Source organism: Ammodytes marinus (genome assembly GCF_949987685.1).
Source record: "Ammodytes marinus genome assembly, chromosome: 4".
Lineage (NCBI taxonomy): Eukaryota > Metazoa > Chordata > Actinopteri > Uranoscopiformes > Ammodytidae > Ammodytes > Ammodytes marinus.
Window position 1 is genome coordinate 11839887 of NC_137233.1, and position 477995 is coordinate 12317881.

The 477995-nt window shown below is 41.0% G+C and overlaps 12 protein-coding genes across 21 annotated transcripts; 7 read left to right on the top strand and 5 right to left on the bottom strand.

Annotated features, from left to right (window-relative positions):
• Positions 1-27490: 27490 nt before the first annotated feature.
• rap1gapb (RAP1 GTPase activating protein b) lies at positions 27491-83443 on the top strand (the record flags this gene model as incomplete). Of its 5 annotated transcripts, XM_080026129.1 has the most annotated exons (25): positions 27491-27559; positions 34126-34161; positions 53364-53457; positions 59925-59960; positions 61136-61183; positions 65750-65788; positions 65972-66157; positions 66796-66899; positions 69472-69550; positions 69637-69690; positions 69798-69881; positions 69981-70081; positions 70545-70674; positions 72547-72702; positions 72881-72952; positions 73056-73142; positions 73735-73887; positions 75165-75296; positions 77892-78001; positions 79091-79204; positions 79681-79810; positions 80243-80342; positions 80821-80930; positions 81909-81955; positions 82045-83443. In XM_080026129.1, 24 exons carry the CDS (start codon positions 27513-27515, stop codon positions 81915-81917), a joined length of 2211 nt encoding a protein of 736 aa, XP_079882255.1. In that variant the 3' UTR covers positions 81918-81955; positions 82045-83443. The 5 variants fall into 5 exon arrangements, with proteins under 5 accessions (XP_079882255.1, XP_079882251.1, XP_079882253.1 ...); XM_080026125.1 differs by lacking the exon at positions 59925-59960; XM_080026127.1 differs by lacking the exons at positions 59925-59960; positions 75165-75296.
• Positions 83444-83572: 129 nt separating this feature from the next.
• Positions 83573-94207, bottom strand: LOC307249283 (protein-arginine deiminase type-2-like; the record flags this gene model as incomplete). The annotated part of the gene is made up of 16 exons (XM_080025932.1): positions 83573-84614; positions 85042-85194; positions 85356-85435; positions 85533-85626; positions 85795-85942; positions 87162-87313; positions 87550-87657; positions 87820-87931; positions 88060-88163; positions 88422-88615; positions 88794-88940; positions 89394-89511; positions 89980-90041; positions 90368-90437; positions 90846-91017; positions 94116-94207. 16 exons carry the CDS (start codon positions 94205-94207, stop codon positions 84381-84383), a joined length of 2040 nt encoding a protein of 679 aa, XP_079882058.1. The 3' UTR covers positions 83573-84380.
• An 11405-nt stretch (positions 94208-105612) lies between these two features.
• On the bottom strand, positions 105613-116271 carry LOC307249131 (protein-arginine deiminase type-2-like). Its single transcript, XM_080025765.1, has 16 exons — positions 116089-116271; positions 113875-114046; positions 113397-113466; positions 113009-113070; positions 112423-112540; positions 111818-111964; positions 111444-111637; positions 111082-111185; positions 110842-110953; positions 110571-110678; positions 110099-110253; positions 108741-108888; positions 108479-108572; positions 108302-108381; positions 107999-108142; positions 105613-106652 (listed from the first exon to the last, which is right to left on the bottom strand). Exons 1-16 carry the CDS (start codon positions 116178-116180, stop codon positions 106419-106421), a joined length of 2034 nt encoding a protein of 677 aa, XP_079881891.1. The 5' UTR covers positions 116181-116271; the 3' UTR covers positions 105613-106418.
• Positions 116272-119468: 3197 nt separating this feature from the next.
• Positions 119469-135909, top strand: lrig2 (leucine-rich repeats and immunoglobulin-like domains 2). The gene is made up of 18 exons (XM_080025482.1): positions 119469-120049; positions 120822-120896; positions 121151-121285; positions 121751-121894; positions 122081-122224; positions 122500-122643; positions 122997-123140; positions 125624-125704; positions 126075-126146; positions 126374-126442; positions 127299-127462; positions 128095-128406; positions 128921-129202; positions 129864-130304; positions 130721-130873; positions 131272-131412; positions 131832-132101; positions 132656-135909. Exons 1-18 carry the CDS (start codon positions 119862-119864, stop codon positions 132859-132861), a joined length of 3165 nt encoding a protein of 1054 aa, XP_079881608.1. The 5' UTR covers positions 119469-119861; the 3' UTR covers positions 132862-135909.
• Positions 135910-138151: 2242 nt separating this feature from the next.
• On the top strand, positions 138152-263347 carry magi3b (membrane associated guanylate kinase, WW and PDZ domain containing 3b). 3 transcript variants are annotated; one of them, XM_080025398.1, is made up of 21 exons: positions 138152-139036; positions 217039-217155; positions 227646-227765; positions 234681-234887; positions 237324-237492; positions 239786-239865; positions 241074-241131; positions 242452-242558; positions 246514-246708; positions 247671-248357; positions 250491-250522; positions 251214-251382; positions 251487-251581; positions 252024-252231; positions 252835-253017; positions 253388-253573; positions 253984-254080; positions 257191-257296; positions 257577-257714; positions 258789-258927; positions 260044-263347. In XM_080025398.1, the coding sequence occupies exons 1-21, from the start codon at positions 138730-138732 to the stop codon at positions 261174-261176; spliced, it is 4533 nt and encodes a 1510-aa protein (XP_079881524.1). In that variant the 5' UTR covers positions 138152-138729; the 3' UTR covers positions 261177-263347. The 3 variants fall into 3 exon arrangements, with proteins under 3 accessions (XP_079881524.1, XP_079881525.1, XP_079881526.1); XM_080025399.1 differs by having other exon boundaries at positions 246517-246708; XM_080025400.1 differs by lacking the exons at positions 138152-139036; positions 217039-217155; positions 227646-227765 and adding an exon at positions 229666-229753.
• A 4423-nt stretch (positions 263348-267770) lies between these two features.
• Positions 267771-277524, top strand: LOC307248990 (complement decay-accelerating factor). Of its 2 annotated transcripts, XM_080025569.1 has the most exons (13): positions 267771-267942; positions 268784-268969; positions 269108-269207; positions 269752-269822; positions 270139-270321; positions 271579-271635; positions 271831-271929; positions 272125-272196; positions 275739-275777; positions 275868-275909; positions 276022-276073; positions 276939-277014; positions 277244-277524. In XM_080025569.1, the coding sequence occupies exons 1-12, from the start codon at positions 267861-267863 to the stop codon at positions 276994-276996; spliced, it is 1041 nt and encodes a 346-aa protein (XP_079881695.1). In that variant the 5' UTR covers positions 267771-267860; the 3' UTR covers positions 276997-277014; positions 277244-277524. The 2 variants fall into 2 exon arrangements, with proteins under 2 accessions (XP_079881695.1, XP_079881696.1); XM_080025570.1 differs by lacking the exon at positions 276939-277014.
• Positions 277525-308408: 30884 nt separating this feature from the next.
• Positions 308409-327584, bottom strand: LOC307250111 (uncharacterized protein). The gene is made up of 8 exons (XM_080027070.1): positions 327386-327584; positions 315007-315105; positions 314509-314768; positions 313772-313864; positions 312302-312422; positions 311985-312037; positions 311007-311156; positions 308409-309968 (listed from the first exon to the last, which is right to left on the bottom strand). Exons 1-8 carry the CDS (start codon positions 327468-327470, stop codon positions 309780-309782), a joined length of 1050 nt encoding a protein of 349 aa, XP_079883196.1. The 5' UTR covers positions 327471-327584; the 3' UTR covers positions 308409-309779.
• A 9608-nt stretch (positions 327585-337192) lies between these two features.
• On the bottom strand, positions 337193-395271 carry LOC307248876 (plexin-A2-like; the record flags this gene model as incomplete). Its single annotated transcript, XM_080025414.1, has 31 exons — positions 337193-337403; positions 338446-338596; positions 339274-339486; positions 339867-340036; positions 340527-340726; positions 341704-341800; positions 343465-343568; positions 347346-347505; positions 348854-349000; positions 349413-349479; positions 351457-351725; positions 352933-353075; positions 353630-353864; positions 354748-354891; positions 355492-355731; positions 357960-358053; positions 359371-359538; positions 360041-360177; positions 360660-360777; positions 361862-362013; positions 363582-363781; positions 364715-364811; positions 365545-365745; positions 366466-366580; positions 369234-369330; positions 370019-370172; positions 370991-371114; positions 373607-373707; positions 378228-378362; positions 391484-391666; positions 394045-395271. The coding sequence occupies 31 exons, from the start codon at positions 395269-395271 to the stop codon at positions 337308-337310; spliced, it is 5739 nt and encodes a 1912-aa protein (XP_079881540.1). The 3' UTR covers positions 337193-337307.
• A 41977-nt stretch (positions 395272-437248) lies between these two features.
• ora2 (olfactory receptor class A related 2) lies at positions 437249-438205 on the bottom strand (the record flags this gene model as incomplete). The annotated part of the gene is made up of 1 exon (XM_080025933.1): positions 437249-438205. One exon carries the CDS (start codon positions 438203-438205, stop codon positions 437249-437251), a length of 957 nt encoding a protein of 318 aa, XP_079882059.1.
• Positions 438206-444140: 5935 nt separating this feature from the next.
• On the top strand, positions 444141-454847 carry phtf1 (putative homeodomain transcription factor 1). 3 transcript variants are annotated; one of them, XM_080026529.1, is made up of 17 exons: positions 444141-444423; positions 445561-445687; positions 446345-446401; positions 446505-446574; positions 446760-446918; positions 447481-447661; positions 447800-447920; positions 448566-448733; positions 448976-449221; positions 449746-449874; positions 450360-450629; positions 451348-451479; positions 451597-451683; positions 451942-452097; positions 452238-452333; positions 452955-453080; positions 453566-454847. In XM_080026529.1, the coding sequence occupies exons 2-17, from the start codon at positions 445652-445654 to the stop codon at positions 453584-453586; spliced, it is 2055 nt and encodes a 684-aa protein (XP_079882655.1). In that variant the 5' UTR covers positions 444141-444423; positions 445561-445651; the 3' UTR covers positions 453587-454847. The 3 variants fall into 3 exon arrangements, with proteins under 3 accessions (XP_079882655.1, XP_079882654.1, XP_079882656.1); XM_080026528.1 differs by having other exon boundaries at positions 448566-448763; positions 453566-454845; XM_080026530.1 differs by lacking the exons at positions 444141-444423; positions 445561-445687; positions 446345-446401; positions 446505-446574 and having other exon boundaries at positions 446811-446918; positions 447339-447661; positions 448566-448763; positions 453566-454845.
• A 636-nt stretch (positions 454848-455483) lies between these two features.
• On the top strand, positions 455484-464658 carry pfkfb2b (6-phosphofructo-2-kinase/fructose-2,6-biphosphatase 2b; the record flags this gene model as incomplete). The annotated part of the gene is made up of 16 exons (XM_080026532.1): positions 455484-455523; positions 456017-456140; positions 456711-456836; positions 457030-457126; positions 458787-458853; positions 459056-459130; positions 459776-459832; positions 459941-460065; positions 460271-460478; positions 460802-460948; positions 461515-461619; positions 461951-462080; positions 462168-462230; positions 462336-462400; positions 463084-463251; positions 464593-464658. Exons 2-16 carry the CDS (start codon positions 456053-456055, stop codon positions 464656-464658), a joined length of 1587 nt encoding a protein of 528 aa, XP_079882658.1. The 5' UTR covers positions 455484-455523; positions 456017-456052.
• Positions 464659-471232: 6574 nt separating this feature from the next.
• Positions 471233-476083, top strand: yod1 (YOD1 deubiquitinase). The gene is made up of 3 exons (XM_080026186.1): positions 471233-471312; positions 472457-472669; positions 473478-476083. The coding sequence occupies exons 2-3, from the start codon at positions 472462-472464 to the stop codon at positions 474176-474178; spliced, it is 909 nt and encodes a 302-aa protein (XP_079882312.1). The 5' UTR covers positions 471233-471312; positions 472457-472461; the 3' UTR covers positions 474179-476083.
• Positions 476084-477995: the final 1912 nt, after the last annotated feature.

Sequence of the window (477995 nt, forward strand, 5' to 3'; positions counted from 1 at the left end):
CCGGGGGCCAAGCCTCCGACGCAACTCGTCGTCAACCGCCGCGCCGGCCGCTCACTCCGCAGAATCTGCGGATGTAAAGTTTTTGACCGTGGGATGTTCGGTGCGGGAGTTGTATAGGTATCGCTGTTTACGGATGAATTTCGCGAAAGTGCCACGGTGGAACGATGCAGCTCAATTCACAGAACAAGTGGATGTCAAGTTTTTTAATGTGCGATGTGTGGTTGGCGAGTTATGAGCAAAAGCAGATTGTCAGCCTTGACAAAATGGCCGCCGGAGCTAATTGCACAATGTAATGTCAATGGACATGCTAACATTCCCGCCTTTTTTCTTTGACGGAAAAAAAAAATATCTAATTTTATTAAAAAGTCCCTTACACATTAATATTTCTTGGCCATATTTTTTATATAGACTCGTGTATGCCCCTTGATGGTTTCCCGTGAGTTTTAAGAAATTTCCTCTGGCCAATTAGGAGATATGAAATTTCCTAATTTATGGCGCCCCCTTATGGCGAAAATTTCCAAATTTTTTATTGAACGCAATTAAGGGTAGTCCCAACATATGTCTAAAATTTGGACTTGATCCGACTTATGATTTTGGATTTATGAATTTTTTCGTCAAACGTAGCTAATCAACAAATATTTAAAACGCTACCGTTTCGTTATCGATGGTCGGATCACAATTCTTTCGAATGATTTCTTACCGTGTGGGTCGGTAGATGTTCTGTGCAAAGTTTGGTGTCAATTGTCCAAAAATTGTGGGAAGAGTAGCGAAAAATATGTTTTGCAGTTTTCGTGATTTTGCGAAAAATCTATAATATCGCAAATGGGCGTGGCCTATGCCAAAGGATGCAGCTGACTCCAGTGCATCTGTGGATATAAAGTTTTTGACTGTGGGACGTTCGGTGTGGGAGTTATGACCCCAAACGCGTTTTCTTTGGTGTAGCGCCACCTAGTGGCCGGCATGTCTGAATTTTTTTGTATGCCGAGAATTCACGGACCTGGATCTAGTCATGCTATTGGCATGTCTGCACCCTTTACGGTTTGGGCTGTGGACACAGTTTTAGGGGGCGAAGTATAATAATAATAAAAACAATCCTTACAAAAACAATAGGGTTCCCTGCCCCGCAGGGCTTGGGAACCGCGTTGCTGTGCAAAACGCGGTCCCAGCTCCTGCTCGGGCTTGGCCCCCTAATAATCGCCACTAAAACAATAGGGTTCCCTGCCCCGCAGGGCTTGGGAACCGCGTTGCTGTGCAAAACGCGGTCCCAGCTCCTGCTCGGGCTTGGCCCCCTAACTAGAACTGCAAGCAGTTTTTACCGGGGGCCAAGCCTCCGACGCGACTCGTCGTCAACCGCCGCGCCGGCCGCTCACTCCGCGGAATCTGCGGATGTAAAGTTTTTGACCGTGGGATGTTCGGTGCGGGAGTTGTATAGGTATCGCTGTTTACGGATGAATTTTGCGAAAGTGCCACGGTGGAACGATGCAGCTCAATTCACAGAACAAGTGGATGTCAAGTTTTTTAATGTGCGATGTGTGGTTGGCGAGTTATGAGCAAAAGCAGATTGTCAGCCTTGACAAAATGGCCGCCGGAGCTAATTGCACAATGTAATGTCAATGGACATGCTAACATTCCCGCCTTTTTTCTTTGACGGAAAAAAAAAAATCTAATTTTATTAAAAAGTCCCTTAAACATTAATATTTCTTGGCCATATTTTTTCTATAGACTCGTGTATGCCCCTTGATGGTTTACCGTGAGTTTTAAGAAAATTCCTCTGGCCAATTAGGAGATATAAAATTTCCTAATTTATGGCGCCCCCTTGTGGCGAAATTCTCCAAATATTTTATTGAACGCAATTAAGGGTAGCCCCAACATATGTCTAAAGTTTGGACTTGATCCGACTTATGATTTTGGATTTATGAATATTAACGTAAAACGTAGCTAATCAACAAATATTCAAAGCGCTACCGTTTCGTTATCGATGGTCGTATCCAAATTCTTTCGAAAAATTTGTTTCCGTATGGGTCGGTAGATGTTCTGTGCAAACTTTGGTGTCAATTGTCCAAAAATTGTGGGAGGAGTAGCGAAAAATATGTTTTTCAGTTTTCGCGATTTTGCGAAAAATCTATAATATCGCAAATGGGCGTGGCCTATGCCAAATGATGCAGCTGACTCCAGTGCATCTGTGGATATAAAGTTTTTGACTGTGGGACGTTCGGTGTGGGAGTTATGACCCCAAACGCGTTTTCCTTCGTTGTAGCGCCACCTAGTGGCCGGCATGTCTGAATTTTTGTCGTATGCGTAGTCCGGACGGACCTGGATCTAGTCATGCAATTGGCATGTCTGCACCCTTTACGGTTTGGGCTGTGCACGCAGTTTTAGGGAGGTACAAATAATAATAATAATAATAATAATAATAACTAGAACTGCAAGCAGTTTTGACCGGGGGCCAAGCCTCCGACGCAACTCGTCGTCAACCGCTGCGCCGGCCGCTCACTCTGCAGAACCTGTGGATGTAAAGTTTTTGACCGTGGGATGTTCGGTGCGGGAGTTGTATAGGTATCGCTGTTTATGGATGAATTTTGCGAAACTGCCACGGTGGAACGATGCAGCTCAATTCACAGAACAAGTGCATGTCAAGTTTTTTAATGTGCGATGTGTGGTTGGCGAGTTATGAGCAAAAGTAGATTGTCAGCCTTGACAAAATGGCCGCCGGAGCTAATTGCACAATGTAATGTCAATGGACATGCTAACATTCCCGCCTTTTTTCTTTGACGGAAAAAAAAAATATCTAATTTTATTAAAAAGTCCCTTAAACATTACTATTTCTTGGCCATATTTTTTATATAGAGTCGTGTATGCCCCTTGATGGTTTCCCGTGAGTTTTAAGAAATTTCCTCTGGCCAATTAGGAGATATGAAATTTCCTAATTTATGGCGCCCCCTTATGGCGAAAATTTCCAAATTTTTTATTGAACGCAATTAAGGGTAGTCCCAACATATGTCTAAAATTTGGACTTGATCCGACTTATGATTTTGGATTTATGAATTTCTACGTAAAACGTAGCTAATCAACAAATATTCAAAGCGCTACCGTTTCGTTATCGATGGTCGTATCCAAATTCTTTCGAAAAATTATTTTCCGTATGGGTCGGTAGATGTTCTGTGCAAAGTTTGGTGTCAATTGTCCAAAAATTGTGGGAGGAGTAGCGAAAAATATGTTTTGCAGTTTTCGCGATTCTGCGAAAAATCTATAATATCGCAAATGGGCGTGGCCTATGCCAAATGATGCAGCTGACTCCAGTGCATCTGTGGATATAAAGTTTTTGACTGTGGGACGCTCGGTGTGGGAGTTATGACCCCAAACGCGTTTTCCTTCGTTGTAGCGCCACCTAGTGGCCGGCATGTCTGAATTTTGTTGTATGCTGAGATTTCACGGACCTGGATCTAGTCATGCAATTGGCATGTCTGCACCCTTTACGGTTTGGGCTGTGCACGCAGTTCTAGCGGCGACAAATAATAATAATAACTAGAACTGCAAGCAGTTTTTACCGGGGGCCAAGCCTCCGACGCAACTCGTCGTCAAGCGCCGTGCCTGCCGCTCACTCCACAGAACCTGTGGATGTAAAGTTTTTGACCGTGGGATGTTCGGTGCGGGAGTTGTATAGGTATCGCTGTTTATGGATGAATTTTGCGAAACTGCCACGGTGGAACGATGCAGCTCAATTCACAGAACAAGTGCATGTCAAGTTTTTTAATGTGCGATGTGTGGTTGGCGAGTTATGAGCAAAAGTAGATTGTCAGCCTTGACAAAATGGCCGCCGGAGCTAATTGCACAATGTAATGTCAATGGACATGCTAACATTCCCGCCTTTTTTCTTTGACGGAAAAAAAAAATATCAAATTTTATTAAAAAGTCCCTTACACATTAATATTTGTTGGCCATATTTTTTATATAGAGTCGTGTATGCCCCTTGATGCTTTCCCGTGAGTTTTAAGAAAATTCCTTTGGCCAATTAGGAGATATAAAATTTCCTAATTTATGGCGCCCCCTTATGGTGAAAATGTCCAATTTTTTTATTGAACGCAATTAAGGGTAGCCCCAATATATGTCTAAAATTTGGACTTGATCCGACTTATGATTTTGGATTTATGAATTTTTTCGTAAAACGTAGCTAATCAACAAATATTTAAAACGCTACCGTTTCGTTATCGATGGTCGGATCAAAATTCTTTTACAGGATTTCTTTCCGTGTGGGTCGGTAGATGTTCTGTGCAAAGTTTGGTGTCAATTGTCCAAAAATTGTGGGAGGAGTAGCGAAAAATATGTTTTTCAGTTTTCGCGATTTTGCGAAAAATCTATAATATCGCAAATGGGCGTGGCCTATGCCAAATGATGCAGCTGACTCCAGTGCATCTGTGGATATAAAGTTTTTGACTGTGGGACGTTCGGTGTGGGAGTTATGACCCCAAACGCGTTTTCCTTCGTTGTAGCGCCACCTAGTGGCCGGCATGTCTGAATTTTTTTGTATGCTGAGATTTCACGGACCTGGATCTAGTCATGCTATTGGCATGTCTGCACCCTTTACGGTTTGGGGTGTGGACACAGTTCTAGCGGCGACAAATAAGAATAATAATAATAATCGCCACTAAAACAATAGGGTTCCCAGCCCCGCAGGGCTTGGGAACCGCGTTGCTGTGCAAAACGCGGTCCCAGCTCCTGCTCGGGCTTGGCCCCCTAATAATAATCCTTACAAAAACAATAGGGTTCCCTGCCCCGCAGGGCTTGGGAACCGCGTTGCTGTGCAAAACGCGGTCCCAGCTCCTGCTCGGGCTTGGCCCCCTAATAACTAGAACTGCAAGCAGTTTTTACCGGGGGCCAAGCCTCCGACGCAACTCGTCGTCAACCGCCGCGCCGGCCGCTCACTTCACAGAACCTGTGGATGTAAAGTCTTTGACCGTGGGATGTTCGGTGCGGGAGTTGTATAGGTATCGCTGTTTACGGATGAATTTCGCGAAAGTGCCACGGTGGAACGATGCAGCTTAATTCACAGAACAAGTGGATGTCAAGTTTTTTAATGTGCGATGTGTGGTTGGCGAGTTATGAGCAAAAGCAGATTGTCAGCCTTGACAAAATGGCCGCCGGAGCTAATTGCACAATGTAATGTCAATGGACATGCTAACATTCCCGCCTTTTTTCTTTGACGGAAAAAAAAAAATCTAATTTTATTAAAAAGTCCCTTAAACATTACTATTTCTTGGCCATATTTTTCATATAGACTTGGGTATGCCCCTTGATGGTTTCCCGTGAGTTTTAAGAAAATTCCTCTGGCCAATTAGGAGATATAAAATTTCCTAATTTATGGCGCCCCCTTATGGCAAAATTCTCCAAATTTTTTATTGAACGCAATTAAGGGTAGCCCCAACATATGTCTAAAATTTGGACTTGATCCGACTTATGATTTTGGATTTATGAATTTTTTCGTAAAACGTAGCTAATCAACAAATATTTAAAACGCTATTGTTTCGTTATCCATGGTCGGATCAAAATTCTTTCGAATAACTTTTTTCCGTGTGGGTCGGTAGATGTTCTGTGCAAAGTCTGGTGTCAATTGTCCAAAAATTGTGGGAGGAGTAGCGAAAAATATGTTTTGCAGTTTTCGCGATATTGCGAAAAATCTATAATATCGCAAATGGGCGTGGCCTATGCCAAATGATGCAGCTGACTCCAGTGCATCTGTGGATATAAAGTTTTTGACTGTGGGACGTTCAGTGTGGGAGTTATGACCTCAAACGCGTTTTCCTTTGTTGTAGCGCCACCTAGTGGCCGGCATGTCTGAATTTTTTTGTATGCTGAATGACCACGGACCTGGATCTAGTCATGCAATTGGTATGTCTGCACCCTTTACGGTTTGGGCTGTGCACACAGTTTTGCGCGCGACAAATAATAATAATAACAATCGCCACTAAAACAATAGGGTTCCCTGCCCCGCAGGGCTTGGGAACCGCGTTGCTTTGCATACAGCGGTCCCAGCCTGCTCGGGCTTGGCCCCCTAATAATCGCCACTAAAACAATAGGGTTCCCTGCCCCGCAGGGCTTGGGAACCGCGTTGCTGTGCAAAACGCGGTCCCAGCTCCTGCTCGGGCTTGGCCCCCTAATAATAATCGCCACAAAAACAATAGGGTTCCCTGCCCCGCAGGGCTTGGGAACCGCGTTGCTGTGCAAAACGCGGTCCCAGCTCCTGCTCGGGCTTGGCCCCCTAATAATAATCGCCACAAAAACAATAGGGTTCCCTGCCCCGCAGGGCTTGGGAACCGCGTTGCTGTGCAAAACGCGGTCCCAGGTCCTGCTCGGGCTTGGCCCCCTAATAATCCTTACAAAAACAATAGGGTTCCCTGCCCCGCAGGGCTTGGGAACCGCGTTGCTGTGCAAAACGCGGTCCCAGCTCCTGCTCGGGCTTGGCCCCCTAACTAGAACTGCAAGCAGTTTTTACCGGGGGCCAAGCCTCCGACGCAACTCGTCGTCAACCGCCGCGCCGGCCGCTCACTCCGCAGAATCTGCGGATGTAAAGTTTTTGACCGTGGGATGTTCGGTGCGGGAGTTGTATAGGTATCGCTGTTTACGGATGAATTTCGCGAAAGTGCCACGGTGGAACGATGCAGCTCAATTCACAGAACAAGTGGATGTCAAGTTTTTTAATGTGCGATGTGTGGTTGGCGAGTTATGAGCAAAAGCAGATTGTCAGCCTTGACAAAATGGCCGCCGGAGCTAATTGCACAATGTAATGTCAATGGACATGCTAACATTCCCGCCTTTTTTCTTTGATGGAAAAAAAAATATCTAATTTTATTAAAAAGTCCCTTACACATTAATATTTCTTGGCCATATTTTTTATATAGACTCGTGTATGCCCCTTGATGGTTTCCCGTGAGTTTTAAGAAATTTCCTCTGGCCAATTAGGAGATATGAAATTTCCTAATTTATGGCGCCCCCTTATGGCGAAAATTTCCAAATTTTTTATTGAACGCAATTAAGGGTAGTCCCAACATATTTCTAAAATTTGGACTTGATCCGACTTATGATTTTGGATTTATGAATTTTTTCGTAAAACGTAGCTAATCAAGAAATATTTAAAACGCTACCGTTTCGTTATCCATGGTCGGATCAAAATTCTTTTAAGTGATTTTTTTCCGTGTGGGTCGGTAGATGTTCTGTGCAAAGTTTGGTGTCAATTGTCCAAAAAATATGGGAGGAGTAGCGAAAAATATGTTTTGCAGTTTTCGCGATTTTGCGAAAAATCTATAATATCGCAAATGGGCGTGGCCTATGCCAAATGATGCAGCTGACTCCAGTGCATCTGTGGATATAAAGTTTTTGACTGTGGGACGTTCGGTGTGGGAGTTATGACCCCAAACGCGTTTTCCTTCGTTGTAGCGCCACCTAGTGGCCGGCATGTCTGAATTTTTTTGTATGCGTACACGGCCCGGACCTGGATCTAGTCATGCAATTGGCATGTCTGCGCCCTTTACGGTTTGGGCTGTGCACGCAGTTTTAGATGACTACAAATAATAATAATAATCGCCACAAAAACAATAGGGTTCCCTGCCCCGCAGGGCTTGGGAACCGCGTTGCTGTGCAAAACGCGGTCCCAGCTCCTGCTCGGGCTTGGCCCCCTAATAATAATCGCCACAAAAACAATAGGGTTCCCTGCCCCGCAGGGCTTGGGAACCGCGTTGCTGTGCAAAACGCGGTCCCAGCTCCTGCTCGGGCTTGGCCCCCTAAAAAAGAGGGAGGGGGAGAGATAGAGATAAAAAATTATCATGAAATACAGCTGTATTTCCCCCAGTTAAAGGGATACCTTAATTAAGTTAAAAGTAAAACACTGGCCCTCATTTACTAACAGTGAGTAATGCACAGATTTGGGCTGTTATTTATCAATATTTTCGTTCCCTGAATTTCTTCGTATTCTGAGAACAAAGAAGAGAGAGAGAGAGAGATGAAAAGGTAGACATATATCTGACTTATATGTCAACATTACATCAATGTGATGCTTTGAAGGGACAACAATTGCATTGACAATGAATATTAGTTTAGAAAATCAATTTAGGTGTGACTTCCTTTAATGTAGGCTAATGTAAAAGAAACTTCCGGTATACGCCACGCCCACTTCTTGTTGTGTATCCGGATACAGATACAGATACAGATAATTTTGTTGGTTGAACAGATACAGATACAGATACAGATAATGACGTCTCCGCACACCCCTAGTAGTAGTAGTAGTAGTAGTATTGCTCATTTAGGAGGATATTACATCACTAAGTGTCATAGCGCATCCATTACTTCACCTCCGAGCGCGTAAATCTACAACAAAATATGCAGATACTGTCAAAATCGGTTCCAGGGAGTATATAGGGATTATTAACGTTTTTTTTTATTTTTTTTTATTTATATTTATTTTTTTTTATGTTGTTTTTGATGGTGTTTTTTTCTGGAACGAATATTCGAATATTCGCTCGGAAAAACCAACGAATATTCGAAGCCTGAAAAATGGCATTCGGGCCAGCCCTAGATTAAAGCTCAGTGAGTGTCTTCACTGTTCAGAAGACAAGTATCTGCTGAGTGGGTGCAGCCTGTTCACCATTACCCATTGGTTGCCAGTTCACCTATTGTAGATCACTCTCAGAAAATGCCTCAGAAAACACACCCTTACCCCTAACTCCCTTACCCATTTCATGCTACTTTATCGTGGACATATGCTACTGGCTTATAACTAAAACCCACTTTAACAACTTAACTAATGATTTCTTCTATCAAGCAGATTGATTTTTGGTGTCATTCATTCATTTCAATGAAATACATTCTGACGCCTTCTGTCAATCTCACCCCAAGATCTCATAAGCCTCTTATACACAGCCAGTGAAAGCCGGGAATATGCCGGCCTTTCGGCCCTCCGCCCTGCTGTATATATGCGACAGTTGCGGAACGAGGGAAGAAAGGTGCGAGAGATTGTTCCGGGAATTTTACTACCTCGGGGGCTAGTAAGCCTCTCTGTTTAAATGCGGCCAGCTTGTTGATGCGGAACAGGGGGGCGTTTGACGTTCCATAGCCTACGTTCTAAACATGCGACCATGTTAGCAGTTGAAGGACGTGTGTTTAACATTAATCACGGCGGCCTGATGTCCCGTAAAAATCACCAAATAAAAGGAACGGCGTATAATCTAGCTGATCATAAGGTCCGTTGCTCAATCCAAACCCCCGCGCTTCATTTTGCAGAGTGTATGAGTCTATTTCTGCCCAGGAGAAGTTGTACAATGGGAAAGCTAGGCTAGGCTAAGTAAGGGATAAAGTATAGCGAACGGGTCACTTGCTAGGAATAAAGACCGACAAGCTGAAGCAGGAGCCAGACGCGCAGCGAAGGGCTCTTGTTCAGCTCTTGTTCAGCGGAGGGCTCTTGCTTGAACGGGGGAATAGTCTGCTCGCCCCGCTAGACTGTCTGCTTCAGCTGACTGAAGGCTCCGGCTCAGCTGTTAGCCACAGAGCTACTGTTTTGCTAACACAACTCAAGACTCGCACACTCTACAAATAATAATTCTAATCGGCCAATATGTTTAACAAGAGCTCCATCTAGCTAACAAAGCATTATCCCCCAACATAAATAACACAATTCACGGAGAAAATTACTGCGGAACATTTACATTGCGGGCTGCAGCCTGAAGTTACTGTCTAACTGTCAATATGCGGCCAAACGTACTCACATCGTCTTGACTGGATTCCTGTCGGACATTAACCATGACTCCTGTGTTCCCTGCTCTCCTGATACATGCAAAGTCATGTTGAAAAAGTATTCCATTGTTTTCTGAACGAGTAGTAGCCCTGTTTGTAGACGTCTATCCATCAAAACTATGACGTAGATCCTTAGCAACGGTCATTATACCCTTGCCTACAGTAACGTGACTTCACACACTGTGTGTGTGTGATTGGCAGATCTCTGCCCTCACAAAGAGACTTGCTCACAACCAACCTGTCACACACACACACACACACACACACACACACACACACACAGACACAGAGGTGAAGCGGATTGATTTTGTCAGTTTGGTTAACAGTCCCAGTGATGTTGGACTCAGCGCGTAGCGAGATCAACTGGCACATCGTGGGGACAGTAAAATACGGCCCTCTTACTGCAAGCTCCAGCACTTCTGCTCTCAATTCACCGGCCAGTGTTGTTGTTGTAAAGCAGCTGACCGGCGCGGCGCTAAATGTTTACGTCACACCTGACGCAGTTTACAAGCACCTCTTTCATTCCGGAACGCTGTGTAAAAGGAGCTACTGATGCGCCAGCAGGCCGGCGTTGTTTGGTTCTGTGTAAATAACACAGAAGCAAGCAAAGCCGGCATTTTGGAGTGATGTTGTTCCGTCAGTATGCCGCAATCTCTGTGTAAAAGGGGCTATAGCCACATGGCTTCTCTCTTTATGTTCAACACTTTCTTTCTACATAGCAGCTGTTATCCTTGGGCAATGGTTGGGATCAGTTTATTTAATATTGAATATCTCATTTAGTATTTATTTTTTGAACCATGTCCATACTCGGCTGGTCGGTGTTTCGATCCCCCGTTTCCCCGCCACATGTCGAAGTGTCCCTAGGCAAGACACTGAACCCTAAAATTGCTCACGGTAGTTAGCTTGCAGCCTGTATGGTAGCTATTATCTGTGTATGCATGTGTGTGTGATAGAGTAGTGAATGTGTACAAAACAATATACAGCACTTTGGGTCTGTGAAAAACCAGCACTATATAAGTGGAGTCCATTTACCATCTAAGCAATCACAATTCTGCGTGTGATGCATTATGATGTGGGTTAAACTTGGCTTGTCATGATCTGATGTTGAACCGAGCAATATTTTGTTTAAATCATTCTCTAAAGCCCCCCTTTGAAAAGTGATTGTGCTATTCTTCACTATTGTCATTCTGTTTATTTACTTCAAAGAATCGTTGATAATTAACGATGAATGTACATGTTCTTGTATTTCAGTATTCCAGAGTTTGAGCCTGTGTGATGTTCATTATGTCCTCATCTTTAAATGTCTTTGATCAAGCAAGGCCTTTAAAGCGTTGTCTATAGTCACATTTCGGACTCAATCTAGTTAGGTTTATGTTTGACAAAGGCAGCGGTACATGTTAGAAGGACAACAGGGCCTGTACAATGCAGAGAGCCCAAAATATTGCAGTAAAAAAAATTTACAAAGCTTTTACATCAATGTAGTGGACTTATTTGCTATGAAAGTAGCTTGTATGGATGATCCTCTTCAGTGCATACAATACATATTATATATCATTATACAGTCATATGAAAAAGTTTGGGAACCCCTCTCAGCCGGCATTATAATTGACTTTGCTTTCACAAAAAAAATATAAAAGTGGTATGTCTTTAATTTACCAGGAACAGCTAAGTACTGGGATGTTTTCCAAACAAAGATTTTTTGAAAAGCAGTATTTGGTTGTATGAAATAAAATAAAATGTGAAAAACTGGCTGTGCAAAAATGTGGGTACCCTTGTGGTTTTGTTGATTTTAATGCCTGTAACAGCATGTAAAACTGATGACTTTAAACACAAAGTTGGTTGGATTATGTTGTTAAGCCTTGAACCTCATAGAAATGTCTGTTTTAATCATGAGAAAATGTATTTTAGGTGCCTAAATCCAAGTTGCACTTCTCTTTGACTCTCTGCTGAAGTGAGACAGAATGGGATCATCAAAACAGCTCCCAAAAGATCTGAAAAACAAAGATTGTTCATTGTCATGGTTTAGGGGAAGGCTACAAGAAGCTTTCCCAAAGGTTTCAATTGTCAATTTCGACTGTAGGGAACGTTGTCAGGAAATGGAAGGACACAGGCACAGTGGCAGTTAAACCCAGGCATGGCAGACCAAGAAAAAAACAGGAGCGGCATAGGTGGAGGATTGTGAGAATGGATGCACACAACCCACAGATCACCTCCAAAGACCTGCAAGAACATCTGGCTGCAGATTGTGTATCTGTACATCGTTCAACAATTCAGCGCAATTTGCACCAAAACATCTGCTTTTTATAAAGACCAAATAACTAAATTTTTGTCTCATCAGTCCAAAGCATTTTCTTCCAATATGAATCTGGCTTGTCTAAATGAGCTTTTGCATACTCCATGCAACTGTATCTGTGGTGTGGGTGCAGAAAGGGCTTCCTTCTCATCACCTGGCCATACAGATGTTTTGGTGCAAATTGCACTGATTTGTTGAACCATGTACAGATACACAATCTGCAGCCAGATGTTCTTGCAGGTCTTTGGAGGTGATCTGTGGGTTGGAACAACCATTCTCACAATCCGCCGCATATGCCGCTCTTGTACTTTTCTTGGTCTGCTAGACCTGGGTTTAACTGCAACTGTGCCTGTGTCCTTCCATTCCCTGACAACGTTCCTTACGGTAGAAATTGACAATTGAAACCTTTGGGAAAGCTTCTTGTAGCCTTCCCCTAAACCATGATAATGAATAATCTTTGTTTTTAAGATCTTTTGGGAGCAGTTTTGATGATCGCATTCTGTCTCACTTCAGCAGAGAGTCAAAGAGAAGTGCAACTTGCATTTAGGCACCTAAAATAAATTTTCTCATGATTAAACAGACATTTCTATGAGGTTCAAGGCTTAACAACATAATCCAACCAACTTTGTGTTTAAATTCATCAGTTTTACATGCTGTTACAGGCATTAAAATCAACAAAACCACAAGGGTACCCATATTTTTGCACAGCCAGTTTTTCACATTTTATTTTATTTCATACTACCAAATACTGCTTTTCAAAACATCTTTGTTACATCCCAGTACTTAGCTGTTCCTGGTAAATTAAAGACATACCACTTTTATATTTTTTTTTGTGAAAGCAGAGTCAATTATAATGCCGGCTGAGAGGGGTTCCCAAACTTTTTCATATGATTGTATATTTGCCATCCAGGCTGCGGGGCTCTCTGTAGTCTAACATGACTGTTTACATAACTTTTGCAGCAAGCAGTGAAATAACTGCAGGATATGTTTTCCAGACGTGCAGTCTGGTTGCAACTTGTTATGCATCTCGGTTGTGCTCGGACTCAGGAAAAGCTTGAGTAGAACAGTTCAGACAGGATGAAATCTCATTGTTTCACTTTGATTCTATCTTTATTATTGCCGTTATCTTATGTCACAGAGACATCTTATCGCTCACATCCCGTTATTCGCACAGACAGACCTTCTCAGCCACACTTCACCAAATACTGCATCTATCTAATTCAACATCAATACTCCCTAATCACTCAATAAAATCCTTGTCATTTGAGTATTACAACTTTTCAATCAAAAAGTTTTCAGATATGGTGAAAGAAAAAAAGCTTTCGGTTGCACATACCATCACAGAGTCAGACTTCAAGCTATCTTATTTGAACCGAAATGATTTTATTGAGCCCACGACAAGGATCCACTTCTCCCAGACAATGTTTAATGAAGCCTTGTGGTGGTGAATGCCATCAATCTGATTATGTACCATGCATTGCCTGGCAGCCGGCTTCCAAGACTCTGAGTTAAACCCATAACAGGCTGCACTATGAAATGTTACGGCTTCTGAGGAATATAACCTGCTATATATTTATATATTCATGTACTTTTGCAGTGGTTTCCTCACAGGCAGGTTGCATAAACTTGCACCATTATGCTTTAAGCAAATACACAATAATAAAATGATAGTTAACCTTCGAACAAAGCAGTTCCTTCGCTTCTAGGAGTGTAATCAGAAGATTAATATTAGTTGGGAACTATGGTGGCCTGGAGCATGGAATATGTCCATGGAGGAGGTATCCTTTCAGCTGAAGTGGCCTTGAACAAGCGGTGTAACTGGTTGATTATGCTCCTACAAGCTGTCCTTGACTTCCACTGGTGATATGCAGCCTCGTACAGTACATGACACAAGTGGCCAATTACGGCAGTGCCAAGGCTGTAGTTCACATAGAGAGTGGAACATTTTAAATGAAACACTTTGCATTTTATGCAAGAAAATTCAAATAATATAGAGCTGGTACATTTTTGTATATTGTTTTTCTACTTTCATACATAGGAAATCTAAAATATTCATAATTTGTATAGGCCAGATAAGGCATTAACTTATTCTTGACCTGATCTCACTTAATCAAGGACTCTCTTTCTCTAGTATTTGCTTGAGTCTCCAGTATAATGTGTTAGAGTTTAAAAGGCAGCTTGGATTCAGGGTGAGTGCCAGGGGGAATTGGATGAGGGCAACAAATAATGAAATGAGAATGCTCAGTAATGTAGAGTAATAGATAATTCTGTGTAAGGAGCTTGGAGTCTTTGCTATAAGTGTTATAATTATTAATATTCAAGCTGTGCTAAGTGTAAGTAAATGAATAAAAGATATGTGTCTGCACATAGTCTTACTTCACGTAAAAGACACAAGATAGTTACATAAAGAAAAGATAATAATGTATGAGATGGCCTGTATGTTGTGATCTGAGTTAACCGGGGGGTGGGGAGGAGAGTAAAGTGTTCTGCTAAGTTGTTAATCGATGAAGAGTATTGTAGGTGAAAAGTAGCAGTTTGTTCTCTTCCCCCTCGATTACATAAGGAGCCAATTAAGTGAGGACAGAACTAGTTGTGTGTGTTAGTTTTATTGTTCCAGTATAAGAATCCAAGCGCCTGTATTGTGGAAAACGTATATGCAGTTATAAAAGGTTAAATCTAGATGAGTTGAATGCTTACTTTTCTCACTTTATTAGAAATAGGCAAACTGTGGTGGAGGTGAAAGAAAACTGCTTTAGTGATAATAACGTTGATGTGTTTTTCAAATGTAAGAGAAAAGCCAAAAAGTGAAGTCAGATCTGTCTTTGAATTTTGAAAAATAACACTAGCAATGGAGGAAACAGGGCGTCGAGACAGGGGCATCAGAGAAAAGAACGCTTCTGTGTGTAGTTCTTGAGGGCATAGACTAACAAACATATCTAGTTTTTTAAATTTGAAGAACTGGAAATTTCAGTTCCCAGAGGATGTTGCCAAGTGCGAGTACATGTACAATGAAAAAGACAGTGGTCCACAAGACAGTATGGGAAACGAGTTGACAATCAGAGTTGTTGTAAATAATAATTTATGTCCCACCAAGCAATATGAAACCATGTGAGCATTAATTGCAATCCTCGTAGGATCTTGTCGCTCAATAGCAAACTGCCACAGATATTAATCTTGGCCCACTTGTGTATTGATTCATTGAGGAATTTACTGTGCAGGCATCGTGTGTTCATATCCGTTTCTAACATCAATCTTGTTGCTTATAATTGCAGATATAGATACGTATTCCAGGCTCACGGAAATGTTGTATTCTGGACACTCTAAAATATTCCTCTTTTCAATCAGGGACCGAGTCAGCAAGGATTCCTTGAATTTAATTTAATCCTGCATTTCTCCTCACTTTGTCTTTGATGTGACCTTGTCCCCCTCATCAATCATTCCAAAACACGGACATCCTGAGTAGGCTTTAGTTATGGTCTGAAAGGTGGGCTGGGGGTGGGGGCTTCATCCCAAACGTTTGCATTCGTCTTCCTCCCCCACTGGCAAACGTGAGTGCATTAAATGATTTCTTGCATCAGAGCTGCAGAGCTTGGTTGGTATTTCTGAACAGACACAGATAAAGCGGCATTGAAGGTACAATTGGTCCTTAATGTTGTTATGGACTGCACTGTTGTATATTGCTTTGATCATACCATTCCACATGGATGTCTGAGCTAATCAAAACAGCTGGTACTCGGCTGGCTGTTGTTTTAAAGTGTTTAAGCGCTGAAACTTGTTGTGAGCATGGGAATTTGATAAGGATCATTTCATCCTTCATTTATTGAAGAAACATTACATTTACTAGAAGATATCATGTTTAATATATGTACACCCAGTCTGCTGCAACAAACAGTGACATAGGCCTAATGTTCAGTTGTAGCCAACTAGAAAATAGATGTTACATTTGAAGCTTTTTATATTTCTTAATCTGACTCAAATATTTGCTATCATAATGATTGGTATTATTTAGGGATGTGACATAGTTTTTTGTATTTTTTTTCTATAACTGTATTAATTGGTTAAAAGTATTCTTATTGGTTAACGGTTAACACTAGAACCGCCAGCGTTCTATTTATACCTATAACCGCCACGCGGGTCAAATTGAGCATTTCTAGTGTGATATAAATATATTAGTTTGTTTAATCATCATCTGTGTTTTGCTCATCAGCTGTATGAGCCGCGGTGTGTGGAACACAGCATTCAGTTCTGATCTATCTCCACTATCAGACTGGCATCACTCATTTCACTTAGTAACTCTTATGTTGTTAGGTATTTATCTTCATCTCTAATTTATTGTAAGTGTTTATGAATGACTGCACGTACAGTTGTTAGATCGCGGACCCCAAACAATGCCATTGCCTAGCAACTTGCTCGAAAATATTTCATTTTCCTGTGCGGGTCAAATTGACCCAGTGCGGCGGTTCTAGGTATAAATGCCTGTTGTTTTAATCCAGATTAATTTTGACTTTATTTAACCATAGGGAGAGCATCACAACACAATTTTAGGAAAAGTCGAAGAGTGGGGGGGCTTCAATATTTTATAAAAGTATAGTTATGGGCAATTGAAAAACCTCCACGGGTCAAATTGACCCCGTGGCGGTTCTATTGTTAACCATGAACATCTCTATGGTGCCATTAGTTCATCTGTCCTGTGCAGATTCATTTAGGAACAGACTGCATGTTCCTCAACCCGTCAGGGCTGTTCTGTGATGCTGTGTGTTCTTTATAAACCTCAATGTGTCACAGCTGGTTGTCTCCTCACTGGAACAAGCTTAGTCAATCCCCAGCTGGAGTCTGGGGGTTCCTCAAAGGGTCAGGGTCTCCGGAGGGTTGGACAACGTCAGCTCAGTCAAATGTTGGGTGAAATGCCACCGTGGGAACAAAGGCAAAATGAGAGAGCTGTTTTGTCCTTTGATGCTGCACCTACAGTCGAAGGCCATTTGCCAGAAGGCGCAGCGTGGCGTCAAGACACCCTGCCCGCTGAGATCCCAGTGAGGTTTTTCTATAATGTGAACCGAGTGAGCAAACATTATCATGCCTGTGAGGTTGTTATCTAGTTCTCCAGCTCAGTTGAGGGCGTATATTTAAATAAATAAATGAATAATCTGGGTGAAAATGACTGTAAATGATTGTGAATTCAGTCACTTTAGTTGTTCAAATGAAAACCCCTTTAAAGATATTTTCTTGTAAATATATCCTATATATAGGAAATTGAGTTAATCTTGAGTTAAAGTTGAGTGGGTTTGATACATGTAATATAAGTTTCAGTTAGAGATTCACATATACATATTTACAGTATAGGGTCTTGTATGTAGACAAAGTAATGTTCAATAGGATTTTAACAGAACTTTCTGCTGCTGCTCCTGAAAGCTTTTAGCACCATGGACAAATTCATAATGCACTTGATTGTCTGTGTTGCTGGGAGACAGCGCTGTTCACACTTTCACCATATCCAGTAAGAGTGATACAAATCTGTGTCATACAGGCTGGTCACACTCCTGTTCAAATAGTGATGTTGGTGAATTTTAAATGGTTCATGATTTGTTTTGTTTCATTCAAAGTGCATTCTACATCTCTTGAGGCAAGCACAGACAAATAAGTCATCCAAAACAAATGACATCCAATAGCTGCCCATAGGTGCCACTTTTTTTTAAATTTAGTATCAACTTTTGTTCAAACTAAAAGAGCCTAAAAACTCGAAAGTGAAAAGTTTTTAGAGGATTACTATCAGTTTTTACATTCTGGATTATCTATATTTACGGTGTAAAACGCTTTTTTATGCACTCTGTTTACTTTATCAGGGGGTCAGCATATAGGAGACTGGGAGATTATACAGTATGAAAATAATGACGTTCTCACTTTCTCTTCAGAGGCTTAAATGTCACACAGCGACAGGTCATCTGCATAGTACCAGTCCCCAATTAATTTGTACATCCACCGCTGCCAAGAAGAGAGGAAACAAATAAAAACCTCATGACTGATCGACAGCTTTTGCAGTGACAACCACCTTTTTTATAGACACAGCCATGTCTTGTTGGCTGTGGCGAAGAAGGTGGGCGGTCGTGCACTGGGTTGCAGGGTTGGTGATTCGATCCCCCGTCTTCCCGCCACGTATCGAACCCTAGATTGCTCACGATAGTTTGCTTGCATGTTTGTGTGAATTTGTACGAAACAATGTAAAGCGCTTTGGGTCTGTGAAAAAACAGGGGAAATTGCTATGCAGGTGAAACTCGAAAAATTAGAATTTCGTGCAAAAGTTCATTTATTTCAGTAATTAAACTTTAAAGGTGAAAATAATATCTTATACAGACTCATTACATGCAAAGTGAGATATGTGAAGCCTTTATTTGTTATAATTGTGATTATTATGGTTTACAGTTTATAAAAACCCCAAATTCAAAATCTCAGAAAATTAGAATATTACATAAAATCAATAAAAAAAGGTTTTTAAATACAGAAATGTCGGCCCTCTAGAAAGTATAATCATGCATACGTACTAAGTACTTTGTTTGGGCCCCTTTTGCACGAATTCTTGCCTCAATGCGGCATGGCATGGATGCTATCAGTCTGTGGCACTGCTGAGGTGTTATGGAAGCCCATGTTGCTTTGATAGTGGCCTTCAGCTCGTCTGTATTGTTGGGTCTGGTGTGTCTCATCTTCCTCTTGACAATAGTCCATAGTTTCTCTTTGGAGTTCAAGTCAGGAGAGTTGTCTGGCCATTCATGCACAGTAATACCATGGTCAGTCAACCAGTTGCCAGTGGTTTATGGTACTGTGGGCAGGTGCCAAGTCTAGCTGGAAATGGAAATTGTCACCATAAAGCTTGTCAACAGACAGAAGCATGAAGTGCTCAAAAATCTTCTGGTTGATGGCTGTGGTGACTTTGGACTTGATAACACAGTGGACTAACAGCAGCAGATGACATGATACCTCAAATCATCACTGATCCAAATTAAATGTTGCGTTTCATTTGGAAATCAAGGTTCCACAGTCTAAAGGAAGAGTGGAGAGGCACAAAATCAAAGGGGCTTGAAGACCACTGTCAAGTTTCAACAGTCAGTGATGATTTGAGGCACCATGTCATCTGATGGTGTTGGTCCACTGTGTTATCAAGTCCAAAGTCACCACAGCTGTCTACCAGGAGATTTTAGAGCACTTCATGCTCCTGTCTGTTGACAAGCTTTATGGAGATGCTGAATTACTTTTTCCAGCAAGACTTGACACCTGTCCACAGTGCCAACACCACAAGTAACTGGTTGACTGACCATGGTATTACTGTGTTGATTGGCCAGACAACTCTCCTGACCTGAATCCAATAGAGAAACTATGGAGTATTGTCAAGAGGCAGATGAGACACACCAGACCCAACAATACAGACGAGCTGAAGGCCTCTATCAAAGCAACCTGGGCTTCCATAACACCTCAGCAGTGCCACAGGCTGATAGCATCCATGCCACCCCGCATTTAGGCAATAATTTGTGCAAAAGGGGCCCAAACCAAGTACTTAGTACATATGCATTATTATACTTTCTAGAGGGCGGACATTTCTGTATTTAAAATCATTTTTTTATTGATTTGATGTAATATTCTAATTTTCTGAGATTTTGAATTTGGGGTTTTCATAAGCTGTAAGCCATAATAATCACAATTATAACAAATAAAGGCTTGAAATATCTCACTTTGAATGTAATGAGTCTATATAATATATTAGTTTCACCATTTAGGTTGAATTACTGAAATAAATGAACTTTTGCACGTTATTCTAATTTTTCGAGTTTCACCTGTATATAAGTGGACTGGAGTCCATTTGCCATTTACCATTTGTTGAACTGTAAGTTTCCTGGAAGTGTAAGGAAGTATTGTGATGGGATGGCAGATGTCAAGAAGGAGGCTCGGAGCTGCCATTGCAGGTCAGATTGAGGTTGTTGACAGCGGCCAGGCCCTAAGGTCTGAATGAATGATTACTTTGATGAGGAGGGATCTCTCTCCCCGCTTGCTCTCGGTCCCTGTCTTGCCTCCTCATGTGGATGAATCAAAGTCAGCGCCTAACTGAGTTCTCTGTCTGCTAAGTCATTAATCCAAAGGATGTGGCCCGCAGGGTATTCTCTCCTCCTGCTAGACTCACTAGTTGTTAAAAAATGTGCTTGGCGTCTCTCTCCTCTCGCCTACTACTCCCCTACTCCCTGCATCTCTTTTATTTGTTCTAATGGGATTCTGCTACTTTTCTCTTTCACCCCCAGAGGATGAGGTGTGTGTGTGTGTGTGTGTGTGTGTGTGTGTGTGTGTGTGTGTGTGTGTGTGTGTGTGTGTGTGTGTGTGTGTGTGTGTGTGTGTCATGGTGTTGTATGTTTCTACGGTATAGCCATCTCTACATTGCTCCGGGGCCTATTCACAGAATCTCCAACTCTTTGTTGTTGTGATTTATGTCATAATTTTTCTCATCTGTCATCATCCAACACTGTGTGTAAGGATGGATTTATAATAGAATTATAGCATTTGGGTTTTGCTTTGCTTAATTATCCACACACCCTTGTTGCCCATCTCAGTCACACACACCCTTCCTACACCCCCCCCTTTTTTTTCTCTCTATTCCATTTCCCTAAATTTGTATTTTCTCCCTGCTACGCCCCGCCTCCCTCCTCCCCTGTTATCATGGCCTGGGGAAGAGTTGTGAAATTCACCACATTAAGATCTAGCGGGGCTGGGTGATGGAGGACAAGAATAGTCTCCCCTCCGAGTTCCTACTGGAATCAGTCCATCTTTGATGAGCGAGTTATACAATGTCAGCAGCCCAGATAATCTCACTCTTGCAATTTGTGGAGAGAGAGAGAGAGAGAGAGAAAGAAAGAAAGAAAGCCAATCTCATTTGTTGCATTTGGTTATTGAAGAGTGGCCGCCTCTGCATGCAGTGCCTGTTTCTGCTCTGAGCTCTTAAAACCCGAACTGACTAGTAACGTGTGCACAACCTGAAATTGAATGATTTACAGTGTTACGAAGATAAAGGGAGATGCATATCCGAATGCCGGCATGTCTCTCTCCCACTCTTGCTCTCTTTTCCCTGCTATGAAACATCATACACGGTACGCTCTGTTACATGGCAGTAGCTCTGCTTGCTTGAAATTCAAAGTTAGACGGAGCTCTTGAGAACATCCCATGAGAGACTTGGGAAAAGATTTTAAAAAAAAGTAGTTCCTCCGGCAAACAGCGAGGGGTAGTGTTGCTACAAAACAACTTCATTATTATTTTTCCCTCTTTTTCATTTTGCCTCTTCCCTCTCCTGTTTTTCATTTATTTTACAAAACTCTGAATACATTTCAGCATGTCCTTTCTCCAGCGTTGGCCGCTAACAGTGATTACGGTGCTCTGCTTCTGCATTAGAAATTAAGAAAATGCTTTTTTTTCGGCCTTCGGGATGCAATTAACGAAAGTAACTCGTCTTAGCACTTCAAAGATATCACACTTGTAAAAAATAGATGGTGCTGTTCCAGGCAAAGCAACAATAGGTTTTCTTTTGCAGAAAGTTGGGAATCTAAACAGGATTGTTGGCATACAAGGCTACTGATGCACAACCATATTGTCCTTGTGATCTTGTCAGGGGTGTAGTTGTGCATACAGCGGGTAAATATTTGATGTGTGTCTGTGTCCTCCTTTGCTGTTCCCACAGGGAAGGGATTGTACTGTGACCGCGTAATATCTCACATAAGAAGAGCTGTTGCCGCATTTGAGGGTTTACTCACTTTTCTCACCTAAAGAGAGTGTGGACATTTTGAAAACTGCTGCGTACAAAAATGTTGTTTGTGCTCAAATTGCAGTATAACAGCTACTATATATCCAATCTATCGAGGCGGCCACTATTGTCGAATGCAAATTGAACCACACCATTATACTTGTCTGTTTTGTCCTGCCTTTGTCAAACAAAAGCGATTTAATACAAAAAAAAACATGCTAAATTTCAAGCACCTTCCTCTAGTTTGTTTTTAACAATAGATGTTTTTGTAAGTTTTACTTCACCGTTTCATGGTCTCACCTTCCTCCTCATCATTTATCCACTGCGACCGAATAACATCTCAGAGAAGGCAGCTTCCCATTACTGTCCCCCTCTTCACGTGCCAATCTAGTCTTCAAAGACAAGGCTGACCTGCTTTAGAAGAGCACTCCTGCCAGCCTGCCAAGTCTAAAAACAAACCCCACAGACATAGACTAATTACACCAAACTGACCTGTCCCTTTTACCTCCCTCACACATCACTCCATCCAAATAGCTTTCCTTTCCTTTCCTTTCTCTCCCCACATCTGCACAAAAGACATCACAAAAGAGGGACCCGAGGGGAAAAGCAACAGCAAAAAGATCTATTGAAACTACATAACTGTATGGAGAATTACATTTTTGTCAGAAGTCCAGCTCTGGAGAATCATTCTCTTACATATGTTATTCCGGTGCTGCAATCAGCCGAGGAACCACGGTCAGGTTGACTGGAAAGACGAAGCAGCCATTTGGAACCACTGAATAAAAAAAGGGATCTTTCTAGAGGAGGATGCACGTTTTTGCCCACGGACCATATCATTAAAGTACCCTTGAAAACTTTTCCCAGTACTATGAATATGCATAAAATCCTATAATTGGCAATCCTAATGCTCCAGCATTTAAAAAAGGACAAATGCTAAGAGGCTTAAACGCAACTGCTGAGAATGAATTCTCAAGGTCTGCTGCATTCAGGCTGAAATATATTTGACGTTAGCCTTGAGGTCATGACCCAAATATATCAGATAATACGCTAATCTCCCATCATGGGGTGCTCTTTTTCTGTAATGCTGTCACTTCATCTTAAAACTACATCGTAGAATGTTTTGGTCTAAGAACAGCTACTTAGGTCCATTTTCATAAAAGCTGGTTGAGTGATTGATTTTATTTGACAAACAGTAGTAGCCAAATGGTACGCATCAATGCAGGACAATCGGTATTAATATTAAGCAATAAAGCTCAAGAAGGACCTTGGTGGGGACACTTTGGATATACATGACACAACCCTGTGTACTGTCCTCTAAGCTTGTGATTTGATTTATAGCCCATGTCTGGCCGGAGTCCAGTCAGACCTAACAGAATCACAAAAAGGTCGACAGGGGGAGTGGCGAGGGCTCCATGACATTAGGCCTGATACATGAGGGGAACAAGAGGACGATCGATGTACTTGAGCTGTAGTCGACAGGGAAGGATAAACTTCTCATCATAGCAGAAAAAACTGCATGATTTACTCAGATACACAGTATTCAAGACAGGCCGGGGTGAACGCAGCCACTGGGCAGAAGGAGGATGTGAATGGAGAGATGAATGAACAGAGGGGAGGACGAGGTAAAGAAAACAAGAAGAGATACACCGAGGACATCAGAGGAGATGGAAGAGCCTCTTGTTTGTTTTATACAGTAGATATTAATTTGAAGAGTCTCTCCATTTAATTTATTAGGGAGAAATTATGTTTCAGTGTTAAACTTTGTGTTTTCCCTGTTTTTTTGTGTGTTTTTTTTTCAAAATTCTTTGAATGTTGTTATAGAGCTAGAATTGCCAGGTTTAAATATACCTGTTAAGAGACACGGACGCGTAGGTTATTTTGTCTGGACCACTTTCCAGTCCAAAACCACTCCCAGTAGGAGTTGTCATCCAAGATGTAATTTGATGGCAAAGTAGCAGGATGTTGTTCACTCAGATACTCCCAACTTGGCTTAAAAATCATCAGGTTCTAAGTAAAGACTCAGGGGGCAGTCACATTAAACTGGAGAACTGTGTCAAATTAGCGCCTGACGTAAGCTAGCACGGCACCTCCACTGAAGCCTCAAAGGGAAGAGAAACGAATATATGCATCCTGAGAATGGGCAGCATTCCACCTGATCTCTACAGAGGTTTAAAACGTTGCTTATAAACAGTGTTGGGCAAGTTACTTGGAGTAAAAAGTTACTATTTACGTATTTACTAATTATCAATATTGAAAAAAAATTACTTTATTACTTGGTATCATCCCTTCTCAAATGTGTTGATTTGTAACCTAATTTGATGAATTTTGCTTAAATAAAAACAAACGTTTGAATAAATTCTGCAGGTTAATCAACTATGAAAATCTCGGGGTGCTCCGGTGGCGTATTGGATGGAGCGCTTACCATATTGGCTGCGGCCTTCGTTGCAGTGGTCGCGGGTTCGAGACCTTTACTATGTCATCCCCCCTCTCTATGTCTCCCCATTTCAACTCTTTACTATCTAATAAAGCAGGGGTTTTCAAAGTGTGAGAGTGAGCCCCCCCTCAGAGAACAAATTTCAGCGGAGCCCCCCCCCTAATTATTTTTTTCTAAATCCATGTGTGTTTTGAAAGATCTTTTTAATTATTTTACAAATTGAAACATATTTTTGAAACATTCTCAACATTTTTGTGCGTTTTTAAACACATTTTTTAATACATTTTAGCATCTTAATCCAGTGTTTTAATCCTGCTTCCTTTAAGCATGGATAGTAGTGACTGAGGGCCCACTCACACTAGGGCCGTTTGCCTGTTCCGTGCTGTAGGAAGATTCAGCACGATTCCCCTCCCTCCCCCCGCTGGCCCGTGGTCACACTGCTTGTGGCCTGGGCACGATTGCACCTTGCCTACGTCACCGTGCGCGTTTAGGATTTGGAGCGTAGTCTACTTGTAGGCTATACGACTGTTTGTGAATATTTTCATCCGGCCAAATTTGCATCAAATATTCCACTTCCAAATTAGAGCAACGAGAATCCTTAATCTATTGTTTTTTTAAAAATGTAGCCTTGGCGTAATAGGTCGCGATGGACAGTCTTATATTTGTGCATAGCACGCTGTTTATTATTAATATAACGTCCCGTCATCAGACCATACGTACCGGATGGTTTTATACACATCGATCGCTCCATCAAGTAATCCAAGTCAGAATTTTTGTATGGGCAGAGATCGTTTTTTTAAGTGTCTTTATAAAGTTTCTTGTTAAACCTTAGTGTAGGCTACTGTTTCCTTATCACCGGGCCGCGGAGCCCCGTTGTGCGTTGTTTTGTGTTCGTCTCCACCGCCATGCGTAAAGACAGTATTATGACAGCTGACGGGAGGAAAAAGAAAAAAATCATCTGACGAACGTGAGTAAACACGAAAACCTTTCCCAAGTGTGCCGTGGCCAAGGGGCTGTTCCGTGCTGGAATACGGATGGCGTGGTCACACTAGCCAAACGTTCTAGACTTTAGTATGCAAATGAGCTCGGGCACGGGGCCGCGGCCCTAGTGTGAGTGGCCCCTCAGTGTGCAGCGGAGTGGGAAAGATAGGCAGACAGACTTGCCCAAATTATTGACTAGTTAAATGTCATTCACACACCCAGTGTTTTTTCGCTAGAGCCTCCAATGTCCTGATGGAGGAAAATAGTAGCCAGTGGAGAACCAGACCCTCCTAGTGGAGTCCAGGGGTATGCCCCACCGGGAATTTCTTTTCACCTTTTTAAAGTGAAATGCATGAATCTGGTGCACTTTGAGAGGAAAATTAAGAGGCTAAATCTGAGGAATTTTGTGTGAACAAATAATTTGGAGACACTGGATCGAATGAATTAGAAGCTATTGAAGAAAGACACATGGATTTTCCATAAAAATATTAATTTAAAATAAAAAAATGTATGCAGGGTCCCCTAGGCCTTTCACACCGCCGCAAAATCGGAGCTAGTTCCGGGCTAGTTCGGAGCTAGAGCCAGTGTTTTGGTTTCACAACGCCAGAGAGCCGGCTCCGGGCTGTAAAAACCGGTTCAACTCAAACCCCAGGATTGAGCAGGGTTTGAGGTAAGAACTGCTTGCGCCAGCGGCCGGGGGAGGGATTATCCTGACCAACCAGACCAACTCAAATCTCATGCCCGCCATATTTAAAAACGCCGCTACTACGAGACGTAAACATAACATAATTACTGAACGTAGCGATCAAATTGACTGGCGAAAATACGCTGTATGGGTCCTGTTTTAGCAAAATAAACTTGTGTCACCACCGGTAATGCCAGAGACACGGCTTTCTATATTGAAAAACACTATCTTTAGATCAGCGCGCAGCAGTTAAATTACAAATAGAGCATTAAGGCTGTGGCTTCACATTAAAAGCATTTCACTGGCTTCACATTAGCATTTCACTGGACAAACGTGAGTTGGCTTTTATTTTGAAGTAACATGAAAGTAAACGCTGAAGCAGGCAGCACCGTCACAGCATGGACATATCACAGAGCCCACTGAGCCGAGCAGCGCGACAAACGGAGACACACGCACACACACAAACACACATACACAGATAAAGTGAGAGCCAACACGTGTAAAAATAAGACGTATTCGCCGCTGTTGTTGTGCTTAAAGCTAGCGCTAGCTTTAGCGTTAGCCACGAGAGCAGCGACGTCGGGCGACGTACACACACGTTTACAGTGACGTCATGACGTTGCTCTCTTGCCGGCTCCATGGCTGGCTCTGGTCGTTGTGAAACCAACCGGTTCATAACTGGTATAAGGCTGTAACCAGTTTTGAACTGGCCCCAGCACCAGCCCGGAACTGACTCATGGTTCTTTTTGGTGTGAAAGGCCTGGGCTTAGTGCTCTTTTTCTTTAACGAGACCTATTTCTCTGTAATATAATGAATACATTTAAATGCAGTGAGAGGGACGAAGCAGAATATCTCTTTTTTTTCACATATTGATCCGCGCCCCCCCTGCCATAACCCCGCGCCCCCCAAACCACTGTAATAAAGCTTGAAAATGCCAACAAATAATCTTGAAAGCTGTGAAAATCTTTCAGGGAAAACAACAAAGGCTAATGGCAAAAGAAAAACAATTGATTCCCATCTTTCCAAACCTTTTACGAGTGTTTTTGGGTCCACACTTCTACACACCTATTTCCCACAACAACCATTAATGAGCAAAGAGCTCTTGTGATTTGCATCATGAGAACCACTTTGTCAGAGAGTGGAGGAGGAAGTGTTAGTGTGTGCCCTCTCCCTGCTGGGATTGAGAAAGAGTCAGACACCGCCTGTGGAAAAAAAAGTGTCCAGTTTGTTTCCAGGACAACAAGACAGCCGGGGACGCACCTCTCTCTTAATCTGGCAGAGATGGGAGCTACTTAGCGAGAGAGCACAGAGGAGACACAAGGCGGGAGGGACACACATGAAACACTCTCCGACAGAAACACACACACACAAACACACTTGATGAGGGCAGAGGGGAGGAGGGGAAGAGAGGGAAAGAAAGAGATATAGAAGCAGAGGACAGGTGCACTGCACAGAGAAACCAACGGGGGTAGCAAAAGAAAATATAGTATGGCTGTTATTCTTTAGCCCTGTGTCGTTGAACTGCACTCTTATCCTGTGCTCACCTGGGAAGCCTCATCAACTGCTCAGCAGGATGGCGCAGCAGAGGAAAAGGAGTTTCACATTTGGAGCTTATGGAGGGTAAGATAATAGAAGAATGAATCTTCCCGAGTGTGCAGTGGTTTTGGACTATGCCTGCTTTTTCTATGTGAAGTGTGTGGCAGTGTTGATGTACTTGTTGCATCTTGTTACTAACCCATGACTAGTGAGAGGAAGGTGATGTGACACTACCTTAGGGAGTTTTTCACTGCACCTGCTCAAGAGCTTAATTATTCTGACAAGATCATTGACAGTCAATGTGCCCTGCTAATTTACAGCTTTAATCATTAATAGCAACAATAGCAACACGCTGCCAATATGCTAAACTAACTAGGCCAGTGTATTAATGTGTGGTGGAGCCACATAGGGAGATGTTTGAGAGAGATGTTTTATCATCGCATGGAATTGACTCATTGTTGTTCTGGCATGTTTTTTTGTTTTTAAGACGTTGCAGCGGTTGCTGGTCAGACCAGGTCGACCGCTAACAATAACCTAAATGTATCCTAGTGGGAACTGTTAAACCACTGGCAGTTTAAAGGGTATCATTTAGTGGTAAATACGGTTATCCAAAACTGATCAAGACACTGATGGGACTTTTTTTATCACTGACTTATTATCAGCAGTGAACCAGCATTTTTTCTTAATATCTTCTGGTGGAAAAACAAACACATTAAAAACAGATCACTGGTCTTTCATCATCAGCAAACGTTGCGTGTCGTTCTCAGAAAGACGATTAAATGTTGGTAATATTGAGTTATTGTTGTAGGATACAAAATTGCATCAAAGGCCTGGGCAGTGTTTTCCCCAGTGAGCAGTGAATAAGTTAAACATCTCATCAGCATGATTAAAAGAAGGAAGGAAGAGGAAGGATGCTCCATTTTACATGCTCAGTGTTGCCTGTTTGTGAGTGATGATTTTGACGCAGACAACTTGAATCTTTTAAGAAATGAAAATAAGATAAGCAGGGATCCGCTCAGCCCGGACAGTGCATTGGAATTCATGAGGCAATGAAATGACTTATACTCTTGTGTTTTGCTGCTGGTGTGCTCTGCCAAGTCTGCCTCGAAAACACTCATAAGTCTTCGTTTGTCTTTTCTGTGATACCAGCCAACCTGAAGTAGACAAGGACGTGCTATTCGGGGCAGAGAAAGACTTTTTTTTTTTTTTTAAGATATTTTTTTGGCATTTTTATGCTTTATTGACAGTGCAGAGAGACAGAGGTGAAATGGGGCAGAGAGGGGAGTGACATGCAGAGAACAACCGCGGGTGGGAATCGAACCCGGGTCTGCTGCTGCAGAGAAAGACTTTAAGTTATTTTTTGGAACAGCAGCAACCACTGTGTGCAATGACATTTTATAATACTTGTAGTAAAAAAAAAAAGTATTGTAGTAATTTTTGTGTGAATCTAGTAACAGGTTATTTTTCATTAATTTTGTATTTGTTTCATGGAATTGCCTGGATCTTTATTGTACCATTTCAACCTTTTCTTGTAAATTTGGTTACATCAAGTTCAATTGCACAAAGGGAGACTTCAGATGAAAAACACTACTATACCTGAAAAGAGTTTTTCCCCACCTGAAATCCCAGTCAGTAGGATGCAACTGCACACTGATGAGCCATGGACATATTAACTGGACTGTTACCCTATGTGACTCTGGTTGATTTGAAGTGCTGTCTTCTCAATAAGAACCCCTGTGGACTATACACGGATGATATGTCTATGAGCTGTTTGTTTTGTTAAATGCAATCACTTCTTTATCACATGAAGAGTCCTTAAGTAGTGGGTCATTTGTCTGATTTAGTATTGTTTGTACGGCAGATAAATGCATTTCCAACATCATTTTCGCGCCCAGTGATATTAAGTAATTGATTATGGCTATTAGCGGCACTTTGGCTTGCATTGTTTTAGATAAGACTTTTAGGCTAATTTAACTTTTGAAGTAATTAAAAAGATGCAACCTAAGAGATGTATGTTGACTTACTTTAGGTCGTACAGACTCCGCTCAAATACTGAACTTAGGGGAAATTCACCTGGGTGTGTAGAGCGGTGTAATTGTTAAAATTTTAACAAAAATTTATTGAGTCACTCTAGCAGGGACCACAACTGTGTGATTTTAAATGTTTAATGACATGAGGAAGTACTGGATGTTGAGGATGAATGGTTGTGAAGGTGTGGAGAAACGTGGGGGAGGAAGTTGACCGTTAATCCCTACACAGTACCTGGAAAAGGAGAGATAAGTTAGTTATATGCACAGGATTGAATATGACTGGATAGATGGGATGAATGGATGATGCTGCTGTCCCAAAATAATTAGCGTGTTTGATCCAATAAAGAAATTAGCTTATAACAGCAAAATAAGTTTCTTTAACAGAGAAGGATGTAGCCCAGACTTGCAACATCAAATTAAACGATTTACATTCGGATCCGTCCTTAAATAAGTAATGTTGTTGCAGCATAATTTTGGAATACAATTTAATGAAAAGGCTCTTTTCACAAAACACATGTAATCAACTGCACAATATGGAAATAAAAACATGTGAAAATTGGTCCCTGTATTTGAGCATCAATTTGACTGTTTTCTGTGCCACGCTTGCTGGTTGTTTGACATTATTCTTGTAGTGTATTATTTCAGGGCTACCAATTATGTGAAATAGGGAAAAAGATTAAACAACAATAGATGGCAGAGGACTGTGTGGGTGAACAGCGGTTTTTAACATTGTTTTCTAACATGGATGTAGCAATTGTATTGAAATTAATTCGGCCATTGTCCCCACACAAACACCCTTACCACGCTCAAAGGCCATTTATGATGTGAGTGACTTGCCTAAAGCCTGAAGACAACTGGCGCCTGTTCAGCCAAGTGGAGGATTATAGGGTGGTCATAACCCACTGCTGTGTAACAGTTTCCCTTGCAGGTATTATAGCGACCTGGTGTAACCTATTGACGAGGGGGATTGTGTGAATGTGCTCCCAGAACACATTTACAGCATTGTATTTTATTTTTTCTTCATGGCTCCAATGATCCAATTGAGGTTGTTGTAAACATCTGCAATGTTTAGCCGATGAACCAATTAGTCGATCATCAAATAAATCATTTAAGTAATTTTTTCCCACGGTCTGGTTGCTGAAATGTGAAGATTTGTTGATTTTTTTCAGCACACTGTCAGAAATAGGCAGTAGGGTCGATGCCCATCCACCAAGGTACAATCTACACTAATGTACCCCGTAGGGCTAATTATTGGACACCACTTAAAAAAACAGCTTTATTCTGATGACCTGTTCAGCTTTTCACGTGATATAAATTGATTACTATTCGAATTTGATCAGGATCCTGCCAAATGCCGCCTTCTTTCCGATGAGTTTTCCATGCCACTTTTACTGCGGCTGCGTTTCAATTTAGTCCAAATATTTTAAAGTTTGACAGCAGTTTGAAAATGAAATGTTCTTGTTGAAGTTTGACTGCCACAACAGTAGATTTCCATACTGCATAAACCACCTGAGCGTGGACTGCCAGGAAGAAAACAGAACAAAACATTAAACAACTGTAGATTCAAATCAATTTGACTTAATCTGGCTTTAGTGCTATTGTACACGTTGAAACTCTGCAGATTGAACTGCACAGTGCATAACAGCCCTTATTTACCAAGACCAGCAGAAGAGGAGTGCTTATGTAGGACAGTTATTAAGGTGTTTCTCCCAGTGCTAACACTATACCTCCTTCCACTAAAAGGAAACGCGATGAATACATTAAGACACATTTCATATTGATTTCTCCCATTTAATGGAGTTCATAAAGGCTTTCTGTCTGAATGGCTCAATTGTCTGTTGTGTCTTTTCCTTGTAGATAGGAAAGATACTCTATCATAGATGTGTGGTTCTAAATAATAACACAATAATCAATAGTAATCATGCGGATGCAGACGTGGTGAGTTTAGCGGCAAAGTGAGGTTGTGAACCACTAGTTTATTGTGCTATGAGTAAGCAGTAGTAGTAATTATTTCAAACAACTTCACATACTGTATATATATAAATCAATCTTAAAATGGTTTTATTCTGTCGATTATACCCAGTATAGTTTAGTTGTTTATGTGTTGGACTGTTTCTCACTCCGGACTGTTAACACCAAAACAGTGTGCTGCCTGTGTCAGCAGGGCATGACTAAGCGTATCGCTGACTGGCAAACTAATATTTCCATTGTCAACACTGCGAAACAAACGGCAACAAACAGCACAATAGCAGAGCCCTCACCAGCAACACACACACTGTCACATGCCAAAAACATTTTACAGTCAACTACAAAGGTGAGCTGTGTCAAATGACTGAGCCAAGTGCTGTCTGCTGTGTACTGCAAAAGCTTCATTAAATCAAATGTTTGATGTCACTCGGTGGGGATACTGTTTCACTTTCTTACATCATCCTATCCTTTCACATACAATTTTATCACATATTTTAACAGCAGACACACAGCACGTGCTGAGTTAATAACAGGCTAGTGCGCTTTAGAGCCAGCAGTGCCTCTAATATGCCACCATATGCCTCGTTTCCACCGAGCAGAGTGGGTCGGGTTGGAGCGGCTCGGTCCGCTTATTTTGGCTTTTCATTGTCCAAAAGTTGGGTAGGGTCCCAGAATAAGCGAGCGAAGCCACTATGAGCCGCTCCCAGGTAGAAAAAGAAACCATGTACAGACTGTGCCCTTAGTTTTTCAACCTGGACTCTACTTGAGATTTCATGAAGGGTGATGGTAATTCCCGTGAGAAATTCACTAAGTCTTGCCTTTAGATTGCATCCTTTACTCTCCTTGAGATGCATCATAAATGGGTTGTGACATTGCTGTGAATCTTTTGACATTTTTTAATAGGGGTAAGGAGAAGGAATTATCAATACACTGTTATTCATTCAATGTGAAAAGTTATGGGTGAATGGAACGCAGAGATATTGGAGTTTTGAGGCACTTAGCATGCTGGTCATGACATGATTATATATAACTTCTTGAGAGTGCCTGGACAGGACGAGACCGGAAAGGTTTATTTGACGTAGACAATTTACACATATGACCCAGCATTAACGCAGAGATGAAATTGAGTCTCCCTGACACATTTTTATTACACTCTAACTTCAGTTGCCTTTTCTCTCAATTTCATAAAGCCTATGTTTTCTTTTCCATGTTGTTGTTTTTCTGATGAATGGAGTGAAAGCCTGTGAGTGTGTAGGTTTTCGCTTTCAATGGTAATTATTTAATTGGCCTAGCCCTGGGGGAGCAAGGGATAAGCGAGTGATTATCAGCAGATATATTGCCCGTAAAGCAGTGTCTACTTTTAGTGCTGCTTCCAGGATTGATCCAGGTGGTGGGAGAGAATTTGGCCTGCATCATTTATATGCAGTGTAAATACACCAAACTCCTAACACTCTGTAAAATGTAATGTACCAACAGGGGGGAAAACACAGCGCACCACAACATCATTAGTTTTGGCTGCCTTTTTTTAATCCCTTTTTTTATTTCCTTTTATCTCTCCCTGGCAGTTCATTTTACGTGTAAGCACATATTATTTCTTTCTCTCTCTTGCATTACTCATATCGACCCATCCTTCCTTGTCACAGCAACAGAGCACACTTCTTGTTATTCATTCCTTCAGCGTGACATGTTTTTATTTTCTTGCTTTACATTACGTTTATATCAGGTGATGTTTGTCCTTTTTACTTTTTACGAAGCATGCACTGTTTGAACACCAACCCATTCAGACAATTCTAAAGCCCAGTAGTCCGTCTTCCTGTCCGCACGGCACATATGCCAGCTGCCCCCCTTTTCCATCTCTGAAGCAATCCAACAATGCAGGTATACTTAGCAAGGGGCTGGCAGACAGAGGAGTAGATAAAGGAATGAAAACATTATGGCTGCACTGGCCAATAGTCTTCTATTAGCAATGGATCAAAATGATATGTGTATTGTGAAATGGATTGTCTGTAAGGGACACAGATAATTATTATCGCCCAGACTCTGCAGTTCCCCCTCACCGCCTTTTGGAGTGATTAAACAACTTTTTGGATCACCGTCTTGTTTTCACGGTCCACAACTTTACTGTTTTGATCCACCGATCTCATCAGCGCCAGCCAAGCAGCCATCCAGTTGGTGGAACAAAGTGGGCAATTTAAGTATGCCAGATATTTCCCTCGGGAGTTGGTGGAGAGCAAAAACTGAGCTTTAATGAGAATGAATGTTGGACTACATTTATCAGACCTGCCCAAACAGTGCTTTTGTCTTTTGCTATATCTACATTGTATTCCTAAACAGGTTGTCCTTGATAGTTGGGGGCTCATACAAATGTATTAACTGGGAGAGAGAGAAAAAACGACCTTGAAAAGGCTTTATGTTTGTAAATTGTTTAAGATCTACAGTTATTCATAATACAAGAATGCATGGGCTCAATTAAATAAATAAATACAATTCTTTATCAAATCAATTCTAAAGTATTTTCTAGGATGAATCATTAGAACATATATATGAAGTGCCATTTACCATAATTCACCTTTTTGCAATGTATTTTTCGTTGACTTTCAGAATGCAGAGGATGGGAACCAAGATTAATCTATTCTCTTTGTTTCTCCCTAGAGTTGACAAGAGCTTCTCCAGGACCAACACCTTATGGTGAGTCCTATCCCTTTACTAAAAAAACAACAACAATATTATGAATCGGAGCATTTTGTTTTTTAATGCTTCACTGCTCCGAAAAACTATCATAAATGTTGCATTTCCAAGTCTCTGAGATTGGATGGTGTAAGACTGTTTTTCCTATTCCACATGACCAACCAAATTATCTTTCAGATATCCAGCAAAAGATGGTGATTGAAACATGGCGAAAAAATCATGGAAATTCTCTGTTTTGTATGCTGCAATCAATCATGACTTTCTGTAAAAATGAAAGGCAAAATAAGTACAAATTGTATATACTTTTTCTGCCAGTTGACTCAGCGTGAGGTGCATAGAGTTATACTTTGCTTTGTACGTTCATTGAATTCTTAGTCAGTTACACGCTGGAAGAATAATTTGATTAAGGCAAGCTTCTTAACTTTTATATTTTGTAGATGTGCTTTTTTTACTCCGGTAGTCTCACAGCATGCAGATAGGGAATTTTTGGCTTTAAAAACAGGAGAACGAGCAGATGGAGGGAGACAGGGAGCACAAGTATGCGTTTTATACCAGCTGGCCAAGTCGGCCACACGCCTTTTGAGAACTCAACTACCAAGTGCCACAGAAAGATTAATACTACCAGTATAACATATGCAAATGTAAACATAAAGTTTGTGTTTGATATGTTTATATGAACACAAAACTATTATTTTAATGTAAATATTCAACTGGCAAAGTTGTTTATGATATCTACAAGTTGAAAATGTTAACCCATTCACCTCCAGCATCTTGCATTAAGGCCATGTTAAGGCCATCATATATTATTGACACTTTTGTGGTATTTTAGTATTTTGAAGTCACACTGGTAGCCTATACACAGTTAATCCTTAATTGCATGGAGCCAATGTCAATATTACCATGAACCCTGGGTACCTTCTGCTAATTATGATGGATAATTATAAACTTTGTGTTTCTATAAAAGTACTATACAAATACAATATAGTATTGTTATTATTATAAATGGTAGAATGTTCCAATTTTGCATATACTGACTCTGGGAACAGCCCACCCCTGTGTTGAATTTGAGATAGAAATGAATTGAGAACAAAGAGGGGGAGACTTAATTAACACTTACATTGTTATTAATCTTCAGTGTTTGTGTGTGTGTTTCTACATCACATTCTATAAAGCAATAGAGTGTATTCTTTTAATCCGAGATACTTTGTCCTTTTTTTTTTGCAAGGCTCTCAGCCATTTCGCCAGCTGCTAAAAAAAATAAGTCCTTTATCGTAACACTCCAGCTGGGCTATGGACAAGTAACAAAAAATACTGAGTTATTATGAGTCTGGACTGGACAATGGCTGGAAAAGGGAGACTGAAGGTGGTAGGAGGATTCAGTCTCATCAAAGGACAAAACACCCTTTTTACACCCGCTGAATGTAATTTTGAAAATGTGGGTTTCTTTTCCATGCAGGTCTGCAGCAGATTATAATTGCACCTGAGGGCTGGGCTGTGCAGTTATCCATCCAGCTCTCTGATTATAATCACTGGCTCATTATGCCAATTGTGTATTCCATCGATCTAAGGCTACACTTAGATTACCGCCCCAGTATCAACAACATACTTCGCATTTCATTGTCTTCCTTTTTTTTCTTACTTTTTTGCAGTGTGTGAGATTTCTGTAGGAATACATTTTTCTACAAATCCAGAAGATTTGTTCCAATATGGCATTTTGGTTGGATTACTTTATAAAAGGATTATGACTTTATAAGGACCTATATAAGTTTTGTTAAAGTAAAGTATTTGACAGCTGCTTCAAACCACAGTGTGTATCATTAAAAACTGTCTTTTTTAAATGCCCTGCCATATGCCACAGACTCAAATCCATCACAGTATTATCCATTGTGTGCAACCGTCTGGCACACAAATACTTTCTGTTTGTGTTGACTTTAGTAGCACTAAATGAAGATAGAACAATGAGGTGCCCTACTGTATATGAAAGGTGGGGGCACACTTATTTAACTGTGCTAAACTGCTCCCAGCACAGTGTTCCCAATTAAACACTCAATTAACTTGATTGTTCTTGATAATGGCAGCGCTTAGCCTCCTCAGTCTAAAGGTCCTGCTGTGCTACAATAAGGAGAGCACAATAAATGCCATTGCATTTCTGCAAGAATAGTTATTCTGAATGTCGATTCTTTTGTCCACAACAGCTCGATTTTGCACTGATGTCGGAAAGCATTAGAAAGTCATCTTACAATAAAATAGCTCTTTATTGATGCAGCAAATAAGATGGAACAATGTGATCAAACTTTGATTATACCGTTCGTGAAACTCAGGCCTTTCTGGAGAAAAGTACATTCTTAATACAGTATATATCATTGTTTCATAAACATATCTCCTCGTAGGACATTTACCTTGTATGGTTAGGGCCATCCCTCATGGGGCTCCTTTGTGAGATCATGTGATACATTATGTAGGTGCACACCAGGAGGTATGTCTGAGCCACCCTTTACTGACATGAGGGGCTGGGTGCTAATGAAGTGGTCCTTGGTGTTGAATGATGAGGAAGAGTGGGGTGAAGAGGCCTATAATTGGGCATCTGTGCCTTTTCATCAATGCTAATGGCTGGAGTCAGTGTTGTGAGTAGAAGCAAACAGGTGAAGAGAGAAGCAAACTGTAGGTCAATGGGCAGATTAAGGGTCATATATAGTAGAATCAGGGCATGGCTTGACTGTCAAAGAGACCAAACAAACTGCTTACATTTACATAAGACCTTTTTCCACTACAGTAAATGGTGCAGGCAACATATGAACACATTATTGAGAAGCCTTCCTAATATTACTTTTACCCCACTTTGCCTTTGAAACAGCCTGGATGATTGGCTATATCTCATCTCACATATGTCCAATTGGACTGAGATGTGATGCTTGAGCAGGCCGCTTCTTCAAACTGAATTCATTCTAATGTTCAATGAACCTTTCCTGGGCAGTTTTAGCCTGGAAGCATACAAGATACTAGTGCCCGACCGATATTGATTTTGGAGTGCCGATGCCGGTGCTGATTATTTTCAGAGAAAAATTACGATTACGATTAAATCGGCCGATTTAAAAAATAAATTAAAAAAAAATCCCCAAAGTAGGGGAGAACGGGGGAATCTGAGGCATCGAGTAATGTGAGCCACCCCCTGTATCTAGGCAACGGAAAACATTTGTGGTCATGTGAGATATATGTTTTCAAGCCCCTCTCATTTCCCCATGGCCCTGAAAGAGAGGACCTCATGGTGCTGAGGTAAGCATGTTTTTTCACCGAAATAGGTATTTTGCATGTAAAAGTAAATTTTCTTGCTGTCAACTTAATCAACTGTTGTGCCAAAGCAAATGTATTCACGTAAAAAAACTTCTATCATACGTGTTGATGAACTACCAACATATGAAACCATGTGATGCTGAAGATTACCCTGAAATGCTAAGAGAAGTAGTTTCTTCTCAAATTGTGGTGGTGGGGGAAAGTGAGCCAAATGCTGTGGGGGAAAGTGAGCCACTGTCTCACTTTCCCCCACCATGAGGCAAAAGTTTAGTTTAGTCTTAAACATATTTTTATGTAATATTACATGACATATGTTTTATTTTAATGTCATACACATTGTAGAAAAGCCATCATGCCAAGGAAATACACCAGGAAGACGACCTGGGGCAACCACACGGACAGAGCACTTTCTCATCTTTCCCTGTAACCTTCAGGGCTGGAATGTAGAGTAGGCCTAGTTGTAGAGTATGACAGGCTGATGTTATAATCCAGTTGGGTTTTCTCCTGTGTTCTGAGTCCCATGCTGTTCTCGCTGGTTCTGATTTCCCTATGTATTAACCCCCAGACACAAGCTGGCTCTAAGGGTCCTGTGTTCTGACCCCCAGACTGTGTTCTAATCTAACTGGTTCTATCTTTCATTTGAATCTTATTAAAACCTTTTGAATTATAAGATGTTGTATTTGACTTTGTTCAGAGTTACTTTCAAGTGTTTAAGAAATTAGCTTTTCTTAATTGACCAAACCCCATCATTCTTTTACTAGTCCGACATTAGTTCTGGAATGTGTGGCTAGCTTTCAGGATTATAACTGTTACAATATGTGTTGTTATGGTAGTTTCAGAGTGGAAAGTGGTTTACCCCCAGCTGGTTCACTTTACCCCCTTGATTTTCCTGGTCTGGCTCAGTTTACCCCACAGCTGGGGTAAAGTGAGCCACATGACAATTTTTTTTAAAACAATCATATTTTCACTGCCCTTTGTCTTGAAACAATTCTGCTACAGGAACTTTTTCTTTATTACAATACGCATTGTCTAAAAAAGTGTAACAAATATGTCTAAATTCAGACATTATGCATTTTATCTTACTGCACCCAACCCTCTGGAACTCCCTCCCCCCAAACATCAGCATCTCAGACTCAATAAACTAATTCAAAAGTCAACTCAACTCAACTCAACTCACCTCTTTAAGGAAGCATAATGACACCTGACTCCAATTCAAACCTTATTTTAATTTATGTATTTCTTTTCTACATGTATGATTCTCTATGATGTAAAGTGTCTTCGAATGACCTCGAAAAAAGCACCATATAAATGCTATCAATTATTATTATTATTATTATTATTAATAACAGTCAAGCGATGACCAATGCCTCTGCTATTTGTTGCAGGGGGAACTGTCAAGTGTAAATTAATCCAATGTATTACAACACACCTGCTGCTGCTGTAAATAGGCTATAGCATTAATGCTATTCATTTAGGCTACCTCCAGGGCAGCAATACATTTCACACATGATTGCTTGAAGAAAAAAATAAAATCGGCAAAAATACGGCCAATGCCGATAATTCCGAAATATGCGATAATCGGCCGATAAATTGGTCGGGCCCTACAAGGTACTGTATATAACTGCTGCCAGGATATCCTGAAGCTTCAGTTGTAGCAGTGGGCACCAGTGTGCATTCAAAACAGACGCAAACCACCAACATTTACCACCTTCATACAAAGTAGGATTGGTCATTCCTATTGTTCCCCCAGTCATTGTCAATAATGTTTTAACCACAACCCATTATTAAGGGTTCAACACGTTTATGTGTATTTCTTTTCATCTTTTGAATCAGAGTGCCTGTTGTCTGGAACATCAGTTTGCTCTGCCCATTTCCTTTCAACCTCCCCTGACCTAATGTTCCCATTCATCTACTATGATTGAAGTGGATTTTACTGATTGTATCCAGTGACGACTGGATTTATGCAAATTCAGTCCCTACCTCACTTTGATTTATTGTCAGTCTTACGTGGCAAAGTGTGAAACCATTCCACAAACATTCCACATGTTTATTACAGCTCAAGCTTAGAGTGAGTCACCCATTTTTCAAATTTGAATCCAAATATCACCATAATGCAATACAAAGGTCGCTAAAAAGCTTTCTATTGTTCTCATTTAACATTTGCATGAAGCTGCCATGCCCTTCCAACTTTGATGACATTGACATTGTAGAGAAACACAAACTATTGTGTATCTTACTCTTACACAAGCAGGTTTAAAAAAGTCCAAATTAAATTGTCTATTTAATCCACAAAATAACACAAATTCAAACATTCAAAGGCATTGCATACATTTTTTCACTGATTGCATTACAGAACTTTTTATGACAGAAATGAACATCCATACTCGTATTTACAGTATGTGTGCACAACAACATTATTTACAGTGGTTTGTGGATCATAGAAAGTATAACTGATATTCAGTAAAACAACACAATATTATTGATATTTTCATACTGGAAATGTGTGTTGTTCTGATGTCTAACAAATCGAATTATACCTGAGTAAAATGATGTATTGGTGGTAAAAACATGCTGAAAATCCTAAATAATTTTACTTTAACTTGAATGTTTTGCACTCTAAACCTATGAGGTTGAACTGCAACGTTCAAAGTTATTTATTGTCATGTGCACTGCTCACCAATCACGAAAGTAGTGGTTAGCCGTGCAATTATTTATACTCAGACATAAATAGCACAGGTAAACAAAAATGTATATGATACAGTATACAGTATCTCACAAAAGTGAGTAGCCTACACCCCTAGAATTTCTTCAAATATTTCATTATATCTTTTCATGGGAAAACACTGAAGAAATGACACTTTGATACAATGTAAAGTAGTCAGTGTACAGCTTGAATAACAGTGTACATTTACTGTTCCCTCAAAATAACTGAACACACAGCCATTAATGTCTAAAGTGCTGGCAACAAAAGTGAGTACACCCCTAGGTTAAAATGTCCAAATTGGGCCCAAAGTGTCAATATTTTGTGTGGCCACCATTACCTTAACCTTCCTCCTGTGTTAACTTTCTGCTACCATCCATGGTGTTGGCGGGTCGGTTTCGACCCGTGTCTGAAATCAGCTGTAAAAACACAAAAAACAATTATCTATCATCCAGTTTGTTTCTCATCTCTTGGTTACCTTGTTAGGCTTCCTTATCCATGAAAATATTGTTTTTGATAGTTTTGGTGTAGGCAGCTGGGCCTTTTTTTTGTCAGTATGCGCCTCAATTTCAATAAAAGAAATTGTAAAATTAACCTCAAGAGAATCATATAAATAAATATTTGGTTGTTGTGTTACCTGATTATTACTGAGGGGTATGAGAATACATTTCTTAACTAAATTTGTTTTATTTATTTTTTCATATTAATATTATTGACCTTTTTAACATCTACGGTGTTACTGGTCAATTACGACCCATATATATTTATTTCAGAAAACAGCAAAAAAAACTTTTATTTCAGCATTATACAAACACACAATGAAAACCAGAACAAGTCACAACACAAAATATAGATTTGTAAGGTCAAATAAACAACAACTAATCAACAAATCAAACCAATCAAAATCAATTACTAGTTCCAAAACTAGTAAAAAAAACAGAGTAAAAGTCTCTGTTTGCATATGTTTGGTTGTGTGTTCAGATGTGTGGCAAAGAGCAACACTTTCAGTGTTCTTTGCAGAAATATTTCTTGCAGGTAAAGCACAATACTTTTATCTTTCTGTCCTTAGTGCTTTGGCAGACCTGACACCTCTTATTTTTAGAATCAGGTGGCCATTTTCACCAAAAACATGATCCAGAACTTGGCTCACTGTATATCTCCTAATTTTTGAATGCTGCAAATAGGAGATGTGCACTGTGCAAGTCACCAACTCTATATTGAATTGACCTCACATGTCTGGATATGCCCGTCTGTTTGTTTCGCTTTAATGCAGGTATGAGGGCAAAAAAAGTCAAAATGAGAACCCCCCCAGAGCTCACATGATTGGGAGAGGAGCTGGCTGTCATTGTGTTGGCTGACAGTGCACTTATGATTTCAGTTTTGGCTCTAGTTATTGTTTTTTACATCTTGTTCTATAACTGGGTCGAAAACGACCCTAACACCACCAGTGTTATCATTTCCACCAGAGCATTTTATAATTAGGTAAGTGAATTTTTTTTTATTTTTTTTATTTTGTTGAAATAGAGGTTCCTGACAAAGTTAAGAAATGTTGATGCAATAAACAAAATGTAAGTGGTTCTTTTATGCATTTGAAATCCAAAACGGGTCGGTGGCGACCCTAACACGAGAGGAAGGTTAAGGCAGTGCTGGCCTGGAAAATAATGGTGGTCACACAACATATTGACACTTTGGGCCCAATTTGGACATTTTCACTTAGGGGTGTACTCACTTTTGTTGCTAGCACATTAATGGCTGTGTGTTGAGTTATTTTGAGGGGAAAGTACATTTACACTGTTATATAAGCTGTACACTGACTACTTTACATTGTATCAAAGTGTAATTTCTTCAGTGTTGTCCCATGAAAAGATATAATGAAATATTTGAAGAAATGTGAGGGGTGTACTCACTTTTGTGAGATACTGTATAATATAATATTGTAGCATAGCAATAAATATATGCAATATGTACATATGTCAATTCTAAGTCATGAAAAGGTGTACGCATAAAGAAATGTAGACATAAACAGATTTCAACAGGTTAAATCTGCGGAAGTGTTTCATGGGTAAAAAGAAAACCTTACTTGTTTCAGTAAGTGGACTGGCTGGCTGTGTGCTATTATTTGGGCTGCTTTAAAAACCAGGCAGGAGATAGACCCTTGCTGCGACCCAGACAGGTGTGCCCAGCCCTCAGTCGGTTCACAGAGGGAGACATTATGACCCGGTGCAGTTGAAATGTGGTATGCTATATGCAGGTTGTGCAGAGGGCACAGTCAGAGAGAAGCGTTATGATGCTGGAGGATTCTTTTGGCAGATGGGGTTCGCTTTTTATTCAGTGCACCTGTTCACTTAAAAACACACTAGACTGCAGCTGCCATGGTAGATAGGAGATGAGCGGTACATCTCCTATCTACATCTTTATTAAGTATGACCCTCACACCCTCGTGCCACACTTTTTAAATTATAAAATTTAGCAGCTTACAATGTTCAGCCTGAAGAGTGTAGTTGTTGCTCTTTTGAAATGTAACACTGCATATTGAACTAATACTTTTCTATTCTGATTAATAAAAATATGGATTGAATAGAACAACACACACTCACACACACACGTGAACCTACTCTTTCTCCTGGTTGCACTTCATTAGCCTCCAGACAGTAGTAGTAGTGATGTATTCAGCTGATAAACTGAACATCTTGGACTTACTGAGGAGGTAATGTTGCTTGCAGTTGTAGCCATTTAACTTTATCAGGAGGATGACTCCATGCAATCAAGCTCTATTATGTCGGAGTTCAGGAGACTCATCATCAATTAGGCCCTGTGCACACCTGACTGAATCGCATGACAGAGAGCACAGGAGAATAACAGTGTAGGAAACCATGCGTGTCCAGGGTCAGTCACAGTACATTACAATTGTTTTACTTTGACATGTACGGTTCGCTTGATGGCATTATTGACCATTGTTCATTTTAAAATTGTTCTTCACATTCGTTACAATGACGCTTATACACTCTTTGTCTTCAGCTCCATGTTTCCAAGACAATTTATACACATTGTCACTGGAGTTGAAATGTGGCACATTCCTTTGTCTGTAAAACGCTGCAAGACGATGTCATGTTTTGTGATGAGATGTCCGTACGACAGTTGCAGCATGGCTCACAAACACTGTTGTCAGCAGTGGAAAAACAGCTTTTGTTGATGTCCCACATAACCATGATTGCATGATGCAGCGAGTCTGTGAAAAAAAACACTTTTGATTGTCTCAGGTGGATGCTGAACAACATATCCATGTCATATCCCTAAAAAATTGTAATTCAACAATTATTCTTTATAAGCCTACCATTATCTTCTCATGTTCAGTTGACGGCTCTTATCGAGGTCACCTGTGTTGTTGTCATCCATCTCCTCTTCGGGCTCCTCACTCAGCAGCACACTATGCCACCTGCAGTATACTTCTAACAGCCCAGCTTGTCCTCATAATGACTCTAATCACCCTATCAGTCACAGGGGCACTCAGTGGAGTTGGGCTTGGTTAGGTTGAACCCAATGGCCATTCAATCAGTTTAGGGTGGAAAAGTACTGGCAACATTTATTTTTTCAGAAAAATAATATGTTTGCAAAAGTTTGTCTCAATTTTTCTACAGAGAAATATCTTAAAATGTAATGCTGATGCTGCGGATGTAAATTGTGTACGCGTGTCCTTTAATTGGTTGAATATAAATTGTATATTCTTGCTCCATTGAGCCAAGACAAGAAAAAGAAAGAAAACAAAGGTAGCTCTACAATCATTGTCCCTCTATTGTATTAAGCCAGCCGGTTTAGCTCCCAATTCATTTTGTGTGCAATGCAACCTTAAACAAGCTATGTATATGAACATATCTGTTGGTGCTACTCTAACTGTCAAGTTAAGAGGAAACATAAAGTAATAAGACACACATAGAGCTAACATAGTGATAATTCTGACTCTGAGCATAAGATAAAAGTTGATTACTTTATTAGTCTGACAAGTCTTCCATATGTTACCTGTTCCACTGAGTGGTTTCACTCTCAGTTTGGGTCCAGGTTTATCATTGCCAAAATCAATAGAGAGGGTCACCCAAACACAAGGTAATTACTTGAGCCAGCGGGGTTCTGTGAGTGCTGTCCACATTGTTGTTGTATTGAAGAACTGCTTCCTTTCCCACCTTGCAAGTCGTGAGAGGAATGAGGGCCATGGCCAAGTGCAGCTACCGACGGATACACACAATAATTACATTTTTGACAGAAAGTAATAGTTTTTTCCTGTCTCAGTTCACAGGTGCCCTGTCCCCTTGTAAAATGTAAAATAAAAAGCCAAAGTTATGATTACATCGGTGTTATTTACCGAATAAAACATTGTGTGTGTGTCCTTGAGTTATATCAAACACGTTTTTTTTTTACCACTAAATCCAAGCAATACCATACAAACAATTTTCATTTTGCATATCCCTAAATGTCAAAGGTTACATCCATACGCAATTACTACACCTTTGGAATATAATTACCTTTTGTAAGTGTGTAATACAGAAGATCTTATTCCTGCTTGGCATGTCTGCCTGCCGCACCTCCTCCGGCGCCCATCTGGTCAGCTGCAGGGTCGTCAGCTGGAGCCACGTTCACTGATGTTTCGCCCCCTAGCCAGTACATCTCCCGGTGGAGGGGGAGTGGCCAGATGGGGACGTCTCCCCGCCACTCCCTGCAGCTGACCTTATTGGGGTGTTATCCCCACGCACAATCCCTCCTCCGTAGCCACAACCAGTAGCTTGACTTCTCAGCTTCCTCTGCCAGCTCGTTGACTGCCCTCTGTAGCTTTGCTCCAGTCATCCCAACTGCTCGCAGAATTTGCACTGTTGATTTCCCTACGAAACCCCGGCATCCAACTTCAACTGACTATTGAAAGCAATTTTGACCTTTTGAAATCAAGAGGCAGTTGTATATAGACTTTAACTATACGCTAGGTGTCACTCAAGTTTAAAAAGAAACATTATACACTCCCTTTGAATCATTGAGTAATACCTAAGAAGTAAAACGGCAGAAATTTGAGCTGGAGATAAGATGGTTGCAGCTATAGTCTACTACAGTTTTAAAGAAGGGGGACTTAGCATGTTTTGTTCTCCTCAAGTATACTGTATGTACTTAAGATCCCTGTGAGTCTTGTTCCTGGATCAAAAGTATTCTTCAGCTTGGTGGTTTGTAAATGTTGAATGTGTCAGGCCCGCATTAGAGAACAGAGTGGGAAGCAGACACAAACAATGAGACCGAGATAGAGAGGGGGGATGAAACTAATGAAATGAGAAATGACCCACATATAGTTGCTTTGGTAATGGCTAATCTTTTGATTAGCTTGACAATTCTGAAGTCCCATGTAGTCACATTGAACAAAGATACTGATAATGTGTCACCCTCCTGACCTGGTTTGACACCCAGTTGTCTGGCCCAATGTAAGCAAATATCCTTTCATCTTTAGCTCCACCCCTCTGGTAGCTGAGAGGCCAGGAAAAAAAATAACCTTTATTATTGTACTTGACCTGCATGTTTTATGTGCCTCATCTGTCTACTGGAGCTCAACTTTGTTCAGGTGACTCCCACCTGTTTCTGGGTAAACACTATTTTCACAGGGTGAATGGTAGAGCAGCTAACATGGGACTTCTACCGGAAAACCACAATGTAGGTCATCCATTGTAACTCAGAACCTCCAGTGTAGTAAATGAAAAAAAAAAAAAAACAGGCTTTGTGTGGTCCTTTCATTGTTGCATGCTGGCTCTGGGCTATACCTGTAACCTTATACATAGACGAGGGTGTGGGCAAGCCAACATGCCTTGGCTCGCATCCCATCATATGTTTGTTCCAGGGCCTGCAGCGTGGCTTATTGATCGGCCCTACTACCTTTACAGTTTCTGCAACTTGGAACTCTGAGTAGAACTAGAACTGTAACCCTAGAAAGCAGAAAAATCTGTTTACAGAAATGATGCTTCTGAGCAAAGACGCTGGAGGAGGAAGGGCAGGCATACGCTTCCTGAGAATGAGCTTCTCCGATACTGCTTTCCGCAAGGCAGAGCACGTTTGGTTAGGTGATGGGTCATTTATTATATATAGAGCTTTTTTAGCTTCTGTTTTCAGATGCAAGGAGTACTATGTGTGTGGGATAGCCTTGTGTAAAAGTAAAGTCCCAGCAAGGACATTCAGTTGACACATTCTAAAGCATCGATTTAATCTGAGAACATCAACCCCTGCTGTGGACATACAGTATTATTATGCCTACATGTGAGTCACTGACATTACATTCATACATCAGAGTAATAGTTGGATAATAAAGATATTTAGACTTGTAGATACCATACTAGATACCTTGTGTGTCGTGCAGAGAGGTGGACACGAACAGGATATCCAGTGATGTGCCTTTTTATGCAAGACCTCTTTGTTGTGTGACTGTGCGTGTAATTTGTGGTGATGTCTCCTTACTTGTCTCATGCATGTGGATTAGGCAGAATTGATTGCTCAGTAATACATCAGACAACTCTGACCTGTTCCTTTTCCTCCGTGGGCTGAGCAAGGGATTTCTCTCCATTATGCGAGAGCATGCTCCAAAATCTACAGTGTTTTGAGAGCTTTTCAGCCAACTGCCTGCCACTAATGTGTCAAGCGGACAATGGGATGATGGTGAGGCTAATTTTGGCAGAAGTGGTTTTTATGGTGTTGGGAACAGGCTTGTCAGAGCGAGGCAGATAATAGGACGTAGAGATTTGATGTAGCCTCTTCAAAGAGCTAATGTCCCTGTTTTTTTCTTTTTTTTTCTTCTTCTTTTTGTACATTGCTTTCAAGCCTGCAACCAGCCAAGGCAGTTTGTCTGGTCGAATGAGACCTGTTGTTAACAAGTACATTCACAGATGCAAATGCGAAGCAAAGCAGCACCCCACTGTTTGAATGGGCATGTTCTATGTCACATGCAGCTCAAAAGTAGAGACACAAGATGGAAAGCAAACAATAGGGCAGAGTCAGTTGCGGCGTGGAGAACAGGAGATTGAGAGAAGGGAGCTTTTGTCAATGTGCTCGTCTCAGAATTATAAAACAAAAATAAACAGTCAGTTAAATGTGCGCCTGTATGCGAGGAAGAGGTAGAGAGAGGGAGGGAAACTGGGAGGATAGTGGGAGGGCTTCTCTCAGCATCATCTGATGGGAGAGAGGCTGATCCACACAGCAGGTGTTGGAGGATAGAGAGACTGAGTCAGACGCACGGAGGCAGCCATACGAAGAGGAGCAGCTCAAGTTGTTAAGGGGAACAGACAGAGCTGCGAGTGAGGGAGCACTACGCACAGGTAAGCCTAGAAAGAGATAACCGAGTGCCACTGTGGCTGGTGTAGCGATAAACTGTTGAAAGATGGATACTTTGAGAAAGAGCATGAGTCAATATGAGAGGGATAAATGTTGACAGGATACGATGCAGCTGAAGAAGAGTCTGTCAGTTGTTTAGCTTTGTGTCCGGCTCCCAGCTGATCCAACCTGATCCCTTCATCCAATGTCACTCTAGACCCTAAACTTTCTTTGTAACCCTTCGTATCCCACTCCCTTTCTCTTTTCTTCACCCATGAAAGTGGCTGATTGGCATCTTCAGTAAATGATTCTGCTTTCATTGTGCATTAGCTGCTGGACATGATTAGATGAGTTGCTCTCTACTAAGTGGACCTGCATAGCTCATGTGTAATTGTCTGTCTGTGTGTGTGTGTGTGTGTGTGTGTGTGTGTGTGTTTGCGTGTGCGTGTGTGCCTGTGTCTGTGTGTCTTTGTCATGTTCTACATGATAGCACACCTGCAGCGTGGGGTCCAACGTGTGTGTGTGTGTGTCTTTCACTATATCCACATGTTTTACTGTGTCTCCAGTAGGAGGAAAAATGCAAGACAAGACAAAACATATAATTGTAACCATTTATGTTACATTTTTAGGAATCTAACGAAACCCAGAAAGGGAATTGAATCCAAAATGCCATTGAAAGGCAAAAACCTTGAGCTGCTCTAGTGAAGATGAATTTGGGGGGAAAATATTCTGGTCTCATTGATTGCTTAAAGCTTTGTTTGGTGTTTCACAACAACAATTACCAAGCAGAAAAATAGCCAGACTGAATGCAAAGTTTGTGCTTGGCCAAAGCCAGTCTCCAGTTCCCTAGTATCGGAGCAACAGGGTTAGTCTTTTTGACATCGAGCTGATTATGATAATGATGATTATGATGAGCATGATAATGGTGAGGATAATGACCGCGTATAGTAATAGAAAAGCACTGCTACAGCTTTCACCCAGTACATTGGAAGTAAGCAAAGCTAGAAAAATAGGAGCGTATACGAAAGGGCAAATCATGTCCTCTTTTCAGCTCAGTCTTATCAGAATCAGAATCAGATTTATTTGTCATTGCACCGTTACCGAGCAACGAAATTACATTCCAGTTCACACTCCACCAAGAAACATACAAAGACAGTGACAATAACATGGGTGGACAGGAGAGAGTGTAACTGTAGGGTCAGCAATGTTTCGCGCCCCTATAGAGAGAGTGTAACTGTAGAGTCAGCAATGTTTCGCGCCCCTATATCAACAGCAGTTAGCACCAACGGGCAGATTCAGACAGATGTCTACAAAGTCTTCAGATTAACCTTCACATAAGCATTGTTGCTAACTTACTGGCGGTGTGTAGGCCCACAAGGCTTCATGTATCTTCCGCTATGTTCTTATAGGTATAAAGTGAGAGGGAATAGTGTTGCACCCTGCAGAAATATAATGACACACTCAGTAACTAAGCATTGTATTACACAGAATTGGGTAGTTGGATCATTTTGCTGCTTGATTGCCTATTGTTGTATACAGAAATCCTTACGTTACAAAAGAAAAGCACCTTCCATCTGTTTATTGGTGCAAGATGATAGGTCTTCTGGCTGAGGGAGACGTGTCTGCCAAGGCCGAGGCTTTAACAGACAATGTTGATCTACCATTTCAAGGTTACTGTCCCATTCAATCCGTTGATATCTAACTCTCCATGCAGTGCCTGTGGCTACCTCTTGTTTGCCAAATAAACCAACGCATCTGTTAAGCTGGCACACAGTACTCACGGCCAGCTAGTAATTAGCCATGCGTCACCAGTATTTACCAGGACTACAGAGTTGTTTTGTCGATGAGCTTCCCAGGTGACTGTGCCTTTTAGATTAACCTCGTAATTATTATTTGTCGTTTATTATGCGTCTTTCTCAGCAATTTCAGTTTTTAATGTTGTTAGGTGACCCAATGACGATTATTTTCTTCTTCAGTGAGACCATTGTACTGGCACACGCTGGCTGACAAGCCTATAGCACTCAGCTGACTGCAGTTACTCTGCTTACACTTTGTGGGTTATCCACAACCATTAAACTGACAATGAAAAATTAAACCTAAATACAACTCAAACTGCATTTGCTGTGACCATAAGCGATGGATAAAGTTTTGTTTTTCTTGTATGTTAAATACAATTATTAGGAATTGTTCGGCCTTGTCAGCAAACAAAACACTTATGGAAAATGGAAGTTAAAGTCTTCAGTCCAAAGGTGTATCACCTGCCTCTTGAGGAAACACATCATTTTATTAGATAGTAGATTGTGTAGTTTACACATTTACCGCTAACGTCTCAAATAAATGTTCAGCCGTTAAACTGTATCTGACTGGCCTCGGCCCACTGCATTCTGTCACTGTAGAAACGAGGTACAGATGCATCCTACTCAAATGTACGTTTAAGGTTCAGTTTGAGGAGCATTTGTTGTTGCACAGCTCATTTGAATGTGCAGGTGCTGCACAGCCTGAGCCATGATTGGACTACAGAGAGCTGGAAACTTACCAGAACTCATGACCCAGCAGTCTGTGGAGGCAGATGCTGGCAACACATAATTGGCGTGTTTCATTTCAGTATGCTCTGTGTCTATTTTTACAAACATTTCTTGAGCCAGAAATGAACAAAACAATAACACTTTATTTAATCACGAAAAACACCTTTATCCAGCCAGCAAATAATACCAATTATTTATTTTGGCGTTTTACTTCAAAAATAAATTGCGAAGTTAACCATCAGTCCCTTGTAGAGTGTTTTGTGCTTCATGCAAGCACTTTAGAATAGGCTGTTTTAATTAGGTCCTTTTGCTTAAAAGTAATGTTCTGCAATCCATTATTGCATTTCATTAAGTAATGGAACAGTTCATCTTTGTTCATCTTACCTTGGATCGTTACTGTCTGCTAAGATATTTCATCCGTTTCATTTATTGTAGATGTATTATTCAGCATCAAATCAGATTGTGCCGAGGCTCTCCTGTCTCTCCGTATCTCATTGTTTAAAAAAATAAATAAGCCGGTTGTCTCCTGACATTTTTTTTTCTTTAAGTTGACTGAAACTTTAAGTTTGAGTTTTATTAATGGTGATCCTTTTTTTCTAGTTTGATGCCAACAATCAGTCTGTATTTTTATTTTTATGTGACATCTTAAAATAACTGAACACACAAGAAATCAGACCCATCGTGGAGAGATTAACACAGAGCAACATCAGCCCATAAAAGCATATGAGCAAGGATCTTTAATTTACATTGTCATGGGCAACAGGAGTGATACACCTCTTCCCTTTTTCTCTGTTTTCTCTTTTGGCTCTTTGTAACCCAGAGATTGCAAGTGGTTAATCAGATATGACTGAAGAAGGAACCTTTCACCTCTGATTATGTGTGGATGGCTTGACATAGGCAGCCTAACGCACTGTTAAAGCTGGCAAGATAAGTATTACTTGGGATTTTGCCTCCCTTCCAGCATGCCAATAATCTAGTGGATGTGACACCATGACCCTGTCACCTGGTTGCTGCTGTGCACAGCATTGACCTTAGCCAACCGCCAGGTCCCAGTGTATTTAATTAACTTTCTAAAACGGTATAGGGTAAGTAAGGAATGAAAGGACATCCGTGTTTCTGCTGTTATATAGTGCACAAAGGATTATTTACACAACAGGACATTTGATTGAATACATCTGATCTTGTCCAATTCACATTAGTTTAATTATTAAAGTATTTCAGATGGACAGAAAAAGGAGAATAATGCACAAAAAAGAGAGGCACAAAGCTTTGTGAGTATTGAATCAAATCATACTGTGTGTAATTTATTTAATACAACTGAAGGATTTGTACCAGGGTTCTGCTGGCCGAGATTCATTAACTGACGGTTTCACCACTTTTAATCACACTTTAAAAATGACAGATTTCCCTCAAATGAAATGAGACATACACCGTACTAGTAACCATTAGACTACTGGACTGTAAAGTATAGTCTATTTTATACACGCTCTTTGCATTCTTATAATTGAGCCACTGCATCAGTGCACATCAATGTCTTTGCAGTAGCAGATGAACTACTGAATATTCCCTTTTTTGATTTGAGACCCAATAAATCCGTATCATGCGGTATCGTCGTGTCATCATGGTGGTATTTGATAACGTGCGCTCGCTGTGATCATCAGAATATGTTAGACTGGAATCTCTCCCTGAGTCAAACTTGGCATTTACCCCTTCGCTAAATATATTTCTGCTGTCTCCCTTGTAAATGCATGCAGTGACTGTACACACACACACACACACACACACACACACACACACACACACACACACACACACACACACACACACACACACCAAAGAAACCTCGTTCATCTTCTGTGATGAGAGCCACCAAGCAGCATGCCATCGGTAGGGAATGTGGCAGGCTGTAAGGCAGCCTTCAACATTCTTCCTAATCATGATTGATTTGCACCCTTCCATTAAAGCTCTTAGTAGCCCTGCATGGGAGGAGGTTTGGGTTAGCTTCCTGCATGCTGATGCACTGTGCGTGTGACTGACACCTATACTGTACTAAGGGTAAAATAGGGTTAAGGAAACACACATTTAAATAAATAGTTCCGGGTTCTGACAAAAAAGCCTTGTCATTTAGTGTAAAAATAATTGTGTGTTTTGGAAAATGTGTGTTTTAAATGTAGGTGTTTGACCATGCTACGCTTACTGCAAGAGACCAGCACAGTAAGCTTGGTCTTTGTAGTGCTATTTCTGGCTCAAAGCAGCGGAAGACACCATATATTCATTTTCTTCTGGCAGCATTTTATGGAAGAAGAAACAAAGTTCACTCTCCGGAGGACTGTCAATTCCGAGAAAGCTGGAAGGTGGAGCCATAAAGACCTGGCAGCCTCATTCAGCAGGGAACAGTGTTCATGTGACATTTCAAATAGATATCCTATAACCTCAACTCCGGGACAGCAACCTGTTGTCATAAAAGCAAAGCTCTGTTTACTCACACTTATGGATTGCACCCAGCAAGACACGGCATGTTCAGCTAAGGGAGAGCTGTAATATCGCATATATCGTACTATGGAAGAAAAGTTATTGTCTATAAATTATCTTGTTTCAACCTCTCCACCTTAAAACCACTGTGGTGTGTGCCAACCAGGTCTATGTTGGAGGAAATATGAGTATGAGTGCACAGGTCTCCACCAATTTTCACTCCATCCTCACCAATAAATCAGACTGGGCTTTTTTTCTGTGTTTCTTTGGCTCCTCAGCCCTGTGCTGCAGGTCTGTGAACAGGTTGCATGCACAGACGGGCTGCCAGTTCTAGCAAGTGACTGTTGTGTGAGACCTAAAGTGTGAAGTTTATATGCTGTGACCCAAGATTTCCAGTCGGTCTGGTAATTCACTCGGGAGAAAGTGAGGAGAGAGGGCAGCGGCCGGTTAACAACAGATAAAAGTTGCTGGATCCAATTTTCATGTATTTTCCTTTTGCTCTCCCTCGTTCCTACACTTCCCCTCCTCCTTTGTGCGGTTTATCCTGATCTCACTGCTGTTTCACAATCTCGCCCTCGAATCACGATCACCGTATCGCCTTTGACTTAGCATGGTATGGGGGCGCAGAAAAAACTGCAGGCAAGCCATTCACAAAGGACCGGAAGTTTCCTGTACACCTCCTGAATAAAGAAACACTCTCACGTGGTGTAATAATAGCACACTTCTCATTGTAGGCATTCAATTGTGTTTGACTTCTTTTGTGTGCTCTTATTGCTTGAATAAGAAACTCAGCTCAAGGCAAGGCATAACCCGCTCTCCCTTTCTCTCTCTCTCTCTCTCTCTCTCTCTCTCTCTCTCTCTCTCTGCCCTCCATCCTCTCTGACTCACAGGAAACAAGATGGAAGGATTCCTCGTATCTCTGATGAAGTAGAGCCCTCTCTAGCGCACGCCCACCCTCCATTTCCTCCTCCCTCACTTTCAAAGGTAACACAGGACTGCGACCTGCTACTGTTCTCTTCTCCAATCACACAGTAAATTTTGAAGTGTTAAAATAACACTAAAAGAGTTAAATTTAACACCATTTCCGAGTGTATTTGGTCCCACTCAGAATTGGAGTTAAATTAACTCTCTTCAAAGTGTTACAATTTTAGAGTTAAATTAACTCAAAATAGAGTTAAAAGTACACTGTATAGTGTTATTTAAAGCCTTATAGAGTACTTTCTACACCCCGTCTTTTAACTACCGAAATTGACACCAACACTAGGAGGCATTCTACTCCAGCTGTTGTTATATTAACTCAGATAGAGTTAATGGAGTTTGACACTGCATATTTAACACTGGGGAATTTACTGTGCAGCTTTGCATTGGCTACAAGGGCTGGAGTCCTCTGATACTGAGATAGTGCCGGCAATCTGATTTGATACATTTGAAAGTGAGAATTTTAACGTGTCAAAAATCAAAGAATGATCTTCGGCATTATTCACACAATTAAGTTTTTTTGACAGCAGACATTTTGACATGTCATAACCGTAAAAGCACAGGTCTAAAATGTATTAACATGTTCAAGTCTTTCTTAAAATTATAGTATTTGTATAATGACGCTGTGTGTGAAAATACCACCAATAAAATTATCTTATTAATATTTCCTGTGAAGCCAAAGCCTGATGTATCGTATTCCTTGTGGCATGGACCACAGCTAGTTGTCCATACACCTCTTAAAAGCACATCAGTGATCCACAAAGACAATTAAAATGTAGGAAGGAATTCCTCTGTACATGGCAATGCTACAAAAGGAAAAAGAAAATAACAGCTTAAAAAAAGACAGTAGCTAACTTTAAAAAAATAAATAAAATTATATATATGGAACGGATGGAAAGAAAGGGTGTATTGTTGCCTTTTGAAACAATGGATCAGATCAGTATTTGGCATCACCTCCAATGCCAGTGTGTGCATTTGAATTTTGTACTGGTTTCCTCAATTTTTTTCCATTCATCATATCCTCTTTAGCTGTTACGCTCAGGTGAAAAGTGCCTGGTATATGCTCCCCACCCCTGGCAGCTGTCAAGGTGCCTGACAGAAGAGTTTGTGCCACCTGTCACAGGCCTCAGAGACAAATATAGAACTGTGGCAGTTGTTCCTCTCTTATTGTACATACCATAGGAGGGCACATTGGTATTATTTTTGTCACGCAGGCAGTGGAAAATTCAATTAGCAAGGGATTAACATATAAATACGTAGTTAAATATGGACCTGCCTAGAACAGACTTCCTCCCAGTTTATTTTATTATGTCAAATTGTAAACCAGACCTGATCATTTTGTAATGTTAAATGTTGAACGGGAACCAATGAGATGTGTGCCAAAAGAAGATGAAGATAATAAGATAAGGTCATTTGTATTGATCCACAGAGGGGTAATTTGGGTGTTACGGCATCACACAAACTTTAAATGTGGGTGTGTGCATGCCTGTAGTGAGCGTTGTAATTTCTCCAGCTCATATATGGGGGTTATATAGGCTGCACACACTATGGTTGTTAAACCCAAAAGCTTGAACAAGTCTGCTATTACGATACAGTTTTATTGCTGTGGAAATTGCCAGTGGTTGAAGTTAAAAGCTCTAAGTAATTCAGCAAAGTGTGTCTGGAAAGAAAGAACAAAAGCTGATGCAAGGACCAAAGAAAAAATCACATAGCAGAGCTTAGTCCACGACAATGCTAGTGAGACTAGTGAAAGAAATACGTAAATTGCACTGCATTTGACCTAATGTAGGTTTTTTACACTATAATCACCAATAATGGAATACAATACATTTATTTGACAAACAATGCATTGACACATGCTTATCAGAATCCATCCAAATGCTTCATGTGTGACCATAGCACAAGTTAGACCTGCTTTAGCACTCTCTCAGTGAATAGTTGTTGCAGTGTGGGTAATGGTCGGGCCAATATTTAACAACTAAGAGGTGAATGCTAGGAATCATAAATACAACATGTCTGCTTCTACGTTCTGCTCATTGTGTTGTAGGAGTGCAATGCTAAATTAGTTCTGTACTCTTAGAAAGATTTCATTACTCTGCTCACCTTGTCAAGTTCAGACCTAATAATGAAAAAGGGTACTAATGGATTCATCAGATTTATGCTGAAGGTGTTCTGCTTTCTTAATGTAAGTCCTTGATAAGGCAGTTAGTGATACCAATACTTCACACATACATATGGCCAGCAGAAGTTCATTTAAATACAAGAGACGTTCTACAGTCTGTAACAGGACCAGCTACTGTGCCTCTTTTTTTTCTAAACAGATTGCTCACTGCTGTTGCGGGATTGAAGAGAGTTGGGAGTTCTGGGGGTTCAGAAAAACTCAGCAGCATTATTGATTTGGATGCAAATGGTTGACAGTTTGTCTGTGGAGATTTATATGCAGCCCTACTTGTGAGGAGTTAATCAAGCACTGAGCTTTGCACCTCAGCTCGTGAACTGAAGAGAAAGGTCTCGACTTCATGGTTTATTGATATGAAAACCCCTCATATGTAATCCCTCACGTACTGTATTTTTGACACACTAACCTATTCAGTCAAGTCAGTCAGTCGTTTAACGATTCCGTTGATCTAACGCACTCCTAGCAATCTCTCTTTTTGAGGCACACACACACACACACACACACACACACACACACACACACACACTGCAATTGCTGGGAACTAACTCGGAGGAGAAGAGATGTGTGTTGCTTTTAAACAGGGGTAGTACAGTATGTACCCACTGCAGAGGCTCCATATTATCTCTGAGGGCAGGAGACCAAATGTGGGTAGCTTTAGAGTATGAAGGACATGAAGTTTGAAAGTCACACCACATTCTTTAGTCACACAAATCCAAGCTGGGTTTGTTAAACAGCGGGCTCACTTTCCAGAACAGAATGTCACAGTCACAGACACACAGCTTTGCTTTTTGACAGAAACAATGTCAGTTCTCCCTCTCTCTTTCTCTCTCATTAAGATGCTCACATTTGGCCATCATGTAGCCATTATACATGGTTAGTAGGCAAGGATGTAATTAGTATGCAGCTTCCTTTCTTTCTGTGGATTTTCTCAAATCCCCGTTTGTCATTCAGCTAAAGCCCAGTTAGACCCGAGTAAACAGATCAGCAGTAATGAACCCTCATACTGAAAGTTAGCCCTGTCCATACAAAATCTATATTTTCACTTTTAATTAAACTGTTCAACCTCTCCTCCTTGTTGTGTTTAATTCCCATCGATTTCTCTTCACGGGAGATCAATTGAGGCTGATGGCTGACCGTGTTTATGTTGTGTGGCTAAATGAAAAACACTTAACATATATGGAGAGAATATTTCCTCTTGAAGGCTTTAAGCAGTTTTTTTTAAGAAGTAGGTCAGTGTTTGTTGATTTCCAAGGTTGGCCTGATGGAGGGAGCTGCACAGAAGAGGAAGACTCCTCTCTCTCTCTCTCTCTCTCTCTCTCTCTCTCTCTCTCTCTCTCTCTCTCTCTCTCTCTCTCTCTCTTTCTTTCTCTCTCTCTCACAGACCAACAGCTTTCGTTTCATCTCACACAATGCTTTTCTTTCCCTTCCCTTGTCTTTTCTTTTATCTCTCCTCCGTCATTTTTCTGTCTGTAATTATTTCACGTCGTACTAGTGCTTAGCTATGCACAGATTATTGTGGACCTGCGCTGCTTGCTTGACTCATATCTCCCCTGCTGATAGTGACAACACTTTTACAGCTTTTCACATTGTTGCTTCTCTAGGACATGATGCAGTGTAAAGTGCCCGGTGCTCTCCCATGTCCAGTATCCAAAGTGTTACTCTGCCTTATAAATCATTAATTCCAAACATGTCTCGACAAGAACATTGCTTATACAGAAATATGTATTTAATTAACTGGCTCATGATCAGCACTTAGAATGTATAAGAGCACTGCTGGTGTAATAATTAACCTACCTCTCAGCATGTGCTATAAAATGTATGGGAATGTCAAGGTAGTCCATAATTGCCTAAAGGGTAAAACAAATGTCCTCACCGGTTCTGCCTCTATAAGATTTCTTTTTCTGTTCTCGAGAAATATGAAAAGAAAGAAAAGAGGAAGAGAATAGTCTAATTTTGTAATTCAACAAAAAAGAGAACTGCATTTTTTTTTGTGTTTGTGTGTGTGTGTGTGTGCGTGTACGTGTATACATGTGTGTGTACGTGTGTGTGTGTGTGTGTGTGTGTGTGCATTGAGGAGTGTATATAGTTTTTCAGAGTACACAGGGAGGGGTAACACGTTGATCCGCCACTCCTCCTACTTCCTACTGAACAGCTGTGTGTGTCTATGGGAGGGTGTGGAAGGCATGAAAAAAGGGGAAGGAAGGGAAATGAGCCTCTCGCATTACAGCACATGCCTTCGGCTCACGCCCTGATGTATGGAAACTGATGGACAGCTGTCAAGTTGTCTCTGCTAGTTGATTGTCTGAGCGACAGTCAGAGTGAAGTGTCATTGTCAATCTCGCTTTTTTTCACCCCCCCCCCCCTCTCCTCAACAATCCCCTCTCTGTTGTCGGCTTGCCTGCATCCGTACTATAGTGGAACAATGACTGAGCTCAGGATAGCTAAGAATGCCTTATTGGATGGACTGCTCAACAGTCCCCCCGGTAAGCCTTCTCTCAAGAGACGAAGCCTCAGCGATGTGAGTATTTTTCACTTGCTGGAAGTGAGAGATTGTTTTTTTTTCTTCGTTGTAGTTATTGTTTCTTGTATATTTTCTCAAGGTAGCTTAGAGACAGAAATATGTGTTTGTTTTGTTGCAACGCTGTTGATATTTGGTGTGTGTGTGTGTGTGTTGTACAGATATAGGTACAGTAAATGCTCTTCTCTTACCTAGGATCTGCTTAAAGTTCCGTATAGACCTAACAGTGTTTTTTTTTTTTACAGTACATAATTATTTTTTTAATGAGACCTGATGATGGCATGCAAAATACAATTTCTGTAAAGTTGCTTTTTTTATGTATCAGGACATGTAGACATGTATAGCCTTGTTTGAAGTTAATGCTGCACTAAAACAGCAACACCACATTTCAGGAGTGCATTACTTCCTTTTTTTCCTCGGGAGAGATCCAGTCTGTGTGGTTCACTGATAATCTGGCCAGCGTCAGACGATGTTTGCTGATGTTTGTTTTTTTGCTGTGAGGAGAGCATGTATCTCCCTGAATATCATATGGCAGTGTTTATTTTAACATGCAACAATAGACTGAGGCTGCACCTAAGGCTTTACTAGGTCAGGGTCAGGTGTGTGTGTGACTGGTTGTGTGGGTGTGCTTTTATGAATTTATGTTCAAGTTTACAACTATGCTTCAGTATGAGTGCATGAAACATGTTTATATGCACGTGTACACTTTCCCGTGTGTGTGTATACGTGTGTGTATACGTGTGTGTGTGTGTGTGTGTGTGTGTGCGTGTGTGTGTGTGTGTGTGTGTGTGTGTGTGTGTGTGTGTGTGTGTGTGTGTGTGTGTGTGTGTGTGTGTGTGTGTGTGTGTGTGTGTGTGTGTGTGTGTGTGTGTGTGTGTGTGTGTACAAGTCAAGCCCTGTAGGGCCCCTCTGTAAATTTAAGCTGTCATGTGGAAACATCAACTTGGCACTTCAGTCCACTTGTGTTACATGGTGAACAGAGGGCCCACCCCACAACAAGCAGCACAGCAGTCATGGCTGCTTTGATCGTCTTCACCTCAGATTGAAAATCTTTAAAATCCATAACTTGGCCTAGTCTGCGGATGAGAAATGCATTGCCTAAAGGGCGCTTTCTTCTACTCCAACCTGTACCAGTGTCTGCTAATTGGACAAAGCGCAGAGTTATGTTCGGCGATCGTAGTGCATGGTCAAGGTGTAATTATATATCCAGTAGCTGGATTCAAGCCTCTTTGGTCTAATTAGCAGCACTTTGTATCAGCACACCACCTAGACACGTGTTAATTACAAATCATTAAAGATTATAACACAGCTGAAATGAAACCCAGCTGCTCGGCCATCCACGTCAATTCACTTTTTAATCCCTGCCCTTGTACACTCTGTATCTGCCTATTGCTTGATTTGTTAAGTGTGTTTCTCATTCACACTCACACATTAACGTAACTGTGTATCGCACAGTTGTCAGATGAGCTGTTGGCTGTATAAGCAACAGGGAAGAAGCACCACAGAGATTTGAGGCTCAATTCTCCCTTTAGACTTGCTTGTTTATAGTGTGTTTGAATGTGAGATTGGTGTCAAGTGAGGTGGGTGGTTGGGGGATCGTGCATTAGGGAGCTCCGTCATAGTGTAATAGGAAAATTAGTCCTGCTGGTGTCTTGGGACTGCACAGGCAGATTTTGCAGTGGGGATGATCGAAGAAGACAGCAGGAAAAAGCATATCACCACAACTGTCAAACCCATGTCCCCCTTTTTGGATCTGTGTCATCTCTCTTCCCCCAGACCTCGGACCTGTTTGCCATGATCGAGAGGATGCAGGTACTGTTCTAGTGTTATAGTCCCAAGACTCTCTGCCTTATGTACTCACTGCCTTAACTCGTCCGTTTCTTCCTCCCAGTCTTTAAATCAAAATCCTCAACATGTTCACTCGCTTAGGACACAACGTTGTCCATGTACTTTCTATTTCAAGACTCCCCGTTTCTCTGCTTTTTCCTGCTATTTTTTAGTTTTTCCAGATCACAAACCGGCTACTGCAACACTTTTTTACGTGTGTCCATGTATCCCTCTCTTTGCTGTTAATTTTTTTATTTTTTTTTGGTATTTGCAGCAGTGATAGCTCTAGGCTTCCTTCAGAAACTCCATGCTGCTGAACTGAACAGAGCCTTTGTATTTTTCTCTTCAAAGCTGTGTAGTTTTCCTTTTTTTATTTGCGTCATCAGATGCGTGGAATGTTAAAAGAGCCAGCAGAAATAACAGTAGATCCAGTGGAGACATTGGAAAGAGGCGAACGCGGTTTGAACAGATACTTTGATCTGAGAGTTTCTTTTATACTATATGGTCACACATTTTCATGAAAGAGAAACGGAACTGGGTGGGCCCGACTTTAAGAAAATCATTTACTAAGCATTTCCAATTTCCATTTGATTAATCCTTCCTTAGTTCTGAGAAAAAGGGGGCATCGGATTAGATGTACTTCAAATAATGCTGCAGGGTATTCCATACATGCTGTAGAGGCTGCACTGATCAGGAGTACTCATCTCTGTCTCTCTGCGCTTCAGAAACTTTCAGTAGGTATGAGTCAGCGGAATAAGAATAGATAAAGTAGATTGAAAGCCCTATTCTGGTACTCCATGACACGGAAGTTGAATTGTGGTTAGCATATTTGCCAGTATAATGGGAATATTGATTTGAAACACCTTTCCCGGCCTGTTCTAATGGACCTCTGCTAATGTTCTTTCACCTGCAAAATCACCTAATATATCACTCTTCTTTACATCCTTCCCATCTGCTGATTGAGCTTGTGTTAGATAAATGGAAATCGGACATATTTATCTGGCACTACGCTGCTGGAAATGTAATGGAAATTGAAAATCGGAACACAAAATGCTGTGTCTGTTCTACTCTTTGTCTATCTTTTCACCTGTGTGTGAGATAAAGATATGTTACCTAATCCTTTAGTATCGTATCAATTCCCCCCCTCTCTCTCTCCACAGGGCTGCAGAATGGATGAGCAAAGGTGTGCCCTCCCTCCCGTCCTCAAAGTGAGTAGCAAATCCTCCTATCTCCTCAAAAGACCACAGCCTGGGTAAAGCGGATGTAATGGCATGAGTTATGAACCTTTCCTTATCTGCTGTCAGCCAGGCTTTAGGATGCTCTCCTATGAGTAAGGGAACTCAACAGGGGAGTATGGATGCCTGAGTCCTAAGCTGTCCTATTACCTAGACAGGCTAATGCAGTTGGCTTTGAAGACCGGGAGATACTCTCAGCAGGGGAGGGCTGAGGTCAAGTGAGAAAGGGAACACAATGGATGGTTATCATTGGAACGATTTATTTTTAAATGTATTGCTGTGGACTGACAATTATAAGCTGCCTCTCTTCGGGGGTATGCGTTCAACCGAATGTTTGAAACTAGCTTGAATGATTTATTTCCATTGAGCCACAAGAACATTAGTGAGTTTGGTCACTGAAAGTGACGGATAAGGCCTGGCACGTAGTAGGCATCACAGTCCATCCCTAAGGGTGTTGAATGGGATTTAAGTTAGGATTCTGCAAAGGTCTGTCAACTTCCTTTTACACTAAACTTGGATAACTACTTTTTTCAGGACCTGGCTATTTGCTGGGGTGTAGTTTCTTTATGTTGCTCTGACATATCTGTTAAAGGTGTCCATTCGTTTTGAATCGCCCTGTACTGTATAGGCTAACATATTTTGTCCTTTAGCAGTTTGGTTTCCCTTAATTTGTTCTAATGACGTTAGCTCTTACCCATTAAACAGCCTCCAACAAAATGTATAGAAAAATATGTGTACAGACACATACTGTACCATGGCCCATGTTTGGGTGAGTTTTGTTGTGTATTCGTACATGTTCCATTTTTTTCTGTGAATAACTGCACATATGTATACCACCAATGTGAGGGGATTTGAGCGCTTGTGAGTGGTTTTCTCTTCACTTTAATGAGTTGACTTTTTTCCATGTGTTTTGATCAGAATGTTTTTTGGAAACATGAGTGCAAAAGACGAGCTATACTTGTAATTTCGCCATTGAAGGGACATACTAAGGGCAAAGATATTTTCCGAGGTATCATGGACTTTGATGGCAAGAGCTGATTGGCCGCACTAGTAGGTTCATTGTGATTTGTTAATACTCTTTGTACTGTTCACCAGCAAGAAATGTGTGCAGAACATTTTTGAACATGAATTAAGTGATTGATGCTGCAGTGAGGATTATGTGTTCTGTTGTTGCCAAGATATTTCAGAGATGGTAACTACGTGCTCACTTTGAGATTGACAGCTGAATGACACAAACACCTGCTTTGTAGAGTTCATTTTTCTTGGGAAGATTCACTGTTTTGTTTCCTGAAATCAAAGATTTTCTCAAGCTCACGAAGCATGCAGAATATGCAAAGCTAGAGGACTACCAGTGCCTTTTGCATTTATCGTGCCTGACAGATTTCCCTGACCTTCTATATTAGTTTAATTCAGAGCCCCAGGGTAAGGACCGAACATGTAATCAACATGATCAGTTCAGTGAACACATTTAAAAGTTCAAGCTGCAACTGCTGTCAAGCTGGCTGCAATGATGTGACCTGCAAAACTTTCTATTTATGCAGGCTAAACTTCACCTTTGGGCCAAAGACTATGTGCAGCTTGACAGTGCACATTATGAGGAGCAAGTTCAGGGAATCAGAATTGATTAGCTGACTTCGCATCCATTGCACCTGTTGCCAGCTGTCTGTGTTATCCATTTGGTATTCATTCGGATTGGATGGAATCAAAAGTAGGATCACTGTTCCGCTTAGATTGCTTTGTGATTTAAAGAACTACTTTTTAACATAATCTGGATTACTGTTCATCATGTTCATATTTCATTTGTAGGTCGTCATTTAAGTAAAAAACTACTGTTCACTATTTGGGCTGGTAGATCTTGGCAGACTGTCAACTACAGCTCGGTTGAAAAAAGATTGGGCATCCCGTAGTTGCTTTGAGCAATTTCTTCTGTCCAGAAGAGGCAGCATTTTTAGACATGTCCGACATTCATTGCCCCAGATGATGTGACCTACCTTCTTTTCGTGGTCCCCTGACTCCTCTAGTACCATCATGATTATTGACATCATTGGTTTTAAGAGAAATGTAACTAGTAGACAGATTTCCATTCAATTGTATTACATATCCATGGAGCCCATAGATTAAATAGAGTGAACCTCTTTTATTCCTCCAGTACCAGTTCCATGCTAGCTATTTAACATAAGTAAGGTTCACTTCCGGCTTGCTGAGGGTGAAGAGCTATTTTTTGAGAGCAGCGGAGAACTCAGATTCACAGCATTAAAAATCTCTGAAAATCTCTGGAGATGTCCAAAAAAGGAAAAACCACTGATAAGGCAATGGAGGAAGACAAAGTTTTTGCGGAAGAAATGAAAAAACAGTTGTCAGACTTGAAGAAAGGAATGTTGGCAGATTTGAAGAGAGAAATAAAAAGTGAGAGGGAGACGGAGCGAGCACTGCGGAAGGCTGAACTGGCTGGGATTGTTGACGAATTGATTGGGCGTTTTGATGTAAAAATCAAAGAGAAAGTTGCTGCTGGTCTGAAGCCACTGATGATCGAATTGAAGGAACTTCAAGCCGTCAATGTGAAGAAAGATCAGCTCTTGAAAGAGCTTGGAGATAAAATTGATGATCAAGAACAACAAGCAAAAAACAGAGATGTGATAATAACTGGAATGGATATTAAACCAAGGTCGTATGCAGGTGCCGGGAATGGAGAAGAAGAGGGCGATACAGGGAATGTAACGGTGGAAAAACAAGTGGCAATGTTTCTGAGAAGCAAAGCCATTAATCTGGATCTAGAGAACGTGGAGTCCTGTTTTCTTCCAAAGAAGGGAAAATTCGCCAAAAAGCGTGCTGTCATTCTGAAATTTGTGAGTAGAAAGCATAAGATAAATCTGCTCAGTCAAGGCAAGAAGCTTAAAGGTGAACAAATTGGAATGAGTGAAAATTTAACCAAGAGAAAGGCTTATCTGGCCTACCAAGCGAGAGGGTTAAAAAAATGTGGACAGGTCCAACAAACTTGGACGAGAGATGGAAGAATCTTCATCAAAATGAATGGAGCTACACCCGAAGAAGCCAAAATTGTGCAAATCAAAACGGAGGAGGATTTGGATCAATTCCGGAGGGACGAGGATTAAAGAAGGCAAAAAGCATGGACTTTGAACTAAAGGGATTTAAACTGGTTTGTGTCAAAATATAAGGTTTGAAATCGTAAATAAAATGTGCTCTGCTATTGATAACCTAATGGAATGTGTGACGATTGAAATTCAAATGAAAGATAAATGTTAATTATCAGCTGTGTGTTCAGAACAACCGATTCAAAATTGGAAGACTTTCTCTGACTGAAGAATTTGTAAATACACTGCATGTTATGGGACTGTAGTCGAGGTCAGCAGACACACTGACTGTTTTGAATACTGTTGCAGATGTGTTTAGACTACTAGAGAAGAAATGGACAAGGCCATATCTGCATTGTCACAGGCAGAGAGGAAAATAGAGACCTAAAATTATCTGTGTATTAGAATGAATCTTCTTAAAAAAAAAGAAAAAAAAAATTTCTTACTGTAGTAGCTGTGTATCTGTGTATCTGAATCTTATGGCAGTGGGGGCGGGACCCGATAAGCCTTTGGCTTCTCCTGCTTCCCTTCGGACGATAACACAAAGTAATATGTATGAATATGCAATGAGAAAATTATGTATTATGTGTAATTGTCCGGAAGAATAATAATAAAAATAAAATAAAATAAAGGTGGGTTTATATAAGAGACTGTTACTTTCACTTGACCGTCAATGCTGGACTGTTAGTTGTCATGGAACCAGTCCAAGCATGTATGTTCTGCTGGGGTTGTTGAAAGTCATTCTTTGGAAATGGAAAATTGAGTGGAAATGTGCTCGCTGAAGACCCAAAATAGTATGCGTGGCGTCAGAAAAATGGTTTAAAGCGTGCAACGAACATCACAGATAAATGCGACGGTAACACCTTTCCAAGGGTGAAATGAAAAAGGGAAATTGGTTATTAGTTGACGTCTATTGCTGTGTTTGAAGTTGTGCTGCTTTAATTAGCTGTCAGTAATTGAAAGTAAGCTTCTCTCATACAAACACACCCAGGGGTAAAGATGTCAGTTTTCAAATTTACATCTTTCCTTATTAAAAAAAAGTGATGTTGTAATCCCTTTTCCATGTCAATACTGAGATGTGTTAGCACCCTGTCTTTGGAGGTGAAAAAATATATTTCAATCTTTTCTCAAATTACTGACAACTTTAAATGATTTCCAGTAGTGACATGATACCTAGACAAATGAGTACAGATCAAAGCTGATAACTGTTTCTTGCAAACAAAATAAGACCACATATTCACTGAGGATTTTAAGGCATTTGTCAAAAAGGCTGCTTATGTGGTCTGACATCATGTTTGCAAGACAAGAAAAGTAACCCTGAAAATTGTAAAACTGTAGAGCTAGTTACCAATCTGTCAAGGTGTTTATGCTTATTTTTAAAACTGAAAGTATATGACAAGAAGTGTCTGTTTGTCAATGAACTCATATGTGCTTTACCTCCCTGCAGACAGAAGAAGACTACATCCCGTATCCCAGCGTTCATGAGGTACATGCACTCTCTGTACAAATAACTCACACGTTACTACACACGTTATATTTTATACATGTCCGAAACTGTAAAAAGGCCAAAGGTTTTAACAGGAAAAATAAATCAATCCAAGCCGGTGCTAGACACTATGAGCTACCGTTCAATATTTCTTAACACAACATTACTTATTTTCACTCTCAGGTTCTGGGTCGGACTAGCCCTTTTCCACTCATTCTGCTACCCCAGTTCGGAGGCTACTGGATCGAGGGAACCAATCATGAGCCCAAAGAGCCACCGGAAGCTGATCAACCCCCCTGTCCTACCTCCCAAATAAAACTGGAGACAAACAGCACCGCCAAGATCTATAGGAAACATTTCATGGGCAAGGTGAGGATGAAAGAAAGGCTTCTGTTTTTTTTGTTTTTTTTTGCACAACACAGCCGCAAAATATATCAATCTTGATTCATTGTGCTGCATCTTAAAACATGGAATTGGGTTTTTGGAAAGGTCACTTGCTTTCCCTGATTTCAGTGATTGACTCAGATTTTAAATCCATTTGTTTGCCTGTCCATTAATTTTTTTTACCATTTGTGTAGGGGTAAGCTATCATTGAATCACATTTACAACTACCGGGACCCCCTAGAACATTGTTAGTTTTGTCCAAGAAGTGCATGTACATACACAACACGGGAAAAGTGGGGGAAAAACAACACTCAATGTTGCCATATTATACTATATGAACTGTAAAACAAACTTCTCACTTCCCCTAAAACAGCCCATTGGTTTGTATATATAAGCAATTATTTGTACAAAAAAGATTACAGTTGATTTATTGTACCTTGTTTGACACCTTTTCCTTACGGCTGATTTCACTACTTTCCTTAATTAAAAGACTCTCTCCACCACTCTCAATTTCTAATTTATTACGGTTTATTTTTTATTATTAATATTGTGGTGTCACCAAATGTCAGTTTGCTGGAATATCCATTCTTGCATTAAAGTTTCTTCTGCTCATCTGCCCTCAGGAACACTTTAATTATTACACCATGGATGCAGCCCTGGGCCACTTGGTCTTTTCCATGAAGTATGATGTCATTGGGGATCAGGAGCATCTGCGTCTAATGCTTCGGTACAATTCCCCGTTTTTAACTTTATCTCTGACCTATTTTTCTCTCCCATTTGAGCTTTTTGCTTGTTATTTTCTTCATCTCGTTTCCTCTCCTTTGACATGTCCCTTGCATTTGTGCTTTGCCTTTGCCTAATGCAAGTTGTTTGGGGGCATTGACTCTCAAAGGCCTCCCAAAAGCACCACGATTAGACTTTTCCTGGATATACTTTACCTTTTTTATTATTTTATAAAGCAAATTGCTGAATGACAAAGAGAAAGAAGAGCGTATCTAGTCTCACAGGTTGCCTCAGGGATGAATTTTAAAATCTGTCTGATTGCTGACAGTAGGCAATGCAGCGGCAAGACTTTCCCCTGCTGAGTACCAATACATCTCTCTATCAATTCTTAATCTTCAATTAAATAGGACTTCAGATATCTGCTGCCTGTTTTACACAGTCTGACAGTCATGAACGGTTGTTAAAGGTGAAGTGAGCAATATAGTTATGTAAATATACGTGTTAAATCGCTCTATATTCATACAGTGATCACTTATATAGTGTGCACGCTTCATAATGCAGGTCTCTCAGTCACCCACTCTGCATGTAATCGGCAAATATTTTTTTCTGGGATCCCACAACTTGATATCCAATCAGAAGATATATATAAAAAATAATGTTTTTTGTTTGTTTTATTTTTATTTTGTAACAGTAATCTGTGTATCTGAATCCGAATTTGATGAAAATGGGGGCGGGACCTGATAAGCCTTTGGCTTCTTCCGTCTCCCTTCGGACAACACAAAGTATGATGTATGAATATTTGCAAGAGAAAATTGTGTATTGTGTGGAATTGTCCGAAAGAATAATAAATAAATAAATAAAGAACGCTACAAACGGGTACGTCTCTCTGCCGGTGCATGCACAGAGAGCGACAGAGGGGTGAATGTGTATGCACCTACAATGGCAGAGCAGGTAAAAGATCTGAGATGAAGCTAGATAACTTGCTGCTTGAAGACCGCAGTGCATTATTGTGGTGACGTAGGGACGAGGGAGGGGACTGCTAACTGCAGTAACTGACAGGAAGGAACCTAAAAGAACCGTTTTGCTCACAGCACCTTTTAAAGGATTGTAACCTTTAATGCATTTTTTTTTCATTTTTGCAAAAAAAAAGCTTTGGCTCATTCGTTCCTGAAATGTGTTCCTCTACACTAATTTTATCTCGGTAAGGGTGTCATAACACATGGTTTAGTGGACACCAGCCCAATTAAGCCTGGTAGTTGTGTTATGGTGAGTATGAGTAAAAGTGATTTAAAAAAATAGTGGAACACTCAATTTACACTCAGTAGATATTGAAAAAACATTGTGCCACAAGGTAACCGACAAACAGCACACCAGTCATCCATGTTGTAAAAGTGTAATGCCTCCCAGCCACCATCATCCCAAACTCGTGACACCCCATATAACCTGTGACGTCATTTTAGCACAAGAGGGACCGAGACACTCCAGATTTGAATAGCTACTTTGCCTCTTTGGAGCTTTAGAGAGAATGAGTATGCCCCCAGGTGGTATTCACTTAACCCACAACATTTTTGCTTTCAATTGGGCTCGTACAACCCACAGACAACCCATCACCCCAGTCCAACTCAGCCACCGAAAGCTTGTGTAGCCACAGGCACTGACTCAGTCCATGTTTATGTCATCTTAGAGGAGATCTAGAGGATTCGTCATGATCCCTTCTTTATTTTACTGTTGATGCCTCACACGCTGTAAAAACATGTATGTATATTCTGTAGCACTAGCATACATCAGGATGCTAAGAAATACATAGTGACAGTTCACTAAATGGTCTCTGACTGACCTTCTAATGTTTCCAGCAGACCCAGAAATGTACATGGGTATAAAAGAAACAGTTAGTTCATGACTAGGACCTAAGCATTGTAAGTAACATTTGGTTAAGCAGCGTGAATGAGTCGGTTATGCTAAAGATTTCAGCTTTTGATTGAGTTGATAAGTACACATTTCAGACTATTCTACATTTGCTTTGCTCTATACTTTTGTAAAGCCTAAAAAAGGCTCCACCTTCCAAACTCTTAAAACACAGTAGACCTACTTCTCCTCCTACAGCTATATTATGCACACAGCTTCAGCATGTGGAGAAATCTGAGGCTTATCAGGCCCGCTGTGCATATTTATGGGCACTAATCCACTAAACATCCGCTGGCCATTCAGTTATGTGAATACAGTATAATTGCTTGTTGCCTTGACTATTATCTCACAATGTGTCTAGACATGGGTCACTCTGGAAGCAATCCATAAGTGTACAATTGCCGTGGTATTGTTTGTTGTACCCAGACAGAGCAATGACCTCTTACAAAAGCAATAACCCCCATTCCGCCTCTCACAAAGAAATATTGCCTTAAACACATCAAGTGTAAAAACCATCTCCACACAGCATCTACGAGAAAAGCCCCCTTTTAACCGGCAATTCACTTGCATGAACGCTCACATCAAAGAAATAAACCATAAAAGCAGGAGTATTGGGTATATTTGGGTAAGAAAGTGGGACTGTGAGCTTTTCAAACTGTTTGTCTTTTCAGGACAAAGGTGAAAACCTACCATGATGTCATTCCCATTTCCTGCCTTACGGAGTTCCCCAATGTGGTTCAGATGGCCAAGGTATCATTAAGAATATTGCGTCTAAAACAATTAATGTCCAACTATGTTTAAAATTACAAGAAGTAAAATGTAGACTTCATTTACAGCTTGTTTTTGAAGAGGTAAATGTGGATAGGTTGTATCCAGTCCTCTACCCAAAGGTAAGGTCCTCATTGAGGTTTTTCCAAATATCAGTTTGTCTCTCGTGTCCAACAACACCACACTCAGTGAACCCGACTCGAAAAAATTCCTATTCTCTCATCCTCAGGCGTCACGGCTCATTGTCACATTTGACGAGCATGTGATCAACAACAACTTCAAGTTTGGGGTTATTTATCAAAAGTTTGGCCAGGTGAGTGTGCGTCACAGATACCACTTCTAATCTTTGCTTTGGAATTCAGGTTTCACTTCTTCTGAAAAAACAAATGTCCTTTGCTTCTCCACCACGCAGACAACAGAAGAGGAGCTGTTTGGGAACATGGAAGAAAGTCCTTCCTTTGTGGAGTTCTTGGAGTTTCTGGGCCACAAGATTGAGCTGCATGACTTTAAAGGGTTCGGACACTTTTCACTTTGATTTTCTTTCTTCCGTCTTCTAAGCAGTATTAGATTAAAGCACTTTTAGTCAATTCTCAGTATTGCCACGTTCAAAGCAGGGCATTGGCTTTAAATGAATCCCTGAAAAGGCGATTTAGAGTGTCCTGATATTTGTAGTTGTGCTGACATTGTGATTGAGTAGGCAGAAGAAATGCCCTTGGCAGTCCCTCGATGATGGATGAGCAGCGGATGGACCCGGCGCTCCAAAGAGCACACACTTATGCTCCACTCCTCTCACTGATTTGTTTGACTCTCTTGAGTCTTCCCCTTGGCTGTTGTTCAACTCAATCCTCCGTTCGCCTTGACTTCTGTCTTTTTTCTGAATTCTCTTTATCTCTTTTTTTTCTCTTGATAATTTTTTGTTTTGTTTTGTTCTGCCTTTCTTTTATTTAATGTATCTTCTATTCCTTTTCTTGTCCAGGTTTCGGGGCGGGCTGGATGTTGCACATGGGCAAACTGGGACAGAATCCATCTACACAAGTTTCCATAATAAGGAGATTATGTTCCATGTGTCGACCAAGCTGCCGTACACAGAGGGAGACTCACAGCAGGTAGAGTGACATTCCAACCAGTCATTATCCCTGGGACTGTTTTTCTGTGTTTTCATTACACTGTTCAATGTCCTTCACTGATTGATTTGTTAAGTGAGTCCTCCACATGTGGAACTGTAGCAGCAGCAGGACTGCAAACACAAATAAAGATCTTTTGAAGTTAATGTTGATCAATCAAATCAAAAAATGTAAAAGTTAAATACATCTTTGTTTGTGATAAACCCTTAAATTTACTGTTCCAAAATGAGACTGGTATTGACCTTTCAAATTCTCTGCAATAATGCAAATGCACATACTTCCAAGACTTACTTTCACTAAGCAGCCAAAATTTTTTCAGGTTTGCTGAAATGCTGTCCTCAAGAAATATAATTGTTTTTTTACAGCTTTCACTAGCATTGCAATGTTCCCTCCTGTCATTGAAGGTTCTCTTCGGTTGGTTTGTGACTGAAGACTTTCATCTCTCTGATGCTGTGTTGCAGAAAGCTGCATCAGTCCTCACCTGCTCTTGGCTGTCCTTTATAGCAAACACAGTACGGACAGCACTTTGTTACCACAGTAACCCAGCACATTGCCAAGGCACGAAGAAAAACGGAGAACATGCACCCACATGGGATGATTCATGTGGGAACTCATGAAGGAGAGGCAAGGTGCAACCGTAATAACATAGCATTAGTTCAGCAGGGAGAAAGTGCAGAGTTAATTTAGCCGGATCTTATAACATTCGTTCTGATTTGGATGGATACGCGGTGTCTCAATCCAGCCCCGCACTCACTGAGTTCGTCTCCAACTGTCCACGGTGATGCAAGAGTTTGCAAGAAACTGCTATGGATGTAAATCTGTTATATGTAACCAGAAAGCCCCTGTGTGAGTAAATAGCAGCTTACACTTACTGTAGCTTGAAACAGGGGCAAAGCGGGTTGGGCTAAAGTCTGTACTTCCGTGTGTTGAATCGACTGATAACTGACGGAGCATAATCAACGCATGCTGCTGCAGCACTGGTGTCGCAATGTTACGGGTTCTGGGGTGAAATACGGGAACTGAGGCTATTTTTCCCAAGAGTGTCGACATTTGACTTTAGAAACGTTTCTTGGAAGATATTTTGTCATATTTTTCATCTGATTTATTATCTTTTTTTAGAATTCCCAGCAAAAGGTAAAGAGGTGACATCGTAGATTCATATTCCACTGGATGATGAAGGTGTTCCTTGGCAACGCCATGCTTTTTATAGATATTGCTTGGTATTAGTATTAGTAGTCCTCTCTCTCCAAGTGCACAAGTGCCCATTTGGCAACTTAAAGCTTTTTGGCAACAAGGAAAATGAAGCTATTCATCAGCAATGATTTGGGTCACTGACAGTCAAATCGTAAACCATTTTTATTTATTTTTGGCTTTGCAGATGCTATTCACATTTAAAATGTGCATACCATGAACAACCTTTGAAAGCTGGGGCCTAAGTAATTCCAGTGTAGTAATAGCTACATTGAAAAACAGATACATTGGATTGATACGGGGGTATACTGTAGGTCAGTATATAGATTTGCAAGAGTATGAGTTATGCTATCTTTGTATTCATTTCATTTATGAACTACTTTTTTAGATGTAGATTTTGCTGTGATTGAATACACTTATTAAATCACTGTGCACGCTTAAAAAGACACAAAACACACTTGAATGTCAAGCTTGGTGGGTTGTCATGCATTACAGCGAAGAGGTTTGACTCACGACTCTTCTGGGACTATATTTATTCCCGGTCAATCTTTGACAGCGAGTCCTGGAAGTGATTCTGTGACGGTGTGTGTCTTTTAGATTCCCTAACTGGTTCTTTGAGATGTCTATCCACTGTTTTCAGATCTGTTTGTCTTTGCCATACAGCTGCAGAGGAAGAGACACATAGGGAACGACATTGTAGCCATTGTGTTCCAGGAGGAGAACACACCCTTTGTACCTGACATGATCCAGTCCAACTTCCTGCATGCGTACGCGGTGGTGCAGGTGGAAAATGCATGTACGGACAATGTCACCTACAAGGTTGGTTTCAAGGACAGCCGTTACTGTATCAATAGACTGTGACCCACATTGGCCCCTGAAACCTATTTTAGATTCACTCATTTATTATTTAGGAGCTGTACTGTGGGGCTTTATAAAGAGGAATATGTATCAAGTATGACATTGATGATATGCCTTGCTCACCTGCTTTCTCCCCCAGGTTTCCGTGACAGCACGGGATGATGTACCTTTCTTTGGGCCTGCTCTGCCTGACCCTGCCATCTTCAAGAAGGTCAGCAGTCAAACAGATTCATGAACTTTACACCCACTTTACATGCAGAAGCCATAAACCATCATTCTCTTCACCTCTGCCTCTCTATATGTGTCTTCCTCAGGGCACCGAGTTCCGGGAGTTTCTCTTCACCAAGCTCATCAATGCAGAGTACGCCTGCTACAAGGCTGAGAAGTTTGCCATGCTTGAGGTGAGTGGAGTGTTACAATGCAAACTGCGCCATAAAGGGGTGGATGCCTTTTAGTGTGTGTGTGTGTGTGTGTGTGTGTGTGTGTGTGTGTGTGTGTGTGTGTGTGTGTGCAAATACACATACATGGGTGCATCCGGTTGGCTATATTCCAATACAATGCTTATGAGCTGCAGTGCTGACGTCTATCATCCTGATGTTGTGTTGTAATATAACTTTTGTTCGTGTCACCCATACCCCTTAAAGGTCACCTATTATACAAAATGCACTGTAATGTGTTTTTTCAACATGCCCCCCCTTTGGGGACCTGGCCAATCAGATCAGACTGGTCTTTTTGAATGTAACGCTTTTCTATAACAGAGCATTTCAGACAGATGCTACAAAGAGGAGATTCAGCAAAGGCACTGTGAGAAATATAACTGTTTTTTTGGACACTACACCATAGGAACATTAGCTAGTAGAAACCCAAATTAGAAATGTTAAACCTGAAAATTAGCATAATTATGTATGTGACCTTTAATAGGAAATGATGAACCAACTCAACATATCAGTGTCTGTGCGAAAGTGACTGTGTTGTTGTTGTTGGTGTTGTCAGGAGCGTACGCGCTCAGCCCTGTTGGAGACGCTGTATGAGGAGCTGCACATTAACAGCCAGTCCATGATGGGTCTGGGCGGAGACGACGATAAGCTGGAGAACGGGTCTGGAGGAGCAGGTGGAGGAGGAGGAGGCTTCTTTGAATCCTTTAAGGTAAAGCCCCGTCCCTTCATTTGACGGTCGCACGCACGCACTTTATCTGCAACTCCACATGCATGACAGAGAATGGTAATGACTGGAGACATTTTAGGGAATGCCCCCCTCCCTCCTCTCTTGTCTTCTGGGCTGGGATTCTGGGTATTCAGACATGAGAAAAACAAAGCAGAGAAAATGTGCAGTATATCTCAAAGGACCAGTTCTGTGGCATTTTATTTCCTCACTTGGCTGCGAATGCTGAACCCGGTGTGTGTTTTCACAGGATGGTGCGCTTTTGGAAGGCCGGGAGCGTGCTGTCCTGTTGTGTATGAAAGGCACTTTGCTCTGACTGAGAGAGAGTGCTCCATCAAAGACCATTAGCGTATATAGGGAGCATAGCCCAGCCACTGAGGCATGGCAGTATAGGAGCTGTGATTGTGTGTGTGTAACGATTTAATGAACCCTCATTAGGGGGGTGATGATGCAGTTTGCATGTCTCCCCATGGGCAGCATTCCCTCGCTGTTTTTCCTCTGCTCTCTGTGTCACCGACTAGCTCACGGCTCTTCTTTTTCTATTGTAGTATATATCCAATGTTCTCTCAGTCTCTTTAGATGCTTCTCTTTTCCATAACTTCGGAAAGCTGTACAAATGTTCTCTCGCCCACGAATCCTGTCGCACTATTTTCTTGCTGCCTGTCGTTCTCTCCCAGACACCCTAAACAAATTACATCTACAAAGATTTCCCCACTCTCTCTGTCTAGCTGTGTATATTCTGCTGTCACTCCTGCTGTCTGTCATTGCCTACCCTACTCACTGTCACATCGTCTCCTCCCTTGACACCAAACCCCACTGTAGAATGGCGACGTCTGCGATTTAAAAAAAAAAAAAAAGTGGCTTCATCATCCTCCTCCTCTACGAAAGCCACACTTTTGTGAACCAACATTTCTTTCTCACAGCCTGTCCTTCCTGCCCGTTGACCTGCACTGTCCCCACATGTTCTTTATTTCCCCTGCACACATACATGCAAACAATGCATGCAACATGTGCACGCAACACATACTGTACATGTAAACACAAAACACTACAATCCACCTTGGTTCAATAGAATATATAGATCAATTGTAAGGAAAGCTATTATTCAAACTTGACATTTGTCAGAATGTCTGACATTTTCCACAGCAGACACAGTTTACCTGTCATAGTAGGAAATAGCAAAGCGGTAATAACATTGACAATGGTTTCCACATAGCATCAAAGTGGATCCACTGACAGTATCTCCCCGTCTCTCTCTGTAGCGGGTCATCCGCAGCAGAAGCCAGTCTATGGACGCCATGGGCCTCAGTAACAAGAAGTCACACACAGTCTCCACTAGCCTCAGTGGCAGCTTTACCCACAATCCCGCAGAGAGCACCAAAACCCCAGGGATTGTAAGTAGCCCATATTGGTTGACGTGATGCCCACCTAACACAGACATTCAGGATACAATATAATTTCAACCATCACAGCATGGTGGATATCTACACATTTACACACTGCTCTAATCACTGTTCTTTCTTAGAAGCAGCACTCTGGCAAATTACTCCTGTTGGCACATCGTAGCATTTTACTTTCATCACTATGCTAACATCAAAGCACTTGCATTCAATCCTGACATTTTAAATTCACCTTTGCTTTTTACCAAAGTGGCTTTCATTGAGTGTGCCTTTTCCATGTATGGCTCTTACTGTTCCTATAAATGAATTGTTTTGTTAGTGTTTTTTGAAAGAAAAATAACATAACTCATCATCAGTATTTCATTCAGTCTCATCTGATTAGAGAATCTTATATCAGCCCATTTAGTGACAAATACTTAGGATTATGTTAAAAATAGGTTGTGGGATGAATCCAATAATTTCCCTGCCAAGGCAAAATGAAGAAGTTGTGAGCTCCGGTGTAGTTTTATACTATGACTTTTTAATCACTGAGCTCAGGTTAACGGTTGTATGACTACCCAGACTCCCTCCCGCCTAACTGCGCTTTTGTCATGACTGTTTCCCTCTGTAAACGTAACAACCTCTTACTGTATATGTGCATGTGTGGTTGTAGAGTATGCATGGCACGAGCTTTATATGCAAAGAGCACGCTGTCCTGTTTGCTTCTTTTTTAACAATGGGGTTTAAGGTTGAGTCAGCGCTTGTTGTCAATATCACTTTTGGTCAAAATCAGTGAATATCTCCTCACGATCCGCTACCTGTCCGTACTGTTCCACTGTTAATACACAGCATAGGATGTGTAAACAGGCATGCTGCTACCCTTTGTTTACATACCAGTTTAGAGACTGTGTATCAACACCAGATCTAGAGATATTCACTGATTTTGACGCAAAATTATTTTGACAATCAGCTTTCTCCAGAATTGCTGACCTTTACGTATGTTTCAACTCTTTGGACATTCATTGCAGTTTGGTATTCGGTTGTTTACAGTTATTCAACCCGCAACTAAATAAACCCCATTTCTGATTGGCTTATGTTTTCTAAAAGCTACCCCATTGGATTTTGGCAGCCCTCTTTGCCCCTTTCATCCTTGTGCATGCACGGCTACACAGACCTATATAACCCTAAGGGCACAAACTGCAGACATGCCTACTATCCCGGTGGCACCCAATCCTCTGATGTGCCCTTCTCTTAAAAATCTTATCGCTATGTCCTTGATATTGTGTCTTCTCTACTGAGTCATGTTGCGAGTTCATTCTCAAGCTCTTCTGCACCTTGCTGTTTAAATTACCTGTGCTATGCGCATGATATCTTATGATATGTTCTTTTTCTTTTCCTTCCCCCTCTTGCTTTTTTCTATCTATCTATCTATCTATCTATCTATCTATCTATCTATCTATCTATCTATCTATCTATCTATCTATCTATCTATCTATCTATCTATCTATCTATCTATCTATCTATCTATCTATCTATCTATCTATCTATCTATCTATCTATCTATCTATCTATCTATCTATCTATCTATCTATCTATCTTTATATATATCATACCCTCTCTCTCTCTCTCTTCCTCTTCTGTGCTTCTCTTGCCCTGTCTTGTGTGGCTCAGTCATTGCTTGTTCCAGGGAAAAGTCCCAGTAAATATGGACGCCGAGGCAGTGCCATAGGGATAGGAACGATAGAAGAGGTTCATATATTTTTCTCCCTTCTTGCTTGATATGTGTGTTTCTTGTGTTTTCTTTTCTCTTGCTATTGCATTTTCATTAAGTGTGCAGTTTATAGCTTATTATGCACCTTTTTAAGTTCCCGTTGCTGTCAGAGGTTATATACTGTTGGTGTAGTTAGAATTGGCAATTGTGTACTTTATAGCTTTAATTATCATGTTATGCATCCATACAGTAGCTAATGTAATACAGAGTGGCTGAAAGAGAATGATCCATCATGGACTTAGGGATGTTATAGCTCATTAATCTTAGTAAAGAGTATTGTAAATCATTTATACAGGAAGATTCATGCATTTTGATGTTTTGTATTGCATTGCAGCAGATATTCATTTGACTTTTTATAATTAGTTCTTAATCATCATTACAAGAGCAAAATGACAAATTCAGTAAAAGAAACTTGGAAACCGACGTGATGAATCATACTGCATCTTAAATTAGATGTGTCTACCAGACATTTTGAAACGCCACATTCTGACCTCAGTAGTTAAAATTAAACCCAAACCTAAACATACAAATTGTGCTTCTGAGAGCAAAATGCAATTAGAGTCAAAATAAGAAAATATATTTACAATATAAAATCCATTCCTTCCTGATGACCTAGATTTGTAAAACCTTTTTCACACCACATGTGTCATTACATATGATTTCAGGATGCATCACGCCTTCAGTTTAACATCCCTTCACGGCATACAGTATTTATACATGTAATTCTCTCACTGCAGTAGCATACTGTGTCATGTATAGATAATTTATGCGGCTGTGAAATGGTTTTACTATATCCCCATAGTGTGTGCCTGACTTTATCTCTTCTTACCCGCTGTCAGTCATTGATCATCCCTGGGAAAAGCCCAACCAGGAAAAAGTCTGGACCCTTCAGCTCCCGTCGCAGCAGCGCTATTGGCATCGAGAACATCCAGGAGGTCCAAGAGAGGAGGTGAGAGAGATAGAGAGAGAGACAGAGAGACAAAGACAGAGAGACAGAGAGAAGAGATTATCAGAGAATAGTGTGTACCAACAGATGGAAGCAAGGACATTAAAATGAGGAAATCGTCCAATAGACGATGAACTATTTAAAATACAAGCTTGTGTTGGACGGGCGTGTTGATCAGGATTATTAACGCCTTACTTTATTTGACAGTAAATAAATTTGCAGGTGTCCGTAAAATCATGAGTCATTCATACAGTGCCTGTTGTCCACAGCTATTTAACAAATACACTGTATGAAAAAGCTTCTCCTGCAGTTGGTTAAATCTCTGCAGCCATCTGAGGCAACATACAGATACATCTGCAGCTTCTGATTTTGAGAAGTGCAGCAGCAGAGTGCAGTTCCATTATGCACGGCTGTCCCCTGTCCTTACGTCAATTAAATCCCATAAAAAGTAACACCTGGTTGCCACACACACACTTGTACACACATACGAGTGGTTGTAAGTCGCTAGGCTGCTGTTGTTTATGATAGAGATGTTGGATTAATCATCAATCCCCTATGCCTCATTGTGTCCTTTGCAACTGTCTCTTGAGTAAAAGTGGCATGTAATGTTTTACATCCTTGAAAAGCATACAACACTCTCACTGTCCCATTTTACGATAAGACAGGAGATATAGTTCAATTAAAACTGAAATAATAGCGCCAAATTGATGCGATCATATAAATCATTGTCTTTTTTTCTAGAATGCTTTATATTTCTATCATCGTTGTACAAATCAAATCAAAAGCCACCATCTGCCATTTGGCTGCAGATAAGTGGCATTGTGTATAGTCCACACTGTGCCACTCACACAACAATCCAATATGCTAATTCTGAACAAGTGTCTTTCCAGGTTTTGAGCTGTTGTTGTCCTCCACATTGTCGTCTGCGTGATTCAAATTCATCTCATGCATAATTTGAGCTGCAGCAGTCAATCAGTGTGAAGCTTCAATGAGGAAAACACTTTTTGTGAGTTTTCCTATTGTGTTACCATTTTAAACAAAATGTCAACTTACAGTTTTTTTGATGTGTCAATCTCCTTCCCTGCGCTGCAGCCGGGAGGTGTCACCGAGTACCCACAGGACAATGGACAGCAGTTACTTTTCGCACGAATACAAATCCGACAACTCCAATCACAGTTCTCCAGAATTTCCTCCTACTAAGAACAGGTATTATTTAAATGTATTATACATATATCAGTTAATTCATATGCACACATTGAGAAGTTATTTGTGATGATATATCCCTTGGGTTTAGTATATGGACATTCAAAATGGCCATGTTTGGTTATTGTTGGGCCAAAAATCATAGGTTGTTACGGAAACAATCTCCTCTCCTTCAGCTGGAGGCACGATTCCATGCAAGTGTTCAGTTGAAAATTTCTTTAGAGGGTTCCATCGAATACAAAAAACATTAGAAAAGATTACATTGGCACAGTTGCAAACACTGCTTTTCACTTTGCTTTTAAAGTGCTCCCCGAGGGTGGAGTGAAATGAAGATTGGTTTAACGAGACTTTCGGAGGGAAAAGGAATGAATACAAAATTTGGAAAAAAAAAAAAAAACATATTTTTATTTTGCTTTTCAAATAAGTTTGGTGTACAGAAACACAGGTGTTTGTGTGGTCAGAGTGACCCAGGTGTGTAGTCTTGCGATGTGTTGCAGGGCGGCGTCCATTCCAGAGGGCCAGGACCTTTCCCGCTCCTCCTCCAACGCCAGCAGCTTCGCCAGTGTGGTTGAAGAGCCTGAGGCAGAGGAGGAGTATGACACAGGCCTGGTAGGTTGGATAGACAGGCAGTAATGAAAGAGCATTACATGAATACACACTTCCCCAAAACCAAAAGAGGCAGGCGGCTTCTCACAGCCGTTGATATGTGCCAACATTTTTTCTCACTCTTACCGTGGGAAAAAAAAATTATCTGCTTGGTTTTTCAGTCTAATGTTTGCTCTTGCCTAAACAATTTTGAAAAAAGAGTATGCTTCACTTCATTCCCGTAATGATATATTGCAGTAGCCTAATACATATTCATGTGTTTATCTATTTTTATACCACTTTTAATCTGAATGGCAAAAAAAAGAGCAAACGCCTACACAGACTCACAGAGTGAAACTGTGGTTATAATGTTTATAATACTTGTCTGGCTCTCCTGGTCATAAAGTGTTGATTGTATAGGATTGTGAAATATGACCTCCTCTACCCCTCCTACAGGAAAGTGCATCTTGTCTTACGCCACTGAAGACGGACTCGTTTGTGTACAGCTCTGCGCCTGAGGACAGTGCATGCGGTACCAGCCAAGGAAGTTCTCCAGGTGAAAAGAAACTGTCTCATATTACTGGGTCATTGATAGAGTGAAGGTGTGAGTTAGAAGGCAAATGGACAAAGGTCCACTGTTTTGCTCATGTCTGGAGTATCTGGGGGAAAACTGAAATGGGGCAGATGCAAAAACAACACTCTCTGCTTCCTTAACAATTGATATCGAAGCAATTAACTTACTAGTGGAACTCACTGCCAACAGCAAAAGGCCCAGTCTATGTAAATTATCAACGTGTTCTTAAATGAATGGAGTTCCTTATTCCTGAAAAGTACTGCATGGCAATCTTAATCCATTGAATCCCAAGACATGTTATGCAAATTCATGTTTTTTGTCTCCCTATCACACATGTTTCACTTTGAAACATAAATCTTTTGCATGCTTATCATTTTTTAAACGGGGAACAGCTGGCAGCGTTACATGCTTGAGTTTATTAACTGTGACAGCCACACATCTGTTGCCCTCCCCCTACCAGCATCGTCACATCTGCAGCAGCAACCAGACGGAGTGAAGCCGCCGGAGCCCAAAGGGACAGACAGTCACCCACAGACAGAGCCATCCTCGCAGGAGCACAAGTTCTCATCGGTGAGACCAACCGCTTAGGATCAGTCTTTAAGTGGTTTTACTCCGTGTTGTACAAGGTCGCTGGTGACAACGTTCCCTCTGATTAATAGTTGAATTAATTTTTTTAGTAGAAAGACAACATAGTCAGTACTACTCCCACCTGAGTTTAGTGTGTTTGCCAGCTGACATGTAGTAATTAGCACTAAACACAAACACCTGAGGACAATGGGAACGTTATTGGTTTTATAAGTATTTGGTGTCAAAAAAGATCAATGTGACCTGATAATTATGGGGCTAAATGAACAGTAAAGGCGAAGTCAGCAATTGTGGAGAATGCTTGTTGTCACAATAACTTTTTTGTCAAAATCAGTGAATATCTTCTCACGATCCGCTACCCAACTGTACTGTGTGTGTGTGTGTGTGTGTGTGTGTGCACTGAATGAAATCCTGTGTTAATACATAGCCTAGGCTCTGTAAACAGGTATGCAGACAAAGGGGCCCACTGTTGCTAACAACATGCACGTTTACAGAGCGTAGGCTGTGTATTAACACACAGAACACACACAGTACGGACAGGTAGTGGATCGGGAGGAGATATTCACAGATTTTGACAAAGTGATTTTTTACAACAAGCATTCTCCAGAATCACCCTTATATTTAAGGGATACCCAAAGTTATAACAATTCATCCTGAAGGGGATGTGAATTTGCACCAAATTTCATGGCAACCCGTCTAATAGTTGTCACAATGTTTAACTCCAAACCACAAATGTGAAACTTGCATTGGCGCTATAGAGGATACAGACTGATATTTCAGTCTGGACCAATTGCCATCTATAGAGCCACACCACTAATATAGGCAAAATAGACAAATTAATCAATAACAAAAAAAGCAAAGAGACTGATAATGAGTTGCAGCCCAACTCTGATGTTTTGTATTCTGCTGTTGTATTTATTGGTATTAACTGTGCCATCTTCTTCTCTCCATGTCTGTTTTCAGAACTGTTAGCCGCTATCATGGAACACTACATCGACGGCCATTTTCAGGTTAGACATAATGTTGGCATGATATTGGAAATTCTCAATGACTGTATATGCTCTATAAAGATTTTTATTTCCTGTTTGTTTGGTCTCAGCATTCCCATGAGAGGCATCTTTTGCCAAAAAAACAAAACAAGCCAAGGGCATCTGAACTCCACCCACTGACAGAGAAGAGGTGTGTGAGAAGACAGAGCAAGAGACTAATGGATCATCTTTGTATGTTTGGCATTGATTTGATGCCTCACATGACAGACACCCAGCACCATGGACATTTACCTATCTATCGTCCTCATTCCAGCTTATGTGGGACTTTCCTTGAAATGCTCAAGGCAAAATTAAATTTTTACCATGCAGCATCACTACTGACCACCATCTTTAAAGCTGGCTTGGCAGAGTAAGTCTCTGCCGGCTAATTCCTCAGCCAAGTAAATGTCTGAAACTTGATTATAACTGTAAACACTCTTATGTTGTGTGTCCTCTTTCAACGATCAGGATTTGGACAGGGGGTTTAACCTTGTGACTAAGGGCGCACTCACACTAGGCCATCTGTACCGTGCCCGAGTATGTTTTTTTAAAGTTGTGAAAGAAATGACGACCAGGGTGTTTGTTTTAGCAGTGTGTCTATAAAGAGGACAATTGCAATAGAGGAGGAAATTGTTTTATGTCAACCTCACATCCAACTGTGATATTGTACATGGGGTTAACTTTGATGTACCGAGTGTGTGTGTGTGTGTGTGTGTGTGTGTGTGTGTGTGTGTGTGTGTGTGTGTAGCTGTCCCTCTTATGTTTTATTGATGATCTATTCTTCTTCTGAGTATTCTGCAGTGGATATTTCTCATTTTTTACAAAAGCTACGATAATTATGTCATGTTTTTGATGGAGGGTGCTTCTTTAATGCTATGGTTGGTGGCTGTAATAGACCCAAGTCCCTTTGCTCCTAGTGAAGGTTGAAATGTTCCATGGAATATTCAAATTCAATTATCCCACTGTAAGTCTGAAGAAGAGACTAAATATTTGAACATAAAAGACTCTATTGAAGCTATATTAATACAGTACAAAGTTTAACTACTGTAGTGCCCCAACCAGCAACATGCATCCTCAATCCACACTTCAAGGTACTAGTGTTGAGCCCTTTGTCTCCCAAAATCCTTTCTGTCACACACCACCTGCTAATGTAATGTCTGCGTACAGTTTGCGTGTACACAGTGGTACTGTGCATGGTGTAAATCTGCTTGCCAAAAACCTCTCCTCTCCTCTGTACACTGGTGCCATGCTTGACGATAGAGGTTGTTGTCCCTGTGATTTATGTTTTTATCCAAAAACCAGCCGACATCTCCAGATGCTGAGCACATCGCTGATAGACAGCCAAATGCAACAGTTTCCCACTTTTATTTAAAGAGTTTAATATATGTACGCGGCCTGGGCACTACATATGAGTTACTTCGAAATGCTGACCTTCAGAAAAAACCTGATCTGCGTTGCTGAATACACTGTGACACGTCTTGAAGTTGCCTTTCTAATGATAGTGTCGTGTGAGCTGCTTTGACGGAGGGTCATATTCAAAAAGACACTGTGTTGCTTGAATGTAAAACTGGGCAGATATGTATTTATGTGTACATATCGGACTGAAGCAGGCGTGAGCTTTATTGTTCATAGTGCAGTAATGAGAGCATTTACAGTTTGTTAAAGTACAAAAAGGTTTAAGACACTGGACCAATAGCAAAACGGCCGACAAATCACAGGAAAACTTTTTGCATTTGACTTAAGATCAAAATCATGTAGATACAAACAACACATTTGTGTATGACAGCCTTTGAAACTGATTCATCAAGATAGGATTTTAAAATGATTCTCCTCTGGACTTTTGAAATGCTTGAGTAGGTGAAGTACGCCCTCTTGTGGCCTATTCTGGCACATCACTACGTGGTACTATTCATCATACTGTGCTTGCACTGTACGCCAAGAGTTTGTCCGAAGTACCAGATTGGGAGTGAATCTTCTATGTGCTCAATTCAAATGATTGTATTCCTGTTCTTGTCAACGGTCTGCTTAAGCCCTTGTTGAAATGACTTGTAAATATGGCTCTTCATCCTTTTTGTAAATAAAGCCAACACAAAAGTTTAATAAAGATGAAATGCATAAAATAGATCCCAGACCCCTGGGTGGTCCTTATTCCTGCATACATGCTGATGGTTACTATGCATGCATTTTTTTTTTATATAAGACATGCATTATTTGGGGAACAAGTGGCATGTTTTCTTTAAGTATAGATAAAGAAATTAAGCACTTTGTAATGTCTAAAGACATAGCGGCAATGTAAGGCTTTGACATGAAATATCTTAAGGTGCTATTGTTTTCTTAAACAATCTATTTTGTGTAAACTTGCCTCACTTTATTTTAACCCTTCTCCATCCAGCGCTCAGTTTTCCATTCACATCTCCAGTTTCCACCACTTGAATTTAAATGGTTGCCTGCGGACATTGGAGCCACAGTGCACCTCTCCCAGCATTTTGTGGTAGGAGGCGAAGTCGTCGATGAAGGTGCAGCTGAGTCCGAGCACCCCCATCAGGGAGCACATCTCAGCCTCCAGGGCACAGCGGCCATTCACCCTGGGGCCAAAGGGCTTCGGGATGCCAAGCCTTTTCCCCAAGACAATCATGTTCACCTGGAAACAGCACGTGAAAGATCATAAAGGAAGACGGTATGAGTGCTTTCAGCTACTAGATGAACCTGATGTCCAATGTCGAATTGATGAGCGTTTTAAAAGGTGGAGTCAGCGATTTTGGTTTGCAGAACGCTTGTTGTCAAAATCACTTTTTGTGAAAATCAGTGAATCCTTATAGGGCTGTGACCTGTACATACTTTGTGTGCACTGAAAAACATAATCCAGTACTTATACACAGCCGAGGTGCTGTAAATGGGTATGTTAACAAAAGGGGCCCACCGAGCTACGTAACCGTTTACAGAAAATAGGAAAACGGATAGGTGGCGGATCTAGAAGTGATATTGTCAACAAACATTCTGCCAAATCGTTGACTCTACCTTTTTAAGCCTCACACATGATCACAGCTAAGAAATAGGTGGGAACACACCATGTCGGGGTAGAAGGCCACGGCTCTGACTACTTTGGCATCTTTATCTAAGGCATCTGTGTCTAACTTGAAGAGGATTGGCAGGTCGATGATGTCCTCTTCGTCCAGACCCAGCTCTCTCTTCAGTACATCCCTGTTCCAGTCAATGCAGCCCTACACAAAAGAGTGACCATCAATCACACACTATCCAATACACAAGTTTTAAAACGCATAATGGCCCATAACATTAGTATCTCAATGTTAGAAAGTGCTTTTATAGAGTGCAGATTACATAAAGTCCCATTTTATATTTTGATTTCTACAGTACCACTAACCTGCACATAGTCATTTTGACTTTTGAAATCGTCATCTTGAAGTATTTCATCCACTGTTATCGTCTCTTGATTTGGCACACCTTTTTTGGACGCATTTTACAAAGTGAGTGTTATATAATCATATTTGTAGATTAAAGTAGATTTCCACGCGTAATGTTATCAAAGACTGGCCTATACCGTCAAACAGTTTGGCTTGTCCGTGTCCATCCTTCTGTAAGCGTCTGAATAGTTTGAAGCCTGCGTCTGGGCTGGCCAGCAGCAGCCGAAAGCCCTTGCGTGTGGAAACAAAAGAGTCAAAGATAACACCGGCTGTCTAGGATCCTGAGAGTTTATACAGTTCACAGCATTATGTCAGTATCCACCAATAGCAGCTAGACCAGGATATTTGAGTTTAGCCGTTTGAAGTGCTTTCTGTTTTAAAAAAAAGGGGAATATTCACCTTTCTGTCAGGCGCAGGGACAAAGGTCATGAATTCATCTATGTGTCCGACAACGAGCCAGTCAGAGAATAAGGCAATGGGCTCCTGCACCTTCTGAGCCCACAGAAAGTCCTGAACTACTTGGGTCATGTTCCGTCCTTGAGTTGTCCTTAAACAAGGAGAGAGATGCAAGTACACGTTAACAAGTCTCCTACCACATGTTCTGTTTTCAGTGTCACGAAGACGGCGCTCTTATTACCAACTTGGCTAGATCACCGTAGTAACCTAGGCTTCAAGTCTAACCTGCTCTCAGGAGGTTTTGTTCAGGGTTTGGGATGGATTGAAATCGTCCCTAAAAAAGCGCCACTATTTTATGTATCAACATTTTTTTAAATTTCGTGAAACTGACAATATTCTCAATGAGAATGGCCTAGCTTCTCACTGAAGGAACAGGTTATTATGAGCCAACTTGTTTACTACTTTAACAAACAAAGCTGTTAAATGACTGTTAAGCATTGCGCTGCAGGTTCTTGCCGCAGGAACCAACATGAATTCAGTTGTTGATGCAGAAAATCTTGAACACTGTATGCAGCGCTATTCACAAAATTGTTCTTGCTTTCAATGAACTACTAAACGTGTGTAATGTTACCCGACCGAACTTTGCACACCCACTGGCAATACAATATGCCTTGTATCAAATCACATGTTACAAAATGACATCCCTATTGGCTATTGTTTATCAGCAGGACATTTTATTGGATATGAAATTATAAGCTATAATTCCTTCAGATCCTTTCCAATAAAGGTGGAGTTGATCACACCCACATACCAACACTGGAGCCTCAGGCTCAGGGGACAATGGGGGGGATTTTTTGAATTCTTTCACAGCATCAATGTTCAGATAAACTAGTTGGGACTCATTAATAAATAAAGACATTGCTGAAGGTTCACTAAAACTGCTGCACGGTAGACTTTACACAAGGGAAAATAAATATTTACAAACAGCACAGACCTTGTCATTCATTACTATATTGGTATTTATCGCAGATAATATTCCATCAATAAAATGAAAACTTTGATGTGGCCAAAAAAGAAAGTGATTCCCATTTATCTTTCATTATTGAACAGTGTCAGACCTGAATACAATTCCTGAGTAGGCCTATAGGGTTCAGATCTGCTGAATCAAATTTAAGAGTTCTGCAATGGGCAGCTGTCTCTCTGAGATTAACATAGCAATGTTCTGACAGTATTCCTCCTCTGCCTTATTTGCAGAAGAAGTGTCTTCACAGTACAGCCCTCGTGTGTGTTCATCTTATGGAGAGATGCTCATACATTAATCATTGATAGTCTTCATAAGTCAGGGACTTCTAGGTCTGTTACAAACGTACGTGGGGAAGGCCACTCCGATGAGGATTCTCCCCAGAGGATAGTTTTTCCCATTCACACTGACAGGAGGGCTAACCTCCAGGTTACCGAATGAGTCCAGGCTGCCTACATCTTCTCTCTCGGGCACCCTCGTCACGTAGCCAAAGTCTCCACCCTGAACACATGAATGGGGTTAAAGATCCGCTCCAGACTTGTTTCAAGACATGAAATCTCTGTGTCAGTGTATGTGCATGAAGTTATTAGTGTACTGAACCACAATTGACTTCCAAACTAGTTGTGATGTAGCACAATCCTGCTCATCACATTAAAAACATCCCCCCTATAAATAGATTAATGAAACATGTCAATTCACCCAACACTTGATTTCAGGAGAATGTGTCTGTCTCTCACCAGAAGCTCTTTGTATGGGAAATCCTTGAGGCCCCTATCTCGAGGGGAATCCAGAACAACAGGAAAGCGGTGATGAGGTGAGTCGATGTAGCCAAACTCAATCTCATCCTGAAAAATTGTTTATATGACTTACTCTAACCAGGCTTTTATCAATAACAACCAAAATTACTTAACTGATGTGTAAAAAAAAAATAAAAAATTATTGTAATTTTGTATCACTTCTGTGGAAGTATTTTGTGTGAATTAAAAAAATATTCATAGTTTTCATGCCTGCATCCAGCGATCTCCTCTGTTCATATTCTCAAAGCAAGTCCTCAGCTTGAGCCCGCTCTTCGCAACAAGGTCCTTCATCTCTTTAAGGAACTGGTAGTTATCAGATGTGCTGACAAGGAAACCACAGACACAGAAGAGGTTTTCATTAAGCAATATTTTAGAATTTATCTTTATCTGTAACATGCTGTTGACTCATATTGTCACCACCATTGTTTCCATTCACCAGTCAGCTCTTACCTGCAGACAAACACCTCTGCAGGCTCCAGGGTGTTGGGTGTCATGATCCATGGTGCCACTCTGAACACCACTGTGTCTGTGAAAATGGGCGTCTCAGGGAGACCCTGTGGAAACATGAGACAGGCTTCTGAGTGCTGCTGGCTGCTACCAAAAAGTGGTAAAATTGGTGTTTAAACAGACCTCTAATAAAGCTTTTTTGTCATTCTATATTATCATTATTATTTCTTTTTACAATTTCATCTCAGTTGTACATACATTATTGTGTAAAAAGAGGATTACACAACATAAAGAGCACATGGTAGGAGACGAAAAACCCATTTTCTTTTTTTGTAAAATTGTGGGTGCCATGTTCCAAATCGTACCTCGCAAATGGGCTCCAACAGACTGAGGTTGACTCTGACGAGCCCATCGAAGTCCTTGTCAGGGAAATGGAGGCCCTCCACGTAACAATTCATCTGGGCCTCTCCTCCGAGGTAAGGCACCTCCTCGGACAGGACCTTACTGCTCAGAACCAGTGGATAGTCCCTCACAAAGTAATCAAAGAAGGAATGCTTTGCTGTAGATGAGAACAACGTAAACAAGGTTCAATTACCGAGGTGAATGCGGAAATGCGAAAAACAATAGTTTCAAGTGGTTTAACAGAGATCAAAGCAGCACAGGGCTGAGTGACATGCATGTATGCATCGTATGCTATGTGGAAGTTCCCCCCCCCCCTCGGCTTTACTCACGCGTACCATTATTGGCCCCTCCAGGGTTTTTGGCCCTGAAGACTCGGACTCTCTCGGCGTGGCCCTGGGAGATGTGCATGGTCAGCTTGTAGCCTTCAGGGAGCTTGGCGGGACCCTTGGTCCGCAGCACCATGAGAGACATGTCCTTCAGATCTGTGCATCCACAAAGAATTATTGTTAATGCTGTTCATGTGTATCAGTCAACCCTAGATACCATGGATTTTTCACATGTAACGGATACATATGTGTGTATATGTGTGAGAGTTACTTTTTTTTCCTTTTGTGTTTATTACTGAAACTGAACACCACTGTCAATGTGTGGTAATTGTTATGATAGCTATAGAGGACACAAGCACACATAATGGGGAGCTATTTCCTTATCATCATGTCCTGAATATCAAATTTCAGCTCTACCTGTTTGTCTTCTGGAAAGGTTAACGTCAACAACCCGCCCTCTACACTTACCGTATCAACACTTTAATCTGCTGACTTTGCAAAGGCAAACATGAGTCTACTTATAATGTTGACATACAGCACATGGAAAAGCAAATGGTACAGAGGGAAAGAAGGGAGTTAATTGGTGAATGACAAGCTGTACTATTCTACCTGATACGTTGGATACAAACGCTTGCTCGGTGTCTGGTCTCTTCCAGTAGGTCTGCTCTGTGTCACAGTTGACCAATAGGATCGCTCCGTGACCTTTAGGACCCCATTTCCAGGATCCCTAGTTTCAACAAATCAAAACCTGAATTAACTTTATTTGCTTGTACGATGGTACAGGCATTTTTGTGAAGCAGCTTAGACGTTGAGTTCCTATGTAATTGTACATGAATCAAATTAATATAGAAACATAACCAAAATTATAAAGTTAAATTAGGTGAAGCACAACACTGTGGCAAGACAAACTTGTATGGTCTCAGACTACAGCCTGGTTAGGTTTATACAGAGAAATGATCTTACACACAGTAAGATGACTTAAAAACATAATGCAAAAACATTTTAAACTGATCAATATACAGCAGTATATTCATACTTTTATAAATGTAGTTTATTCCATAAAGAGACAATCCTATTCAGTGTGTTACACTTGGCATGTCATTGTTTATCAGAAAATGAAAAGAAGAGAAGAGAAAATATTTTCATAGGTGTCAGTCTTTGCACTACCATCTGAAACTGACACATTGTGTCTCACCTTATTAGGGTTGTTTTTCTCCACAACACCGTCTCTGTCTGCGTCCACATCAAGAGAGATCTCTGTGAGACGGACACATTTAGTTTGGTTTTGAAATATTGCTGATAGTAGTTCATGTACACCTATTGTTTTTCAAAAGACTTTGGATATACATTTGTATAGGACAATTGCTATTTGTGTGAATAGACTGGTTATGCAGATGTAGCCCGTTTCGGGTTATACTGTATATGGGTCATGTTTGGCTTTTGATGTGCATTTAAACACACCACTAATGCTCTGTTGATATCTGTCTGGTAAATAACAAGAAATGTTGAAGAGATCATTGTTTGTTACAAATCTTCTTTTTTCGTAAGTAAAATATTGGTGTTTTTTTTGTGATTTAACTTACCAACACCTGTCAGGTGCAGAACTGCTATCCCCAAGACTTCTCTATTCTCCGCATAATACCTGACAGTCAGCTTATAAAACAAAGACACAAGTCACCTATAGGTACACAACAACATTTGACAATTGTGGAAATCTGAAAATTATTGCATTGTACACAGTGCAGCAAAAAACCCTCTTGAGCTCTTTTCAATATGGAACTCTTGTATGAAAAGTGATAAATCATTTATTAAGAAAAGCAGGAGAAACGCTTCAAGGAGGGTGAGTTTGACTTTAATATATTTCTTCTAAATCCTAAACCTGTCACAATGGCTGAAGGCTCAGCTTGCTCATTGTATTCCTGGAAACTGGAAGCATGTTCGTCACTGTGGGTTTCTAAGTAAGTTTATTTATTGAAGCTGTTGTCTCAGCACATATTGAAATGAGGAAATATGACTTGCTACTTTGTGTCATCAGTGTCATGCACTTCTCTCATACTTTACCTTGCTATCATTTTCAGATTGACTGGCACTCCTCATGCTGATGAGTAGCACCGAGTTATCATTGATAGGGATGGGGGAGAGATGGGACTTGGACTCAGGCGGCGGGCTGATGTTGTAGTAAACATTGGATGTGCACTTCACAGAGAAGAACTTGGAGCTAGGAGGGGCACTCCTGTGGACAGCACAAACAGCAACTGCATGTTAGGGCTTTACTTGCACTGCTTACACAACAACACAAATAATATACTGTATTTCACTGGTGTGACGGCAGCTATACTGTATTGCAATAAACAAATGAGACCTAGTAGCTCTGACGTATGGTAGTAGCACATGCTCATATTACATGACAGGCTGAAGTAGCAGCTGTAGTCACGATACAGAAAGTCAGACTATTTTGTATTGCGTGGAAGAAGACAGCAAGGCACCAAAGGTGTTTTAAACACTGTTATTAAGGATGATGCAAACTCACACACATTCATGATGAAACATGACATGATTATGCAAAATAGAAACTGCAGAAAAAAAACTGAATTAGGATTACGTGGTACAATTTCCACCACGCTCTAACTTGCAGAGGCTGGAAGACATTTACTTGAGCCCCTATATGTCCCCTGGTAACTCTGGAATTTGGAACGTGTTATGGTGTGACTGCATGTGAAGACATGCCTATAGTCAGACACTAAACACTATCTCTTGATCTCAGGTTTCATATAGTCAGCTGGAAGGCCTGCTCTGTGCCGGACTACTCTGGAGCCCCTAGAGTTGGTTGGGAGAAAGATGTTGCACTAGGGCGATGACCTGACAACCTATATTGACTTCCCTCTGTGCCGGGATAGGAGACTCCTACAGTCAGTGGCAATGGACTATGCACATTTTCATGTGCATAGTCCATTTTCATCTTTCATTAACGTTTGAGTTTTGATTTTGCTGTTATTTTGATACTACAATTAATACAATTTATGTAATGTTGTTTTATCAGCTGTTGCAGATACATCACATTAGGATGGGATTTCCTAACGGCCGGATTACACAGGCGGAATGATAACAACCTGTTCACATGAAAGGCCACTTTCAAATGATATCAGACTTTATTTTGGTGATTAGCAATTATTAGTAATAAAGCAACTTTGACTGTAGCTGCCAAACAGCATTTGTTGAAGCAGGACTCTGCAGGACACTGCAATGTTTTTGAATTTTTTTTCCCTAAATAAAGCATTTTAACATTCTATATATCGAGATAGGGCTGGTTGGCAAAGATATGATTTCCTATAATACATTTTATTTTGTACATTATAACCCATGTTTGTATAGCCAAGACTTTAACCTTTCATTTTCTGCTGGTTGGAATATTCTAACATAATGGCAGAGAATTATGTCAGACAGGGATAATTGGTAGGAGAGGTGCCAAACAACCCCTGTCTCCCCTACACCAGGGGTTCTCAACCTTCTGCAAGCTGGGCCCCCCCAAAGCTGGGTCATTGCAGTTGGGCCCCCCCACCGACCCTGACAACCCCCCCCCCCTCCCCACACACACACACACACACCACCCTACACAGATAGATAGATAGATAGATAGATAGATAGATAGATAGATAGATAGATAGATAGATAGATAGATAGATAGATAGATAGATAGATAGATAGATAGATAGATAGATAGATAGATAGATAGATAGATAGATAGATAGATAGATAGATAGATAATCTATTATTGTTATTATCACAAGGGCTAGGCCAGTGGCGCACCTTTGAGTTGAACATTGGGTTTAGGGTTGGGGTCCGGAAATTTCTTATATTTTAACGTTAAATTCTGGTGCACTTTAAAAGCTAATTATGAGATTGTATCAATGAGACACTGAGGAAATGTTTTTTTTTTTAAATCTCCTTAGAAGAGAAGAAAATAGTAGCCTAAATAGAACATACACAGAATAAATTCTACAATAGGTATACCTGTTATGAAAAAGCTTCACAAAACAAAGTCTATGATCAATGGGAAACACTGCTGTCTGACAACCCAGTTCAGAGAATGTTTCAACTATTGAGTCTTGGATTTGGAAAGTGGCCAGATTTAGCTCAAAATGCTACCTGCGATTAATGTGCTGTGCAGCCTGAACGCGGAGTTGTGTGTGTCTCAGTGGCGATTCCAGGAAATTTTGACTGGGGGTGGCCAAGGTGGGCCACAGAGCTAGAGTGGGGTGGCCATCGCACCCCTGAATGAATAGCATGTGATATGCTGTACAACCAATTCAAAGATGATTTATAATCCCAAATGCCCAGATCATGTTAGTATCCATTGTAATGTTTGTCAGAAAACTAAACCCCTGAAGGGGGGTCTGGGGGCATCCCCCCCAGAAGATTTTTTTGTGTTTTTAACATGTAATCTAAGCATTCTGGTGCATTCTGGCGAAGATAATAAAGGAAAAAGTCAATATTTATTTCAGTTCAGATGAATAGTAAAATTAGCAAGACAACATAACTTGCTAGCAGCCAGATGCCTAACAACTGGACAGAGGGACGGATGACAACTAGCTTTTGACCAAATATCTTGCTAAAAAAATAAACCTTTATTTATGAAATTCTGCCCTAAGAACATGTTACACTTGCTAACTACAAACTTAAATTTTTTTATTCAGATTTCAAAAATCTGCTGGGACACGTGCCCATACACATGCATGGGTGGCACGCATGTCACAAGCACACTTATGCTGTTTTCAAGACCTTTGCTGACCAGAGACCAGTTCTAGTGGCCACAGTCCTACCATTAATTCAGTACTTGAAAATTGCAAACTGATCTCATATCAGTGGATTGGAGTGTTTGTGTGATGAACTTGGCAACTACCTATCAAAAAAAGTTAAGAAAGAAAAAAAATACATATAATCTCTGAACTAGGATACATATCAGAAAAAAAATTGAAATTACAAAAAAAAAAAAAAAAAAATTAAGATTATTATTATTTTTTTTTCCATCCCCCTCGCGCCCCACCGGTTGAGAACCACTGCCCTACACAATAGATTGTCTAGTCACTAATATCTACAAAACAGCAGCAACAGAATAAAATATTTAAAGAAGGGAATGTGCATAACAATATAATCAAATAGCCTATCTTCAGAATAAAATGCAGTATGAAATAGTAAATTCCCCAACATTTGTCCAAGATTTGCAACACAAATCCATATGAATGCTGTGTGTGTGTGTGTGTGTGTGTGTGTGTGTGCGTGTGTGTGTGTGTGTGTGTAGGCTATATTGTGAATGGGAGAATACGAGCCTACCTGTTCAGATTCACATTGAGCTCCGAACCGACCACGCATACCACGCTGATAGTTCTGCCATAATCTACTCGGAGAGTCCGGGGATGAATCATGGCTGCACTGTGTTAAGCAGTCAGGCTGCGATCGATCCGCTAACAAGGGACACAGATGAGTGACTGGTCCCGTTCTCTGCTGGGGCCGAACAAGCGTTTATGAAAGCTGCAGGTACAAAAAGTTTAAGCCTCTGTGAGCGCTGATTGGTCAGCCAAACCAACCTCCCCACCCATCTATTTTCCCTTCTCCCTTTTCTTCTCTCTCATCTCTCTGTTTAATCTATGGACCTATAAAGAAAGGTTTAATCCGCCCTCCCTGTATCGCATTAGCTCATTTGTATAGCCTACATTTATTTAGAAAAAAGATTCGCAGAACTGTGACAGGAAAAAACAATCTCTATATTACAGTATTATTATAGCAACGCACGCATGCGCATTCGTGGAAATGGGGTAGGCCTACGTGTGTCCAAGGCAGCATGCTACTATTGCAATTATAATATTCCAAACATTTTCAAACTAACGGCTTGCCAAATGCTGCAGCGTGCAGAAAAAGTAGGTGAGCCTTCAGTGAATGTTATGCTTTAGGGGTAGGACTTATCTGTGGTAGCCTGTATAACGGGGATGTAAGCCAGTTAATAACTTGAGACAGGAGAGACAACATCTATTGAAGCATGTATTTGCAGGCTATTTGTCAGTAAATGAAGCACCCTGGGTGAAATTCCTTCAGCAAAAGGCTGCGTGCCTTTACAGCTCCAGTAACCCATATCTATCTATCTATAGGCTATCTATCTATCTATCTATCTATCTATCTATCTATCTATCTATCTAAGCACTGGCTTAGTACTTGGTGGAGAAACCCTTGTTGGCAAGTACAGATGTCAGACGTGTCTTGTAGTTGATGACCAGGTTTGCACACAGCTCAGAAGGATATTTGGACCACTCCTCTTTGCAGATCCTCTCCTAATCTTTAAGGTTTTGAGGCTGTCACTTGAGCTTCAGTTCCCTCCCCGATCTATTGGATTAAGGTCCGTAGACTGGCTAGGCCACTCCATGACCTTAATGTGCTTCTTCTTGAGCCACTCCCTTGTAGCCTTTGCTGTATTTTTAGGGTCATTGACATGCTGGAAGACCCATCCATGACCCATTTGTACAGACCTGGCTGAGAGAAAGAGGTTGTCACCTAGTATTTCATGGTGCATGGCCCCATCCATATTTCCTTTGATGCAGTGAAGTCCACCTGTCCCCTTAGCAGAGAAAGACCCCCAAAGCATAATGCTTCAACCTCCATGCTTGACTTTGGGGATGGTGTTCTTGTTGTCATAGTCAGAATTCCTCTTCCTCCAAGCATGGCGAGTCACTATGATACTAAAGAACTTGATTTTGTTCTAATCTGACCACATCACCTTCTCCCAAGCATTCTGAGTCGTTCAGGTGCTTATTGGCAAACTTCAGATGGTTCTGTACATGTCCCTTCTTAAGCAGGGGGACCTTACGGGCACTACAGGATGTCAATCCATTACGGCAGTGGTTCTCAATTGTTTTCTGTCATGCCCCCCCTAGGGGACAGACATTTTTTCGCGCCCCCCCCCCCCCCCCCCTAAATTGAAATACTATTGAGAACCTGCTAATATTTATTTATTTATCTGTACAAAACCACTGTATGAGTTTCTGGCACGAGCATTCTGCATACATTCACCTTATTATCAAATTAGATAACAAAAATTAGCTGAGATAACTTCTGCAGCAAAACAATTCAAAGTTCAGTTTATTAGCTCAATTTGTAACATTTAAACAAGACTGCTCAGTCTGTGTGAATCTCAGGACAGAGAAACAAGAGCAAATGATTCACTGAGGTTTGCATTTCATTCAAAACATTTTTAAACTGTAAACATAGTTAAGGTGGTGTTTTTTTATTATTATAGGCCAATAGGCCTTCTGTGATGCGATAACTAATAATCCATTAATGTTATTATTAGTCTACTTGCTTGATTTCTTTTTAAATAGCCTACAGAGACACTTGGAGACACATGTGGACATTTATTTACTGCAAATCGCGGCCTTTCGCACGGATATGACAATACACAAGCACACATCACGCATGCTAGCACTTTTAGTCAGTTGGAAATCAAGGCAGCCCGCGCCCCCCCTGACAACTCACGGCGCCCCCCCAGGGGGGCGCGCCCCACCATTTGAGAAGCACTGTGTTAGTACTTGGTGGAGAAACCCTTGTTGGCAAGTACAGATGTCAGACGTGTCTTGTAGTTGATGACCAGGTTTGCACACAGCTCAGAAGGATATTTGGACCACTCCTCTTTGCAGATCCTCTCCTAATCTTTAAGGTTGTGAGGCTGTCACTTGAGCTTCAGTTCCCTCCCCGATCTATTGGATTAAGGTCCGTAGACTGGCTAGGCCACTCCATGACCTTAATGTGCTTCTTCTTGAGCCACTCCCTTGTAGCCTTTGCTGTATTTTTAGGGTCATTGACATGCTGGAAGACCCATCCATGACCCATTTTTACAGACCTGGCTGAGAGAAAGAGGTTGTCACCTAGTATTTCATGGTGCATGGCCCCATCCATATTTCCTTTGATGCAGTGAAGTCCACCTGTCCCCTTAGCAGAGAAAGACCCCCAAAGCATAATGCTTCAACCTCCATGCTTGACTTTGGGGATGGTGTTCTTGTTGTCATAGTCAGAATTCCTCTTCCTCCAAGCATGGCGAGTCACTATGATACTAAAGAACTTGATTTTGTTCTAATCTGACCACATCACCTTCTCCCAAGCATTCTGAGTCGTTCAGGTGCTTATTGGCAAACTTCAGATGGTTCTGTACATGTCCCTTCTTAAGCAGGGGGACCTTACGGGCACTACAGGATGTCAATCCATTACGGCAGTGGTTCTCAATTGTTTTCTGTCATGCCCCCCCTAGGGGACAGACATTTTTTCGCGCCCCCCCCCCCCCCCTAAATTGAAATACTATTGAGAACCTGCTAATATTTATTTATTTATCTGTACAAAACCACTGTATGAGTTTCTGGCACGAGCATTCTGCATACATTCACCTTATTATCAAATTAGATAACAAAAATTAGCTGAGATAACTTCTGCAGCAAAACAATTCAAAGTTCAGTTTATTAGCTCAATTTGTAACATTTAAACAAGACTGCTCAGTCTGTGTGATTCTCAGGACAGAGAAACAAGAGCAAATGATTCACTGAGGTTTGCATTTCATTCAAAACATATTTAAACTGTAAACATAGTTAAGGTGGTGTTTTTTTATTATTATAGGCCAATAGGCCTTCTGTGATGCGATAACCAATAATACATTAATGTTATTATTGGTCTACTTGCTTGATTTCTTTTTAAATAGCCTACAGAGACACTTGGAGACACATGTGGACATTTATTTACTGCAAATCGCGGCCTTTCGCACGGATATGACAATACACAAGCACACATCACGCTTGCTAGCACTTTTAGTCAGTTGGAAATCAAGGCAGCCCGCGCCCCCCCTGACAACTCACGGCGCCCCCCCAGGGGGGCGCGCCCCACCATTTGAGAAGCACTGTGTTAGTACTTGGTGGAGAAACCCTTGTTGGCAAGTACAGATGTCAGACGTGTCTTGTAGTTGATGACCAGGTTTGCACACAGCTCAGAAGGATATTTGGACCACTCCTCTTTGCAGATCCTCTCCTAATCTTTAAGGTTTTGAGGCTGTCACTTGAGCTTCAGTTCCCTCCCCGATCTATTGGATTAAGGTCCGTAGACTGGCTAGGCCACTCCATGACCTTAATGTGCTTCTTCTTGAGCCACTCCCTTGTAGCCTTTGCTGTATTTTTAGGGTCATTGACATGCTGGAAGACCCATCCATGACCCATTTGTACAGACCTGGCTGAGAGAAAGAGGTTGTCACCTAGTATTTCATGGTGCATGGCCCCATCCATATTTCCTTTGATGCAGTGAAGTCCACCTGTCCCCTTAGTAGAGAAACACCCCCAAAGCATAATGCTTCAACCTCCATGCTTGACTTTGGGGATGGTGTTCTTGTTGTCATAGTCAGAATTCCTCTTCCTCCAAGCATGGCGAGTCACTATGATACTAAATAACTTGATTTTGTTCTAATCTGACCACATCACCTTCTCCCAAGCATTCTGAGTCGTTCAGGTGCTTATTGGCAAACTTCAGATGGTTCTGTACATGTCCCTTCTTAAGCAGGGGGACCTTACGGGCACTACAGGATTTCAATCCATTACGGCAGTGGTTCTCAATTATTTTCTGCCATCCTCGCAGGGACAGACATTTTTTCGCGCCCCCCCCTCCCCTAAATTTAAATACTATTGAGAACCTTCTAATATTTATTTATTTATCCGTACAAAACCACTGTATGAGTTTCTGGCACAAGCATTCTGCATATGTTACCGGTCCCAAGTGGCCGGGACAGAGGTAGCAAAAGGATTTTGAGATCGGACTTTTCTTCATTCCCTGAAAAGCAGGTAGAAGAAAGCACAGGAATGAAGCAACGAAGCTTTGCTTTCACTTTCCGAAATCCGTCTCTTTAATTCACAATCATCACAAACATCACATATATCACATATAAATTAGGGCTGTCAAGCGATTAAAAAAATTAATCTAATTAATTACAGGCTCTGTGATTAATTAATCTAAATTAATCGCATACTTTTATGACGCTTTTATACCTGTTTATAAACGGCTGTATAGCCTGCTACAGTTTGTTTCTCTCTCTCTCTCTCTCTCACTCTCTCTCTCTCGCTCTCGCTCTCTCACTCTCTCTCTCTCGCTCTCCGTCTCTCGTAACTTCTGTCTCCACAACAGACAGCGCTGCACTGCCACAGATGCTTATGACGATTCATTCACCATCATCGTACTCATAGGCGCACATACACACACACACACACACGCACATACACACACACACACACACACACACACGTTTACGCGGACGACGAGACAGCTAGCAAACAAAATTGAGACACGGGGAGAAAGATTGAGAGATACTGTTTTGAACCTAGCCTACATTGTTGCACCCACTAAATCAATAATGCACAGACACTGGCTGCGGAGAATAAAGTAAGATGTCTTCCTACCTTCATGCTTATTAAACCGTCTATAGAGCCCTCGGCCCCCTGCTTCTCTCTTTACTTTTCTCCCTTTCACCCGCGCGGGCTGTGTCTGCTTCAGGTGCAGCTCGGTGCAGCTACGCACCACTTTTGCACTGGGTCAAAGGGCATTATAGAAGTGCGATTAATCTGCGTTAATTTTTTTAATCGCGTTAATTTTTCTGTGATTAATTAATCGAAATTAACGCATTAATTTGACAGCCCTAATATAAATATAAACTCTTCCCTGGCTAAAGTGCAAGTACAAATGTCAATTGTCCCTTAATAGGTTCCTTGTTAAAAATAAAACATCAAAAAGTGCAATAAAAAGTGAGGCTCACATATTTTGTTTCTCTCCACTCTTAGTTCACATTACCATAAATACACAACTCTTATTACAATTCATATCAAAATACACACTCCTTTTGTCAAAATTCACCTTAAGTTGTGCCTGTTTTCAGTTTATAGGCTGGTTATTTTTAAAGCTATCTCACATAGTGCAATTTAATACAGTTTTGTTCCTATATAATAAATAAAATGTCAAACCTAAATATACTTTGGCTTTACACCACAATAACACTTGTCATTCAAAAGACTGTTCTCCTATTTAAGACATAAAACAACACTTAGGGAATTAACATTAAACCACTGTCTGAACTACAATGGTTGATAGGTCTGTCTAACTGACAGGCTAAGCCTATAGCTATAACACATCATATAAACACTTTTCTTATACTCTAAAATATCCTATCATAACGTCATAAACCTCTTAATCACATGTAATATATTCTTAAAGCGGACCTATGATGCTTTTTGACTTTTATGACCTATAAACATTGTTATGATGATTCAGAGTCATGCTTAACCATACTAAATTATCAAATAATGACTTACATGCATTTCGACGTATTCCCTGCTGACCGTCTGGGGTGTCTGTGCAGAGCACTAAACACTATTCTAGCCAGTCGAGAAGTCACGTGTTCAAAGCGGTCTACCCTTCCGTAACTTTGTGACGTCGCATGTAACTTTGTGAAGTCACCACGCGGATGTTTCCATGTATGGTAATGCTGTCACTTCCCTGTTCGCGTCTGCCTCGCGCTTCCCGCCACTGAAAGTGTTCCGGAAGGAAGGTAACCAATCACAACGGAGTGGGGTTTGCAGGAGGGGGGAGGGGAGCGGAGATGGCCGATCGAAGGCTGTGTCTTGATTCAGGGGTTGCGGTCTTGGAACCGGCCTCGTAGGCTGCATTTGAAGACCGATTGCGTCATAGCGGCGCGCAAAGGCTGTCCCATTTGCAAGGCTCCTTGCAAGGCTCCTCATATGCGGTCGTGAAATGCAGCCTTCGTTTCACGGTTTTGAAGCAGTTTTGAAGGCTGCATCAGATGTATCCTTCGTGGCCCAACATATCCCAAGATTCATTGCGTTTTTTTCAGAGATTGCATAAAATAAAATAAAAAATAACAAAACAGCAACGTGTTGCTCCATCTTCTTAACTTTTATCTTCCTTTCTTTTTTTCTTGTACTTTTTTTTCTTTTCGTCTGGTAGGCAACTTCTTTTTCTTTTTTCCTCCGCTGACAGGGCTGTCTCCGTTGGCAGCAATCAGGGTTGCTAGGCAGCACAGGAGCGGCGAGTCGTCACGCAAGGTAACGGCTTGTTACGTAAACCGGAAATGCTCGTAAACGGAGACCTGCGGAGACCGTCTCGTTTAACAAGGCTCGTTGGCCTTAAAACCGGCCTTAAAATCGGCCTTCATAGGCTATAGCCTTCATAGACCGCGAGACTGCGTCCTACCAAGTGCGTGGTCTCTGAATCAAGACACAGCCACAGGCGGAGGGAGCGGAGATTGCCGAAGCACACACACTCAAGTGTTGACAGGATGTGCTGGATCGCCAAAATAAGAGAAAGAGCTTCCCGAAAATCTACATAGTTTTTTGTGATGTGATTCGTGTCAGGTTGCTCTATAGCAGTGTAAAACAAGAAATTAAGACCAGAAAAGTAGTATAATAGGTCCTCTTTAAACCTTTATGTCAGGTGTTCAGGGCCAAAGTAAACTTATTCATGCTCTACGATGTGTGTGTTGTCACAATAATATTCTCCGCGGACGGCAAACTGCTATTTTTCACAATTGCCGTTTGGCGCGAAAACAAACAAAGGAATTTTCAAAAGTTCATAACTTGACATAACATACATAAAACTTTACTCAAAGTGTATCAACATGTTTGTAATATGTTCCGATTCATCAAGATAGTAATGTGTGTGCTTTTCACTGGGTACAAACCTGAAAAGCAGGTAGAAGAAAGCACAGGAATGAAGCAACGAAGCTTTGCTTTCACTTTCTGAAATCCGTCTGGCGGGGGACCGGAAATGCCCCGCAACCATAGGATTCCGGACTGCAACACACTTTGGTTCCGCCCTTACGTTTCCTAGTACTAACACTTTGTCTCACAACAAATATTCGACGTTAATAATTAGCGATAAATACATACTCAAATATATAAATTAATGATCATTGGTTATACATGTAAACTTTCAAAAATTACCTCTTGAAGTAGTGGTCTGATTTTGAGTGTACCACACACTCCCCAACAAAAAGAAGTGGCTCCTGACACCTGCTTGTAATAGCTTAACTTAAAATGTTTACCCTTGTTTCCTCTCTTCTTGTAACTAAAGCTCGATAAACTCAACAGTGTAAAACCCAAGCTCAAATATATATTGCAGACCCAAAAATCTGTAGTTGTGTTATTAACGGTGTAAATGTGCAACTTTTACTCATCAATAGCAATGGATAGGGTAATAAACTGGAATGTATGGAGGAAGGCTAATTTGGAATGGATGGAAGTACGGCTGTGGGTACTGATGGGGGTAAACTGTGGGCTGTGTCTCTATTGCCTTCACAAAGTGAAGTGGCTGATATGTTGGCTGTATAGGTGAGCCTTTGGCCAGGGTGTCTGTTTCTGGTAGACCTCCTTAGTTCAGGCTGAGCGTCAAGCTGATTGTCTTGGTTATCTCTGTCTGGACTGTGGACCTGAGCCAGTTCTTGGTCGTTGTGAGGCTGGTGTTCCTCAGCACAAGGCACACTTTCATTTTGTCTTTCCAGTTCCACACTGCTTCCCTGTCTGATCAGAGTTCCACTCGGTCCAGGTCTGCTTTGAATGGGGCTGGTGACACTTGACCTAAGTTACTCTCAACTCTTTCCACAGGTACCCGTAGCCAGTAATGAGACAAACCCTCCTCTTCAGAGTCACTTGTCTCAGAACTCTGTCTCTGTTCTGTGGGATTCAGGGGTTCGGAGAACTTTTTGGTTTTCTTTGGTGGCTTGGGCCTATTTATTTGTGACTTGGTTTTGGGGAGGCTCTACAGGTAGGTCGTTTACTTGGAGCAGCAGGTTTCGATGTAGTGTGCGGACAGGGCGACCTCCTGTCTCCGGGCTTATTTTGTAGACAGGGTTATCCCCAACCTGCTCTCTCACAGTGTAGATGATCTTCTCCCAATATGGCCCGGCCCACCTCTCTCATTGAGGTTACGTATAGGACTCGGTCTCCAGCTTGAAGAGTCACACCTTTGCTCTTTTTGTCATAGTGGGCTTTCCTTCTGGCACTTGACTGTTGACTGTTTGCGTTTGCTATTTGATAAGCCTCAATCATCTTTCCTGCCCATTTTTCCGCATATCCTGCTGGTGTTTCCTCTTCTTCCTCTGCCATCTGCAGCAGCAACCAGACGGAGTGAAGCCGCCGGAGCCCAAAGGGACAGACAGTCACCCACAGACAGAGCCATCCTCGCAGGAGCACAAGTTCTCATCGGTGAGACCAACCGCTTAGGATCAGTCTTTAAGTGGTTTTACTCCGTGTTGTACAAGGTCGCTGGTGACAACGTTCCCTCTGATTAATAGTTGAATTAATTTTTTTTAGTAGAAAGACAACATAGTCAGTACTACTCCCACCTGAGTTTAGTGTGTTTGCCAGCTGACATGTAGTAATTAGCACTAAACACAAACACCTGAGGACAATGGGAACGTTATTGTTTTGTAAGTACTTTGGGGATCCCTTAAATGTAAGGTTGATTCTGGAGAATGCTTGTTGTAAAAAATCACTTTGTCAAAATCAGTGAATATCTTCTCACGATCCGCTACCCAACTGTACTGTGTGTGTGTGTGTGCGCTGAATGAAATCCTGTGTTAATACATAGCCTAGGCTCTGTAAACAGGTATGCAGACAAAGGGGCCCACCGTTGCTAACAACATGCACGTTTACAGAGCGTAGGCTGTGTATTAACACACAGTACACACACAGTACGGACAGGTAGTGGATCGGGAGGAGATATTCACAGATTTTGACAAAGTGATTTTTTACAACAAGCATTCTCCAGAATCACCCTTATATTTAAGGGATCCCCAAAGTTATAACAATTCATCCTGAAGGGGATGTGAATTTGCACCAAATTTCATGGCAACCCGTCTAATAGTTGTCACAATGTTTAACTCCAAACTACAAATGTGAAACTTGCATTGGCGCTATAGAGGATACAGACTGATATTTCAGTCTGGACCAATTGCCATCTATAGAGCCACACCACTAATATAGGCAAAATAGACAAATTAATCAATAACAAAAAAAGCAAAGAGACTGATAATGAGTTGCAGCCCAACTCTGATGTTTTGTATTCTGCTGTTGTATTTATTGGTATTAACTGTGCCATCTTCTTCTCTCCATGTCTGTTTTCAGAACTGTTAGCCGCTATCATGGAACACTACATCGACGGCCATTTTCAGGTTAGACATAATGTTGGCATGATATTGGAAATTCTCAATGACTGTATATGCTCTATAAAGATTTTTATTTCCTGTTTGTTTGGTCTCAGCATTCCCACGAGAGGCATCTTTTGCCAAAAAAACAAAACAAGCCAAGGGCATCTGAACTCCACCCACTGACGGAGAAGAGGTGTGTGAGAAGACAGAGCAAGAGACTAATGGATCATCTTTGTATGTTTGGCATTGATTTGATGCCTCACATGACAGACACCCAGCACCATGGACATTTACCTATCTATCGTCCTCATTCCAGCTTATGTGGGACTTTCCTTGAAATGCTCAAGGCAAAATTAAATTTTTACCATGCAGCATCACTACTGACCACCATCTTTAAAGCTGGCTTGGCAGAGTAAGTCTCTGCCGGCTAATTCCTCAGCCAAGTAAATGTCTGAAACTTGATTCTAACTGTAAACACTCTTATGTTGTGTGTCCTCTTTCAACGATCAGGATTTGGACAGGGGGTTTAACCTTGTGACTAAGGGCGCACTCACACTAGGCCATCTGTACCGTGCCCGAGTATGTTTTTTAAAAGTTGTGAAAGAAATGACGACCAGGGTGTTTGTTTTAGCAGTGTGTCTATAAAGAGGACAATTGCAATAGAGGAGGAAATCGTTTTATGTCAACCTCACATCCAACTGTGATATTGTACATGGGGTTAACTTTGATGTACCGAGTGTGTGTGTGTGTGTGTAGCTGTCCCTCTTATGTTTTATTGATGTTCTATTCTTCTTCTGAGTATTCTGCAGTGGATATTTCTCATTTTTTACAAAAGCTACGATAATTATGTCATGTTTTTGATGGAGGGTGCTTCTTTAATGCTATGGTTGGTGGCTGTAATAGACCCAAGTCCCTTTGCTCCTAGTGAAGGTTGAAATGTTCCATGGAATATTCAAATTCGTTTATCCCACTGTAAGTCTGAAGAAGAGACTAAATATTTGAACAAAAGACTCTATTGAAGCTATATTAATACAGTACAAAGTGTAACTACTGTAGTGCCCCAACCAGCAACATGCATCCTCAATCCACACTTCAAGGTACTAGTGTTGAGCCCTTTGTCTCCCAAAATCCTTTCTGTCACACACCACCTGCTAATGTAATGTCTGCGTACAGTTTGCGTGTACACAGTGGTACTGTGCATGGTGTAAATCTGCTTGCCAAAAACCTCTCCTCTCCTCTGTACACTGGTGCCATGCTTGACGATAGAGGTTGTTGTCCCTGTGATTTATGTTTTTATCCAAAAACCAGCCGACATCTCCAGATGCTGAGCACATCGCTGATAGACAGCCAAATGCAACAGTTTCCCACTTTTATTTAAAGAGTTTAATATATGTACGCGGCCTGGGCACTACATATGAGTTACTTCGAAATGCTGACCTTCAGAAAAAACCTGATCTGCGTTGCTGAATACACTGTGACACGTCTTGAAGTTGCCTTTCTAATGATAGTGTCGTGTGAGCTGCTTTGACGGAGGGTCATATTCAAAAAGGCACTGTGTTGCTTGAATGTAAAACTGGGCAGATATGTATTTATGTGTACATATCGGACTGAAACAGACATGAGCTTTATTGTTCATAGTGCAGTAATGAGAGCATTTACAGTTTGTTAAAGTACAAAAAGGTTTAAGACACTGGACCAATAGCAAAACGGCCAACAAATCACAGGAAAACTTTTTGCATTTGACTTAAGATCAAAATCATGTAGATAGAAACAACACATTTGTGTATGACAGCCTTTGAAACTGATTCATCAAGATAGGATTTTAAAATGATTCTCCTCTGGACTTTTGAAATGCTTGAGTAGGTGAAGTACGCCCTCTTGTGGCCTATTCTGGCACATCACTACGTGGTACTATTCATCATACTGTGCTTGCACTGTACGCCAAGAGTTTGTCCGAAGTACCAGATTGGGAGTGAATCTTCTATGTGCTCAATTCAAATGATTGTATTCCTGTTCTTGTCAACGGTCTGCTTAAGCCCTTGTTGAAATGACTTGTAAATATGGCTCTTCATCCTTTTTGTAAATAAAGCCAACACAAAAGTTTAATAAAGATGAAATGCATAAAATAGATCCCAGACCCCTGGGTGGTCCTTATTCCTGCATACATGCTGATGGTTACTATGCATGCATTTTTTTTATATAAGACATGCATTATTTGGGGAACAAGTGGCATGTTTTCTTTAAGTATAGATAAAGAAATTAAGCACTTTGTAATGTCTAAAGACATAGCGGCAATGTAAGGCTTTGACATGAAATATCTTAAGGTGCTATTGTTTTCTTAAACAATCTATTTTGTGTAAACTTGCCTCACTTTATTTTAACCCTTCTCCATCCAGCGCTCAGTTTTCCATTCACATCTCCAGGTTCCACCACTTGAATTTAAAGGGTTGCCTGCGGACATTGGAGCCACAGTGCACCTCTCCCAGCATTTTGTGGTAGGAGGCGAAGTCGTCGATGAAGGTGCAGCTGAGTCCCAGCACCCCCATCAGGGAGCACATCTCAGCCTCCAGGGCACAGCGGCCATTCACCCTGGGGCCAAAGGGCTTCGGGATGCCAAGCCTTTTCCCCAAGACAATCATGTTCACCTGGAAACAGCACGTGAAAGATCATAAAGGAAGACGGTATGAGTGCTTTCAGCTACTAGATGAACCTGATGTCCAATGTCGAATTGATGAGCGTTATAAAAGGTGAAGTCAGCGATTTTGGTTTGCAGAATGCTTGTTGTCAAAATCACTTTTAGTGAAAATCAGTGAATCCTTATAGGGCTGTGACCTGTACATACTTTGTGTGCACTGAAAAACATAATCCAGTACTTATACACAGCCGAGGTGCTGTAAATGGGTATGTTAACAAAAGGGGCCCACCGAGCTACGTAACCGTTTACAGAAAATAGGAAAACGGATAGGTGGCGGATCTAGAAGAGATTTTCCCTATTTTGACAACAAACATTCTGCCAAATCGTTGACTCTACCTTTTAAAGCCACACACATGATCACAGCCAGAGCCGGCCCAAGCCTTCAGGGGGCCCTAAGCGAAATATGATCAGGGGGCCCCTCTCCAATGTTAGCGCTGCTGAAACTATAGATATTTCTTAAATATTATTCACACACCCAGTGTTTTCCGCTAGTGCCTCCATTGTGCAGCTGTGCGAAAATATTAGACAGCCGAGATTCAGACCCTCCTAGGGGGGTCCGGGGGTATGCCCCCCCGGGAGATTTTTTTAACCTTTTTAAAGTGAAATACATGAATCTGGTGCACTTTGAGAGGAAAATTAAGAGGCTAAATCTGAGAAATTTTGTGTGAACAAATAATTTGGAGACACTAGGTCAGATGAATTAGAAGCTATTGAAGAAGGACACATGGATTTTCCATAAAAATATTAATATAAAATAAAATATTATGGGTTGGGCTTGGAGCTCTTTTTCTTTTACGGGACATATTTCTCTGTAATATAGTGAATGCATTTAAATGCAGTGTGAGGAACGAAGCAGAAGAACTCTGTTGTCCAGCTACTGTATCTTTTTTTCCACAGACAAGGCTGACATAGGTTATAGACTATACACAGTGCATGGGCAACTGAGGGCAGCCCCATTTCCAATTGTTTTTAAATAAACTCAATACACACTGTGCATGGATGTGAACGTGACATGATCAGATAATTTCGGATTTCCTCCCAGATGAACTGATTACATTTTTAGGCTATTAATTATCTAGACCACAACATTTTATTCCTTTTTTTGTATGATAACTAACATTTGCATAGTATGATGTTAATATCAAACACACAAACTAAAAAAAAAAAAAAAAAAAAAAAAAAAAAATTATTTTTTTTAGGGGGCCCCCCAGGCAGTCGGGGGCCCTAAGCGGCCGCTTAGTTCGCTTATGCCTCGGGCCGGCTCTGATCACAGCTAAGAAATAGGTGGGAACACACCATGTCGGGGTAGAAGGCCACGGCTCTGAATACTTCTACTTCTTCTACTACATCTAACTTGAAGAGGATTGGCAGGTCGATGATGTCCTCTTCGTCCAGACCCAGCTCTCTCTTCAGTACATCCCTGTTCCAGTCAATGCAGCCCTACACAAAAGAGTGACCATCAATCACACACTATCCAACACATAATGGCCCATAACATTAGTATCTCAATGTTAGAAAGTGCTTTTATAGAGTGCAGATTACATAAACTCCCCAACACAAAGTCCCATTTTATATTTTGATTTCTACAGTACCACTAACCTGCACATAGTCATTGTGACTTTTGAAATTGTCATCTTGAAGTATTTCATCCACTGTTATCGTCTCTTGATTTGGCACACCTTTTTTGGACGCATTTTACAAAGTGAGTGTTATATAATCATATTTGTAGATTAAAGTAGATTTCCACGCGTAATGTTATCAAAGACTGGCCTATACCGTCAAACAGTTTGGCTTGTCCGTGTCCATCCTTCTGTAAGCGTCTGAATAGTTTGAAGCCTGCGTCTGGGCTGGCCAGCAGCAGCCGAAAGCCCTTGCGTGTGGAAACAAAAGAGTCAAAGATAACACCGGCTGTCTAGGATCCTGAGAGTTTATACAGTTCACAGCATTATGTCAGTATCCACCAATAGCAGCTAGACCAGGATATTTGAGTTTAGCCGTTTGAAGTGCTTTCTGTTTTAAAAAAAAGGGGAATATTCACCTTTCTGTCAGGCGCAGGGACAAAGGTCATGAATTCATCTATGTGTCCGACAACGAGCCAGTCAGAGAATAAGGCAATGGGCTCCTGCACCTTCTGAGCCCACAGAAAGTCCTGAACTACTTGGGTCATGTTCCGTCCTTGAGTTGTCCTTAAACAAGGAGAGAGATGCAAGTACACGTTCACAAGTCTCCTACCACATGTTCTGTTTTCAGTGTCACGAAGACGGCGCTCTTATTACCAACTTGGCTAGATCACCGTAGTAACCTAGGCTTCAAGTCTAACCTGCTCTCAGGAGGTTTTGTTCAGGGTTTGGGATGGATTGAAATCGTCCCTAAAAAAGCACCACTATTTTATGTATCAACATTTTTTTAAATTTCGTGAAACTGACAATATTCTCAATGAGAATGGCCTAGCTTCTCACTGAAGGAACAGGTTATTATGAGCCAACTTGTTTACTACTTTAACAAAGCTGTTAAATGACTAAGCATTGCGCTGCAGGTTCTTGCCGCAGGAACCAACATGAATTCAGTTGTTGATGCAGAAAATCTTGAACACTGTATGCAGCGCTATTCACAAAATTGTTCTTGCTTTCAATGAACTACTAAACGTGTGTAATGTTACCCGACCGAACTTTGCACACCCACTGGCAATACAATATGCCTTGTATCAAATCACATGTTACCAAATTACATCCCTATTGGCTGTTGTTTATCAGCAGGACATTTTATTGGATATGAAATTATAAGCTATAATTCCTTCAGATCCTTTCCAATAAAGGTGGAGTTGATCACACCCACATACCAACACTGGAGCCTCAGGCTCAGGGGACAATGGGGGGGATTTTTTGAATTCTTTCACAGCATCAATGTTCAGATAAACTAGTTGGGACTCATTAATAAATAAAGACATTGCTGAAGGTTCACTAAAACTGCTGCACGGTAGACTTTACACAAGGGAAAATAAATATTTACAAACAGCACAGACCTTGTCATTCATTACTATATTGGTATTTATCGCAGATAATATTCCATCAATAAAATGAAAACTTTGATGTGGCCAAAAAAGAAAGTGATTCCCATTTATCTTTCATTATTGAACAGTGTCAGACCTGAATACAATTCCTGAGTAGGCCTATAGGGTTCAGATCTGCTGAATCAAATTTAAGAGTTCTGCAATGGGCAGCTGTCGCTCTGAGATTAACAGCAATTTTCTGACAGTATTCCTCCTCTGCCTTATTTGCAGAAGAAGTGTCTTCACAGTACAGCCCTCGTGTGTGTTCATCTTATGGAGAGATGCTCATACATTAATCATTGATAGTCTTCATAAGTCAGGGACTTCTAGGTCTGTTACAAACGTACGTGGGGAAGGCCACTCCGATGAGGATTCTCCCCAGAGGATAGTTTTTCCCATTCACACTGACAGGAGGGCTAACCTCCAGGTTACCGAATGAGTCCAGGCTGCCTACATCTTCTTCTCTCTCGGGCACCCTCGTCACGTAGCCAAAGTCTCCACCCTGAACACATGAATGGGGTTAAAGAACCGCTCCAGACTCGTTTCAAGACATGAAATCTCTGTGTCAGATGTTTTTTAGCAAAAAGAAAAGGAAATTAACCAGTCAAACATGCAAGATGTCTCCTAATTTACTTAAAGATAATTTTTAGTGTATGTGCATGAAGTTATTAGTGTACTGAACCACAATTGACTTCCAAACTAGTTGTGATGTAGCACAATCCTGCTCATCACATTAAAAACATCCCCCCTATAAATAGATTAATGAAACATGTCAATTCACCCAACACTTGATTTCAGGAGAATGTGTCTGTCTCTCACCAGAAGCTCTTTGTATGGGAAATCCTTGAGGCCCCTATCTCGAGGGGAATCCAGAACAACAGGAAAGCGGTGATGAGGTGAGTCGATGTAGCCAAACTCAATCTCATCCTGAAAAATTGTTTATATGACTTACTCTAACCAGGCTTTTATCAATAACAACCAAAATTACTTAACTGATGTGTAAAAAAAAAATAAAAAATTATTGTAATTTTGTATCACTTCTGTGGAAGTATTTTGTGTGAATTAAAAAAAATATTCATAGTTTTCATGCCTGCATCCAGCGATCTCCTCTGTTCATATTCTCAAAGCAAGTCCTCAGCTTGTACCCGCTCTTCGCAACAAGGTCCTTCATCTCTTTAAGGAACTGGTAGTTATCAGATGTGCTGACAAGGAAACCACAGACACAGAAGAGGTTTTTATTAAGCAATATTTTAGAATTTATCTTTATCTGTAACATGCTGTTGACTCATATTGTCACCACCATTATTTCCATTCACCAGTCAGCTTTTACCTGCAGACAAACACCTCTGCAGGCTCCAGGGTGTTGGGTGTCATGATCCATGGTGCCACTCTGAACACCACTGTGTCTGTGAAAATGGGCGTCTCAGGGAGACCCTGTGGAAACATGAGACAGGCTTCTGAGTGCTGCTGGCTGCTACCAAAAAGTGGTAAAATTGGTGTTTAAACAGACCTCTAATAAAGCTTTTTTGTCATTCTATATTATCATTATTATTTCTTTTTACAATTTCATCTCAGTTGTACATACATTATTGTGTAAAAAGAGGATTACACAACATAAAGAGCACATGGTAGGAGACGAAAAACCCATTTTCTTTTTTTGTAAAATTGTGGGTGCCATGTTCCAAATCGTACCTCGCAAATGGGCTCCAACAGACTGAGGTTGACTCTGACGAGCCCATCGAAGTCTTTGTCAGGGAAATGGAGGCCCTCCACGTAACAATTCATCTGGGCCTCTCCTCCGAGGTAAGGCACCTCCTCGGACAGGACCTTACTGCTCAGAACCAGTGGATAGTCCCTCACAAAGTAATCAAAGAAGGAATGCTTTGCTGTAGATGAGAACAACGTAAACAAGGTTCAATTACCGAGGTGAATGCGGAAATGCGAAAAACAATAGTTTCAAGTGGTTTAACAGAGATCAAAGCAGCACAGGGCTGAGTGACATGCATGTATGCATCGTATGCTATGTGGAAGTTCCCCCCCCCCCCCTCGGCTTTACTCACGCATACCATTATTGGCCCCTCCAGGGTTTTTGGCCCTGAAGACTCGGACTCTCTCGGCGTGGCCCTGGGAGATGTGCATGGTCAGCTTGTAGCCTTCGGGGAGCTTGGCGGGACCCTTGGTCCGCAGCACCATGAGAGACATGTCCTTCAGATCTGTGCATCCACAAAGAATTATTGTTAATGCTGTTCATGTGTGTCAGTCAACCCTAGATACCATGGATTTTTCACATGTAACGGATACATATGTGTGTATATGTGTGAGAGTTACTTTTTTTTCCTTTTGTGTTTATTACTGAAACTGAACACCACTGTCAATGTGTGGTAATTGTTATGATAGTTATAGAGGACACAAGCACACATAATGGGGAGCTATTTCCTTATCATCATGTCCTGAATATCAAATTTCAGCTCTACCTGTTTGTCTTCTGGAAAGTCATCTGAAAGGTTAACGTCAACAACCCGCCCTCTGCACTTACCGTATCAACACTTTAATCTGCTGACTTTGCAAACATGAGTCTACTTATAATGTTGACATACAGCACATGGAAAAGCAAATGGTACAGAGGGAAAGAAGGGAGTTCATCGGTGAATGACAAGCTGTACTATTCTACCTGATACGTTGGATATAAACGCTTGCTCGGTGTCTGGTCTCTTCCAGTAGGTCCGCTCTGTGTCACAGTTGACCAATAGGATCGCTCCATGACCTTTAGGACCCCATTTCCAGGATCCCTAGTTTCAACAAATCAAAACCTAAATTAACTTTATTTGCTTGTACGATGGTACAGGCATTTTTGTGAAGCAGCTTAGACGTTGAGTTCCTATGTAATTGTACATGAATCAAATTAATATAGAAACATAACCAAAATTATAAAGTTAAATTAGGTGAAGCACAACACTGTGGCAAGGCAAACTTGTATGGTCTCAGACTACAGCCTGGTTAGGTTTATACAGAGAAATGATCTTACACACAGTAAGATGACTTAAAAACATAATGCAAAAACATTTTAAACTGATCAATATACAGCAGTATATTCATACTTTTATAAATGTAGTTTATTCCATAAAGAGACAATCCTATTCAGTGTGTTACACTTGGCATGTCATTGTTTATCAGAAAATGAAAAGAAGAGAAGAGAAAATATTTTCATAGGTGTCAGTCTTTGCACTACCATCTGAAACTGACACATTGTGTCTCACCTTATTAGGGTTGTTTTTCTCCACAACACCGTCTCTGTCTGCGTCCACATCAAGAGAGATCTCTGTGAGACAGACACATTTAGTTTGATTTTGAAATATTGCTGATAGTAGTTCATGTACACCTATTGTTTTTCAAAAGACTTTGGATATACATTTGTATAGGACAATTGCTATTTGTGTGAATAGACTGGTTATGCAGATGTAGCCCGTTTCGGGTTATACTGTATATGGGTCATGTTTGGCTTTTGATGTGCATTTAAACACACCACTAATGCTCTGTTGATATCTGTCTGGTAAATAACAAGAAATGTTGAAGAGATCATTGTTTGTTACAAATCTTCTTTTTTCATAAGTAAAATATTAGTGTTTTTTTTGTGATTTAACTTACCAACACCTGTCAGGTGCAGAACTGCTATCCCCAAGACTTCTCTATTCTCCGCGTAATACCTGACAGTCAGCTTATAAAACAAAGACACAAGTCACCTATAGGTACACAACGACATTTGACAATTGTGGAAATCTGAAAATGATTGCATTGTACACAGTGCAGCAAAAAACCCTCTTGAGCTCTTTTCAATATGGAACTCTTGTATGAAAAGTGATAAATCATTTATTAAGAAAAGCAGGAGAAACGCTTCAAGGAGGGTGAGTTTGACTTTAATATATTTCTTCTAAATCCTAAACCTGTCACAATGGCTGAAGGCTCAGCTTGCTCATTGTATTCCTGGAAACTGGAAGCATGTTCGTCACTGTGGGTTTCTAAGTAAGTTTATTTATTGAAGCTGTTGTCTCAGCACATATTGCAATGAGGAAATATGACTTGCTACTTTGTGTCATCAGTGTCATGCACTTCTCTCATACTTTACCTTGCTATCATTTTCAGATTGACTGGCACTCCTCATGCTGATGAGTAGCACCGAGTTATCATTGATAGGGATGGGGGAGAGATGGGACTTGGACTCAGGGGGCGGGCTGATGTTGTAGTAAACATTGGATGTGCACTTCACAGAGAAGAACTTGGAGCTAGGAGGGGCACTCCTGTGGACAGCACAAACAGCAACTGCATGTTAGGGCTTTACGTGCACTGCTTACACAACAACACAAATAATATACTCTATTTCACTGGTGTGAGGGCAGCTATACTGTATTGCAATAAACAAATGAGACCTAGTAGCTCTGACGTATGGTAGTAGCACATGCTCATATTACATGACAGGCTGAAGTAGCAGCTGTAGTCACGATACAGAAAGTCAGACTATTTTGTATTGCATGGAAGTAGACAGCAAGGCACCAAAGGTGTTTTAAACACTGTTATTAAGGATGATGCAAACTCACACACATTCATGATGAAACATGACATGATTATGCAAAATAGAAACTGCAGAAAAAAAGTTAAAAAGAATCTGAATTAGGATTACGTGGTACAATTTCCACCACGCTCTAACTTGCAGAGGCTGGAAGACATTTACTTGAAACCCTATATGTCCCCTGGTTACTCTGGAATTTGGAACGTGTTATGGTGTGACTGCATGTGAAGACATGCCTATAGTCTGACACTAAACACTATCTCTTGATCTCAGGTTTCATATAGTCAGCTGGAAGGCCTGCTCTGTGCCGGACTACTCTGGAGCCCCTAGAGTTGGTTGGGAGAAAGATGTTGCACTAGGGCGATGACCTGACAACCTATATTGACTTCCCTCTGTGCCGGGATAGGAGACTCCTACAGTCAGTGGCAATGGACTATGCACATTTTCATGTGCATAGTCCATTTTCATCTTTCATTAACGTTTGAGTTTTGATTTTGCTGTTATTTTGATACTACAATTAATACAATTTATGTAATGTTGTTTTATCAGCTGTTGCAGATACATCACATTAGGATGGGATTTCCTAACGGCCGGATTACACAGGCGGAATGATAACAACCTGTTCACATGAAAGGCCACTTTCAAATGATATCAGACTTTATTTTTGGTTATTCCCAAAACCGCCATGGCATCCTGACAATGTGCCAGTCACCCACTCTGCCCAATCAGTAGTTAAGACTCATGGCTGTGTGGGCTAGCCTGACATTTGGCAGAACATATAGCCTGCACTTCTTAGGGACAACAAAGTATCTTGTGTTGTACAAAACAACAGTGGACTGTTAGTTAAATACCATCTCCAGGATCTGCATACAAATGATATCCTCCCCACAGCTCCGTTGACAATGGAATTCTTGTTGTATACTCAGATGACTGGTTTAATTGGAACAAATACAACTGTTATAATTGTAGTCTGATACAACAATCTCTTAGTTGGCTTTTTCCACCACCAGCATAACGTTTCAATGTCCAGTTGTGTCAAAACTCTTTTAAAAGGGGTGTTGAATCTGCTTTATAATGAATTTTCTTTGTTTGTAGTTGGTGCTGTCGGATTGTTTGTTATGCATTGAACGGCTTCTCTGATACTTCATTTAGGCCTACCCTCATTGACATTAATGTGGGAGTGGGGGGGGGGTGATTAGCAATTATTAGTAATAAAGCAACTTTGACTGTAGCTGCCACACAGCATTTGTTGAAGCAGGACTCTGCAGGACACTGCAATGTTTTTGACCTTTTTTTCCCTAAATAAAGCATTTTAACATTCTATATATCGAGATAGGGCTGGTTGGCAAAGATATGATTTCCTATAATACATTTTATTTTGTACATTATAACCCATGTTTGTATAGCCAAGACTTTAACCTTTCATTTTCTGCTGGTTGGAATATTCTAACACAATGGCAGAGAATTATGTCAGACAGGGATAATTGGTAGGAGAGGTGCCAAACAACCCCTGTCTCCCCTACACAATAGATTGTCTAGTCACTAATATCTACAAAACAGCAGCAACAGAATACAATATTTAAAGAAGGGAATGTGCATAAGAATATAGCCTAATCAAATAGCCTATCTTCAAAATAAAATGCAGTATGAAATAGTAAATTCCCCAACATTTGTCCAAGATTTGCAACACAAATTCATATGAATGCTGTGTGTGTGTGTGTGTGTGTGTGTGTGCGTGTAGGCTATATTGTGAATGGGAGAATACGAGCCTACCTGTTCAGATTCACATTGAGCTCCGAACCGACCACGCATACCACGCTGATAGTTTTGCCATAATCTACTCGGAGAGTCCGGGGATGAATCATGGCTGCAGTGTGTTAAGCAGTCAGGCTGCGATCGATCCGCTAACAAGGGACAAAGATGAGTGACTGGTCCCGTTCTCTGCCGGGGCCGAGAGTAACAACAAGCGCTTATGAAAGCTGCAGGTACAAAAAGTTTAAGCCTCTGTGAGCGCTGATTGGTCAGCCAAACCAACCTCCCCACCCATCTATTTTCCCTTCTCCTTTCTCTTCTCTCTTATCTCTCTGTTTAATCCGTGGCCATATAAAGAAAGGTTTAATCCGCCCTCCCTGTATCGCATTAGCTCATTTACCTACATTTATTTAGAAAAAAGATTCGCAGAACTGTGACAGGAAAAACAATCTCTATTTTACAGTATTATTATAGCAACGCACGCATGCGCAATCGTCGAAATGGGGTAGGCCTACGTGTGTCCAAGGCAGCATGCTACTATTGCAATTATAATATTCCAAACATTTTCAAACTAACGGCTTGCCAAATGCTGCAGCGTGCAGAAAAAGTAGGTGAGCCTTCAGTGAATGTTATGCTTTAGGGGTAGGACTTATCTGTGGTAGCCTATATAACGGGGATGTAGCCAGTTAATAACTTGAGACAGGAGAGACAACATCTATTGAAGAATGTATTTGCAGGCTATTTGTCAGTAAATGAAGCACCCTGGGTGAAAAAATTAATAAATGTTTTATTTGTTTTGTAATTGTAGAGATGTTGTAAGCAGTGAGGGTTCTTTTAACAATTATCCAGAGCAATAACCCATATCTATCTATCTATCTATCTATCTATCTATCTATCTATCTATCTATCTATCTATCTATCTATCTATCTATCTATCTATCTATCTATCTATCTATCTATCTATCTATCTATCTATCTATCTATCTATCTATCTATCTATCTATCTATCTATCTATCTATCTATCTATCTATCTATCTATCTATCTATCTATCTATCTATCTATCTATCTATCTATCTAGCAATGCTTTTACCCATTCAACAATAGTCTGGCTTGACCACTTCAGCCAGCGTCTATTAAGCGCTGGCGTCGGCAAACAACGCTACGCCTCCATTGGCTGCTTCCCGGGGTTAGCCCCGCCGTAGATGATTGTGATTGGTTTAAAGAAATAAAAACAGGCCAGCCCAGTTTCCCCCCGAATAGACGGCTCTAAACGGAGTGCTTCCAGACCATACTACTTGCTGTAGTTTGGTCTGGCTTTGCGAGACTACCCATTCAATGATAGTTTACCTCAGTGGTTCTCAATTATTTTCTGTCATGCCCCCCCTAGGGGACAGACATTTTTTCGCGCGCCCCCCCCCCCCCCCCCCTAAATTAAAATAGGCTACTATTGAGAACCTGCTAATATGTATTTATTTATCTGTACAAAACCACTGTATGAGTTTCTGGCACGAACATTCTGCATACATTCACCTTATTATCAAATTAGATAACAAAAATTAGCTGAGATAACTTCTGCAGCAAACAAATTCAAAGTTCAGTTTATTAGCTCAATTTGTAACATTTAAACAAGACTGCTCAGTCTGTGTGAATCTCAGGACAGAGAAACAAGAGCAAATGATTCACTGGGGTTTGCATTTCATTCAAAACATGTTTAAACTGTAAACATAGTTAAGGTGGTGTTTTTTTTATTATTATAGGCCAATAGGCCTTCTGTGATGCGATAACCAATAATCATTAATGTTATTATTAGTCTACTTGTTTGATTTCTTTTAAATAGCCTACAGAGACACTTGGAGACACATGTGGACATTTATTTAATGCAAATTGCGGCCTTTCGCACGGATATGACCATACACAAGCACACATCACGCTTGCTAGCACTTTTGGTCAGTTGGAAATCAAGGCAGCCCGTGCCCCCCCTGACAACTCACGGCGCCCCCTCAGGGGGGCGCGCCCCACCATTTGAGAAGCACTGGCCTACAGAGACACTTGAAGACACATGTGGACATTTATTTACTGCAAATCGCGGCCTTTCGCACGGATATGACCATACACAAGCACACATCACGCTTGCTAGCACCTAAAAAAAAAAAAAAAAAAAAAAAAAAAAAAAAAATTGGTCAGTTGGAAATCGAGAAGCACTGGTTTACCTGTTCAGATTTGCCTACAAATAAGTGCCATGGAACTGCCATTTTTGTGTGCAGACATGTTCGATGGTATATTCGTGCCACGGCCGGTCGATCGCTGGGAACTTCTTCAGTGAATGTTTTGCTTTAGGGGTATGACTTATCTAGTCTGTATTACGGGGATGTAAGGCTATTTGTCAGTAAATGATATTAGCACACTGGGTGAAATTCCTTCAGCAAGAGGCTACTTGCCTGCACACCTCCAGTAACCCATTCTAATGGAAATTATGCAGAAATGCGTTTAATTACTGACAGCCAGTTGAGTTATTGGCTGTGAGAAAGGAATTAGGCCTAGCTATGGGTAGGCTTTTCTGATCATTTAGGTTCCTTAAGTATTACTTTGAAGATAATTTGTTTCAAGTAAGCCATGTGCTGAACATGTTACTTTGATTATTAAAAGTAGGCTATTCAATAAAGAAAAATATAATGAAAGTAGGCTAATATGTGTTGTGCTATTATATAGTAACAAACCACCACACATTCTAGTGGGGCAGAATTGATAATTGAGTTGATTATTTGTGTGTGAATCTATACATTGTTTTGTTAATGAAAATGTTGCATATTCAGTGGAGCGAAGTTTGAACTATTTTAATATGGATGACTTATTTTCCTCCATTAATAAATGTTTTATTTGTTTTGTAATTGTAGAGATGTTGTAAGCAGTGAGGGTTCTTTTAACAATTATCCAGAGCAATAACCCAATTATATCTATCTATCTATCTATCTATCTATCTATCTATCTATCTATCTATCTATCTATCTATCTATCTATCTATCTATCTATCTATCTATCTATCTATCTATCTATCTATCTATCTATCTATCTATCTATCTATCTATCTATCTATCTATCTATCTATCTATCTATCTATGTCTCAAAGGACATACAGATACAATGATTACAATTACCACAAGTATTTGCCATATTAATATATTAATTCATACGTGAACAGTTGTGAAACTTTTTGCTGTGTACAGTAGAGGCTGCCATGAAAATATGTTGACCTGAGAACCAATCAAATCGCTGCAAATGGTTGACAAGCGTAAGCGCGGACCAATGGGATAGCTGGAAGTATGCTGGAAAGGGGCGGGACGTTGGATATCCTATGTCATCAACTCAAAGCGCTTTGTTGTGCTTACGGGATAGAAAAAACGGAGGAAATTATTCTTAACTCATTTGGACAGAGCAAAGGGGTGTATTTCATTTGGTTCATTACAATCACATTACCACGTTTGGATTCAAAGTGATGTCGTCCGGGGAAAAGTGTCTTTATTTGTCGGACCAAAGCAGCTCAGCAGTGAGGTAGCAGTTCCAAGCTCTTGGAAGACGAGGAGAAATCTCTGCTGGGATGCCTCACGCAAGTTGGAAAATAACAGTATTTCACAGTTCCGCCTGGAACAATGGCACTGTACACATGGAGTGTGGGCTCGTTTGACTGATATCAAATTGCAGGAACAATTTGATGGTGATTGTGTAACTGTTAACGTGCGAGTTTAGCGAGTTAGCCACGTAGCTACATAGCCTTTCAATAGGAAGTATTTTAAAATGGCGGAAGGTTGGCCCATTGCTTCGGCCCTTGTCTTCATGCTGCTGAGTTTGAGTGCCTGGGCTGTTGGGTCTTGTCCTGCTCCTTGCTCTTGTTCAAAGGGACAAGACGGTGTTTATATTATGGACTGCAATAGGAAAAGGCTGTCGACGACTCCCCTGGACCCTCCAGAAGGGACAACTCAAGTGTAAGTACATAAAGCAAATATGTTGAAGTTACATGTTGTGAATCCACAGCACTGATTTCAACTAAGGGATGCACCATAACAAACAGAAAGAAAACAAACATTTACTATTTTAGTCACTTTTACATGGAGAATATCTCAGTGTTTTGGTTTGTTTCAGGACATACGCTTAATGTTTAAATTCGTTATTTCAAATATTAAAAACACTGTAAAAGTAGAAAATAAAAGAAAAAAAGGCCATCACTCATTTATTCAGTCACAACTGCGATATTAACCAAAAGCGATATGACACTCTGCTGCCAGTTTATACACATCCCTAAAGTGTGCTAATCTTAACAGCCCTGCAATAATATCACTGGAGGTTACAATGTTTTGCTTTGTTTAAACTGCTCTAGAGAAGTGTTGACTTACCTTTTATGTTCACTTTATAGGCTGTAGTATCAATACAATTGTAACATTATTACTTTGTGGTGGTAATTTGTTGCGAACCGATGTATTTGGAGATTATTAGTTTTAGCTAATAAAGTGCACCAACACTGGCAGCTGAATGTATCAATCCATGATGGGACTGATACTAGTAAACATGTGCAAAATATGTATTACATATATATTATATATAAATATACAATATTTATTACATTTAGGATCGAGTAGTTGAATTCATGATTTGTGTAATGCGATGTTCATCATGACGACTTAATATGCTGCCCACAGCAGATTCTTCGCAGCCGTCTATTTTAAAATGATACTAATGCTATTTTGGATTTCATTTCAGCACAATGAATCACAATGAGCTGACTGTTCTTCCGTTTCTTGGAGATGCTTCATCAAATATCACCACGCTGTCACTGTAAGTATATAATCACCTTCAGGTTTTCTTGCCTTCCCTGTAACTGCTCCAATACTCAGAATAAGTCTTGATTTTAATGTAAATGCTATACCAACCTCACCATACTTCATTTATGTTAAAGCCACAACACCATGAGCGCCCCCTGCCCCCCCCCACAGCAACATGTTAAGTTTTTATTCACCTTGGTTATCCATTGTATTGTTATGACTTTGAAAAACTAATTCCTGATCTCTTTTTTTATATATATGTTACAGAGTCCACAACAGGATCTCAGAGCTGTCGATGCATCAGCTGCAGCCATACGTTTCCTTGGAGACGCTGGACCTGTCATCCAACTCCATCTCTGAGCTCAAAGTTGGCTCTTTCCCCTTCATGCAGCTGAAATATCTGTAAGCAAACACTCCTCATTGAAATAATGAATACTTTTGTTTTATCAAGGTGGTGAGAACAAATTATCTTCAAGAATAACCTGAAGATACAGGTTGTGAGTCAAATAGAATCAAACCGGAGAGCACTTTGAGAGTGTGTAGATCTTCCATGGCTGCGCAACAATTTTATTTTGATAAGCACTAAAGACACAGGCTTCTTAATATCAGTATGTTGGTGGGACTGAAGCATCTTGTTGTAAACCAACTGACTATTTTGGACTTCTTTGTTGATATTCTCACACAAACACACACACACACACACACACACACACACACACACACACACACACACACACACACACACACACACACACACACACACACACACACACACACACACACACACACAATTAGGTGTAACTACAGAGCAAATAATTATTCTCCTTCCTGATACAGACTAATGTGTCGGTTCTTTTTATCTCATAGGAATCTGAGTAATAACAAGATCAGTGTTCTTGAGCCGGGCTGCTTTGAAAACATCTCCAGCTCCCTGCTGGTGCTGAAGCTGAACAGGAACAGATTGGTCACGCTGCCATCCAAAGTCTTCAAACTGCCACAGCTTCAGTTCCTGTAAGTATCATATTGATGTCTTTTTTGTCGACACAACTGTATTCATTAGTCAAATGTACACATAGTTTTATATAGTTTGCAGGCACATTTTAGTTGGCTGAATTAACTTTTTATCCAATAAATTATATTCTCTTGTTTTTGTGTTTGTTTTAAATGCGGAAAAAATTATGCTTATTCTCGTTGCAGTGAAATGAAGCGCAACAAGATCAAGATAGTGGACAGCCTGACATTCAAAGGGATGGATTCACTGAGGTCACTGAAGATGCAGAGGAATGGCATCACTAAGCTCATGGACGGAGCCTTCTTTGGGCTCAACAACATAGAAGAACTGTGAGGACAGACAAGAGTTTTTGTGTATTAGCATCTAGAAGTGTAAAACCTTTTTTTAAATAACAATTTGAAAAGATTTGCAATTTAATTTAATTAAAATTGAATTTTTCTGTGATTAATTAATCGAAATTAACGCGTTAATTTGACAGCCCTAATTTAAACAATTGCCCTCAATCTGCCATGTTGCTCTAGTCTAGCAGATATGACATAAAACAAATCAATGTATGTAATCTCCGTTGGTTTTTGTTAATGCTGTTTCATTTTTCCCATCGCAGAGAGCTGGAGCACAACAACCTAACCGAAGTGGCCAAGGGTTGGCTGTATGGCCTGAGGATGCTGCGTGTCCTGCGGGTCAGCCAGAATGCTGTGGGCATCATCCGAGCAGACGCCTGGGAGTTCTGCCAAAAGCTGGAGGAACTGTGAGTGTCTTTTGCTTCTTAACATAAGTCCCCGCACAGTTAAGGGTCCCCACACACTCTCTCTCTCTCTCTCTCTCTCTCGCTCTCTCTCTCTCTCTCTCTCTCGTCAGCCCCGGGCTCTTGAAACCCATACTGTGTGCTCTGAAAGAAATGACTTTCATCTTGCTGCAGCACTGGAGCTGAAACACTGTTGTCTTGTGTACTGGATACATTTTTGACAATTTTCTGAAGATGTCTCATTTTTGAGTATCATTCTTGACTGTTGAGTTACATTTTACACACAAGACTGCTATTAATATGAAACTCGTTTGAAGTAATCTTTTTTTATCATATTTGTGGTTGCTTTTGAACAGAGACTTGTCCGTCAATCATCTGACTAGACTTGAGGAGACGGCTTTTGTGGGCTTGGGTCTCCTGGAGAGCCTGAACCTGGGAGAGAACTCCATCAGCCATTTGGGAGAGGGAGTGTTCAGCGGCCTGACAAGTCTGCGGACCCTGTAAGTGCTACTTGCTCTTAACAAATCTCTCTTAAAATACGTGTTTCCTTTTTAAACCATTAATCCGTTTCAAAATCGAATTTGCAAAAGGCAAAGACTGCTGTTTTAGAATACACATTATGCAGCGCCTCTGACCCAGGCTTTAAAGATGTGGTGTCAGTTGCTTTAAAAATTCATGCCGTCCTCCTCGTGTGACAGAAAAGCTCTTATCACAAGTGGCCCAAGGTGACTGAGTACGCACACTATCAGGAAACATGTGAAACCCAAGGAAAACAGCCAAATGGTCTCCGCCGAGCCAGAGTGCAACATTGGACAATTAAGACACAAAGAAAAGAACCTCTTTAGAAGTATGAGTAATTCAGGTTAGAAATGACTGACGCTCTAGCCAAGCTTAGTAAACAAACTACTATTTTGGAGTCGTTTTCAACTGCTCCTCTGTGTGAAAAAAGGGGCGCATGAAGACACCATTCCAATGCCACTGAAAAGAAACCCATTTTGATAGTTCCCAAAATCTCTCAGCCCCTCAGCCTAACCATTGTCACCTGTTTGATATCAGAAGTGTAACAAAGCTCATTATGTGAAATATAACAACGTCCTGTTCTTGGCTCTGTGCATTCTCATGAAGGCTGCTGACTAAAGAAGGTTTGTTTGTTAGTTTCACTTTTGTATGTATAGAGGTTCTATTCCTGTCTTGAATACATATCCTGAGTTATCCTACGTAGTATAGAGAGTATAACAGTAGAACATTGCCAGTATTTAGTCTGCATCCTCTGATGTAGTTCAAATCATGTCCTCATGTCATCAGTCCTCTGTTTAGTCTTAGATCCAACTGTCAGTGTCATTTCTTTAGATTCTCTTGGTTATTGTCCCTTTTCCTTCACTGTGACCATCTTGTTTTTTTATCAAATGAGTTGAGCATTGAACTTACATTTTTAAAGCTTAAGGGGCTTTAATACATGTGCAATTAGAATGTGTAAGAATTCAAACTAAATGATTATTGTTAGTGCTGTATCCATATGAACAATAGGTTTGTTATTATATTGTGAGGATGATAGAGTAGACTGGCTTTGACATTGTACAGGGCTGTACAGTGCGACAGCAGTAACTATCTATGATAGTAACTGACAAAGATTGACACAACCTATTTAACTTGGCCTAAATTGTATAAATATGTTGACTAATTTATTTAATAGGCTATATGTTCAATGTTTTAAAGTATGGTTTTCATTAAAAGAATGAAATGTTCTAAAAATGTTTGTTATTATTAGCCTAATATAATAATGATATGTTTATAAAAATATATAGGTATAGACATTATTTTTATAGTTCTATGGGGGAAATAATTCTGAATCAGCAAAAAAATTGCCATTGGCAGGTTAGACTCTTTTGTCTAAATTGCAATCAGTGCACCCCTATTCATTTTTCTACAATTACTACTGCACACTAGGATATCATATTCATTGAGAATCTCAAATAAAACCAAGATGACAGGCTCAAAGGTAATTAGAGCTAAATGCAAGGGTTAGGGTCATGCAAGTTTTCGATCATACTTTGTGTGCTACCAAATCTATTTTTGTGCTACTGAATTTTTTTGCTTGCTAGCACCAGTGCTACCACTTTAAAAAATAAGCGTACAGCCCTGCATTGTAGCTTTACCCAGAGAGGAAGGCCGGGAGTTTCTTCTGTCAGTGGGGGTAAATAAAGACTTGTTTTTAATATGTCTTCAAATAGGGATAAACTAATATCCAATATATAATATGCAGAATACTTCAGTGTCTGCTGAGCAAATCAACAAATAACACAGCAGCTATGGCTTTGTCAGGGGAAGGATGTGTGTTCTTGGGTACTGAATAACCTTTAATATTGTGCGCTTTTCTGTTTTATAAAGTTACAAAGATGTCCCACTAATGCACACCATGTTATTTCCACAAAATATAGTTACTTAGTAGAAATCTTGTTAAGTGTGCACTCACTGTGCTCACAAAATTAGTGTGCTTGCAGAATATTGGATTGGACAGCGCCACCAAAAAGCTTCGAACACAGTGTAGCTATGGCTCAGAATGGGAGCTTTGATGGGAGCGGGGAGACTGGGAGAAGTTTCTTTCAGAGGTGGCCAGGCATTAGCAAAGGGAAAGAAAAGATCCCATCATGACCTACCCTGTAAACACAAGGCCTCTCTGGGTTGCCACTGGACCCATGAACTGCCCCAGTGCTAAACAGAGCCAATTAATTTCCCCCCTCTCATCAGAACAGCAGTGGCAGTGAACCGTGACACACCGTGGAAGTATGGTGTCTCACATTGTTAGTCTCCTAACTGAGAGTTACTGGCACTGACAGCCACAGTGAGGATAATGTGCCCTCTCTTTCCCTGTAGGCTTTCAAATAAAAATAATTACTTTTCAGGAGGAGTCGTTTCGTCTTTAGCCTCTGTGGAGAGAATCAGTATCAAAAATGACAACTAAAAGACATTTTCTTTTTTCCAGGGATATCCACAACAATGAAATCTCCTGGGCCATTGAAGACTCCATCGGTTTGTTTGATGGAATGAAGAAGCTGAACACACTGTGAGGAGATACACATTTACACATACACATTTACACAAATAAATGGGAATATTTGCATATTTTAGATGTATATAATGTATGTTGTAAAGCTCCTTGCATGTAGACAAATATAGCAGCTGGATGTTATATCACTGTCTATATCACTGTTCCGGCAATTTAGTTGTATGCTGCGTATACTACGGTATGTTTGTTCTTTTTACAGGTTTTATTGAGCTGTGGAATTTTTACCCCAGGTTTAATCTAACTTCCATTATGAGGCTGTTCAAATGTCTTAATCTAGCCAATGCTTCTGAAAATGTCACCCTGGAGCAGGTTTTTTTTGTGGGGAACTATTTGACTGAACATCATGTGAAATACTTTTATTTTCCAGAAACCTGCAGCGCAACAAAATCAAATCAATCACCAAGAAAGCCTTTGATGGCCTGGAGGAGCTGGAGAACCTGTGAGTAAAAGCACCACTGCACACACTCCTGTTTTCTCATCTAAACACAGCTCTACTTGTGTCTTAGAAGGATCTGTTGTCATTGTTGAATGATCAAAGATAGCAGGAGGCTTTTATTACATCTGTGCAGCTGTTGTTGTCTTGTATGCTATGTGTGATATGAAATGCCAGTATGATCCAGTCCCATCTGAAGTGTGTCTAATCTAATAATTCTGTCCGCTCTGCAGGGACCTCAGCAAGAATGGCATCATGTCCATACACCCCGAGGCCATGTCCCACATGAAACTCAAAGTGTTGTGAGTAGAGACAAAATGAATGTTACCCTCCATAACGGCTTGGTTTGGAGCAGCAGTTTTTTTGAGTTGCAGCGCCATCATCTGCTACGTTATACCCCAGCTGCTGTCAAACGCATAAAAGACACAATGACAGTAATCATACCCTGCTATTAATTAGTCTGAAGCTTTAATATAATATAGCACCCTTTGCTTGGTGACTGGATAAAGTGGCTTTGTTTGTTGAGTAACAGATTGGCAAGAGTTTTAAGCAAAAAATAAATTTTCCCGTCTCGCTTATCGTTTAAAGTGTATTTCGTTTGTGTCGTCGGTCATTTTCTTTTGACTGGTTTGAAACCAGTAGTAACCTGGTGTAGGACTTGAATCCCTATCCTAGTTATGCTTATGAGATACATAACTTTTAGATCAACTGAAATTGATAATTCATAGGGATTTTTTTATGGTCATGACTTGTTGCCTAATTGTGTTTTTAGTTGTATTGTATTTTTTATTTGTCCGAGCTGATACAAAGTTGCCTTAAGGTGGCCTTAACGTTTGATAATATATTTAAATTGAATTGATTACATTTATTTCAGACATATCAATAAAAAACCAACATATCAAAAATACAATACAAAACCAAAAGCACGAAAAAACAATCAACAAAAACGATGTTCAAATTATTTCACAAAGTCAAAAAAGTAAATTACATGTATTCTATTGATATGCCTGACAATGAGTAGGAAGAAGTAGAATTCACACGGATTGATTTGCTGCGTGGGTTTATCTCCTCCTTTTTGACCTCTTCTGTAATCTGATGTATCCTTCTGCTGAAACAATGACTCATCCCACGCATCTTGCTTCCCCTTCCTTTTCCCAGTGTCCTGAATAGCAGCAGCCTGCTGTGTGACTGTCACATGCAGTGGCTGGCTCCCTGGCTGACTGACAACCACTTCCAGCCGTCTGTCTCCGCTATCTGTGCTCATCCTGCCAGCCTTCTGGATCAAAGTGTCCTGTCCATCAACCCTCAAGAGTTTGTTTGTGGTCAGTCCCATTATGTTTTTTATTGACAGTCTAATCCAATGTACTGTAGGTATTGTTCACAGGTTTCATTTGAGGATGTTTTTAAAATATAATATGCATAGTGCAGTATAATGTTGGGCTGCATGATATGTCGGCTATACGAGATGTATCGATATCATTTCAAAAGGGATACAATATTGGACAATAACGTTTGTATCGCGATATGTTTTGCTGAGTTTAAATAATCAGTTTGGGCATCTTGGTTTGCCTTGCTTGGAAACTGTGTGATCGAACACACAGGACACACCTCTTAAAATTGGATTTAAGTGCTTATGTTATTTTGTATAATATTTCTAATAAAAATCGACGCGTTTTTCTTCAATACCTTTTTATAGTCTAAAAAAAAACATACTGTATATATTGTATATCGCCAAACATATTGGGATCTGTAATATTTGGTCCATATCGTGCAGCCCTAGTAAAATGCATGTAGTCCAAATATGTTGCCCCTACAGTATTTGCATACTTTGTGTTAAACATCAACTACTACTACGTTTGATATCAGTACACAGGAAGTCTGCTGTACATATAATATATTTTCTAACACTTGTCCCTGGAGATTTACACTTTGTTGTCCTCTCTCCACCCAACAGATGATTTCCCGAAGCCGCTGATCACTTCCCATCCAGAGACGTCAGTGGCTCTGCGGGGGATCAACGTGACTCTTCGCTGCGTGGCGTCCAGCAGCAGTGACTCTCCCATGAGCACGGCGTGGAGGAAGGACGGGGAGGTGCTGTATGACGCAGAGGTGCAGAACTACGCGCGCTACCAGGAGGGAGAGCTCATCTACACCACTGTGCTCCACCTGCTCAACGTCAACTTCACCGACGAGGGCCGCTACCAGTGTGTGGTCTCCAATCACTTTGGAGCCAACTACTCCAACAGGGCCAGGCTGACCGTCAACGGTGAGGATTGATCGTCCCCCTTTGTCAAATAATGTGATGGATGATTGTCAGTAGGGTTCATATGTTTTTTTTTATTTTGCCCTACAGTCTTTTATCTTCTTTAAGCTCAAAGGAGCTGGTCTGGCCAATATGATAAACCCTTGAAGTCTGGTACAGCTGTTATCATTTTATATCTTAGATTTTTTTTAAATTTTGGTTTATTTTATTGGTAACTTAATAATAGTTTATAAGGGTTCATGAATTAACTTTTAAGATAATTAACTTTTAGATAATGCTTAGTTCATGCTTAATAAGCATGAACTAAGCATTCAATAACAGTTAATTGATATACCCTTATTGTAAACTGTTTCCATTTTCTTTTTTAGAAGATTTTTTTCCAGCGCAGAAACTGGCAATCATTTTCACTGGATCTTTAAGATTGAATTTCCATCGGCGCTTTCATCTGTGCCCCTGAAACAGATATATCCCACTACCACCCTTTGATGTTGTTTTTTCGGTTTCCTTCTCTTTCCAGAGCTGCCCTCCTTTCTTAAGACTCCCATGGACCTGACCATCCGGACGGGGACCATGGCTCGTCTGGAGTGTGCTGCTGAAGGCCATCCCTCACCACAGATCGCCTGGCAGAAGGACGGAGGCACCGACTTCCCCGCCGCCCGCGAGCGCAGAATGCACGTCATGCCCGACGACGACATCTTCTTCATCGCTAACGTGAAGACGGAAGACATGGGCGTGTACAGCTGCACGGCTCAGAACGCAGCCGGCAGCCTGTCTGCAAACGCTACGCTCACCGTCCTGGGTGAGACACAAAAACACAGCATATTGTACCCACGTTTTTACTCCTGGGTCGTTTCAGCCGAGTCACTCTGCTCAAATTGGCTACTACTAATAACTGTCTGTCACTCATTGCATATCCTTGTTTTTGTGTTTACCTTTCCTGTCATTTCAACTAAAGAGTTGAATGCAAACCCATTATACTATGGCGAATACTTCAGTCTGGCTAGATGGAGCGTTTCTGACACGGCTGTTATTTATTTCTTGATAACTGCTTCCGAGATTTGTTTGAAGCTGTGTGCTAGTATATTATCAAGCACTTTAAAGTTAAAAGTGGAGTCAACAATTCTGGAGACAGTTGTCGTCAAAATCACTGAAAGTCTGGGGTAATACACAACCTAGGCTCTGTAAACTGGTATGTAAGGCTAGCAACATGTGTTTTTACAGAGCCTAGGCTGTGTATTTACACCAAATTTGTTCACTGTTCACTGACTGCACCTTTTTAAAGTATGTGATCAATGATTAAAGATTAATTTTGGAAACAATTTGTTCTTCTAAACAGAACAAAGTTGACCTCTTACACATCCATAATAACAGTTTGACCCTAATGCCACTCGGTCGGATAATCTTTTTTATTTAATTTTTTTTAATCAAAAAATCAATGCATCCTCTCTCTCTTCCTTCAGAAACTCCCTCCTTCATGCGTCCGCTGGAGGACAGGACAGTGGCGCGCGGCGAGACTGCGGTGCTTCAGTGTATCGCGGGAGGAAGCCCCGCCCCTCGGCTCAACTGGACCAAAGACGACGGGCCGTTGGTGCTCACAGAGAGACACTTCTTCGCCGCGGCCAACCAGCTGCTCATCATAGTGGACGCCAGTCCGGCCGACGCGGGCAAATACACCTGCATCATGTCCAACACTCTGGGCACGGAGCGAGGCCACATCTACCTGGGAGTCTCACCCTCGCCAAACTGTGACACGGGCCCCGGCTACGACCAGGACGGCTGGACCACGGTGGGCATCGTGGTGATCGTGGTGGTGTGCTGTGTGGTGGGAACCTCGCTGGTCTGGGTCATCGTCATCTATCACATGCGCCGCAAGAGCGAGGACTACAGTATCAGCAACACGGGTCAGCAGTTTATAAGACACAACACCAATCTATGAAATTAAATGTGCTTTATTTAAGAGGTGCTCCGAGGATTTATTTTTTTTTTTCTTGCACCCCTCTTGGTCTAAGGCGTTAGTAGTTTTACAACGCCAGCTGTTCTTCCTGAGTGAGCGTACTCATGACAAAGGCAATAAGAAAAAACTATCTAAAAATAGCATTATTTTCACGGAAGGTCTTTTTTGCTGTTACATGTCATGTATGATCATCAGAGGGAAAATGGGACTGTTTCAGGAGTATTTCAAAGTTCCTCGTAGCACCTTTTCAAAGTGGCTCGGCAGTAGTGATGGCCAAGGGGAGGGAATTTTCGCAATACTTTACTTTTACTTACTTTTCACATAAAACACTGTCTAACAAATAATGTCTGTGTCTGTGTCCAGATGAGATGAATTTGCCAGCAGACATCCCCAGCTACCTGTCCTCTCAGGGCACTTTATCAGAGCCTCAGGAAGGCTACAGTAACTCTGAGGCGGGCAGCCACCAGCAGCTCATGCCTCCTCTCTCCAATGGATATGTCCATAAAGGCACAGATGGTGAGTCATTTAAATTTTTTAGATATCCATCATGTTTGACCCTTACCCTTTCCTATCATTGCACACACATTAACACAGAAAACAACATTGGTGCTTCCTGAAGCTTGAACCCCAACAACAAGTTGTCTAATATCCCTTATAGAATCATAAATATGTATGGTGTCTTTTTCTTTATGTCTTGACAACAGTTAGCTTTCAGTATGATACACAAATAAGATGTTGAGCATTTTAATATTCCAATCATTTTAACAATAGGGACTGATGATGTTTCTGTGATAGTCAGTGTGTCATCTATTTAAATTTCACAGGGTTCCTGCAGATCTCGGAAAGGTTTTTGCATTGTTTTTGGGTTCCATTTACTAAATGCAGCTTGACTAATTCTTGTGTGTGTGTCCCAGGTGTGTGTTATGGAGACACAGGCAGCGAGGTGGAAACAGAGGGGAACGGCATGTTGCACTGCAGGGTCGGCTCTCTGTTCACTGGCCGTAGCAGCTTCCACCCTGGAGAGCCTCGTGAGGGACTAGCTGGAGTCCCCACAGGTTAGTGTGGGCTCATGTGGTTATTATATAAAGAAGAAAAACAAATCTGGCTTCATATTGTTAGTGAGATTTTCAGAGTTTATCGTTGCGTTTTTAGCTTGTTTGGAAAATATGTAGATGAGGTTGTAATAAGGTTGAAGAACTTTAGTGTAACACATATAGTGTTAATAATAATATATCTTACACAAAAGTTAAGAAATGTTTATTTAAATAATGGCAAAAATACAGAAAATTTGTTTTAATGTCTTAAATTAAGTCTTGAAAAAGATGCACTTTTTTTTTTTTTTACTCTGACACAAATTAACACAGATGAAATGGTTTCACATATAAGTAATGTATGGGGATAGTTTACAATGACTGAGACTCAAAATTCAAACCAAGGACCTAATGGAGAGTAACTTACTATTGTGTTTTACCAGGTGGCGCTGGTCCGCTGGTCATCTGCTCCGACTGCTACGATAACGCCAACATCTACTCTCGCACACGGGACTACTGCCCGTACGCCTACCTGGGGGAGGACGAGCCTCTGGAGAAGACTCTACCAGGAGTCAGGGAGAACTTCAGTCAACACGCCCAGCATGAAGACACAGCCCTGGAGAGCCTCATCGCCAACAGGGACTCCTCCATCTTTCTCACCTCACACGACAAAAGGTTGAGCAGCCATACCACCCCGGAGCACTACGCTAATGGTGAGACTTTAAATTATAAATACAAATGTTACTTCTTTACTTCTTAGAGCAAGATGGTGAAAAATATCATGGCCTATATCTGGTAGGTTTTCCTGTTCTTTTTGTGGCTTAATTTTGCAGATGCTAAGGCAAGTTTGCTCTTAGCTCGTCTATATATCAGTCAACAAACAATTATGCCATCGTTTACTGTACGTATGTATGTGTGTGTGTATATATATATATGAGAGTAAACAATGGCATAATTGTTTGTTGACTGACTTAAGTCTGAATTTTACATATGAAACATTTCCAAGTGAACTGGTACAGTGTAAAAGGAACACTCTTTAGATTTATTGTTTTTTAAACAAACAGCCCAACATCTCAAAGATATTCAAGTTACAAGGAAATGAGAGTGAAACGCAGCACATCAAAACCACTCAAACTACTTGCATAAACCCAAACAAAAAAAAATACTTTTTTAACAATAAATCAGTGTTTGTTAAAACAAAAAAAATAATAATTAGTTGGAGGTTATTTGCAGGCTTCCTAAATACTGTGTTTCACTTTCTTTACAGATTCTCTAAGCATATCCTTCTGGGGAGAAGGGGAAGATCCGTCTTCAAAGGCCCAAGCGGCCTCTTCACATCACCCTGTGACTGTACACAGGACGCCTCCTTTGGCTTCCACTGCCAACGGGGCAGAGGAGCAGGGCACAGTGGAGGTGGACCACAGAAGTGCCTCTAATAGGACTAACCCTCAGGAGTATCCTGCTCCCCCATAGGTCCTATCACTCCGCCCATGTTCTGCCCCCCTCCCACCCACTACCTCCAAAGAAACTCCTCACATTCTGCCAAAGATGCTCTCTTGTATGTTTACATTCCCCCTTTTTTCACTCAAGAGGACATGCTAAAGCTTTCTCCTATACCGTGTAGAGACGTGTGTGTGTGTGTGTGTGTGTGTGTGTGTGTGTGTGTGTGTGTGTGTGTGTGTGTGTGTGTGTGTGTGTGTGTGTGTGTGTGTGTGTGTGTGTGTGTGTGTGTGTGTGTGTGTGTGTGTGTGTGTGTGTGTGTGTGTGTGTGTGTGTGTGTGTGTGTGTGTGTGTGTGTGTGTGTGTCTGAGGCTGGAGAAATGGACCAGTGATTTAAAGTGACCTCCATCCTTAACACCTCCACCTCTGCTAACAGCTTCTCCCACCATCCTCCACTCTCTTTCTCTGTTCTCTTCTCTGGAGAAAAGCTATGAATGTATGCTTTTAAAAGAGCCATGTCGGATGCTGCCTCAAAAGAACGCCAGGACACTGTGGTCTCTTTACAAGCTCTGTCCTCCGTCCACTGCTGCTGTGGGGTGGTAATAATGACCGTCCCCACCGGCAGCTTTCACTCATCATTCCTGGTACACACACGTCCGTTGGAGAGAAGCCTACCTGACTTTGGTAGAAATTAAAAACCAACCATTCCCAAATGGGGGGAAAAAAATGGAGGTTTATACTGGGGCCAGTTGTAGTTCCCTGACCAGCAGTTTGTGGTTGTTGTTGTTATTATAGGAAAGAACATTGAAAACATACATCCAACATTCCCACAGCTATCCCGACTGACTCAAAACCTATGCTATCTTGTTTTCCTCTTATACAAATCCCAGAGACAGTGACACCAAAATGTGGTGTATATTATGAATATATCCTATATCGTCTTTATCTGAACTTGTTTTCGCCCTATGTCAAACGCAATTATGAAATCCTTCACTTTATGTCTTTGTAATGATGAGCAGTTTGGTGAGAAAGCATACCTTTCTTTTTTTTTTTTTTTTTTTTTTTTGCACGTGACAATCATGGTTTTAGCTGGCTATTTTCCAATAGATGTCCATTGGATTGCCTTTTTAACAAGCATTCTCAGTAACCTCGATCAGGGGACTTTTTATTTCAGATATACAGTATGCACTGACTTGATTTCTCCTTTAATCATATCTTACAGGCACTTAAATTATTGGTGCTAAACTCTTTATTATGCAGTGTGCATGCTGTTTTACATTGTGATGATTTATCTTCACAGCTCTATCTCAAAAACCTCATGATCCCTCCGTAGATATTGATTAAGCCTAGGTTTTCACTTGGGACTGTGAAAAATAAAGAATGTATTGTATTATTTTATACATGTATGTATGTATCTGTGTGTACATAAGACTAGTGGTATATTAAATTCCATGTCCTACTAGTTTATTACAGAGGTTGGAGACATAAGCTGCAGTAATTTAAGCTCATTCATTGCAAGCCTTCGTTATCTTGAAGTTTTGACTTGTCGGTACAGGTATCATGAGGTAACCTTTGGAGAAAATCCTTATAACTTTGAAAGACGGTCATCAAGCAGCCTGCTTAGTGCTTAGGCAAAATGTTCTGTTTCCAAATGTCAGCTATGAAATGGTTTTGAGGATTAGAAAAATGAAAATGACTCCTGTAAAAGTATTTGGTCTGGTTTCACTTTAGTCGTCTTTGAAAAATAATACTCTTATTGTTGCACTTCAGAGTTGCTCACATGCAATTGGCTTGGTTGATACAGATTGTGTCAATATATTTAGTGAATTTCACACATTTTCCAGTTTATTAGGTACACCTTATTAAAATGAATGCAGTCTACCACACTAAGGTCCTGTAATGTATCCTCCCTTTGTGAAAGTATTGATTTAAGTTTGTTTAACATTTTTAGAGAGGTGTTGATATAACTGTCAGGTCATTTTGGAGGATGTTGTGTGTGTGAGAGAGAGAGAGGAAAAAGATAAATAGCCACATATTGATATCCTTCATGAAGGTAGGATGCGTTATAGGACTGTTCTATTGGACTGCACTAGTTTTAGTTAATTGTACCTAAGAAAAAGGCCCCTGAGTTTATATCAAACTCATTCTTCGTGGATATGTCAATGCGACGACATATTTTAACGTTTATTTTTGTCATTTTGGTTGTGTTCATGATCAGCACTGCTACATTCTGCTTTGTTATTTTGGACCAAAAAATTATTTGTCATTTTCCTTTTCTCCCTCTCTTGCAGTGGTACACTAAGTGTGCGAGGGATCTTAGCACTAAACATCAGTCATTGCTGAGAAGTTTGTCTGCAGTGCAAATGTGTGACTATAGCTTGATGCTATATGTTCAATGTAATGTGACAAAGTGTAAGAGGGCCATACAAATTATTGTAAAACATTCTCAAAATTGTCTACATATGTGTGTTTTAGAGAAAATGATATCGGTACACCTCCGCCTCCTCAGTGGTACATGCAGATAAAACTGAAACGCTATTCTTGCACTTTTTTTTTGGTTCTAACTTGTTCATTCCTTTCTAAGGTCAGAGTATTCAAAGCCTGTGAATTGTGCATTTCCCCAGAAAGTTAAATTAAGTTAAGGGTAATGTTTTTGCAAGCCAAGACTGAAACCAACATGACTTTCCTCTCTGTATTTCAAAACACTCCTTGCTTCTGGAGAAGCTGATATTTTGTAGTAATTTGATGTTTTGCCGACTGTTTGCCAAGGTCAATCTTCTCCCTTTGAAGCATATTAGAAATTAAAATGCAAACTTGCAGTAACTACATTTTGTGGGGGGGAAAATCGATTCACTGTGGAATATGCTCTGCCAGCGCATCATAACATAAAGTGCATATGTATGGTTTTATAATCGGAACGTCCTTCATGACTTTATACCAAAGTATAGCAGTAACTGCTTTGGCAATATCCAATGCTGCTTTTTTTTGTATTGTAGGGAGTTTTGCATTTTGTCATTATTATTTGTGGACCTTATTTGCCTGTACATTCTGTAAAGCATGTCTAAAGAGCCTTTTTGTTACGTAGCCTTTACTCAAATATTAAAAATGAATTCTGATAAGGTTTGGATCACGACTCTCTTTTATTTTAAAATAACATTGTTATATTCATAAATAGCTTCAATTTCTCGATTGGTTGTTTTTTATTTGAAGAATTACCTTAAATAGTGCCACATTCAAATTGTTCCTTTTGTCCAAAACCAAGTGACTGAATTTGAAATTGTTTGTTTGTTTCTTCCATCCACCCACTCACTTGGCTGTTGTGTCGATGAGGACACAGGGGAGTGCGTTGTCGAGTGTGAAGTTGTTAGAACCACGGTTCTGGAGAAATCTTTAAAAAGCCGGTCAAGGCGGCTTCTACTATAGGTGTGTTAGGGTTTGCCATTTTTTTGTATAAAATGACTAAGGTGCTTATCAAAATAGTTGATTTTCTGTCAACGATTTATCAAGTAATTGCTTCAAATTTCTGTGATGGTGTCTGCCTTGTTGACAGTAAGAGGGCTACAGGAAAAATGAGAGAGAAAAATGCTCTTGCAGGATTTAAATTTAGCTTACTTGTAATTCCAGGCACAGGGGTCTCCCTACACAACATGGTATCTGGACCCATCATGGAACCATTTAAAAGGCCAAGTCATCTTTAATCTGGATTTAGTCCTGCCAAAAAAATCAAAAAGTTGGCTACTGCGGGCCTTAAAAAACTGGCTGGTCCATCATCAGTTTTGATTTTAAGAACTGAAGTCAATCCCTTAATGGATCCATTGGAACCCCAGGAAACATTGCAAATGAGTTAGATATGACAGTGCTTCAGACTTCCCCTGTCCCAACCAAACTACATGGTAGCATTGTGTATCATCCGCTACAAGGCGATACATTATTCAGCACAATGGCCAGGGTGGCAACTTTGTATTTGAATAGAAGAGGTCTAGTCTCTAATGCATCACAAAAAGACAACCAACCAACTAATGTTGCTTCTTAAATACTACAGAAGGAGTGTTCCCTGCCTCCAGTCATGGGGTTGAATTAACCGGACTATATATCACTGTGACTGACATATCACTGTCCTGCGAGTCAACAAGCCCCAAAATCATCATCATCTTATATATGTTGTCTTGGAGTGGGTTTGGCAAAAGCAAACTGGGCACCATTTTATAACATGCTGCATTTTTCATCCAGCATCAGTATTTGTCATGAAACCAAAAAGCCAAATTCACACACAGCATCTTTAAAGACAGAGAAGCTGTTACATCTCATAGCAAGTGTTTCACAAGTGTATCAAAATGTATGGGCTCGAGCAAGAACGTGTATGTTCTTAGGCCATTCAGTGTGTGGGCTTTTACATGGAGGTAGTAGGAGTAGGCTACAATTTCCCTTGGAGTAAAAAGTCAGATTTGCAGTATTAGACCTCTTTAAATAATGATAATGTATGCATGAACACACCATTAAGGTTACCGTGGGCATTTCCTGTATAAGCCATTATAAAACAAGGCAGCGGATAAACAGTCTCTAGATCTAGATAATTAACAATTGAATCAATTCAGGCATCCTCATCTTTCAGGTCATGCGTGGATAAATGCGGTTGAATGCATTCAGGCGTGATGGTTATGTAGGTGTATGCGAGTGTAAATCAGAGACCTCGGGGAGGGATGAACTAGAGCAGCAGTAAATCGTTTGGATTTCTATGATTACGTCGATAGGTGGCGCTGCGGAGGCACTGGAATGTACTAACCTCACTCTATGCAAATTGAGTCTTAATTATTATGTGTAATTCGATTTGCACGCCCGCTATTAGGATTACATGCTCTGTGTATTTTTAGTTACTTTGATTATGTTGCACTAATGTTCGAGTACGAGTCACCGGAATGTTGAATGGAATGCTGATAAGCATTGCTGCTGGGGTTATATAGAGACACATTTTAAAAGTGGACTACAAATCATAGTAAAGCCACAGTGTCCACTGGACTCGCACAGTAGTAGCCTATTGCCTTTTTCATTAAGTACCACAACACACCGGAGGATGGAGCCAGCGAGCGTCTGGAGAAATAGCCTAGTACACTCTACTCTGATGATGAGCGTAAAAGGGGGGCGTTCCGGAGCTTGGCAACATCTCTCTTGGCGCTTGCCAGGTGTGTTCAAACCTGTAGCAGACAAACCGTTCGCAGATGTCTCTCGGCTCAGTCATCATGGGCTGGATCTCAACTGCGTAAAACCGCCCACCCGATCAAACGCTGCCTCGATCCGCCCGTCTATTTCCAGTCTGCCCCACCACAGGTATGAGGGAATTCTCGTTGGCGCACAAGACTACATTTCAGCGACACAATCAACCGCCGAGTGAGTGAGTCGAATACTCTCTGTTTACATTTGGCGTTTTGGTGTCAGGAGGATCCTCCGGAGACGAAGCAAAGCGCGGATATGGTTCCAAAATAGCAAAGGACATGGCATACAACCCGAATTGATCCATTGTTTTGAACCATCTTGTCGCTATATTGACTCTGCTGCTTTACGCACACGGAGCGCTTGGAATTATTGCAACCCAAAAAAGGAACCGTGCGCATACACCGCGGCTGCATAACAACAAGCCCCCGTGTGGAATGACGGACCTCAGCGGCAGATTCGCGGGTAAAAAGAAATCAGCGTCCTAAATGTCAGGAAGATGAAATCCCCAGCAGCAGCAGCAGCAGCAGCAGGTCGGGGGAATAACTCCGGAGGCTTTTGTGTCAGGCCGTGTCACTTCGCGTTCATTTAACAAGACAGTAAAAACCGAGGCGAGACTGCAAACAGTAAAGATTGCTGTTCAATAAATCAAACCAGGGAGTAACCTAACCTATAACCTAACCAAACCTAACCATGTCCAGGACGCTGAAGAAGAAGAAACACTGGTCCGGTAAAGTGGTGGAGTGTGCGGTGTCATGGGGGAACCTGGGGGACTTTGGCAGCGTGGTGGAGGTGCTGGGAGGAGCGGAGCTGGGACAGTTCCCTCACCTGGGCCAGATGAAGCTGGACGTGCTGGTGTGTCACGTCGGCAAGCTGCCCTACTACGGCGACGTGCTGCTCGAGGTGAACGGCACGCCCGTTAGTGGACTTACAAACCGCGACACCCTGGCTGTCATACGCCACTTTCGGGAGCCCATTCGCCTGAAGACGGTCAAACCAGGTGCGTCCTCCTCCTCCTCCTCCTCCTCCCCTCTTGCTTTTCTGGTTTCCCAGCTCTGCTGACGCTCTGTTTGTGAGATATATACTGTATATTTGTGGCATCAACCAAACACACAGCATCCCTCATGATCATGCACACACAGTAGTGTAGGGTTCATCAGAAACATTGGTACATGGATAAAAAAATAAAGTAATAAAGAAGCACCTCCTTACAAACTCACTCTTCATATAACTTGTAAAGGTCTTTATGTCTCTGTGATATATGCATTTCTACATGTCAGCTTAAGTTGACTAAACCTTTGCCATAATCAACCAAAAAGGTGAACACATTGTGTTTTAACTGTGTCTTCCCACCACATGCCCGTACACTGCTCCTATTATACCTCCTCTTCTATAGTGTAAACCTCTTAATGTCCCATAACATCTAATTGTCCAGATCTTGCACCACTTTCTTCGGGGGTGATGGGAAAGCGATAATGCTCATAATGGCATGTAGCCCGAGCCCGGTTGGAGCCTTCTAGGCTAAGTGCACTTACATGCATAGAAATATGGCCCAATTACATCCTCTATTATATTCAGCCTACTCTGCTAGCCATTGGCCATAGAAGGCCCGAGGGGTTAGTTGTACAGTATGTATCCCCTGAACCCTTCTACATCCAGGTCTCTCAGGAGGCTGGCTGCAACATCCAAAGCCTCTGGCATTGAGGTCTGATAGCTGTGATGGCTCCATGATGCTGCTGTACTGGTGCTGGTTCTGACCCAAGCAGACAGAGGTTTTTTATTCGACCAATGCTGGAGTTACAGTTGTGTGTGTGTATTGCTGTGGGAGAAGGCCTTATTTTTTGATTGTGTGCTGGAGCTGCAAATGTCTTGACAACAACTGAGACTATGCAGAAGGTTACATCATCATAGCAGCAGCAGCAGCTGAGTCCCAGCTCCTCAGGCTAGGATCCCTGAAGATCAGCTGTATGTGTGTGCACATGTGTACTTATACGGTGTGCATCTCTGTGAAGTCATTTTCTTGCATTTGTATTGTATTTATATTTTATGGATTTTCTTTTGTTTTATAACAAAAATTGAGTGGGACATGTTTTTTTTTCTAGATTTGGTGTGTGTGTGTGTGTGTGTGTGTGTGTGTGTGTGTGTGTGTGTGTGTGTGTGTGTGTGTGTGTGTGTGTGTGTGTGTGTGTGTGTGTGTGTGTGTGTGTGTGTGTGTGTGTGTGTGTGTGTGTGTGTGTGTGTGTGTGTGTGTGTGTGTGTGTGTGTGTGTGTGTGTGTGTGTGTGTGTGTGTGTGTGTGTGTGCGCACGTGAAGGTTCATGTGTATTTCATCATGGCTTGTGCGCTCCTCAAGAGCTCCCAACACCGCGCTCTCTGCCCCACTAACCATGGATGATTAATAAAGGGTATATGGATGGAGGAAGGAGAGAGTGAGGCAGGGAAATGCACTGAGGAACAGAGAGAGAGAGAGAGAGAGAGAGAGTAGAACGGGGAGAGGGACGTGAAGAGAGATGGGGTTGAAAATCAGCTCTGCCTTTGCTCCAGGCTTACTTCCACGCGAGGCTGTTTTTTGCTCTTTAAAAGCTCACAGGGAAGTAATGAGTGGCAAAAGATGGCACAGTTTCTTGTCACCTATTTCGTCTCTGTCCACTTCTCCCCAGTCTGGCAGTCTGGCATAGATGTCCATGTGCTTTTTCTTAAGGTTACACAACCAGTGAGATTCATCTCAATGACAGGGTATTCTGTTTGGTTGAAAGGCCTCACCAACCCCCCCCCCCCCCCGACCCCCCCTCTGGCATCAGCACACAGATGGGGTTGTTATGATTACGTATAGTGCATGATGTGTGCACGTCTTGCGCTGCTGTGTGTGTGTGTACGCTTTCCTGCGTGGCATGCCTCATGTTTAATTCACACCTCTCATGCATAATTGAGCTAGCCAGTGGATTGTTTTTCTCTCCACTCTGATGGAGCCAGTTGGGCCTAGAGAGGATGAGCCGTGATCAGACAGGAAGCCCTGCGTTGACGTGGTGACGACGGCCGGCAGCGACGCACAGGCTCTCTCTCTCTTTGGTCTACCAGATGTTCTTCTGTGCTCGTTCCAACATCCTCTAGTGTCCTGTCTGCCTTGGTTGGCTGTGCTGTGCTGCTGACAGCTGGGGAGGTGTGTGAAGAGAGAAAAAGCAGATATGGGAGATTTGAGGCAAGCATAGAAAGAGAGAGGGAAATATTGCAAGTCTCTACGGAGGCTATTATCTATCTGAGCTATTGATCGAGAGGATTGTGTGAGCTGAAAGAGTTGCATACACAGCCCTTCACTTACTTTTCCATCTGCTTTGCTTCTGGTGCATCATATAGGTTCCCCAGGGACCACCACCAGGAGTCTTCTTCTCTCACATCCACTTTCTCACTGCTTTGACATGAAGATATTCGCTCACTAAGCCTTTCTATGCCTAGACTTCCCCATATACCTTGAGGTGGATGTGCTCATTTCCCTGCCTGTCTTTTGATTAAGCTGGGTGATGCCTGTATTAAAAGCTCTCTCTCTCTCTCTCTACACACAGCAATCTATTTTTTGCTGCTTCCCCCAGCTAAGGATCGCACAAAAAAAGATGCAGATGAAAAGGCTCCTGAACGGCATCCTAGAATTCCTTTTTATTTTACGTTGTTTAGTTATTTTCTGCTGTGCCTCCTATATGTTTGCAGCTTCAATACCTTTGCAATCAAAACATATGTTCAACCTGTTGCCATTTATATGCAGCTGAATAGACGTTGACTCTGACGTAAAAAATTATAATTTGTCAGCAGCACAATACATGGTGGAGCTAGGTTTAAAAAAAAAAAAAACTCTCTCTATTCTTCTACATGATTATTATTAGTTATGTGACTGTATGACACATATGTACAAGTTGTCTCTATTGCTTCTACAGCTGTTTGTGCTTCAGTCACACAGTTGGACTTGGTTTAATGGTATTCACCAGACTGCAGGTATGCTTCAATGAAATGGTTATCAATTGAAATGTTCAAACCCCTTTCAGGCGTGGCATAATAACGGCATTTTTAATTGGAAGATAGTAATTTATTTTTCTTTTAGTGACTGTAATTAGACTCTGTCTGAAAAATGTCATTAGTCACCTGTTTCGTTAAGCCACTGCATCTCCGAGGCTCATTTTGTTCGTAATCATCTTTTGAATTTTGATTGCATAATTAAGTCGTTATGATGCTGCAGTGGATTCCGCTGTTGATAACAATCTGTTCCCCACTCTGCAATGCTTTCTGAGTTACCCCACCATCAGCGCTTTTTTCCATTACCTGCCGTCGATCGTGCCAATAGAGAGGAATTCTGAGTGGCATGATGGGTACCTGTATCAAACGGCAATAGTGAGTGTGGGTTAATCACATTAATGCACCTCTCATATCAGGAAGCACTTCTCAATGGAATCATCCTCTTGACAGGGCGGTGCTTTGTCGCTGCAAAGAGATTTTCAGGTGGCTGCAAAATAAATAAATAAAATTGGGGGATTGAGAGTAAAAGTGGGAATAAAGGAGCACAGAGTAGGAGCCTGGTCAAATAACAACCAGAGACTTGCTGTGCACGCTTTACAGATGTTTCCTACAAGCTGTCACGTATACACTGCACCATTTGGCACGGAGCTCATAACAAAGTAATTAAGGGCTGACCGAGCATCTCTCTTTAGTGAGCTTAAAGTGATTATGAGTTGTTGGCTCCATTTTTTCTTTTCTTTTTCGCCAAGATCTCTTTAGGCTTTTGCACTAATCCTGCTGCTCTACTATTATATTGGATGAGTGAGTGATTGACGTTCGAGTGGCTACTTTTGAGCCTCTGTGATTTTAGTTGTATTGTTTCCTACCATCCATGTTACAGTATGTTGTATAAATGTCTTGCTTTCTAGGTCAAATGCACCTTGAAAAAAAAACATTCTTAATTTCTCTGGTGCTAACTGGTTAGATAAAGGCTGCATTTTCAAATAGACGTCTTGGTAAAAATGCTTATTGTACTCAGGATAAACTCTAGGCTGTAGTGTACCTCCATTAATAATGTAAAAGGTTTGGTTCAGGCTGCATACAGTATACATCAAAGCTCGCAAACCTCTGTCAGACACACTATGAAATATAAGCAGAATGTTGCATCAAACACTCTTCTGCTGCTTCAACAGCACAGCTCTGATGTGCTACGATATGGTAGAGCTTAAAGAAACCATTGCGGTGTTTTTTTTTTGCATGTTTCAGCCCATTAACTGCAAATCTCCATACACTCTATTACTGCTGACCATTTTCTAAATTGTGTTTTAGATTGCTCAATGTGTATTTCCAACCCTCCAGGCCTTCACTGTTTTCTGTTCATTTTTACAATAGGAAAAAACACCCAGCAGAAACCTTCATTTATGTATGAATCACAGCGGATACCACCACGTCTGCTTTTATTGTCGTCATAGTTAGCAGTGTGGGGCAATACATAATACATTGTTTTGCACTTGCAACTGCACTTACACATGACTGCATGCATAACTTTGACGACTATGCAGAAACACGATTAGATCATGCCAAACTCTTGTTTGACTAAAAACCCCAAGTCAAGTTCCATTAAAGCTGTATCAAACAGTCTTTATCAACAGCTGGAGTTTGACACGCCCTCTTTCCACCAGGTGCTTTTATTAAGAGACCATGGTTACTAGTTATCAAGTGAGCATAGGAGCATACACACATGACAAACATCGTCTGGAGAACAATGGTAATGCTTACATGCTGATTTGAAGCAGACAAATCCCTGCGTTCCGAATCGCATACTTTCTACTATTTAGTATGGTTTAAAAAAAGATTTAGGATGTCCCGATTCTTGTGGCCAGATTTTGGATAGTTAGAAAGACCCGGATGTCTACTACATCCGTCCGAGATTTCTAGTGTTGAAAACAGCATCCTATTTGGGCGATTCTGACCCATAATCCAGTGTGCACCTGAAGACACGTAACATCAACCGAGCCTCCATATGAAAACAAACGGGGATGCGACGGATATAAAAGCAAGAGGCAAGATCTAGGCGAAATATTATGATGAAATAAATAAGTAAAAGTAGTATGTCCGAATTGTAGCATACTGCATCCTAACTAGATTATTTTTATTGTCAGATGTACTACGTACTATGTAGAATAGAAAAAAGAAAGAGTATGCCATTCGGAACGCATCTGTTTACCTAGTTCACCATCTTAGCTTATTATTTATTAGTGATTTAGCATGCCAACGTTAGTTAGCACAACAACCCAAATTACACTTGAGGCTGAGAATGTCTTCATTTTTGTAGGTATTGTAGGTATTTGTAGGTATTTACAGTAAGTATTGGACTTTGGATTCTTGACTTGATGGTGGCAATACAAGAAAACTTAATGTATCAATCCATCTGGATGATGTTGAGATATATCACAATGTAAATGAAAACTTAAACTTGTTTGATTTGCTATAGGGAAATGGCAGGGTATCACCAAAGTTAAAAAGGGACCACGATGTCTATGACAACATTTCGCACAATCCCTTGAATAGTTCTTAAAATGTATTGCCTTCTGGACTAAATGGATGGAGCGGAGGACATATGTGTCCATCCATGTAGCCACACCTCAAAAGTGGCGTCACATATTGCTGTTTAAGCAGGCCCTGATTATTATACAGTTGTGATGCTTAACCCCAGTGCCAGTGTTGGAGATGAGAAGCACAGCGGCAGGCAACACTTGATCAAAAGCCCGCCTGTTTAGTTGACATCGCCTGGACAACGGCATGACCCCCTGCGCTCACCAGCCAGCGTGAGCTTGTTGGTTGCTGCAGCACAGGGACACTTGAGCAAGAAGACTTTTCAAACTGCAAAATGCAAGACGGTTGCCACAGCAGCAAAGCATGGCAATTAGCAGGAGGGCTGTTCCATCGCGACTCTCAACCTTGTAACCTCGCCTCATTAATGTCTTACTAGCTTTCATTGCTGCCTCTCTCTCTCTCCACCACCACCAACCCCACCCTTCTTTTTAATTTGAATCAGGAAGATGTGATGCTAAGAGGGTGATTAAGATCCTCTATTGAATATCCATTCATTCTCGCCTTGATCACTACGATGGATTTTGGTTCAAAAGCAAAAGTGTGAGGCCTTTTGAACGAACCAAATGTCAAAATATTTTTTTCTATGCCCTAAAAACCTGGGTCATCTGCAGTTTTTTCAAAACACTTATTAATTAATCCTAATAGATGGGAGGATATTTCTAATGTATCCTTCCTTCTGTATTTCTTCTTCCTTGTAACGACCTCATGCTTCTCGTATCCGTCTGGCCTTTCGCTATATCATCCTACAAAGCATTTTGTTGACGTACAGCTTGTTTGTCCTCTGTGACTCCCATCAAGCATTTCCTGTATGCGCCCGAGGCAGCTGTCAGACTTGTAGTGAAGTGCTGCTGTCTTGGAGCGAGCGCGCAAACACACACACACACACACACACACACACACACACACACACACACACACACACACACACACACAGGAAAATTATTTGGGTGGTCATTTTGAGCGTGATGATCTCCATCAGAAACAACTCTAACGTTTGTTCTTGTTAAGCAAGTAAAATATCAATGCAGAATACCAGGATTTTCATTTGATTTATTTTTGCATTGCATCACTGCAACAGGTTTCCCAAAGCACTCCTGAGCTGCCAACATCCCACAGCATCGTCTTTGAGAGCCCACTCCCTCACGCCTTGCTGTGTGTGTGTGTGTGTGTGTGTGTGTGTGTGTGTGTGTGTGTTTGTTTAATGGGAGTACAAAACAAACGAGCGTAACGTTGCTCCCAACCTACTACAAGTCCTCAATAATTCATCTACGATAGATGCCAGATACTCCACTCACGTACGTGTGTGTGTGTGTGTGTGTGTGTGTGTGTGTGTGTGTGTGTGTGTGTGTGTGTGTGTGTGTGTGTGTGTGTGTGTGTGTGTGTGTGTGATAACTGGGGATATTGGAGCAAAGCGATAGGCTACAGACAAAGAGCTTAGCATGACTCCCAGCACACTCTCATTATTCCCACTTTAATCAAATTGGCGCCGCTCTTCTGGCACACTCCAGCGGCACCTGCAGTGGTCAGAACGTAAACAGAATGCTTGAGTTGGAACTGAACCATCACTTTTTATCATGCATAAAGTCTTTCCGTAATCACATCAGCTCAAACAAACCAACAACATACATAGTAATATTATGCCAAATTGGGGTTATCTTTCATACACATCCCTTTGTATATTCATTGAACAGTTCACTGAAAATCCTCCATGTCTTTAGTTTGAAGACCACCTATGAAATAAAAGGAAAAAAGATTTGAAGGACCTATAGCAATGTGAGGATTGAATGGAAGTTGCATTTTAAACCTTGTGTTTTGGCCCAACATTGAAAATGAATGGAAAAAAAACTCAGGTCAGGACTAAAGGTGTGTGTGTGTGTGTGTGTGTGTGTGTGTGTCTGTCTGTCTGTCTGTCTGTCTGTCTGTCTGTGTGCGCTTGAGCCTGTTATGGGAAGTTGCATCTTTTAACATGGGAGAATAAACTCCCTAATCACATTGTATAGTCGCTTAGAATCGCCTTAGTCATCAAGATGTAAAGCATACAAATCTGAAACTTTTCAGCGTTTACAGTATACGTTGCATTTCCTCTTGAGATTTTTTTTTCAGATCAGTTCAGGGGGAAATTCACTTCCCTCTGTTGCTGTTCCAATTAAATACAGCACTGTCCTCCTAAATGCCTGTTAGCACTCATACTGCGAATATAATGACTAATTCTAATCCTGGCCCAGTAAATGTGTATTTATTAGTGGGTCATAAAATAATTTGTTACGTTTTAGTTGTTTACAGTGCTTTGACAGTGGAGGCACATTTTCTGTTTTGGGTGGGGGTGCGTTTGACTCACTGCTGTCTGAATAGAGAAGGAGTAATGGTTATTGAGAAGTAGTTATTTTTGCTTTGACCTGCATCCCATTTGCCCCCATTACCCACTGTTCTTTCTGCCTGATTAGTTGAGAGCTCCGCTTCTCTCTGCCCGTCGCTAAGGCTGTGAGATATCTGCCCAACTCCCTTCCTGTGATACACATTTTTAATTACTCACTCATCCTTAAATGTACTGTATTATGTACAGCATAGATAGATGTCCAAATACTACTTGGCATAACATCCTCGTAGCTATGGTTGTACAATCGAAATGGATTTAGCCTTATCATTACATCCCCAGTAACGCCCTCCAAATATGCAATCGTGAAAATGGGATCATGACATGGAGCTCAGAACTCCCCAAAATATGTGTGTAAGTGATTTGGCTGCTATCTCTAAATATGTGATTACACACACACACACACACACACACACACACACACACCCACACACACACACCTTATTCCTTGCTGTCTTGCTTCTCAGAGTGCTTCTTAAGGGTTGAGCACTGTCTCTGTCAGTGTCTGTCTGAGAACAGATTGGAGGGGACGGCTGGTGAGGCGTCGCTCCTCCTTGTTTATTTTACCAGAGGCACAGCAGCCATACGGCGGCTGACTGACCCAGCCAGCGCTGTCATGAAGGACGTTATCTTCATGCAAGCGTGATTGCTACATGCATCGTCTCCCTGCCCTCCCCCCTTCCCACGTTGAGTGATTGCATGCCTGGCCGGTGTGTCACTATACCCACTTTCCTATAATTCAGATGTGCATTCTCCTCCTCAACTGGTGTTTTATCACTGCAAGATATCGGGGCTGGGGTCACCTCTAGACAGCTCACAGGTAATGGGCCTTGACATCTGAATTAGTCTGCTCTTTCAAAAGGGTGATTAGCAAGCAGCTTAGCATTCGGGAAGGGGAATGTTGATAGGCAGGCGTAAACAGGCAGAGAGACAGGGCGACGGTATGTATGGGCTCTGTCTCTCTGTGGTTTGTGATGATGGGCGGCTTGCCAGTATTACGCCTCATCACGAAGTGTTCACGGTGGGGCTTTGCAGATGACAGAGGGTGGGAGGGGGAGGGGGGCTGGTGTCAGTGTGATTATGCCTTTTGCACTTGTGTGATTGAGCCACTTGAAGTTAATCATTTTTATTAGCTAGATACTGCAGTGGTGGGAACAACACAACTGCTGCTGCCCTCCATAAACTTCATGAAAAAGCAGCAGCAGTGCTTTCAAATTTTATCCCCCAAAATCTTTTTTTTTTTTTTTCCTGTCTCTGTGTCTCTCGGCTGTGTGTGTGACAGGCTGGCCCAGCTGTTATATACACGTATCCCCCTCCCCACACACACACACACACACACCTCTTTTTAGTATTCCTTGGCTGTGTGTGTTTGGCTGTGTGGCGGCAGGGGGAACGGCTGGCTTTGTAGAATCTTAATAGCGGCAGTGAGCTAGCGCCAAGCTTTCCATCCACCCTCCTTGCTACAGGCGTGTGACTGAATGCCAATGAGACGTTATGTAGGGCTTGAGGCAGGGTTGGATGGGGCCGTGGCAGGCAGGAGACGAGTGGCTGTATAGAAGCCCCTTTACCGGTTGAGAGTAGGAGCGCACACATCTGCTCCCAGAGGCTGCACACAGCAATAGGCTCTGTGTGTCGTCTTCAGGGTTATCTAGGTGCCCCTAATCGTCCGGATGTGCCCTCCCCTTGATTCTTCTGTCAAGAGGGAGATAATCTAAGGCATTCTGTTCTTGGAATTTGACTTTTGCTCCGCTTTTTTCTTTTCTTTTTTCTGTAACACACTGCCCCAGAAAGAGAAGCTGTTAGATTACAGCTGGCCTGGTAGACTCTGATTCAGTAAGGAGTCACAGTGATGAATGACACCAAAGCAATAAGGGACACACTGTGTGGAGTTTCTGCTGAATCTATAGAGGTATTAAAAACAAACATACTATATGCTTCTCTTCCCCTCCTCATGAGAAAAAACAAGATTATGCAGCTCAGGCATGGAGATAAAACATAATGATGTTTTTCTTAATAACCAGTGTATCTGAAGATCACCACATACAATTTATCATTTCCCTTGTATAGTTATATGATGACTGAATAAACAACACATCACTGATCACTGATGGAGTTATAAAATGAAAAGTAACATTATAACATCTGACACGTTACCTGTATCATCTGATGGTTGAGGGGTATGTTAGTGTGTGTGTGTGTGTGTGTGTGTGTGTGTGTGTGTGTGTGTGTGTGTGTGTGTGCGGGGGGGGGGGGGGGGGGGCGGGGGGCGCGCGCCATTTAAACATTTGAACACAGTCTTGTTCATTCTGAAGGTGACACTGACACCTGCTGTGGTCACACAAGCTAGTTAACAATAGCACATAACCTGTTAGTGTGCTCAAGAGCTGTTAATGCTTATGTTCTCTTGTACATGTTCACACACACACACACACACACACACACACACACACATCGGCACATTAATCTGTCTCTTTCACAGCGGGCACATGGTTCTCCACATGACACAGATGTTGCTAACAGTGGGACGGAATGATATCTGAGAGCAAAAGCCCCAGTCACCCAGTCACTGCCTAATCTGATTACAGACGGTTTAACACAGAGACTGATGAGGAGCGGGCATCAAGGAAGAGGACAGATGGACGAGTCATGGTCGTTAACAGCTGTGGTTAACCCTGTTGTGTAATTTTAAGTTGCCGTGTCCAGGGATGAGGAAGGCATGTGATAGCATTGATTCCACTCTATGTGTGAGCACTCCTTCTCTGCCACACGGCTAAACAAACAAAATCAAGAAGAACACTGGCTCCTGTCCATTAACATCACCTCGTTCATTATGTCTTTCAGCCTCTCTACCAACAACCAATCAAATCATTCACAACGATTTGTAAGTAACCAGAGCTGAGTGGTGGCAGCTGGTGCTGGAGGGAGCTCTGGGGTTAAATGCAGAAACAAATGTGCTGCAGGGAGATTGAGTTTAGGCTATTTTCAATTCAGTTTAGTTAAAACATTTGAGGCACATATTTAGGAAATAATCAGCTAATTTCCTCAACAGACTGATTTTGTTTTTATTTTTTTAGTTCATAATTCCTTCACACAAATAACTCAAAGTAATCTGAGATACTGTACAGACTGCAATGCATATGTCCAATGCAGCCTTTGCAATACGCTGTTTATTTAAAAGCTTACAATACTAGGATCTCACTTGCTAACTCTACATGCTGCTACCACTGCACAACATACAGCGTCTCGTGCATTACCTTGAGAGTGGAGAGGATTGGAAAAACTATTGCACTGTTCACGTTGAAAAAAAATGTCTGCACCGCAATATTTTAATATAAGTGGGCACCTTGGCTTTGTTCAGTCAGTGTTTGTTTGCTTGGTAATATCATTTATATCATTAATCACCGACCGATCCTGTGGTCCATGTCTTTGCTGTCTGCTCATTTCTGGCTTTGTGCTGCTGCTGTTGTTAAGGACTGTGCAATTAATGAGCATTGATTTAGACTATGAATACATTTCCTGTAGTAGATTAACTTATTTTTATTTAGTTTTTTGGCTGGTTGTTTAGTTTTTTTAAATTTATTTGCTGACTGAAGACTTCACCAGTACTTCGCTGTCACAGATTTATTCAGCCGTGCTGTGGGAAAAATAAAAAATCAATTCCCTGCAGTCTATTGAAACTGAAGTGTAAAACTTTGATTCACTTCTGCCCAAGCTTTCAGTCTTTTTAAGTTCATGAGGATGAGCTTTCTTTATTACAATGTTCGCTCGGTTGGAGTTTTTTCTAAAGAAAAATATCCCTCTTGTGAGGTTGTTCAGTTTTTAATTTAAGGTGAGGTGATGATAGTGCTGCTCAGAACACTTAGTTCTAACGACGCATCAGAAATGATGCAAAACAACAAAGCTAAAAGCTATACAATGCATTAAAGCAGAGATTGAGAGAGTTACAGATGTGATGTGGCTGCATTACAAGCAAACAAGCTCAGTTATTCTAGTTGGGGATCCTAAAATTCTTTCATACTGTTTTGGAATTTGGTAACACTTTACAATAAGTGTACATTAATTAACTGTTAGTTACTGCTTAGTGAAATCATACTAAACATTAACTCATCATTAACTAACCGTTAATACATGCTTAGGTAAAGCTTACTAAGCATCAATTAACTGTTGTGTTTAATTAATGAGTAACTAAGCATTACTTAAACAAGCACAGTTAATGCCTAACCAACCATTAACTAACCATTAATAACTAAGCAATAATGGTTAGTTAATGCCGAATAAGCATCAACTAACCATTAATGGCATTAACTACACATTAATTAATGTACCCTTATTGTAAAGTGTTACCTGAAATTTTAAGTCGGATACTATTGATCTGGGGAGGACATCTTGATTTCCACATTTCTGAACAATTCAGACTCTGATATGAAGGAAGCTTTCCCAAGGTGGCCCATATAAATAATGATATAGCAACGACTGAGCTTTTGCATGTCCAGACCGGGAAGAGTCAGCATGCAAGGTACAATGATGAGTCAGGTATCTTTGTATTGTATATCTCAAAGCACCAAGATACACAACAGCTGACATCCAAATAATTTGAGATGATGCAAACTAAGACATTCTTATAGTCAAGTAAAACAGGTTGTAAAAAAGACTACATATTTATGTGACGCGACGTGAAAGGGAGAAACATATGAGTTTGTTTGAGGTGAAGTGGTTGGGACGGAAGAGAAGGCAGTCATCGATTTGATATCAAGTTTGACACCCAACCGCTGCTGCTTCCCTTTTATTTGCACACAGCATGCGAGGGCTTTTGAAGATTTGTTTTTCACACTGCCGGTATACAACTTCTTTTGATGTATGTGCATTTCAAAGCAGCTGGAGATCATATAGCTGCGACTGCACTATATATATATAAAATGTGTTGTAGCGTGTACGTGTTCATTGTGAGTTCAGATAATGTCAACATTGCACGATTTAAAACATCCCCCGCGTACTCATACAAGCAGGTGTTGCGGCCCAGTTTTTATCAAGTCCGGGGCTGCAAAGTGCCTTATAAAATCCAACCATCTCTGCTGTCAACTCTTCTTCCATTGTTCAAGGACTCTGACGCTGTTCTCTGCTCTGTGTAGCACTTTGCTTTATGTCTGCAATTTCGTACGCATCGGCAGTGATGTGTTAACAAATTGTGTGTTTTTTTTCTCTTCTGAAATTTTAATACAGATGGATAGACTCCAGCTGTGGTTCTTTTCCTTTGTCTGACCTAATGTCTCTTGTACAAGTCCAGAGCTGTTGTGTTGTACAGGAATTCAGCGAGGAGTTCTCATGTCTTCCGTTACAGTCACATTTATTGAGAGATTGAAAGTGAACTTTATGGCCAACAGAGGAGCTGATTGTATTGACTGATACACAGTTAAAGTAACGTTACATTGCATTGCAAGGGCAGCAATTCACTTGTTTGCAGTTAATCTGACCATTTTTCTGTTGATTAATTGATTAACAATTTGTTTAATGTCAGAAATTAGTTAAATTGTCCGATCACAATCAAACACAAGATGATTTACAAATTGATTGTTTTGTCAAACCGATTAAAAAAAAGAAAAGTAAAGTATTAGGTTAACATAGAAGATTAGAAATGAGTAAACTAGAAATATTTATATTTTAAGAAGCTAGAGCCAAAACATTTTGTTAAAAAAATTATAATAATCAAAAGCAATGATCAATTCTTTGAATTTATTTAATGTCTGTAAATCAACTTATCCTTTATCTGAAATTACAATTGTTTCAGCTCTACACATTTGTTTGAAGTCCATAAACCCGACTCGATATGGCAGATTATGCAACAAATATCTGTGAAAATAATATTTTTTCCCCAAGTTTTTGTGAAAGATCTATTAAAAGATACTGTCAACCCATTACATAGTTATCTACCATCCAACCAGATTTGTATTTAAAGGGGTTGGGCCCGTGCATTGTAGCACTTTGGGGCCAAATGATGCAGCGTGGCATCATGATCTCTCCTCTGATTCATTACAGACTCAGCCAGTTTGTGTTTTGACATGGCGGACTATGACCACGAGCCCCTGTCTGTCTCTTTGGCTGGTTGTATACCTGGCTGAGCAGCGCTGCCATTGGCATTCCACATGGACATACTTACAAACAAACACAGACACACACTCCTCTGCATGGACAAAAGTGCAGACAGACACATAGGCAAAGCCGCTGGGTTTGACGTAGTGAAGACGTAAGAGTGTTGAAGGTGGTCCAGCTGTCCGTCATGCAGAGGTTTATTTCCAGGTAATTTGTGTGGACTGGTGATAGGGTGTTTTTCATTTGAAATGAGCATCAAAGTCATAATTTCATTATGGCAGTCTGCAGGTTGACATTTGAACAGTTGATAACACATTAAAGGTTCAGTAAGCGGAATGGTCAGTTTAGCTAACTTCCTGTCACTGACTGCAGTTAGCAGTCCCCTCCTTCGTCCCCATGGCACCACATTAATACACTGCTGTCTTCAAACAGCGAGTTATCTAGCATCATCTCAGATAAGTAAGTGTGATAAAACATGATAAAAACCATCAAAACAGACATTGGGAAGGATTTTTACCTGCTGCGCCATTGTAGGCACATAAACATTCACCCATCGGTCGCTCTGCGCGTGCACCGACAGTGAGACGGGTGCCGGTTTGTAGCGTTCTCTCTTGTGATTGGATATCAGTTTCGGGATCCCTGAAAAGTTTATTTGCCGATTACATGCAGAGCGGGTGACTGAGAAATTGGCTTTATGAAACGCGCACACTATGTAAGTGATCACTGTATGAATAAAGAGCGATTTAACACTTATATTAACATAAATAAATCGCTTACTTCACCTTTTTAAAGGCTTTCACTGTGTACATTTATAAGAAGCAAGGCCAGTAGAGACTGCACTTAAAGTTAATTTAAAATATGGAAAAGGATTATGAATATGACCATTTTTAGCTCTCTTGATTATTGTGAAATGGATGTTCATATTATCCTGTTGGACTCAATAATGCATTGACTCAATTATGGGAATGCATTTTTTCACATTATTTAATTAAGGGTAAATAGAATCTTGCTTGCTTGTGAATCACAAATTATTCACTCTCCTCTCCTTGTATTTTACATTTCACTTGATATCCAATTAACAAAAAAATAAACAGTGGGAAAGCTCATATTGTTTTCCGGCCCCACAGCAGCCTGGCTTAAGGAATCCCGCTGTCTATTCTCTGACACTGTGTTGTTCTCATGAATCTACTTGAAATTACATCATTGTTGTCCGTGTCTCTGCAGACAAAAATGAATTATGAAACCTCAAGCGCACTTAAAATATGCAATTTGTATGTTGAATGTGTCAGGGGATAACTGTCCACAACTGATTAAATATAAAAAGTGTATTATAAATTTTTTAAAAAGCACCAAAACTCCTCCACAAAAACAAAACATTTAACTCGTGAAGAGATTTGTAAGGGGGGGAGATCCAAGTTTTGTATTGATTAAAAATCCCATTTGTGGTTCAGCATCGCAAACATATATTTATTTATTGGTGAGTCAGCTGGAAATCATCTTGAAAGCCCTCTAGATTTGGGATTTTTAGATTGCATTAACGGTAAAAGGATACAAAGTTGAAAAAAACAAAACAATGCAGCAAAATAGTCAGTTTGGCAAGCTCTCTCACACAAAGTCCCAGGCACAAAGCCATGCACCAAACCAATTTTGTAACTAAAATGGACCCGTGTAAATAGACTGGATTGTTGTTGCAGCAGCGGGGGCCTAACGGAGGAACCCAGGCGAATATATCCACTTATCCATCCATCCGTCCATCCATCTATCAATCTGTGCATTCAGCCATCCACACAGACATGTTTTTTTTTATTTCCGGACAGGGAGGTTGTTCACTGTGACAGGCTTATTGACAGGCAAGAGAAGAGCTCGGGATTATGGGACTAGAGAACGACACGAGAGTTTGTCAAGCCCATGTGTATGGGATACAGGCATACAGGTTGTCAGCAGGCTGAACAACACACCTCTGTTGCTTTGAATCCATATGGCCGCATGACGACCGAGAGGGAGGCTTTTTTTTTAGGGAAACAAGTCGAACCAGTAACATCTGACATGCACGGTTGCTGTTTGCTTTTCTTTTTATCTGTCACGCTCAGTACAAAGGTAGATGTATGCCAGCTGATTTAATTGTATTGCTGACCTTTGAAAAAAAAAAAAAAAAAAAAAAAAAAAAGTTAATCTGTTAAATTAATTCCTTTCATGATCCAGCTGGTAAACCACTGAGCTAAAAAAAATAAAGTATCTGTTGTATATCCATTTATTATGAATCTTCCATAGTACATTTTTTGCTTTATATCATAAAAAAAGTAGCAAGTGCTCTTTTTAAGGTAGTATTTTTTAAATGCACATATTTAATATTTAGCTGTGTAAATACATTATAGGAGTTGAGTTTCAAAGGTATGTGCCGCTGCCAGCCAACAAAAGCATTGACCAATGTCTGCTTCTTCAGTGTTTTCACATGAATCATGCTTTATTCATGTCACTAATTGACGTAATTCCCCATTAAAAAACGAAATGAACAGGTGTGGATAAATATACTAAATGTTTTGTTTTGTTTTTAAACATTAACCCTGAATTCCACAATGTGTGTGAAACACAGGTGTGGAGAGGAACAAGGCCCTGCCTGCCTTTGTGCACATAATGGGTTGAATCATTCTGTTTTATAAAGCCTGTGATTAAAGCATTTTTACTCATATACACCCAGCCACACCAATGATGTGCCCTAGCTTCATATCTACTACACCCTACTGTATAACCGGTTTACATCCCTGGCAAATCTTATTCTCCTTCAAACAAATACATTTGAATTGCCTCTAAAACAATATAGCCCAAAACATAGACCTAGATATATCTATATCGTTAGCCATTCACTGGGTTGTGAATGTTCTAAAGCTAATTCTACTAGCATATTGTGGAAGTGGATTTCACACTGTGAGGCTTCCAGTTTATGTCTGAAAAGCAATTGTTGCTATTGAAATACAATAGAACTGGATTTCATTTCCCACGGCACGGCCAATGCCCTCTTATCGCTCCTTTCACTTTGACGGCTGTTGCTATAGCTTTACACAGACATGGGAAGAAACCCAGCAGCCTCTTAACCCCTACCTGCATTCAATGTACCTCCGCTCTGCCTGAAACGCTAACTGGAACCACACTGCATGGCACTGCTTTAAAAAAAATCATCAATCTATATCAGAAGGTGTTCTTGTTACTGCCGGTTTGATCATGGGGTCTTCCGAAAGCCGTTGCATGGTCAAAGACTCTACTTTTCCAACATCGGTTCTCTTTACCCTATATGCAGTTGCGGTGACAACACTATTAGAAACAAATGGAATGGAGGAATGCTAAAGGAAACAGGTTACGTGGGTAAAATGAGCTGTCTTGTATAATCAGTCTGGACTCAAGCTACACGTTTCCATGGGCACGGTGGTAAAACTGAACTGTTGGAACTGAAAAAAAAGTAAGCGAGTCTTGCTTAGATGTTTCAGACCCCACGCATGTTTCTAACATTGCTCCCCGTGTTATCATCAGGCCCCCAAATGAGTTTTGTTGTAGTGGCGATGGCTGACCCCTGTTTACCCACTGCCCTCACGCATCAGCCTGCCTGCAGGAGCTCCTCCCTTTCATCGGGACATTTATGCCCGAGCATTTCTATTATTATTACTCTCCTGCTTTCATCTGTCAGTGGATGCTCTGTTATACGAGGTGACAGGCTGCGGATGCATTTCCGCTCCAAATGCCCTCTCTCTCCCTCTCTCTCTCCATCTCTATCTCCCCTCTTTTTCTTTTCCTTCTTCTATTTTCTCCTCTATCATCCTTTTTTTATTTGTTTTGTTCTCCTCTTTTGCCCATCTGGCCTCTCCACGGACAAGAGCGTGTCAACACACATACTGTACAAACATGCATTGTACTCAGTGTCTCTCTCTCCCTCTCTCCCTCTCTCTTTCTCTCACACACACACTCTCTCTCCTGCATTTCCATGGGGAAGGAGCTGTGCTAAGGTGTGTGTGTGGAATCACTTGCCCTGGAATCAAGGAGTAGATCACTCAAGCATTGGCTGTAAAGAGGAAAACACTGTTTCCTTTTTTCTTTTTTTTCCACTTGAAGACCTTAACGCATGCTTGCATTGTGCTTACATAGATGGACTTAAGAGCTGTGTGTGTGTGTGTGTGTGTGTGTGTGTGTGTGTGTGTGTGTGTGTGTGTGTGTGTGTGTGTGTGTGTGTGTGTGTGTGTGTGTGTGTGTGTGTGTGTGTGTGTGTGTGTGTGTGTGTGTGTGTGTGTGTGTGTGTGTGTGTGTGTGTGTGTGTGTGTGTGTGTGTGTGTGTGTGTGTGTGTGTGTGTGTGTGTGTGTGTGTGTGTGTGTGTGTGTGTGTGTGTGTGTCGAAGTGGGTGAATGCACATGCCCACATCAGTGTCCTGGGAGAGTAAAGAGGGTTGAGATAAATGGTCCATTGTCTGCTGCAGAGCTGGACAGGAGCTAGTGCACTGCTCTAGTAGAAGGCCGAAGGTGGATAACTGGATGCGCTGCCTTTTTACTGTTGATTTAGTGGGAGGCTGTGAGACACTCCTGGCTAATGTCTGCTCCCTCCTAAGCCGGTATTTCCAGATCCAACTTAGGTGTGTCATTTACCAGAACATTGGAGCAACCATGTGTGTACTTGTTTATTTGAACATGAGCATTGGTGGAAGAAGCATTCAGATCCTTCACTAATATAAAAAGCAGTAATACCAACATGCAGACTACGCAGTGAAAAATAAAAGGTGCTTCATTAAAAAATTTAACTTAAGTACTAGTATAGCTGTATTCTTTGATATAATAAGTATATTTGTATGACAATAAGATAAAAGAAGTTATTTTATCGTATCTTCTTGCCATCCAAATATACCCATTATATCAAAGTACAATTACTTTTAATGCAGACCTTCTAATTCAGCTTTAAACATTATTGAAACGTTGATAAATCAATTAGACAAATTTTTTTGTCAATCAAGTGATAAATCAACTACTCATTTCAGCATTATTCATTGCGGGAATAAGTCACATTTAAATGTTCTAAGATGGTTGAGGTTATAACTTCTTATCTAGGCAAGGCAAGTTAATTTATATAGCACAATTTAGACAGAGCAATTCAAAGTGCTTAACAGGGGCACACGATACATAAAGATTAGACATTAGAAATAGCATTTAAGGATCTCTAGGCTCTTTTATGAAAGTAATTTATCGTTTTAATCATCTTTGAGTATCAATACATGTTTAAATTAATCTGCAAAGTAACTATAGATGTCAAATAAAGGGAGTAAAAGGTATAAAGTAAGTTGAACATAATTACAAAATATAGGACCTTAAGGTTGCGCGTGAGTACAATACTTGAGTAAAGGTACGTATATAGAAACAGATCACGATGTGGGTGTTTGAGTCAGTTATAGTCACTTACATAATGCTGTCTATGTATATTTATTTAGATGTATAGTAGATGAGAGCTTCCATGTGAACGCATTACTAGTTCCCTTAATGGCTGACAGAGATGGAGTTGACTCCACCATGTAGATGTTACAGGTCAATAGTTTCAGGAGTGTAAGGCCTATACGACACTTCTCTGAGCTTACACATTAAAACATCCACCACAGCTCTGTCCCTCAGGACCCATGTGAAGTAATAAAGGCCAGAGTGAAATTGTATTTGAAAATGTATGTAGCTTTTTATGTTTAGACTACTTTGTTTTTCCTGCACTGAAGGGTTGTCATAAGGGAGGAAACAAATGCTATTCAGGAAATCTAGAAAATCACAACACGTGTTTTTTGTTTTAGCTTTTCTAAAGTGATTATCATGTTATGCGTGTTCTCATCGTGCCACAGCAGAACATGATACATCCATCATTTCATTATTAACATGCGTGATATGAAGCATTTGGGTTCGATAGCATCTTGTCATATGTGGATCCGGGATCAAATCCAATCATCGGATCTTCTCAGATTAAGCTGGCAATTTATTAATTACTAGAAAAAAAAAAAATACAGACATAATGACTGAGCCCATAACAGAAGTTATGATTAATTTTAATTTTTTGTTTTTATAGATGAGTATGACTATTTCAACCTTACTCTGATGATATGATTATCAAATAACAGTAAACTAATTAATTTGCCAGATGCTGGGATCTCGAGCGTTGAGAAATTCCACAACATGCAGACAATGGAAAGCATTGATTGATTGATGCCCCTTTTTACATTTTAATTATTGCTTTTGAGTTAAATATTTTCAACCTGACACAATCCGAGTTGTTTTACAGTTGTAAACTGCATGTTTTTTGTCTTGCTAAATTATGTTTAAAAATATTGAAAAGATATGACATGCATAAATCATAAAATCCTATCTGAAATTGCAGCCTCAGCAGAGTTTTTTTTCTACTTAGAGGATATCTCTCACAAAGATAGTTTGTTATCAGATATATCCTTCAGTGATGAAAAATCTCATTTCCATCCGCTCTGTCAGGCTACTAAGATCCTGCTGGAGATTTCACATCACGTAGAATCAGCATGCACTGAGCCACCGGCTCACTTTCACTCTTTGAAGTTTGTCTGCTTTTCCCTTCCATGGTCCCTTCTCTCATAGCCAGTGCTTTAGCTCCCTCAAAGCTGTGTTCCCATCAGCACGTCATTATAACTGGGGCATGGCTGCGATGGTTTTGCAGCGTTTTATAGTGAATAGCCTTGAGTTTTGATATAAATTCATACAAGAGGCTCTCCCTTTGTGTAGGCAGTTTTGAAACTCATCATGATGCCTGTGTGTACATGCAGGCCCAATGAGAGAGCTTTACTGACACACACACACACACACACACACACACACCGTTCACGGCTCTTACTACACAGCAAGATGTGAAATGTCAATTTGCGTGGTGTTGGGTTGTACCTGACAGACGTTCTGTGTCTGCGATGTACATGTGAGACAGATGGTGATTTTTGTTGGGCTCCTGCAAGGGTCTCCTCCAACACAGAATTGATCTGTTTACTTCGCACTCAAACACAGAACTGGTTCAACTGGAGCTTGAGCTGATGGGAGAGTCAATTGCTCTGAACTGAAAATCACTAACCAGTTACCACTCACTCTCTATTGATGGCAGGATAACTCCAGTCAACAACCTTTTGAATTAAATAATTTAACCTTGCAGATTATTCTGAATTATATTAGTAGTATGTGCTTATTGTTTTAACTTTTTGATCACACTTTGAATGTGTTGTTGTTTTAAATCAATGCTGATTTAATGAATTTTCGTTTTAGACCATTTGAAGACAAATTACTGGTTCTTATAGACATTTTGATTGTCATTTTAAATGACTTTTTTGGACAGATTATAGACCATATGATGGATCAATAAATCAGAATAGAAATGTTTTTCAGTTGCACGTTCATGTGTTATTTAATAAAATCCCTTTAGAGTATTGATTAGGCTAGTGCTACGTGAGCTATTAATATTTATTAAATTATTTATTAAAGTGAGTGTACATAGAGTCAGTTCAGTAACACACATAATCTAGCCTGCTTTAGACCAGATTTAACATTTTACTATTGTAATGTCTGTGGCCATCGTTATCCTATAGCTGGCCTGTTAGAGCTTCTCATCTCCTCTGCTTATTGACTTGTGTGACTCAGTACATGACTCGCATAGCATTCGTGTCTAATAGATTTGCAAGGAATCATTTCCAGCTCCGGCTGAAATAATTAAGTTGACATTCTCTCCCCGAATGCAATTAACAATGAGCGCTGTCCAACGTGTGACCTGTTAGATGTTTGATTTCATGGACTGGGTCTCATAATACAAGCCACGTCTCCCTGAAACACATCAGGGATACATGGTGTTTAGAGGATGCTGCCTGTGAGGCATATCTGGTTCACTTAGCTCATTTTCTTGAGATGTTGTGAGCTTGTGTATAACTTACTGTCACGTTGCTGTGCTGTGGGTGTAAATTAGCTTGGTGGCATACTCGATTGTGCTTTTTGAATGTGTTTATATAACTTGACTACAGTGTGAGTGAATGTTCTTATACTTTTTAATTTCATGCGCATAATTGAGGGTAAAAATATAAATGATTCCACCATTTCTCAATTTGTTGTTTGGATTAAATGTCTCGTTGTGCTTCTGTGACGTGTGTGTGTGTGTGTGTGTGTGTGTGTGTGTGTGTGTGTGTGTGTGTGTGTGTGTGTGTGTGTGTGTGTGTGTGTGTGTGTGTGTGTGTGTGTGTGTGTGTGTGTGTGTGTGTGTGTGTGTGTGCGTGTCTGCACACGCGTTACCTTGATGTACAGTAGATCAAGCAGCTCCTCAGATCAGATCGAGCGACTGAGAGCAGGATGCTGTGAAATTCAGATACACCATGTGCTGGAAGGGAGGCAGCCTCTGATGTATTTTTAGCCAGGCTAAATAATGAATGCCTGAAAAGACTGCTAGGACCCCAGCTGCCAAAAATTCTCTTTGCTCACCTGTTCTTCTTGTACACGCCTGGAGAAGGAGGGTAAGGATGGGGGGCGTCTCAACGTTCTCCAAAGCAACCCACATCTGTCGCGGGCTGTCACTGGGAAATAGCAAAAGATCACTAACGTGTCTCATCTGAATTCAGTTTTAGACTTCTACTGCTCTAAAAGCTGTTTCCTTGCAGTTTGCAGTTTTTCTTTCAAATTGGCCAATTACAGCAACTCGACCATATGTGTATATACTGACCAAATGATCAAAAGTAATTTCTCCAAATTTTATATATTTTTAGAATCAAAATGAAAAAAAAATATACAAGATGAGAAAACGTATCCATTCACAAAATATAAAAATTAAATTGTCTTAGGTCTGAGCTTGTGTTTTTTTTTACTTGGCGATTAACGATCAGATAATTAATTAAATGCCTTTTATTTATTTAACTGATGCATTAAACTATTGTGTTATTGCACCATTCATACCAGTGCACATCTCTTCTCCCGCCCTCCACTTGCCTCACTCCTTTTCAAAGACAACCTTGGAAGGGTTTCGCCCTACACAAGGATATATGACTATAGTTTGTGTGTATCAGCAGGGCTGTTTTTAAATAAAAAGTTGTCAAGTAATTCCGATCAATCATGCCACACAAACAGCTTCTCAAACGTACCAGCCACAGAGTGATGGAGGATCAGATTATAAAGATGCTGCAGGCCCCTGGTCATGGTGAAGGAAGGTCCATAAAGAGAGACGATTAAGGAAAATAATGGACGGAAGAGAGAGAGTGTGTGTGTGTGTGTGTGTGTGTGTGTGTTTATTTTTTGGATGGCAAGTGGCGAAATTGGACCCTGAGAGGAGGACCCCGGCTGTGCTCCTTCACAGCTAAATGTCTTAAGTTCTGCTCCCTAGCTGCTGGGGGGCAGATTAAACGGATGATTACACTGGCAACAGGGCATTTATCAAAATAGCCTATACCACAAATAACAATAGCGACAACATTTATATCCCAGCTTCTATGTCTCCACCAAATATGGTTAAATATAGCGATGTGGAGCCTGTTGGATTGTGGAAAAATACATACTACTTTTTTGTATCAGAAGTGTTCCTCCATTGTTCCTGCATTAGCAATGTGTGCACGGATATAAAATGACCTGTTTGGGGTTCAACTGTTTTTTCTCAGCTGTGAAAGACAAGCTGTGATTTTTTAAATCTCTCATCATGAGCTCATTAGTCAGTGTTGGAGAATAAAGATCAGAGATTGGTGTACTGGCTCTGTGGGAGCCCTAGAATTGTTTGTGTGTGTGTGTGTGTGTGTGTGTGTGTGTGTGTGTGTAATTAAACACTGAAAAAGGTGATAAAATGTGCTACTTAAGAATAAATAACAGTTTTGTTTTTAATTCCAAAATAACCATAACATTACAACATCATTTACTCAATGTAACATAAGCGTGTCTGCATCTTTACTCACAGTCACACAATCACAAATATCTTATAGATAGTGTTGCAGTCCAGTCAATCACCAGTTCAAACATTGCAATTGATGTTGGATTTTTCAAATCAGAACTAATCATAATGTGTCCTGATTGATACAAACACCTCATAAAATCAACACCTGGTTTCTATTAGAATAGATAACAGTTCAGAAAACATTCTAAATGCAATTAGACAAAAAAATTATCCAATTCTGTACGCAGCTCTCTCTCTCTCTCTCTCTCTCTCTCTCTCTCTCTCTCTCTGAATCAATAGGTGCAGCCGTTGTCATGTTTCCCCTGCTACTAGCAAACAGCATCATGATGGGCCTTGTCCTGGCTGCTTAGTGTCAAAGCACTTTCCCCTTTCTTTTTCCAGTTTAATGCAAGAACACACAATGGAGTAGGCGACCCGAAATGGATTCCTCCTGTATCGAGTTGTATCCATTTCACTTGAAGGATCTGCTCAGTTAGGATGTCTTGCTGAAAGTGATTTTTTAGATAGCATTTCATGTTATGATTTGTTTAGTGGGGTAATCAAGGCGCCTCTCTCCTTTCCAATAATCTCCAGGATATCAGCTTCAAGTGAGCAGAAACAAATGTGTACCCTCCTCAGACAGTTGAGAGGTGTAACAGCTGTGCTTGCAGTGATTTGGTCCAATGATGATTGGTTCCAATTGTAAGAAATTGCGTCGTTAAAATATCCACCTTGTAGCCTACGTCGCATGCTTACAAGCACATAAGGATATGTGTGGCTGTAATCTGCCTATCCCATGATACCATTCCAGAGTAGCTCACTGCTAAATTAGCGTCCTAATACCGTAAGTGGAGATTTACTCAGCTTGGTTAAAGTGACCAGCTTTGAGCCCCCCCAAAAAAACCATCTCCTTCAATGGTGTCCTTAGATTAAGCTTTTGTGTTCTTCTTATCCCTGCTGCAGTTGCCATAGACACCTAACGGACCCAACAGGACAGAGACAACCCATGTAGAAATATTCATACCCCAGACTGGTTCCATAAGAGCAGGCTAATCGCTCAATTAAACGAACATCGCACATCTGGCCGAAAAACACTACAGTAAAGGAGTATAGAAAGAACAACCACCTAAACGGCTCACTCAAACATTTATTACATCGCATTTGAGACATTTTTTGGTTTTGGTGAAGAATTTCCAGTTTGGTGCATCCTTGGTTTGGATGCTTATGGCAACATGATTTATATAAATACAAAGTGTTTGCCTTTGCCGTGCATAAGGTTTACGTTCTGGATATATACTGTATAAACACTCCTCTGGTTTATTCACTGCTGCTTCTCTGGCCTTCAAACAGTCTTTAGCCAAACGCTTCTCGCCTCAAGGATATTTGTGAGGTCGCTCATTCAGTCAGCCAAGGTGATGCAGAGTGATGCATGCTTTTAGATAAGTGGAGGACATTAGCCGTGAAGCTCAAATTGTGTTATGTTGATAGTGGCTGGATTGATCCGACCAGAAAGACTGGCATTCTGAGTTGTTCATACACAGGCAGGTAGCACATCTTTAAACCCGAATCATGTAAAATATGAATCTCATCCTTTTTTGGAGCCGTTTTCTTTATTTTATTACAATTTGTGCAATACAATTTTTAAAGCATTTTTTTTTCAATAGATTAATATTGGATCAATATGCTGTAAACGTACTTGTTTGAACAAAACTTTTATATCTTAAAGGCATACAGTATGAGTTCTATAAACAGAATTTGTATATCATCACCAGTCTCACTTTCGGAATCCTTGGCTGAATTCAGTATACTAGACTCTCTCAGACTATTCATAATTCCAGCAGCACTCTCCTCGTCTACGTCACAGAGGCAGCAGCATTGATGGTGTTGTGTCAGGATATCTGTCTCTTCCAGACGGACTAGCCATGCATGCGGCTCAGAAATAGAGTGTCTGGGCCGGCTCTTACACGGGGACAGTGAGTGCTGTCTGTGGTCAAACCAGGGGCAGGCAGAGAATATGCCCTGTTTGGCTGCATTCACACACAGCCCTGCTGAGAGCCTGTATCAGCTATACAGCAAATTCAGGCCCGTGTGAGAGAGAGACAGAGAGAGAGACAGCCACCAGTTAAACACATGACAAATGTGACTGACATGACATGGCAGCCCTCTGGATACACCGTGGTTGTTGCTCTTTGTTTTCTCTTAATACTCACGTAAAGAAGATGACTTCAGAGAAGGCCACAGAGAAAAAAAGGGCACACACATTCTCACCACATGCAGAAAAAACCTGTTCTCAGCAGCCAACTCAGTCATTCTACAACAGTGGCGGAGCCAGGAGGGGGCCGGGGGTGGCCACGGCCACCCCCCGCAGAATCTCGGCCACCCCATTGGCCACCCCAAGCGCCATATCACAGCCGTCAATAGTTTTGACGGCTGTGGAAAAATGCGGAACCTTTCTTACACCGCTAGTACACTGTCGGACCTTTTAGCCGCACGCACACATCATGTAACAGCTCAAGCCTGAATGCCTGTTACTACCATGGTTACTACAGACCTGACGCTTCGACTGGCAAGTAAGCGAACCCTTCCGCTCTGCCCCGCCCCCGCCTGAACTATTTCGCTTTCAGCGATTGCAGTGCAATGGTTATTCAGCATAACACTCGCTCGCCCAAGACTGATGTTAAACCGAAACACAAAAGCCTTGCGCGAGCAAAGCAGTGATTCACCCAGTGAAACATGGGGTGAGACTGTGACTGTGGGTAACGGTGTCATCACCTTGCCGGTGAGAAAAGCTCTGTGGCTTAACGGCTAAAATGATAACCGGCCGCCGGGAATCTCATGTCCGCTAACGTTGTTCAGGGGAGGCTTCCGCGATCGGATTGCATTTCACGAGCATGAAAACACAGCCATGTAGGCATTGCGAACTGACAGCGCAACAAGAGGATATACAGTCAGTGAGTCGCTTCCCTCCGTTAGTTTCAGTACAGCCGAAAAAAATACAATCACCACCTAAACATAGACATAGTTTAAATAAAGCATCTTGTTTTTATGTTCATTAGGGCTTTGTTGCAAATTCTGAAGTCTGAACATTTCGGTGGCAGCTGTGGTGCAGTTTTTTCAGCAACTCAGACACATGCTTGCCCATAGGCGTAGATTTGGGGAGGTGGGGCGGGGGGAGGGGGCACAGGGGATGTCTCCCCCACCCCAATAATCAGAAGAGATACATTTTTCCCCCTCAAAAAGTAAGAAAGACAACCCTATTCCCCCAAAAGAGGTGAAAATAACAGTTGAAACATTGATATATCTCCTAATTATTAATACATATTCCCCTATGATTTCTAAATTTAAAGTGTCATAATAGTTCACACTGCTGCTGTGTCATGAGTAGTGTCCTAAAAAAAATGTTTTGAACAATACAGTAGAGTAAATATTTGAAAGCAATACAGATGCCTGAGAGCCTTACTGCTTTTTATAACATTATATTTACGTCACTGGGAGCCTGTTGTCTTTTCCTTAACAGAAATGTAGACATGTCCACCATAATAATTAAATAGGCTACAGAAGGCATAAATAAGTACATTAAAATTCACCAGAATGCACAAAATGGTATGTTTGAAGTACATTTTTTTCTGGGGGAGTACCCCCAGTCCCCCACTTATGTTGAAGCAAAACCGAAGCCCTTGTGCTTGCCACCCAAAAATTATCCCTGGCCCCATCCTGGCCACCCCAATGAAAATTTCCTGGCTCCGCCACTGTTCTACAACCCCCTGTTTATCTTAGATTTTGCGGCCCATGCAGTGTGACTTTCTGCCAGGCACAGGTGTGAGTTTGAATCACGCTGCACGAACCATACAGCATGCAGGGGCCACAGGTTGCCCCCCCCCCCCCCACCAGACCCGACGACCACACAGGCTGATCGATCAATTAGGAGATATAAATAATCCTCCACAAACTCCGTTCCGGCTCGTTCACTCTCTGATTGATTCCCCCCCCTACCCCGTGTGCTCCTAAACGCTTAAGAACGGATTATTGTCAGATTATTTGAGGAGCCGCACACAACCTTACGTTTCCACAAATCTTTTAGGAAGCCCTATAGGTCTTTTCTCCCAAAAATAACTGAGGATATTGATCAGCGGGCGGTAATTCAGTTTGACAGGGTTATTAAAGTGCAGCTGAGTTATGATAGGGGCTGCGGCCCAATGCAGGAGCCTTTCAGCAATATTCAGGGTTGATCTGAAGGCTCTCTATTCTCCTTGCGTCTCGATTCCCCCTTTGCCTTTCTGAAGACTTTTCTCTCCCTTTAATCAACGTAATTGGAATACAAAAGGTTTCCCACGCTTCTCCAAAAAAAAAACACATTTGAATACCTAAAAACAAAAGTGTATCTGTGTGTGCAATGGTGACCCAAATCACTCTTTGTCATATCTTTGCTCTTTGAAAAAAAGGTTCAATCACAGAATTGATTGCTGCAACCCATTTAATTCAGATTGCCCAGTGACCTACTAATTGCCTCAACACTGATGTGGCTTTGTTCATCTAATCTTTTATGTATGAGACACCGTCCGGTCCTAGACAAAAAGTCCAGCCAAAATAGGTGAGAAAGAAGTGTGTGTGTGTGTGTGTGTGTGTGTGTGTGTGTGTGTGTGTGTGTGTGTGTGTGTGTGTGTGTGTGTGTGTGTGTGTGTGTGTGTGTGTGTGTGTGTGTGTGTGTGTGTGTGTGTGTGTGTGTGTGTGTGTGTGTGTGTGTGTGTGTGTGTGTGTGTGTGTGTGTGTGTGTGTGTGTGTGTGTGTGTGTGTGTGTGTGTGTGTGTGTCGGATTAAATAATCTGTTTATCTGTTTTGTGCAGCATTCGTTCAATGGCTATGCACCACTGAGTGAGTCTTTGCACACACTCTCAACATGAAACCATGAGAAAACGTACTTGGATGTTTTTAAGTTAAACCTTTGTACGTCTTATCAATGTTGGCAAGCTCTTGTACTGTTGATTCCTTTTGAGTGGAGTCTCTTTGTACAACCTTTCCTTACATTAGAAGACTGCTCCTGTAACCTTTTTTTTGTTTGGTTGCATCTTTGTTATTACTTTGGAAGCTGACACACTCAAGTAATAACATTACATCAATGGTGATTGTCTGTCTTTGGGGCAGACAGCAGACTAATTGGTCCCATCTCCTCTTGAGTAGATGTTCCCAGAGCTGGCCATAATCTCATTAGGCAGAGGAGAGCAGCCACTGCCAGGCTGTGTGGGGAGAAAAAAACTAGGAAGTACACTGGTCCGGGTTGAGCTGGTCCAGAGGCAGAAATACGCTTATGGGCATATATGGAAACTGTGTCAACCAAGACCTGACAGGCTGACAGCACCTTGTGTGTGTGTGTGTGTGTGTGTGTGTGTGTGTGTGTGTGTGTGTGTGTCCAGTTGTGGGAATCTTTGAACCAGAAATGGATGGTGTCATTCCACCTTATGAATAGCACAGGTGCAGCTGAGCTCTGCTGTTGCCACAGTGACCGGCTTTGCTATCAGCTGTATGCACTGTATGTATCCCTCTTTGGTAAACCTACATGTGCCAGGAGGCTATAGGTAATACACAGTAAAGTGAGAAATTACGTGTGAATAGGCCATCTGAAGGGCAGTCCCAGAGCTTAGCCAAATGTCTCCTTACAAAAATTGTACTTGGAAAAAGAACTTGCTAATTGGCCCATGGGCAACATTCTAGCTAGCGCATTTCATTAGGAATGAGATGTGACTGCCTTTTATTTGTCAGTTTAATTAAGGCAAAGACTTTTTTTCTGGGGGATATAAAAAGGAACATTTTAACTTCTGGTAAAAGAAAACAGATTTATCTTGGGACTTACTGCAAACTTCTGAGTTACGTATAATACTTTGGAAAACATTCCATAGTACAATATGCCAATAGGTCTCTCTTTTGTTTCATAAAACATCCAGCAGTGAAGCTATCCTGAGGTGTGTTTTAAAGTTGCTTCTTTTAACTGCCTATTTTAGTATTTGTTTTAACATTTTATTTTTGAAAACCCGACGTTGACACACTGTTTGAGACTTTATTATTACAGCATGCGGGTTACTTGTGTCAGTAAACTGCAATTATATTTCATGTCCCATCCAAGTAACTCTTGTCTGTCGAAAATGAGAAAAGATGACACTAGAAATTCGCTCACTGTGCCTTAAGGCTCTCCCTGAGCCATTTCTGTAGCCTGGAAATCCAGAACCATATCTAGAACGATAGAGGGTCTGGCCACGATCAATAGACCTTCCCAACCCAAGGGGCGGCACCTACATGTGCATTTCAAATACCACTGCACGCAATTGGATATCACTAAAACCAAGGTGATGTATTAAGCCCCGTTTGTTTAGCGAACAGAGGGGCTATATGGTGAATAAAACTTTTGCCGTTGTCGGTTGGCAAAACAGAACATTCCTCTTTCTTGCTAATGAAAGATTTGATAGCCGTCTTCCAAATCGTTAAGAGTCGAGGCCAAAGCCATCTCAAACTCAAACAACATTTCAGCAGCAATCTTGTTTACTATCATGGCTTCGACGGCGCATGCACCGCACTGTCGTCATCCGGTTACGTCCGCCCCAGAGCACCACCATACAAAGGGCATGCCTATATCAGATAAAACCAATTGAAACGTAGCTAAGACTTTTCTGACATATTTAATGAGCTTCAATGGAGCGTGCCCAGACCAACAAGCTGAGCAAATTTAATTTCCCAGCGGCAGGACTGGATTTCCAGGCTACCATTACTGTGCATACGGGTGCACTTTAAATGTAGGAGCAGCTAGTTTGACTGCAGTCCATATTTTGTTCCTGTGAGTCCCGTCAATGAGTTCCTGACCATGACAGACATCCATTGCTAATGTGTCACTGCCTTTTTTTCTTTTCCCAAAAGAGTAGGCCTAGTTATTAAATTAGCATTTTTCACACAGCTATGTCTTTGAAGCCTATACACATTATAGTTACATAAGTATTTGAATGCATATAGAAAGCAAGTCCGGAAGGACATTATTACTGTTTTTTTGTGAATGTGTATGACTGCTGTATGTTTGAGGTGGTGGTCGGAGGGGCCGTATAGGCGCTGAATGGCAGCCACGCTTCCGTCAGTCTGCCCCAGGGCAGCTGTGGCTATCGTAGTTTACCACCACCAGTATGACTGTGTGTGAATGAATGGAACCTGGAACCCAGTAAAGTGCTTTGAGTGCCTTGAAAAGCGCTATATAAATCCAATCCATCATTATTCTACAGTATGTAGTATGATGCTCAGAAGTGAACTTTAGGGGCAAATACCTTCACTATTGAACATCACTGAGAAAAGACCTCTGACAACTGAATCCAGATCATTCTTATAATGTGACAATACAGCAACAATGTATTTCTTAAGTGCTTTATTTTTCTGTGTAATGTAAGAGTGTATTGACTTTCTAATGTAAGAGTGTATTGACTTTCTTGACGTTCTACTTTATAAACCACACTCTTTGTTTTTTCCATCAACACGTGTTTGACAAAAAGCATATTCTTCAATTTTCAATCATGTCCCAACCAATCGCTAAGAGAGTTTATGTGATCCCATTCTTATTTGTAATAAGGCAGTGTGCTGCATCCCCCTACGCTTACAACTAAAGTTATTGCCATGTCAGGCAGCAAGCCATCATTATCACTAATCATTCTCTCGGCCAGCAGGTCTGACTAAGTACTCGGTTGAAGCTATTAAGGCACTTGTCAACAGCACTTCCGGCGTGTGCTGCCTTTGGCTTTCAATCTAATCAGCCCCGATAAGAGCCTTCACACACCACACAGGATATCTCCTCTTCCTCTCCAGTTCATTCTGCCAGGGCATTAATCGTCTGTTTATCATCACCTAGCCGCATGATTAGGCATGAATCCAGTTTTTCTCATTCATTTCCTGTCTTAATTGATTGGGATCTTACACGGGGAGCTGTTAATAATGTGGTACCTGTGTTGATCAGGCGCTGAACACCTCCAGATCTTTGGCCCTATAGCAAGAAGGCATAGGAAATCCAGGTATACAGGTAGTTCTTCCGTGGGGCATCTCGGATGAAAAGGCAACTCGCAGCAAATTTAAAAGCAGCATTTCCCACAGTCTCTCTCTCTCTCTTGGCCTTGACCTTTTCGAGCTCCTGCCAAAGTGATGGCACCTCAATGTTGGGTGTCACTCTTCAAGCCAATTCTTGCTCTCCGTGTCCTCTCGACCGTCAAACTTGTCATTCAACCACACCCACGGCCCCCTCAGCGAGTAAGCGTGTGCAGCCCAAAATTTAAAACCGTGTGTCCTGTCACCGTGAAAAGTGCACCCGTTGTGCAATGCTCTAGTATATAAATCCATTGCTCCAGTCCAGTTGGTGGTATTTTCCGAGCAGAATATTTTCAATACAGACAGGGATACATTTTCGTTGTTCACTGGTTTTACGCTGTGTCCTCTCTATGCCTGCCTCAATTTCTCTCCCTGGTTATGCCTTAATCTTTCCAATATTGTGGCATTCAAGCAACCACACTAATTCCAGTGAAAAACAAAAATGCAATACTTGGGGTGGGAGAATCAAGAGAGCCTTTCCAAAGTTGTTTCAGTCTGGTATTTGTCTTCTTCCTTATGAGAAACTAACGTGTCTTAGCCAAGTTTTGTTATACAATTGTTTATTGAATTAACCTGGAGGTAGAGGTGGTTAGAGAGACATGGATGGATGCAGTTTAGCTGGAAAAATAGAAAACTTAACATGTATTATGACTGTGTGTTGCCAATGGTAACTGGCAGAGACCCCTTGGCCCATTAGAATGGACAGACTAAAATGTCAGAAAGGCTTTTTACAAGATTCCATCACTTATAATAAATACAGAAGGACCTTACTCTGCTTAGTCCTAACCTTGTGTTATCTTTTCCACTGGCAAAAACAGCCTTTTGAATAAGACTTGAATAATAAGAATGTCTTCTTGCTGAGTTCAAAATAAATCTATCTGTATCAATTGTATCAAAACTATAGCCTACTGAAGGAAAATCGGACTTACACAAAACATTTCTAAAGCTCGAGTGTACAGTGCATAACATTAATTTTTAATGCAAAGTGTGCCTATCCTCAATACAATTTCCAGCTCATAACATTGGCATTAAAGATGAACATTGATTATTACTTTAATTTAAATGAAGATTTCACTCAAATGGTTGGTAATGTTCCAGCTTTTTCTGTTCCTCATTGTCCATACATATTAATCAACACGTCCATATTTATAAACCTCTATATTAGACACACTTCTACCACAGGAGTTATCATTCACTTGGACTGGCCTCTTTCGCTGCTCTCTCCCATCCCAAGAAATGTGTTGTTGTCATGGTAACTGCAGCCTTATCACACTTACATGAGCATCATTGTAAGCTGCCAACCTTTTATAAGAAAAAATACTTTAAAACTGCAAATCAATGGAAACCTCTTGATTACTTTTCAGCACATTATTGCCCATGTGTGTGTGTGTATATATATATATATATATATATATATATATATATATATATATATATATATATATATATATATATATATATATATATACACACAAAGAAGAAGTAAGAATTAATTAAACACAATTTAATAAGATCTCACGTATATTACTTTATCACTGCATTATGCAAATTCAACTGTTGTGTTGATATTAAGATATGAATGTAAGTGCATAATCTGTATTATTTTATATGTGTTAATTTAAAGTATCTTCAATATAATGAGATGCTTGGAATATGCCGGTCTGAAAATGACTACGTGAAGCTTCAACATATCCAAAATATGCAAATATTGAAAATGGGGGGATATACTGTACAGTACACACATTAGATTTGGCTTGCACTGTGAACTAGTCAGGATTTAAATATGTATTTAAGAATAAGGTCAATGAACATAATGCACACTTTTGGATATTAGCAAACATATTTCATAGAGAAACCATACTGTAGAATAATAACAGTGTGTGTAACTAGTTTGACACCAAAAGTAAAAAAGTTTTAGTCAACTTGCCTTTCACACCTCGCAGCATATTTGCCAAAAACACTTGCTAATAATATTTGATGTTTTTTTTAGTTTTCATACCATATGTTTAGTCAATAGCTACAAAACTATGGAAGATGATGTAGATGCCAGGGTCCAATCTGACAATTATTGATTCAAAATCATAATATGTTTTGCCGACAATGCTGCAAGATTCTCACTGAGCAGAGCTGCTTCAATGTAAAGAATTGCCCTGAATTAATTATCATAGTGTTTCTCTGCACAGATCAGCTGTGCGGAGCAACTCGTTTTTTGTTGCAGTGAGGATGATTATATTTGAGCTTAATTGTGCTTCCCATTATTGAAGGGGAATTGAATAATTACAATTCATAACTCAAATATCAAATCACTCATCCAGCGAGGTTATTCCTACGGGAGCTATAATCACAAAAAAAACAAAAAAAAAGCTCTCCAGCGAGACAAGAGAGGCTGATTGTTATTATTTCCTGTTATTGTTAGAATTAAAATGAATAATCTTAATTATAATGACCAATTGTAGGTCTTTTCCAGTTTGGTGATTTAATTTACAAGCGCTGGGGGAAATGGTTTGATTTGGCTGCACACAGCATTTACTACGTCTACACAGAATACATACTGCACACGGGGGAATGCTTAACTACACCTGGTCAATCAATACACTGTCAGAGGTTATGGATTTGGAGTTAATATGAACAGTTGACTGATGGAGTGAACTTTACCTGGGCAGCAGTGAGTCAAATCAACAGCACAATGACGTTGGGGGATTAATTGCCAATTTATGTTGCAAGTGGCTGAAAGCTCCAGGTGCAGAAACCTACGAGCCAGCCGGGTGTGTGAGGATGCTTGTGTGCACCCTGGGGAGTCCTTCTTGCTGGATAAGGGAGTTTGAAGTGCAGCTTGTGATTCTGCACACAGCCTAGGTCTTGACAGATTTGTTTTGAAGACGGATGAGATAAGGTTGAGTTGACTAGTTCATGTGGTGGATTCCACTTCTACTTTCTAAGGTAAGGACTCTTGTAAAATGATTTGATCTTGAAAGCCCCAGATGTGTTATGGCCAATCATGAGGATTTTTATAGGATTGCTATATGTACATATTTTTCTCAATTGTTAATATTTGTAATGCTTTGGCGATATACGTTTTCAATTGGAGAAAAACTATTTGGTGTATTTTACAGGAACTATGGTTGGTAGTTTGGTGCTTGTATGTCTTTGTGTAACTGGGTTAAAGATTATAATGTGCAATACGTTTGGATGCTGTTTTTCCTTGACTAACTCTTGCAAGCCTGCATCAGTGGGGCCTGGCTCTGACTTTGTTTTTCCCTGTTTTTCTTATGCTTGTTTGTCAAATGATCCACACGGGCACTCTCCCAGTGTTCAAATATCACCAAAACATAATTGAGCTAATGTTTGAATATAATATTGGGACCAGATGCCTTCACTGGTGGTGACAGCAAATGTTGAGCGGATGTTTACCATGTCACAGTAGGCTGATCAGTTCACATTGTTAGGTAAATGGTATAGTATGAGGTCCCTGACCGATTAATGCAGGGGGGTCTGTGGTCACCCAGGAGATAGGAGGGTTCGATACATATCTTGACACTGGTTATTTCCTGGATAGACACACCCATCTATGTGTTTGTCCTGAGGCTGAAATGTTGGTCAGCATCATTGAGTGCTACAAAGTGCTATGCCATCAATGTGAGAAAGCTTGCTCCCACACCTGGATTCTGGAGATCATTTTCGAAGGAAGAAAGGGAAAAGCAATGCCACCATTACTGAATACATGCAGGGGGCACAGTTTATTGCAAACATACTTATAATTATTGATTGATTTACGTTATTTAACATACTGTATATACTATAGAGATATCAATGGAAACGCGCCTCAATTGTATTATGAGACCTTAGTTTAGTTTTTCAAATGGTAAAAATGTTATTGTATTCACAGTCTGTCAAAGGGGAAACTCTTCTAAGCGCCAGTTTTAACTGTAGACATACTCAAACTGAGAATTGGGTTTGAATATGTTTCTGATTTTCCTAGCTCGTTATATCAGCTTTAAGATTCTCTTGTCCCCCCGTGGGACTGTAAGAGTGCCTTGTCAGGCGTTCATTTTAGCTGCTTGTTGGACCAATTTGTGGCCTGCATTAGACTTTCATTACAGGCCTCCCAATGCGTGCACACCTTGTAAAATGGGACTTAATTAAGTTTATGCTTTCCCTGGCAGACCCAGGGGCTGGCTGCTTGCTTTTGCTGCCCAATGTTGATTTATGTGGAGTCCTCAAGGACAATCTGCTTCCTCCGCTACCGAGCAGGCCAGAAAACTAACGCTAGTTCATTGCCAGCTGTTTGGGGATCATATATCCCAAATATAAAATGTTCATCTTGACTTGCTTCTCTTTTCCCAAGACAGTTTACTGAAATAACACGATAAGTCACAAACATCCTATGGTTGCTGATACGCATTCTTTGGCAGTTACTTCTGACATCCATTTGCGGTCAGTGTTTTATGTTTTCTTCTCATGTACTGTATCTGTGAGTGTCTCCAGCTCATAGCTATACGAACCATCCATAGCGAGGATTTGTTAAGCCCTGGAGGCATGTGCACATTTGATACAGGAAACACAACCTGATGCTAGTCAGAGTTTGCCTTTCACACAGTATATTGTTTGGTGTCAATACCTGGGAAATATGAATGCAATGCAACAAAAATACACAGTGCCACTTTGTTGACAGAAAGCCTCACTAACACCAACATCCAGAGTCGAGGAGCAAAATGTTTGGTTTCTGTATGTCCGTTCATCACGGTAAATAATACCAATCAGTAAAATGCCTTTTTAGAAGGGAGGGGGGAACTACGGTGGAGATCACAGGACATGGATTTTTCTTTTTGTGTGTCTTTAAATGTTACGCATGTGTGTGTGTGTGTGTGTGTGTGTGTGTGTGTGTGTGTGTGTGTGTGTGTGTGTGTGTGTGTGTGTGTGTGTGTGTGTGTGTGTGTGTGTGTGTGTGTGTGTGTGTGTGTGTGTGTGTGTGTGTGTGTGTGTGTGTGTGTGTGTGTGTGTGTGTGTGTGTGTGTGTGTGTGTGTGTGTGTGTGTGTGAGATCATGCAATAATGAACAACATACACATTTTTAAATTTTTTTTCTGTCTTTTCTTAGTTTGTATGTATTGTCTGGTGTTGTTTGTTTGTTTGTTTGTTTGATTATTGTTACAAAAAAAAGCAAAATAAAAAGAATTATACAAAAAAAAAAAAAAATGCCTTTTAATGTCATGATGAGGGATTTGTCTGTTTTTGTAGATGTGCTGTCTTTGTCTATCTATTTGACTTACCGTTTTCACAAGAGGACCTGCCTCTTGTTCATTATAGAGAAAAATACATTTGTTTGCCAGGCTCCTGTTTGATGTGCACTTCCCTTTTGCCGGCAGCCACAATAAATGAGATTCATCTGAGCAGCCGAATAAGACAAAATAAATCCAATAAGGTTTTGTCACTCACTCTGTGTGGGTCCTATAGTGACATCCTCTCCACTCTCTCTTTTCTCCTGCACAACTTACTTGTTGTGTCTCTCAATCTCTCTCATTCCCTTGCTCTCTTTATATCTATTTTTCATACTTTGCTTTGCCATTGTCTAGTGAAGCGTGGCAGTTGTTTACCTTTTTGCGGATGGAAAAACGCTGCTCGGTTTAATAAACAAATGTAGCCCTGCGCCACTCCGCCACCTCGGGGAGTCTTCAAAATGAGCCTGACTGCTTTGCATTTTTGTCTCTTTTTTGGGGGGGAAAGTGCTGATGCTTGCCAGCGTTAAAGCCCCATAAGAGTGACATAGTGGCAGGATACGGTGTGCCAGACAGACGCCACACGGCTGAAACAACAGCACATCCAGTCAGCTGCCTCCCTGGCACGTCTGCTGTGCCCAGGTTGGTTGTGGATGTGCCACATGACTGCTGGGCACGGTTACAAAAGAGAGGTACTGCTGGCTGGAAACGCATGGCTGCATCCGATTGAACTGCGACATGCCCGATGCTACGCTTTAAGCACAACCTTGGCATGGGCACAAGGGAGCAGGAACAGACCTGTAGATGATCTGTGGAGACTCAGCAATAAAGGAGATGGTTTGGGTCCATGCCCAGAAGACTCTTTGTTACTGTCACAGGGTCACTTGTGCAACACGTCGTAACACACACAAAAAAAAGGGACTGAGAGTGGTATAGTGTGACAAGTATTAGTGGGCAAGCCTGGTGTGCCCATATGCGATTACACCACTTGTTGACACTAATTGGATGTCTTGACGTTAACAGCAGCTGGGTCAAGCCTTGAAGAAGTGGATTTCTGTGCACGCAGGTTAGCTGCTGCCGGTGAAACTGAAAAGGGAACCCAGACAAGCTTTTTCGCAGCTCCACAGTGCAACATCATACTCTAAAGTCTAAACACATCTAAGGGAGTCTGGCTGTCCTATATCCTCCCACGCTGTTATCTCAACTTGGCTTTGAAGCCGAGGCATAGCTTAAGCTTCTTTTTAGCTGATTGTAAAGGCTGGTGTTTTGGTGTCAGTATACAAAGGAATTTCACACATTATTGTTTTGGGAAATGCTTATTTTTCTGGCTTACTCATCTGTGACCGACTAATCCTATTTGTGAGTTTGGAATGACAATGGAAAAGTAAAGCAAGATTGAGATGTACTAGGTTCTCAGTCAGTATAGGTCCTGCCAGATGTTCAACATAATACACAGGTGTTCAAACAATCATCAACAACAATCCAAACTACTCAAAAAAAGAAGTGAAAAAAATTATTGTGTATCAGGCAATACAATCTGGCACAGGCTCTGGTGTTGTGTGATGGCTTGGAGCTTTGTAAAACTTGGTTGAAGGAGCCTAAGAAATGTTTCTTTTGAGATGAAAAACGCTGCTGGCATGTAATGATATCAGAATTGAGACTAATCTCAATTGGACTGGCAGGAAAGTTCTTGAAGCATGTGTGCACAGAAGTGACGCACTGGGTTTGTGATCAGCTGAAGGTGTAGAATGCGAATTGAGCTTCCTTGCCCATGGCAGAGGCACATCCTTGCATCTCTGTACAACAGCATGAAAGTCCCTGAAACATATCAAGAGACACAACAGCCACAGCATTGGGATCCATTAGTCAGACTGAATGAATATGCACCATGCAGGGGCTGCTGGGATGTAGCCCGCTGCCTGTCTGGCTAACAAGGCTGGCATCCTGCAGCTTCTCTCTGAAAGAAAGATATATCTCTTTCAATGGACTGAGCTCTGAGCAGCAGCAGGCGTCTGTGCTGTCGCTCCCCGCTAGCAGTGTGTCTCCCTCATCACATCCTGCCTGCTTCTCTCATTCCTCCTCTTTATCGAATGCTCATGCTTTGCTCATTTATTCACTCACTCACCAACAGGCATCAGCGACTGTCAAAAGTGAACCTATCCTTTGGTATTACAATACCGGGATTATGATGTGTTTATGAGCTCCACACTATGCATAAGACCGGTTACTGATAAAAAAACAATGAAAATCCTGGTTTTGAATTTAAAAGAAACGGTTGAAAGGACCCTATCACTGGATCTGCAGCCCATTCACTTCCAATCTCACAGTCGACTATTTTGAAACCAATGCTGCTGTGTTTTTGTCAATTTTTTGAAACACTAACACACACAGATGTTTCTGTGTTGTTGATTGTTAATTGAATGTGTTTGAGTTTGACAGCTGGTTTGGAAAAATGACTGTTTGAAGGCAGCACCTCGGGCTCTCAGAAATTACAAGGATAATTTTGTTTTGCCTTCTTTGATATATTTACAGCAATCAAGAAAAAAAGATTGACAGGTGAATTGATAATAAAGAAAAACTCTGCTGGATGCAGCCTCTAAAACTGCACCGCATGTATTCAAGAAATGGTTAGCTAAACTTCTGACCAACTCCCTCTTCCTTCCCATTTAACCTTCATTAACGCTTTGTTCTGTGATTAAACATTTTTAACAAAATCCTATCTTACCCTATAGGCTAGATCAAATGATTTGAATAGAGCCTCGGTACAAAATGATTGGGCTTCCTAGCAAGCTCTGTTGCACTCCTGCCTTCAGGCTGTAGTGTGCAGATGATGTTTTTGTAGAAGCCGGTGACCTTTCTGCCCTTAATGTGCTAGTTGTCCAGACAGATAACAGTCATTCTACATCAGTTACATCTGTTGAAGCAATACGGAATCGAGGGGAGGGCCATTGAGAGGTCGCCACTGTGTAATAAAGAAAATGTTAGATATGGCTTTAATTGTTGGCATCAGTCACTGTGGTATTAACCTGGTTAGAGGGAAACCGTCATAAAGCAGATTATGTGCTTCTTTCATACACAATGCCAATAAGGAGTTGGTCCCCAGGGTGCTCCAAGGAATGCTGTATCTCAGCCTCAAGGCAATTTCTGTGTTGAGGACGCATGAATATGTGTTATTGAAAAATGCTATCATCACTCTTTTGCCTCTGGAGCCTGAGACGAGTCACATTAAAACTGATACGCCCTCTCTTTCCATGTAAAACACAGAGGATTACATTTTAAAGTGATACAGAGGGATGATCAATATGCCTGTGCTGTCCTCCTCCAAACTATCCCACAACATGGCTTTTGTAAGTTCATCACTTCATATTTCTCCTGACCTACTTAAAGTTGACTATTCGTTTGCTTGTTCTGTGAGAAAGAAGGGAATCTGGGTGTGGGCGACTGCAGAGCTCATCTCCCATGCAGTTGTGCTTCATGTGCAAGTGACACCATTATTTTTTTTTTGATGTGTGCGCACTGTGATGTGCGCATTCCTTCAAATGGAATACATCACAGTCTATACCTCCATACCACACCTCCTCACTATAAGTAAAACTCAGGATGTCGACTTCATGGCCACACAAATGTGCTCAGAAAAGTATTTTTTTCAGAAGGGGAGACAGTGTTGGATGTGATTCTCTTTATGGTTAACTGGAGCTAACAGATTTTCATCCATGCTGTTAGTGTTTCATTATATTCGCCAGATGTGCAAACAGAGCGCAGGCAGGTGACAGGATTGGGCTCTATCCATTAGGGCTCCAATCCTCCCTGACTACAGTGTCTTGCCACATCACGACTTACAGTACTACTGTCATTAGGAAACAAGATCATGCCATAACAGACATTTCTTACACAAAAAAGGGACTATAGCTCACGTTATGAATTTCAGCCTGAATACATGATGGTTGAGATGGGTTGAGAAGTTGTGAACTTGGATGAAAACCAATTGCAATGTGAGGTTGGAAGAACCCTCGCGCATACATGCACACATCCAATCCACTGGGTTGTATAAAATCAAATCGAATACTTTTATATATAATTATAGACCTATAATACAAAGACACTAAAGGGTGTTTTGATGCCGTGTATTGAAATCTGCTACAGAGGGAAGAACTGTGTGCACACTGTGTCATATAGAATGCTTTCTCTGACTGTGACGAATCAGGCTGTACTGAATGTATTGGGCCATTCAGAGACAACAGGATTTAACCCTGACCTGCATCATTACCACCACAGGGCCAGTGAGCCATCCATCTAAATTATACTGCAAACACCATGTGTGAGTGATGAAGCCGGCCTTAAGCTGCTGGTCGTCTAATGATTTGCTCCCAGGAAAATGTTGTAAGTTGATGTTAATGTCACTAGTGTGTTGGTGGAAATTTAGAGACTCTGCGGGTGCTTTTGAAGAACTGTTTTGCAGTGAGATATGAAAAAAATATTCCCTTGATGTTATATGAATCTCTCTCTCTAGGTCGTCCTCAGACGAGCCCTCCATCGTTGTTTCCAGTCATCCCGATTCTCCATACATCTGGCCAGTTCATTGGTACTTTGCGCTCCTGCAGCCTTCTTGAGTACATCCACGTATGTTAGTGTAGGACGTCCTCGAGACCGATGACCATGATTTGGTTCCCATTGTACCAATTTGCTGGCTGGCAGCTCTTGGTGTCTTTGGCAGTGTCCCGCCAGTCTCATTCTTCTAGAAGCTACTTTCTCGCTAACCCTTGGTATTCCTTCATACAGGATACTGTTGGTAACATGAGTACTCTTGCTGATGTTAAGTACTGCACGCAGCATCCTGGTGTAGCACCCGTCTAGAGACTTCTGCAAGGTTGGCTTTAGGGACCAGCATTCGCTGCCGTAGAGGAGTACAGACTCTACCGTTACATAGAAGAAGCTGAGTTTGATTTGACGGGGGAGGTTAGAGTTCCAAACACAGGTCATTCCGTTCAGGGCCCTCCATGCGAGTGCCTTCCTCACCTTTAGGTCCTGCTCGGTTGAGTTGACCCATGAGCCCAGATACTTGAAGTCCTCGACTTCCTTCAGCACAGAGCCACCAGTTGTTGTCAGCGGTTGATGCTCCGGTGAGATGTTGTAGGTGATGACCTCTGTTTTCTTGGCGTTTAGCCTAAGGCCAACCTTGGCGCACTCCAGCTCCACTCTGTTCAGGAGTTCCTGTGCTTGCTCCACGTTGTTGGGGAGCAGGCTGATGTCATCCGCGTAGTCCAGTCTGTCAGGACAACTGCAGGGTGTCGCTTTGACCTCCTTGGGGTTAGGGTGAAGCCGAGGTCCTGCTCCCGCCCACTGATGGCTTTTCTGAGCGCGTAATCCAGGACTATGATGAAGAGGAAGGGGGCTAGTGTATCCCCTTGAATTACTCCAGCCAGGATATCAAACTCCTCAGTGTTGATATTTGATCATTAGTGAATGATCTAATATCAATTTATTTTATAATATCATCTTTATACTAATATTTACAACCACCTGCCTGCCAAATACAGGTAACAATTGAATTCGACTGGTGCCATTTTCAAGTTTCAAGCCAGCTTGTGCGGTGATAATTCAGGTTGTGCGGGCTCTATTTTAAAGTCTTAATCATCAAAAAGCACAAGCACTTGTAAAGGTGTACAATAGTGAACAGTGTGCAAAAGGGCAAAGTTAATTGGGGCACATTGTCAAATGAATCATACGTTATCCTATTACAGAAGCGCATAATGGGGATATAATAACTTATTAGAGGTGCAGAGTTAGAAAACCACACATGCAGCCGAGCATGTATGTCTCTTTTTATAGTTGAACTTTATTTGTGGAGATACAGAAAGGATTATCACAATGGCCTTTACTGGTTTGAAACCACATATTGAACAGCAGTTTAAAGATGCCAGTGACATTACACTTTAGAAACCGATTATAATGAGACAATTTGTTGTTTGTAAATAGATATATTCTTCACAACATACCCCATCATTTTTAAAACCCAATAACATTTTGCTATCAGTGGAAAGCCTGGGATCTTGATTTGAATACAAAGTGATTTATTCCGCGTCTTTGCAATTTGCAGTTTGACTTTGTAGTTATCTGTCCACCGCTGGGTTTATGATGATGGGGGGGGGGGGAGTACGTTTTGGAGCATTTTTGCTTGACTGACGGGTGTCTCATCCTTTTACAGTCTGCTAAGTTGCTCCCTTACACATTGCTGCTCTTGGTTTTTGCAGACATTTTGATTTTCCTGGCTAGGACCATGTAAAAAACTAAAAACTAAAATATACAGTCTTCTAGATATATTTTTCAGAAAATTCCACCCACCAAGGCTGCTGCTGCTGCTGTCTCCATCGTAACACACACCTGAAAATATTTTCTCTCTGGTCTGCTTTAGCCCGTCTCACCTCATGCACCTCATATCTGATTTTAGGTTAGCAACACAGCCTGAAGACAACATTATTCCACTGGTGTGAAAGTTGGAGGTTGTTCTGGGTCTAGTCAACATAAATTACCTCTGGTTGGATGTAACCATTGTCATTCCCTCTGGTGATGCTGCCAAAACAATTAAAAGTGCACAACGACCTGCAAGTGTTTATGGCGGCAGATTTATGAATTTTGCAGGGTTCATTGCTTTTAAGTTATGAGGTAAGTTCGAGAGATGATGTTTCGAGTTTGGTCAGCCATGACAGTGCTATCTTTTCTCTCTTCTTTTTTTTGACTTACAAATAGACAGACACCACACATGTTGTTCTTGTCATTTCTCCATTTGAATGAGACATTCAGCAAAAAAGAGAAGGAGAAAAAAAAGTAATGGAGTCCCCGTGGAGACAGGCAGCCTATATGGCTCTCCGGTGGGGAGAGTTGCACCGGATGGATAATGTCACGGACCACAGCTTACAGAGAGGGAGAGGGGGATACAATGGGAAGGAAGAGTGAAAAAGGAGATAGAGATGGGAGGAAATGAGAGGGTGCAGGAGTGTGGGGCTGCAGCTAGCAATCACCAAAAAATAAGTGCCTGAGCATCAGTGCCCAAGACTCACATAGCCTACTGTACACACACACACACACACACACACACACACACACACACACACACACACACACACACACACACACACACACACACACACACACACACACACACACACACACACACACACACACACACACACACACACACACAGTCTTCCTCTCCCTCTTTGATTGGTCAAATACACCACAGAGCAAGGTGATGAGTATTTAATTAATCAGAGCATGAAGGCATATGCAATGAATGGTGCCTATTAACCTTTAATGTGCATTAATTGCCGTCTCAAAATTATTTTCAGTTGAATTGGAGAGGAGGGGGGGTTTTACCTGCAAATATATTTTAATATCCCAGCCTTTATTAAAGAGGCTTGTCATGGTTAATGAAGTTTCTTATCACAACAAGATCTATAGTGTTACTTTGGTTCATTTCGGATTCCGAGGTCAAAGAACATAATTTTGCTTTGAATTTCTTTTTCTCTTCTCTTCTTTTTTTATTCTCTTTTTGTCAGTCACAAGACTGCCCTGGATACATCGTAGCGATTGTTAGTGAGTAAGGAGAAATCTGGGTGACAGGCGAGAAAGAAAGCTTTGATGACAATCCTCAGCGCTCCTTTTGCACCTTCTATACACGTTTTGTGTGTTGTGTTGAGTTGTGTTGTTTTGTGTGGGTGTATGTACGCGTGCATCCATATTAGTCCCAGGAGAGGCCATTGCAGGAGCTGCATACCTCCCAGGGTGCACAGAGAAAATGGGGGCGGCATGCACGTACTTGTTCTCTCTCTCTGCACAGATGGGAAAACATCACTCTACAGGTGACGCATACACAGCAACGCCGCGCCTTGTTCTAGTGGCAGTTAGAAAAAAAGGGGGTTGTGTGTGTGTGTGTGTGTGTGTGTGTGTGTGTGAAAAAGTAGGTCATGCATCCAGAATGAGGAAATAATAGATTCACATTCAACTTAAGTCACAGAAAATGAGTTGGGATTCTATCCCCACTACGGGAAATTGTTCTTCATATACCGCAAAGAGCAAGCTGCACACACTCACACAGTGGGACAGCTTTGAGGTTGTGTTTGTATGCAGATGCTTGTGTGTTTGTGTGTCTTTATGCAGTAAGATGATAGTCTTGTGTGTTGGCTTTATTTTTCTATGTGCTGCTGACCATTGGTTGGAACTTGTTTTTGTTTCCAAGCAGAGATCCTCACAGGGGTATGAAGCTCTGATTTTGAGAGACTTCATTTTCAAATAAAACAAGATGCTGGAAAATCACAGATACAGAGGGCTGAGTAGAGGAAACATCATAGAGTTGGCATTTCATTTCAAGGCGCTGTGTTGATGCTGAGGACCAAAGCATATCGCAGCCTTTGTGGTTGTGTGCGTTTGTGTAAAAGATAGAAAGAGACGGAAGAAAGGAAGTCAGACTAGGACCACGTAGTATTTTAATAATGGCACATGGTGTAGCTGCTTGGAGTGATGAATATTGGTTAGACATAAATGAAATCGCTGTTGAAATTGATGTTAAATGGTGTCTTTTATTCTGAAACTGTCTCAAAAAAATGATTCTGCTCTGCTGTGATTTTAAAGAAGAAAGTGTTATTACTTCAAGACATTTGAACCCTGAACTGTTCTGCGTTTCAGCAGTTCAGCCCATTTCCCTGTGTTTCCCATTTGACATTTGAATGATACAGCCTGAGACATTTGCACTTCGTTTCATTTCAGTTGAATATAGAGCTTATAGTGTATCAACTATAAGCTCTTTGTAATAACGTAAAGGTCAAAGTGTCTTACTTTTTTACACACTTTTTATGTATACACATCGAATGCACAAGCGGAAGCTACTATAAAGGCAGTTTCAATGTGGTATATGCCAGCTAGTATTCCCAGTATTTTGCTTAGTTGGACTTGCATGTTAGGCTTATGTGCCTAAAAAGTGAATTTCTGTAAAAAAGCTGAAAACCATTATTAGAACTAGTATTATTTAGAGCAACTATTAGATAAACAATTAGAAATATCTGGTCAAGAATGTAGTTTCTTAATTGTTATATAAAATCAACAACAACCATACATATAGGCCTTCTAAATAAACAAACTTTGTTGCACCTGTTACAACTCAACAGTGATGATGTCACACTGTGCTGACACACCCTGTAATACGCCTTAAATCACTTCAACAAGGTGTTTGTTAAAGTTAAAGCACTGGAGTCAGCCAAAACAGATTAAGGTTGCAGTCTAATTACATGTTACATGTGTAACGTGTCATGCTAGATGATGGTAGGTTTCTGGTTTCTGAGCATCACATGGAAGGAGTGACCAATGAGGGATTTACATATAAATATCAACCAATGGGTGCTACACCAGACTCTTCCTTGAGCCTCCTCCATGGTGCAACTCCACTTCACAGCTGGGTTTCACCTGTGCAGCAGACCTGACTGACCACACTTGGTTGAAGTCTTGCTGAGTAAGACTTTGCAACTCCAGAGGAGCGTCATGACCTTACTAATACTGAAAGTGACTGAAATCAGGGTAAAAGACGAGCAATTCCACTGCAGTCCACAGTTTAGTTGTATTGTCATGCTAAAACATTGTAGTTTAAGGAAGTTACATATAGAAATACATTATTTAATGTAAAGTGTCTCATATTATGGGAAGTGGTGAAGACGGTTAAAGACAGCTTAAAACTGTTGTGTCTCACCTTGTGATACTCAGCTGTGAAATTAGTTGTTTTCTGTCAGAACAGTTTGTAGTATTGTTAGAAAATGCCTTTAGGCACTGCTGAATGTATTCTGTGTGATTGTATGCAGTTCTTTTGTAACCCAGCAGCTATTCCACCTAAACAGGAACCTGTGTGTGTGTGTGTGTGTGTGTGTGTGTGTGTGTGTGTGTGTGTGTGTGTGTGTGTGTGTGTGTGTGTGTGTGTGTGTGTGTGTGTGTGTGTGTGTGTGTGTGTGTGTGTGTGTGTGTGTGTGTGTGTGTGTGTGTGTGTGTGTGTGTGTGTGTGTGTGTGTGTGTGTGTGTGTGTGTGTGTGTGTGTGTGTGTGTGTGTGTGTGTGTGTGTGTGTGTGTGTGTGTGTGTGTGTGTGTGTGGATGGACACTGATGTGTTGTAGAAATACCTGTTCACCTTTTTATTAAAATGCAGCGGGATTTGGGTTGTTTAATGTGTTTTAAGGTGATAGGCCAGCATTTCAATTAAGATGCATCTAATAATTGTGTGTGCATTAGCAGTAGCAGCAAAAATGCAAAACCTGAAAAAATAACATGTATAGTGCAATATAAAAAGTCTGCTCCCTTAGCTAGACGAAGTTAAATAAAACATTACAAAAAGAAAAGTGCAAGAAACAAAGTGCCAGATATGGCTAGATACGTAAGCAATGTTGTATGCAATTTAAATAGTTTCTGTACTGGTTTGTACCCATTATGTAAGTTTGTATTGGCTCTATTCACAATAAAGGGGTACAGTTTGTTTACGTAAATCTGGTGCATTATTATTGTCTCCCCATGTCTATTCAATTACAGAAAAAAAATCAGAGTAGCCTATTATTGCCTTTGCCTTTGATTAAGTGTTATTCCTGATTCTGTTGTTTGGGGTGAGTCAGTACCTCTGCTGTGAGCCTGATCAGCGTGTTCTAGAAGAGATGTGTTTGAGGAGAATCAAGTTTTTATCCAAGCTTTTATCTGTGCTTTCCGCTGCGCAGACATATCTACAGTAATTGATCGAGAGATCAGTGTGCTAGTCAGAAACTGTGGGTCCAGTACTCCAAAGACTACTTAAAAAATTATAGAGTCGCTTCAAGTTGATGTGAAAGACAAATGAGTATAATTGTAATTGTATGGTGAGCGCCATATCTGCATGAACATTATTTTGTTTTTGAGACCTGCCATAAGCCACAGATAACCCTTTTTTGTTGGCTTGTGTTGAATAGTTATTTTCCCCACCGGCAAAGAGAAAGGTCATGTGGATGGTGGAGGCCATGGCTCCTAGCCTATTTCAGCCAGTATCAGCCAGTTAACACCTTAGTCTGACTTAAAGGTCACCTCCCTTACAAATCTCCTCATACATATTCATCCCTGCTCCACTTTGAGACTATGCTGAGCGAGAGCTTAAGCGTTTATTTCATCCCTTCATTCTTCCTTCCCCTTAAACCGGATGAAACCAGCCACTAGTTCACATCCCTCTCCTACTTCAGGGCTCTTCACTCTCCTCACCCAGCATACCCCTCCATGAAGGGCTGAGTTAGCACCGTAGGAGAGTATAAAAAATGCCTGTTTGGCCTTCAGGAAGAGCGACGTGAGAGAGACTGAACTGAAACTGAGCTTGTGAGCTGGCTGGCAAAGCAATGTACTCTTAGCTCTCTCTGTCTCTCTCTCTCCCTGCCTTCAACATTACTTAAGCAACATGCAGAAAACTATCCCCTAATTAGCAACTGATCTATTATGGATGAACCTCTAATGCATTTCACTACACGGACATGCCTGTGCGGGTGTTTGTGGGTTTGTGTGCAGGTATACTCCATCATGCTGTATCAACCAAACTGCTCGCGTGGGCACATCTGCATTGCCCATGTCCAAAGCACGTGTGCGTTAGTTATCATGTTTGTTTCGCATGTGGTTCCAAGCTGTTGGAGATGGCCGTCGGTGTTAGTATCTGGTGCTGACTGGCTCATTAAAAGCACCCTGCACTTAAAACCACGGGCAAGAAGAACAGAACAGTAGTGGATAATCTCATGAAAATGTAGGATAGCAGCAGCAGCAGCGTTATCTCCCCGGCCCTGTGTGTGTGTGTGTGTGTGTGTGTGTGTGTGTGTGTGTGTGTGTGTGTGTGTGTGTGTGTGTGTGTGTGTGTGTGTGTGTGTGTGTGTGTGTGTTGTGTGTGTGTGTGTGTGTGTGTGTGTGTGTGTGTGTGTGTGTGTGTGTGTGTGTGTGTGTGTGTGTGTGTGTGTGTGTGTGTGTGTGTGTGTGTGTGTGTTAGCTCCAGCCCTTTGATGTAGTCCATTGATCTCCCCTTGCTGACATGTTCTCCCAGGCCCGTAGCTGCACCCGCCAGAGGGGTGATTAGCCTTATTAGTGTTATAGAGGAGAGTAAAGGGCTTCAGAGGTGGAAAGGATGGATGAGAGAACCAAGGAGGAGGAAAAAGAGGGGATGAGGGATGTACAGCTGCAGTGCAGAAGATGATGACCGAAGCCCCTAGCCCGTACAGCTTTCCTCTGCTTGAATCAAAACGAGGGAGCTGAGAGAGGAAGGAAGGAAGGAAGGATGCGTGCTGCAGCAATGCAAGCTGCTCCGTGACTGGGTTGGGTTAAAGTGCAGCACTGCAGTCCTTTGTTGTACTGCATGCTTCAATGCCGTGATTTATTGTCTGTCTCAGAGGATGAGTGTGCTACTATAGAATGCAGAATTGGTTTTGACTTTCATGGAGGGGTCGATGGGATTTGGCTATAGTCTGTGCTGATAAAACTATGATAAAACACAGGAGCACCATGGTTTGGCCTAAGCTGCCAGCTGGTGCTTCTGAGAGCAGCATGCTACAGCAAACAGCATTTAATATGAGGAGATAGGTCAGCAGCATGAAACCAAATGACTGACAGCGGAACACGAGGGCTTTGCTAGTGTACCCACTGTGATGTCAGTGTTGAGAGTTCTATTAACCCTCTTGTTGTGTTCGTTTCATGTTAAATACTATTTAGTCCCCAGTCAAAATGGCCACTCTAATGATACATATACAGTGTGTGCCCCTAACGCTGGGTAAGTACCTTTTATCCAACGTATGTTCTTTGGAACATTGCAACATTGTTTTTCCTTTGAATTTGTTTGATCTCGACGTCATTGTAAATGAGGGTCACCCCTCAATTGGTCTCTCGAGGATAAATAAAAGTTAAATAAATAAATAAAAATAAGTGTTGAACCTCTATCATGGCCTGCAGGTCTAACTGAGAGCTCAGACAACTTGTTTTGAGTTTAAAAAAAACAACAAAAAATAAATAAAAGGAATACTGTTTGAATTATTTTGACTTTAACATGTGCTCAGTATCCAATCTGTATTTCTTCGTGTGAGCACTCTTTCTCTGCAGTAAGGCTATAATTAAAGCGGATACGAGTAACATTTAAATATCTTTTAAACAACCTCATGTTTCCTCTGATAATCATAAATTACCTTTAACAGCAAACGAGACCATCAGTGCAAAGAAAGACGTTTTTATATAGTTTTTATTACTGCTTTTGGTCTGGTCGCACACCCAGTCCGATTTTCGGTTCGCTCGTGCAGGCTCTATGGTCACATATCCGTATTGGTTGCAGATTTCAGTGTGGCGCTGCAACGCGATTTGAGAAGCCTATCCCTCCAGGTGAGGGAAGGGGAGCGGGAGCCTTGTTTGAGACAGTTATTTGTCGTCATAAATGACTGATAACGGGGCTGAACCATCAAAGAAAAAAAAGAGAATGCAATGAAGAAAAGCGAAAAGGGAGAGTGAGTGATATGCGGGCGGAGGACGTTGCCAAGCAACGTGTATACAATTTCACGAGAGCGAAACTAGACTGCTAAATGAATGAGCGGTTGGTACTAACACAAAGTTTGCTTTGCTTCACCATCATCAGATAACCATTATCTGAAATAGTCATTATTTACATCAACAACACAAACACATTACCTCATCGTGATCCATAGTCTACTAACTGCCGTCTCTCATTCATTCGCTTTCTGTGAGGACACAGCTCCGTGAGAGAGAGAGTAGTTAGGTGACGCTGCTGAATCAACTCATTGCAAGCAGGTGTGTGTACTGACTGGCATTAGTTGATGCAGTGTCAAAACCACTCTCACGGAGCCGAAAAGAGTCCTCACACTTTCAACACACGAACATGCACTATATTGCGCCCTTCTCAGTCCACGCTCACGCGCCTGGCACGAGCATTTGCGACAGCGGGCGTCGTAAAAATACTACCGCTTTTGTCCAAAGGGGACGCCAACGTGCCATCTTACTCGTAGTGCCTTTAAGTGACTCATGTAGGCCATTACAGGTAGGCCCACATCATAGACCCTGTTTCCACCTGGGATTAACATCTGACTTTTTGAATCTGGTTACAAGTGGCCAGCTCTCAGTCCGTGTGTTCCCACTTGTATTTTCAAATGTGACTTCTTTGTCTACTTGTGATCCGATTCCATTTACCCGTGCTGTATTTAACACGTACATAATTTCCGTTTGCACTGCTGTTTTTAACCGGTGGGGTTCAAACAAGTAAACATACAGGGCTGTACAGTGCCACAGTTTTAATCGCATTTGCTATTAAAATGCATTAGGCCTACATGCGAAGATAATTGCCAGTCTAGGTTGACGAGATAGGCTACTGTCTCATTTAGACAAGGAGGAGCGATGCACAACACTGCTTAGAGGGCTCTACAAACACTCGCCAAATGCGGGTAAATATCATAGATAGTATATAAAAGTAAAAACTCTTATGCGAGTAAGTTATTACGCCTCTTTGGTTGTTGAAAGATGTGTGCTCGCCGGGCGGCTTTTCTAACGTCTGCTACACTCTTGTCACCACCACCAGTAACCTACACGGCTTTCTGTGTGCAGTTAAGATACTGCATCATATGCGAACAGAATATTTCCTGTGCGCCTTCACATTAAAAGCCTGTCACAAGCCAAACGCGAGTTGACTTTTATTCTTAAGCAGATAAGAACAGGAAGTTGTTGCCTTGCAGCTCTCCAGTCAATAGCAGCGATTTCCGTGTTTTCAGATTTACGCAGTGAAATGAAAACAGAGGACAGAAAGCTTGTCATTTGCAATACTGGCGGATGCAACTAACGTTCATGAGGCTTCTATAAAAGCTGCATTTTCAACGTATTTCTGCTCAGGCAGGGGGCAGCAGTTGAGTAGGAGGTCCCTAATGTGGACAAGAGTCACAGTGGTGTTTCCACTACCAAATGAATGCGGACACATCGGACACAAGCGACGTAAACCACCTCCGAATGTTGTTTTTGTGATCCGATCTCAATGCGTCTTGAGAGTGTTTTCACCTGTAGTTAAAGCTTTATTCATGTGATCCGATTACAAAAGTCAGATGTTAATGCCAAGTGGAAACGGGGTCATAGCCTGTTGGTGCTTTTTCATGTGGTTCTTTCTTTTGAAATACATGCTGAAGTATAGTTAGGGCTAATGTGACCCCTGTAGTTTGGCACTGCATTAGCGCCAGAAGACCCAGCAGTGAGCCTTTAACATGGGGATTGCAGGCCCATTATTATATTCACTACAGGGTATACTCTTCTTCACATTGCTGCATGACCCTTGCTGAAAGTATGACGTATGATTTCAGATTTCAGACTCTGAATGAAGGCTTTTCTCTCTCAAGTGAGAGCACAATTTGAAAGAAAATCAGTTCCTCTGGGCTATGACTAGGCTAACCACTCCATCCTTTTGACTTTCCCATCATTCACTGCACAAATATGTGTAGACAATAAATGTGATTTACTGCCATGCATTACACTGGCAATCCAGCCGGAGTAGCTGGTTTTAGTGAATTCCATTAAAGTGCTTTGGTTACTGCGCGGAAGCTTGGCGGTTCAATATCCCTGCTTTCCCAGACTCCACACTATCACACAGAAAAGCTCCGTGCGCCGGCTGCTGTGACTCAGCTCATCTGCCTCGCTGTGGAGAAGGATGCTTGAGAGAGAAGGTCACTTTGGAGGGGTGGAGCAGAGGCTTTGAAGGAATAGTTTAAAAATGTTCAAATGTTTAGCTTTTTGCCTCACTCTAGGGCTCCAGCAAAGGCGACAGAAAGTGTTCCTGTAACTGTGCATTGCATTTTGAAGTGGAAATGGGCATAGGTCGCTCATCCAGGTTAGCTTAGCTTCAACACTGGTAGTCAAGGGGAGCCAGTCAATTGCCCATTTCTTCATCAAAAATGCATGCACAAGGGGCGCCCTTAGCTCAGTTGGGCTCGGGCCGGGACCAGCAGCAGACCAGGGTTCGATTCCTGCCCGCGGTCGTTCTCTGCACTATCAATAAAGCATAAAAATGCCCAGAAAATATCTTGAAAAAAAAAAAATAATAAAAAAAAATGCATGCACAGTTGCAATGGTTTCTGTTGCCTTTTCTTGACGTATAGTGAGGAAAAAAGCTAAAAATGTTGAACCATTCCTTTTAATGGAAGGGAGGGGGATTTATAGATGGGGCAGGAAGACACAGTCTGGAGGGGGTAACAGGATGCTTAGGTTTGACATACAACCGATATTCCTTTTTTTCTGCTGTCATTTCCTCCCTCTCTTTCCGACGCCATGTTTTTTTGGCAGCTGCTGGGAGCTGGACTGCTTGTGTGATGCCGGTTTGACTACAAACGGACATGGCCGTGCCGCAGCGCCAAGAGGAGGGACAGAGCCTTGAGAGAAAAGTAGCCTGTCGATCACACTTGTCAGATTCCTCACTAAAGAGCTGCCTCGGGGAGGGGGGGGGATCAAACAGACCAAGTTGGCACCTCTGTCTCAACATTTGAGTCGCTGCACAAGTGTGAAAAAAACACCTTCACATACTGGTAAAGTCAAAACCTGAGATCAGTTATTGTAACGGGCAAAACATTAGGTTAGCAACATTCTGTCAATGTCGTGGAAAATTGGACTTTTGGTAAATGGACAGTGTAAACATTAATTCCACGGAAGAGTTTTAGCCAATAATAATGACTCCATGCACAATCCGTAAGACTCCGCTCAAAGAGAAGATATGCTGCTGCTTTGTTATCACACCACCAGCTATTTCAGTGTCTTGACTCTGTCTCTCAACAACACTTTCACAGATGATGACACAGTGTGAAAATAAACAAGTCCTCTTTTTGCGGTTGTTTTCACTCTTTCACGCTACCCAGACATGCCTCCACAACACACACACACACACACACACACACACACACACACACACACACACACACACACACACACACACACACACACACACACACACACACACACACACACACACACAGACGTCCTGCTGCCCATGTTGCTTTATCATCAATAGAGTGGAGACAGGCAGCCCTTTTTTAATGAACACAGTAAACACTAACAGGACGGCAATATGTCTCTGCTGGAGACCCTTTCTCTTCTTCCAGAGCAGGCTGTCGGCCCCCTTGCTGTATCACACCTCAGCAATCTCAGGTCAATTGCTTTGACCACAGCACCTGCTGGCTGCAGGATTGCCTGCTATCATTTGAATGGATCGCCTGCTCTAGAAGCACATGACTTATGCCTTGCACCTGTAACACATAGTGCTGAATGTCAGTTGCTTCAATTGGTCAAAGTTCAAGATGAAAAGGAAAGCCCCCTCTCTCTCTCTTCCTTCTCCCGCTTTAAAATCTGCATCTGACCGATGGAGCAGGGAGTAAATATTTGCTAAACCATGACGTCTAGTTTCTCCTCCCGCAGCTATTTTTCTCCAAGTGGCCTGGGCTCTTGCTGTGACACAATGACAAGCTGTGCCATGGCCCCGTAGCAGCAGGCCTCTTGTGTACACACAGGCACTCTTGAGGAAGACACCAACATGCAATGGCCAAGTGTAAAATAAATAAATAAAATGCACATGCATACTACATGCATACATAGAAGCAAAAAACAAGTGAGAGACCTTGAAGAAAATGCTCAGAGATGTACACACACAAAGACTGGCAACTCCATCTGTCTGCCAGCATCAGCACCGTGGTCAGACTCAGCACTCCTATCTTGTCCCTGCTGCTGGAGCGCCACAAGACACTGTAATCTAACAAAGTACATTGTCTCCACTCGGGCCACTGACATTTCATTGTATTATAAGCTAGTCTGTGTTTGTTGTTGGAAGCACTGCAGGCTAACATAAGTTCAAGAGCCAATAATCTGTTTTATTTATGAGCCCGACAAATATATGGGAAGAGTGTCTCTGTACATTTGACATTAACGTTACGTCCACCAGGTTCGATATATCTATCCCATTTTGTTTTATATTCATATGGGGTGGTTTACTGGATGCTTGTAATGCTGCACCATCAATGGTGAGTCAACTGTAAAAAGACAGAGGTCTGCTTTTATGAGACGCAATGTCTAATGAATCCTGGAGCCATTTACGTGCTGTCAAGTGAGAAACAGAATGGGCTCAGAGTGTAGAGGAGCTTTGAAGTGTTCTCCGAGGAAATGTACTGTTATAACATTGAAGACGAACACAGACAAGGGGCAGGATGTCTTGATAGCAGCAGATCATATTTCAATGTTGAACAATGCTTGGAAATCCTTCAGCCACGGCCCAGCGACATTATTATTTCAGAGTCGAGCGTTTGCATGTTAGTGGCTGTAGGGGGATAATGACAAAGTTGTCTTTTTTGTGTGTGTGTGTGTGTGTGTGTGTGTGTGTGTGTGTGTGTGTGTGTGTGGAGAGTAGGAGTTTACATAAGGGAACAGTCTGTGTTGTGATGATATGCTCTCATATCGTATTCTGCCTGCGTGAAAGGCTGTCATCCAAGGCAGATCAGGAGGACTAATTCAAAGGGCTTATGCATGCTTAACAGCACTCTGCTTGGTTTTAGCAGTTTATTTACACACTGTGTATCTGTGTGCAAACAACTCTCTTTTTCCCTTTTAAAAGCCGACCTTCACACCAGAAGTGGGGACTGTTCTCCTAACCATTTTATATTGCTTTTGGAATCTTTTTTCTTCTATAAATAAGGTTGAAAAAGGATATTCATATTCTAAATGTAAATATTTTGAGTCTTTTATCAAAAGTGAGTGAGCTGGAAAGTTAAGTGTTCTGCTCAAGGACAACTGTGTCCAATACATTGTATAGAGCAGAAATCAAATTGTGTCTATTATTTTCAACCATGTTCTGCAGAATAGGGGAGAACGGGGTAATTTGTCACACGGTTAGGTTGTCACAATCGTTATATCTCGGAATCAGAAGGCGCTGTCTGTTAAATGTTGGTATGTAGATATCCACAACTGGGATCAGAGGTCACCTACATAGTCTTCCTTGGAGTTAGACTGCTGCATTTGAGGTGAGAGGACTGTTAGTGTTTTTCATGTCAAATTGAAAATATTTAGCTCCTCAGTATTTTTCTTCTAGGCTTTTACACAATGGGTTTATAACAAAACACTTGTTACCCTAAACAAGTGTGAAGGGTAAGGTATAGTTTAGATTGTTTTTAAGCTAATTAGTTGTCAGATGGTTGTTGGCCTTGACGCTAGCAATAAATTCCAGTTGGGGTTGGTCGTCACATTTTTTGGGGGGTTGGTTGTCACATGTTATCCAAAGGGTGCAGCCAGGAAAGGAACCCAATAACAAAAGAAAATGTCAAGCTGTATCCTCACTGACACCCCAGAGAAGGAGAGAATTGAGCAGGAAAGGCAGCTAGCATGCAAAAGAGAAAAAGGGCAACAAAATCAAAATGACCCAGTGCATCCCAAACTAGAGCAGTTGCTTAGGCTACTACACCCCAGTGCACTCCACCCCAGCTGGGGAAGAAGAAACAGAAGGGAAAGAGACAGGAGGAGGAATCTTCATCAGATGAAGAGGATAGTTTGTGTTTGGTTTGTATGGAAACGTTCTCCAGCACCCGTTCAGGGGAGGTAAGGGAGAAGTGTTGTATGTGCAACCAGTGGGCACACAATCTCTGCTTAGTTAGAGTGAGCAGACCCTACATTTGCCATCACTGTAACTCAGATAGTGAATGTGTGTATCCTAGTTGAGTAGGCTATTATTGTTAGACCTATTTGTTTTGTTCTTTATGTTGTTACATACAGTAGGTTGGTCTTAATATGGATTTCCTTTTTGTTAATTCCTTGATAATTTTGTGTTAAGATGCATACAGTTATGTAGGCCTATTTTTCAACTTGACAATGAAATTAAACTTTCAAATGTAGTTCTGCTTTCTTGCATTCTTTTTAAGAATTTTCCCATAAAGATAACATTGTAACAAACAAACCCATAGTGTGTGACAACCGACCCCTTGATGGGGGTGGTTGTCACAATGTGTTAGAGTGTATTTGATGGTAAATTTCTTCTTTATTACAATAAGTTAGAAAAAGTGAGGGGTTCACATTTCAAGCCAACACCTTAAGCTTCAATTTAATGTAGGAATGACTATTGAAAGATGTTTAGGTGATGAGCAATTCTCAGTAGAGTAAAAAGTGTGCCTACTTACCCCGGTCTCCCCTACTGTACTAACAGCTACTACTGCACCCAAGTGTTATGTAGAATCAAAGGTTTGATTTAGTTACACTAAAATGAAGTATGTGAATAGTATACAGAGTAGGATTCTGCCTCTTTGGCTTATTAACAAAACACGCTGCTTCCTCGCTTGCTCAACAAGATGCAAATCACACACTCATCCAATATTGGTTGCTAGAGCATATAGTGCTAAAGCTAAGCCAAAACAAAACCAACACAAACAAAGGCACCTCTGCATTATTTTATTCCGTCCATGATCTTTAGGAATCACCAGTGGCTGCAAGCAAACCTCCACATGACTTTCATTTTTGATCGAGTCTTTTCCACTTGGAGTTTTGCCTAGCCGGGCTTGTAGCATTGTGTCTGTCAGTGCCACTCCTCCTTTTTGTCTACACTAAAAAATATTAAGGAAAATTCAACTCGCTGAAATTACCTATTGAAACAATTGAATGCGTGATCAGTCATATCAGGAGTGAAAATGTTTAGTTTTTTTGCATCCCGCAACCAAAAAATACCAATATCGAGGCTGAATTGAGGAGACGCGTGTGGCCTATTTTCATTACTTTGTAACCTTGAATATTTTAGGCCTGCAAAGCCATCACAGTGAGCATGATAGATTATGAAGGTGTGAATTGGACTTTTAAAGGATCCGGGAAGTGATAAATGACTCTGTATGACACGCAACACCCCAGAGACAATCAGCTCCATAATTGTGGAGAGAGGAAGAGCTGTGCGGGCGTGCTAAAAATCAGAGTGGCGTTGATTGCACATTTACACCATATGCAATCATGAAACATGGAGATCATTATCTTAGTGTATTACAATTGATTATAACCAGCTAAATTCATTAGGGTTCTGCTTCAGATGGCTACATTATTAAAATAAACCCCAAATCCTGAACGTAATCTCTGCCTGGCTGTATTCAGTCCTCTGCGACCCTTGCTGACTTCTTAATTCTTTGTGTTGTGACATCCTCCTCCACTTGTCATCTCCCTGGAAAGAGAAAGAGGCTGCTAAAGCTGCTCTGGGTGAACAAATGGAGAAGGCAGTATGGAAGAGGAGGGCTTGTGGCCGTAGAGTGCCATGGCATGGGAGTACGGCCATTTGGCAACATCAGCATTGGGCTGATCCCCTCTACCTCTAATTCTGTCTTCCCGCGACACAGAGCACCCAGGCCCAGTATTCTAGCCATTATGCATGGATGAGCTTTATTGCATTATGTTTTTTTTTGGCTAACACACTTAGCAAGCTTGTAGCATGCACAACCCCTTTCCACCAACTCCTGTGAATAATTCAAGGCCGGGGCATTAGGCCTGGAATAGAGGAGCTTAATCAAAGGCTACAGCTTTCAGTGCGGCTCAGCGCCCGCCCCATTGGCAGTAGTAACCTCCCGCTTGGCACAACATAGACTTTAAATAGGAAGTCGTATTATCTGGCCAGAGGGCGAACTTTGGAGAGCGTGAGCTTTTGGGGGGAGACATCCTACATTCAGGAAACCTCTTCAGCTTTTATTATTAGCAGTGATGATGCACAGACGGCAGCCATAGAGGCAATCCAGGCTAGCTCCACCCTTTCATTTGCAGACAAGAACTCTGATGGAGTATTTGCCTAATACTGTGGATTCTTTATTATTATTTAATCACTTTGCTTTGTTCCATCTATTTTCAGACAGCTTTCTTGGCAGAGTTACCTAATGTTGCCTTGACATGACTTTTCAAATGTTGAAAATGTCAGCCTTCCAGAACTTCTGATGAACTGTCTTGTTTTCAGATTGTAAATCCTTCTTTTTTAAGATGAAACAAGATTTAAAAAAAAATGTTTAACAAGCTCCTGGGACATGGAAAACACAAAACGGCATTTAAGTGCACATTTAGCAGAACAAACCCCTCATGTGCTTGACCCAATATGACCCATGCCACTGCTTTTATATAAAGATGGAAGGAGCATACAAAGCTCACAGACAGCAGCACTGTTCCAACCCTTTACTCACAGCTGACTGACAACGTCTGCTTGGTCAGAAGGCAGCTCAACTGGTCCAGTTAGGAATAAAGTGAAAGTCAACCTGGGAATTGTGGTACTTAGTCACTTCGGCATCCATACCACAACTTCTAATGCACATTTTGTCAACGTAAATCTGTGCCCTTTCCATTTTCCTTCTATTTTGCATTATCTCTTGCCCAACCCTTTACATACTCCAACTAATATAATGTATTTTGATTTCTTATTTTATTTTTAATTTTTTTTACAACCATCTCTTATATTCCACATCTGTATCCTATTTCCCAACCTCTGTTTCTATCCTGCCTCCCTCTATCCAAATCAGTCAGTCCATTGTTGTCTTTCTCCTCCCTATATCACTCTCTCTCTCTCTCTCTCTCTCTCACCATTTATTTCCTTTCTCTCTTTCTCCCCTGTATAACTGCATGCTTCCCTCTGGGGCTAATCCTGTTGGAAACGTTTCAGGGAAAGCGGATTATCTGTCGGAGCGGCATGATTTTTTGGAGAAAGTTCACTCACACTTGATTAAATTAATCATTGTCCTCCAAAACTCCTTATGGTCTTTCCTTGTGGATAGTGGTGGGAGATAAATAAGCGTTCTCAAACAGCATAATTCAGCTGTAATTGATTGCGGTTGGTGGTGTGCTCTCCCTTTTAGGTGGAGGACTGAGCAGTGTGGTCGATGCGGTGGCAGACTTGTCTAGAGACTATATAAGCAATGCCTTTTGTATAGGCAAAAAGACCATTTGAATATGGCAGTTTTCAGGTAAATGCAAAAATCTTTGTCGGCATGATTTATCCTCGCTTTTTAATTCACTGCTGGATTTTGCTTGAAGGTGGCCCTGTGCTTTTGTTGGAGCTAGACAGTGAGTAATGCCTGATTTGGTCTATGCTTTTATAATTTATATAGAGGTGTCAGTATGCGTCACGCTGCTACCGCAGAGATTTGCTACAGAACACATTAGAGAGAGGAATTTATGTGTAAATAGTTGTGTGTGTGTGTGTGTGTGTGTGTGAGACCAGCGGGCAACTGTTAGTTTGTTGTTTATAGCCCATGAAGAGCGTTGTGGTCAATGAAGCTTCACAGGTGGATAGGATGCAACATAACCTTGAAATGACAATACATTTTCCACTTCTTCGCCTACAGCCGTACCTCCCACCCTCCCATCATCTCTCCCTCTCCCTCTTTCTCATTCACTCCCTCACTCTTTCAAATCAACACCACCCTTTCAAAGGAAACACTGCCAAGGTTCCATTTAACAAGAATATCCCCTCATTACACAACTGCAAAAACCTTTAAAAGTTACCATCCGCTAAGTAGTTTAATTTAAGGCAATGAAAAATTTCCCTTTCAAAGGAATAATTACAGCTGGTTCTTCGGGGGGGCATGCAACAGTGTTTATGGAGGATAATTACTATGCAGAGCAATTACTCTCCAGCAACAATTGGTAGTTTTACCCCACATGAGTATGGGGATTAGAGCTGTGATCATCCCGGGTGTTGAGCACTCGTCTGGGTTGATTATTGGAAAGGTCCGAGGTTTTGGCTGGAATCAGCAGCGAGGATTTTCCTGCCTGCCCTCTGTGAACCACAGCTTTTATGAGGAATGTGTGTGTGTCTGTGTGTGTGTGTGTGTGTGTGTGTGTGTGTGCTGTTTGAGAAATGCACTTGTATATATAGCTAATGACATAATACGTTAGAAGAGAGGTTTTGTCTAAAAAAGTTCACATTCATTATGAGCAGTGTGGGCTGAAGTACATGTTTCTGTCTGACAAAATGGCCTGAACATCCGTACTCCACATCTCCCCGGGGATCCATCACGTTACATCATGATCCACTTTCTCAGCAGACTTCCTGCCCGATAAAGCTTTCAGGTTTGACTCCTCAGGTCTGGACACCGTAGTCTGTCTGGGACACAATTTGTCTGCAGGACGCCCACACACACACACACATACACACACACACACACACGCAAACACACACACACACACACATGCAAACACACACACACACACACACGCGCAAACACACACACACACACACACACACACACACACACACACACACACACTAACCCCTGCTGCTTTCAACTCTGCTGCACATACCTGAGGTCGTCTGTCTTGATGAATCAGTGTGAGTTCACTGTGGACTGTGCAGGGAAGGGCTTCAGACTGCCTTGGATTTGCATGCTTTTTCATGTGGGCCATGTGCAATAGAGGGCGAGGGGGAGTTTTAGAGAGGTTATGAAAACACATTGTTTCTACTTTGCAAAACCACTGCTGCAAACCACCTAATGTGTGCTTTGTCGAGGGATTGCGTACATGGGCAGACGCTTGAATACAGAGCCCAACAAACAGTGTATCAGCGGGATTTATGTATTGATTTTAATTATCAGTCATAATCATTTCAATTATTTTTTCATGCAGAAATTCCAAACAGTCACTGATTTTGTTTTTCTTCCATCCCTTAAAAGAAACTGCTGTTTTTTAAACTGCTAATTGGACAAAACAAGCGATTTGAATACATATGTCGGCATTATCGTTCATTTCTCATGTAGAGAGACTCTCCCCATATGTTGTGAACGACCTTTGTGAGATTATTACCGGGACAGTGCACACACCTGAGCCAGGTTGTCATGTCAACATCCCCGGCCCCCTCCAACCGCTTCACCTCTCTTGGCTTTCCCTCATGTGGTTACCTCCTCTTCCGTTTCAACTTTGGGCTGTGCTGACTCATTCTGCCTTATGTCCTGATTCTGTGTGTGTGTGCGTGTGTGTGCGCGTGTGTATATGCGTGTGGGTGACTGCCTGAGAGCTAACTTTCCCCTAAGCACAGACATGTCAAGGCATACCCTTGCATGCTTGTCTCCATTGACTTCTCACCCAGTAAGTGTCAACACAACTGGCAGAAATCCCTCGGCCTCTGCAGCACACTCCAGCACACTCCGTCCATCTCCCCTCTTTGTCCACATGACTGATTTCCCCGTGTGCTCTCCGTCAAAAAACATGAAGTCTCTCTCCCCTGTCACTTGAGTGGACTATCAGCCCCAGAATGGAAGCAATAGTGCAGATTCCCTTGACTTCTGAGAACTTCATCCTTCCCTTTTACTTTTTTGCTGTTGCTTTTCCCTTCCTCTATACCCTCTTATTCTCCCTCTCATGGTTGTCCTCTGCTCGTACTTGGCTTATTCTTGTATCCATGGTGAGGGTAGTTTACTTAAAAACATGTTTGTTCACTCTCAAGAGGTACCTAGCTCTCGGACTGTTTTGTTTGTGTTTGAACATGCTTTTTTTTTGTTATTAGAGCCAATACATCGAGTAATTTTAAGAGCACTTTTGCAGGTTTCAGTTTTTGTTCTGTGGCGCTACACTAGAGCATGGGGAAGTGGGATAATCCGATTTTTTTTTCTTCTTTTTTTTTGGGTTCAGCCCTCTGTTAGGACCCTACATATCGACACTATCATCCGCAAACAATATTTAGTTAAGATTTTGGATAAAGTAATGGTTTTAAAACTAGTTTGTTGGTTTTGAGTAATTTTTTAATAAAAAATTTCCAAATTCTCTGATTTCTACGGTGGCGCTGAGCATTCACCAAATAAAAAAAAGTTTCACAGCAGGATCTCGTAATTACGAGATAATATCTCGTAATTACGAGATAAAGATCTCGTAATTACGAGATAAGGATCTCGTAATTACAAGATAAGGATCACCCTCTCATTCATCAATAACGATGTCTGTGTGTTTGTGTGCAGATGAGGTGAACCTAGCCATAGGAAAACGTAGGCAATAGCCTTGGTTTCCGGACTACAATGGGCCCCATAATCAATACACATATTTTAAATATTTGTTTACTGTTCATTCATTAATCAGCGATCGCATCGGGTACTGAGGGACACACTTTCGGCTTTACGCCCGTGATCAGCTGCTGAGGTCCGACTGGGCTTTTCTCCTGAATAGTCCCAGTGACTGCATATCTGCACAAAGTTGACATGGCTATACTCATTGTCATGCCCTCCTTGTAGAAAGTTCTTATGTGTTTGTATGAGTCATGGATTACACCGAGTTTAACGACTGCATTTAATCAAAGCATTCAATAAAACTGCGTTCCGATACAGTAACAAACAGGAGGTAAAAGTGAACTAGCCCACCGGGCATTCTGATTGGATGAGGCAACACAGTACGGTGGCTCCGGTGGCTCATAATGAACAAACTGCATATACAAAGTGAAAGTGTGTCCCTCATTTCCCGATGCGATCGCTGATTAATGAATGAACAGTAAACAGATATTTAAAATAATTGTATTGATTATGGGGCCCATTGTATCTAGTCCGGAAACCAAGGCTATTGCCTACGTTTTCCTATGGCTAGGTTCACCTCGTCTGCACACAAACACACACACACACAGACATCGTTATCGATGAATGAGAGGGTGATCCTTATCTCGTAATTACGAGATCTTTATCTCGTAATTACGAGATATTATCTCGTAATTACGAGATATTATCTCGTAATTACGAGATCCTGCTCTGAAACTTTTTTTTATTTGGTGAATGCTCAGCGCCACCGTATGATCCTTATCTCGTAATTACGAGATACTTATCTCGTAATTACGAGATCCTGCTCTGAAACTTTTTTTTATTTGGTGAATGCTCAGCGCCACCGTAGATTTCAGCTTCTCAAATGTGAATATTTTCTGGTTTCTTTAATCCTTTTATGACAGTAAACTGAAATATCTGTGCGTTTTGGACATAACAATTTATTTTTATTTATTATTCTTTCGGACAATTCCACACAATACACAATTTTCTCTTGCAAATATTCATAGATCATACTTTGTGTTGTCCGAAGGGAGACGGAAGAAGCCAAAGGCTTATCAGGTCCCGCCCCCATTTTCATCAAATTCGGATTCAGATACACAGATTACTGTTACAAAATAAAAATAAAACAAACAAAAAACATTATTTTTTATATATATATAGCTATATATGTATATATACATATATACACACACACATATATATATATATATATATATATATATATATATATATATATATATATATATATATATATATATATATATATATATATATATATATATACACATATACTTTTTTTTAAGAATCTGCAGTCCAATACACAGTCAATTTTAATCTAATTGCTTCAGCTTTTAAAATCAGTTCAGCACAGTTCAGTTTTTCTGTGACAATGCCAAGTGTATAAAGTGTGAAGTGGCCTTGTATTTGGCCTGTTCCATTACTAAACTGGTAGTCTAAACACTTCTGCAAAAGTATTCCAAAACAAGTCTGTCTGCTGGCCTGTATTATTTGTTACAACATTGTAATGAAAGTGACATTGACATTGTGCTCAGGTTATTAGTCTGTAATTTTCAATAATTTTTGAAACATAATTTGCTTTGAAATTGCGCAAACTGCAACTCCCTGTGACAACTTCATCAAGTCCATTCCACAGCTTAATACCATTTACAGATATCGAAAAGGATTTAAGTGTGGTCCGTATATTTTTCTCAGTGAATTTACCTTTTCTTCTTAAATCATGCGAAACTTCTCTGTCTTCAAACATTGCTTGTAAACTGTTAGGAAGGCTTTTCTTTGAAGCCTTGTAAATAATTTGTACTATTTGTACAATACATTTGAGGACGTCACCATGGGCTTAAGAAAACTAATCAACATTTTTCACCATTTTCTGACACTTTACAGACCAAAACACTAATCGATTGATAATCGATTAATCGAGAAAATAATCGACAGATTAATCGATTATCAAAATAATTATATTTTTCTTAAATATAAGTCAGTTCATTTCAGTATGTTTTAGAGCCATTTATGAGTTTTAAAAATAATTTGATATTTATCGGTATAATAGTCTTTTTGATCACAGAACAAGAAATAAACATGTGCAACCATGTGAGGCAGTGTTCGTACTACATAATACATACATTACAAACAAGCAACATTTCTGGCTGGAGATATGGAGGTATTCTAGAGGCACCCTCCGGAGAGCCACCAACCGCGCCTCCATCCCTCATCACCCAAATCATGCAATCCCTCAGACTCCTTCAGCCGTTGGCCAATTAGGAGTGCTGCACATTGTCTTCCAAATCGTTCTCCTGCAGACTCTCCTGCTGTAAAAGGTAGTTATGGCCAATATGGCCTCACTTGATGGGGGTGAGCAGTTAATCCCTGACTGCAGACATACACAAACACGCCTCCACAGTCTAATCAGCATATGGGCAGTTTTAACCTGTCCACATCTTTCCTCTGTCTGCTGTCTAAATAATGTCCTGCCGTTGAGTCCGACACACACATCCACGCACACCCATTCACAGTGAAGGAGGTCAAAGGTCTACACACAAACACATCATCATCAATCTGTTTGGTAGAGTGAAAACGGAGGCAGACTGCAAAATACTTTCATTGCTCATGTGTACATAAATATACATGAATCAGACACTGATGAAAGACTTGATGGCACTTTACAACATAAAGCAACAAGGCCTGGCGTATAGATGTGTTGCACTTTAGTTGTTTTCCCAGTGTCAGAACTGATGTAATCTGGGAGTCCTGTCATAAATGCAGCGGGAATTAATTTTTTTTTAGCCCCTCTTTGTAACATTCATTGTTATAAATGGCTCTCTGGGCCCTCTCAGTCAGGAGGATTAGAGCCGAGGATTAAGATTCTGCTCAGTGAGTGAGTGGGTGTGCAGCGAGCGAGCGAGGCGAGTTATTGGAATTGCCATCATTATCCTCTGGATATCTCATCATGAAGTTCTCACCTCAGTGCTCCTACAGCTTTTCCGTACGCTGCATGCGTTTGCTGAATGCACACATCTGCAGAACATATACATAGAAATATACGGATGTTCGATAAGATCCACTTCTCACTGCGCGTTCTATCTAAAATTAAAATTAAAATGGTTTGATTTTTCTGGCTTTTCTCTAATCTTTGCGTTGTGTACTGCATATTTCACCTCTGCATAGTGCAATTTATTGTTATTATTGAGCTATGTCAAAAACAATGTTTTTATTGAAACCGTGTGTTAATGGAAATTCCTGTTTGATTAAAGAGTTAAACTTCTGACAAATCATAGACATGAAATCTATGCGATGGGTCGAGTGTCAAGTTGAATGTGGTTTGTATTAAGGGATTACAAGCAAAATATGATTCAGCTCTCACAAGAAACATGACATACTGCTCTGGAGGTGATTAAAGATGGAGTGGATTTAAGTTTTACATTCTAGCTGTCATGTTTCTACTGCAATGTCATGAGTGTGTGTGTGTGTGTGGTAACTGATACATATAATCCTTGTTGAGTAAATTGAAGCAGTAGTTGGGTTGGAGTGGGTGTGTGTGTGTAAGAGGTAAAGCTTTTGTGTCCATCGTGATCTCTTAGCACAATGTACTTTCATAATATGCCCTGTTACCCCTAGGATGCACTTTGCTCACTCAACAATAAAATATTGTGGTATTGAAGACTGGCATTTCAGGCCGCACGGAAATGACGACCTTCGCTTTTTCCACAAGGAGCTGTGTGATGAAAGGGAGAGTGGGAGAGAGGAGTCTTGGCCTGGAGAGTAGAATTAGGCGGTGCGCTGCCCCTTTTGTCTGAGTCTTTGTGCGAGGACTTTACTCATCCAAATTGACTTGTCCTTCAGTTCAGACCTTGGGAAAGTTACTTTCAACTGTATAGTGCACTGTAAAGATCTACTTAAAACAGATGCAAAGAGTGCTGAGCGACACACATAGGCTATTTTCCTTCTCTCTGGCTCTAGCTCACACACACACACAAACACACACACACACACACACACACACACACACATGCCGTCCTGATCTCTTTCGCTTTCTTCTTCTGCAAAATCTGGCGAGGAGGCTGCTGTCTGAAAACAAGGAGGCTAGCACATCTTATCACCACAGCAACAATTACGGTTCTATTTCAGGCTTATCTTGGGATGTGCGTGTCATTGAATTAATAATACGATCCCCCTCTGTCAATCTGTCTGTCACTTAAATACCTCACAGAGAGAGAGGGAGTAACAGAGAGTCCCTGAGACCGAGATGTCCCTGATTGCTGTCCTCTGCCCTGCGACTGCCTGCATTAACAAGCACTTTCTAGTTTGACTCCTATCAGCCACTATTGAGGGAGATGACTGCAACAGCCCATATTTCTCTCATCATTCCCTGACGGCTGGCTGGATTAGTGGCGAAGCCCGCAGAATACCTCGCTCTAAAGACCCATCTCGGGTTAAGGATGACTCAGCCCTTTTCTGCCCCATTGTAGGCTCATTAAACATCAAAAGGAATGCACGATGAGGTCTGTAGTTTGAAATAATGCACAGAATGGGGTATGAAGTAAACAGTGTCTAACGGTTAGACTCTAACCGCAGTCTTTTCTGGAGCTTATTTCAGGTCCTGCTGCTGCATTCTGCCACTTAAAACGTCTGCCAGTGTGTTCCCCGGCGTTCCCCTGTGTTTACAGTGCTGTGGTGTGACATTTTAAGAGAAAAACAGACTGTGCCATTAGGTCTGAGGCGGATGTAAGTAGTGGTAGAAGTTTTAGGAACCAGGCTTTTTTTTCTTCTTCTCGTGTTCCTACCGCCTGAGCATGTTGGTCGGCTTCCACCTCATTTCAGTTCGCTAATACGTTCCTTTTCCCGCTCTCAATAATTGAATACTTGAGGCCGAGTTCTTGCTCCACACAAAAACACGACTTCACTTTTATGGAGACACGATTTGACAACACGCTTGGGATTAGGCAGACCCTCCCACAAGTGGAAAAAACAACGCCATGCACTCGCTTGAGTCACACTTGTTTTTTGTTATATTTAATATATATAACTTGAATATGTGATGCTCCCTAGCAGAAACCGTGTTTTTGTGCACTTGTGCCAGATGTAGTTCCTGCATGTGAAACAGGCCAGAGTGGAGAGTGGCAAATAGAGCCGGGAGGATGCGCATGACCAGATGGGAGAACGTGGATTGGAAAGCTGAAGGGAATTCCACTCACTTGGGAACGATAAACCAACTAGAGGGGTCACCAAGGCTGTTAGAAAGATAATTCAGAAAATCAAAACAACATGTGAAACGTCAAGATGGATAGGTTTTTTTTCGCTGAAGGAAAGAAATGGTGACTCATATGGATCCAAAAAATTCAAAACTATATGAAAATGCTAATTTTGCTTTCAAGATCAACATAACAGGAGAGGCCTGGGTGTTTTTCTTGTTTATGACTTTTGGATGTGGGCATTTTTTAACTGTGCTAGCAAAAGAAACATGTTAAGTGTCACATCCATTTCCACCAGAAGCAAACCACAGTGTGCCTCTTCAAAGGATGAATCCTATTGACTTTTTTTGTACCCTGGCCTTTTCTCCAGCGCCACCATGAGGTTGCCATGTAGTTTGGAGGGAAATGTACAGCTATTGGGATGGGTTGTAGAAATATCTGCTAAACTGAGGACATTCCCATCAGTCTCAGGGTAACTTTTTTTTAACTGCTAAGCAGCTCATTTTAGCATGCTAACATAATAATCTAAGACGGTGACCATTGGTAAGCATATTCACATTGTGATTGTTTTGTTAGCATTCTGAAAACCTGTGAAAATGTTATTTGCCTTAGTTTTCTGCTAGTTTTCCCAATTATTGTAACAAGTAGGCTACTCAGAAACTCAGTGGATTTACACATTATGGAGGAGTGTGAGGCGTGTACCTTTTTCACAGACAAACACACAGCGAGGGAGAGCAAATGTCTCGATTTTACAACCAATGTGGTGCAAATTCTGGATGGATAGATAATAGTCCTTTATGGTGAGGTTTTTTACAGACATGTTGTCTGAGCCCGATGCTAAGTGGGGACCCACATGGGATATAAAGTGTGTGTTTGTGTGTGTGTTGTTGTGTCCGTTTCTGAGAGTTCATTCTCCAGCTGTCTCCCTCTAGCACAGACCACATTAATGATAGAACAGAGGCATGGGCCATAGAATGCTCATTAAAAGGAGAGAGCACAGGAAGAAGAAATGTGAAATGTGGAACAGCCAGACTGCAGAGGAGAATGAGACAGCAAAAAAAAAAAAAAACAGCAGAGAGAACCAAGATTTAAAGCCCGAAGTTTGGAGAAATGAAAAAGTGACGATGTGAAAAAAGCTGCACAAAATAGAGCAGCAACATGACTCAGCACCTGCGGGGCAACACTCCCCTTTCCTCTCACCTTTTCTGGCACTTTCTCCCTCCTTTTGGATTCTCTTTCCTCCCCGCCCTTCATCTGTCCATTTCTACGGGGACCGGGAATATCACAGCAGTCCTGCAGTTCTGCTGACTTGGTCTGATCTCGCCTTTTACCTTTATACAGTAGGAAGGTCATCCCTCCATCTCCGGAAGCACCCATGGATGGACAGAGTGGAGGGTGTGTGTATGGGCAGGGCACATGGTTAGTTAACATTAACGCGGAGGCAGCTGCATCTCTTTGTACTTGTGTGATCAGTGGGCTAGAACTGTGTCATGCTGTGATCATACGCGGGAAATGTGTGTAGCCTTTATCACAGGGAGGCTGTGGCTCTGACCTTCACACATGTGGCTTGTCAGAGGGCTGATGGAAAGAGAGGGGGATTTTGTTTCTACTCTTGCCTTCATTACAATAAAAGAGAATAGATATGCATTGAGTATTTATGAATTATAAAATAGTCACGCATGCAATCCATTCCAGATTCTGTGTGCTGCAAAATGTTGAAGGTTTCCAGATGTTTTGTCGCAGCCCGCTGTAATATTGCCATACAAAATTGTATCTCTCTCTCTCACACACACACGAAGACACACGGTCAGAAATAATTGAAGTAATTGCTTTGGAATGTTTTCATTTAATGAAGTCACGGCAAACGTCCAAAACACAGATCTAACCGGGCCATCTAATCACATTTTTTCATGTTAGCCTATTGTTTCTTCTCCGCCTCTGTAGTTCATCCCTTTTAGATTGTTTATGCCTCTTGCTTATTGTAACAATGGAGAGGTTTGAGCGTGTGAGACCAGTGCCCGTTAAACTTTAAGTAGGCTAATGTTTTGTAGCCAGCCATCCAAGCAGACGGACTGGGAAACACACTAGCTCATCAGGCGAGCCGCTTTTTGCTTCCTCTAATGCAGAATCAGACAGCCTGTAGTAACACTCCACATGCCAGTTATTATATAAGTGAAGAGAATTCATCTGACGATATACTGCGTGAGGTGTGAGATTATAAAACCAGGCTTATGGCACACCACCACCACCACTCACACTCTCTTTGCTTCTCTCAGCAGAGTCAGGGTGGTGCCCCGTTAAACCCCAGCCTCACGTGAAGCTGTCTACAAAAAATTGTGTCGAAGAAACCCTGCCGTAAACTTGCCGCTCCAAGGTGCCTCGAGGCAATTTTGTCCTCCAAAAATGGCCACAGGAAAGCTGCAAGGTTAGAGCAGGATGGAGGAGGGGAGGGGAGGGGAGGGGAGGGGAGAGGGTGTTGGGGCGCTGGCTTGTCAGGCCGGCAGAGTGATGAGTGGAGCCAAAGCAGAGGTCACGCAGGTGTTGCTGCTTTAGCGGGGCCACTGTTTGACTGAGTGCCACAGGGGGGGAAGAGGAGAGAGCCTGATGAAGAGGATGCTGGTGACCTGTCATAAACCACAAGATGGATGGGGGGAGGGGGGGGTTGTGGGTGTACAGTAGACCATGTATGCCTGCGAGAATCGGTGAAGCAAAAGCATTACAGAAGAGAGGCATTTAAAAGCACAGAGTTTAAGAAACACTTCTGGGTAAAATCTCAGCATGTAGAGAATGCAGAGAACCAGAAGTGAAGCCTCCGTGTTGGTTTGTGTAATGGTTTCGGTCAGTTGACATTTTTAGCATGAATTTTGATTTTTTTACAGAAATCATTTGTTGTTTCTGGTCTGGCATTTGTAATTTATTTATCAGCAACGTCGTTATATATACAGTATATAGCCTATATATATGAGTATTGTAGACATTGGGTCCTCATTGATATTCAGCCGACCTGCGCTGACTGGCCACTCTACATAAGCTGGTGAAATTTGCTACTCTTTATCTCTCCGCTGGCTTTCAACCTATTTTCATTCAGTTTTTCTTCAGTTTCTTCCTCCCTTTTTAGTTATACTATACTACCTATTTGTAGTAATGATTCATGTCTGGTCTCGCCTTATTTGTCCAGCCTTCAGCTAGAGTATTTTACATTATGTAAACAGTATAATGATAAAATATTAAAAATTTCTAGAAATATATATTGAGAAAGTGTTGATTAAAAAAAAAGTCTATTTTTGACTTATCTGGCTAATTCAGTACCAGACAAATCAAGTTACTTTATAACGTTGATGAAAAAATTATAGCAAGAAAAGCATTTATCTTCAATTTTGACACATTTACATTGTTTAAAGTTATAATGAGTTATATTGGCCACCTGTTAATGCAGCTATTTGATTTTTAATGAGTGAAATACTCAAACTCATCAGACTCCCTGTTTCCATCAATACACACTTCTCCACAATACAGCGTGACATATTTAGTTCCTTTGGGAACTTTGGGATCTCTAATACAATTTAAAATAAAGTGCTGTGGGATTTAACAATATTCAGAGGCTGTCAGCAAACTAAACGACATACAGTATGTTAACATTTAATTCACAAAGCCCTCTAGTGGCCGTAATAATTCTGACTTGTTATCTGGGAGGCAAAGGATGAACTATTGTTATGGAGCCACACATTCAGTCGAGATAGAAAACGCTGGTTGCTTTTAACTGTGACTACAAATTGTAGTACTGTTACCCAGATCATCAATCTTTCCCTAATCCTTCATTTATTTTTGCACCTTAACCTACAGTAGGTCAGCGAAGTTTCCACGTTCAGAGGTAGTGAGCCTATTATAAAGTGAATACTGCAGACATGTTCCTCCTCTACTTAAAAACAATACTCTGGTTAAAAACAATACACTGGTTACACAGTAAAGCTATCTGGATTAAAACATGCTGTGTGTTTCACCACCCGCAGGTGTCTGGAAGTCCCATGTGTATCTATTAGAGAGAAAAAGGGAAAGGAAGTAGTTCCCTACAATAAACATGTCTCATTTTAGAAAGAGTATTTTACACTTATACATTCAAAACATATATGTGCACTCTGTGTCTTTTTTTTTTAAATGTCTTGAGCAAAACATTTGTAGAACTCCTGCCTTAGGGTCTCCTATGATATGACCCCAGGCACTGAAAAAGGTGTTTGGGAAGAGCTCCACACCTGGTGACATATTCCCTACTCAGACGACGGTAATTAAGAAAGAGTCGCACAGCAGAGATAATGACCTCCCAGAGGACTTCCCACATGCCTCTGGGAGAAAAATGCCTCAGAATGAAATGTCACAATAGACACCAGGCGTTTGCTCTCATTTCACTATGTCCTTAGTTTAAAAGGAAGAGTTAGGCATTTTTGGAAAATATCCTTTTTATCCAGAGAGTTGGATAAGTATATAGATACCACTCTCATGTTTGTATGGTCATTTGAAGCTACAGCTAGCACACAGTTAACATAAAGACTGAACACAGTGGACAACTCTGTATTTTAAAAGGTCTTATCAACAGCAACTTAACAATTCCTATTGTTCCTATTAACAATGATTAAACAAACACAATTTAACATTTTACTAAGCTTAGCTTGAGAGGTGCTGGTTATTTTTTAACCTTTAGAAAGACCCAAGCTAGCTGTTTCTCACTGTTTCCAGTCTTTTTGCTAATCTACTATGAATACTGGTTTTGGCTTCATATTATCCTTACAAGACCTTATTTCACAAAATGTTGAACTAGTCCCTTTTGTAGACTTGTGTTTCTTTGTGTTTCATGCGTTGAATCATGCTCTGAATAAACATTTACTTTTATTCAGTTTCCGCTCATCAGAAAACTTCTACCTATTCAATTAGATAATTGGTTAGCATGCCGTTTTTAATACAATTCCAATTGCTTTGCACCTGTAATGTAAAGTAAAATTCTAATTTCAGCACTTTGAATTTACAGCAGGAATGCTTTAACAGCTGATTGCTATAGAAATAGGCAAATTGAGAGAAAGTTGGAGCATTACCCAAAAAATACATTTCCAACAGACATTAACTTACTAATAGGTTTACAACTGATGGTAGATTTCTTTTTCTCTTCCTTTATTGCTTACGGCGACCTCAGTACTTCAGTTTGAAAGCGAAATGATTTGTTTTCCGATCTTACATAATCGCAGATGCACGGCATATGCTTGTGTGTGCGAGAAAGTTCTGTCTTGAGCTTGGAGCGATAATCTTATTCTGTGGCTTCTGAGTGAGGTGTTTGTATACGTGAGGATGTTAACAGTCTGTCGCTTCGCTAGGGGTGCCAGCCACCGGTTCCCTCTCAGCAGATATTTTTCTTTGAGCTTCCAGTTTTTAAGTGGAAGGAAGGGTGCTGCTGGTGCTCGGTGAAAATGGCAAAGTGCTGCAGAAGGATTCACGTGGGTGACCTTCCTCTGCCATCACTTTGTGCAACAATGGCAAGGTAGCAGTGCAGTCATTTATAGGGATCCATCCTTTTGATTAGTCTAATCTTCTCCAATTTGGAGGAAGCCTGATAATACAACTCTAGATACAACTGACAGGAAATAAATTGGGGACAATTTTCTGCCACCGTATCGGAGCACAGAGGACCCGCTTGTAAATGAGATGATACATCTCGATGGGTTATTCCTAATAAAGAATTTCGAACCATGACTGACTGCGATCTAGAGTAGTTGAATGAATAATGAAAGAATAAAAACTTAACTTGCAAAAGTTGAGAAGAAGACTTTTAGAATTATCTTGTGATTTTCTATTGTTGAAAAGACAGTTACTTTACAATATGTTCATCTCAGCGGCTGACTTTAGAAGAAGAAAAAAAACTTCAAGTGAGTGGATGGCTGATTGGGCACAATGGAGCCCATTGAGTCTCCGTCACAGAAAAATGAGGCTTGCAACAATAGCAGTGTTATCCGTGGGGAGTCGGAATGAGGAATTCTGATGTGACAGCCTCACTAACAGTCTGTGACAGGACCCAGGATGCCACAAAGAGCGCACTGTAGCACTGTGCCGCAATGAACCGATCACAGTAGTGTGTGGCTCTCTGTGTACAATGCTTTTTGTATACTATTTATCTAGTGAAGTGTAACTTAGCATGCTTGCCCTGCTGTCCTACAGTCTTGTTAATTCCCACCTGGTATAAATCTTCTGTGCAGCCACAAACACCTCCTGCTGAGGACTGTCGGCGACATGTGTGTGTGTGTGAGCTACACAGAGCACCTGCCTTACCTGCAAGAAGAAGATTCCATTCTTTCCTCTTCAAAGAGAGAGTTTCATCATCAAAAAGTTTTATGCCAATCATTAGGCTTCGATCTTCTAGAGCAATATTGGATTGGATTGGTGTCTTGCTCAGGGAGATTTTGAGAACGAGAAAAGTTCAAGTGTATCCGTATAACTCAATATCCCACGCAAGGCATCCATGGGCTTTACAGGCCCACACCATCAATGTTTCCCAATGCAGCCCGAGCTCTCAAGGCAAGCAAGGGAAACAGCTGAAATTAAAAATCCTATCATTTCAGCAAGATAAATATGCCTCACACACACACCTCAGGGAGGAAGCTCAATGAGGAAGAACCAAGACATAGAAAGGGAAAAGTTTTACAAAAAGAAAGAGGGGAAAAAAATCTAAGGATGTGCTTTCCAAACGTTACCAGCCAGTATGACGTGTACTTCATTCTTCTGTATATTAGACGCACCCCTTCTACACTGGCTTTGTCATGGCTCTGTATTTGCCATTTTCTTAATAAAGTATAATGTATATCATATATCATATTTGCGTCAATACATAAAGACACAAATACTATCCCTCAATACATTTTGAACATCACTGCAAATCCAGTTGGAGATGCTACAAATAGAGGTGTTAAGTCGTTGGAAAACACATTGACGTAAATGTGTTTTATTCAGTATGGGTTTGATTGCCAAACAGTTTCTATGTTGTAGCTTTAAGGCAAAGCTATTCTACTGATGTGAAGCCTATTTTGTCAAATCTCCTATTAGACGCTATATGTCCCTAGCCTTTACAAAGCATATGGAGCATGTGTAGTTTGTTGAAACGACCTTGCTTCCCTATGCATTCCCCTGTGTGTGTGTGTGTGTGTGTGTGTGTGTGTGTGTGTGTGTGTGTGTGTGTGTGTGTGTGTGTGTGTGTGTGTGTGTGTGTGTGTGTGTGTGTGTGTGTGTGTGTGTGTGTGTGTGTGTGTGTGTGTGTGTGTGTGTGTGTGTGTGTGTGTGTGTGTGTGTGTGTGTGTGTGTGTGTGTGTGTGTGTGTGTGTGTGTGTGTGTGTGTGTGTGTGTGTGTGTGTGCGAGCTGAAGTCAAACAAAAAGGTTATTCTGGGACGGTTTTTCAGATGAAATTGCCAGATTAGGCCTCGGCTCCCCCTGCTCCGGTCTGTTTGTTTGCTAGAGCAGCTGTGCTATGCAGACCTTCTTTGGAGAGGCAGAAAGGAGAACATGCAACCTTTTTATTCGGAAAAGCCAGGCCCGCCGGGAAGACACCTAAAACAGCCGTCAGATGGCAGCGAGGCCTGTGTGGACATGAGGGCCATTTTGATGTGAGTCACAAAAACAGCCTCCAAAAACACGGAGCGGAGAGTATGTACGTTTAGAACGCCAAATAATAGGATCTCTGTGGTGGTGTCACAATAATGGGCCCGTGTGGGTTTGTGCCATGAGTGGAGCAGGAAGAGAGGATTTGAGGGTTGAGTAAGCTTGGCTGAAATATTCCCAGAGCTCATCATTATTCTATCACCGGCTCTGTAGTCAAGTACATCTCTCCCCCCCCTATTAGCACATACAGTACAGCTACAGTAGCAGGATTTCACATTTTCCGCCCTTGCTGATTGCTATTCATACCGATGCAGAATGGTGTCAAACTGAGCAGAGAGCGAAATATGGGGGGTAAAAAATAAGGGATTTTTCTCTGTAGTCGAAACCATTTCAAAAGTCTCTACTCTCCACTTTCTGTCAAGAGAGGAGGCTGCTGCAGAAAAAGCGAGGGCAGGCAGATCTCTTGCTTGTTTCCAAACTCCTCATCATGTTCTTTTCAGAGGGAAACTTTTTGTTTTACCCTGCTTGCGTGTGACGACTCTGAAGTCTTCCCTCTGCCTCAAACTTTGCATGAACTTTCTTTGTTTTCATAAAAGGCTTCTGGGAGTTGAGAGCAAAGGCTGAGTCTTTTCAGATTGTCTTTGGGAAATCTGTGACGCCTCAATTTTTGGAGGGTTGTGTCATTGTGCATCTTTTGTTGAAAAGTTTTTGAGGCTGGTGCAAGATAATAGAAACTGTGAAGACACTTGAGCTGAAGATAGCAATCCATCATCTGTCACTTGAATGAAGGGTGCGGCGGTGGTGGATTCAGCCTCGGTCCAGTTTGTGGGTTGTATGTTGAACAAGCGGTACTCACGCGGTATATGCACAAAAGCAATCTAGTGCTGTGTTGTGCTCTCTTTTCCACACAACATTTTAAAGCGTTTCGCGTCCAAATATTCCTTTGTAGCCCATGTCGTTTTTTTTTACCTTTTTAAAGCATTGAAATGGAATTAACAGAGGAGATCAAGAGTTTAGAAATCCGTTTAGCCTTTGTCCCCCCCTCAGCTACAACGTCCCCTCTGTGATCAAACTGGGATTACAGGTGAATCAACAAGGATTTAAATTTACAGCAAGAAACAGGAGGTGGTCATACAGCTCTGCATACTGCTGGCACTGTAGATGTAATGATCTGGATATCATTGCAACTAAAAGTGAAAGCCTTGCATATCAACATATATACTGTAAAATAGATATACTTTGACCACTGTGAGTTTTGAGTTGATCCAAAGGGCTTTGGAAGTCAAGAGGGTGCTTACGAGTCACCCAGTATTTTGCATTCTCCAAAGATACACCTGTAATTGAAGTAAAAAAAATAAATTGGAATAGTGGTGTTTTAACACTTGATGAATGTAGCCTACTAGATGTAAAAGCAGACCACGGCATTATCAAAGAAGACAATGTGAAATGACCAGCCAATAATTTGTCAGTGTGCTGTGTACCCTTTTATACTCAATACTTTCTTTGTTTAGATATTACTGTTGTCTGCAGTACCTTTTGATATAACCTCTTGGAATGTATTGAGCTCAATTGAATTTATTTTAGAATGATTTAACAAAGCACTTGTACTTATAAAGTAATCATTTGTGATATTTAGCACTCAGTATCTGAATATCAGAAAATCAAACACTCTGCTATGAAAAGGTAGCTGCTTCGTCAAGAAGAAAAGCGGTTTGATCTGGTTCTGTGGTATCGATCACCTTTTGTGAGAGTACGTGTCACTCTTATAGATTTCCTTTGAGACATAAACCCCTGTAGAGAGAGCACCACTGTGTTTGTATTCATCCTCCGTGTCTCTGCCTTCTGTTTCTCTAGGTAAAGTATTGAACACGGACCTGCGCCACTACCTCAGTCTGCAGTTTCAGAAGGGCTCGCTGGACCACAAGCTCCAACAGATCATACGGGACAACCTCTACCTACGGACCATCCCCTGTAAGTGCACAGTACAGGACTGCATTCATATACATATATCCAGTTTAGAACACTCAAGAGCACCTCCAAGCACAAAGCAAACCAGGAATGTTACAGCATGACCCACTTTCAGTGCATATATCCTTTTATCTGAAGCACCTTATGCGAACAATGATGCTGTTCTATATGGAAATGCAAACCCACCGGAAGCAGTCTTAATGGGTTCTCGTTCTATTAAGCAACACCACAGTGTATATTTACAGCCCGCTCACACAAACAAACACACATACTCGCTGCACTCACGCATTATCATCCTCTCACACACTCTACAACGCAGACACTAAAGTGTCGCCATTGCAACCGGTCCAAGGACATCTCTCTAACCCCCATGTAACTTATTTATTTCTGTACCGTATCATCGCAGCGATCAAAGTCATATTCTTTCCATAAATAAACCCTGCGTTTTCTCTCCCCAGCATGACATTCTGCTCAGCTGGACTGTCACTCGCTATTATTCTTTGCCTAAATCAGTGTTTGAGCGATAGATAAAAAGGTTGGTATTGTGGACTGCCAACAAGCACTGCAAAGAACAATAGCTAAATGCATGTTCAGTGAAAATGCATATGCTGTTGAGTTCATGTTCATATTACTATGACAATTCTTTATTGTAATAGGAACTAATTTCTATTGAAAATGCCCATTGATTGCAAGCATTAATCAAATATTAATATTGCCAAACACATAATAGAATAGTTGCATAAATTAGCGCCTTTAACATTGCAAAGGATGGAAATGTGTCATTTCCACTCCAGTATGTGGATTAGATAAGTAGTGTATAATTTAATTTTTGCCATGCAGACAAACCCCTTCTATCTGTAACATGCCACTTTCCAAAAGCTGTGGGGAAAATCATAATAATTGTAGCCAGACGCCCATGTATTTCCTTTCATTTTATCCTTTCAGCTGATCTAAAGGGTTCTATTGGCTTGAATATCATAATTTTTTTTAGCGCAATCACGGAAATTACCAAAATTAGAGTGACGAGGCTGTTACTACAGTAAAGGTGCAAGTTAATATCCTGATCAAGGTATGCGTGGGTGGCAGAAATGCATGTTATTTCCCCCGTTTGTGCAAATGCCTCTAAATTGAGAAAAAAACGAATAAATTATTTGTTCGAGTTAAATGCTTCTGTTGGCAGCTGCTTCGGTTTTTGACACTCTGAATTTGAATGTATACAAAAAAGATGATTTTCAACATTAGCTCATCCTTTTTCCCTCCAAAGTTGATGCTGGTTGATACTTAAGTGCTGTGTGTAAAGCGGCTGATGACACATTGGAAGGGAAATTGCATGAACAGGGAGACGTGACTGTGACGTAGTATGTGCATTCCTAAAATTGTGAAGATGTTCACGCATATAGTTTGGCCTAAATATTTCACACGTCCCGAGCCTCTGACTCTGCTCAGAGCAGCGTCATAATTGAGTGTAGTGAAGGATTTAGTCACATGCAGGGTGACTGCTCCAGAAGGGATGACAGACTTTTAGGCACAGCAACACTGTCACAAACAAGCATCATCTCCCCCCCACCCCCCCCCCCCCTCCCAACGGACTGGATGCTGCCCTGTCTTTTACAGATGCGGTATTTTCTGGGAAGCAATGCAGCTTACCTTTCACATACATTTTTTATTTCTTATTTTGTTTGTTTGTTCTCTTTCTTTGTCTTGTTTTTTGTCTTTCTTCTGGCAGCCTCTCCCGACCACTTCCTCTAGTTCACTCTTCTCCGATTTGATCTGTTTCGTTTTGTCACTGTCATTCACTCAGCCTTTCATTTCACAAACCTGTCGGTCACATCCAGAGCTTTGCAGTTTGGGCATTTGAGTTCAACTTGAATTGTGGTAGATTTTTATTTTTTTCATATTTTTTATTTTTTTTTAATTAAATTTTTTTTCAAAGCTATACTCAGCTGTACTGGCAGTATCTCAGGCCAGGGACAGTAGATGGGAAGAAGATGATTATATATTCTTACAAAACCCATGCCATCAGTGATTTCTCTTCCAAGAATATGTCAACCTGTCATTCTCTCACACACACACACACACACACACACACACACACACACACACACACACACACGCACACACACATACGCATGCACACCCCTTTGTCCCCCATATTTTGCCTGTACACAAACCCTGATGTTAACCACCACTGCAGACAAGGCTTTCTATTTTTCATGTACCATTCTGGCTGTCGTTGAGGTTTTACGGCCCGTAACCACCATTCATCATCAGCAGCAGTAGGCGCGCTGCATGAGTCTGACTCTCTAATACCCGGCTTGAATTACTGTCTTAATGAGCAAGAGAGCAGGACTCGCACAGTGACGGCACCTCCATCATTCCCTGCTTGCTTGCAGTCTCCTTCACTTCTCTCTTTCACCGCCGCTCTTTCTCTTTCAGTTACCTTTGTTACCTTTGTTTACTCGGTTTTCCTTTCTTTTTAAGCTTACTTCATACTGTATGTATGAGTTGATTTCAATTACACGTCAAGTGTAAGAATGTAAAACATTAGAAATGCAAGAGCAATTGTTTTGGGGAAAAAAAATGTACCACCTTAATAAGCAGTCAGTGAAATAATCACAGAATCTGCAGTTCTTCAGTTTGAAAGATGTAATTGAATGTTTAAAAGACAAATTTTACCTATAGTTTAAAATACTCAGATACAGATAGTTCATATTTCACCTGATCCAGAGCAGTAGTTCCTCCCAGATTGACCCCTTGACTTTTATTTATGCTTACATACACTCTGTGTTAATGCACTGTAAAATATTTAGGAATGTTTGAAACCTAAATCAGCAGCTCGATCTGGGAACATCATTCAGTTGCGGGCGCCTTGCTCAAGAAGCGTAAATGGACATACAATATTTATACGATTTCTTTCCCATTTTCTTTTTGTATCATACTTTCTTCTGCAGACAACTGGCTTAAATTGATTGACATTAAACACAGTCTGATGCAGCCAGGGCGAGACGCTTGTTGAGAAAAGTGGGCTGTTGTTTCACTCACCTCCTAAAATGTACTCCATTAAAAAACAATATTTTCTCTTATCGCAGTTATTTTACTCCAGCCCGCTTCATACTCCAAAGTGCTGTACAATGTATATGTTTAAAATCCTCATGTTTTTGGCCCAGAAACTTGAGAAATCAATACTCGGGGCATACATAATTGTTTGTTGAATGTGTAGAACATCTGATATTGCTGCTAAATCAGTGTATATGAGGGAGGATTTATACCCAAAAATGTGTGCGACAAACGCATAGAGTGCAAGAGGATTAACTGAGGCAGGAGTTTGTGTCACTGTGCCAATGGTCCACTTTACTTAACTATGAGCCAGGCTGCTGTACTCCAATTCAACTGCAGCTGATCTAATGCTGGCCTGTTTGTGTGGCCTACCAACACCACAGGGTCATTTCTGCTGAGCCATAATGAAAAATATGAATTTCTTCTTTTAGACCAGTACATACATACAGGCATGTTTTAATTAGTTGTTCACTCTCAAGAAAGATGGCGCCGTTGTGTGTGGCTGGCCATCTCCCTCTGTTACCTTGTTTGTGTTTTATCCTGTTTTTATCGCTTTTGTCTCACAAAGTGTCATCACTACTGGTGTATGATCGCCTGAGTCTTTTGGAAATCCGCGATTCGGTGGGCAAACTATTCGTTCATGATTTTAACGATCAGATGAAGCCTCCGCTACCTGTTCTGGCGTCTGTACCACCGGGCTTATGGCGTTTTTCTGGTCGGTCATCACGCAACAGCCGACGCAGACGACGAGGAAAGAGAAGTGGAGTAACATGCCGGCTGAAAGCTTACCTGGCTTCGTCCTCCACGTCCAACTTTCGCCATCCGCTGTTTGCTCTCTCCAGGGACTGCACCAGCTACGATGTCCGAGGCTCCGTGGGTTATTCCTACCGCTGGCTGCGGCCGGTTGTACCGGGTGCCGGGTGTCCACTTTCCTGCCACCGACCTGTGTGGATTCGTCGGCGGGGCTGCACATTGGATAATCTCCGTATCGTTAACCGGGCCTCCCAAGAGACGGATCGGCGTCCGGTTCGCATGGCTCTCTTCAACACTAGATCCGTTGTAAATAAGACTTTTATCCTTAACGACTTTTTTATTTCACATTCCTTGGATTTTTTACTGTTGACTGAAACTTGGCTGAAGCCAGGTGATAACAGCGCGTTTTCTGAGCTCCTCCCACCCAGCTGTGCGTTCTTCAGCTCCCCGCGAATGTCGGGGCGAGGGGGGGGACTTGCTGCTGTGTTCAGTGACAGTTTTAAATGTCGGCTTCTCCCCGCAGGTAAATACGCCTCATTTGAACTGCAATTGTTTGTGGTGGAGATTGAATGTCCTGTGTTGTGTGCAATTGTTTATCGTACTCCAAAGTATAATAAGGACTTCATTCATGAGTTTTCTGAGCTTTTGGCTGATATTCTAACAAAATATGACAAGCTCCTTATCTGTGGGGATTTTAACGTTCACGTTTGTTGCCCCTCCGACCAACTCGCCACAGACTTCAAAAGCCTGTTGACAACTTTTAATTTAATTCAATCTGTGGATAAACCAACACACCATCTTGGCCACACACTGGACCTTATTATTTCTTTCGGGCTCTCTGTTTCTGTTGAAGAGATTTCTGAGACTGCAATCTCGGATCATTTCTCCATTATTTTTGAACTGATAGCCCCTCAACCAGTCTGTAAACCTCTTGCTCCATCCATCAAGCGGCGTATCATCACTCCTTCCACAGCTGATCAATTTTCTGTTGCTTTTAAGGACTCACAGTTTTTTGCCCTGAATGGCCTGGCTTCTCCTCTGTGTCCTGATAGTTTCCTCTCCTCCTTCCACTCCACCTGTGCTGGGATTCTGGACTCTATTGCCCCTTTTAGGCAAAAATCTGTGAAACCAAGAACCGACCCCTGGTTGAATGACACCACCCGCGCCAGTAGGCAACGTTGTAGGAAAGCAGAACGCCGTTTGAAGAAGGACAAGTTACATGTGTCTCTAGAAATGTTAAGGGACTGCCTTAACGATTATCAGAGAGCTGTATGCGAAGCGAAATCTCAGTATCTCTCCAATATTATTGCCAGCAGCAGTCATTGTGCCAAGGTGTTATTTGAAACAATTAACGCTGTTGTTAACCCATGCATTTCTGCTGTCACTGACGTTTCAATAGCCACTTGTGAGAATTTCCTTCATTATTTAATTGACAAAGTTGACTCTGTTAGAAACGTCATAAGTGAGACTGTTGTTACAAGTACTAATAAGGATCTGCTTGTTGCCTCAGATCAATCTGTTGTGTTTGATCAGTTTGAGTTGGTCTCTCTCTCTTCTCTCGGTGATGTAGTGAACTCCCTTAAACCTACAAAGTGCCCATTTGATATTGTCCCTGCCAAAGTGATGAAAATGGTTTTTAATGCTGTGGGGCCCAGTCTCATGGTTTTTATTAACTCTTGCCTTGGATTAGGAACTGTTCCAGCTGCTTTTAAACATGCTGTGGTCAGGCCCCTTCTTAAAAAGCCTAATCTCGACCCCTCTGTGTTATCAAATTTTAGACCTGTTTCTAATCTGCCCTTTCTTTCCAAGGTTTTAGAAAAAGTTGTTTTTATACAATTACAGTCCTTTCTTGAAGATAACTCTATCCTTGAGAAATTCCAATCTGGCTTTAGGTCTCGTCACAGCACCGAGTCTGCACTATTAAAGGTGCACAATGATATTGCTCTGTCCGTGGATGCCAAGTGCCCCGTTGTCTTAGTGCTGCTTGACCTCACAGCAGCCTTTGACACGGTGGACCATTCAGTCCTCCTGTCACGGCTAAGTAATTATGTTGGCATCCGTGGCACTGCACTGAAGTGGTTTTCATCTTATTTGTCCAGTAGAACTTTCTCTGTCATGGTTGGTGGCCTGTCCTCCTCCACTGCTCCTCTCTCCTGTGGAGTCCCACAAGGATCTATTCTTGGCCCTATCCTTTTTTCATTGTACATGTTACCGCTGGGGTCAATTATAGCCAGGCACAACCTTTCTTTTCATTGCTATGCAGATGATTTGCAAATATACCTGCCAGTGAGGCCAAACAATAACAGTGTACAATGTTTGTTGGATTGTATTGTCGACATTAAGCATTGGTTGGCCCAAAATTTTCTTAATTTAAATGAGAAAAAAACCGAATGTATCATGTTTGGGGATACTGTGACGGCTGACTTGGGCATCTTGTCCTCAAAAATGTCTCCAACTGTCAAAAATCTGGGAGTTACATTAGACAGCTACTTTAGGTTTGACAAACAAATTGCAAATGTTGTAAGAACAAGCTTTTTCCAGCTACGTCTTCTGGCAAAAGTCAAAATGTTTTTAAGCCGTTGTGACCTCGAGAGAGCCATCCACGCTCTTATAAGTTCAAGGCTGGACTACTGCAATGCACTTTATGTTGGCGTCTCTAAAAAGTCGCTAAGTCGCTTGCAACTGGTGCAAAATGCTGCTGCCCGTCTTTTAACTAACACTAACAGACGGCAGCACATCACACCAGTTCTTAACTCCCTTCATTGGCTTCCTGTCCTTTTTAGAATAGATTTTAAACTTTTATTTTTTGTTTTTAAAGCTCTTAATGCCCTCGCCCCACCATATTTATTTGAGCTTTTAACCATCCGAAATCCTGGTCGAGCCCTGAGGTCCACCGATCAACTGTTGCTGGAAGTGCCCAGGTCAAGATACAAGTGCTGGGGTGACCGAGCTTTCTCTGTTGCTGCCCCCAGGCTCTGGAATAAGCTCCCCACGGATATGCGTCTTATCTCTGACCTGGGCCTCTTTAAATCCAAGCTAAAAACGTATTTTTCAGGATGGCTTTTAATACACAGTAGTATGATGACATTTTGATCTTATTTGATCTTATTTGATTTTATCTTATTTGATTTTATCTTATTTGATTTTATCTTGTCGTATTTTATCTTATTTGATTTTGATGTATTTTTAATTTTTGTTTTTTAAATTGTTTTTATTTATTCTCTCTTGTAAAGCACTTTGGTACACCGAAAGGACTGTTGTAAAGGGCTGTATAAATAAAGCACATTACATTAATTAATAAAAAGTAAGAGAGAAACCAGATAAAGATGCTGGCAGGCAGTGAGTGTGATCTGTAATAGAGAGATGGGAGAGAAAGAGAGGAGCAGAGAGACAAAGAGAGCAAGGGCTATACAGTCCGTGTGTGGTGAATGCATGAGTGTCGTTAACTGAGTTTTGGGACAGGTTCCATCTCATTTGGACTCTTAAGAAAACGCTGAAGGAGGGTCTCAAGAGCTTGCGAGAGGACAATGGATTTTTCTATAAAAATAAAAAAAAAGGACAGAGAACTGAGTCGCACTCAGTCCCCTGTCTCCTCGCTGAGATCAGAGATGGGAAGATAGAGTTTGAGCTCACACAAACCATCTGACACACACGCACGCACGCACGCACGCACGCACGCACTGCACTGGCGTACAGTAGGTTTACATGCAGTCGCAGAGAAATGTAGGGATTTCTTGACATACAGCTTCTGCTCCCTCTCCTCCTTAGTTGATTATGATGGTCTATACGTTCTTCATTTCTTTTTAGAAGAAAAACTGCTGTGCCCCATTTTACACCACAACAACATGACAGTCAGCTGTGTACGACAGGGCTCTCCTCAGTGTCTTCAAAGCGCTCAACCCTCAACAAAAGAACCATCGTCGCTCCCTCTTTCTTTTTCGTCGTTTCAACAACAATGCCCCGAGCAACTATGTGTACCAGCATGAATCTACGCACTGTATCGGCATTGTAAACTGTTTGCCTTCAATTTCTGACTGGCTACATATGACTTGCCTTTCATGATACGTCTCAGCAGTGCACAGGCTTTATGCTAAGCTAAGCTAAGCAACAGGCTGGCTGTAGCTATGTAAAGGGTTATCCATCCTCTGATCTAACCCTCAGCGATACACATTTTTCTTATTCATTTTCCAAAATGTAGAAATGTTCCTCTCCTTTACCAGCACTGCGCAACACAAATAGACTACTTGCAGTAACAACCCACACTGTGTATAACTTTGCATTCTGACAGAAAATCTTTGTTTTCTTTGATAAAGCCTCCCTTCATCCACGCTCCTCGCTTGCCTGCTTTAATTAACTGCAGTGTACCGACTGCACCTTTTTCAGCATACACTTTTGCATTTTGTCTGAAAGAACAGCCTCCCAACAGTTTATTTAAAGACATATCCAAAGAGTGTCAACACCTGTCCTACTCTTAAAGATTTGCTCTTTTCACTGGGATGTAGCCTCAAAGCTCAGCGAACCCTCATTATACTGTCAGCGACTGATCCACAGTAGGAGGCTTATGGCATGTATCAGCGCATGACACCCATGATGATAGCTCGGGGAGATACTTTGCAGGTAGATAACTTTTGCTCAAGTAATCTGGGACTTCAGGGGACATATTCTTGAATGACCAAAGCCAGCTAGGGCGGGGGCAGTCAAGCTTTTAATGAGAAGCTGCAGAGGCTGACATTTTCACACACGATGCAACTGCTTTTGGTAACACATCTTGGAGTACAAGGCCCACGGTGGAAATAAGCTTCTCTGATGTTATTTGTTGATATTCTTCAAACTGTGCCTATATGCTCCTCTGTTTGGATGCAGTAAAAGCTGTCACAGTCCAATTAGTCGAGAAAATATGAGAGTGAAAAAACAAAAGGGAAATGGGGACATAAAGCTTCTTAATAGGCCATTGGGCCACCACAAACTGCACAGCAGCTTCACTGCTAATTGGCTCAGACTCTACGAGTGTCAGGATATCTACCGAGAACATGCAACAACCTATCTCAATGAGGTCCCCGATATAGTTGTACCGTGGATGTTGTAGTTATGGTCATTACAGAATAACACATGTATACTGCTATCGAAAAGATCAGCAATTGCCCTTCATGCATAATTAATACTGAACAGTGTTGTTTAGTGCCGCTGTGCGTTGTTGCTGTGTTTCGCAGTTACATTGAGTCAAATTGCTTCTATATGTGGGAGTGTTCAGTTATTAAACTCTAATCCTAATACTAGAACTCATTCTGACTCATCTTGTAGAAATACTTTCATATCTCATGTCTTCTGTTTGTCTGTGTCCCCCTCTCTGTCCTGCTCCAGGGCTCCACTGGGTCCTCTGATTTCCTCCGACATTGTGGTCCATTTGATTTGGAATTTGAAACCGCCTGTTTTTTTATTCATTTGAATAACTATTTATGTTAGTTCCTCCCGCAATCCACTTTTGTCCTGCCTGGGCTGTTTCTCAGCCTTCCTTTTACCCTCACCCCACTGTCCGCAACAATTCAGATCCGGAGAATGAATCTGCTGATGAGTTCTGGTAAAGTTAGGTGACAGAGAGAATGCTATGGAATGTGGCACTCACGATTGGTCCATGCTCTGTGCTTTGTTCAGCCATGCAATAAATAACTTGGTGTCCTGCCTCCCGTTCAGCTGCAGTACACAACACAAGTATGGTGACATGCCACCTAATTAGCCTTGATTGCAATGGTGGCAGAGACCTATTTATTTATTCATGGAATATGGTTTACATAATCCTCATGCTAATGTAATCTTTTGGTGTCCATTTGTGCCTTGTGGATATTCATCCCAGAAGCAAAGGTTTGAAATTACACTGTGGCTTCTCCACAGGAGAAAAAACTGCATTCACAATGGCCTCCTGTCATTTGCAATTGGCCCTGGCTTCTGTGGGACTAAGGGAAACCCCACCAACCCCCCATTCCTTCCATCATATTTCATATCCCTGATTTACTTGGCTGTTTTCCTCGTTGCAGCTGTACCGCGAGTACATACATCAAAACACCTCCCAATAATAACTTGTTAGCAGAAGCCGCAGTTTTTCATCAAGGATTAAATGAATCACGCCTCTCAGTGCTCCCAGTCCTTCATCAGTTATCCAACTTTCACAGGATGGCACCAAGGCCTTTTGAGTTTTTTTGAATTTTATTTCAAAACTAGATATTTAGCCCTTCTGAAAAATGTGCTGCGGTCACATGGAAAGATCACACGATCACTTTGTTTCTTATGGGTCACTAACAAACAAAGACGGTCAAGAAATGCTTGTTTATAGCAAAATATAACTTTTAAACTTTTAAATGTACAAATTGATCAGCCACTCTCATTATACATCTCATTTGAAGAACGTGTTTGATAAACAACTGAGCTTTTGTTGGGTGATAACCTGCAAAGTTTTTGTATTTCATTTTGAGAATTAGGCTCGGAAACGCATACTTTGAGAACACCGAAATGGTTCTTTTCAAAAGCATTGCATGATGTAAAGTCATCAACCAAATAAAAGCCGGGTTTCCCATATTCTTAATAGTTATCCCCATTTAACAGCAACATTTCTCTTCTTCCCTTTAATATCTGCACTCATGGCTCTTATCTGTTCATGCATTTTTCTTGTATTTCTCTGTTTATTCCAGGCACCACACGACTTCCTCGAGATGGGGAGGTGCCAGGGGTGGACTACAACTTTATTAGTATGGGAGACTTCAGGATCCTGGAGGAGAGTGGACTTCTACTGGAGAGTGGGACCTATGATGGTAGTTATTATGTGTGTGTGTGTGTGTGTGTGTGTGTGTGTGCATGTACGTGTACACGCATTGCTGTACAGGATTCACAATGACAGCTCTCTAAGGCGTGTGTGTGCCAGCTCAATATTTACAGTCTTTATGACTTACAGCTTGCCTTAGTGAAAAGTGACAAATGTATCGATCGGGGGAACATGATTAAACACTTGTTGGAAGTGACAGATTATCAGCCATACTCCTTAGCTCTTCAGACGGAGGGACAGCATGCAGACTATTTATTAGAATGTATTTTTTCTTTTGGCAGATATTATAATATACCTTGAATTTCCCAATGTGTAAACATTTTACCAACCAGCAATGATCAGCAGGAAACAGATGTAGTATGTTAGTGGGCTTAACAGTAAATAACTATGGAGGACCTTGAGGGTCATGGAAATTGATATTCAGCATTTATTTTCTTTATTTAACTAATTGTACATTCGGATCAGGAATTAATAAATTGGTTTTCAAATCCATTAATTGATACATTATTAAATAGGGGAAAATTTGTAACCAACACAGTAGCCATACGTATGTGCTTTAAATGTAAACATGCAACCAACCACATACATGCAAAAATAAAGTAAAAATCAGGCTTAACTCTGTTTACTTGATATTTGACTTCTTGAAACCTTTTAGAGAAGCGTCCAGCCTGCAGCACACATTGATTTGAAGGCTTAGAGATGAAAAACCGTCCTTTTTTTATCAGCATTAGCGATGGAGTAATGGTGGTGAAATGTGTGAGTGCTCGTATTATATGTGAATCCAATACACATGTACATAATTGGTGTGTGTTAAGAGATAAGATAATCCTTAATTAGTCCCACGGGGGGGGAATTTACAGTTACAACAGTGAAAAGGATAGTACATTAACAGTGAATACAATGACACAAAACATTATACTAAATAAATAGACATAGCATTCTCATGCTTTTATGTAATAGTTTTTTTTAATGTGCACATACGTGTGTTATGCAAGCATACATTCTTTGTCAGGGCACAGGATACACCTCTCTCTTTTCCATTCTTGCTAATATATATTTAAGATATTCACATAAAAGAGTGTGAGCATGCTAGCAGCTGTAGCACCTGATGGTGACCTTATGTAAACTAGCCGACCTGCTGATCCCACCGGCTGGCTGCACAGTCACACATCGGGAGATCCCACTTGTGTTCTTACTCCCAAGTCATGCTTTATTCATGGGATAAGCCAACCTCCTCCTTCTCCGCCCTCTCCCCCTCCCATAGACACAACCACTAAGCTCTCACTCATCACAGGCATCCAAAACTTACATTTTAGACCATTTAAAAGTAGCCTTCTCCTATTAACTCTCTTAACTCTTTAAAACTTCAATCAATTTGTCAGCACCTATAGCAGCAGTTAACATGTCAGTGGTGACTGACATTTTACAACAAGGAGACAAGCACAGTCATGTTCTTCTTTCCAGTGGGATGTTTACGCAACGAGTATAGTATTCTGGCGAACAGCTAAGCATTTACCATGTCTACGCCTTATACCACAAAGGAGCATAAGCACTTGCGTTGCATAGAGAGAGAGGTCTCGGGAAGTCAAGACGGTCGCAGTGTATTTGTGTCATGAGGGGATTGGAACGGAGGATTTCTCTCACATTGCGCAATGATTATGGCAATAACATGATAATCTTCCCTGGCTTCTTTAAGCTCATTCTGTCTTACTGCAAATCCAGGCTGCTCTGAAAAGGGAGAGGATTTTTCTAAACACTCGAGGGGCAACCTCTGGTCACGTGAATGGACCTTCTCTACACCGCTCTGTCATGCCCTTTCGGCTCTGCCGATATGAAAGAGAATTCAAAGATGAAGTCGACTCCTCATCCACAGGGGATGTGCACTATAGCTCTCTAAGTGCACCAGTGGGTTTCTGCATATACGTGACGGGCCTGTTCAGGCAGTTTCTTCCAATAGTTTTTGATCTCCGTGATAAGGTGACAGACTCATTCACTCACTCACTCACTCATTCACTCACTCACTCACTCACTCACTCACTCACTCACTCACTCACTCACTCACTCACTCACTCACTCACTCACTCACTCACTCACTCACTCACTCACTCACTTGTTCGCTCACTCACTCACTCACTCACTCACTCACTCACTCACTCACTCACTCACTCACTCACTCACTCACTCACTCACTCACTCACTCACTCACTCACTCACTCACTCACTCGCTCGCCCTTCTTATGTGGAGAAAAGATCATCTTAAGAACTGGAAGATCAGGTTTTAGAAGCTGCCAAGTCGCCCACGAGCTGTCCTTCATCTGTGAGCTGAAGCCAGGAGGGATTTACACCTTTTTATATAGAGGTAGGCTGTGAGTGCAGAGGGAGAAATGGAGAGCAAACAGAGGTAGAGTAATAAAAGACAGAGAGAAAAAGAGAGATAGATAATATAGAGTGCTGAGCGATTCAGTTCCCAATTGAAACACCCTTTTGCAGGGAAAGTCGGGTTTCCTTGGCTGAACACAGATGTGTGGATTGGCTGCTCATAAATTGGGGGTTTGGGTATACAATCCCTGAGAGATTGAAACTGAGCTCTCTGCTAGTAGTCGACCCTTCTCTTCCTTCTAAAACCCAGTCAGCCCAAGCGCTGAATGGCCACTGGGGCAAAAAGAGTTGATCTCTCAGCAGCACACAGTGCACTCAGAGTGGCTGGAAGTAATTGGATCAAGGCATTGGATTTACTCAATTTGGTTGTGTGCTTGAAGTGCAGCCTCCTATTTTTGTTTCTCCCCAAACAGGTGAAATAAACAAGGTCAGGGTCTTCTTGGCATAGGGTTTGCGTTCTTCTACCGTTGAGCGCCTCGTGAATTACCTTCAGCTTTAAGAAGTGAGTTGTGCTCAATGTACTGTGCTAATGGGATACTTGGCTAATCATAATGGTCTCACTAATAGTCCCAAATGACTTGCCTGAAAGCTCATTATGTTAATGGCTCATGTATAACATTTTTTCCTCCTACCTAGAAAATATTTTCTGGGAGTCATTTAATGCATTATACACATCATTTCACCTGAAACACCCTCTCCCCCCGACTCATGCATCCATCACCCCTGCCATCCAATGGCCATGCTAATCCCCTTGCTCTCAAGAAACAGGCTGGTCAGAGGTGAGGAGGACTCAACACACATACATACTGTGAGTGTTTTGTGTGGGTTCAGGCTGCTCGGTGGTTAGTAAGAGAACACGCTGGCTGTTGGTTCTACTCTGAAGGGCCCTACGTTGCCTGTCAAGCAGAAACATCAGCCCTCTGTGCCGAGGCACTAAGAGCGAGTCTTTATGGGCTTGTGGTCTTTTCACAGTCCCGGCGCCTCTGAGGTTTCAGGCTGGCGGCACAGAGCACAGCAGAACATAGCACCGAAAAAACAAGAACTAAGTGGTGCAGTGAAGTGTGAGGTGGAAGGACAGATGTCAGGAAAATTAGGCTTTTTTTTTTGCCTGATGAATTTCATCTCTAATCTGCTACAGAGAAAGCAAAAAATCCTGCCAAATCGAGATCCACTTTAATTCTGTGTTGGGATCCCCATTGTGACAGTTACAGTCGGATTATAACATTGAGGGAAAACAGAAATGGATGTGAACGACTGTGAAGGGTGAAGGAATTTTGGGCAAAATATCTAATTGTAGTTTTTCTGACGGGCATTGCAATTGTGATTTGATAGGCAATATGTTTTTCTAAAGTCAAGCTATAGGTCTATATTCACAGTGTCACTGTGTTAATAAACATGTCTTTACTGAGTTATGGGTTCAGGCGTGTGTTACCTGAAGGTGCTTTTTATAAGGAGTAACAGTTGGAAATGACTCTGAAATAGTAGTGTGTTTACCTGACTGGGCTAGAGTAGGACTGCAGCTCTCAATCATAGTAATCTTTTATTCTACCGAGTATGAAAAACCCATTTCAAAACAGCAGGTACAATCAAACCACCAACAAAAAAGCAAATTACAGATGACAGAATTGAAACAACTCACCTATATGAAGCCTCATAGTAGTCTCTGGAAACTAAATTATCAAGTTACTCTTGGAATCGTTCCAACTCTAGGCTAGAGAGTCACTGCTTTCACTTGACTTTTTGGCCATGCACTCATAATATAGCCGCCTGTGCTGCTGTTTGAAGTGCTAATATAGGCTTTTATCTCTTGATGTGTGGCGACTGTTCCACCACAGGCCTCACATGATAACCTTGTTTTGATGCATATCTGTTGTTTCAAACCTCAGATACTCCCGAACTTGTCCAATGTTGCTAAAGGCTATTTCTCTGCACCACTAATGTAAAAAATTTTTAGCATTTCATGTTTTCTCTGTGGGCGTACACTCAGTCGCCTTGGGCCGTTTCTGATTGGTGAGCATGACTGTCACTCCAGGAGCATGGCATGCATTTGTAAAACCATTGGCATGACAGTGTAAAGCCTGGGTCAGTTGCGGCTGCATTATTTAGACCCTAAATTGCAGCCTTTGCGATTCTCTTCATCGTATTGTTTCAAGTCGCAATATCAAGTCGATTAATCATTCATCCCTATAAAGGGAGTGCAGAATTCATGCACTGGTCACAATGTGTGCGGTAGACTGTGAGGACGGTAGTTTGACTTTGTGACTGTGTAAGTGTCTGAGTGTAAGTGACATGATCTTGACATGATTAAAGTGTGCTCATGATGACCTTGAGTAGCTTATGTATATTGCCCTTGACAACAGGAGACTTTTCATTACCGGTAGTAGCTGATTCCTGCACCATGAAATTGCTTGCACGCACTTTGAAAAAGGAGGCATACTCTTCCCCGGACCATCAACCCGGTGACACGAGAATCACAAGTAACGTCGGACAAGCTCCGCTGCTCATCAGATGAGCCTTCCTTCCATTTATAACAGCAAACCTAGCCACAAATCTCCACTGATGCGCCGCTTTCACACACACCTCTATATCTGTGTCGCCCATTTATCAGGGGCCAAGAGACGTGTTTGTAAGTAATTAATCACAGAGGTATAGCGTCTGGGCTGATGAATGCCAGCGTGTGGCAGGAGACAGGCGGGGATTAGCCAGCAGACCCAATCTCTCCTTTCTATCGCTGTGCCACCCCCTGTTAATGAAGCCGTCTTTGACAAATGCGGATGAGTGGCGCTTAGTAAACACTGAGTGGAGCGGCAAGGGGGGGTAGGGGCAGGCTTTCATCCAGCCTCCTTCTCTATGAACACTCCTGCTGCTGCTTTGAGGAAGATGAGGGTATAGCTGCATTAACCCACTTTGCTGTATATTGTAGTTAGCACGCTTGAGGAGATGAGGCCAATGCGCGCGATGGGCTCATTTAACAAAGAGAGGCTGTTTGGTGTTGCTTCAGTATGGTGTTGTAAAGCTGCTGGAATGGACTGTGATGCGTTTGTTCCTCTGTTCTTCCTGATGTGCACGCTACTGTCAGCTTTCCCTCTTTTGTACATGAGCTATAAAAAGATTTGGGGCTTGATAAATGCTGCTCTTAGTACACCATTTGTGATGTCTGCATGTTCACTCATAAGTACATCAAAGGTCCATAATACCATGTTCCCATACGCAGTTGAAAATAAGATCAAGTTTATGAAGGCTAATTAAAATCCCTATTTCCCAGCGGTATCACTCCCTCTTTTTTAATTAAACTAATTATGAATCATGTTGTGGGTGAGTAGACTACATCTGATCATCACTTATTGCAGGAACAGAGTAAAATATTTGACCCGACAAATGATTGCCCGGCAAAAATGGGTTTGATATCTTTTTTGTAATCACAACCGACTGGGGCAGCATTTAGAAAACAACAAATCATTACAAATGGTGGGGATGGAAATTTGTATGCACATAATTTATAATCCTAATAAAGGCTGAATAATTGCATTCTTCTAATACGTTCCACATACTGCTCACCAGCCATTCGTAGATAGATGGATCACCCCATGATCTAAATGAGCAAATCATTTAGCAAAGTTTTGCATTCTATCCCCCTCTCTTTACGGAGGGCTGTTCTCCCACTGAATATTTATAATCCGTGACACAAGGTTTTTCTTCATAAGGGGGGGGGGGGGGGGGAATCAAGCTGAGAGATAGATAATTGCTGTATTCAATGATCAGTGTAATTAGTTGCTTGCTGGCGAATTCCAACTAAAGTGATTTTAATGTTGCACGAGTCATGACAGCCCTGTGGTGCAGCTATCGAGGGAAAACATATAGTAGCGGGTTAAGAGACGTGAAAATCCTGCACCGGAAGAAGAACTCCGAAACATGTGAAGACTAGAGTCAACCTTGGGTGATATTGTGTGACATTGAGAGTTTTGATTTTTGATTTGAGATGCAGTGAACTTGAATGATGTTGGACATGGTGCCAGCCCGAACATACATCGACGCTGTACAGTGTATTGCACCGTACTGTAATTTTTTCTTTAAAGGTGCCCTCTGCAGTTTCAAGGGAGGGGGGTTTCTTTACATTTCCAGAGCCTGCAGTACAACACAGATTTAGTCTAAACGTAATTCTTAGTATTGAAACATTTTATTGTCGTAAATCAACATTATTTTATGAAACTTAGAACCAAACGTAAGACTAGAATATGTTTGTAAACCAAACTGTGAGTCCTGCTACTGTTAACAACAGCAGTGGAACTTTTCAGGTAGCTTTTTTAACTTCAAACAGTGTTCCAGGGATCCAATTTCCCTGTGAAGAAAGTTTGTTTATTCAGTTATATGAGAATACCTGACACCCAAAGTAACATAGTGCACCTTTAATGTTGTTTTGCACTTTAGCTTCCCTCTTTTGTGGTTCCTTTTCTGTTCATGGTTGATTATTAAGTCTCTCTCATTCTCTCATTCTTCTCTTCCTCCGATTCTTTACTCTTGTCAGGTAACTACTATGGGACCCCCAAGCCTCCGGCAGAGCCCAACCTGGTGCAGCCTGACCTGGTGGATCAGGTGCTGTTTGATGAAGACTACGGTGGAGAAGTGCCCAGGAAACGCACCACCTCGGTCAGTAAGATGGACAGGAAGGACAGCGCAGTGCCAGAGGAGGAAGACGACGATGAACGGCCACCGCTGGTCAATGGACTGCCTGGTCAGTGAATGTCAAAGCACAGTATGTCATATTAAAGGTGGAGTCAGCCATTCTGGTGGATGCTTGTTGACTAAAACATTATTTTTCCAAATCAGTTAATATCTCCTCATGATTTGCTAGCTGTCCGCACTGTGTGTGCGCCGGAAGAAGAAAAAAGTCCAGTGTTAATACAAAGCCTATGCTCTGTAAACGGGCATGTCACTAGCTACGGTGGTGGCCCCTTTGTTAACATGCCAGTTTACAGAGCCTAGGATGTGTACAGGTAATGGATCATAAGGAGATATTCTCTGATTTAGACCAAAAGTGATTTTGTCAACAAGCACTCTGCAGAAATGCTGACCCCACCTTTAAATAACAGAGATTTTACTGTACTCTGTTTGTCCCTTGCCTGTGAAAATGTGCCAATTTAGGTCAATGTCACTGTCTCTTTCTCTTGGGAGACATTAAGACATTGGCTTACTGCAGATCGTATAAGGCTTGATGGGCCCAATGAGCGTTTGAGGACACTACGGTACAGTGCACATCTAAAATCCTTCACATAAAATGGCATTAAAAGGTTGTTTGACCATTTTTCTTGAGCTCTCGTCCTATCCACTTCTCGCACACTTCTCAATCGAGGTTGTAGATTTAATACTGATCTGCTACTGAGCTAGCCTGGAAATCCAGACCTGCCTGTGGCCAATTTAAATTTGCTCAGTGTGTTGGTCTCAAATGTGATGGCTACACTGTTTTCTACACGGCAATGTCACCATTGTTACCTTGGCGTACACTGCACCAGTCACCATAACAACGTTTCATCAATAGATCAGGAAAATGTGTGATCAATTCCATGTAACATGTTGCGACATACTGTTCACCATTCCCGGGTTTCTGTAGTTATAAAACTGGGGTTGATGTTGATGCAAGTCCATTTAGAAAATTATATTATGGGGGCGCCCTTAGCTCAGTTGATGGGGCATCCCCCCCATGGGCCTCGGCCAGCAGCGGACCCGGGTTCGGTTCCAGCCCGCGGTCGTTCTCTACATGTCGCTCCCCTCTCTGCCCCATTTCAGCTCTGTCTCTACACTATCAATAAAGCATAAAAATGCCAAAAAAAAATCTTAAAAAAAAAAAAAAATTATTATTATATTATTTTGTTTGAGTGAAACATTGTTTTGACAGTCACGGCTCACACACTGCTTGCTCAGCTGTACAAAGGGTCCACAGAAATTCCAAAGTCTGTTGTTTACCCAACCACTCTGTCATATTGCAATCAAACACAAACTTATACCCGCCAGACATCCAACAGTTTATTTTTATGGAAAGAATCCAGTCACAAATGACTGCTCTGTTTCAGCCCACACAGCTGTGGCAGAGAAGTCTCGGACCGGCCATAGATGGGCAGAGTTATGGTCCATTGAAAAAAGACGTTATTGGAAAATGTGAGCTCTTAGTCTCTGAATACTTGACTGGAGCTTTCCCCCCCTCCCCATCTTTGCTCAGACTGCCCTTATCATCACCTCCCCATCTCCCTCCATAACCCGTCTGACTGTATAATCAGTGGACCCTTAACCATGCTGTGAACTTGATATGACCTCAGCTCTTCAGGCTCAGCCCTCAGGCCGCTAAGTGTTTATAGAGCAAATACGATGTCTTCAAACAACGGTGTGTCTGTGCCTCTAAAGATGACACATGACAGTTTGTAATTTGTGATCACAGGGCAAAAGAATAGTGTTGTAGATGCTGCAGATAATCAACGTGCTGGTGCTGTTGAGGGGCTCAGTGTTTAGATTTTTTGGAATTATATATAATATCCAGACATTGAGTCAAACTGATCTTTAGGAAATGAATCCCTCCAAAATGCTTTTGTGTTTTGTGTGGTGTGCGTAACATATTTTTGTTGTGGGTAGGTGAGCTCCACATAAAAAGAAAATGATGAAAGGGACTTGTGTTTCATCCCTTTATAACCATCTTCTGAGGGAACGCATGAAGTGCTAAGTGAATTAGGAAGCTCTTTTTGTTTGGGTCCGTGTGTATGTTTCATGTTCAGTGTACAGAGCAGTTTCTCATTTAAGGGGAACTGTCTACAAATGAAATATATGTGGAGAGCAGCAGACCCGTATTATCGTACAGAAACCGCCTTGGGTATGAAATGGTCTTTTCTATTGTGACTGCAAGATTGCAACCCACAGGGAATGTACATTTAGGCCTAAGCGCGAACACCGTTTGCACATGCAAATGCAAAATAGCCCTTTGGCGTACACACACACACACACACACCATCACTAACATGCAAATTCTATGAGCGACACCAATTCTCCCTCCACTTCCCTGCAGCGGGCAGGAAGACAGGAGGGCAAAGGTGTTCCTTGCAGGCTAACCTTCCACTCCGTCAACTCTTGTTTTCTCTGCGTATTTCACCTTTAATCCGACCTTCCCCTCTCTAACTCCCTCCAGAGCTCAAAGAGGGGGCAGACTGGAGGAAAGCGGTGCCCAGCTACACCCAGTCCAGCAGCAGCATGGACTTCCGCACATGGAGCTCTCTCCCCCGCGATGACAGCCTGGAGCCCCTGCCCCTTCACTGGGAGATGGCTTACACTGAGAGCGGCATGGTCTACTTCATAGAGTAAGTGAAAAAAGACACAACCCACAGGTCATGTGACCACCTTACCAATTACTCACTTACCGAATAATTGATACACACCGACTGAAATTCATCAATATATTTGAGAAAACAATTCATTTATGTTTTTCATTTGTAGGTTAAATTATCCCCCAGTATGAGGGTTTCCAGCTTTACTGTGCATAATTATTTTATCATAAACTGTGTTCATTGCTAAAAAAAAAATATTTGTTCAAAACTAGGTGGAATTCTGCGCCGTTTTATGGACAAAATATGAATACATTTTGATAATTGTTACATTTGACGCTGTTTACGTTTAGAATTTTCTTCAATCCGAATTGTTAAAAGACATTATGCTCTCACATGTCGTTGTGTACGGTAAGTCTAATGTTGGTTATGGTGCTGCTGAACTGCATTGCATTCTACAGACAGGTGTTTCTGTAAATTAGCCTTCATTGACAGAACTGCAGCCAAAATGATCATTAACTTAAATCAACATCTCTCTCAATCAATTTCAACTATCCTTCATGGCGGTAGGATTTATTTCAGGACTGTTATAGACTCATTTCTGTTGTATCTAGGTGTTACTGGCAACTGATACAGTACGGTTTAAGTCAGGCACTATTATAATTGCAAACAAATGCCATTAAAAAATACCTCAACAATGAATTGATGCTACAAACCAGAGTTGCGTTTGGGCCCAAAGCCTGGAGGCATGTTGCCAAAAACGACTGAAAACACGTTAATGAGTCAACACACTGCAGTGGGTGAGAAGTTCCCTCGTTACCATGAGCAGGTCAGTCCGAAATAGAATGGCCTCAGTACATGTTAGCACAACAAATGATGTGTATTAATCTGCAACTGAAAGTAGTACCCAACAAATGTTTGTTTTGTAAGTCCGGTTTGAGTAAAGGTTACATGATGGCGTCAGTTAGATAAGTGGCTGTCATTCCTTGTTGGTTATGGTTATGTTTTGTTATGGTTATTGTCTCACGTCGTCTTCATCACAGCTGGATAAGCATTTCCCTGCACGTTGTCATAATAAAATGACCCTTATTGTAAAAATTAAACAAGGTTTTTCTGAGCTGCTGTAAGAGATTCAAGTTGTCATTGGGAACCATGTCTTTTTATTTGCATTTAATGACAATAATAAAAGCATAAAATAACGACATATTAGGTATCAGTAAGATGAACCTACAAGCTTGAATGCTACTAGATGGATTAGGTGTAGTAAACTGTTGCGCAAGGTGATTTGCGGTTGAAATTTAGGGCAACTGACAAGTCATGTGTTGTTGCTTGTTGTCAATTGTGTCATCATACAACCGCAGGGGGGGTATGTCGCAAGATGTTATGTTACAACTAAAAAAGTGTTGGTTGTGTATCTGATGTCAGACAGCATTGTATTTACTGCTATCTGCCTCATGCATAATGAAGGACGGATAAATGTTTCTGTCAGTCTCACATCAGGATCTAATCAGCCTGACAGGATGGGGAAGGTTTCAGCCCCGGTGTTTGATGATTTGGGTTAAATGGGTTTGTGAGCCACAAGTCATATCATTTCTCATCACTAATTGATTAACAATTGGCAGCTCAACAACACCATGTTCAAATGCAAGGAAAGTAAAGCTATTGGACACAATACATGTATTTACATATTGATCCTTGCATGACAATAAACGTGACTGACAGCAGTGTAAATAACCATATGCCGCACTCTTGTTATGTATAAAGCCCAGAGCTTCATACTCTGTTGTTGTTGTCAATAGTTCTCTTCACCTAATGTCAAAACATGCTCAGCGTATTCACTGAACATATCAATGCTTTGATTTTTATAATAATCCAGTGACCTATCTGTTTATTGATGTACATACGCGCAGTGTTATTTTTCTTTTTTGTTTGCCTTTAAGCCACTTGTCTCTGAACATATCAGAGGACCATTGTGATTTTCCTCCTGATTACACAGCCAAGTTGTGGAACACATTTGAGGTTAAACGGGTTTGTCGTGTTTCACATTCAGAGGTAGGGTTTTTTTTTTCTCCCCTCGGTAAAGGCCACCTAACCGTGAACACGGTAATGTGACAGCTGAACGTAAAGCAGTGGATCAGATGTGTGCTGATGAATCCAGTAACCCTTATGCACAACAGCATATTGCACAGGAAAATAAGGTTGTCGGTTTTTTTTTATGTCGCCGCCCCGAATATCCTTTTGTTGCCTGCTCGCGCCTCAGCAGCGCTTTATCTGCCAGCGTTGATCTTTATTGCTGATATTTACTGGCTTTCTCTTTTGTGCTCCACAGTCACAATACCAAGACCACCACATGGTTGGACCCCCGCTTGGCAAAGAAGGCAAAACCCCCTGAGAAGTGTGAGGATGGAGGTATGTACTGTATAGTGCACCACTCAGCTGGTATCCTCAAGCGCACAGTCATTGAATTAACTACTGCACATGTATTTCTATAAGAGGGTGCATAGCTCTATTATGCATGCCCCGCATTTACGCATTACATGATCCATCCCTTCAAACATTTTTGCACATTTGATTAAACAACTAAGCAAGATACAATACCACTTTGTTACTTTTTTTTGTAACGCTTTGAAATGTCATGTCACCTAAGAGTCGCCCCAGGGAACACACGTGGCTTAATTTTTTTCAGGAATCTAGAGCTGGGTCCCACTTTAAGGCCTTTGTATCCCCAGGATGCTAATGTTGTCTTAAGTGCAGGCATAGACATATAGAGCGGACACAGCTGAAAGAGTAGGACCCTTACAGCGGCGTTTTAATGGATTTTTTACAGGCGGACAGAAATGTAGTTGGTGTGTCGCTTCTGAAAAGTAACTCCAAAGCTCTCTCTTGCGTAAACAGCTCTTTTCTCTCCCACTGCCTGATATGTTCATCAGGGCATGACATTCATTAACCGTTCCATCCGGTTTGTTGAAACCACTGAAATGTTCACTCAAATTATTGCAGGCTATTTTCATGGCCACTTTCTTATGCTAAACGTCCCAGTCAGGGGGAAATAAATACACTTGTAACTAGAGCTGCAACGATTAATCGACGAATCGATTATTAATCGATTATTAAAATAATCGGCAACTATTTTGATAATCAATTAATCGTTTAGAGTAATTTTTTAATAAAACATTTCCAAATTCTCTGATTTCAGCTTCTCAAATGTGAATATTTTCTGGTTTCTTTAATCCTATTATGACAGTAAACTGAAATATCTGTGTGTTTTGGACATAACAATACATTTGAGGACGTCAACATGGGCTTTGGAAAATTGATCAACATTTTTCCCCATTTTCTGACATTTTACAGACCAAAACACTAATCGATTAATAATCGATTAATTGAGAAAATAATCGACAGATTAATCGATTATCAAAATAATCGTTAGTTGCAGCCCTACTTGTAACTATGGCTGTACCTCGCAACTATGTTGAATGGGTTACAAATCCCAGATGATTGTCTGCTTAATATTGTGCTTTGCCTTCCTATTCTTTCTCCCACTGTTATTTCTATGTGTGCTCCCTGTTAACATCTTTCCGCAACACGATTGCACACTTTTCTTTTTCTTTGTGCAGAGTTACCTTACGGCTGGGAGGAAATTGGCGATCCACAGTACGGCACATACTATGTTGAGTAAGTTCTATTGATTAATTGATGTACAGTATGTCATTTCCGAGCACTCCAACCACCACCATCAGTGCAAATTGCATCATCACACTCGTTCCTGGAAGAGTCACATAACACACAAACACATTTCACCAGGGGCATCCGAGCGCAAGTGCAAATGATAATGCTTAGTAGACATTTAGCCGTGGACCGGCATTAATCAATACTGTCTAAAAATACACAAATTGATGTACCAATCGCATTGTTTGTCAGTGGGTGGCAAAATGAAGCTCTACAGGTAACATTGTACTGTAGTGACCACATGCAAACAAAACACTGTTTGTGCTTTGGCTGTGTTCTGCCAGTCTTTGGGGAAATACGTGTGTGCATGCAATCTGAGTTTGTATAGATATGTCTCTGCATACTGTTTGTCTATTTGATTGTGTGAAAAAAATTGCTTTTTATGTGCTCGCCACCCCATCAGGAGATCAGTGAAACACAGTCATTGTATAACAGAAATAGAGATGTGGGCTTTCCACCTAGAATACATGGAGGGAGGAGTCAGGGGGCTCGAAGGAGATGTAGCAATCTGTTGTGATGAAATAATAAAAATGTGAAACTCTAGTGCGGCTTTATTACTCAGAAGCGTCCCTCATGTAGAAGTGACATGAGAGAAAAACTTGCACTGTGTGGACGAGGGGAGTCAATGGCATTTAGATGGAGCTTGAAGCTGCCAGTGTTTTTAGCTTGGAATTGGCTCACCATGAAACAATGGCTGTGTGTTCTTTATGCCAGGGGGACAACAGGCAGTTTACCTTGTAGTAGAGGAACCGGATTGTTGCTGGCAGTCAGGAGGTTCATTTCCTACAATATTAAATTGCTAAAAAGCCATAGCAGTTTCCCCACATAAAAGAGGAGGCAAGCCAGCCTTTGCTGTATGTGGGCTGTGTTTATGAATGCATTTATAATGCGACCACTACAGAATCCCCCTATTAGAAAATCATGGTCTCTTTGCAGGGAAGGTGCATACATAATTTATTGCAGAACAATGGTGCAGTAAGCTCAATAAGTCAGGGGTTTGTGTGTGCTTGTGTGCGTGTGTGTGTGTGTGCGTGTGCGTGTGTGTGTGTGTGTGTGTGTGTGTGTGTGTGTGTGTGTGTGTGTGTGTGTGTGTGTGTGTGTGTGTGTGTGTGTGTGTGTGTGTGTGTGTGTGTGTGTGTGTGTGTGTGTGTGTGTGTGTGTGTGTGTGTGTGTGTGTGTGTGTGTGTGTGTGTGTGTGTGTGCTTGTGTGTGTGTGTGTGTGTTTGGAAATTTCTCCCCTTGAATCTAAGCCTGTTTATGTTGCAGTCACATCAACCAGAAAACCCAGTTTGAGAACCCGGTCCTGGAGGCAAAGAAGAAGCTGAGCCAGGAAACGGCTGCCATCCAACAGGCAGCAGCCGCGCCTTCCCAAGGTAACAACAGCACTGCAGAACATGTTCCCCCTCTGCAACTGTTGGGTTGTTTGGAGAAAATAAAAAAAACTTCCAGCTGTAGTCATAACTGCAGAGGGGGGTTGAGTAAAGGACACGTATAATTAGATTTTGCACACACGGAAACCCACGACTGCCACATCGCTACTCAAAATCATGGGACAGTGTCCTTAAAAAAACAATATGGGATATTGAACTTGTGGGTTTTTAACGGCTCCCCTCGGGTTTCTAATACATGCAAATACGTCTATAACTATATATTTGCTTTCATCAGTTTTTTTTTACTTACACTACTGTCAACTATCTGGGTAAAAATGACAGCTCAAGTTATTGCAGTTAGACTGATTTCATTTAAAATGAAAAAATTATAAATCTTTTAGCTGCTGTTCTGTGCATGCTTTCCTTTCCCCCTGCTATCCCTTTAGTTCACTTATTAATTTGATCAGCATAGCTTGAGTATTATGTGTGTGATATTTCGAGAACAACAGATCAAAATTCTGACTTTTATTGGAGACTTTTACTGAGCTTGTTCTCTTTCTGTATTGTTAATCCCTCTGGACATGAGCATCAGCTTTGTCTAAATTATAATTGTAGTTTGAATAACTTTGGCTTATGCTCTTGTACAGGGTGCAACCCTATCTCCACTGTCAGGGGTGATATGATAAATATGTTTTCTGGGACTACAATGTAGTGGCAGTGGGAACGTCATCGTTTCATGCAAGGTCAGCTGAACATGTCAACCTTCAGGTAGCCTCCAACATAATAGATTGTCACAAGGAGCACCTTTTATTTTACTTGTTTGCCCATATTGCACAGCTTTTTGACAGAGCTGCAGCGGTGGGCCGTTGAGAAGCCTTTTTCTCCCGTAATAAACATTATGAATTAAGTATGTATTCATTACAATGGATGTATAATGGATTACAGGGCTGCGGCAGTGGAGATACAGACAGGCTCTTTGGGTTTGCAGGGTTTCAGGGGGGGAGGAGGCCAGCTTTTAGAAGTGCATGTGACAACAGCTGGTGGAACAGAACGTCAAAGAGGCAAGGCGTCATCAGACATTTCTCTGCTCAGGTGTGTGGGGAGCGAGGAAGCCGCCATCTCACCCCTGAATTTAAAATGACACAACCCAGCGAGCTGTCAGACGGCTGCAATCGATGAAACCAAAGTATCATCAGTCGACACCTTCAGACTAGAGTTCAGATTTTTACAGTTTTATATATTGAGATGAATGGATATAATATAAACACATTATTTCAACTCGTCTCATTTGTATTACATGTTATTTCATCCTTTTTCCCCCCAGAACAGCGGGTTTTCTTCATATTTATTCTATTTTAGTATTTTTGATCCTAAAATGCCTGTTTTTTAAATTGTTTTGCTTGTTATTTATTTTAGAATATTGGCAGTTTTGAGGCCCATATTATTTGAGGTTGTGCTGCAGCTAATTCTGCAAAGGACACTACAACATCCATTCAATATACCAAACTTTGTGCCCACATGGTATCAGTGGCCACCTTGCTCTGGTATAGGTTATCCAAATCGTGCACATGGGTACTTTAAGTGTAAGTCAATACTTGGCCCTGAAATGGCAGTTAAATTGTATCCGCATTTCAAGGTGAGTTCTTGAAACACAGCTGCCTCCGCTCACATGGTAAGAAAGATGTCTCCCCAATCATGCTGAATAATGTCACACATTAGCTTTTTGATGCGGTAGACCTGATGCTTTTTTTTTCTTGTCTGCCTTTGGCTTTCAAAGCCTGCCCACAAACGTTGGCACAGAGACCATCCTTGGACTCTCCCACACAAGTACAGGCCCACACTCATTTCCTTCCTTCCGCTTCATTCTCTGTCCATTACATCTGACTGTTTCTTCACACACTGACGTGCAGTCAAATGTTTATTTCCGCCCTCACCAGGGGGGAGGGAGACATTTTGTGTTGAGTTTATCGAGCAATTTGAATGTGATTATGTAAATGAGCTTCAGTTTATCCATGCAACAGTGTGGGGCTGGCACTGATAAGTTACATTCGCCCCTTGTCTGCAATGGATGTTTATTACTGCAGAACCATTTGATAGCATGAGAGTGCCTGGCATTTAAATTCCACACATAGCCTATACGCCTCTGGAAAGGTATTGTTTTCAAAATAGAAGGAAATTAGAGGTAGTGTTCACTTCTGATTTTCCCAGCCAAGCAAGAAAGCTGCCGTTGTTATCTCTGGAAAACTTGATGTGGAAATGGGAACGTTGTGATCGGTAGCCACAGTCCTATCACCTTGTGAAACAGGAAGAGATGAAGGAGGTAGCAGTTTTTGATTACATGCACAGAGAAGGTCTTTTCAAGTGAGGTGCACACGTAGATGGATGCGGTCTTCCAAAAAAACTACTTTAACTGCAGATCTCAAAACATAATACACAGTGACAGATACACGTTGCAAGTCTAAATAAGCCTGAGAGTACTCAAGTATCTCAAGTATGATTCACATGCTTTTCACCCTGTGTTGAACCATTAAGGCTGGTTATATTCTGTAATTGTTTTACTGTCAAAAAATGCCATTAAAAGACCAAACACAGTTACTGCCTTAAATACTCCCTGGTGTAATTACTGTGGCTGAAAATAGTGTCTCAAATGCACTAGTTAGCCCTGATAAGTCATTTGAGATTGAATGCTGCAGGGTCCAACTGTGTGATTATTCCTTGGCAAGACAGACTAAAGCATTGTTGTGTTCTTTTTATAGGATTTGGTGACCTTAATGAAAACAAGGAATAATACCAGCCTTTTCCTTTCTATGGTTTTTGTTGATTTTTTCAAACTGACCGAATCTTAATTTTTAAAAATGCATTAAATGTACGTACTGTAATTTTTAATTTATTTAAACAAAATAAACAATATTCAACATGTTTTATGATAAATAACATACATAGTGTTATTGTTAACACCAACAATATGATAAGTAATACTTTTATTAATGATCAACTAAGTTTATGTACATCGTATTTGTCTTTCGAGTGGGGTCGTTTTGCTACAGTTCGTGAAGATATAAATATGAATAGACTGGTAGCTTCAGATAGAACCGCTTTCTGACACAGCCAGCCACATCAACCCAATATTCAACACTGTTGCTGGGAAAGTGCATCATTTGTCATGGGCTGGCTTCATTTTTTTTTTTTTTTTACTGTTTTTGAGCCGATGCTATAACATAGCCCAGGCCAGAAACCATCAGGCTGGAAGGAAAAAAATGGTGTGTCCATGATCCAAAGTGCTGATACCACAGTAATGCCAGATAGGGGAGCCGCTCGGTTTAATGCAGTGTGACCCTGACAGTTGGTTAGCGTGTGTATTGCTTATGCCAAGGCCAGGCTTTGGGTCCATATTGATGTTGCCACTGACCTTAAGTTGTTGCTCGCTCAAGTTATAAAATGTCCAGCATGACAAACTTCTTTTTTTTCTGAGCCACTGACTGCAGTATAAGGGAGGACATTGTGCTGAATTACACACTTTCCGAGCTGTTATATCACTGTACAGCTCTATGGCGTTGTAGTAGGAGGAGACGCATAGCGGTTAACAAGTAAATTGGCATCTAAGGCAAATAATTGAGATCATTTCACTTGTCTCTGCTCCTTTCTCAGAAGGGTTGTACGAAAAGGTCTCTGTTGATGGTTTTTTATCTAGCTTAGGCTTGTACATCTTGCCTGTTTATGAGAGATGACTAATTACTATGTTGATCCTTAGCACATAATGCGTATAATTGATGTTCAGTGCAGCCATGGGTGAATTATTTTGCTGTCTTTCCAGAGGGATATGAATGTATTAATCAGGGTTGCTACATTTGACGTTGTGTTTGGAGATTTCAATTGTTTTGGTATAGAGATTATCATTTACTCCTCCTTTGCTTCCTTTTTTACCATAGTATATGCGCTCATGTACACTTTTTCTTAGCAGGTAAGGGGGCTGCGGCTGTCTTCACTACGGACCCCAGCCAACTACAAGGTGAGCTTTACCACACCGCGTTGAAGAAGAGCTCCCAGGGGTTTGGATTCACCATCATCGGAGGTGACCGTACAGACGAGTTCCTGCAGGTGAAAAATGTGCTCAGCGAGGGTCCTGCTTCCCACGACAACAAGATGGCATCTGGTGAGCAAAAACCCTCTACAAAAATGTACACACGCTTTTGCAGGTGGACAAGACAGAAAGAGTTCTCCTGTTCAAATAAAACTCTAAGATCAAATTTGGCCGTCTGGAAGATCTATGAGTTTATAACTGAAACATTTCTGTGATATTACAGAAGAAGTGTTTTGCCACCACAATGCACCTGGGGGTATTAATTCTACCTCTGCTGTGTGTTCACTTAACATTGTCCCCATGAGCTCAAAAACAACCATGAAAACAACAACTCTATAGCTCTGTCAGGGGGCAAAGACTTTTACAGCAGTCTGATGATGGTGGGTGTTAAGCCATCGAGCATCTTTGTTCTGTTGTTTCTGATCTTGCTGTTGCCTTGCGGCTGTCTACATTAAAAAAAACAAAAAAAAAAAACAGCAGTGAGCCCCTGCAAGCGTGTGAGTTTGTGACAGTTACAATGGCACAATGTGACAGAAATCTACACCCGTCTCTCCATTATGTGTTAGTTGTGTGGCAGAGAGTGGTGTTTCAGGTCTGTTCAACAATGGAGTGAGTGAAGGAGGGACAAGAATATAGCAGGCTTGAATGGTAGACCGAGGATAAAAGGACAGAGGAGAGGTACACTGAGCTGCCAAAAATGAAAAATATGAGTGAGCAGTGAAGAGGAAAGGGACATCCGGGAGGAAATATCCATCTTGACAAAGGGAATGGAGTGGGTGCTTTTCTGAGGACATGTAGAGATGTGATGTCTAGATTAAAAAGGTAGCTAGGGTGGTAGGATGGCCTAGACGAAAGTGGGGGCAGACCAGTAACCATGAGGTCGCTGGCACCGGATAGGAGTGTGCTATTTCGTAAAATATCTACAGTGCCCACCATCTCTATACCATCATGTCCTTGAGCAACCTTTGAACTGCTCCGGACCATTGCCCATTAACAAAGTAACTTAAATTTCTTATTCTTCACTTGTTTTTTAGGTGATGTGATTGTGGAGATCAACGGGATGTCTGTGCTGGGGAAAACCCATCCGGATGTGGTGCAGATGTTCCAGTCCATTCCCATCAACCAGTACGTGGACATGGTGCTCTGCCGTGGCTACCAGCTCCCTCCGGATGTGGATCTAAACAGCGACGACCCTCTCCCACCTCCTCCGCTTCCACCCCTGCCGGCCGGCCAACAGCAGCAGCAGCCCCAGCAGCAGGCTCTGCACGGCGGGGAGGTGGTGACGGCCGTGCCCCTAATCAACGGACAGCCTCTGCTGGTGAAGGGTGACGTGCTCCATGGCTCCTCTCAAGAGCTCCACTACGTCACCACAGACGCTAGCGGCCGGCCCGTGGTGGCGGCCATGCCCAACGGGAGGCAGGGGCTGGGGCAGGGGGAGAGGGCAGGAGATATTGCCACCACCACCATGCTGCAGCCGGAGCTAGTGAGCGTGCCGCTGGTTAAGGGGCCCGGCGGGTTCGGCTTCGCCATCGCAGACTGCCCTCTGGGCCAGAAGGTGAAGATGATCCTGGACGCCCAGTGGTGCCACGGCCTGCAGAAAGGTGACGTCATCAAGGAGATCAACAGGCAGAATGTCCAGACGCTCAGCCACGCACAAGTGGTGGACATCCTCAAGGACCTGCCGGTGGGCAGCGAGGTCAACGTGCTAGTTCTGCGAGGAGGTGAAAGAATACATAACTGTATTCATCTATCTATCTATCTATCTATCTATCTATCTATCTATCTATCTATCTATCTATCTATCTATCTATCTATCTATCTATCTATCTATCTATCTATCTATCTATCTATCTATCTATCTATCTATCTATCTATCTATCTATCTATCTATCTATCTATCTATCTATCTATCTATCTATCTATCTATCTATCTATCTATCTATCTATCTATCTATCTATCTCTTTATCTTTCAGAATGAAGCCTGTGTCTCTCTCTCTGCCTGTGTATCATTGCCTTCCTGCTATCATTCAATCTGTCTTTGATTCTAAAGCTTTAATGCCCTCTCCTGTGTGACGTAATCTATTGCTGTCAATAAAGCTTTAACAGTGTCTATGGGAGTTGATGTCAGCGTGCTGGTACTGACAGGAGGTGAGGTTGTGTTGCTTAGAGAGGGGGAGGGGGGGGGGGCACTGACTGACCACACTATGTTGTTTCGTAGAGAAGTAGCCTTGTTGATTCCACTGTGTCTGTGGACTGCATAAGGTCACCACCACAGAGGCTGCTGCCTTTCTTTAGCTGAATGGATCCAACTGCACCTCAGCAGCTGTTGCATACAATGATCAGACGCGATCCAACTAAGCTCCATGGCTTGCCGTCACGTGCAGCTTGTTTACATTTACAAACTGTACACCTCAGGCATTTTTTGAACACTCACGGCCACTAAATACGCCTTTTTTTTATAATTGTTTTATGACTCACTGAAGCGTATAGGCTAGTGCAGTCTGTTACAAGTCTGTGCACAGGAATTACATAAGTGTGGGGATGTTCTTGATTCTAAAGGATAGAGAGAGGGAGGAGGGAACGCTCCCTTCAAATGTCTGTTGCGTCATCTCCAGCCGCCCCAGGGATTCTCTCAGCAAGTCGATGAACCCCAGATTGGCTTTGATCATCGGCAGAGCGCGGGCCATTTCAGTGTGCCTTTACATCCGTGGTCCCTTAAAGAGCCGTTGCTAAATGTCTATAGAGGGAAGGTCCTGAGGGGCCTTCTTCCTTTGAGTCCAAACCCCAACCCTCCTCTGTTCTCTCCCAAAACACCCACACTGCTCGCCCTCACTGCTCAGCCACTACACTGACACACTGCATTGCCACAGTTAAAGCAGGTCTGGGCTCAGCCTCACCAAGCCTGCCCAATTGAAGACCTAATGCCAGCTTTAACCCTCATTAGACAATGGCCTTTGGTCTGGAAGGAAGAGGATCAATCTGTGTGTGTGTGTGTGTGTGTGTGTGTGTGTGTGTGTGTGTGTGTGTGTGTGTGTGTGTGTGTGTGTGTGTGTGTGTGTGTGTGTGTGTGTGTGTGTGTGTGTGTGTGTGTGTGTGTGTGTGTGTGTGTGTGTGTGTGTGTGTGTGTGTGTGTGTGTGTGGTGAGCATCATTGAACAGAAGAAGAGCAGATAGTGAGAGGACAGAAGGAAAACTGTGATGTGTTTCAGGTGTGTGTGTGCGTAGCGTACTTTTTTCATGCCTTTTGATGTTGGATTGGTAATGTTGCAGCGAAGCGCTAAAAATGTCACTGCGTTTCCCCTTTTACATAAGGCTCCATTAACCCTTCATCAAGCCAAGTGTTGGTCTGGCCCCACGGGGCTGTGGGCTCCAGTGTGTTTGTTAATCCAGTTTATGCAGGGCTGGTGTGGGGGTGCTGTCGTAATGATCTGTAAGGAACAATCGAAGCACTTGAAATGAAACATGTGGGTGTACTGTACGGCAAACAGTGGAAGGGAAGAGAATTGTCGGTCAATGGATTATATGCATGACTCTCTTATGCTGTCACCCGCTTCCTAAGCACTGATGTGGGCTTTCAGCATGTAGTCAGCACTCCAGCAAATGTAGCTTTATATTCCCTATCTATCTTGAATAGCACATGGATGTATATTCCCTGCTGGAGCATTATTTAGTGAGTGAGTACATCTCCTTAGTTCAGGGCAGCACACTGGTTTATTTGTATGATCACTGTGCTGCTGTTAATCAGTCAGATAGGCAGTGCCACCTGGTGGACAGTGCCTCAGTCATTGCTGTTGCCCCTTATCACATCTGCATTTCTAACCATAGTCTTCTTGCCTATCTGTGTCCCTCAATAGGTCAAACATCCCCTGTGAAGAGTCTCAAGCCTGTGAGTCAAATCATTGCTTTTCCTGTTTCCTCACTATTGTTTCCCCGCGGGGACTTATCCCTCTATTTAATTTCAAAGCTTTTTTGTCCTTCAGCTTAACCAGTAAGCCTCCGTTGCATCAAATTAAATGATAGCAATAAATTTGAATATTGATTATGTTTCCGGGGCGCCTCCTTTTGTTTGCTCTGAAAAATGGTCTTAATTGCTTCCTTTCAGAATTCACATTCTTAGGGCTATTGTCATGGGATTGCAATGGTAATGAAGCTCGGATGAGCCTCTTTAGATATGGTTGTATTATTAATACAACAGTTTTAGATAATAAAAAAAAGTTGCCCTTTCAGCCTGAGTAAGCCTGTCATAGCCAGCGGGAAATCTTTGGTTTTTTCTGTGGATTTTATATTACATTCAAATCCCATTGCTTAGCCTTCAGAACAGTCCGTGTAAAAAAAGAGAGAGAGCGAGAGAGAGAGAGAGAGAGAGAGAGAGAGAGAGAGAGGGGCAGTAAAGTGACTTTTATGCTAATCTTCCACCATAAGATGCTCAGCCACTTGTCTGGGATAATTTGCTTTAGGGACTGTAGATCAAATGTGTCCTTCATAGGTGAATTGGATATAATGAAAGTCTAACAATGTAATTATAAGGTAAATAGGGATACTTATGGTGTTTGATGGTACAAGTATTTTCTTTTCAGAGACAGGAAATGACGGCCAGTACAGAGACTTTGGACGATATCCAGGACTGCGCCCCCCAGGCTCTGCCTTACCACTCCAACACAAGCACCCTGCGCTCCATCGCTGACTCCCCCAAACGAGACGCCACCGAGATGTACCTCAAGTCCAAAGCCCTGATGGAGAGCCGACGTAAGTGTTGACCCAACACAACAGTTGTTTTGTAGTGTTTGTTTTGTTGTTTACCTTACCTCACTTGAAACATTGATCCTTCACTCCTTATTCCTCATCCACAGAGCCTTACACCAAAGACTTAGATGTGTTTCTAAAGAGAGACATTGAAACAGGCTTTGGCTTCCGTGTTCTGGGAGGAGAGGGGCCACAACAGCCAGTAAGTACATATACCACTCTGATTTCACTGTACCAAATCAAATTCCATACATGTTCACATGTCATGGCAAATAAAGTCTTCTGAATCTGAATCTGAATCTGAATCAGATGAATGTAGCGATTCTTGAGATTGATATTTTTTGTCAAAATCAGTGAAATATCTCCTCCACACACACACTATGTACAGGTAGGGAATGGTAAGTAAATATTCACTGAGTTTGACAAAACAGTGATTTTGACCACAAGCGTTTCCCAGAATCGCTTGCTTACTCCTTTAATAATTAGAATGATAGTACATCTATTATGGAGGATTATATCATAAAGAAATATTTAAATGTGGAACTGCAAAAGGAGTTTCTTAACTCTCATAAAGGTTTTCATAAAATGAAGGATTTTCTATTTCTTTAAAAGGCCACTTCTCCATGATACTAACCCTCTGTCAGAATGTCTTTCCCCAGGTGTACATCGGGGCCATCGTGCCCAACGGAGCTGCGGAGAAGGACGGCCGTATGAGAGCGGGAGACGAGCTAATTGGCATCGATGGTGTGATGGTTAAAGGTCGTTCTCACAAGCAAGTGCTGGACCTGATGACCAACGCTGCCCGTAATGGCCAAGTTATGTTGACTGTACGCAGAAAGGTCATTTACAGAGGTGGGTAACAATCCCAACAATGCCCAGCTCAATTTAGGTGTCTCATTTGCTTCTACTCGTGTAGTAATCTGACACACTTTCATGTTAAGGAACGGATGCTATATTCTGCTTTCCATTGATTCAGACCCTGTGATGCATTTTATGGTTTGACAGAAACAGCAGCAGTTTGATGTTTAAAAATAGAAATCTCTAACTGACCAAAAACAGAAGTGACTATGTGACAAATCCAGTTCAAGCAGTGATGTGTGTTGAATTACAAGTGCACTGTAATAATCAGGTGTATCACCACCTTGGTTATGGATTCAGGGGGGGAGAATGAAATGATCTCTAAGCTAACATACTCACCGGTATTCATTGGCAATCACTGTCATCATCCATATTATTTTAATACTGCTCCACTGTGAAAAAATATTCGGTTCAAGCAACACTTTAATATATTTATTTTGAGGTCTTTTGTTCATGAAGACACAGAAACATGAACTGTTCTCAAAAAAAGAAAACAAACAAATGCACACACACACAAACAGACACACCCACTCATGCAAACACAAACAATGTTGGGCGAAACACAAATACATTACCATCTCTATCCTTTCATCTCAGATGCGACTGAGGAAGAGGTTCTGGAAATGGCTCCAGTGCTAGTGAACGGTTCCCCCAAGCTACCTCGCCTACCGATGCCCAGCGCCCTGGACCACGAGTCTTTTGACATCACACTCCACCGCAAAGACACAGAGGGCTTTGGCTTTGTCATCCTCACCTCAAAGAACAAACCGCCCTATGGAGGTGACTGTCCGGTCTCTCAAATCCTTTCTCCATCCAAAAAAAACAGGAAAGATGTTCAACATCTAAGTGTTAAGCTTAGCACAACCACACAAAATTCCACTTGCACATTTTAATTTGGACAGCAAAGCATCACGAAAGAACAAGACTCAGTGGGATTTCCTCCTTGTTGCTATGTACTGTATAACCCAAATAACGAGGCATAGAATAAAAAATTGTTATATGGAAAGTGGTGCGTAAAATAATACAAAGGTACAAAAAAGCAATTATTCTGGCCTATGTGTAGCCTCGGCTTTCTAAATATCTTTCAAGGTGTTGTTCATAATGGTCACTCTGTATATGTCTCATTCCTATTCCTATCTGCAATTTCTAGTTATTCCTCACAAAATTGGCAGAATCATTGATGGCAGCCCGACCGACCGCTGTGGCCTGCTGCACGTGGGAGATCGTATCTCAGCGGTCAACGGGCGCTCTATCATCGAGCTTTCTCATAACGACATTGTGCAGCTTATCAAGGAGGCCGGCAACGTTGTCACGCTCACTGTGGTCCCAGAGGACGGTGAGTGTCTCTCTGTCATCCACATTTACATTGCATTATACACTAGATAAGTAAGCTGACCTTGTGATCAATTTGGTTCAGGGCCAAGTTTGAAATTGTATTACCTGCAAAGGGGGACATTCATTTTGTAGCCAGGCCAATCTTGCAAGCGCACATTATGAAGATGTGATTATTTTCCTATCAGTATAAATGATTTATTTCTAAACTCAGGAATTCCATTTTAAAATAGAGAATTCCTGTTGAATGAAAATAAAACAAATGACACACTTATGTCACTGTATTGCTAGTGGTGCGTTTACTTTTGCATGAACTTTTTTTTTTGCTTAAAATTGAATATGAAACATGTTATAGAATGATTCTATATTCTCTATTTTTTTATCTTATCACTGAAACATCTAAATGTATTTTAGAATACCACGGCCCGCCATCTGGAGCCAGTTCTGCTAAAGCGAGTCCAGCCCTGCAGCACAGGGCCATGGGGCAAAGATCAGCACTACTGGACGAACGGTAAGAATATATTCACGCAAGAAAAGTAAAGCATGAAAGCAATAACACAAAGATTTCCGACACCAGGGGAAAAAGACCCCTTGAAAAATGTCCAACTATCTCATGTATATCAGTAGGTTTATCTGTTGTGCTTTGGCTAAACTATCTACAGTTGTGTTCAAAATAATAGCAGTGTGTTTAAAAAATTGAGTAAAGATCAAAATCCTAATACTAGCTTTTATTTCCATACACGCAAATGCATTGGGGACATTGCACATTCAATTCCAACTCCAAATATGAAGAAACATTTGTCAAATGTTTCTTCATCTTTACAGAAAGTGAAGAAAAAGGAATATTAAACTGTTCAAAAAAATAGCAGTGTCTGCATTTTTCTTTACAACCCAAACATTTACTGTATCAACTGAAAAATGCATGAAAATGTAGCTTTCCTGTGATACACTGAACTAATATTTAGTTGTATAACCTCTGTTTCTGAGCATCTGTGTTGCAGGGAGCCGACCAAACTTATGGCACCTGTGAATAGGTGTTTCAGCCCAGGATGATTGGACTACATTCCACAATTCCTCTGCATTTCTTGGTTTTGCCTCAAAAACAGCATTTTTGATGTCACTACATAGGTTTTCTATTGGATTAAGGTCTTATTGGATTAAGGTCCATGCTTCACTGTCTTCAAAGTGTACTGTGGCTTGAATTCAGTGTTTGGGGGTCGTCTGACAAACTGTCTGCGGCCCCTATTCAAGCCACAGTACACTTTGAAGACAGTGAAGCATGGTGGCACAGACATCATGTTATGGGGATGTTTCTCATACTATGGTGTCGGGTCTATTTATCGCATACCATGGATCATGGATCAGTTTGGATACATTAGAATACTTGAAGAGGTCATGTTGCCTTATCCTGAAGAGGAAATGCCCTTGAAATGGGTGTTCCAACAAGTCAACAACCCCAAACACACCAGTAAGCGAACAAGATCTTGGTTCCAGACCAACAAGATTAACGTTATGAAGTGACCAACCCAATCCCTGGACCGCAATCCAATAGAAAACCTATGTGGTGACATCAAAAATGCTGTTTTTGAGGCAAAATCAAGAAATGCAGAGGAATTGTGGAATGTAGTCCAATCGTCCTGGGCTGAAACACCTGTTCACAGGTGCCATAAGTTGGTCGACTCCCTGCAACACAGATAGGAAGCAGTTCTCAGAAACAGAGGTTATACAACTAAATATTATTTCAGTGATTCATAGGAAAGCTAAATCTTCGTGCATTTTTCAGTTGATATAGTAAATGTTTGAGTTGTAAAGAAAAATGTAGACACTACTATTTTTTTGAACAGTCTAATATTCCTTTTTCTTCACTTTCTGTAAAGATGAAGAAACAGTTGAATTTTTTTTCTTCATATTTGGATTTGGAATAGAATGTGATATGTCCCCAATGCATTAGCGTGTTTGGAAATAAAAGCTATGATAAGGATTTTGATCTTGCCTCACTTTTTAAAACACACTGCTATTATTTTGAACACAACTGTAGGTGTCCCTTGAACAGTTTTCTTATACAAGTTTATTAAGGATTTCTAACAATTCAGTAACTTCACTTTGATGTTAGTAAATGTGCCCCAAATCAACACAACAATGATTGTGCTGCCTTTTTATGTTTTCTTCTTTCCACTTTGGAAATGCCAACTCCGGCTGCTTCACAGTTGGACTTACTGACACTTCCACTTTTGACTACAAAGAAGAAAACAGGAAATAATAGAATTCTCTACCAGTGAAAATAAATAAAGCATGGTTATGTCTCGTCTTAGGCACCAATGTTGCTCGCTGGCCATGGTGCCATAAAATATCCTCTGTAATTAGACTCAACATGATATAAGTTGGCACAGTTGCCCTCAGAGCAAATGGCTTGAGAAAATGTATCTGAAGAAAGACAAGAAAGTGTAACGAATATGAACATGAATATAAAAATATTCATTTTTGCAGTATATAGGGGAGAACGGGGTAATTTGTCACATGGGTTGGATGTCACATTCGTTATATCTCGCCACCAGAGCGCGCTAGCTCTGAAATGTTGATATAAAAAAGGTCCAGAATTGGGATCAGAGGTCACATACATAGACTTCCTCAGAGGAAGACAGCTGCATTTCAGGTGAGAGGATGTTTTGTGTTTTTCATGTCAAATTCAAAATATTTTGCTTCTCAGTATTTTTCTTCTAGGCTTTTACACAATGGGTTTATAACAAAACACTTGTTACCCATACAAAGTGTGAAGGGTAAACTATAGTTTAGATTGTGGTTAGCAAGCTAATTAGTTGTCAGATGGTTGTTGGCCTTGATGCTAGCAAGAAATTCAAGTTGGGGTTGGTCGTCAAATTTTTTGGGGGGTTGGTTGTCACATGTTATCTCAAGGCTGCAGACAGAAAAGGAACCCAATAACGAAAGAAATTGTCAAGCTGTATCCTCACTGACACCCCAGAGAAGGAAAGAATAGAGCAGGAAAAGGCAGCTAGCAAGCAAAAGAAAAAAGGGCAACAAAATCAAAACAACCCAGTGCATCCCAAACTAGACCAGCTGCCAAGGCTACAGAACGTTATGTAGGCCTATTTGTCAACTTGACAATGCAATTAAACATTCAAATTTGGTTCTGCCTCCTTGCCTTCTTTTTAAGATTTTTCCCATTAAGATAACATTGTGATAAACAACCCCATAGTGTGTGACAACCGACCCCTTGATGGGGTTGGTTGTCACAATGTGTCAGAGTGTCTTTGATGGTAAATTACTTCTTCATTACAATAAGTTGGAAAAAAAGAGAGACACACATTTCTAGCCAACACCTTAAGCTTCAATTTAATGTAGGAATGGCTATTGACAGATGTTTTGGTGATGAGCAATTCTCACTAGAGTAAAAAGTGTGCTTACTTACCCCGTTCTCCCCTACATATACAACACAGTAAAGCTTATCAATTAACATTGGAAAAATGCAGCTCTCATGTGTTTAATAACCAGCGTTAAATTTGATTTTAAGTTTTGCATAATGGCTTATGTTTGTGGCCCGAAGCTCGCTGTGTACTGCATATATTACTGAACATATATGTGTTGTTGTTTTGTTTGTTAAAGTTACAACCTTGATGTGGAGGAGAAGAGGGAAGGACTCAACTGGTCCGACCACAAAACTCTTCCCCTTGGTGATCAGGGGACGCTATGTGTGACAGGACCCAACCAGGTTATATTCATCTTTATTATTTTCATTATATGTTGTCTTGGCAAATGTCTAAGGTTTTTACATAATAAGGAATGCAAGCCCCAATCTGTATGACTGTAATAAAAATATCAATGCATTTGTTTTTATGTGTGTGTGTGTGTGTGTGTGTGTGTGTGTGTGTGTGTGTGTGTGTGTGTGTGTGTGTGTGTGTGTGTGTGTGTGTGTGTGTGTGTGTGTATGTGTGTGTGTGCGCGTGTGCGTGTGTGAGTATTTAAATGTGTGATATCTTTGTGCCGTGCAGGGTTGTCTGACAGTAGAGTTGGAGAGGGGTCCCAGGGGCTTTGGCTTCAGTCTGCGAGGGGGAACAGAGTACAACATGGGCCTGTACATCCTGAGACTGGCTGAGGAGGCCCCTGCTCAGATGGATGGAAGGATCCATGTGAGTGGTTCTTTTTATTGTAATGCTGATAGTTAAAATATATGTTTGCACTTGTTTTTTTTTTTTTTTGCTTAGAGCACTTCTTAAATTCAATTAGAACTTCAGATTATGAGATAGCTTGTCTAGGCACAATATAAAGTGTATCTTACATGAGCTGAAGAAGTGTTGAGATAAAGGAAAGCTCATGGTATCTCTACACATTGAAATTGGGAGTCTAGCAAAATAAAAGATCAAGCAGTCACCAGAATCATTAGTATTCTGCGCAATGAATATCCACACACACCCAATATCATGGGCATTCAGCCTATAATGTTGCGATGTCTCGCTCTTTACCCACACTTTGGACTGACTAAATGACTAACAGACAGATGTCACCATTCACAGGGCCTTCAGCTTACAAGAAATATACCTGATTAAATAAACTAGTATGCATTCTCTCAATATTGTTAGAAACTGTTTGGTATGCTAATATATAGACTATTACTCACTGGAATCCAATTGTGCTTGTTTATGAAGAAGAGAAGTAAATCTGAAAAAAAAAAAAAAATTCTGTTGCCATGAGAGACTAAACTAATGAATTGTGTTTCAACAATTGCTGATTGCAGTGTTGAGGGCATAATGTTGTCGATGCTTTCAGTTTGAGCATTATCTGTTTTTCATTCTGCAATAAGTAATTAGTTATGCTCTCTCTCTTCATGGAAAAAAATACAAAGGGTAGGATCTTTGAGTCTTTTTCACTGTAAATGACGCTGTGCTTTTTTTCTGTCCATGAGACTGGTTTAGCTAAATTAGAATTTCCTGCAGGAATCCTTCTTAGGCTTGCAAGGCTGTGATCTTGTATTACATCCTAACGAACTGACATGTTTACACGCTTTATCATGAGTTATTCTGTCATCTCTGATAATAGATGCTACCTCCAGGGTATAACAGGGCTGTGTGTGGAATTAAATTTAGATTCTTTGATAGTGCATGTTTGTCTGTAAACACATGTATGTCTGAGTGATAGTGAATGCATGCACAGGAGTGTATGCTATGTGTTTCTGTTAATAATTAGATTTTCTCTATTGCTGATAGGTTGGAGATGAGATTGTAGAGATTAACGGGGAGCCAGCACGTGGCATTTCCCACACACGGGCTATTGAAGTGATCCAGGCTGGAGGAAACAAAGTGGTACTGCTGCTGAGACCTGGGGCAGGCCTGACCCAAGATGGCGGTAAGTACTGTGTTGACACAATTTACGATACTAGTTTCTACAGAGTGCAAATCAAGTTTTCCTCTTAAGTTTTTAGTTTACCGTTTATACAGTCTGTTTTTGGGAATCTAAAGTTGTTGCTAGTGCTCAGTTAAAATCCTATTTTGGTCAAATGTGAATGCATATGGTTGGAAACGGTCCCTTCTCTCTGACTAACTAACAAAAAGCAGCCAGTTAGCTTTGCTTACCCTATAGACTAAAAGCAGTAGAAGACTAGTTTGGCTGTGTTTAATGCTGAAAAAAAAATGTATGCCAATGTGCCAATGAGCTCATGTGCCGCAAAGAAAAAGACTGACACATAACCCACCTAATACCACAACTTTTCATTTTTACAAAAATGTGAATCAAACAAATGGATTTTTAGACTTTGGACAGTGCTGACATAGCTATTTCCTGTCTTAATGCTAATAGGCAGACCATATCCTGGCTGTAGCTTCATTAGACCAAAGAAATGAGTGTCAATCAATCTTACTCACGTATTTTACAAAATATCCAACTACTCCTTTTAAATGTGTATGTATCAGTTTGTAATTGTGGCATGTTTCATTAATGTACACAACAAAGCTTTAGTTCACTACTGGATTGGAGTTATTCCTAAATGTGGTTAAAGGTTTGGTCAAGGATGGGGTGAGTAGTTAAATACATGCTCAATCCATTGATCCACCTAAGGTTTAGCTTATGTTAATGACTCCATCCATTTGTTAATGGACGGAGCCTGTTTTGGAATGCTGCCCGTATTGATTTGAATGTACTTTACATTATTGAATTTCTTTCTAACCATCTGCTTCCTTTTGACTCTTCCTTCTCTTGCCTCTGTGATGCAGGTAGTACAGCTTCTTCTACTATGTGCTACTACACTGAGCACCAACATTAACATCTTCACTGCTTATAGTGGCCTCTTCTCTTTTACCTTGGTAATTCTTCTCTTTATTATTTTATCCCTCTATTAATCCCGCTTAGCCTATAATCTACTTTCTCCTCTGGCTGTCAAAGTGTCATTATTTTTGCGTGGAACATCTAATATTTGTGCGTCCATGTGCATAGTGTCTCCCATGTAAAAACGTGTGCTCTTTACAGGTCAACGTGATCGGAAAAAAAACATTTCACCTTCAAGCTATTCTGGAGAGGTGTTTTTCTCTGACACATCGCCCCAGACCTCTCCACATCCCGCCGGCTCTTCCACCTTTGTTTCCCCTCCCTGCTCCAGCAAACTCAAACATTCCCGCAGCTGGGGCCCCTTATCCCCGCACGGCCTCAAGCCCCGCCGAACCGGGGTTTTGGGGTCGGTGGAGGAGGGTGTCGAGTGGGTGGACAAAAAAGTAGAGAGGCTCTCGCCCATCCCCACTGAGCAATTGATCTTCTACAAGAGGACCAGGCCCGCGAAAGACTCCATAGAGCTAAGCAGCAGCCCAAAGAAAACCGTGGAGAGGACATTACCTAAAGCCAAAGAAGTGCAACATCACGGTGGTCCCATAAAGCCTCAGGCGGCCAAGGCAGAAACACTGAGCAGGAACAGGAAGTCAGAAAAGACCCAGGCCAAAACACCGTCCACAAGCCCTAGGAAGACTCCTCAAAATGGACAGCAAGCGGCGCCGACACCGCAGCAGCACACAGAACAGAATCAACAAGGCGCTCCCAGGAGATTAAGGGCCTCCTCCGCCAGAGAGGGCTTGGATCACGAAAAGAGAAATGGCAAAGGGGTTGGTACTCTTGACGTCAGACGATACACACAAGGAAGGGAGCTGCAACGGAGAGAAGCAGAAAGCACCAGGCCCGGCCGCGAGCAAGAAGGCTTCAAAAGAAGGGTGTCGGAAGAGTCTCACCGTCCCAGGATATCTCCTCGATCGGCCAGGGAAAGCCAGAAAGGCACCGGTCAAGACCCAAGGCAGAGAGATGCTATTGGAAAGAGCAGATCTGTAGATGACATTCATATGAGTAAACATACTCTCAAAAAAAGGGATTCACTATCTTTTAAAGATTTATGGTCTAGAATAGGCTCTGCAGTTGTGCTAACAGAGGAAAAGAAAGGAAGAGAAGACACATTTCCTTACTCCAAAGAAGCCAGTGGTAAGGATAACTTTGTGGCCTCTACAAACAGTATCCCAGGGCCCCGGCAGAGCCCAAAGGGACCTCTTAACCCCGGCCCTTGGAAAGTGCCCAGCTCAGCCAGAATCCTCTCCGAGGCAGAGGTCCTCCGTGACCCTTTGTGATAGAATATTGAATTACCCACGACTTGAGCTGTGCCATGGAATATTTAACAGCTCCCTCTGTGGATTGTTTTATTTCCGAGTTCTTCCATAAAACGGAATAAAAAAAGAGTGACACAGTGCCATTTTATTACCTTTGGACCATGCTCTGGATTTGTCTTTTGACGAGATCTGTTATGGGATGTAGCAGCTCCCATCTGCCTTGTCCGCTGCTTCAGTAAACCCTGATGAGGGGCTAAAGCATGCGCGGCATGCTCGGGGCCTTTGGCGGACAATAGATTTTTGAAATGTGAATATGTGCCAATCCTGGGAGCCTCCTGTGGAACAACGACTATCAACAGCGCTTCAACCATTACAATGCAATGACCCATATGCAAAGAAAGGAGACAGGCCCCTCGCCTCTCGCCTGTAGTATAAACAAGTGTGACTTGACCGTCATCTAGGGTTTCATTTTGCTCTCTGCCTCATTGTGGGATATTTTGACTGTCTTTTTTCTTACTACTTTGCTCAACTGCATGCAGTCGGGAATTCAGTTTGTTTTACTGCACGCGTTCGGCACATCACTGAGGATATTCCTGTTCCTTGTTTATGATTCTCATTCTCACCACCAGGCAGATTTCTAATACAATCCAGCAAGCATTCACTTTACCGGGGACTGTAGACTGTTCTATGGTGATAGACATGACTCTCCTCCTATATAAACAGTATCATTAAAAAGACCAGAAACTTGTGGTTCGAGATGTTTACCATGTGTATGATAACCAACCCGTGTGTAATTTATTGAGATGATAAATCAATATTTGTATATGTAGCCGTACCAAGCCATTCCACATTTTGATATAGACATGAAAGATTGGTCCCATGTTATCTGAGCGTTCACCATCCTTCCAATGTACTTCAGTGGTAGGAATTATCATGGATCTTGTAGTTCATGAAATGTATAGGTAATGTGCAAACCGCCGTACCAAATGTTTGCAATCGCTCAAAACGTGTGTCTCATTGTGACATATAATATATATATATATTTGAATGTGTCCTGTTTTGCAGATTCTAACTTTTAGATCTATTTAATTCCAATGCACTGCATCTGCCCTTGTAGCATAACCGAATGACCATGAGTTTTTTTTTTATTTGTGATGTTGAATTGCTGCCAATGCATTGCCATTTTATAATTTTTTTTGTTATTATTATTTCAAAGAGCTAATTCATTTTGTCTAACAGATTCACTGTTTGAGGCCAAACAGGCAATTTATATAATACTGTGCAAGGTGTGAGTCATGTCCCTGATGGTTTTACCTTTTTCCTGCTGATAGAAGAAAAAGCAAAGGGTTTTAAATGTATGTATTTGTCTGTCCTGCTGTTTGTTTATGTACCAGGGTAGCTTGAAGGGTTAACGTGAAATAAAGAAAGCGGTGTGGTGGTTTAGTGAGATATTGATCATGCTGCTGATGTTAGACAGGTATACAGTGATCCCACCCGCTCATAAGTTTAAGGGGAGTGGAGCTGATAAGATAAACGATTGGATTGTGGGGTCAGTGAAAATCGTACTGTAACGAATGCCGAACATACCTGCTCATAGAACTTATAAGATTCAGATGTACTCAGACGAGCTCAGGGAACACCGTATAGTAGCAAACGTGTGACAAAGTCAGAATCAGTGACAGTGGAATGATGGTTAGGGTTTGTGATTGACTGTGATAAGAGCTTCTGATTGTATAAGGGAGATTTCAGGTTGAAGATTACTAGACGATGTGCTGTGAGCCAATCAGCGGCAGGTTATCGTGCAATAGTTCACTCTGAGCAGTTCACTGGGGACTATGTCATAATGATAATGTCATTTTTTTTATTGTATGGCCCCCTGCACTGTTGTCCTCCTCCTTTATGCTTTTCATTTTGACCATTTTGTATCTCATCTCTGTATCATACTGTGGCCTTGCATCGCTTCATTAGAAAAATCAATCCTTGTGGTATCTTCTACATTCTGTAGGGACAGTAGATGTAAATGTTTGTACATTGTACAGCACCTTTATAAATACTTGGTGAGTGAGTGCTCTTTCTGGGGGGAGAAAAAAAATAGAGGTATATGAAAAATCGCTCCATTATTTTTTTATAATGTAATAAAAAAAGAGAAAATATTTAAAAATGGATTGAAAAGGATAGACTATGACCTTGACATGGTGTTCAGTTCATGCACTGAAAAATAAAGTTTTACTGAAAACACTCTCTGGACCGCTTGCACTGAAAATGATTATACTCTTTGCAATATTTCAATTAAAACCATACTATTTTACTTCTGAATAACATATCATTGTACTGCCAATATCGCTATAATCACTAACAGTACAATCATTTAGTGTCTTATTTAGATTCAATTGTATAATACTGGAGTCTAACAATACTGTGACTGTGACGCAGCAGCAGAAGCTACTGTTACTATGGTGGATTTCTAGTTGTCATGGTAGCCAACTGCTTTTCTCGGTCGAGCTCGGAGAGAGCTTGACTGTAGATGCTTTTTCAATTATAAGAGAAAGCTCAGAGGCATCTAATGCCTCGTCTGCATAGTGCCCATTTAATATCCATATTTCAAAAGCCGACATTAATCATGGTGCCATATTTGTACTGGGAACACAAAGGAAATGTGCTCACAGCCACAATGAAACTGTCAGACTGGTTTTAAATCCTCAATGAAACCCCAGCTCCTTGACACGTTTTAGGGATTAAATAAGATGGGAAGCTGATTAAATACTCTATTGTAAATTTCACATAACACTGAAAAACATGAATGCAGAACCTTCTAACTTTATGCAGTTAGAGGTTCAAACCTGACATGTCAAATGCCACCACAGGCACCTACAGCTGATCCCTGACCAGCTCCAGCAGTTGAGGACATTTTACTGTTGTATTGGATGTTTTATGTAGCAGTTATACATGAATGATTATTAATACTCTCCGTGCTTCCATTATGATGGTTACTTTGACCCTGGTTTGAATGAGACCTGCTTAGTCACTCAGAACTTAACCACTGTCATATAAGAGCAGCCTTGCATGGCTACAGAACAACTGGTAATTGCAAGCTGTTACTAAATTACTTGCGAATAGATGGAACATGACATAATTAAGTTCTATTTCAGATGTGGAACTGGTTTGTACTGACAATTTCATAGCAGGGGTAAATGTTCACGTTGACCCAAGAGCTTTTGCTCTCGACATGCCTTTTAACTTGTACTTCAGCAGGTTTTACATTCTTGAGATAGATCCACAAAGAATAGATTGTGCTCTGCTTGCTAATAGCGGCATGATTGACGTAGAAATAGCACCCACGATTAGATGGTGATGAATGTTCTATAATCTGCTTCCCATCGGAACAAGTTGGCTGTTACACACAGATCACAAATTTAAACAGTGAAATTGTTTGTAATAAAGAAGCCCTTATGAAAGAAACATGAGCTCCATCAGAACTGTAGAAGCTCACACTGGATTCCCCTTTCGGGCTGTTGATTTCGCCCATACTATAACTAAATATCAATTCAATATCATTCAAAGCTCAAGAGCTTTTAAGAGATATAGAGAAAATGCGCCTATTTTATACACAGGTCTCAATGGCGTTAAATGTCACCATTATAACGGCCAGTGGCAATTAGCGCAGGTCCTTCTGAATTGGATGGTATTAGAGGCTTACTAACAGAATTATTTTGTGAATTCTGCTCTTTTATTGTTCTTATACACCTAGGAAAGAGAGAGAACTTTTATTCTGGTCTTTTTGTCTCTTTTTTACTATTCTGCTTCATTAATGCGGAACGAAAAAACAGATGTATGTGGGTCAAAGTTAATTAGAGATTAGCAACAAAAAACAAAAACATTTATTTTGTTTCAGTCTGTGGCAACACACATGTAGAGGGTAAAAAGCTGACATATTAGATGTATGTTGGGTTAAAGATGTGAAAAGGCTTTAAACCATGTTCTTATTTGCTGTGATTTTCAGTCTTTATTGAAAAGTGTGTGTGTGTGTGTGTGTGTGTGTGTGTGTGTGTGTGTGTGTGTGTGTGTGTGTGTGTGTGTGTGTGTGTGTGTGTGTGTGTGTGTGTGTGTGTTTGTTGTCATGTTGTAGAGCAGAATTCATGTTCATGTCTCTTCATTAATGAGCAGGAAGCTGCTATTCTGAATTACATTACACCCTGGAAAACCCCAAAAATTTACAAAATTAGTATTAGATCATTAAGCACTTTTGTGTTGAAATGCAGTTCATCTTTTAAACCACTAGATGTCATCAATTTACAATGAGGTCTTTAGTGTACGCTGTTGGAGAGAAGCTTCCAGAATTAGTTTTTGCATTAAGTTTGTGTTTCTGCAGAGATCATTATCATATGACTGCATACCAGGGATGGAATATGCACCATTACAGATTTTCCTAGCAAAAAATAGATACTTTTGCCAAACAGAAATGAGTCATATGAAGCCTTTTTAGGCCCTGCAGTTTTGTGCATATCAGGGTGGGGGTGTTCTCCAGGTTGAAGTCTTTTGTAAGGGTAACCATCTGTTGTGTCATAAATCTTCATACACATGTATCTCAATGTGTGCAGAAAAAAGTTATGACCCTGCTTTTCTTTGCTGATCCATGGTATGCTGAGCGAGTGAAAGGCAGGTGAACTATCTACCAGTGTACATATATTTACATTTGGGTGGTAACCTCTTCCATTCATTATCAGAGAAGAAAAGAAGCAGAGGCATTCTTCTCTGCTGATTGTTGAGGAAGGAGATATCTCAATCTTTCACTTGGACAGGGTGTTTGGAGAGATAAGAGAAGCAGGCGATGCCATGGCTGTTGGGGGCTTTATATGACTGCATGAGAATTTTTTTTTTCTGCGAAACAAGCATTTGTTTTCAACTAGCGCAAGTTTCTTTTTTAAATATAAAGCCGTAAAAGGCTATGAGGTAGGCCTACGTTTTAACAGGTCACAGTTTATTGGCATTACATCAGGTTCAGTGTGCCCAAGCATTTCCTACGCCTATACCAGTGAGGTCTCTGTCTTCTTTTAATATCATACAGTGAGGCAAGGTGCTTCTCCAAAAATCCCCGATGTCCCGGTGTTTCCTCACTGTTTCACAAACATTATAGAGTACAGATTTGGGTTGCTAAGCTGTATTAGCCCTCCGTTGCCAGGCTTCTCTATTATGGGTATGCGGGTTTCTTAGGAAACTCTGGGTGTGGAAAAGCAGGAGGCCCCTATCGACTAGCTCATGCGGTTGAAAACGGGTGGTGTAGTGAACTCCTTGGAATTTACCCCAGTGTGTGTGTGTGTGTGTGTGTGTGTGTGTGTGTGTGTGTGTGTGTGTGTGTGTGTGTGTGTGTGTGTGTGTGTGTGTGTGTGTGTGTGTGTGTGTGTGTGTGTGTGTGTGTGTGTGTGTGTGTGTGTGTGTGTGTGTGTGTGAGAGAGTGAGAGCGAGAGAGAGAGAGACAGTAAGGAGGCACAGCCCATGTTGTTAAAGAAGACTGTCTCCATGACAAAACTCAAGATAGTGACTCAACTCCAGCAAGTGACGCAGGCTCAGTGACATTACTACTAACTACAACAAAAACAAACAAAAGAAAAAAAATAGGCCTACGCCTGAATGTTCACAATTACAATCCAACTATTATTCCTTGTGTTGATTATTACATTTATTTCTATGATTGTTGTTCACTAAGACATAGGACCTAGTCTATATTAAAATGGAATTATTCTTCTGAGATTCAGCATGGTCTCCTGGCCAGACTTTCTTTGAGGAGACGGAGAGGGAATACCCCCCTTTTATTTCCAGGACACACCCCATAGGCTAGTTTTTCAACACATCACCGCTTAGGAGGGGTGTTCAGCTGCTCTGACTGCTTCACAGACTGAGTGTGTGTTCATTGACTGCTCATTAAAATATGATAACAATCTCATCTTTAAGTTAAGTTATTCAAAAGTCTAAGATTTTATTTTCCTGGTCTTCGTTCATTTTGAAAACCTTTCCTCAACGGGGTCTGTGCGTCTATTCATGACGGTGGAACCATACAGTCTGGCTGGAACACATTAACGTCAAGTTAGCTCGTTTTAAAGCGAAGCTTACTTTATTGCCTTTCACAATAATACACTTGCTGAATATGAGATAGCTATAGCCTACTGTACAATCTAGAATATAGATAGATAGATAGATAGATAGATAGATAGATAGATAGATAGATAGATAGATAGATAGATAGATAGATAGATAGATAGATAGATAGATAGATAGATAGATAGATATAGATACTCAAGTATGTAGGCCTACAGTGGGCAAGGGACAATGTGAATGAATAGCCTATTATTATAGCCTAGTACACAATCAAATATTAAATTAAAATCTGAAAACAATCTTATTTTATCAAATGTAATCTGTTTTATGTAGCCTACTGCTAAGTGTCATTACGATGAAATATGAACAGCCTTATAATTTCCCTGGAGGTAATATTTCTGCTTTTATTATGAAGGCGTCCTTCACTTCCCCTCATGTTGGCTATTAAAGTTAACCTGACCACAGACCGTGGATAGTAGTGGTGTGTGTTCAGAGGAGGATCAGTGCTGAACGGGCAGCGGAGCGACTCGTGTCTCTGGGTGAAGTTGGACCGTACGAGTCGGGATCTGGATCTGGAATTATTGTTTCCCCCCTCTCCTCCTGCAGCCCGGCATGGAAGTTTCACCGGACACCTGTGTGCGCCGAAGAGTCAAAGCCCTGCTGTTAACCTACCTCTTTGTCGTGCAGGCAGCAGGTCAGTGTGACATCAGCCTTCTCGTCTGGCTTAATTAGATAATATTCATCATCAACATTGCAAGTCACATCAGAGCGCCTCCAGCCAGAAATGCCGGGCTGAATGTAGAATTATGTAGAATTATGCCTCAGAAAATATTTCACACTTATCATTGGTGATTGGGTAACTTTTTTAGAAATCCAAAAAGTGTAGCCTACTATAATGTTATAATAGGTTAAGTAAACATAAACAAATACCCTATAGACCTATGTAATTGCCTTTTGAAAATGATGAGTAAAATAAAGCCTAAATTAATCATGTAAAAACAACAACTCCACTGCCATAAGGTCTTAATGCTTGATGTTCAGTTTGTGTTGACACTGTCTTAAAAGTAGTAATTATATGTTTGAGCACTGAGGTCTTTGTACAGAAATGCATTGTATTAAATGTGATTAATTCCCAGGTTATGCAAAAGCCCTTTGATTGAAACATTTATTTGGACCAATATCAACTTACGTTATGCAAACATTAATAACAGCAAGCCTTTATTGATGACTTATTGATATTTACAACTGCTGACTTAATTACTAATTTAGTATCTATTAATTAGTATGGCATTACGACCAAATAAAACCTTAAAAGCGTGCATGTGCAAATTAGACATACACAAATGTAAAGCCCTGCACAGGGTGGAATCGGACTGGCAAAACATGTTCTTATATGTGTTGTGACAATATGGTAGTCTGATTTAATCTTCATTTATTTAAACATTGCAGGCTTTCAGGTTCACTGTTTTATTGAATGTATCTTGAAAAAAAATGTTTGTTGTTGATGTTGCCTCTGTTTCCTTTTTCCCCCATAGCTGAGTGTCGTCCACCTCAGGGAAGTGGAAATATCGTCCTGACCGAAGAAGCCCTTCATTTGAATAAGTTCCCAGACGGTTCTGATGTCATGCTGGAGTGTGCTAATGGATATGTTACAGAAAGTGGGACTGGGAAAATAACATGCACTGAAGGGAATTGGACTGAGCCGAATTTCCTCTGCAAAAGTATGTCCTGTCTACTTTAGTTATAACTCTATTGACACTTTTATCAAACAGACTCAAACTCTTTTTTTGTCATGACATAAAAGTACAGCAGCAATATTCTCTTGATTTTTTTTCTTTTGTTTGTTTTCCATATTACAGAGAAGGACTGTGGTCCCCCTAAACCTCAGCCAAATATGAGCTTCAATACCAGCTCAGGTACCCTGTTTGGTGATGTAATAAGAGTAGTTTGTGATAAAGGGTGAGTAGAAATGTAAAAAAAGTGTAAAATACTCCCATATCATTACTGTCTGCTTGATTTAAATGTGAAAATAAATAGTTACGTATGTCTAACATTCCGTGAGGTTGTCAGCGTGGAGCAAACAGGGAGCCCTCAGTAGTCGATCATGTTGATTTACATACAGACTACAAAGTATATCTTTTTGTTTGCACTGCCAACAGTTCTCTACCAGGCAGAGCTGCATGCAAATAGACCTAGATAAATGTAGTTAAGGTGGATGCGCTAATGGATTTAAAAAAAAGAAAGGTAACAGAATAGCCTTGAAGTAAAAGCATTGGAGTGGTGTCCAGAAAGTGTTACGTCATAGTTTCACTGATTAAAACGTGTCTCTCTGTCTGCCAGCATCAGGAAGGTTGTTGATACAAAGCTCTTGATTAAAGCTCTTGAAATTAGATTTAAGGTTGAAATCCCCCCCTCCCAATCAATCACAAAATCACAGCTTTTCCGGTATTAATTTGTCTTTTAATCAACAGTCCTGCTTTTCTTTTCCATCATCTTTTAACAGTTACCAGATAAGTGGATCCAGCTACAAACAGTGCTACGCGGCAGGGTGGCTTGGAAGTGCCAAATGCGAAAGTAAATGTCCCTTATTTTGTATTTCTTGAAGTCACAACCAGGAGCAATAAAATAACTGTGTGGTACTACACACCTACTATGACAAACAATATTTTCAGAAGTGAACCTCTGTTTCTCTCCTCTTACTCATGGAGAGAAGTGTCAGTGTTTAAAAATAGAGGAATAACCTGAACTTAAATTTCTGTTATTTTCCTCTCTTCTGTGTCAGTCAGCAAGTAGACCAAAGTTTACCTTATAATTCTTGATTTTTATTGTAAATGATTTTGTCTTGAGAATGTCTCTTTAAAAAAAAACACCCGTTCTTGTGACTTCTCAGTTGTGAGCTGTGATCAGCCTGGTGAAGTGACCAATGGCAGGAGCTCATGGGATTCTCAAGACGAACCAAAGTATGGAGAAATCATAGAGTACTCGTGCAACGACGGATACACCCTCGTTGGGAAAGACAGCATTGTGTGCAGCGAAACGGGCGAATACGATTCCCGGCCTCCTGAATGCAAAGGTATGTGTAAGGTATACGCATGTGTTCGACTGCTGAGGTGGACAATAACAGTAATGCATATCACATGTTGTTTCAGTTGTTTAAGGAGCAGCCAGGTTATTTTCCCTATTGTTTCCAAATACTCAACATTACTGTAGACCTTTTTCAAACCATGCAATACATCTGTAGATAGATTTCCAGTATTTTTATTTGTATTCAATTTCTATTCATTTCATGCAATATGGAAATCAGCTGGCAGGCAAAGACTAGAGATGTACACGAGCACAGTGGACATTTGTTTCTCTTACTTATGGTAACACTGTGTGATAAAAGCAGCAGTTGTGTGCAAAAGCATCTCAAATGTCCAAGTACTTTCAGGCATCACATGTTAGATCAGATGACGAATAGCATTGCATTCACCAGTAAGAGTGCATTGATTGAAAATTGAACCAAGAACAAAACGCTTATTTGAGCGTCATGTAAAATTGAATTAAGTTGTTTCTGCAGTTGAAGACTCAGATGCCAGATGTGAATGTCCATGACGAGGCGAGCTTTAAGCAAGTTTCAAACATCAGCAAGTTGATTTCCATACTGTAGGGAAACAAGTTTGTAACAGTTACTGTTAGAAAGTTTATACATTGGCCAGTAAACATCTGTTATGCTTTGAAATGTTGTCACATTGTGCATGATTTGTAGTCAATGTGCCAATACGTGCAACACAAAAAACACAGACTTGATCTTGTAATAATCTTCCAGTTCTGCAAGATCAGTAGTGAGTTTTCAGTGCACTTTCAAACACCCAAAATAAGCTTTATACATTCAGTTGAACCTTCAATGCAGAGGACACTGAACACACTGCTGTCAAGTTTAAACATCACCCCTTACACAGCACTCTGCACACTCTTCTCCCACTCTAGCTCTGATTTGAAGCAGCATTCAGCCTTCATGACATTGTTCTATTAACCATTCATGTCAGTGCTAACTCCAAGTTTTTTTGTGTACTAACTGTGACACTTATACTTTCCTTAACAGCTTAATGGTGTATTACCTAAAGAGCAACTTTTCTGTAAATAGTTTCTTATAAATCAGAACTTGAGGATGACATGAGGTAAAACAAGAAGCCTGTTGCATAACTGTCAAGTCTGAAGGCAAAGCTCATTCTGCATGTTAAAAGATCAATCTGCCTGCATGCTCCACCACCACCGGGCTCACAAATGGCTGATGAACAATATTCATTTCATAACGCTCCGGGAAATTCATTAGTGTTCTTACTTATAGGTGTGACAACAACAGAAGATAGAATTACATCCACAATGGTAACACCTCCGGCACAAGGTAGAGAAATATTTTTAAGAACGGCAATCATTCAAATGTATTTAACACAGAATAATTTAATGATACTTATCAACACATATTGAATAATTTTTTCACTTTGCCTCCCTTACTGCGAGAAATCAATAAACAAGACTTCCCTTGAGAGGTGGAAATACATATTTTGACAACAGAGCTTATTTATTTTCCATGTCACAGAAGAGTCCACTTTTCAAGATAAATCCGGCACACCCCGAGCTCAAAGAGATAAGGCTGTCACAAACAGTCCAACACCAACTGTCCCAACTTCAGTACAAGGTACAGAGCAATGTCTCAGGACGAGCAGTCCGTCAGCATCTTAATTAAGTTGGAAAGCTTTTAGGCCAAGCGTTTGGCAGCATGAGTGGATTATGCGCATGCTGCATGTTTCTCAGACCTGGCCTCCCAGCTCGATGACTCACTTTTATCATAGCGCAGAGTTAAGAATCATATTGTGATCGTTCTGTTCAAAAGGTGGCAGAGACAGTTTGACAGCCGAAGATAAAGCTACAACAACCAGTGTTACATCAACAACTTCGTTTCAAGGTATTGAACATTTCAATGAAAAAACTGTCCAGTTTGAATCTTCATGTCCATCTGGAGGTTTTTATGATTAAAAGCTTGAGTTTAATAACAGACTTCAGCTCCAGGACAACATAAGCAGATACCTCCCACACAATATTCAGACGATTCGAGTTTGAATGCAACTTCCCCTTAAACTTTAGACTGCTGTTATACGTCTAAACTAAAATGTTTTTTACGTTTTTGTATTTTATATTTATTATCGCAGGTAAATTACCTGGTTGCTTGAGTGGAGGGAGACAATCTATTTATTTATTTTATTATAATGGGATGAAAAGAATAGTAATACCAGGCCTCAATTTTCTTCTAAAGTAATTGAAGCATAAGTCAAATAGTAGATTCAATAAACGTATACACTTTGAAACTGGTCATATGTAAAAGTAATGGATAGTAGTGGAAATTAGAGGCATAGTAGTAGAGCATAGTAGTAAGAATATAATGACTCCTGTGCTACACTTGGATAAACCAAGTATAACTTTGTATTTGTATTTATCCTGGACTACTTTCACTTACTAATTTAAGTTAATGCATATTCTGACATTTTAGGAAATATGCATATTTGCTTTCTGTGTTTGAAGTGTAAAGAAATAATCCATGGGAAGCTACTGCTCACAGCCAAGATATAGTATGGCACATAACCCCACTATAAAATGGGAAATATTTTTCTTACCCTTCAGTTTTTGCACTATAAAAAACCATATAATGTTCATTAGTGAGTGTCAGAGGTGCAATTCCTGTCGTTATGTTAAAGGGGACATATTATGAAAAACAAAACATTGCAGGTGTTTGGGCACCCTTTTAGGTTATTGGGGTCTCTACCAGCACACACAAGCTTCAAAAAAACAAATGTGTCAGTTTCTTCAGGGATGCTTTTTTAGAAAAAAGGGGGATTTGAAGGTTTCTTCCAAAAAACACAGACTGGTGACGAAACCGGTCGGTTTTCATTACCATAAATACTCCCACGGGAAAGCTTACCAGAAACTCGGTAGTTGATTGGCAAATCAAGACGCCCCGTTGGTAATCACACACAGCTGAGCCTCCACTCGCTCATGCAACAACAGAGGAGAAGCAAGCTGCAGTGTTAGCTCATCCTCAAGCTACCATCACACCCCAGCCTCGAAGCAGACCGGGGCTGAATGGATTTACTTCATTTTTTGTTTGGCTATGCCCAGCAAAGGTTGGCAATCTAGTGTGATCTGCTGTTATACTGGAGTGTGGAGGAGATTGTGCCTGGAAGACAGAGAGACACCATCTCTCCTCTGGAAATGTAAGTAGTCCTATTTAAAAACAAATCTGTCCGTTTATGAGTTCAATGTGTGTAATGTGCTTTAATTTATCCCTCCTATAATAACCAACGCCGACTGAAACGAGAGAATGTCTCTGGGTTAAGTAGTTAGCGTTAGCGCCCGTTAGCTTTTATGCTAACGGTTAGATCTGTGAGTCTGTCCGTGACAGCCCCTGTGTGAAAACAGACGGTGAAACTGTATGGTGTGTTGGAAACTGAAGAGTATTTGTTTGTTGTTGACAGTGTGTAGTTATGCAAGCAGTCGTGGTACATGCAGCAGTAGGCCTATTACATCTCCAGTGTCATATAATAGACAGGAATAGCCTACTGTAAGTTGCCTCTGCTGCTGTTTGTTTCCTGTCCATTATATTTCAAAAAGCACACAGTATCACTCAGAACTCGTTTCTTCTTGAGCAAGGGCTATACTGAACTTATTAGTGGCCCATCTTATTTAATAATGGAAGAAAAAATATATTTTCATTAGTTTGTAGCTTTGCCATAACTACAGATGTATCATGTATGTAGGCTACACATGATGTGACATTGAATGTGCCATGTTTTACAGCTATCTGGGTGACCTGACGGAGCGTTGACCCACAAGGACCGTCACACTATCTGTTCCATCAGAGGACTGTTCACTGGGTGGAACAGGTGGTCTTCTTCAGGGCCCACCAGCAACAACTGGACAGTTACATACAATATGGCTTTGCTTCTGTTTGAATTATGTACACTTTATATTTCCATTTCACTGGCTATGAATAAACTGCTTTATTTTTAAGTATGGTTTTGGTCATTTTAAAATGTAATGATACTGTTTCAAAGAAAACATCTTCAGAGAGATAAAGGGTTGAATTAAAAAACGTATAAGTCAATGCATGTAGATCGGTCTGAAAACTAGTCCAACATCCTGACTATGAAAATGTGAGTTTCAAGTAATCCTTTACTACACGAAGCAAACAGTGACAGTAAGCAACACAATACATGTTTTAACAGTAAAACTTTATTTTAAATGAGTGATCACAATACAAATGATACATTACCTACTAGATATTGAAAGGGTGTCAGATAATTTGCAGCTCTGACTGTAATTGTTTCTATATATTTTTTTTTACAAAAGATAATGTCTTTCCAGTGGATCTTGACATGATACATTCCTTTCCTGCCACGTTACTGTACATTTACAGCATGGCTTCACAACCAAAGCTTTTTCACTCCACTGGGTTGTAGATCATTCCCCAGTTTAACCTGTAGAGACATACATAAAACGTTGTATGTTACAAGTTTAGAGAGTTTATTCATAAATACTTAGCTCATATTCTGTTACTGACTGTGACATATTTAAACTGTATTTACCTGAGGATAATGTCAGGGAAACCAGAAATCTTGATGCAATTTTCACAGTTTTCAGCTCAGACTCCTGCCTGACCAGGTTCAGTTGTAAAGCTTTTGGTTTAGAAGTGATAAGTGTGCTGATATTTGCTGTAGAAATGAAGGTAAACATGGTAACATCGATCTCCATGCTGCATTGGCCAAAAGTAAACAAAACTGACAGCTGGGCGTGTGCCATGCCCATATAGGTAGGTATAGAGTAAATGAGCAGGGCGGTGCATGCACGCCCATGTAGATAGGAGGGGGGCAGATGTCAAAACCAAATTTTTTAGGGAGAGGCCAAAAAAGGCCTGAAAAGGCAATGAAGAAATGGGCATTGGTAGAAAACTAATGGGCTTTTTGTACAATAGACCATTAAAACCTTTTTCTAGTAGACCTCGGAAATACACATTTAAACTCGAGTTTTTGCATAATATGTCCCCTTTAAAATAAACTAACAAGCTGTTGGCGACTGCTTCATATTTAAAAACAATCTTTACTGTAAACCAAAAAGCGTATTCCCCAATAATTATAACTATTATCTTAACACAGTAATTTATGACTGTAAATTTGCCTTGTAATTGTTTGCAAATGTTTTTATTTTCTGACATAAATAAATAAAATCATTGCAAACAATGATAATTGTTACTGACCCGACATGGAGACACTGAGATGAATGGGCTCGAAGTAACACACATCACCTTTCCTATACAAAAACATAAACTAGCAAAATAATGTGAAATATGCTATAATCAACGAGGGATTTGTCTTTAAATCATCGAAAGGGAATCTTGAAGCTTTAAAACAGACATTTTGTAGTTTGAATATTAACAACACTCTTTTATACTTACAGACGAGCTTGATGCGGCTATAGATACTAACAAGGATATAGGTGAGTTATTGAGACCCAATCCTGTCACTGTGTTAACATGGGTCATTCATTATTAATGCTTTACATTTAAGTTTTACGTTTGTCTTTCAGGATATGTACCTGTTATAGTCAGTGTCATATGCGTTACAATAGGTAAGGTACAACCTTTCTCTTTCTCTTTGGACTTCACATTTGAACTAAATTTCGTAGTCAAAATACAAAATAAGATACACTAAAAAAAATAAAATTACTATTTTCTTTACAGCTGTGTGCATAATGGTTCTCTTTATACACAAGCTTCTTCTGAAGAGAAAAGGGTGAGATCCACTATTCGACTGTTAAGTCTCTGAAGCATGACTCAATCTTGATTCAGCTTTTCATCCTTCTGTTGCTTATTTCTCTTTGCAATGTCTGCTCTGAAGCGCACAGTAACGCACTGGTGCTGATGTTATTAAACCAATGCGGCCTGCAGTAACTTCTAAACAGCTTAATCAGCAGCAGGTTGAGTTGTGTCACTGCTTTTTCGCCTTCCTGACCTGTCTGAGGAAAACTAAATGTCTGTGTTTCCGGACTGGTTGTGAGGAATGAGGGAAGTCAACAGGAAATCCCTCAATAAAACCGGCTTCAACATAGGAACAAGCATCAGAAGAAAAAAAGAGCCCCTTCATGTTGGAATGCAGCCGAATGTCCTTAATAGTCATGTTTAATAAAAATGTACAGGCTTAAGGCAAAACCACACAGGAACAGGTGGACACATTTTGTGACAACTTTTTTGCTAAACATGAATTTTTCCAGATTTTTTTAAAAACAATGTCTTAACACTAAGACACTTCAAGCTTTTAACTGTAATACTTTTCTTTCATCTTGTGCATTTCAATTGTAATCCAGATAAACCAAACAGCTCAGATTCACCCAAATAAACGTTCCTTTAACATCAATCTATTATTATAATGACATAATCATGTGCAAGCCTCACATACTGTATTGCATCAAACCAACCGAGGTCAAAGCTTACTTCACTAAATAAAATCATTATTCTCTCAAATTGACTAACACTAACATTGTGGAATGCTAATTAAGAAGTTAACTAATACATTGATTTAACATACGAGTAACACAAAGACATACAAATAACATAACTGCACATTCTGACTCCAAATTCCTTATTTGATGACACTATAGCTCATATGACACCAGAGAAGACCTGAAGCCGGAGTTATTACAGTTCCAAAATCTTTAGATTGCCTGCCCAACTGAGGTACCCGTCAGCATTTACTGTTCTCTAGAGCTATTGCAATTTAAAAAAAATAAAATCACTCTAAAAACCACAAATGCATTGTTTAATTGCTCAAATATATTGTTTTAAGTCGTAGCAAATGAAGCTATGAAAAAAAGCATGAATTTTGTGTTATTTTCCTTTTTTTTGCACGGCTGTGTGAATGAAGGTCAGCTTTAACATTTTTCTCTCCATTTCTTGTCAACACCAGCTCAGCGACTGGAACCGCGCCTATCTATTGAAGAGCATCTGTGACCCAGGAGGGCCGTGCCAACAAACTGTAGCAGTGCCGCTATGAGTTTGAAGAAAGAAAAAAAAACTCACTTTAATGTTATTGCACTTCGGAATGGCAGATTATCATATCGGCTGAGAAATAGTATTATAATTTAAATCAACATGATGAAAAGCACTTTTTGTACTGATGTATTTTTTACTGCCACGATTTAACAGTTGTACATATTTTTTGACACTATATAATATTACTTCTATTTAAACTGGAATAAACACATTTCATCCATGTCTTGTGGACTATTTGAAGAATAAGAAAAAAATGTCTTTGTTTGAAGAACTTTCATGGCATTGGCCAGTGTATGAGTTGTTAATGCGCTGTTTTGTTCAGACAGGCTCATGAAGAAGGTGTTTCAAGAGGCACACAATGTGGTCAAGTCAGTTTTTGCAGACTGACATGGCGACTGATAAAGATACAATCAGCTGCATTCTTCGCCTCCCGACTTTCTAGTCCACATTGTCTATTGTTCTGGGCCTCTTTTCCTCAGCTGTGCAAAATAATGGGAAACCTTTCATGAGAAAAGAATCAAAAAGAGTAATTCACCATCAATGAACCATGTTACACAAACTACCGCATCACATATGAGGTTTGATATGTGGAGAAGGTTCATTTCTGCAGCCATTATCATAATTACCACATTTGAAATAACATTTTACCAAGCAATATCAGATCGAAGTCATTTGTGTAGGGGGAATAGCTTATCTTCAAAAGAATGTCCTTGAAGCACATGTTGAAGCATCAATTGTTCATGTAGAATGTTTAGCTCCTCGTGAAGAGAAACTCAATGGTTACATTCACAGTCTGTGGTACAAGGGCCAAGCAGTTATCCTGGCCAGGGCGTTGACAAGTAAAGAGAAAAGCCCCCATAATAAAATGTGGTTCCACTGTTTCATTGTACCCCAGTCTGCTGCCGTGCGATGGGGCTTGAACTGTGACTTGTGAGATCAAAAGAGAGGGGTTCTTGTGTCTCCTTCAAAAGAATCTAAAAGTTCCAGTAAACCCTGTCGGTCTGACTTTACATTTCACTCCAGTGTATGACTGTGACAACACTTGAGCTTTTGGCTGGATAGGAAAGAAGCTTTGATTCACTTGTGAAATCCTGAAGGAGGAAGACATTGGCCATAAACAGGAAATGCACTCTTCATTGTAATTATTCATCTTAGTTATGAGGACAGACAGTGTACTCAGAGAGGAGGGCTTTTCCTCAGAGAAACCACGACAACAATAGTGTTTTTTGCAGAGGTCAACAACAGAATGCATTTATTGTGTTGCACACAGTTTTCACATTTTGTATTCCATCTGTCTGTGTACTTTAAACAGTTGCTTTACAACCATTAACACTAAGGTCTTGTTAAGTGTTTTTTCTGTTTTTGTTTTTTTAGTCAAGCGTACAGTATATTTTATGTTGTGTGGTAAACTATGGGAAGGTCATCCGTTTTTCAAATATTTGGTCTAAACAGTACGGCATTATAAGACAAATAAAAAGTTTGACCCTGATGTATAGCATGGTCAAACGTAGTGGGATCACCATTGTTTTTATAATACTTCCCAAGGGAGACATAATAGTCTGTTCAAAATGTCACAGCATCTACCAAGAGTTGTTGAGATGTAACTCCAAAACAACCATCGTGAACAACATTGTGGTGCAGGACGAGTGTGGTACTGTAGTTGAGTCAAATGTTGGTGAGAGGTACAGACATTTACGACGTGAATCAAATAACAAAAATTATAATTCATCAAAAAGTTCTTAAGGATTTTCCAGTCTAGACTCGATCGAAATTGCCATAGATCCACACTATAATTACTTAAATGTAAAATATCACCTTTAAACTAGCATTAGGACACAAACCGGTGAATTAAACAAAGATATGTGTGATGAATGTTAATGGATCAAGTTTTTGAAACACACATTACTGGGGAATCTCTTTGAATGCTTAGTCACCCAGGGAATTCCCCTTCGACACACACACCAGTCTCTGGCACAGTGACCCAGCCTTTGCAAACATACTTGGTTGTGTGTATAATCCAGTTAGTGCGCTATTCTATGATAGTATCAATTAACCAGCTTTACTGGTCTTCTTCTGTAGCTTCAACAGTCTTTTGTCAGATATGGCCTCACCACAGGAAGTGGAGAGACAAAAGAAAACAGTGACATTGTGACTTGAGTGACATTGGAAAGTATGTTGGGTGGCCTGACACTCCTTGTCTCACTAAATTGCACTGATTCGCCACCTCTTTCAAGCTCTGTTTTTCCACTGAACAAGTAAGTACCACACCCATTCTGGCTCATACTGCGACTTCGTCATCACTTTCAGAAAACCTTGACAAACATCAGGGACATATTTTGATACTGAACGGCATTTTCAAAAGTACCCGATTGTTCTTGAAAAGTGGTTCTAAAGCCTCAAGGATTTGTAAACTAATTCAGAATCAAAATATGACAATAGCAAAAACTTAAGATGTGAAACTTTGACATAACAACAATAAGATGTTACTGTTCCCGTCATCTTCTGACCGTCCCCATCCTGTTTCTGAAGGACAGAAACATGGTCATTATACTGTACATGTGTCCATCCTCTTTGTGGGGATAGACTCAGAAAGAGGAGGAAATGTGTACTACTCATATAACAAATATTTGAACTCATATAACAAGTCTTGGAAAGATGAAGACATAATGTATATGATGTTAAAACGTTGCGAGCAGTAGACATAATTTAAAATTACAATGTGTGTATGAGTTAAGTGGTGTTCAATACAAATGTTGATGGAAACACTTCTGGATAGAAGTGATTTTTATACAAACATTTATAAACATCTTCTTCATATGTAGCATGTATATGCTATGCCATGTTTACATTACACGTTTGTACGCACAGAATAAATATTTGTAATATTGGGGCGTGAAAATAACTTACTCTGACATAAGGAGGAATTACTTACTTTGTAAGGATATCGATGCAAGAAGTCAGGGTTAGGCTAGAAGCTTACTGACAAAAGTACAGTCATCAAAACATATAAAGCTTAAACACGAGGAAATATAGACAAATCTGACATTACATAATGCAGCATCTCATCTAATGCCCAATGCTTATTCCGTTAGAAATATTCACCTTGGCCGGTTGTTGATCGCTAATGTTTTTACACACACAAATGACACTTCATTAGCGTATACACAGCTATGGACTTCCTGAGTGTCATAAAGGATTTACTAAAAGCTAAAGCAATTGTTTGTGAATGTATCATTAATCAGATAAGATATACTTAAATGTGCTTAAACTACATACAGATACTTATGGAGAATTTAAATGTCACTGAGTTGGATAAATTGGAAGTCATAACAGTGTCAAAAATCAATCAGTTTCAGGAAGTTTTACATCAAAGACAATACATTAATACAGCTGGACTTTACGTGGGCTCCCACATGACGTTTTCAAGATCATGATCTGTCTTGATATTGTGTCAGGTCACAAAGAGGAGGAAATCTGCAGGTCAGGCATGCATGAGAGCCTCCAGTTTATCCAGTTCCAGCCATGTGTGTGTGTGTGTGTGTGTGTGTGTGTGTGTGTGTGTGTGTGTGTGTGTGTGTGTGTGTGTGTGTGTGTGTGTGTGTGTGAAACTGGGATCTCTCACCACAGAGGAAATGATGTAATTCAAAACAAGGAGGTAAACAATAAAAATGGAATTACACGACACACGCACACACACACAGCCTATCTAAATAAACCTGGCCACCTGACTGGAGAACATGCTGTGGTAGACGAAGCTTTGTTTGTGAGTCGTCTCTCTGTACTGAGTCACTCATGGTTATGGTTAAACAAAAATTGGGTAAATGTGTGGGGAGGGCAGACTTTGCTGTGTGTGTGTGGGGTGGGGGGGAATGAGAACACTTGTTGGTGAAAGAGTTGAAGCTCATCTCTAATGTTGTTCCCATGGGTAGGGCGGATGGAGATCTTTAAGACAAACAAGACAAGTGGTTCCCATTAAGGCCTCGGCAGTAGACCGGAGACAGATGTTAAAGAGAGAACACACTTCCATCAGTGTAAATATTTACATGCTTTTAGTAGGGCTGCTCTTAGTGTGAGCACCTTCAACAATATGGACTATAGAGCGGCCTAATCCCACTTTTACTTTTTTTTGACACTGTGGGTCTTTAAGACACACAACTATGACTCACACGTACTATGTAGACATATCGATTACACTGACACCATTGACAACATTTCAGTGTTGAGCTGTGAGAAGCTGCTTCTGATTAACACGGACCCAGCCCCAAGTGTCAATTAAAAAAAGATAGTTTGGGGAGCTTATGTTGAACAGCAACACCCCATATACACGCGCGCACACACACACATATGCATACAGTACTTTTGCTGCATCTGACCATTTCTAAAACTGTCTAGAACCAACCAATCTGATATTGACACATGACGTCATGTAGCGATTGACCCGGTGTGTGGAGGTGAGAACACTAGGAGGGTTTGAACTTCACTATTGCGCTCTTTTTCTCATTCTTAAAAAGGAACTATTTGCGGCACTCTGGGTTGCAACACCAAACATTTCTTCCAGGATGATTAGTGCTTCTTGCCTCTCTGTGACAGCTTTCTGGACGTTTGTTATCAGAGGTTTATTGAAGAGGAGAGCCTTACGGTCAGACACGGGTTGGCATGGTATGGGTTCATGCAGGTCGGTCTGCAGATAGGAAGGAAGGCAGGTTGGGTACATAGGCAGGCAGGAACTGGTTCAGGTGGTTTGAAAGCGATGTCAAACCACAACATTGGCAACAATGTGGAGCAAGTGATAAACTAGTGGGCTGGTGTGCGTAGTGATTGACGGATGGGATTTATAGGCAGGTAAGCGGGGAATGCCAAGTAATCCAGGCCAGGAAGATAAGGGAAGTAGGAACAGATGTGAAGATGTGTGGTGCAGTCAGGTGATGGGAACGGAGAGAAAGTCAAAGAGATTGGGAGTGGTAAGAATTTAGCACTTACGACGCCAGTCATACCACACCAAAAAAGGCTGTAGCAATAAAACTTCAGAGGTCATTTCTTATGGATTAATTTGTCAGGAATAAGAGAATATATGTCGTTTTCACTTTCAAAACTCACACAACAGTGTCTTGTAGAAAAAAACACAGTTTTATTTGGAAAGGTTTGTTTTCCCATTTTATTCTTAAAGAGCTGAGTTCTGGGGGGGAAATAATAAGTGAGTATATCGGAGTATAACTTTATAAAACCACTGATACCATGCTTATGGTAGCCTACATCCTGTACGTCATACTCACGATACTGTAAACCCGACACAGCAAGTCAAGGCAGGGATGGGTTGACTCAAAGTGAATGACACTGATGATCTCATGTTTAATTGAGTCACACAGGGCCAGAGAACATTGAATAAGCCGACAAACGGGTGTGTTTGTGTTAGCTGTTGATGTGGCAACAGACAGCTATGAATATACCCTCAACCATTCGCCAGGTGGGCATCTTGCAGAGATAAAAATAAAATCACGTTTGGGGGGTAAGGAATTCTACTCCTATTCAAGGCTGGCCTTTCAGTATTTAATGCCTTTTTCAATTTAGTTCCACAACACTTATTCCACTGCTCAAAGAGGTGAGATGGGGAGTAATTAGAAAGATGTGTTGCAACACTATTTAAAAAGTGTATTGTAGCTCTCTTCAAAGAGAAACTGTCCTAGGTGAATTTGAGAAGCTTAGGAAAATCGTTCAGTTTCTGGTGGTTTAAAAGAGTCACGCGATGTTAATAATTATTTCCGATCTGTAATTCATAGCTAAATTGGGTTGTAAGAATAGAGCAAAATGCTCTAAATATAAAATGATGTTCGGCTCCAAAATGATCAACACCTTTCAAACTGCAAAAACTGAATGTTTTAATGTTGATGAAGGTAGGATGTCTTGTATAAGACTGTAAGGTGTGCCAAATAAACTGGAAACTGGGTGTGGCTTTATATTTGGGTTTCTTATTAATATGCTGTTAACCTCCACTGGTGTGGGTTAATCATTCATGCATTTTAATCAAGAATATTAACTTGTATTATTCAAAAAGACAAGCACAGTAATGTGGCCGTCCGCCCTGTGACACGTTGAGGGTAACAGGGTTGACAGTTTCATGCATGATTTTCTAGGCTATGGGCCCTTACTCCCCATATAGTCTTCATGTAATAGAGCATGAGAACATCAGGCAGGCATGTGTGAAAACGATTACATGCTATAATTAAATTTTACTTAAAGCGCAAAAACTTCTCTGATCTGGGGTCAAAGAAGAGACAGGCTATAATTAGAACTGGATTAATGGAGGTATTTTGGTGTCAAACTTCTGTTCGTCTCCCTTAAAACTGAACAGCCGTGACATGCTGGTTACAGTTAAAGGATGCAAAAGCATAGTGAACTTGAACGTTAATACCTTTCAGCTTAGTTGTAACATTAAAAAGAAATTACAGTATCAGGGTCAAAGTAAAACTGCATAATTTGTACACTGAGACTTAACAAAATGAACACAGCATACAAGTTCATGTTTAACCACGTTGGCTTTATTAATGGATATACAGTTCAATGACAACATGCTAATTTAGCATTCAATTCATCACTGTTTGTTATGTTTAAAATATAAGGAAAAACTCACATACATTTGGCAGCTCTTCAATAAACAGATACAACTGAACTGCAGAGGCATTTAACCAGATAATGTCTTTGTCATGTGTTCCTGGAAGAAAAGCACGAGACAAGATAACCGTAGGTGGAACTGGCACACAGCACACAGCATGACTGAGTGACGGGAAAACAGTTAAAGACGAATTCTTAAAAACAGTATAAATAGACATAATAATAGTATAAATAGCCACAGAAAAGGAAAAAACTAATATTGTGCTCAAAAGATGTGTTGGTCTTGTACCTGATCAGGGTCGGTTGTCCATTGAAACCTCCACTGCGTCAATGATTCCATAATAACTTGGTATCCTTGGATGATAGAATGAATAGCAGCTCAATGCCGCCACCTTCTGGTACTTTAAGAAAATGAAACATGCAGCAGCTGGGGCCGAAGCTTTGTTGATAGTCCCTCCACATTGTAACCGATTTCAAATGGTGCTAGACATGATGGAAACTCTGAACACCAGACGAAAACGGTCAGCCTTGGTGCGAGGGTGGTTCAATCGCTATTAACAGTTGATATTATATCTTGTTTTTCTAATCACCCTAAACTGATTCATTTGACTGAATGTGTCATCAATCTGGAACAGTTTTAAATATCTGGAAACAAACAAATCCATCGAAACGGCGATCCTAAACTTTCTGGTGAACGAAGCGTTGTCGCCGTCTTCATTCCTGAAGTCTGTTCCCACTCAAGGACACCGATTTCAAATGGTGCTAGATGTGATTTTATACTCTAAGACACCATGTGAAACCAGTTCCCTGGGTAGGATACCTTTGACGAAAATCACAGTTGGTGTCTGCTTTTGCTGGTAAAAAAAAAAAAAAAAAAAAAACGTTACTGTCATAACTTTTTTAAATATATTTTTAAAGAGGACTCAACATGTTCCATGCCATATTACCTACTAAAATACCAAACACTATCAATTTAAGAGGCTGCTCTTATCATCGGGTATACAATTGATTGGGTACATTTGACTAATTTAATTTTCCATTAGACATATGTTGTTATATACTGTTTTTCAAAAATCATTACTATTCTCACTGCTTTATTGGTAATGATGCACAAGTCTTCTTTTTAGTTTTAGGCCAATAGTTGAGCTGACACTATCATCCTTTAAACTCTGGAGCCCTAGAAGGCATAAAGAAAGTCAACCAGACGATGCATACTCTTTGCTGGCACCGAGATCTATGGGTAGGGCTACTGATTCATTGCCCGGTCCTCTAAAAATGACACAGCAGCTTGGTTCTTTGCATTAAAAGTGCATCAGTTGACCAAGATCTCAGCCTAAGAAAAAGGCACCGCAACAGACTGGCACCAGAGATAGACCCCAACAAAAACTGTCTGTGAATCGTGCTGTCCACGAAAAATAGATCTTCGCAGCTCCCTGTGGTCGCTTTGTAATACACAATAGGATACTGTGTCCTCTCCTGGGTCTGCCTCAGGCATCCAGTCCCCTTCCTGGTCCATGTGGTGGTGAGATATGGAAAAACACCCTGAAATAGGTAAGAATTCATTATTAGTACAAACCCCTGTTTTAAATCTCTATAAGACATATGCAGCACAGTGTGTCTGTAGAGAGCTAATTTGACACTTGCTATGCCACTGTTCCTATTCATGCTTTGAAATGACATCACAACATTGAGATAATTAACGTCAGAGACTCACTGAAATCTATTTGTAGGTCAGGTCATTGAAAGACTAGCATTATCTCCTTTGTCTGTGCCTCAGACCCTGTTGTTGTGTTGATGTGAAAAGGTGACGTAGCAACTAATCCAAAATCTTCATGTGTCTTTCGGGGACTATTTCCCTGTCGATCACTGCTTAATCCTCTTCACTGCTAGTTTAGTGTCTTGGCTTCTGAAACAACAGCTGATCTACAGATGATTGGTGTGTTTCAACCACTGACAATCAAATTTGGGGGCATACATACAATGGCCATCATAGTATTACGGACGTGTACTTTGAACCAGACAAAGGATTAGTACATCCTCGATTTCGACAAGCACTGCCAGTACGTTCATGAATCTATCGTCTGCTTCCAGGATTACTCAGGCAGGCAGTGTAGTATGAAGGCCGCACCACTGCTCTCCTCCATCTTCTCCTTGTTTTTTGCTTTTCGGGCTCCTCCCCATGTAACTCAGCTATTTGTGAGCTCTGTCTCTACCTCTCTCTTGCTCTCGTTCTTTTTACTATGAGCCCTTTTCAGTGACTATTGTGTGTGTGTGTGTGTGTGTGTGTGTGTGTGTGTGTGTGTGTGTGTGTGTGTGTGCAGAGGCTGCTTTCTGCATCGAAATAATTTTTTTTTCTGCAAAGTCACCTGATCGTCTACTGCTTGTTTAGAGGCGCATCGGCCCATTTTGAAACAAAGACAAAAATGCTTGGAACGGGGCGCTCCGGTGGCGTAGTGGATAGAGTGTGTACCATATTAGCTCTGGCCTTCGTTGCAGTGGTCGCGGGTTCAAATCCGACCCGTGGACCTTTACTGCATGTCATCCCCCCTCTCTCTCTGTCTGTCTCCCCATTTCAACTCTGTACTATCTAATAAAGCTTGAAAATGCCAAAAAATAATATATAAAAAAAAAAAAATGCTTGGAACAACTATTGGCTTAACTTAGAGCTACTTATACCAAGCTGTGTGCACAGTCCATCCCTAGCATCACATCCCAGGGAAACATGCTAACAAAAAAAAGGAAGCTAAATAAAAGTCGACAACACAAGTTATTCAATCAGAACCAAATTGATAGAATGTTTCTGATTTAAGCGCGTCATAAAGAGACATATTCATCTGGTAGACAAACATAAGATGACCACATCCCACAATGCATCATGCCCTGCAGACTGTCAGAGCTGTGGCACAGACAGAGACACACACTGCATTCCAATAGTAGTTGCACTTCCCCTTGTTCATTTACCCTCAGCCCTTGGCATGACGTAACAGCATACGTTGCACGGAGGGAACTTGGAGAGCGGAGGGAGACTGGGCGGGGGAGGAGCAGAGGATTTAAATGGAACCCACTTGCCCACTTGCCCTTGTAGTCGCAATGGACCGTCAGTTACATAGGTAAATCTGAATGCAAATAATACAGAATTATAACATTCTGCTAAGGTAGCCTATGTTGCAGAAAGCCATTTCCATAGCATAACAAACATTGAATTTCGACACGGTAACTCAGATTATCAAGATATTGTTACTTACACATGTAAATAGTTTGCTCCGACATATTTTCTTATTTATACTTTCAACCAAAAACATTTGTTTTAAATAGTCCTCTAATTGGCAGCCATCGGTGTTATAGCAGCAATGTGTAAACTGCAATACATTCACTGGATTGTTCGTATGGAAATAGGATAGCCTAATTGAGGCGTTTTGGAATATATTTATATATATATATTTGTCCTGCGGGTGGCCGCGATGTCCCTAAAAGCATACAGTCTACCGGAAAATAAAAGGAGAAGAAGAAGAAGCCGAACTGCAATGCACTGTGGGTGATATCCACCTCGGAGTGACCATCCATGTTGACTTGATCACTCAGCCCTCCGAGGGTCTATCTCACGAAGTTCACTTCAGTTTCCAGACTATTGGAACGACACTTAAGATGGCAGCGGGGATTCCCCCGAGGGCAAGTGCCTAGGGAAAGTGAACGAGGGCCTGTTGAACGGGTATTGGAACGTACCCACTGGGTCATGTTAGTGCAAGAGACAAATTAACACAGAATGCCCGTATGTGTGTGACAGTGTGTGTGCGTAACAGCTGGGGGTGGTGTTTTGCGCATGTGTGCACGTGCAAGCAGGGTAGGTGGCTAATCCTCTTACAGATTAGAAGTCCTAATTTATCAGGAGTGAGAGGGGAAAACTCATCGAGGTCATGTGTTTTCGAATCACCGCTGAACATACGTATGCACAATCAGAAAAAAAAGACAAAAGAAAAGTGGGCTCAAAATTCGCTGAATATTAATACTACTAGTTCTATGAATGTGTATAAATTATCATTATTTTATGAAGAAATGATTTGTGATCACTAACAAAATTAACAATAATTTGGTCATTTGTTATTTAAAAGTTGTTGAATCACATGATACTTAACTGGACCAATTAAAGCCAAAGGTGGGACTTTTGTCATTTCCTGCGGATTTTTCCTAGAAGTCCTGAGAGTGCCAATTGTCTTTGGACAGTTTAATAATAGCATCACGTTGCATCATCTACTCTTCAGAGCAACACATTGGGAAATGTTTTCAAAGATGTGAGAGGCCACAAGCATAACTGTTTGTTTTCTTTTTCTATCTGATGCCCAGTGGGTGGAAATAGATGGGGAAGGCCCCGGATGGGAAAGTAGTTTTATACTTTGTCACTGTCCTCTGGCTCCCCCTCTGCCTGTTGTGAAACATCAGATGTGTTGCTGATATAACAGGAGTGATAACTAGGGATACAAGCGCGCAAAACAAGTGAAAACGCAGCTGTAGGGGTGTCCTCGTGACGCAGATCAAGTTTCCAGGCTGAAAGAAAAAAATCTGGCTGTGTTCCCCAATTCTAGACAAAAACACGAAAAGCAACAAGGAACTATTTCACTATTTTACTATTTCAGCCTTGTATGCAGGTCTACTCTATATCTTGAACAAAGAAAAAAATCAATGCCCTTAATAATGGCAGGAAGGAGAGGTGCCTTCTGGGATTCAGCACAGTAGCTCACGGTTGTTGTTTTTCCCCTCGTTTGCATCACCATAGGTGTCTAGCTGCTAATGATACCTGCGAATGAATGCCGCCCACACTTGTCTATTAATACATCATCATTTAGCGAGGCCAGCAGGGCTCTGGGGTTTCATTTTAGCACTGTCATCACTTGGCTCGGTGCCACCTCACTATTCTATAATCTGTGCTAAGAGGCATCTGTTTTGAAAAAGGCAGTGGGTCGCTCACTGTTTTTGTTTTTTTCTCTGATGTTTCATGTGGGCTACAGGTGATGCTGGCCCCGTTCTGTAAACACAGCCATCTACAGATCCACGTAGCCTTTTCTAGTGACTCATTTGAAAGTGCGTGTTTGCTGCATCTAGTTTTGGCCCGACAGTCTCTGATGAGCATTTTGCTCCTGCTTGAAAAAAATGCAGGGATAGTTTTTTTAGTTTTAGAACTCAATAAAAGCAATCTTTGAGAAATCTCTCCCAAAAGAGTCTGAATACAATTCAATTGAACGCGTCAAATTAATTCTCCTTGAACGGTACTCTTCTTTTGTTTGTTAGACTTGAGAGGCAGCGTCCCTCCTTAAAATAACAGCAAAAAAGCTTTTGAGGTCATGCTTGTCCTCGTCTTTGAAAGTGGGTTACTTACTTGTTACTTACTTGTCAGCTTTTAAAAAACATGGTACACATTAGGACTGCAGCACGGGGCACGTTAGTCACAGTGAGTACAAGTATTGTTTTTGCTTTAAAAAAATTTAAGAGTAGGCCTAATGCAAACAAGGGATGTTTTGCTGTTAAGCCACAAATCAGGTGGTAGGCTACATCCTCCCATGACCTTTACCTGTTTGATTCAGAATTACCAAAGTGACATTCCCTCGGGAGTCAAGTTTCTATTCAGTAAACATAATTAAGGTCCTAATGCCACCCTCTCTCTCTCTCTCTCTCTCTGGTTTAGCAATGCATGAGAACTGCTTCTGATTTACCCATTGACCGAACAAATCCACCTGTCAGGGAAGGAGTTTTCTCCTCCTGTGCGTGTTATTTTCACCTCGCTCTGAGGAGAGGAAGCGCTTCATCTGGCAGCCAGGTAAGCGGCGGGAGGCACCACACCCTCCTCCACCACCAGGGCCATTAGGAAGGTGCGAGGGTCTAGCCACTGTGGTGTCAACAGCAACCGTGTCAACACATCAGGCGTGTCAGTGTCCTATTGTGCTCTGGCAGGTGTGCATTACAAGCTAAATGTCTCTCTCTCTATGTCTCTTTCTCCCTATCTCTCTCTCTCTGGCAGGAACTTTAAGGGCTAAAAAACACAACGCAGTTATAGAAGGCTCAAAGCTTTGAGTGATTGACTTTGGTTACATAATCATTCCTTGTTTGTCTATGTCGTCATCAGGATAAAATGGGGTTAAAGAGGCCCCAGAGATATAAATACATATAAATATAAAAAAAGAAGAAATAAAGTAAAAAGAGTGCTCAGGGGGGAAATTAGGAATATAGGCTACCCGTTTGTCAACATCCCTTGCAGTCGATGATACAGTCCATGGACGGTGTTACTCAATGGCGCCCCCTATCTTTGGGACATATAGCTTGTTTTCATTATCAAGTGCGCACCAAGAAGACATATTTCTATTACGTATATCCTGGGGGATATCTGTGACGCAGAAAATGTTGTTGGGACACCTAAAAGATAAAACAAGCTGCGTCACCATTGTGTTACTAAATGTTACAATCATTTTATTTCCTCCGACATGACACACACAAGAGAACAATCCTCCCCGTGCGTCAATCGGTGACCATGTTTGGAAAAGTATCTTCATCCTGCTATTTATGATCAAAGTTTAGTTTGTTTGTACACTTCAAAACAAGGCCACGAGGTGTTAAATGATCGTGCCAATATGAACTGCGTAACATCGTCCTCTCCCACCACAACAGGATTACGCACTGTCCATCTCTTGCGCAGCATCCTATTCCGAGCTCTCCCTTCACACGCCATGCATGCCCGACGCTTCCACGATTTGTTTACATCTTGTTTCCACATGAAATACGGCCAACATTCAAGTTTGAGACAGAGCACAACACGACGTCGCAGCATGTTTCACCATCGCAGCAGAAATTCCCATTGGATTTCATAGTGGTTTCTCGATCCTTCTCGCTGACGCAGTTTTAATTTACCTGTTGTTGTCATGTCGATGATCAGACACTTCTGATTAAACTAAAAAAGTAAAACCCTTTTCTAACAACAAGCTCCTCCGCCCCCGTTTACCTGCAAATACGGGACTTTTATTTTCTTCCTCTCATCATTGTGCTTGACACTTTCAGGATAGCGCCTCTGGGCTTTTATTGTTGCCCTTTCACCCAGCACTCGAGTGGTTATGAATTACATAGTGGTATTCTCTTACGCAACATACGCTGCATTGTGTCGCTCTCACCCTATACAAATAAATAACTTACGTATTCATCCCAAGCCTGTTTCCCTCTCGTGCAGAAGAAGCCTCATCTATTTCCCGGCTGGCGCCTCTCAGACCCGGTCCTCTGTGAATGCTCAGTCCGAAATGTTCCCGTTTCAGCCTCATTGTCGCTATTATCATTCTCGGAGCGCACGTTTATTACAGTGTATCCCACTAACGATTTTCCATAGTGCAACACACAGGAACCCCGCCCCCGACACTCCCCCAGCCGCTGGTTGGCCGGGCGGCTGCAGAACCTTTCCTCATCGCCAGAATCACATGTGGTTGACGCATGTTTACAAACATCGGTGAAATCACATGGTAATGGGCGGATGTTTTACCGTAAACTACCTCACTTTGACGCAGCTACCAGATGTCGTGCTGAGAGCCCGTTATTCTTTTTTTAATGATTGTATAAAAAAAATAGGAGACAGTGAACACCACAGCCAGTGACATGACCCATAAGGGATATTAAAATAATTGCATGTGGATTTCGAGGGTAGAAACCGCATACTCACTTGTCCCAATAGACCAATGGGTCCCATCCAAAGGACTAATAAGGAATGTATAATAAATAAGAACACCTGATAGCCTTTACAACATCTAACCTATTTTGTGAAATGTTGTAGGCTGCACATTCTTACTTTTATTTTATATTTTATATATTGGATAGCCTAGTAGGCTACATTTACCTTTAAAGCATTTACAAATGAACAAGTCCGTTTTGGTTGAACTGCTTAAAATCTGTGAGCAAGTAATTTGAAATTAAATGTGAAATGAGTCTCAGGCCATACAAAATGTTGGACACCACTGTCCTTTATAGTCAGCTGTTGTTCATTCTGATCTCCTGTTAATAGCCTATAGTAATTTGTAAGTCATAATATGCACTTAATATCCTTAAAAATGTAGCGCGATATGCCTACTTTATATAGGCCTACATAGACTATGTGTCTAGTTTTTCTGAGAAATCTTTAATGAGTTCGGCTTTGTAATAATCACTGTCAAAAATCTACGCAGCAATGTGTGGGGTGACAAGACAAAAAAGAAGTGCCTGAATTGCAATGCTGTTTTAGTCACAACAGATGGCAGTGTAACACAGAAATGACTTAGCAGAATGAGGCTGTAGGCCTATTCCTTTTCAATATCCTTTGGCATCAGAATATAACCATTTTATGACTTAATATTTAATTTCCATATCTCTATGGGACATTTAAGCCCAGTAAAGCCATGAAGTAAGCCATATTTACTTGAGGCTTAGGCTACTTATTTTCTTGTGTGATTTACCGTAACTGACTAAACTGACTGCTCCACTTTACTGCCTGTTACGGTAATTGGCATGTGACGTCATATTCAGGTTTTGGCGGGATTTCACCTGAAGGAGATTAAAAACAAAGAAAAAATGCATCCAGTGTTGCCAACTTAGCGATTTTGTCGCTAGATTTAGCGACTTTTCAGACCCCTTTGGCGACTTTTTTTCAAAAAAGCGACAAGCGACAAATCTAGCTTCTTTTCTGGAGTTATTGGTGACTTTTTCGCCGAAGCAAATATCACTTTTAACGCTTCTCAACGAGCAGCGGGAGCCTCCCGGCCCGTCCCCCGTCACAGAGCATTGACAGACGGCCCGGTCCTTGCGCAGCAGCCCCTCCCAGCTGCGGTCAGAGCAGGAGATACACCTCTCAGCTCGTGTTCCGTTAGCATCACTATTAGCAGTTAGCAGCTTTTCCCACCTCTTCTACAGTCTACGAGTAGTGCAATTCAAAATGTTATGCAGTGCTTTTTTAAACCATGAGCATGTATGATTACTGCTAGACTTAACATTACCACGTTGGTTGTTTATGCGATTGTCACGTTCATAACACTAGAACCTCATCTATTCAAATATTACTGTATAAACCCCTGTCTACAAATATGCAAATTAGGCGATGACGTCATCTACAAATATGCAAATTAGGTGATGACGTCATCTGGCGACTTCTAGCGACTTTTTGGACAGCCAATAGCGACTTTCCTTACTGAAGAGTTGGCAACACTGAATGCATCACTCTAAAATGGAACTTGTCCTCGTGTCTTGATCTGATACACAAACTGTTACCGTCTTTCAAGTAAGTAAGTGTAACATATGTAGGCCTAAGTGTAGCCTATACTTTTGTGGGCCCGCCTGTCTGCATTTATGTAAAGCAAACACATTACTAGTGTTTGAAAACGTGTGTTTTAAAAGTTGCCAAGCAACAATGTTCTCATCATTAAGCAATTTACCGTAAACTCGACGTTCCATGTCGAAAACAATGCCGCACGAGTTTGAATTAATAAGCCTAGCAGGCTTTATAATTAATGTATTATTAGTTTAATTCAAGACTCTCAGGATCTAATCAGAAAAATACCGGCCCATATGTTTGTTTAACAGCAAGCTAATCCAGAACTGAAATGACGGAGGACATCCAGTAGATGGCAATGCAGTGTTAACTAGGCTATTGTTTGCTCTGCTCTGTTTGTGACTTTTAGATTCCTCTCTTACATCATATGCACAGCAGTGGAAATTAACAACTCAATATATTTAGACCTAGCCTACTTGAGGTGGCCCACAATAGTTTCTGTCTTATTTAGCCTACATAAAACAGAAACAATTGTTTGTTTTTGCTTAAAGGGGACATATTATGCGAAATCTCGGTTTTAAAGGTGTATTTCCCAGGTCTACTAGAAAAGGTTTTCATGGTTTATTGTTCAAAAAACCCATTAGTTTTCTACCATTGCCCATTTCTTCATCGCCTTTTCCAGCCTTTTCTGCTCTCTATCGCAAAAGGTTGGTTTTGACATCTACCCCCCTTCGCAAAAATCCTCTGCGCTGACTGGTCTGATCTACATGGGTGTGCATGCACCGCCCTGCTCATTTACTCTATACCTACCTACTTGGGCATGGCACATGCCCAGCTGTCAGTTTTGTTTCCTTTTGGCCAATGCAGCATGAGACCAATGTAAACATGTTTAGCTTCATTTCTACCACAAATATCGGCACACTAACCAGTTCTAAACTAAAAGATGTACAACTGAACCTGTTCAGACAGGAGTCTGAGCTGAAAACTGTGAAAATGGCATCAAGATTTCTGATTTCCCTGACATGATTTCACAAACTGATGAAAATATATGTTTTCTGCCCATTATAAAATAAGATAGGCTACTAATAAATTCAGTGTAGCCCTTGCTCAAGAAGCAACAAGTTCTGAGTGATACTGTGTGCTGTTAATTGAAATATAGGTGAAACTTGAAAAATTAGAATAGCATGCAAAAGTTCATTTATTTCAGTAATTCAACTTAAAAGGTGAAAATAATATATTATAAAGATTTGTTTCATGCAAAGTGAGATCTCAAGCCTTTATTTGTTATAATGTTGACTAATATGGCTTACAGCTTATGAAAACCCCAAATTCAAAATCTCAGAAAATTTGAATAGCCTACCACATGAAATCAATAAAGAAGGGATTTTAAATAAAGAAATGTCGGCCCTCTTGGTTTGGGCCCCTTTTGCATTAATTCTTGCCTCAATTCCAATTCATTTTCTATGATATTCTAATAATATGAGTATCACCTGTATATCGGACAGGAAACAAACACCAGCAGAGGCAATGTACAGTATTCCTGTCTATGTGTACATTACACTGGAGATCATGTAATAGGCCTACTGCTGCTTGTACCACAACTGCTTCTACACACTTTCCGCAGACTTATTGCGGTGTGTACTTTAGCTATACAATCAGACAGCTAGCCAGTAGCAGACTGAAGCTAAAAAAAATACTCTTCAGTTTCCAACACACCATACGGTTTCACCGTCTGTTTTTCACACAGGGGCTGTCACTGCAGGACTAACGTGAGCTCACAAAAGAGCCAAAGAACAGTCACTGCCAAAGACTCACAGCTGCTAGCGGACGTTAACGCTACTAAACCCCGCGGCATTCTCTCATTTCAGTCGGTGTTGGTTATTATAGGAGGGATAAAATAAAGCACATTACAGACATTGAACTAACAAACGGCCAGAATTATTTTAAAAATAGGACTACTTACATTTCGGACGGATGGTGTCTCTATGATCACATTAACAGATTGCAAACCTTTGCTGGACATAGCCTAATAAAAAATTAAGTAAATCCATTCAGCGCTAGTGTGCTTCGAGGCTGGGGTGTGATGGTAGCTTGAAGATGAGCTAACACTGCAGCTTGCTTCTACTCTGTTGTTGCATTAGCGAGTGGAGGCTCAGGTGTATGTGGTTACCAACGGGGCGTCTTGATTTGCCAATCAACTGCCGAGTTGCTGGTGAGCTTTCCCGTGGGAGTATAATATGTTAATGAAAACCGACCAATTTCGTCATCAGTCGGTGTATTTTGGAACAGACCTTCAAATCCCCCCTTTTTCGAAATAAGCACTCCAGAAGAAACTGACATATTTGTCTTTTTGAAGCTTGTGTGTGCTGGTAGGGACCACAATAACCTAAAAAGTGTGCCCAAACACCGGAAAAGTCAGTTTTTCACAATATGTCCCCTTTAAGTAAGAAATGTTTTCAGTAGGCATATTTTCTTAATTGATTAGTGAATTACTTCTAAAGCCTATTAATTTGAATCTTGCTTGTATTGATATGGCTAGCATTAGGCTTTCATTTTGCTGCCAATACTTCTAGACGTATAGGTACATTTTTTACTTAGGCCTATATTTCCTCTAGACACTTTTATGTAGGCTGAGTAATGGATGTGAATACTGTTTTTAGAATAAGGTGTCTTGGCTTATTTTTAAGAGCTTGGGATTGTATGAAAGATGCATTTGATCATCTCTATGTCTTGAGAAGTTTCTGGTGGTAGCTCAAGTGGTAGAGTGGGTCAGCCATTAATCATATAGTTGGAGATTTGATCCTTCTGTCCACAAGTTTCCTCAACATCAAAGGAACATCAAATTATTTTATGCATTGTGTGTAAGTATCCCCATATTATCTAGACCGAACATGCTCAAAGTTCTAATGTGGGAAAGTGGTGGTGCGTTGACCACCGTTACATTATCTCCCATAACAATCTTAGCACTATTTACTTTAAATTCCAAAAAATAATTCTAATTTGATGAAGGTATGTATTTATTTGTTTGTCTAATCCTACCCCCCTTGTTAAAACTGAATTCCATTGAAGGTTTGAACACATTCGGGCAACGCTGCAGCTCCACAGTAGTTAAAGTCTCCTAAGAAGTTAGACATCATCGACAAGTCGAATAACAGGAATTAAGTAACACAACATGAAAAACAAAGAGATGAATACAATGTCCCTTAAAATGAAAAAATAGATGAAGGCACCCATAAAACCTCAAGTAAAGAAAATAATTCACCTCAAAAATAATGGAAAAAGAACAGTTAAAGGTGACAACAAAACACTCACACGTGATAGAAAAAAACAAAGGATAGATGTTTAAAGTGGGTACATATCGAGTAGTTCGCCCTCCATCTCTACTCTCTCGTCCTCACTGTCAGAATCAGCCCTATAAAGTAATGGCATTTGTGTTTGTTATCAATGTGAGTAGCAGAAATGAGAGTTACCATAATATCCGTTGTGACATCTGTTTTTTCTAAGGTTATGCAGGTAGGAGTAGCTAGGGTCGATGCATAAGTACTGTTAGTGGTTGCTGAAGTATTGTCTATGGTGCGGCCTACTGTTACAGTATGTAGCATAGTGTCCAATACAACCTCTGGAGATGAGGGAAAGAGATTCCTGTCTTCCACCTCAAGTAATATACTGCGAGTTATGTAACCTGCTACCCATAAATTGTGTTCAGAGACAAATTTGCTTTTTGAGGCGTAGTAGGTGCAAGTATATTCCCCATGGTCCTCTCACTGAGTATTAACTAATACAATTGAACAATCAGTTTCAGCCTTAACCCGTATGTCGTCAATAAAGAGATAATATTTTTCCTGAACAACAGATACACCATCAACAACAGTTTCTTACATCTCAATGCTTTTACCCTGATTGTCTCTCCACACAGGAGGATTTCTGCTAACAGTGTTCCATTTCGTACAGTTACATGGTAAATAAACCGAATACCCTAACCTAGCTTCTACTCTGGTTGGTTCAGAGGTTGGAGTTGTATAGGAATTCCCAGTTAACTCCAAGGGGTCAGCGTTTTGCGCTTTCTTACTAATAAAACTATATTAATTCACGTATTCGTTTCTTAAGAGGAAGAAAAGGTGCAAAAATGCTGAGGAGTCAGATGACGAGTTACAATGGATATTTAATGAAAAATGTTCGAGCAGGATACAGGTAATGCAGGTTTAAGCAAAACAGCAAAAAAGTGAGCAAGTGACAAAAAGTCAAGTTCTCCTCTTACAGCAGTATTATTTAAAGCATATCATAACAAGGCTGATCATTGGTTAGTGTCATGTGTTTCATAGTTCTTCCTCTTCTGGCTGACGTCATCTTCTTGATGAACCTGTGCGGAAGCAGAATGAACCCTGCCTAAGTCCTTGAAGCTTGAGATTGTTTTGCTCAGCTGTGTAACGAAATGACAGAAGGCCTTTGTATATAACAGACACCTCGTCTTGTCCCTAGCCTTATCTATGGAAAGCTATCAAGGAGTTTTTTACAGCAAAACCTATCTGCCTCCTTTTCTTTCTCACGGGATAGTTTGAGAGAAAAATGAGAGAGTCTAGTCACAAGTGAAGAATATATCGATTATTCTATTTGATTATACATTAGTAAATGCAAATTAATGAGGGGGGTTTAAAATCATTAAAATTAGAACTATTATTTCTTACAAAATCCCTCTTCAAATACGTTTCTAACGTATTTATAACTGAGAAAAATATAGTTCGGGACGAGGAGCACTAAAAGCTCAGTCCACCTTTTAATCGTCACGTTAATTTTGGGTAAATACTGAAATCACAAAAGCAATAAGCAACACACATTACTGAAAGGGAAATCGGTGATACATAGGAAAACTCAGACGCAGTAATGTTTTCCAAGAATGTGTTGTAATACTGTATATGTAAGAATTTGTGTTTGTGCAGGGTCAGCCAAAGTTCCATCGTGTCACTTCTGCTATCTGTAACATATTATGCAGACAACCGAAATAAGATTGTCTGGGGATTCAAACCTCCTAGCAGTGACTTCCATTCATCTAGGGCCTCTATGTGTAATATGTGTATATTCTAGTGCGTGCTGATTAAAGTTAATATATATAATATGAGTGGGCACCTCTAAAAGTTAATTTTCGCTACACACGGAAAGGCATAACAGTCATATATTTACACACGGAAAAAACAACACTAAACAGTTAAATTAAACAATTTAAACATTCACTATCAGTGGCATTTGTTAATCTACTGGTGCAGCCTCTAAATGAGTCTAAAAAACAGAATAAACAATCCACACCAGGCCTGAATGTAATGTATCAGTTTTATCCAGGTATAACTTGCTTACAAAAATCATAAAAAGCTAGAACTTCATGGTGGGTGTTAACAGTGACTAATCTCAATCTGGAAGAAAGGGAAACACATGATTATATAACACATAGACTTTCAAATGATTAACACAAAAATACATTTCCCTTCACATCAGGAATTCTAAGTCAAATACAAAGGGTTAACATTTCTAGATTCACATACTAAGTGTGAATTAACTTTACTAAGGGTGATTCATTTCATTAACTTCAAACAACCATATGCAATCAGAAGGTCATTGGCTCTGAGGGAACAGGGCAGTATACATTTAACTTTACTAAGGGCCTATCAAAACAGGGCAGTTCACATAATTAGTGAACATTTCTTAACAAAAATGTTTTTTGTGATGGCTTTTTTCTTCGTAGACAATCAGTTTTAACTTATCCATTTTAGAGCCACACTTTGTTGCAATTTTTAAATCAAACCTCTTTCAAGAGAGGTCGTGGAGATGAGGTGCACATTGTCAGTGGTGTCTATAGCTCCAGACTTACATTTTACTTATAGTACGTTCAATTTACTGCGTACCTTTTTCACCACAGGGTCATAAGCTCACCTTCTCTGTGAATGTGAACTTTGGACCGCACACACTCCTATTTGGAGCCTTTCTAGGAGTTGCCCCTGGCCCAGCCTGCAGCTGCACCTGGTCAACACAAAACTTGAGACAAACAATTAGGACAGACAGACAATTAATACAATTAACATAAAACAAATAATTTTGCCAGACATCAGACGAAGGTTCATGACCTCCCTCTTCTCATGTCCTAGGCTATCAGCAATTCATGTGTTGTGAAGTGTTGTGAGTCTGTATGAGTATGTGTATATGTATGTGTACCTGTAGAGGTTGTCATTGGCAGCGGGGTGTCGGTTAGCTTTCATAACCTATTTAATTTTAACCTATATAATTTCCCTCTTTTTACACCATGTAGTGTAAAACTTAATACTACAAAAACAAAAACAAAAACTTTACTGTGGGGATACTTCACTGACAGACGTTCCTACTTAATTTGGAACAAATCAAGTCCCTCTTCTTTACCAAAAAAGAAAGAAAAGTAAAACAACCTGTGGAGTTATTAAAACCTAAAACATAAGGAAAAAAACAAAACAGTCTGCAAATAATATTAAAAACATCCTAATGTGCTTTAATAAAGGGTCAATTAATTGTAACTTACAGCATCTACTCGTTATCTAATTTGTAACTCAGTAAGGGTCCAGTGAACTAATCATCTGGTTTATATAGCTAAATTCAAAGGGGAACACAGCTGGCCAAATCATAAAATAAAAACAAAAAATAAATCCAGGGGATGGACAATGGGACTGGCATGTTATTGTCTTTGGTATAGCTTTAGCAGGCTACCATTAGTTCTGCATGTTTGTGGGCAGAACAGGCCTTTTGGGGCACAGGGGAGGTCAGTCTCTGGGTCTCCTTAGTACCGATTAGGCATCTGGGTGGGGAATTGGGACCTTTGGCCAGGGGCATAGTTGGCTGGTGTATTCCAGGGAGTTCCAGATCCTCCATATGCCCTTCTTCCACCCAGGTAGGGATCGTTGAAGCCTCCACCTTGTTGTTGTCGTGGGTTTAGCTGCTGCTCTCGTCGCTGAATCGTTTCCTTAACGAGTGGGCAATCTCTAATCCAGTGTCCCTCCTCCTTACAGACATAGCACAGACGGCTTTGATTTCCAGCCCCTTTTCCATTATTCTTGACGCGCCCCCTGCCATTGTTATTATTTCGTTGGTTCTGCTGTGGCTGTGGGTTCTGATAGTAGGTGGAAGCAGGTTGCTCACATGGTGGGGATGGAGAAGTCACAACCATTCGTTTAGGCTTAGACTTGGCTTTATCATACTCCTCCATCTGTAGTTTCAGCAGGCGTTTAGTCAGGTCTTTCAGCTCTTCCTCCTCCTTGCTTTGTTTTGCCTGATACAGTTTGTAGAAGTGGGCTAGAGTACTCCTCCATGTAGTGTACTTCTTATGAGCGAATGGTAGTTCTGCTGCCAACGCTTTCTGAACGGGTGCAGGGAGGCCTTTGATACACTGCATCCTCCACAGGGCTTGCATGGATTCACTGGCATCGTGTCTTTCCCCTGTGTGTGTTTCCCACTCCTCAGCAGCCCTCTTTAGGTACGGTAGGATCGCCTCATCCTTGTTGATCTTAATTTCCGCCACGTCGGTGATAGTTCTATCAGTAGGAAACTGCTCACGTAGTGCCCTCCATAGAGGAGCCCTAAACGCATTCAGGGGAGTGCTGTCAGATGTGGAGGACAGTATTCCTGCATTCACGAGGAGGCGGCATGCCATGTCTGAGCCCTCTACTCGACCTAGTAGGGCCTTCCGATCACCTGCACAGAGAGTATCTCCCATAGTCATGTTCTCGAATTGTCTGATCCACTGTCCAGCCCCTTCTGTAAGTTCAGGGAGTTTCTCAATGAGTGTCTCTATGTCTCTATGGGCAAAGGGCGTGTAGCCGTGGGCTCCAGTAGCTGCTACACGTAGTGGCAGTTGGAGATTAGTGGGGACTCCAGGTGTTGATGTAGATCTAGCCATGCTTCTGGTTTGCATGACAGAGGGGATAAAGGGACCGGTGCCACTGGGGCCTGGTTGAGGGCTCGGTGTGGCCATGGGAGGGGTGTCAGTCGCTTCTCCCTCTTTTTCTTCTAGACCAGCCCAGGGCAGCTCAGCATTGTTTCCATCGGTGGAGGTCACAGGGTCATTCATCATGTTAGGGGAGTCGTCCACACATCCCTCTAGTCCAAACACATCATGGGAGCCTGCCTCTTGTTGTAGTTTTTCATTCCGGTATTCAGCCCTAACTTTATCAAGTCTTTTCTTAATGTGCTCAGCAACGTCCTCCTCCGTAGGTGACTGTCTTTGTCTTTGGAGACAAAGGCATCTCGGGGTCATTGCAGGTGGGAATGAGGTAGTGTTCGGGGAAGCAACAGGGCACACTTGCTCCTCTATGTCGTAACTGTACATCTTTTGCCAGGGGGGAAATAACAATGACCTAGAAATAAAAAAATAAAAAGTGTTCCCCTTGAATTTGAACTGTTAGTTAACTATAGAGATATCAGTCAAAACTAAGATATCTTGCCTTTTTTGTGTTGTCAGAGCGATCGCTGCCTTCAACTAGAGATAAGAACCTGTCCACTAGAACAGGGCTGGGGCCTAAAAGAAGGAATAAAAGAAAAAGAAAGTTAACGAAGCCAATAATACACACTACACAGTAACATCAATAATGTTGAAATTGCAAATTCATTAAACTTGCATTTTGAGAAGACACTATTATCTCAGGCTTTTTCAGGCCTGGGGCACACAGTGCACATTCCTGGTTTTGCGATAAGGGAGGGAGTAACTTAGCAGGGACTGCTGCACAGAAACTGAGTGTGTCTCCCTCTTTTTTTTTTTTTTTTTTTAGAAACCTTTTTAAATAAACTGATCACATCTATACGTTTTTACATCAAAAAATAGTCTACCATTAAGACACTATTGCGTCTGTACAGTACCTTTAAATATAGATAGGCTATTAGAAGGACCGACCACACCTTAAAAAATAAAACAAAAAACAAACAACAAAACGTGGGGCACCTTTAAATTGAGATATTTATCTCCATTGTCTGTAATCACGGCCTTATATTGCATGAAATACCACAAAGCGGGTATTTAACCTTATGAAAAAGGGGCCTCTGTAGTATTAACATAGCTGATTGCACCTTTAATGTGCAATGGGTTTGGGGCAGATTTCTTCAATGAGAACCCTCAGAGAGAGAGAGCAAACTCAACTACATTAGTATCTTATTCAAACGGAACATAATTAAAATACTGTAAAGGATTATACAATGCATTTAAACCTTTTAATCTGATAATATTCAATAGTCCTGCCAACAGCGCCACTTTTTTGCTTAATCTCAATGAGAACAACTCCACAGGCTTCGTGTGTGTGTGTGTGTGATGCTTGAACGTCAGCGTGTGTGTGTTTTTGTGTGTGTGGTGTTTGAGGCAATAATCTGTTAGTAACGAGATGAGGTAGACAAATAAATAATCATGCAAACACTAGACAAATACATAAACATGCAGTTATATAACGTACAATTATTTTCCATGCTGGTGTGAGAGACAGAGGAGTATCTTTAAAGCGGGTTTCCCATAGTTAATCCACTTAACTAGCAGTATTCTTAACTATAAGAAAGCCAATACTCAGAATTTACAGAGCTCGCATTCAAATATTATTTATCTCTTAACCCCACACGCGGGTCTACCTTAAACTGCCAGCCGTCCTGTGTAATCTACGGTTTCAGCCCCCTCCCCTCGACGCGGCCGTCGCCGGCGTGAAAAAAGCGCGCTTCAGCGTAATTACAATTTTATATTTATTTATAACACAAAGCCTACCTCATCATGTCATACAAGCTCAGAGAGTCACTCTTCTAGACAAATAACTGGTTAAACCAGTTCAATATGGAAGAGTTTATTGGACTTTAATGTCTGTGAAAGCAAAACAGTTTTGTAAAAGCACAGAAGACAATTGACAAGTGTGTATCATGATTCACACGTATTTCACTATCCACAAACCTGTAATTTTTGACTTGCAAATATGTAGAACTTACTCTGAAAATACAAAGTCATATTTACGCATTTACGGATCTGTTTCTGCTTGTGAAAAGGGGTTTGCATATTTGTGGATTGCCTCCTGTGAGTTTGTGAGCCACATTACATTTTTACATAATTTTGTCCAACTTCTACCACCGAGATCTGTAGAACAAGCGTTACAAATGTGAAGTGCAATAATTTGTATGTGTGTAATTGTGTTTTGTAAAGTTATATCCACACAAAGAAAAAGTGATTTGCAAATATGTAGAATTTAGTCTGTAAATGTGTATTTTAATTTTGCATAATTTTTTAATTTTTTTTTAATGCAAATAGTTTCACCACAAAAAAAGACATGTCAACTCTTATTTACACATTTACATTTCTACATGTGAAACTGGCTCTGCGCATTTGTGGATCGCTTCCTGTGCGCTCACGGAATATTGTCCAATTCGTGCCGCAGGGATCTGCAAAACGACACCTGTAAAATGAAACCTGTATTTTGAATTCTGTACTTTAGGTGCAGTTAGACAGGTCCACCAGCAGATGGCGCACTCGCGGCGCAGCCTTTATCTATCGGCGAACCACATGGTCCCCTTGACCAATCAAAGGAGCTTGTTTAGGGGCGGCCACCTCATTGGTTCATTTGGAGGCCTGTCACACGAACAGAGGAGGGAAAAAAAGCTGTCCACAGCTCAAGCTCATTCTCGAGTTCGTCGGACATTATTCCTCGTTAGTGAGCAGGAAAGCAGCTGGCTGCAGACTAGCGGAGCTGAGTATCGGTGATAAGAGAGGTATGTTGTTATGCTGACCCACCATTATACTATCATACAGTAGTTTGTGCGCTGGTCACCTGCGAGGTTAATCAGCATTTCTTGCTAGGCTATTTAGCGAGCTAGCTGACATGTTACACACTAAGCATGATTATTTGAGTTTGTCGCCATCATTTTTAGCACACAGACATGCCGCGACCCGCGACAGGCAAAGCTTCTCCCTTTCATATAATATTTCAATTGTAATACAACAATATGCCAACTAATTAGATGGTCATTTAAATGCAGGCTATACATGTGTGGGGCATACCTCTAAAAAAATTAACGTTTTACTCTTAGTAATATGTGTGTTGGTCACCTCCTGTGTATCTAGTAAATGGTGTTACAGGGTTAAAGTGATAGTATTGTGAGCTTGGTGTAGTTAAAGAATTGCAGTAACATTGCCAAAGTATTGTGATCAGATGAGTTTCATAATTATGCACTTCAGGGGAGATTGCCATTATAAGAATTTAGCATGGTAAAACATGATTAGCATCACCTTGTTTATTTTTATATTATCCATAGTTTACAACGTAACACATGCTGTCAAAGAAAGGTACTACAAGCCTCCCCCTGACTGTTATGGTGCTTTCAGCTAGACCTGATTTAAAATAAAATAATGCTAAGAATACCAAGAGCCAGTAGAAGTGTAATGAGATTGTTATTAAAACATGTATATTCGTGTCACATGATTGTGTAACCTATAAGGTTACTGTCATTCTTGTAACATATGGTATTTTTCCTCCTTTAGGAAATGCTGCTGAATCATTGACTGACTGCACTACGGACCAGCAAAGCTGTCACCATGGTGCACCTGTGGACCTAGACCATCTCCAGTTTATACTGTTACGGGACCAAACCAACTTCAGATCCCACATGCAAATCATTGGTTATGTGAAGGGTCATCTCTCTCATATCCCGGTTAAAATTACCCTATAGATATCACACTCAAGGACTAAAGGCAGTGCATTAACCCAATGCTCATTACTTGGTTACCCATGTACATTTTGCATTAGTCCATTGTATACAAGTTGGAAAATTACAGAAATAAAATAAACAAGTGAATGTATTTGAGCATATGGTTTCATGTTTTGCATGTTGATGAAGTGGGATGTTCCACTTGCTTCCACTCATGTCAGCCCTGGGAATCTCCCAGCCAATCCAGAATTTGACCATTTTAAAGCTTGTGGAAGTGCAAACGACTAAAGGACTGTACTAACAATTACCAAAGAACTGGAAACGGAGATAATTGAGTAACTGCATGCTTGACACAGACGGCTAGTTTGAAAATGGTTAAGTGGTGAAAATATTGTATTTATACTGTACACATTTTATTTGTTTTAGGGGGTAATTGTTTTTTGCTGCTTGCCCTGTTCACAGGCGTTACATTGCTATGCTCGGGCACTCCTGCCTGCTTGTACAAACTGTGTGATGTCGACCACAATCTACTGCAGCTAAAACACAATGACTATGGATAACCAAATTCTGCAAATAATCTGAACTGAATCCAAACACTGTATCCTGAGGATGTATGTTTATTTGACATGTTTCTTTACTTTTTATGCATCGCTATGGACCCATTTGTGAATCTGAAATAAATTATGGATATCCCTTGAATGGCCACATAGTGTGTTGCTGTGAGTTCACTTTGTCCATGGGCCAGACCAGAAATCGGTACAATCTTGGTGCTCATGTGCACCTCTCGAATATGTATTGATGCGATATACCTTTTATATTTTAAGCTTTATGGTGGTTTTCCCCTCTTACAGCAAAAGTAAGAGCTAGTCATTGAAGGTGAGACACTGCAGGGGAATAGGATATGTTATATTTGTAGATATCATCTTGAAACTTTTCCAGTTGATTACTAGCATTAAAACAATTCGTTTTTGTGTTACCATTTGTTCAGAAATGCTTTATAAATATTCTATTCTGACTGCAGAGATGCTAATTCACGGAAAGGGGTGCATAAAGGGCAACTAGTGAGCTCTTGTAAAGCTGTTGGGAAAGTCCTAAGCCCTCAATTAATTAACATGCTGAAAATTGCTTTTAATTTAAAGGCTCTATCCATCCTGGCTTTATCCAACATCTATATTTTGGTTTGATTTTGCTTTTGCAAATGTTCACAAAATAAGTCACTGTATCCTGAGGATGGATGTTTATTTGACATGTTTCTTTACTTTTTGGCATTGCTATGGACCTATTTGTGAATCTGAAATAAAGAATGATTGGTAGCCTACCAATCATTCTTTCATTTCCATAAAACAGGCTCACAGCTACGGGCACACAGCCCCGCCTTTCACCTGCACATCACAAAGCTCCAGGACACACCCCTGCGCAGCACGACCCAAGGACGGGTGACAGGCACTATATTCGGACACATTTCATGAGGAAGAGCCGGTGGAGGACCCGGCTCTTTATTTATTTTTATTTATTTTTTTATTTTTTTTATTTATTTTTTTATTCTTACTTCTACAGCAAGTTCACCATACAATCCGTCATGTGGGCACCTGATCAGAAATACCCACAGACAGCCATCAAAATCATCATCAAATATATCAGCCAATTTCCTCCGGAAAAAAATAGAACTGATCACCATATCACGTCAACAGCCTCAATACATAAGTATTGAATATATCTATAAATATATATCCATAGCTATACCTATATCTATAACCAATAATGCATATTTAAACATATAGAACAATGAGACCCGTTACAACACACCAACAAATACACAAACAAAAACAGATTCTCAAGAGACCCGTTACTACGTACCAACAATAAACAAAAACAGATTCTCAAGAGACCCGTTACTACGTACCAACAAATAAAAAACAGATTCTCAAGAGACCCGTTACTACGTACCAACAAATAACATATATACAGATTCTCAAGAGACCCGTTACTACGTAGCCTACCAACAAATAACATATATACAGATTCTCAAGAGACCCGTTACTACGTACCAACAAATAAAAAACAGATTCTCATTTTTGTGCGCACATACATAAAAACAAATGTTCAACAATCTGGGCCGGCCCCTCGGCTTTCCTCTCAAATAGTAACTCACACGCCAAATAAAGATTTAGATGAGAAGAAGTTGTCTTAATCTCATTTGTTCCCTCACATGTCAAATGAAGAATTTAAAAGAGCTCACAGTCACTTGGCAGCTCAAACTTAAACTGTATCTATAGCCTATAGAAATATACATTCCTCCCTCCCTCTCTTTTTTTTTTTTTTTAATCCGAAACAAAACATAATTTGGACTGCATCTCTATGTCCTCAACTAAAACCAGCAACAGCCGTCCCCGCATTTTAATAGTACTTTACAGCCTGACAGCATTACAACCACACGCAGGGAGACCAGGGCCCAAGTCTCAACCCCATAGAGCCAATATGCTCACCTCGCCAGCCGTTGGGGAGAAAGTTGAGTTCTGGTCCACTGCGTGGGCCCAATGAACCATCCAGAAGCCCTCTGTTCGTCGACGCCATTTTGCAGTATATTTTCTTGGGCCTTTACTCAGAAAGCCGCGTTGGTAGTTAGTTGATGGAAGAAGACACAGTTGAATGCAGATGAGGAGGTCTCAGGAAACTTCTCTTTATTAAACAACAAAACTCATCCTGCAGTCAAAACGAAGCCAATAAGAATTTAAAGTGTTTGTAGCCAAATCTATGAAGACGTTCCTTTGCTATAGAGACCCGACTTTTTCCAGAATTGTGGCCGGTTTTAACCGCCACTCTAAGTGAGCTGATTGGTTCTTTAGGACAGTACGCCCTGCTCCTCCTAACACCTAATTGGTGTACCCTAACTAACTCCACCCTAATAAGTCAGGGGACATCTGGGTTGCCCTCTGGCCCCCAGAGGACATCCTGAGTCTAGTCATCACCTAGAGTCGATATGTCACGTTGGCCAAGAAGTCTGATTCAGCAACTTTTAAGACAATGCTGATGATGATGATGACCAGGATCAATAAACTACTGTTAACTCTTAGCCAGACTGTCTTTGATTAACTCACAAAACAGTCACCTTTGTGTGAAATTTGAATGATCTACAGGTCAGCCTTGAGGGTTTCCTCCTCAAGCAGCTGACATCCCTGACTTTGCCCCCTGCCTGATGAGGCATTGTCGCTGTCCTACTCTGTAGCAGTAGACCTTAATATAAAATGTATAATAACATAATACACTACAGTAATCTTAGAATGTGTCATAACAAAATACACTACACAGCCACAGATATTCTGCTTTACTTTTCATTAAAAACTATTCAGATCTTCACAGCGATATATGTATGTGGTTAGCAAAATATTTTAAGTAGTTGGATAAATGTTGAGAGAGTGAGTGAGTGTGTGTGTGTGTGTGTGTGTGTGTGTGTGTGTGTGTGTGTGTGTGTGTGTGTAGCTATCATTTTATAGCACAAACAAAGTATTTTACTGGGACTGGTGTGAAGGATTTTTGATTTATGTATTTAAATGTTTCTCTGCACAAATCAATAAAGCACAACACAAATAGCTAAGGATAAACCACAAAGTTATTGGCAAGGAATCACAGTTTATGAGTCAGGCATAGGTACTACTAACAAAGAAAGCTTATTTACACATGATTAACATTATGAAAGCAGCCAGTTGTTCAAAAGAGTAGCTAGAAAATATGCACCATGGAAGTAAAAAAAAATGTTTTATATCAACAAGAAGATAAATGGTCTTGGGAATGCTGAGCCTGCTTTATGTTTGTAGGAATTTCATGGCAGGGATTTTGTTTGATTGGGTAGCTTTAAAACTCACAGTATATTGAGTGTGTTTTTGTGTTAATCCTTTTTTTCCCTCTTGGCTTCACCATTCCCAAAGACAGTGGTGATAGTAGGAAAACTTGGCATTTGTTAAAAACAACAACTGTACACTTATATTATCATGAAAATTCCAAAGAAAACACAAAAAAACTGTTACTTTTTAACCTATCTTTGATCAAAGGTCCCATCATTTTATTTGTCAGTTTAACCAGGGAACAAACATGTTGCTCACTATCTTTACTATTTTGTACATTGCTAATACTATGTCAACTGTTCTTTGGTTTCTATGAAGAATGCTAACAACTATAACAAACACATTGTAAAAAGTAGTTTCACAATCTGTGAAATAATGTATCCAACTTTCAGTGAATTCAAACTTGATGATTTTTTTTACCCATTTGAAATTGTCTAGACCTTAACAAGGTTAAAGCAAAAAGAAAGGCTACAATAACAAACATTACCTGAATCACATAGAATATAAACAATCAAGCAGTGAGTGTCCGTTCTGTTTACAACAGCACAAAAACTGGTCTCCTTTCAACTGCCTGGCTTCATTGGTTTCATTGTACCACAATTGTGGATTGAAAAAAGTAGAGCATTCTCTGCTTCATCGTCGAGGATCAACACAGCACATATTTGGAATTTTTGGTGATTCTACAATGATTGTTACTACCGAACTCAAGATAGGGATAGACAGTTAACAAATCCCTGTCAGTGCCTTGCTGTGCAGTCTTAGTCCCAAACACAGTATATGTAGGCTCCTCTTCACACCAGCAAAGTCCACTGATCCAAAACTGTTTCACATTACAGGCATTGTCATTATCTTCGTCATTGTCATCATAGGCTTCAACGTTGTTGTCATCATCGTCCCAAGAGGTGCGGGTTTAGGAGAGAAAGAGGGGAGCTCAATGGGTTTTGGTGGATTGGTGTTGCATTTATCTCAGTGTGGACAGTCTCTGAGGCAGCAGAGGGGGCTTATGAGTAGTGTGTCCCAGTGGGTGATGGGTAAAAACAGGATGTTGGGGGTGACATGATGATTCACATCTCGGTGTCAGCCACTGGGTTCTGGGTGGCAGAGTGTCCGTTAGTGGTGGGGGAAGGGTTGGTCCCATTTTCTGGTGGCGACTCCCCATTGACGTTGGGTTTGTCGAGGGGCTCCTGGGGCAAGGGAGCCACTGACACCAGGGTATTGGCCTGGTTCTCCTCGTCCACCTGGAACGATTCGGCCTAGGAAATAGCAACACAGACAACATTGACTTGAGATCTCATACACATACAGATTTTTGACACCAACATGTGCCATTTGATTTTACTGTTCAAATATGACATGAAAACAAGCAAGAAAGTGTTTGGTTGAAAACCGATTTGTTTTGTTGAGGCGTTGTTCAAATACAAACAAATGCATTCTTTGTTAATGAGGTTTATGGGTTTCAGCTGTGTGTGTCCTCAAAAGGGTGTTGGTAATTGCTTGACTGTTGGGAGGACCAATAAACATGCATGCTTGTTGTTGTTCTACTTTCCTTCTAGCTGAAAATATGAACACTCCGTAACTGCATTTGTTTAAAATCTGCTGAGTTGCGTTGTTCGTTGGGAAACAACTTTGAAGATAAAATTTGATTTCTCCCACATATACCATATATGAGACACCAAACCAAGGCAATTCAGCAATCTGTTGTTCCATCCAAACTATTACATGGGAGTTCCCCCATATGAAAATGCTTTAAAAAGCTGATGTAATGCAATGAGCTTCAGGAAAAATAAATAAATCCAACTAAAGCCATCTGAAGCCCCCTGGCAAGTGGTCGAAGTATGAAAAAACAGAAGGAACTCAAGGCTGCTTTGAGTTAAGGGACATTTGAGTCAAGCTGGTCCTTCCTTGAGTCAGGAATTGGCCAGAGGCTAACCATACGTTTGACCATACATCCATATGTATTTTTTTTCAAACAAATGGTCAGTTAACTGGATCCTGTGGGGCCAAATTATCTCTGGTTGGATCAGTAAATGTGCGTTATCGCTTCATGATGTTTTTGATGATGTTTTTCTTTACTCAAGCTTTAAACACTCAAGGGGGCAACACGGTTCAATAAAGAAATCCCCATGTAGTATTTACTTTTAGGTAGCCACTGTCCTCGACTATCCAATAGCTGATATCATGCATCGTCCATTTTAAAGTAGCTTCATCAAGATGATAATCAAAGATCTCAAAACTATTTATTTTTCTCGTCATGCATTAACAATGTGACACATCTACTCTAAACTACTCACCAGCCTGACTCCTTTGGAGTTCTTGCGGTGGGTCTTGAAGTAATAACCAGCCACCAGCAGTGCAGCCAGCAACAGGCCAGTCAGCAGCAAGGAAACCAGAACCAATTTAGAGTTTGTCCCCCAACGAGGAACCGCCTCCTCTACGTTAGTCTGAAAACAAAAATTAAAGCAAAATAAGAAAAGTCCAAACCAAACAAATCTTCACTATCTGCATTGACTGACTATGAAATACTGTACATGAGAATATTATATTTAAATACAGTAATACACATTGTGTGTAATTGTTTTACTGGAGGAAAGAGATTTTAATTATATAGACACTGTCTTGTTTAGTTTTACTGTAAAAAGCCCAGCCAAAGCCACTCTTCATGGAGTGTGCCTACAGAATTGGCAGCATTTTGTCTGTCAGTATCACACCAAAATGAGGCCATTTAGCAGACTGTGGATGGTATAATGAAGACAGAGAGTTTATCTGACACTCACTGGTAATTTGATTATGGGGTAATTTGGTATACAGTTGAATAAAGAGGAAAGCACAGTGTGACAGACACATCAATAACAAAGATTGTTCCCTAGGTAATAACAAAAAAGGTTAGCAGCTGACGGGTGGAATGTTTGTGGGCTTTTTGTTTGTCACACAAACGGATGGCAAATATGCCAGCTTGAAGCCTTCGGATAAGTCTGCAAATGTGTTTTTCTTCTCCCTAGTGTCAGTCAACCAGCAAATGTATGGGTGCTCGCTGAGTCTATTTTTTACCATTTGATGTGTATTTCAAAGGCACTTTATTGTGCATGGATATTGGCTGGACATGTGACATTGAGTGCCACCTTGGTCCATGCCTTGGCTATGCCAATGGAAGAGGTATAAAGCACTATGCATTTAGAGGGGAATCGCACACCTCATCATAACACTGCAGTGAAAAGATACATATAAAAGTTTAGAGTGTTTCTTTGATAGAATATTAGCAGTTATTGTACCACATCTTTGATGTTGTCGTTGTTGAACTTGTCAGCCATGCCGGCAACATCATCTGCAAAAAACAAAAAAATGTTTTTCTTTGAGTTTGACAGTACATTTCTAATGATATATAAGTGGAATATAGATGCTACTTAATAAGAAGTAACCCTACAGTGATGAAAATTATAATATTATTGTAAATCAGTATTTCGTTTTAGAGGGAACTTATTTATCTTGCTTAAACAGTGAATATTCGCTGAAGGCTTCGGAGGTTTAACAACAATGCGCTTTGTCCATTCTTATTATTTGGAAATAATTACCACAAAACATAACTGACCTTCAACATATTGTCCAGATACCACTATTTCGTCTGTGTTGTCCTCCTGGTAGAGTTGGAGTTTACAGTCTTCACCACACAGCTCTTGCAGAACACTTTCAATCTTAACTTTGGTGTCTCTCTGCAAGGATACCAAGATTAAAAAAAAAAATTAGTATTGAAACATTTTTCCTATCAAACACAATCATGGTTTAATTTATCAAATTCTACACTGTGAAAAATCCCAAATGGTTACATCCCTACAAAATCACAACACTTACTTTCGATAGCTCCTTGGATATTTCTGTACATCTCCTGTCTATAATCCAATAATGAATACCCTAGCACTGTGCACAATATTTTCCCTGATAGAATCTGATCCAAGCATCAGAATCTGCCCAACTATAGGAGGCCTTAAATCCCAGCTCAGGAGTAGACAGATGGCTGGAATGTGACGGCAGGACACAGTGGCCTCTATCTGGAAAGCTTTGTCTTAAGAAGCTCTTCAGGTGATCTTTGAGTTTATGTATGCATTGTCACTGGTCTAAAGATTGTCTTTGATTTTCTGCTACCGACATAGCATACATTGAGACAATCGGTGAGCCAAATCATTCCTTGCGTCTTCTGAACACTTCTCCATTTGTAATAGTTGTATTTGCAGAAATGTCAAAACATTGAAGAATGTACAAGTTCTTCAGTACAATACTGTTAAAAGAAAGCAGAAAAGGACAATCCAGACATATTTGTTTACTGTATGTATACAATAACTCAGCTGTATATGGAGCTGATTAAAACCATTGATGTATTGTTTTAATGTAAAACAAAAATGCATATGCTCTCTGGCTATATGAAAGTCAGAGCCAGCTGTGATTCCTGTAGACATCAAAGCTGTTATCCTGAGTCACTGAAGAATTTGTGTTTCAAAACACAAACACACACTGCTTCTTCAAGCCTCTCCATACATTACACATTCTGCAGTGGTTGGCCCACCCATTGTGCTCCCCTCCCAGCTCTATCCATGGCCTGGCTCTCATGCAACAACAACCTCTAGGACTTTCTTCTCCCACCTTCGAAATACACATAAAATTGGAAGGACACATTTTTTTCTGTAGCTTCACTGATTTATGGGCATCACAGTCATAGCCACTCAAATGAGGAAGAATTTCCTGCTGAGCTTAAGTTTGGCAGGCTGCTGGCCAATTGGGAATGGCATCAAAACCAAGCAAGAAGACTATTTTTCCATTCTAGTGCAGTTAGTTGTTCTGTGTCTAAGTGCATGAATATGTTGCCCTCTTGCTGGATCATATCATATAACACAGCCCTCTCTGCTGTATCGTCAAACTCCCTAAATTGAAGATAGTCTAAGCAAGACATTTCTTTTCTCTTTCTGGTCTGCCACACAAACAGATATCCATTCTAGACCACTTATAAACAGGTACAATTTATGAGCAGGTAAGTAAACAGACAGAAGGGGGTGTTTTCTGCACTTACACAGGTGGAGGAGGCTTTGAGCTTTAGAGTGACAGCGTTTTTGTCCTGGACCGCCTCTCTGCTGACACAGACAACATCTTCCTGTGGCACCGGCTGCAATGAGAAACCAAAACTACTTAATAATCCGATTACTTTTCCTTCAAACCGTTCAGCTCATCATAACTGCTTCATATCTTCAGCCAAACTATACAGAATCATTATGGATTATATTGACAATAATCTAAAAGGAAATCAAAATGTTTACCTATAGCACAGCATAATATTTAAATAAAAAACCTGTTTGAGTGTTTCCTCAGTTGCACTGGTTCTAAGATTGCTATCAGTCATGAATACACTTCAAAGTTACATCCAATTTTGTCTGGAGGCGCAACATTTGTAAACGAGACCAAACAAAGGTGTCACGTGGAGATGCACTTCTCCATACAACATCTTACGTACATTTATGTTTTCATGCCAAAAATACCACTGCTCTTCTTTCTCTGTTTAGAGAAGAACTGTTTAAAAAGTATAGTTGTGTCTCAATGTCATTGAAAAGTAAAAGCAAAATATATGTTTCTCAAGATAAGTATTGAATAATATTGATTTTGTATGAATAAGGCTATAATATTACTAATACCAGGTATCAGGAATATGTTTTACGTGCATTAGCCTACAGATACATCTACACTGCTTATTATTCACCACCAGTACAGCCTACATCATTTTATGAAAGATCTGAAGGGACTACTTTCTCTTACCCGTGGTTTGTTATTCGGGCCACCGTCTCCTCTGGGAGGTGCAGGTGCTGGGGTCTCTGGTTCCATGACTGTGGGCATGGCAGTATGTATCTCCACTACGATCTCAGTTCCCTGGTCAGCTGCCGCCCCTGGAGCTTCAGGGCCACTGTCTGTACCATCTCCCGTCTGTTCTGTAGTTGGTTCTGCTGTAGTATATTCAGTGTTTTCTGGAGAGTCCACAGAAGGCAACACCATGATTTGGCCTTCTACGTCTTCTGGCTCTGCAAAAGCAATTCAAGTTGAAACTGTTAATGAGTTGGATATTAAACCAGTACACTTTTCGGTAATACTTTACAATAAGGTACACAAAATTGTAGTACCTACTGTAGGGACACATGGTTGGGTATGGCTGTGTTTACCGATCGATAAATGAATGTATATAAATGGATCTCAGTGCTAGTATGAATGTATGTATAGTATGTATGTATATGAAAAATACTATTGGTCAATTCTTCTTACCAGGAGCTTCAGTTGGCTTTATCATGTCTCCTCGAATATATTCCTCTGCCTCCACAGGTTTGTCTAACGCTGTGTCGTCCTCTTCCTGTGCCATGACTCCTGAAAAATCATATTAAAAGTTTAACATCAACTTGTTAAAAATAATAATAATAATACTGATTTAATAATTATAATTGATAATTGATTGGATTTATATAGCGCTTTTCAAGGTACTCAAAGCGCTTTACAGGGTTCCAGGTTCAATTCGTTCACACACAGTCATACCGGTGGTGGTAAACCATAGTAGCCACAGCTGCCCTGGGGCAGACTGACAGAAGCGAGGCTGCCATTCCGCGCCATCGGCCCCTCCGACCACCACCTCAAACATACAGCAGTCATACACATTCACACGAGGCAAGGTGGGTGAAGTGTCTTGCCCAGGGACACAACGACCATGACACAAGTGGCCGGGCGGGGATCGAACCGCCAACCCTAGGATCATTGGCCAACCAGCTTAACCACCTGAGCCACAGTCGCCCCAAATTGAATTTAATTTTCATATGATTTACATAGATGCAATGGTGTACAATATTAAAATAAACTCCATCACGTACTGACTCCTACAAATATACTTGTGATGAAGCTTAGTGATAAGCGACTGTTGTTACTGTTTATATTGAGTGTTTGTATTTAATAGCCCACTTGTGGGCTTATTCCTCTGCTGAGCAAATAAACCTTCCCTCTGGCAAACGCTCTGACCCCCTGTTCACTCCCACAGGAACCAATGCTATGTGCTTCTCAGAAATATATGTCAGCTCATAGCAAACATGCTCTGCTTTGCTATAGTAATATAATGGACTTGTGCCAAATAATTTTAGCAGCAAAGAGTTCTGTTAAGCTTTTAAATTTCCCTTTTTGTGATTGTCTGTCTGCATCTCATAGCTACTGTATTTATTTATTGTGTGCCAAATTCCACTTTACCACCTAGCAATAATCATTCATTAATATACAGTTATGACATTAATTGCAAACACTATTGGAGACAGGTTGGCAGCGCAAAAAGTTAGGCTTTGACTGTGTATGGCCTTTCCTTAAAAAAAACAATCATTGGTCTGATTGGTTAAAGGTCTATCAAATTGCGTAATTAGGCATTTTGATCTACGTCTGTTGATAACGCCTCTTCAAACTCAGAAATGAAAACACTGATTCCAGACCCATGTTCAATCGTAAATAAGATTGAGCTGCAGGCATGATTTGATAAAGATGTAATGTTAGGTGGTAGTTCAAAGCTCGGGTGGCCTGCAGCTTTCACCAGTCCTAAAGTCAATTATCATCCTGGTGTAGTGTGTGAAAGCTCTCTGGTGTGCTCCCAGTCAGATTTCTGTTTGTGCCAAGAGGCCTCTGCAGTGCTGGAAGGTTAGGTAATAGATCTTGTTGCAGTGGATAACTGAAGCTCTTAGACCCAGGGATCACGTCATAAAGTAATTTACTTTGAAAAACCTCAGTGAGAAAGATTGCATTTCAAAGATGCTGCGGTTACAGTAACACACATTAGGTCAGGCATCTGGGGATACACAAAGCAAGTTTCTAGTTAAAGAGAATGGAAGGATTTTCCAGCAAGCCTGTTAAACAGTTGAATGCCCTGATTAAATATAATGCTGAAAGGTGCCAGTTATAATGATGCCATTGAAAAGACAATTTTTTCCATATATTTTAATGGTGTCATAGGATATTGGACCTTTTCCCTTTACTTTTTTTTATATTTCTTGTCAGGTTCTTTCAGCTATACATTATTTAATTTGCAGAGCTGTAATAGACTTGATCACTCCCAGAACGTTTTTTTTTATTCTCTTTTGCTAATTTATAAAATATGCTACCTACCCCACCCTGCAGTCACTGTACAGCCCTCGTTTGCTCAGGTCAAATTACAGGGTGGCATTCAGAAGCCCAGATTTCCCTCTCTTTCTAACAACAACAACATTACCTCACTCCATAACATTCCCACAATGCCTTACTTCTGCAGAACTCATTACTTCTCACTCTCTCACAGTGTCATTCCTTTCTGTTATTGCAGTGTGCTGCCCCCTGTTGAACTAGATTGTACTAAGGCATGCGTGTCAAACATGTGACATACTGTATGTGCCTTTGTTTACATTAAGATTGTCTATGACTGCTGGATTTATTTTCAGTTTGGACATATGTGACTAAATATCTTTACCCAAAATATGATGTTAGATTTGTGAGCACTGCAATATGTTTTTAAACATGACATTTTCTGACTTGTGTTTTAGAAATTCAACAAAACATTTATAAATGATTTGGTTTGTGCTAAGTAATCTGATAGTAAGTTTTCATCTGGTAATTATCTGGAGTTTAGGGTGACCAATAAATTATCTTTTTATGGTTTGATAGTGATGGTATACGAGTGAAATGTAAGAAAACTTCAAATAGATAACACATTTCTAATTCAATTTATGTAAATCATCTTAACATAGCATACTCATTGCATGCTTTTTGTCTTCCTTGTTTTATATGAGTTGTTGTCTCCACATGGTCAGCTCACTGTCTATTGTCGCTATTTTCACACACATGGCACATACTGCATATTGCCAGTGTCACACATGTCCACTGACTTCTTTAGATAAGTCGTTGTGACGGACGGATGCCACAAGTACACAATAGCACTCTTGTGTGTGCCGTGTCAGCAGGTGGGGCAGTAATCTCCAAGGAGGTATTCTGGTATGCTTAGTATTAGCAACTGTCCATTGCAGCTGTCTGTCATACAGTATCTGCACTGAGAAAATAAACTCACACTTTGAACCAGTTAGAGAGTCACGAACCTCAAGGTGATTCTACACTCTCCGAACCCATGTGAAACCTACTAATAAAGGACAGGAAAGCTCTCTTGTAGACATGCTCAACTTTCTCTACAGAGCCAGAATGTTGCAGAATTAAGCAGCCCATCTCACTATCCCTTGCGTCGTTTAGTTTACCATTAGTAGCATTAGCGTGGGTGCGGACCAGTGACAGGTCAAGGACTCCCTGACCTTGTTCTGTCTATTAGAACTCCGGTCTGCAGCGTGCAGCCTACAGCTGCCACCCCTCACCATCTCTGGGTGGTCTGTCTGTTTATTTTACTGGAAAGGATGAGGTTCAAAATGGGTGACATGGTTGGACATAAATCACGTTTTTTCTCATACAAATATGACACACAGGAGTACGAAAGTGCAGAGGATGACATGTTTTTGTTTTGTTTAGCTCTGTGATCAATGTATGTCATTGGGTGATTTGTAACTAACTGGAGAGTAACACGGTCAGTGGTGTAGTAAAAATAAAAGTCTAAAGATGGACGCTGTGGCTGATGGGTATGTTTAGTTTTCAGTGACAAATGGAGTTAGGGGATGTCTCTGATGGGATTTGGGGTGATATTGTGGCAAGTGACTGGAAATGATTGCATATATTATTCTTAATTAAAAGAACCACAATATAATTGGCCTTTTTAGTTTGAAGGAATGAGGAAAAATCCATTCTGTAGAAAAATAATTAGTTTTACTACTCTTGTGCTAAATATGTCATGGCGTTTCAAGCACACTGGTAAAACTCAGCTTCTTCAATTTTTACATGTGCTAGTTTAGCTTCAGACACAATAACACATCGCCTGTTTTGTTTTGTTTTTTTACAACACTGCCAACACAGGCAGTAAACTCTGTCCAGCTCTCTGACCATGCATAACTCATTACACACAAACAAACATTCAAAGCAGAGCGCGGATGGAATGAACCCTTTGCATATAATTGCCTCTCATGGCATACATTTACAGAAACAACACAATGTGAGTGAGTGCCTTTTTATTGTTTTGTTTTGATTGTAAACGCAAGCGCTTCAAGTCTTGCTGCTCATTCATTCTAGATTGCTTTCACTTGATTTTGTTCATTACTTGTTTGCTTTGCTATACTTTGTATTTACTGTGTATGAAGTCAAGAGGAAGTACCCATCTTACATTTCTTAATTTCCTTTGAAATTAGTTTGCAGACCTGTATCCACTACCCTGCTCCTTGCTACATGTCAGCACACTTCACGAGTGTGTCCTCTGAATCCATCACCACCTTTCTGCCCTCTGCTCTCCTCTCACTCCCTCAGCAGGGGCCACAGCTAATGGTGATTTTGCACAGAACCATTCCACTTATATATGCATGCTGTACATCAGAGAGATTCACAACCCCCTCGACCTCTCAATCGACTCCTTATACCTACACAGACTTGTCTTCGATTCCTTATTCTTGTGTAATGTTAAAAAGTGGCCAAGATTGTCAGTCAACAGGCATATGTCTTGCTGTCATAGCACAAACATGACAGGCCTAATCAGCCCTGACAACATGAGTTATGCAGCCTGGGCTCTGACTCTGTTGCTCCCTCGAAGATTTTCCCACCATATTGCTCTGAGTAACGGTTGCGGCCTGGAAATGCTCTACCCCTGCACCCCCCATCTCTTGGGACTTGCGATGGAGGATGGAGGAATGTGGCAAGACAAGCCTGCAGTGCAACGCCCTTCTCCCCTCCCAACCCTCCCCGGCTGCTCGCCCTCTCCCTGTCACGCACAGCTAATCCAATGGAATCTATGGAAATTAGATGTAGGCTTCAGCCCTCACACCTCCCACACCATATAGTGTAATGTAAAGCAACCATCCAAAGGCTATATTGTAAAAGCTACACTTTCTCTTCAGTGGCCCCAGAAAGGTATGCCTGCTCAGGGTTCGACATAACGTATAGCCCGATGGCCCGGGGCCAGTAAAATCATATGCAGGGCAAGTTGATTGGCCAGTCACTGTCCCGCCCGGGCCAGTGACTGGCCAATCACAGTTCAGTATCTTTTTGTAGACTACATCATGGTTCATTGAAATGCGCGTTCAGAGTCGTAATGAAAGCAGTGTTTATTTAAGACTCAATATAATAAACCTAATATAAAATATATTTTTTAATGAAAGGCCAGTGGACAACCGATGCGTGGGCGTTTTGACAGGCGGAGCAACAAGCGGTTGCACTCTCGCTCCGTTGGCAGAGCTGCCTACCGTCCGCCTGCGAGTCGACAAATCAATCGACTTACTCTGCCCCCTTTCTTTCTTCCCACAGCAGAGGTTGAGGTACAGCAAATGATAACTGCGCTTTTCCTTTATCTGCCGCCGTAATGTTACAGTATTTGCATCCAAGCCCCAATGGTAATACAAATGAGAGGCGTTATTTAAACGCTGTGAATGCGTCTCCGGTGATTGTGTCGGTTGTAGACAGAAACGAACGGAGGGACTCCGCTCACTGTACAGGTAGGCTACAGTATAGTCGCGCAGTTTGGCACTGTGTTTTCAGGCTCGAGACATTCAATCAGATCGCGGAAGTCTTTCCCATTGAAATCGCTAACGGGGAGAATATCCCCGGTTATTATTTTAGCAACAAACCACAGTTCATCTGCGCGGCGGCTCACTCGCTGGCGAGATCACACGGTGAAACGCTGCTGTGATCGGACGAAGGCATTGTGTGTTTCTAAGGTGATTTAAAGTCATAGTCTTAGACGAGCGTTTAACTTATGCTGCATATTTTGCACTGCATTGTTTTTTATCAATAGTTTGAAAAAATGGTCCCACACCGGACTCTTATAGCCTATGTGAAGCTGACACTTCATGGAGAAGTGACACTCCTGCAGCGCGCTCACGACCAGACGTGAACTCACATACACGGTGAAATCTCCCATTAAAAAAACGGCATAACCCACTGATTTTCGGATTTCTATTCTATTTTTAAAGTCAACTTGAGCGCAAGTGGAAAACCGGTCATTCGGTCGACACATTCACATCCCTAATGCATATAGAGAAAGTAATAAAAACAGCCTACCACACAACAAAAAATTATCAGACCTTCATCTCTTATTTTTTTTTTATGTTTGAACATGACTTCTGCAGGTGAACTATTCATTAAACTGCCCAAATTCAAGAATAAAAACAACCATCAAACTACTGGACTTTAAAATACTGGCCGACCCCTTCAACATACTTTCAGTTGTAGGCTTCTAATTCAATATGTTTGCCTGGTTTTATATTATGTGTATGAGCAATATCAACATTTCATATAATTAACTAAAAGAAAAATAACCAAATCTAAAGGGAATATCTATACTGTTACAGTATAGATATTCCCTTTAGATCTGGTTATCTTTATTTATTTTTCTAATACAGGTATTATAATTATTGACACTAAATTATGAAGAAAAAAAAAGTGTGTGCAGGGCCAGTGAAAATATACAAGGGGCCAGTAAAACTCGGATCCACTGGCCCGGCGGGCCAGTAGGAAAAAAAAGTTATGTTGAACCCTGCTGCTTTCGTTCTCTTAAGCTTTCCAAATGGTGAATGTAATGGCAAAACATCTACATGCTCCACATCATGTTATCTTTACATCCATTTCTATATGTGCCCAGTACAACTTCTATGACCAGACTTGTTCTAGTACTGTGAAGGACAGAAATAGTATTTATGTAAAGTGTGAATGTAAATGTAAGGCGCAACTTTGCATACCAACTTGTAAATGCAGTCGGTGCACAAATTCATCTGCAATGACATAACATATCAAATAGTTCACCTTACAGGATGCGTGTCTGATACATGAAACTCTACCTTTTAGCATCAAGTCCCAGCTACATGTCAAGGAGAAACAAATGTCATAAATATGGCCCCCAGCCTGTCCATACCTCTGTTGGGGAAAAGACTGTGTTTTGTAATGGTGCATGTTGAGGTAATGGTCTGTACACGTTGGTGGACCACCGTGTCAAAGTCCAAATGATTGAGGTTTGACCAGCACCTATCCTACCACACGCAGCGTGAATAGTTACCTCATTACATAGTCTTTTCATTGACTTTTTCTCTGATCTGTGTATCATGTTTTTAGGTTATTGTTTTTTCTTACCACTGGCAAACCCCATTTTTTTCTGCTGGTTCGGAAGCTCAATGTCATAACGGTTTCGGCTGAGTGCATGAACAAACACTATCCAGACATACTGCCTCCTGTTTTCTAACAGGGTCCCATTTACTTATTCATCAGTCTACAGGATATGTATTTATGAGTCTCTTAATGCATCTACTCTCGAACTTGCACTGTGGTTGCTTTCCATCCGTTCACCAACGATCAATATAAATCGATTACAAAACCATTATGTCTGTATTCAAGGCATGAGTAGTATTAAAGTGGGATTTTTGAATGGTAGTTTAAATGTAGGTTTTGTTCAACTAACTGTGATTATATGCCTTGGTGTGCCCAATGCCCAATTGAACTGCCATCAAGATGAATTTTCCTTTCTTCGGCAGCCTCTTGTCCTGTTTCAAATTTGTAATGTCAAAGTACCTCTTTAGATGTTCTCTGACATCACTTTGGCGTCAGTTGGACAAAAATTACTTTCAAGAGCACACCTCCACCGATCCCTCCCACACTCAACCACAGCATGGATTTTGGAAGTAGACTAGCAGGTGGAGACCAAATAAGTATAATCACTGTGATACCTTATTAATTGTGTGTTTGTCAATCTGGCCTCCCATAATTATGTAATTGCTTTGATGTTGTGAAAATGCACTGCAAAAAAGATTTATTATTGTTATGGTCGGGTTTACTTTTTATATGTATGTATCTCATCTTATTCAGCCACATTTGTGACTGCCTCTTTTTGTCTTTTCGCGATAGTATTGTGCTTTTTAATGAAAGCAACATTCATTCAGAGTGTGTTCTTAATCAGGAGTGTTTTCACGATTTTACATCCTGCTGCTCTGAAATAATCAAAATGTGAGAGTCAGGAGTGTGCTGAGGAATGTGACATTGGAGCCTATAGTCCCTTAGGGTTAAACATGCTCTGCAACTCTACCCTCTTTGAAACAACAGACTGCCGACCCTGCTATCTTGACCCACCACCCCCCACTGGGCCCCCTCCTCCCCTTCGTTTCTGTCACGCCGATTAATAGCAGAACCCAGCCCATTCTTCTCTCTTGGCAGAAAAGAAACTGGAACTCATGGTTTCAATCAGGGCCCGTGAAAGAACCACTTACTTCACCAAGCGCTGCCCAGCTGCACCCACCCCAACCCAGCCCCGAGGCCACTCCAGCTCCTTATCGAACGCATGATGCCTATTTCTGGGGACCACAATCAGGAAACATGACATCTGCTTTCAATTGGGAACATTATATCAGCCACCCCCCTCTCAACACACGCACGCACACACACACACACACACACACACACACACACACACACACACGCTCCACCGCCATGTGCTTTACCTGGAATGAGCTTGTCTGGTTTGAGTGTACGCAGGTAGACTGTTGGGGGATCCTGTTGCAGAGGCAGACCTGGGCGTCAATAGCTCCGAGGCTCAACATTGACTTTGTCCAGAAAGAATTTGAGTCATACTATATCTCTCAAAGATCTTGCAGAGTAATCACTTGCACACACATCCAGGGGGTGGTGTTATAAAAATTAAAAAAAAACATAATAGGCGCTGAATTTCATTGCACGTGCAAGTTGCACATTAGTTGCTTTTCATTTTGACTTGTCACAGAACATGTTGCCATCTGAGACTCAAGCTTTTTCTTTCCTTCCTCACTTCCAAATTTATAGATAAGGGCACTTCGGCACCTTCTGGATGTTTGATAAAGCAGATTGTTTGGCTGTACCATGCCAACGCCTTTTGTATGTTCAGACTCGCAGAGTAAATGCAGTCTATAAGTAGGGATGCTGGATAAAGTTCAAAGACAAAGCTGCTGGAAAGGCAGGGTTCTCCTATTAGGACAGGATGAAAACCATTATCCCAAGTAATTGAGGATCTTTACACCTGTGCACCCAGACATCTACTTGCCAACACTGATGCACTTTACTCTAGGATTTTGCCTCAGCTCCCACTGTGTCACTTTCCTTATGAGAGGTATTAGCATTCAGTTGTTGACATTGTTTCTGAGGTTCTTCGGTGCATCTGTCACTTCAATGAGCACTACAAAAACAATGATTTCCATAATAACATGCTTTGGGGTTGGCAGCCAAGTTGGGCTGGGTTTGGTGCTTAACTAGAAAAAATCCTCAAACCACTTCACAGGACAGGAAGAGCGTAACATGTACAGTATTACTATTATAATTGACCCCTCTGAGGGAAATTGTGATTTTTGATATTGGGCTATTTAAATGAAATTGACTCAGTTAAAGAGAACTATTAGAACAATGGTCTAAATCTGTACAGTTTAAAAAAAATCAAACTGAAATCTTGTTAGAATGATGATGTCCAGTTGACACGGACAAGTTAATTCAAGCATCGTTCAGTGCCTGTGCACAGCTTCATCTCGTCCCACTCCGGGCTTTTCCAAAAGAAGTCTGCTTAACAAGCTCCACAGGGGTTTCCCCCTGATGTTTCTGATCATCTCCTCTTCAACCTCTGCTGCCACCCCCCCCCCCCCCCCCCCCCCCCCCCCCCCCACCAGGTCGTCTGGGTAACCGTTACGCTCCCTTAACATCTGTGAATCCGCTCTGACCTCATCAGGGTAAAGTTGTACAGTTAGCCCATCTCTACCTAACTTACATAACTCTTCCCTGCTCCCTTCTATCTCCCGGGTTGACAAGACAGTTTAGCAAGAGGGATCTTTGTCCGGGTCTGGAGACGGATCCTTTACCATGTAGTTTCAAAACAGTTAAAACTCAAGTCGTCTTTTTCTGTGCTCTGACTCCCATCTGATATCTGCTCCACTGCCATTCATATCTTGTCACGCACATTTGGCACAACTGCAGCGTGTCTCATGTTCTGAGTTGGTTCGTGTAAGTCACTTGTGATTTTCCGAAAAGATAAACACTGCAATGCACATCATGAGATTGACCCCTCCCCTCCCCATAAAAGCAGATGTAGCAGTCTCTCATTGGTGATGATCTCATTCCTATAAGCTATATCCCCTGAACAAAACAGAAGGTTTCAATTAAGCAATCCAGTGTGTGATATATTTCCAGCCACACAAGAGAGCACAAGATGATGGCTGTAGTTCATTTCCAGCTAGATTTCTTGACATTTTGCATCTGCCTTGTGTTTCTTTTGACTTGAGCTCGGGTTATCCATCTAATATAATTCACATATCCTTTTTTTTTCTATTAATCCATCCCTTAATTTTCTTCCTTCCACTGCAGACGATTTATGCAGTAAAACTGGGGTCATATGTAATCAATCACACATCCATATTTACCTATGTATTTACAGATTAGCAAGCCCTTGAGCAGTATATTTGAAAAAAACATAAGCATACGGATTTGGTCTTGGTTTTGAGTAAATATAGATTTCTTGAGTCATCAGTTGTTAAGGCCAGGACACACCAGCCCGATAATCGCCGTTGTCAAAAAAAAAGACGAATCTGTTTGGTGTGTGCCGTGACGTCGGCCGACGTAGAGGTCGTCGGGCTTGTTTTGAGCCTGTCGGCCGCCGATTGAACATGTTCAATCGGCGGCCGACCGTCTTTCATTTGGAGCAATTTGATTGGTGGAGGGCTAGCGAATCAGTGAAGCCCGGAAGTGAGGCGGGTAGCACAAACAGCTAACAACAGCTAGCCATCGTTTTAATGTGTTTGTTCGTTTCGTTTTGAGAGTACTCACATGCATCAACCCTTGTTGACTGCACGACACCATGCTCGACACTCTCTGCTAAAAATTGTGCTCTTATGGTCCATAAATATAAATACGTATTTCTATCTATGGTTGCGTTCCGAATCGCATACTCTTTCTTTTTTCTATTCTACATACTACATCCGACGATAAAAAGAATCTAGTTAGGATGCAGTAGGCATACTATTGGGACATACTTTACTCTCTTATTTCATCATAATATTGCGCCTTGATCTTGCCTCTTGCTTTTATATCCGTCGCATCCCCGTTTGTTTTCATAACATGGACCTATAGGCTTCGTCGATGTTACGTCACTTCACGTGCGCACTGGATTGTGGGTCAGAATCGCCCAAATAGGATGCACTTTTCAACACTAACAATCTTGGCCGCATGAAGTAGACCATCCGGGTATTCTAACCATCCTAAATCTGGCCACAAGAATCGGGACATCCTAAATCTTTTTTCTACATACTATATAGTAGAAAGTATGCGATTCGGAACGCAACCTATGTTTATGCTCTAGAGAGATGTCCAATCATTTCCGGCTTTCGTATTTTTTCGGGCCACAATACAGATTAGCGCCGCCTGCTGTTGTGGAGACATTACGTCCCGCGAGCGTACGGAAAATAAACAGTCGTCTCGGTGTGTTCTTTGGCCGCGACGGGAAGACTGGAGCTTCCTGAAACGGCCGATTCCATTTTTTGCGTAGTCGGAACATGTCGGACTGGTGTGTCCTGGCCTTTACTTGTCCTTTGCTTAAACTAAAGTTTAACAGCGTGCACACCACATCCCTGATGTGGAAAATATTTTAAAAAATTGTGATTAAAGTAAAAAGTGTTTTCATCATCAAAAGTGCTTACTAGCTTCATTGTTTCTGGTGACATTACCATATATTGCACAAACTGCCCAATTTTGATTAGCCACACCCAAGATAATGTGAAGATGTTATGGAGCTTAAACAATAGAAGTTGTTCCATTCCAAAAAAGCAATTCTCCTGTTTGCTTTTCTATTGTAAAGACATCTCACCCATGTGAACCACATATCATCATAACACTAAGGTTAACATCCTCAGCCATCCATGATGCCTCACTTAAGCTCAGCACAACCACATTTGAAACACACATTAACAACCAAACTCCACACCCTCCTCTCACGCGCGCTTCAACTGGCCTCACATTACAACCAGCTAAATATAAATACCCCTTTTAAGATCATGGGAATCAGGTTGTTGAAATAGCAAACATAACTCCAGGGGATTCACAAATCGTTTATGCAGAATAGTGAAAGGCAAAAAATGAAGAAGAAAAAAAGCTCAAAACGTTATTTTGGGAGCATACTGTAAATTCATCAGTCTCCACTTGAAATCCTCATGTGAGACTACCCTTTGCCTCAATATACTCACAGAAACTGGCATTTCTGAAATGATCCCTTTGTTTGCCAAGGTGCATGCACTCCAAAGCAATGTGTTTCTGTAAATGGCTTATATATATTCTAAACAAATAAAGTTGCATGTGATGTATAGATTTGTTTTCATTATGGAAATAGTACATTAGCATTCCAGAGAGTAAAAGGGTTGTAGGGTTAAAACCTGGATTCAACTAAAAGACTATTCAAACAAACACTCCTCCACCCAACCCCACCCCTCCTGGCCCTCCCTCTCTCCCTCCTGTAAGTGCCAATACGATATCTGAGAAGTTGAACCTCTTTGCATTAAGCATTTTTTTCTCTTTGCTCTTTACTGCTTACCGTTTAAGAGTGAGGCGATGAGAAGCAAAGTGAAAGCCAACATTTTGCAGGGCCTGTTTGTCTTGCGCGCGGAAGATGCTGCCATTCTCGTCCCGAGCGAGCACACGTCTGATGGGTGGGAGTGAAAAAGAAGTGGAGAAAAAGAAAAAAAGGGGTATAGCTGCTTGAACCAGAGCACTTTAGGGTTTCCTCTTACCCAGGCGGGACAGGGTGGATAAAGCATCACTTGTGTTCTGTCAGTTTTTATATAGCCCCCCCCCCCCTCCTCCTCCCTTACTGAGGCCCAGCCCTACACCCTGTATCCCACTGGTTACTTTAACCCTTCCTCTGTGCCCCCACCTCTCTAGGCCAAGCAAGGCAAATGGAGGGAAGGAGGAGAATGGGCTCTTGTTAGGAGGCTCTGCATTTAAAACAAAAAAATGTGTCCAGCATTCCTTAAATATCTTTCAGTGTTCATACTAATATATACATTAAGTGTGTGCTTAGATTCACTATAATTAGGCTGCAACATGTGTGAACTATTGTAGAACTGCAGAATATTATGCTCTTTTTCTTCATCCTTATGCACGCAACGGGTTGTCTGCTTGAGCTGCGAGCCCTGTCTGGACGGGCGCAGTAATCCACCACACAATGAAAGGTGATAGCTGACAATAGGCAGTGACACTCTGGTCCTTAATAGGCTTATGGAGATAGACCGTAGAGCAGAATATCATACTCAAAACAAAAGTGCCAACCACTGTTATGCTAATGGTACTAATCCATTTCAGTGGCCCAAAGTCCCCCCTCCAGCCTCCCACTCAGCATGGCCATCAATCAAAAACAGCCATCCTGGTAGTGAAGACACCATATGATCGACTTAAACCTTTCACACTTCCCCAAAGTCCTACAAAGCATCCAGCCCCCCACCCCCTGTAACTTGAGGATCTTTGCTTTACTTTTTGTTAGCTCTTTTTGCTAGCAGTTGCCATGCTCTCTTTACATCACACATCTGGAACCACTAGTGTAGGTATGCTAAATGACTTGTTAAAAAGAAAAAAGAAAAAGAAGCAGCTCCACCCTCCTGGACAAAAAAATTGCGACAAAAGCAGAGTGGAGAAAAGTAAACTGGACCGCTGGACTACATCTCACATGCTTGAGAAAGGGTCTTGTAATTTGATACCAGTCCAAGTGCCTGTAGGCTCTTGTCCCTGTGTTGGCCCCATCCCCCTCCCCCCAATCACCCCATTTCCTCCCAGTTACCCCCCCCCCCCCCCCCCCACTTGGCTGACCCCCCTATCAAACATTCAGCTCAAACAGTGGGGCGTTTCGGTGGGCAATTGACCCCTCACTGGGACTCGAGATGATCTTTTCTGGAAACCCCCTAGAGAAAAACCAGTGGTGAGCCCACTACAGCTGCCACAGCTGGACAGCAGCAGTCATATCACCCAAGTAAAACATTCATTACGCTGTTAGCTAGTTAACAATTTTTGTTACTTGAGGCTTCTGGTCAGATGGCAGTAAGGCACAGAATATACATTTTACCCTTAACAAAGGGCTGTTAGAAATCCCATGGCAATTAGTTTTTCTTTTCGTATATTTCTCCTTGCACCTTTCTTTCATTTACTCTTGCAAGGAGCCTATTGCCATCATTTGTTTAACCAATTGTTTGGGACTCAAGTATATTAATTTTCTATGTTTTTTTATTTCTATATGTATTCCAGTCTTTGATGTCATTGTAATTAGAAGGAAGAAATACATCTTTGCCCACAAGTACATCCAGAACTCCATCATTTAGACACACAACTTCCTTATCTCCATCTTCTCTGGTGACTGTGTTTGGTTTTTAGTGTCAACGAGTAGCTCGTCATGGTCATGGAGCAGGAAACCAACACAGACACCAAGTGCATTCCTCTTAAGACCTTACAGAAAGCCAATCTGGAAAACATTTATACCACTGGAACGCTCTGATTTAAAGCCTATAGGGCTTCATATGGCTTTATTTGTTTATAGTGTATTGACTGTTCTGCACATCTGTTGCAGCTTACAGAGGTTGAATACATAGCCTTCCATTACCTTTGAGCCGCTGCACTGTTTCTTCTGTAATAGTACATTGTAATCATCATATGCCATCATATGTTTTAGATTATTCCTGACATCAGTGTGCATTTTGGTTTTGCCTGCAAGTGTGTTTTAACCAGATTTAAGGGTTGTGCTCTTTCGTTCCATGCATTGTGTGTACACACCTCAAAGCATGTGTGGTAAATGCTTTCTGAAATGTATGATGGTGGGTCTCGGGAGAATATAGGCAACCGGTTTCAATATCAAAAGAGAATCGCTGTGTTTTCGTGCTTTTACTTTTCTCAGGAGGAATCCCCTTAGATTTACCCTATACTTTAAAGACTGCAAAAACTTGAGCTGTTGCCAAACATTTTGTGAACATGCAAAAAAAACACTTTACTACCATGCCCGCTCTTTCTTTTGTCTTATTTTTTTACAGTCAAAGCATATTTATTTACACACGCACACCTGTTTCTAATCTCAAATAGAAAACAACAACACTAAGCTTTTTGACCTTCATTAGTTTTGAGGACAAAAATACTGAAAAAACCACTAGTGCTACTAATTGTTTTCTGAGAGCATGGACCATTAAAACAAACTCATCATGGGCATGCAGTTTCATGACACAGATTAAGGCCAGGACACACCGGTCCGACTACCCGAAAATTGAGTCTGCCGTTTCAGGCAGCTCCAGTATGCCCGTCGCGGCCAAAAAAGTGCCAATAACACACCGAGCCGACTACTGACTTTCCGTACGCTCTGCGCTTGCGCGGGACGTAATGTCTCCATAACAGCAGGCGGCGCTAATCTGTATTGTGGCCCAAAAAAATACGGAAGCCGGAAATGATGGGACAGCTCTCTAGACCATAAACATAGATAGAAATACGTATTTATATTTATGGACCGTAAAGTGCACCATTTTTAGCAGAGAGTGTTGAGTATGGTGTCGAGCAGTCAACAAGGGTTGGTTGATGCTTGTGAGTACTCACTGAACGAAACAAACAAACACATTAAAACAATGGCTAACTGTTGTTAGCTGTTTGTGCTACCCGCCTCACTTCCGGCCTTCACTGATTCGCTGGCCCTCCACCAATCAAATTGCTCTGACTGAAAGACTGCCCGCCGCCGATTGAACATGTTCAATCGGCTCAAAAGAAGCCCGACGACATCTACGACAACCGACGTCACGGCACACACCAAACAGATTTGTGTCCCCGCCCCTTCAAGTTCCAGACTCTCCGACGGCGATTATCGGGCCGGTGTGTCCTGGCCTTTAGACTGCAGTGTATATGCTGTATTTGAGTTCATTTGGTTTCTTAAAACACACCTATGAGGAACTTTTAAATGTTAATAAGACAGTCTAATTTTTCCTACTGATGATCATAAATGACCTGTTACAGCAAATGAGACCATCAGCGAAAACAACGCTATTTTTATATATTTATTATTATGCTTTTGCTAGGTCTGATCCTGGGAACTCAGATAAAATGAATTTCGGCCGACAAACCGGAAAACATCCTGTCCATCTCCATTGATGTATTCACTAGCTTCCTCAACAAATGGTTGCATGTGTCATAAAAACATGCTCAATAGCTTTTGTCTAAAGGTGGCGCTACAATCAACAAAAAACTGAAAATTCCACATAACTACTTTAAACATCTCAATTGGCTTTACTCAATACAACTAGCCAACCTGGCTTGGATCTGACCATAATATTTAAACTCGTGGAGTTTTTTTTTTTTTTTTAAGCAAAAGGTCTCATGGTGTTCTGTCCAACAAGTAGCCTAATTGAAGTATAAGCTTCTTATTGGACGACCCGAGGATCACTGAGGCTGGTTTTAAATGGCAGATCCTCCTCATCAACTTGAGAGCTCGCAGCAGAATATGTGAAGATTTGTTTCCCCAGAAGACTTCTGCTTCTTTTTTTTTGGTTGCTGTTTGTTTATGGTTAGGAAAGATAGTGTCTTCTGTTTTATAGCTGTCTTTTAAATGTAAATCTTGACAATGTTTTGCATAAACAGCAGTGTAAGCTATTTATTCTGTCTGAGAGCAAGGTTTCAACAGTAATGGATTATTTGTGAGAGCCCCAGGCAGAGCTCTCCCAACAGGAAGTTGTAAAACAGTGCCTCTCCTAATGTGACAATTTATTTTGCGGCAAACAAATGTATTTGCCGCCCGTTCATAATTAACAGTGTCGCTTCAGAGATTCACAGTTCCATTTTGACTTGAGTCAAATTAAAAGACAAAAAGCAATAGGCAAACTAAAATGTTGAAGATTTTTTTTTTTTAAATTAAAGTACTAAGTGAAAGTGTTGTTAATTTAATTTTGCTTCAAATATTTGTACAAAACTTATGCAGACACACAGAAACATATGCAGATTGTCCTACACATTTTTATGGATCTTTAGAAATGGGAGCCATGAATCCCACAAAGCACAGAGAAGGGAGTCTGTATTCGAGTGATTTCATGAGTGGAGAAGTAGTGGGAGGAGTAGGAGTAATGGGAGGGGATTTCATTTGAAACTGCAGACCGTTACCTCTCTGGGCTTAGCAGTGAGGTTCCTGCCCTCGAATGAGCGGGAAAAAGGAATGAGAAAATTGAAAGAATGGAAGTCAGGAGTGGATGAAGTCACCCCTTCCCAACACAAATTTGATTTGGGAAAATGCGTCAAAGAAGTCCCTGTGTCGGTTTTATGGACTGTCTCGGGGTACAGCCTGGGTTCTTAGTACATCTGTGTCATGACCCCCCCCCCCCCCCCACCCACACACACACACACAATCACACCCTCAGGCAGTAGTGCTGAAACAGACACCTTTTGTCAGTGACACAGGCTTACCCTTTGCCCTGTCCCTGCACCAAATTTTCACAACCTCTCACATGATCCCTCTATCTCATCCCAGTTGGTGCTCAAATTGATGTAAACAGCGAGCGGATGAAGAATGATCTTTCTGTCTTTCTCACTCTATAAGTTGTACTTGTGAAAATATCTTTGGCCAGAAGATGGCACCACTAGACTGATATGCTGTCCAGATCAACCTACTGGACAGCTGCATCGTTTATTATTTATTCCTGTATTTTTATTTTTATTTATTTTTAATAATTTCCACCTCCCTTTATTTAAGAGATACAGATGTTAGTGTTAGATGGTGGGTAATTAAGGCAGTTGTTACCAGAGTCTGCAAGTGACCATGTTAATGCTGGTGGACAAAAGAGAAATAAATTACTATGGCAAATTGGGGAAATAAAATGTCATCATGGATTTAGCTCGACCAATGAATCCCAAATCCTGAAACAAGTTGTTACTGATAGAGACTGAGCTGTGGCCATTTGGGAACCCCCCCATCTGTAGTTTGGACAGCTGTCTTTTGTCCTTGGCAAGAACAAACACATCAGAGCCTGTTTGATTGTGCACACTCTGATAATGCAGAATGCATTTAATCAAAGCAGCAGGAAACTGATGCTCTCAGACCTCAATAGCCTTATGGCTGCATTTTCGTGGTGCTTAAGGGGATTTGATGCCTGATTGTACATTTTTGAAGGGATAAAAAAAATACGCTATACAGCTTCAACAATTACTATTGATTTTTGGTGACACCTCTCTCAAGTTTCAGTAAACGGATCATTATAATATGTAGGCTTTTAAAATATAACAAACAAATAATCAGTAATACACTAAATTAATTGTTTTGTTCTAATTCAGTAAACATATTACATTTGGATTAAAACTGGGTTGTTCAAGGTGTGTGCAAGTCCAAGGCCTTTTACATTCAGCATTCATTCCTCTGTTAGAGCCACATTTTGAATTATTCTTCAAGATCTGCAGTCTGTGCCTAGGTCTGTTTCCCCACAAATCAGATATGCTGGGCAGCAGGTAAAACTACGGATGCTGTAGCTACTGCTGTACAAACCAGGGATTTTTACAAAAATAAAGCGGTACACTTAATTTTACCTTACGCCACAACTATGACGTGTCAATCATGGGTTAAAGCCATATGAGAATATTATGACAACTGCCAATGATTGATAGAAGAATAAATGGTTTGTAAAAGATGAATCGTGGTAGCTCCGTGTGTGTGTGTGTGTGAGTGTGTGTGGGGAGGGGGATTGCTGAGTGTAGGCCCTCTGACAGGCAAAGAGAGACAGGTATAGACAAGAGGTTAGAGCCTGGCAGGTGTACAGAGGACCCCTCGATACATCTTCACCTGGATCTGACAGGTAGGCCTATGGGTTGGCAAGGCCTGGATGTTCATACAACCCTCCTTCTCCTCCCCCCTCTTCCACCCTCCGCTCTGCTTGCCCAGAGCCCCGAGGGTTAAAAATGAATAATGAATTCTGGCTCCTTATGGCAAGTGCTCCGGAGCCCTTATATGATGCCTACATGTCATACCAAATACTGTCACAGTGTGAAGGCATGGCAGAGCAAACTGTTCTTCACTCCGACAGGCTTGTTCATCACATGGTGTTGTGTGTTTTTATCCAATTGAAAGGGATAAAGTCATGTTCCACAGATGTTGTTTTTACAAGTTCAGCTCCTCGTTTGCATTAAATATAGTACTCTCGCTTGACAAGGCATGTTGACGTTGAGACGTCAAATTTATTGGCTGCCTTTTGACCAAATTAAGAACCATATTCCCTACAAGCTGTGGGGGCATTTAACTTATTTTCTTTATTGTTCAACTATCTGTAGTTTTATTCTCCTTTTAGGGGAACATATGAAGCTGGAAGTGATTATTCCCTCTTTTTTGAAAAACAAAAACACATCAAGGTGTTTGTTTTGGAAATACTACGCCTTCTTGCTGTGTAGCTCTGTGAATGAAGTGTAATTGAAAGTATTCTTGACAGTAATTATATTTCACTATAATGTTCCGAAGTTAATTTATTAATCAATTACGCAACATTATGTTTGGCATCGTTTAAACATTGTGATGCCTATTTTACCCTGACAACTGAAATTATTAATAAAAATGGACTTTGGTTAAGGCCTTCATTGTTAGTGTATAGAGTTAACAATTTTGTCAGACACCACATTTTTTGTATGTGGCGGCTGAATGGCTGAATGGCAAATTTACCCCTGGGATTTTAGTTGTTCTGACATCACCGTCTGGCATTTAGAACCCATCCATGAAAACCCAATAATGGTTTAACTCTCACATTAGCATGCTAGTGGACCACTAACATAATAAGGATAGATTATCCACTTTAGTGTGGCAGAGTTCAAAATCCCTGGGAAATTACCTCTCTAACAGCAGCAGGGTTTTTGTCTGAAAAATACAAAACACAGACACTCACAACTAATGATTCTTTGGACAATAAGATGGTTTTCTAAAAAGACAGGATTATAAATAAGAGCTGCGCAGTCTGAAATGTAAGTTGATTTTCTATATGAATGAGGCATTTTGGGTGCACAAGATTAAAATCGACCAGGGTTTCAGTTCAGGATGGAACACCAATAAATATTGAGGAATTATTTTCAGCATCACCCTGAAAGAAATCAGGCAAAGAAAATAATTTTCATCAGCTGCGCATTTAATGTATAACAACAGTACAAAGTGAATCTTTTGCTTGCAAAATAGGAGTGTTTTTATGTACAGTATTTATACAATAATATATAGATAAAAAAAACATTACAATTTAAATGTCTGACAATTATTGCACAACACATTTATAAATTATCATCATCAAACCACACATGAAACAGATGAGTTATCCCTCATTTTTCAACACTTAACAGGAAAAGTATTTATAATTTATCTTAAATCTTGTTCATCGAGATTAGCACGAATCAAGGTCCTGTGGGGGAGTTCCTTAACCCCACTGATACTGGAATGGTAAAAAAAAAAGAGCAGCCCTCCTGAATGACACTGATAGACAGTCGCAGTGACTCCCTCGAGTGAAGAATCAGCTTCAAGCACAGTCAGCTCATCTTTCACCATTGCAGTGGGTGAAACGGAGGCAATTTGAAAAAAAGAAAATGCATTTTTCATCATGATAATCGTTTTAAAAGTTTAGATATGGCACTCTTTTAAATACAGCAGCAAGGAGACAACAAGCAGTCAGGTAAAAACGTACAATGAAATTGTCTCATTCAAATTCTTCGAATGAGCCGTTGAAACGGTCAGGACGTAAAGCGAAGTAAGCGCTTTGAAGTAACAAACAGATGTTTAATTAATTAACTTCACACCGACCAACTGCTGATCCAAGCAAATAGCATTAATCATATATCCACTATGTGCACAAAATATTAGGAACTCCTGCTTTATAGTAAGCTCCAGATTCTGTTGCAGCACCCCACAGCTCAAATGTCTCCAGGGTTAGAAATCCTCCAGATAGTTGCCATACGATCAATTCCGAGTTTATGGTCAAAGTGGATTTATCGGGGAAATCAATAAGGCATCAAAGCCTTCATCAAACTTAATCAGAGTAGAATACATCCCAGGGGCAGCAGGTGTTCTTAATATTTTGTTCACTCTGTGCATTTCAAGTATCACGCTCAATGTAAACAATGACTGATGAGACAGGGGGGAGGGGTAGCGGCGCCGTTGGCCAGTGTTAGGCTAATCTGATTCAGGGTCAGATTTAAAGCATCATTAATCATGCTTTCTGCTACAGTTCAATTTGGTCCCCGCTTATCTTTTGAGTGGTTGACTTGGTTGTCTATAGATCTCCACTATTCATAACTTCCTATCTCAAATGGGATCTTTCCTGTACACAGGCAAGAATGAATACTAGTTTTATACAGGAGAATGTAAAAATAAACGATACATGAGGCATTATATTTGGCACAAAAGCTGGGGATTAAGTCTGGAAATACAGTATATCTACATATATTTCACATTGGAAGGAAATTCCTTTTAATTTTTCTAAAAGAGCTGGACCATCACCTTGCCAATGACAAATGTTGTTAATACTGTACTGTTCAATTCAGTTAGAATGCAGGAATAAAAAAATAAATAAAATAAAAATAAAAACTGACAACAGGAAGCTTCAAGTTGAGAAAAGTAATGATGCCAGAGTCAAAAGTGTTCATTTTTATAAACCTTTAGGAAACAGTTACACATCTCTGCTCCTAGTGGCTCTTAATGGCGATGTCACTCCAAGCCTGTGATATGTAGTGCGAATAAATGTCCTTCATCTTTGACGTATTAAAACTACTATGAGTTTTGTCTCACCACATGTGCCATCCCATTAAATTGGGCTTCTGTCTTTGTTGAGCTGTTCCAGCGACTTTTCAAGTTGAGTCATTCTTTATTAAGTGCTGTTCTCTTCAAAAGCTCCAGCCTTACGCACACACACACACACACACACACACACACACACACACACACACACACACACACACACACACACACACACATTTAGTTTAAGCTCCCACTACAAAGACATACCGGTACCCAGCGGAAAAGAATTGGCTGCAAATTCAGCAACTGTGATGGCACAAATCCCCTCTCTCTCTCTTTAGCTCTATATAGTAGCGTTTTAGAAGTTGGATGTTTGCCTTTTGGAGTTTCTTCTGAAAATGACATTGGATTCAAAAGTCGTGCTTTGGGACAATCTGCTGTTTGATGTGTGCAGTGGTTTGTGTATGTACATTTGTGTGTGTGTGTGTGTTTATGCATTTTTATGCATGACTTTGTGTATGTATTGTCCTTTGTTTACAGAGTAGGTCCATTAATTCTGCGGTGTCCCTGCATACATCAGTGTGTGTGTGTGTTTGTGTGTGTGTTTAAAGTGTTTGTATATGTATACATGCACCTTATGTGTGTGCTCAGATGCACATCTGAGGGCCACGCATGTTGCCGATTGGTTTATAACTCCTCTGATCTCTTATGTTATGTTTCGGTGTGTGTGTGTGTGTGTGTGTGTGTGTGTGTGTGTGTGTGTGTCTCAGCTGTCTATAGACATGGCTGAGATGATCTGCTCCACTTTATACGCCAACTTCTGCTTCTGGGCCTGTTCATCTTGCTCCAGTGCCTCGATGATCTAAAACACACACATATAAAACAAAGGTCACCACTAACTGTGAAACCAAGGACATGAGGTACTGTATATTGATGGTCAGCAATAGAAGTCATACAAATGAGTACATACACATTATGAAACAAAAAAATACACAACAGATATTCAACACCATCAGCTGCCACTACTAATTCTATTTTGATGATTAGGTGTATTGTGCATTGTATCGGATTTGAATAAAGTTTCAAATGTATTTTTGAATTTAATTTGAATAAATCATGTCTCATTTGCTTAATGAGTACTCTACTGATACATAATAACCATATAAAGTTGCCGACTCGTTAGTAAATCATACCTCCACATCTAACTTCACACATATAACCAACACTGCTGCCAAGGTTATAGGTCCTCCCACACCCAATCTGTCACAGCTCAATCATAAGGCCATCACACACACATCACAACCTTAACAGGACAAGACTCACACCCACTCATCTGCCACTTCACTGTACTGCTCTCTTGACGCAGGAACAGGTCCCTGAGGTGCCGATAGAAGGGCACGCTAAATCAAAAGCCTTGCTACCATAGCAGACGAACACCCGATAATGGAAACATTAGTCCTGTGTTATTTGTCTGCTATCATTGTGTGCTACTGTTTTGCACCCTGTTATCGTCTGTTGCTGGATGTAACTGTACTGAGTTAATGTGTTATGTAATTTATAATGTACAGTGCCGTGACGTTGAATTTCCCCTCTGAGACAATACGGTCGAAAGTAAAGCAACAAACACAGAGCAATGTTGGCATTCATCAAGGGCTGTATTTGTGTCCACACAGTTAACTATGTCCACCAACTGGTCACTATCTTTGTCTGCTGATTGGTGCTGGACAGGTAGTGTACAGAGGGTTTATTAGAAGCTAATAAGCTCTTTATCCTCGTGTTGATATTAAAATAGGGGATTGTAGCTGCTTAAATATAGAAAATTGCTAAGTTGTGTCGGCTGAGCACACAAGCAGTTCCGCTACAGATAATTTTCTGTGTCGCTGTGTGTGTCGACTGGGCCTCACCTCTTGGCTGTACTTGCTGACGTAAGCGTAGATCTCATGGAGGGCACTGAGCATGTTGAACTCACTGGAGTGAAGGCGGGCCTGTTCAGCCAGATAGGCATTCATATCCTGATCACTGATGGCAGGCAGGCGGCTGATGTCAGCGTAGTACCTGAGAGGACACACACACACACACACACACACACACACACACACACACACACACACACACACACACACACACACACACACACACACAAACTGTCAGTGTCAAGGGCACAGTCATGCATACCAGAGCTTTTCCTACTCACTTGGACTCACTCTTGTGTTGCAGAAAAGTCAATGACTAAAGCATAATGTTAAAGGTGTCAGTAAAATCTGAGGTGTTTTGGCATAGAATAAAGAAATGCATCACTCAGAGATTCAATCATTTAGTCACACTGACTCTGAACCCAAGCAGCAAGTGTAAAACCTCATATGAACTTTCACTGCATTCATTACTCTATTCATTCCCATTCATACATCAGGATTCTGCCGAACTGCTGTAGCAGGGAGATCTGTTGCACCAAACCAAACGATTATTAATTGTCCCTGTAGTTACAATAAAAAACGACAAGACTCTTATGTACCATGTGAGGCATGTGATAGAAGTGCATGGAAAAAGAGAAGACATTTAGTCAGCATCATGCTCAAGTACATAAATAGCAACAGATGTGTTGACATAGTTGATGACCTGTGTAGTAACACCAAAAATAGTTACTATTACAAAATAAATTATAATGAAGCTATCAAGGCCAAAAAAACTATTACATCAAAAAACATACTTTTCTCAGGGTGAGAAATACACACCTTTCTACCCAGCTTTTGTAATGTGGTATGTCCTTGGCATAGAGTAGTTTGGTGGAGGGGGAGTCTTTGCCCAGACGGTGTTCAGAAGTGGAACAAGAGTCCATGAAGGTTTGGGCCACCACAGAGAGGCAGGCGTCCGTGATGCTGCTCTTATGGATGTCAAACACAAACTGGGGATTCTTGATCACGTTTACCCAGAAGCGCAGAGGTAGGCTGCAGATGTCCAAAGAGAAAGAAAGATTTGAAACATCTTTGGATTTGCATTAAAATGAAAATGATTTACTTCATGTTTAAAGATGTTCCTTTGTTGGTTAGTTCTTTTTTCAAATTTACTTTAATTATGAGGACAAGATGGAGACATCATGGTTTAGAAGAATGTTAAACGCTTCAAACAATGGAGCTACCGGGATTGTGCAAGATTATAAAGGAGCTCTTCAGAGAGCATGCAAACAGCTATATCATAAATGACAAGATAATAAGATCCAATTACAATAGAGAAAAGTGATGAGTAAAAATCTGAAAGATACATTCGAATAGGAAACATAATGAAAATGGAGATGTCTGTCTGGCTGAGGGATCCTTGTCTTTCTCACCAGTTGCTCTTCCAGGTGTGGCGAACGTCCATGTCATTGATGCCGTGTCTGTCCGCCTGCTCGTCCAGGAAATCAAACATGTATTTGATAGCTAGAGGTAGAGCCGTGCCCCGACACACAGTGCTGAACAGGGTCTCAAACAGGTCGTCCACAAACTTCTGCAGCGTGCCCTGTAGAAAGACAGTGCGTAGATTTTACACTTCTTCTAGTGAAGTGTTTTGCGACTTCATTAAAACTAAAGCTAGCTTACTTATCTCATATTATTCCTAAATTGAACTGTACGACTGATGCAGCACCATTCATTTCAACACAGCTGATCACGGATGGCGTCTACCATAAAGTTTTCTTATTTAAATCAGTCATCTTGTAAAAATACCTCTTTAAAACATCAGAAAGATATACAGTATGTAGGTCCACCATATTGTTACGACGATCATTACATTTAAAGCTAGCTAACTTATCTCAATTATCCCTAAATTGACCTGTACGAACTAGTACGGACCATTCACTTTAACACAGCTGATCACAGATGCTGTCTACCAAAATGTTTTCTTTATTTAAATCATCTTGTAAAAGAAAACCCTGTTCAACACATCAGAAAGATATATGTAGGTCCAACATATTGTTACGACGATATACAGTATGTTTTATATATTGCACCTTTGTTGCTAGTAGCCTGGTCAGGTAGATCTCAGACACCATCTTGCTGCCTCGCTCGCCCTCTTTCTGGTCCCCGTGGTCGTGGTTCTTGACTAAGTGCCAGACTTTGACCCCGCTCTCCATGTCAGGGGTCAGCATGGGAACACGGGAGTGAGGGCTGTCCGGGCTGGTGGGCGTTGAACGGAAGGAAACGTCCACACCTGCGTGGTCCAATGTCAGATGTAAAACATATACTGTTATTCTCAAATGTTCTCGATGCAGTTTCGTAAAAAAAAAAAAATCTCACTTAAAGGTGGAGTCAGTGATTTATGGAGAATGCTTGTTGTCAAATTTAACTTTTTGTAAAACTCTGTGAATATCTCCTCACCATACGCTACCTGTCCGAACTGTGTGTGCGCTGAAAGTAAATCTGGTGTTATTACAGCTTAAGCTCTGTAAACAGGCATTATGCTATCTACGGTTGGCTCCCTTTGTTTAACTACCCTTTGTGGACATACAAGTTTACACAGCCTAGGCTGTCTACTAACACCAGATTATTATTTTTTTCAGCGAACAACAGTACCCTAGGGAAAGGTAGCAGATCATGAGGAGAAATTCACTGATTTTCACTACCGTACAAGGGATTTTGACAACAAGCGTTCTCCAGAATTTCTGATTCCACCTTTGATGATCAATTTGTTGGAAAATGAGTCAATCGGATGGATAAAGACTGAGACATATTTTTCTCTCATCATTTCATGGGTGTTTTCTTCTCTTGTTTCATTCTGTTTGATATCACACGTGTCATGTTTTTATAGAAAAATCACTTGAATATGAAATGTTCGGGTGGGAGCAGCACATATGGGAATTACATCAGATTGTAGATCAACATAACGTGTATAAGTGATAAGACTGGATTCCATGTTTCCTTATAGAACATGAACCATAGATCTTTAAAGACCCATTTTATTGCTGAACACAAGTATAGTAAACTAAAGTATTCCTAAATGTAGCAGGATTTGTCTTGATGTTTTACTGTTGGATATTTTTTGATACTCATTACTTTGTTGAATATGCCATATAACAGTTTCTGCTAACACGCTCTATAAAAAGTGTGATTAGTGACAGCAACAGATGGTGCAACCATCCCGGGAGTTGGATGAATATTAAGTATTTGTGTTTCTTCAACAGCACTGACCGTATCTGCTGATGCTGCGTGGGAAGCTGGCTGAGCAGGGAATGTTGAAAGAGGACATCTGTTTGGGCACCAAGGCCACCACACAACGCTCAGACACCTGGAAGACAAAGGTAAAGCCTGTCTGTTATGGTGGTCCCTTTGTGGTTTGGAGCTGTTGGTCGAAAGTAATCATTGCAACAATTATTTTTTAAATGGTTTGAGAATTAAATAAATTAATAAATAAATAGGTATGGGCACTCCCAAGATGGAGACAAAATCGTATGAAGGACCAGCTTTTCATTTAGGTAAAGCTTCAAAAATTAACTTACATTTTTTTTTGACCATTTAAAAAAAAAACAGTATAGGCAGAGACAGACACACAATAAACATATCAATGAGCTGCCTTTAGTTCAAGTAAAACATAATAATTAACTTCTTCAACCGTCCATCATCATCAGATAGAAATAAAAGCAGTGATCAGCCTTAACCACCAAACAGGACCAAACCCATTACAATCTCTTCTTTTTTTATCCATGGACTTGCTTAAAAGTTGAAGGCAAAACACACTCAACTGGACCATTTTTACTGGAATGATTTCATCACTGAGAAAAGAGGAAATCATCTGCACAGCAAACATTAGCTCACATTGTTTTCGTTAGTTTTGTTCTTACGTATTTGGTGTGGGGCATCTGCTGTTTTGCTCCAATTAGCCATGTTGCCTGGGCGAATGGGGACGTCCACAGTGTCGGACGTATTTTTGCACCCCAAAACTACTCTGTCTACAAGTTACCATTCATAGTAAAATAGATTTTGTTTGAATTGAGTGAATGTTTTGAAGTTTGAATGGCTTAGCAGGAACTCATACCAAGTGTCAGTTTGAAAAGTTAACTGTGCACTATTTCCAGGTAATTAATGTAAACTGCAGTTATGATTGGCAGACGCTGAGGTCATCTGAAGCCTGAACAAAAAAATCCTATTACTTATCTGCCTGAGCTGCATATGACTAATACAAAGACAGCACAGCACCCAAACACATCTTCCCATACCTGTCAAAGAGATTAAAAATTCAAGAGAAAAATCTCCTTGACAGATAAGAGAATATGCCTCTTTTGTCCAAACTTTTACCGCAGGAAATTGCTTTCTTTTTTCCCTCGTTGCTCTTGTTCAAACAAAGTGTGCTCCAGTGTAATATTGGTTGCATGTGAGTGAGCCGAAAAAACTGTCCATCCAGACACACAGTTGACTGAAAGCAACAGGATGACTCATCCCAGGTTGGTGACTTGTGTAGTCGTATTTATGAGCTGATAAAAAGAAAATATGTCATGATGAACCAAGTCATACGGGTCATACATGTCGTTTGACTAAGCTTGTTTCAAAAATGTTGACAGGGGTGAGATGAGGATTATGAATATCAACGAGTGATGCTCTGTCCTAAATTAACAATATCTGCTGTGACAGCCTTGAACAACTGAATAGTTGCAGTTTTAAAAAAATGTTGAAAGATAAATTCACAATTGTACTGTATTAGTAAGGATTAGAGTTGAAATGACTAGGCAATAGTCAGTTGAGTCAGTTGCTTGTACCAACTTTCTTAATGGAAGTTTCTGCTTTACTCTAAGTTATAATTGTAAATTGAATATCTTTCACTTTTGACAAAATTAGCAATTTGAGTTCATTGGCTTTTTTGAAAAACTATTTTCACTCTTTTCTGTAACAATCTATCTACAAATCAAATCAATAGTCAGCAGATTTGATGAAACAAATAGCTGTTGATTAACACACCTGGTAGTGCATGAGTGTGTTGAGCCTCTTCCAGTCGCTCTCGATCTTGGTGGTGATGTCCTCGTCCTGCAGCACCACACGAGCTGTTCTGCCCTGTCGCCACTCTGAGGGAAAGAAAACAGTCAATAGTCAGTGTGTGACATATGACGTTTCAGTAAATGTTTGTATCCCCTGGGCCCGACAGTTACATATTGTCTAATGTCTATCATTTGTCTTGCACTTTCCCTTTGAGCTGCAGTTGAGGTTGAGTTATCATTGTCTATGGTGTGAGTTTGTTTCTCTGAGACTCTCTTCTCTGTAAGTTGTTAAGCGCTGCAGCCAAAATGTCACGAAGAAATGTTCTTCTTGATAATTAAAGCCATATTATTTTCTGCAAACACAACACACACATGCCTTCACTGGGATTTAAGCTGCCCAGAGCACGATGGAGAAACTGAACCTCTCCAAATCCCTCACTGGTGAAAGCCCTTGAAAGTGTAAACTACAATCCCAAAGCCATATATCTGCCACTGCCTAGGAGGTATCTTATTTACTCCCTTTGAAGGTGTGTGTCAGTTGGATTTGTGCGGCGTCATTCAGTATTGGATGACATGTTGTGGGCGTGAGCCTGAGTGTTGGTGAGCTGTCAGTACACTTTAACATCAGTATTGGTGAGTGTTGTTCTAGTCAGGGCTGTAAACATGTGTGGAGAGGTGTTGCATTCCACATACTGAGGTTGATCCCTTTGTTTAAGTCATATGTCTTCAGGGAAACATCTGTAATAAGTCCCATGGCATGCCCACCCACAACTGTATTCCTCCCTCCTGCCAAGTGCTATGGCAAATTTTGAGCTCATGTTTTATCCCCGAATATAATATAATATATATATTAGTGGTGGGCCGTTATCGGCGTTAACGTGCTGCGTTAACGCTAGACTCTTATCGGCGATAAAAAAAATATCGCCGTTAATCTCTTATTCCACCTCCTGTTCGGCTCAGGGGAGATAATAATAGCCGGGGGCCGTTGTTGACACTTGAGGAGCCTTTATTCTCTCACACACCCGCCGCTCTCTCTCTCCATCACTTGCCCACGACACAATCGGGTATTGGAACGCAGGGTGGGTGTGTGTGGCCACCGGTCGCCACGTGACTATAAGTTTCCAAGTTTTAAACACTTCTATCTCTTCAACGTCACCGTACCCGAATCCTAAATATCCCCTTAGCAGACGCTATATTTCATCGGGGGGAAAACTTTGTTTTGCGCCACAGTTCGGCCGTAATGCTGCTGCACACACACACACAGACACAGACACAGACACAGGCGCACACACACACGCTGCATGTCAGAGAGGGGCGCTACCAAAAAGACGAGAGGAGCGGTTGGAGCAGTTGGAGCGTTTAGAGACACATGCGTGCACATTTATTTACATAGGCCTACAATCGCAATCGCAGTCATTTGTGCAGTTATGTAAAATGTTTCACTAAGGAAAATTACAGAAAAAGTAACGCACAGTGACTTTGATGAGTAACTTTAATCTGATTACTGGTTTGGAGATAGTAACACGTTAGATTACTCGTTACTGAAAAAAGAGGTCCGATGCCGGTAACGCGTTACTAAGTAACATCTTGTTGAACATTATTTATTTTCATCACCAATTATCATAGTAGAACAGCTTCCTCAAGCAGATGAGCCCCTGGTCTGATGCGCCACCTGGCTTGAGAAACACGTTCTCAAAGACTTACTTTGAGTCATTATTTAGGAGCACACACATATTATAAATGAATTCAAATGAGACATTTTAATCTAGATTAATCTAGATTAATTCCAAAATTAATCTAGATTAATCTAGATTAAAAAAATTAATCTATGCCCACCTCTAATATATATATATATATATACACATACACTCAACAAAAATATAAACGCAACACTTTTGTTTTTGCTCCCATTTTTCATGAGATGGACTTAAAGATCTAAAATTCATTCCAGATACACAATTGTACCATTTCTCTCAAACATTGTTCACAAATCTGTCTAAATGTGTGATAGTGAGCACTTCTGCTTTGCTGAGATAATCCATCCCACCTCACAGGTGTGCCACATCAAGATGCTGATCTGACATCATGATTAGTGCACAGGTGTGCCTTAGACTGTCCACAATAAAAGGCCACCCTGAAATGTGCAGTTTTGTCTCACAGCAAAATGCCACAGATGCCACAAGCATTGAGGGAGCGTGCAATTGGCATGCTGACAGCAGGAATGTCAACCAGATCGGTTGCTCGTGCATTGAATGTTCATTTCTCCACCATAAGCCGTCTCCAGCAACTTCGCACAGCCATTGAAGAGGAGTGGACCAACATTCCACATGCCACAATTGACAATCTGATAAACTCTATGCGAAGAAGATGTGTTGCACTGCATGAGGCAAATGGTGATCACACCAGATACTGACTGGTTCTGAGTCCCCAGACCCCCAATAAAGCAAAAAAATGCACATTTCAGAGTGGCCTTTTATTGTGGACAGTCTAAGGCACACCTGTGCACTAATCATGATGTCAGATCAGCATCTTGATGTGGCACACCTGTGAGGTGGGATGGATTATCTCAGCAAAGCAGAAGTGCTCACTATCACACATTTAGACAGATTTGTGAACAATGTTTGAGAGAAATGGTACAATTGTGTATCTGGAATGAATTTTAGATCTTTAAGTCCATCTCATGAAAAATGGGAGCAAAAACAAAAGTGTTGCGTTTATATTTTTGTTGAGTGTATATATATATATATATATTAGTGGTGGGCCGATAACGGCGTTAACGTGCTGCGTTAACGCCAGACTCTTATCGGCGATAAAAAAAATATCGCCGTTAATCTCTTGTTCCTCTTATTTTAGCGCGGATGTATACCTGGCCGAATTGCACTGTAGTGCACGAGTCAGAACGAGTCCGACTTCGCACCTGTGTAGCCTACCACATCAAACGTAACGTGCTGACATGGATGCAGCTAGGAAGCCGCCGGGTTTGCTTCAGGGAAAATGTATTTTTAAGAAGCTTCCCAATGGAAACCTCGACAAGACCAAGGTTGTTTGCACCTTGTGCAATGCGGAATTGGTTTACTGTAGGAGTTCTAACAGTCTGTGCTCTCGGAAGCGGCCGGGGCATGCGTGTGTGCAATGGGAGAGCTTTGTGTGGAGAGAAAAAAAAGAGGCAAGGGAAATCGCCAAAGCCAATGCATAGCCTCGACTCATTAAAGGTTGAAAATCACTGAATTACACAACATGTAGGCTAGCCTATGGCTTAAGGCTATGGAAATCATTATGGAAACAATATTTTTTTTAATCAGTGATAGCTCAGCTGATCTCGTTGCTATAGAGACCACGTCCGTCCGCTTTGTTTGACAACTGACAGAGCTGCCAAGTCTCACCCTTTTGGCCGTGAGACACACTCATATCAACCAGCTCACACTCTCACACGCTAGCCTACAACTCAAATTTCTCACGCGGAGAAGTTAATCCCCAAAATAACGATTGTTTTGCAGGACTTTTATTTTGACAGTCTTATATTGAAAAGCTAACGGACATGAGTTCCGTGACATCCTCTTTCTGCACGCAAGTTAACTTGATGCATTAGGTGTGCACCTGCACAGGAGATGAGCCCCTGGTCTGATGCGCCACCTGGCTTGAGAAACACGTTCTCAAAGACTTACTTTGAGTCATTATTTAGGGAGCACACACATATTATGAATGAATTCAAATGAGCCATTTTAATCTAGATTAATCTAGATTAATTCCAAAATTTATCTAGATTAATCTAGATTTAAAAAAATAATCTATGCCCACCTCTAATATATATATATATATATACATATACAGTATGTCTGCAGACGACAATGATTGCAGCCTCACCGAGATCCATGTCTGCAGACCGTGGCCGCTGCGAGTAGGGCATGTTCTTATACACCGCATCCAGAATCTTCTCCTTAACCTGGGTTAATGTGTCACAGTTGAGCACTTTGACGAGGATTTCTGGGCTGTTCTCGTTGTCCGGGTTCACACAACTCAGCGTCTAGGGACCCAAGACAGAGTGGGGAGGTGGGGGGGGTAGTAAGATAGAGAGAGGGGGAGAGAGAGAGAGAGTGAAAAGTCTTGCGTGCTGCTCCTTTTCATTTGGTACATTTCACCAAACCGTCCTAGTGGAGAGGAGGCTAGAAATGTAATTTCACACCTCCGGGATGTGTCTGTGCAGCTCTATCAGGGGCATTATACCAGTAATGAGACACAGCCCCTCAGACTCTCCAACACGGCTTTCAGAGATGTGTCATCCTGTCACTAGCTGCTTCTAAGGTGGAGGGGGAATTTATTCTGACGAGCTGTTGGAGCAACCCAACGAGCCTCGTTTGAATGGAAAGGTAAAGTTTAAAAAAGGCATAGTGTCACTTGCCCTATTATTGATGAACATTCATCACAGTGATTTTATAAAACTTACAACTGTATCTTCATTTTATGTCATTATTTATCTACCAATATGGGTAGCCAGACTGACCAAAGTTCCTCAGGTCTAGAAACCCCTTAGGCACAAAAGTTCCAAGACAGAGCTGCTGTGGAACTTTAAAATCAATAGAATAACATTATGTGTGCTATAGAGGAAAGAGCAGGAATAGCACAGAGGCCCCAGTTCAGATGTGAATGTATAGCTCAGGAAGCTATCAATGTGATGGTTGAGAAAATATGGGCCACTTTGGACAAACGCGTCTGCCAAATCAATGTGATCTGTTGTCATGGAAACCCTGTGGGGGTTCATATAGCATTCAATATACTTAAGATAGGTGGGGATGTTGTATTTTCAATGGATGGGATCTTGGGGGCAACAGCATGAACCTCTCTGCATAACGTCCCCTCCCAGTTAATTAAAGAGAAGAAACAGAAGCCCCTATACACTACCAGAGAAAGACTTTCATTTTCTGGCTTTCTTCCACCTCACCCTGCAGTGTAAATGGGATGGACACAGAGAGGTGTAACTGATAATTCCAGATATTTCACTATGTCATAGGTAGTAAGATTCCTACAACAATGCTGGATCACTCTGTGCGAAAGAGCCAACCTGCAGTGGCCGAACAGAGGCGTACAAAAAAAGTGTACACCGGCGCGGTGCTATGTTAAACAGTACGTCACATGCCCATCTTTCATTCCAGGATGTGGACTGAATGACTGTGTCAACATCCTCAGCTCCATTTCAATCAGGTTATGAAACTATCCGAATACTCAAGAGCATTCATAAAATGACAGTGTAGGCTCATGCCATCTCTGTGGACGTGTCGAAAGCTCTTTGCCAAGAGATGAATCAAAAATGAATACAGACAGAAAAAAGCTTGTAATAGCTTTTTTTTATCTTTATGAATGTCTTCATGACTTACCAGCGTCTTGTATTCAATCTGCTGCCGTATGAGCTTGTCCTCACTGAGGGAATAGCGTGCCTCTCCGGTGATGGAGTCTATGGGTCCCTTCTCCATTTGCTGTTTGATTGCACAGAACAGCATGAAGAGAGGCTCGCCTGCACACTCCTTTTGTTTTGGTATAGGGAACCAGGGGAGGTGTGAGAAAAGAAAAATAAGACATAGGAGAGAGAAGTGAATGGAAGGAAAACTATCTATATTCATCAGCGCACAAAATGAGACTCAGAGCATGCCACAAACAGAATAAATGGAGCCTTCTCTCCTTTTTTGAAGCCGGAGATATGTTTGACCCGACAACAGCAAACCATTATCCCTCCACACAATGTCCATACAACCTTTCAATATCCAACAGTTAAAATGACGGCTACCATGAAAACACACACACACACACACACACACACACACACACAACCTTCTATTTCCAAATCAATGCTGAGACTATTGAGAAGCATCGTGACACTACGTCACATCGACACCTGTAGAGGGAAAAGAAGGTGTGGGAGAGACACTTGATTTTTACCTTGAGAAACTTGTGCAGCAAGAAGGCAAACCAATTTGTCAGCATCTTCTCCGCCACTGACTCTGTTCTGCGAGACGAAAAGAAGAAAGCACAGCTCATTTGTTAGCAAGAGAGACGTCCCACCGAGAACCAGAGAGTGCTCCGGTTATTCTTTTATAATTTAAGACCCAGAAAGAGCCTGACATGGTAGGAAATTCAAAAACAGGACACAGAGTTTACGGAGATATAACATCCTTTAGTGAGCAGCTCGGTCTCATAGGACGTCTACACTCCGATATACTGTAAGTAAAGTGCTGCGAGGGCAAAAGACATTTGGGTCATGACATGATTGTGCAGACACCACAACGTAGATGGCCACTTTAAGCCCTTTCCCCTCTGTTTCTTCTTCCTTGATATGTCTGCTCTTCACATGAGAACAGATGGCACAGATTGTATCATTTACTACTGTATAGTAAATTCTTCAAATGATATAACAGTACCTATAAAATGGTGTATAAATCAATTGTCATCGGAGATCTGATCCACTGCCCAAATTTAAGAGCCACCAGTCACACAGACAGTCTCTGTTGCTCTTAACCTGCTTTTCAACTCTAACCGGTATTGACTCTATATCTCATTAGATTTAAGTGGGGGGGGTTTTTTTTCCATGCAAGAGCTGCACGTTTGGGCTAACAAGTTCCTGTTGTCCCTGATACCATGTGAACCCATCCTTATATTTAATGAGTGTGCTTCATATTGAGAGGGCCCTGCTATCTAAAAAAAAAAAAAAAGGTAAAAAAAACTCATGAAACATTCAGTAGGCCGGTCTCAGCACTGGGAAAACAATGGACAGATAACCAGAGGTGGAGGAAAGAAAGAGAGAGAGAGAGAGAGAGACACACAGACACAAAGAGAGAGAGAAATGGAGGGAGAGAGAGAGAGAGAGAGAGAGAGAGAGGTGAAGGGGTAACAAACGTGAGCTACAGCTGAATGTTTCATGAGTGGCACACAGAAGATAAGTCAGACCGACAAGGACTCTGCCGCCGCTGCACTCACTCTTCCCTATTAGGTTCCCTTCCTCCGCCAGTCCCTCCCGCTCTCTATCACCGTTACCGCCGCTGTCTTTCACCTGTCTGCTCAACGTTTCTCAGACTTGTTACGGCTGCTTCACACTGCTGCACTAAACAAAGCTGAACAGAGGTGGGCTCTTCTGTTGCTGGCCTAGTTTATCATCCATCAGAAGTGTGCTTACTGGGATGGAAAGAACAACGCACAAAGGAATTATCTATGCCAAAAGATAAACAGCGGCTGAACAGAACTTCTTCCTATAACGTGCATTATTTGCTCAACCTTCAAGTGGGTGTCATTAAGAAAACAGTGTACCTCCATTTAAGGTGCATTGATTTATCTTTATTAGTAATTGCAAGTATGATGCAATCAAGAGCCTCTCCAATAAAGCCAAAACAAATATGGCACAGGGCAACAACAAATTAGTTAAATTATTAATATTAATATAAATTAAATGTCATCATCCCACATGTTAGCGATTCTGGAGAACGCTTGTTGCCAAAATCAATTGTTTTCACATTCAGTGAATATCTCCTCATGATAAGCTACCTGTCCGTACTGTGTTTGCGCTTAAACAAAATCTGTTGTTCATACACAGCATAGGATCTGTAAACTGGTATGTTAACAAATGGTATACTGTATAAACAAAGGGAGCCTATACTGTAGCTAGCAACATGCCTGTTTGCGGAGCCTAAGCTGTGTATTAACACAGGATTATTTTCAGCGCACACACAGTACGGACAGTTAGCAGATACTGAGGAGATGTTCACTGATTTTGAGAATAAGGCAAGCGTCTCCAGATTCACTGACTGAACATTCAACTCATACGTATAAAGTCAAATCCCAAAGTGAGATTTTACACAAAATGACTGATTACACGGAAGGAAAAAGCATTTTCACACTTTTTGAAGAATGAGACGTAGCTGAAATCCTTCAATATAAAACAAAGATCGTATTCCCACAGTGTTAAGTGGCACCTTTACGCTAAATAGTTCACCTGCGTAGGAGTAGTTTGGGATGGTTCTTGCTCTCCAGGTTGCGTTCTATGAGGTCGGAGAGCAGGTGTTTGAGGATGTCTGTGGCGTACTCCATGCGTCCCTGCAGCGCGGTCATGATCAGCGAGGCCACGTAGCCGCGGTCGCGCATGGAGAAGGAGCGCTGCAGCTCCAGTGTACGGATGAATGTCAGCAGGAAAACCTTGTTGTTCACCAGCTGAGCAAACTGCTTCAGGGCTTTCTCCACGTTTGCCTGGCAGCTCCCCGGCAACTACACGCATCACGCACACACACAAAGACGCACACGCTCATTAGATAATTCTCATTCAAGGATGAGAAAAAAAGTCAGAACATGAAGAAGGGATGAAATAAACACAAATAATCTCACAAACCCAACATGAGCCATACGTGCGAAACAGAATGACTGGTGTAGTTACAGGATGAACTTAGAAGCATTGATGTAACCCAAAGATATCACATAAAAACTCCCTAAAAACCCCTTTAACGTGTAGAAAGTGGATGAAACCTGCAAATGGTGTGCAGAAGTGTATCAGAATAGGCCTACAAAAAAATTACAGTATCAACAAGAGCATTCTGTATAGCGTGTGCAGGTGACGGTCCTGACACATCCGGCCCTCCCCTGGGAATCTTTTGAGTCATAGTTTCAAAAGAAATAACATTAACTAAGCTTCCTGTATCTGCACTTTAATGTCTTGTATTCAAGTCGAAAACTGCAATCAGAGAGGCTCTTTAGAACAGAAAATTAATTGTGACCGTAATAAAGCCTTGATTATACCAAGTATAATTGGCAACAGCATCCCCATCTTGACCTTGAATACCTGATAAGTATAATAACAAAGCCAAGTGGTTTGTCATCAGAGTTGCTTCAAAATCAGTCTGAGTGCTGCAGAATGTAACCCTTAAGATAAGACACATAATAATAACAATCATGGCTTTGTCAAAGAAAATATGACAGATCCTTGAGCTTGGGCAAAAATTAGATTCAAAGGCTCACTGAGGATATAACAAAAATCACAACCAAACCTAGCAAAGGCCAGTACACACGTTAAAATAATATTTTTTTTTAATTTCTACTTTCAGGACCAGTTCTTTTTTATCATCCTTCAACATCCAACTTAGTGATGCACAGGATTTGTTAGAAGCTTTAAGAGTCCGAGGCCAAGTAAAAGTTTGACTCAAAATAGGTGCGTGACTGAGACTGAGAAAGGGAGCCAACTCCAAATTACATCTGCTCACAAGCTCTTCCAACTGGTGTGGACACTATTAAACAAACAGACCTCAAGCCGCAGACTAGACTGACATTTGCTCACACTGCTCTGTTTCATCAGCAGCTTGACAGCGCTCGCCAAAATCAATTCAGTTTGGACTTTACTGGAGGCCTAAAGGTCAAAGATGTCAGAAAAATGTTTGAGACTGAATTTTGAGAACTGCGGAACCCGGCTTTAGAGGTTACTCACCTCCAGCTCTCTGAGAACAGGGTGATCATCAATGCCAGGGAAGAGAACCCTCATTGAGTAAGTCCTATAGTCCAGGTAAGGGATTCCAGCGCGGTCCAGATCACTCGTTAGCTCGTTGATGTCTGTCTGCAGCTCTGCAAAGGCTGCATGTGACAGGGGAGTGCATTTTAGGAAATCATTTGTAACATCAATTTGTTTTAGCTGTCTATCCCTGAAAAACCCTAGGGAAGTGTATTCCTTTCTTTTTTTCTGATCAATAATTGAAATGGTGAAAATAGTTGTAAGACATAAAGGATTGCAGTTATAGATCCATATGTCTGTAAAATAACACAATTCATAATGTGCCTTACAGTAGAAATTGCATTTCTGGCTTGTTGATTATGAGTCTTGCGAGATATAGAAAGAAAATAGTGACCCTATTACACCTAAAAAAAACGGAATGCTGCCCCAAATCCTGTTTCAAAACCACATACCAATAACTAGCAATCAACTGTACATAAACATTCACCTACTCTTTTAATCATTCTCCAACCAATATTTACATGAAGAAAATCCCCATAAATGTCCCAAAATCCCAGTCAAAACATCAGTTTTCAAAAGATGGTGCTGTACAGTAAATATACACACAACCCGTTATTTTGGGAATATGAGTTTGAATGTTCAGAACATGAGCATCTCTCAGATCAGTCAGACTCACCCTCTTTGCACTCCAGAGCCACTCTGGACTCCAGATTGTCCATCTGCATCTGCAGGCGCTTGAGAGTCAGGTCGTTCTCGTGGGACTTTCGTCTGTAGGCCAGGAGGACGATGATGACGATGATGAGGAGCAGCCCTCCTCCAGCCGCGATGCTGAAGATAGCAGGGAGGGTGAGCAGGCTGTCGGACCGGATGTGAACTTCTCCTGGAGAGATGTGGAGGCCTCCTACTTGGACCTGGATCATAATAATATATATTTTTTTTTAAAGATTATTTTTGGGCATTTTCAAGCTTTATTTGATAGTACAGAGTTGAAATGGGGAGACAGAGAGAGAGGGGGGATGACCTGCAGTTAAGGTCCACGAGTCGGATTTGAACCCGCGACCACTGCAACGAAGGCCGGAGCCAATATGGTATGCGCTCCATCCACCACGCCACGGAGCGCCCATAATAATATTTATAATAACACATGCATAAATACAGTATTTTAAAACAGTTTTTTTTTTAAATGCCCAAGTAACCAAGACAATAATTTCTATTGAAGAGTGATGGCTATGAATTCTAAACATTGTTGCTCAATAATTAAATGTGGAGTCCCCCTACTTGGACCTGGATAATAACAATAATAATACAGGCATACATACAGTATTTCAAAACAACTTTTAGATGCCCAAATAACCAAGATAATAATTTCTATTGAAGAGTGATGGCAATGAAATCAATGCGTTAGAAGCGGTGAAATTGGCCGATACAATGGAGATATGGACCATTTTCCTTAACAATTGCCATTTGAAGGAAACAATTTTCAAAAGTTCCAAGCAAACTAGCTTTTTCTTTTTCTTTTTCTCGGCTTCTTTGTTATTATTTGCAAGGGTGCCTGTCAATAATTCTAGATGACAATGTGCTGTAATTGGGAACCTACCAGACCATGAGTGACAGACAATGACAGAAAGCCATGCAGCGACAAACTGAAATGCTGTCAGTGACCCACAAAACACAGTGACAAACAGAGAAGCACTGACCTACAGACAGTGTGACCCACATCCATGCAGACAGAAAGGCAATGAGATGCACAGACAGAAAAGTGCTGGATAAGCATGACCACTTTTTTAAACTGACCAGGACTTTGTGCTGTCCGGTGAGGTTTGGTGGCTCACACAGTAACTGAGTGTCAGACACAGTGAGAATACAGGGCGTATCTCCTATCAGCACGGTATAATTCAGCCTGGCTCCACCCGATGCAGATGGCACCAGGTTACGTCCCTGAAAACACAGATAGAGAAGCAGGTCTTGATCATGTGTATGGCATCAATTGGGAATGTTTGTCAATGTACTGCAGTGTGCATGCTTGATGTTTTCAGCCCATTGGGATGTTTCCCTGTTGTTATTGAGGCATTTTGAACTCATTTAATTATCACCATGCAACATTTAGGGCATTAGTTTAATTACTGTAATCAACCAATCAACCATCTTGGAGAGGTCCGCCAGAAAGTCTTTTATGGTGCATTCTAACACTGTGAGCTACTGAGTCATATTTTGAAAGTAGTCTGCTTCAAGATAAAAAAAAACAATCTGTCATGCTGCTCCTCCACCACAAACTGAGCTAAAGATGTGCAATTAAACATGGTGTAAAAAAAAGAAGCTAAATACAGATTAAAAAATCCATTCCAGGAACTACAAGAAGTAACGATTTTCCTATGGACTACCAGATTGGAGATACATTAGAAGCTACAACACTTGTATCCATTATTGATGACTATGTATTTAATAGTCCTGTTCTTCACTGTAAATGTGAGATAGTTATAGACTTGAGAATGTTCTCTCTGTCTATTGCAGTAGAAGGTTATATCTTCTATGACGTACTTTGAGTATGATTGGAGCACCAGGCTTCTGCTCCAGGACACCTGACAGGCTGAGGGGTTCCAGGTAAGGGTTGGGGTAGTAGACAAAGCTGGTGCTGTTGTATGTGAGCAGAGCTTGGACGTTGTTGAAGACGAAGCCAAACTCATCCACGTGTTTGATGGTCTCCTGTTCCGCAGTGTGCTCTGCCTTCAGAGACGGGGCGAAGCAGCTGATGGTGGTTGTGTTCAACACCTTGCACACCTGGAAGAGGAATCACATCAATACCCTTAATTCATTTGGCAATATCTCAGAAATGTATTTAGTAAGAATTAGTCCCAACTATAATAACATTTTGAATCTTCTAGTATTTGTATCTTTTCACCAATAACATTAGCTTTAAAACAAGGCAATACATGAATGGCCCCTTGTAATTTTGACACTTTAAATCTAGAAACCACTGCTGAATGGTTCTAAGCAGATGTCACATTGTATGCCAGAACGGGTTATGTAATTGCATTATGTAATGTTTTAGCTTCCAGATTGTTAGTACCTTATGTTGTGTATTAACATAAACTAAACTGGACTCTGTGGTGTTAACCTACACAATCCAGGATTACGATTATCAATGCATCTGCTTATGTTATTCATTAGCTTCTCCTGACCAAATGTTCACCTTTCTGCAATAGTGTTTTTGACCCTCTACCTTTTTAATGTACGACCGCTTCTGTGCCACTGAAATTGTATGGTACTGACACTGAAGGTGTTCCAGACCCCTGGGGGTCATGTTAATATGGGATCTCTCACATATCTACCAGAAACATTTTAATATGAAGCCAATCACTCATGCTGTATACCGAAATCCTAAAATAGGTCTTTGTCACTGACTACTGTTATAAGTTATAGGTACTGATACTGTTAACCAATAGTTTTCTAAAATTTGTTCTCTTTTGCAGTTCTTGAAAATCCCTAAATTCTCCCAACTTCAGGAAAATGTCTTTCTTACTTTCTTCTTTCTTTTTTGTCATTGACATTTTTTGTTGCAAGTCAGTCGATTAACCCTTTTTGTGATTCAAAACAGTTTTGAGCCGTTCCATTCATGCCTCCAAGATATGTGCGATAAAGAGACTGCCCTCATTAAATTTAGCAATGACCCTCTTTTAGCTGCTGATTCGGGTTAAAGTGCATCTTTAATCCCTTTAAATCTCACTACTGCCAGCGCAAAACATGGCGTTTTAATTGACTGGCTAAAAATTCTGGGCTGGCATCAATAACACACAAAATAATTGCCTGAGGGCATAACTCTTACTCACACACAACACTGCCTACAGAAAAACAACCTTGTTCTTTAAAAACATGACATTTGAAGTTTCTAAATATTCCGTCATGATTTTATTTGTCATGCTTCCACCTGAGCTGTACCATCTTTAGGTGGCCAGTTGTTTATTTTCCCACCGAAACCCAGATACTGTACATTCCTCTTTCAAGGAAGGCCTTGATGAAAAACATTCTATGGTTTGTGTTGTCAATTGAAAAGTTACAAATATTTGCCAAGTTGCCGAAGTCAATTTCGAGACTGACTGAAAACTTTTTACTACTTGCAACTGAGAGCATTTTCTTCCTAACAATTCCAAAACGATATTTTTTATTTGTCAACAAAAAGCCATTCACGCTTTCATATAATATTTTCCGTCTCTCTTATCTTTATTTTGGCATCGATAAAACATTTATTTTAAATCTTTATCTTATGCTGGTACAGGCAGACAACGCATCGTTCCTTATCTGGCATCTCTTTATGAGTTGCCTGTTTTAAATTGATTTTTAAGATTATATTGATCTTTTCCAAGGTCGAGCCAAAAGTTCCCTCCAGCAGTTTCGACCCTGTGTGTGTGTGCAGTTAAGATCCTCAGGCAATTCCCTGACCAGTCCAAAGTTGCAAACTAGAGGCTAAAGGTGACTGGACTTGGGGGGCCCCAACACTTTGGAATAATCAATCAATTTGAAGCAACCTGCCTGAGGAGCTCAGCCAAGCAGAATCGGCACCATAAATCACCTCCCAAAACTGAGCTGAACTTTCATGTCAGTTTTTTTTATTTTGTATTATCTTATTTTGGAATGAACCCTTTTATATACTTATTTTCTAACGTCCTTGTTTATGGCTTCCCGCCTGACTTTTACATCAACAATATCACTGAAATTGTACAGCCTATTAGTTTGTTCCACAATGTTTCAAGCTATTGCTGTTTCATTTGCTCTTTGTCCTAGAGGCTGTGTGGTGCTGCAGAGACTTTTTTTCTGAATGTGTTCACACTTTGTTTGTTGTGGAGCTAAACAATATTTCATACTCAAAATGAAACCGTAAAACAACCCGTCATCCATCATTTCAAACTATCAATATGGAAAAACTCTTTGCTGTGCCATGTCCTGTCTACTTGAGTAAGAAATTAATAAAGTCAGTATGTGCAGTATATGTAAGCAGTTGTCACACTTACATTGACAGATTCATGGCCGGCATATTTGACTCTGACCCGTGGCTCCTGGACTACATCCAGGTTGGTTCCAGTCACTGTCAGGGTGGTGTGTCCACTGTTTGCAAGGAAGAAAAAAAATGTATTAACAACTCATAGGAATGATTAACACAGATACAATTGCACACCACTCGTTGGCTTCAGGTGGTCTGTATATGAGGGCAACAGTGTAACAGTGACAACTGCAGAGAATTCAATCTTTTTAACTTGAAAAGCCAACCTTTTCCTAGAGAAACTACATTTATTCAGGTTGGAGGAGGAGGTATAGCTGGTGTGGAGGCTTTGCTCTTTGTTATTGGGCAGAGGAGCCAGATCAAACGGCAGAGCAGCTGGCTGCTATTTTATATTCATCCATGACTGTGGGGCTGGCATAGCATGAATACAGGTGCTTCTTGTTTACATATCTGTGCTAGATGTGATTAAAATAAACAACACTCCCTAATCTTTGCTCAACCTGTGCTGCAGTGGGAGCTTCGGAAAGTGTAGCCTGGAATTTAAAAGTAAGGGAGGAGAGACAAAGGGGAGAAGTACACGAGAGAAATAAGGAAAAATGTGTAAAAAAAAAATTAAAAAAAGGAAAGAAAAAAGAACTGGCCAGTCTAGTCTGCCTGACAGAGAGCCAGTCCTTCTCTTCTCACACTTCAAAGGGTACCTAAGCTTGTAGGGCCACATAGTGGGACTGCACATACATGATGAGGGCTCTTGATTGCAACTCCACAAAGCTCCTCCTGTCACTAGGCTGAGGGCCAAGGTGTCTCTCTGAAGTCTAATCTGCAGGGAAGTAGTGCTGGGTAATCCCACCCCAAACCAAATTAAGTGCCATCTCTTATTTAGTGAAATACCAGTAACGCACCTTTATGCTACGTATGATAGAAATGTGTATGCAGCAAATTCACTTTTGTCACAATATTAGCAGAAGCACAGTCGTCATGAATGCAGACATTTAAAAAAATATTTTGAATTCAGATTTTCATTACTCCAAATGAGTCACCTTGTCATGATCAGATTTGATTTACAGCCTTGTTGTAAATATAACTCTGCCTTTAACTCACAGCACCTCAGTTATTTGCATCACTACCTTAAACCCTATCTAATGGCATCAATCACATAGGGCATTGCACCACAGTAATCTATATTAGACAGGCCACCACATTTAGACTGGAGGCTTTTTTCATATTATTTAATTTGTATGAAAACAGAGCGTATGAGCTGCAATGCCGCAATTTTCCAAACAAGCTTGCTTCCTCTGGTATTAATCATTTCACGTTTCTCTAACTATAATTAACATGGTAGGCTACTTGCGAACCACAAGCGTGTAATGAGACGGCAATTTGCAATCAACTATCATTGGTTAATATTTTTGCTTGGCGTTTACCTGGTAATGCTCCACAGGGGTTCAATGCGCTGGATTGTGGGGTCTTCTATGTACTCAAAGGCCAGACTCCCAGGAACTCTGGCCCGGTCCACGCTGAGCCTGACCTGCACTGGTCCGGCTCTGGTCACAGACGGCGCTGAGAAGCACACAATCTCCGAAATGGTCCTCCTGTTGGGAGCACCGAAAGGGGGATTTATTCATGTATTTGATTGTGACTCTGCCCACTCACTGCTGCAGTATCACAATCTCTGACTTTCTTGCAGTTGTGACCCATGCTCATTATTACTACAAGGGAAGAGGATTCATTATACGACTGTCTGGTCTCTTCCTCGTTACGGACACATTAGGGATGGAACACTGTAATTAGAGGGTGCTCTAGCTAATGACTTTCTTTCTTCAACCCTCCTGACTCCTACCATGTGAAGCATTTTGAACTTTAAATAGATATCTATTAATACATAAGAGTGCAATACTGCTGTGGGCTTCATCTCCTTTCAAATCATTATTGAGACTTTTAATTCAACGCAAGTGAACTTAATTGTATCTTAAGTGTGCTTTTTTTAAATAGAGCAATCTCTAACCAGTGTTTAGGCATTCTTACATTAGTGTGTATGAATCTGAGGTATTGTAAGGTTAACATTACATCAGGAGGTTATAACTACAGACTCACCTGTAGAGCTCACAGGTCTGATTGCCGAAGTACACATTCACAGTGCTTCCAGCTCCAAGGTTCTCCCCGACAATGGTAACCTTGGTGCCCCCAGATTCAGGCCCTCTGCCTGGGGTAAGGGCCAGCATCGAAGGGGTCTGTGGAGAGGCAAACATTAATTAATTAAATTCAACATAGGTCAAACCTAGAGAACTGTATGTCTTATCGGATTCTGAAAAGCAATGTTCTACTTGGCCGAATTAACTATACCGTAGAACTACAAACTTACAGACAAAAACTGCTGAAAAAGGTAAATGAAAGAGCTTCTTTAGAGAAGTATGCGGTACACGCCCTATCAAAATAGCTCAAATTAAATACTAATTATCCAGTGCATCTTCAAAAGCTAAACAAAAATATCTCTTGGCCTGAGACTAATTAGACACACCATTCTTTTTCATTAGCCACAAACCACTAGAAACACATTTCACAAGGATGATGAACTCTTGTGCAAAATCTTGATCATAGAAAAATCAGCTGTCTTATTCTGAATTCAAATTGAATGGGGGCTTGATGGCTGGCAATCATCCATTCAGCACCAATTCAATGCAAACACTTGAGGGTGGTGGAGTGTCACAATTACCACAAAGGAGTAGAGCTGAGAGGACTGCGCCCGTAGTTCTGGCCTGCATTCGCCGACACACAGCTTAACTGGACCTGGGGCACTTCCTTCAGGCGCGGCGGCCATCTCACAAACAATCCTGTCAGGGCAAATACATGAATGTGAGTGCACACAAAACACTGGCATGCAGCAGATCATCAAGCATGCAAGTAATAACACAACCCAGGCTCAAACACACACTCACACACACACACACACACACACACGCAGATGCAGCAGAATCAATGCACTGTATCAAATGTTTTGTGAATTGCACCGAGGGAAGATGGCCTCTGCTGGCCAGCGTGATTGAAGCAGATTCTCATAGAAGTTGTGGGTCAATACAGTGGCCCATCTCTCTTCCTAATAGGAAACCTATAACAGTAATATAACTCAAATGATAAACTACACCCCTCCCCATATCCAGGACGATTGCCACCCACCATTACCTCCGGTTGCCATGACAACGTAGGGGTTCCTTCAATAAATCAGCATTGGTTTGTCAGGTCAATAAGATAAAGTGCAACATGAATAAGTCATTACAGAAACTGACCCCACGCTGAAATGAATGGTTGTAACAGCTGTAACGCCATGTTTTAGAGCACTGTGTGTGCCGAATGACTAGCCACGCTGAATGCACGACCCTGTGCAAAAAAAAACTCCCCATTCCCTGATACAATAGAAGATGCATCCCTGCAATCGTCCCTGCCCAACCCTTCTATTCACTTATCACAAGAGTTTTTTCAAATTTTCTACTGGCATGTTCTTTTTCTTTTTTTATAACAAGGATGTAAATGCAGCCTGAGCCAAATCGCATTACATGGCTGTGAGAGAAACACATGGCTAACAGATTGTCCCTCCAGTCAGCGACATGCAGCGCATTTCAATTACAGCTGTGCCGACAGCCCTCATAACAACAACCACACAAAGACTGTCTCTTCCTTTGGCTCTCACTGCACCAGAGCAATGCAACCCCCCCCCCCCCCCCCTCCCCCCCCAACACAATCCCACTACATGATGAGGCATCACTGAGCTCTGGCTTATTCACTGACTTTGCTAGTGTGAAAAATAGCATTAGTGAGAAAAAGAGATTGAGTGAGTGTGTGTGTGTCTGTCTGTGTGTGCAGTACAATACAGTCTGAATCCATGTTTTTCTGGGCATGGGAGGGGGAGGAGCTTCTTACTGTTCTGCAGTGATGTATCCCTCCTCCTGTGGGGTGCACTGCACACCGGCCACTTCCACGTTGCCCTCCAGCTCAGAGAAAGACATACCCAGGTTCAAGCCCTGGATAGTGACCAGTGTGCCCCCCTCCAGAGGTCCAGCCACTGGACTCACCTACATAGGAAGCAGGAGAATGTAATAGTTGCATTATGGTAGTATGATACAGTGATAGATTCTCACATAATAACAGCTCATCAGTTTTGTCCACCACCATATAATTGAACACAGCGTCTTACTTTTTACAAGCTCTTGTAAAAACCTGCAATGCAAGTACAATTCCTGCACAATTTTTTAATAGAATTTTTATTTAAACGTCAAAGGATTTTATACCCTGAGTGGGTTGTCAATGTTGGAGAATAGTGCGCCATAAAGAGTGTTCAAATCTAAAATTATGTAATTGGTTACAGTTTTCGTTGAGCCACATAAAAAAAATAGAAAGAAAAACCCATGTGGAATATAATTAATTCTGTATACGCTCTGGCCATAAATATGACTCTGAAGATTGGAGTACTTGCACAAAATAACAACTTTTGTTCATTGACTTCTTCATGCCTAACTTACATTTACATTACATATGCTTGAATTACATGACTCGCAAACTGACGAGGCTTCATTCATATTCATAAAGCCTTAAAAAATCCACTTTAAATCAAAACAAACTCGAATTAATAAAGCAGGCTTAATAAAAGGGGATCACAGTCCTTCCCAGTGTACAGTTAACAATCCCAGCAGGAGGCCATTGGACCAGAGCATAACAGGAGCCATGTTTAAGTAACAGCCCCCCCCCCCACCCCCCACCCCCCCTCTTTCCTAGCAGGACTCTGTGGTGGATTCATTCTGCTGCAGCTCCTTCAGAAACACTAATAATGTGACAGAGACATCAAAGGCTTGCGGCCCTTTGAAGTGGAAGAGCCCTGCATCTCTGTGCCTGACCCACTGCGCCTCATTCAGGGGAATGAACAAGAGTTTGTGACATAAAAGATCCATCAGCACTCCTCTAAACAAACTGAATACGTTTATCCGTCAAGGACTTAAGGTATTCAGCCGGCGTGGAACAAAATGTGAGATAGTCTCAGGAAAACAGCCGCTTGGATGGGAAAGAGGAAGTGGCCTTAGATAAAAATGACTGTTACTTGTTGCCTGCAAGGAATATTAAATAAGATGTTTTTGGTATATACCATTGGGCAGTGAGCCTCTGGTCGAAGCCTTTCCCTCAAAGCTATTTCAGTGAAGAAAAACAATAGAACTCAAATGGTGGTTTCCACAAGTACAGTAACTACTTCTGGAAAAAGTTTCTAAAGGAAATTTGATTACACTATATATGTATTGCAACAAAACGGTGGTGTATGATCTTGTAGAAGTCATTATTCAATGTTAGTTCGACTCGATTTATAAGAACTCTTGTTTTCATTTCATTTCTGGCTCAACACAAAAATCCTATGCTGAGGTCTACTAATCACATCTCCCCGTCCAATCAATGAGTTTGGCTTTTTATTGCCAACATAAACACCCACAAACAGACTTCGCCTTCCTTCCACCCTGACCCTCCAAGTTTCTAAACAAATGATGTCATGATGACTGACGGCAGCAAGTCAAGATATTCTGGAATATTTGGAGAAAACAAAAGTTCAGTTGCTTGACTGACTGACTGACTGACTGACTTAAACTAACAAACAACAGACCTCAGTGATGCGTGGGTTGGTACACTTGACATTCCTAGCAGAAAGGTTGAGCCAGCGGCTAGCGTAAGGGGAGATGGGAGGACAGTGCTGCTTCATGGTGCATCTGCCCTCGCCGCTACACCAGCCACACTGGAACTTCCTCTCGGCCCGCAGACACATGCCACAGCTGTCCCGCTGAGCGCTGCACTTGTAGAGGTGCACTGTGGGAAAACGCAGAGGATATATGGTCAGTTAACCTACAAACTTCCACAGTGGAATTTTAACATTTGGTTTACAGCACTTTAAATGTACTCTATCAGCTAAGAAAAAATATATTTATATTGAATTTATTCATATTAAAGTTTAAAGTTTCAAATCGGTCAAAAACATGATGGGGCTTTTCTTAAACATGGTAAATGACGTTATTTATAAATGGGTTAATTATATCAAGTTGTTTTATACATATTCGATATTAGTGGTATCATAACATATAATAAATAAATCATATTTGCTGTTAATAGGTAATAAATGCAAATGTCATCCATAAAACTTTATTTGTTTTAACACTGGAGGTAGTGATGTAAACTTATCTCTTTGGCTACAACCATGGAAAGTCAATTTAGAATTTAAAAAAAAATCCCTAAGAGCAGAGTTTGTTTAAATTATCTCTCAGGTATTAAGAAAAAAGAAGGCAAAAATAATCCCATAAAACGCCCTTTGAAGTCTGTGTCTTACATCCTCTCTCCTGTCATTTAAAAAAAAATATTTAGCCATATAAAGTAACTTTCCTAAGTAATGACGAGGCCTGTTCAAATTCATGGCCATTGCTGTGTATGTCCTTGACTACGGGGTTTGTATTTAATCATTTACAACCCACAATGACAACTGACAAACGCCTTCTCTTGCATGATGATGATGGAGAGGAAAACCAAGAGCAGCCACGAGTGCCGAACTGAAAAAGATACGAAGATTCACCCTTCAACCTTGCGGGGCACACCAGTGATTGGGTGCTTTCTGATAACACTCTACTGCTATTGTGAACTTTCTCTGAAGGCTCTTTGGAGGCCTTGAAGTGGCTTCTATGACCCATATATCCCCCGTGGATTGAGTGCTTTGCGCTACTCTGGCCTGGCAGTGATGAATGGCAGAGGCACCTTTAATCTTCTCAGGATTGTCGATGATGAAATTGCCGTTCCATACTATGGAGAGGTCCACCGCCAGGTCACTGATCTTCACACCCTCGTATATGTACTGAAAAGCAAGAAACAAGGATTGTCCGGTAAGTATATCCGCATTGAAAGCAAGTCAAAGAGATGGAGAAAAAAATAAAAGAACTGATATTACAGAGAAAGACAAGAGTGGAGGGAGATGAGAGGATGATAGGGCAGCAGAGAGACGAGGCTTTTAACCATCTGTCATTTCTGCCATGGATGCCTGCTCCTCTCCTCTTTTGACATGTTGGCACACAAAGCATGGCTGCTGTGCCCAATCATCCACATCTGAAGAAAATGGCCTTTTCATTCATTGTCACAGAGAAGCAAGGTATGCTTTGCATTGAAATTAGGCATTTGATTTACTTCCTGCAATAATAATTCCCCCCCCCCCCAAAAAAAAAGCTCTTGTACTCATCCCAAACCTCTGGCTGTCTGTTGGGTACGTCACAGTCACACTATGTCAGGGACAATATCAATTTGATGAGACAAGTTCTTATTGAAGTCACCATTTCCATCCTTTTCACTGCACCAAACAACAATTTCTACTTCTCTTTGCTTTTCTTCCTGCCATCCATGTCACTTTTCCTCTTCCGTTTCCCTCGCATGCTTCACACTTGCCCTCAACAATCTTTCCTCTGCCTTTCCTCTACGTTCTGCCCACCACCTCCGGCGGTATTCACTGATGTACCCTATGTACCTTGCAGCATCAAGGCTGTGTGTGCCTCGTTTGACAGCTGTGAGACTCCCACTGGGAGTGTTTGAGGTCATACCGAGCTGTTCTGGCACTGCACACTGGTGCTGTTGAAGCGAAGCGCGGTGACACGTTGGCTGACACCCTGCAGGTTCACCACACACTCGTATCCCCGCTGGCCCGACTGCGGCTGGGGAAGGTTCCGGGCCCTCAGGGTGATCGGTCGCACCTCGCCAGCCGGAATGAGAATTTCCCCAGAGTGAAGGAGCTGAGGGCAGTCCTGTGAAAACAACAAACAAACAAACAGACTTTATCGTACCATCCACAGTATCACATGTTGTCCCTGCGCTTATGGGTTGATATTAGTAATGTTTTCACATCTAGTTTTGCAGGTTGCACAATAATTTATTCCTTGTCAGCCCAACAGTTTTGCTCTAGGGATGGCAATGACCATTGGCCCGTTCACCTCTTCATTGGTCCCTACAGATATGAACTGCCATGAAATGGGGTACAAATATCAATGGTGCCCACTGCCCAGAGAATAACACCTTTTCATGTAGCCCCATCAGCTGGTTGAATTTATTTATTTATTTGTTCAGTACTTTTGATTGTGTCTAAATACAGTAAAACTAATGACCATCCTTTGGCTACGGCTGTACTGTTTAGTGCTAGTTAGCAAATGTTTGCATACTAACACACTAAAATAATGTGCTGAACATGGTATATGCATGGATCAGCATGTTAGCATTGTGATTATAAGCCTTTTGGCATGCAACGTTCATATTTAGCTCACATCTCCATTGTATCTCTAAATACAGTCTCAAAGAGCTGCTGTGGACTCTTATCTGAAGAAGTCTGCTTGATTCTTTGAGTTGGGGGTTGTATTATTTTACATTTAAATCACACAGGGGCAGTAAACATTCCTCATGAAAGCTATGCTTTAATCAGCTAATGTAGCTGTAACTCTGCACTCTCTTTACATTGATGTAAATGTACATACCCCTGAGGCGTTGACTCTGCCCTCCTGGAAAGAACAGCTGCTGGGGTCGTGGGTACACAGGTTGCGGTATTTACACCAGTGGCAGCGGAATGTGCTGTTGACACAGGACAGACACCTGCAGCAGAAAAATGAACTCATTACAAGGTGTTTCAAAATGTTAATATAAACATCCTGTATTCAGTGCCCCTGCATTGTACACAATAGGTTAAAGAATGAGTCCCTCTTAATTTCCTACCTAACATCTCAATCTTTGTCTCCTGAGTGAAGTACATTGAAAAGCAGAAACCAACGAATCCTTACAGCGTTCTGCTGAGTGTATCTTGTCAATGTGTTTTATGTAAATAGCAGGCGTCCCTAGTTTTTATGGATATACAATGAATGATTGTGTTTTATGACAATAATTGACCTTGGCAGGCAGGAGAGTAACAATTGAAGTGTCAACTGAAAAACATAAATATGTATTATATCTAACAAGGACAAGGTATTTGCCTTGTATATATATATATACTGTATATTTATGTAGCCTATACGGTAACATGAGTTTTTTTCATGTTTTTACAGACCCACACTTTATACTTCTGATTTTTGACAGTAATGTTGGACAGATGTAAATGCCAGCCGTCCAACCCTGGATTAATATACAAAATCTGGAATGAAAGTGACAACTGAATATTTTATGGGTAGAATAGCACAACATCTGGCTGGGCTTGGGTGACTCACAGCCAAGAAGAGTCGGTCTTGGATTAAATTAGTGCTGAAAAACCCCGATAGACTGGATTTGATCACATTTCGTTCAGCAAACAATGAGGGGATTGTGATACAACCTTGGGTTGCAACTGAGAGGTAAAGTGATGAGAGAACAAAGGCGGGTGATGCACAGCTGTTGATATACCAAACAGAGCAATTGGAGAGCTGAACATTGAACATATCCTCTGCTGGGGGGCAGAGGTGTGTGGGGCGGGAGGGGGGTGGGGGGTGGGGGGGGTGCTGCTGTGTATAGTAGACGTGTACCACTGTGCAGAAAACAGATCCACGCACTATCAAAGTCTGTTCACTTGTATTTGGTCATGCAGTAAGATGAAAGCCTGAGGATACTACTGTATAAAACCACTTCTAGCAGCACTCCAATACTGCGGCTCATAGCAAGCTACAAATGCCAATAAATGTAGTGCAGCACCATTACATTTTGATATTAATTAGCTGCCCAGGGCCAGTATGGACATAAAAATATATGCGTGCGTGCGTGTGTGTGTGTGTGAGAGTTTTTTTTTTCTCAGGGGAACGGGGGTATTAATAGACCTGGACTGGCAGGCAGCTATAAACAGAGGATAATTAATTATGGAGGGTGATGTGATGCTGAGGTGATGGCGGTAGTGGGGGGAGGGGGCAGGGTAGAGGTGCTGGGTTACGAGTGTGTTCTGTCTGAAATATTAATCACAGAAGATCACAGGGTCACTCCACAGCTAATGGAGGCCGTATTGGTGTGAGGCGCGGTTATGTTGAGCTCCCGACTCTGTTCCTCTCTAGCGACGTAATACGGTTGTTATGTCGGGGCATTCATGTGGGAGTCAAGGAGCATTGTGAAAAGATGGCATGTGTATCCACTCTATGTTGATTTCTCAGGCTTGGCACATCAATCCAATGTTCTGCTTCATGCAAGTGTTTATGGTTCAATGTAATTGATGGCACAGTTAGGGGCTAGTAAGGTGTGCATACAACAGCATTCAATTCCAGTTTCAGAAACACCTCAAAAAAGAAAGGGAATATTACTTCTCCTTTTCAACACTAGTTAGTGGATAAATATGTTTTAGTAAGGCAGTAAATCATGATGAATTTGAAGTAACTAATTAAACATATTGTGATTTGGCCTTTTCCGAAGCTTTGTTAACCGTCGTGTTTCTAAGAAAACTCCTAAAGTGGATGATTGCAGCCTTCTTCGAATGCAGCCTCAGTAATTGGCATTTATCCTAATAAGATCCACCTTTTGTAGCAGTGTTTCTCATTGTTTTTTCAGATAGAAACACACTGTCATATTTTATTGTTACAGATTACATATTATTCAACAGTATCATAATGGCAAAAAAGTCAAAGCAGCTTCCTTGCTGAGTTAGGAAGCTTATATTGGCAGGGTAGTGAAGATTTAAATAAAGAACTCTTTATTTACTACCATCATTTTCTCTCCCCTCAAGGCAACAGAGCAACGCTAGAAATCAAATATGATTCACACGTCTCAAATCTTGCAACAAATACAGTCCTGTGGCAAGGCCCCCACAGGGACAAAGTCAAGTCAAGTCAAGAAAGGAGAGTGTGTGTGTGACTCTCATGCTTATCTATTTAGGGGTCCTCGGAAACTGCAGCCCCACGGCGAAGCACACACACTATGTACACAGTGTTGCATCAAAGGAGCATATTGTGCTGTCCAAAATGTCCTTGTATTAACATAATTATCATTAAGCCCTTTTACCATAACTGACAGAAAATTATAGCAGTTTGGATTTTAAAGCTGTGAGCAATGAACCCAGAAACTTGCAGTTTAAGCAAAGTAAAAAAAAAAAAAAAAAAAAAAATCAGCCGTGGCAAATGCATCATGTTGATTTAAATGAAACCTGACAGATAAATTGAACTGTGAGGTTATCTAACAGCCCCGATCTTAAGTGGAGTTGTGAGTACATCAGTGCATCATTGCCCTAAATTAAGTTCCAATCTATTGAACAAATCAAAGGTGGGTTGTGGGGGGAGGGGGGGATATCGGTGTCAGCTGGACTCACGTTTTATGTGTGCTGCAGTTGTAGAACTTCACCTCTGTGCTGGCCACCATCTGACCCGTCTCCTTTGAGTTCAGACGAAGCTCCACGCCAGCCCAGTCTGAGAAAGAGAGAGAGAGAAAGAGAGACAGAGAGAGAGAGAGAGGGTGGGCAGAGTGTGCACAACGAGTGAATGGACGAAGGGAAGGAATGACAATTATGTGTGAGTTGATGAGAGAGAGAGAGAGAGAGAGAGAGAGAGAGAGCAGTATGAAAAGAGAGATGGGTGAAGCAGCGAGAGAGAGTTAGACAAAGGATGAGGGAAAAAACAAAACAATGAACGAGGACAACGAGGAGGTCAAAAACAGTGTGAATACTTTCATCACACTTCTGTAAAGAGCCACCTGGTGTCGGCGTCTCTCTGCCAAGGGCGTATTGCTGACAAAACCTTCAGTCAGAAACTTCAATTGAAGGATTACTGTATAGGCCTATGCTGAGAGAAAATGCTGCTGCTCCTTTGGACTTACCAAACTCTTTGGATATAAAAACTAAAAATACAAGGCAGCCTATCTGAAAAATAAACATGTTTTTGTGTCTAGAATATTGATTTTTTTTTTTTTATATTTCTCCAGAAATGGCCTCGATCTATAATTTCAGGCTGCAATCTTTTACTGTAGTGTGTGTGTGTGTGTGTGTGTGTGTGTGTGTGTGTGTGTGTGTGTGTGTGTGTGTGTGTGTGTGTGTGTGTGTGTGTGTGTGTGTGTGTGTGTGTGTGTGTGTTTGTTCTGACATATGATATCTGAGCTCACCTTGTCCTTCTGGTATCCGAGGGACCTCCTTTCCAGCCGGAGACAGACACATAACTCTGTTCCCATTGACGTGACCCTCCACTTGGGCCTGCTGGCCAAAGGAACAGGTGATTCCAGCGGAGAGGTCTGGCACATTGTTCACCTCCAGCAGAAGCTAAAAGAATTGGCGAGGGAGAAGATGATTTAATGAACCAAACCTTGGTAGATAGTGTATGCTTTTCATGTCTTTGCCAACAGAGTTTTCTTGCAACTTTTATGTGCTGAAGCCACGAGATAGTGAGCTTATCTTTGCAGATCCTGTGTCAAGACTGGTAAACAGGGAGAAACAACTAGCATGGCTCTGTCCAAAGGTAACACAATCTGCCAATCAGCACTCTTTAAAACTCACTAATTAATTAACACATTCAATCATGTTCGTATAATAAGCCGAACTGTAAAAGAGACAAAAGTGATAATTTACTACTCCCAGTCTACTTCCTAAGAAGTAGTCCAGTACATAATCCTGTAATACCTTGGTTTGTCGTTATTATGCTCTGCTTTTGTACAGATTAGACAAACAATATAGGATTTTAATTAGTGTGCTCGTTGGCAGGGTTTGGGCGTAGGCTGGACAGTTATGAGAGTAAAAGAGTGTAAGAGAGTAATTGTCTGTTTTTTACCCAAATTGTCAAACAATTCCCTTAAAATATTTCATAGCTCCGACTGTACATCACTATATGGTTTTGGCTATACTTTACAACATAGCTGAATTAAGCCTTTGGGAAATGTAATCAACCTTTTGACTGGTTGATCTCTTTTTTATCTCTCTCTCTCTCTCTCTCTCTCTCTCTCTCTCTCCACACATCTCACCAAAGTCTACCGGACTTACACCCACTGTACACGTGGTTGTAAAAGGCTACTCTTAACTAGATTACATCTGCATTGTGAGTGGAGTGGCGGAGCAGTGATTGGTGGGATGATAATCGCACTCACAGGGACACTATGTGCTGATACAGCAATGCTGTCTGGATGTGCGATAACCTTCACACAGCGGTCAATGTCCGTCGCAAAGCGGAAGGTCTCCTCTGCCCTCTGACACCGATCCCTCCTCGAGCACCTGTGGAGCGAGAAAGGACTGAAAATTAAAAATGTAAAACACAGTGAAACAATATTAATGATATAATATGGCAAACAAACCCTGACTTCTGGCCACGCCAGATGTGTCTACCACGTTGGCCTGGATAGAGATATCTCAGCATGACATTTTTATGGAGACATTCCATGGTGCCCTATGAACGATTGAAATCTGGTATGGTCATCTCCGGATTGTTTTACTGTGCCTTTCTGCAGAGCACATTACAGTGCAGCAGTAGAGAGAGGGGAATGACATGCAGAGCACGACCGCGGGCCAGATTCGAACCCGTGGTCTGCTGCTTCTGAGGACTGAGCCTCTATGGGCGGGCGCTCTAACCACTACATCACGAGCACCCCAGATACTGATTTCTTCAAAAGAGAAGTTATAGGAGTAAGGTCTCTGTAGTAACAAACAGGCTGTTTTTAAACACATATGCCAGTTTAAAAAAGAACAAGACTTTCTCAGCTCTAGAGCTAAATTGTACTGGAAAAAGTAGAGTAGTTTGGCTGTACACAGTCATGTCCTCCTTTTCAATGTGTAATAGGTACAGCGAGGGGAGGGATTGTACTTATTACAATATGCTGTTGAGGGGGTGGCCCCCCCTGAGAAAGCTCAAGGAGCACAGACGCCTGTGCTGTAATTACAGCACAATATAAAGCGGAATTGAAACGCATGACAGCTGTTGCTGGCTTGGCTCCTTGAGGTTGACCGGATCCACAGGCGAATACACACAGTCACCTTCTGACCGCACATCAGATGAAGTGCCTCCAAAAAAAAAGGATGCCTTTCATCCCTCATCTCTGTTATTCACAGTGTGTTGTCTGATGGAGCCATTTGTGCCCATTTCTTAAAGAGGACCTATGATACTTTTCGACTTTTATGACCTATAAACGTTGTTATAATGATTTATAGTCATGTTTAACCATACTAGAGTGTCAAGTAATTACGTACATGCATTTCGACGTATTCCCTGCTGACCGTCTGGGGTGGCTGTGCAGAGCACTAAAAACTATGGCAGCCAGTCGAGCCGAACTTGTTCAAATTTCCGGTATGTGTGTGTCACCAGATCTTTTTTCCATATATGGTCAGGTAAGCTCCCAGGTTGCTATATATAGCAGGGGGTGACAACACTAGACCAGTGCTCGCTTAGCTCAGCCGGTAGAGAGATCGTTTACGAAGCAGTAGACCCGCGTTCGCATCCCGCCCGGGCTGATTCTTTGCAGACATTTAGAATCATGACTTCCCTTCGCAAGGTAACCAATCACAACGGAGTTGGGTTTGCAGGAAGGGGGGGAGGGGGCGGAGATGGCAGAAGCAAAGTGTTTACAGGGCCTGCTGGATCGCCAAAATAAGAGAAAGAGCTTCCCGAAAATCTACATAGTTTTTTGTGATGTGATTCGTGTCAGGTTGCTCTATAGCAGTTTTTAACAAGAAATTAAGACCAGAAAAGTAGTATAATAGGATCTCTTTAAGGCTTGGCCCCCCTCCCACACACACACACACACCGTCTCATAGGTTCTTTGGTGCAGATGTGGGAAAGTGAGCTCCTCAAAGAGGTCTATGACACTCTGTGAGAGTCATTCAGAGGCTAGAAAAAGAGCCCAATCTGGATAAAATAGACAGCAAAATAAAGTAGCCTCATTCAGCAATGTGAGGGATCATGACTCACTTTGGGTTACTTGAGGGAACAGCAGTCTATCTTTCTACTGATAAGTGTAAGGCATTAATTAAAGTTAACAGTGTAATGGGACAAAGTCAGCACTCGGTGGAAAACGAGGAAAAACAAACTGTTTAATGAGGTAATTTAGATTAAAAAACTTTTTTTCTTCTAGGGTGATTTGATAACACTGAAAGCTCATTTGAATAATGCTGATCCTCATCAAGATACTGCTAGCTGAAATGCAGACGTCACGTCATATGATGAGGCAGTGGTAAATCCCCGGCTGAGGTCAGCTGTAAACACAGGGTTTTAATCTCCTGAAACCCCTTTTGCTCTGTATCGAAATATTATGCAAGCTAACCTGGGGGTCACATAATTAAGATGGAGGAGATAAGCTCGCTCCGCTGGGTCCAAAATGTTCCCTGGGTACGTAGAGTTTGTACACCCGCTGAGACTCACAGGCTTATCCCTGCTCTCCTCCATTAACACCAGCCGTTCTCCCGCCTGACGGACAAATCTGGTGGGCATGCAGTTTTCTTTTGCTGTGCAAAATAGTGCTATTTAAGAGGGATCACGCAGTCCAGCAACCACTTCCTGGTTTCCTGTTTGTCCTGCCAGCTGTTGATAATGGTAAACTCCATGGGAGAACTATAAAAGTCTGTTATATTTAACCGCACAAATCATATGACCTTGCGCGCTCAGCCATATTTGTAGCTTTCCTCGAGCTGTTTTGTAAAACTTTAAAGTTGTGGTTTTTTAATCCCTTGGCAGTGATTTGGCCGTGGGAGGAGAAACAAAAAGTAAATAGACTCACATGTTGTACAGGACACACCAGCCACAGTGAGGGTCACCCGAGCTTAAACACTCAGAGCATGTACCGTACTGCTCACAGGCCTCCACCGGCACCTGAGCCACCTAAACCAGAGGAATGACAGGCAGGGTTACAATGTAAACTGGCACACATTAAGGATAGGTACACACAGGTCAATCATTAAAAACAGTCAAAAAGTTAAGATGAGGTTATTCCAGTGGCAGCCATTTTGAGTTTACACCACACACACACTTTTGGGGCATTGGTTTGCCATAATTGTATAGTCTTCAGTGAAACAGAATAACGTGGAGAAAGGGGTGTATAACATGCAACAAAGGTGTTTGGCTAGAATTGAGACAATGTGACTTGACTGTAAATTGGGCAAATATACAAGTAATTAAAAAGACTAACCCAGGATGGATGTTAATGACATAAAATGTAATCCAAAAAATACACATATAATCCAAAGAGAAATATATATGGTCACCTTTTGTGCAGATGACTTGTGATTATAAAAACTAGCTTTTATTATTGTTGCATTCTTCTGGTTAAAGTTTCCAACTTGAAAATGTTACTTTAGTTGTGAGGGCCCCCTTTTAGACATTCATAATAAATCAGGAAATTTCCCACACATAGGATCACACACAAGCTGAAAGACAGCCAACCACCCACTCTACTACTGCTGCCACTTCCATGTGTGAATGTCTGGCAAAGCATAAGCTCTCCATTAGCTGCTGTTAGAGTTGCTGCTGTCGCACGGCCAGCGTCACCCCTGCATACAAAACCAGGTCGGAGCTCCAGCCCCGGGCCCAGTCATTTTATACTTTGTTATTATTGAAGGGCTGGACGCATGATGCAAGCAATTTCCTGATGTAAGCAATCACAAATGAAGAGTGGATTATGGATTAGAGCGTCTCCGGTGCTCTTGATAGCAAAAGTGGGTGCTCTCTCAGGTCTGTGCTGGCAAAATGGATTATCTGCTGCCCCCAATGAAATAACTTTCTCGTCTTTTTTTGTTGTTGCTGCAGTTCAGAACCCAAGCGGCGCATTCATTAACAAAGTGATTTTGTAAGCAGGGAGGGGCTGAAGGGTTTTAAATCCATATCCGACGCAGTTGGAATAATCCATGAATTGTTGTGGACCAGAGTTCATCTAAACTAACAAAGTTGGTCAGTGGCCGTTAGGCAGCCTGACCTTTACAAGACGAGAGAGCTCAGGATCTTCTGCTTTCTGCTTAGCTGAGAATCAAATGTGAGGCTCTCGCTGCACATCGGAGTTGATTTGTTTTAGTGTTACTGACGTGAGCAGGACTGCACCGTGTTGAATCTAAAATACCATCAAAGGAAATGTCCTAAGGTTTTATGTTCACAAGGTCTAAGAAGCACAGCACAGCTCTGCATGTGAAATAGCTCCAGTCGTCCAATCACATTAAACTGTGTTGGGATGTTCTCCTTCAATGGATAGCGACAGTTCAAGTACAGGTAGGAAAACATAGTGGAGAGAGAATCGTAAAATATCCTTTCATTTTGTCCATATAATATGTATGCATAAAAATGTGATAAAACACAGGATCTAGATATTTCATCTTCATCGACTCTTGTGATTAAACTTAAATTGAAGGATACCATTTTTTTTAAAGTTAATACTGTGGAGATGTTTTTTTATTTCGCAGTGTAATGCGTACTATGTGTCAACAAGCCTCCAATCTCAGTTGACTGAATTAAGCCTTCATCTTTGCTTTAGTTTAGCGTACTGCAGATGCATGATAAATCATTCATGAACACACCCAGCATTCAGTGTGTCTCATCAAGCTTTTGTTTGTCTTGTCCTCTCCGAGCTCATTTCTTCAGGAGAAACTGATTATTTAAAGCAAACACAGAAAAACCAATGAAAAACCCCCTCGGCTTCCCAGAGAGGCAAAATCTCAGTCAAGCTGCTTTTTGAGCATTATGTTGCTGCAGGGCCTCATAATCAAGTCCACTATTCCAGCGTTGGGAATAAAAATAAAAATCTTTCATCTTTTTCACAACATCTGGTAAACCCTAACACTAATTCTCCAACATATCATCTTACCAGTTCGCTATCACTTTGAGACTTTCATCCGGATTTACTGGAACTTTATGAATGCTTGGCAGATGAGCATACAGGCTTTATAGACCTCTGCACTATCATCCTTTGTCATGAGTCAGACTCCGGGAAATCCACAGCTATCACGTGATTGTGCGTTTAGGATATGAAATAATTTATTTGAATTGCTATATTGCTATATAACCAATTAATTATTTATTTTTACCTCCCACTGACCCACGTCAAATATAAACTGAATACCATCTGCTGGTATTTAGATTGAAAAAAAAGCCGTAACGAGCAGAGAATTTTGCATAGTGTTTGAAAGTGCTGATAAATGGTTGCTCTACCCAGTCTGCCACTCCAAGTGGTAGTAGTAATGGTACCCAAACCTACATGCAGGTAAGAGAGGAACTACAGACAGCCAGACACAAATAAGTGGATCAATAGAATTTCAAGCAAGGATTTTTACATTTTACAGAGTAGCACTTGAGAGATTGCCCTGGAAAAACCCTAGCAGTCCCACCTCCCCCTTCACTCTAAGGTGTAAAGCCTTTACCGTCATTTCAAAGGCAGACGCGTGACATTCAGCGATGTTACTGTGTGTTTGGAGACCGGGCTTTTCTATTCTTAGAGAAATGATTAAACTAAAGGCACACGGTGAGAGAAAAAGATAAACTGCTGCAGAGATTTCTTTTTCCGTATCAATAATGGTTCCCAAGTGATGTTTTGGCATGGACGGAGACATGCCAAAACATATATCCCCCCCCACACACACACACACACACAGACTGACTCCCTCTTCTCTCTCGTCACTCTTCATCATCATGCTAACCCTGCGTGTTTCTCTCGGCAGGAGACAGAGAGGCTCATTGTTATTCCACAAGGGTCGGCTGATCTCAGCCAAAATCTGTCTGTGCCGCCTCGCTCCGTATTCCACATCATTCCTGTATTGTTTTGCTCCCAGGAATCAGAAAAAAAAATTCTCATCTCTGGGATCTACTGGAAATGTGGGAAATCTGCGAGTGAAGCCGCCTCCCTGGGGGGATGCTTTACCCGAGCTGCGGGAAGAGTCTGAAGGGAAAGATGAGCAAAGATGGAGAGAGAGCTAGACCGAAAGAGGACGGCTTTACTCTGCCCAGAGTTCCTGAGGGCTCTATACAAAAGCCAAAGCTATTCTAATATTGAGAGAGAAAAAAATAACTCTCCGGCTAAGCTTGGTCTGGGTTTTTTTTTTTTTGCTGGGTTATTATGTGTCACACACTGGAGGCTTTCTGAAAAGAGTATGGCTGGCTATCTCCTTGAAGGAAGCATGTGTCTCTCCTTGAACGGCCAGAGCTCATCAATAAGTGATGTCCTGTCTCTTCCACTCTATCACGCAGAAGGAAGAGGGCCTTGATTTGTTTTGGAAAGACGGAACTCAACACAACGCTGTCTCCATTCTCCCTCACTCCTCACTCAGATGACAGCCCCTTGTTTGTCTTTAAACGTGATGGCTTTTATAGGTTTTCAGTCTATTTTTCAAGCTCCCAGAAAAAAAAGAGTTTTGGAGTGAGTGAAGCCCCTCTGAAATAACTGACACAACTGCAATTGTGCCAGTGCCCTCTTGCCTGTCCATCCAGTGACTTCAGCTCAATACATTCCAGCAGTCAGAAGACAACAGAGAGCAGTGATATGGGGCCTTTTCTTTCTTTTTTTGGGGACACACTGACACCTAATCCCATTTCACAGTGACATGCAGCCGCGCCAAAATAATCACTTGATGGGAGTTGAAAGTGATTACCACTGTTCACTCTTATCTCCAATGAGTCCAGAGAATATCGTCCAACAACAACAACGCCACGCCTCTGTGATGCCTGGCCAAGTGAGGAGCAGGCGAGGGGGGGGGGGGGGACAGCCACACATGGTTTTCAATGGTGTGTGTGTGTGTGTGTGTGTGTGTGTCACGTACAAAAGATGCATGCACTGTAAGTCGATTCGCATGGATAAGTAATTAGAGCAGCGGTCCATCCCCCTTACACACAGCCTGCATATTTAACAATCCCTACTGTAGACACACAGCTTGTGAATATTTGAGCATTGCCATTGCTGTTTGGATTCGGGGGGGAATCATAAATCATGGTAGGATTCCAAAGAAATAGCATGAATTTGCTGTTTAACATATACTTCTAATTCCCCAAATGAGTGCGATAATAATAACTAAGGCTAACTGTAATGCTGGTATCTGTGCAGTAAAATAAGAAACACCACTTTGCAATACATAAACTAGATCCAACAAAATCCTCAGAAAATGGGACAAAAAAATATTCAAATACTGTATGCTTTCAAGTCAAAGAAGAACTTTTGACTCCGGAATGTTCATGGTACTACTAACATACAGTAGTAGCACACTCAAGGACGTGTGTCAGCATGGCCAAAGCTCACTGTCACAGGGGCTTGAACCCCGCGGGTTTGCAGCTGAAGGACGGTCGTCGCACTATACTCGCTACATCACCGGGCCCACTTGACGTATCTCCTGACAGTATAGGCAGCAGCAACATGAGGGCGTTTTCCTCACCTGATTGTCAGACATGACATAGAGAGAGTTCCTGTCCAAGGAGAAGGCCATGTCCCGGAGGATGGGCCTGCTATCCTTCATCACGGTCACCGTCTCGTACAGCACTCCCCCTTCCTGAAGACCATCCATTCTGATCTGCAAAGAGACAGGACAAATACAGAGATAGTGAATGCCTCGCCGCAGAACACAGAATGGGTTGCTGTAGCTTTTGTAGTGTGACATCTGTTGTGAAATGTATATCAATTTGAATGTACACGTTGTGCATCTGTATGAAAGCTCACACTGCCACTCCAAAACACTGGCGTTATGTGAAGAATATTCTTTTAAATGGGAGCATGTGTTGAGCTTCTGATCAGCATGAACCCATTTCAGTTTGGAATGTGTTCTTGCTTCATATGGTTGTAATACTCATAGGGAACTGCGAGTGTCTTCCCCTTCTTTAACATTTCTTGTGAAGCAGAAAAAACATGCAAAAGTCTACTCACATTAGTCAAACCATATTATATAGGGTCAGCAACTGTACAAGCCATTTACATTGAGTGGACTTTATCTGATACTGACTAATCAGTTGAAAATAAACGCTCCTCCTTCCACTGTAGCAATCAATTACAACATGAGCTCATTAACGGGGAAGCAGCTTATGAGAAATGACACGGAGCCTGTTCATTTGTGTAAGAGTAAGATGTAGAAATATATCATTGAAAATAGAGAAGAAGAAACACAACTCTTTGTCATTTTGCCAGGTGTTGACTAGATACATATACTGCTACAAGTTAAATCATCCAGTAGAAAGGTCCAGGTCGTGTTTAGCCTATAGCTTGCAGTATATTTCAAACACTGCCTTGTTATATGTGGTATCTCGTTAGCTAAATAGCTTGCCAGAGACACGTTTATCAGCTAGGTTTTGTTCAGAGCTATGGCATTGTCTAGATGACTTTGAGGATGTTGCAACATGGAGTCCAGGTGGGAAGCATTTGTTTATCATAATAGCTCCAGGGAGATTTTGGAGTTGTTGCAACTGAATTTGATGGAGGCTATAGCATGGACATATAAAGAAAGGGCTATAGGCTATGTCAGTCTAGGCTTAAGTTAATCACTTCTTCCTGCTTCCATTTTCTTAGCAAAGCATACTTTTGGCACATGACAGAGCTGGCTGGAAGAAGAGATGAAATTAGTGTAGATCTTGTCTAACTATGGGGGTTGTGGGGGGGGGGGGTGATGAGTTCTAATTTGTTTTTCATTTGGCAGTAGTATTGGCTTCTTGATGGTAGCTTATGTATCTCAGCTATTATGCCTGTGCATTAGCTTCAGCTCTTGGCCACTGTAAGCTCACACAATCAAATGTGACTTCGCAACGGGGAGATAAGTATTATCCAGCGGTAACTCTGAAAACCTCTCAATTTTTCATTCATGCAGCCAAGGAAAGGTACTATCATTGTAAATGTGAGACTGAGAAGGGGAGTGAGGGAAAGAAAAATATTAAGTGCTGCTACTCATTCACATGAAGTAGCACAATTGGCCCGGATGACTCTGACCTGTATCCACTCCTGAATTTTCTTTGCCATGATGCAGTTGAGCTCAGCCATAATTTAACTTTGGATTGACTTTCAGGCTGCAATCTTTTGGGGCTCATTATATGCAAGCATGGAGAACGAATGCCCACTGGCGAAGGGCTTTTCGATTATGTTCTCCCACTGCTGCCTACAAACAAGAATTGCAGTCGCAGTAAAGCAAACATATAAGCAGGTGGTTTGTCTTCGTAATGAGTGCTTTACTGACGCTGGAGCTGTCAAATTCATTCTTGTGAGGACGTGAAACTGTTTGTAAAGGTGTAAACTACGTAAAGTGGGGAGTAAGCTGGATAGCCCTTTATTGTTGCTGACAAAACACTACCTTTCAGTAAGTGCCTTTAACTTTGTATCTACTCACCACAGAGACATACCTCCTTGTTTATCTGGTTTCTACAGCACAGCCATTGCTCAGTGTGTTTTACACCACAGAGCAATAGGCAGTGCTCCCTCAACTTTGACACAAAAATACTTTGACTTGCACTACTAAACCCAATCTTTCACCATTGGTGCTGGAATGATATGAATTGCATCATACAGTAATGATGAACCGACACTTGAAATATAAGTCAGAAAATTGATGGGAGAGGGAATTTTGAATAAATCATGTTGGCTGCGGAGGGAAAGAAAATGTTCATTAGCAACACAAACCCAGGTTATAGCCCTATTTAAAAATGGGGAGATTGGATGATTAACCAGCTGATGCAATTACAGTAGAGCTGAATTAATTCCTCAATCATAATAATTGAAATAAATGCAAGATAATGAGGAATTGGAACAGAGGGATGTGGAAGTGTTTTGCAAAACGTCTACTGTTCAATTACGACATGCTTTCCTGTGTGCATTCCTGACGTATGGACTAAAGCCACCTCGCCACCCAAATCACATTTGACTGCAGCGGGTTTTGAATACATGCCAGGTCGTAGCACGCATTCAAACACACGTTGGCAGTAGCGCCATAGGGACAGTCAATCAATACAAACTGATTACATGATTGGATCCCCTGGGCACCAAAACTTCATCAATCAATCATGCATCCACCTCCCAGGCAGCTGTGCCTCTCCAACCGTCATCTCAGCCAGCCAAGAATGTAGAAAGGAGGGAGGGAGGGTGTGTGTGTCTGTGTATGTGTCTGTGTCTGTGTCTGTGTCTGTGTCTGTGTCTGTGTCTGTGTCTGTGTCTGTGTCTGTATTTGTATTTGTATTTGTGTTGAGTGGAAGGGAACATGCGGGGAGGAGGCACCGGGAGGGTGCAGCGTCATCTTCCACATACAAAAACAGGTAACAAGCACGGTTGAGGACGTCTGTTGATTCCAGATCATAAGAGGACACTCTTTGTCTCTCTCAGGTCATGACCTCAAACTAGGAACAGTCCTATCTTTTAAATAGTTATTTATCAGGCAGATTGTATCTCTGTGTCTTGTTACTCTTCCTCCCTCCTCTTTCTTATCCTATTCCTTTTCACCCTCACCACAATCCCACGCGGGGATGGAGCCAGTTTACATTATGTTTTCCCACACTGCTCATTGCACAGATGGAAACCAGAGCATGTAGGCATTTCTGTGGTGTAACAGTTTTTTTTTTAAGAAAATTAAAAATTGTGAAGAGAAAGTCTGATACTGAGCCATTGAGTGTGCTTTAAATTGGTTTTGGTGAAGTTTACCGAGGGCCAGGGTAGCAGAGACGAGCTCAGATGAATAATGACCCTTCGTGAGCGATCCTAGGTGTTTGATTTCAGCAGATTTAAAAGTTTATTTTTTTATCATTTAAAACAGGGCTGACCAGGCATGAGCCCTCTGGGAGAACAACAGGTTCTCAATCCCCCCCTTAAGCCCCATTGAGAGTAATGTGGCTTTAATTGGTTTTATAATGAGCTTGCATGTAGAAAACGACACACAAAGTTGCACACACACATACCTACACACACAATCATGCAAACAGGGACACATATATACACTTGCTTTCAAACACGCCTATACACTCGCCCTTGTGCAGGGGTTGCTTTCATTGAGTTTGTAGTTGTAAATTGAGTGCATGATCACTTGTTTGAACAATAATGGATTATGACATATCAGGAACCCACACCCAATATGCACCAATCCATGTAGTTTCTATTTAATCCACTTATAAATATATTTTATATTATTAATGCTTCCACCATAATTATTATTGTCTGTCTGTCTTTGTATTTACTGTACATACTGTATATGTTTAAATACCTTATTTATAGATGTCTCATGTACTGTATATACATTTTAACACAACTACAAAAGGCAGTTCATTACAATACGATTACAATGAAGTATAAATACATCACACAAGCAAACACTTATACATATAACGACTTTAGGTCATTCTTGTTAGGTAAGACAAAAATGGTTACCACATCTTGTCAAAGGTTGCAAAGCTGAGAGTACCGTTGTGTCTGATCCTTTCCATATGTAACAAATTGGTGATTTCTGCTGGCCAGGTATTAAAAGCAGAATCGATAGAATATTTATTTTTGCAATACCCAGACCCTATTGTATTGTCCTACTACGGTGTAAGTGGGTAAGACTGGAAATAATGTTGAGCGCCACCCAAAAGTTTGGGACAAAGCCAGAAAAGCTGACTGTCTTTGTATATTTTTTAGCTATCTATTTTTGTCATGTCTATCGAAACGTATTTAAAGTTTTGTAGTTTTGAAGAGGAAAAAACTGACTTCAAAGCTCTGTGTGCCTTCTGTATGATCGTAGGTGTTCAAATCGAACGATGGCTAATTGTATTCTAATTTTGGGTGCCATTGATGAGAACCTTTCTCAAAATGCTAGTTACTTACACAACATGTACTCTAGCTTTATGTCAGATTGCAATCTACCTTGAAAGCTTCTTAGTCGCTAGAAGTTACCAAGTAGATATTATTAAAGTGGAATTTATTTAAGGTCGCTATCAAGGACTACATATCTTCCCAAAAACTGCAGCAAACTTCCTATTAAAACTAAAGGAGATTCACCTTCTGTGGTCCATGTCATGTCAACAGAGGAACTGAACTGATTTGCCATCAATCCCATGTTCACATGACCTCAGTGAGCTTCTCATTTATTCAATCTTTCCAGTGTCTCATGACAAGGTTATATATTTAAAGCATGAATAATATTTAAGCCAATACCTGCCATATCCTTCCTGCTGCTGAAATTCCCTTGCAAAAACCTGAGTTGATATAAACAACCCAGCTTAGTATGGCTTCCACAAACAAGATATGAAATGTGAGCCCATGCGCTTTAAAAGAAAACAGCCTCCCTTTCGCTAGCGGGGTTTGCATCTTAAATACTCATCCTGTGAGAGCCAAAGAAAACAAAACAGAAAACCCTGACTTCTAACATGGCACTTGGCTTGAGACGGGTTGGCTCCGTTTTAAATCTGCCAGACCTGACATGGGCGATCCACTCACCCACATGTCTCTACAATGAGTAATTAAATATGGGATTGATTTTTACAATAATTTCAGGCTATGATTTTATTCATGCTGAGAGGAAGTAAACATGTAAATGTCCCTGAACCCCTGGCTTTTTCCACCACAGATTTGGGAAACCTTGTAAAGCAGATGATTACTATGTTTATGTGGTATTCTCCGTCCAATCTGAAAAATAAAGTGTGTCCATATGTGGCCAGACGGTCTTTGCCCCTTCAAATGCACCAAGCTAACCTAAACATATGGATGATGACCCAGGAGGCACGGAGCACTCTGTGCAACCAATCATTCCCAATCTGCCACTCTGACAAGGTTTCATCTGTCCCTGAAGACCCGTCTGTTCAAATTGAACCAGACGTGAGGATGATGGTTCATTTGGTTTGCAACAAACTCAGTCTTCTTTAGTCTCTATGTGACATTTTGTTGGAAATGTGTGCTCTTACATGCAGACATCTGAATTAAAGTAAAAAGTATTGTTTTTCACATTAAACCACCAGAAGTAAAGAAGCCCCAAAACCACACATAAATCTTCCGTTGCACTGGAAAAGGGAACACAGAATGAGAATACACGCACGACTTGATCTAAAGTGGATGTACACAGACTCCAAAATAGACCGATTTTGGCACAGGCTAGAGTCAATATTGTGACATGGGGCACGCAGCGACATACGGGCCAGACTGGCCACCTTTAAGGTTGAGTGGCTGTGCATATGGTCCGATCGAGGACGACAGCTGAGGAGAGTGGGCATTGATTAACCCATATATCCATCACAGCCCTGTGAATGCTAATTAGGCAGAGTTCAGAATAGAGCTGAGCTGCAGCGGCTCATGAAAAGAAAGCCATCATGAGAGGGGGCGGGTCACTAAAAGGTGGAGATATTTGTATTAAAGGACAGGCCTTATCATTCTGCCATCACATTAACTACTGTCACAAAAGAGAGGTGTATTGATCTCAGCCAATAGATACGCTGTATGTATAGAGGGGACCAAACCTTAACGCCATTACTGACTGAGTCGGTAGAGAGATCATGACGTGACTGCATGTTCATGCATGTGTGTTTTTTAGAAGTTATTGTTTGGATCCTTCGGTTGCAGCAGCATCCAAGTTTTCAGTTTGCCGCAGCCTTCAGCTGCATGGCGAGCTTCCAGTTATTCGTCATACCAAAATTTTTACAACTTAACCACAGTCTCCTCTCAATCTTTATACGTGTTTGCTTCTTTCCGCTATCCTTGAGGACATGATTTCCTGTTCTCTGTTTCCTGTCCTCGTCCGAAACAGCCCCCGTTCCCTGCAATCATTCCCATTGTTTGTCGGGTTCCCATGGCCCACCAACAAAAGCAGTGGGAGGCTGACAGTGGAACAATTCATAGCACCCCGTATGTTCTTCATTTTCCTGACCGCAATGCAGCCTCAGTCCTCTCGTGTGTTTCCATGTGTGTGACCGAGCAGTAGAAAATAAGAAAAGAGAGGGAATAAAGGGCAAAGAGGGTTGGAGAAAAAGAGAGAGAGATGGGGATGCGAAACAAAACAGTCAGGAAAAAGCAGGCAGATGGACACCTTTCCGTTTCATCACAAAACTGCCTCTCTTAGAACTATTTACTATTTCAGCTGCACTGAGACCCCTAATGGAGATCAGCTCTGGAGCCTTGTACCCCCAGGTCCAGCTTCCTTTCTGCAGTAATGAAAATTCTTTCTATTAAGCCTCAAACACACCTACTCCTGCCTCCGCCTCTCCCTTTACAGAGACTCCATTCTAGTGATTTTAATCACCAAATCTTCCCCTTCCATCCTGGCCCCCTTTACAAACCGTGACTTTGAAAAGTCCAAGTTGTTTAGCCGTTTGCTGATAACAATTCCCCAACCCGGTAAACTCTCAAATAAGCCATAATGAATCGCCTATGTTCACATAAGAGTATTTGACTACGGCTTTATTTGCTGTGAGCTTAACATTTCCAACCCTTTCTAGGGGAAATACTGCTGCTCAGTAGCAGCGGCCACTGAGATAATGGTGCTGGTCCGCTTTTATTTTGTTCAACGCTGCACCCCCTTCATAATACAGTATGTGCATCCTTCAAATGATATTTACCATACTGAGCTACTTCTCTTACAAGGACTGAACAGAGAAAGCATCAGTATACTTCTCAAAAGTAGTGTTTATGCAGCTGCAGGGATCAAATTTGTAATGCTTCAGTTAAAGGACAGTTTTCCCCACCAGACCTCGCTCCCTCAGTCTGCCAAAAGTATTGTCTAGCTTAAGTGAAATATTTCTGGCACAGACTTAAGGGTTTTAATCATGTATTAAAATATAACTGCATTTACTTTGTGGCACATTTGACATAAATGATTCCCCCTCTGAAATGGGAAACACATTAAAAACATCAAATATTAGTAGGAACTAGAAGCGTTGTGACATTGAGTTGCACAGTCCACATCTTCATACACTCACGTCCGGGAATCCACTTCCACTTTGTATGCCATTTGCAATCCTTCTGAGAATGACTGTGCTCTGCAGAAACATTTCCTCAGGAAAAACAATTTCACTCAACACCTGTTATGTGTTTGAGGCTGCCACAGGGTAAGCATAGGTATAATGTCATTCTGCTGTGTGTTTGCTGCATATTTGCTTGCTAAAGCTGCTGTCCTTCCTACAAACAATGGAATATATAAGATATATACCCCGGATATTTGACTCTATGGTCTTAATTTTTAAGCTAATATAATACGAATAATTGATCATTAGATGTACAGAGCTAGGCAGTATATTGTATATAACGTTTGTCTCCACACCCAGCCCATCCATATACGACCACATTTATTTCCTCTGTATACAGGGGAATTTATTGTAACAAGGTAGTGGTGTTACAGTGTACAGTACACAGCTATATGAATATAAACGTAGAATGTAATTTGTCCGCTTGGGCTGCCGGTGTTTTATCCACAGTGTTACTGGATGCTGGTGGAGATTGTTGAGGGAAATCAACATGAACAAGTTGAAGGAAAAGTACTTGCTGGTCTTTGTCTATTTTAGTCTACCAAATCAAGCAAAACCATATCCACCTAAATGATTATGCTTACTGTGATCATCTCTCGATATCACACTTTGCCTAGAAAAGAATGTGTACACCCATGACAGTCTCCTACTCAGTAATCAGACACTGTGAACCACCCCATGGTTGCTGTAATGCACACAGTGAAAGACAGACAGTAAACACAGCTACTGTCAGGGATATAATTAAAGCTTGATCCGATCTGATCACGTACATCTATGTTGTCAACTGGTGAAATATAATGCTGAACTAAAAATCAAAACCTACGCTGTAGGTGTTTGCGTCAACACACCAACTGAACAAAACTAAACACTAAGCACTGTTACTGATTATAATCGTTTTGTTGAGTTCAGTTCAGTCAGTTGTCAATGATTATGATTCACTCACACGCATCAGTAAAGTGTCATTTCACAATTCATTATGCTACATTATGGTGCTGACTGTCTGCAGTTCAGTAGTAACGTCAGTCTCTTTGTGGTTCAAGTTTCCCTTAATACAGCGCAAAACCAGACATAGAAACGCACTGTTTATAAGGTCAATAGCTCAGCAACCACCTGTCTCATACATAGTTATTACATCTTCATTTGTTTGACTTTATTCTGCTGCAGTTACTTTAGCTTTAAACCTGGAGGCAACGTACAGTTGCTGAGTTATAATCAAGTTACACCAATTGAGAGAGCGCTAATGCTGAAAGCTACTGATTTGGTTGGCGAAAAAGAGGATTCAGTAATTAATTGAACTAATTTCATCCATGTGGATTTGGCATTAAAAGCTGTTTGTACATAACTAAATTCAACTCTTCCCAGTCCATTGAGTCAAGCCAGCTCCTGTATGAGCATCAGCGTGTATGACATTTTTATATGTTTCTCTCGATTCGTGTTGATTTAAATGTGTAGCTCAGGCGCTGCTGGTTTCTTTGTGAGCTTCATGCTCTGTCTCTCTGTCTGTTACTCTGCTCACATTTGTTTCGGAACATCGCATGACTGGAGCCACGCCACTGAACTGAACTGAAATGTGCTTTTTTTTATTCCCGGTAAAGGGTTTTTACTGGGAGTTTTTTCTCAGCCGAGCTAAGGGTGTAAGGGCAGGGTGTCATATTGTATCATATTGTATCAGATATCATATTGTATGAAATGTAAAGCCCACTGAGACAAATGTATTTGTGATTTTGGGCTATACAAATAAAACTGATTTCATTTGATTTGATTTGATTTGCTTTTTTGTTGCAAATAATCGTTTAAAGCTGTTAAGAGACTGCACTTGTGCCATCAATATCCCAGAGCGTTGCCCATTTCTTTCTACGCCTACTGCTTGGAGACTGGAATAGATTTCTATAAAGATCGGTGAGCGATAATGGCTTTTACCTGGATTCACCTCATTAGCTTACGTCAAACAAAGTACAACAGCCCCTTTTTGTACTCAGCCCACAGGGCCATATTACTCAGCTAAAATCACCCACCTAAGGCAACAAAACGTTGGCAGGTGATGATAGAAATGTCCTGTTACATCTGGAACAGGAGTAGCCTTATCGAAAGACATTGATGATCCATATGGAACCTCTGTGGTGAGACTTAATCCTGTGACCTTTCACCCTGGTTACATCGTTCCTTTGGCAGTCTTGACCTTTGCAATGGCCCGCTGCCGAAGTGATCCGCTGATGGCATTTATTGTCATGCCCTATTTCCACTGAGCTTGTCCATTTGGGGTGATGGAATAGGATTGGAGAGGTGACCCATGGTCCTCGGAGGCTCCTGGGAGTCTGAATCATGGTTACACGCTCTGTCAGTGTAATGACAAACCCCAGCCTTTAGCGCTCAGCACTTAAAGCACTAATGATGGATTCCTCCCTTTCCTCGCCAAAACTTGCTGCTGACTTTCTGAACACGTGTAAAATGTACTTTTGCTCTGGGTTCTTCTGGGTTTTACCTTTTATTTGTTCTTAAATCTGTCTCTCTTTCTTTACCTCACTTAACATATTGTCTGAGTATCTAATTTTTTTCTCTCTTGCTCTTTCTTCTTGTCTTTTTCCCCGATGGCTCATCAAATGAAAGAGAGCTGGAGGGATGCTATCTGTGCTCCCAATCTGGACCTGTGTGTGTGTGTGTGTGTGTGTGTGTGTGTGTGTGTGTGTGTGTGTGTGTGTGTGTGTGTGTGTGTGTGTGTGTGTGTGTGTGTGTGTGTGTGTGTGTGTGTGTGTGTGTGTGTGTGTGTGTGTGTGTGTGTGTGTGTGTGTGTGTGTGTGTGTGTGTGTGTGTGTGTGTGTGTGTGTGTGTGTTTTGTGTCAGACAGATTGCTCCTCATAAGACTCAGGGCCCCAGGCTAATGTCACAAAAGTCCTCTCACACATTTCCTCAGTCGGTTGCACGCTGTACAACTGTGCAGTAAGCAGAGCCTGCGGTGCTACCAAGTCAATCCAGTTAGATCAAAGAATGAGCCTTATAGGAACCTGACTATAATATTAATATATCATTAAATTGTGCATTTGAGTTGAAACATGATGGACAATGAGCTAAATCTACTTCATGAACCTTCTCAGAACGAGGTCGTCTTGTGTCTCGGGGCCTTGTATGATCCTACAGTAAAGCTATATGAACGCTTTCAGTGGGTGATATAGGTTTTCTTTGTCATATGTGATGGTAAACTGAATATCTTGGGTTTTGGACTGTTATCTGAAAATAAAACTAATATTTTTGAGTTAATTTCATTTTTCAGTTTACTGACATTTTATAGAAAGAACCATTAATATATTTACTGATAAAATTGTGAATCTGCTTTGCACTATTATACCCATTATTCCCCAGGGGATTCTGATTTGAGGGTTTTTATTGTTTGGCATCCCTCTGTAAAAAAGCAGGCTTTTCTCTCCAACTTCGACCGCAGCGGTTCAGGACAGCTATACACTTTTTCCTTCAGAAGACAAGTCGTTTGAACTAGTTCCTTTCAATCATAGCCCTACTCTGTATTCATCCTCAATCCCAACACTGGATGATGCAAGCACAGCCAAGTGGCAGAAAAAAAGCATCTCTTAATCATTAAGATGGACTTAAAACCAGGAGAACTGAACTTACACTTGGAACAAAAGGAAACATAGATTTGATTTGAAATAAGGACATCTAAAGTTATACTTTAAAGGATAATGCAGGCAATAGTCTATATGTTTCATGGTGTTGACAAATCCAATGCAAAAATCTAAACCAACAATGCTCTAATCAATCTCTTAATGCTTCTCTGAATTTCCCCCGACGTTCTGTGGCACTGAGCCCCTTTTGTTCCTGCTGACTTCAGCTCAGGAAACATTTCAGGTGTTCTGTATATACATTCATTTTTCAGCTTTAAGTTAATTTCCGAGAAAAGATGAACTCTGTTATTTTAAGCAAACTTTACTCAAATGGCAGTAAAATGTGCATTTGTTGAGGATTATTTCCAGTTACACATTGGGTGTTTGATTTGTACATAAGGCAGCAGATCAGTGTATCTTGGATGACTCAAATTATCATATCACCATATTATCATAATGGAAAAAAATGTCACCCAGTGCAACAGCTTATGTTTAAAAGTTTGCAGACAGCAATGGAGTTCTAGGAATAATCTACATGAGGCTTAGGTTTCACAGACAATATTAATAGTATTTGTTGTTGGTTTTAGTCTTTGCATTGGATTTGTCGCCGCTAAGACAAATTAATGATACCACCAGACTTTCCCTAAATAAAAGAAAAGTCCGACTATGAAACGTTGAAATCAGGATAAAAGAAGAAGACTTTTAAGGTAACAAAATAATAGGAAACTAATGTAAGGCTTTGAAACCAGGGAAACAGAAATTAGACTTCTCAGACAAGTATTCTTAAAAACATTTTAAGAGGAGTGAAACATACTCATGTGTGTAATGGTGTTTGTAGAAATGTACAAGTTCATGTCAGTACACAGAGATCAACATCACTGAAGTGGTCTTTTAAGTACTGTGCTAAAAGCTATTCAAGCTTAAATCCACCAGGACAGTGTTAAACGAGAGGCACTAGAGCTGCATACAGTAATGTCCTGCTGCTAATACAAAGGAATTAAAGGAAGAGACACATGCTTCAGTTTTGGTTTAAGTAGGCATTGGTGGGAATTTACGTCCATTTGTCCTCGTCTGAGAGCGCAAGCTCAATGGCTGAAGCGTGAGATGTAGTGCTGCATGAATGCTGCACCTTTCTTCAAAAGCATTATCACCAGGATACATTAAACCCAGCCAGTTGTGCAAATGAGGCCATTAATTGATCAAATTATTGCATGAATTAGTGTTCATGGATTTATGAGCATCATTACAGTACATAAATGAGGTGATGCATTTCTCATGGACAATTGACAAATGATGTCTCATGGAGATTGGTGGCAGAAACCTTTTAAAGTGATGTAAAGGTTCACTCCGCCAATTTTTCATATAAATATCAAAAAAACAGTTTTCTGTTCTGATTTATTCAGCCTGAAAAACGAATTCTGATGATGTCACAATGATGTCACAGAGATATCTTGGCCCCGGCTTGTGCCTTTAACACAGAGTCTGCATTACACGCTGGAGTTTGATGGATGTAGGCATTTCTTAGACAGGGAGCATTTATTAAAAACATGCTCTAAAATCTAAGCAGATGTAACTTTGATTAAGAATTATGTTCCCATTCTCTTTCATTCAATATTTTGCATCTTAATTTGCAATTCTTCCTGACATTGTTTTTCAGGAAGGGTGGGTTATTTCTTTAATTTTTTTTGCCCAAGTCAAACAGTAGTTGACAGGGAAGCAGAAGCTGCAAACATTTGTCACAATTATCATATAAATATGTCAATTAAAGAGTTATTATGTCTGTACTTGGGGCTTTAAATTAATGCAATTTGTGCTGCATCAGTATCATATGTTATATACACAAACAAAGCTGCTTTCTGGATTGGGAATTCAATACCTTTAACGTGAAGATATACTGTCGGAACACACAAATGGGTCACCAAAAGCCGCCTCAAGAAATCTGTGTTGTATTTCAAGAAGATAAGGCATGTAATGTATTTGTCATCAGGAGGATACTGTGTCTCTTGAAAATGTGCAATTCACTCTTTATAACCAGACAATTCATGAGTTTCTGCCTTCAGTTTTAAAAAAAAGAAGGCAACTCAAGCCTGTCTTGTTCACCAGTATCTTTTAGCATTTATCCCTGATCTTACCTTCTTCAGCCGTCCACTCCTGGTCCCCAGGAACACCACACTGTGTCCATTGTAGACGTAGGAGGTGACAGAGGTCAGCCTGTCCATGCTCTCTGTGTACACCGTCTGCCCTGACACCAGCTGGGAGCCCCCCAACGGCTGGTTGATATCCAGGCCGCAGAAGTGATCATCGATGGGAACAGGCTGCATGGAGAGAGGGGTGTGGGGGTAGAGATAGAGAAACCATTAGGAATGTGAGGGCAGAAAAGTGTTTTTTTTTTTTGGGAGGGGGGGGGGCAGAAAACGGGAGAAGAGGTTAAAGGAGGGAATGATGGAAAAGGGGGGAAAGAGTGAAATAAAGGAGGAGTGAGGATGACAGATATAAGCAGGGGAAGTGGAGGTAACAAGAGAGGGAGAGAAAGGCAAGAGTGCAAGCGGGAGCCAGAAGAAATGACTGAGATCACTGTAGACACATGCGAATGTTAGAGGAGAACTCAAACTGACTTCTGGTAAGCGTAACCTGCATTAAGTGCCCAATTTCCAGGGTTAAAAATGGTTACTTCAAAAGGGTTTGGGCTGCATGCTGCGTTTATCAACAAGCCTGGGAGCGGGCGGATTTATAGAGCAGGCTAATTGCTGATGGCAAACACGAGTAACGCTGTGTGTTTTGCACCTGTTTCTGTGATTTTAAGATCGCTTGATCTGACTTCACACAAACAAACAGCACAAGAGATGTCAAGTTTTGATTAGGCATCAAAGAGAGCAGCATGCTAAGCAGTCATGTTACATCTATTGCCATGCACCTCAAACCTTTGCTAATTGCCTGTCACAGTCTACAGATCTAACTTTTTAGGGTAGCTAATTTCTTATTTCACATCCCCCTGCTTTTTATGCAAAAGTTAGTCCTAACTGTGTTTTTTCTCTCATCAAGCAATGTGATTAAGCTTTACTGAATGTGATCAGCGAAGCGAACTTCAGATCTCATCCAACACTGCTTTAAAATAAGCCATTTTCTCTCGTTCATATGTGAGCTTCAAATCCTTATAGTTGTACCAAATATATCACCCGCTTATGTGAATATTTGTTTTAGCAGTTTCATTCCTTGCTATTGATTGCTATCAAAATGGTCCATCTGAAATTCTGCTGCTGAATGTTTTAGGTTCAGACCAATGATGAGCTTTTTGAAAGTAGCATCAGAAAATATAAGGGATTCTTTAGGACAAATGTTCTGTTTCCCCAGACGATGAATCCTACAGAGTTTGGTGACGCACTGACTCTTGGGCTATTGGATCGATTGCCATGAGAGTCTGTGCAGATATCTATGGTGTTGAGAGGATACCTCCAAGTTACTTTTTAATGCTCTGACATGTTATCTAGTGACACCACCTGCAACTAAACTAAGATGGTGAGCATGGAAAACAAAAACATGTATCACTGTGTCAGCATGTTAGCATTTAGCTAACATTAGAATGTAGCTTAAAGCACTCCTGACACAATAGCACTGCCTCACAGAGTTTTTGTCATGGCTGTAGACCCTCTTTGTCTTTTTATCCCAGTAATTGGTCAATGTATTAAATTAGAATTGTCTAATGTTTATAGAAAAACAAGTAAAGTTCAGCAAAGCAGAAGAATTAAACAAGTTCAGTATTTTTTTTTAATTATCTGAAGATAGGCACATCTAATAATCCTGACACAGGATAGAGAGAATCTGATATCACTCATTGGCATCAAAAAGCGCAAATCTTTATCTTCCGACAGACTACTCTGATCTTTCACTGAGTATTTAATAATGTAACCAAAGACACACAGTATCTAAATATATCTTAACAAAGCTGAACCATTGCATTTAATCTACAGTCCATTTAGATATGAAGCCCTCTGGTTAACTACGCAGTGACAGATTATTATTCATTTCCGTCTTCCCTCAGTGCGTTTATGAATAACATAACATCTTATTTGTCTGATGGAGGGGTGGAATCAAAGTACATGTTAGGAGCCTCGAGAGCAATGGATGTGATGAATATAATTGTTTTCATGGTTCCCTTTGAACTTGTTTGCATGAAAGCCACTCATTATGCAGAATTACAGCTTTCACAAAGGCACAGACTTGGACATTTACAAGAAAGCCCTTTTCTTAAGATCAAGAACAGGTCTCAGAGGGTTCAGATACTGCTGACAGCGACAATGGTAGATAGAAAGAGATGGGGAGCAGGAGAGGGAGAGTTAGGGGAAGGAGACGAAGGCGGGAGTCAGTGCCCAAACCCCTGAACAAAATCAAAGCTCCATACAAAACTCCTCTGATTAGCATTGTGTTATTAATCTCCTCCATCTCTTCTACTCTCATAGGATTCCTGAAAATCTGAATGGTGTGTTCAGCACAGCTCTGGCCGCCTGCCGGCTGTCACCTCATTTGGCAGAAACATGGTGGTGTATAATCAAACAGCCAAATTTAATTGAATCTATATCCATGCTGCTCACCATCATGTGGGTTTCATAGTTGGTCTAAATGCAGTATGAGTGTGTGTTTTTAGAAGTAAAAAATCAAACTGTTTGGTGCCTTTCTCTCTCTACAGTCAACCTACCGCCTTGGTGCACTGCACGTCCTTTCCCAGCAGCCAGTGCAGCTCCAGGTTTCCCTCCCCCTGGTAACAGGACTGCAGCCGCTCCTTGATGCGCGTGTTGATGTCTTGGATGGTGAAGACGCAGAGAGCCGAGTGATCCGGAGGGTCGTGGCATTGCTTCTGTCCCTTGGAGAACACGGCAAACAGCACATCATCCTGTGCACTGATGTTGAGTGACTTTGCCAGGACCCTGCCAGCCTTGGACAGGTAAGCCGCCTGCAGCAGCCGGTACTCCTCTCCTCTGTGTACGCAGCCCACAGGAAGTGACACGTACGAGTGGAACTTCTTGTCACCTTTGCAGAGGCGGATGATGCGAGAGGTGTAAAACAGGTCACCGGGGGAACCACCGGAGGGCATTCCGTTCTCGGGCGTCTCGGGCTGAACGGTCATGAAGTAGACGAAGTTCCCGCTGGCGAAGCCGTAGATGTAGTAGATGTCAAAGTGAGGGACGAGGGCCAGTGTGTCCGAGGGGATTTTAATGAGAGAGGAAACAAAGTCTGTGTGAAGCTCGTAGTCCAGCATGGCAGAGGATTCTGGGTCGCGAGGCAGCTTGCGGCTTGAGATAGTTGGGAAGTAATCCTGTTTGCCACCGACGGCCGTGCCGATGTACAGAGTGGCATCCTGACCCTGCGATGGCACCACAACCCCAAACATGGTCCCTGTGCGGTTATCACTGGACAGGTAGTGTTCCTTCTTGTGCGTGGGCTCCACCAGGATGAACAAGTCGTCCAGCCTCATCAACTTGCAGACGCCTTGGTAGAGACTGCCGCAGGCCAGCAGCCGGTTGTGAGAGTAGTCGATGAGCAACAGTTTGTTTACATTGTCAGTGGAGGCAAGGGGCTCAGAACAGGGCTGAACAATCAGTGGAGGATAACAGGCTTTGTTGTCATACTCTGGCCCAGTATCATGGGACACCAGGAGGGTGAGATTAGCTGACAACTTGTAGATTCGGTTTACAGCTCCGACGTACAGAGCGCCAGTAGACTGATGCATAGTCAGGTGGTTCAGCGACCACTCCCTCCTCTCCGATTGGAAGTTGTTCAGAGTCTGTCCGACAGTCGTCTTTTGATTCAAAGAGATTAGAGTCAATAATAGCCACAGGGCCAGGGGCCATGACATGACCTTTGGAGGACCGTGACCTCTAGTTAGGCCGCAGTAAGTCCATCCCTCATCCAAGCAGGTTCCCATCCCCACAGGGCTCCGAAAAAAATACCAAGTTCAGACAAAACACCTGGGATCTTGTTTCAGCGAGGAGCAGGATTGCGCTGAAAAAGATAAGTTGAAAAAATGTCTCGTCCCTCTCAGGTGATCTTCACATATTTCTGAAAGAAAAAATAGAGATGTTTGATTCTTTTCAAATAGAGTATCATTAGACATTTCATGTGAAGCCTTTTAAATACACGTGCTTATTTTCCCTCCCTAACTCTGTTTAGTCAGACACATGAGACATCAAAGAAACAATCAATGATTTGTTCAAACTGTCTGCCCATATTTGCTAGCGAGAGATGGTCCAATGTTCTCCCATCAACAGGGGGCTCATTATATTCGCCTCTCTGTACAAGAGAACTAACTGAGGCCTATTACTTGAACAAAGCAGTGACACATTGTAGCAGTGTCTTCCCTCTGTTTGAGTGGCTAATTAAATGATCCAAATATATTAATTATGCGTCCAAATTCTGGGCTCCCTGTTTTCCTTTCTCCCCTCCGCCTTGTCTGCTTAAATGGTTGAATCCAAGAGAAATTAATCACTCTCCACTGCCGCCGACATTCCTAAATTAATCAGGCTTTTCCAGGGATGGCAGGGAGTCATTAGAGATTCAGAGCCAGGCAGCATCAAGCCACACACTTCCTTCTTTAATTTCATTAGCATATTTTATGTAGTTATTTCCAGGGGACAAACAATGTCCCTCAAACACGATGGATAGGTTAGGACACACGACAAAGGATGTTTGATGTGTTTACTGTTTTGTTCTCCCTCTCTCTCTTGTCATAACCATTATGATGTATATTATAGTATGGTGCAAGTTGTTTCTCATACAGATGAGACAAAACAAGCTAATTTGGTACAAAACACTGGTTTTTAGCTCAAAATAAAGACGGATGTTAAGTGCAGGTGAGGCGAACATTCTAGATAAAGTGGCTTCACGTACGCCGTTACTTCATCGAAGTCCATTAATGGAGTAATAAAACTGCCTGCATAGGAGGACGGACCATAAATTCAGACGCCTATATCACCCTAAATCCTGCCTATGTGCCACTAGAAGCTTCTCCATTCTGGCTCTCCCTAAGGCTCCTTCAATTGTGCTCTCCTCTCCATCTCCACATCAGCAGCCAATTCAGCCTCCTCTGATATTTTTCTTTTAAAAAAATCAACCAAATATTTTTCGTGAAATGCCTCATGATGGCTTTAGCTCAAAGGCAACTGTGTTTTTGGCTGGAGCTAACGTAAACAGGGTGTTTTCTCAGCAAGACTTCCTGCTATAAGTAAAGGTTAAATGAAGACAGCCATGTCAGATCCTAATACAGGGGTCATAATGAGGTGGGTGCTCTCCATTGGCTGCCTAACCGTATACGTCCGGCTGAGCTGAGCGGGAGCCAGGGATGGAACGGATGGACTGACACTGAGCTTGCTGGGCCAACTCCAGCATCTCCTGTCCATCTGTCCCCGCCACGCTCACACCAGGAGAGAAGTCACTCAAGTGTCTCGACCTACTCGGCTCAATTTGGCAGGCTCCGTGTGGGCTACTTACTACCAGTAATTGACCACGCTGAATTTAGATATGAAGTTCTTTCTTTCTTTCTTTCTTTCTTTCTTTCTTTCTTTCTTTCTTTCTTTCTTTCTTTCTTTCTTTCTTTCTTTCTACAAAGACATAACTCCTGTGACACTGCTAATCTCTATCTTCATATTTCTCTGCCTTGAGGCGAGACACTGCAATTGAACAGGACAATCTTAATGAAACCTTTCGAGTTGATTAGTTAATTCTAAGCAATTCTTATTTTTGTCTTACAATTTTTCAGAAATGTTTGAATAAATATGTATAATAAATATGTATAAAATACATAAATACAATTTTGCAATGTCTATATTATGACTAAATTTGTATCTATTTAATAACCAAAAATGTAGATTTTGGATAGAGCCAAAGTTCAAATCTTACTTACATTTTTACGACATATTAGTGTCCAAAGTTGTTACGGAACAGATTTTATATCCAGCGTTCTTTTATTTTAATTTATTATATTTTGTGAAGGTCTTAAAAGGGCATTTGTGGCATGTTTTTAGAAGAAAGTGTATCATAAATCAGACTATTTACAACATATGAACAAATCCATCTGTAGTAACCTTCAGAAATGAGCTAAGAATGATTATGCTGGTTCTAATATCTATGGCTTTTTTTTATTTTAGGCAATATTGTTTCCAGCTAATTATTTCTTAAATCCTTCAAATATCCCTGAACCAGCTTCTGTGTTGATGTAACCCCAGTTTTTTTAAATCATTTGTCCTTTGTATGTGAAAAACCTTTCAAAAGAGTATTGATGCTCTCTGCATGAAGCAGTTGAACAGTCCTTTATTTTGGCGGCCTCTCGGTAGACTAAAATATGAAGCCTTTGCAGCAACTTGGGCTTGTTTTCAGTAAACCAGATTGCCTATACCAGTGGTCAGCAGAAACCTTATTCAAACCATATTCGCAATCTCTCTTCTGCTTTTTATGTCGGCTTTTTATTGTAAAAGAAAATGCTAGAATGGGATGTAATGCATTGAAGAGCAGTTTGAAAGTGGGCGGATTAGATCACAAAACTCTGACTCAATCCTTTGTGCGTGTTCCCGAGCTGCCACAAAAACGGAGCATCCGAAGCACTGTTCTTTTTCCTCAACTAGAAATTATTAGTAAGTCAGAACTCTGGAGGTCCAACAGCAAATAGCAGACCAAATTAGGTGTTCAGATCCAGTTTTTGAGGCCGCCATGACCTTAAACAACAGAGACCAGCAGTACATCCCAGAGGTTAATTCACTGTTGAGAGTCTCCAGTCAAACCCTCAAAGGAATTACAGAACAGAGGGGGAAAAAACCAGAAGAGAAAATAGGAAATGCTTGGTGGCAAACAGAGCAGGGCAGGCATGCAGGCAAGCAGCAGCAGCCTCATCGTTTCATCCATTTCTGTTCTCCCGGCTTTAGTCACGTCTAAGGCGTGAAGTCATGCCGCTCAGTGTTTACCCTGGATTATAGAGACAACTCTTTGCCCTGTGCAGTCCTCCCCTGCTGAATTCTCCGCCTCGCCACTCAGACACGCTCCAGCCCAGACGTGACTCATTCACACTCACATAGAGGGACATGGTTTCTCCGAGCCCTCTGGGGGACACAGGCTCTCAGCAGGCACCAATCACAGCGCAGAGGGAGAAGCTGGCCTCTTGTGCTCCACAAACATGACCCTTTGACCTGGATCCAGATCAGTGGAACATATATACCCATCCAGTGGGTTTGGCAGAAATTGGGGTGAGATTTTCTCATAGCTTCTGTAGTGCCCCTGTTAGGTGCAATTCATGGGACAGTAAGGGTGGTTAGATTTGTATCTCTTAAAATGTTCATAGAGGATATGTCTTTGTTAGGCTGTCCGTGTGAATCACTTTCGCTGCTCGCTATAGTTTGGAAGCATTTAGTTGTCTCTTGTCAGAAGAAAAAAAACATCTCGGAAACATTTTTCAAGTGGTAAATTCAGAAATTGTAATGAATTCAGCAAAAAATTGTATTCACTGCAGTGAATAATATGACTGATGGCATGTCTGTCTGCACCATTGTAGGTTGTGACCCAATGGGTCTATAAAGCCCTATTGAAAACCGGTGGATAATGTCCGGCCTACAGTATCTGTGTTGTGTTTTCACACCAGTAATATGATGACACAGCATGATGTTCTCACTTAAAAGAGAGACAGATTCAGCACAGACCACATGGTGTTGAAGTTTATCTTGTTGACGTTTTTGGATTTTAGATCTGTGTGTGACCGGGAACACTGTATACAGACTGCGATCTTGCAAAAGGTCAGAAGAAATATCTCTGTTCTCACACTTAGTCAACAATGGGAGTCATTGTCAGTAGCATCAGAAGTGATAAAAATATTTTTTTTTGGCCGTTCCTTTTTTTTGGCCTAGATTTATGAGGCTGCACAAAAGCAATAACAGTACATAAGACCAAGGGGGGCGAAATGGGTCTGAACTACAACAGTCATAACAGCTTCTGTCCTCATGATCACAAGCCCGCTGGGCAGAAGTGCGCATTGTTTTGTGTGTCGTTGCGTTTTTCAAGATGCTGATAGAACTTGAAAGTAATTTAATAAAGTTTCTTCTTGAAGATGATTTGAGATCTAGGGGGTTGGGAGTTTGGGCTGAAGCACTTCTTGGTAATGTACTATGCAATGTTTGCGCTTAATGCAATGAAACTCACATGACCTGAAGGGACTTGCTTTTGTCTGGGGTTTTCAGTAAATATACATGGACGAGTCATTGGGGGTAGGGCCAACGTTGTACACGTTACACATGAATGGGCTAGGAGGGCGCCAGCCGCAACATAACTTGACTTCCAAATGAATAAATGAAGGCAATTAGTAGATATGTTTACAATGTTGTGGGGACAGAAGTAGGTCAAACGTTGCACAGACAGGAGGGAGGAGGGAACGCATGCAAGAGCCAGCGGCTGTCGCTGGTACCTACAGTGATGAGTCCTGGAATTAGGACATGAAAATGCCGTCTTTATTAACAATGACTTATAAATGAATGTCAAATTGAATCACAAGGGGACGATGGGGGTTTATTAGAAAAAGCAATGTTTTGTGATCAGTCCACCATGTTTTATCTGTGTCTGCGCTGTGGAGGGGCAGCCCAGGGTGTTTGACTCCGCCTGGGAAGGCCCCCCATCATGGAAGTAAATGAGTGTCATCGGATTTTGAAAATAAAAAGCCATTGAATTCTAAGCACTGAATATTTATGCATTGAAATAACGTATCTGAATTTTTTGCAGCATTGAAATAATGTATCTGAATTGTTTGCCTCTGAAGTTAACTCATCATCACATTTTAAACAACTTATTTTCACCTTTATTTTACAATGTTCTCAAATTCAAAATCAAATATTCAACGTTAAAAAATTCAACGTGCCAAATTCAACTGCAAATTCCCATGTATGAAATTCAGAGTTAAACTTTGGGGACCCAAGGAAGAGCAATCGATCATAGATGCTAGATCGCGTTCAACAAAGAGAGCAAGTGGGAATATTAGCTTGTTGCCTTGGGATACCCCTGACTGATGCAGGAAGGCAAATCAGGTTTTAGCCATGTCAAACGGCAACGCAAGTAACGATGGTGCTTCGGTGAGTACAAACATGTTTCTATATGCTAGCCATTATATTCTTCCCTATATAGAAACATGTTTGTACTCACCGAAGCACCATCGTTACTTGCGTTGCCGTTTGACATGGCTAAAACCTGATTTGCCTTCCTGCATCAGTCAGGGGTATCCCAAGGCAACAAGCTAATATTCCCACTGGCTCTCTTTGTTTGAACGCAATCTAGCATCTATGATCGATTGCTCTTCCTTGGGTCCCCAAAGTTTAACTCTGAATTTCATACATGGGAATTTGCAGTTGAATTTGGCACGTTGAATTTTTTAAAGTTGAATATTTGATTTTTAATTTGAGAACATTGTAAAATAAAGGTGAGTTAGTTTGTTTAAAATTTAATGAGTTAAATTCAGAGGCAAAAAATTCAGATACATTAGTTCAATGCTGCAAAAAATTCAGATATGTTATTTCAATGCATAAATATTCAGTGCTTAAAATTCAATGGCTTTTTATTTTCAAAATCCGATGACACTCATTTACTTCCATATAATGTGTAGCGGGGATGCTTTCACTGCAGATAACCACAGGATATCTTCACTTTGATGCTTCACAAAGAAATGGTGTGACAGTTGGCCTGTGGTTAACTTTCATCATTATGTTCTACAGTGTAAATTCAAACAGCAGTATTTCCCTCTTGACATTTCAGTCAGTGGGACAAAAGTCTTACAAATAGTTAGATAATGAAACTAACACTTTATGATGCTAGTAGTCTCTGGAAACAAGTGTGATTTGCCATAATACATTTAGTTTTGTTAGCAGCTCTTCTGCCACGTCTTTGTGTCCCGGCATGATTTTAAATTAACAAAAAGGAACCGTAATTGCCTTTTTTCCCCTCCACATACTTGTTGTGTAGTTTATTGGATGGTGCAGATATTGCGCCTTTAGGACTCTCTAGCCAGCCACTAATCTTGATGGTACAGCAGCGGAGGACGCCTGCAGGGAACAGTAAAACAGCACTAAGTCATCTCAACACGCTCTGCTCCTGCTCCTGCTAATAACTGCAGGATGCTGCGGGGGACCGGGGCCGAGGCAAATGTGACATAGGGGGCCAATTCCAACACATTGCCACACAACAGTCAGCAGCCTCCTCTGCAATGCATGCCATTATCTTCGGGCGCATGCATTATAGATGCAGATACAGTACTATATCTGAAATTGCTGTTAGGAGCAGGGACCAGATGAAGGGCACTGCTGCCACAGTCTTTAGCCATGCATGCCTTTTTCTGCTCCCTTCCCTCTCCTCAGCTCCGTCTCCTCTTCCATAAATCTCATTGTCGGTCTTCCCCTGTTAATGGTGACCTCAAGCAGCCTCCTCTCTCCACTGCTGAAGCCCTGGTGTTGCATATAAGATGAGCATAAAGGGGGAAAGTCAAAGTGACCTCCAGCACTGTGATGAAAACCCATGCAGCCCGAGTGCAATAGAGGGTCTTCCATAATTCAGCATATACCGCAGAAGAAGACTTAGAGAGAGAGGGAGAGGGAGAGAAAACGCTGTGTTTTCTTTGGAACCATACAGCATGTGTGAGAGCTGCAGCGGCTGCCCCATGGACCCGTCATCCTTTTACGCCGCTTAAGTGCAAGAAGAAGAACAAGGGGTAAACAGAGGAGTCCGACCGGGGCACGGACTGATCTGTGGACAGTGCAGCTGAGGGGAATAGGGAACGAGGGTGGTGAAATGTGAGCACCCCTCTCTTGCCCACACAGACAAGTACAGAACAGCTCTCCAGTTGTGTTGCTTTGTACTGCAAGAGCACTCTCTCTTCTCTAAGCCATTTGTACAGTGTTATACTACCAGCCTGATATTCAGCCTCTAGCATGGCTATCATTTGTGTTGTTGTGTTTGTGTTGTCTGAATTGATACTGTTCTTTCTGTGGAGCAAAGCTATACTTCTGTTCTGACTGATTCAGTTACAGATGTCTATATTGCTTTTCATGCCTAAATCATGGAGACCTGACAGCCTAGGGAAGTACATTACAGATTTGGCATATAGACTATAGATCCCAGCAAGTAAATGAATAAGAAAAATAATCAAACACAGTGATGCAGAGCATCCATGTGAAGCTGTGAAAGCACATATGTCCATAATTCCCACACCAGTGCACACAGAAATCAAAGAATGTAGTCCTTAGAAGCTTATGTGTTTTCCTCGGCTTCCTCCTTTCTTTGCCCATATGGCTTCATGGGGCGGAGGATGCCAAGGTTGGAGGTATCTGGCGCGAATAATTACGATCAAAGAAATTACAATGCAAAAGGAACAGCTGCTACCTCCACTGCTGACAAATCACAGAGAGCAGGAGGAGAGCGCAGTGGAAAATACAGAGAGAAACATGGAAAGAGGAGGAGAGACGGTGCATGTTCTACTATTCCACAACTTTCCCTCTAAATATCCGCTGCTCCAAAACCCATTTAACGTATAATCCGGATTGCAAATGAGGTCTTTGGTGGCCATTCACCCAAAAGCTGCACAAATACAAGCATCTGCCCAGATTATCTCATGTCTGTCTCCATGGTCGGCCCAGCCCAGCTTGTGTCTAATTTTAACCTATACTCTGAAACTCTATCCCATCTCTCAAGTCCAAAGAGTGTTATGTTTGCCAAATGCACAGAATTTTCCTCAATATTCGGAAATAGAAATAGCCTGGTTAATGGTACAGGACCACAAGTGAATTTCACTCAAGTAGAAATTTACTTTTAAGGAATTTTCTTCTGCATATTTTGAAATCTTTTTTTGTTTTGTGTTGATTTTCTTTTTTAAAGCTCCAATGTGTAACACATATTGGGGGAAACTGTAACAGTTCAAATTCTGTCCAGCAAATACACAGCAGATAGACACTATAACCTGTCTTTCTTAATAGGACTTGATCCTCAAATTATTATCCTCAAATTATTAACGCAGACTTTCTGTTAAAAAGTCTCCGAGCCCAACCTGAGATAACCTCGATATAATCACCTAGGCTATTTTCTCAGACTTTCTAAAACTCCTTCAGACTTCAAACTGTTTTCATACATCGATTAGTACTTCTTGCCATGATTCAAGTGATCCTTGAATAAAATCACCAGAGTGCCCCTTTAAACATAATGACAAACTCTTCAAACCTAAAAGTTCATATACAAACGTAAATACATTCCCCAGAAAAAAAATGCCACTTGACCTCCATTAAATTTGTCTATTTTCTCTCTGACCATATGCTGCCTGGTTTCACAAATACCAGATAAATTCATACAAAACACTCACATCAGCAAACTTATTGCACTGTTTGTTTTTACAATGGTGTGACAATCTGGAGGAAATGCGCCATATTGCAAGACCGCCATCACTCCGTGCTGAGCACTGCCAGAGCTGCCATCTGGCAGGTGAGCTGCACACTTTCCACTTGTACCTCTCCTCCCTTTCACTTCTCTCCTCCATGGCTTGTAAGCACCTCTCTCTCTCGCTCTCTCTTTACCTCTACCTCTGTCTAGTCCTGTCTTTGTCATTCCTACTTTTCTTTTCCCACCTCACCTCCCCTGTTTCATCCTTGTGCTCCACCTTTGTTTATCTGTATGCACACTTCCATCCCGGTCTGGACCACACACGGAAACAAGAGCAAGTATGAAGATTGAAAGGGGGACCAGGAAGACAAAAGAGTAGAGCCAACAGCATATCGGTCATGCTTGATGGACTGCATTATTGTTTTGGTCTGTCTGATTCTCCTTTCACTTTTGGTTTCAAAACAGTTTGCACTTTACTTTCCCTCCTGCACTCTAAAGTTAACACTCTTGGTCACAGACTAGTGAATGCACACATGTAACAAGTACATGTACGCAAACGCATACAGCACATGCACACACATGCACATAAAACCCACACACTGGGGGTTCTGCTGCTTCTTCTTCTACTCCTTCCTCAGGCTGTAGCATCTGAACAGTCGTGTTTAATCAGTGTCTCCGTGGGCAACGGGGGTAGTGTTAGGGGAAGGAAGTGAGGGGTTGGAGGTGGGGGGTCTCCAGCTATGGGTAGTAGCAGTGTGCCGCTGTGCACTCACACACCGTGTAATTGTGTTACATATACTAATTCGCCTGATGTAGCATTGCAGCGACTGTGCAACGTCTTTGCCCCTGACCCACATTGCGCTCCCCGATGTTCAAATTACTGCAAAATCAATGTCACGGATTGGACTGCTGGTCATTTAAATCAAAAGACATTTCCATTTTTTTTTTTTGCTGCTGCTGCTGCAGTATAGTTTTGCTCCCGATGACTTATTTTCCTGTCTAACCTAAAGTACAGTATAGCTCATTAATCTCTGTGAGAGTGTTAACCCCTGGCTGGATGGTGAAGATGGCAGAGACAGATGTTCTAAATTACTTCACCTCCACCGGCTCAGAGTGTTGTCTCCAGGATCAAATGGCTCCAAACCAATGCAGTTTCACCTACAACCCCCACATTCAAAACTACCATTACTACCATGCAACCCTCAGTCTCAGCAAATGGAAATCAATAAATAATCCAACATAGACACATTTGCCCTCTTTTTTTAATCTAATCTTCAGTGGAAGTATGAATATATGATTTTAAAGGGTAAGTTCATCCACATCAGAAAGAAAAACAATAATTGTGAACCTAGTTATGGCTTGTCAACAATGGAAATGTGTTTGTGCCCCTCAAGGCATTAGAAAAAATGATATTTGAAAATTCAAAAGTGACTCATGTTTCTAGAAATTGTGGTCAAGTTACTCAAGATGATCCCAGAACCAGCCTTCATCAAAACTGATTTCTTTAAAGGCAGGTTCAAGTGAAAACTGAACAAAGTAATGTCTGTGGAGTTTGGGGGGGTGGGGGGGGGCAGGCAGATTCTGAGTATGTAAATTGTCATTTGAACAAAACATTTCTAGTTTAGACTGGTAAACCCTTAACTATATAACTATACTTCAATGAACAGCTATCACCAAAATCCTCGGTTTCATTCATTGGTGTCAAAGAAAGCAAAATAAAGAGACAGGACTTATGTCGAAATACATAGAAATTCTAAAATTAGCAGGCAACTGATAAAGTGCTGGAGCGCATGACTGGCTTGAAGACGCCACGAGAGAGAGAGAGTAGCCAATCTCTCTCTCTCTCCCTCCATGAGAGGCTTAAACCCACTCTGTAGGGGCCAGGAGAATAAAAGCTAGTCCAACTGGCCGGACAGATAAGCCGGACCAGAAAGAGGCATATACAGAGAGAAGACTGGGGTTCATCTGCTTTGCATGAGGGGTGAGAGTCAAAGAGCCAAAAATCCAACGACAAGCCCTCCGCCAACCCCTCCACTGCCACCCAAACACACACACACACACACACACACCCACACACACACACACACACACACACACACACAAACACACACACACACACACACACACACACACACACACACACACACTCACAGACAGACAGACACTCACTCACAGACAGAGACTCAGGGGTTCCAACAAGGATGTGCTTGGTCAACAGCATGATTGGGTTTGGCACTGCTACAGCTGTGTGTGTGCTTTGGTTCTCTCAGGCTCCATCTCCGCTTATCAGCGTCCCAGTGGTTTCTGCTCTGCTGACAAGGGCTGCACGAGGCATTGGAGGACTGACTATCTCCAGGCTAAATCCTTTACTCTGGTATTGTGCTGAATCTGATGACCGCTCATCCGACGTGGCACAGGCTTTTGTAGCAAGCTTTGTCTAAAGAAGTAAGAGTGACATTCATCTCTCTGGTAATGCAATATAAGGCAACCAAACCTACACTTTGCTGTGCTGTGCTGTGCTGTGCTGTGCTGTGCTGTGCTGTGCTGTGCTGTGATGTGCTGTGATGTACTGCTACTCCTGCTGTCCGTGATGATGGGTGCTGCTGAAGCTGAGGCATTTACAGTCAGTCGCTCACAGTCTTCACAGCACCAGCACACATCAGTTGGTCGTTACAGGTGGCCATCATAGAAATAATATGATATTGTGCTCATGCAAAAATGTATTTTAGGCTATATAATATCTCGTTTCAGAGTGCACGGCCGACCCCCGCCACTGGACGTCGGCGTCCCATGCGCGTAAAGTCAACCCCAACTTTGCCCTTCTGCTGGGATGCACTACGGGCTACTCAAAGCACAAGATAAACTACTCACCTTGAAATAAGAGGAGACTCATTCATGAACAGCGCGGGTCCGGTTATTTCGCTGGCTTCTGTTGAGGGAACGTCCCGCGTCTCAGACAAGACAGTCAGCCAGCCAGTCAGTCGGTTAGCCAATGTGTGTATGGTGTGTACGCCAAATAGAGCGAGATAAACTGCCGGGTAATGTATTCTACGCGCTGCTGCCGCGGCGCATATCACGTAAAGTCATCTTGAGAAGAGTGAGCATGTCTCCGTCAGCCGGTAGAGAGAGAAGGAGCCGGTATCAACTGACCCTCCCACCTCGTCCAGGAATTGATAATTTTCTGCCTGCCACATAACGTAGCTCTCTCTCTCTCTCTCTCTCTCTCTCTCTCTCTCTCTCTCTCTCTCTCTCTCTCTCTCTCTCTCTCTCTCTCTCTCTCTCTCTCTCTCTCTCTCTCCTGGTGCTACATGAAGTCACCCATCAGTTCACTTGCACCTCACGTACGCTACAGTGTGCGCTTTTAGAACGAGCCTCCGTCGCGTCATCCTTTTGGCACAACTTGCAATAGGCTACATTTTATTTCTGTTGTTGGGTGGACTCTTCAAAGTGTTCGTAGATTTATAGGCTTCGCTGAGGCAGGTGAGAATAAATCGCTTTCAATCTGGAGAAACTATAAATAGATTTAATACATGTAGTAAAGAGTCAAGGGAAATATATAGAAGTCAAATTGGACCTGGCCTGCCTGTGTTATCACCAGCGCACAGGATGAAGATAATGTCATTGTCTTAAATAGGCCTATTTGTCAAATGATTGCCATCTTTATGTATTTGTAAAATGTCTGCCTTCCCTCGTGGTCAAATAGCTTGTATTTGTTTTGGTTGATTATTTTACATTTTCACACATGCATCCACCCATTCTCTGATGTGGATCCTGGTTTGGGGAGAATGTGAAAGGAAATAACAGTTACAGCAGCTGGTTGGACGCACTCACACAGCCGGATGGAGGCGGACGGTCAGGCCTCATTTGAGACCTAATGAAGGGAATCATGTTACCGTTAACACATTTTACTGTGAATTCATTTGCGTTTTATTTTCATTCAGCAGTCCAGATCAACGCACACAGCTGCATGCACTCGAAGTTCCCTTTGAAATACTGCCACCTGTAGGTTGCATGATACAATCATAAAGCGCGTGTGTGTGTGCGCGCGTGCGCGCGCGCGTGTGTACTTGTACAGACCTCTTTGTGAGGACCAGTTTTTGCTTTTGACCATGAGGTGAAGACATGTTTTCTGGTCCTCAACCTTTCAAAACACTATGTTTTAAGGTTCATGTTAGGGTTAGTGTGAGGTTTGGGGCTAGGCCATTCCTTTTCGTGGTTAAGTTAAGGGTAAGGGGCTAGGGAATGCATTATGTCAATAGGTGTCCTCGCAAAGATAGAATTACAATAATGTGTGTGTGTGTGTGTGTGTGTGTGTGTGTGTGTGTGTGTGTGTGTGTGTGTGTGTGTGTGTGTGTGTGTGTGTGTGTGTGTGTGTGTGTGTGTGTGTGTGTGTGTGTGTGTGTCTGTATGTGTATGTGTTACTGCAGAATACAGTTGCTTTTTGTTTCAGGTAAAGTTCAAAATATAATAAATAAGATGGTGTATTGCATGGTGCATGGATATCTGTGTGTGAAGGACAACTATCACACACACACACACACACACACACACACAGATGTCCAGATGAAACCCTACACAGAACTGCTTACATTGCTGAAAAGCTCAGTCGGCACTTCTGACTGTTTTCCCAGTGTTGTGGATGGGGGGTGGGGGGGATGCCACGCAGGGTCTATCGGCCAGCTGTCTAGCCCTCATTATCTGTCGTTTGGTGGGTTGGAGATGAGTTGGAGATGTCAGACGGGCTACCTGTTGGGGCTGAGCAGCTCTGGGTGGCCTGCGGACTCCCTCAGGGCTGACCAGATGGCAGCCATACTTTCTAACTGGCCCCACGTCAGGTGATGGGGTTCACAAGGCCTCGTTACACACACTCACACAACAAATAATGTGCCGCCAAAACCCAGCCTCAACAAGCCTGCAGACATAAAAACAAATATGCAAAAAACATAGACTGTCTGCGAGCACATTTCATGTCCTGAAAATATGCAGATGCACACAGAGCTCGAGGGGAAAAGTAAAAAATAGAAAATCTGCGAATAAAGGCAGCTTTTTCTCCACATGTTGAATAGGCTTATGTGTGATGATGTGATTCGGCCTATAACAATTCACTAGAATACCTCTCTGTAGGGATTTTAAAAAGGCTACTGTCCCCGTCTTTATATCAGATTCATCAGTAAGGGAGCTGTCCGTTTCCATGCTGGAAAGTGCATTGCTTGTATGAATGACACACAACAGTACAGATTTCTGATCGTTGTTAGTGGGACTGAGATGATTCACTCTACAGGTCATTTTCTGATTCAAGGACAGCTGCAGTTGTAAGAACATCTCAATGAGACGGTTGCAGAAGCAGAAAACGTTAATATCATTGAAATTGAAAGGTGCTGTCGCAAAGAGGAGCAGTTGAGGTACAACTACTGACCTACAGGGTCCGTATAAGAGCTTGACTGATACATTAGTCAGGCCAGTATATTTGTACATGCTTATTTTGCCTTATCCACCTATTGAAAGACAAGAATAAGTATAGTTTCAGCAAACAGCAACTTGAATATGAATTAGGGTTTAGGAAAGATCTGGATTATTCAAGATTCAATAACTTTATTTGTCACATACACACACACACACACACACACACACACATGTAGGACGTGAAATGAAATGAAAAATGTCAAATAATAGCAATAGACAATGAATTATGATAAGGCACCAAGGAATATAAAACAGTTTATACAATGGGAAATCAATTATGGTGTCTAATTATTATTATGGCAAACTATTATTATAAAATAAATATATCAGTGATTCTTGAGAAGTGGGACAAAACAGGGTGCAATGTTGAAAAAATACAAACCCTATGTTTCGGCAAATTAAATTACATGGATATATCCAACATATACTAAACTACTGAGCTAAGCTTTGACTCAACCTCCCAGCTTTTGTTTTTTTTACCGTCATTGGCCTATCACCACCGTCAGATGTCCACTCCGTCAGATTTCCTGTCTGACGGTGTTGACATATTTAACGTTTCTTGAACATAACAAATGGAATTTATCTAGTAGCCATTTGGTTTTTCTGTTGATGTTAGGTGCTCGTATGAACTACTTCAGGAAAATAAAATGATCAAAACATTTCAAATAACTTCTTCAGAAATTGTAAGTCAGTGTTGACATATCATGGTTGTGACACAGGACTTTCAAGATTCGGAATGTAAAACATTCTAAAACTACAACACTTATCAGAGCCTGTCTGACTCTAATTTACTCTGCAGAGGTAGAATTTGACAAGAGGTCCTTCAAAGTGACAGCTGCCCCTTATTTCGCCTGATTTTATTACATTTTAATGGATTTTCTGACGGTGTTGACAAAAAGTGTTCCACCGCTTAGAAACCATATAAAACATGAATGTGTTGAAGAAAAACAGTTTTTATTGATATGAGAGATTATTTAGTGTTTCTTTTGATGAACAAAAACAATTTTTAATTGTTAAAGTACATTTTTAATAGGTTTTATTGCATATGAAAAATTCAAACCTTCTCTGAGGACACACTGTTTTGGACATCGTGAGAAGATAACAAGTGTCATATATTTGACATGATAATGATACAATTAAATTTAAGGGGATAATTGTGCTCCAGACATTCTATTCTTAATCCCTAATAACATCTACAATTTCAAATATTTTTAGTTTTAAACATAACAGCAGTTACATATGGAAGACGGCCTTTTGTCCCGGTTCTCAAGAATCACTGGTATACGGTATTAGTCATCAAACACATTTGGTTAAAGAGGACCTATTATACTACTTTTCTGGTCTTAATTTCTTGTTTTACACTGCTATAGAGCAACCTGACACGAATCACATCACAAAAAACTATGTAGATTTTCGGGAAGCTCTTTCTCTTATTTTGGCGATCCAGCATGCACTGTAAACACTTTGCTTTTGACATTTCCGCCCCCTCCCCTCCCTTCCTGAAAACCCAACTTCGTTGTGATTAGTTACCTTCCTTCCGGAACACTTTCAGTGGCGGGAGGTGCGAGCATGGACCTATAAGGGCGCGAGGCAGACGCGAGTAGGAAACAGTAGGAAAGTGGCAGCATTACCATACATGGAAACATCCGCGTTACATGCGACGTCACGAAGTTACAAAGCGTCAAGCCGCTTTGAACACGTGACTTCTCGACTGGCTAGAATAGTGTCTCGTGCTCTGCACAGACACCCCAGACGGTGAGCAGGGAATACGTCGAAATGCATGTACGTCATTATTTGATAATCTAGTATGGTTAAACTTGACTATAAATCATCATAACAACGTTTATAGGTCATAAAAGTCAAAAAGTATCATAGGTCCGCTTTAAGTAACTGCAGGTTTGAACTTGGGTCTCGTACAACCCCTTTCATATGCCCCTGACTTTCCTACTTTCCTACCCACTACATCAAGAACACACTACTTCCTGTTTTGGCACCGAACATTGGCATTTTACCAAAAATGAGGGAGATTTAGTTCTTTACAGAGAGGTCAGCTGCTCTCTGCTTTACCTTTGTGGCATAATGCCTTTTTTCTTGCTGTAGTAGAGCAACCCAGCAGGTTTTCGCAAAATTCAGTTTGAAAAGCGGCATACAAAAGAGAACAGGATGTTAGCAATAATTGTGCTAATGTACAATGATTAACCAAAGCACCCATTTCAATACAATTAATGGTCCCCAAGTACAAAAGTACATTCGGCAAATGCAGTGTTTTGCACTGTGATTTGCTCTCGATGCTTAAGTTGTTTTGATTTGAAACCTTTTTATTTCCAGGCTATGCCCTTTTCGGGAAACATTCATGCTTTGTTTCAGGTACATTTTATACTGCAAATGAAAAAAACCCAGCTTTGGTCAACCTCTGTCTTTGCACCCTGATTTCTGATAAGGAAGAGCGACCTAACAACTGGACCATTGATCTAACCTGGATGGAGAGACATGCAATATATTTTGAGCATAGACAAGTACTAATCTGGAATTTAGGTTTTAGATTGTAAAATTACAATCTACTCTAAAATGACTGAAATCTGAAAAAAAAATTATTCGTAATGTCACACCTGGGAATCATTTCAGCCATCCAGAGTGGCACCTGATTGATGGAAATGCCTTGATTGTTCTCTCAAGTGCTGCTCTTAAATGATCCCCCAACCTAAATAAAAAAAACCTAGTTACCTTACAAACAATAGGGATGTGTTCATTTGGATTATTAGGCTGCTGCTCCGGGCTTTTTCCACAGACAGGACCCAAGTGGAGCAGAGCCCGCTTGATGCAATCTACTTCGTGAAAATTAACATAACAACACAACACGTAGAAGGAGGCAAAGGGAGGTACATGCAAATGGAACAGCAATGAAAGAAGACTGCAGGCCCAATCAAGCTGTCATAATAACACACAGAATAATAACTACTGAAAGGCATTAAAACCTTTCACTCCGAAACCGTTGCATCTCAACGAATACAGGATTGAGAGGCTCTCATGTGCCCAATTGTGCCTGAAGAGACGCATCAGGTTTTATCCAACTCACATCCATCATCTCCGGATCATAATGAGACATTTGTCAAAAGGAGTCTTGTGCTGGAAAACAATTATCTCTCCCTTTGTCATTTCTCTTGTTGTCTGAATGCAATCCTCTCAGACCTGTTTTCTGTACAACCGAAAAGTGAAACCAGGTGCATTGTTCAGGTTAGATCAATGGTCGGTCGGTGTTTGGTGATTTCAGTGGCTCAAATCACCAAGGCCTGAAATGGTTTATTGCTCTGAGACCTAGCATTGAACCGGGAGACATTTTCCTTTATTGCCATAAACATGGGCTTTGCAGTTAACTAGGAGATGATCCAACATGCACTGCCCTGCTCTCGTAAGGACTCACTAGAGCACCAAATGTGTATTAATGCGTGGCCTAAAATAGTCTCCGACAAAAGCATTTATTTACTCCTGTTAAGAGAAATGTTTAGCAGGTTATTTGGTGGAACAGTTTTTAAATATGTATTTCTTCAGTAACAAATTGGCTTGGATTTGAGAGTCACTTTGAGGTGGCAAAAGTGTGCACTTTTTAGAGAGGAGAACAAATCAGCCGATTCGTTGACAATAACAAAGCTATACAATTCTGACATTCTTAATCTTTAAGTTACAAAATATTGCCTGAATTGGATTAATGTTTGAAAGACATCTGGGGAAAGTTCCCTGGTAGTCCAGGCAAAATAGCATTTTACGACGGACAAATTGTAAAATAATTTTTTTCAGCTCAGATCATTTCTATGGGGTGTCCAGAACAACATACTAAAAGTCCTAAGAAATCCTAGTTGAGGAAATATGTTTAATTCTCATCAATCCGAGGTGTGTGCCAATAAGGCGAGACACCAATAAATCCCAATAGGGCTATTTTTTTCCTTTAGTCCTATCAAAATGAAACTTTACACAATGAAAGTATCCATGATAATTAAAAAATGTTGTATTACAAGTTTATTTTAATATGCAAATGAGCTATACACTAATCGTACATGCCCAAAATCAACCCAAATAGGCTTAATGTTTTCCTTTACTCCTACCACAATAAAACTTTACATAGTAAAAGTATACTAGAAAAGTAACTTTTTTTGTATTACAAGTTTATTTTTAAATGCATTTGAATATGCACATGAGCTCCACACTTATTGAATATCCAAAAGTTTGTGAACCCTGAGCTGCATTGGTTAACAATTTAACCAATGCAGCTCAGGGTTATGTTTACCTGCTCAATAGCAGGTAAACATAATCAGTTGTGGGCCAAATTGAGTGATGAAATGGACCAATGTAATGAGAGATCTTTAGGGAAGAAATTGGGTGGCACTAGATAAAACAGAGATCAAACCAGGTCAGTGTAGGCCCACCAAAGTGAACCCATACAGATCAGACTTGCCACAGATCAGACTTGCAACAAGAGTACTAACAAGTCTGTGTCATCACCTACTGAGACTGTGTCTTTTGTTCTGACAGAGGCAATGGCAGTTTGGACAATGAGCACATCTGCATCGTGCTTTGCATGGTTTGTGAAACACCATTTTTTGTCTTACAAGTTTCTTTGAAAATGAATTTTAATATGCAAATGAGCTATACACTTATCAAATATAGGCTACCCAAAATATGTCCGCATAGGCTTAATTTGAACCTTTACTCCTACCACATTAAAACTTTACACAATGAAAGTCTAAATGAAAAGTAAAACATTTGTATTAGAAGTTAACCTATAATGGTCAAGGCTTTCCAGAAGGGGTTGGTTGAACGTCAGAACAGGGGTCACATCATACTGCAGAGCTTGAGTTGCCAAACACCTCAATGTTGAGTATATGCAGGATTCATCACTGGGATCAAGATCAATCATTGGAAGGAATGTTACTGAAGCTCTTCCAGGGTGTTCATCTAGAAGATGCAGGATCTGCATCATACCAGACCACGATGGCCTTTGAGAGTGAAGGAGTAGGGATGTCTTCCAGAAAACATCCAGCTGTAATGTTGTGTTATCTGCTGGCAACAGAGCCAGTGGCTGATACTCAATAGGTTCACGTATAGGAGGAATCATAAAGTACTGAATGTGTATGCGACCAACCGCAGCAATATCTGCAGGAGTCACTTGGATCTTTAAAGGAAAAAATGAAGCCTATGCGGATATATTTTGGGTAGCCTATATTTGATAAGTGTATAGCTCATTTGCATATTAAAATACATTTTCAAAGAAACTTGTAAGATAAAAATGGTATATCACAAACCATGCAAAGCACGATGCAGATGTGCTCATTGTCCAAATTGCCATTGCCTCTGCCAGAACAAAAGACACAGTCTCAGTAGGTGATGACACAGACCTGTTAGTACTCTTGTTGCATCATGCTGATCTGAATGCACACGAGCTGTTTATGGCACAAGAACCAAAGAAAGCAACAAAAATAAGACGGATATGGTGCATAAAGTAGACAAAGGAGTTACTTGGTCCCAAGGTGCGTGACAATCTCCTCTTTCTCCATGCCATTTCAGGCTGTGATTCTACATCTGGCATAGGAAAGGGCATGGCACTAGCCTGTAAATCCAGACCTGCCACTAGGCGCTGGCAAATTAAATGTGCTGCGCCTGTTGGTCTGGGCACTCTCCATTGAAGCTCATTAAATATGTCAAGAAATCCTGAGCTACGTTTCAATTGGTTCTATCTGATATGGGCGGGCCAGAGCCCTATGTATGGTGCTCTGGGGCGGACGTAAACGGATGACGACAGTGCGCCGTCGAAGCCGTGATAGTAAACATCAAAGATGGCTGCGGATATGTTGTTTGAGTTTGAGATGGCTTTGGCCTCGACCCTTTACAATTTGGAAGACGGCACTCAAATCTTTCATTAGCAAGTAAGTGGAATGTTCGGTTTAGCAGACGACTACGGCAAAAGTTAAATTTAACAGTTAATCCCACTGTTCGCTAAATGAACGGGGCTTAATACGTCACATTGTTCATTGCTCTGATTGGTTGTAGTGTAGTGCTATCAAATTGCGTGCAGTGGCATTTGAAGAGACAAATCTAATTCATGAGAGGCACCTGTTATACCCCTGGCAGGTAAGCCAGGCAGTTTTTCAGGTTTGAGGCCAGTCTAAAAGCAGCATTGCCATCACCCATTGGCAGTAGGATGATTGGATATTCAATAAGTGTGGAGCTCATGTGCATATTCAAATTAATTTAAAAAGAAACTTGTAATACAAAAAAAGTTACTTTTCTAGTATACTTTTACTATGTAAAGTTTTATTGTGATAGGAGTAAAGGAAAAAATTAAGCCTATTTGGGTTGATTTTGGGCATGTACGATTAGTGTATAGCTCATTTGCATATTAAAATTCATTTTCAAAGAAACTTGTAATACAAAATGTTTTCATTGTCATGGATACTTTCATTGTGTAAAGTTTCATTTTGATAGGACTAAAGGAAAAAAATACTCTGTCAGAACAAAAGACACAGTCTCAGTAGGTGATGACACAGACTTGTTAGTACTCTTGTTGCAAGTCTGATCTGTGGCAAGTCTGATCTGTATGGGTTCACTTTGGTGGGCCTACACTGACCTGGTTTGATCTCTGTTTTATCTAGTGCCACCCAATTTCTTCCCTAAAGATCTCTCATTACATTGGTCCATTTCATCACTCAATTTGGCCCACAACTGATTATGTTTACCTGCTATTGAGCAGGTAAACATAACCCTGAGCTGCATTGGTTAAATTGTTAACCAATGCAGCTCAGGGTTCACAAACTTTTGGATATTCAATAAGTGTGGAGCTCATGTGCATATTCAAATGCATTTAAAAATAAACTTGTAATACAAAAAAAGTTACTTTTCTAGTATACTTTTACTATGTAAAGTTTTATTGTGGTAGGAGTAAAGGAAAACATTAAGCCTATTTGGATTGATTTTGGGCGTACGATTAGTGTATAGCTCATTTGCATATTAAAATAAACTTGTAATACAAAATTTTTTAATTATCATGGATACTTTCATTGTGTAAAGTTTCATTTTGATAGGACTAAAGGAAAAAAATAGCCCTATTGGGATTTATTGGTGTCTCGCCTTATTGGCACACACCTCGGATTGATGAGAATTAAACATATTTCCTCAACTAGGATTTCTTAGGACTTTTAGTATGTTGTTCTGGACACCTCATAGAAATTATCTGAGCTGAAAAAAATTCTTTTACAATTTGTCGGTTTTTTGGCCCAAAAATGGGTTACTTTGCCTGGCCTATGGGGATTTTTTTTACATTAGACTCCACTTACATGATATTTTTTTTAAAAGAGTGTGTCTGAAAATTAAAATGGAAGTGTGTGTGATGTTATCTGAATGTAAGGTCAATTGCATATGTCAGCAAGCGGGACAAACAGCATTGGAATGGATTGGGCTGCATTCAATCATTAGGCCTTAAGGACTTTGCACACCGAGCTCGTTTTATTCGTGCGGTTAATTCACCCGTTGATAATTTCCATTGAACGTATATAGAGTCAATACAAGCTTGCATATCAGTGACGTTATTTTGCTTCGCAAAATTGCGGCTTTTATTTTTTCGAACTGAGTTCGATTGCAATGGCCTTAAGGTCCATGCATTGAACCATTTAGTCAACACACTGACTAAAAGTGAATTGAAGTAATAAGTAATATTACAGCAGAAATGATGTTTCTTATGTATGAATTATTTGCTGATCTTTATATTTGGCTAGTTACGTCTTTTCTTGTTTTATTGATCAATATGATTTGATGTAGTGCTTCAATGTAGGCTACTCCATAATTACACTGTAGTTTGCAAACTGTAAAGCCTTGCATAAGAACATGAGAAAACAACTATGCCATAATGATATCGAAGTCAAAACATAATAATATTATAAACTAATAGAGATGCAGTGCCACCAATAGATATAGCTGCCAAAAAAGTGTTGATGGCATTGCTGTTAGATATGTGGGGCAGCTTCACTTTTTGTGTGGATTTCTCTCGTTGAAAAACAGTCCAAGGACAGGCAATCAAATGTGAAAGCTGCACGGGGAATAAGAACTGAGTCACTTTGTGTCGCAGAAGGAGAAGCAAAGAAGAGAAATGAAAATAAAAATACGTCAAACAGAGCTCCGGTATCATGCACTCACACACAGCTCTTTGCTCTGTTCATATTCTGCTCACTCATTTCACAAATTAGATTAAACTGCAAATTAGAAACTAATGACCGAAACCGACATTCACAAGTTTCCTGATAGACTCCAAATAGCACGAAAGATTTCCGCCTCTCTGACTCTTCCAAACAATCCACCTCCTCCGCTGATTGAATTCAGAGTAAATTGACCCTTTTCCTCGGATACAACGGTGAGTTAAATGAACTTCTCTGATCTGTTTATGTGACCACGGTGTTCATCATCAGTTTATTACCATCATTGACACTGAGACGTTATTTTGCAGGATGCAGGAGGGAGGGGGAGTCAGACAGTTAGACGCAATTGTGTGTGAATGTGATACGAAAACACACGCAGTTTGCCCATCACTCATGCATTTTCATCAGCTGACATTTGCTGACATTTACTGGCTTCCTTATTGGGCGCTTATAATGCACAAATCAATACTGTGAATATTGAGATATGGGAGCAGACGTTGAAGACCAGAATAATTTTGTAATGATGTTGGGATGATATTAAAGGTCACATATTATGCTAAATGCACTTTTTAAATGTGTTCTAACATATCCATGGGTCCACGGTGTGCCTAGAGACTGCCAAAATATTTTAAAAAATAACAATCTCTCCTGTTCTCACTCTCCCCCTTTCTGAAACCCCCACCCCTCCCCCCCAATATACTCCAGTCAGAATTTTCCCCTTTTCTGACCTCACAAACTGGAAAGCCAGAAGCTTCCACTGTGCAGCCCACACCCCTATTTCTTATTGGTCCACGGCCCTGACAGACAGAGGGCGAGGCGTATCTGGCTTCGCTTCCGGACAGGGGGCGGGGGCAGCTCAAAGATTGTATATTTACGAGGGGAGCTGCAGCTCTTTTTAAAAAATAGGCCATTGTGAGATTAGCTGAACTTCAGCATAGTACAATAAATTATCTGAAAGTTTTTTTCAGCAAACAATTAAAGAAAAACGTATTAGGGACCACTAAGACCATATAATATGGTGTATAATAGAACCGAAAAGTGTATATTCACGATTATCCCGACAATAGACTTCACCTCGATCAATATATTGTGAGTGTGATTCACGATAAAATCCTGCCGTCCCTACATCTTTGCCTCCTTTTTAACTGTTGGGATAGAGTTTAGTTGACTCCTCCTCTGGCTTCATTGCTGTACAGTATTGGGCTACCTGCTTTGTTGGCATGAGCATAAACTTGCCGGGACATCTACCTGTTCCTGGAGGTCATTCCCTCTGCGAACAGGTGGGCAGGATTGGATGAGCCCACTCAGCATTTTCCAATATCGTGTGGAGCAGGATGCACTCCTGACGCCAAATCGCTCTGGTAACCTGCCCAATGCACATACTGGAGCCCTGTGTATGCATTAGTTCTATCTGAGAAAAATGTCCAACACATTTTAGTTGGGCTTTTCTTGGGTAATTTTTATGAGTTCAAAATAAACAGTTAAGTTAAGAGATCCCATGGTTTGTTATAATACATGAAAGTCGAAGGCTATAAGGAATGTGTAAAAAGCCAGGAATCAGTAGTGCAGAGTAGTGTGCATCGTATCCTTAGAGCATGACCATATTTAGACCAACATCAGAGGCTTTTTTTTTATTAAAGAGGGCTTAGAAAAGCTTGAATATGTTTGACCTTCTTTACTGGAATTCATTTGCATTTGGCTTATTGGATGAAAGCAATTTTTATGTGCCACGTAAATTGGCATTTTCTTGTCTGAGGAAGATACTGCATGTTTAAATATGCAGCAGGGATAGGCTGAAACCGTTCCCCGGCTCTGCAAATTAATGTTGGTAAAACACAAAATTGTGTTCTTAAGTGCAAGATTGAGTCTGTCTGGTGTGGTCAAATAGAGGCAGAGGTGCACTTTCGCAGGGCTGAAAGAAAGAAATGAAGAAGTGAAGAAAATATCTATCACTGCTATTTAATGACAAGAGCTGAAGATGTTCTGGGGGTCGGCTACTGAATCCTCAGCAGGGATTTCGATCTCATTTTTACCATAAGAAATGTACCACTGACCATAAGTGATGATCATTCTTAAATTGGCTTCAGAAATGAGCAGTTGATGAGCCTTGCTCTGGCATACATTGGACACTGGCTCAGTACATTGTGTGGCCGCTGATAAGATCTCTACAGGCTTTCTGTCAATTTCAGCCTTTTTATTATTGGATTCTTTTAAAATGCACAGGAAGAAGCCTGTGCTCAGAATAGGCTTTAATGTTCGTTGCCATCACCTTGGCACAGGAAATCAGTGCGCTGTAGACGAGCAAATAAAAGGAAGCGAGGCAGAGGAAAGATATTGTGCTTCAGTATCCGTCCTTGGTTTTCGAAAAGGATTTGAAGAACCAGTTTCATTATTGGAATTAGTGTGTAAAATAAAGCAGGGCAGAGGTTTCAGGTCTAAACTTCAAATTACCCATTATTATTTTTTTGTAACCCTCAAGTTGCTCTGAAACGGGAAATGGGAATCAATAATTTACTCATCAGTACATACTGTAAATATTTTAGTAGCATTTAGAAATATCACACAACAGGGAGTGACGTTGTACTCAAGCCTATTTCAGCATGGCACTCTTGTACTATATTGTACAGTGTTGTTCCCCCTCCACTAGCTGCTACTAAACTTATGCCTCAATGATTGTAAATAATACAATGTAGCCATATTAGTTGACAGTTTGAAATGGGCCATTGTGTCTCCATAATGTGTATGACCTACTAAGTAGGTTTTTTATTTTCAAAATGGTATCAAAAGTTAAAGTAGGTCCTACTTTAACTTTTGATACCATTTTGAAAAAAAAATAAATAAATGGTTTTACTTGTATGTGAATGCAAATGCACCCAAATAACAAATCATGAATCTCATCCCGTCGCCTGAAAGATGTAGCACAAATCAGAGAAATGAGAAATAATGGGAGAAAGAAATTCCTATCCTGTGTATCCTCGCATTTAAACGTATCTCTGGGTGCTGATGAATCTCAAATGAAAAATGGTTTTATTATAAAAGCAATAAAAATGCATCCAAAAAATGATTGCAGGATTTGTTGTTTTTTTCAGCTGCCCTCTGGTATGTTGTTTTATGCAGTTTTCTAATCTGTTTATTGGGCACTTTGCCATGAATGCATTTCAAGATAAAAAAAAATAACTTTCTGATGGGCACTATGTTGATCAGGCTTTTATTATTCATAATCATCCAAGAATAACTATTTCATTGACTGCACTGTCGTGCCTGTCAGTGTCAAACCTATAGATAGGGGAAATTAAACACACACACACACACACACACACACACACTTTCTCACACACACACGCACGCGCGCACACACACACACACTTTGTGGTCGCATCATTCAGCATTACCGATGGCAAGTCTTTGTATGTCAATTTCGGCACCACAGACAGCCGCACTCAGTCATCTTCCTCCCCATGTGCGTTTTGAAATTGGAAGTCCAAAGCAATCACAAAAGTTTTGATGAGTGTATATCTGACTCTGTAAAGTTCTTATGTGACACATTTACCCACAGAGTGCCCGCAGAAACAAGAATGCACACACCTGAGGCAAAATCCATATTTCCTCTCGTGTAAAATAATTACCGTTCTGACAGGCCTGTCCAGCCCCTCCATATCACACCATCATCCCTGCAGTTCCTTATCTGCTTTGACATTTGAATTAGGTGGCGCGATGTGCACATTTTCAGAGGTGAGGCTGGCTCATGTTGGCTGTCACAAATAGTCACTACGGGGTAGATGATGACCCACACACCATGCTCCACTGAAAGCCCTAATAACCGTAGCCCGGCGCCCAGCACAGAGCAAGATCTGCAATATCAACCATCTGATCAGCAGGTCAGCTGGGATTTGTACCCTGGGCCTTGTCTGATGAATGAATCATTTCCTCTCATCTCTCCCCCTCAAAAGACACTGTGACCACAGGCTGGATTGTGAAGGACATCAAATATAGACAGAGAGATAGGAGGGGAGGAGAAAGTATAGACAGTGCAGTATGAAAACCCTCTTCAGCCAGAAAAATGTATTGGATGTCTTCTCAGGACTGATGCAAGTCTGCAGGCTTTATTTTTTTTAAAGTGACGATTTAACTTTGTAAAGGGCTAATGTTTCCTTTTTGACTCTCTCACTCTCTCTTGCTCTCTCTCTGACTCGTTTTGCTTAATTTATTTTAATTAGGTTGTACCTTGTTCCTTGCAAGCGGAGTATTTTATTTTAGCAGTTGCTTAGTGTGAACATGTTGGCTGAAGCTCAAGCTGGTTTTTGTCATTGCCCTGCTCAGTGGGAAATATTATTAGACAAGGCCCCCTCCACTCTTTCACATTCTGGCTTCCCATTGCTTCAAAACAGTCATTATTGTGCGTGTAGACGAAAACAGTGTTCATATTGAACCAATGCAACACCTTTACTTATATTTAAAGATATAGACTCATACCGCTCTCATGTCTGTTCAGTAAATATGTACAGTAAATATATGGTTAGCTTAGCGTAGCACAGAGACCGGGGACAGGGGACAAGCCTACCAGACTCACAGCAAAGTGTATTTAAAGGTTCAGTAAGCGGAATGGTCAGTTTCGCTAACGTCCTGTCACTGACTGCAGTTAGGAGTCTCCTGCCTCGCCCCTACGTCACCACAATAATGCACTGCGGTCTTCAAGCAACAAGTTATCTAGCATCATCTCAGATCCGTAAGTGTGATAAAACATGATAAAAACTATCAAAACAGACATTGGGAAGGATTTTTACCTGCTCTGCCATTGTAGGCGCATAAACATTCACCGATCTGTCGCTCTTCGCTTGCACCGCCAGTGAGAAGTGCCGGTTGGTAGCGTTCTGTCTTCTGATTGGATATCAATTGTGGGATCCCCGAAAAGTGCAAAGTGGGTGACTGAGAGATCGGAATTATGAAACGCGCACACTATATAAGTGATCACTGTATGAATATAAAGCGATTTAACACGTATATTAACATAAATACATTGTTTACTTCACCTTTAACATGCTTATTAGTAAGCGTTGGAGATGGCAGCAGATTATGTTACAGAACATAGCCTAGCTAGCGTTTACCTTTTACCGTTTATTTTAGTTTATGTTCGATGTTTCTCGACGCATATGTACCATTTTTTTTTATCTATGTTCTGTAAAAGTCAATCAAAAGTTAATGACATACAATAAAATAATTCCATTCAAAGACCAAAACCAAAGAAGATCAGACATACACTTTTCAGCTGCCATAGAAACACACTATATGACTAAATAAGGATTCATCTACAGCTGTATATTGGCCATAATGATGCACCTTGCTTTTACTCTGCTTTGTGTAATGTTTACTAGAACAAAAATACAGTGTGTTACGTTCTTTAAAGTGAATTTGATATGGCTGGTTTGAAATAATAGGCATTTTAGTATTAAGTAAGTATTAACCTTTTAAACATATGCTGCTATTCTACAATTAACATAGGATTACATGACTTAATCACAGGATTTCAAGCTTCGGCTGCCTGTATCTTGGGTGAATCCACTTTCATATTCCCCCACTTAAAACGATGATCAACTTCTGATGCCGCTTTTTCTCCCACAATAGCTTCCACGAGTCGACTAATCCTGGGTTTTTTTCTACCAAGACGTACCTCGCCCGGCGCATAGGGAGGGAGGGAGCTAATGAGAATTTAGGGATCATTTGAGTTTTTGGTCAGGATCGGGTCAGTTGAAAGGCAAAGTCAGGCACCAGGACGTTGAGTTGGGCCATGATGTAAGGAAGGATAGGGACGGGGGAGGCAGCAGCAGCCATGGTCCTAGACTGTCTTCAGTGACAGGCAGACATGCCCCGGGTCATGCACAGTGGTAATACCCACGAAAAGGTCATACAAAATGACACCATACCAGCATTAAGCCTGGCCTTGCTCTCGCCTCTCTCTTTAGACCTATAATCCGTCTGATTTCTCTACCTAGCACTGCGTGTGTCATTTCACACACTGCAGCTTTCGCCCCCTGTAATGCCACCTCTGACAACAAATTGTCCAAAAAAAGGACGATCTCCGTCACATTCCTCAGATGTAATGGTTTTTTTCCGGGCTTGATAGAATCCGACTTGAAGGCAAAATCTCTTGTTGTGTCACACCAAAGGGAATCAACAAAAATGGATTTCACGGTGAGCATGTATAACTTTCTATTATCATTATTTTTTATTATTATTATTACCTGAGGAGGAACAGCGTGTCAAGGATTTATTATGGTGTTAGCAATACAATGCTAAAGCAATTTTGGTCAACTCCAGCAGTAAATTGCCTTGTCACATGAGATAAAATTAACGAGATGAACTGAAAATGCCAGGGAGCACATAAAATTATGAGTGATGGGAATTATATTAACATTTAAATGAGACAGTCATGGTCCAGTGGGAGCACAAGTTTCAAGTGTTTATGGTGCGGAATGATGTATTTGCGAGGAAATCAGATATTAATTTAAGTGTGTTATTACATGCCCCCGCACAACAGCAGTTTACTTATAAATCTGAACATCAGTTTCATGAAAATGATATAATAACTTATCAGTGTGATTAACAACTAGGCCTGTCATTGCTGTGGTGAATGAATAATAAGAGAAAGAAGAGCCGCAGCAGCAGAGAGAGACTCCATAAGTTCTGTTTCTGTTTACTCCATATATCTGCCCCTCGTGTGAGAAATGTTTTCAGTGTGAGAGTATTTTCTCTGGAATCACGGTTCCTGATTCCCCCAGCGCTGCAACTCCAGCATGCTATAAGCAATCACAGCAAAACATGTCCGGAGGGGACGGACAAGGAAAATTGAAAGCTGCAAGTACAGGCAATGACCTTTGCAGACTCCTAGCATGATAAATGTCAAAGGTTTTCTGTTTTTAATTTGTCAGAGTTTCCAGAGAAAGCCTGACCTATGCCTACTTTCAGCCACAGCGTTCCCATCACAGCAGTCGCTGAAGCGGCACCTCCAAACCTATTACTACCCGCCTTTGCTGAGGCTGGTGCTGTCAGAGCTGCAAATGAGCCCATTTGCAACCTTTTATAATGCACTGTAGCAAGGAACAGCTTGTTTTTGGCAGGGAGGGCTAACGTTTAACAATGCAGTGTATTGCAAATGTGACATATTGCAGACAAACCGGAGGATATACATTCACATTTGGCAGGTGTCACTTTTGTGCTGTGCTGCAATCCATTTTGCTTTCTCAGCAGATTTCTGACCTTTTTGTCTTTAACGTGTGAGATTCTGATACAAAAAAAAAGATCATTGTCATGTCCATTCTATAGAACAGGGAATGTTTTAAAGCGCACACATTTTTTAGCTCCTTCACACTGCGTCATCAATGTGAACGTGATGATATCAGTCCCCGAAATATCTTTGGATCTGTGCAAAATATTACGAAGAATATTCAAATGTATTTCTTACAAAATAAATTCATTAAATGTCTTGTACATTACCTATTTTTATACCTGGGCTGAAAACCTGAGCCTGCTTTCTTATTTAAAACTGTGATACATTATATTTTGAACAAACAAAAAACATGGACAAGAATCCAGAAAATTTAATTTTGGCACTAACTGGAACAGTAGGATTTACAGGGACATTGTTAACCTCTTTTCATAACATGACTTTCTGGACCAAAGTGAAGGCTATCCCTAGCAATGTGGCTCCTTCCTGCTATCCCTAGAACCATGGTGCTAGCATGGCTAAAACATGTTAGCATGCAACGGAAATGTTATCACCAGATTCATACAGCAGTATGATTGAGGAGAGAGAACAGTCTCACACAATCTCAGAGGCTTGATTACTGATTTCTGAAGTAGAAGCAAGAGCGGAGGATTTCTTCCCCCTCAAAGCATTCTTTGTTCCTGACTTAGAGCGCTTGATCAATGGACGGTCGATTCCACGTTAGACTTCATCTGCCTTATTAATGGTTAATTCTTTCTTCTATCTGCCTCCGCCTACTCTGTGTTTTTCTAGAAAGCCTGGATAGTTTTTTTTTTTTAGATGAAAGGGTCGGTGAATAGTGGTCTTGCTTTTACTTTCTAAATGTGGGAGCATCTTGAGGGGAGACAGACATAACAGCACTCAATGTCACATTACATTGCTGATGATATCGCACACAGAAGTTACCGTTTGGGAAGGTTTGAATACAAGACGGGGTGTAGCCTTTTTCCCCGTCAAAGAGAGAGAAATCCCTTGAAAAGAAGAACTCTTCAGCAGCAGAGCTCCTAAGCATGCAGTGAGGCTATGGTATAACTGCTGACCTTCATATCTTAACCCAAAAGCTCTCTCCCCTCCTGAGCCCCGATGATGTGCTGCTGGTTTGGACGGCTTCCAAGGTCAGGTGGAGGGCTTTGGTCCTGTGGGGGGGTGATGAGGTGATGTGGCCAATGCCCTCTACTGTTAATGAGTGGATCTTGAAGGACCATTGGAAGGGGGTATAGGTTAGGTGGAGAATTGCAGGTGAAAGAGTTTTACACAGTCCACCGAAACGCGCCAGCTCATTTCAGTCCCAGACACTCGAATGATCAGTAGTATAGTAAAGAACCTCCTGAACTTAGCACAAGTCTCGAACTGGAAAAACTACAAACGACAAACAAAGACATATTGAAGAAAAATGCATCAACCGACAGAGGTACAGTAGTACACACACACACACACACACACACACACACACACTTAACTATATTTACTTTTACATGGAAAAGTGCTGAATTTAAGTTACAATTTAGTTTTTCTTGTATACTTTACTTTGGTAGTTCAATTTAAAGACTATATATTTGTTCACCACTGAATGTAATATTGTAAATTTTTATTGCATTGCATTGATTTTAAGCTACAGTTACTTTTCAAAAAAAGGGTCCGTTCTCCCAGAATAAGGGCCTTTAACAAAGTGAGCCCATATGTATTTGAGAGTGATACAGAGAATCGAGAGAGTCTCAAGACATTTTGCAAGGTAATGGAAAGCAAATCTACGTTAAACTACAGAGATACATTTTTCTTTTATCTTGTAGCACTAACTATAGTATATTTCCATAATTTGTTTCCTAAACAGAGCGCAAAGAATGACAGCACACTATCTCCATCTGTGCTGAAGAGAATGGTTTTTCGGTTTAGCCGCAAGAATTTAAATTAATTTATCCATTCAACTTTTTATTTATTTACCCCCCAAACAGTTACATTCTACTTTATCATTTTTCCTTGAACCCCCAAATGTCTGCTCACCCCTTAACCTGCCCCGACAGGGAGGAAGTTTTTACTACGGCGCAGTGTTGTGAGAGAAACACTATCTGAATCCATTCCACTCTATATTATGTGAAAAGATGGAAGTGTTTGTGTGTGTGTGTGTGTGTGTGTGTGTGTGTGTGTGTGTGTGTGTGTGTGTGTGTGTGTGTTTGTGTGTGTGTGTGTGTGTGTGTTGTGTGTGTGTGTGTGTGTGTGTGTGTGTGTGTGTGTGTGTGTGTGTGTGTGTGTGTGTGTGTGTGTGCGTGTTTGTGTGTGCATGTGCGTGCATGCGTGTTTGTTTGTGTCTGTGTCCAAGGAGAGGGGGATATACCTTCAAAGAGGGATCGTATTTCGATTTCTTTCTGCTAGAAACACGTCAGCTTGAATGAAAGTCCGACACAAGGTTCGCCGCTGCTGTGTAATTATCTCTGAGGGCAAACCTCTAAGCAATTATATCTGTGATCATTGATTCAAATTAAGTGAGATGGATGGGTTTCTCTCTTATTTAATCTTCTCTTCTCTCTACCTGTAATGCAATGTGTCAAGACAACAAGAGTAAAGATTTGACCCAAAAAAGAAAAAATTATATTGCTGGTTGATGTGGTTAAAGAATATTCTCAGACAAGTTCTTCAATAAAAACTACTTCAGATAAATTGTAAAGTGTGAACTCATCAGTCAGGAACACGTGTCGGCCTGTTAAAAAAATCTGAATGATTTCTTTAATGTAAGACCATTGGAAAACACGTTTTTCTTAAAGGCCAGGCAACTTTGATCATTGCTTGTGTGTTTGTAAAGGTTTCAGGCTCTTCAAAGTGACACTAATGCGATATATTTATATATTATTATAATGCGGCTTCAAGCAGCTGGTTGTCATTATGAAGATATACCTCTTATGCAGGTACAGGAACAAACAATAATTAACAATATTGAACTCAAACTCAACACTCACTGTACTTGTTTAGGAAAATATCTATACACTAACTTTTCTTTTCTGTTTATTGTGAGCTGATATATCATAGTGTGTTGTTATGGCCTAATATACTAACATTGTTTCTACAAGTAATACAACATTCTTTGACCCCACAAAGTCTTGCAGACAGCTGTGTCTATGCTGCACGGTGTCAATCACTTGTATTCACTTCAATGGATTGAGTTTATATTAACAAAAAGCACCATAAATGGTACGCTTACGAGTACATAGTACAGGAAAGAGTGGAATTCATCCAAATGAAGGTCAATAAACGCCCAATAATTTTACTGGCCGTTTATATAAATAAGGTACCAGTGCTGTTCTTCTATATGAATTACAATTTATTAATTTTTCAAATCTGACTTCAGTTAGAAGTACTGTATAGTATAGGTGTTTAGGACGTTAAATTACACTGCTGACATTGTAAATATTAGCCATAACTGCCAAACATCAGCATGTTAGCATTGTCATTATAAGCATACAGATGTTAGCATTCAGCTCAAAGCACAGCAGCCTCAAAGAGCCGAAAGCAAGGCCCTATACTCTAAGTCTATAGTTATTCAACCAAACACAAAAACCTCCTGCGTCATATTTAATTTCATTGCAGATGGAAACCAATTATTTCCCTTTCTTCATCACATATTTACCACAGCGAATGGATGGTGTGCTCTCTACTTAAGAAGAATGAGTATCATGCTTCACTGTGTTTTACAGTATATATTCCCATGATGCATACAAAGGAAATTAAACATCAGTGTGTTTGTTCTATAGATGAGCACCCTCCTCACTGATCTCAATATGTTGCAGTATTCTGCTTCACCATCAACCAAGACATGAATTCAGAAATGATCATTGGTATATGTTGTAATGCTACGACAGACAAGACTGTACTGGAAATCAACCAATAAATAATCATGGCAGTTCTGCAAAGGCTAATCTGCCACTGCTGCTGGGCAACTGATTGTGTGACTTACTGTGGTGCTCCCGGAGACAAATGAGTCAATACATTATTCAGTGCATTGAGACTTTTACAAAACCTTTGACACAACAAAGAAGAAATGGTCTTCACCGCCTACTTACCTAAATATATATACATTTTTATGGCCATAGCTTGCTGATATTTGTGTTGATTTTCTTATAATTGAAAACTGACGTGGCTTTACAGACTGCAGCAAGGTTTGGCTTTTCACCGCTTAGCCGGTGAAGGTAATGTGCAAGGTGGCAGTTGTGTAATTGCAGCCAGGTTTGTTAAGTTGTTGCACACAAGTGATGCTTAAGAGGCAGTCATTGCATGAAAACAAAAGCACATAAAATTACATAAATATGTGAGAATCATAAGTTAATCGTAATACGTTCACAAGTGTTACAGTTTTATAGTGAACATTCTCAAAGAGCTCTTATGTTCTCCAGTCTTATTAATAGAGGCTTCTTATGTTGGTCATTTGAAACATGTTTTTTTTTTTTATCTTTTTACTTAAATAATATTTTTACTCAACTGTTACTGAAGTGTGTTAGCGCTTGACTGGAAGGATTTCAGCTTTTGTTTAGTGAGGGAGTCCAATTAGGACTGCTAGTAAGTTCAGTCATGACCAAAATGAGTCTGAAACTTACTGTAAAAACATGTGGATTTCTGAGTGCATGACTTAATATGTAAATCATACTTTAAAAGGCTTAAACAACTTTAAAGGCATACTGTATATTAAGGAAAATTAAAGCTTTGTATCTGTAGGACGACAAAAGTGTCAGGCTCTTCGAAATGACACATATTCAAGGAAGGAATATCTGCTTCATGCTGCTGGTTGTCATTTCAAAGACATGCCTTTTTACACATATGAACCAACTGCAGACATTAATTATTTAATCAATTACAATATGCAACACTCTTCCATCTACAGTGTGTAGTGTGCACTTTACTTAAACATTCACTTTTCATTTTTCTATCATTGTTAATTGTGAGTTAATATACGTAGCATAGTGTCGCTATGGCCATATACAGTATAATAAATAAATAATCATTTGTTACATGTCATAGAAAGTTCTTGAACACAACAAAATCTTACAGACAGCTGTGTTCGAACTGCAGACAGTCAATCACTTGTTTTCACTTTCCCCTTTATTAGGTACATTTTATATTAACAAACAGCACCACATATAGTATAAATAAAGTATTAAGTACAGTATATTAACATTGCCCACAAAAAAACACCAACAAGTGGGTGTCTGGCATTCAGTCAGTATTAACAAAGCGTTTATACCCAGGAAATGTTATAATTGTTTTGATTTTCTAAATGAATTATATGTACTGAATAGGGTTTTAAAGGGGTGGAAAGTTTCCGGTAAATTTTCGGAAACTTTCCACAGGAACTTTCGCTCGGGAATTTTGGGAATATTCAAAATTGGGAATTGTAGGAATTAACTAAATGGCGGTCATTTAAATGATTTTTTTCATATCCAAACATAAATCTAAACATATAAATGTTATGTTTTGTCATAGGCAGACATCCACAATAAAAAACATTACATTTGTGAACAGATGTATTTGTAAGTAGAACTTTATCAAGTTTTGATTATTTAATGAACAATCAATAATTTCACTGAACAACAAAAAGATGAATGTTGAGTAAAATATAACTCATCTGTCTGACCACTATCTATGGTCTGACCCAACCCATTCAATAAATAAAGTAAGCTTTTTACAGTCTAGAACGTTTGCCAGGACTGAAATAACAGTTAGAAGGATTTAGTGCATTTGGGTTGCAATAAATTTAGTTAATTCCCGTTTATTTCCGTTAATTCCCATAAATTCCAGTTAATGTCCATGGAAAGTTTCCAACTTTGAAAATTCCCGAAATTTTGCAACCCTAGTACTGAACAAAGCCTTAGTTCACATCATTGAGTCAGTCTAACTACACGTGTCACAATCTGAAATGTGTTCTGATCAGAATTTACAAATAATATTGTGATGTCGATTAAAGGCATATTGCTATATGAATCTACCATTTCAGTGCTACACTGGTATTACTATATTATGACCATGTATTTGCCCCTGTGTTGAAGTGCCATCACTATCCAACAGGTGGCACTCTTCCCTGACTCATCTCCATATATTTAGCTACACTGCCTGCTTTTGGTGTAGCACGTCAAGGGCAACCCAAACTCCTAAAATGTCCTCCCAGCTCACAAATACTATTCTCAAAAATCAACACAAAAGTGCAAAGCTGTGGCGGTTGGACATTTGGTGAGTTGGACACAGCTGGACACACCTGTGAGTGTGTCTGTAATTTGTATGGTATAGTCCATCTCAGCAGACCATGGAAAGAAACATGTGTCTCAGCTTACAACTATTTAACATTGTGGTATATGAGTCTGATATGGTTGTGAGCTGTATGTGCTTCACTCATTTCTTTTGTAATTACTCTGGATACACAGAGGTTCCATCTGATCTATTATTCCTCTTTAAGTGGCTCGAGTGACACCACTTGATCTGAAAAAAGCATAAGGAGATTACATTTTCATAGAAGTAATGCTTTCATGTCATCCCATGCCAACAATTCCCCACTCCGGGCAATTTGTCATATAATTTGCATAGTGTAGGTGTGTGTGATACATTAAATTATTCAATGTATATTGACCTCTCCCTGTTACACTCTTTAACTGTCAAGAGTCACGGTGTTCCTGCCACATGATAGTCTGCCCTTCCTTCACCTGTGTTGAGGCTGCTAGTGGCAAGATGAGATATGTGTGGCTGTTATGTCAGCACATGCCCATGTTGTATAACTTTACTAGGGCTGTTGCTCTGAGGCGCAGATAGCAATCTGGGCCCGTTTAATAGTGCCGCCATAAATGTCTCCACCAGCTTTGAATTTAGAGTTGCGTTAAAAACACTTTGCCCACTTAAATGGCTTTTTGTGTGTGTCACTTATGCGGACAAACATATTGAGCGTTGTGCCGAAATAACTCAATGCATCGAACTCCTTTAGCAAAATAAATGATAACAACATTCAGACGATGTGAATTGGTTACTGAAGTAAATCAGAGAATGCAGGGCGGCTGAGATTGCAAGTCCTAAACAGGCCCACTGCAGGATCCTCAGTTCCTCAAGACAATCAACAGCCACAGTGGCAACCACCAGCCCGACAGGACAGAGCTACACTTTGAGTTATAGCTTAACCAACCCCCCCGAGGGGAGAAATAAAGAGCTGGACGTGATGTGCACAAGCTAAGCACCTCAGCATACTGTTACTGCCCAGACGCAGTGCTCTGCAGGCTTGCTTCATCTTGTCTGCATTCCACAGCCAACTCAGGGAAGTGGCTCATGGAAAATTCCACCATTGTGGCATTTAGGGGGGAAGATGGGAAAGATAAAGGGCAGGAACCTTGTTACAGCTCCAGTGTAGGTTTGACATGGACAAGGTTATGTTACTTTTTGATTAAAGGTCACTGTTGGGTCTTCCAGTTTGCAACCAATTTAACATCAGTCAGTGATGAAAACAACTGTGAATATACAGCATGAAAACGTCAAGTATTTACCATCAAAATAACAATTCAACATTTTGGGAAATACACTAATTAGGTTCCTTGCAGAGAGAGGATCGATTTTACTCCATGGTAAACATGAAGCTGCAGCCAGTACATACCTTAGCTTAGCATAAAGACGGGAAGACAGCGAATACAATATCCGATTTATATTGAACTTATTTATTTTGTTATTTCAAAGGTACAGTTTGTGTTGTGTATTTCCACCCGAAATCTAACATATTCAATACTATCTGCATCTGTGCACTGACACATATTTAACAACACTGGCCTTTTATTCACATACAAGATGTAAATATCCTGTATCATGTACAAGTAAAGTTCTTGAAATAAGTAGTAGCTGCATTCGCTTTGGTTTTCAGACATTTAAATAAAAAATAAAGAAATATTGTTGTTCACTATTATTCCTGGAGTTGAATTTTCAACTTTCAAACCCCCAGTCTTAACTGTGCTAGGTTGCCTGCCTTTTAACTGCAATTATTTAAAGAGATTACAATCTTGGCTCTGGGTTTATGCATTCAGATAGCATTCAGCATAGATCAGAGTTCCCTTAGGGACACTGCTTGGCTCATTAAAGGATACATCTGGTAAACTGACATGTCAATGAAGCCTACTCCTCCCTGATATACATTTATTTCTCTCTTGAAATGTGTCTTTTCTTATTCGAAAGAGATTTTGATCTCATGAGGCTACCTGAATAAAGATAAAACAAAAACTAATTCACCCCTGAGTTATAAATTATAAGCAACATATGGAGAGAATACTGACGTAGGAGCACATACATACTGATACTTGGTTCACGTCAGGGCAGGTTTCAGCTTTCACTTGAGCCAATTCATGCTGTGACTCACATCTTCTCGGGGAAAGATTATTAATATTCAATTGTTCCTCAAAGGTTTATATGACCACATTTCCGTGCCTGTTTGTTGAGGTTTTTTTTTCAACTAAGCAACCCAACCCTCTCTTTCCCACTCCTTCCTCTCTTTTTCTTTTTTATTTCTTCTTTTCCTCCATACAGTGTGACACAGGGCTGGATAGGGAGCGAGCAGTGCATCTTGAATGTCTTTCAAGTCTCGGCACAGCAGTGCATATCTTACCTGAGAGTGTGTGGAGTTGCAGCAAGCCACTGCCCCAGGGGCCTCAGAGCCTGAAAACCCCACCCCCAACCTCCTTCAGTGTGGTCCATGTCCTCACTGGTGGTGTATTGGAAATAGGTGTAATAAATGCCTCAATGTCACAGATTGTGCACATATTGTAATGGCAGCAAATGAGTAGGTTCACCACTCATTTGGACACATGTGATTTGTCAATAATGCTAGATTTGAATATTCTCTCTCTTTATTACTGGTACATTTTCTATAACCCACACTGACTGTATAGTACAAATGAAGCTACAGCCAGTTAGCTAAGCTTAGTTTAGTCTTGCGCAGAGATGGGAAACAGGAGCAAAGAGCTAGCCACAATAAGTCATTATCACGCTTAGGTTTTTGTGCTGATCCAACAGAGAATGTGTGAGAATTGTGGGCTTTAGAGATTGTGTTGCATTTGGACAGAGCAAGGCCAGCTGTTCTTCCATCTGACTCGAACAACATAGTGCATGGAGAAATAGATTGGTATTGATCTAACCTAACTTACCCGTTGACGAATGAGCACTTTTTACCAAAATGTCAAACTATTCCTTGTCTACTAAAATCCGACTGTCAGAGCTATAAAGTCAACCAGTAAACTCCAGAAACTGCAGATGTATGTGTATATTAAATCGTCATCTCAGCCTTTCACTTCAGAATGTGTGTGTAATCAGGATAAATCAAGAACCATTGACTTGTTTGGGAAACGACACGAAACAGGCTTCAGTTTCACCTTAAAGTCTGTCACTTCTCACCATCTTGAGCACAGAGCTCCATACTGACGTGTAGCGCAGCATTCCAGGCAAGCTGAGACACGACCGCTTGTTCCCTGTCTGAGGAAATCAGTTAAACAGGGTGGATGCAAAAATAAAAATAGGTCACACACAAACAAATAGTTCTTAAGAGTGTGAATACTTAAACTAAAAGTTTATTTCAGCTTGTGTCACCAACTGGCAGGTATTTTGAGGAAAGTAAATCAGAGCACATTGCTTTTACATCATTTTAATATCGTCTTTACTTGTGTCCAGAGGAGGGAGAAAATGGGAGCAGCATCGAATTAAAACCAATTGTACAATGTGACGTCTCTTTTACAGCCAGCCCTGCATTTGGGAAAAATACTATGTAATTGAATTGACTTAAAAGTCCAGACTCTCTCTTTGGCGTTCTCCGTCAGTAGCTTCACTCAAACAGGGAATAAATCCCCTAAACAACGCACCTGAAGAAAAATCCCTTTGAAGGAAAGGCAACGACGGTATCAGCTAACATAAAAGGGGCTTATTATGTCTGCCATTTCCATAAAAAATAGGTTTTGAAAGTACCGCAGGATGTGATTATTACCAACACATTTTCACCACAGTAATAAGACCAAAATATTCCAGCTGCTTCTTCTCATTCAGAACAGTAACTGGGGAAAAAAACTTTAGAGAGAAGATTTTCAAAGGGATTCATAACTAGAATAACATCCCAGGTTACATACCATTTAGATGTAAACAGGTTCATTACGTTTTCAAAAGGTTTTCATGTATCATTATGGAAAGATTTAGAATTCTTAATATTTTTTATTTGCATAACATTAGTGGACACTTTTAGCCCTCCATCAGTATAATAAGCACTAATTTCTGCATGTTTCACACAGGGATTGTCGTGCTACTTATTGTGATGTTTGTGCAATTTTAAAAGTTTCCTGCAAAGGGAGGAGAGGGTTTGGATTTAACATTCAGTTCCTAAATTGAAAAAAGGGCCAGATTAGGGTGTGGACTGTCTTCAATGCAGAAAGAGGGGGCCGGGTTTAACCCTATTGCTGCATTGCCATTGGTGGAAAAGGGAGACAAAAATGCCTGTACCTGGTGCAGGTAAACAGACTGACTGCAGCATCAGCAGGGGGATGGATCGGCTGGCGGGATTTACTGCAACTCTTTGACTGCATTTAAATGATCATTCAGGACAAGTTGACAGCTGTTTGCTTTTTGATGTGTTGCTTTTACACAGGTTTGTGGTCTCAACTTTGTCAAACAAAAAAAAGAAAGAAAAGTTGGCATATTTGTAGGTTTTGTTTCTTCGGAAAATATCAGGCACTGGTGCCTTATTGTGTAATTTTTTCCTGATATCTTGTGCATTTCACGCAGCTTTGCTCGTGACGCAGGTGAGTTGCAGTCCGAGGCTTTAACGGATGACGATGACAACGTACGTTTATCAGCTCTTGCATGCTCTGTTTTAGCTGCAGAACTAAGTCTTGGACGGGGAAACGTTTAGAGCTGAAGGCGATAAGGAATTTGAGAGCAAGAGGGTAATGGAGGGTTTACGTTTGTGTGGGTCTCTACATGTTTAACAGCACCCTGCATTCACTGGGCTCAGAAGACTCCAGAAGGATGCAAAACCTAAAAGCCTACAACAGGTCCAGTCTTGTGCAGGGAGAGGCCAGGCTGGCGCGCCCTTCTCACTCACTCACTCACTCACTCACTCACACACATTCACACGCACACATACAACAGACATGAACATACATTCAAATGGAACCTGTTTAACATGTATTGTTTCCCTTGAACTGATCTGCCACTTCTTTCCCAGAGAGAAAAAGAAAGACTGACATAATTGAAAGTGTTGGAGGATTCCAGCCGTGTCGTGTCAACTGTTATTTCTCATTCCTAGTGAATCCACACCGGAGGCTCCAGCACCCTCGCTGCTCTAATGAAACCATCCATGTATTCTATCCTTCATTCCACCGGAGTCTGTGTAAAGTGCCAATCAGATTTCGGTAGTTTGGAGAGTAAGACACATGGAATTTGTCATCTGGAGAGAGATTCCCCGACAATGATGGTCACATTACTAAGGGGTTTTAATAATGGTTGCAGTTTTTACCATAAAGGTGAAATATTGCTCTTTGACGTGAAGATCAACCCTGTTGTATGGACTTGAATATGATTTGATGTCAACCTGGTGTTGAAAAGCAACAGTTCTTCACAAGCACAGAAATAGGACCTCTCCTCCGCCTCCTCCTTACCTGCATTGCGACAGCAGTTGAAAAGCGCTGCACTGATTGCACTTTAGAGTTATTGGAGGATCACAGAGTCCTGGCAGCCCCACTTTATGTCTTTTGGACTGTCACTCACAGAGGTTGTTGTGCCCTCACCCTGTCATTCTGCCCTTGCTTTCCCAAGACATGGCAATTACATAATGACTCCTAAATTCCCACGGCAAACTCTTGTGCCAAGCCGTATAGCTTTGTGTCCCTAAAGTCCCCTCTTTTTACAATTGCACCCAAAGAGCCATACATTGTCAGCATTGTATTGAGTTAAGAAGTAGTGAGTAATGTCCTCATCGTTTCTTTTCTTTTTTCTCGCTCTAAAGCATATAGTTTTCCCATCAGGTTCTTAAGCAATTCTCTGTTGGGCAATTAACCTGACTCATTAGCACGGAACATTTCCCAGATTCTATTCAGATTCTTAATTATAGCTAAATGGGCAACTGGAATCATTTGACAGCTACAATGAGCCCTGAGTCACCCGGCTATAATTCCTCCTCCCAATTAAGATGGAGGGAACATAACGAATAAACAAACAAAGCAGCACAGTGCCAGATCAGCAGAGATGTTGTATTGAGAAACGCGGTTGTTATGACAGGTAATTATAGACAGCAGCGAGACAATAGGTTCCTCCCTTCTCACAGGTACACCATCTCATCCAGAGCTACAGTGATGTGCTACTCCTCATAAATTATTTTACAACACAACTCAGAAGTCTCATGAACAAGATATTTTAATAGATATTTGGAATAAAGGCATCATTATAATGAATGCATTACCACTCAAACCAATACAGAGGAAAGAAGAGTCCCTGTTGCAAGTCCTATCGCAAACGTGATTAAAGACAGAGTGAGCATTACATGATCCAGGGTTTAATACAAAGTCAGTCCTCCCTATCTTGGCTTCCTCTGCCGCCCTGTCAGTAGTCTCCCCAACGCGCCCAGAAAGACTTGCAGCTTTCTAATGAACCGCCTTCTCCTGTGCTACACACCTCAGCCTGCCATTCACTTTTCTGTTAGATGCAATGATGACCATGGGGCTGAGTGCTGCATAGAGTGAGGAGAAGAATATACGCAGGTCAGAGATCAGCGACGATTTCATTGTCTGCCTCACAGTGAGAGTGTACACCCAAAGGCCATTATCTACCCCATAGAGGACCACATACAAGGCCACAAGCGTCACCACGGCTTTTGCGGCTCGTTGGTCGGCCCCACCACGTACCCCATAGCCGCCTCCGGCCCCACCACCACCTCTACTGCTACGGAGTCCCTTCACCTGTTGGCTGTGCTTGTAAAGGAAGACCAGAAGGATCAGACTGGCTAGAGTCATGAGGGCCATGGGCACCACATCTCTGCCCACCTGGGCCGCCCCGTTGGCCTCTATGGACAACATTGAAGGAAAGTGAACGTAGCAAAACTGCACATTGATGGTGTTTTTCATGAGGCTGGAGTTTGTCGGGGTGCTGAAGGAGAAGAGTATGGCCGCCGAGCTCATGCTGGTGTTGAGGAGCCAGAGGAAGAGGAAGAGCAAACCCAGGTAATGGGCCACCTGAGCACGCACCGAGACCCAGCGCGACCCGGGCGGCACGATGCACAGGCACTGGTAGGCGCTCATGACGAAGGTGAGCCAGATAGAGAGGGAGCGCGACGTCCTGTAGACGAAGATCACCGCCTTGCAGCCCACGTCTCCAAAGATGGTGGCCAGGTGGAAGGAGGCCAGGGTCTCCAGCAGGCAGCGGACACTCACCACCAGCAGGTTGGCGCAGGCCAGGTGCAGCACAATGGCATCAGCCGGCAGGAGCCGCTTCTCCTGGTAGAGCAACAGGAGGAAGGCCAGGATGACCGCGACGTTACCGGGGATTCCCACAACAGTGAGGGTCAGATAGAGCATCCCACGGACAAACTCCTGCGATGACATTCCTGCAGCAATATACAACAGAGAGTGCATGGCAACTTTACCAATTAGATAAACCCAAGAATAGTTTGTGATGTAGGCTATTTCTATGTTAGGCAGCCTAATACACAGCATTTAAAAAAGGATATCAAAGAAATCCCCCGCAGTAGTTGGAAGTCCCTACCTGAGAACAGTCAAAGTTAACAAGGTCTGAAGTGTACTTCGTCCCTGATCCCGCTGTCCTCAAGTAGTCGTGTTGTTGTTTGTTCTTATACTTGCAAACAGGTAACGGTTGTTGGATCTGTTTTGCACGGTTCATTGACTTTCTCTTTTCCCTCAGCCTCCAATTACTTGAGATCAATTCAGATGACTGCTTCTGTCCCCGTGCTGGGCTTCAGAGGATAACACTGAGAAGGCTGTGCATCGGATTCATTTACAAAGATCCAACCAGTGACAGAGAGAAAATAGTGGTAATGAAGGGATAGCCTTGTATCTATTAACCTCATGTCTATATGCAAAAAATTATGAATACAATTTCTCAGTCTCATTGTTTGACTGAGGGGAGTTTATGGAATATCTTATTCTTATAACCAATCCTAAAGTTAGATGTAATAAGACCCTTCACATGACTTGGTGTTTTTCATCTCTTCAATCAATTTTAAAAGCCACTACCGATTAAAGGGACATTTCTTGCTATGGCTGGCTTGTCAAATACCAACACCACAGTGTCCTCCAGTGGAGAGAGTTGAAAAACAAAGTGCGAGCCAGGGGACATTCCACTGAGTCTGCATGATAAATCACCCAGAGTTTAATTTGTAATGGGTGACAAAGTGTCCAATTTATGATTGTGTAGCTCATTCGGAGCAATAAAAGTTCTAAAAATTGAATTAACGTAATGTTTTTAGTGCAAATCAGCATGGGTGGCGGTCGTGATTTAACAGTTCCACCGCATGAAATTGGTTATGAATATTAAACCCATTTTTCAAAAGTACCCGATGGGACATGTCCTTCACTGAACTTAAAGGAAAATCAAACTAAGGAGCATTAATGAGATGACTTACATGTAGAATAACCTTGTTACATGTTTATTTAAATGTTCAGGTCTTATTGTTTTAGGTGTTGAGATGGTTTATTAATATGTTATACAGTTTGTGGACCATAACTTAGTTAATTTACGTACAGTACCGATTTGAGGTACTTGTACTTGACTTGACTTGACTTCGGTGTTTTCATTTCATGCTACTTTATTTTAATTAAACTTATTTGACCGCCAGTCAAATCATTGTAGTTATTAGCTAGCCTACCAGTTACTCTACAAATTTAGATTTCACATGTAAAACAAATGATGATTTTATAAAATTTGATGCTTTGCACCCCAATATTATAGAAAGATGTGAAAGGTACAATGTGTAATAATGTATGTCACATTAACAAACGGAAATAGTAAAATGATGCTATATCAGTTACAATAATTAAATTATATACTTTTTCAAAGTAATGTTTACAACATTTTAAATGTATTAAAGTTTATTGTCCTGGAAGGGAAATGTGTCATGCATTATGTGCAATTGAGTAACTTTGCTTGTGTGCATTTATGTAAGATGTTGGGAGAAAGACGGAAGGTGAGTGCATTATGTAGATATAAAGTCAAATAAAGGTCACTGGGAGGTCAGTTATTACTCTTCACTTAAATTCAAATGAAGAGTCTAAGGCTCATCAGTATCAGACATTAAAGTGCTAAGCCAAAAGCCTCTTAAACCACATTTTTGCTCTGGGACAGATTAACCAGCACAGTGTGTGGTGCACTCAATATTCCCTCTTCACCAAACATAGCAAAAAGGATAAATAGTGACACATCACATCTGTGAACTAACTTGAGTTGTTAGTCAGCAAATAAGTCGAACACTTGACTGGTGAACAGATTAAAGATAATATAGCACATAATGATGCCGGGGGGTGCATTTCTGAACATTATATATGATCGGAAATATAACATGATATGCCACGTTTATTATTGCATGTAAAAAGAAAATGATCAGACATTGTACATACAGTTTTCGACATGACTTTTACTGTAGCCTAATTCATCGATTTAGGCGTTATTATTGTAATGGAATCTGGTGATATAAAATAAAAAGTAATTAATGCAATGGGAAGAAACAATTTACATCAGCCAAAAACAAAACAAATCAAATCTCAAGTCAGGGGAAGAAAAACAGATTTCTTAACTTTGTATGCAGCGTACTGTGCATGACGCAGTCCCAAGAGAAGGACATGCTTGAACTTGCCATATTAATTAGCTCTCTGAACATGTAAACATGTTTTTTTTAAGAAGAAAAAAAAAGAATAATAATTTAATTAAAAAGACAGGGAAATAACACATCTCTTGATGGTTTATTCCAGGGTTACTTCCCAGGAGAAAGCATGCCTATACCACATCACTGTTTCAACACACCGGCGCAGTCGGAATTCTGCAACTGAGGAAAGCAGTCAGAACTGAGTATTACAGCAAGTCTAATGTTATACACATTTGCCTTTTAAAGCTTATGTAAATAGTGCTGGAGATCTGATAATTAACTGTTGTTGTAGCATATGTCACTGCTGAGAGTCGCCAGCATAAATGAATAATGCATGGTTTTCCCTACTTTCCCCAATTAGTACAAACATGCATTGTTATATACGGCTAATTGTCTTGCTCCACTGTGCTCCTTTTAACATGCTCCCAGGACATGTAGGAGGAGCGGAGTGCAAACGAAAGCACCAGCTGCGCATGTAAACGTCTTTTGATGGCTCATTGGAGGCATCATCAGGCTGCTTTTGTGTCAACAATAACTGCACACTGTTGTCTCAACCCACAGGGGTAATTTAACTCTATGTTTCAACTCCAAAGGGAAATAGCCTTATAATACTTCAGAAGACTCACATCCTTTTGTCTAGAGAAGCTAATAGATGTCATGTTATATATGAGAAGAAAGGAAAATACCACTTCAGTTTAGAACTCACATGGGAGTTTCCATATAGCTACCCATCTTACCCAAGGCAGCTCTATTACTACTTCTGACAAGGAACAATTTCCCGACATTAAAGACTAAAACTTGTACAGCCTGGAGCACCTTCATTCATAATAAAAAAATGGAGCGTGATTTGGAGACTCATGCCAAGTTTGTTTGAAGTTTATATCACACTCGTGCTACCAAAACTAAACCAAATATACTCTATATGTTGGTATTTACTGTGAATGTGATTAGGATGTCACATTATATAAAATACATTTTTCAACAATGTCTTAAAAACAATGTTTACATTCCCATATACTTCCTAAAACATTTCCAATGGAAGTGATGGGGAACAAAATCCCTCAATTTGTGCAAAAAATATTTTCCAAAGTTTTTGAAAGTAATACACTCCCTATTTGAGTTACATTATCTCTCTAGCTGCACAGCTATTATACTGACTTAATTTGTTAAACTCATACTGTTAAAGCTACTCAACTTTAAATACACTCTGAAATACATTTTTGTACAGGAGGACTTGTGGTGTGACCCCTATTTAGAAGCTTGTTTGGACTAGATCGGTTCTCAGTCAGTATGAACAGAAAAACGGTTTCAATGTTCATAATGGGCATTTGACTATTGTTATGGAAAGATGAAAATGTTTCTTATTCGTTTGCAGTGCTTGCCATCTGAGACCACTGGAGTCTGACTTAGATTTGTGCTTTAATTTGCCTTTGTTGCTTTGATGTTGGGCTAAATTGGTAACATCTTGTTGCTTCTCCAGCACCATATGGTGGTTCTATATGTGGTCTTCTGCAGGATTGATAACAGGATCTAGATCTACATGCTGACAGTGGCACAGGTGTCACCAGTGGTGGCTGATATGAGTGTGTTTTCTCCTCCCTCAGCCCCTACTATATCATGTCCGCCAACAAGAAAGTAAAAGAGAAGATCGTGTGTGCAGCTGAGCAAAACCAACCGTCAGCAAACAATCAGGAGTCGAGTGACAAATGGCTCTCTCTCCATCCTGGCAGGTTGTTGACTGATCTGCAACATAGCGGAATTGTACTCCTATCATTTTGAACACTGTTGTTGTAGTGCCAAACAATGGATGCTTTACAAAGTAATACTATACATTCATGTCTTGAAATTTTGTTACATCACTTTATGTTTTCATCGTTAGAGCTATATAAAAAATTGTTATATAAAGGTGCTCCGAGGAAATTTAAGTTTGAGTTAATTCTTGCATCCCCTTCGGACAAAAGCGGTAGTGTTTTTACTAGGCGAGCTGTAGTTCCTGGGTGAGCGTAGCCATGACAAAGACATCAAGACAAACTATATACAATTTGCATTCTTTGCACTGATGGTCTTGTTTGCTCTACATGTAATTTTTCAGGAAAAATTAGACTGTTTCAGAAATATTTAAAAGTTCCTCATAGCACCTTAAATCTGCATCAAATTCAAGAGTTGATTAATTGTTTAAGTAAAAAGCATACATTAAGCACACCAAGTTAACGTCCTCAATATGTGACATGGTAAGTTTCTTAAACCTGGTCCAGACCCTTTTATTAGAGCACTGAATTTGAAGATGTGATCTTGGACTTTAGAAAAGTCTGTAGGCTATACCAATGGATTAATAGAGAAACCAATAATGGATAATCAATAATAAGGATATTGTTAGTTTCAGCCATAATCATGATCATCATGTCTGATCTATTTACTCTCCCTCCGACTGTGGTCTGATGGGTTGAAATGTTTAAATGTTGGGAATCCCAACATTGCAACATTTCAACCTGGGAATAACATCAGGACCATAGGTATATCTCATAGATGGTATAAGGCAGGGGTCCCCAAACTACGGCCCGCCCGCTTTTTATTGGCCCGCGGCCGATTTTAGAAATATAATGTAATATGGCCCTTTGAATTTTTTTTTTTTTTTTGCATTTCTTAGTTAACCCACTAGTGCAGGGGTGTCAAACACTGATTGATTGGCCCGTGGCACATTTTTAAAATATAATGTAATATGGCGCTTTTAATTTTTAAATAATTTAAATGCACTCATTATATTACAGAGAAATATGTCCCATAAAAGAAAATGAGCAACAAGCCCATCCCAGAGGACCCTGCATAATATTTTATTTTAAATTAATATTATTATGGAAAATCTATGCGTCCTTCTCCAATAGCTTCTAATTCATCTGACACAGTGTCTCCATTTTTTTTTCCATTCAAAATTCTTCAGATTTAGCCTCTTAATTTCCCTCTCAAAGTGCACCAGATTCATGCATTTCGCTTTAAAAACTTTTAAAAATCTCCCGGGGGGGCATACCCCCGGACCCCCCTAGGAGGGTTGGGACCTCGGCTGGATACTATTTTCACCCTGCTGGACATTAGACGCAAAGGCAGAAAACACTGGGTGTATCATTGGCATATAAACAAGAGGGGGAATGTGTCTGTTTAATGTGCAAGGAAAGTGTTGCCGTGAAGAAGGATTACAATTTACGAAGACACTATGAAACTAAACATCAGAGCAGCTACATGTCCTGATAAATGTGTTATTTTTGCAAAGTGGCCCGGCCCTTCGTAGATTTTTCTGTATGTGGCCCTCAGTGAAAAAAGTTTGGAGACCCCTGGTATAAGGTATATCTATGCGTCAGGGCAAAGTATGCGTGGATATTACGTTGTCCGTAGTATAGACTGTCAGGCGGATCTCTCCCTTTTCCATTACGTGACAAGCTCCATCAGTCTAGTGTATTTGTTCATATAAGAATTAATGGATTATTGCTAGTGGAAAAGCGACGGTTGCGGTGTATTGTATTGTATTGTCAAGTTTACCTACGGAAAATGACACCAGAGGCGGAATGAGTGAGCGTAACCTGCTCCTGAGAGACATTACTTAGGGATGAACTAACTCCACTGTAGCACAACAAACCCCGGAAAAGGGAAGCGGAAGACAGTGCCAAACGTTAAACAAGAGTGAAGTTAGCGAAGTACAGATAACCTGAAATCTGTTTATCGATAACTTCACATACGCGTATGAAGAAGACGATTGATAAATGTCGACATTTGCAGGTTATTTATCGCACCGAGAAACGGCAGTTGACGCTAGCAGTTAGCTCATTTTGACAACAAAACGTTATTACACAACGACCCAGACAGTGATGACAAAGTGTTTAACGAGCTGTTTGTGATGATTAATAAAATAGTTTACAAGTTTGTGCCAAAACAACACATACTGCACGATTTCAGGTAAGTTAGCTATCTCTATTCTCTTGTTAACGGGTAGCTATTGTTAGTTAACGAGTATTTGGTAACAGCTTGCTTCATAACTTCTAGCCTATATTTGAGGGTTTCCTTGTCGAATCTAAAATCCAATAATCTGAATGTTTGGCCTTAAATTCAGGGTGTCTACGAGATCCTTAGTTAGGCATTAAAAAAAAATCTTGCGTTTGTCGTAGAAACTGAAATAGGCTAAAATCAGTTTGTCTAGTGCAGATGAGAGATTGTAGGCTAATTAATAATTAGATGACACAAAGTTCGAATTCTCAGTAGATCTTAATCCCCTGCGAACAAGAGCAATCATCAACGTGTCATGACAGTAGGACTGCAGAAAATGACTGAAGAGAGGCAATCTCTCTTGCTTATTATAGTACTTAAGAGTTAAAACATTACTGTAGCTGTAACTGTAGACAACACGGTGGGTAAATGTTTTTAGTTGCAGCGGTGTTCAACCTTGCTCCACACAGACTATGCCTGCATTCCCCCATCTCCCTCATAACATCCCAACTGTTCTGGCTTTATCCAATACGTCCTCAAACGTCTGCCATCTGGGTTGCACTCATACACACGATTAAAATAGTTATTATGTCCCTCACATTTTGCTGTTTAAAAATTCGATGTTGTTTTTATAAAAATAGTTTAGAAATGCCTCACACAGATCAGCATGATATTATCCGATATCGACACAATATTAATTATTTCTGGCTTTTTAGTTGTGCAATTTTGAATTACATGAAGTAGATCACACCAGGCAATATTGTTAGACGATGTGGTTCTTTTTTACTTTTTCACTGGATCAAATAAGTCATGTTTTATTAAAAAATCGTCCCTTATCCAGAGTAATCGATGCCCTCTATCTCTAAAGTTTTTTTTTTCTGTAAAATTTGTTTCATTTTGAGTTGCATTTAAAAAAAAGTATTTAAAAGTCTAACTTAATGTAACTTTAAGCTGTAGGAACCCTGACCTATGTGGTTTAACGTGTAGAGCTTATTTCATAACTTTTATACGTGATTTTCTTCTTAATCTTTGTATTAATCGTTGTTTTTCATTGTGCTGCTTTTATGTCAGGTTCAATGTGTCCACCCTTTTTTTGTTGTTGTTGTTCAGTGAACAAATCTGGATCTCTGCCCAGTCCTCTCTGCTTCCTGTTCTCTTTGTGAAATGACCTGACTCCGATTTAAACTGGTTCCAGTATCTGATGACAATGGCCAGAATAGCATGGTATCAAGAGAAGGTAAGACACAGCATAGTTATAGCAGATCTGTTGTTCTAATGTCAAGGCTTACATTTAATCTAGTTCATTCACCGACAGGAACACTGCTCACTGATCAATAAAAAACATCTTTATAGTCAATACCAGTGTTTTCCTTTTTACCTTGTGCATGTCTGGGCACACAACAATTAAGGTTGGACAAAAGAAAGAAGGTTAAAACAAAGGTTAGCAACAGGGTAGAGTGTGTTCTGCTAATGAACTATATACTTTACTAAGGAGTCCCCTCTTTCACCTTTTAAAATTGTATTTATAATAGTTTATGAATATCTATTTTCGAGTTTTTTTCATCTCCTTAAATGTATATGATATTCACAAGGCTCTTAATTTGCTTGCCGTAAAAAACAAGATCATATGGGTAGAAAATGTTTACATCTTATATTTTTACACAGATGTTCATTCACATGCTCTGTGCCTATCAAATGAACAAATAAAAAAAAAAATCACCATAAGCGTAAAAATGCAGTATCAAATAATTCTGCTTTTTACTGGGAAAATCTAAGTAAGGTTTATATGGACACACTTACTTTAAATAAGGGCTGCAAATCCTTAGTAAACTAACCCCGCACGTTGTGCTTTATTTGAAGGAAAAGGATGTCTAATGTTCTGTTGTTGCTACAGATCGGGGCCTATGATCAACAAGTCTGGGAGAAATCGCTGACACAGGCGGATCTAAATGTAAGTAACCTACCAATATGGGTAAAGAAATAAATGCTTCTGTGTGTATTTATATTTTCCATGACCACAACATTTCTCAAAGTACCACTTGGCATTAATCCAGGGCTTGGACAGCAAACCAAGGAAGACGGGTCGCATCAAATCAGACCTCATCGATGTCGACTTAGTAAGAGGTGAGGGGTCAGTGAAGACTAGTTTTACACCTGTTTGTTTGATAACATACACATCTACAACATCTGCACACACAAAGCTAATCACTGACAACAACATGTTCTGCCTCCCGTTTTAGCAAATACCACACTAATACTAAACTAATTCTATTGTTTGTCAAGCTGTGTTTTCTGGTTCCTGCTTTCAGGTTCAACATTCAGCAAAGCCAAACCAGATAGTCCCTGGGCCGCTCTGACTAGGAAAGGTCTGGTCAGAGTGCTGCTATTCCCCTTCTTCTTCCAGTGGTGGATCCAGGTGACCTCCAAGTGTGTCTCCTCATGTATCCTCGTGCTGTACTTCATGCAAGGTTAGCTCAGAATTATCGGATCTATTCTATCCATACCGGGAGTTGCTCAGAAAACTGCCCATGAATTTTAAAATGAATTCAAACTTTTACATAATGACAAAAACCAGGTGCAAGTAACAGAGTACACATTCTTATCTGACTCATACTGTGTTGTCTAGAATGTATGCATATTCAGGAATGTTGCTAGCCAAGGTGGGCCCCCTTTGTTTACTTACACTTTGTTTACATACCAGTTCACATAGCCTAAGCTGTGTATTAACGGTGGATGTTTTTCAGCACACACACAGTACGTACAGGTAGCAGATTGTGAGGAGATATTCACTGAAGTGTTCTCCAAAATTGCTGCCTTTAAAGGACATACAGTGTATACAGTACAAGGCTTTTGAAATGTAGTCAATTCAGTTTCTCCCTTTTTCACAGTTTACTTTCAATTACACTAAAGGTGTTACCCATCACACCTGCACAACACAGAAAGACCTCATTAGTAAGCATCAAATCTGCTCTAATGGCTCCCCGATGAGAACCGTTTTGTTTGCTGTTGCCAATGTCTTGCTCCCCTCAGTGGCGGCAGTGGTGCTGTATTTGGAGGTCCCCGGGGCGAGTGCCAGCGATGTGTTTGGGCCCATGTGTCTGATGCTGCTGCTGGGGACCGTGCACTGCCAGATTGTGTCCACCGAGTCCAGCAGGTGGCCCTCCAGCAGTCCAGCTGCCAGCTGCAGCACCAGCCCCGCGCGCAGGAGGAGGTGGGCTTTTCTCATTGTTAGGCACCACACATTTGTTTGCCTTTACCAACACACTCGCACCTCTTTTCTTTTTTTTTATCGCCTGCTGTATCTACAATTTCCTGTCCCTGACGGTTCATTTGATCCTGCCTCCTTCAGGCCAAGGAAAGGTAGAGGGCCGAAAAAAAGTGAAGAAAAGAATGACAGCGATGACACAGAGCAGCAGGGACCCTGGCAGCTCGAAGAAAGCCAGCGATTACACAGGGTCGAAGAGAGAAGGGTACGGCCACTAATCTCACTATTCTTATTACTTGCAGTGAATGATACAGGTTGGCTGTGTAGTAAAAGTAGTTTGGTATTCGGCCTCTTGCAAAGGTTGATGTACAACTTATCTTTCATATATTTTAAAAAGATTTTTGATTGTTTGTCTCAATATTCGTAGAAAGGCAAGTTCTTACCTGAATAAGGGTCCATACAGCAGACAAATGGCACCAATATAGTCAAGATAAAGCTGTATCTTTAGTACAAACTTTTAACCTAAAAATATATATTGTAACCAATATGAAATACAGAATTATATTCAGATATATTAGGCCTGTAATTCCACTACAACTTTAATAAGGCGTTAATTCAGCAGCTTCTTGGTATAATGACAAATACATTGGTGTAATGCGTACTATTTTTATGAATATGTATCACTGTGTACATTTGTTTCTACTACCGGAAAACTTAAAACACCAACTTTGGAAAAAGCATTTAAAGTTTTGACATGATATCTAAACATGGGACAACTAAAACCCAAATGAGATGTGTGAGCGTTGCTTTATATAAAGCCATGGTAGTATAGGCATTGGCATTTGACAAATTCATTGACGATTTTGAAAACTTAAATATAATGTATGTGTGTCTTTATTTTCTCCCACAGAACAAAAGAAAGTCAGGATTCGGGGCGTCTGACGAGCTCTCCAGTGAGGAAGAGGAGGAGCTACAGCCAGTGGAAGTGGTTCGTCCGATACCCGATCAAGACGAACACCCGGCTTCACCCCGGCCCCCTTCTGCAACAGTGTCCTCTGTCAGGAAGAGAAATCTCAAGGTTAACCCCAAACCCGCCGTAAGATCTCAGGTGAAACATATTGTTACAATGTGTGTTAGATGTGTGTAATGTGTATTTTAATTGGGAGTGGTGTGTTACTAATATAGAGCAAGCATTTGAGATTGAGCTTGATTGAAGAAACTCTTTCACAAACTGAGATGTGGGAATGCAGGCATAGTCTGTGTGGAGCAAGGTTGAACACCGCTGCAACTAAAAACATTTACCCACCGTGTTGTCTACAGGAAGCAAGTGGGTCTTTGGTCCAAGCGAACCATCTGGAGGTAGATCGCCTCAGGCCCAACGTGAGCTCTCGCCCCACCTCCGACACCGATGACACCATGTGGGAGGAGCTTCTCCAAGGGCCTGACTCCGCCTCCACAGGAAGCAGCGACAGTGAGGCCAACGGGAGGTACAACGCCGGCATAGGGCTCCCACAAACCACCACTCTGAGCAGTGATGACGAGAGCCTGCATCAGGGAATAACCGGAGTAAGGCCGCCAAATAATCTTCAACTGCTTGTGTCTTTACTTTGTCTTTAAAGAGTAAGCATGTGGTGGGTACATTTCATTCATTAAAGGTGTTGTCAGCAATTCTGGAGAGTGCTTGTTCTCAAAAACCGCTTGTGTCAAAATAAGTGAATTTCTCTTCACTATCCGCTACTTGTCCGTACTGTGTGTGTGAGTGTGTGTGCGCTGAAAAGAAAATCTGGTGTTAAAACACCGCATGAGCTCTGTAAACTGGTGTGTTAAGCCAGGGACCCACCGATACACTCATACACCGATGGCAGCTACTGCCATCGGTGTATGAGTGTGTGTATGAATGGGTGAATGTGGTAAGATATGTAAAGCGCTTTGGGGCTGAGAAAATCGGCTAGAAGGCGCTATATAAGTCAAGTCCATTTACCATTTACCATATTCGAAATCCCATTGTGGCCTCTTTGTTAACTCCACACTTCATTGTTCTACACATTGGAAACCTCCAGTAAGCTGTTATTCACTGTGTTTCATTCCAGAACCAGATGTCTTGGCTGCAGGCATGTCACCCATCCAACGACCGCGTCAGTGCCATAATATGGGAGCAGGGCGACTGTAAAAAAGCAGACATGTCAGTATTGGAGATCAGTGGGATCATCCTCACGCGGGTACACATTATCCCTTTTATATTGGAACTAATTTCAGTGGGTAAATATAGCTTGGACTCAGAAACCTTAAAGGGCACATAATACGGGACTTCAAAGCCAGCCTATTGGACTGTGATGAAGTCCAGTAATTAAACATAGTCACATACAGTATGTAGCACTGCAATGCTGCTTTGAAAAGTGACAGTAGATATTTGTATTATAAGAAGAGCACTCTTAAGTGATTAAATAATGTTGCACATAACCATTTGGTGATTATGGCATCTTAACAATCATTTTTGTCAATCTGTGATATGGTCACTATGTTGAACATTTAGCAGTCAGACACTCATAACTAGTAAACTCTCACACAGGGGCTGTCCATTTAACATATTAACAGGTAGACTGTCAAGAAAAACTGAGTGGCTGTTTTTTTTAATCAATAGCAAAACAAGTCAAAGCTTAACAATATGTCTCTTATGTCTCCCTGTCTCGTTTCTCGTCCACAGGTGAAGTTGGTGGAGCAGGGTGTGGCTTACCTCATGTTCGGAGGGCTGATGACCGCCACCCTGGCGCTGCTTCCCTTTGCCTTCCGTTTGTCTCAGCGTCTGGACATGTCGAGGCTGGGCTCTCTGTCCCTGGCACAGCTGATGGAAATGACGGTGGGGCCAATGGATGCAAAGACCTACACATTCTTCTTCATCACCACGGTGCAAAGAGTCTGCCTCATAGGACTGTTCTTCTTCATGATGTGTGTGGCAGAGAGAACGTACAAACAGGTGAGCTGTGACTTTGGTATGGTTTGAAGCATTCTCTTTGCTCTTTATTTCATCCAGTTGTACCCTTCCACTTGTGGGAAAGTAATAATAACAATAATATACTGAGTTTTTCAATTTCCTATCATTATACTGTTTCCTTTTTAAACCAATGGATGCAATTTGCGTTGAAAATCATGTTTATTTATTTTGGAGTCATAGTGTCATGCCATCAAATCTGAATACTGAATATTGAATCCTTCTTGTACCACTTGCAGGTTATTAATATCTCAGATGAATGAAAATATGTTCCTTATAACTTAATCTCTCTGCATTCATTGGGAACTTCATGGGGACTTCTAACGGCAAATTTGACATGACTTTATATTGTCCAAATCAGCTACATACTTCCTATTTGCATCCTCCAAAGCATTATGGGAACTGTTCTGAAAGTCAGAACATTCCTACCCCAAATAGAAAATAAGAAATAGTAGTCACAACATTTTTTTTTTTCCATTTCCACTACCAATATGTTTTTAACGTTACTAAGGGAAGTAATATGAGTGTCAATCAACATCCCTAAAAAACTGGCTCTACTGTGTCCATCAATGTGCATTCTATTCACTCACACTTGCACACTAGTTCCCTCTAGTGGCCATTGAATATAAGGTATCTAAAGAAAACAGATTCAGTCTAGTGCTCTGCATCTCTGACAGTGTGTGTTCCACGTTTTCCCCTACAGAGACTCTTATTTGCCAAGTACTTCAGCCACCTCACTTCAGCTCGCAAGGCCAAGAAATCTGAGATCCCTCATTTCAGACTGAAGAAAGTCCAGAACATAAAGATGTGGTTGTCCCTGCGCTCTTTTCTCAGGGTTTGTATTCTCTCCCTCGTTCTTTTGTCAATTTATACTATGTGTCTCTCTCCACAGGATGGTCAATGTCATGGATTCGTCTGTCTTTGTAACGTTGACCTGTCTGTTCATTTGCAGAGACGAGGTCCGCAGCGCTCCGTTGACGTCATTGTCTCCACTATCTTCCTCTTAGCGCTGTCCATTTCATTCATCATTTGTGCCCAGGTCAGTCATATCCGCATGGAACCGATCAGAGCTGCTGAGAGAACACACATTTAATAACGCTGGTCAAAGGGCCTCTGCCTTGCATGGAGATTAAATGACAGAAAGACAAAACATGTAGCCATCAAATGATATCAACCAATTGAGCGTAAGCCATGAAGCTCAGAAACATTTCATAAGCTCTGCTTGATAAAGAGTAATCCATATTTTCATAACAAAGTACAGTGTAAAAACTGTTTTTTTCCCCCCTCCTTTTCTCAGCTTCTGCACAGCCACAACACATTCCTAGAGACTCTGACAAACTGGGAGCTAATGGTGTGGGCCTCCTCCCTCATCCTCTTTCTGCTACGCCTGGCCACTCTGGGGTCAGAGACCAACTGCAAATACAGCAACTCCTCAGTGCTGCTCACCGAACAGGTAAGAACAGCGACGGCAAAACACATGGAGCAGCACAGTCAGCTGATTCAAAGATAGCATCGTTCACTGTAGGTTTAAATAAGAACTTCCTATGTCTTAATTGTACAATTCACAGAATGTAAAACTGTTCTCGGTTGCAGATCAATTTGTATCTCAAGATGGAGAAAAAGCCCAATAAGAAAGAACAACTCAATATAGTGAACAACGTTTTGAAACTAGCAACAAAACTGATGAAGGTAAGAGAAATGTAGCTTTTTTCTTTTAACAGCTTTCCTGTTGAACAAGAAATTGTTCAATTTAAATGTATCACACAGTTGTTATTTTTGTAGTGATTTTGCTTTGGATATACAGCATTGCACCAACGGAGACAAACAATATTATACGCACTTCTATTTTAAACATTTTAATCACATCGAAGTATGAATAAACTTGTTTTTACAATTATCTTCCCTTCAACCAAGTATTTTAATAATGATGATTCATCGATACTGTGCCTCTTGAATTACATTTAAAACGATTCCTTGTCCAGGCTTGTCATGACTGTCAATAGCTTTTCCCACCACTGATAGTCGGTAGAAGTCAATTAAAATTGTTCAACAACATGTGCCCACATGTCTTGGGGGAGTAAAGATGCTGCAAGGTTCCCGGGTCCAGTCCAGCTGAAGAGACTGTCTAATTGGATCTCCTTCTATTCTTAAAATGTCCTCAAGATATCCCTTTTAACACTTTACTTCTAATACAGGTCCAGTGGATCTATTTTTTACCGTGGCCTTTCATTCACCCATTCCTAGCTTCAAGGTATGGTAAGCCACGTTGTCTTGTCCAAGTAACATTGTTGTCCCTCTGCCCTCCTCCAGGAGCTGGATATCCCGTTCAGACTGCTGGGTCTGACCGTCAACCCTCTGATCTACAACATCACCAAAGTGGTCATCCTGTCCGCTGTGTCTGCTGTGGTCAGCGACCTGTTTGGCTTCAACATCAGAGTGAGTCTTTTCGCTGGACGTTTACATTTTTTAAATTTAAGTTTGTTAAAGGGCCGCTCCATCAAGTTCAGTTTACTCGTCACTATACAGCCTGTGCACAAAAACAACGTTGTCTAATATGGCCCTAGACGGACGGTTGGCTGGGGCTTAAATCATACAAAGATGGATATTTAACAGTTGCAACGTGGAAAATGTAGGATCCAGTGTTTCTGGTGCTTGACGACAAGCTAAAACTCAACTCAAACGTCATGTTAATACACCAACTTGGAATTGCTATAATAAAACGCCGGACTGGCATTTAAATGCAAGTTTGCCATTTTCCATTTATTGTAGCATTTTACACAGATATCTTACAAATATCTTCAAATCTAAAGTACATAGTAGTCAGTGCCTTTCAGGCATCAAAGTGCCCTTAATAAAGATGTTTCTCTGTATGATTTCTGTGAAATGACAGTTCTTTTTTATTTCTTCTGCTTAATTTCCAGCTTTGGAAAATTAAGCATTAATGTGAAAACAGCAAACCACTACCAGCCAGACACTGGAGGCCAGCATCTCCCTTTGTTTGCTGCAAACAGCCTCTCATCTACAAAACAAGTGCAAAGCTACTGACTGTGTATTTGTTGTATGTGCCTTCCCACTCAAACGTCTGTCATTTACAAGCCTGAGAAGATGCTCTGACAATCACTCAGACACCATTACTGGGGGCACAGCTGCTGTGGCCACACACAGTTTCCATCAGCAAACGCCACTAACCCAATGCCTAAGCTTTGAGCCCTTCAAAGTTCCTTGGTATGTGGGTACATTTAACGGTGAGTTGATGTCCAAGATCATTTCAGGCTTCTGTGGCATCCAGATTTCCAACTGAGTGTTGTATAGTTGTGTGTGGACACAAAATGAAATTAAAGTTAAATGCAGAGGATATTGTAGATAGTTTAAGTCTTATTAGCTGATGTCTCTCATCAGTAAATTAGTACAATTAAATGTAAAACGAGCTAAAACATTTGCTGTTTCAAGCAAGTAAATCAAAATGGGTGATTATAGCTGTATTGTGTATTACATGAACTTTCATAGGACTCAACTTTGATTTCAACTTTTTTTACTATTTAATGAGAAACCATTGTGATTGTAAGTGGGCTTTATTTATTCGGGGTTCTGTCTTGTCACTAAATCTTGTAATGGTACCTGTAAATCAAGACTCTTTGACCACTATCTGCCTTTTTGTATTGAGGACCATTGTTAAATAAAATGTCTATGCAAAGTGCGTTTAGTAATGTTTAAAGAATATGTTTGATAGAGATGAATAAATGTATTTCATCCACGGATATCTGGCATCATGCTTCTTGCGCCAAATGTCCCTGCCTGTCTTCAATTTCATGTACTGTTAAAACTACAAGACAAGGGCAAATTACTGTTTAATCTTTGTCTGAACGTGTTGAAAAAACCATTTGATCCATTCAAAGTTTCATGTGATACTGAGTTAGCCTGGCTCCGCCCGCCTACCGACTTCCGCTCAAATTTCGTTTTCCCCTTTTGTACAAATGAAATGAAGTACGATGGTCTGGTTGGACCAGGCTGATACTGAGTGTAAAGTGGTGCATGAAATGTTAATAATGCCTGTTTATATTTAGTTCATAATGTAATCGTATGAAAGCTGATAAAACATCTGTTTTGTAGACCTGCAGAAATTAAGTTACAGTTTTGAGGTTGCTGGGGTGTATTAAATAACATTCATGCGGAGCTCTGTAAAAAACTGGCCCACTTTTTGGCAGCTAATCCTGCAGAGGCTTTAAATGTTTAGTATGGAAGCCCTAATGGACATGACATCATCTTATATTGTATTTTGTCAGTTTTCCTGTGATAACGGGTTAAGTTGTTTAGCTGAGATAAGGGTTTCATTATCTCGAGAAAAATGGTCCTGGATTTCAATTGTACAGAGTTTTTGAGAATTTGAAATCATGGTCAATAGCCTAGAAGCCTATGTTTTGTGAATTTAAGACTTTAGTTGAGGGCTTCCGCAATAAAGTAAAACAAAAACAAATGCAGAAATAGGCTTTCCCTGTCTGTAATAGCCGTCATAGCCTTTACTTAGGCTAATAAACCAAAAATATGAGCATTTTGACATTTTGATCTCAAATTAATTATTCCCTGTCCGTTTCGGGCTTCCGTAGTTTGTACTGTGGGCTTTGTATTAATAGATCTATTATAAGTGTTACGGTAAGTTTAAAAAAAAAAAGTTTGACGTAGAGGCACCGCTCCAGCTTGGAAGGACACCCGTCGTCAGCGGAGGAGCCACCTCAGCACCAAGGACAGGCCGACCAGACTGGCTCCTCCGGCGGACGCAGACTCTCGGTCCGGCATATCCCCGTGTTGGGACGGTGTCTAGCGGCTTCCGCAGAGACGATTCTGGCCGGCTCGATTCATCATTTTTTTGCCTATAGACCAGGTAATAAGATAGGCTAGATAAAATAATTTAGCAAATTAATATGATGCTATATGAGGAACGGCATCCTGTCTGAATTAGCCTATGTGTTATACAATTTCATGTCAGATTTAGGTTCAACTGAGAGGAAATAATTGCTTGCCTCATGTGCAGCGGGTTGCTTTACTTTGCTCCTTTTGGTTGCATCCTTTGACGTTGCCAGGGTTACATAATGCTATAAAACCATAACATATATATCAAAGCCATAGCGTTGTGTCTTTTTTAAAGTTAAAAAAAAATGGTACAGTAGGCTACATGTTCTCTATAAATCATTTGACTTGCTTTTATGTTTCCTATGTTTATTTTTATGTTTATTGTTGCACCATCAGACCACTGTGTAGGCTATGTTGAGTGCACCTGGAATAATAAAGCAGATTCTGATTCTGAAGATTCTGTTCTCTCAGTTATGCAAGAGACTAAAAGTTCTCCATTATTACGCCTGGCTCCTCTGTTTCAGAGCAGTGCTGGGACAATGCTGGCCTGAGACCTCACCATGATGTCCAGCTCTCCGACAGACAATGGCTCTGCAAGCTCAGCAGAAGCCAAGAAAACAGACCTGAGAATGACTGAGAAGAAATGCTGTGAGTAAAGTCCAAGTTTCCCCGCAATTAGATCTGAACTGATTATTCTGCGTGACTGCTTTAAGAGTCTCCCAGGTCTATACTAGTGACACAAGACCCTGCATTGTTCACGCTGGGGTGAATTCACAAGTTGTTTTATTGAATCACCTCTCTGGGACCTTGCAGCTCATTTCATTTCGGCTCCATACAGAAGTGCAAGACTCCTTCTGTGGTTTCCACTTTTCTTTTAAGATTGCATTTCTCGCCCCAGATGTTTATTCTTTTAATCTCTTCATATCCTTTGACCCCAGTTCACATTTTGTGTCTGAAGAGACTATTATTTTTGTCCAGTAGTCACATGGCCTACTTAGATTGTCTTAATCTTGAGAGGTTGGCAACAAAAAAGCATTTTAGACGCAGTATTTTACATAGTTGACACAGGAAATGTGCCTGTTTTTGCAGCGTTTTCTATTACTTTTAATTATGCAGGTGATTAACATTGTAGATTTGAACATTATTTTCATAAAGAGCTGTGTGGGGTTTTCTATTCATGTGCTTAATGACAAATATATATCTGTCTCTCCTGTGAAGCATGGGCTTCCTATATGACCAATTCGCCAACTGTGATCGTAATGATCGGCCTGCCTGCAAGAGGGAAGACCTACATGTCAAAGAAACTCACACGTTACCTCAACTGGATCGGAGTCCCCACAAAAGGTACATTTAACTTTTAATTTAAGGTTATATTTCAAGTCATCACTGATATATACATCTTTTTTTTAACTTCTTCTCTGCAACATTTACCATAATTGTACTGTATATTGTGATCTACAAATGAGCTGGAATTGTTTCACCGGTGACTTCAAACAAGCATGGCAAGAGTGTTATTGTAATTTCTTCCTTTTTACAGTGTTTAACTTAGGCGTGTACCGCAGAGAAGCTGTAAGAGCTTACAAGTCCTATGATTTTTTCCGACACGACAACGAAGAAGCAATGAAAATAAGGAAGTAAGTTCCACTTACTGCACCATCATTTGCTCTGGTGCAGTCATGACATAGGACATTCACATCATTATTTATCTAACATTAAGGGAAGCTGTAGCATCTCTACTGTCTTAAGTACCACATTTCTTTCCAGTCCAAATGTGTCTGTTTGATATTCAGCAGCCTCCACTGCTGCAGTGACTAAGCAGTTTTTTGGGGCTAGCAGGCGATATTCACTTGGGCTCAGCTCAGTGTTAATGTCACATTAAACTGCCACTTGTCTATAGTTAATGTGTACACACAGACACAACAAATTAAAAAGTACCACCACTTAACGCATGTGGTTCATTTGTTTAACAATAAGATACTAATCACTGCTGATGATAAAAATAAAATTAAAAAACAAATAAAGAATATAAGGGTCTTCTTTCCCTCATGGGCCTATCCAGTGGTATTAGTTGAAATGGGATTTTTTTTAGTTCATGGCGATCATAAAACTGTGACAGGCCCCTGACAGCATCCCTGAGCTAAATAGTGACCTAGATATTAAACAAGCTGCTGCTGTCACTCTGAAGCTGCCACCAGCCCTCCTGGGTGTCGCATGGGTGTCCAACCTGGGTCAAACAGTGAATAAAACTGACATTTTGTCGTTTTGCTTATGAAAGCGGTAAACTGAGTGGGGTTAAATAAAGAGATCCATATCTTGCTCTCTGGTTTTCTTATCATCTAACCCTTGAGTTGAATAAGAAGCCGTGGCCAGATGGAAGAGATTATACCTGAACAAAACAGCATTAGATTGTTCCAAATCTAAATTGTCCCCATGAGTTAAAATAGCAGTTTGACATTTTGGTAAATTGCTTTCTGGCAGAGAATTAAATCAGAAGAATGATGTATCACTCTCATATCTGTTGGCTTAGATAACTGTCCCCCCGCTGTAGCTTCATATTCATCCTGCAAATGTGTGAGTCATATTGATATTCTTGTGTAGCTCTCGCCAAGAAAAACAAATAATTGAATTTCATAAAGTATCAAATTGTTTCTTTAACTCAATAGGACAAAATAGTGTTATTTCTGTTCTGTGAAACCCACACAACTGCCCGCCAAGAATACTAATAGTCCAAATGAAAACTGCATGCTTAGGTCTATGGTATATTAAAGGTTGTAACCAAGACAATGTTGATTCAACAGCTCAGTTTCACAGCAGAAATGTCATTAAAACCAACATTTCCTCCATGGTTACCATGTTGGTGATCTTTTAATTGAATGTCATTTAGGATAATGAAGAACCCGAGGACATCCCTTAGGAAAAACAGAAAAAATAAGATATGACTCTATCCTAACTAAAATGAGAAAAATCACATATAGAAAAGCACTGAAATTCAAGATCTACAAGATACCTAGACTAAAATACTAGTAATGTTTTTGGGAGGGCTGTAACGATACAAAAACGTACGAAAAAAAAAAAAAAAAAAAACGCGATTCTGCCTTCTCACACCGCGATGCTGGATCGTGACACTGTGTAGCATTCTCGGTTCGATACACATATCGTTACAGTCCTAGTTTTCGGACATTATCCTTTATACGAAGCATACACATCACGCATGTAATGTACATTTCAATGACTGTCAGTGAATGAGAGCATAGTGAGGCTCTTTCCATGTTTTTACCTCTCTCTCTCCTACAGGCAGTGTGCTCTTGTAGCTCTGAAGGATGTGCGTTCGTACCTGACGAAGGAGGGAGGTCAGATCGCGGTGAGTCATGTATATCTGCCTCTCTGCCTGGATGTCAGTTTTTCCAATTCCCTAAAGCTTTAAAAAATATCCGGAACAAAAAAACTTCTGGCATGAAGACAACTATTATCCTAAACTGTCCTATACACATTGCACCAATAAAAAAAACACCCACGTTATTAATGGGAATTCTTTTCTTTGTTTTTCTTTTTTTCCTTTTTAGGTGTTTGATGCAACAAACACAACACGTGAACGGCGAGACCTCATTCTGGCTTTTGGGAAGGAGAATGCATTTAAGGTAGAATTGGCTTATTGTGTTCAGTTTTTTGAAATTATTTAATCTTTTTTCTCCTGGGATTTGGTAGAAATTGGACTTTAATATTTTAACATGCACACTGTGGCTAGAAGATAATAGAACGTTAAATTGAAGTAGAAAAGGAGTAATACCATCAGCAAACATGCAAGTTTGCATTTTATCATCGGCTGATTTGGTTTAAACTATTGACGGCATTTCCAGGTGTGTTGTGATATTTCTTGGTGCATTACTGTGAAAAAAAAAAAAAAAAAAAGCAGTAGCTATATGTTTCTAAATATTTTTTATAAGAAAGAAAAATCTGGTTGGCAAATGTTTTATGATGAAGAATGTTCTCGATTTGTAATCGAATGTATTTATGTAGCCTTATGTATCACAAATAACAATTCGATTCAGGGTGCTTAAAACTCTGTACAACACATGACACCCTCTGTCCTTAGACCCTCAATTAGGAGATTTAGAATCAGGAAAAAATCCCAAATAGTGTCTAGAATACACAACATTTATTTTATAAAACAATGAATGTAAACTTAACTCTGTTTGTTAACAACAAAACTGGCCGATGGTGTCTTGTGGCTTGAGGAAGCTATTCATACTTGTCCACGCTCTGAGCTGCCCCCTTTCCAACAGGTGTTCTTTGTGGAGTCGGTGTGTGACGACCCAGAGGTCATTGCTGCTAACATTCTGGTATGTCACCATTTGTAACTTATGTCTGGGTTGATCGGGCAATCTATTAATATTCACACTGTCTACGTTGATATGCAAGAAGCTACCGTGCTTGAATACCTACCACAGGAAGTGAAAGTGTCCAGTCCAGACTACCCCGAGAGACACAGGGAGAGAGTAATGGACGACTTCCTCAAACGAATCGAGTGCTACAAGGTTACATACCAACCGTTAGATCCTGACGATTACGACAAGTAAGATCAAATCCTTCAGGACATTATTTACTGTTTACATTTTTTTTTAAATGTATTCATGTAAATATTAATTTGGGGTATTATTTGTAAAATGTATTGGCATCTTTTATATTATTAACGGTTGCAGTTCAGATAAATGAACACTAGATGGTGACATTTAACAACTGTGTGCTTCAGCTACATTATTCTCTGGCACCACCTGCAGGGACTTGTCTTTCATCAAAGTGATTAATGTGGGCCGGCGTTTTCTGGTGAACCGGGTTCAAGACTACATCCAGAGCAAGATTGTCTACTACCTCATGAACATCGCCGTGCACTCTCACTCCATCTACCTGTGTCGGCACGGAGAGAGCGACCACAACGTCGAAGGCCGCATCGGAGGAGACTCTGAGCTCTCTCCTGGTGGGAAACAGGTGCGATTTTTCCAAAGGCCATCTTTCATAATCCTAGCTTTTATGAACTGTTAAAACTGGTGTCTTCTGAAAACACAATCACAAAGCTTATCTCAGGGAGAAGATGGCTCAGTGGGATAAGGTGCACTTAATTGCAATATTTCGAACATTCCGGGTAATGACCTTTATCATATCCATTACCCCATTTTCTTGTTTACATCCACTCAATGTGGATCAAATAAAGCAGAAATACTCTTATTTAACTAAATGAATGATGGGTAGATGATAAACAGATGGAGAATTGGAAACTTCCCTGTCTATATCTCTCTCTCTCTCTCTCTCAGTTCGCCCATGCCCTTCGAAATTTCATTGAGGAGCACCAGCTGTCGGATTTGAAGGTGTGGACGAGCCAACTGAGAAGAACCATCCAGACTGCGGAGGAGCTGGCTGTCCCTTATGAACAGTGGAAGATACTCAACGAGATAGATGCTGTCAGTACTTTGTCGGATTCATGTCATGGAGCTCTGGTTCACACAGACCAAAGAATATACTGTATATTTTTCCTGAGACATTTTAGAATAGCGGTTGGTGGGGACGAGGGGGGCTTCCCAACAGTAAGTAATAGGCATGGGACAAAAGGAAAAGTTCATGTCAAGATTATTCTGGCCAAAATAATTGGGAGTCATGATAGTTTAATTATACGTATATTCTTAAAACCCTTAAAATGGCTGTGAAACATGTTAGAATCCCTTAACACATGTAACACATATACTTATTTATTGTGAAAAACAAACAATGGACAAGCTGAGCCTAAAGCCATGGTGACAGGTTTAGGATTTATATAGACCATACATGAGTGTGTTTTCTTGTTTTGTTACGTGTATGAGTGCACTTCATCCTTTGTGTTCCTATTTGAGTTATTTTGGAGACCATAGACCATTTTTCAAATCTTTTTTTTTTAATTGTGTGCTGTGACAGGGCTTCCATTTTGACTATTTTTGCATGTGCATCATTCACATTATTATTAAATCACAAATGCTCTGTTGTCCCTGTCCAGGGTGTGTGTGAGGAGATGAGTTATGAGATGATCCAGAACACCTTCCCAGAGGAGTTTGAGTTGAGGGACCAGGACAAGTACCACTATCGCTATCCGGGAGGAGAGGTGACCCAACACACTCCCACACTTTTGGTTCTGTCAACTGAATTCCTATGTAAATAATCATGGCTTAATTGCTTTTAGTTGCTTTATTTGAGGTGTCCTGGTATCATGCATGCTATCTCTTACTGGCTTAGTAGTTATTACTGTAACCTGTGCCTTTCCCACGATGAAGAAGTCAGAATATCTGCTGTGGAAATCAATGGTTTAGTCAGATACGTAGCACCTCTAGAGGTTTTGAAACGTTATAGATGACTTTAAACCTGTTTAATACATGGCCTTCTGCAGTGAGTTGAAATAATCTCTTCTCTAATCGTATTCTCTTCTCTTCCTCCAGTCCTACCAAGACCTTGTTCAACGCCTGGAGCCAGTTATCATGGAGTTGGAGAGGCAGGGCAACGTGCTGGTGGTCTGCCACCAAGCCGTGATGCGCTGTCTGCTAGCTTACTTTCTGGACAAGAGTGCAGGTCGGATAAACGGAAATAATTCCTACACGTACATATGAACATATATCCCACCAGCAGATGTTGTATTCTCTCCTTTGTGTCCCATAGAAGATCTACCGTACATGAAATGTCCGCTCCACACAGTGCTCAAGTTAACTCCTGTTGCATATGGTTAGTCTCCTTCTCTTAGAAAATGATCTCGGTGTTACTTGGTTAGGCCAATTTTTTTCCCTCATAATATGCATGTTTTATTTTACTGTATTTCATTTTTTCCAGGTTGCAAAGTGGAAATGTTTTATCTTAATGTGGAGGCGGTAAACACGCATCGAGACCGGCCTCTTGTAAGTCTCTCTGAATGCGGCTGAAGAATCACATTGTTGCATCAATGTGCATTTGGCCTTGTTACATTAAAGCCTCAAATGCTGATAATGCAAAATATCTCTTTATTGTTTACTCACACAGTAATAATTATATATGTTTCAGCAAATCTCAACATCTAACCCAAAGTCAAACATGCTCTTTGTATTGTTTGTTGTGTCTGCCTGTTGTGAGGCTTTGCTTCCATGACCTAGTTAATCAGTATGGCTTGAGCTGTGAGCTAATCATTGTTAATTTGGTATTATTTTACCTTGATGGAAGCGATGGCTGAAAATGCTACCTTGCTTGGCTTTTCTACTGATGTACGTACGTATGCTCTGTGAAAGCTTGCAGTGTCTGAGCCCCATTTCAAAGTATTTGTTTCCCCTTTTACAAGGTTTGCTATCTCAGTAGCCGCAGGGGTTCTTCTGTCTGTCATGTGCAATCAGAGATGTACTGACTAATGTTTTGTGGTGTGTGGTGTGTAGGGAAATGACAAAAGAAACATGTCATATGTCCCTTACCTGTCACTGTGGATCTGTGTGGAGAGCACACCGCTAGTTTGCTTGGCTGTGTGTGTCCCGTAAAAGTGTCCCCCATGTGGTTGTATCACTAGCTTCCCCGACCATTTTCCTTTTAATATTGCGGTTATTTAATCTCCCGCCAGGATCCAATCCAGAGGGAGTGTGCTCTCACACATCGGAGGAATAGTTACACTCCCTTGTCCAGTCACGACCAGGTCAAGCGTCCCAGGCTCTACAGCGCGGGCAACCAGCCCTGGCTCCCGCTCGCCCCCACCCCGTCAGCTCTGATGCCAGACGAGCAGCAAAGCCAAGTTAGTGCCAGGGTTTCAGAATCCCCCTCTAAATGAGTCACCGTATTTAAATGTATTCAGTCACCTCCCCCCACCACCACCACCACCACCGTTGTAACCCTGTGTTTGGCATTCCCTCGCCTCAGTCCCGGATCCTCTCGATGAGTTGGTGTCTGTGTTGAAAATGGCAAACACGGAATCCATCATTCTCTCTCTATATATATATACTGTATATATCTTTCTCTCTCAGGGCATGTTTTTGGATCTTGATTGGGTTGCTCTCTTCTGTTAAGGTTGTGTTTGTCTGTTTCGAAAGTTGAATGTGTTGTCTTGCATGACCCTCTGCTCCTCCACCACTGGGCTGAATATGCACAACAGCATGCATACTTTTTGCTGAGGAGAGCTCCTCATGAGTTGGCCTATAATGGGATACAGAAGACACACACACATCAAGGACATTTAGTACAAATCAAAAAATGTACACAATATATTAGCTCAACGTTACTTTTTTAAACTACAGTGATGATGTCATTTTTAAAACTCAATTTGAGAAACATTTGATTTAAAAATGCATATTCATATTTGTACGTGTTGTGTATTTGTTGGACTTTCTATGTGCGTACAGTGCTTCAGCCCTTCTCCACATTTCTATCTCTCTCTCTCTCTCTTTCTCCGCTTTCTTCGAACCTGTCTTACAGCCTCGGATAGGAATCGGTTGTCTGTGAGTATTTTTGGAGACTCGGTACATGTTGCCAGACCTTCATGTTCTTTCCCATAATTCAACTCATATCATTGTGTAACCCATGTCTATATGTTGGCACAGTGTTTTTTTTTTTTAATGGTTTTCAATCTTTGGGTGTGTCGAACCCTAAATAACCTTTGCACTTTAATGAGAAAGAAAGCTGTAGGCTTTGTTCATTTCAGTGGCCTTATCAAGAACACTATTACACCAATGAAATTGACTGCAATACAACTCTTTGAATGTATTTGTTTGACACTTACACATATTTTAAAATGTGAAAATAATGTAGCAACTGTACATATATTAAAATCTGAAAATCTATTGGTATTTGAGGATTGATTTCCTTGATATTGTTTGAAGTGAAGTGTATTTGATTATGAATGGAGCCAATTATACATAGGGTCATATTGTGATTAACAATTAATCACTTCTTGAGAATGTGCTGAGGAAGAGTATTCACTGATGTGGCTGTTATTAGCACACTTCACATGATGACCTAATTTGTCAAATAGGAACATAAGACTCCAGGGCCCCTGGGAGGCTATTAGTTTCCTCAAATAGGATTTGCTGCTTTTTGGCATTTATTAGTGAATGTCAGTGACATTTTCTTTTTCTTGAAGGACTCCCTGTGCGAAGGAATCGACTATGACAGCCCTGACGAAACTAGTGGCTGTGTCCGCTTCTGAGTGAAGAAGAAGGCCTCGTTCTTCGTGGCACAATATGGGCAAAAAAAAGTTCCGGGTTCAGTCATGAATCAGATGGCACACAAAAACGTTTTTTTTTTTTTTTAACCACACATTTTTGAAAATGATTGACGGGTTGCATACAGTAAGAAGTCAAAGAGCAGTGAGGTAATTTACTGGTTGTATTTGTCTCTTAAATTAGCTCTGCTGAGGCTTTGAACTAGAAGTCTTATAAACATTTCTGCATGTTTGCAAAAATCAATCAATCAACCGAAATAACTCAACATATTTCAGAACTAGCAACTTATCATGTACATAGCCTCACTGAACTTTAAATATATTGATATAATTAGCACCTCTGTGTAGGCTGAATGTTACTAGTTATGCATTAGCATGATGAAAACTGTTTTCCCTAATGCGAATATAACATGTTATAAAGTAGATGCTGTAGAAGTATTTTTATAAAAACAAACCCAGCCATACAAACAATCTGTCGTTGTGATTCTTATCATATCATAAGCCATTATCCTTTGTGTGTTCTGTGGTGTTATTTATTTTCTTTAGAATTTTTGTTCTGAAGGAAATTATAATACTCAATTGAGTTTTGTCTTTTTATTTGGGTGTGTTGTTACAAAAAAAACACCACATTGCTTGTTAGTCATTTCTTGCCTTTTTTCCCATGTGAACATACTGGCTAAACATTTGTTTGAATCACTTCATGCAATAATTATATCTTTAATCTTTACATATGCCTGCTATGTTTGACTCCTTTAACTTTATTTAATACTAGACTATAGACAGTGTTACAATAACTGTCATTCTATGACTGTGTATATTGTTTGATTGTTGATCAATGTTTGCTGCCTATGTGTGCCTTCTTTAAGCAGACAATGAAAGGGAATTATGAAGTGAAATAATTTTGTTTCTACCCATAGAAATGTATGAATGCATATGCAGCACATGACATTGTCCAGATGGAGTGATCCAAATCTGTTAAAAGTTAATTGATTAATGACCTTCATTTGATTGTTCCTTGTTTTGTGTAAAATTGTCTTAAAATGATAAAAGATATGAATGATACTTCGATAATCTCTTTTGCTTGATACATAGTTATTGGAAGAGAGAGGCATAACAGATTATCAAATAGAATAGAAATCAACAATAATGAGTTTAATTCTATGGGGTTATACATTGTATAAAACTGAACTTTTTGAAAAGAAGCCTAGCCTACTGTTAAAGTCCCATTACTGGAAATGTAGATATGTGTATAATTATAGGCCTACTCTTTACATAATTTTTACTAAGTTGTAAGTTAAGTTTTTTCTAAGTTGCTAAAATAAAAGGTAACACTTTTCAATAAGGTACGCAAAATTGTAGCAACTACTGCATATGCATTACCTACTACATAGTTTTTTTTACAGTATGTAGTAGTTACTAAAAAAAACTTTGTTGTAGGTAATGCATATAGTAGTTACTAAAACAATTATGTGGTAGGTAATGCAGATCTATTTAGTAGTTACTAAATATACAGGAGATACACACAAGGGCGTAGGTTTCACTTCAACGTTGGGGAGAACACCTTTTAAGTGGGGGCCTGGGGGCAGACCCGTCGCCAGACCTCAGTCTTAAGGGGGGCATATGAAATGCATAGGGGGGCACAATTATTTTTAGCCTACAGTATATTGTATATTTTTAATAGTCCTATACTCTATTCGCGCAGCACGTAATCATCACGTTAAACTAACCAACAGCGGTAGCCTAGCCTATAACATCAGTCCTCATAATTTAAAGCAATAGGCCTACATTACATAGAAGCAATGTTATGAATATCCATAAAACACTTGACTATTCAACATATTAGATGTAGCCTAACACCAGACCATAGATAGTAAATAGCACCAGACGCATATCTCAAACATTGCATTTTAAAGCAGTCAACAGAGGGATATGCATTGCCATTACACACACACACACACACACACACACACACACACACACACACACACACACACACACACACACACACACACACACACACACACACACACACACACACACACACACACACAAACGGTAGCCTACTTTGAGTGGAGGCAGGGCTGTGCTCTCTCCAGTCCCTTCTATCAGTACAGCGGGAGGCGGCGTTTCTCCGAGCTCAACCTCCTCATCAACATATCTTTCGGCCTCCGGGTTCAAACCAGCCAGTGCGCCAATGAGCTCGCTACTACGCTCTCCAAAACGCGCATCCATCTCTCCTTGCACAGCATCAATAACACTGTAAAATACTCTCTTGAACTCAGTCTTTTCGTCTATGTCACTTTGTGACGGACCAACTGTTTCCTCAACTGCAAATCCGCGGAGGTTCTTGTAAATTGTGCGTCTTCTCTTGCTTGGACCGGGTTCGGTCCGGGGTCAGTCTCCGGCACAGCCTCGATGGCCGTGGCTGGAGGAGCGCAGAGTACTGTGGCTTCACGCAATCAGAAGTGTCACCGCGCTGAACAAGTCCATAATTTCGGCTTGTAGTAGTCTGTTATGTGACAACAGTTTGGAGATCCGATTTGGCAGAGGAGACTGTTGGTGGGCTTTTCAACCATTACCGAATATCGATTATGATGAACTAGAAATGAAATAGTAAGCCGGCGAAAACTCATCCAGCTTCACTTTCAAAATGCGCGGTAACTGTTGAGCGGCTGCATTGACGTATTACGTAGGCCTACGTAGCCTTACTTTCTTTTCAGTAAGGCCGTGATAGGCTGTTGCAGTGTAGATAGACTCCCATCAATAAAACAAAATCACACCATTGTTTATTTATATTTTAAATGTTTTGATGATAAAGAATGCAACATTAGTATTTATCAACCCAAAATTAGCTACTATGATAGTATAAAATAAAAATTAAAGTAATTTTTTTTGAGAGATCTGTGCCCCAAGTGGGGGGGGCACGAGCATTTCTGGGGGCGGGCCCGGCCCCCTATGGCCCGCCCATAGCGACGGGTATGCCTGGGGGTACTCCACCAGAAAAAAAAATTGTTTCAAACATACCATTTTGTGCCTTCTGTATTTATTTATTTATGGTGGACATGTCTTAATTTCTGTCAGGCATGCAAATATACCCACCAAAGGAGTTGATTATCGGATGAAGAAAAATCAATTTTGAGAGGGGATGCTTTTTAACAACTTACATTTGGCCAGCTACACTCTCTGCACTACACGAGGCTGGCTGACTACTAGCCGTCTGCAACTAGAGGGCGAGGCAAAGTAGAGCCGAACGTCGGCAAGTTTAATATGGTACGGTCCACTGTAGGGGTGTTTGAAATTATTGGGAAATATATTAACAATTAGGAGGGATATAGGCTATAGGCCTATATATATATAAATATATAATGCATATGTATATGTATTAGTTAATAAAAGTAAACATATGTAGAAGGTAATGCATATCTTTGTAGTAGTTACTAAAAAATATGTAGTAGGTAGGCTAATGCCTACCTTTGTAGTAGGCCCTAGTTACTAAAAAATTCTATGTAGTTGGTAATGCATATCTATGTAGTAGTTACTAAAAATTAAAAGCGTATGTAGTATGTAATGCATATATATGTGGTAGTTACTTAAACAACTTATATCATAGGTAATGCATAACTATGTCTATGTGCAGGGGTGGACTGGCCATCTGGCATACCGGGCATCGTCCCGGTGGGCCGGCAGGCATTTTGGGCCGGGCCGGGTCCATTTAAAAAAAAAAAAAAAAAATCTTATTTTTTTTTTTATTTTTTTTTTATGGACCCTCGGCTGTGTGACTCGGCCCGGCCCGGCCAAGTCACACAGCCGAGGGCCGAGGGCCCTTCCCTCTCGGGAGTGCCATGGACATATAATTGTGCGTGCAGGCTGTCAACTTCACCTGAAAGTTAAATAAAACTTTGTCCCAGGCCATTACTCATTATGATTGGATCTAGGCTGGGCCTGGCCCAATCACACACACAGCAGAGGGCCGCCCATTCAGAGGCTGCATTAAATTGTATTATCATGCATTCAACTTCTACTCCGTAATTATGAGCATCTGACGATGGTCAGTTACGTTCAGGGCCGTCGGACTGCGGACAGGCTTGGGGGGCCCAAGGCAGAGGGGGGCTGCACCCAAAAAAAAAAATATATATATATATATATATATTTTTTTTTTACTGGCTCAATATAGGCCCCTGATCTTTGAAGGCCCAGAAAAACGTTATTTAGGGAAAAAAAAGATTTCATGGGCCTTTCATTCGTCAGTACATTTATGTTATTTTTTAAATAACATTGTTCGGGGCTACGAAGATCAGGGGCCTATATTGGGCCATTAAAAAATACAAACAAAGGAAAAAAATTCCCGAAGCTGACTGGATTTTTTAAACATGTACATTTCTTCTTTCTGCTTTTTGGTCATCTGTGTCTATACATTATTCCAGCAAATAATAGCCTACTAAATAGCTTACATAGGAAACAGTTGATTTATCCTTAGTTTTCTCTTCAAAGTGCACCAGATTGATGAATTTTACTTTAACATTTGAAAAAAAATCTTCCGGGGGAGCATTCCCCCGGACCCCTCTAGAACAGTGGTTCTAGAGGGGCCCCCCGGGGGGGCGCGGACACTCTACCGGGGGGGCGCGAGGGGGATGAAAAAAATAAAAATCTTAATCTTAATTTTTTTTTTTTTTTTGTAATTTAAATTGTATTCCTGATATGTAGCCTAGTTCAGAGATGATATGTATTTTTTTTCTTTCTTAACTTTTTTTGATAGGTAGTTGCCAAGTTCATCACACAAACACTCCAATCCACTGATATGAGATCAGTTTGCAATTTTCAAGTACTGAATTAATGGTAGGACTGTGGCCACTAGAACTGGTCTCTGGTCAGCAAAGGTCTTGAAAACAGCATAAGTGTGCTTGTGACATGCGTGCCACCCATGCATGTGTATGGGCACGTGTCCCAGCAGATTTTTTAAATCTGAATAAAAAAATTTAAGTTTGTAGTTAGCAAGTGTAACATGTTCTTAAGGCAGAATTTCATAAATAAAGGTTTATTTTTTTAGCAAGATATTTGGTCAAAATCTAGTTGTCATCCGTCCCTCTGTCCAGTTGTTAGGCATCTGGCTGCTAGCAAGTTATGTTGTCTTGCTAATTTTACTATTCATCTGAACTGAAATGAATATTGACTTTTTCCTTTATTATCTTCGCCAGAATGCACCAGAATGCTTAGATTACATGTTAAAAACACAAAAAAATATTCTGGGAGGAATGCCCCCAGACCTCCCTTCAGGGGTTTAGTTTTCTGACAAACATTACAATGGATACTAACATGATTTGGGCATTTGGGATTATAAATCATCTTTGAATTGGTTGTACAGCATATCACATGCTATTCATTCAGGGGTGTGATGGCCACCCCACTCTAGCTCTGTGGCCCACCTTGGCCACCCCCAGTCAAAATTTCCTGGAATCGCCACTGAGACACACACAACTCCGCGTTCAGGCTGCACAGCACATTAATCGCAGGTAGCATTTTGAGCAAAATCTGGCCACTTTCCAAATCCAAGACTCAATAGTTGAAACATTCTCTGAACTGGGTTGTCAGACAGCAGTGTTTCCCATTGATCATAGACTTTGTTTTGTGAAGCTTTTTCATAACAGGTATACCTATTGTAGAATTTATTCTGTGTATGTTCTATTTAGGCTACTATTTTCTTCTCTTCTAAGGAGATTTAAAAAAAAAAACATTTCCTCAGTGTCACATAAAAGTGCACCAGAATTTAACGTTAAATTATAAGAAATTTCCGGACCCCAACCCTAAACCCAATGTTCAACTCAAAGGTGCGCCACTGGCCTAGCCCTTGTGATAATAACAATAATAGAGTATCTATCTATCTATCTATCTATCTATCTATCTATCTATCTATCTATCTATCTATCTATCTATCTATCTATCTATCTATCTATCTATCTATCTATCTGTGTAGGGTGGTGTGTGTGTGTGTGTGTGTGTGTGTGGGGGGGGTTGTCAGGGTCGGTGGGGGGGCCCAACTGCAATGACCCAGCTTTGGGGGGGCCCAGCTTGCAGACGGTTGAGAACCCCTGCTCTAGAAGGTCCAGGGTCCACGACACAGTCTCCCAAATTCCTGTGAGAAACACTGTGTGTGTGCATGATTATTAAGAGTCATTAGACCAGGGGTTGTGTTCAAGTATGCGTAATGATTTGGTCATTCATCAATAGAAACATTGTGTTGTTATCTGGCTCAGAGAGTGACCAGTCACTCATACGTTTTGGACTATAGACAAACATAGCTTTTACATGTTTGTATTGTAAGACTGCCTCTCAGAGGGCCCATCAGGACTTCCTGTATAGGGGCCCAGAATTTGGAGCAACGCCCCTGCCTCCACATATCGTATCAATAATCATGGTGGGCTGCCATGGCCAAAAATGCCAGGGCTGAATTTTTGTCCCAGTCCACCCCTGTCTATGTGTAGTAGTTACAAAAAAATAAAAATCCTTTCACCATGGCTGTATTCGGAAATTTACGGTAAAATACGGGAGCGTCATGTCGTCATACAGACGTAGCGTGACGTTTTACACATCAGTCTGTCACTGAATGTTTATTGTTTGAGGCAGGGCTGCAGTTAATAGCAGGTGAGAAAACAACATGACTTATCTCGCTGTCGAGTCACTAGGTATACCCTGTCCACGGAAAGACATTTCCATGGACAGGTTACGTTATTTATTTAAGTGTACTTGGATGCGAAAAACTGTCCGGTTAATGGTCAAGCTAGCATGCTAACGTTAGCGGATGATACATGACTACAGTCACCGTTAACGTTTGTCTGTGTTTCTTTCATACATTTCCAGGATAAAAGTCACTCACGCCTTGACTATTTCGCGAGTTTCATGAGAAGTGGCTCCATATAATGCTGTGGGTTTATTGCTTGAGAGGGAGCTGCTAGCTTTGGTCCACTGTGTGTTGTTGTCTTTCTGTGAAGTTAAGTCGCCACTCGCCAACGTGAACTGACAGAACAAAGAAATGAAAACAAAGCGACTTGGCCGTCATGTGTTTGCCTCCATCGTTGTTGTTTGATCAGCATTTTCATTGTTGTGCCGGTGTTAACACCGAAATGTGTCAGCTGTGATACTGTCAGGTATCCCACGTCCCAATTCGTTCTGTGTTTCATTGGCTAATAAATGCTAATAGCAAATGTTGCTTATCCAGGTTTCCAACAGATCCTTGAAAGCTTTGCAAGGCAAGTTAATATAGAAATAAGGACTACATTGGTGTTTAAATGTCTTAAATCTTTCTTTTGAAACTTCAGAATTCGAAGACCCTGGGTTGGCATTTTATGAATTGCAATTTAAAAACTCCAAAAAATATCTTGCAACTATTTTTGTAAATCATTTACAAATGGTCAGCGTTGTATAATGTGATATTGATTTATTCAGGCATTAAAGTGACCCATAATTATTGCTTTTTATTTGTGTATTTTGAATGACCCTAAATCAAATAATGACATAACAAATAAAATAAATATATTTTTCAACATGTACAGTAGATCTTCTTGCTTAAACCCCTTAAATGATAAACAGGTCGGTTAAGGAGCAACTTTACATTTCAAATGATATATGGTCAAGAGGTGGAGTTAATAATTTTTTTTCGTCACAATGGCCAGAAAGTCTCTTCTTGATAATTGTTCAATGTCTCTCTACCACAAATGCCTTGTTGGATGACCAAAGTCCACATCAAATACTTGCAGTGATACTGATATGTTCTTGCGTGTTTTTGCAGGCAGGATGTTGAGGCTTCGCTGTAAAACCAAAAACGGGAGCCACATAATGCAGGGCTTGACCCATCAGTCCTGTGTGCAAGAGCTGAAGAGGAAAGTGGAGGAGCTGACTGGTATCCCCTGTGATGTGCAGAAGATTATGGTTGGTTATCCCCCCTCCAGCCTTGATCTTCAAAATGGAGAAGCTCACCTCAAAGATTATCCCATCAAATCTGGTACGTTGTCAGAAATCCAAAATTTGCAGAAACATGAACAACATTTCCACAATTTATTATTTCAATTATCTGTTCCAAGATTTCTTTTAAGACATCACATATATGATTGGATTAACATTTCAGTACATTTTTCTGTGTGAATGTAAACTCACCCTTTAGACTAAACTCATGTATTTACCCAATTTGCATTGCACATGTTTTTTGAGATATTTTAAACCTCCTGCAAGGAAATGACCTGTAACAGCAAACGAGAACATCAGCGAGAAGAACGTTTATTTTATATAGTTAAACCTGCAGTGTGTAGAATTTTGGGTTTTATTTCCTAGCAGATTTTGTAGAAAGTAATTATAATATCCATAAGTATATTTAATTTAGTGCATAATAGCTGAAAAATATGTTTTGAATTATTATTTTTTCCTTAGAAAGGGTCTCATATATGTCAATATTTCTGCATATTTTGGACCAAGGCCTAGTGCCGCCATCTTGAAAGTGTCATAGTTGGAATGTCATCAGGTGCATTGTTTAAAATTTAGAATTGTTCTTGTCCTTGAAGGCCACTGTGGCTTCTGTTATTATTCAAAAGGGTTGGGGTTACCCAGGGAGTGTTGCATTCTAGAACTTTGTAGAACTTTCTTGATGATGTCATATTACACACTGCACCTTTAATATAAATGTTGTCTCGCACAGCCATACCAAACTACAGCTCATAGTATGGTCTGGCAGCACGCTATATTATTTCTGAGATAGCAGCTCTCAATCTCTTTTTACCAAAGTATGACAGGCTGAACTGTGTTGTCATTCTCTACAGGAGACACACTCATTGTTGAGGAAGAAAAAAACAAGCCAAAGCCTCAGGATCATCCCACTGTGACTAAAGCACCACGCTTGGAAGTCCGGCCCATGCTGGCACGTCGCGTGGTCCCGGCAGACAACTCCTGCCTCTTCACCAGTGTGTATTATGTGGTGGAAGGCGGTGTGTACGACCCCGCTTGTGCCCCAGAGATGCGAGGCCTCATCGCCCAGATTGTGTCCAGCGACCCCACAGCGTACTCGGAAGCCGTGCTGGGAAAGACCAACGAGGACTACTGCGCTTGGATAAGACGCGACGACACCTGGGGCGGAGCCATCGAGGTGTCAATCCTGTCCAAGTTTTACCAGTGTGAGATCTGTGTGGTGGACACTCAGACAGTACGAGTGGATCGCTTCGGGGAGGATGCCGGCTACCACAAACGTGTTCTCCTCATCTACGACGGCATCCACTACGACCCGCTGCAGAAAGAAACGCCCGGCTCCGACGCCCCCCCGCCCCTGACTATCTTCTCCACCAAGGATGATGTCATCCTGGCCCAGGCCCTGGAGCTGGCAGACGAGGCCCGCCGCAAGCGACAGTTCACGGACGTAAACCGCTTTGCATTGCGCTGCATGGTGTGCCAGATGGGCCTGGTGGGACAAAAGGAAGCTCGTGAGCACGCCAAGGAGACGGGCCACACCAATTTTGGCGAAGTGTGAGCATTGTCTCATATTACACACAAATACAAGCACTGCTAACCCCCGCGCCCCCACGTCTGGCAACTCTTTTGGTCTCTCTGTCAATCTGCTTGTGTGATCCTCTACCTCACGTTGTCCTGAGATCTACAGAGAATCTGCACACTGTGTTCAGCCTTCAACCGGTTCAGTATTACTTGTAGACTGCTGTCAGTTCTCCAAGTCAGAAACAGTACTGCACCATCATTGCAGTCTGCTAGAGGTGGTTTCAAATCTGTTTAACAGGGTCAAGTTAAATCTGCAAACAATTCTCATGATTTTTTAATCTTGGTTAGAGTATGGCTGGTTTATAACAAACTGAATAGTGATATGTTGTTAATTTAAAAATGCACCAAATTGCCACTACTTAATGTTTGATAAAACCCTGCTATCTGCCTCTAGCAAGAATTAAAAAATTACCACCAGGAATTGTTTGCACTACAAAGCGATCCTACTCACTGTTGTCTTAATCGCAGCACACAAAGTTTGACTGTTATTCATCATATTTGTTGGTTATGTAGCATGTTTTTATATCAATTGTTGACAGGTGTATGTCAGAAACTCTTCCAATACTTAAAACTGATCATTTGGTTTAATTTAGTTGTTTATATTGTTCAGCGCAGTTGGGCTGTGGCAATGCTTAACAGGATTATATAGATACATGTGCTATTCATGACATCCCAGTGGCCACTGAGATTATTATTCATTTGAAATAAATTGTAAATTGTGATCCTAAATTGATGTTATCGCTTAAGTGGGAATTTTTCCCCTCCCCCCTTATTTGATGATTTATCAGTGTGCTTACTTTAAATTACACACAAAAAACTAGAATGTTGCTGAAAACAATATTTTGCTAAATCTGTGGCTCTTCGGCTTTTTTCAAGGGTACGAGTTTTTCAGGAGTGTAATTTTTAGTTTTAGTGTCATTTTCAAATGTCGTTATGCTGTAAGAACTCCATCTTTCTAAAAATATAGTTTTTCGTTTTATATTGCTGAATATTTTGGTGTTTGAGCATAACATTTCAGAACAGAACACTAACCATGGTGAGAAGGTTGTGTACCAACTAAAAGTGTGCAAAGAGTTGGATGAGAAATCCTCCTCACTCGACACGTTTTACTGTTAAGGTACAGTCCATACATCATATGCTTTGCTAATCAGTATTAACCATATTACAGTTTTAATTGTTCAGCACTAAGGTAACTTATTAGGGTGATTGAAAAAACTGCTTTGGTTTAATATGTAGTGCATGTTGTCCAAAAAAACCCCATTCTGTTCCACTGTACGTTTCGCACAATTGGAGCATGTTCTCACATTTTTGACTTGTTTGGCAACATCTCGTTGCTTATTTCTTCAATACTCTCTGCAGCATACACTTACGGTAAACCACAGCTCATGAAAGTTAAAGTGGAGAAGGCTGTAAAGTTATTGGTGGGTTTATTATTTTCCTTGAAGCCTGATTTATTGTGGCCTCACGTTTTAGAACCAGTATTTCTATGTCACATATCTATGATGGAAATATTGGTGCGTAATTGTTGCCAAAAAGTTAGGTTTTTACAATTAAGGATTCACTTTCAGAATTTTTCTGGGTTCAGGCTCAGAGACGGTGGTGGGATTAAACTAATTATTTCTTGGCGTGAATGTGATTTACTGTTTATTTTTTCCTCATCTGTTACATTAGGTTGTTTATTTTAACAGTGACTATGAATTAATCAGCTTGCATAAAAGTGAAACTATGAAATGGCTTTGTTGCATTTTATATTTACCAAGTGTTCCTGACTCTTAATAAAAGGACAACAACAATGAATGTTGCACACAAAGCACTAGCCTACAGAATAACTGGATTTACTTGATTTTTCAGTGTTGTCACAATTAAAAGTTATAGCCAATGGTGTTGTGTACGAGTCACTTGTTTTAAAATCTGGAAACACCTTCACGATGTGCTGTTCAACACTTTTGAGTTGGATTAGGAAACCTTAAATCCCAAAAAATCGTACTTATAAAATTTGTCAAATAATAGCCTACAAAAAAATTAGAATGCATGTATTTATATTTTGCCCCTTATTTGTTAAACTATTACAGTGACGTAGATAAAGTAGTCATAGGCTTTCAGTACAGTAAATTAAAACAAAGGGTTCCCGCTCTCCCCTACACATCGCAGTGAGAGTTTGAAACAGAGCTACTGATTAGCAAGATTACTGCAGGTGTAGGTGCCATGGCGACGGCGAATCGTGCGTCTTAAGGAGAATGCCTCTCTCTGATTGGCTAAAAGCTTAGAGCACAAAGTCCCTCCTGCAGGTGACAGAGCCGCTCGAGCACATGAAGCAGAAGATGGATACATGAAGAAAGCGCAGGTATGTCGTCGTCTACTGCATTTTTCCTTCGAAAGCTGTAATTGTGTGGTCATTCAAATCCACTTAAAATTATGAGTTATGGTGTGTATTACTGACTAAATCCGTTTATTTTGCCACATGATCTCCGACATGAATATTTATGTAGGCTACATTGTCGTTTAGTTTTTTTTTAAATTTTCATCACTTGTTACATTTATATGTCATCTTTTTATTATTTGTATAATCTTTTTTGTTGTGTTTTGGGGCTGAGTCGAAAGTCCTATTTAGGCCTATGCCTAACACCTGTTGATAAACGGATAGGCATATATTGTAGTCCTACGGACTGTGTATGAGGCTGACAATCTTAATAGCAATACAACATTGAGACACCTGATAAATCTGACGGCAGAGGGTTAAATGTCAGGGAGAGAGGGCTAAAAGAAAACAGTTTTGATGGTGATCCACCCAGTGGCATAATCCCATTCAAACAATCTATTCCATGGCCAGTCGCTCTTTTATAGCCACAATCAAAACAGAACTTTCTGCAACTGTGTAATTAGAGCAGAGATTAATGTAACGAGGAGTTTCACATGGCACTTAACATGTATTGCTTCAAACTCTCCATGGTTTTGTGAGAGCTATAAGCTTGTCCCCTGTTTGTGGCGGTTGCACCTGTCCATCCTACAGAATGTATATGGAGATAACAATATATGATGTCTTTTCATCGGTTTAATATGTAATTTCACTGGAATGGTCTGCAGGGTTAATCAGCAACCACAGTCCTATAAGTCTAAGGTTTCATTATGACAAGCGAAAAAACAACTGCACAGGAACTATATAACACTGAATTATTAGGTAAGGCAAATTTGATTACAAACAAATCGGTAGCTTTAAAGTTTGAAATAGTCTTCTGCAACTTCGCCAAGTGTTTTCAGTAACCTCCAGACAGCAGCAGACAGCTCTTTCAAATTTGCATGTCATCAACCCAGATTGTGTCATGTTAAAACACAATAAATGCTATCTCAGAGTTTCCACAGTTCATATTCACATCCCAACCTGCATGCAGCAGCAGGAGCGATAGGGACATTCACATGTTGACCTGGTGGTAAGGGCTTTAAAATTTGAACAGTGAGTGCTTTTGTGCTTCCCTCGGCCCATATTGCAGCCTATCCCTCTCGGGAGTTGAAACTAGTCCAAAAGTGAATTTTGTTTCACTAGCATCGGACAGAAGCTCCTTTATACTTGACGTACAGCTATATTTGTACAATTCCAGTAGACAAATAAAATTTATTTATTATGTAAAATGAGTTTGTTTTGGTAGAAATTGCATGCTCATATAGCGGTTTAACAGCTGCCCCCCCGAACTTCTAATGGCCATTTACATTATTCTTTGCAGTTTAGCACCTACAGCTAATTTAATTTATGGGAAAGAACATCCAAATAAAAAACGACCTAACACCAGACCTTTACA

Bases quoted from the DNA above. Each gene is read 5' to 3' on its own strand.
- LOC307249131 (XM_080025765.1), bottom strand. From the start codon at position 116,180: ATGATTCATCCCCGGACTCTCCGAGTAGATTATGGCAAAACTATCAGC. The intron at 114,047-116,088 runs GTAGGCTCGTAT...TGCTGTCCACAG, and splicing joins CTCAATGTGAATCTGAACAG to GAGTGCCCCTCCTAGCTCCA. The intron at 111,965-112,422 runs GTAGAATAGTAC...GTGGATGCACAG, and splicing joins GTTTATATCCAACGTATCAG to ATCTGAAGGACATGTCTCTC.
- lrig2 (XM_080025482.1), top strand. From the start codon at position 119,862: ATGGCGGAAGGTTGGCCCATTGCTTCGGCCCTTGTCTTCATGCTGCTG. The intron at 120,050-120,821 runs GTAAGTACATAA...ATTTCATTTCAG, and splicing joins CCAGAAGGGACAACTCAAGT to CACAATGAATCACAATGAGC. The intron at 122,225-122,499 runs GTGAGGACAGAC...TTCCCATCGCAG, and splicing joins CTCAACAACATAGAAGAACT to AGAGCTGGAGCACAACAACC.
- magi3b (XM_080025398.1), top strand. From the start codon at position 138,730: ATGTCCAGGACGCTGAAGAAGAAGAAACACTGGTCCGGTAAAGTGGTG. The intron at 227,766-234,680 runs GTAGTTATTATG...TACTCTTGTCAG, and splicing joins GGAGAGTGGGACCTATGATG to GTAACTACTATGGGACCCCC. The intron at 234,888-237,323 runs GTCAGTGAATGT...AACTCCCTCCAG, and splicing joins GCTGGTCAATGGACTGCCTG to AGCTCAAAGAGGGGGCAGAC.
- LOC307248990 (XM_080025569.1), top strand. From the start codon at position 267,861: ATGGAAGTTTCACCGGACACCTGTGTGCGCCGAAGAGTCAAAGCCCTG. The intron at 268,970-269,107 runs GTATGTCCTGTC...TCCATATTACAG, and splicing joins GCCGAATTTCCTCTGCAAAA to AGAAGGACTGTGGTCCCCCT. The intron at 269,823-270,138 runs GTAAATGTCCCT...GTGACTTCTCAG, and splicing joins TGGAAGTGCCAAATGCGAAA to TTGTGAGCTGTGATCAGCCT.
- LOC307250111 (XM_080027070.1), bottom strand. From the start codon at position 327,470: ATGGCAGCATCTTCCGCGCGCAAGACAAACAGGCCCTGCAAAATGTTG. The intron at 313,865-314,508 runs GTAAGAGAAAGT...TTCTCATTGCAG, and splicing joins GCCCGAATAACAAACCACGG to CCGGTGCCACAGGAAGATGT. The intron at 312,423-313,771 runs GTAAGTGCAGAA...GTATCCTTGCAG, and splicing joins TCAAAGCCTCCTCCACCTGT to AGAGACACCAAAGTTAAGAT.
- phtf1 (XM_080026528.1), top strand. From the start codon at position 445,652: ATGACAATGGCCAGAATAGCATGGTATCAAGAGAAG. The intron at 446,575-446,759 runs GTGAGGGGTCAG...TCCTGCTTTCAG, and splicing joins CGATGTCGACTTAGTAAGAG to GTTCAACATTCAGCAAAGCC. The intron at 447,662-447,799 runs GTGGGCTTTTCT...TGCCTCCTTCAG, and splicing joins AGCCCCGCGCGCAGGAGGAG to GCCAAGGAAAGGTAGAGGGC.
- yod1 (XM_080026186.1), top strand. From the start codon at position 472,462: ATGTTGAGGCTTCGCTGTAAAACCAAAAACGGGAGCCACATAATGCAG. The intron at 472,670-473,477 runs GTACGTTGTCAG...CATTCTCTACAG, and splicing joins AGATTATCCCATCAAATCTG to GAGACACACTCATTGTTGAG.